General features: G+C 42.6%; 3 protein-coding genes and 1 long non-coding RNA gene across 26 annotated transcripts; all 4 read left to right on the top strand.

Moving 5' to 3' along the window:
- The first annotated feature begins 68,879 nt into the window (after window positions 1-68,879).
- LOC117515527 (calcium-independent phospholipase A2-gamma-like) lies at window positions 68,880-142,545 on the top strand. 4 transcript variants are annotated; one of them, XM_034176127.1, is made up of 11 exons: window positions 68,880-69,002; window positions 76,057-77,297; window positions 77,551-77,700; window positions 80,392-80,543; window positions 80,729-80,775; window positions 83,110-83,281; window positions 83,418-83,475; window positions 83,994-84,188; window positions 115,010-115,072; window positions 121,095-121,290; window positions 140,259-142,545. In XM_034176127.1, exons 2-11 carry the CDS (start codon window positions 76,116-76,118, stop codon window positions 140,534-140,536), a joined length of 2,493 nt encoding a protein of 830 aa, XP_034032018.1. In that variant the 5' UTR covers window positions 68,880-69,002; window positions 76,057-76,115; the 3' UTR covers window positions 140,537-142,545. The 4 variants fall into 4 exon arrangements, with proteins under 4 accessions (XP_034032018.1, XP_034032016.1, XP_034032019.1 ...); XM_034176125.1 differs by having other exon boundaries at window positions 80,729-80,823; XM_034176128.1 differs by lacking the exon at window positions 115,010-115,072 and having other exon boundaries at window positions 80,729-80,823.
- A 9,626-nt stretch (window positions 142,546-152,171) lies between these two features.
- On the top strand, window positions 152,172-415,651 carry LOC117515523 (neuronal cell adhesion molecule-like). Of its 20 annotated transcripts, none has more exons than XM_034176104.1 (33): window positions 152,172-152,190; window positions 290,670-290,737; window positions 338,259-338,434; window positions 342,736-342,747; window positions 343,242-343,347; window positions 353,749-353,942; window positions 354,897-355,019; window positions 362,321-362,491; window positions 363,727-363,783; window positions 364,438-364,549; window positions 364,666-364,850; window positions 365,026-365,160; window positions 370,059-370,202; window positions 370,343-370,454; window positions 370,537-370,703; window positions 374,582-374,729; window positions 374,899-375,023; window positions 375,297-375,326; window positions 377,468-377,569; window positions 384,956-385,153; window positions 385,385-385,455; window positions 385,667-385,892; window positions 387,403-387,518; window positions 387,593-387,797; window positions 389,943-390,065; window positions 390,453-390,629; window positions 393,182-393,217; window positions 393,646-393,705; window positions 393,932-394,054; window positions 394,770-394,931; window positions 397,522-397,653; window positions 406,151-406,229; window positions 415,062-415,651. In XM_034176104.1, the coding sequence occupies exons 3-33, from the start codon at window positions 338,353-338,355 to the stop codon at window positions 415,306-415,308; spliced, it is 3,960 nt and encodes a 1,319-aa protein (XP_034031995.1). In that variant the 5' UTR covers window positions 152,172-152,190; window positions 290,670-290,737; window positions 338,259-338,352; the 3' UTR covers window positions 415,309-415,651. The 20 variants fall into 20 exon arrangements, with proteins under 20 accessions (XP_034031995.1, XP_034032009.1, XP_034032008.1 ...); XM_034176118.1 differs by lacking the exon at window positions 415,062-415,651 and adding an exon at window positions 406,366-406,913; XM_034176117.1 differs by lacking the exon at window positions 415,062-415,651 and adding an exon at window positions 406,313-406,913.
- A 926-nt stretch (window positions 415,652-416,577) lies between these two features.
- On the top strand, window positions 416,578-430,359 carry LOC117515526. The gene is made up of 3 exons (XR_004562181.1): window positions 416,578-416,742; window positions 420,270-420,279; window positions 430,349-430,359. It is a non-coding gene; the product is annotated as an uncharacterized LOC117515526 (long non-coding RNA).
- Window positions 430,360-443,334: 12,975 nt separating this feature from the next.
- On the top strand, window positions 443,335-487,167 carry LOC117514892 (solute carrier family 27 member 3-like). The gene is given in 5 exon segments (XM_034175465.1): window positions 443,335-443,878; window positions 486,444-486,833; window positions 486,836-486,995; window positions 486,997-487,046; window positions 487,049-487,167. Coding segments are annotated over 5 exon segments (1,263 nt in total).
- Window positions 487,168-488,468: the final 1,301 nt, after the last annotated feature.

The following is a 488,468-nucleotide window of genomic DNA, read 5'->3' as shown; positions in this document are numbered from 1 at the left end:
TAAATAAGAGAAAAGGCATTAAATAATATCCTGCCCTTTTTTACACAAGTACTGGTACAGTTGTTAAGGCAAAGAAAGCTATAGCAGATCACTTTAATGATTATTTTGTAAATGTGGATAAAAATTTAGCTGATTCAATTGTATCTTCTGGAATGCGCTCTTTGGATTACATTAGAACAATTAATAAAATTCAGGATTCAATGTTCATTAAAGAAACTGATTAATACGAAATAATTGACATTGTTCGTAAAGTCAAGGGGAAAAAATCAACTGATAGTGATCATTTTGATATGTTTTTGATTAAAAATATTATTGATTTTATTGCTAAACCTTTTCTGTATATTTGTAACTTGTCAATAATGACTGGGAAATTTCCTTTCAGAATTAAATTGGCTAAAGTGATACCACTGTTTAAATCTGGAGACAAACATGTCTTCTCAAATTATAGACCAATCTCACTCCTGCCACAATTTTTTCCAGAATTTTGGAAAAGGTATTTTTAAAGAGGTTATGTGATTTTATAACTAAACATCACATACTTAGCCAACAGCAATATGGTTTTAGAAAAAAATTGCACTGCTTCACTGGCTGTACTTGATTTTGTTGAACAGATTACAAATGCAATTAAAAATAAGCAATGTACTGCAGGGTTTTTTTTTATTATTATTTGCAGAAAGCATTTGATACTATAGACCATACTGTGCTATTGGACAAACTACAGAGGTATGGTATCAGGGGATTGGCATATGATTGGATAGTTAGCTATTTATACAATAGATATGAGTGTGTACATATTGGTGGGACAAATTCTGAACTCATGAAAATGACTTGTGGGGTGCCCCAGGGTTCAGTTCTGGAGCCGTTGTTGTTTCTTCTGTATATTAATGACATACGAGGGCTGTCCATAAAGTATAGGTCCTTTTTATTTATTTTTTTCAAAAACTATATGGTTTTCATTCATATGTTTTTACGTCAGACATGCTTGAACCCTCGTGCGCATGCGTGAGTTTTTCCACGCCTGTCGGTGACGTCATTCGCCTGTGAGCACTCCTTGTGGGAGGAGTCGTCCAGCCCCTCGTCGGAATTCCTTTGTCTGAGAAGTTGCTGAGAGACTGGCGCTTTGTTTGATCAAAATTTTTTCTAAACCTGTGAGACACATCGAAGTGGATACGGTTCGAAAAATTAAGCTGGTTGTCGGTGAAAATTTTAACGGCTGATGAGAGATTTTGAGGTGATACTGTCGCTTTAAGGACTTCCCACGGTGCGGGACGTCGCGCAGCACTCCCAGGCGCCGTCGTCAGCCTGTTTCAAGCTGAAAACCTCCACATTTCAGGCTCTATTGATCCAGGACGTCGTGAGAGTGTTGTGTGGGCCGCCAGAAGAGGAGGTACTGCTGGCCCACCACCAGAGGGCGCCCTACCTGAAGTGCGGGCTTCAGGCACGCGAGGGCGCTGCCGCCATGGACACAACCGGGGGTGACAGCTGTCACTCATTATCTCTTGACAGCTGTCACCCATCTACACTACATCATCTCACTCCATAAAGACCGGACGTCATCTCCACCTCGTTGCCGAGATATCATCTACCTGTGAAGGTAACTTTCTCTGCCTGCGTATTGTAATAAGTGATTTCAAGAGCTACTTTGTTGCAGCTGTCTACCCAGAGGACCGGCGTGGGCCGCGACTGTTTCGTTCTACTTCCCACCAGATAAGTGGTTACTCAGACGCTGCGCAAGTGTGTGATTAGAGGTGGAGGTGCCTTTCCACCGTCTGACTGTTTTTGTTACTGGGTGTGCACACACCCACATCTCATTGTTTGTGCTCCTCGCCAGCAGTACCAGATCCGGCAGTCGGGGACGGTGATCACCTGGGAATTCGGAACTTGGCGGCTCCAGTATTCACCGGGTTCTGTGGCGGTGGAAATCGTGTGGTTCCGGCTCTTCTCAGGACAGACGTCTTCTATCCTCGAGCCTGCCCACACGTCACCTTTGTGGATTGACTATAATCAGATTCTGAGACTGTCTGTATATTCGTTGTGCACATTCACAACATTAAATTGTTACCTTTTGGCTCATCTATTGACCGTTCATTTGCGCCCCCTGTTGTGGGTCCGTGTCACTACACTTTCCCCAACAGAGAGAACAGAGAAGTTTCAGAAGAAGTCGGTTTCAGCATTTTATCCAGATATTCCACTGTTAAAGGAGATTTTTTTAATGAAAGACGTGCGGGCGGATTGCAGCGTCGGCTCGCAGCTGCCGCGACGCTCCGCCACAGGAAAAACACCTCCGTTGGAAGCCTTAAGGACAAGTTGGAACATGTCCAACTGTTAAACAATTTCTCAGATGCTCACTCCACTGAAAGCCATCAAAAGCCGCCTGGATTTTACAAATGGTTATCAACAGAGGTGTTTTTCCTGTGCCGCCGCACCGCGCCGGCTGCGTCCCAATGCGCAGACCCGTCCACACGTCTTTCATTTAAAAAATCTCCTTTAACAGTGGAATATCCGGATAAAATGCTGAAACTGACTTCTTCTGAAACTTCTCTGTTCTCTCACGACGTCCTGGATCAATAGAGCCTGAAATGTGGAGGTTTTCAGCTTGAAACAGGCTGACGACGGCGCCTGGGAGCGCTGCACGACGTCTCGCTCCATGGGAAGTCCTTAAAGCGACAGTATCACCTCAAAATCTCTCATCAGCCGTTAAAATTTTCACCGAAAACCAGCTTAATTTTTCGAACCGTGTCCACTTCGATGTGCCTCACAGGTTTAGAAAAGATTTTGATCAAACAAAGTGCCAGTCTCTCAGCAACTTCTCAGACAAAGGAATTCCGACGAGGGGCTGGACGACTCCTCCCACAAGGAGTGCTCACAGGCGAATGACGTCACCGACAGGCGCGGAAAAACTCACGCATGCGCACGAGGGTTCAAGCATGTCTGACGTAAAAACATATGAATGAAATCCATATAGTTTTTGAAAAAAATAAAAAGGACCTATACTTTATGGACAGCCCTCGTATATTTGGTTTCCAAGCACGTCAGTTGTATTTTGTTTGCTGATGATACAACTGTGTTTTGTAGTGGGGATCACTTGGGACAGACCTTGGTCATGATAGAGAAGGACCTACAGACGTTTAAACAATGATTTGACTCAAACAAATTATCGCTCCACTTTGGTAGACAAAGTGTGTCATATTTGGAAACAAGTCCAGGAGTTCCTGCAGAAGTTTATTATTAAATGATATTGAAATTGTAACTGATACAAAATTTCTTGGTGTTGTTATTGATGATAAACTGGAAAAAGCGCATAACAAGTGGATGAAAATGCACACAAATGCACTCTTCCTTTTGCCACATAAACAAAAATTCACTTAACAGTTGCAATACTAGTTGGATGGAAATGCAGCCAATGAGAGAGAGTACCAGTTCCTGCTATAATAACATTACACGTAAGTGCCATTTGTTACGATGAGATAATATTACAAATGGTAAAATAACCAAAATTATTGTTTAATCTTACTTGTGAAAGGTAATCCCACGTGATCTGGTTTTTATACTGCGCCGGTTATTGCAACCGTAAGCAGCACAAAATATAAGCATATTTGCTCACTCTCCATTAACTCCGGTTGACTCTGGTGCAAGCCTATTGTGAAGAGACCCATTCAGTATGGCAGCGACACTGGAATATGTTGCAGCAAGTCATGAGGTGTCTACATAATGTCTATGACTGTGCATGCATCATTTTGGAGTGTCAGCAGCAGTTCACCAATTATCGCTTCGTTTCTGCTTAAAACTGACTTTAAAATAATTCAAGAGGTTTTACTTTGTCATCTGATGGTTAATAATCACATTATTCCCTTTGATCGCTTTGGGTGTAATAAGTCAGACTCAGGGAGTCAGACTCAGATGTGGCACTCTGATCATTTCACCTGTCTTTTATTATGAACTAATGCTGAATTTATGTCGAAATGACGGTTGTACAAAAGCTTCAGATATCTGTCGCTGAGATAGATGGTGACTGGAGTGCAGTTTTAAGCAGAAACCATCATGGTTAGACCCAGGACTGGACCGGGCTGTAGGAGGCTGTAGGACCTGAAATGCAGGGAGCAGGAAAGAGAGAGTGACTGAAAACCAACAGGTTTTGTTCCACATGCCCAGAGATGGAAGCAGGAAGCCGCAGCTCGGGAAGCTGAACCAGGAACCAGGATTACTGAGGTGAGACACAGAACCAGAACTGATGTGGAGACCCGGAGCCAGATGGTTGTGCAACAGAGGTGTTGTGAGTTGATTCTCCGGAGGATGAAAAGTACAGGTAAGTAGATGCACCTGTAGGCACATGGGCTAAGTCTGAATGTCAAGTTCAGGTTGTCAGTTATTGACACAGGTGCATACATGTCAACCCCTTTGAGGGTCCACCTGTATAACCAAGTGAGAAAATCCATAAAATCAACACAAAATCCTTATAACCTCCAAACTGCACCAAAATCAGTTTTATTACAGTACACACAACTGCATAGCGGTATCACATAATTGGGTTTTTGTCCACATATTATGAGTTAGTAAGATTAAACAATAATTTTGGTTATTTTACCAATTGTAATATTTAACAAACGGCACTTACATGTAACGTTATTATAGCAGGAACTGGTACTCTCTCTCATTAGCTGCATTGCCACAATAACTCAGCCACATGGGGTGTGCAGCAAGTACATTCTGAGTGCCGGTCCCAAGCCCGGCTAAATGAGGAGGGTTGCGTCAGGAAGGGCATCCGGCGTAAAACAAGCCAACCCAACTATGCAGACTAAGAATCGACTTTCCATACCGGATCGGTCGTGGCCTGGGTTAACAATGTCCACCATTGGTGCTGTTGCCGAACAGGGTGCCGGTGGAAATTGGGCTACTGCTGGGCAAAGACAACGAAGAAGAGGAGGAACGTTTCCATAAACAGCAGGAGAAGAAGAAAACTAGACGGGTGGAAATGAGAGTGGGGACTTTGAATGTTGGTAGTATGACTGGTAAAGGGAGATAGCTGGCTGATATGATGGAGAGGAGAAAGGTAGACATATTGTGTGTGCAAGAGACCAAGTGGAAGGGAAGTAAGAGCAAGAGCATCAGCGGTGGGTACAAGTTGTTGTACCATGGTGCGGACAGGAAGAGAAATGGTGTTGGGGTCATTTTAAAGGAAGAGTATGTTAAAAGTGTGTTGGAGGTCAAGCGAGTGACTGACAGGGTGATGAGTGTGAAGTTGGAAATTGAAGGGGTGATGATGAATATCATCAGTGCATATGCCCCACATGTAGGTTGTGAGAAGAAGGAGAAAGAAGATTTCTGGAGTGTGTTGGATGAGGTGGCGGAGAGTGTGCCCAAGCATGAAAGAGTGTTGATAGGAGCGGACTTCAATGGGCATGTTGGTGAAGGGAACAGAGGTGATGAGGAAGTAATGGGTAGATATGGTATCAAGGATAGGAATGGGGAAGGACAGATGGTAGTTGATTTTGCAAAAAGGATGGAAATGGCTGTGGTGAATACCTACTTTAAGAAAATGGAGGAGCACAGGGTAACATATAAGAGTGGAGGAAGGTGCACACAAGTGGACTACATTCTTTATAGGATATGCAAGCTAAAAGAAATCAGAGACTGTAAGGTGGTGGCAGGAGAAAGTGTTGTTAAACAACATAGGATGGTTGTTTGTAGGATGACTTTAGAGGTAAAGAAGAAGAGAGTGAGAACTCAACAAAGGATCAGATGGTGGAAGCTGAAGGAGGAAGACTGTTGGGTGAAAATTAGTGAGCAGGTGAGAGAAGCACTGGTTGGAGGGGAAGCAATTTTGGACAGTTGGAAAAGTACTGCAGATGTGGTGAGGGAGACAATGAGGACAGTACTGGGTATGACATCTGGGCAGTGGAAGGAAGACAAGGAGACGGTGGTGGAATGAAGAGGTCCAGGAAAGCATAAGGAGAAAGAGGTTGGCGAAAAAGTTTTGGGATAGACGGAGAGATGAAGAAAGTGGACAGGAGTACAAGGAGATGCAGTGTAAGGCGAAAACAGAAGTGGCAAAAGTGAAGGAAAAGGCATATTGTGAGCTGTACAAGTAAGGAATAGTAAGGAATGAGAAAAGGACTTGTGCCAATTGGCCAGACAAAGGGACAGAGCTGGAAAGAACATGCAGCAGGTTAGGGTGGTAAAAGATGCAGATGGTAATGTGCTGACAAGTGAGGAGTGTGTGCTGAGAAGGTGGAGGGAATATTTAGAAGAGCTGATGAATAAAGAAAATGAGTGAGAGAAAAGGCTGAATGATGTGGTGAGAGTAAATCAGGAAGTACAAGAGATTAGTAAGGAAGAAGTGAGGGCTGCTATGAAGAGGATGAAGAGTGGAAAGGCAGTTGGTCCAGATGACATTCCAGTGGAGGCATGGAAATGTCTAGGAGAGACAGCAGTAGAGTTTCTAACCAGATTGTTCAATAAAATCTTGGAAAGTGAGAGGATGCCTGAAGAGTGGAGACGAAGTGTGCTGGTTCCTATTTTCAAGAACAAGGGTGATGTGCAGAGCTGCAGTAACTACAGAAGCATAAAGCTGATCAGCCACAGCATGAAGTTATGGGAAAGAATAGTAGAAGCTAGGCTTAGAAAACAGGTGAAGATCTGTGAGCAGCAATATAGTTTCATGCTGAGAAAGAGCACTACAGATGCAATGTTTGCTCTGAGAATACTGTTGGAGAAGTAAAAAGAAGGCCAGAAAGAGTTACATTGTGTGTTTGTGGACTTAGAAAAAGCTTAGGATAGGGTGCCAAGAGAAGAGCTGTGGTATTGTATGAGGAAGTCTGGAGTGGCAGAGAAGTATGTTAGGGTAGCGCAGGACATGTACAAGAATAGTGTGACAGCAGTGAGATGCGCAGTCGGAATGACAGACTCATTCAAGGTGGAGGTGGGATTACACCAAGGATCAGCTCTGAGTCCTTTCTTCTTTGCAGTGGTGATGGACAGGTTGATGGATGAGATCAGACAGGAGTCCCCATGGACTATGATGTTTGCAGATGACATTGTGATCTGTAGTGAGAGTAGAGAGCAAGTTGAGTCTAGTCTGGAGAGGTGGAGATATGCTTTGGAGAGAAGGGGAATGAAAGTCAGTAGAAGCAAGACTGAGTATATGTGTGTGAATGAGAGGGAGCCCAGTGGAATAGTGCAGTTACAAGGAGTAGAAGTGGTGAAAGCAGATGAGTTTAAATATTTGGGGTCAACTGTTCAAAGTAATGGAGAGTGTGGTAGAGAGGTGAAGAAGAGAGTGCAGGCAGGGTGGAGTGGGTGGAGAAAGGTGGCAGGAGTAATTTGTGACCGAAGAATATCAGCAAGAGTGAAGGGGAAATTTACAAGACAGTAGGAGACCAGCTATGTTGTATGGCTTAGAGACAGTGGTACTAACAAAAAGACAGGAGGCAGAGCTGGAGGTGGCAGAGCTGAAGATGTTGAGATTCTCTTTGGGAGTGACAAGAATGGACAAGATTAGGAATGAACATATCAAAGGGACAGCTCAGGTGGGACAGTTTGGAGACAAAGTCGGAGAGGCGAGATTGAGATAGTTTGGACATGTGCAGAGGAGGGAGAAGGATGCTGAGGATGGAGCCACCAGGCAGGAGGAGAAGAGGGAGGCCAAAGAGGAGGTTTATGGATGTGCTGAGGGAGGACATGCAGGTGGTTGGTGTAACAGAGGAAGATACAGAGGACAGGGTGAGATGGAAACGATTGATCTGCTGTGGCGACCCCTAACAGGAACAGCCGAAAGACAAAGAAGAATTATGAGTTGCAACAGTGACATTAAAGTCAGGATCATTAGCATTTCCTCCACAGTTGAATTTCAAACAAGAGATCTAGTATTCATGCGTCAAGCTGAATTTTATAGAACTGAATGTAGAAATGTAGTTATTATTTACAGAAACAGGAACTATGTGTCAATAGTGGAAATACATTAATAAAATGAAAAATAAATCGAATATAATGAACAAAATAAAACATATCTTAGAACTTCATCAAGTGTATCGAAAATCACCTCGCCATTGCCGATGTTGCAGAGTGGCATGTCGATGATCCTTGACTTCGCCCCTGTGTTTATTAGGGATGGGTATCGATAAGATTTTATCAATATCGATACCAATATTGATTCCGCTTATCGATCCGATTCCTTATTGATTCCCTTATTGATACCTCTTGTGAATTTTTTTGTGCACTAAAAGTAGGCTTTACAGGTTTTCTATGTCAGTGGGTCAAAGAGCTTTTTCGTGTCGTGCACCCGCTTTGTGGAACGGTCTTCCTGCGAGCGTGAGACAGTCAGAGTCCATGGACATTTTTAAGTCAAGACTTAAAACCTATTTTTATTCTCTTTCTTATGAATAATTTTTATTTTTTTTATATGTTTTATTCTTTTACTTCTGTTTTCAATTATGTATTTGAATTTTTTAATTTTTATTTATTTATTTTCATTTTTTTATGTTGAACTGTTCTATGTGAGGTGCCTTGAGACAGATTTTGTTGTGATTTGGCGCTTTATAAGCAGATTAATTTGAAATTGAATTGAAATTAAACAACATTTTATTGAGTCTTAAATGTTGTGTGGGCCGCTGAAGAGGAGGTACTGCTGGCCCACCACCACAAGATGGCGCCCTGCTTGAAGTGCGGGCTTCAAGCACGAGAGGGCGTCGGAGCAACCAGGAGTGACAGCTGTCACTCATCATCCGTACCAGCTGTCACTCATCCACTACTCATCACCACCACCATAAAGGCCGGACTGCAACTCCACCTCCCCGCCGAGAAATCAGCTACCATTCAGGTAACTTTCTCTGCTGACTCAAATCATTGAGTGATAACCTGAACTTCTTTTGCAGCCGTTATCCTGTGGTGTTGCCTTATCTGTGGGATTGGCGTTTGGTGTGATCAGCGACGGCTTCGCCTCACACCCCAAACCAAGATAAGTGGTTAAACAGGAGCTGCACGAGTGTGTGATTGGAGGTGGAGGTTCTCCCTCCTTTACTGAACACTGACTGTGGGATTACTGAGTGTGCGAACTCACACTCATCAGGACTGTCTCTGTTTTCTGCCAGCCGTACCGGGTCTGACTGCTGAAGACAGCGGCCACCTGGGGCGCAGGGCTTGGCGGCTCCGGTGTTCTTCAGCTCCGTTGGTGGTGGAAGCTGTGTGGGGATCCAGCTCTTCTCTCGCCAGGCGTCTTCTATCGTCGAGCCTGCCCACACGTCACCTGGTGTATGATTGACAGTCCACCATATTGTTATTGTCTGTACGTCGTTGTACGATTCACAACATTAAATTGTTACTTTTGGCTTATCCATTGTCCGTTCATTAACGCCCCCTGTTGTGGGTCCGTGTCACGTCACTTTCACAACAGGATTTCTCGGCCAATGTCATGGATCCCGAGGGGCATCAACCATCGCTTGAACAGCCAATGGAAGAGCGAGGTGCACAGGCGCCAGCAGGAGGCGTGTTGGGTGAGCTGCAGCACATCTTAACCGCCTTTACCGCTCGGTTGGAATTAGTTACTGAGCACAGCAGTGTTCTCAATCGTAGGATAGAGGCTCTCACCGCCCAGGTGGAAGTGCGTGCTCAGGGCGCTGCAGCACCTCCTCCTGCTGACCGTGTGCCAGAAACAGACATTCCACTGGTCGTTCAACGAACCCCCACCGTCCCCTGAAGCATACATAAGCCCTCCGGAGCCGTACGGAGGCTGTGTGGAGACGTGTGCGGACTTCTTGATGCAGTGCTCGCTCGTCTTTTCACAGCGTCCCGTCATGTACGCGTCAGACGCTAGCCGGGTGGCTTACGTTATAAATTTGCTTCGAGGAGAGGCACGCGCCTGGGCTACGGCGCTTTGGGAGCAGAATTCACAGCTCCTAACGGTTTATACTGAGTTTGTGAGGGAGTTCCGACAGGTGTTCGACCACCCTCATAGAGGCGAGACCGCTTCAAGTGTGCTGCTGTCGATACGGCAGGGGCGTCGGAGCGCAGCGAAGTATGCAGTCGACTTCCGCATCGCGGCAGCGCGAGCCGGCTGGAATGCTGTTGCGCTCCGCGCCGCCTTTGTAAACGGACTGTCTCTGGTCCTTAAGGAGCACCTGGTGGCGAAGGACGAGCCGCGGGATTTAGATGGGCTTATCGACCTGGTTATACGGTTAGACAACCGATTAACGGAACACCGACGGCAGCGAGACGAGAGGCATGGTCAAGTACACACCGTCCTTCTTCCTCCCAGGTCTGAAAGGGAGCCGACTTCCCCACTGCCAGCTCCCCCCCTGCTGACGTTGCTATGGAGACGAGCAGGGCCAAAAAACGATCAGATCAGAGACAAAGGAGGCTGATCCGTGGAGAGTGTTTTCTCTGCAGCTCTACTGAGCACACACAGAGAGAATGCCCCAAACGGTCAAAACAGCAGCACTCGTCCTTAGAGACTGGGCTAAGGGTGGGTCACAACACCCACGTGGGGAAACACCGACGATCTGCACGAATCCCAGTCACAATCCTGAGTGGGGATCTAACCCTTCACGCCCCAGCACTGGTGGACACGGGGTCGGAGGGGAATCTGCTGGATAGCAGATGGGCAAAGGAGGTTGGGCTCCCTCTAGTGGCCTTACCGTCACCATTGTCAGTGCGGGCACTAGATGGCACCCTTCTTCCACTAATCACACACCAGACACAGCCAGTGACATTGGTGGTGTCTGGGAATCACAGGGAGGAGATTGTGTTTTATGTAACACCTTCTACCTCCCGAGTGATTTTGGGTTTTCCATGGGTGTTAAAACACAATCCCCGGATTGATTGGCCATCTGGGGTTGTGGTTCAGTGGAGCGAAACCTGCCACCGGGAGTGTTTAGGATCCTCGGTTCCACCCGGTGTGACAGCTAAGGAGGAGGTTTTAGTCCCCCCCAATCTGGCGGCGGTGCTGGCTGAGTACCGCGACCTTGCTGACTTCTTCAGCAAGGATCTGGCACTCACGCTGCCCCCGCACCATCCGTACGATTGTGCCATTGATTTGATACCGGGCGCTGAGTACCCGTCCAGCAGGCTGTACAACCTCTCACGTCCGGAACGCGAATCAATGGAGACCTACATCCGGGACTCGTTAGCTGCCGGGTTGATCCGGAACTCCACCTCCCCGATGGGTGCTGGTTTCTTTTTTGTGGGCAAGAAGGACGGCGGACTCCGTCCATGCATTGATTACAGAGGGCTGAACGAGATCACGGTTCGCAACCGATACCCGTTACCTCTGTTGGATTCAGTGTTCACGCCCCTACATGGAGCCCAAATTTTCACGAAATTGGATCTTAGGAATGCGTATCACCTGGTTCGGATCCGGGAGGGAGACGAGTGGAAGACGGCATTTAACACCCCGTTAGGTCACTTTGAGTACCTGGTCATGCCGTTCGGCCTCACCAATGCGCCCGCGACGTTCCAAGCATTGGTTAATGACGTCTTGCGGGACTTCCTGCATCGGTTTGTCTTCGTATATCTAGACGATATACTCATCTTTTCTCCGGATCCTGAGACCCATGTCAAGCATGTACGTCAGGTCCTACAGCGGTTGTTGGAGAACCGGCTGTTTGTGAAGGGCGAGAAGTGTGAGTTCCACCGCACTTCTTTGTCCTTCTTGGGGTTCATCATCTCCTCCAACTCCGTCGCCCCTGAGCCGGCCAAGGTTGCGGCGGTGAGAGATTGGCCCCAACCAACGAACCGTAGGAAACTACAACAGTTCCTCGGTTTTGCAAATTTCTACCGGAGGTTCATCAAGGGCTACAGTCAGGTAGTTAGCCCCCTGACAGCCCTGACGTCCACAAAAGTCCCCTTCACCTGGTTGGATCGGTGCGAAACCGCGTTTAGGGAGTTGAAACGCCGGTTCTCGACTGCACCGGTTCTGGTGCAGCCCGATCCCAAGCGCCAGTTTGTTGTTGAAGTGGATGCCCCTGACTCAGGGATAGGAGCCGTGCTATCCCAGAGCGGGGAGTCCGACAAGGTTCTCCATCCATGTGCCTACTTTTCCCGCAGGTTGACCCCAGCTGAACGGAACTATGACGTCGGCAATCGGGAACTTCTTGCAGTGAAGGAGGCTCTTGAGGAGTGGAGACACCTGTTGGAGGGAGCATCGGTACCATTTACGGTTTTCATGGCCCATCGGAACCTGGAGTACATCCGGACCGCGAAGCGTCTGAACCCCAGGCAAGCCCGCTGGTCGCTGTTCTTCGGGCGTTTTGACTTCCGGATCACCTACCGCCCCGCGACAAAGAACCAACGATCTGACGCCCTGTCCCGGGTGCACGAAGAGGAGGTCAAGACCGAGCTGTCAGACCCCCCTGAAACCATCATCCCCGAGTCCACTGTCGTGGCCGCCCTTACCTGGGACGTGGAGAAGACCGTCCGGGAGGCCCTGACACGAAGCCCAGACTCGGGGACCGGTCCGAAGAACAAACTGTACGTCCCACCAGAGGCCAGGGCTGCGGTCCTTGACTTCTGTCACGGTTCCAAGCTCTCCTGTCACCCAGGGGTGCGAAGGACAGTGGCAGTGGTCCGGCAGCGCTTCTGGTGGGCGTCTATGGAAGCCGACGTCCGGGAGTATGTCCAGGCCTGCACCACCTGTGCCAGGGGCAAAGCCGACCACCACAAGGCCCAAGGCCTCCTCCAGCCTCTGCCTGTGCCTCGTCGCCCCTGGTCTCATATCGGCCTGGACTTTGTCACGGGCCTCCCGCCATCCCAGGGAAACACCACCATCTTAACGATAGTGGACCGGTTCTCCAAGGCGGCCCACTTCGTGGCCCTCCTGAAGCTCCCGACGGCCCAGGAGACTGCAGACCTCCTGGTCCACCACGTCGTGCATCTGCATGGGATTCCATCAGACATTGTCTCGGATCGTGGTCCTCAGTTTTCCTCCCAGGTCTGGCGGAGTTTCTGTAGGGAACTGGGGGCCACCGTCAGTCTCTCGTCTGGGTACCACCCCCAGACGAACGGGCAGGCACAGCGGACTAACCAGGAACTGGAGCAGGCCCTCCGTAATTCATAAAGAATACAGCACGTCTCATTTTGGGAGGAAAAAAACATTTTTAGTGGATTGTAGTTTCTTGTCTGTAATACAACGTTTGTAAGAGGTGTCATTTTATTTAAAGCGGCAATTCATTTTGAAGTTCTTAATTCTGACCGGACTCTGTCTCGGCAGAGAGCCACACAGCGTTTGGAGATGTGCCAGTGGAACGGAGGACAATTCTTGTTTCTTGACTGCAACAAGACAAGAGTCCCAGTTAGTGACTTTAATCCACACAAAAGTGACTCACGGTATTTTAATGGCTTTCAGAGGGGTTAAGAAGCGGACTTGCCATTTCTGAAGAGCAGCGAATCAAAGAATCAACAAACTAGTGGATCGAAGCATTGCTTCAATGGCTCACTCTTCAAAGTGGAGTCGTGCTGTAGAAACAGTTGATTACAGAGCCGCTGCAGACCAAACCCTGAATATCCGTAAGACTTTATTTGTACGTCCGTATGACTCTGAAACTCGGAAAAATCCGTATAATTTACGGACAATCTGTATAGGTTGACATGTATACAGGTTGCGCGTGGCAGCGCGTAATGCAATCAACTGAAAGACTAATTGAGAGATAGAGAACAGGAGCAAAACTGTAGCAAAAAACCAGTCTGGATGTAGAAACTCCAAAAAATCAACTCCAGATTACTGAGCGTGGGAGCTCCAAGATTACTGCGTAGGAATGCACGAGACTCTGTAAGTAGAAAAACACAGAGGGGCCAGGTTACCATGTGAGAATCACTGAGTTTCTGACGAAGACTGAGACGAAGAACCAGGTTTAAATACTGAGGACTGATGAGGTGCAGATGAGCTGCAGGTGTGATGACCCAGCTCCACTTGCAGGCCACCTGAAGGGACAGAGACAGGCAGGAACCAGGGCAGCCCATGACAGAAACGAGGTGATTATCTGTGAATTGCTGCTGACGCTCAAAAATGACGCATGCACAGTGAAGGCAGGGGTGACCGATTTTTAGGGGGGACTGTTCAGTCAAACTGCAAACTGAGGAGAACTTTTGTTGTTTTCTGTCAACACGATCAAAACAAAGGTGACATAAATTTACCATCAGGACTTCACAACAATCCAGTTCTTCCATAAAAAAAAACAATTTTATAGATGAGTCTTTCTGTAATCCCCCAACTTAATTTTTCTTTGTTTTTCAGGTTTTAGCTTCTATTTTTTCTTTGTTTTGTTTTGTAACTGTATCTTGTGTTTTATTTCTTATTCTATACAGTGGGGTAAAAAAAAGTATTTAGTCAGTCCCTGATTGTGCAAGTTCTCCTACATAGGTCTGTAATTTTCATCATAGGTACACTTCAATTATGAGAGACAAAATGAGAAAAAAAAAAATCCAGGAAATCTCATTGTAGGATTTTTAAAGAATTTATTTGTAAATTATGGTGGAAAATAAGTATTTGGTCACCCACAAACATGCAAGATTTCTGGCTCTCACAGACCTGTAACTTCTTCTTTGAGAAGCTCTTTTGTCCTCCACCTGTTACCTGTATTAATGGCACCTGTAGGAACACATTATCTGTATAAAAGAAACCTGTCCACGGCCTCAAACAGTCAGCTCCAAACTCAACCATGGCCAAGACCAAAGAGCTGTCGAAGGACACCAGGAAGAAAATTGTAGATGTGCACCAGGCTGGGAAGAGTGAATCTACAATAGTCAAGCAGGTTGGTGTGAATAAATCAACTGTGGGAGCAAATGTAAGACAATGGAAGACATACAAGACCATTGATAATCTCCCTCGATCTGGGGCTTCACGCAAGATGTCATCCCATGGGGTCAAAATGATCATGAGAACGGTGAGCAAAAATCCCATAACTACACGGAGGGACCTGATGAATGACCTGCAGAGAGCTGGGACCAAAGTAACAACGCAGAGAGGGACTCAAATCCTGCAGTGCCAGGCGTGTCCTCCTGCTTAAGCCAGAATGTGTCCATGCCTGTCTGAAGTTTGCCAGAGAGCATATGGATGATCCAGAAGAGGACTGGGAGAATATCATGTGGTCAGATGAAACCAAAATAGAACTTTTTAGTAAAAAACTCAACTAGTCATGTTTGGAGCAAGAAGAATGCTGAGTTGCATCCCAAGAACACCATATCTACTGTGAAGCATGTGCGTGGAAACATCATGCTTTGGGGCTGTTTTTTGCAAAGGGGACAGGACGACTGATCTGTGTTAAGGCAAGAATGAACGTGGCCATGTATCATGAGATTTTAAGCCAAAACCTTGTTCCATCAGTGAAAACATTGAAGATACAACGTGGCTGGGTCTTCCAGCATGACAATGATCCCAAACACACTGCTCATGCAATGAAGGAGTGGCTCCGTAAAAAGCATTTCAAGGTCCTGGAGTGGCCAAGCCAGTCTCCAGACCTCAACCCCATAGAAAATCTGTGGAGGGAGTTGAAAGTCCATGTTGCCCAGCGACAGCCCCAAAACATCACTGCTCTAGAGGAGATCTGCATGGAGAAATGGGCCAAAATACCAGCTACAGTGTGTGCAAACCTGGTGAAGACTTAAAGAAAACGTTTTACCTCTGTCATTGCCAACAAAGATTATGTTACAAAGTATTCAGCTGAACTTTTGTTATTGACCAAATACTTATTTTCCACCATAATTTAAAAATAAATTCTTTAAAAATCCTACAATGTGATTTCCTGGATTTTTTTTTCTCATTTTGTCTCACTGTTGAAGTGTACCTTCCAGCCATCCATCCATCCATCCATCCATCTTCTACCGCTTAGTCCAATTAAGGGTCGCGGGGGGCTGGAGCCTATCCCAGCAGTCATAGAGCGCAAGGCAGGGTACACCCAGGACAGAACGCTAGTCTGTCGCAGGGCCACAAACACAGACACACCCACACACACACCTACGGACAATTTAAAGACTCCAATCCACCTAACCCGCATGTGTTTGGATCTGGGAGGAAACCAGAGCACCCGGAGGAAACCCACGCACACACGGGGAGAACATGCAAACTCCAAACAGAAAGGCCACGGGAACTGAACCCACGACCCTCTCGCTGTGAGGCAACAGTGCTAACCACTAAGTCACCGTGCTGCCCTTGAAGTGTACCTATGTTGAAAATTATGGACCTCTCTCATCTTTCTACGTAGAAGAACCTGCACAATCAGGGACTGCTAAGTACTTTTTTACCCCACTGTATATTGCTAAATAATTTTATTTCTGTAGCACTTTCAAGCATGTACATAAATGCTTCACATTATAATGTGCAATTAAACAGAAACATTTAAAACAAAGTAATTAAAAAAGAAGTAATGAAATATTGTAATCATTATGAATTACCTGCAATCAGTGACTGTATGCAGCTGAGAACAGAACGTTCATCAGCATCAACAACTGTCCCAAGGCGTCCCTCGGGAATCAGTGCTTGGTCTTCTTCTATTCATCCTTTACATAGTAATCTCTTCCATAGGTTAAAGACGTCCACCTTTAAATCTATGGCAAAGCTGTCATGACTGCTGTGAATCAATGATTTGCACGTCCTAATGCCCAAAGATTTTTTGTTGTTTTTGGAAAAACATCAAAACAGGTTAAACTCAAATGTAGCCACTGCTAATTGACGTTATGTTTTTAAGTCAACTGAATTTCACATCATTGAAAGAATGAATGCCCTGAAATAGTCAATCCAGTTAGCTAGCAGTTTATAGATGCTGGCTATCAGTTCAGAAAGATATCATATCTTGTTTAAAACACATTTAGAGCATCTTGTGAACGCTTTGGATATCAGGGGAAAGTGTGGTTTTTTGGCCTACATCTTTGACAACCTTGACCTTTGACCCATCTGCTGCAAAGGTTAATTGGGGAAGCTGGAACCATACAAATGTACATTGTTTTCTGGAACTAATCAGTTAATTGTTTCAGCTTTGATGTACATGAGTATCTGTGTCAAATTTGCGTCATGACATTTTATGATAAACTTCACATTTTTCAGTCAGTGTTGCATTTTCTGACATTAATTCACATAATATCCATTTCCAGCTTTGTTTTCCACTTTTGACAGACGTTACTCAGATCAACATGTTCAAGAAACTCGGATAAACATTCATACTTTAACACAATTTTTTTTCATAACACAACTGAAAATTCACAGTTTGGATTGGTGGTTTGTGTGAATAACCTACAAAGGTTTTTCTGCATTCAGCATTTCCCAGCACTGAAAGAAAAAGAGCAGGAAGGACTCATTTAAATGTTGATACTTTTCAGTCACACAGTCTCTCTGTGAGGTTAGTGGCCATACAGTGCGTCATACGCCTTGGAGCACAGAACAGGTGTGGAAACTTCTCATTGGACAAACTGTGGTGCCACCTCAGTGCAAACAGTGAACAAATATGTTAATCAGGAGATCAAGAGGATATAATTCAAGGCAATGACATAAAGTCACAATATTCTGACTGGAGTTGAAGGCATCAGTCTGATGACAGCAAACTAAAGGTGAGTGCAAAATTTTATCTTCATACCAACACAGACTCAACTGAATTGATGTTGAGATACTCACAGACTGTTTCTAATTAAATTTTTCTTCTTTATAAATGATCTTTTAGACAATGAAGTTCGACATTGTGTTTGTGTTCTTTGCTTTTCTGTCTGTGACCAAAGCACCATCAGCAGAAGGTAAAGTGAAAAATGTCACGTGTGTCGTATAATTTGATGAATATGTTCTCAGCTCTTTCCTTTGATTCAATTGCTGTATTTTTATGCAGGGTTTCCCAAAGAATCAATTCACAAAACAAAAGAAAATCCAATAATAAAATGACAGATTAACAATGAACACACACACACACACACAAAAATTAAGAGCTGATTTAAAAACGAAAAATTAGGCTAACTCATGTTTTTGACGTCCAATACATTGTCCTTTGCACATTTATTTATCCATCTTACTTGTGTTTTGCAATTTAAAAGTCCTTATGTTAAGTAGTGCTACAAGGAGTTTATGTGTGTGTGTGGGGGTGTGTTTATTCACACACATGCACTCAAGGTTTGCATGGTGTACTTTAAAATGAGAAGCATAAGAATCATAAAATAAAATCAAATATTACATAACTAATAAAAACATGAACCATGTACCAAGTAGAACAAATAGGGAGCTAATAAATAAAACCATTAATTTACACATTTCTGTAACAACATAAATCTGTGTGCATCTGGTGAAAAACCCTTAATATTAACAATATATGCATGTAAAACAGAGATGAGTTCCTCTATCCGGCCAACAACTAATACCATTGATCGTGGCAAAGTTTACAGATACATGACTTCTCCAGTGTGGGTGCAAGCTTTGTCTAAAATTCAAGTCAAGCATGGCTCTTACTATAATTGGAGGTAAGTGTCTATCTATCAACAGGCAGAATAACTTTTCATATGGCACCATATCGTACACTTTGATTCATCTACTACATAGCAAGAAAATACATCTGACTGATTATTTGTGTCATGTTTCTGTCCTGTTTGGGTTCCAGTCTTATTCTTCCCCTTTTCTTTTCCTTCAGTTTAGCCCAGTCTTGACTTTGTTTTTATGTTTTGCCTCTTGATTATGTTCATTCTTGTTTCTGTTCATTCTAGTATTCTGGTTCTTGTATTATTCTGTGGTCCCTAGTTTTTGTTCTTTATTGTATTCTTGGTTCTCATGTATTGCAGTTTTGGTTTAGTCATTTATTGCTTTTCTTTCTGTCACTAGTTTTATTCTTGGTTTCTTTTATTTTATTAGTCATGTATGTATTGGTTTAGCTTTTCACATTCTTTACATTATGCTTTAGTCACAGGTTTTGCTTGTTGTTTATCTTCAGTGTTTTGTATCTGATTATGTTCCATTTGTTATTTATTTCTTATTAGTTATTTTGTATTGTCATTGTATTTATTTCTATACTTTATTCAGTGTCATTCTGTTCCAGTTTTATTATTTTTGATCTCTTGGTTTTCCACTTTATTGATTAATCACATTATCTCCTAGTTTTTTTCCCCTATTTTTGCTCACTTTTATTATTGTCTGCCTTAAGCCCATCTCATTTTCCTCCGTTAATTTTCCAGTCACTTAGTTCCTTTGATTTGACTGTGTTGCATTTTCCTCCCTCACTCTCTTGCACCTGTTCCTCATCTGTCAGCCACACCCCCCTTTCTAGATCCTTAGTCCTCACATGCATCTTGTTTTCCTGTCACTGTCTTCCTTATTTAAACTGTGACTGTTCAGTCCCTCACTGCTCGTTTGTTGATGTTCATCACTTACCAGCACTTCGTCTCTGTCCTGTTTTTGCCACACTGTGTTTTGATTCTGCTATCTGTACTGGACCCAGCTTTTGCCTCAGCTCTGAAGACCCAGTTTGCTCGTGTACTGACCCTGCTTGTCTTTATGACCACGTCTTCTCTCTCACCCACGCCTGGTGCTTTTGCTCCGCAGACTGCCTTCCTGTTACCGAACCCCTGCCTGTAATAAAGACCATCCTTTTTACTCATACGACCAGTTTGAGACCCTGCATTTGTGTCCAGCCTCTGTGCCTTGTGTAACACCTCCTTCCACGAACAGAAGGAAAGTTTTTCTTTGGAAAAAACTGTTTCAATTTAGACACCAGGTTCGGCTACTGGAGCAGAATGGGTGAATAGTAAGACCACACAACGAATGTAAGTAAGGTTGGTATTGGAACATTCACACATTCAACTTCTTACACAATACATTAAGGTTGAATACAAGACCAAAGAAAACATAATGGGCCCAACTGAAAAGTAAACTACAATTCACCCGAGGGGATTTTATCTCACTTGTGGCTGTGTAAGTCAACACTATGAAGTTGTAGGTTCCAGTCCTTAAGTCTCCTCCTTCTTTCAACAGCTGTGGGAAGTCAAGGAGGCACAGATTTGTCCTACCACTCAACAGAATCAAAGTTCAGCCAGTCGAAAAGAAATCAAACTCTCTCTGAATCCGTTGGAATCTGTAGGTCTGGGTTGGCTCGCCACCTTTGGACTGGTTCAGCTCGTGGAATCATACATCGAAAAAAAAACCTGACCAAAGGTTCATGAAACAGGGCTCTCCCGAGGCCTCAAAATTGGCGTCCATGTGACACCGACACACAGGGAGAATTCCAAAAGACAAAAAAAAAAACTAGACAGAGCAATGCTCGTCTCACTGGTAATTGTCAGTGGGTTTTTTTTCCTCTGACAAAGCAGTCTTTTTTTCCTGCTCTTGCTTCGTTCAAGTGAGTCTTCCTCCCAATCGCGTTTCCCTCCGAATCACATTTCCCTCCTTTTCCTCCTCTCCCACACATACCGAGGGGCGGAGTTAACCCTCCCTCCCTTCCTGAGATTTTCCAATTAAAACTCATCTACCTCCAACCCCCTTTCAAAATAAGAGTATGTATTTAACTCTCTTCTTTTAATTCAGCATTTCCTCATCAGTCAACATTTATATTAACTGGGTTACACCCTCCCCCTGTGAAGGGTGACACGTCCCTGTGCACCCTCTCTGTGGCTGTTGTATCCTTGGCATGACCAAATCTGTGACAGCTTGATCAGCAATAAATTAATCAGCATCACTCAATGAGTTCAAAAATACAGTGCTGAGACCCTGGAAGAATGACTGAACCACTTCTATTAGGGGGTGTCCAAGTTCTGTATAATGAAGTCTTTTAGGTCTTGTCCTTTGTCTGTTGAACACCTGACCGGACCCTGCACCTCTCTTGATGACTCTAAATGTGGCATGTTAAGTTGGGCATCACCTTGAGGAACACAATCCGTATTCTCAGGAGTGAACATCCCAGTTTCCCCATCAGAAAAAATATTGGGCTGAGGAGGCACTTCACATGGTATGAAAGAGTCATTTCTACCAGTGCAGCCTTCTGCCAACATTTTGGGTTCTGAGGTCTCAAGCTCAGGCAAGTCTGTCAAAGAAGCCTCGCCAACCACTTCTAGTTGTACTGACACCTCAGACTCTGTACTACCTGGTCCAAGGGGAGAGTCAACAAGTTCAGGAGCCTCATGCTCAATTACATCACCCGCTGTCTGATCAGTCCCAGGCAAGGTACTTAACACGGTTGATTCCACAGTTACAAATTTTATGGGATAAGGTTCATCATCATCCGATTGGTCACATTCATCAATTTCATCTCCACTGCCTGGATGTTGATGGGTCCTTGGCCTCCTCACCACTGCTGGAATTGGTTCCTCCGAAGCACTCACTGTCAGAAACCCACAGGGTTATAAGAGATCTCTATGCAATGTGCGCAAAGGCCCCTTTTTTCCCTCCTGACACACTGTGTACACAGGGAGATCACCTGCACGTGAGACAACTACATGAACCTCTGCCTCCCATCTATCTGCCAGTTTATGCTTGCTCCGCAATCGCACATTTCGAACCAGCACTCGATCCCCTGGCTCTAAGCTAGAGTCTATGACCTTCTTATCAAACCTGAGTTTATTGCGCTCAGCAGACTTTTGAGCATTTTTACTGCAAAGTACATAACTCTCTTTCCGACGGTTCTTCAGCTTTTGCACATACTGTGAATGGGACAAGGATTGATAATCATTAACAGGAAGCTCAAATGCTAGATCCACAGGGAGCCTTGGCTTTCCTCCAAACATGAGCTCGTAGAGGGCAAAACCTGTGACCTCATGTTATGTGCAATTGTACGAGTGTACCAAAGGTTTAACATAATCTCTCCAATTGGACTTTTTACTGTTCAAAGTGCCTAACATTTGCAACAGCATCCTGTTAAAGCGCTCAACGGGGTTCCCTTTTGGATTATAGGGAGTTGTTCTGGTCTTTTGTACCCCTGCCATGGTGCACAGCTCTTTTATAGTGCGTGACTCAAAATCCGGTCCCTGATCACTATGTAGTTTCTCGGGAAACCCGTAATGCACTATAAAATGGTCCCACAAGCATTTAGCCACAGTGTGTGCTTTCTGGTTTGGTGTTGGTATTGCCAGAGCATACTTTGTGAAGTGATCAGTTATTACCAGTATGTCTTTGGTATTGCTCTGATCAGGTTCAATGCTTAGAAAGTCCATGCAGATGAGCTCCAGCGGTCTACTGGTTTTTATATTGACCATTGGGGCAGCTCTCTCTGCTGGAGTTTTCCAGCGCACACAACGCTCACACGTTCTTATCTTTTCCTCAACTGCTGATGACATTTTAGGCCAATAAAACCTATCCCTCGCAAGATCAAGAGTCCGTTCGACACCGAGATGACCCATGTCGTCATGCAAGCTTTTGAGCACTAACCCTCTCAGCTCTCTTGGAAGCACCAGTTGGTAGGTGGCATTACTGGCACTTTGTCTCTTCCTATACAAAACTCCATCAATAAGTTTCAACTTCTTCCATTCCCTCAACAAAAGTACAAACTCAGGGAGTTCTCTTTTCACTGAGGGTGGAGGTGTTTCACCTCAATCAATCAATCAATTTTTTTTTTATATAGCGCCAAATCACAACAAACAGTTGCCCCAAGGCGCTTTATATTGTAAGGCAAGGCCATACAATAATGATGTAAAACCCCAACGGTCAAAACGACCCCCTGTGAGCAAGCACTTGGCTACAGTGGGAAGGAAAAACTCCCTTTTAACAGGAAGAAACCTCCAGCAGAACCAGGCTCAGGGAGGGGCAGTCTTCTGCTGGGACTGGTTGGGGCTGAGGGAGAGAACCAGGAAAAAGACATGCTGTGGAGGGGAGCAGAGATCGATCACTAATGATTAAATGCAGAGTGGTGCATACAGAGCAAAAAGAGAAAGAAACAGTGCATCATGGGAACCCCCCAGCAGTCTACGTCTATAGCAGCATAACTAAGGGATGGTTCAGGGTCACCTGATCCAGCCCTAACTATAAGCTTTAGCAAAAAGGAAAGTTTTAAGCCTAATCTTAAAAGTAGAGAGGGTGTCTGTCTCCCTGATCTGAATTGGGAGCTGGTTCCACAGGAGAGGAGCCTGAAAGCTGAAGGCTCTGCCTCCCATTCTACTCTTACAAACCCTAGGAACTACAAGTAAGCCTGCAGTCTGAGAGCGAAGCGCTCTATTGGGGTGATATTGTACTACGAGGTCCCTAAGATAAGATGGGACCTGATTATTCAAAACCTTATAAGTAAGAAGAAGAATTTTAAATTATATTCTAGAATTAACAGGAAGCCAATGAAGAGAGGCCAATATGGGTGAGATATGCTCTCTCCTTCTAGTCCCCGTCAGCACTCTAGCTGCAGCATTTTGAATTAACTGAAGGCTTTTTAGGGAACTTTTAGGACAACCTGATAATAATGAATTACAATAGTCCAGCCTAGAGGAAATAAATGCATGAATTAGTTTTTCAGCATCACTCTGAGACAAGACCTTTCTGATTTTAGAGATATTGCGTAAATGCAAAAAAGCAGTCCTACATATTTGTTTAATATGCGCTTTGAATGACATATCCTGATCAAAAATGACTCCAAGATTTCTCACAGTATTACTAGAGGTCAGGGTAATGCCATCCACAGTAAGGATCTGGTTAGACACCATGTTTCTAAGATTTGTGGGGCCAAGTACAATAACTTCAGTTTTATCTGAGTTTAAAAGCAGGAAATTAGAGGTCATCCATGTCTTTATGTCTGTAAGACAATCCTGCAGTTTAGCTAATTGGTGTGTGTCGTCTGGCTTCATGGATAGATAAAGCTGGGTATCATCTGCGTAACAATGAAAATTTAAGCAATACCGTCTAATAATACTGCCTAAGGGAAGCATATATAAAGTGAAAAAAATTGGTCCTAGCACAGAACCTTGTGGAACTCCATAATTAACTTTAGTCTGTGAAGAAGATTCCCCATTTACATGAACAAATTGTAATCTATTAGACAAATATGATTCAAACCACCGCAGCGCAGTGCCTTTAATACCTATGACATGCTCTAATCTCTGTAATAAAATTTTATGGTCAACAGTATCAAAAGCAGCACTGAGGTCTAACAGAACAAGCACAGAGATGAGTCCACTGTCCGAGGCCATAAGAAGATCATTTGTAACCTTCACTAATGCTGTTTCTGTACTATGATGAATTCTAAAACCTGACTGAAACTCTTCAAATAGACCATTCCTCTGCAGATGATCAGTTAGCTGTTTTACAACTACCCTTTCAAGAATTTTTGAGAGAAAAGGAAGGTTGGAGATTGGCCTATAATTAGCTAAGATAGCTGGGTCAAGTGATGGCTTTTTAAGTAATGGTTTAATTACTGCCACCTTAAAAGCCTGTGGTACATAGCCAACTAACAAAGATAGATTGATCATATTTAAGATCGAAGCATTAAATAATGGTAGGGCTTCCTTGAGCAGCCTGGTAGGAATGGGGTCTAATAAACATGTTGATGGTTTGGATGAAGTAACTAATGAAAATAACTCAGACAGAACAATCGGAGAGAAAGAGTCTAACCAAATACCGGCATCACTGAAAGCAGCCAAAGATAACGATACGTCTTTGGGATGGTTATGAGTAATTTTTTCTCTAATAGTTAAAATTTTGTTAGCAAAGAAAGTCATGAACTCATTACTAGTTAAAGTTAATGGAATACTCAGCTCAATAGAGCTCTGACTCTTTGTCAGCCTGGCTACACCTGATTGCATATGAGCAATCATTTCTCTGATGCTGGGATCTGCATGTTGTCTCTCTGACAGTTCAGTTAGAGAGAGGGAGGGGATCACGGGTAACCCATGGTCCTGCTCACCTTGGAAACCTGGGGGCAGGGCTTCAGAAGAGAGTGTTATGGACTCAATCAATGCAATACAATGATCAGAGGGTTCTGATGTCTCAGGCCCAAGATAGATATCATGTCGCTCACAAATGGCCTTTACCTCCTCCGGCCAAACCACAGAGGTCTCAGTCTCAGACAAGTGGTTAACAGCGAATTTACTGATCCTCTCTTGCTCCTTCTGTGAAGCATAGTCGTCAATTAGCTTGCCATGTGGCCTTCTTGAAAGGGCATCTGCATCAAGTTTGGCAGTGGTCAGAATATAAGTTAGGGGGTTGCTGTCAGTGACAACAGTAAAGCTAACCCCGTACAAATAGTCACAAAACTTCTCAGTGATAGCCCATTTAAGTGCCAAAAACTCCAATTTATGGGCCAGATATCTAGCCTCACTTTTGGATAGCCCCCTGCTTGCAAAAGCTACGACCCTCAGTTCACCATCTTGCTGTTGATATAATGCTGCACCCAAGCCTGTGGTACTAGCACAGGCTTCACATATGTGAAGCACATATGGCAGTTTAGGGTCTGCAAAACCCAGAACAGGTGCTGAAGTGAGCTTCTCAATTATGGTGTCAAAGGCTTCCTGACAGGAGTCAGTCCAGCGCTCACCAAACATTTCTTTAGGATCATGATACTGAGCAGAATTCGGTTGGCTTTTACTTTTGTGAGTTGGGGGATACCCAGCAGTTAGCACATTCAAAGGCTTCACAATTCGGGAGAAGTCTTTGACGAATCTACGGTAGTACCCGCAAAATCCCAAGAAGGACTTCAACTCCTTGAGGTTTCTCGGCTTTGGCCAGGTTTTAAGGGCTTTGGTTTTTTCAGGGTCTGTTTCAACTCCATTTTGTGAGACAATATGGCCTAGATACCTAACTGAAGACTGGAAGAATCTGCATTTCTCTGCTGAGAGTTTGAGGCCGTATTCTTTCAAACGAGTGAGGACCCGCAGTAGTCTCTCCTCGTGCTCTTCCAGTGTTTCTGAAAAAAATATTAAATCATCAATAAATACCAGCACCTCCTTCAAGTTTAGGTCACCCATACAGCGCTCCTTGAGGCGCTGAAAAGTGCTGGGTGCATTGGTGACCCCTTGTGGCATTCTGTTAAACTGATAAAATCCCAAGGGGCACAGAAAAGCTGTTTTCTCCTTATCAGCTTCCTCCATCTCAATTTGGTAATAGCCAGATTTTAAATCTAAAACTGAAAACCACTTTGAGCCAGCTAAGGCTGAGAAAGCCTCTTCCAAGTTAGGAAGTGCGTAGGCATCTTTGACTGTCTGTGAATTGAGTTTGCGATAGTCAATACAGAGACGTACAGAACCATCGCGTTTCCGGACTACCACAATTGGGGATGCAAAAGGGGATTCTGACTCACTAATCACACCAGCATCAAGTAGCTCTCTAAGATGCTTTCGCACAGCATCAACATCCTGTGGATGAAGTGGTCTGGCTCTTTGTTTGAAAGGGGATTGATCTTGGAGCTTGATGTGATGCTTGACACGAGCCGTGTGACCAAAGTCAAGGTCGTGGTGTGCAAACACCTCAGGCATGGAGTTTAACTTCTGTGTTATCCTCTCCTTCCAGTCAGCCGACAAAGGAGAGTCAGAAAAATCAAACTGCAGATTTGAGCTGGGTTTGGGCTGGTCTGTTTTAAGATCAGATGGGCTAAGCTCAGACTTATGTGGCATCACTTCTTGAACAGCATTCACTTCAGCTATCACCATCTTTGGTGAGATTACCACATCATGTTCAGTCTCATTTCTGACAATGACCGCTACTGTCCCAAGATGTTTTACAGGTAAAGTGACCATACAATTTGCCACAAGCAGACCACCTGGCAAGGAGGGAATTGATGGCTGCTCAACAACAGCACACTTCTCATTAAGGGAACCCCTGACACTCACTAGGCCCTCCAACACCATTGTATGACCAGCAGGAACCACTTGTGGGTCGTTTCCTAAAAGTTTCACCGACCCTAGGTTGCAGTTTTGCCCTTGTTTGTGTCTAAGCTCCAGGATTTTGAGCACTGCCTTGTAACCATGTGGCAGGTTAGCATCAGTGATACTAGGAGCAAGATTTGAATACAGCACATCAAGAGTGTTTGTGCCAATGAGGAGTTGCTCTTCAGCTCCCTCTATCATATCTGGGACAACAAGGGCCAATGTTGCAACCTCAGCTTCCAATCCCACAAAATCTTTGGGGAAGGTGATATCCAGTTGCACACAACCAAGATATGGGACCTCTTGTCCATTTGCACCTTCCACCTCCAGCAAATCATCCAATGGCCAAATCTGTTGCTCTCTCAGGTTGTTTTCATAAAAGGTCCAAGGGACTGTTGTAACCTGGGATCCCGTATCTAAAAGACAATTCACCTCCCGCCCTGCTACTAACACTTGGGCAGTACATTTCGTTCCTACTAACCCTTTCGGCAACCTGCGGTTTTGGTTTTGAAAGGGTCTATCCCTGACTGCCTTGGATGTGCAGGGACATGTGTTTTTTGGCTCAACCCCTGTTCGTCCCACAACAGGAGTCACATTTAGTTTAAATGAGGGAGTTCAGTAGGATGTTTCTCAGATTCCCACTGCTGCTGCCTTTGTTGCAGTTCCTTTCTCTTTGTCGCTACTAATGCTGGGTTAGCATCATTAGTACACTTAGGAGCTGTGTGTCCATCTTCCCCACAGCGAAAGCAATACCAGGGGCGGGGTTTATTAAATGGTCTGTTCTCTGAAATGTTTGGGGGTTTGGTTTTGGTGGGGGGGGGTCAACTTTGTGCAGTGAGTTTCACTTGCATTCTTGCTCCTTGTTGCCAATTGAGCGACCTGTGCTCGTAGCTCAGCTATTTGTTTTCTCATTTGCTCTGCCTCATCCGTTTCCCTTTGTTCTGAACAACCACCTGCACTTTGAAGCTGAGACCATACGCGCAGTTTGGAACCACCTAGTGATTGCTTGGAGGCACCAAGGTGCTTCTTCATGCGCATTGCTTTATTAGCATGTTTATCTTCCACCGTACGCAGCTGGAGTAACAGTTCAGCAAAGGAAGGTGGGTGCTTCAACTTTTGCTCAAGCTGGAGATCAGCGATCAAAGCATCATCCCAACAGCCTCTGCAAAATTGCTTCAACAAGTGCCTGTCAGACTCACCAGCAGATATCCCTCCCCTCCTCATAGCAGTACTCAGCACAGCATGAAGTCTGTGGAGGTAATTTGAAGGATTCTCACCAGCATTCTGCAATGTGCCCAAAAATCTAGCAAACAATTCATCTCCATCCTCCACCGTACCATAGGCGGAGTCAAGGAGCTGCAGGTATGCTAATGGTGATGCTTGAAAACCAAGATGTTTGATAAAATTGGAGGCTGGGGGTAGAAGGCTCTGTACGATTTTACTTGAACGGTTTAAGTCAGATAGTGTTGGGTCTGTTAGGAGAAGTTCCACACTTGATCGCCATGTTTCATAGTCTGCCTCATTATTTGGTCGTGGTAATTTACCAGAAAAGGCTCGAAGGCGGGAGCCAGCATAATGCTAGGGTGGGGCTTCCTCATTCCTCACAATATGTTCTACCACAACTTTCTGTACCTCAGGTGGGTTCGTATCTTTAGCCGTTAAGTATGTATATGGATTGGCGGTCACTGATGATTTGACTGATTCTGGCCGTTTGGTCAGGTTTTTCTCTGATATGGTTGCGTATCACTGGTTGGCATAGGGCTCTCAGTGGTGCTAGTGGGGCTGAGACTCGACTTGGTTGCACTGAGGAGAGGCAACACTGAATCTACACCACCACCTTCTGCCAGAGGAACACTTCCTACAGAGGTAACTGCTGCAGAGTTAAGCTTAACCAACTCTTCCTGTAAAATGAATTTGAATGACTTCTTGGTCATCTTAGCAATAGCATGCAGCTCAGAGACATAACTCTTAGTGGCACTAGCGGCTGGAGAATACACACTAGAGAGTGCTTGGACCTGGAATGTTATGTCAGGTTGAGTGGGACTTTTATATGTAAGTGGCAACACTGGAGTAAGGCTTTCCATTGCAGTACCGAATGTGAACTCAACTATCGCATTGCCATGATACTCAGAGTCTGGATCATCTATGTGACTAACTCTGCTCACTAATCCATGCGTTACTAAATAACCCTGAAGCGCATTATCAACTTCGGTCCCGGTTAACCCATTAATAATAACAGAATTGGAAATTTTGATTGATTCAAGCCTCACTACATCCATGTTACTGGTATGGCGGTATTTGCTCAACAATTCAACTCAGCTCTGGTTTACAATGAACAAAAAGCAAAATAAAAATATTGAGTGGACTTATTAATAACCCGACTGCTCCTGGCTGGGCTCGCCAACTCTGTAACACCTCCTTCCATGAACAGAAGGAAAGTTTTTCTTTGGAAAAAACTGTTTCAATTTAGACACCAGGTTCGGCTACTGGAGCAGAATGGGTGAATAGTAAGACCACACAACAAATGTAAGTAAGGTTTGTATTGGAACATTCACACATTCAACTTTTTACACAATACATTAAGGTTGAATACAAGACCAAAGAAAACATAATGGGCCCAACTGAAAAGTAAACTACAATTCACCCGAGGGGATTTTATCTCACTTGTGGCTGTGTAAGTCCACACTATGAAGTTGCAGGTTCCAGTCCTTAAGTCTCTGTTGTGTGGGCCGCCAGAAGAGGAGGTACTGCTGGCCCACCACCAGAGGGCGCCCTGTCTGGAGTGCGGGCTCCAGGCACCAGAGGGCGCAGCCGCCTCACAGGAGCAGCCAGGGTGACAGCTGTCACGCATCACCTGCAACAGCTGTTACCAATCATCTGATCGGCAGGGGTACATCAGCAGGACGACGTCTCCACCTCTTTGCCGAGATATCGTTCTACCTGGAAGGTAACATTCTCAGCTAACTGTGTGACAGTAACCTTTTGTGACTTTTGTGCGTTGTATAACAGACTTCTTTTCCAACGAGAGGTGGAGGTAGTTTTCCTGCCGTGCGGATTGCTGGGTGCAAACGCGCCCACATTTAATTGTTTCTTTGTTCCTCACCAGTAGTACCAGGTCCGACACACGGAGGCAGTGGCCACCTGGGAATTCGGGACTTGGTGGCTCCAGTATTCCCGGGGTCTGGTGGCGGAGGAAATCGTGTGGTTCCGGTTCTGCTTTGGACAGACGTCTCCTATCTTCGAGCCTGCCCACACGACACCTTTTGTGATTTGGCTTTTTGTCCATTGTTGTAATCTGTTGTATTTGTTGTGCCCATTCACAACAGTAAAGTGTTGTTATTTGACTTCCTCCATTGTCTGTTCATTTGCGCCCCCTGTTGTGGGTCCGCGTACCTACACTTTCCCAACAGGATATCTCGGCCAACGTCATGGACCCCGTGGGGCGTCAACCGGCTGTTGAACGGCCAATGGAAGAGCAGGGCGCACAGGCGTCTGCAGGAGGAATGATCGGTGAGTTGCAGCGAATCCTCACCGCTTTTACGGCTCGGCTGGATCTGATGACCGAGCAGAACGTCCCCCTTAACCGCAGGGTGGAGGCTCTCGCCGCGCAGGTGGAAGCGCGCCCTCAGGGCGCTGCTGCGGCTCCCCCTCCTGTCGATCCTGTGTGCAACAGTGACGTTCCACAGGTCATTCAACGACTCCTCCCACCTTCCCCTGAAGCATACATAAGCCCTCCAGAGCCGTACGGGGGTTGTGTGGAGACATGCGCGGACTTTCTTATGCAGTGTTCACTCGTCTTCGCACAACTTCCCGTCATGTATGCGACTGATGCTAGTAAGATAGCTTATGTAATTAATCTGCTTCGCGGCAAGGCACGCGCTTGGGCTACAGTGCTTTGGGAGCCAAATTCACGGCTCCTTCTGATATATGATGGGTTTGTGAGGGAGTTCAGAACAGTGTTCGATCACCCAAATAGAGGAGAGACCGCTTCAGCCGTGCTGCTGTCAATGAGACAGGGACGCCGGAGCGCAGCTGTTTATGCAGTCGACTTCCGCATCGCGGCTGCGAGGTCCGGCTGGAATAACACTGCCCTCCGTGCCGCCTTCGTAAACGGACTGTCGTTGGTCCTGAAGGAGCTCCTGGTGGCCAAGGACGAACCGCGGGATTTAGACGGGCTTATTGATCTCGTTATACGATTAGACAATCGGTTAGAAGAACGCTGTCGGGAACGAGACGAAGGGCGTGGCCGGGCACGCGCCGTCCCTCTCCCTTCCGGTTCCGACCGAGTTCCGCCCTCCCCACGCTCCACGGCCTCTACGCTCTGTGTGGTTACAGCTCCCCCTGCTGATGAAGCTATGGACACGAGCAGGGCCACATTTAGGGCACCAGATAGACAGAGGAGGCTGGCCCGCGGAGCGTGCTTTGTTTGTGGCTCAATAGAGCATCAAGTGAGGGACTGCCCCGAGCGGTTAAAACACCAACGCCCGCCCCTAGAAACTGGGTTAGGGGTGGGTCAAAACATTCACGTGGGACATACCCATATTGCCACACGACTCCCAGTTACAATCCTTTATGAGGATTTAACCCTGAAGGCCCCAGCACTGGTGGACACGGGCTCTGAAGGGAATCTGTTAGACAGCAGATGGGCCAGGGAGGTAGGGCTCCCTCTGGTGGCGCTTACCTCGCCTGTGCAGGTGCGGGCACTAGATGGCTCCCTACTCCCTTTAATCACACATAAGACACCACCAGTAACTCTGGTGGTGTCAGGAAATCACCGGGAGGAGATCGAGTTTTTTGTGACTCCTGCCACCTCCCGTGTGATTCTCGGTTTCCCTTGGATGTTAAAACACAATCCCCGGATCGATTGGCCGTCCGGGGTAGTGGTTCAGTGGAGCGAGACCTGCCATCGGGTATGTTTAGGTTCCTCGGTTCCTCCCGGTTCCCAGGCTAAGGAGGAGGTCAGAGTCCCGCCCAATCTAGGGACGGTGCCGGTGGAGTACCATGACCTGGTGGATGTGTTCAGTAAGGATCTGGCGCTCACCCTTCCCCCCCACCGTCCGTACGATTGTGCCATTGATTTGGTTCCAGGCGTTGAGTTCCCGTCCGCAGGCTGTACAACCTCTCACGACCTGAGCGCGAATCAATGGAGACCTACATCCGGGACTCCTTAGCCGCCGGGTTGATCCGGAATTCCACCTCCCCGATGGGTGCAGGTTTCTTTTTTGTGGGTAAAAAAGACGGCGGACTTCGTCCATGCATTGATTATAGGGGGCTGAACGAAATCACGGTTCATAATCGATACCCGTTGCCCTTGTTGGATTCAGTGTTCACGCCCCTGCATGGAGCCCAAATATTCACTAAGCTAGATCTTAGAAATGCGTATCACCTGGTTCGGATCCGGAAGGGAGACGAGTGGAAGACGGCATTTAACACCCCCTTAGGTCACTTTGAGTACCTGGTCATGCCGTTCGGTCTCACAAACGCCCCCGCGACGTTCCAAGCATTAGTTAATGATGTCTTGCGGGATTTCCTGCACCGATTCGTCTTCGTATATCTAGACGATATACTCATCTTTTCTCCGGATCCTGAGACTCATGTCCGGCATGTACGTCAGGTCCTGCAGTGGTTGTTGGAGAACCGGCTGTTTGTGAAGGGTGAGAAGTGTGAGTTTCACCGCACATCTTTGTCCTTCCATGGGGTTTATCATCTCCCCCAACTCCGTCGCTCCTGATCCGGCCAAGGTTGCGGCGGTGAGAGACTGGCCCCAACCCACTAGCCGTAGGAAGCTGCAACAGTTCCTCGGCTTTGCAAATTTCTACAGGAGGTTCATTAAGGGCTACAGTCAGGTAGTTAGCCCCCTGACAGCCCTGACCTCACCAAAAGTCCCCTTCACCTGGTCGGATCGTTGCAATGCCGCGTTCAAGGAGTTGAAACGGCGCTTCTCGTCTGCACCCGTTCTGGTGCAGCCCGATCCTAGTCGCCAGTTAGTGGTTGAAGTGGACGCCTCGGACTCAGGGATAGGAGCTGTGCTTTCCCAGAGCGGGAAGACCGATAAGGTCCTTCACCCGTGTGCCTATTTTTCCCGCAGGTTGACCCCGGCCGAACGGAACTATGACGTCGGCAATCGAGAACTCCTTGCGGTGAAAGAGGCTCTTGAAGAATGGAGACATCTGTTGGAGGGAACGTCCGTGCCATTCACGGTTTTCACTGACCACCGGAACCTGGAGTATATCAGGACCGCCAAACGGCTGAACCCCAGGCAAGCCCGCTGGTCACTGTTCTTCGGCCGTTTTGACTTCCGGATCACCTACCGTCCCGGGACCAAGAACCAGAGATCAGATGCCTTGTCCCGGGTACATGAAGATGAAGTCAAAGCGGAGTTGTCGGATCCACCGGAACCCATCATCCCGGAGTCCACTATCGTGGCCACCCTCACCTGGGACGTAGAGAGAACCGTCCGGGAGGCCCTGGCACGAAGCCCGGACCCCGGAACTGGGCCGAAGAACAAACTATACGTCCCACCAGAAGCTAGGGCTGCAGTCCTGGACTTCTGTCACGGCTCCAAGCTCTCCTGTCATCCAGGGGTGCGAAGAACCGTGGCAGTTGTCCGGCAGCGCTTCTGGTGGGCGTCCCTAGAGGCCGACGTCCGGGATTATATCCAGGCCTGCACCACCTGCGCCAGGGGCAAGGCTGACCATCGCAGGGCATCAGGACTACTCCAGCCGCTGCCTGTGCCTCATCGCCCCTGGTCCCACATCAGCCTGTATTTTGTCACGGGCCTCCCGCCGTCCCAGGGTAACACCACCATCCTCACGATAGTGGACCACTTCGTGGCCCTCCCGAAGCTCCCAACAGCCCAGGAGACAGCGGACCTCCTGGTCCACCACGTCGTCCGGCTGCATGGGATTCCAACAGACATCGTCTCCGATCGCGGTCCCCAGTTCTCCTCGCAAGTCTGGAGGAGCTTCTGCCGGGAACTGGGGGCCACGGTGAGTCTCTCGTCCGGGTACCACCCTCAGACCAACGGGCAAGCAGAACGGGTAAACCAGGAGGTGGAACAGGCCTTGCGCTGCGTGACTGCCGTGCACCCGGCGGCCTGGAGTACCCATTTGGCCTGGATCGAGTATGCCCATAACAGCCAGGTGTCTTCAGCCACCGGCCTCTCCCCTTTTGAGGTGTGTCTGGAGTATCAGCCCCCGTTGTTTCCGGTGGTTGAGGGAGAGGTCGGTGTGCCCTCGGTCCAGGCCCACCTATGGAAGTGCCGTCGGGTGTGGCGTGCCGCCCGTTCTGCTTTGCTAAAGGCCCGGACGAGGGCAAAAGCCCATGCAGACCGTCGGCGGACCCCGGCCCCTGCGTATCGGCCAGGGCAGGAGGTGTGGTTATCCACAAAGGACATTCCCCTCAAAGTGGACTCCCCCAAGCTACAGGACCGTTACATCGGCCCTTTCAAAATCCGTAAGGTCATCAGTCCAGCCGCAGTGAGGCTTCAGCTTCCGACCTCACTGCGGATCCATCCTGTGTTTCATGTGTCCCGAATCAAACCACATCACACCTCACCCCTCTGTGCTCCGGGTCCGGTGCCGCCTCCTGCCCGGATCATCGATGGCGAGCCGGCTTGGACGGTACGCCGGCTCTTGGATGTCCGTAGGATGGGCCGGGGCTTCCAGTATTTGGTGGACTGGGAGGGGTACGGTCCTGAAGAACGCTCCTGGGTGAAGAGGAGCTTCATCCTGGACCCGGCCCTCCTGCCGATTTCTACCGCCGCCACCCTGACAAGCCTGGTCCTGGCGCCCGTTGAGGGGGGGGGGGTCCTGTTGTGTGGGCCGCCAGAAGAGGAGGTACTGCTGGCCCACCACCAGAGGGCGCCCTGTCTGGAGTGTGGGCTCCAGGCACCAGAGGGCGCAGCCGCCTCACAGGAGCAGCCAGGGTGACAGCTGTCACGCATCACCTGCAACAGCTGTTACCAATCATCTGATCGGCAGGGGTACATCAGCAGGACGACGTCTCCACCTCTTTGCCGAGATATCGTTCTACCTGGAAGGTAACATTCTCAGCTAACTGTGTGACAGTAACCTTTTGTGACTTTTGTGCGTTGTATAACAGACTCCTTTTCCAACGAGAGGTTGAGGTAGTTTTCCTGCCGTGCGGATTGCTGGGTGCAAACGCGCCCACATTTAATTGTTTCTTTGTTCCTCGCCAGCAGTACCAGGTCCGACACGCGGAGGCAGTGGCCACCTGGGAATTCGGGACTTGGCGGCTCCAGTATTCCCGGGGTCTGGTGGCGGAGGAAATCGTGTGGTTCCGGTTCTGCTTTGGACAGACGTCTCCTATCTTCGAGCCTGCCCACACGACACCTTTTGTGATTTGGCTTTTTGTCCATTGTTGTAATCTGTTGTATTTGTTGTGCCCATTCACAACAGTAAAGTGTTGTTATTTGACTTCCTCCATTGTCCGTTCATTTGCGCCCCCTGTTGTGGGTCCGTGTGCCTACACTTTCCCAACAGTCTCCTCCTTCTTTCAACAGCTGTGGGAAGTCAAGGAGGCACAGATTTGTCCTACCACTCAGCAGAATCAAAGTTCAGCCAGTCCAAAAGAAATCAAACTCTCTCTCTGAATCTGATGGAATCTGTAGATCTGGGTTGGCTCGCCACCTTTGGACTGGTTCAGCTTGTGGAATCATAAATCAAAAAAAAAAAAACCTGACCAAAGGTTCATGAAACAGGGCTCTCCTGAGGCCTCAAAATTGGCGTCCATGCGACACTGACACACAGGGAGAATTCCAAAAGACAAAAAAAAACTAGACAGAGCCATGCTTTTCTCACTGGTAATTGTCAGTGGGTTTTTTTTTCCTCTGACAAAGCAGTCTTTTTTTTCCTGCTCTTGCTTTGTTCAAGTGAGTCTTCCTCCCAATCGCGTTTCCCTCCAAATCACATTTCCCTCCTTTTCCTCCTCTCCCGCACATACCGAGGGGCAGAGTTAACCTTCCCTCCCTTCCTGAGATTTTCCAATTACAATTCATCAACCTCCAACCCTCTTTCAAAATAATAGTATGTATTTAACTCTCTTCTTTTAATTCAGCATTTCCTCATCAGTCACCATTTATATTAACTGGGTTACACTTGCCTTCACTCAGTCTGACAATTTACATAGTATCGCACAACCTCTTTTCGCATGTATGTACACAAAACTGCACTATGGTCATTCTGAAATTGCAAATCACTAGTCTTTATACCTAGACAGTATTAGAATATCAAAAATCTTTGAATTGGAATTACATAATGTTATGCCTCTATAGTCAGTGGTTACACAGACGTCTTTTCTATTATCTTTAAGAATAGACTCGATTGTGCCAGCTAATAAATCTCTCGGTTTGGTATCCATGAGTAAATACTGAGATTAACAATAATGCAATATTTCTGTGAAGGCTCTCAGTTGTCCAGGTGGTTTCCATAGTAGAGAAGCTTGAATCATTGACTGGACTGGGTTGCTTGATGCGAGGACGTTTCGCTTCTAATCGCAGAAGCTTCCTCAAGTAAATTTCTTACTCTGGTCTAGTCTGACTTCGCAACCCAGTCCAGTCGAAGATTTAAGCTTCTCTACAATAATGCAATATAAATAATAAGTCGCTGACCTGACATCATCAGATGATTTGACATAAAACCTTCATTACCGTCACCCTTATTTGATTTTTGTGCTTCAATAGCCTTAAGAACTTCACAATATTTTACAAGACGGTCCACATTTGTCCAAATAATTATAGCTATTGTTACAATTAGCCCGGACAGAATTGGACCCAGAATGCAGGGAACAAAGAAAGTGGATGAGCCACAGGATTTATTACAAAAAATGATGGACAAATGTCACAGTTAGGAATACTGCAAGGTGGTTTGGAGGATTGAAGACACGGCCCACACTGCAGTGGAATCAGGAAGCTGTAATCTGCTAGTCCAGAGCCTAGCACGATTTGAAGTGCAGATTGATCCATGATCGGGGCCAGGTGGTCATCCACAGAGCCGATGGAGACAGGCTGAGGAAACTGAGTTTCTGCCGTAAGTTGTGTTGAACATGGCTAAATACTGTGCACAGTGTGAGTGGCAGGTGTGACAATCCCCAATCAGCTCTGTGTCCAACCAACTGGTGAGAGAGAGAGAGAAAAAAGCTTAATCCAGGCAGGACCCAAGGCGACACACCACAGTACCTCACACCCCCCACACCCCCATGGGAGCCCCCAGGCGACCTACCCGGCCAATCCGGGTGGTCCCAGTAGAAATCCCAGATGAGGGAAGTGTCCAGGATGAAGCTCCGCCGCACCCAGCAACATTCCTCGGGCCCATAGCCCTCCCAGTCCACCAGGTACTGAAAGCCCCGACCCCAGCGACGAACATCCAAGATCTTCATGATCGTCCAGGCCGGGTGGCCATCCACGATTCGTGCAGGAGGCGGAGGAGGCGCAGGCGGGCAGAGCGGGCTGGCCTGCACCGGCTTCAAGCGGGATGTGTAAAACACCGGGTGTGTCTGGAGGGAGCTTGGCAGACGGAGGCGAACAGCAGCTGGATTCAACATCCAATCCACCACAAATGGCCCAATGTATTTGGGAGACAATTTCTTGGACTCAGTTTGAAGCAGAATGTCCTGAGATGCCAACCACACCTCCTGCCCGGGCTGGTAGTCCAGGGCTGGGGTCCTGTGTCAGTCTGCAAGGCGTCTGGTCCATTCCTTGGTCCTCAGGAGGGCAGAATGGGCTGAGATGTAGTTGCACAGAAGGCACAGCAAGGTCCTCTTCTTGGCTGGGGAATAATAGAAGTTGATAGTCTAACAAGACCTCAAATGGAGATAGTCCAGTGGCAGAACAGGTATGGGAGTTGTGAGCATATTCTATTCATGGAAGGTGGTGGCTCCAATTGGACGGGTGGGAGGACGTAACGCACCGCAAGGTGCCTTCAATGTCTTGATTAGCGCGTTCCGTGTGACCATTGGTTGATTTTCGTGCTTCAATAGCCTTAAGAACTTCACAATATTTTACAAGACTGTCCACATTTGTCCAAATAATTATAGCTATTGTTACAATTAGCCCGGACGGAATTGGACCAAGAATGCAGGGAATAAAGAACGTGGATGAGCCGTAGGATTTATTACAAAAAATGATGGACAAATGCCAGTTAGGAATACTGCAAGGTGGTTTGGAGGATTGAAGACACGGCCCGCACTGCAGTAGAATCAGGAAGCTGTAATCCGCTAGTCCAGAGCCCAGCACGATTTGAAGTGCAGATTGATCCATGATCGGGGCCAGGTGGTCATCCACGGAGCCGATGGAGACAGGCTGAGGAAACTGAGTTTCTGCCGTAAGTTGTGTTGAACATGGTTAAATACTGTGCACAGTGTGAGTGGTAGGTGTGACAATCCCCAATCAGCTCTGTGTCCAACCAACTGGTGAGAGAGAGAGAGAAAAAAGCATAAACCAGGCAGGACCCAAGGCGACACACCACAGTGCCCCACACCCCCCACACCCCCATGGGAGCACCCAGGCGACCTACCCGGCCGATCCGGGTGGTCCCAGTAGAAATTCCGGATGAGGGAAGCATCCAGGATGAAGCTCCGCCGCACCCAGCAACATTCCTCGGGCCCATAGCCCTCCCAGTCCACCAGGTACTGAAAGCCCCGACCCCAGCGACGAACATCCAAGATCTTCATGACCATCCAGGCCGGGTGGCCGTCCACGATTTGGGCAGGAGGCGGAGGAGGTGCAGGCGGGCAGAGCGGGCTGAGCACCGGCTTCAAGCGGGAAGGGTAAAACACCGGGTGTGTCTGGAGGGAGCTTGGCAGATGGAGGCGAACAGCAGCTGGATTCAACATCCGATCCACCACAAACAGCCTATTGTATTTGGGAGACAGTTTCTTGGACTCAGTTTGAAGCGGAATGTCCTGAGATGACAACCACACCTCCTGCCCGGGCTGGTAGTCCAGGGCTGGGGTCCTGTGTCAGTCTGCAAGGCATCTGGTCCATTCCTTGGTCCTCAGGAGGGCAGAACGGGCTGTCCTCCACACCTGACCGGCAACGCCTGAGATGTGGTTGCACAGAAGGCACAGCAAGGTCCTCTTCTTGGCTGGGGAATAATAGAAGTTGATAGTCAAACAAGACCTCAAATGGAGATAGTCCAGTGGCAGAACAGGTTTGGGAATTGTGAGCGTATTCTATTCACGGAAGGTGGTGGCTCCAATTGGACGGGCGGGAGGACGTAACGCACCGCAAGGTGCCTTCAAGGTCTTGATTAGCCCGTTCCGTGTGACCATTGGTTTGGGGGTGGAGCTCTGAAGAGAGACTGACCAAGGCACCCAAAGCTGAACAGAAAGCCCGCCAAACCTGAGATGTAAATTGCGGGCCTCGGTCAGATACAATGTCACTAGGAATGCCATGCAGCCAGAAAACCTGGTGGACCAGGAGGTCAGCAGTCTCCAGAGCAGATGGTAACTTAGGCAGGGCCACAAAGTGTGCCGCCTTAGAGAACCGGTCCACTATGGTGAGCATAACAGTGTTTCCCTGGGATGGGTGAAGTCCCATGATGAAGTCCCAGCCAATGTGAGACCAGGGGCATCCGGGAGTAGGAAGAGGATGGAGTAGGCCGGAGACAGGCTGGTGGAGGCTCTTACCCCTGGCTCAGGCAGTACATGCCTGGACAAAGACCTTTACGTCAGCTCAAACTGAGGGCCACCAGAAGTGGCGCTGAAGAAGGTCCAAGGTTCTGTGGATGCCCGGGTGACAGGCCAGTTTGGATGTGTGACAAAACTGCAGGACCTGGGATCGAGCTTCCGGCGGAACAAACAGCCATCCTGGAGGTCCTACGCCCGGGTTGGGATGTCAATCCTGAGCCTCCCGGATGGTCTTTTCAATCTCCCACTCCAGGGTGCCCACCACCAAGGACCAAGGAAGGATGAGGTCTGAAGATGGAGGAAGGTTCAGGGAACTGAATTGGCGGGAGAAAGCATCTGGTTTCTTGTTTTTGGATCCAGGTCTGTATGTGATAGAGAAGCTGAACCTCCCAAAAAACAAGGACCACCTGGCTTGCCAGGAGTTGAGGCATTTTGCTGACTGGGTGTACTGGAGGTTTTTGTGATCTGTCCATACTATGAATGGAACTGCAGCCCCATCCAACCAATGTCTCCACTCTTCAAGGGCCACCTTGATCGCCAGGAGTTCCCGGTTACCAGCATCATAATTTCATTCTGCAGGAGTTAAACGGCGGGAGATGAAGGCACACAGATGGAGGTGACTGTCACCCTCCGCCCACTGGGAAAGCATGGCTCCTATACCCAGATTGGAAGCATCCACCTTAACAACGAACTGGCGGTCCGGGTCTGGTTGAATAAGGACCGGAGAAGTGAAGAACAGATGTTTGAGATGATTGAAGGCCACGTCGGCCTGTGGGGACCACTGAAACCGGACCTTAACTGAGGTGAGAGCTGTGAGTGGAGATGCAACCTGACTGTAATTGTGGATGAACCACCAAAAAAAATTGGCAAAACTGAGGAACTGCTGTTGCTGTTTGACTGAGATGGGAGTAGGCCAGTCTAACATTGCTTTTACCTTGGAAGGATCGGGCTATATCCTGTTGTGTGACACAATGAACCCTAGAAATGAGATGGTGTCCTTGTGAAAGTCACATTTTTCAGCCTTTACAAAAAGCCAGTTCTCAGTCAATCTGTGGAGGACCAGACAGACATGCTTGATATGCTCGGACAAAGAGGGGGAGAAGATCAAGATGTCATTGAGATAGATGAACATGAAGCGGTTGAGGTTAATCCCGAAGGACAGAATTAATGAGCAACTGAAACGTGGCGGGAGCGTTGATGAGGCCAAAGGGCATAACTAGATACTCGAAGTGTCTGAGTGGGGTGTTAAATGCAGTCTTCCACTCATCACCCTCCTTGACACGAACTAGGTGATAAGCGTTCCTGAGTTCCAATGTGGTGAATATAGTTACACTGTGCAGAGGCGTGAACGCAGAATCAAGGAGGGGGAGAGGGTACCGGTTGCAGACCATGATGGCGTTCAGCCCCCTAAAATCAATGCACGGGCACAAGGTACCGTCCTTCTTGCTAACAAAAAAGAAGTCTGCCCCTAGTGGTGACGACGAGTGCCGAATCAGCCCTGCAGCCAAGGAGCTCCGGATATAGGTCTCCATCGATTCTCTCTCCAGACACAACAAGTTGTACAGCCGACTGGAAGGAATCTTTGCGCCGGGGAGGAGATTGATGGAAATGTCGTACGCTCTGTGAAGAGGGAGGGACAGGGCACGATCTTTGCTGAATACTTCAGCAATGTTGTGATAAATTTCAGGAACTAAAGAGAGATCGTGGTGTGAAGTGACACTCCCCAGCATAACTGCTAGGAGGAATCGAAGAACAAAGGCACCATGTGAGGCAGGCTTCACTCCACTGGGTGATGGTCCCAGTCGCCCAATCAATTCAGGGATTGTTTTGTACAGCCCAAGGATGTCCTAACACCAATGGGGATGTGGAGGAAAATACAAAAAAAATGGATAGTCTCACAGTGGTTGCCAGACACCACCAACATGACCGCTTCGGTCTGGTGGGTGATGGACGGCAAGGAGGTGCAGTCTAAAGCATGCACATTTAACTGTGACAGGAGTGCTTTGACCAGGATGCGTGCTTCGGTGACCACCTTGAGATCTAAGAAATTTCCCTCAGCCCCAGTGTCAATTAATGCAGATAAGGAGAGTGAATGCTGACCAAACAAGATTGTGGTCGGGACTTGGGTGCGAGATGAATTAGCACTTGTGAATTGGACCTGGTTCACCCAAAGTCCAGATCTTATGGGTGAGCACTTTCTTTTGGTCGGAGATAAGTACATGCCCCTTAGCACTGCAAGAGAGAGATACTCCAGCCTCCAGCGCCGCTCATTTGGGGACAATTTTGCCCTGCCCAGCTGCATGGGCTCATCAGCAGGAGGAGCTGGAAAACTGGAGAGCAGGGGCACAGCAGAGCTACGCATAGAAGGACCTAGTCCGTGTTGCGGAGAGATTGGGGTGGGCATGCCATGGTCAGCCGTGCAGCATTTCTCCCGCCGACGCTCCCTTAACTGATTGTTTATTTTGATTACCAGAGTGATAAGCTGATCATTATCATGTGGCTCTTCCCGTACTGCCAGCTCATCTTTGAGAGCCTCAAACAGGCCATAAATATAAGCACTTTGCAATGCCTCAGGATTCCAGTCTGCCTCGGCGGCGAGAATGCGGAAGTCGACGGAATACTCCGTGGCACTGCGGTGCTCCTGTTGGAGGGACAGGAAGCGCTGTGAGGTGGCGGCTTCCGCGTGGGATCATCGAAAATGAGCCTAAACTCTCAAGAAAAAGCTTGGAACGAATCTAATAGAGGGGACTCATTATCCCAGACAGCGGTTGCCCAGGTACGAGCCTCTCCACAGAGCAGATTAATCACATACGCCACTTTGCTGGACTCAGTCGCATAATGGGAGGGGCGCTGAGAAAATTAACCAAGGAGCACTGCATCAGAAAAGCCGAACAACTATTTACATCACCGGAGAATGGATCTGGGTGACAAATGTGAGGTTCGTGGGTCTGAACTGCCACTGCTGGTGCTGTTACTGAAACCGGAGGAAGCAAAGCTGCTACAGACACCGGAGGAAGCGAAACTGGTGGGGGCGTGTTTGTGAGCTGATCAACCTGAGTGGAGAGTGCAGTGAGATGTGCCTGTAAGAGAGCCAGCTGTTGTGTGAGTGTTTGAACCTGATCCAGGAGAGTGTCAAGCTGCTGTTGTTGCTTCCCCAGGAACTCCCCCTGCAGAGAGATGGCTCGATGGATGGAATCCATTCCTGCTCGATCCATGACACTGACCAGAAACTCCTGTTACAATTAGTCCATGTGGAATTGGACCCAGAATGCAGGGAAGAGAGAAAGTGGATGAGCCACAGGGTTTATTACAAAAAATGATGGACAAATGCCACAATTAGGAATACTGCAAGGTGGTTTGAGGAGAAGAGACACAGCCCGCACTGCAGTGGAATGAGGGAGCTGTAATCTGCTAGTCCAGAGCCCATAGCGAGGTGAAATGCAGATTGATCTGTGATCAGGGCCAGGTGGTCATCTACGGAGCCGACAGAGACAGGTTGAGGAAACTGAGTTTCTGACACGTGGATGTGTTGAACCGGGTTAAATACGAGATCTGTCCAAAAAGTAATGGACCTTTTTATTTTTTTCAAAAACTATATGGATTTGAATCATGTGCGCTTGCATCAGCCAAGCTTGAACCTTCGTGCGCATGCGTGAGTTTTTTCACGCCTGTCGGTTGCATCATTCACCTGTGGGCAGGCTTTGAGTGAGCACTGGTCCAGCCCCCTCGTCGGATTTTCATTGTCAGGGAAATGGCTGAGCGACTGCCGCTTTGCTCCATGAAATTTTTTTCAGAAACTGTGTGAGACAGCCAGGTGGAAAGCATTCGCAATATTCAGATGGCTTTCGGTGAAGATTCTATCGGCGTCACACAGATTAAGGACCATTACATTACTAATTACCATTAGTGCGGATGAATTTGCGCGTCGGGACGGAGCCGCTCATGACGCACAACAAACACCTCCGTGTTGGAAACCATTCGGAAGATTCAAACGGCTTTCGGTGGCTTTTCAGTCGAGTGAGTATCCGAGAAATTGTGTAACAGCTGGGCATGTCACAATTTGTCCTGTGAGACTTCCAACACGGAGGTATTTGTTGTGCGCCATGAGCGGCTCCGTCCCGACGCGCGAATTCCTCTGCACGTCTTTCATTACAAAATCTTCTGTAACAGTGGAATGTGCTGCAAAAGTGCTTATGTCCACATTTTCTGCGATTTCTCTGGTAGTCACACAACGTGCCGGATCAACACAGCCTTCACTTTGGAAATGATCTGGTCGTTTCAGCCTGTCGATGGCCGCTCATGCCTATCTCGGCTTTCAATGCTTACCGCCCAGTGAGTATAAGAGAAATTGTGGAGAGCTGGGCATGTCCCAACTTGTCCCCTGGCACTCCAAAACGGAGGTGTTCCTTTGTCTCGCTCGATCAGTGAATCGGTCGTGACGCGCGAAGCCTCCGCACGGCTTTCCATGACAAAATCTCTTGTTAAAAGTGAAATCTGCCGGAAAAATGGCTGATGTCCAGCTCTTCTGATAACCAGAGAAATTGCACACGACAGTCCTGGCTCCACACAGCCATCCGTTTAGAAATGATGTGGTGTTTTCTGCCTCTCGATGGCGGCTCGGAGCGCGGCGCGCCGTGCGCCATTGTGGGGCGTCCTTAAAGCTGTAGTAACACTCCTTATTCTCTGTGAAGCCCGTAAAATTTTCACCGAAAGCCAGATAAATTTTTCGCATGGTTTCCACCTGCCTGTCTCTAACAGTTTCTGAAAAAATTCTGATGGAAAAAAATCATTCTGCCATTTCCTCGCAATGAAACGACAAGAGGGGTGGACCTCTCCTCCCACAAGGCATGCTCACAGGCGAATGACGCAACCGACAGGCGTGGAAAAACTCACGCATGCGCACGAAGGTTCAAGCTTGGCTGACGTAAAAACATATGAATCAAATCCATATAGTTTTTGAAAAAAATAAAAAGGTACGATAGTTTTCTCACAGACCTTGTATTAAAGAACATGTTTTTAATATTTCCAGGAAGTAAATTGTTTATTGGTTTATACACGATTTGTACTGATTGAAAATGAACCAGATCAGTAAATTTTAAAATTTTTGATTTTAAGAATAGTGAATTTGTGTGGTCTCTATAACCAGTATTATGAATTATTCTTATAGCTCTTTTCTGCAGTATGAATAATGGTTGTGTTGTACATTTATAATTATTGCCCCAGACCTCTGCACAATAGTGTAAATATGGTAAGATCAGTGAGCAATAAAGAATGCGGAGGGAGTTGTGGTCCAGAATGTATTTAACTTAGTTCAGAACTGAAATGCTTCTTGACAGTTTGCTCTGTATATGTTTTATATGAGACTTCCAGTTTATTTTATCATCAATTATCACCCCAAGAAACTTAGTTTCATATACTCTTTCAATATCCACCCCCTGTACTTGTAACTGTACTTGTATGTCTTTATTACAATTGCCAAATAACATATATTTTGTTTTACTTAAGTTTAATGATCATTTATTTCTGTCAAACCACATTTTCAGCTTTCCCCATTTTTGTAGTGATGTTCCTTAGTAGTTTTTGCAAATCCCCCCCCCCCCCCCCCCCCCCCCAGAACAAAAAATACTTGTGTCATCTGCAAATAATACTAATTTTAATATCTTGGACACAATAAAAATATCATTTATATAAAGTAAAACGAGTTTCGGACCCAATACTGACCCTGTGGGACACCACAAGCAATGTCCAAGCATGATGATGTATATTTCCACAACTTCACAAATTGTTTTCTGTTACTCAAATAACTTCTCACCCAGTGCAACACTAATCCCCTGATCCCATACCGTTCAAGTTTATTGATTAATATATCATGACTGGCTGTGTTGAAAGCTTTTTTAAGGTCTATGAATATTCCAACTGAAAGTAATTTATGATCTATGGCATTTGTGATCTCCTCAACTGATTCTATTAATGCCAGTGATGTTGAACTATTTGCTCTAAATCCATATTGACTGTCAATAAGTAATTTATGTTTGTTTATAAATTTATCTAATCTATTGTTGAATAATTTTTCTAATATTCTGGAAAATTGTGGAAGCAAAGAAACAGGCCTATAATTTGTGAAGTGGTGTCTATCCCCAGTCTTATACAGCGGTACAACTTTGGGTATTTTCATTTCATTGATAAATTTACCGGTTTGAAATGACAAATTACAAATATATGTTAATGGTTCTGAAATCCTTTCAATGACCTGTTTTACAACTATCATGTCAATTTCATTTAAATCAGTAGATGTTTTGTATTTGCAATTGTTAACAATATCTATGATTTCTTTTTCTTCCACTGCTGTGAGGAACATTGAACAGGGATTCCTCTCTATAAGATTATCATTCCAGTCATCAGATAACAATGAATCAGGAATCTTTTCTGCCAAGTTAGGTCCAACATTTACAAAAAAATTATTAAAGCCATTAACCACCTCATCCGTATTTTCCTTTCTGATATTGTTATCAATGAAATATTGAGGTGCTATTTAATATATCCCATATTCCTTTGATATTATTTTTGTTATTATATAATATCTTACTGTAGTATTCCTTCCTACATACCCTTATAATATTAGTTAACTTATTTTTATATTTCTTATATCTATTTTCTGCCTCCTTAGTCCTTAGTTTTATGAATTCTTTATATAGAGTATTTTTCTTTTTACATGCATTTTGTAATCCTTTCGTCAACCATGGCCAATCTTTGAATTTTTGTTTTCTACCGTATTGTTTTATTGGACAATTGTTTTCATATAGTGATGTAAATATTTTTTAAAAAGCTCCATATGCTCTATCAACATCACCTTCACTGTATACTTCTTCCCAGTTTTGCGCCCGTAAATCATACTTCAGTGTATTCATCTTTTCCTCTGTTCGCTCTCGCCTGTATTTTAGTTTTTCCTCTGGTTGATTCCTCCAGTGGTTTCTATTATAAACAATGAAAACTGGTAAGTGGTCACTGATGTCATTGATTAGTAATCCATTCACTGTATTGTTTTCAGTATCATTGGTGAATATATTATCGATTAAGGTGGCACAATGGGATGTAATTCTACTTGGCCTAGTGATTTTTGGATATAAATCAAATCAAATCAATTTTATTTATATAGCGCCAAATCACAACAAACAGTTGCCCCAAGGCGCTTTATATTGTAAGGCAAAAGCCAAACAATAATTACAGAAAATTACAGAAAAACCCCAACGGTCAAAACGACCCCCTGTGAGCAAGCACTTGGCGACAGTGGGAAGGAAAAACTCCCTTTTAACAGGAAGAAACCTCCAGCAGAACCAGGCTCAGGGAGGGGCAGTCTTCTGCTGGGACTGGTTGGGGCTGAGGGGAGAGAATCAGGAAAAAGACATGCTGTGGAAGAGAGCAGAGATCAATCACTAATGATTAAATGCAGAGTGGTGCATACAGAGCAAAAAGAGAAAGAAACACTCAGTGCATCATGGGAAACCCCCAGCAGTCTAAGTCTATAGCAGTATAACTAAGGGATGGTTCAGGGTCACCTGATGCAGCCCTAACTATAAGCTTTAGCAAAAAGGAAAGTTTTAAGCCTAATCTTAAAAGTAGAGAGGGTGTCTGTCTCCCTGATCCGAATTTGGAAGCTGGTTCCACAGGAGAAGAGCCTGAAAGCTGAAGGCTCTGCCTCCCATTCTACTCTTAAAAACCCTAGGAACTACAAGTAAGCCTGCAGTCTGAGAGTGAAGCGCTCTAGTGGGGTGATATGGTACTATGAGGTCCCTAAGATAAGATGGGACCTGATTATTCAAAACCTTATAAGTAAGAAGAAGAATTTTAAATTCTATTCTAGTATTAACAGGAAGCCAATGAAGAGAGGCCAATATGGGTGAAATATGCTCTCTCCTTGTAGTCCCCGTCAGTACTCTAGCTGCAGCATTTTGAATTAACTGAAGGCTTTTCAGGGAACTTTTAGGACAACCTGATAATAATGAATTACAATAGTCCAGCCTAGAGGAAATAAATGCATGAATTAGATTTTCAGCATCACTCTGAGACAAGACCTTTCTATTTTTAGAGATATTGCGCAAATGCAAAAAAGCAGTCCTACATACTCGTATTTGCTTAATATGCGCATTGAAGGACATATCCTGATCAAAAATGACTCCAAGATTTCTCACAGTATTACTGGAGGTCAGGGACACCTCCATGTTTCTAAGATTTGTGGGGCCAAGTACAATAACTTCAGTTTTATCTGAATTTAAAAGCAGGAAATTAGAGTTCATCCATGTCTTTATGTCTGTAAGACATTCCTGCAGTTTAACTAACTGGTGTGTGTCCTCTGGCTTCATGGATAGATAAAGCTGGGTATCATCTGCGTAACAATGAAAATTTAAGCAATGCTGTCTAATAATGGAAGGGAAGCATGTATAAAGTGAATAAAATTGGTCCTAGCACAGAACCTTGTAGAACTCCATAATTAACCTTAGTCTGTGAAGAAGACTCCCCATTTACATGAACAAATTGTAATCTATTAGATAAATATGATTCAAACCACCGCAGCGCAGTGCCTTTAATACCTATGGCATGCTCTAATCTCTGTAATAAAATTTTATGGTCAACAGTATCAAAAGCAGCACTGAGGTCTAACAGAACAAGCACAGAGATGAGTCCACTGTCTGAGGCCATAAGAAGATCATTTGTAACCTTCACTAATGCTATTTCTGTACTATGATGAATTCTAAAACCTGACTGAAACTCCTCAAATAGACCATTCCTCTGCAGATGATCAGTTAGCTGTTTTACAACTACCCTTTCAAGAATTTTTGAGAGAAAAGGAAGGTTGGAGATTGGCCTATAATTAGCTAAGATAGCTGGGTCAAGTGATGGCTTTTTAAGTAATGGTTTAATTACTGCCACCTTAAAAGCCTGTGGTACATAGCCAACTAATAAAGATAGATTGATCATATTTAAGATCGAAGCATTAATTAATGGTAGGGCTTCCTTGAGCAGCCTGGTAGGAATGGGGTCTAATAGACATGTTGATGGTTTGGAGGAAGTAACTAATGAAAATAACTCAGACAGAACAATCGGAGAGAAAGAGTCTAACCAAATACCGGCATCACTGAAAGCAGCCAAAGAGAACAATGTCTTTAGGATGGTTATGAGTAAACTCATGACTCAGCATGAGTACTATTTACTCAGCATGAGTAAATATAAACTCATGCTGTACATTGTATTGATAAATTCATCTGTTATTTTATGCCTGTTTGGATTAAGCAGATCATCATTTAAGTCACCACAAATGAAGACAACTTTTTGATTGGGTTTTGAGAACATTTCTCCCATGCAGTCAGTGAATGCTTCAATACTAGACCCTGGTGCTCTATATATACAGCTGACTATTACATTTTTATTTTTTCCTTCACATATTTCAACAGTTATACATTCTAATAAGTTATCAATCACAACTGTCATATTTTCTACTACTTTATAATCCATGTTCTTATTCACATACACAGCCACTCCTCCTCAACTCTTATTCTTTCTGTTTACACAGTTAAATTCATATTCATCCAGTTCAAAATCCATTCCTTTATCTGCGTTGATCCACGTTTCTGATATAGCAATTATATTGAACGTTTTTTTTAAATTGACTTAAATATTCCTTGATGTTATTAAAGTTTGCATACAGACTTCTGCTGTTGAAATGAATTATTGATCATTTATTATCTGTTTTAATGGTCTGATTGAACTGTTCATCTGTGTAATAGCAACAGCTGTCATTGATGTTTGAGAAAAAAATATTGTCTGGATCTATATCATGCTCCAAGTCCAGTAAATTATGATCTGTGTATTTAAATGTTGTCAATTCCAGTTTTTCATTATCAACAATTCTTTGAATTCTATCCCTCTTGTCTCCAGATGTAGATGATGTAGATGAATAACTTCTTCCAGTCTGCGTCATGGTGCTGCGTTATGTTTGAGTCATCATACCTTATTATCCGTATTTGTCCAGTTCCTCCATGTTCCTGATTACCATAACTTTGGAGTCCCATTCAGTTTGATGAATATTTTACAGTTTGATGTTCATGTATGCTGAATTTTTCCCTGTTTTTTTTAAGAGGCAAGCTTTCCTGGCAATGCCTGCATTTTGTTTGGTCACATGTTCATTGATGAATACGTTCAATCCTTTCAGTTTTCTTCCGGGTTTTAACAGTGCGATTTTATGTTTTCTGTTGATGAACTTCATGATAACAGCTCGTGTTATCAGCTTGTGCTATTTCAAGTAAAGTTTCACAATCGTGTAGCTGCAAGAGCATTGGCCATGTACTGAGGGCTCAACAACTTAAGAAGATTAAGTCTGGAATCAATGAACCAGGATTCCTGCATAAACAATGTCAGGTCTATATTTACACTCAACAAAAATATAAACGCAACACTTTTGGTTTTGCTCCCATTTTGTATGAGATGAACTCAAAGATCTAAAACTTTTTCCACATACACAATATCACCATTTCCCTCAAATATTGTTCACAAACCAGTCTAAATCTGTGATAGTGAGCACTTCTCCTTTGCTGAGATAGTCCATCCCACCTCACAGGTGTGCCATATCAAGATGCTGATTAGACACCATGATTAGTGCACAGGTGTGCCTTAGACTGCCCACAATAAATGGCCACTCTGAAAGGTGCAGTTTTATCACACAGCACAATGCCACAGATGTCGCAAGATTTGAGGGAGCGTGCAATTGGCATGCTGACAGCAGGAATGTCAACCAGAGCTGTTGCTTGTGTATTGAATGTTCATTTCTCTACCATAAGCCGTCTCCAAAGGCATTTCAGAGAATTTGGCAGTATATCCAACCAGCCTCACAACCGCAGACCACGTGTAACCACACCAGCCCAGGACCTCCACATCCAGCATGTTCACCTCCAAGATCGTCTGAGACCAGCCACTCGGACAGCTGCTGAAACAATCGGATTGCATAACCAAAGAATTTCTGCATAAACTGTCAGAAACCATCTCAGGGAAGCTCATCTGCATGCTCGTCGTCCTCATCGGGGTCTTGACCTGACTCCAGTTCGTCGTCGTAACCGAGTTGAGTGGGCAAATGCTCACATTCGCTGGCGTTTGGCACGTTGGAGAGGTGTTCTCTTCACGGATGAATCCCGGTTCACACTGTTCAGGGCAGATGGCAGACAGCGTGTGTGGCGTCGTGTGGGTGAGCGGTTTTCTGATGTCAATGTTGTGGATCGAGTGGCCCATGGTGGCAGTGGGGTTATGGTATGGGCAGGTGTCTGTTATGGACGAAGAACACAGGTGCATTTTATTGATGGCATTTTGAATGCACAGAGATACCGTGACGAGATCCTGAGGCCCATTGTTGTGCCATCCAAGAACATCACCTTATGTTGCAGCAGGATAATGCACGGCCCCATGTTGCAAGGATCTGTACACAATTCTTGGAAGCTGAAAATGTCCCAGTTCTTGCATGGCCGGCATACTCACCGGACATGTCACCCATTGAGCATGTTTGGGATGCTCTGGACCGGCGTATACGACAGCGTGTACCAGTTCCTGCCAATATCCAGCAACTTCGCACAGCCATTGAAGAGGAGTGGACCAACATTCCACAGGCCACAATTGACAACCTGATCAACTCTATGCGAAGGAGATGTGCTGCACTGCATGAGGCAAATGGTGGTCACACCAGATACTGACTGGTATCCCCCCCCAATAAAACAAAACTGCACCTTTCAGAGTGGCCTTTTATTGTGGGCAATCTAAGGCACACCTGTGCACTAATCATGGTGTCTAATCAACATCTTGATATGGCACACCTGTGAGGTGGGATGGATTATCTCAGCAAAGGAGAAGTGCTCACTATCACAGATTTAGTGTTGTGTGGGCCGCTGAAGAGGAGGTACTGCTGGGCCACCACCACCAGAGGGCACCCTGCCTGAAGTGCGGGCTTCAGGCACGAGAGGGCGCTGCCGCCTCAAGGGAACATCCGGGAGTGACAGCTGTCACTCATCAACTCATGACAGCTGTCACTCATCTCCACTTCATCAACCGCTCCATAAAAGCTGGACGACATCTCCACCTCGCCTACCATTGGAGGTAATTCTCTCAGCCGTTTTTCTGTGCCCTATCGCACGTAACAGTTTGTTATCCATTTCAGAAGGATCTAAGTGCTTGTGTCAGCTGGAGGCTGAATCAGTCGTTGACGGCAGGGTGACGGAGCTCACCCTTCACGACTTGTAAGACAAGTAACTGGTCGGGTTAGTGGACTGACTGTGTTCAGTATTGCGGAGGTGGAGGTGCAATTCCCACCTGCTTAGCTGACTGTGTTACTGGGTGTGCACACACCCACACCTAACTGTTTCTGCTTCCTGCCAGCAGTACCAGATCCGACAGCCGGAGACGGTGGCCACCTGGGGACTCGGGACTTGGCGGCTCCAGTATCCTCCGGGTTTGGTGGCAGTGGAAATCGTGTGGGATCCGGTTCTTCTCTGGACGGATGTCTTCTATCCTCGAGCCTGCCCACACGTCACCTCTGTAGATTGACTGCATACAAACTCTGTAACCGTTTGTATTTCGTTGTGCACATTCACAACAGTAAAGTGTTCTATTTTCGGCTCATTCATTGTCCATTCATTTACGCCCCCTGTTGTGGGTCCGTGTCACTACACTTTCACAACATTTAGACTGGTTTGTGAACAATATTTGAGGGAAATGGTGATATTGTGTATGTGGAAAAAGTTTTAGATCTTTGAGTTCATCTAATACAAAATGGGAGCAAAACCAAAAGTGTTGCGTTTATATTTTTGTTGAGTGTAGATAGCATTTCTCTAATGAATCTATCATTTCACTGGCCATACCGGTACTGTTATATGATAAGACCCTTATCATATAACAAGGTATAATAAGGTTTTTGACCCTTGTTAAACTCTCTCACAGGGAAACAATGTGATAAAAAGTGATTTCCACATATTAAAAAAGAACCTTTCTGAAAAACAAACAAAAAAGTTTGGTTTTTTTTCCTCTTCAAGAGGCATTTTTTGACAGGTGCAACTTGGATTTTGAAGAATGTTAATGTGGGAATTTTACAATTTTATGGTCTTAATTAATTGTAAACAAAATGTGAAAAATATATTGATAATGAAAGATAAATAAATGTCTTTGTGGTTTCCACAGATTTGGTTACAGTGGAGGCTGCTCCTGATGATGATCCCTCACTTGCAAAATTTCTGAGTGAAGACCCCATTGAATACGAAGAACCAGTTAAAGAAGAGGAGGAGACATGTTGACGAAGCTCCACCAAATCCTGAAAATCTGCAGCTTAAGGTTGAAGGAGAAGAAGATGAGCTACTGGAGTTAGAAGATGAGGAAGCGGAGCAACACAAAAAGCTGAAGATGAGGAGGAACATGATCAAGCTGAAGATGAGGAGGAGCACAATGAAGTTGAAGATGAGGAGGAACATGATGAAGCTGAAGGAGAAGATCGTGAAGAAGGTCCTCCATACCCTCCTGTTGAACGAGAACAAGATGAGCCACTGGACTTAGAAGGTGAACACGAGGAAGAACAGAAGGAAACTGAAGATCAATAAGCTCCCTGCAGACTATCCTCCAATGATGACATCCAACAGGGTCTAAAGGAACTTGGACAAGATCCAAGCAATGTCACCAACAATGCCATGACAGCACTTGTCCATCTGACTTCTCTGCTCTACTCAAACAAGAAAATGGATTCTCTTGATGATCTGCGCTATGAGTTGTTCTCCAAGAAGAGTCTGTCCAGTGAGAAGCTGCCACCTACCATGGAAGCATTTGTACAGCATGTCAAATGGACTAACTATCAGAGCTACATCTGGCTTCATGCAGCAGAGCCATTCTTGGAAATGGCTGGAGCATGGAGAATCATGACCTGGTCCCTATCTTCATGATGAAGCAGTCGCCTCCCGATGCAGTCCTCTCACTAACCCACTGTGCTTGTAGAACTCTTTGTGCAACCAGGTAAGTCACCATACATAAATCTAAAATTAAATTTTCCATTAGCAGTACACTCATTTCACCTAACTTGAATGTCGTTTCTTTAATTTTTGTTTTTCAGACAGTGCTGTTGCTGCAAGGAAGGCACTGTCATCACTGACGCTTGCGGGTGCAGTGGAACTTGCTCAAACAGGGAAGAAGCAGTACGAGCCTCTAGTGATGATGAAAATTGATATGACAGTAGTTGTCTACTTTAGTAAAGGCTTGGTGTGGAAAAGTGGACATATCACGCGACAGCAATCTACTGTCAAATTGTAATGCAATTATTATATTATTATGGAAATGTGAAGCTTACTAAAATGTGTTAATTGTTGTAGTTTGTTCTGTACATGTTTGATGAACATGACTGACTTTGTTAAATTGTAGAAAGAAAGAAAGATTTATCTTTGAAAATATATTCTGAAACAATTCACTGAACTTCTACGCTTCTGCAATTGTAAATTAAAGTTGAGCCCCATTCTGATGTTGCTATTTGATATATTTGAGTGTAATGGTAATGTTACTGAGCAGCCACAAACAGGGTGAGTGCACTTGAACTGTTAAATACAAAAAGTGCACCACTTTAAAACTTTAAAATTATTACATCAGTTATCTAGAGTGATTAGGATGATGCAAGGCAAAGTTTGCACTCTTCTACCTCTATCTGTCCTTTTAAACACTATTTTCAGTTAAACTAAAAAAAAAAAAACACCAAACAATTGTTCACTTGTTACCGACAAAGTTTAATATAACTTCGATATTTAAATACATACATATGTATTGCATACCAAAATATTCCTCTTTTCATCTGCTTTAATTTGGTATGCAACATGATAGTGTACCTGTGATTGGGAGTGAGAACATAAGGCAAAATGCACCCCAACCTATCTGAAATAGATGCCCAGCCTCAAAGGGGGTGGGTGCAATAAAACAGTTATGTAACAAAACTGCACCACTTTGAAAGTCTACATTTAATGCACAAGTTATTTAGGGAAATACTAGGTGAAGTTTACATTTCTCTAGCTCTTACTGTAGCTTTTATACATAAACTACACTTTTTTATGAATTAAAAAAATATAAAAGTATTCACCTATTTCACACAAAGTTTTATATTACTTCAATACTCAAACACTTGCACACATGTATTGTATACCATTAGATTACTCTTTTCATCTGCTTCAATTTGATATACAACATGAGAGTGTAGTTGTGATTGGGAGTGAGAAAATTAGGGAAAACTGACCCCGCCTCAAAGAGGGTGGGTGCACTAAAAAGGTTATGTCACAAAATTGCACCACTTTGAAAGTCTACATCCACCCTATCACTTATCTAGAGTGCTTAGGGAAATGCATGGTGCAGTTTGCATTTTTCAAGCTCTCAGGTTGAACCTCATCAAAATCTGAGGTGGCTGGCTCCTCTACTAAAAGATGGAATATTCCATTCAATGAGGCAAAGCCGAGTTGAATGGTACTTTCCAGCTTTCACCGAATTAAATACACGTTGCATTGAAAGAATGTAAAAACATTTGTTTTATATAACAGCTAAAACAGATCCTTGTCATTTGATATTTTATTATTTATGAACAACAGAAAAAGAACTTACATTTTGGTGTTATGTGTGTAGCTGGTGCTTTGACAACAGTCCAACACAAACTTTAAATAGGAGTCCAAATTACTCTCAGTCAACTTGGAAAAACAGTTCAAAAATAATTCTATGTAGTCTGTAATACTTCCACAGAAAAAATTTTACCAAAATTGGAGCAACATTAAGTTTTGACCCCTGTACAAACTGAAACTGACCTTTGCCACCAATTTTACTGTTTTTACCTCAGAACTCCAGAATATTCAGTCATACATAGTCCAAACTATACCTTTTTGGAATTGTTACGATCAGACAAATAATTGGTATAGTTTTGATGAATGAATGAATGAGTTTATTTGGCACACAATTCAACAACAAAAAACTCATAACAAACAACTCTACAGTTTTCAACGTGATTGTAACATTTTAAAATTTTGACCCCTGTAGCTCATTAGAGGTCAGCTCCAGCATGCTACCATATCTGAAATAAACATTAGTTAATTAAGAATATGTGTGCCAAATTTGATGCTTTTATCCAAGAATGCACAATTGTTTTGGTATTCCGCCCCACGAAGACGGGTTATAGTGTAGTGTGTGTGTGTGTGTGTGTGTGTGTGTGTGTGTGTGTGTGTGTGTGTGTGTGTGTGTGTGTGTGTGTGTGTGTGTGTGTGTGTGTGTGTTAGAAGAATTAGCACCGTCAATTAGCTCCTGATCAGGTACCCTGGGAGATACTGTGGGAAGTGCTGCGGGAGTATGGAGTGAGGGGGTCCCTGCTCAGGGCCATCTAATCTGTGTTCTCACAAAGTGAGAGCTGTGTTCGGGTGCTCGGTAGTACGAGTTGGACGTAAGTTGGACTTGTTTCCGGTGAGGGTTGGCCTCCGCCAGGGCTGCGCCTTGTCACCAGTCCTGTTTGTGATATTCATGGACAAGATATCGAGATGGAGTCAGGGGGAGGAGGGTTTCCAGTTTGGTGGGCTCAGGGGCTCATCACTGCTTTTTGCAGATGATGTGGTCCTGTTGGCTTCATCAGCCTGTGACCTCCAACACTCACTGGATCAGTTCACAGCCAAGTGTGAAGCAGCTGGGATGAGGATCAGCAACTCTAAATCTGAGGCCATGGTTCTCAGCAGGAAACCGATGGATTGCCTACTCCGGGAAGGGAATATGGTCTTGCCCCAAGTGAAGGAGTTCAAGTACCTCGGGGTCTTGTTCACGAGTGAGGGGACAATGGAGCATGAGACTGGCCGGAGAATCGGCGCAGCAGGGGTGGTGTTGCATTTGCTTTACTGTACTGTTATGACGAAAAGGGAACTGAGCCAAAAGGTAATGCTCTCAATCAACTGGTCAATCTTCGTTCCTACTCTCACCTATGGTCATGAGGGTTGGGTCATGACCGAAAGAACTAGATCGCGGGTACAAGCGACTGAAATGGGCTTCCTTAGGAGGGTGACTGGTGTCTCCCTTAGAGATAGGGTGAGAAGTTCAGTCATCCGTGGGGAGCTCGGAGTAGAATCGCTGCCCCTTCACGTTGAAAGGAGCCAGCTGAGGTGGTTCGGGCATCTGGTAAGGATTCCTCCTGGGCACCTTCCTAGGGAGGTGTTCCAGGCACGTCCATCTGGGAGGAGACCCCGGGGATGACCAAGGACTAGGTGGAGAGATTATATCTCCACACTGGCCTGGGATCCCCCAGTTAGAGGTTGTCAGTGTGGCACAGGAGAGGGAAGTCTGGGGCCCCCTGCTGGAGCTGTTGCCCTAGTGATCTGATCCCGGATAAGCAGTTGAAGATGAATGCATGAATGAATTAGCTCCTTCAAATCGTCGTCCGTCATCAAAAGTTGTGGTTTGTCGTGGCAGTGAGGTAGGACTACTTCATTTTCATTTTACTCTGTTTTCTCAGGAACTCACAATTTCACTACTTGCAATGTGCCAAAAAAATTGGGGGGCGTCGGCGGTGTTTAATAGGGAGGAGGCCTTTAATTGAATAAATACAGTAGTCCAAACCTTTCAATTTCAACTCGGAAAATAACCCCAATTATTTTCAGAAATCTTAAACTGAGCACATTTATAATGCTAATTAACAAATTTCAGTTTCATATTTTGGCTGCATTTCCATTTAATGCCACACATTATGTATAAATATAATCTTTAATAAATGGGACACCAATAATTTTCTTTTATACATGAAAAATACACCAAATAAATATTCTGTTCTTATAAATTTTATGTACCAAAATAAATAAACAAATAAATAAATATTCCAGGCCAGGCCTTGCTGTGCAGTCTTTCAGTCCAGTCTGATCACTGTGCTTGGTCGTAGTCTGCAATCCTCTCTTTTATATGCGCCAGTTTACGGTGAAGATACACACATTTCCTCTTGTCTTCCCGATATCCAGGAAACGACTTCATAAAAAACACAAACAAACAAAAAAACAGTGAGACATCAAACTGTGTAATTATGTCTGGTGTCAACAATACTGCAATAAAACAGAAAAAATTCTTACTTTCTGATAGATTGTGTACTTTTCCAGTACATCGTCCTGCATTCGCTATGGAAACAACAGAAAAAAGTGTTAGAGACATAAATGTAATCTGTTGTCTGTCTCGTCCTGAAGAGCACATAGTCAAGTCCAAGTCAGGGGATGGATACATGAACATTTCTAAATCACTAAATATGTTTTGGACATAATTTACCTCAATCCCAAAGAAATACAAACAGCATGGTTCTGTATGGTAAATGTGTCTGGAGCAAGCAGTTCTCGAAAACTATGTGACCATGCAAGGAGACGACTCGTGAGGGAAGCCACCAAGAACAACTCTGAAGATGTTATAGGCTTCTGCAAATGTGACTAAAAAAACTGATAATAGTGCAACTTTTGTCTGTTGACTTCACCAGTGACCGAAGGACCTTTATAAAAGAAAATGGATCAAGTCTCAGCTGACGTCTTTCATGCTTTGTGTCAAACTGAAGCTGAAAGTTCACATCTTTTGATGATGATCCTTTTCTGTGCCCGTTTTTGTTAATGAGAGAAGTAAATTAAGTCCAAGACATTTTCATTGACTGGGAAATGTTCATGTATCCATCCACTGACTTGTCTTAAGAAAACAGCCTGTGAAAGTGATTATTCTGTATTCAGAATAATCCTTACTGTCCAATTACTTATGACCTCAGTAAATGGGGGGACTGGATGTAAAAACTGCTGTAATTCCTGAATGATTAATGTGATATTTTTTGTGAAAACCCTTGAATTAAAGCTAAAAGTCTTCAAGCACATCTTGATTGTTTTATTTTAACTCCATTATAGCGGTCTACAGAAATGCAATTAGAAAAACTTTCCCTATCAAATTTCTTATGGGCATATGAGAGTCGACTGCTGCCAGTACCTGATAATCTCCTGTCGCAGGAGGCAGCGTGTCCAGTTTAGAGCTCATCTGCACAAACATCTCTGTGGCAGCGGCGATCCGGTCATGAATAACTTGATATTCCTGATACACGGCATCAAACTCCTCTTCATACCTCTGCCGCTGCTCCAGTGTTGTGATGGTGGTGTATTTGCTGAAAAACCAAAATAGAGCTGATTGAAAGCTATTCTGCTGTCATTTTTTAAACCTTAACCTGTCAACAGAAAATCAACACTATTTCAACTAAAGTGTAATCAAATTATCAACTAAAAAAAAAAACTTAATTTCTTTATAGTTGCACAGTCCTGGTATATGACAAAGGCACTTGCTGATTACTTACTAAAAAAAAGCCAATGTTTCTTATGAATATAAATATACTATACTGTACAAGTCCACCTAAAAGTAATTTTAAAAGTGCTCCAGTCATGTTCTTATTGATAAATGAGATCTCAGCATCTTTTCATTATTTTGTCGATGGGTAAAAATGATCATTTATTCTGGTTGTGTTGCTGATATCTCCACTAGATGTCACTGCAGAACAGTTCTGAGTCTATAATGTCGAAGCTTTTTGACATACAGTTATTCCTTGATTTGGGTTGTATTCATATAATGACACTGCAGAATGGTTTCATGAGTTGCTATAAAGCAGCATGATGTGTGTTGACCAGATGCACACGTAAGACATGTGCTTCTGTTCTTTTATTTTTAAATAAATCACTCAGTAAGGTCAGTTGAGGAAAAGTAGGTGAGATTTTTCAGCACGAGAAAAGATCAAAAACAACTTGTCACTCAAGTTCCATTTCTGCAGCTGATTTCTAAGTTCTAATGCCTCCTGAAATGAGGAATGTACAGTGTATACGAGGCTGAAACACAGCGATAATTAAACTTACTTGACATAGTCGGGGAGTGTAGTCGCTGAGGATACAGTAGCTGTAGCTTTCTCTCCTGTGTGGCCTGAGGAGAGAAAGAAAAAACAGACACAAATGGTTCAGTCAGTCTGTCAATAAGAATGTTGTAAGCACCAGCTGCATCAAGGCTAATGGAATTATTGATCACTATCTGTGATTAGAGGCCTGATCCAGGGCAGGCGGTGACATCAGCAACTTGGGAGGCAGGAGGCAACGCAGCCTGCTGTGTCTCACGGTCAAAGGTCACCCAGATGTGGTGACAGCATTACACTCCTCACTCGTTACACTCTTGCATGAAACAGGATGAACTGATGAACTCTTCTTTACAGGTGTTGTCATCAACATGTACAGTATATTTGGTTCACTGTCTCTGTTCAACCATGTGTTACTCAAAAAAGAAACCACTAATTTTCAACACACTTGGTGACACAGTTTGGCCTAATGGGGCCTCATTTATAACAGCTTTCCACGCATAAAACAAGAATTAAATGATCTGCACAAGTTTAACACATATGTTGTGATTTATAAAACAAATTAGTCTACAAAATGTTCGTAATGTTGATATCAATCAATCAATCAATTTTTTTTTTATATAGCACCAAATCACAACAAACAGTCGCCCCAAGGCGCTTTATATTGTAAGGCAAGGCCATACAATAATTATGTAAAACCCCAACGGTCAAAACGACCCCCTGTGAGCAAGCACTTGGCTACAGTGGGAAGGAAAAACTCCCTTTTAACATATATATATATATATATATATATATATATATATATATATATATATATATATAAACCTAAGGCAAAGACAGGATGTCTTTGGTCTCTCTCTGCAGCTAAGTAGGTGGGGGGTGGAACACCTGTCTGCCTGGGTTGTTACAGACTGAACATCCATAGTGTAGTGATGCAGTGTTCTGTGCATCAGTGCACAATCCCAGACCTGACTTTTTTGTTTTATTTAAAATACACTCTGTGAAGGCTTTGGTCAAACCAGAAACAGACCTTTGTGGAGGTATGCAGAGGACAGGGCCGAACTGTGGGGGTTTCCAGAAGTCCCAACTCTGGGACAGGGCATCTGTGGAGGCACAGGTTGGACTGATGTCCTTTGTTTTTTCAGGTCCAGATCATTGGACAGGTCTGTGTGTGATGGGCGTTTCCTGGAAAAACAAAATACAACAACAACAAAAAAATGAGGGACATGAGGTGTCAAGAAAAAGAAAAACGAGAAAATATATATGAATCACAAAGCAAGTGGATCAGGAGGAATTATTCATTTTGACGTAGCTTCCAGAAGAAAATATACGAATACAAAAACACGCAAAAAAAAAAAAAAACAGCCACTTTTTTCATGTTCTGTTTTATGGCTTTGGAGAAAAGATCTGCAAAAGGCAGCCACAAAGACTGAACACAGTCCAGCCAGGGAACAATAGAACAGAACAATAGCAGCAGATTCACCTGTGTTGGACCAAACCTTCTTCTGTCAGGCTGCTTCCCATAGCTCCTTCCTCAAAAAAACACCACAGAACAAGCCACAAGATTTTTTTTTTTTTTTTTTGGGGGGGGGAGTGATACCCACCTACTCAGGAGCCTGTCAATGAGCTGCTTTTCCTCTCTCTTATATCCAGGCCAGTCTCTCTGGACGTGTGTAAAGAGCTCAGGCTTCAGACAGTAGCAGTCAGCAGCTGGGTTCCAATTGCTGACCTAAAGGTCAAAGAAAAAAGAAACAAAGTTATTCCAACAGCAGAGAACACAGCATCATCTCAGAGAGAGTCTGGTTCAGGTTCTGGAAGCGTCGTACAGTGATAAACCCACTTTAAATTTAAAAAACACACCGCTCTGCCCTCAGTGTCTCTACTGAACTGGATCTATATTGTTTAACAAAATGTTGTTCCTCCAGAATGATACAAACCATCCACTTTAAAGACATCAGATCCCAGCTGGAGACACCCCACTGCTCTCCTGTCAAAACACAGTCTTCCCCCCACAAGCAGTTAACATACAGCCTTAATTACAGCTAACAGCCGCGGCAAAGTCTCCACCTGAAGACTGTTTTGGGACGCCAAAACATTGTGAACAAGATCACAGAAAATACAGCAAAAATAAAACTAAATCGACATAAACTTTTGAGATTAGAGTTTTCAGCTGCACAACAATGATAATTTGCTAGTCAGACCAGTATTATTTGCAACAGCAGTGGTGATGGGCAGCACAATGGTTATAACTCCTTGACCCAACATCACCGGAGACAAAACACAACTGAATTTTACATGAAGTTCTTTTATTTAAACAGTGGGATAAATGTTTTTTTTTTTTTCTATTTTGTCTTCCCTCCTCTGGTGTTTTGAGACATTCTGTTTTCTGAGAAGGCAACAAAGGTATCTGTTGTGTTGTCTGTCTATTTGTTAGCTGGACTGCTCAGAACCCTGTCACCTGATGTTCACAAAGCCTGGTGACAGGGTTGACATCAGACTCTAGAGTGCATCAACATCGTCACACCCTGGATATTCATTTATTCATTTATTTTAAAGACAAGACTGACATAATAATGGAACGGATTTTCACAAAACCTTAGGACAAGTTGGAAGAACTAACAAAGAACCAAAAAAGGAGCAGCATGTCATCACTTCAGCTCATTCTTGACACCAAATGCCACCTTCCACATGCTTGGGCAACATGACAAAGTGCTACGAGTTAACTGCTTGGAATAATAATGTGTTGGACGATGTGTTTTTGGTGTTTGAGGAGGTATGCAGTCATATTAATGTTTCTGCTTGTGTAAGGTATCTTGGCATTTTCTTTAAAGGTTGCATTTAAAAGTATTTATGTCTCTTGTCAGCAGTGTATTTACACAGCAATGTGCCAGATGTCTCACCTCCTCCAACACTGAGGTCAGGTCAGCCATGTCCTCTGAATCGGCTCGCTCTCTCTCCAACCACAGCACAAGATCAGGTTTTTTGTGTGACCTTAAAGCGAGCCGATGAATAAGCCGTTCCTTCAAGGGCCAGCGTGCCACAGGGCTGAGAACCTGGCCCCTGTTGCTGCTGCTGCTGCTGCTGCTGCTGCTGCTGCGTGAGCCTGGCTTTAGACTCTTCTTCTTCTGGAATTTTCCAAACTTACCTGAAATCAAAACAAATGAGGGCCAGACAGTGAATTTCAACATGAAATTTGTGAAAGATAAGGGCAGGTGTCTTTTAACACAGATGAGCAAAACATTAAAGAAGTATGTCATCTACAGCCTGGCCAACATGTCCCTCCTAATCCAAGCCTAAATCCAGTTATATAAATCACACCCTGCATTGAAGAGCAAAGACATACAGATGGGATTGATGGCATCAATCCTTATGAGGTAGAAGCTGGTCTTGTTGTTCAAAGAAACAGCAAGACCATTGATAATCTCCCTCAATCTGGTTCTCCACGCAAGATGTCATCCCGTGGGGTCAAAATGATCATGAGAACGGTGAACAAAAATCCCAGAACTACACGGAGGGATCTGATGAATGACCTGCAGAGAGCTGGGACCAAAGTAACAAAGGCTACACACTACGCAAAGAGGGACTCAAATCCTGCAGTGCCAGGCATGTCCCCCTGCTTAAGCCAGTATGTGTTCAGGCCCGTCTGAAGTTTGCCAGAGAGCATGTGGATGATCCAGAAGAGGATTGGGAGAATATCATGTGAGCAACAGATTCCTCTCAATGAGGTGCTCCACTGAGAGACTGAAGAACTCGTTTGTCCCTCATTTGTATCAGGCTGTATAATGCAGCCACTTCAGCCAGGAGCAGGAGATCTGAGCCGTAAATGCCGTAAATGTCCCATGTAGTGTCTTAAACTCCTTCTACTTTTTTACTTGAATTTTATTGTGCTGTATTATTTATTGTTACTTTTATATGCACTTTTAATATGTGTGTTTTATTTGTGTGAATGGGAGCAACAGACCACCACATGATCAACCTATCTATCGATCTATCTATCTATCTAGTATAATTTATCAGCATTTAGCAACACAAAAAACAGAAGAAATAATAAGGTGATCGCTGGCTACTAGCCCCAAGCTTCACTAAAAGACCCAGACTTGAGATAAAGTTGAGGCTGCGGCCTGCTCTCTTAACTAATAAAATGAATTTAAAAGAGTAGAAAGCATAGTAACATACTATGCCAGTATGCTAGCCATACAAACGAGAAAATAAGTGCATCTTAAGTTTAAAATTGAAAGTCTCTGCAGAATCTGACTGTTTTATTGATGCAGAGAGATCATTCCACAACGCAGGTGCATGATAAGAGAAAGCTCTGTGACCCACAGTCTTTTTGTTCACCCTAGGGACACAGAGTAGTCCTGCACCCTGAGAACGCAGAGCCTGGGCCGGTACGTAGGGTTTAAGTAGATCAGATAAGTAGGGGGGGCTAGTCTGTGAACAATTTTAAAGGTTAGTAACAGAACCTTAAAATCTGATTTCACAGGGACAGGAAGCCAGTGAAGAGACAACAAAATGGGTGTAATGTAGTCAAACTTTCTGGTTCCTGTCAAAAGTCTGGCAGCAGCAATTTGAACCAATTGGAGAGCCCTAATGCTGGACTGCGGTAAACCAGAAAATAGAACATTGCAGTAGTCCAATCTAGAAGAAACAAATGCATGAATCAGGGTCTCAGCATCAGTCATAGACAGGATGGGACGAATCTTCACTATATTTCGCAGGTGGAATTATTTGGCGGGACCAGGGCTTTAGGCTTCTAAAAAGACCTCCTCCCTCCTCTTAACAGTTTTTTTTTAACCTTAGGAGCCCTCTTAAGGCCAAAGATGCTTTGTGAATAACTTTTATCTTACCAATGGAAAATTCTAAGAAATATCTAAGAATTTGAGGAATTCCAAGATTTGGCTTACAACCCCACTTCCAATGAAGTTGGGTGTTGTGTAAAATGTAAATTAAAAACAGAATACAATGATTTGCAAATCCTCTTCAACCTATATTCAATTGAATACACCACAAAGACAAGATATTTAATGTTCAAACTGATAGAACGTTTTGTTTTTGTGCAAATATTTGCTCATTTTGAAATGGATGCCTGCAACACATTTCAAAAAAGCTGGGACAGTGGCAAAAAAGACTGGGAAAGTTGATGAATGCTCAAAGAACACCTGTTTGGAACATTCCATAGGTGAACAGGTTAATTGGAAACGGGTGAGTGTCATGATTGGGTATAAAAGGAGCATCCCAAAAGGCTGAGCCATTCACAAGCAAAGACGGGGTGAGGATCACCACTTTGTGAACAACTGCCTGAAAAAATAGTCCAGCAGTTTAAGAACAATGTTTCTCAATGTTCAATTGCAAGGAATTTAGGGATTCCATCATCTACAGTCCATAATATAATCAGAAGATTCAGAGAATCTGGAGAACTTTCTTCACATAAGCGGCAAGGCCTAAAACCAACATTGAATGCCCGTGACCTTCAATCCCTCATGTGGCACTGCATTAAAATCCGACACCATTGTGTAAAGGATCTTACCGCGTGGGCTCAGGAACACTTCAGAAAAACATTGTCAGTTAACACAGTTTGTCACTACATCCATGTAAAACTCTACCATGCAAAGCGAAAGCCATACATAAACAACATCCAGAAACACCGCCGCTTTCTCTAGGCCCAAGCTCATTTGAAATGGACAGACACAAAGTGAAAAAGTGTGCTGTGGTCTGATGAGTCCATATTTCAAATTGTTTTTGGAAATCATGGACATCGTGTCTTCCTGACAATAGAGGAAAAAGACCATCCAGATTGTTACCAGTGCAAAGTTCAAAAGCCTGCATCGGTGATGGTATGGGGGTGTGTAAGTTGCCCGTGGCATGGGCAATTTACACATCTGTGATGGCACCATCAATGCTGAAAGGTACATCCAGGTTTTGGAGCAACACATGCTGCCATCCAAGCAACGTCTTTTTCAGGGACGTCCCTGCTTATTTCAGCGAGCCAATGCCAAGCCACATTCTGCATGTGTTACAACAGCGTGGCTTCATAGTAAAAGAGTGCAGGTACTAGACTGGCCTGCCTGCAGTCCAGACTTGTCGCCCACTGAAATTGTGTGGCGCATTATTAAGCGCAAAATACAACAATGGAGATCCCAGACTGTTGAAGAACTGAAGTCGTACATCAAGCAAGAATGGGAAAGAATTCCACCTACAAAGCTTCAACAATTAGTGTCCTCAGTTCCCAAACGCTTATTGAGTGTTGCTAGAAGGAAAGTTGCTGTAACATAGTGGTAAACATACCACTGTCCCAGCTTTTTTGAAATGTGTTGCAGGCATCCATTTCAAAATGAGCAAATATTTGCACAAAAACAATAAAGTTTATCAGTTTGAACATTGAATATCTTGTCTTTCTGGTGTATTCAATTGAATGTAGGTTGAAGAGGATATGCAAATCATTGTATTCTGTTTTTATTTACATTTTACATAACGCCCCAACTTCACTGGAATTGGGGTTGTACAATGACATCACGAAGAGCTACTTTTAGCCTTAGGATGCTTTGTGGAAACTTGCCCAGATGTAGAGAATATTGTAAACAAGGGGACATCTGTCAGAATTTTAATGAAGACAGTGGAAAATTAAAAGGTGATATGAACCTTCCTTACAAGATAAGGGTTAATGTCACCAACAAAAGCAAGATGATGACAAAAATACACTGTATAACAATACAATCTAAGAAAAGTAACTGTTTCCACTTAGAAGTCTAAATATTGAACAGCCGGTGGCAGCCTTCATTTTTGTCACATTTGGATGCCCCCCCCCCCAGTTTAACAAAACAAAAACAAAAACCAAACAATCACCCATCACAAAAAAAAAAAAATTAGATTCAAAGTACTCCCTAACCTGTGCCATGTCCGTGCAATGTCACTGCATTATACATGAATAGTTATAGTACACTGTGCAAGCGTCACTTCAGTAATGCTGCACAATTGGCCCCAAAATGGCAGGGTATTCACTTAGGACTAGAGTCCCTTGATTGTGAGAGTAACGACATGACAAGTCGAAACACCGGTCACGTGATTCGTGGTGCCATCTTGGGATCAAAACAGTTTTCGCTGTTAAGCTATCTGCATGTAAATACAGCAATTTTATTTAAAATTTGAGAAAATAAAGTCAGCCGTGTGGAATGGAAGTGACATCATCCTCAAAGCTTTGCGAGGTAAATTTATTGTTCAGTCCCATGTACAGTGAAACTCATGTAAACCATCATCGTATAAACCGGATATTCGCACTCACCAAACAAAAAAAAATTCCCAAATTTTTGCATTGTTTTTCTTGTAATAAACACCATATATAACAGATTTTGTACAATGGATTTTTCGCTCACATCGGATAAAATGTTCCATCCGATCACAATGTATTTCCATTAAAAACCCTGAGCAGTCTGGACGTGCACAGTAAGAGAAGTACAAATTAAAATTCAGCTCTGACACTCGCAGATTTGAGGAAGGTGGGACTGGAGTAATTTCTGTGATTAAAAGCCCGGCTGTTTATTTTTTCACACCGTGCTCAGACTCGGACCTGCAGCCTGACGTGCACCTGTTAAATCAGACACAAAGCGCTGTGATTTGACACTTTTCTGCTTTCACTGCTTCATCTCCCATCATATTTGAACAGTTTTTGCAGTGCGCACACTGATTACAAATGGATCAGAAAAGTCAGCAACTTTACAACAGTCTGAAAAAGATGAAATTGTACCTTTGATTTGGAGGTGATGTTTGTAGAAAGAAAAGCTTGTTGAGCTTGTAACTCTATCTAGGACCAGCCTAGAGTGCCTTGATTGGAGCGTGGCATCAACTCAGAACATGGCGCCATTTTGGGTCTAACTGTGCTGAACTACTGAATGGACCTTTAATGTTTTCAACATTTTTAAAAATCATTTAACCACATACAGCAACATGTCCAGGTACAGGTGCTATAAAAATAAATATAAAAATAGTTAAGCTATCAAATTTACATAAATTTATAATTTATGATGATTTATTTAATTAATTTAAAGCCTGATTTATGCAGCTGCTGCTATTTAACTCCGTGTCATGCAATGACATGCGTGACAGTTTTAAAGTTCTCCGTCTCTGGATTATGCTTTATTCTGGACTAATCTGACCAACAACAAGCTTTTCTTTCTGCAATCATCACCTCCAAATCAAAGGTAAGATGTACATTTTCCTCTTTTACCGACTTCGTGCTGTAAATGAGATGCAGACTTTTCTGATCCATTTATCAGTGTGCGCACTATAAAAACTATTATAATATGATGGCAGATGAAGGATTAAAAGCAGAAAAGTGTCAAATCACGTCCTTTTGTGTTTGATTTAACAGGTGCACTTTAGGTCCCAGTCTGAACACCGTTTTAAAAAACTAAACGGTCAGACTTTTAATCACAGAAATGACTCTTCTCCCCTTTCCACGAATCGGCGAGTGTCAAAGCTGAACTTTAATTTGTGCCTCTGCACATCCAGACTACTCTGAGTTTTTAATGGAAATACATTGCGATCGGATGGGTTATTGTATCCGATGTGAGCAAAACATCTGCTGTGCAAAATCTGTTATATATGGTGTTTATTACATGGAAAACAATATAAAAACTTTGCGACTTTTTTTTGTCCAGTGACTGCGAATATTTGGTTTATAGACGAGGGTTTAGTCGAGTTTTACTGCACATGGGACTGAACAATAAATTTACCTCACAAAGCTTTGATGATGATCGGCTTCCATCCCACACGGCTGACTTTATTTTCCCAAATTTTTCTTCTGTTTGGATCTGAAGGGAGTCTGTACATCTTGAAGCCCTTGCTGTGACTATTTGTGCATCCAAATGCACAGCAACCCAGCATTTTCAGTGAATAAATTAATAAAATAGATGGATTTACATGCAGCCACATTAACAGCTAGCACTATTTTTGCCCCAAGATGGCACCATTAGTCACGTGACCGATTTTTTCGACTCGTCATGTCGCCATTGCCGCTCTCATTGGACCGACATCTCTGCTGTTTTAGCATTGTGGGATAGCTAGCCCGCAGATTGAGCTCGCCGGACTACTTTCGCGAAACTGCTCAGCGTGCTCCTCTCGTTGGAGCAACAACACACAGAATGTGTCTCTTCCCAGATAGATCTCTTTTAGTGCAGCTTCTTGTTGTGACTTTAACACGAAGTTAACACCCAAGTCTTTCATCGCCAACTGTAAATGGTAATCAGAACATTGCAATCGTATCTTTCTGAACTCTTCCGCATCAAACTCCATCGTGTCAATGTTTACAATGATCATAAACTTTTAAGTTTCTTAAATATTTATTATGGCCACTCTTAAAACTTCAGTTCTCTTTATAAATTTATTACAGGGTAAATTTTAGAATTGATTTAGATGAGATATACTCATTATCTCACAGGAATACAGTATATCACTATTATCTGGGAACTACGTTTTGCGCAGGAATTCATCAAGCACATCGGCCGCAGGCGCGTACTAACACATAATCCCCAGAAACTGTGGAAAGTTGTTCGGCCACAACGAAAGCGTCCACTTTTAGCTTGTCATAAACTAAGCTAGTGGCGCTCGTGAGAGTGTGCTTTCGACTAGCCCCCCAGGTGAAAGTGTAATAAACAGCCAATTGGAGAGCGCGCACGCAATCACATGATTAATGTTTTTCTTTTGAATGATGTCATTCCGTCAACTGGAAAACAAGCGTCAGGTCGGTCGAGTCTGCATTTCTATAAGTTGGGTTTTTACTGTAATGCCAGCGGAAGGTGGCGATTTAATCAAAAAAAGAGAAAGAATGCTACTTTTACAAAGCTGCAACCTTAAAGCGGCTATGTGTGATTAACCTCTGCCTAATGTTCTCTAGCAATGCTACGTTATTAGCTTGTTCGTGGCTGATGCACTGTTTTATTTTTTACTTCATGCTCTATGTTTTCCTGGTTTAGCAGCTGGTAATAAGTGTTTTATGAATACTGAGGTTAGTTTCGCTATTGTCAAGTGTACTTGTAAGTAGTTTGACAAATTAAATATCAGCATTTACCACCGTTACAGTCAGTTTTCTTTAGAAAAGTCAGGAAATATGTGTTAGACTTCATTTATACTCCGGCTCATAAGTAACAGGACAGTGACACTGTTTTTGTAATTTTACTTATCTGTACACCACCACAAAAGCAAATGAAACAAAGATTTGTTTGTAGTGTTACTTATTGCATTTTACAAAAGGAAGTGGCTATTCGCACCGCAAGACTTGGAACTACTTGTATAAATAAACATACTGCATTAAATGAGAGTTATGGACACGGCCGCCGTTCGAATAGGGTCGGCCTTTTGCTGCCAGAGTCTTGCCATGCGAATACTGAAATGAGAGTTATGGACACGGTCGAATAAAAAAAAAAAAATCATCAAAATCGAAAAATATTATGGAGTTAAGACATCTTGAATGCAGTACAGATGGTTGCCCAGTTCCGGATCACCTTTTTTAAAGTCCCGCTATACGGAGCCATAATGCAACTGAATGTCCTTTATTGTGTATTGTTGTATTGGGTATTTAGATGTTATTTAGCTGAAAAAGTCTGGGTGGTGTAGCGCTTCTACTTAAAGTGTGAAGCCACTTTATGTGTGGCACAAACATTTGCCAGAAATGGATCACTTTTGCCAGTTCCGGATCACGACACTCTGCGTCACTTTGGGGTCATTCCTGGCATCTGGCTGGAGCCCTTCTAATGCAGAATGATACACACTGTGCCCGAGAATGTGTTTTGAACACAAAATGATAGAAATTATACTTATTAAATGAGAATTACTTAGTTTCGAAAAGCACTGTTATGCGTTTTTACGAGCAAAAAATGAAGTGTGGAGGTGAGATTTCTCCCGAATTAAAAAGTAAAAGCCCCCACATTCATGTCCATTCGTGATTTTGAGATGAGCCCCAAAGTCCACAAGGCTCACAACTACAGACACGAGGCTGCTGCTTCAAGTGATCCGGAACTGGCATATTTTGCATCGGAGATAAATGCGCGCAGCAATTAAACAGCAAGACATAACACACTGACATTTTCTACACAAGTACGTAAGTATTTTCCCATTCTAGAAAAACACCGAAGAATTTACATTTACACTCCAGTTACCTCAGACAGCAATTAGTCCACAATTATTGCTTGTTTACCCTAATAATGGCATACTTCAGAATTAAAGGCAACACATACACATTTGACATTGTTTATGTGCACTAAGTTTGAAGAAGTCTGTTATCCGAATTGAGGCAAGTGGGTGAAGGCCACGCAGCAACCCTGAGATGCGCCACCCACAGCTTGGGGGGAGACGTGGGCTGCAGCAAAAACTGCACTGCCCCGCCGAAGGGGGAAGGAATGACGTTGGCGGGGCCGGAAAGGGGAGGTGTTGATGGGGAGGGAGGGGGCGGGGGAAGGGAATGGAACATGCTTCAGTCCTGTGAAAAGCGGTTTATTGTCTTTGTGAGATAAGAAACAGCCAATGTTCCCCAGGCTGAAACAAATCCCTCTGGAGGAGACAGTAGGGCAATTTGACCTCCAGGCTTGATAAGTCTGTAATGTTATTGTTACAGCAGTGAAATCACTTTTTAACAGTTCCACTTGCACAACCAAATCCCAGTTATGAATTAAGAATATTCCCAATTATGAATTAAGAATATTCACCGGCCTCTGAAATCTTCAGCTTCAACTGCAAGGCACGCATCTGCTCCAAGATGTCATCCAATTTGCTTCTGAGTTCAAGAGTCATCGCAGTCTGAGAATGCACTGCCTTGCCAACCTCGTTAATCATGACGGACAAGCGAGGGGCCGTGGTTCTTGATGCCGCCATCTTGCCAATTTTCCGGTAGATCAGGGCAGCACATAAGCCAAAAAGTACCAGCCCTGCTACCATAAGACCAAAAATGAATAAATCCTCGACGTCCTCAATGGAGAAAGGCGCCAAGCATGCCACACGCCAGGAACTCCAGGAGTCGAGGACATAGCCCGCAGGATGCGTTCCATCTGGGCAGGTAGGATCCCCCGGTCCTGACCTTCTTGTAGAAAAAATAGTGTCAATAGTGTTCAGAGACCAGCTGATCAATTCCATGGTTAATCCAGTAGTAGTCCAATAGATCCAGAATCCAATATAAATTCAGGAATTCACAGTCTGGTGAAGTAGGGACTTGAAGGTCAAAGGCAGAGAACAGAGATAAGAGAGTGGAGGAGATGCGACCGCCCTCATCGGAGTCCCAAGCTGAAATGAGTGAGTCAGAAAAAGCACACACACCGTAGACACTGGGATGTTTTGATTCCTCTGCTGATCACAAGGATGGCTGCATCCGGTCGAGCTTGTGGTCGTTTGTAGACAAAACATTAGTCTTTCCATTGATACCAAGTATTAGCTTATTTGTGCTGATTACAAGAAACGGCGGCGCAAAAATCACAGCAGTGATCCGGAACGGGCAATGATCCGGAACTGGGTAAGTGACTGTACCAGAGTCTTGCCGTGCGAATAGCCAAATGAGAGTTATGGACACGGCCACCGTGCGAATAGCCACGGCCTTTACAATAATATTGCATTCACAATTTGAGCATTACGGTTATTTTTATATATAGTGACTCAACTTTCAGAGACTATATTGAACAAACTAAAGATAAGGAATAGTTTGTTTTTTTATTTTAAATACCAATCAGTACTTTCACAGCCAGTTTTCTTTAAAGCCAATGGATATACTATATTATATAATGGCTGAGTGGATCCTTGTCATTTGATTGGTGCTTTGTATGTCACATGACACGGATTATTCATTCCATTTGTGTTGCATTGCATTTAGAGTGCAGTTTGGTTCCATTTTGAATGCAAATTTGGTTCCATATGTTTGGTACCATTGCACTCTACGCACATACACAGGCACACGTGTGTGTGTGTGTGTGTGTGTATATATATATATATATATATATATATATATATATATATATATATATATATATATATATATATATATAATGTACACACACAGAACAAATCCACAGCGCTGTAAGCTGTCTGAAGTAATTTTTTTCTCGCTGCATTAATGAAGTGCACAGTCTTTTTTTAATTTTTTTTATTTGGTAGTACACGTGCACAGAAGCGCCGTCCATCTTGTGGGAGTGCGCACTCTCACACACGCCGGGTGGCGCTTAGCTTTAAAACAAACATGGCAGAGTTTGTTTTGCTGACGGACGACAGTTTGATGCACGTCATGGAGGACTTCATCGTCAGAATTATTTTTGCATTCCCATTTAAACTTTGTGTTAGATTGTTGATGTCAAAGCAGCAGTGATGCACCAAAGCTGGATTCATTTCTGTCATGATTTTTTCGCTGCACTGAGGAGGTACCAAAATGTAAGTACCTTTTCTGTTGTTTGTAAATTAATATAGTATAAAATGACAAGGATCTATTTTAGCTGTTATACTGTATAGAACAAATAATGAATGTTTTTACATTCTTTCAATGGAGCAAATATTTAATCCGGTGAAAGATGGAACAAACCATTCAACGAGGCAAAGTCGAGTTGAATGGAATGTTCCATCTTTCACCTCATGAAATATTCGTACCATTGAACTCATAAACATTTATTATTTCTATAACATTTCCAAGTCATTCAGTATATTGTGCAGTTCATTTATATTTATCATCAAGAAATACAAACAATATTGTTAGCTATGGTAAATCTGCCTAGAATAGGCAGTTGTCAAAAACTGAGTGACTGTGGAAGAAGGAGTCTGGTGAGGGTGTCACTGACCGAACGGTCCCCTCTAAAAATTGGTCCGCCATGCCTTCACTGTGTCTTCACTGCGCATGTGTCTGAGACTGACTGAAGTCTGAGTCTGACTCTCTACACCCAAAGAGAATAATCACTAGGGTGAATACAATGTCTGCTGTGGTGACCCCATGCCAAGATGGGAGCAGGCAAAACAAATTACTGACCATACTTTTGATAGACAACTGAATGTAAAAGTGATTTGTATTAACTTAATGAATACACTTATTAGTGCCTTCCTCAGCTACCTTAGCAGGTAGCTGTAGCTTTAGGCCTGGGGCAGATGTCATCAGGTGGTATCCAACCTTCTCTGGGTGTTTCAGCCCTAAACCACGACACCCTCCAGTTGGTGGGCCCGCAGTGAGTGGCCAACTCACTGCCCATCTGCCCCCGGCTTCCAGCTCTCCTCCTCCCTTTTGCTCCAGATCCAGCATGAGGCACGTTCTGCCTCCTCCCCCATCCGGCGAGCCGCTTGCTTTTTACTCTGCTCATCCATCCCAATGGCACAAAGGAAGCTCCATGTAGACTTCGCTGGGAAGCCCCTACACCCTATCTCTACAGGGAAAACCCATGCTTGCCAGCCCCTGTCTCGACATTCTTGGGCCAGAGGTTGGTATTTTGCAGCTTTCCTTTCGTGGGCCTCCTCGCAGCCCTCTTCCCATGGCACCGTTAGCTCGACCAGGATTATCTTCTGGTCTTTTGCCGACCACAGCACTATGTCAGGGCGGAGGGATGTTTGCACCACCTCGGGAAACTGCAACCTACTCCCTACATCCACCCTCATCTCCCAGGAGCTTGCGGCATGAAGTATACTGGGTCTTATCCTTTTGGTGGTCTGTACAGGCCTGGCTCCTTCCTTAAGGAAGGTGATCATTCTTCCTGCAGTTGTGTGAACTGGTCTCTTCTTGACTCTCTCCCGCTCTATGGTATCAGCCAATGAGAGGAGCACTTTGTCATGATGCCATCTATACCGCCCCTGGGTCAAAGATATTTTACACCCAGAGAGTATGTGGGCCAGAGTCCCCTTCTGGCTGCACAACTTGCAAAGTGGATCCTCTCTTAGCCCCCATGTATGCAGATGTACTGGAGAGGGGAGGGTGTCATAGACCGACCGCAAGAGGAAGGAGATGCGGTATGGCTCCAGGCGCCACAGCTCTCTCCACGTGACTTTGCGCCTAGGCAAATCCCATTTTGTCCAGGCCCCCTGGGATCCTTGCTGCACTGCTCTGGCTACTCGCTTCTCCTCCTCCCTGTTCCTCACTTCTGCCTGCACCATGCCTCGCCTGGTTCTCATGTTTGCGCCTCCCCAAGTTTGAAATTGTGCAGAGCCGAAACCTTGTCGATGGACGCATTGGTTGCCAGCAATATCCCGCAACTTCAGGGAACCGATGGCCTGTTCCACAGCTGTGTTGGCAGACCATTTGCGTCCAGACCTAGTTGTAATGCCCGCTTGTTTAATGAGGTCATCGTTAGAATTCCTCAAGCTTAGGACGACCCTGCATTTTGCCACCTTGTACTCCTCAACAACTGATGACAGGGGGAGTTGCAATTGACCAGACCGGATGTAAAGGCCCACTGCTGAGAAGCTTGGGGGAATTCCCAGCCACCTCCGCAGGTGCTTGTTGATCTTCCTCTCGATGACCTCGATGGTAGTCATGGGAAACTCATAGACTGTGAATAGCCAAAGTAGCCTGGGCAAGAGGCCATGTTGATACAGCCAGGTCTTGAACTTGCCCGGGAGTAAAGACTTATCTATCTTCTTCAGCCATTCCTCGGTCTGCTTCACAGCCTCAGCAACATTGGCTCCATCCGTCATCGACGCATTGAACCATTTTCCCAGGCATTTTATTGGGCTGCCCTCGATGGATGGAATGACCTCACCCTGTACTTTGAGGCTAAACTTGCTGGTGACTCTACCCTTCCTAATGACCATACTCCTAGACTTCCTGGCTTTAAACAGCATACCTGCCCAGGTGGCGACACTACCCAAGGTTTCCAGCACCCATCTTGCTTGGACGTGCGTCACAGTTGTTACAGTGATGTCGTCCATGAATGCTTGCAGCACTGGCTGCTCTACACTGGATTCCAACTTGGGACCCCGGGTTATGCCCTCTGCTGCAGATAACAATAAGTTCATTCCCATAATGAACAAAATGGGGGAGATGGTACACCCTGTTGGAATCCCCTTTTGGAGGTCCAGCCAACTGGTGGTAAAGAACGCTGATGAAAAACCTGAGTCGAAATCCCGCAAGATAGTTGTTAATCAAGCCTCGAATTGCCATAGGAATGGAATAATGGTCAAGCCCTTCTTGGATGAGGTTATGTGAAATTGACCCATAAGCGTTGGCAAGATCTAACCAGACGACTGTTAGGTCACTTTTCTTCTGCCTTGCTTCTTGAATCAATTGACTAATCATCGAGGTGTGTTCCAGACAGCCCGAAAAGCCTGGGATACCACCTTTCTGGATGGATGTATTGATATATTGGTTTTGTATCATATAGGTGGTAATTCTTCGTGCCAGAACAGAAAAAAAGATCTTACACTCTACACTAAGGAGAGAGATTGTCCTAAACTGAGAGATTGTGGAGGACCTCTCCTCCTTTGGAACAAAACATCCCTCCGCCAATTTCCAGCTGGGTGGAATTATGCCCCTGGCCCAGATCTTCCTCATAATTAACAGAATTACTCATCTTTATTTTGTCTATTTAATTAAAATGGAGGGGACTGTATATAGAAATAGCTGTGATTCTTAAAAAATTAATGTAATTTTTTAACCCCTTGGCACATCTTGTTTTGTTTCACCTGCGGTGTTGTTTGACTCAGAAGCCAAATTCCAAAAATTTTGTCACTGTCCAATCACTTATGGTCTTGACTGCATCAGTTGCTATTATTATTATTTTTTTTTTAAATGATGTAATTTCTTCCTTCCTCTTATTTTATACCCCGTTTCCCACCAAATGCTCAATGAACAGAGAGAATGCTGAACTGGATAGCGTCAGCTCTTGACATCTCAGCTTGAACATGTTACAAAATGAGTCATCGGTGGGCACCAAATTTCTGGATGTTAAAAGTAAGCAGAGCAGTTAAACTGTGGCAAACACCTGTTCACAATTCATCAGGGTCACGTCTGCGGTTGGATCAATTCGGGTTTTATGTACCACAACCTGATAGCTACAAGGTTGACTACCTCAGCTGGAAGTACATCCACCACATGAGGATTAGGGGTCAAAAGGGATGGCATTGTCGAGCTAACCAAGTGAGGCAAAGGCTCACACTCCACACCAGCACCCTGTGCTTGAAGACATCAGCTTCACTCTGGACTGCTGGCCTAAACCACCACATGTCACGAGTCAGGAATACATTGGACACAGTCTCTAAAGCTGTTAGTAGGACACATACCGAATTTCTGTCCAGAATTTCCAGATTCAAGCGCAAGTCTTTCCAGACTCATAAAAACGTTGGTGAGGGAAAAGCTGAAGAGAGTGAAATCACTTCTGGTCCTCCTGCTCCTCATTCTACATCTAATACTCCCATATCTGTACTTGAGTCAACTATTGCGTCTAAATCTGCCAGTTCTAGTCACAAACATGCTGCTACTGTTGATGCAAGTTCCAATACTTCAGTAAAACCTCAAAATTTTCTTCAAGAATCTGAGGAACCAAAGGAGAAAAAGCTGGCTCATGTTGCTTCTCAGAAATCAGAGGAACCCCAAGTACCACTGTGTAATATCAAGAAAAGGAGCACAACATTGGAACCCTCAACAGAACTTTTCCATCCCACCACATTTACCGTGAACTTGAATGAGACTTATAATTACCTGGCACATCACATCAACACCTACTTTGACAGTCTTACAAAGACTCCAGAGATGAAGGTGAACAATGCAAACAATTGCTCCGCTTCCACTCAGGACCAAGAAACCATTGACCTCACACCAGCATCTGACAAAACAGATCCTGCTTCTCTCGACACCCAAACCACTCCGAAGAAGGGTTTAGGACACTACCTATCGTATTCAGGTCCTTCTGTGCAAGCCTTTGTGGGAAGCTACATTGCCCCTTTGGTACCAAAGTTCAAAACATCCGAGTCCAAATATTCTGCAGTGGAGGAGCAGTCTGAGGATGTCCCAATGAAACAGGGTGACATCACTGTTAGTAAGGAGCAGAAGGTTGCAGAGGAGAAAGCCAGGAGACTTCTACTCCAAAGAGAAAAGGTACAGTGAAACATTTATATGTGTCAATCATAACCCATTACAGTCTTGTGGTATCCAATGTGTTAAATGTAGAGGACATCCATGCAATCTTGTCATCCCTTTACAGCCTCAACTGTAAAGGGATGACTGAGATTAGCTTTGCAAACCTCAGTTTTACAAATATTCATAGATGGCTAGGTATGTGACTACGTTCCCAGATAATGCAGACCAAATTTAACTGGGTTACATGTTGTTGTTGTTGCTTGTCTTGTAGATCATTGCCAGGGTAAGTGTGGACAATCGAACTCGGGCTCTGGTCCACGCTCTCCACAGGGCATCTGATGTCAGGGTTTATATCTCTCGTGTTGAGGACCTCAGCTACCACCTCCTGGAGTTTCCAGAGAGTCGTGGCGTTGCTGTGAAGGTAAACGGCACCTTTCAGTTCATTTACATGCAAATGTATTCTGTGGAGTCAAGTGCAGCATTGCAGTCTCAGAATGAGGGACCCCCCCCCCCCCCCTTGCTATTTTTACCTCCACCATGAGGTAAACAGGCTGGGCCAGGTAATGCTAGTAGTAGTAGGTCAGACCATATACCAGCCCTTTGTGGCCAAGTGGTTAGTGTGCTTGGTTTCAGTGTGGAAGGTTCCTGTTTTAACAACCCCACCCCTGCCACATTTCTCCACGTAATGTGAGGAAGTGCATCCGGTGTAAAACTTGTGCCAAATCAACATGCAGATCCACTTGGATCTGCTGTGACGACCCCAAGTGAAAACAAGGAAACAGCCGAAGGGACTTACTGTTGTCCCCCAGTGTGGACAATAGGAATGTCTTCTGTTGTAGATGATGAAACTGTTAGGATTATTTTTAGTGTAGCGATTATGGTAACTGGAAGTGTGTTGGGCAACTTACCTTTGTGTCATACATTATTTTACAATGTGACTGCAAGTTAAAAATACCGCCTCATGCAGCTTGTTTTCCTGTACCTATGAACAGTGCTACTTTGCTGAATTTGGAACAGTGTAGTACAACCCGAATTCCAATGGAGTTGGGACGTTGTGTGAAATGTAAATAAAAACAGAATACAATGATCTGTAAATCCTCTTCAACTTATATTCAATTGAATACACCACAAAGACAAGATATTTAATGTTCAAACTGATAGACTTTATTGTTTCAGTGCAAATATTTTCTTATTTTTAAATGGATGCCTGCAACACATTTCAGAAAAGCTGGGACAGGGACAACAAAAGACTGGGAAAGTTGATGAATGCTCAAAGAACTCCTGTTTGAAACATTCCACAGGTGAACAGGTTAATTGGAAATAGGTGAGTGTCATGATTGGGTATAAAAGGAGCATCCCCAAAAGGCTCAGCCGTTCACAAGCAAAGATGGAGTGAGGATCACCACTTTGTGAACAACTGCGTGAAAAAATAGTCCAACAGTTTAAGACCAATGTTTCTCAATTTTCAATTGCAAGGAATTTAGGGATTCCATCATCTACAGTCCATAATCAGAAGATTCAGAGAATCTGGAGAACTTTCTACACATAAGCATCAAGGCTGAAAACCATCATTGAATGCCCGTGACCTTCGATCCATCAGGCAGCACTGCATTAAAAACCAACATCATTGTGTAAAGGATCTTACCGCGTGGGCTCAGCAGCATTTCAGATAACCGTTGTCACTTAACACAGTTTGTCACTACATCTACAAGCGCACGTTAAAACTCTACCATACAAAGCAAAAGCCATACATCAACAACATCCAGAAACACCACCACCTTCTCTGGGTCTGAGCTCATTTGAAATGGACAGACGTAAAGTGGAAAAGTGTGCTGTGGTCTGATGAGTCCACATTTCAAATTGTTTTTGGAAATCATAGACGTCATGTCCTCCAGACAAAAGAGGAAAAAGACCATCCAGATTGTTACCAGCACAAAGTTCAAAAGCCTGCATCTGTGATGGTATGGGGGTGTGTTAGTGCCCATAGCATGGGCAACTTACACATCTGTGATGGCATCATCAGTGCTGAAAGGTACATCTAAGTTTTGGACCAACACATGCTGCCATCCAAGCAACGTCTTTTTCAGAGACGTTCCTGCTTATTTCAGCAAGACAATGCCAAGCCACATTCTGCATGTGTTACAACAGCGTGGCTTCATAGTAAAAGAGTGCAGGTACTGGACTGGCCTGCCTGCAGTCCAGACCTGTCACCCACTGAAAATGTGTGGCACATTATAAAGTGCTAAATACGACAACGGAGACCCAGGACTGTTGAAGAACTGAAGTCGTACATCAAGCAAGAATGGGAAAAAAATTCCACCTACAAAGCTTCAACAATTAGTGTCCTCAGTTCCCAAACACTTATTGAGTGTTGTTAGAAGGAAAGGTGATATAACACAGTGGTAAACATACCACTGTCCCAGCTTTTTTGAAATGTGTTGCAGGCATCCATTTCAAAATGAGCAAATATTTGCACAAAAACAATAACGTTTATCAGTTTGAACATTAAATATCTTGTCTATGTGGTGTATTCAATTGAATATAAGTTGAAGAGGATTTGCAAATCATTTTATTCTCTTTTTATTTACATTTTATACAATGTCCCAACTTCACTGGAATTGGGGTTGGTACAGTCAGGAGGAGCACAGCTATGTTTTGGCATGTTTAATTCCTCTCAGTAGGTGGGAAATATTTCATTCGCACATTGATGACCAGTATTGGCCACACCTTTATCAAGCCATGCAAATAGGACAGCTGTGTTCAGTCACATTACATCTCGACTCAGTCACGTGACTGACACAGACCACCAATCTGTAAACAATTGTTGGACATTGATTTCAGTGTCTGTAACTCAGCACGATAGCGCTGCCCAGTCTCGTGTGTACAGATCCGTGGTTAATGCAGTCAGGAGGCTTCAGATATATGGAGGGTGGAGCTTCTTAGGATAATAATGTTTAGATGGTTACTGGAAGTTTCTGAAGTAATTAACACTCATTACCATGTGCAATGTTTTATATCCTACCTCCTGTACACCATTGCATATTTGGTGTAGCCACGTTTTGTCTGACTTTCCTCAAGTTTATGTTCTACTACTGATTCCCACATTCCTCAGGAGAAGGCAGTACCTTGTCTGCTGCGCCTCAGACAGGCTGATGACCCGGGACTGCAGGCAGCAGTTAGGGAGGCACTCACTGTGGTAGGATACCACACACCTGTTAAAGGCCGAGGCATACGCATCCTTTCCATAGACGGAGGTGGATTAAGGTACACGCCCCACTCAGTTCTTCAGTTTTAGTGCCTGATGTTATGTCATGTCTGTCTGTCTGCCTGCCTGTCTGTTTCATAAAGGCAAAAAAAAAAGAAAAAAATGAAGCCAAATGTATATGTCTTATAGTTTATCGTGTTTGTGTAACAGCTGTCTGCTTCTTTGTTTGTTTTTGTTTTTTCAGAGGACTTGTTGCCCTTCAAACTTTACAAAAGCTGGAAGCCCTGACAGGCAAACCCATATACAGATTGTTTGATTATATCTGTGGTGTCAGTACAGGTACATTACATTTTGTCCTAGTTTTATGTGTTGGAAGATTGTGTTTTATCACAGTCCACATTTCCAGGTTGGACTGACAGTACTGATGACACACTGACCCATTTAAAGCTCCGCTCCTTTTTTGGGCTTTCCTGCTGCATACAGTGAACCATGGTAGCTTGCACTCAGATCAGAATAAATCATTTTTAAATTACTACGTTTTGCCACAGCTGCAGTTAGATTTCAGAAATTGAAAAGTGAGAGAATTGTACGTTATGCAAAATCACCACAAGGTGATGCTGTGGTCCATCAAACCATCTCCTCCACCAATCAGTGACATTTATGTTTTCACAACAGAATAAAAAGCTTCTTTTTATTTGCTAATTGAGTTGGTTTGTAATCAACACCAGAAATTCTGTTTGTCTGTAGTTCCCAACAGTTTCTCTACTTTAATCCCATCCACTTTGAAGGTCCAGTTTTAGATTTATTGAATGTTGTCAAAGCGTAATGCTATCCCTTTTCTGTAACACCACCACCACCCATGTAAAACTGATCAGGCCACATCTGGGCAGTCAGCTCACACACATTATTCAGGTCCGTCCATATCTGCTCACACAGCAGTGCCCGTATCTTGTCTTTTCAGTCTAAGATATTTTGTGGACAGGAAATTATGAAAATATTTTAATGTTGAGCAATTTTTCCTATCACCAGACACGTCAGCCATTCCCTACTGTGTATGTAAAGAATTATAATAATACTGCTCTCTATCAGTATATCATCTATCTTAGACCAGTAAAGGGAGGAACAGAGGATTTAGCTGTACGTTATCGATGGCTCCATATTGTCTTTGCGTTCTTAAGAGAAAGGCTGATGCTTCTACTATTCACGCTTGCAATAATATCTTTATATAAATATACGAGGTCTGTCCGTAAAGTATAGGTCCTTTTTATTTTTTTCAAAAACTATATGGATTTCATTCATATGTTTTTACGTCAGACATGCTTGAACCCTCGTGCGCATGCGTGAGTTTTTCCACGCCTGTCGGTGACGTCATTCGCCTGTGAGCACTCCTTGTGGGAGGAGTCGTCCAGCCCCTCGTCGGAATTCCTTTGTCTGAGAACTTGCTGAGAGACTGGCGCTTTGTTTGATCAAAATTTTTCTAAACCTGTGAGACACATCGAAATGGACATGGTTTGAAAAATTAAGCTGGTTTTCAGTGAAAATTTTAACAGCTGATGAGAGATTTTGAGGTGATTCTGTCGCTTTAAGGACTTTTCACGGTGCGAGACGTCACGCAGCGCTCTCAGGCAGCGTCATCAGCCTGTTTCAAGCTTAAAACCTCCACATTTCAGGCTCTGTTGATCCTGGACGTCGTGAGAGAACAGAGAAGTTTCAGAAGAAGTCGGTTTCAGCATTTTATCCGGATATTCCACTGTTAAAGGAGATTTTTTTTTAATGAAAGACGTGCGGGGCGGATTGCGACAGCGTCGGCTCGCAGCCGCCGCGACGCTCCGTCACAGGAAAAACACCTCTGCTGGAAGCCTTAAGGACAAGTTGGAACATCTCCAGCTGATAAACAATTTCTCATATACTCACTCCACTGAAAGCCATCAAAAGCCAACTGGATTTTAACAAATGGTTATCAACACGGAGGTGTTTATCCTGTGCCGCCGCGCCGCGTTGGCTGCGTCCCGACGCGCGGACCCGTCCGCACGTCTTTCATTAAAAAAATCTCCTTTAACAGTGGAATATCCGGATAAAATGCTGAAACCGACTTCTTCTGAAACTTCTCTGTTCTCTCACGACGTCCTGGATCAATAGAGCCTGAAATGTGGAGGTTTTAAGCTGAAACAGGCTGATGACGCTGCCTGAGAGCGCTGCGCGACGTCTCGCACCGTGAAAAGTCCTTAAAGCGACAGAATCACCTCAAAATCTCTCATCAGCTGTTAATATTTTCACTGAAAACCAGCTTAATTTTTCAAACCATGTCCACTTCGATGTGTCTCACAGGTTTAGAAAAAATTTTGATCAAACAAAGCGCCAGTCTCTCAGCAACTTCTCAGACAAAGGAATTCCGACGAGGGGCTGGATGACTCCTCCCACAAGGAGTGCTCACAGGCGAATGACGTCACCGACAGGCGTGGAAAAACTCACGCATGCGCACGAGGGTTCAAGCATGTCTGACGTAAAAACATATGAATGAAATCCATATAGTTTTTGAAAAAAATAAAAAGGACCTATACTTTACGGACAGCCCTCGTATGTATATTCTCAGTCTGAACTTTTCTTTTGCATATTTTTCCTCAGGTGCTGTTCTTGGATTCCTGCTGGGAATGTTCCAAATGCCACTCAGCGAGTGTGTTGATCTTTACCGGAAATTGGGATCAGATGTTTTCAAACAGAACGTGATTGTCGGCACTGTGAAGATGAGCTGGAGCCACGCCTTTTATGACAGTGAAACATGGGAGAACCTCCTCAAGTTAGTTCCACCGGTGTTGAGTTTAACTTTCATAACCATCCACTATTGCTGGAGTATTTGTACCTTATGAACATACCACTGTACAAAGTTGTGACTCTCCAAACCAGAAAATATTCACTGATCTTCTCTTCCACAGAGAAAAAATGGGCTCTAATCTGATGGTGGAAACTTCAAGAAACCCTAAATGCCCCAAGGTGAGCTTTAGAAAACTCTTTACACGCATTCTTACTTCCTCTTTTTTCTGTTCGTACTCTGGCCATTGAGCTTTTACCCTACCACAGTCACGGTGAGTTTACAGGGAAAGCTCCTTTCTTTGCCTTATTTCACTGTCACTGTCAAAAATATTCTTATACATTCTTCCTGCATCCCTCTGCAAGTCAAGTAGAAGGAAATGCAGTCTAATATACTGCAAGTAGGAAATAAGTGGTTATATTAGTTGAATTCCAGATGTCAGCCAGGTCCTCTGTGGCTCTTGGAAATGAAATTATATTATATTGATCTGTGAGAACGCTATTCGAGACATCATAACATGATTATCACAATTGACAAAGTGTCCCAGCTGTAAGTACTGTACATATAATACCACAGCTTACAGAGGGGGTTGTCATCATTCCAAGCTAAACGTATATACGTTCACTGTGCTTGTTCTTGTAAAATGCTGCCTTAAGCTGAAAAGGAATGCTAAGATATGTGCTATTTTCTTTGGCTGTAGGTGGCAGCAGTGAGTACAGTTGTGAATCGGGGCACTCCTTTGAAGGCTTACGTGTTCAGGAACTACAACCTGCTGCCCAGTGTTGGCTCACACTATATGGGAGGCTGCCAGCACCAGCTCTGGCAGGCCATCCGTGCCACATCGGCGGCCCCTGGGTATTTCCAGGAGTTCACCTTAGGAAATGATGTTCACCAGGTCAGTCCATTTACAATAGAATCTGATTTGTTAATTTAGCTGGCTGATGTTCTTTCCAAAAATAATTTATGAGGCAAAGAGATCTCGTATCATCATCTTCTTTATCCTAGGATTTGTGTGTGCATGCATGTGTGTCTGTTTGAGTGAGAACCTTTAGAATTCATGTTATTTATTTTATTTATTTTTACTTAAATTAGGTACAATGGTAGAAGTTAGGCTAATGAGTACTTCAGCATCTTGTGATCACAGTATACCTTTTACTGTACTTTTTTCTTCTCCATTTATGAAGAAACTAATTTTCCAAATTTTATTTTAATTTTCATTGTTGGAAAATATTTTATCATATCTTGACCAAGTACATTCGGTTGGGGCTTAATTTTCTGAAGGTTTGCATATGTAAAAATGTCTGCAAACACCACAGAACTTGCAAAAAAAAAAGTGCATCCTGATTTATGGATAGAGCACAATAAGGGCCCCTTCAACACATAGTACGAATGTGGCTGAATGGGGATTTTCAAGATCCTGCGAGACAGCGCCTACGCACATGCGTGATGACGTCACAACTCTATCCAGTTAGGGAGACGCGGTTTCTTTCAGTAACAAGAACTGTCAAGAAACTTTCTCGTGTGTGGCTGGAGTTGTGTGGCGGTAGGATTAGCCTTTTGAATGCTTGAATAGCGATGTCAGTCGCAGAAAGAAGACAAATAATAGTGAAAAGATGTTCATTGTGCCCAGAATGTTGGTATTTTGGTTGTTGAACGTTCCTAGCAATGAAGCCTCCGTCACATGGCACTAAAGAAGGACACTGAAGCCAAAACGAAACAATAAATCTGGACTTACGTTGACTTTCAGAGACATCATTTAACCATCGTCCAACTTCGTTCCTGTACGAATCCCGACGACAACTTCAAGTCGTCCGTATTAAGTTTTGCTTTCTGTCTTGACAGTTCCTCATCCTTTGTGTAATTCCCGTACCGTCAGCATTCTGTTTGACTGTCATCCAACTTGGTCCAACCTCCCAAGTCCAACATCTTGCACGAACATTGTACACATACACAAATGGCTGTGGTGCACAGCCCATGAATCAAACGGCGTTTGTGACACATTGGTGTGTGCACTGAACTGACGGGGCGTGTCTGCCGACAGGTGCAGCTGTTGAGATCTCTGGTTCTGGATGTCACGGCTGGGGAACACGTACCGTGTTTGGATGGACATGTACTTACAACTGTCCACTGTGATGCACGCGTGTCTGCTTGCTGTCCTCACGTAGACATACATATATCGCTGTTGCGACAGGCTGCAGCGAGCGAGCACACGCGTGCACATTGACAGGCTGCCCCAGGTGAAACGGACCGTCAGATCATAACACGCAGTGGGCGATCTGAATGTTACGTCAACTACGTGAGCTCTGTCCCACATGATGTGGTGTCTGTGCTGTGGCCGTCGACAGGACACACGTGCTGGACCGATCACGCTAGGCTAGTAGATGTAGACATGATAAGAGGGCACTGCTCCATTTCATGACTGTACGTCTACCATGAATCGTCTACAGAGGAACAGACAGTTCAGACTTGTATTGGTCGCTCGATAAGAGGGATTATGGTGTGTAGTTTTTTTTTTTTCTTGAATATGTCTATCTCCTTGTTGATTTCAGGCATTTTTCCACATCTTTTATAGGACAGCGATGGTAGCTCAGTGATAAAGTTTCTGGCTGGCAATCACAGCTTTTGCAAATTGCAGGTTTGAATCCCGTGGGTGGCATGTATTTTTTTTTCCACAGCAGATGTGCGATGTGGTTACACATGCTCCAGCTGCTCACACTGTGTTCCCGCTGCAACTTTAGTGCACTTGCCTTCATGAATATGCAATTTGCAGTTTGTCCACTCAAGTGCACAAAATTGTGGGAAGGAACATGAAAATAGCTCAGGTTTGCACATGTAACACAGTTTATCCAGGTCAACAGGGAAATTAGCTTGTGGTGACAGCATCTCTGTTTGTTGCATGTTGTAAACCTTGGCATTAACTTAAGCCCCGTTACAAAAAACACACACATACATTAGTTTATGATCCCTGCTCACATGCCAAAATCACCCCGCATCAATTTTTATATTTATTTTTTATTTTGGTGCATTTCATTGACGGCAGTACAGCCGGTGCAAGAGTCAGCACATCTGCTAGGTGGCGAGCATGTTTTGGCCATAGATGGTCGTTGACAACCACACAGTCAGTTCCTCCGTCTCACTCACAAAAAGGATGCATGTTTATCACACTACTAGTGTGCAGTACATTAACTGTATTCAACATGGAAACAAGATTTATTTTTAAAATATCTGATGTTTTCAGTTCCTCACTTGGTATGCAGGTGCTGTATGTGTTGTTTTTCAGGTTTGAAATGACATTGTATGCACTTGTTTCTGAGAAAAATAAATTATATCCACTCGCCCTCACCACTTTTTGTATGATTTCAAAGATGATAAACTCTTTTTTTTTTTTTGTTTTCTTTTCTTTTTTTAATGGGGCCTTATTGCACTGGAGTGGCACTGCTGCCTCCTCATACACAGAATTAAAAAAATATATCATTCAGTGTAAACGTTGAGCATATTTAAAGAGCAAATGGTATACTTCGTGTTTATTTCTTTAAATATCTCCATGCGTAACAGGTGGACCACACACAGACACACACATTGTCTGTGTTGTAGGCATGTGAATCTCATCACTGACAACAATTCGATACGGACCTCGATACACTACAGTGATATATACATAGCGATACATGACGATACTGATGATGCGATGCGATTCACCCCTGTTCCCGATTCAAGTGCGATTTGAAAAGTATTGGATGTCGACTCAGTTTCTCACAATGCGATGTGATGCGATTTGGTGCGATACGATTAGGGATGGGTATTGATGAGATTTTATCTATCAATCTGCTTAAATCCATCCAATTCCTTATCAATACTTCATGTGATTTTCTGTGTACTAAAAGGTAGACTTTTATTTTTACTGAATTTATTAAGTTTTAAAGTAATTAAATATGAAATTGGTCACCTGATCCTTGATCTCCGTACATAAATAAAAATCAGTAGAATCTGTACATTGTCACTGGATCCTTGATGTACATGATGGATCCTAGATCTCTGGACATAAATAGAAAAACAAAATCTGTAGTTTTTGTCAAAGCATTTCCTTTCAGATATTAATGACACAAATGTAACTCCCTAGCCTCAGAGCTGAGCTCTTCAGCCGGCTGCACGTCCAGATCAATGTTTCATAAAGAAACGGGGGGCGTCTCATTTTGGGAAGAAAACCCCTGGTTTGTGGTCGGTTGTAGTTCTGTTGTTTGTATTATGACGTTTGGAAAGAGGTGTCATTTGATTTTAAAATGACGATTCGCTCTGATGTTATTATTTCAGGCAGTCAGCGAGCGATGCAACATGATGCAACCCATCAATTGAATCGATGCACACTGAATGAATCGATGTACTCACATCGCACACGTTTGTATCTAGATACGGATTTGTATCGATTATCGCTACATGCTATTGGTGTTGCGCTCAAAAGTCCTGACATATAATGTGTACTGATGTTTCTGGTCACAGTATGAGGTTCTCTGTGGTGGCTAATGAACAGTCTGGTATATCAGGTCAATAAGACTGTTGGTGTTTTCATTTTAATGAGGCAGAAGTAGCGAGTATATGTGATGAGGAAGGTGTTGCACTTAGCTGATTTAAACATCTCTGAGAAGCTGCTAGAGAGCAAACTTGGAAATCTCTGCCATAGATGAGCCTTCATCAAACAGTCTCTTTCATGCCCTACCCCCACCCCCACCTCCACCTCCATGTAGCCAACACTGCTTCCAATTAACAGCATGGGTGTGCACCAACACAGCATTCAGCCTTTGATATAAACGTGTGTGTGTCTCTCACAGTTTGTCTGTGGTGAGTACGTCAGTGTGACACACATTTTTCAAATGCCAGTTCAAGGAGATATTGAAAAATGATATGCCAGGTCAAAGACGGACTACAGAAACTGACTGCTGAAACAGGTTCTGAATACGATTTGTTGTGTGTAATGTATCTTCTTCTAAAGCCCTCTGTAACTGACATTTTAAGTAAGTGAAATAGAAATGCTAAACTATTTGGGATGCAACAATAAACGGTGGAAAAAAAACAACAACAAAAGACCTTTACATGTACCAAACCATGGGCTGTATACTGTTCGGAAACTTTTACAGCATTGACTATGACTTATGTTGTCGTGTTCAGATGTTTGTTTTTAATGTAATTTCGCAAAACGCAATGTACAGTAGTGTTCAGAATAATAGTAGTGCTATGTGGCTAAAAAGATTAATCCAGGTTTTGAGTATATTTCTTGTTACATTGGAAACAAGGTACCAGTAGATTCAGTAGATTCTCACAAATCCAACAGGACCACGCATTCATGATATGCACACTCTTAAGGCTATGAAATTGGGCTATTAGTAAAAAAAAAAAAAGTAGAAAAGTGGGTGTTCACAATAATAGTAGCATCTGCTGTTGAAGCTACAAACTATTATGTTCAAACTGCTTTTTTTTAGCAATCCTGTGAATCACTAAACTAGTATTTAGTGGTATAACCACAGTTTTTCATGATTTCTTCACATCTGCGAGGCATGGAGTCAACCAACTTGTGGCACCTTTCAGCTCTTATTCCACTCCAAGATTCTTTAACAACATTCCACAATTCATTCACATTTCTTGGTTTTGCTACAGAAACAGCTTTTTTGATGTCACCCCACAAGTTCTCAATTGGATTTAGGTCCGGGGATTGGGCAGGCCACTCCAAAACATTAATTTTGTTGGTTTGGAACCAAGATTTTGCTCATTTACTAGTGTGCTTGGGGTCATTGTCTTGTTGAAACACCCATTTCAAGGGCATGTCCTCTTCAGCATAAGGCAACATGACCTTCAAGTATTTTGACATATCCAAACTGATCCATGATACCTGGTATGCGATATATAGGCCCAACACCATAGTAGGAGAAACACGCCCATATCATGATGCTTGCACCACCATGCTTCACTGTCTTCACTGTGAACTGTGGCTTGAATTCAGAGTTTGGGGTCATCTCACAAACTGTCTGCGGCCCTTGGACCCAAAAAGAACAATTTTACTGTCATGAGTCCACAAAATATTCCTCCATTTCTCTTTAGGCCAGTTGATGTGTTCTTTGGCAAATTGTAACCTCTTCTGCACGTCTTTATTTAACAGAGGGACTTTGCGGGGGATTCTTGCAAATAAATTAGCGTCACACAGGCATCTTCTAACTGTCACAGCACTTACAGGTAACTCCAGACTGTCTTTGATCATCCTGGAGCTGATCAATGGGTGAGCCTTTGCCTTTCTGGTTATTCTTCTATCCATTTTGATGGTTGTTTTCCATTTTCTTCCATGCATCTCTGGTTTTTTTGTCCATTTTAAAGCATTGGAGATCATTGTAGATGAACAGCCTATAATTTTTTGCACCTGCGTACAAGGTTTCCCCTCTCCAATCAACTTTTTAATCAAACTATGCTGTTCTTCTGAACAGTGTCTTGAACGTCCATTTTCCTTCTTCAGGCTTTCAAAGAGAAAAGCATGTTCAACAGGTGCTGGCTTCATCTTTAAATAGGGGACACCTGATTCACACCTGTTTGTTCCACAAAATTGAGGAACTCACTGACTGAATGCCACACTACTGTTATTATTATTATTTCTACTTCTTTTTTTTTTTACTAATAGCCCTATTTCATAGCCTTAAGAGTGTGCATATCATGAATGCTTGGTCTTGTTGGATTTGTGAGAATCTACTGAATCTACTGGTACCTTGTTTCCCATGTAACAATAAGAAATATACTCAAAACCTGGATGAATCTTTTTAGTCACATAGCACTACTATTATTCTGAACACTACTGTAGAAACTTCAGGCAGAATGTTCTAGATGTGAAAACTCTAAATGCTCAAATCAGTTGTTGACCATTTCAAGTGACATTATTCCATGTTTATAATTTTGTGTACCAGTAAGTATTATATTCTGTACCTGTATATTTAAACCAGAGAGGAATATACCATGATTTGAACCAGACCTTAAGCTGACACCACGATTCATATGAAAGTGGGAGGGGTTACACCTTTGCATTCCTACTACACGTGTTTTCTGTGGTATTTACTGGCTAAGCTTCTAGTGAAGAAGACAAACAGTACTGTTGTCTGTACTCATCATTCACTCATCTTCAACCGCTTATCCAGGAACAGGTTGCGGGGGCAACAGCTCCAGCGGTGGATCCCAAGCTTCCCGTTCCCAGGTCTAATTGACCACCTTTGTCTTGGTGACACCGAGGCGTTCCCAAGCCAGTGTGGCAATATAATCTCTCCACCTAGTCTGGGGTCTCCTCCCAGATGGACGTGTCTGGAACACCTCCATAGGGAGGCACCCAGGAGGCATCCTTACCAGATGCCTGAACCACCTCAGGTGGCTCCTTTCAATGCGAAGGAGCAGTGGCTCTACTCTGAGCTCTTCATGTTTGATCTTTAAGGCTGACATCACCCATCCTTGTGAGGAAACCCATTTCGGCCACTTGTACTTGTTGATCTAGTTCTTTCAGTCATGACCATAGATGAGAGTAGGAACAAAGATTGACCAGTAGATCGAGAGCTTTGCCTTTTGGCTCAGCTCCCTTTTCATCACAACAAACACTACATTTCTTCAACCATGACAAGGAACTAAAGTATTTTCAGACTTCATTTACCAAAATCAGGGCACTATATGTGGATACATTTTTGTCTGGGTGTGATGATGAATCCGACTAAAATGAATAGGTAAGATTAAGACTTTATATTTACTCCATGTGTGAATGGTATTAATATTTAAAACAGTCTGAATAGTTCGCATGTCTGCAGCTTTCAGTTGTTCAGCCAATCAATGGACAGCATCGTTAGATGTATTTCGACTTATAAGTAACTTACAGAAACGTGTGTCAATAATATCATAACTTACCTATAATTTATAGCCCGTGTATGTGGGACGTATCAACCATACTTAAACATATTTAACATAGTTGCCGTATTATGGCCTATATCAGTGCGCTTCCATGTGGTCTTAACTTGTACAAAATTTTACCCAAAACTTGTTAGACATATGCCAGCCTTTTTTCATATGGTCAGCATATGCTGACTAAATCGTCAAGGTGTGATTGGGGTGTTATCACTTGGATAATTGTCAGCCTTCACTTTGAAGAATTTGTGACAAATAATGGGAATTATATTCAGCTGTTTTTATTATATATGATTGTAACTGAATATATTTGTAGTCAGGTGTTTCAGTATATATTGTATTGAATTTTATATATAATTGTGTAATTATATGTATTGATATAACAGTTATACAAACACTTCAATATAGTTCACATTACTTATCATAAATTTTTGCAAAATGTAGGTTAAAAATTGTCTGTGTGCTAAAATGTCACAGAAAAAGTGATACACTCTTGATAGAAAAACAGCAGAATTTTTTTTTCAGTTCCATATAACGCAGGCTTAAACCTTGGCACAGATGTAGCCATGCATGACGCTCTATGTCCAACAATGATTTTGGCTGAAAATACAGTACAAGACACATCATTATTATATATATATATATATATATATATATATATATATTTTTTTTTTTTTTTTATTGTGACCCAGGCCGTAAATCTAAATAATCTCATCAGAGGGAGTTTGTCTGAATGTAACTAACACACTGAAAAAAAGGTTGATTAATTAATTAATTTGTTTCAGCTGGTAACATTCAAATGAATTCAATTTGTCCAAATTAAGATAATAATTTAGCATAAATATTGTTTAACCCCTTAACGCCTATTGTCGCATATATGCTACAATATTTGACTCAGATATGCAACATACCAAATTGACCAGTATGCCTGTTGTCGCAAATCTGCAACATACCATTATTATTATTATAACATTATAACATAAAGTCATTACCAAAATACCAAAATTACTATTTATTTTTTGTGCAAAAGTGAAATTAATAATCTCAACATTATTTACCATCTACTTAAAGGCAAAAACACACACAAAACATTTTTTTATATACTGCTGTATAAATTCAGGCGTTAAGGGGTTAAGTTAATTTTTATCATGCTAATTCATTTTACCGTTCCCAATTGTAGCACTTTTTTTCACTGTTTGCAATCACTGCTGCATATATTGCTATTTTTGTACAATTCTTCAATTTACTGGACAGTGGATTCATTTGCATTAACCTCCACAGACAGTTTTATTCAAGAAGTCGTTGTAATGCAGTAACATCATTTTCAGATTTGCCACCTTCAGAATGCCCAGCCTGGTGACTTATTTACTGGTGAGCTGACTCACAACATATCAGACATGATGACAGGATTCCCTAGATAGGAAGTCCTCTCATTCTTTTAAAAAGTTACACACAGACTTTTCTTCTCACTTCCATCCTCAAACAATCACTCTTTTGTACAGTGAGTGGAAGAAAGCTACTGCACCATGTGCTGAAGCAAATACCAGGATTGTGAAACAGCTTATCAAGAAGTGTGTGTGTGTGTGTTTTCGTTCTCCAGGCTGGACTAGACGTCTGGTCAGAAAATTAGACTCAGACTGTTCACAAAATATATTGTAACTTGGAGGGAGACATTTGAAGCTGTGCAGCTGTGGTATTATCAAAGCCTTGCACTTGCCACCATACTCATGGAGAGGATGCCATGGTGAGAGGAAACACAGAAGAGAAGGAGGAACCCACTATTCCCTATAAAAGCATGCTGTTATCTCAGTTCTGAAGAAAACAGAAGTTGAAGACTTAAGATATTTTACAGTGGATGCCAGTGTGTGCTTTGAATGGTGACTCCATGTGGCTGCCATGGTGTTCTATAGCAAAAGGGAGGAATGGGAGTGTGTTTATTCCCACTTCTGTTTACATTTTGATGGGTGCATCACATACCGTATTTTCCTAGTTTGGGAGGGTGACTTGTATACAACATTTGTTATTAATAATATCAATTATAATAGCTATTTATATAGGTCTTTCCCAAGAATCAAAGCACTAAACAAAGTAAACTGTAATAATAGAATAATAAATAACACTAATAAAAAGTATACTACAATGTTGTTGTTCATTCGGCTGCTCCCGGTTTTGTTCGGGGTTGCCACAGCGGATACAGCCAGATCCGCATCGGTAATTGGCACATGTTTTACGCTGGATGCCCTTCCTGACGCAACTCCAGCTTTACCCGGAGAAACACACACAGCTGCCGGTGTTCCAAAGAGGTCTCCCATCCAAGTACTAACCAGATCCTGCTCTGCTTAGCTTCTGAGATCTGACGGGATCAGGCTTACACAGAGCAGATCGGCTAAAAAGTATACTACAATGATAAACAAAAATCTCAAATTAAAGGCTTATACACTTGTGCGACATATATATAGGTTTTTCCTCTTCAAGTGGCATTTTTGAACTGGTATGACTTGTACTCTGGAAAATGTGGTATCAGAGGGCCTCTGTGATTCTTCACAAACACACCCACCTAATGCTTGGTTCACACGGCAAGATAATTAGGCCGTTATGTGACCCGATCTTCCCCTTCCAGCAATTTTAAGGACATCCCGACTATCGTGATGGCTCTGAAGATATTCCTGCTGTGTGTGGTGTGTTAAGAGTACTCTAATCTGCTTGGAAAGACGCCTGGACCGCTCAGACCTCATATCATGGATATTCAACATGTTGGATTGTCTTGGCCCGATATCTCAGCGTGTGTGGTGTGCCCTGAGCACGCAGCCTATTATATGTGACATGTAGCCAATCTGAAAGCAAGGTGACAGGTGCAGACAGGGGAATCCAAAATCAAAACAGCTGTCATGGCGCACCAGAAAGTCCAGTGCTCGCGCTGTCTCCACTCCTTTAACAAATCTTTTTGTATCGCCACAAACTATCACCATTGCTTCTTCCTCATCCACCATGTTTACTCTGAAGTCACGTCTGATCTTGAGAGGTTTTGCGAGATTTCCCGTCTGACCTGTGAATGTTTGTGAGTGAAATCTGTTCGTGTGTGGTGTGTTGTCTTTACCGTGTGACTGCACACCACACAGTGTACGACCAAAACTGTTATAGCTATGATTTTTTTATCACCGTTTTGTGTGGTCTCTCAGATATTGAAAACATACAGTTTTAAAATCTTGCCATGTGAACCAGACATAAACAGAACTCCTACATCACCTGACTGTCCGATGTCTCAGCAAACCATATGGCAACAGACTAGTCTAAACCGGACATGCTGGCTTCAGTTCTTTGTGGAAACATAATTTTTACCATGTAATTTTTCTGAAAAAAAAAAAAAAACTTCTTGTAGGTCAAGGTTATGATCTAGGTAGGGCGGGAGGGTAGATTTTGGTATTGCTGCCCATACAGATGCACTCAGGTTGGCCATTGCTACCATTGTGGTCTGTGAGAGCCTGATCATGACACCATGCAATGCTTACATTACTTTCATGAAAGAGGGAGTGGACATCTGTGGGTCTGAAAAGTGAGGAAACATGGCAGGATTCAGAACAGGTTTGGCTCAAAGTACCATTCCAGTTGCATTCCCCCCAAAAGGCTGAAATTCATCTTAGATTAGATAGAACTTTATTGATGCCTTGGGAAGACTCCCTAAGGAAAATTGAGAATCTATAAGCCTAAAGTCCTGGTCACCCAGAACTTAACAAAGGGCAACGAAGCCCAAACGAAACAAGAAATCTAGGCTTTCATTGACTTTTGTTGGCATCGTTTAACCTTCGCACAGCTTCGTTCCTGCAGCTGGCGCTTCGTCAGGATTTTTAAACTGTTGAAAAATTTGAACGAATGCCGCCGAAAACCTCAATTTATCCGTATTTTGTTTTGCTGTAGTTCATCATCTTTAAACCTGAGTGCCATTTGCTTTACCGTTTTGAGAACGGAGTGCAAAAAAAAAAGATGCTGATCCGTCTTTTGTCCTGGATGAGGAACCAGAGCAGGTAGATCCACCAACGTGCGCACAGATCTCTACGGTGGGTCAGATCATGAGCTTCTGTTTGCAGTTTCTCCAGGACTCAGGCGCTATGACCTCCGTCCCAACGGCAAGTTCTGGAACACAGAAATGCAGACACAAACTGCTCCAGCAGTGGCTCCAGGCGCATTTCATTTTAAGCATGAAGATCACTGTTCACTTCGGTTTCGTTTGTTCCTCTTTTGTCCATTTGCGCTCTTGATTCATAGTCTGTTCAGTGATAAAGCTCATTCGTTGACCTTTTCTCAATGATTTGTGACTTTTTACTTTTTCCCCTTCATTCAGGAATCCTCATATGCCATGTGAGCGAGCCATCACACACATTTCTGAAAGCTAAATGTGAAACTCGTATTGTACATGCACATGGAAATTCATAAAGATATGCATGAACTGTCGTGCTTAACGTTTTGTATGATATAGAAAATGTCTCATGAGAATGTACTGAAATGATTCAGTTATGGGCAGAGATGACAAGGACCACAAAATGATTGAGATACACTATTATTTTAAAATGATTGAAAATATAGAAAAGTGTTGTACAGAAGCTCTCTCTGGTCCATCTCTTCTCCTTTCTGGCATTCTTGTAGCATTTTACCATCCACTGGGAACTGTGTCTCTCCTCCCTCTCTGAATAATTGCTTGTAGTTGCACATACGGCTGGTAAAATACTCCTCCACAGTTGCCTGTTTTCCTACCCTGTTGTGGCCACTTTAGATTAAGTTTTTTGTTATATATTTCACGTTCAATACGACTGTGGTCCAAGGAGGGAGGGAGGTGAAGTAATCAGGGAGGGGAGAGGGTTTGTAGCCTGTTCGTCATCCCTTTTAGCACCTCCTGTGTGAAGCTTTGAGAACGGGGGCCTTAAGGCTGTTGGAGGATGAAGCTCAGACACTTGAGCCCTGCTGCAGAGAGCTTCCTGTCCCCAGAACAGCTCAGGGTTTTTGTCTCCTGGCTATGAATACAAACACATGAACAGATCATCTTTGTCCCTTCACATTTCCTCCCTGACTGTTCTGTCGTATGCAGTTTCACAGGGACACTTTTTCTTTTAAGTGATTCACTGATGACTGAAGTTCAATGATTTCAGCCTCTAAATTATTTTGTTTTGTAATCCAGAACACAATGTACCTATCATGCTTGTCATCACAGTGGGCAGAAGAAATAAATCATGGCGCTGTACTTCACGTTGTGATGTATTAATGTTCTAATTTGTATTCAGCCCGTCCTCCTGCACAGTGTGCAGATGAGCTTCATATTGCCAAAAAAGAGAGTTTATTGTGATGGACATTAAAATTATGCTTTGTAATGTGTTTTATATCCAAAGCCCCAAGTGAGAGGTTTCACATCCAGTTATATAATTGCAAGAACTGTCACAGATTAATCTCTATAGTCCCCAGCAGGCAAAAATGATGTGTTTTAGTAGTGTGTGTGCATGTGTGTAAGTGTTTGGAGAAAGGTAATTCATTGCAGAAGATCTCTGATGCTTTTCCTGCCTGGAGCAAACATGGCAGCTCCACAAATGGTTCTCTGTTTTGTTGACAGCCTGGGAAGACAGCTTGAAACTCATTGTGGCCTTTGGTGACTACAAATCAAAAAGTCACACTGGAAAATGGGTCGATGTCATCACTAATGTTGCATGAAGACCTTTGACTTGAACTGGCCACCACTAAAGATGTCACTTACAATGCTCACAGCGTGGTCATGTTTATCCTTTTTGATAACTGTGGTGGCCTTTGTGTGGACTAGAGGCTATCTAATCATTTGATTTAATTAATTGACCAGATGCCATGGACATTTTATGATTTGTTTGGAGTTTATGTGCAGATGACATACACTGAACAAAAATATAAATGCAACACTTTTGTTTTTGCTCCCATTTTTCATGAGCTGAACTCAAAGATCGAAAACATTTTCTATATACACAAAGACCTATTTCTCTCAAACTTTGTTCACAAATCTGCTTAAATCTGTGTCAGTGTACATTCATTTAGATGTTGCATACTGAATGTTGCGTAGATATTAGAGTTGCTGAGTTATTTGCATCATCATTTGGACGAGCGTCTATTTAAAATAAGCTGGATGTTGTGACATGCATAATCAGCAAGGATGTTCCAATACCACATTTTTTTTTCTTTGAAAATGAGTACTCATATTTGTAGTCCTTATACTAAGAAATACAGTATTTCTTTTAAAAACTGTCACCATAAATTGAAATAACTTTAAACACAATGTATTTTCAACAGATAATCAATGAAAGGCAACAAATTTCATAATAAAATCTTTCACAAATGCGTACATTCACGGAAAAAATAAATTTATTACACCTACATTTATTCATGTTTTTGTATTGTATTTATTATTTAATGTTTCATCCAAATTGTATATAAATAACAAATGTATTTATTTATACGGCTTTATGGTGGTGTGGCAAACAGAATGATTTTCTGAAAAAGAAAATGTGAAATTTCAGTTACAGTGTGCCAGAATGCACATCGGAGACCAGGGCCCAGTTTCATAAAGCGGTTTAATCTGCCTTAGTCAACTAAACTCACTTAGTTCATTCACTCATGTTTTTGACGTTACTCATTGCCAAAAGCGCTTAGCCAGCTAAAGTTTTGTGTTACCCAACTAAAGTTTTTAGCCTGGTACAGAGGAGGCTTATGAGCAGGGGTGGTGGCCACGTGGTTAATGCACTTGGTTTCAGTGCAGAAGGTTCTGGGTTCAAATCCCACCCCTGCCACATTTCTCCATGTAATGTGGAGTTGCATCAGGAAGGGCATCCGGCATAAAACCTGTGCCAATTCAACATGCAGATCCACCTTGGATTTGCTGTGGCGACCCCGAGTGCAAACAAGAGAGCAGCCGAAGGGACTTACTTACAGAGGAGGCTTATCTTATTTAGTCGCCAAAACTTAAGTGTCTTGCCTCAAAAATGGCGGGTATCATGTACCACCATTTGATGAAACACTCAAGAGCATCTCTACGTCACTCTTATTCCTCCACAAGGAGAGCTTCCTCTGCTTTTGGCCATGGTTGCAGCAGATGACTGTCATGATGTGTTTGTGACAGTTCTTACATTAGCCACCAGGTGTCACTGTTACGCTAAGCAGCGTTGTGTGCACAAAAAGGATGTAAGTGCAGAAGAAGAACTACTAGACTAAGAGCAAAGCACGTGCCACGTAGTTTTGCAATTCTTACGTGTCCATAAATGTTAATATAGCCAGATGGGATAGTTCATGACAACGACCAACCCAGAAGTAAACAAAACTGTCACGCATTGGAGGTGTTCCTCGGCAGTGGCACTTGCAAGGCCGTTATGCCCGTAAAAATCCTCGACTGAAGTGAAGTGAAAACTGTTTATTCCGAACGTTTGATACAACAACAAATACAAGATAGATCAGTGAAAACAACAACAAAAAAAAAGTTCCTAATGTGTACCCAACTTGTCCGAAAAGGGGTAGGGTGAAGCATCAGCTTATTTATCCCTACCCCTTCTTCCCCACAACCAATAATACCCTTTGTCACATATACACATAGATTCCTACACACATAAACCGATATATATATATATATATATATATATATATATAGATAGATATATATATACAGTCAACAAAAATATAAACGCAACACTTTTGGTTTTGCTCCCATTTTGTATGAGATGAACTCAAAGATCTAAAACTTTTTCCACATACACAATATCACCATTTCCCTCAAATATTGTTCACAAACCAGTCTAAATCTGTGATAGTGAGCACTTCTCCTTTGCTGAGATAATCCATCCCACCTCACAGGTGTGCCATATCAAGATGCTGATTAGACACCATGATTAGTGCACAGGTGTGCCTTAGACTGCCCACAATAAAAGGCCACTCTGAAAGGTGCAGTTTGTCACACAGCACAATGCTACAGATGTCGCAAGATTTGAGGGAGCGTGCAATTGGCATGCTGACAGCAGGAATGTCAACCAGAGCTGTTGCTTGTGTATTGAATGTTCATTTCTCTAGCATAAGCCGTCTCCAAAGGCGTTTCAGAGAATTTGGCAGTACATCCAACCAGCCTCACAACCACAGACCACGTGTAACCACACATGTCCAGGACCTCCACATCCAGCATGTTCACCTCCAAGATCGTCTGAGACCAGCCACTCGGACAGCTGCTGAAACAATCGGTTTGCATAACCAAAGAATTTCTGCACAAACTGTCAGAAACCATCTCAGAGAAGCTCATCTGCATGCTCGTCGTCCTCATCGGGGTCTCGACCTGACTCCAGTTCGTCGTCATAACCGACTTCAGTGGGCAAATGCTTACATTCGCTGGCATTTGGCACGTTGGAGAGGTGTTCTCTTCACGGATGAATCCTGGTTCACACTGTTCAGGGCAGATGGCAGACAGCGTGTGTGGCGTCGTGTGGCTGAGCGGTTTTCTTATGTCAATGTTGTGGATCGAGTGGCCCATGGTGGCGGTGGGGTTATGGTATGGGCAGGCATCTGTTATGGACGAAGAACACAGGTGCATTTTATTGATGGCATTTTGAATGCACAAAGATACCGTGACGAGATCCTGAGGCCCATTGTTGTGCCATACATCCAAGAACATCACCTCATGTTGCAGCAGGATAATGCACGGCCCCATGTTGCAAGGATCTGTACACAATTCTTGGAAGCTGAAAATGTCCCAGTTCTTGCATGGCCGGCATACTCACCGGACATGTCACCCATTGAGCATGTTTGGGATGCTCTGGACCGGCGTATACGACAGCGTGTACCAGTTCCTGCCAATATCCAGCAACTTCGCACAGCCATTGAAGAGGAGTGGACCAACATTCCACAGGCCACAATTGACAACCTGATCAACTCTATGCGAAGGACATGTGTTGCACTGCATGAGGCAAATGGTGGTCACACCAGATACTGACTGGTATCCCCCCCAATAAAACAAAACTGCACCTTTCAGAGTGGCCTTTTATTGTGGACAGTCTAAGGCACACCTGTGCACTAATCATGGTGTCTAATCAGCATCTTGGTATGGCACACCTGTGAGGTGGGATGGATTATCTCAGCAAAGGAGAAGTGCTCACTATCACAGATTTAGACTGGTTTGTGAACAATATTTGAGGGAAATGGTGATATTGTGTATGTGGAAAAAGTTTTAGATCTCTGAGTTCATCTCATACAAAATGGGAGCAAAACCAAAAGTGTTGCATTTATATTTTTGTTGAGTGTACAAACATAAATATACACCTACACATACCTACTTACATACAAAATACTATATATTTACAAGGCGAAGCAAAAAACAAAAACACCCTAACCCTCATTACCCTTCCTCTTCCCTATACCTAGAAAAAAACATATTTTTGTATCACTGTTTGAACTGGTTCATGCTTGGACATTGCTTGAGCCCCACTCCCAATCTGTTCCACATCCTCACCCCGCAGACAGAAATACAGAAACCTTTTAATGTTGTTCGTGCCCACTGATGTTTTAAATTAAATTTCTCCCTCAGATTGCAATCCCCTGATCTGTTAAAAAACATATTTTTAATATTTGCTGGAAATAAATTGTTTATTGCTTTATACACGATTTGTACTGTTTGAAAATGAACCAAGTCTGTGAATTTTAAGATTTTGGATTGTAAAAATAGTGGATTTGTATGATCTCTATAGCCAATATTATGAATGAATCTTATAGCTCTTTTCTCTGCACAGTACTGTAAATATGGTAAAACCAGTGAGGAGTAAAGAATGCGGGGTGAGTTGTGGTCCAGAATATGTTTTGCTTTGTTTAGAGCTGAAATGCTTCTTGACAGTTTACTTTGTATATGTTTTATATGAGTTTTCCAGTTTATCTTATCATCTATTATCACCCCCAGAAACTTATTTTCATGTACCCTTTCAATATCTACCCCCTCGACTTGTAACTGAACCTGTATGTCTGTATTACAATAGCCAAATAACATGTATTTTGTTTTACTTAAGTTTAATGATAATTTGTTTCTGTCAAACCATATTTTCAATTTTCCCATTTCTATACTGATCCTCCTCAGTAACTCCTGCAAATCCCCCCCCCCCCCCCCCCCGAACAAAAAATGCTTGTCATCTGCAAATAATACTAATTTGAATATTTTGGAAACATTGAAAATATAATTTATATAAATTAGAAACAGTTTTGGACCCAATACTGACCCCTGTGGGACGCCACAAGCAATGTCCAAGCATGATGATGTATATTCCCCAAACTTCACAAACTGTTTTCTGTTTTCTGACTAACATAAGACAGCTAATCTACAAGTTTAGCCATCAATGTGAAATAGCGATTAGACTAATGTTGAGCGACTGACCGTAGTCGACTAAGTTTAATAGTCTAAAAGATTAGACTGCTTTATGAAGCCGGGTCCTGAGGCGAGATTTTTGTTTTCTTGGATGAATTCCCTTATCTGCCACACCATCATGAAGCTGTGTATGGTGGTGCATCGGACAAAAGTTGTAGTTTCTCCAGTCACAATGAGAAATCTATGACTATGACTATCCTTCAGAGTTGTTGGGGTATCTTGGCGGCTTCCCTCACTATTCTCTTTTTTGCTGACATGTTTTTTAGAACTCCATACTCCACACAGATTTACCACACAGTACCATACTGTTTGTACTTTTTAATGATTGCTGTAAATGAAGTTTAAGACAAATACAGTGGCTTGAAAATGGTCATGTATTGGCCCTTGGCTTGTCTAAAGAAAATTGACTGTAAAACTGATGATTTAGTTGTGTTATAGTAATGGGGACACAAATGTATGCATTCCATTGTTTTAGCATTGATATATATGTTTTTTATTTTATGTTGTGTTTTCCATAGTTTAAAGCAAATAATTTTTAATTGTAATAGGAAGAAACCTACATTACTTTTTTGTTTTAAAACCATAAACAAATTAAAATATGTAAAAGCTTGTAACTTCTGGTATATGCACAACGTGTCTTTTCAAGCCTATACCAACAAAACTGTTTAAGGACCATTGGCCTACACCTGGGGCTCCTGTACTGGAAATTATGAACCTGTCACTGTTTTAAATGCACAGTGATTAAACCAGTACTTAAGTAAATGTAACCTTGATCCCAGTCATCTGAGAAATTATAGGCTGATATCAAACCTACCATTTTGTTCTAAGATTCTTGAAAAAGTGGTTTCACAGCAGCTCCTGGGCACCATTACTGAGAATAACCTCTTTGAGAGTGCACCATTCCACGGAGACGGCTCTCACTAAAGTGGTACCGGGCATCCAGAAAGTATTCACAGCGCTGCACTTTTTCCACATTTTTTTATTTTACAGTCTTATTCCAAAATGGATAAAATTCTTTTTTCCTCAAAATTCTACAAACAATACTTGATAATGGCAATGTGAAAAAGCTTTTATGAGATTTTACCAAATTTATTAAAAATAAAAAACGAAGAAATCACACGTACATAAGTATTCACAGCTGTTGCCATGAAGCTCAGAATTGAGCTGAGGTGCATCCTGTTTCCACTGACCATCCTTGACATCTTTGACAATTTAATTGGACTCCACCTTGGGTTAATTCAGTTGATAAGGTCCCACAGCTGACAGTGCATGTCAGAGCACAAACCAAGCATGAAGTCGAAGGAATTGTCTGTAGACCTCCGAGACAAGATTGTCTCATGGCACAAATCTGAGGAAGGGTACAGAAACATTTCTGTGTTGAAGGTTCCAATGAGCACAGTGGCCTCCGTCATCCTTAAATGGAAGACATTCGGATCCACCAAGACTCTTCCTAGAGCTGGCCACCCATGTAAACTGAGCGATCGTGGGAGAAGGGCCTTAGTCAGGGAGGTATCTAAGAACCCAGCAGTCACTCTCTCAGAGCTCCAGCATTCCTCTGTGGAGAGAGGAGAACCTTCCAGAAGAACAACCATCTCTGCAGCAATCCACCAATCAGGCCTGTATTTTAGAGTGGCCAGATAGAAGCCACTCCTTAGTAAAAGGCACCTGAAAGTCTCTCATACCATGATAAACAAAATTCTCTCATCTGATGAGACAAAGATTGAACTCTTTGGTGTGAATGGTAGGTGTCATGTTTGGCAGAAACCAGGCACCATCCCTACAGTGAAGCATAGTCGTGGCAGCATTTCAATTTCAATTTATTTTCATTTATTTTAGCGCCAAATCACACAAAGGTGCCTCAAGACACTTCACACAAGTAAGGTCTAACCTTACCAACCCCTAGAGCAAGCACGCCAGTGACAGGGGTAAGGAAAAAGTCCCTCTGATGATTTGAGGAAGAAACCTCAAGCAGACCAGACTCAGAGGTGACCCCCGCTTGGGCCATGCTACTGACACAATTTACAGATCAACTTACAAACGAATATACGGGAAATTTTGCCGGTGCACAGGAGAGGAGGGTTGCAGAAACAGACACCACACCCATCTCTGGATGGAGCCGCACCTCAAATAGAGAGAAAAAAACAATCAGGCATCGGAAAGACAACAAATACAGTATAATTAGTAAGCATAAAACAACAAGAAAAACAAAAGAAATACTAAGGTGATCGCCGGCCACTAGCCCTGAGCTTCACTAAAAGACCCAGAATTTAGATAAAGTTGAGGTTGCAGCCCACTACATTTCCTAATAAAATGAATTTAAAAGAGTAAAAAGCATAGTAACATACTATGCCAGTATGCTAGCCATACGAAAGGGAAAATAAGTGCGTCTTAAGTCTGGACTTAAAAGTCTCTACAGAATCTGACTGTTTTATTGATCCAGGGAGATCATTCCATAGAACAGGGGCACGATAAGAGAAAGCTCTGTGACCCACAGCATCATGCTGTGGGGATGTTTTTCAGTGGCAAGAACTGGGAGACTAGTCGGGATTGAGGGAAAGATGAATGCAGCAATGTACAGAGACATCCTGAATGAAAAGCTGCTTGAGAGCACACCTGACCTCAGACTGGTGCGACGTTTCATCTTTCACAGGACACAGCCAAGATATCAAAGGAGTGGCTTCAGGACAACTCTGTGAATGTCCTTGAGTGGCCCAGCCAGAGCCCAGACCTGAACCTGATTGAACATTTATGGAGAGATCTGAAAATGGCTGTGCACCAACGCTTCCCATCCAACTTGATGGCATGTGAGGTGCTGCAAAGAGGAATGGGCAACACTGCCCAAAGAGAGGTGCGCCAGGCATCATATTCAAGAAGACTTGAGGCTGTAATTGCTGCCAAAGCTGCATCAACAAAATATTGAGCCAGTGGTGGGCACATCTAACCAAAAAGTTAGCTTCAATAACCATTAATCCAATAACTGAAAAGTTATCTTTTATAATTCTAAACCGATAAACTGCTAAAAAATTTATCTTTCTATTACAGATAACCGATCACTTTTAGTATTGATATGGACACGGCCACATCAGATTACACTGTCGGCTTCTGATAAGCCAGTTTCAATTTCACTTTTTGATGCTGGGTAAAGTCAAGGATCACAAACACATAAGAACGCGTGAAAATGAATGAAGGAAAAAATAAAACCCCAAACACTGTCATCATCTTTCAAAAGCAGTAAAACACAGTATTAGAAGTCACAGTTTATCTCAGTATTAGATACACCGTCATTTACAAACTAAAAAGCTTCTGCTTTTTTGCATGCTTTGAACCCTGCGGCTTAAACAAGCGAAATATGTCCATTAATACATTGATTGGCAGAGTAAAAGACTTGTCGTAAATATAAATTCTTACCTGTTAGTTTCAGTGGGATTCATTTGAATAAATAATCCACATAAAGCGTCCTTTTTTAAAAAATTCAAAACAGTGTCCAAACGGTGACAATAAGTCCCTCTGTACACAGCTGCGCTGTGAGAGCTCCTCTTCCCCACCGAGTCTTGGTGATTAAATTATACCGTCAACCACAAATAAATTAAATAAAATAATGTTAAAATTAGTCTGTTTTGTTTTTGTGTCGAGTGGACTACTCACTGTAAAGTCCAAAGTGAACCTGAACTACACTACCCACAATGCCCCATGCGTCGACCGGCCAGTCACATTTTGCACTTAATGAGGACATCATCAGGCAGCCAGTTTGCTACAAACACACAACAGACAAACTAAAATATTTGATTTTAGGGTTTGCAAACGTTTTTGACTGTTAAACGTTGCTCACTTTACCAGCAAAAAAAAAAAAAAAAAATGTTATTGGACCGAAAGTTATCGGCGCTAAATTTAATAAAGATAATTGGTCCGATGATGGTTTTAAAAGTTATCTGAAAAGCTAATCTGCTAGCAAAAACATTAGCTTTGATAATTATTTATTAGATTAGCTGAACTGTGCCCGCCACTGTATTGAGCAAAGGGTGTGAAAACTTATGTACATGTAATTTCTTAGGTTTTTTTATTTTTATTTTTTAACAAATTTGCAGAAAAAAAAATCATGTTGTCATTATTGGGTGTTGTGAGTAAAAAACCTGAGGGGGAAAAATGAACTTACTCCATTGTGGTATAAGGCTGTAACATAAAAGAAATGGGGAAAAGTGATGTGTGGTTTTGGTTATTCTTGTCACTTTGTCCGTGACATTTGGTTTATTAACAGGTGCATGTTTCCTGCCCTTGCCTGTGTCGTCCGAGGACACGGACCATTAACTCTTTACTTACACACACCACTCACACACAGAGATGTGCACCCACACCACTGACTTCATGAATGAGACTCGGTCAATAAAGAATAATTGTGTAAAAATGTAATATATATAAATGTATTGTAATGGTTTTAGGAGCCGCGCTGCATTGATCACAGCAACAGCAGCAGCTCAGCCCAGCAGCACAGCTTAACAGCACAGATCCGTGTAACTTTCAACGCTAATATTTTGGAATGTGTGGGTGTCAGAGTAAAGTTAATACTTTCCTGACATAATTTAATGTTAATTAATTTTACTGATTCGATATCCAGGTCAGAATGGCATTTTAACACGTATTTTGCAAGCGTTTTTGTGAGTGTGTTCAGTCGCGAATCCTCATTGAAAATGCATTAACATCCGGGAACTTCAATATTTTGCCTGGTTAGGAGGTGTCATATCGCTGTCCTTGAAGGGAAGTTTAGTAGGCAGCATTGGGAGTGCGGACTCCAGTACTCATATATAACCTCTTTGGGCTTACCCCAGTCCAGCATTAGGGGTCTCCAATTGGTTCAAAATGCTGCTGCCAGAATTTTGCCAAGAAGCAGAAAGTTTGACTACATTTCACAGATTTCGGCCTCTCTTCATTGACTTCCTGTCTGTGTGAGGTCTGATTTTAATGTTCTGTTACTGACTTTTAAAATTATTTATTGATTAGTGCCTCCCCACCTAGCTGACCTAATTACACCCTATGTGCCGACCCATGCTCTGCGTTCTCAGGGCGCAGGACTACTTTGTCTCACTGAGGATAAAGTGAGCAGGCCACAGAACCTTCTCTTGTCATGTGTCTGCCTTGTGGAATGATCTCCCTGCAGAGGTAAAACAGTCAGATTCCGTTTAGACATTTAAGTCCAGACTAAAGATGCATCTGTTCTCCCTCTCATATGGTTGGCATACCATTGTAGTATGGAACTATGCTTCCTGTCCTTATAATTCATATTATTAGTAACGGAACAGGCCTCACTACATCTAAATTCTGGGTCAGTTAGTGAAGCACAGGGCGAGCTGCCGTTGACCACTTTATTAATCTGTCTGTGTCTCTGTTGATTTATTTCTGGTGAATTAATGCCTCAGGTGCGGTTATTTCCGGCTGACTGATTCTGCTCTTTTTGTCTGTGTCCGAACTACTGGCAGCACCCTTGATGGATGTTTGCTGTGCACCCTTGGACACTGGACTGGCCTCAGGGTGCCCTGCCTATTGCACCAATGACTGGAAGTCTTACTTCTTCAGTACCTTTCCAGAACCGGAAACAGATACAATAATTAAAGACCAAAAATGGAATGCTTTTTATTTCAATGAAGGACATTTTGTCTGTTAATAAATTCTTGTAAAATCTGTAAAAACATTCTAACTCTTAGAACGGCCTAAGCAGTGTGTCAGCCTTCTGAGTCTGGTCTGCTTGAGGTTTCTTCCTCATTATCATCAGAGGGAGTTTTTCCTTACCACTGTCGCCTGTGTGCTTGCTCTAGGGGTCGGTAAGGTTAGACCTTACTCATGTGAAGCGCCTTGAGCCAACATTGTTGTGATTTGGTGCTATATAAATAAAAGAAATTGAATTGAACTAAACTGAAAAGCTCAACGAGTCACAAATGCCTATATACCCAGTGAGTCAGAATTTCAGAAATTCTCAAGAAATGTTGATTTCTCAGAATGCAAAAGACGAAGCATCACGGCCTACTTTTTCTGGGTCAGGCTCAAAACATCTTAATCGCTCCTTGTATCTATTCACTGACCATCATCAGCTGCACATCTTTTTCATCTCTTAGCTCACTAATGTATTCATTATTCCTTGTTTCACAATGAAGCCTACTGCCATCTACAGTTTCAGAGTGAAACCTACTACTCTCTACAGCTTAAAATGCTTCTGTTTTGTGAAATCAGGAAATGCAAAGATATTTATAGCAGCTTTCCTTAACTTTTCCTTCAGTGTTGCTCTTCAGAGCTAATCACAGCCTCATTCACTGCGACTGAAAATCAGTCGCCATTTTGTTCTTGTTGTCATTGGCCATTTGTGATTCAAGTAAATCTGGGCCGATGCCGAATATTCAAAATAATGTCCCAATGCCATTAGTGGCAATGGTGTATCAGTGCTACTTAGAACTTGCAATGTATAGCACAACTCCCAGTTAATCATTTAAAAGAAGGCAGCATCATGATGACAAATCTTAATGTCCAGAGCAATGAAAAAAACTTTCACCACTACTGATGCTCTTTGAATAACTGATTTGCTACACAAATCCAGAAGGATTAAGTTTGGTGTCCCAGCTAATATGATATACACTGGGGCATGAAATTACTTTTTTACTGATTAGATGAGACCCCCTCTTTTCTGTTTATGTCAGCATGCCTCTTCAAAATGGGAAAAGAAAGATAAGCTTCCAAAAGTTAATGACAACAGAGAAATTTGAAGTGGAAATGTGCAAGATGTACAAATTCTGCATGTGTTAATTTTGGGTTTATATTTGTTGGAGCCCATATCAGTACTTCTGAATATGTAGTGTGAAGTTTTTTTTTTAATCCATATTTCAGTATAAGTAGCCATTTAACAGATGTACAGAGATACATAACAGATGTATTTCTGTGGGCATAGGAGACCTAATTAATTTTTGAAAATGTGTTTATTTTTAGGCTGAAGAAAAGTGGGGAACTAACATGACTCAGATATTCCACCCTGAAGGGCAAAACTGAGGCCAGAAGAAATGTGCGCTTTTGGAGTATCAACAGTTGTGTTGTACTACTGTCAGAGAAAATGTGAACTCTTTCAGCATATCCATCAAGGTAGAGGAAGTCAAACCTTGCTTCAGAATTCAGTTTCCTCTCCAGCTGTGACATTAGAGTTTTCTGAAATGTTCACAAGTGATGTGATCTTCTGCAAGTAGTTCAACCATAGCACATTGCTTCAGGCGTTATAAATACAAATAGTTTCTCTCTCTGGGAAATTTATAAAACTAAGGAGAAGAGGGAAGGCTTTGGTGTCTCCTTTGATGGCTATGGAGCCCAAAGTTAGAAATACAGTTTCTCACAGGTCAGACACATGATATCCTCCCTGGGAGGGAGAGGCCTGAGGCGTGACAGTGTTGTTCTTCTTAATGCTGAGTGCGATTGGCCTCCAAGGTCTGCACAGCCCTGTGGCATAGTAAGTGCCACTCACCCCGGTTTATGGTGAGTCACTCCAGGTTGGAGGGAGGGATGCCACACTGTAGTCTTTGAAGTGATTCTTCTGACCTCCACCACTGTGGCAACCGACAGCAAGTTCACGAAAGAGCAGTTTTCGGGAAGACAATCCTCTGGCATTTGGCAGATGTGACCCAACCAGTGAAGATGCTGTTGGAGGATATGGGCCTCTTTGATCACACAACCAGACGACTGGCAGTCACATGAGTTACCTGATCTGTCCAAGTGATACCTTGGATCCATTGCAAGCAGCAGATATGAAAAGCCTCAAGGCTCCTATAATGGGCTCTGTAGATGGTTCAAACCTCACAGTCATGGAGTAGGGTAGAGATGCAGATTGCTTTGTGGACTGATACCTTGGTAGATATAGTGATGGTGCGATTGAGAAATAGAGTCTGAAAAGTGGCTAAATGCACTAGCTGGATCCTGTGCTATACCCCATGGTCAGTCCTACAGGTCTGGGTCAGGACACTGCCAAGGTAGACAAAGCTGTTGACAAGGTTTATGACTACATATTCAATATTTAAGGACCATTCAGGTGCATCATCGCCAGGATCTGCCAGCTGACAGAGAACCAGACCTTTTTGGCATTGATGACAATACCAGTGCTACTATATACATCTGCCAGGGTGGAAAGTGACTTTTGGAGGCCAGCTGCTGAATGACTGGTGAAGGCAGCATCATCTGCATACTGAAGGTCAAATGCCACCTCACTCCTCATTTTTGTCTTGGCACATTGAAGAGACTCCCATCAAGCTGATAGTGGAAGGCAATGCTGTCCTCATTTTGAGCTGGTGATAAGCAAGTAGGGACACAGCCACCAGATAGATGTTGAATAAAGCTGTAGCAAGAACACATCCCTGCTTCACATGAACATGAACCTCAAAGGGATCAGACCTGAGGCATGCAGCATTGACTTGAGCAGGCATTCCTGTGTGAAACTCTTGCAGGATCTTGACAAATTTAGGTGGACAGCCACCCTTATCAAGAAGAGTCCACAGAATACTTCTGTTGACCATATCAAAGGCCTTCATCAAGTCAGCAGAGGTCTCAATGTTGCTTCCTGCACTTCTGTTGAATGTGAGCTATCAACGTTATGTCAGTGGTGCTGTGAAGCTACACTGAGACTCTGGCAATACAACACTGGAAACATCAGAAATGACGCGGGACAGCATCACCCCAGCCAGAATCTTTCCAGCAATCACAAGATGGGAGATGTTGTAGTAATTGCCACATATTGATTTGCCACCTTTCTGCTTGTGAACAGGAACATTGAGCGCATCTTTCCATTGCTGGGGAAGTGCTGCAGCCTCGCAGACATCAAGAAAGGATACCTGCAGGTGGCAAACCACCAAGGGCCCACCATACTTGAAGATCTTACCGGGGCTGCCATCTGGCCCTGCAGCTTTGTTATTTTTCAGGTTTTGGCAGCGTGCTGTTTCTTGCTGAAGGCAGAAGGCTTGTCCAGTTCAGGGATTGAAGGGAGGGTGGGTAGACAATCAATTACGCTGGGGTCTACAGGATTGACTCTGTTTAGGAGCTCGAGGAAATGCTCAGCCCAGCAGGCAAGTATCCCTTAGTGGTCCTGAGAGTGGAGCCGTCAGCTGATCTGTTACAGCTTCTGGATAGTCCTTGGACTGATTTGACAACGTCATAGAAGCCACATAAGTCGTTGGTATTAGCAAAATGCTGATCTCAAGGGCCCTGTTTTTCCATGATTCATTCTCTATTGCATGTAAGCAATGTTGGACAGTGGACTGAAGTTTGACAAACCTGGCTTGCAGTGCAGCAGAAGATGAGTTGCTGATAGCTACGATGTGGACAGCATTCTTCTTCTGGAGCAGGTCATGAATCTCCACTGCGTAGTAATCAAACCGGTCTTGATGGTGTTGGTGGGAGTATTCTAACGCAGCAGTAGCAGCCTCTATGATAGAGGATGAATGGGTATGCCACTTTTTGATGAGCGACCCAACAGTGGAAGTGACCAAGATGTCGTGGAAGTTTGTAGCCACTGCAAGCCATGGGATGTGTTGTTGGGTGAGTTGGCGTGTGTGAAATGAACAGGAGATGGCGCATTGCAGCTGTAGTACAAGTAGTACTACAGCTGCAAAGCCTATAAATAGAAGTAACCTTTGTTTTTCATTGTTTGGCAGGCAGCATTTATTTACATATTTTGATACAAAACTTATTTTGAGTTTGTCTTCAGTAAATCATTGTTTATACTTTTCCTCCTTTTGCAAATATGTCCTGGCCATGAGAATCCTCTGTGGGAGAATGTAGCCGTAGACCAAGTCAAGAAAGTAGCTGACAGCAGTGGAAAAATTTGACAGATGCAAATTAGCTTTGCAAATCATTGATTCTTCCTTAACACATTCCAACTTTTCACAGTGAGATGGAGGCATTAAGTATGCCTGCAAATATTTATGTGCCTGCACGTTAAAAAAACAAAAAACACATATACACATAAACTAGAGATTTGTGTGCAATGTCACAAGCTCTACTCTGTTACACTAGCTGCTTGCATATGGTATGTATTGGTGATAGTACATCTTTTGTGATAAAATACCTGAATTAAAAAAACGGTCAGCCTCCGTGTGTGTGTATATATGTGTGTGTGTATGTATGTATGTATGTATATATATATATATATATATATATATATATATACACACACATAAATAAAACTGACAAATATGACATATTAAAAAACAAAAGTCCAATTGTCTCCCCTTGTAGACATAGCATACATTTCTCTTCATATGGAGTGCTATCATTGTGTGGCATTTGCGGCGGGGTATTAATACCCCCACTAATCTTCCAAAGGTACCGTGATCTTTCTTGAATACCAGAAATCAGGCCAGCCCGGAAATGTTCACGAGCTAAGCTCTGAATTGTCACAGCAGGTGTAATGTAATGTAGACAAGTTATAGCATTCAGCTCCCATATCAGGAGGGCATTGTGCAGTTGGCCTCTAATATTACATGCTTTTGGTCTGGGTGCAAGGCCAGGCACTGTGCTTGTGAAATTTGCCCCCAGCTATCCTGACAAAGAGCAAGCTGATTTACTGGACCCAGACCGGGGCCATAATTGCCAGGGACTTTAGAAACTGGAATTGTGCACAGTCGTGTTAGTGATACAAAAACTGCTTAGTTGTATTGTTTCTTTTTTCTGGTGGTTACTGCAGCGCAATCCCCCTCCCAATCTCCATTTGGAGCAGCTCTAGTCCAGATCTTTTCTGTGAGTCTTTGGTTTGTCACATACCTAATGCATAATGACATGGCTTTAGATACATGCTGTCGCAGTAGGTCTTTGTGCTTTGTGACCAAGGATAATGTGTTACTTTTATTTCAGTAGGCAGCATATGTGCTGTCAGAGGCTTTTGCTCTTACAGGACTTAGACAACTACTGATTATTCATGAGTAATCATATCAGACTGTTCAATCCCCCTGAAACACATGCGTGCACACACAGACTGGCAGTGGGGCTTAGCATATATTAGATATAAGTAGGGGGCTCCAAGGAAATACGGTTGAGAGGTACTGGATTATTGTAACCTTGTCATGGGAAAGACCACATTTTACTTGCTGCGGCACATCAGTGGCGTCTTGACCAATCTTTAAGTACCAGTCACACATAGATAAGATTGTCAGCAATTTGGGAGAGTCAATGACAGTCTCCATAGCAACCCCCTCAACAATGTTGTTGCTATTGTTTTGGAAAAAAAAAAAGAAAGAAAAGTTGCAGTCACATATGAGACTGTTTTGTGATGGTTGCAAAGGTACTGTGGCACAACATGCACGATGGTGGCGACATTGTAGTGAGAGTCGTGTGTGTGTGTGTGTGTGTGTGTGGCACAAATTGATAAGACTTTCTTTTTCCAGAATATTGCATGACTGTGGTAGGACTGTCGTATGTCTGTCATAAAACTGCTTTTCCCTCCAAAATGATTGCGACGGTTGTAAACATAGGCACCTCTATGGACGACAGTGGCACCACTGTGATTCTCCTCTTTAAACTCAGTTGCTGCATTTAGAGTCACAGGAGTCACTGAGCGTATTTTCAGCATGTTCAAAATGCACTGTGTGACTGATTTTTAGGCTGCAGCACATCAGCGACATCCATTGTTTTCTGTAACAATCTACTGAGTATGGTACACACACCTGTGACATTTCAACTTGTGGCAGGACGGTCATAACCCCCAGTGTGACTGGACCCGTAGAGATGGTTGTGTGGCTGTGTGTCTTTATAGTACTTCACATCGCCACTGTTGAAAGCATTACATGCAGTTCATGGAAATAAATCAAATCAAATCAACTTTATTTATAAAGCACTTTCAAAACAGCAACAGCTGAAACAAAGTGCTGTACACAAGGGGACATAAAAGCAACAAACCACAAAGTACAAGTAACAAAGAACAAACCCAGAAATTAAAACTGAAACAAATAAAATCAGTTAAAACAACCAAAACAGATCGAAGTCTCATTCCAGGTTAAAAGCCAGTGCATAAAAGTGGGTTTTAAGATTGGTTTTAAAAACAGAAAGTGAAGAGGCCTGCCTGATGTGGAACAGTAGATCATTCCACATCTTTGGAGCTGCAACAGAAAAAGCTCGGTCCCCTCTGAGCATACGCTTGCACCTCGGCACCTCCAGGAGCGGTGGTGGGCACACTTCCGATAATCCGATAACAGATAATTATCGAAGATAATGTTTTCATTATCGGATTATCTTTTTAGATAACTTTAAAACCATTATAGGACCAATTATCTTCCGATTAATTTCTGTCCGATAACTTTTAGGCCAATAAACAAAGCTGAACAGCGATAAGCATTTTTAAAATTTAAAAAAAGTTCAGCACCTACCTGTTAAAAGTTTTATAACAGATGGACAGTTATACCCTCTGCTAACAGAAGAGAGCTGCTTCTATGAAAAGCATCTCTATCCTCTGTAGACAAAGGAGAAATGGCCAAAAAAAAAACGTTTCCTTTAACACCATACCGATATGCTGGCAATATCACCTAAGTCATCCAGAGGCATACATTTTTAACTTATGGTTCAAATTTTAACCAAACTAATTTTGGACAAGTTATTTAAAATTACTGTCATGTCTTAAGTTTTATAAAGTGAAAATATCAGATATATGTTTTAGTTTTAAAGTAATGTGCTAATTTTTAATGTTTTGTGAGCACATGCTGTGCCCAGTGCATTATGGGTAGGTTGATGTAATCTAAGTACATTCACGACAGGACAAATGCATTTCAGACACTCTGTTCAGGCTCCATGGACGACAGCATTAAACTCTAGTGCCTAAAACTCTCGTGAATATATTCTCTGGGTTTATAGACGTTGTTATTGTATTTGTGTTTGTTAAATTCCACGCATTTTAAATGTAGCAGACAAGGATTATCTGGAATTTTGTTTTCAAGGCCTCTACCAAGGCCAGTAGTGTTCATGGCAGTATTCGCCCTAAGTACTAAGCGTCCGGTTATATCAAAAGGCTTTTTTTTTTTTTTTTTTTTTTACAATGAAGTTTAAAAACAAAACAACAGCAAAAAAATAAATAAAATAACATTACAAGACAGCTCTGCAGTGTTTGCACATGCACAGTGCCAGCGGTTTGATGCTTGTAGCTTGTTCAAAGAAAAAAGTGTGGTCTCATTGTTTGGGTCTGTTGTGTTACTTTTAATATTAGTAGAAGCTATTGTGGCATTAAAACTTAAATTGGTTTTATTAGTAGTTGTAAATGTACCAGAGACAATATTGGAAATTATCTGTTATCGGTTATCTGTAACTTCCGATACATTTTTGGGTGGTTTATTGTTTTATCTTTATCGAAGATAACTTTTCAGTTATCTGATTATCTGTTATCGAAGTTAATTTTTTGGTTATCTGTGCCCACCACTGTCCAGGAGGAGCTGATCAGCTCACCAGAGGTGGCGAGCAGGGACGTAAAGATGAAGCAGCTCAGAGAGGTAGGGCGGGGCAAGGCCATTTAAAGATTTAAAAACAAATAAAGGAATCTTAAAATGAATTTTAAAATGCACAGGCAGCCAGTGGAGGGAGGCCAGAACAGGTGTAATGTGCTCCCTCTTACATGCAGACGAGCAGCAGCATTCTGAACTATCTGGAGACGTGCAAGGGAGGACTGGCTAATTTCATAATAAAGCACATTACAGTAATCCAGCTGGAAGGTAATAAAAACATGGGTTGCTGTTTCAAAGTGCTGCTGTGCAAGAAATGGCTTAACCCTAGCAAGCTGCCTTAAATGGAAGAAACTTGATCTGACTGCTGCACTAATTTGGTGGTCAAGTTTAAAATCATTCTCCATCTGAAAACCCAAGTTTGTGACAGTAGATTTCGAAAAGGCTGACAAAGGCCCCAGATCGATAGGTGAGGAAGAACAGGAGCTGCTAGGGCCAAAAACAGTCACCTCGGTTTTCTTTTCAGTAAAATTAAGAAAGTTCAATGCCATCCAGGCTTTAACATCCTCAAGACAGGACAAGAGGGGCTGAAGAGAAGAGGCATCATTTTTCTTTAGAGGAACATATAACTGGCTGTCATCAGCATAGCAATAGAAGCTGATGCCATGGTTTCTGAGAATAGACCCCAGGGGAAGCAAATACAGGGAGAAAAGTAGGGGTCCAAGAATTGAACCCTGTGGGACCCCGTATAAAAGTGGAGCGGAGGAGGACTCACAAACCCCGAGGTCAACGCACATAGTCCAACCAGTTAAGTAGGACCTGAACCAGTCCAGGGCACTACCACCAATGCCCACAAGCTGCTGCAGACAATTTATCAGTGTGTTGTGGTCAATTGTATCAAAACCAGCAGTCAGGTCAAGCAGGACAAGAATGACATAGTTGCCGCTATCGTTTACCATTAAAATATCATTAAAAACCTTTAACATAATTTTCTCTCTGTTGTCCCAACGAATAATAAAGCTGTGAATAATGAACCATGTATGGATTTGCCAGAAATTTTTGTGATTATTCAAGTAATGAACCACGTATGAATTGATGCTTTTCATCAATTTCCCTGCTGGAAGTCACTGAGGTAGTCAAACAACTCTGCAGTGGCAAGGCCGGTTGATGAGATCCATCCAGAAATGCTGAAGGCTCTGGGTGTGGAGGGACTGTCTTGGATGAGACGTCACTTGAACATTGCATTGAGGTCTGAGACAGTGCCTAAGGAGTGGTAAACTGGGATGGTGGTCCCCATATTTAAAAAAGGGGACCAGAGAGTGTGTGCCAATTACAGGGGTATCACACTACTCACCCTCCCTGGTAAAGTCTACTCTAGGGTGCTGGAAAGGACGGTTCGGCAGATAGTCGAAAACCTGATTGAAGAGGAACAATGCAGGTTCTGCCCTGGTCGTGGAACAACCGACCAACTCTTCACTCTCACAGGGATCCTGGAGGGTGCCTGGGAGTATGTCTATCCAGTCTACATGTGTTTTGTGGACTTGGAGAAGGCGTATGATCGGGTACCCTGGGAGATAATGTGGGAGGTGCTGTGGGAATATGGAGTGAGGACAGGATATCGAGGCGTAGTCGGGGGAGGAGGGTTTACAGTTTGGTGGGCTCAGGATCTTATCACTGCTTTTTGCAGATGATGTGGTCCTGTTGGCTTCATCAGCCTGTGACCTCCAACACTCACTGCATTCGTTTGCAGCCGAGTGTGAAGCACCTGGGATGAGGATCAGCACCTCTAAATCTGAGGCCATGGTTCTCAGCAGGAAAGCAATTGCCTGCTCCGGGTAGGGGATGCGGTCTTGCCCCAAGTGAAGACGTTCAAGTACCTTGGGGTCTTGTTCACGGGTGAGGGGATAATGGAGCGTGAGATTGGCCAGAGAATCTGCGCTTCAGGGGCGGTATTGCATTCGCTGTACCATACAGTTGTGATTAAAAAGAGAGTTGAGCCAAAAGGTGAATCTCTCGATCTACTGGTCAATCTTAGTTACTGCTCTCACCTATGGTCATTAGGGTTGGGTCATGACGGAAAGAACTAGATCACAGGTACAAGCAGCCGAAATGGGCTTCCTTAGGAGGGTGGCTGGTATCTCCTTTAGAGATAGGGTGAAAAGGTCTGTCATCCTTGAGGAGCTCGGAGTAGAGCCACTGCTCCTTCATGTTGACAGGAGCCAGCTGAGGTGGTTTTGGCATCTGGTAAGGATGCCCCTGGGTGCCTCTCTAGGGAGGTGTTCCAGGCACGTCCATCTGGGAGGAGACCCCGGGGAAGACCTAGGACTAGGTGGAGAGATTATATCTCCACACTAGCCTTTGAATGCCTTGCGATCCCCCAGTTGGAGGTGGTCAGTGTGGCCCGGGAAAGGAAAGTCTGAGGTCCCCTGCTAGAGCTGTTGCCCCCATGACCCGATGCCGGATCAGCGGTTGAAGATGAGTGAGATGAGTGAGCCACATATATGAACATTGCGCAAACAATTAAAAAACACTGCGAGTGATTGCGTCAGCACACAGCATAGCTCATCTGATCGATTATAACAAGATGTTAAATCTACAACCCCAATTCCAATGAAGTTGGAACATTGTGTAAAATGTAAATAAAAACAGAATACAGTGACTTGCAAATCCTCTTCAACCTATATTCAATTGAATACACCACAAAGACAAGATATTTAATATTCAAACTGATAGACATTTTTGTTTTTGTGCAAATACTTGCTCATTTTGAAATGGATGCCTGCAACACATTTCAAGAGCTGGGACAGTGGTATGTTTACCACTGTGTTACATCACCTTTACTTCTGACAACACTCAATAAGCGTTTGGGAACTGAGGACACTAATTGTTGAAGCTTTGTAGGTGGAATTCTTTCCCATTCTTGCTTGATGTACGACTTCAGTTGTTCAACAGTTCGGGGTCACGTGCAGAATGTGGCTTGGCATTTTCTTGCTGAAATAAGCAGGGACGTCCCTGAAAAAGACATTGTTTGGATGGCAGCATGTGTTGCTCCTAAAGCTGGATGTACCTTTCAGCATTGATGGTGCCATCACAGATGTGTAAGTTGTCCATGCCATGGACACTAACACACCCCCATACCATCACAGATGCTGGCTTTTCAACTTTGTGCTGGTGACAAACTGGATGGTCTTTTTCCTCTTTTGTCCGGAGGACATGACGTCTATGATTTCCAAAAACAATTTGAAATGTGGACTCATTAGACCACAGCACACTTTTCCACTTTGTGTCTGTCCATTTCAAATGAGCTCAGGCCCAGAGAAGGCAGTGGCGTTTCTGGATGTTGTTGATGTATGGCTTTCGCTTTGCATGGTAGAGTTTTATCCTGCATTTGTAGATGTAGGGACAAACTGTGTTAACTGACAATGGTTTTCTGAAGTGTTCCTGACCCACGGTTTTTAATACAGTGCTGCCTGATGGATCGAAGGTCACGGGCATTCAATGTTGGTTTTTCAGCCTTGCCGCTTACATGTAGAAAGTTCTCCAGATTCTCTGAATCTGATTATATTGTGAACTGTAGATGATTGAATCCCTAAATTCCTTGCAATTGAACAGTTGTTCACAAAGTGGTGATCCTCGCCCCATCTTTGCTTGTGAATGGCTGAGCCTTTTGGGGATGCTCCTTTTATACCCAATCATGACACTCACCTGTTTCCAATGAACCTGTTCACCTGTGGAATATTCTAAACAGGTGTTCTTTGAGCATTCATCAACTTTCCCAGTCTTTTGTTGCCACTGTCCCAGCTTTTTTGAAATGTGTTGCAGGCATCCATTTCAAAATGAGCAGATATTTGCACAAAAACATCTATCAGTTTGAACATTAAATATCTTGTCTTTGTGGTGTATTCATTTGAATATACATTGAAGAGGATTTGCACATCATGAGAGAGAGAGAGAGAGAGAGAGAGAGAAGCTGCAGATGAAATGGTACGCAGAGTGAAAATGATTAATCCACTACAAAATAATTGTGTTATATACAGCATCCAGCACACAAAGTGGATGGGATTGTCACGACGAAGTGCGCAAGAGTGCAGAGCCAAAATAGCTTGTCCAAAATAGCCTGTCCTGTCCTTGTAGCTGCCAAGTACTCAGATAATGGGCTTCTAACAGACTCATCCTCACCATAAACATGCCTCTAATATCTTTGTTTATCCTCTTAGTACCCCGAACACAAACTGCCCCACGCTGTTTTTGCTAAATTTTGAACTTCTCAAAATTAGCGCCACACTCAGAGATGACCCTCTTTAGCCAGATATTCTCTAAGAGCCTCTAAAGGTGCCCTGACACTTCCACGACTTTGATCCACGCACTTGCACGTACGTCGTCGTGACGAGCCCACCTGCTGTGTTCCCAGCTGGACGCCTACTGGGAGGATAATATATCATAAAAAATAGTAATTACATACCTGGGTTACTTTTTTGCTTAAATTTGTCTGTCTTTTGCAATGTTTAACATAAACAACCTTTTCCTCTAACTGCTATTTTGTTGGGTTTCAAGTCTGTCACCTGACCATAACTTCTTTCGGAGCTGGGCAGAGGTACTCGTTGCAAAAATAAAAAAATAATGCAATGCTAAAATACCCTCAGCCGTATGAGCATTGTGTTCGGTATAATTTTCAGTTGTTTAAGTAATTAGTTTCTAAAAACTGCGTTTTCAGTTTTAAAAGTGTTTATTTCTCGCTAGCTTTTACATAATATATGACAAAGATGATATATTGACACACAAAACTGAGATTGTAACTCGTAACCAGAGTGTGATGTCATGGTGCAGCTCTCCTCTGATTGGCTGTCACCCCTGCCACTCAGTAACTAAGCTGAAATCTAACGTCTGCTAAATGTCATTTAAATCACTTCAGAATTATTATTAGGTTCTAAAAACAGCATTTCAGTTTTAGAAGCGTTTATTTCTTGCTAGCTTTACATAATACATGACAAAGAGGTTATCTTTACACACAAAACGAAACAGAGTTTCCACCTAGCTAGCAGCATGTGACGTCACCACGCTAATGTCTGTGAGATCATGCCATAAAATTAGGTAGAGAATGCGACTTTTTAACCTATTAAAATACCTCTTACAATATCTCAAAGTTAGCCATCTTCGAACTTGTCCGATGTCTGTGTCCCAAGAATGTTCCCTGTGAATTTGAAGACTTTGGCAGTAATAGAACTGGACTTATGCTGTACACAGACAGAAGGATGGACGGATGGATGCCAGGTCTTCGCAATACCCGATGGCCATATGTTGGCCTCGGGTAACCAGCTTTTAGCTGGTGTTGTGTTTCCCACCACACAGTCTCTTCTCACTGTTTTATGCAGAGTTGTCATTCGGCTACAATGTTTCTGGAATGCGCTGGGAAGATGGCATATTTCCCTCCACCTTTCTTAAAGTTTACTGTACTTATGAATTCACATATCATATTGTATATTCTGAGCTACAAACATTTTATATACACTGACTCATAATTAGGTTTGAGCTTTCAATGTAAATCTGGCAATCATGTCCTTGGGTGTCCCTAGACACTTGGGGCCTCACAGCTCCCACCCCACAGTCTGATGTCTTTAATGAGTGTTGGCCCCTTTTCATCCTGCTGCCAATCCACAGACCCTACGGCTCACAAGCCTCATGTCTATTCAACAATCCCCACAGCCTCTCCAGTTACTCCCTCGTTGTTTTGGATAGACTATAGATCCAAAGGAAACACACTCCTGGGCTGTTGTTCAATATCAAAGGCAGTCTGACTGAACCAATAAGGATAGAGGGGAAAGAAAAAAACATCACTGACTCTCTCTTTTCTTCACTTACACACAACCCTAGAACTGCACATTGAAATTTGTTTTGTTTCATCAGATGTTCTTCCAAAAATTTAATCGATTGGCTGTTGAAACCCATGAAGGGCTGCCGGATTTCAAATGCCATTTAATTGGTTTCACTGACTTGGCTTGAAATGCCGTACAAATTGTGGAGGTCCTTTAAATGGAGTCAATAACACAGCATTCTTTGTGTTCTATTTGCACAGGATGGAGGTCTTCTAATTAACAACCCCACAGCACTGGCTATCCATGAGTGTCACTGTTTGTGGCCTAATACACCATTGGAGTGTGTAGTCTCACTGGGTACAGGACGCTTTGAAGCCACCAGCAAGCAGAGCACCACCTACACAAGTCTCAAAGCCAAACTCACCAACGTCATCAGCAGTGCTACAGACACAGAGGGTAAGATGGAGCTCTTAAAGCTACATTGTCGTTTGGAGAGCTTATGGTGTTCATTCATATGCATATGGACCAAAAAGTGCCCCCAGCAAAAGTGGACACTACTGCTTATTTTTATAAAGTTCCTTCTTATGTTCATGTAAAACTGCCATCAGATCCCTGTGCTAAATTAATGTATAAAAGCTTATGTTTTGGAAATATTGATGTTTAGATATCATGCATTTTCAGCATATGAGAAGGGGATAAAACTGTTACATGTACCAAACACATCACACATGCTAGATGATTCTGGAACATTCTCATTGTTGAGTGTTGATGAATGTGCCCAAGGTGCACTCCATATATCACCATGCAAGAAACAGTGAGGTTGTATATTTACTTGCCTGTCACCACAACAGACACATTCAATGTGCTTTGGGATTTCAGGCAGTGTCAAAGAACCTTTTAGAAAACTATGATCCTAAAGTTGTACCCACACACATTTTTAGCTGTTTTGCCAAAAGCAGATCTGGGAACTGCTTTACTTTGTGCATCTGTCTTGCTGTGTGGTCAATTTGTAGACAATATCTTGAAAAAGACCTGCTTGTATCAAGGCAAAACCTGGTGCAGAAGGTCAGTTCAGTAAGACCTGCAACAAGTTTGGCATTGGGCACATTTTGATTCTGTCTGTGGTCATGAGGGGGCCAAGTCTCTGAAACTTAGGGCCTTGGTTTCACATAGGTATTTTAAAAAAAATTCTGTATGTTTTGGCTTTTTGTCCATACACAAACTGCATTTTAGGTAAATGAAAACAGAGCTTTTGCAAAACTCCTTCCAAGTGGTCATTGGGTGAGAAGAATGGTACACCCTGGACAGGCAGCTGTCTATCACAGGGCCAACACATACAGACTGAGAAACACATTCACTTCCTCACTCACAGTTATGGACACTATGGAGTCAACAATTTGCCTAACCTGCATGTCTCTGGAAGTGGGAGGATGCCAGAGTATCCACAGGGAACCTACACAAACACAGGGAGAACATGATTAACTCTACACAGAAATGACCAGTTCGATGGCGAACCCAGGACCTTTTCACTGTGCTAACCAGCAACAGTGCTAACCACTAAGCAAATAAAGAAAATATTAACATTAGATAAACTGAAACACTTTAAAGATGGAGTTTTTTTTTTTTTTTGGTGCAGAGTCTTGGTAAATGACTTACTCCTAATTAATCTATAATTAAAAAATTTGTAAGTCAGCCCATAAGTCCACTCCTATATAGGCCCTGAGGCCTGTTGGTGCCAGTACTTATCTCCGGATTCTGTAGAGTCAAGTGGATATGAGCGTCCATGACTCCCCCCTAAATGGAATGCCAGGCTGACTAGGTTACTTCTCCAGCCAAGGTCGGTGTCACCAACCGAACTTTCCCCCTAAAAATCTGTCCCTCCCTGCCTTCACTGCGCATGCATCATTTCGGAGCGTGAGCAGCAATTCACAGAGAAGCGTGACAGCAGCATGTTTGTCTAACGTGCTGCTGCACATATGTCATTTTGAAGCATCAGCAATGATTCACTGATTATCGCCTTGTTTCTGCTTAAAACTGACTTCAGAATGACTTCAGCCTGATCCCGTCAGATCTCAGAAGCTAAGCAGAACAGGACCTGGTTAGTACTTGGATGGGAGACCTCTTTGGAACACCAGCGGCTGTGTGTGTTTCTTCAGGTGAAACTGGAGTTGTGTCAGGAAGGGCATCCGGTGTAAAACTTGTGCCAGTTACCCATGCAGATCTGACTGTATCCGCTGTGGCGACCCCGAACAAAACCGGTAGCAGCCGAATGAACAACAATGCGGAAATGAGGCGATAATCTGTGAATTGCTGCGGATGCTCCAAAGTGACACATGTGCAGTGAAGGTGCAGAGAAGGCAGGGCAGACCAATTTTTTGTGGGGACCGTTCGGTCGACGAGACCGGTACCCATTTACAGCTGGGTGGACTGTGACAATGTAGATGAAGTGTATTGTCCAAGGATATAGACAGGTAGCATGAGTGAGATTTGAACCCAGGTCTACATATTAGCAGACTAGCTCCTTTGTCCACCCTGAAGATTAAATAAAGAATTAATTGTGATAATAAAATATTTATTCTTATAGCCCTTTTCAATCATATGTACAAAGTGCTTCCAAAATTAAAAGACATAAAAAATACATGCATAAAATACAGCAATTTAAAAATTAGCAATAAAATGGGAATTGCATAAAAGGCAATATTAAAAGATTTAAAAAGCTTAATAAAGGGAAGACCCATAAATAATGATTAAATGGTAAATGAACTGCATTTGTATTGCACTTTCATGGTCAAAGTGCTTCACATTGATGAACACCAATGTCAGAGTGCTGCCATGCAATGCGCTAACTACACGCTGATTAATTAAATTCAGTCTTTTTCAAACAAGGCACACTACAGTTAAGAGTACAAAGAGACTGAGGCTGTTCGGCTCTGTTTCTGTGTTGTTTTTGAGGACAGCCGTAGGGTTTTCTTTTTTATTTACTTTCGCCCTGAAAACACAACAGTGTCGATTGAATTTCTTGTGAAAAATTCCCACTGTGGTCTGCTGCAGTGGCAACCTCTTCATCGCCTTATCACCTCTGGATATGGGTACCTCTGCTGTTCCTAAATTTGGTCTGGTCCCTCTACGTTACTGTTGTGGTGCAATGTGTGACCTAGATGCTCCTGTGCAAATGCTCCTCCTTATTTGGGATTAAGCTTTCCAACTGGCGGTTATTTAGAAAGAGCAGATTAGCATGAGCGTGTGTCACATTTTCTCTTTTCAAAAGCTTTTCTTTGATTCCAGTGTTCACACGCATGTGTATCAGTATCAAGTGTATCAGTAAAACTTTTCTCTTTTTTTAATGCTGTTGTGGACAGATAAGGTTAATCTAAGCATGGTCTCTCATTATGCAAAGCAACTGTTTTGGGACAGACTTACGCAGTCTCATGTCAAAGAGAATAGACATCTGGCAGAGCCTTGTTCCCACCCTGCTGCGTTCAAACCAGCACCCTGCTGTGCTGTTCCTCCGCCATGCACATGTGACTGACTGACGTGGGACACGAGTGATGCTGTTATTTGTAAACAACGGCAGAAAAACTCTTTGAGTTACTGTGCAAAAATGTCCAACAGCTGTTCTTGCGCATTAGCAGTAATGAAAAAGGATTTAATGCTGTGAAAGATATTTACACGGTTGGCATGTTAACTGATTTAATATTTGCACAGGTTTTTTAGCAAAGATCCAGCTCTCAAATAAAAGCTTATTAAAAATCAAAGATACTCCTGATGAAGCATGCATCTGTGGCAGGTAGTTTTGCGTTGTGTGGATCGAGACGCCAGGTGATGTGCACCTCTGGTGCAGTGTGAGCTGCTTGTGTACCACTTCAGGTTCTGTTTCAGTTAGTTAGTTAGTTTATTAAGATCCCCATTAGCCACTGAAAATCAGTAGCTATTCTTCCTGGGGTCCTTTAAAATTCATTACATTCATTTTTCAATACATACACATACACGCACGCACACACACACACACACTCCTTAAGTATGAAAGCCCATTGTTAACTCTAAACTCATGAATTTCCACTTCCATTAAAATCAAATCTGAATAACGTAACATACAAGAAAAAGTACAGCTCATTTGAAAAATGTACAAAAAATATAAAATTTATATATATATATATATATATATATATATATACATACATACACACACACATCTACACATACACATATATGTATATATGCACATACATACACATAAACATTATAATCATAATTAGAAGTTCATAATAACAGTAAAAAAAAACAACAAAAAACATATATATGCATTAGATCATTGTGTGAATAGGAAAAGTTTTAACTTCTTCTGAAATAACCTTTTGTTTGTTTCTGACACCAAAAAAGTAGGCAGTGCATTCCAGGCGACCATGGCACGATAAACAACAGTGCATTGCATTTGACCCGTTCTACACACAGGGAGCAAACCTCTTATGTTGTTGCTTTGACGAGTTACATAATTATGAACATCAGAGAAAAATAACAATTTACTAAAAACAATTTCTGGACTTTTGGTTATAATAACATTTCTAATAAATGTTAACAAAAAATATTTCAGTCTGCATTTTACCATTAGCCAGGCCAGTTCACTGTGCATTGATGTTACAGTGGTTCTATATGGACAACTCAACACAATTCATGCCGCTTTGTTCTGGGCAACCTCTAACCTGTGCAAATTATTTTCAGTTGTATTTGACCAAACCACAGAAGCATAGTCCATCTGGGAGAGCACTAATGATTGAACTAACTGTTTGGTTAAATGCTGTGGAATACATTTTCTGCAGTGTCTGATCATACCCATACTGCGACCCATTTTCTGCAACATATAATTTATGTGACTGGTCCATGATAATTTAAAATCTACTATTACACTTAATAATTTTGTTTCTTCTATCTGTTCAACTTTAGTTTCCTTTAACTTTAAATGTAATTTTTGTTTGTTTATTTTTAACATATATTGTGATCCAAGTAACATACATTTAGTTTTCTCTGCATTAATTAATTACTAAATAATAGTAATTAATAAGTAATTAATAAATTAATTACTAGCTTATTATTTTGAATCCACTGTGCCACTACTGCCAACTCGTCATTTAAGATGGTACTGAGTTGTTCTACAGTCGGTGCATATGCATACAATGTTGTGTCATCTGCATATATCGCCATAGTTGCATGTTTTAGTACAAATGAAAAATCATTGGTGAATATAGAAAATAACAGGGGTCCCAGACAACTGCCCTGGGGCACTCCACAACTCATTACCTCAATCTCAGAATAGCTACCATTGGAAAAAAACTTTATAGTCTCGATTACTTAAATAACTTTTAGTCCATTTTAAAGCCAGTGACTCAAATCCATAGCAGCTCAATTTATTGAATAAAATATTGTGATCCAACACATCAAAAGCTGCACTTAAATCTAAAAATACAGTGCCTATGAGATTTTTATTATCAATTTCATGTAGCCAATAATCTGTTATTTGAGCGAGTGCAGTTGAAGTGGAATAACCTTTTTTATACACTCAACAAAAATATAAACGCAACACTTTTGGTTTTGCTCCCATTTTGTATGAGATGAACTCAAAGATCTAAAACTTTTTCCACATACACAGTATCACCATTTCCCTCAAATATTGTTCACAAACCAGTCTAAATCTGTGATAGTGAGCACTTCTCCTTTGCTGAGATAATCCATCCCACCTCACAGGTGTACCATATCAAGATGCTGATTAGACACCATGATTAGTGCACAGGTGTGCCTTAGACTGCCCATAATAAAAGGCCACTCTGAAAGGTGCAGTTTTATCACACAGCACAATGCCACAGATGTCGCAAGATTTGAGGGAACGTGCAATTGGCATGCTGACAGCAGGAATGTCAACCAGAGCTGTTGCTCGTGTATTGAATGTTCATTTCTCTACCATAAGCCGTCTCCAAAGGCGTTTCAGAGAATTTGGCAGTACATCCAACCAGCCTTACAACCGCAGACCACGTGTAACCACACCAGCCCAGGACCTCCACATCCAGCATGTTCACCTCCAAGATCGTCTGAGACCAGCCACTCGGACAGCTGCTGAAACAATCGGTTTGCATAACCAAAGAATTTCTGCACAAACTGTCAGAAACCGTCTCAGGGAAGCTCATCTGCATGCTCATCGTCCTCATCGGGGTCTCGACCTGACTCCAGTTCGTCGTCGTAACCGACTTGAGTGGGCAAATGCTCACATTCGCTGGCGTCTGGCATGTTGGAGAGGTGTTCTCTTCACGGATGAATCCTGGTTCACACTGTTCAGGGCAGATGGCAGACAGCGTGTGTGGCGTCGTGTGGGTGAGCGGTTTTCTGATGTCAATGTTGTGGATCGAGTGGCCCATGGTGGTGGTGGGCTTATGGTATGGGCAGGCGTCTGTTATGGACGAAGAACACAGGTGCATTTTATTGATGGAATTTTGAATGCACAGAGATACCGTGACGAGATCCTGAGGCCCATTGTTGTGCCATACATCCAAGAACATCACCTCATGTTGCAGCAGGATAATGCACAGCCCCATGTTGCAAGGATCTGTACACAATTCTTGGAAGCTGAAAATGTCCCAGTTCTTGCCTGGCCGGCATACTCACCGGACATGTCACCCATGGGATGCTCTGGACCGGTGTATACGACAGCGTGTACCAGTTCCTGCCAATATCCAGCAACTTCGCACAGCCATTGAAGAGGAGTGGACCAACATTCCACAGGCCACAATTGACAACCTGATCAACTCTATGCGAAGGAGATGTGTTGCACTGCAAATGACATAAGGCAAATGGTGGTCACACCAGATACTGACTGGTATTCCCCCCCCCCCCCCCCCCCCCCAATAAAACAAAACTGGCCATTTATTGTGGGCAGTCTAAGGCACACCTGTGCACTAATCATGGTGTCTAATCAGCATCTTGATATGGCACACCTGTGAGGTGGGATGGATTATCTCAGCAAAGGAGAAGTGCTCACTATCACAGATTTAGACTGGTTTGTGAACAATATTTGAGGGAAATGGTGATATTGTGTATGTGGAAAAAGTTTTAGATCTTTGAGTTCATCTCATACAAAATGGGAGCAAAACCAAAAGTGTTGCGTTTATATTTTTGAGTGTATGCATGCTGATAAATAGTATTTAGCCCATTAACTGAAAAATATAATTGGATTTGGTCATATGCCACCTTTTCCGTAATTTTACTTAACATAGGTAATAAACTTATTGGTCTACTATTTTTACCTAATAATGGTTCCTTGTAGTTTTTAATAAGAGGAATTATTTTTGCAGTTTTCCACTGTGTGGGAAAATACCTTTAGTTAAACTTAAATTTATTATGTGAGAAACTGGTAAGTCAATTATATGAGCCACCATTTTTATTAATTTAGTTTCAAGGTTATCAATACCAGCTGGTTTATCCTTACTTTTTAGGAGCAGTTCTTTAATTTGATTTTGTGTGACTTTATTAAACTTAAATTTGCTTTCTTTCTCCCTCATAATATACTTCCTTATTAATTTATAAGAAATATTTTCGTCGTGTACTGGTCCCATGTCATTTCTTAATTTCTCAATTTTATCTTTAAAAAACTGACTCAAATAATTTGCAATATCTTTTGGCGTAGTTAAATAAACACCATTTGATTCTAAATATGTAGCTGTTATTTTTTTTCCTCCCTAATATCTCATTTAATATTCCCCACACTTTTGCAGGATCACATTTTGCGTCTCCAGTCTTACTCTGATAATATAAATGTTTTTTCCTTTTATTCAATTTAGTCACATAATTTCTTAGTTTATGATATTTATTCCACTGTACTAGATTATTACTTTCCAGTGCTTCCTTTTTGGTTTTATCTCTTTCGTGTTGTGAAGGTGTAGGAACACGGACCCACAACAGGGGGCGTTAAATGAACGGGCAATGGATAAGCCAAACAGTAACAATTTAATGTTGTAGTGCACAACGAAATATAGACAATCACAGTTTAGGTACCACCGAATTACAGATTTGAGTGACGTGTGGGCAGGCTTGAGGATAGGAGACATCCGTCCTGAGCCGAGCCGGATCCCACACGGCCTTCACCGCCAACGGATCTGAAGAACACCGGAGCCGCCAAGTCCTTGGTCCCCAGGTGGTCACCGTCTCCAGCTGTCAGACCTGGTACTGCTGGCAGAGAACAGAAAAACAGTATTGATGAGTGTGAGTTCGCACACTCAGTAAACCCACAGTCTGTATTCTTTTGGGAGGGAGCACCTCCACCTCCAATCACACACTCGTGCAGCTCCTGTCTAACCACTTATCTGGATGGAGTGTGGAACGAAGCCGTCGCTGATCACACCTAACGCCAATCCAACTGATAAGGAACACCACAGGAATACGGCTGCAAAAAGAGTCCAGACTATAATGCAGTTTCACGTTCAGCAGAGAAATTACCTCTTCTGATAGCTGATTTCTCGGCGGGGAGGTGGAGTTGCAGTCCGGCCTTTATGGTGGTGGTGATGTGATGTGGATGAGTGACAGCTGGTGCTGACAATGAGTGACAGCTGTCACTCCCGGTTGCTATGACGCCCTCTCATGCTTGAAGCCCGCACTTCAAGCAGGGCGCCATCTGGTGGTGGTGGGCCAGCAGTACCTCCTCTTCAGCGGCCCACACAACATTTCGACCATATATTCCTTAAGTTCTTGATCTAACCACGGAGCAGAGATGTTTCTTACAGCTCGCTTTCTTATAGGAGCATGTTTGTCCATAACTTGTCATTAAGGTATTGAAAATCTCCACAGCTTTACTTGGGTCCTGTTCTTGTATTACTTCTGACCAATTTATGCTTTGTACATCTGTAACAAAATCATCCTTGTTAAAATGCTTAAGAATTCGTTTACTAATACATTTTTGACCAGGTTTAGGTACTTTTGTTTTTCTTATAATTGCAGTTAAATTGTGGTCACTGCAACCAACAGGAACAGAAATTGCCTCAGTGGATAATTCTGGAACATTTCAATCAATCAATCAATCAATCAATCAATTTTATTTATATAGCGCCAAATCACAACAAACAGTGGCCCCAAGGTGCTTTATATTGTAAGGCAAGGCCATACAATAATTACGTAAAAACCCCAACGGTCAAAACGACCCCCTGTGAGCAAGCACTTGGCGACAGTGGGAAGGAAAAACTCCCTTTTAACAGGAAGAAACCTCCAGCAGAACCAGGCTCAGGGAGGGGCAGTCTTCTGCTGGGACTGGTTGGGGACTGAGGGAGAGAACCAGGAAAAAGACATGCTGTGGAGGGGAGCAGAGATCAATCACTAATGATTAAATGCAGAATGGTGCATACAGAGCAAAAACAGAAAGAAACACTCAGTGCATCATGGGAACCCCCCAGCAGTCTAAGTCTATAGCAGCATAACTAAGGGATGGTTCAGGGTCACCTGATCCAGCCCTAACTATAACCTTTAGCAAAAAGGAAAGTTTTAAGCCTAATCTTAAAAGTAGAGAGGGTGTCTGTCTCCCTAATCCGAATTGGGAGCTGGTTCCACAAGAGAGGAGCCTGAAAGCTGAAGGCTCTGCCTCCCATTCTACTCTTACAAACCCTAGGAACTACAAGTAAGCCTGCAGTCTGAGAGCGAAGCGCTCTATTGGGGTGATATGGTACTATGAGGTCCCTAAGATAAGATGGGACCTGATTATTCAAATACTTATAAGTAAGAAGAAGAATTTTAAATTCTATTCTAGAATTAACAGGAAGCCAATGAAGAGAGGCCAATATGGGTGAGATATGCTCTCTCCTTCTAGTCCCCGCTAGTACTCTAGCTGCAGCATTTTGAATTAACTGAAGGCTTTTCAGGGAACTTTTAGGACAACTTGATAATAATGAATTACAATAGTCCAGCCTAGAGGAAATAAATGCATTAATTAGTTTTTCAGCATCACTCTGAGACAAGACCTTTCTAATTTAGAGATATTGCGTAAATGCAAAAAGCAGTCCTACATATTTGTTTATATGCGCATTGAATGACATATCCTGATCAAAATGACTCCAAGATTTTCTCACCAGTATTACTAGAGGTCAGGGTAATGCCATCCAGAGTAAGGATCTGGTTAGACACCATGTTTCTAAGATTTGTGGGGCCAAGTACAATAACTTCAGTTTTATCTGAGTTTAAAGCAGGAAATTAGAGGTCATCCATGTCTTTATGTCTGTAAGACAATCCTGCAGTTTAGCTAATTGTGTGGTGTCCTCTGGCTTCATGGATAGATAAAGCTGGGGTATCATCGGCGTAACAATGAAATTAAGCATGCTTTCTAATAATACTGCCTAAGGGAAGCATGTATAAAGTGAATAAAATTGGTCCTAGCACAGAACCTTGTGGAACTCCATAATTAACTTAGTCTGTGAAGAAGATTCCCCATTTACATGAACAAATTGTAATCTATTAGATAAATATGATTCAACCACCGCAGCGCAGTGCCTTTAATACCTATGGCATGCTCTAATCTCTGTAATAAAATTTATGGTCAACGTATCAAAGCAGCACTGAGGTCTAACAGAACAAGCACAGAGATGAGTCCACTGTTTCTGAGGCCATAAGAAGATCATTTGTAACCTTCACTAATGCTGTTTCTGTACTATGATGAATTCTAAAAACCTGACTGAAACTCTTCAAATAGACCATTCCTCTGCAGAGGATCAGTTAGCTGTATTACAACTACCCTTTCAAGAATTTTTGAGAGAAAAGGAGGTTGGAGATTGGCCTGAATTAGTTAAGATAGCTGGGTCAAGTGAGGCTTTTTAAGTAATGGTTTAATTACTGCCACCTTAAAGCCTGTGGTACATAGCCAACTAATAAAGATAGATTGATCATATGTAAGATCGAAGCATTAAATAATGGGTAGGGCTTCCTTGAGCAGCCTGGTAGGAATGGGGTCTAATAGACATGTTGATGGTTTGGATGAAGTAACTAATGAAAATAACTCAGACAGAACAATCTGAGAGAAGAGTCTAACCAAATACCGGCATCACTGAAAGCAGCCAAAGAGAACGATACGTCTTTGGGATGGTTATGAGTAATTTTTTCTCTAATAGTTAAAATTTATTAGCAAAAAAAGTCATGAAGTCATTACTAGTTAAAGTTAAGGAATACTCGGCTCAACTAGAGCTCTGACTCTTGTCAGCCTGGCTACAGTGCTGAAAAGAACCTCGGTTGTTCTTATTTTCTTCAATTAGTGATGAGTAGTAAGATGTCCTAGCTTTTACGGAGGGCTTTTTTATAGAGCAACAGACTCTTTTTCCAGGCTAAGTGAAGATCTTCTAAATTAGTGAGACGCCATTTCCTCTCCAACTTACGGTTATCTGCTTTACGCTGCGAGTTTGTGAGTTATACCACGGAGTCAGGCACTTCTGATTTAAAGCTCTCTTTTTCAGAGGAGCTACAGCATCCAAAGTTGTCTTCAATGAGGATGTAAAACTATTGACGAGATACTCTATCTCACTTACAGAGGTTAGGTAGCTACTCTGTACTGTGTTGGTATAGGCATTAGAGAACATAAAGAAGGAATCATATCCTTAAACCTAGTTACAGCACTTTCTGCAAGACTTCTAGTGTAATGAACGTATTCCCCACTGCTGGGTAGTCCATCAGAGTAATGTAAATGTTATTAAGAAATGATCAGACAGAAGGGAGTTTTCAGGGAATACTGTTAAGTCTTCAATTTCCATACCATAAGTCAGAACAAGATCTAAGATATGATTAAAGTGTGGGTTGGACTCATTTACATTTGAGCAAAGCCAATTGAGTCTAATAATAGATTAAATGCAGTGTTGAGGCTGTCATTCTCAGCATCTGTGTGGATGTTAAAATCGCCCACTATAATTATTTTATCTGAGCTAAGCACTAAGTCAGACAAAAGGTCTGAAAATTCACAGAGAAACTCACAGTAACGACCAGGAGGACGATAGATACAACAAATAAAACTGTTTTTTGGGACTCCAATTGGATGGACAAGACTAAGAGTCAGCTTTCAAATGAATTAAAGCTCTGTCTGGGTTTTTGATTAATTAATAAGCTGGAATGGAAGATTGCTGCTAATCTCGCCTCGGCCCAGCTACGAGCATGTCCTGTCAGTTAGTGTGACTCGGGGGTGTTGACTCATTTAAACTAACATATTCATCCGCTTGTAACCAGGTTCTGTAAGGCAGAATAAATCAATATGTTGATCAATTATATATCATTACTCACAGGGACTTAGAAGAGAGAGACCTAATGTTTTAATAGACCACATTAACTGTTTTAGCTGTGGTGCAGTGAAGGTGCTATATTATTTTTTCTTTTTGAATTTTTATGCTTAATAGATTTTGCTGGTATGGTGGGTCTGGGAGCAGGCACCGTCTCTACGGGGATAGGGTAATGAGGGAGGCAGGGGGAGAGAAGCTGCAGAGAGGTGTGTAAGACTGCAAACTCTGCTTTCCTGGTCCCAACCCTGGATAGTCACGGTTTGGAGGATTTAAGAAAATTGGCCAGATTTCTAGAATGAGAGCTGCTCCATCCAAAGTGGGATGGATGCCGTCTCTCCTAACAAGACCATGTTTTCCCCAGAAGCCTTTGCCAATTATCTATGAAGCCCACCTCATTTTTTTTGGACACCACTCAGACAGCCAGCAATTCAAGGAGAACATGCGGCTGAAACATGTCACTCCCGGTCCGATTGGGGAGGGGCCCAGAGAACACTACAGAGTCCGACATTGTTTTTGCAAAGTTACACACCGATTCAATGTTAATTTTAGTGACCTCCGATTGGCGTAACCGGGTGTCATTACTGCCGACGTGAATTACAATCTTAACCAAATTTACGCTTAGCCTTAGCCAGCAGTTTCAAATTTCCTTCAATGTCACCTGCTCTGGCCCCCGGAAGACAGTTGACTATGGTTGCTGGTGTCGCTAACTTCACATTTCTCAAAACAGAGTCGCCAATACCAGAAGTTTGATCCTCGGCGGGTGTGTCGCCGAGTGGGGAAAAAACGGTTAGAAATGTGAACAGGTTGGCGGTGTACACGGGGCTTCTGTTTAGGACTACACTTCCTCCTCACAGTCACCCAGTCGGCCTGCTTTCCCGGCTGCTCAGGATCTGCCAGAGGGAAACTAACGGCGGCTAAGCTACCTTGGTCCGCACCGACTACAGGGGCCTGGCTAGCTGTAGAATTTTCCAAGGTGCGGAGCCAAGTCTCCAATTCGCCCAGCCTGGCCTCCAAAGCTACGAATAAGCTACACTTATTACAAGTACCATTCCTGCTAAAGGAGGCCGAGGAATAACTAAACATTTCACACCCAGAGCAGAAAAGTGCGGGAGAGACAGGAGAAGCCGCCATGCTAAACCGGTTAAGAGCTAGTAGCTGCGCTACGCTAGCGGATTCCTAAAAACACACAAAGTGAATAATGTGTAAATAATTTAGAGGTGATTCAGCAGAGGGAGTGCTTTAGTTAAGGCACGTGAAGATTACACTGTGAAACAAATCGTTATCTAGGTAACTACATCAATCTAACTGCGCAGATTAAACAGCTAACAGATACAGCAAAACACCACTGTGCTCCGGAACAGGAAGTGATACAATACCGCAGTGAGAGCCAACCACCACACTGGCCTTGTGACCAGAGAATTCCATATCAAGGATCAAAGATTAAGTGCCTCCTGTGCTCAGTCCCAATAGACCTAGGCCCATTAGTCCAGTATGTCCCGACATGTGTCCTCATCCTCAGTCTGTAGCAGGTGGGGATTTTTCAGATATGCCAGGATCTGAAAGAGAGTTGGAGAAGAAGAGTTGGTCTCTGAGGCTCACTTGAACCAGTGCGTCATGGTTTTGACTAAAACACGAGTAGAAGAAGCTCAGAGTGATGTTTTGATGTATTCACTCTAATATTAAATGTTAATGTGTCTCACATCATTTGTTTACAGGCCCCAACTTTGATCCGGTGCAATGCAGCACCCAGTTTTAGTGTGTGATTGCTAGTGTGCAGTCTGCAGTTGTGATCTTCATTCCCAGCCCACATGTTGTACAAATGGTGAATATACAGTGGCTTGCAAAAGTATTCAGCCCCTCGGTATTTCATGCATTTTAATTTGTTAATGGCATTTGGTTTTCTTTTACCAAAACATTAAATCTAGGCTTGCATCTCAGATGTACCTTCTGGCAAATTGTAGCTGAACTTTCAGGTCTTCTTTTTAATGAAACCTTCCTCTGTACCACTTCATTATGAAGCTGTATAACTGGGGATACAAAATGCAATACATGCACTGTGCACAGTTTCTCCAGTCAAAGCCACAGAATCCTGTAACTTCTTCTGGGTTGTCTGGGTGTCTTGATGGCTTTCCTCACTCTTCTCCTTCTTGCACTGTCCCTCAGTTTTTGAGAACTGTCTACTCCACACAGATTTACCCTAGAGTGCCATATTGTTTGTATTTCTTCATAACCGATGTAAATAATGTTCACGACATATTCAGTGACTCGGAAATGTTCATGCATCCATCCCCTGACTTGTCTGAAGAAAAGTGGCAATCAAACTGATTATTTACAGGTATTATACCAAAGAGGCTGATTACTTATGCAACCCATCATCTTGGCTTTTATATTTTTAATTAATTTATATCAAGTTGTAGATATTTACTTTCAGTTTGCATCTAAGGAAGTTTATTTTAGAATTTTTTATATTGAGAAGCCTGATTTATTTTTTGTATTTGAAATGCCATAAACAAATTAAAATACTTGAAATACCAAGGGGCTGAATACTTTCGCAAGCCACTGTAAATGAGTTAATTTATGCACCTACCACTATGTTGATCTAAAAATGCGGTATGGCCAGGTGCAGTGAATTGTTGTTGGTGGTCTCCCATTGCTCATTTGTGATCCCCAACTGTCTACGTTTTTGGTACAACAGAATAATCGGATACGCAATTACAGCCTAATGTTGGGTGAAAACAGTGATAAAACTAGTACTGTTGAACATTGTGAGTGATCAGATGATTTTAAAACATGTGCGGCATCAGGCTACATCTTTATCCAAAAAAAGTGATTAGTTTGATATAATTTTTGCAGAGCAAAGGTTCTGTTTTGCGAAAGTAGGTGACAGTGGCTGTCTGAGCACGATATCGAGCCTCCTTCTGATTCTCCTCTGCAACATAATTCACATGAACAGCATGTTCTGCTCTTCAACAGAAGATAATCTTCAAATACACCTTGCAGTACAGTGAGACCCAGAGTAGTACCATGTCAACTCACCCGCCAACTCCAGCGGCCCTGCACCATCCTTAGGGACTCTGATGTGTTACACGGATGTAGGCAAACAGGGCACCCTTCAATAAGTCGATAAGGGACATAGCTACTGGGGAAACAAACCTTTTTTGAACATAAGAGATACCACCTCAGTCACTGCCCAAGCTCGTAATTGGATGCTGGTCTTACGTGCCCCGAAAGGATTCCATCTTGCAGTTTTTCCCAGCTGTCAGCAGGTCTTTCCCTGTAGACACTGGAACCTTCCCCAGAGTCAGTCCAAAACAGGGATTGATAATCTTTGAATACACATTGCAGAGCAGATGCACTGAGATAAAAACAGATACAGTTCAACTTTGTGGAAAAGTTTGGGAATAAAGTGGGAGTACAGTTATGCACAAACACTTGTGTATTAAGAATTGTCCGTACTCTGGTGGTAGAGAAGCTTGAATCTTCGACTGGACTGGGTTGCTTGACGTGAGCAACCCAGTCCAGTCGAAGATTCAAGCTTCTCTACTATGGAAACCACCTGGACAACTGAGAGCCTTCACAGAAACATACTCTATTAGTGAGTAAACATACTCACAGAAACATACTGTAATCTGTAATCATTGGTTATACTCATTTTTAAGTGTTCATATAAGAGTGGGAAATACAAATTTTGGTTGCTATTTTAATAAATTTGACAAGGTTTCCTCAGTTTGGACGCAAATTGTGACCGAAAATGGGCTATGGGAGCCCGCCCTAAAGAATTTCACATAGAGCAGTTCAGAACAAGTGTGTGCTCTATTTTATTCACACAGATGCGTATTCATTGTACTACTACAACCCCAATTTCAGTGAAGTTGGGATGTTATGTAAAATGTAAATAAAAACAGAATACAATGATTTGCAAATCCTCTTCAACCTATATTCAATTGAATACACCACAAAGACAAGATATTTAATGTTCAAACAGACGTTTTTGTTTTTGTGCAAATATTTGCTCATTTTGAAATGGATGCCTGCAATACATGTCAAAAAAAGTGGCATGTTTACCACTGTGTTCCACCTTTCCTTCTAACAACACTCAATAAGCATTTTGGAACTAAGGACACTAATTGTTGAAGCTTTGTAGGTGGAGTTCTTTCCCATTCATGCTTGATGTACGACTTCAGTTGTTCAACAATCTGGGGTCTCCGTTGTTGTATTTTGTGCTTCATAATGTGCCACACATTTCCAATGGGCGACAGGTCTGGACTGCAGGCAGGCCATTCTAGTACCCGCACTCTTTTACTACGAAGCCACACTGTTGTAACACCTTCAGAATGTGGCTTGGCATTGTCTTGCTGAAATAAGCAGGGACGTCCCTGAAAAAGACGTTGCTTGGATGGCAGCATGTGTTGCCCCAAAACCTGGACGTACCTTTCAGCATTGATGGTACTATCACAGACGTGTAAGTTGCCCATCCCTTACCAAAAAATAGTACTGATAAGTATATAAAAAGTAATCTGGAAGTATACTTGAAACATACTTGCATGTACTACTTTTTGGTAAGGGATGTCTTGGGCAATAACACACCCCCATACCGTCACAGATGCTGGCTTTTCAACTTTGCGCTGGTAACAATGTGGATGGTCTTTTTCCTCTTTTGTCACGACGTTCATGATTTCCAAAAGAAATTTGAAATGTGGACTCATCAGACAACAGCACACTTTTCCACTTTGCGTCTGTCCATTTCAAATGAGCTCGGGCCCAGAGAAGGCAGCAGCGTTTCTGGATGTTGTTGATGTATGGCTTTTGCTTTGCATGGTAGAGTTTTAACTTGCACTTGTAGATGTAGCGACGCACTGTGTTAACTGACAGTGGTTTTCTGAAGTGTTCCTGAGCCTACGCGGTAATATCCTTTACACAGTGATGTTGGTTTTTAATGCAGTGCTGCCTGAGGGATCGAATGTTACGAGGATTCAGTGTTGGTTTTTGGCCTTGCCACTTATGTGTAGAAAGTTCTCCAGATTCACTGAATCTTCTGATTATATTATGGACTGTAGATGATGGAATCCATAAATTCCTTGCAATTGAACATTGAGAAACATTGTTCTTAAACTGTTGGACTATTTTTTCACGCAGTTGTTCACAAAGTGGTGATCCTCGCGCCATCTTTGCTTGCGAACAGCTGAGCCTTTTGGGGATGCTCCTTTTATACCCAATCATGACACGCACATGTTTCCAATTAACCTGTTCACCTGTGGAATGTTCCAAACAGGTGTTCTTTGAGCATTCATTAAATTTAAAAGTCTTTTGTCGCTCCTGTCCCAGCTTTTTTGAAATGTGTTGCAGGCATCCATTTCAAAATGAGCAAATATTTGCGCAAAAACAAAAAAAATCTATCAGTTTGAACATGAAATATCTTGTCTTTGTGGTGTATATCCAAATCATTGTATTCTCTTTTTATTTACATTTCACACAATGTCCCAACTTCATTGGAATTGGGGTTGTTAAAAACTGTATTGAAAACTAAAATTAACTATGAAATTAAAGTTAAAACTAATGTAAGAGTCCAACATTTTAATAACTCTTCTTTTGCACCATGTCCTTACACTGGGCTTCTTCCTTCCTGGGATGGGTAGCGTATGGCACCAAGACAGAGTTGGCCACAGTGTCCAGGTCCAGCAGTGTTTAGAGGGAGCTGTCTGTGCCTGGTGGGATATGGAGGAGATAGTTTTTTTGGGGGTGGAGGTGTTTTGGAATGATGCACTCAGATTCTGTACCACAGGAAGTTGTGGTGGATGACTGCTGCCTCTGTAAATGATCTGGTTGTGTGGAGTGACTCTTTGTGCGCAGATTCTTTTCTTCGCCAGACAACTCCCCACTTCTGAGTCCATCATCTAAATGGAAACATGCCAGGTGGAGGTGTACTTGTGTCTTAAAGGGAATGACAGATGACAATCTGACATCCTAACTTTGTGCTCGGATTACGCAGAGTGGGACATACCCCATATGCAGTTGCACTGTGTGCTTTCAATTCGGCCCAGAGTCTGTTTGCATGCTAAAGCTGAACCATTTCACAATACTGTATCAACAATACATAGAAAATCAAAGTTTATCACAGTTGGTGCCAAAAGATTTAGTCATAAATCTCATGCGTGTCTGATAAGACCTGGAGAAAGAAATTTATTTGCTGCAGCAAACATACACACTGAAAAAAATATATATAAATGCAACACTTTGGTTTTTACTCCCATTTTTCATGAGCTGAACTCAGATCTAAAACATTTTCTATATACACAAAAGACCTATTTCTTTCAAATATTGTTCATAAATCTGTCTAAATCTGTGTTGGTGAGCACTTCTCCTTTGCCAAGATAACCCATCCCACCACACAGGTGTGGCAAATCAAGATGCTGATTAGACAGCATGATTATTGCACAGGTGTGCCTGTTCAGTGTAAAATAATACATTAAAATACAAAGATATCTCTGGAATTAAGCCAGATTTTATTTAAGCAATGAGCAATGTTAATTCAACCACCAGAATATTGCAGTGTGGCTATTCACTTAAAAAGCATGAGTCATTGCTCCACTGAGTGGCCATCTGGCTGTCCTTATTTTATTTTTACTGTTGTATGCACACTTTCAAACTAAGATAATAGCATGGTGCACATTGACTGGTTATGTAAATCCACTGAAAGTTTCCTAATAGCCTTCAGATGAATGAGTGCTGGTGGACTTCTGCTACACACGTCACAGGCAGTTCATCGAGTCCGTATCTGGACTCCTCATCTGCAGAACCACTGTGGGACTCTGTCTCAGAAACAGCCCGCTGTCACTTTCTGAATCCTTTGGGCATATCCACTCTTATTGTTACCCTGTTTATGTGCATTTGCATGTTGATTTAAAACCTCTCAGACATAGCTGAGACTTTCAGGATGACCTTTTAATCAGACATTCAGATTCAGCCTGAAGTGCTTATTGTACTGTATAACAATATGGAGTTTCTACGCCCGGCTGGCTCTTAACAGACCGTGAATGTTTATACATACTGGGATTGTTATGAAGTGGCTTATATTGAACATGCCTGTGTGTATCTAAAATGTCACTTACATTTCCTGTGCACCCTCCTTCCCCACACCTTCACCTACAGAGGTGCACACCATGTTGGACGCCTTCCTCCCGTCAGACACTTATTTCCGCTTCAACCCCTACATTAACGAGGAGATCGCTTTGGATGAGAGCCGACAGGAGAAGCTCAACATGTTGCAGGCGGAGTGCATTCGTTACCTGGAGAGGAACGAGGAGAAGCTAAAGAAGGTCGCTTGCATCCTCAATCGAGACAAAGGTTCCATGCAGAAGGTGGCTGAGTGGGCCAGACTAAGAGCTGACATGTATAACAGCCTGCCGTTCTCCTCCTCAAAGCTATAGATCTGTAGAAGCACATTATTACCTCATTTTAATCTGCTTAAATGTCATCAGGGTGAGTGCAGTGTCTTTTTTTATCATTTGTCACTATGTAAGCATATGCAGGTAGATAATTTATTGAACATGACAACAAAACATTACCTTCTTCATCTTTTACATTTCTGATGGTCATGATGTTAGTGTAATTGTTGCATTTTGAATTTTGCCGGTTTTGCACTGAAACACATCCGGTTGTCACTTGTGGTTCACGTAACTTGAATTGGAGCTCTCATGTTCAGACAGACAACATTGGGTGATATTTGTATTGGGGAATTGAACTGAATGGAGTCTCTAATGCCAAATGCTGAATGTTTCTACCCTGGGATAGAGATAATAAACAACAAAAATTTTATATTATGGGAACATTTTTTGTCATTCACATGTAATGATAACAGTGGTTAATTTGTTTGAATCTGAGCTGCGTTCTTGCATATTTATTTATGCACCTTTATTTGTACCTCATGTTAGAAAAGCCTGCATACCAGATTGGAAAACATTGTCCATTTTACTAACAAATGCTTCTTATATTTGCTGTTATATTGTAGTCACCTTGTTAAAGGCAGTAGCTATTGCTACAACAGTTTAGCCTGTCGCTGGTTTAAACAAGGAACTAATTTTTAAGCCTGGACTTTGTTTTTGGAATACAATCACAAAGCACAAAATCATAAATCAGTTTGTACTTTCTCAGAACACGTCTAATGGGATCATTGTGTTTGGACTGTAGTTTGTGTCATTTGTTTTGTTACTTAGGCTAAGATACCAACAAGTAATAAATTATAAGGAGGTGGAAATTTCACTAAAAAATGTTGTTCATGGTGATCTGTTAAATCTATAATTTTAGCGTTTAAGGCAACTGACATTTATTTGTATTTTACAATTAATTTGCACATGTAATAAGGCAACTACAGTGTTCAAAGGTGTAATTACAATAGTAATATTGGTAAATGTGTAAATTGAGGTTGAGTTCAAATCTTCAGATTGCCTGGAATGTTTAAGACTACATCATTTGCATAGCAGCTCTATAATTTTAATACATATCTAAATTGAGGCTCCTTATAACGAGGATTTAAGTAATGTGCTAGCCTCAGAGTGTTTTAGTTTGGCTGTTTCAAATGCTTTAATCTTCAGTTTTGCACATTCACACCAAGCTATGCGTGTTTTGTGATCTATCCCTTTGTTGCCTCTTTTACCATTTTTACCTTGAAGTGCTGTTTTTGAGTCTGCTTTATAACAACGTAATGTTAATTGAAAACATGGAATTTTTAGTGGAAGTTATGCTACGGTTGAAACTAATTTTATTGCTATGAGGTACGACTGTTATTTTTAAATGAAAGCACAGCGGTCAGTCATTTCCTCTGCCAAACTTGTACTTTATAAGTGTGTCAGTCAGAGCCGTGGCCAGATGGACACAGATGAATGTAACGCTGCAGCTCTTCTGTCGAAATACTGTTTTGAGTATGTCCGTCATTAAAACCAGTCACTGATGCTTGCTTCTCCCTGAGCTCAATTATGCGAGGATGAGCTGATTGTAATTGGGGAAAGTTGTTTTGTTTCCTCATTTGTATCTTGTATTTATTCCTGTTTAATTTGTCCAACACTGATCTGAATAGATTTGCACCCTCATCTTCACTGGTGAATTTCTGTCATGCTTTGCCTAAGTACATAGAATCACCACTGCAGGCAGCACAAGCATGCCACTATCAGATTCTATGCATTTTATCTCCTTCAGATAAACAATTTTTCTGCGTGCAAACATTGCAGTGTAATTTTGAGTTGCAGGTAATTTGAAGGTACTTACCCGACCTGTCTTTCTGTGAGGAAAAAGAGCTGAGTTGACTGCTCATGGCATCTGGCTAACATCCCTGGCCAGCGATGGATCACATTTCCCTCCAGTATGACGACCAAACATTGACACTTCTGCCTGCCTGCTGCTGACAAGCGTGAAATCCCAATGAAAGCGAAAGAAGACATGAGATGTGTCAAACAGCATCAGCTGTGTTCTAGGAAGTCATATGAGTGGAATCTGGCTTTCAAAAAAAGCAAGATCAAACTAGAAGGGCACACAGGGCTGTATTTTGAGGAGATAAAGCGCACAGTGTGAGTGCCTTTGGGGTGTGTCCAAATCCTCTTTGTGGACTCAAGGTGAAGGTTTTAAGGAAAGTGATCTCCACACAAAGCATCAAAGTGCATGATGAGTGGATTATTTACTGGAACAGTCACTAACGCTGCCTGAGGCAAAATAATAAGCATTTTCTGTGTGTTTGCTTTTATTGCGTTTTTAATGTTTTTAATTTAGTTTCATTGTAGTTTGACATCCATTCTTGTGTGCACCTGCATTACATGATCTGAATGAATCATAGTGTTGTTCCTGGGGCATATTAATGTTGTTCTAGGACAATCATTGCAACTGACCAATCACCTTCTTGTGATGTTATAGCTAAAATTAGCTTGTAACATTAGCCAGTAAGATTTTACCAGTACTCAAATTCAGGTGTCATATTGTTTAAAAAGTATTTTAATGTTTATGTATGCAACAAAAAAGAACCCTGTGTATCACCAAAATCTCTGTTATTACTCAAGTTGTGAAGCTATAACAGCACAGGAAGGTGATTGGACAATTGCAAATGATGGTCGTGGAACAAGAAAAATGCTGCAGGAATAAGACAGACACAATGAAATCAGATTGTGCACACACGCACAGTATGTTGTAAAACACCCCTGTAAGGTATATTTGAATATTGCTCTCTATAAGTAGCAGTAAAAACTGCACTCACCTGAGACCAGGTTTTTGGTCATCTATGGGACAACTGCTTTTTAATAAGTAAGCATAAATGATGGTGCAGTCTACTACCCTCTGAAGGAGGTGTAAATATCTGGGGCTGTGTTAGGAAAAAGTGCAGAGTACAGCTTTTGCCTGTTTCACCACCAGTCACAGCTTGATTGTGGAGAGGAGCAATAAATATCAACATCAAGTCTAGATTTGATCCTCCAGTGGACCTTCTTTCAAGCTGTAGGTGAAATTGCATTTCTTTTTTAAAGAAAATCTTTCTCTGTTCCACTCCAACACAAAGCTATTTAACTAGTGATGTACCAGACAAAAATTGGATGATGCAGTTTCTCATTTCACAGATAAGTCTATAACCCCTACAGAGATGACCAAGTGTTTCGGTGGCTTCCATCACTAGTTTGTGTCGTCAGTTTTTGACACTTGCCTACTTTAGACAGATTTAACACACCATACTCTTTGTATTTCCTAATTATTCATGTAAATGAAGACATATTCATTGATTTGGAAATGTTTATGTAGCAGGTAAGATAAATATTGAAGACGTCACAGTTTTATCAATAAATATATTTTAAAAGTTGCTGTTGACATTAAATTTTCACCAGATGTTGATACCAGGTCAAGTAATCCATACAGCAACCCAAACAAATTAGTACAGAAATTAGATTATGTGTAATAAAATGGAATGACACAAGGAAAAAGTATTGAACGCACTTGCTGAAAATTATATAATACTTCATAAAAAAGCCTTTGTTGTGGTAATGACAGCTTCAAGACACCTGTAAGGAAACACTAGTCAGATGCATTGTTCAGGTGTGATTTTGGCCCATTCTTCCACACAAACTGTCTTCAAATCTTGAAGGTTCTGTGGACCTCTTCTGTGAACTCTGATCTTAGGTTCTCATAGATTTTCTATTGGATTCAAGTCAGCTGATTGGCTGGGCCATTCTATAGCAGCTTTATTTTCATTCTCTGACATCAATTAATAGTTTCCTTGGTTGTGTGGAATTGTCTTGCTGAAATGTCTACGACCTTTTCATGTTATCATCCTGGTAGATGGCAGCAGATTTTTATCAAGAATGCCTTGACATTCTTCCATTCACCTTTCCTTCAGTTATATGTAGTTTGCCAATGCTGAATGCTAAAAACAGCCCCACATCATGATGTTCCCATCCGTAAACTTCACTGTTGGTATGGTGTTTTTGGGGTGATGTGCAGTGCCATTTGACCTCCAAACATGGTGTGTATTATGGCATCCAAAGTGTTCAATTTTGGTCTCATCTGACCAGGTTATATTCTCCCAGTATTTCACAGGCTTGTCTAAATGTTGTACAGCAAACGTTAAATGAATTTCAACATGCTTTTTCATCAGTAATGGAGTCTTGTGTTGTGAATGTGCGTACAGACCATGGGGGCAGAGTGCATTACTTATTGTTTTCTTTTCAACAGTTGCACCTTCTAATTCCTTTCTGAAGTATTCCTCGACTCTTGGACAACTCTTCTGATGGTTCTTTTCAGTCCTCTGTCAGAAATCTTGTGAGGAGCATCTGGTCATGGCTGGTTTATGGTAAAATTATGTTCTTTCCACTTTCAGATTATGTCCCCAACAGTGTCTTCTATCCTTCTGTAACAAATGCCGTCAGACTTATTCACCCTAGGGACACAAAGTAGTCCTGGACCCTGAGAATGCAGGCCCGGGCTGGTACGTAGGGTTTAATTAGGTCAGCTAAGTAGGGAGGTGCTAGTCCGTGAATAATTTTATAGGTTAGTAACAGAACCTTAAAATCTGATCTCACAGAGACAGGAAGCCAGTGAAGAGACGCCAAAATGGGTGCAATGTGGTCTCTTTGCTTTTACCCATCATGAGACGTTACCTTGGTAATGAGACACCTTTTTATAGGACATGAGTTGGGACTGAACCAGCTGATATTAATTTGTATTGACAAAGCAACAGAACTGTTTTCTAATTACCTCCACCAATGAAGTTGGGAGAAGGTTGTGTTTTCACCCGTTTGTTTGTGAGCAGTCTGGACCCCACAATTTTTCATATATCATTATGAAATTTTTATAGAAGATGCATATCCTGATAGGCAAGAACTAATTCATTTTTCAAGGTCAAAGGTCAGGAAAAATATTGGAAAAATCCCTATCCTCTAATACTAAACGAATTTTCAAAAATTATAACTGTCAAAAAAGACTGAATTTCTTTCATATCTGAGAGCGTTATGTAGGATGGTATCCTTTATCAACTGACAAAGTTTGATCCGGATCAGGGGCCTCATGTACAAAGACGTGTGTGGATTTCCTACTGAAACATGGCGTACGCCAAAACCCAGAAACTGGCATAAGCACAAAGCTGTTAAGATGTATCAAAGTGTGCGTATGCATGGATCCAAGCATGTTCCTTTTGTACATCTCACTGAACATGGATTTGAGCACACATGCATAAGTACCATACTCTGTCCTGTCCACACCCCTATTTAAATATGTAAATGTATTTAAATAGGTCGTGGGACCTCAGGATTCTCCTCTCTGTCCGGAATGATCATGGTAAGAAAAGGAATTTTACTGAGTGTGAACTACAAATGAAGTGGAGATATGCAGGGATATGTTATTTGGTACCCTGTCAACCGGAATAAATGTGAGATGGAAGCAGCGCGCACACACACACACACACACTGAAGATGAGGAGAATGATGCCCTGTAGCTGACAGTGTGTCATTCACAACTATATGCGTGCATTTATTGACAAACACTGAACACAGGGAGATGGTTGGGGGCTTCTTAAGAAGCTCTATTTTCACCATCAAGAAACAAAAATGTGCCCATGCTGGTTTCATTCAGAACAATTACCCAAATAAAATATTTACTCATTGTGCACCTTGGAGTCGGGGGGTGGTGTGGTTAGGGTTCAGAGAAGGGAGACAGTTACGTTATGGTTGGGTTAGGAGAAGGGATTAGGGTTTGAAATAGTAAAATCGAAAACCACATCACCGAAATCTCACTCATTTTGCAAAGGGAGCGTGAAAATAAAGTCTGAGACTGGGCTGCCCCAACCACGCTGTTACTCAGGATGAGTGCCATGCGTTGAACCAGGCCACCTAGCCACGATGTTACTTAAATGCATTTGTGCATCACATATGATATGAACATTGATGGAAGTAAAATGTTTCCTATTAACAAAAACAAATTTATCATGTGATGGCACCTTTATAGCAATATATGTGCAGTCAGCGTTCCAATTACATTAAGGAAACCGGCTCTTACTGCAAATTGTGCTTTAATGTGATGGCTGACATTCAGATGATTGCATTCCACACTGCTGGCATGGCTTGGCTCAATTTTGACAGGCATATTCCTGACCGATCGGTGAGCTCCCACTGGAATGCCCATGTTGCCTTGAGTGATCAGCGCCTGTGTGGGCACAAACAACCCCTGGCTCTTCACCATATTGCACTCTGGGCTGCCCGTAGTTCTGCATGCAACGCCAGTAAATCCTTGCGTTCCCTGAACATACTCGCGTCGGATTGCACCATTTGCAGGGTCCTCTAAACGCCAATGCAGCCATTGTTAGTGCCATTTTATGCATCAGTTTGCGCATGCATTTATATCCATCCATATAATTGCAACACGTGGGTGTGTTAATTGGTCATCATTGTGTCACTAACGTGCACATCACTCTGATACCTTCTTGTTTTCACACTATTAACAGGGTCCCAGCATCACCTCTACATGTCGCCAGTGGAACAATAGCTGTAGAAACGTGTGTACTCCAACCAGGATTTTTGCGTGACACACCGCACATTTCCACAGTCATTTCATTTTTGATACATCTGAATGTTAGCGTGGAGACGGATGTACGCCACATTTTTGTGCATACACAAGCTTTGTACATGAGGCCCCTCATCCAGATTACAGATTTTGTGGCGATTTAAATTTAACATTGAAAACCCCATTTAATGTATATTTTACATTATATCTTAATCAAACGTGCCCCAATCACTCTCCTATTTAAAAGTGAGGTGCAGACTGGTACTCAGTCATCTTACAAAGCTTGATCTGGATCTTATTCAGATTTAGGATGTTGTAGACATTTGAATTTAATATTGAAAAACCCATCTGGTGTTTGGTCCTCATCTGATCTGTATTGCGGATTTAGCGGATATTTGATTTTAACATTGAAAAGCCCTTTTGATGTATATTTTGTACAACCCCAATTCCATTGAAGTTTGGATGTTGTGTTCAATGGAAATAAAAACAAAATACAATGATTTGCAAATCCTCTTCAACCTATATTCAATTGAATAGACAGCAAAGACAAGATATTTAATGTTCAAACTGATAGACTTTGTTGTTTTTGTGCAAATATTTGCTCATTTTGAAATGGATGCCTGCAACATATTTCAAAAAAGTTGGGACGGGGCAACAAAAGACTGGGAAAGTTGATGAATGCTCAAAGAACACCTAATTGGAAACAGGTGAGTGTCATGAGGAGCATCCTCAAAAGTTTCAGCTGTTCACAAGCAAAGATGGGGCGAGGATCACCACTTTGTGAACAACTGCATGAAAAAAATTGTCCAACAGGTTTAAGAACAATGTTTCTCAAAGTTCAATTGCAAGGAATTTAGGGATTCCATCATCTACAGTCCATAATATAATCAGAAGTTTGAGAGAATCTGGAGACCTTTCTACAAATAAGCGGCAAGGCTGAAATCCAACATTGAATGCCTGTGACCTTTGATCCCTCAGGTGGCACTGCATTAAAAACTGACATCATTGTGTAAAGGATCTTACCACATGGGCTCAGGAACACCAGAAAAGCATTGTCAGTTAACACAGTTCGTTGCAAGTGCAAGTTAAAACTCTACCATGCAAAGCAAAAGCCATACATCAACAACGTCCAGAAACACCGCCGCCTTCTCTGGGCCCAAGCTCATTTGAAATGGACAGACACAAAGTGGAAAAGTGTGCTGTGGTTTGATGAGTCCACATTTCAAAAATTGTTTTTGGAAATCATGGACGTTGTCTCCTCTGGACAAAAGAGGAAAAAGACCATCCAGATTGTTACCAATGCAAAGTTCAAAAGCCAGCATCTGTGATTGTATGGGGGTGTGTTAGTTGCCCACAGCATGGGCAACTTACACATCTGTGATGGCACCATCAATGCTAAAGGTACATCCAGGTTTTGGAGCAACACATGCTGCCACTCAAGCAACGTATTTTTCAGGGACGTACCTGCTTACTTCAGCAAGACAATGCCAAGCCACATTCTGCACGTGTTACAACAGCATGGCTTCATAGTAAAAGAGTGCGGGTACTAGACTGGCCTGCCTGAAGTGCAGACCTGTCGCCCATTGAAAATGTGTGACGCATTATGAAGCGTAAAATACAACAACGGAGACCCCGGACTGTTGAACAACTGAAGTCGTACATCAAGCAAGAATGGGAAAGAATTCCACCTACAAAGCTTCAACAATTAATGTCCTCAGTTCCCAAACGCTAATTGAGTGTTGTTAGAAGGAAAGATGATGTAACATAGTGGTAAACATACCACTGTCCCAGCTTTTTTGAAAAGTGTTGCAGGCATCCATTTCAAAATGAGCACATATTTGCACAAAAACAATAAAGTTTATTAGTTTGAACATTAAATATCTTGTCTTTGTGGTGTATTCAGTTGAATATATGTTGAAGAGGATTTGCAAATCATTGTATTCTGTTTTTATTTACATTTTACACAACGTCCCAACTTAATTGGAATTGGGGGTTGTATTATATTTTGCTTATGAAAATCCACTTCTTACAGGACTTTTACCTTGAAAATTTTTTCCAAGGTAAATATTTGTGGAATTGGAAACTAGTGTTGACAGAGGTTTGTGCTCTTATTGATTTATTTTTTCCCTCTGCTGTGTTTTTTGGATTTATGTCAACCTCTTACCCTCTGTGTGCAAACACTGTTCGGCAGCCTGTTGAAGTTGCTCCCACTCAATATATTGTTGAAAAGTCATAATGCAATTACACTGAACCTTGAGAGAGGAAATGCATCGTCTCCTGATGTAAACAGAAGTGACTCATGAACTCTTCCCCCGGCAGTAATCACCCGTAATTTGATTTCTTTTGCACCTTTGTCCAGCCTCAGAGTGTGCAGACGGATGTCTCTGTGTTGAGGATATATCTGGAAATGATTTTCACACGTGTTCTGTCTTTACAAAACAAATGTTTATCCTCAGGGATATTTGCCGCAACATCACACACACCCGACTCATTAGCACTTAATTAGTTTTGCATTTCGAGGTTGACAGTGAGATAAGCAATTAAAGGGAAAGTTTACCTTTTTTCAACCATTCATTGTAATCAAGCCACTGAGTGGTCGGCTCTCCTTTGATAATTGTTTTGTTTGCCAAAATAAATTTTTTTATTATTATTATTTTAGGAAAGGTTGCAGAGCAAGTGGCTCTGAGTCCCAAACTGGAGTCCCAAGCCCCATGTTACAGGGTGCCAAAGATTATGGGATGGGCATGGATGGGTTGTGAAAATTGGAAGTACATGTTAAATAAAGTCAGAAGCCATGAACTTGGAGCCAGATTGTCCGATATCTTAGCATCACTTTCTGGACATGTTCATTCAGTAGATAGCCTTGTGGACAGCTTGACCTCAGTGCTCACAAGTCCTTTGGGCACGACTGCTCCAACTATTAAACACCCCCCACCACCACCACCACCACCAAAAAAAGAGCACATGCAAACACCGTGATCTTCTACATGGCCTCAAGCACAAGTCTAGAAGTCTTGAGCACAAATGGAGTACTTCAAAACTAGACATCTTACATCTTGTATTGTATGATGCTGTTCTGGCCTATAAGCATGCGCAGTTGTCTACCAAACAGGCCGACTCCTCTGATTTGATTAACAAAAACAGGCAGAATTCAAAGTTCTTGTTTAACACTGTGGCTACACTTATTTGAGTAAAAAATGGTACCATGCTTGGCTGAAGGAGCAGCCTCTTTGTTTAGTTACAGGTATCAGTCTCTCTTAGTAGAAATCTATTCATAATACTAAGATTCTTTCAACTTTAATAATCCATTTGTTGCTTTTAAATTTTGTCTAATTGTTTTACTTCTTGACCATCATGTAAAGAGAGCATGTCTGTAATTTTACAATTTTATGTCAGAATCTATGATGTTATTGAGATGTGTTGTTATGTGTTATTGAAATAACAGATGAACACATTTGACACATTTATTGGATAATACAGAATCAACTGCAAACTTTTCCAAAAGAAGGAACTAATTTTAAGTATAAACTTTTCTATAAGCCCAATAAGACAGCTGTGCCAATTGGCAGTTCAAAACTGACCATAAAAAGCTGTGTGAAAATATCAAGGCTGTGACGTTGTCTTTCACTTGTGTGTTTAAATAATGCGCCTGGTGGTCTGTGTTGAATCCGGTTGATTCATCATCGCCCCTGAAGGATCGGGTCATTTCACGGTTGACTTGCTGCTGCTGCATCTGTTAGTTACTTTGTTCCGATATAACAAAAATCAGCCAAGAAAACTCAGCTGCTTTTGCACAACAGTCATTGATTGTATGTGCATGTGTGTGTGTGTGCATGTGTGAGAATCACGTCAACGACCCCCTGCAGGAAGAACTGCAGCATCTTGTGTATTTTGTACATCAACACAGAACACTGACATGTTTCCTTTAACAAGTAGCGTTTTGTCTCTGTTGTTTTTTATGCTTGAACAAATGAAGGTCTCTATTAGTGTTTAATATATTATGCATGGAGGAAATTAAGGGAATATTTTCATAAAATCAAGACATATAAGCAGACATATCTGGAGGTGCCTTGTGTGTGTGTGTGTGTGTGTGTGTGTGGGGGGGGACATGGGTTCCTCAAGCTGATAATGAGGGAAGACGGAGACACGATGCTCACAGCGCTGTGAGATTACAGCATATGACCTTGACTCCAAGTCACCTACTTTAAATCATCATTATTTGTTCATAAAATACTGCAACCAGATTCCTGGTTGTGTGGAAATCCACTTTTTCCTCATTCATACATATGTGCAAAATCACTGTCATCTTGCATCATAACTGCACTGACCCATATTTGAAGCAAATTCCAATAAATGCCATCTCAGTCCTGTCTTATTGTCAAACCCAATTTGGGCTCCATCAGATGCTTTGGTGTTTATTTCTGTGGCTGCAGATGGAGTAATCAGTTTTGTGTGTTGCTATAGCAGGCAGCAAATGAAAATATTGCCCTTATGACCGCAATTTTAATAAATTTGCAAAAAACAAACAAACAACAACAACAAAAAAAACCTTTTTATCACGTTGGCATTATGAGGTGCTGTGTGTAGAATTTTAAGGGGAAAAAATAATTTCATCCATTTTGGAATAAGGCTGTAACATAACAAAATGTGGAAAAAGTTAACTGCTGTGAATACTTTCCAGATGCACTGTACCCACCCTTTAGATTTAGATTTAGTTTTTAAAATGGATTTCTTTAAAAAAAAAAAATAATATATATATATATATATATATATATATATATATATATATATATATATATATATATATATATATATATATATTCCCCTCCATCCTATCGACAGTAGAGGCGCTGCAGTGCGCGCCCGCCCCGGACTGCTGGCGCGCGCCCTCGCGCGCGATGTCGGTGTAGTGTTGATGACCGAGAAGGAGAGAGGAGGGGGAGGAGCAAGACAAGTGCAGGAGGCTCGGCGCTGTGCGGTATTCCGCGTTAACAAACACAGAAGGAAGGAGGAGATAACTGTCGGAGCGAAGATACGGAGCAGCTCCTGTGGAGGACACGAGGTGAGTGAAATGACAGCGTGAACGATGAACACGTGTGGAGGAGTCCACGGCTCAGTGTCAGGAGTTTGTGCGGACACAGTCACACGAGAGAATTTACTGGACCATCTACAGCGTTTCATCATGCGCCCAAAAACCTGGAGGGGTTCTAAAAATATACAAGCCACTTTTAAAAACACACTTCAAAGGCGCCGCTGATTAGCGCACACACACACACACACACACACACACACACACACACACACGGCCCGTTTTTATATCGTGTGTTGTTTGCCATCCAAACTCTTCATGTGCTTAGATGATGATGGGATTCCCAGTACACTGTGTGTGTGTGTGTGTGTGTGTGTTTCTGATTTCAGTTTCATCTCATGTTTATACTTCAGACTTTTGTTATTTGAAACCGGAGTTTGCTGTAATTATATGTCAAATATATATTTTAATTTATTATATTATATTTTATTTTGTTGTGTTTGACCCCATGACCCTTCCTCTGCCTGTACATACACGTGTATAGGCTATTTGTCTTCAAGTGCTCTTTTACAGTTGTCAAAAAGAATAGCTTGCAAAACATTTTGAAAGAATGATTTTTTTTTTTTGTAATCGGTCTGACTTTAGTTCTACATCTGTAAGCTTTGGAAAGGGAGAGAAATCCTTGTCATGAACAGACATTCCATCCATACTGACATGTATAAATGTGTTGGAATTACTTCGGGAATAGAATCACAAGAGTAAATTAGGGATGCCCTGATCCCGATCTCAGAGATCAGTATTGGTCTGATCAAGGCACTGATATTTATCGGCTTTATTTGACACCACTCTCACCCTGATTGGTCTGTGGACCTTTTCATAAGTGGTGTATCAACAAAGCTGATGTCCGTTATTCTGTGCGGTGCTTGCTGGCTCACAAGCAGCATCACTGTGTGATTCAGGAGCGTTTAAAAACATATCCACACTCTGCTTTGCTTAAGATATGCTTAAAGTCTATTTTTGAAAGATGCATCCTCACTCCTTCTGGTTTTCATGTAGATTTTGGTTTATTTACTAAGTATGTTTTGCTCCTGCTTCCTTGTTGTTGTTATTATTACATAGAGATCATTGGCAGTTGGTAAACTGCTGGTGGGTTACTGCCACTAACTGCACAGGAGCCCTCTTAACACACATTTAAAGATGCCGTTGTAGGATTTAGTGTCATCTATTGGTGAGTTTGCAGACTGCATTGTGTCACCATCTGTTATGATTTTGTTTCCCGTCATATTTTTGCTTCTTTGTCAACGGGGTTTCATGTTCCCTTGCGTTCTCTTGATGAGCAAAATATATGATCCTTCATTTTCCAAAACAGAGGGTTTACCAACTTCTTAAGGCGCGGTGACATGTAGCATGACTTTATTCACGCACTAGCACGCACGTCGTCATGATGATCCCACCCGCTGTGATCCCAGCTGGACGCTGTTCTTTGTTCTTCCACCTGCCATGTGCTCTGAGCTGTGTATACAAAAAAAATTATTTTGTTGCAGGTTAATCGTTTTTTCTGCAAATTGGGCCCTGAAAGTGGCTCTAATCGCTTCCTGAATCACAGAGGAGCCTTCAGCTGCAGCTGTTCGCGCATGCCTAATGCTGCGTTTACACATAATGACGACAAATCACGAATGCCACGAAGTACACATTCTTGGCCTCTGATCACGAATGTGATTATTCGGGGCAGAGGCGTCAGGTGTCCTCAGGAACTGCTGCAACCTGTTACCACACGTTAAGATTAATGGCACATGTTGCCGGAAAATTATCAGGAACCATTACGCACGGTCAAGAATAGTGTTCTGCATTGTTACGCACTATTGTGCGTAATAGCACATTGTTAAGTTCTGTCACGTTGTGAATGAGGTGAATTGTCTCCACACACACACACACCCATATTCATCCAACCGAATTCAGATTGCTCCAGTTTTTCAGAAGAACTTTGTGACTGCATGCGTAGTTGGGCTCTGTGCCATGGAGTGGCGCAGAGAGGAGGAGGAGGACAGCGCCAGATGTGTGGCTTCATGCGGCTCTCGTCTGGCGCATTTTCCCAAACATCAGGCACATGCAGCAGTGGAACACCTGCAGGAGCGCGCTGAAGAGCACTGAAATTTGACTTTTAGCCGACTTGGTGTCAGCAATCAAACTGAATGTTGTGCAGCAGGGTTTAATTGTGCGCGCGCTTCTTCCTCCGTTGGACTGGAGGAGGTGCAGAGATGTCGGGCAGCACCTGAGTCTCCTCTCACTCCTCTGGTTGCTCAGACTCGTTCTCCCTCTCATCGGTTACAACAGCAAGTGGAACACCTGCAGGAGCGTCCTGAGGAGCTTCAGCAGGAACTGTGGACCGACATTTGGAGCCGAGTTTAATTGTGCGCACGTGACAGAAAACTGATTCATCGTGGCGCGCAGTGAAATGTGACGCTGCGTTACAAGTCGTGTCAAAACTTGACAGTTTCCGTGTCACTTCGTAATAACGCGTGACAGTTTGGGCTCCAAGAACCATCACAGGAACCACTACGAACGTTGTCACGTTCTGTTAAGGATCAATACTCATCAAGACGGATCAATACGCTCAGTTGCGACCTCCACGATGTGAGACGAAATGAGGGTGGTGTGTGACATTCGTGGAAGATTTTTTGACAGGCAAAAACATGCTCCACGTGTTGGTCCACGAATAGTGCACCAACACGCACTATTAAGAAAGCTATTCAGATGCGTTAAGTCACATTAAGAATGTCAGGAATGTGTCACGAACGACAGAAAAATGACATTCGTAACGCGTCTTGCTTATGTGTAAACGCACCTTAAAAGGCTGCAGAAAGCATTTGTAGCCGTCTAAAAAGGTAATTATTTGTCATGTTTACATTGTCATGGCTTGGTAAAAGAGTTGTGTGTTTTCTTCTTGTGTGCAGCTGTTAAAGTATGTTTATAACAGATTTAACAACTTGTTATAATCCTTCAGACGAGCTGCGCTCTGATGCGATCCGCTGACGTCACCACTCGCTCTGTTCACTTCTTCTTTACTCCACTTGATGAGCTGCACATCATGTTGGCAATTAGATCGCACCATGTAGCACGACAGTTATGCGTGAAGGATTTTTTTGAACATTTCAGAAGTCGCCAGCACCCCTCTCGTGTCCTGTCTGCACCTGTTAAAGACAAGTTTACTGTCCAGCACGACACAGCTTGTGCTAGTGCGTGAATCAAGTCATGCTACGCATCACCGGGCCTTTAGCCAAGCAGTAGGCAGCGTATCGAGGAGCAAAAACTTTATTTTCTTCAGTTGTAAAAAGTGAAAGAAGGAGTACCTGTCCTTTTTGGCTACTATGGTGACCTCCATGAGGGGGCCCACTCCCATGTAGATATGAAGGGGTCAGTCTACACTTGTGAAAACACAGGGATTCTTTGTTGCAGGTTGACAGATCGTTATAAATGCTCCATTCTTTTTTGGCAAATACATCTAAGTCATACACACTGTGGGTTTACACCTTGTGGTCAGAAGTAAAGAATAAAACTAATTCATCCCCCTTTCTTTTGTGTAAATACTTTAACAATGCTGCAATAAGTGTAACTGATAAGAGCTATTAGGGTTGGGCAGTTGGATGCCATCATCCATCGTTATTGGCTGACAGGCATCACAGTATAGAGCCACCATTGTGATGCCACACACACACACACACATTAATTCTATTGTTCCTGCTATCAGGTAATCTGTTTTGTTCGCAGAGAATATTAGCTTTAAGGAGTTTCAGACAGAGTGCATACATGTAGAATGATGTTGAGTCTGTGTTTCTATGTCAAGGCTGGCTCGATCACCTGCCCCCTCCCCACCCCCCGCAGGTGACGTGTCAGACAGCAGGCGCGGCTGTCTGTGGTTGGCTTAGTTTCAGCTGTTTTATGTCGCAGTCATCTTCTTGTTCTTCTTATCTTCTGTCACCAAAATACAGTCACAGAAGATAAGACATAATTTTTTAAGTGCACATTTAATTTGAGCTTTTTATTTGTGTCTGTGTGCACGTGGTACGCACATTTTTTATTTTATTTTTGTTATTTAGCTCTCTTGTAGTTTATATAACCATCAGATGCCCCTCCTATCAACTGTTTTATAATATTTAAACTTAAGAATATGATCTTTGGTATTATCCAGATCACAGAGCTCTGTTTGGTTGAGGAGCTCTCTGTAAAAGCACAGTGCAGACAGGAGCCCAACAGCAGAAATGTGTCAGTTGCTTTTTCATTTGCTGAAATGGTTTTAAAAAAAAATCTTGTTTTTATGTCTGTGATTTGCCGGCACGGTGGATTAGTGGTTAGCACTGTTGCCTCTCTTGGGATTGTTTCCCACCTGGTCCTTGTGGAGTTTGCATGTTCTCCTTCTGTTCGTGTGGGTTTTCTCTGGGTGCTCTGGCTTCCTCCCACTTCCTCAGACATACAGGTTAGGTGTGAATTAGAAACTTTAAATTACATCTGGTGGGCCTCTCCTCCATGCACAGTCTCGGCTCCGGAATCATTCTCCTTGATAGATGTTGAACCTTATCCTTCTCTGGAGTTGCCCAGGGTGTGAAGTGCCTGGCGGGTGTGGGGACACTCATGAATCCCTGGCTGAGCACCGCTGCATTGCAGTTTACCCCGGTAGACGAGAGGGCTGCCTCCCTGTGCCTTTGGGTTGCAGGAGGGACAAGGGGGAGCTCTTATTGTTGTTTGTGCTTATGCACCGAACAGGAGTTTGGAGTGTTAGGCCTTCTTGGAGTCCCTGATGGGATTCCTGCCCGACAACTGGCCCGTACTCTCACCGCTGGTCATGAGGGGCAGATCATGATCGAAAGAACTGTATTGCGGGCACAATATTTTCTGAGAATGTTGGCTGGTAAGGATGCCTCCTGGGTGCCAAATACACTGACCAGATGTCTTGATTTTAATTTGACCTGATTTATTTAGCAAATTCAACATGCTCACAGAATGTAAAGCACACAATTCACATTCATCCACGGAACATTGTAAGTATGACACAAAAAGTACAAAACCTATTTCCATTATGGTCCATGTCCATGACCCTTCACCCAGTTTTATTGTCCATCACTAAGCTTCAGTATAGACATTGTGATTATTGACCTCACCCAATTCTATTCATATCAAAAAAGTTCCATTTGTTTTTTTGTAAATAAAATATTAAGGAGCAGCTTGGATTGCATGTTGTTCTTTTCCTTTATGTATTGCAGAGCTGTTCACTTGTCAAGGACATACAATGGATTGACTTTAATGTTCTTGTGGTATTCACTGTACAAGTGTATTACTGAGGAAAATACAAGTATCAGATCAGGACTGTGTCAGCCGATGTTAAATATTAAATGACTCGGATCAGGGTATAAAAGTTGATCTGGACATCTGTGCAATAAATTAAATAATTGCTTCACAAAACAATTTTTAAATACCGCCATTTAGTGTCAGTGGTGGGCACAGCTAACCAAACACTTAGCTTCGATAATCATTAATCCAATAACTGAAAAGTTATCTTTTATGACGCTAAACCGATAAACTGCTAAAAAAATTAATATTTATTACAGATAACCAATAACTTTTAGTATTGATTCGGACGCGGCCACATCAGATTACACTGTCGGCTTCTGATAAACCAGTTTCACTTTCACTTTTCGCTGCTGGGTAAGTTCAAGGATCACGAAGCCATAAGAACGCACGAAAAATGAATGAATAAAAAAATAAAGCCCCAAACACCTTACCAGCAAAAAAAAAGTTATCAGAACTAAATTTATTGGATGATAAGTGGTCCAATGATGGTTTTAAAACTTATCTGAAAAGCTAATCCGTGAACAAAAACATCGATAATTATCTGTTGTTGGATTATCTGAACAGTGCCCAACACTTTAATGTTCAGTGGGTCCCGTCTTCAAAAAGCAGTAGTAACGGTTTTGTTTGTCTTCTGTTTTTGGTCAGGGTTGCCACGGTGGATCCAGCACAGAACTGCATTGGGAGTTGGCACAAGTTTTACACCAGATGCTCTTCCTGACAGAAGTCCAGTTTTACCTGGAGAAACACACACACACAGTCCCTGGTCTTCCATCCAAGGCCCGACTGTGCTTAGCTTCTGAAATCTGACTTGATCAAACATACACTGAACAGACTGGCTTCAAAATGCAGTATGAATATACAGTACAGTAGAACACATTGGTGCTTGCATAATTGAACGTGGAATTAAAATTAGAATCAGCAGCAACCCTGCATTGTGTTTTTATAATTCCGCTTTGTTCAGACTGACCTGTTTGTATAACAGCCTCCTGAGATTTACTGAATGACTCTCGTATTTGTTTCAAGAGCCCAATACACTTACTTTACTTTTTCTTGAAAGTACATTTTCACCAAATCTTTCCCATTTTTACTCATCTTCCCGACTCCATTATTGGTCAGAAGTTCAATCAATGGTCATTCATCGTTACCCAAAGACACCACTCCCTCATCCCGTTGTCCCCACCTTTACACCAGACACTCTTCCTCGCCCACACACCCAAACCCAACGTGGGGCTCGGCTGTGCACTGTGGCTGCTGGCTCAGATAGCCAAATTAATACAGCCCTGTTGACGCGAGCTGCTTCATTGTCTGAAGCTGTGTTCACAGTGCTCTCTGAACGAGGTGACACACTTTCTGCTGTTTATTCTCTCCACACAGTCTGGTGTTAATCTGCTGGAGAAGACAACAGTATCCCCCTGTTCTGCACTGTACTAACGTTGCATGAATTTGGAAACAGTCAGCACAGTGCGTATTACTTGGGCTCTGTTTATGAGCCCTTTGGTGTTCTTTGTTTTGGACTGCAGTGGATCAGGATGTTCCTTGGACCACAGGAGTGGCCATTAACTCCTGTGTTGTTCCCGAAGCTCTGATCACAGGATATGTCATCCTTATCAATGAGGAGAATAAGGACAAGATAGTGACCTACATCGTGCTGCCATCTTTACTTTCACCCTCAGTGAAAACGCCGCTAGGCGGGGAGATTTGCATAACTAAGGGATTGCTGTGACACACGTTGGCTGGAGTTATTGTGAGAGCAGCAGTCAGTCACACTGCTGACCTAAAACCAGTGGCTCTGGGGGCTATGGGAAAAGCTTGGGTGTTGAAGGGAAAATGCCACTTATTTCACTCTGTGGGCTGCTCAGACACGCAGACTATTCTGCAACAAGTGACCAACGCTCCTTCTGTAAGCAGCTGTCTGTGACATGGTGAACTCCCCCAGCCAAAGGCCAGCACAACAACAGTCTGTCTGTGATTATGCCAGTGGTGATGACATCATTTCTCAGAGTAAATCATTTGAAACTGAAAAGAATGTCAAGATTTTTTTAATGTTTTTTTTTAATAACATCACTCGTGCGTAAGTACACAATGATATTTTTATTTTGTGGGTTCCTTTCCATTCATCAACACAAGAAACAAAACAATACATTGTAAGGAAAACAGAATGGTATGAAGTTTAAAATTTAGAAAGGAAAAATATACAAAATAAATGAAAAATCCTTATTTTATTTGTTCAGTGTTATAACCAAGCCATGGACATACTAATGCATGTACAGGCTGTGTCTTCTCTGTAGCTTTTAAATATGAAATTCGTAATTTGTTTCACATGCACATTCCTGAACTGTCCAGCAGGTGCCAGTATTCAGCCAAGCTCATGATGTATTCCTTTTAATGCAGACTATATGTTATTAAAGGCCAGAGTGTCGATTAGTGCTGATGTTTGGTACTGCTTTCAGTACTGTGGAGAAAAAGTGCTCCCCTCCCCAGCCACCTCCAGTGCCTTTGCAAGGCATGCAGATTTTGAAGTTGTCTCCCCCTGGTGCATGCATATGAGTTTAGCTCTGTCTGTTTCTCTCCAGAGGTGGTCTGAAGCACACGCTGTGAAAAACATACAGCACAGAAAAAAATGAGAAGAAATTTGAAAGTGATTGTATAAATGATGAAACATGAGTTTGCTTTAGCTTTATTATGGAGAGACTTTATATCAGACTGTAAAAGACAGTTAAGGCTTCCTAGATTTACTTTTGGGGATTAATAACAAGTTAATAACAAGTAATAACAAGTAACAAGAGGGAAAAAATAATCCATTTAGGAATAAGGCTGTGACATTAAAAAATGTGGGAAAAGTGCAGCACTGTGAATACTTTCTGCATGCACTGTACATATTTATGTGAAACATACAAAAAGTAAGTCCCTTTGGCTGCTCCCTTGTTTTCACTTTGGGTCGCCACAGTAGATCCAAGGTGGATCTGCATGTTGATTTGGCACAAGTTTTCCACTGGATGCCCTTCCTAATGCAACTCCACATTACTTGGAGAAATACTGTAGTTTGTGGGGTTTGAACCAGTGTGGTGTACAATTCATTCCCTGTATTTTTTTTCCCTACCGCTCAGGTTGATTCTAAGTGCACATGCGCATGTGCAAATTCATTTTGTGACAATGGTAACAGGAAATGCGGGGTGATGTGTTGGGGGGGGGGGCGTTCGGGGAGTTTTGGGTTAGGGTTAGGAAAAGCGGTACGGTTTTTAAAACTTAATTTGCAACTTAATTTGGGTAAATTAGTTGGTATATTCATAATAAAAATAATTCAGAGGAAAATAATTGACAGATTAATTGATTAGTCAAAAATTTATTGATAAAAGATCTTTATGTGCAGCCCTAGTATTATTTACACTGATGTAAAAAAAATACACTAGATCCCCATGGTTGGAAAACTGGAATCCATTGCTACAGTGACTAATCAAACACCAAAATATCTGATGATTATTTACTCCTTACAGTTGCTGCAGTAATTTCTCCTTTTTGCAGAACAGTACAGGCAAAGATAGTAATGTGTCAGTCTGGTTAACCGAGTGAATGAGTGTGAAATATGTTCTTTAAGTGGGAGTGATGCAGCAGTGATTGTGAAAAGAGACGCTGGGCTGCTTAGCTGTGATGAGGCCACATCTTTGGGGACGGTCGTGGGCTCCTTCCTATCCATTAGTGTCACTGCAAACTGGGTGATTCCTCCCATTGGGCCAGTCACACACAGAAGTCAGGCATCACTGATGTTGTCTCCTTGTCACAAGCATGTTCCTCTCCTTTTGGGACTGATGAGTACCTAGTTATAGGAGCACAATGGTGAACATTGTCCCCTGTTTTATGGCTACCCTATCATGTGCACTTTCAATTAATATATCTAAGTACAGATGAGGACACGCATACAAAGATGTGCATGTGTGGAATGTATAACTTCCTCTCTTCCTCACGCCGTTTTTCTGTGAATGCAGCCTGATTGGCTGCAAGCTGGTGGCTGCAATTAGAGTTTCACACTCAGTTAAGCAGGAGCTCTAATGAGGATTGACACATTCCTCCAAATCCCCTCCGCAGCTGCAACTGTTGATGTTTACAACCCAGATTTGTATTTTATTGAGTGCACGGTGACACATGTCTACAAAAACACTATGGTGATTTAGTATTTGACATAGAATAAATCAAACAGGATGCCTGAGGGATGAAGAAGAGTTACAGCTATAGCTGTGCTGTTATAGCTGGTTGCTTTTTTCTCTCCCAACGACATGGGCTGGGCTGTTTCGATTCTGCAGCGTTTTCTCGGCAGGAAATAGCGTGGACAGATGGTGGGTAGGTAGTGGTCAGTGTGGATCCTCTGAACAGCCCACTATGATCAAATTATTACACCAGAGATTTATATCATGACAGTAATCAAGCCCAATCACTCAAGGTTGCCTAGGGAACTCTGTTATTACCCGTGTCGCATTATTGCACCCCTTGGCGAGAACAAAGCATTAGAGATGCTTTTTTTCTGTTCAAAGCAACTGCCAGTGACCAACAGTCACAGAGAGAGAGACCCTCTTTGAAGACGGAGGTAAGATTAATGTAATGGAATGTTGCTGGTTTTATGCTCTGTCACTCCGTTGAGTGCTTGACAGGTTAACTTGTATCAAATATCACTTTATCTCACTTTTAAACTTCATATTTGCATGTTAATGTAAATCTGACATGAAATTTATGGGGTAGATTATTCTTCATTCTCATTGGATGTTGTGCTGCCACCCACACGAAGAAAAGCAGGGGGAGAGAAAGTAAAAGTGGGAGTGTTCTGAATCTCTGGGTCTAGCTTGAAGGAGGAAGGGGAGACCACGGCACCTCCGACGGTGCTGAGAAGGCATAAGGGGAACAAAGGGGGTCTGTTTTCTCTGTCCATGCTGGCGGGCCGATTGTTCTTGTGTCTGCAGGGCTAAGATGATCAGAAGTAGAAAGTCGGCGCTGAAGCCTGTATTTGAACACACAGTTCCTGCTGAAGAGGTTTGGAGTGGCTGTCTCTGCGACTGACAGCCTCGGGCTTGTTGACGCTCTGGCCAACTTTGGATGGGCAGCAGATGTTGGAGAGTTAGTTCGTGGTCCAACACAAAGACCACTGTTTTTTTCCTATCCTGAAAACAGGAGTTGGTGTTGCTTCATCAGCAGGGTATACACTAGCCAAAATTACTGTGAATTCAAGAAGAGTGTGCACTTGAGTCTGTTCTCATGCCTTCATCATCATTGTACATGGAGCTTAAGAAGCAACAGCCAGTCTCTGTTGGCACAGTGATGCTGCCCACTCATGTTGTCTGATAGCTCAACAAATACATGTCGGCATCTCTGATTCAGTTTTTATTAATGCCACCATGCAGCCTTCACATTCTTAACACACTGTTGTTAAACATCATCTTTGTATGAACTTGTAGAAGTAGGGATCTTTTGAGATGAGTAGAGGCTTAGGCTCTCTTGGATGCCGTTGCACATGATGCAACAGTGATTGAATCAATGGGAAAGAGAGGGACACTTAGCTGTCAGCTCATGAATAAAGCTGACATGGGAACACAAAGTGGCTTTGCCATGCTTGAGGAGGCTCGGTGACCTCAAGGTCTTATTTAGGCCAAACCTTCTAATGTCTTTACCCTCTGCTACACCCTCAGCCCCCTGAAGACCCCATCCAAGGGCAGGACACCGTGTTAGCAGCTCAGCAGCCACCAGTGAAGGGTCCTTAATCCAAGTGGGATGACAGCTTGGCTCTGGAAGCTGTTTCTGTGGTGCTGAGACCAATGGGCTTTTCTTTCACTCTTTTTCATCCCTTAAACCCCCCTCAAATACAGCCGCAGGAATCCTGGGAAAAAAAATTCTCCCGGTGGAAACAAAGAAACAAGATGGTAAACAAATCCAAGTGTGGATTCCTACATTCAGTGGAAGATAAATCTGCATGTTCTTGTACACATCACCAATCTAAAAAAACAGACATAAACAACCAACCAAAAAAAAAAACAATATTGGCTTAAAAGTACAGTTTTGTTTGTGATTATTTTGCTATCATGCCATGTGTTGTGTAAAAAAAACAAAAAACAACAAAAAAAACATAATCCGCACTCGGATAATCTTTTTCCAGGCTTCAAAATGATTAGGGAAGATTGAGGTCAGAAAACCATTAAAACGTAGAATGATTAAAATTTGCTGTCAAACACTTTCCTTGTTGCTTTACACCAATCAGCACAGCTACGCAGAGATTATATGATGAAAGAAGCCTGAACAGCCCACTAGTTTTCCATCAACAATGAACATGAGATGTGTTTGCCCAGAGATTGAGTCACTTTGCTGGCGGTGGCATATTTTTGTTGTCCAGGCTGATAATGATGTACAAGTACAAGATGGATAGATTTTTGACAAATAAATTAATAAGTTGCTAATGGTTGTTGAACAAAACATTCCAAACTTCCCAAAATCTAAAATAGATTAGCGTTCACTCAGTTTTTTTTTGTTGTTTTTTTTACAACAGAGAAATTGTAATTAATCTAATACTACAACAGTTTTTGGGAATTGTGTTGGTGGTCGGTTTGCATCGTTAAATGATGCCATCATCCATCACTAATGCCTGATTGACATCCTCAGTTGTGATGCCATCCCCCTCCTGACACACACACACAGACACACACACATTATTTCTGGATCTGCTTTAAAGTACAGTGCAGACTGGAAAGTGTTTACAGCGCTTCACCTTTTCTATATTTTGTTATATTACAGCCTTATTCCAAAATGGATGAAATTCATTTTTTCCTCAAAATTCTACAGACACACAATACCCCATAATGACAATTTGAAAAAAGTTTTTTGTTTTTTTTTAGATTTTTGCAAATTTCTAAAAAACAGACAAAATCAATAAAAAGACCCTAAGAAATCACATGTACATAAAAAAATGTACGGAAAAAATTGATTCACGTCCGAATCGCAATTCTTATTTATTACGATTCTGAATCAATCCAGAATGTCCAAGAATCGATTTTTGAAAAGCATTTTTTAAACATAATCTTGCTTACTCGCTGCGTGTACTGTTTGTCAGGCAATGGCTTCCGTACTACAGCATCCCCGCTGCAGAGTTCAGTGGCTGTAGCTTAGCATGGCGGACGAAGAGCTAATTCATCCAGCACCGTCTTTGCTGAAGGCAAATGTTTGGGCGTGTTTTGGATTATATTATTTGCTGCGTAAGAAGGAGCTTGACATGACTTATGTAGTGTGCAGAATCTGCAAAATGAAAGTCAAGTACTTTGGAAACACTTCAAATCCGCAAGCCCACATGCAACGCTATCACCCAGAGCTAAAAGAGGGGAGCAGCAGTCTCTGCCGACTACTGACCAGCGCTTCGCTAAACTACCAACCAACTCCGAACGAGCAAAGCAGATAAGTAAATTTACATCTAGAATCAGTCATCAGAATCAATCATCAATCTTAAACATAAACATTTTTAAGTAATATAACTATTTCTCAGAGCTCTTTGAATCGAAAATCGATTCTGAATCGAATTGTCACCCCAAGAATCGGAATCGAATTGAATCGTGAGCTGTTGTACAGTTGACATCCCTAGTACATAAATACTCATAGCCTTTGCCATGAAGCTCAAAATTGAGCTCAGGTGGATCATATTTCCACTGATCATCCTTCAGATGTTTCTACAGCTTAATTGGAGTCCACCTGGGATAAATTCAGTTGATTGGACATGAGTTGGAAAGCCACACATCTGGTAACATATAAGTTGACAGTGCATGTCAGAACACAAACAAAGCAAGTCAAAGGAATTGTCTGTAGACCTCCAAGACAGGATTGTTTTGAGGCACAAAGCTTGGGAAGGGTACAGAAACATTTCTGCTGCTTTGAAGGTCCCAGTAAGCACAGTGACTGCTATCATCTGTAAATGGAAGAAGTTCGGATCCTCCAGGACTTTTCCTAGAGCTGGCCGCACATTTAAACTGAGTGATCAGGGGCGAAGGGTCTTAGTCAGAGAGGTGACCAAGAACCCAGTGGTCACTCCGTCAGAGCTCCAGCATTCCTCTGTGGAGAGAAGAGAACTTTTCATAAGGACAACTATCTCTGCAGCAATCTACTAATCAGGCCTGTATGGTAGAGTGGCCAGACGGAAGCCACTCTTTAGTAAAAGGCATAAGGAAGCCCACCTGGAGTTTACCAAAAGGCACCTGAAGGGCTCTCAGACCACGAGAAACAAAATTCTCTGAGACGAAGATTGAACTCTTTGGCATAAATGCCAGTCATTATGTTTAGAGGAAACCAGGCACCATCCCTACAATGAAGCATGGTGGTGGCAGCATCATGCTGTGAGGACTTTCAGTGGCAGTAACTAGGAGACTAGTCAGGATTCAGGTTAAGATGAATGCAGCAATGTACAGCAACATCCTGTATGAAAACCTGCTCCAGAGTGCTCTTGACCTCAAGCTATGGTTCATCTTTCAGCAGGACAATGATCCTAACCACACAGCCAAGATATCAAAGGAGTGGCTTCAGGACAAATCTGAATGTCCTTGAGTGACCCAGCCAGAGCCCAGACCTGAATCCGATTGGACACCTCTGGAGAGGTCATATCTGAACTATACTATGGAATGAAAGAGATTCAATTTGACATTTAGAAACTGGATTAACACCCTGAATAACAACCCAATATCAAGGGTGAGGGTCAATGTCCGTCCATCCATCCATCCATCCATCCATTTTCTTCCGCTTTATCCGGAGTCGGGTCGCGGGGGCAGCAGCTCAAGCAAAGCTGTCCAGACCTCCTGATCCACACACACCTCCCCCAGCTCTTCCGGGGGAACCCCAAGGCATTCCCAAGCCAGCTGAGAGATGTAGTCCCTCCAGTGTGTCCTGTGTCTTTCCCGGGGCCTCCTCCCAATGGGACGTGCCCGGAACACCTCTCCACCGGGGTGTCCAGGGGGCATCCAGAAAGATGCCGGAGCCACCTCAGCTGGCTCCTTTCAACGTGGAGGAGCAGCGGCTCGACTCCGAGCTCCTCCCGAGTGACTGAGCTCCTCACCCTATCGCTAACGGAGCGCCCAGCCACCCTGCAGAGCAAACTCAACTCAACCGCTTGTACTCGATTGTACACAATCTCGTTCTTTCGGTCATGAGCCAAATCTCATGATCATAGGTGAGGGTCGGAATGTAGATCGATCGGTAAATTGAGAGCTTTGCCCCCCTACTCAGCTTCGTGTGATCAGTCCTCTGCCTGTATTTTGTCTCCTCTATTTGTGTCTCTCTCTTTGTTATCTTTGTCTTCCTCATTGGTTTATCATGTTTTATTTCCCCGGTTTGCACTTTATTCGTACTTTATTTATTTCCAAGTTCCATGTGAGTTTTTTTGATTTGTTCCTTGATTTAGTTTTGGTTATAGTTTAGGTCTTGTTATAGTTGATTATTGCTTGCCACATTTTGGGGTGTTCTGAGTAGAATTTTGAGGGGAAAAAATTAATTTCATCCATTTTGGATGCTGTAACATAACAAAATGTGGAAAAAGTGAAGCGCTGTGAATACTTTCTTGCTGCACCGTAGTACGATCACTTGTTCTCATTAGGGATTTCCATGAGGATCAAGTTGACCGCTGATAACTTTGTACTTTGTGGAGTGTTAGCCAGAGAGTGCACATGTGAAGCATTGTGGCTTTATTTGTGTGTGAAACAGCTCAGACAACACATCTTCGACCTGAATTGAGGCAAGCAGAGGAGCATGGGCTCGCAGTCTTTGGTTCCCTCAGAGACACAGTGTAACACTTTGACCAGTTTTAACGCTGCACAAAGAAAAAAAATGAGTCTGAGATAGCAAGAAAAATTCCCAGCCTGGAGATGCATTTGGCCTTCACAAGCTGTATGCTGGTGTTCCAGGATGTCCCAGGAGGCGATACTCTGCTGCTGGGCTCAGAGCTGCCCAGTGGTCATGAAAGCACACAACACGGTGTCCAATTTTAACACCTTGCCCAGAAACAGTTTCAGCATTATCATGCAGAGTTTGGCTGCCTGAAGTTATACGGACATCAAGGAACAAGGATTTTATTTATCACATGCACAGAGATACAAAGTAAAACATGCATTGAAATGAAGTTGGGGGCTGTGTTCTGATTTCTGCACATCGAGAAAATAAAATGATAGAAAATCTAAAATAATAAAAATAAATTATCAAAAAATAGGATGATGTGCAAATTGTTATTAGAATCAAATATACAGTAGTGTTCAGAATAATAGTAGTGCTATGTGACTAAAAAGATTAATCCAGGTTTTGAGTATATTTCTTAATTGTTACATGGGAAACAAGGTACCAGTAGATTCAGTAGATTTTCACAAATCCAAGAAGACCAAGCATTCATGATATGCACACTCTTAAGGCTATGAAATTGGGCTATTAGTAAAATAAAAGTAAAAGTAGAAAAGGGGGTGTTTACAATAATAGTAGTGTGGCATTCAGTCAGTGAGTTCATCAGTTTTGTGGAACAAACAGGTGTTAATCAGGTGTCCCCTATTTAAGTATGAAGCCAGCACCTGTTGAACATGCTTTTCTCTTTGAAAACCTGAGGAAAATGGGACGTTCAAGACATTGTTCAGAAGAACAGCGTAGTTTGATTAAAAAGTTTATTGGAGAGGGGAAAACTTATATGCAGGTGCAAAAAATTATAGGCTGTTCATCTACAGTGATCTCCAATGCTTTAAAATGGACAAAAAAACAGAGATGTGTGGAAGAAAACGGAAAACAACCATCAAAATGAATAGAAGAATAACCAGAATGGCAAAGGCTCACCCATTGATCAGCTCCAGGATGATCAAAGACAGTCTGGAGTTACCTGTAAGTGCTGTGACAGAAGACGCCTGTGTGAAGCTAATTTATTTGCAAGAATCCCCTGCAAAGTCCCTCTGTTAAATGAAAGACGTGCAGAAGAGGTTACAATTTGCCAAAGAACACATCAACTGGCCTAAAGAGAAATGGAGGAATATTTTGTGGACTGATGAGAGTAAAATTGTTCTTCTTGGGTCCAAGGGCCGCAGACAGTTTGTGAGACGACCCCCAAACTCTGAATTCAAGCCACAGTTCACAGTGAAGACAGTGATGCATGGTGGTGCAAGCATCATGATATGGGCATGTTTCTCCTACTATGGTGTTGGGCCTATATATCGCATACCAGGTATCATGGATCAGTTTGGATATGTCAAAATACTTGAAGAGGTCATGTTGCCTTATGCAGGAGAGGACATGCCCTTGAAATGGGTGTTTCAACAAGACAATGACCCCAAGCACAAAATCTTAGTTTCAAACCAACAAAATTAATGCCTTGCAGATGTGAAGAAATCATGAAAAACTGTGGTTATACAACTAAATACTAGTTTAGTGATTCACAGGATTGATAAAAAGCAGTTTGAACCTAATAGTTTTGTATTTGTAGGTTCAACAGCAGATGCTACTATTATTGTGAACACCACTTTTCTACTTTTTTTTTACTAGTAGCCCAATTTCATAGCCTTAAGAGTGTGCATATCATGAATGCTTGGTCTTGTTGGATTTGTGAGAATCTACTGAATCTACTGGTACCTTGTTTCCCATGTAACTATAAGAAATATACTCAAAACCTGGATTAATCTTTTTAGTCACATAGCACTACTATTATTCTGAACACTACTGGATATATTTCTTTATTTCTTCTGCAGCTCACACGTCACCGTGATACAACTTTTAACTTTGTGTTATGTCTTCAAAATCGGTCTTTTGCGCATTCTTCTTCTGTGTTGGTGCTCTGCTTTTAGCGGTTTCACTGGAGTTATTTCTTCCACGGCTTTAAACACACATCCACTTTTCATGCAGTCACCCAAATTTTAACTTTGGAGCTGGGGGAGGTGTGTGTGGATCGGGAGGTCTGGGCGGCTTTGCTTGAGGTGCTGCCCCTGCGACCCGACTCCGGATAAAGCGGAAGAAAATGGATGGATGGATGGATGGACATTGACCCTCACCCTTGATATTGGGTTGTTATTCAGGGTGTTAATCCAGTTTATAAATGTCAAATTGAATCCCATTCGTTCCATAGTATAGTTCAGATATGACCAATCCACCCTGTCAAATGCCTTTTCTACATCAAGACTGAGAAGCATTGATGAGTGGACAAAATATCTTGCTACTGATTGTATATTTAAAACTTCTTATATTATTTGCTCACTGATGACCCGGTATAAAACCGATCTGGTCAAGGTTTATCAATTTAACCAAGTATTTCTGCATCATATTCACCAACATGAAACTGATCATTTTTACATCATTCCCCACTAGATTGATTGGCCTATATGCACCACAGTCCAGTGGGCCTTTCCCCTCCTTATGTATGACTGTTATGGCCTCTGACCAACACTTTGGTGAGACATTTTCCTGTAGAGCGTAATTTGAGACCTGACAAAGTTTTGGCACAAGTTCCTCCATAAAGGTCTTATAAAATTCACCCGATAGACCGCCTGTGCCCAGGGATTTGTTGTTTTTCAATGACTTAATAACGTCTTGTATCTCACTTTCCTGAATTGGCGCTACTAATTCATCTGCCTCAGCCACAAAAATTTTAGCTAAATTAAGGTCTTTTAACATAGCTTCCAATTTCCTTTTGCTTTGTGTTTCTTTTGATGCATCATAAAGCTTCTTATAAAAAATTTGCAATGCTTCAGCTACTTCTTCTAGGCATGAGACGTCGACCAAAGATGTCGGGTGTTTTATCTTAGGAAATGTGCTCTTTTCTCATTTGAAAGGCAAGTAACTGGCTCGCTTGATATTCCCTTCTCATAGTATCTTTGACTTGTATATTAAAGTGCTCTCTCAGATTTACGTGCAAGAAGTTCATCCAAAGAAGCTCTACAAGCTTGTAATTGCTTCAATACATTTTCATCTTGAATCGTTTTGTGTACGTCTTAATCTTTTTATATCGCTTTCCAACTCTTTTTCCTTTTCCACTCGCTGTTTGTTTAGTTTAACAGCAATCTCAAGACACTTCCCCCTTGGCACTGCCTGAACCCCATCCCAAAGACTTCAGAGGGATACTGATCCATTATCATTAATTGTGAAGTATTCATCTTTTGTTTTCTTTAATTTCTTATTTGATACTTGGGTCAGTTAGGAATGAAATATTCACTTTCCAGTATTTGAACTGCGACTCAAAGCCTGAATTTAATTTCAGTTTTATAGGATCATGATCAGATAAAGTACTAGGTTCAATAATACACTCTATGTTTTATGCAGGCTCTGTTTTGAGATGCAAATCAGATCAGTTCTAGAATATGACCTGTGTACCACAGACATAAAGGTGAAATCTTTTTTTGTTGGCTACCCATTTGCCTCATCTGCATCTCTGGCGCATCCCGGTGAGAGCTGCTGTGCCTCCGACCAAAAGTTTGTGAAAAGTGGATGAATCCACAGGAAGAGGTGAAAAAGATTGTCCAAGGGACTTGCTTATGCTTAAAGAGTTTCTCCCGTCTGAAAGAAATTGACAGGATACATAACACGCCACAAACACATTAAAAACAAGACAACAGCAGAGCAAAGCACTGAGGCATCCTTCCACTGTGCTATCTTGATTTATATACAGACACACACACACACACACACACATATGAGGTCTATTAGATAATAAACCGACCCTTTTATTTTTTTTAACTATATGGATTTGAATGACGTGCGATTACACCAATCATGCTTGAACCCTCGTGCGCATACGTGAGTTTTTTCACGCGTGTCGGTGACGTCATTTCCCTGTGGGCAGGCCTTGAGTGAGATGTGGTCCTGCCCTCTCAGCTGAATTCCTTTGTTTCACACGCTGGTCGAGACGGCGCGCGTTGCTTTATCAAAATTTTTTCTGGACCTGTGAGGAATATCCGAGTGGACACTATTCGAGAAATTAAGCTGGTTTTCGGTGAAAAGTTTAACGGCTGATGAGAGATTATGGGGTGTTTCTGTCAGTGTAAGGACTTCCCACAGAGCGGGACATCGTGCAGCACTTCCAGGCACCGTCGTCGGCCTGTTTCAACCTGAAAACATCCTAATTAAGGCTTAATTCACCCAGGACGTCGTGAGAGAACAGAGAAGATTCAGAAGAGGCCGCCATGAGGGCTTTATGCGGACATTCCACTGTTTAAGGACATTTTTTAATGAAAGACGTGTGCGCAAATTCGCGGAGTCATTTCCGTGACGACTCGGCGAATCTGTGTGCGCCGCGACAGGAAAAACATCTCCGTGTTGAAAACCATTTGTAAAATTCAGGCGGCTTTTGATGGCTTTCATCAAGTGAGTAACTGAGAAATTGTTTAACAGCTTGGGCATGTTCCAACTTGCCCGTTAAGGTTTCCAACGGAGGTGTTTTTCCTGTCGCGACCGGCCCGACATGCGACTCTGCCCGCACTTCTTTCATTACGAAATGTCCGTTAACAATGGAATGTCCGAATAAACTCCTCATGCCGACTTCTTCTGAAAGTTCTCTGTTCTCTGACGACTTACTGGGTCAACAGAGCCTGAAATGTGGAAGTTTTCAACTTGAAACGGCGAGACGCTGCCGCCTCGAAGTGCAGATCGCCGTCAGGCGCCGTGGGCCGTCCTTACGGCGACACTACCAGACCAAAATCTCTCATCAGCCGTTAAAATTTTTACCGAAAACCAGCTGAATTTATCGAATGGTGTCCACTCAGTTGTGCCTTACAGTTTTGAAAAAATTTTTGATCAAACAAAGTAGCAGTCTCTGAGCCATTCCTAAACAATGAAAAAATCGACGAGAGGGTGGGCCACTCCTCACTCAAAGACTGCCCACAGGCGAATGACGTAACCGACAGGCGTGAAAAAACTCTTGCATGCCCACGAGGGTTCAAGCATGTCTGATGTAATCACACGTGATTCAAATCCATATGGTTTTTGAAAAAAATAATAAGGTCGGATACTTTTCTAATAGACCTCGTATATACACAGATTGCAATAGCCAATCACAGATTAGCCTTTCTGTCCATCATTTACCTGTATTTTGGCATGCTTGGCGTCACAAAGTTATGTTGGATCCAAAAGGCTCCAAAAAGCCTAGGACCAAAAGTTACATTGGATCGGTTCCCACTGACCAGTAGCGTTAGAGCTTACTGCCAACAGCTAGCCAATCAGAGCGCGGCATATGAAGGTCAGGAACTAGCTGACAGACGCTGGTTGAAAAAATGGCAACAATCATATCAACAACAGCAGAAAATTGTCTGCCAGCTAGGTTTGCTGACTTCACAGAGGAGGAACTGGTGGAAATATTGAACTCCAAGGATGCCAAAAACACTAAGAAAGTAGACAAGCACGCTACTGACGTTTTAGAAGCATTCATCGCATCAGAATCAATCATATGCTGTTCACAACAAAATCAATTGATCTAATTTACTTGACTCTTTGTTGTTTGCTTAATTTTGGAGGGGGTGGAGAACATAACAATTGATGGATGGCAAGTCGTCCAACATAGAGAAATATTGGATTCAGAAAAGTTACATTGGACTCTGCTACGTCTCGTCCAATATAACTTTTCTTTATCCAATATTTCTCTATGTTGGACTCCTTACTATCCATTGTTTGTATAATATATATACACAGTGAGGAAAATAAGTATTTGACCCCCTGTCAGTTTGCAGGTTTTCCCACCTACAAAGAATGGAGAGGTCTGTAATTTTTATCATAGGTACACTTCAACTGTGAGAGACAGAATCTAAAAAAATCCAGAAAATCACATTGTATGATTTTAAAATCATTAATTTGCATTTTATTGCATAAAATAAGTATTTGACCCCCCTACCAACCAGCAAGAATTCTGGCTCTCACAGACCTGTTAATTTTTCTTTAAGAAGCCCTCTTATTCTGCACTCTTGTTAATACAACCTGTATTAACTGCACCTGTTTGAACTTGTTACCTGTATAAAAGACACCTGTTCACACACTCAATTAATTACACTCCAACCTGTCCACCATAGCCAAGACCAAAGAGCTGTCTAAGGACACCAGGGACAAAACTGTAGACCTGCACAAGGCTGAGATGGACTACAGGACAACAGGCAAGCAGCTTGGTAGAAGACAACAGCTGTTATGATTATTTATAAGAAAGTGGAAGAAACACAAGATGACTGTCTATCTCCCTCGGTCTGGAATTCCATGCAAGATCTCACTGTGTGGGGTAAGGATGATTCTGAGAAAGCTCAGAACTACACAGGATGACCTGGTCAATGACCTGAAGAGAGCTGGGACCACAGTCACAAAGATTACATTAGTAACACATGATGCTGTCATGGTTTAAAATCCTGCAGGGCAGCAAGGTCCCCCTGCTCAAGCCAGCACATGTCCAGGCCCGTTTGAAGTTCATCACTGACCATCTGGATGATCCAGAGGAGGCATGGGAGAAGGTCATGTGGTCAGATGAGACCAAAATAGAGCTTTTTGGAATCAACTCCACTTACCACGTTTAGAGAATGAGAACAACCCCAAGAAAACCATCCCAACCATGAAGCATGGGGGTGGAAACATCATACTTTGGGGGTGCTCTTCTGCAAAGGGGACAGGATGACTGCACCATATTGAAGGGAGGATGGATGGGGTCATGTATTGCGAAATTTTGGCAAACAACCTCCTTCCCTCATTAATAGCATTGAAGATGGGTCATGGCTGGGTCTTCCAGCATGACAGTGACCCCAAACACACAGCCAGGGCAACTAAGGAGGGGCTCCGTAAGAAGCATTTCAAGGTCCTGGAGTGGCCTGGCCAGTCTCCAGACCTGAACGCAATAGAAAATCTTTGGAGGGAGCTGAAACTCCAAATCTGAAAGATTTGGATAAGATCTGTATGGAGGAGTGGACCAAAATCCCTGTTGCAGTGTGTGAAAACTTGGTCAAGAACTACAGGAAATGTCTGACCTCTGTAATGGCAGACAAATGTTTCTGTACCAATTGTTAAGCTCTGTTTTTCTAGGGGGTCAAATACTTATTTTATGCAATAAAATGCAAATTAATTATTTAAAATCATACAATGTGATTTTCTGGATTTTTATATATATATATATATATGTATGTATGTATGTATGTGTGTGTGTGCGCGCGCGCATGTATTGCTGGGTTAGGCTCCAGCCAACCTGTGACCCTTATTTGGAGTAAGTGGGTATAGAAAATGGATGGATGGATGAGGCATATACAGGGTGTTTACAAAAACACTCCCTGATTTGACAATGTTCTGATATCTAAACTAATTAAAATATATTTCTAATCATGTTGTGAACTGATTGTCTAACAACAGTTATTTCATTTTTTTTCAGGTGATTAGACATCTTTGACACGAAAACCACTGTTTCCAGCAGCTAGTTGTGGAAACATCCACAGCTAGCTGATGACTACCTTTTCCAGTGAGATGCCAGTGTTTTGTCGCACTGGCGTCTCGCTGTCAGGAGAATTCCCAATGAGCACCTGCCAAACAGATAGATTGGTTGTGCTGGACGAGATGATCAGGTTTTCTGCAAGTGGCATGCAAGGTCACCAGACCTAACTGTTTGTGACTTCTTTCTTTGGGGGTACATGAAGAGCACAGCTTACATACCATCACTACCTGCAACCCTGGAAGAGCTTAAAATTTCAGTCACTGAAGCAGTTCGCATGATGACTCCAGATATCCCAGAGAGTGTCTGGACCAAACTGGACTATCACATTGATGTTTGTTGAGCAACTAGAGTGGCGCACATTGACTGCCTTTAATGCTACCCTATGCCACATGAAACTGAATGAAATCCTGCATCTGAAGCTACTAACTGTGAAAGATTATTGCAATAAGGTTACATGTTGTACCTGTTTGAAAAAAAAGGCAGTGTTTTGGTGGACACCCTGTACATTTTCCAGGCTCTGTGAGAAGAGAATTGCCTGTGAATTTGACTCATTAAAGAAAAAATAGGGATGCCATCACAGAGCTAATGGCACAGGCCTTGTCCCAGAGCAGTTTAAGATCAAATACTAGCAATGGAATAGCAATCAGTGTAATCTTTCTTCAGTCAGTCTTATAGGTGGGGTTCCTCACTGACTGAAAGAATGTAATTGTCAGTGCAATGATTGCTTGCTGTGGGCTAGTTGACCCTGGCTGTGCAGATGGGAACATGGATGAATGGCATCTTCATTTATCTGGGTCTCCTCTGAGACTCAATGTCCTGATAACCTAGTCAAATGCAGTGTGTGGCTGAGAGCTGTCTGGGCCAACATCAGACTTATCTCTCAGTCTGTTTGGAAATATCAGTGTCATTATCACTGTGGCACTATTTATATCCAGAGGCCCTGAAAAGCTGAATGCAAAATGTTAATTTAATGAAAAGAACAAATTACACCAATAATGTTCAAGCTTATATTAATATGCTTCATTTTCTGCAGGAGAAATGGTCTTTTTCTATGGGCTCCATTTTCTGTATATTTTGACACAATTACGCCATTGTATGTTTGAGACTTGGCAATGAATGGCATTCCTTATATTGGTTTTAGTTGGTATTGTGCTGGCAAACATTGAAAAGAGTCTAGACTGAAACAGACCTAATGCTTGGGTCTTCAAGGTTGGCTGGTTTTGGGCGTCTCAGGGCTCAAAGCACAATGATCGCCTCTCTGTGGTGGATGTGACACTCAAAGGGTTTACTGCGAGAGAGAAAGTACGCCTCCACAGATCCTGTGTGAGCAAAATAGGGCATTTTCACTCACCGGTCATTTGTGATGTGTCATTCATAACGTGACCAGTTTTGAAGTCAGTATCTTGATTGTAGTTGACATTTCAGAGTATATAAACATGTCATTTTTTGAATCAAAGCACACACTTTAGACATTTCCACTGCTCTCAGAAAATATGATTACCTGAATAATAGTAGAATAGGTAAAATTGTTACTACATTAAGCATCACTGCTCATTCCTGGCTTACCGTAGGCATTGTGCCAATTATACACGATAACCTAAAGGCACAGCTGACGCTTTTCCGTTATTATTACAGCTGCTGTTAATTGCAAATTTGTTTGATTGAAGGCCACTGATTGAAACTCAGCACAAGTCTTTGAGCTCATGATATGCATGATGCTTATGAAATTATTAAAACCTGCTTTTAATCTCAGCTGGCAGCTATGTAATTTAAATATGGGAACAGTTGTGGCCCTCACAACAGATTGTGCACTGATCTCTCCTATTGTCATTCTCGCTGAGAATCTCTGATTATTTCTTTTTTTTTTCTAACCACTTTCCTTCCCTGTCTCCTTATGGATTTTTGGTGCTGTATTTAAACAAAAAATAATTTTCTCATATCTATGCTGAGAACATTGCTTTGCTGAAAGGCCATGTTACTGCTGTTCTGAAGCACAAACAATGAAACAAATTTTAAAAATCCTTGCCAATGAATTTAATTCTTCATTGTTTGAGATGCTAACATCATTGTATCATTTTTATATCACCACTGCGACATGTGTGATTGTTACATCGTGGAGACTTGCAATGTGGCATGATTAACTTAAGCGTTAATGTTTACATTGCCAAGTGATAAAGGTAAAAATCTGCTTTTGTTTTTCATGACTATCCAACAAAAGATGTTGAATTTACTTGAATAAAGGATCCTGGTAATGTGAGTGTGTGACTTGTACCTTGTCCCTTGCTGCGCTGGGCGCATCAATCACTTTCTCAGCTGAAAAAAGACAACTTGTCTTCAATGGCTGAAAACAACGCAACCGGATCACGGAGGGACTTCTTTAAAAATGCTGTTTATTTACAAACAATTTCCACAATAAGGAATTAAAGTATTTCCAAACGGCATCTTCTGTTGATAACTGTGTAGTAACATGAACACAGCTTGTGAAAAACTGGGCTCTGAAGTGCTGCTTTTCTGCAAAATCGACATTGATATATCTGCTGTATCTGAATTAAGGCATTTTTTGAATAGTTAATTCGATTACAAAAAATGTTTGAGGCAAATTCTTTGCCTCGAAGCTTCGTTTAAAGCTGTAGTACATATGCCAGGCCTGTGGGTGGCACTGTAATGCTCCCACAAAAAAATGAGAAGAAGACCGTAGAGCATGCCCATAATTAATGTAAGCGCTAATCAATGTAGCAGGCAATGCTACAAGTTTACAAAGCCACATGCTGAGTAAAATAAAGCCTTTTAAGAGAAAGGGTCTGTGCTGATCGTCTGAAACAGACTTGTGCATTTAAAGTGAAGCAGTGTGTTTATATATACGAGGGCTGTCAATAAAGTTACGGTCCTTTTTATTTTTTTCAAAAACTATATGGATTTCATTCATATGTTTTTACGTCAGACATGCTTGAACCCTCGTGCGCATGCGTGAGTTTTTCCACGCCTGTCGGTGACGTCATTGGCCTGTGAGCACTCCTTGTGGGAGGAGTCGTCCAGCCCCTCGTCGGAATTCCTTTGTCTGAGAAGTTGCTGAGAGACTGGCGCGTTGTTTGATCAAAATTTTTTCTAAACCTGTGAGACACATCGAAGTGGACACGGTTCGAAAAATTAAGCTGGTTTTCAGTGAAATTTTTAACGGCTGATGAGAGATTTTGAGGTGATTCTGTCGCTTTAAGGACTTTTCACGGTGCGAGACGTCGTGCAGCGCTCTCAGGCGGCGTCATCAGCCTGTTCAAGCTGAAAACCTCCACATTTCAGGCTCTATTGATCCAGGACATCGTGAGAGAACAGAGAAGTTTCAGAAGAAGTCGGTTTCAGCATTTTATCCGGATATTCCACTGTTAAAGGAGATTTTTTTAATGAAAGACGTGCGGACGGGTCCGCGTCGGGACGCAGCCGCCGCGACGCTCCGCCACAGGAAAAACACCTCTGTTGAAAGCCTTAAGGACAAGTTGGAACATGTCCTGCCTGTTAAACAATTTCTCATATACTCACTCCACTGAAAGCCATCAAAAGCCGCCTGGATTTTACAAATGGTTATCAACACAGAGGTGTTTTTCCTGTGCCGCCGCACCGCGTCGGCTGCGTCCCAACGCGCGGATCCGTCCGCACGTCTTTCATTAAAAAAATCTCCTTTAACAGTGGAATATCCGGATAAAATGCTGAAACCGACTTCTTCTGAAACTTCTCTGTTCTCTCACGACGTCCTGGATCAATAGAGCCTGAAATGTGGAGGTTTTCAGCTTGAACAGGCTGATGACGCTGCCTGAGAGCGCTGCGCGACGTCTCGCACCGTGAAAAGTCCTTAAAGCGACAGAATCACCTCAAAATCTCTCATCAGCTGTTAAAATTTTCACTGAAAACCAGCTTAATTTTTCGAACCATGTCCACTTCGATGTGTCTCACAGGTTTAGAAAAAATTTTGATCAAACAACGCGCCAGTCTCTCAGCAACTTCTCAGACAAAGGAATTCCGACGTGGGGCTGGACGACTCCTCCCACAAGGAGTGCTCACAGGCGAATGACGTCACCGACAGGCGTGGAAAAACTCACGCATGTGCACGAGGGTTCAAGCATGTCTGACGTAAAAACATATGAATGAAATCCATATAGTTTTTGAAAAAAATAAAAAGGACCGTTACTTTATTGACAGCCCTCGTGTGTATATATATATATATATATATATATATATATATATATATATATATATATATATATATATATTTAAAACGTGGTTTGCTCCACTGGCTGCTCTCCACCTCCGCAGATGAAGCGAAAGGAAGCGCACTTTAAATTAATCATGTTTAACTATTAAAAAAAAATGCTTTTTTCAGATTTGATAAGAGTTTTTATCAACAGGCTGTAGAGTTAATTTATCAGTGCAGCTGTTGTGGAAATGTTGCACTCCACAGCCGTTTGTTCAAAGGCTTTGTTATTCGCCAAGTATCCACAGAAAACAAGGAATTTGACTTCGGTTTGAGCTGCTCTGAACGGAATGTAGAAATATACACTAAACACTGAATAAATCACAGCAATAAAAAGTGCAAATGAAATGTGCAATAAGAAAAAAAAAAGAAGAAGAATGTCCTGTCCGCAGACTGAAGATTTCACAGAGCACCTGGGCTTATGGTTTGGCAAAGCTCCAAAACTTAATAATGTGAAAAAATAAATAATTACCTAAACAGAGAGAGGGAACATCCTAAACTTAAAAATCTGCATGTTGGCACAGCGACATTGTGCCATTGCTTAGGGAGAGCCACTACTGATATTGTTTAAAAATACAAAAGTACTTTTTTTTAATCCGATTACTCGATTAATTGATAAAATAATCGATAGAATACTTGATTCCAAAAATATTCGATAGCTGCAGCCCTACACTAGACCATCACCTCCCCTTCATCTGTGAGTTGAGCAGCTAGTGGATTAACACAGTGATGTTTTTTTAAAAATACAAAAACACACCACTTCACTTTAAATACGCAATGCTTAGTCCAAGTGCTGACCCTCTTTCTCTTAAAAAGTTTATTTTAGTCAGTATGTTGCTTTGTAAGAGTTGTAGCTTCAGAGCTACATTGACTAGCTCCTTATACTCGTCGTCTTCAGTTTTTGTGGAACTTCCACAAAACTCTTCCACAGTGGAAGCATTACAGTGCCAGCTACAGGCCTGGCATATGTACTACAGTGTCTTCGGACATTTTCACTGTATCCTGCAAGATATTCATATGTCGGAATATATATTGCCATGGGGAAAAAATTGCATCATCAGTTTTTTCCAGTATTATGCAGCCCTAAACATCATACACAGTGTGTCGGCCAGAAAAGCATTTGAAACATGCTCTTGCTCAAATGAAATCTTAGTCAACTAAGCTGTAATTCAGTCAAACAATTTTGAAATTTCCCTGAATCTTTCCACTGATGATGAGTTTGAACAGGTAATAGAGTAGATTCTCCAGGGTAAATGTTAAATGTTTTTCACCACGGTGTAAGGTTACAGGGAAAACAGTCAACATCTTCGTATGGTGCTGTTCTTCTGATATGAAAAGTTAAGCACATCATTTCATACATATTCCTTCAAATTCCCACACGCATGCACAATGCACATTTTGCTTAAAAGGTCTAGGAATGCATGTTTGCATTAACGTTTGGGTTAGAGTGACCATAGTGCTTGCTCACAGGGGGGTCATTTTGACCTTTGGGGTTTTTCTGTAATTGTTGTATGGCTCTTGCCTTACAATATAAAGCGCCTTGGGGCGACTGTTTGTTATGACTTGGCGCTATATAAATAAATAAATTTGATTTGATTTGATATTCCATTTGTTAGCTTACAAGCTATAGTTACGTTGCGCTAGATGAATTGTTTTTTGGCTTTGTGTTTTTGTTGTTGTTTTACAACACAGATATTGTTTATTCAAGTATGGCAGTGGTAGGTCCATGACCTATACGGGATCTAGGCGCTCCCGCCATCACGAGCCTCCCAGCTGACTGGGTTATAGCAGTGGGTAGATGGGACTCATTAGCCCTGTTAAGGCGGTCCACCTAGGTGAAGGAAAACCCTGATGTTAAACCCCCAGCCTGGGTTACTGCCCCCGTGCCTCCGAGGAAGGTTCTTTAGCCAGAGGCTAGGAGAAGGCCACAGCCGTCTCAGCTTGTCTGTGCCACTGTGGAGTGCCACCTTGCCTAAAGAGTGGAATTGGTGTGCTCGAGCTGATCCCCACTTTAAGCAACGAGCGCAGGTGGGAAGGAAAGCCCTGCAGCGATGGGAAGAGGCGAAAACAGCAGGTGCATGATGGCACTGGGAGCTGCAGTCTTGATCCTGCATGCAGGCAGCTCAGGAGCTATGGTCGTTTGATTGCTGACCTGAGACAACAGCATCATCCGGCAGGGCCCTGGGTGACCAAGCAGCCCTGTTTAGGGATAGCCCAGCTTGCTCCACATGGAGACAGACCTAGAAAAGGTGGTCTAAACATGGCTTGTCTCATTAGACCCGGTTGGCTCACCGCTGCCAATGGGCATCACTACACGCGGTGCGAAAAGAAAAACAAAGAACATGAAAATCACGTGCTGGAATGTACGCACAATGATGGACTCAGACAATAGCGATCGTCCTCGAAGACGCTCAGCCTTAGTCACCAAAGAGCTAGCAAGGCTTGACATAGACATTGCTGCACTCAGCGAGGTGCACTTTGCAGACCAAGGGTCACTCAACGAGGAAGGTACAGGCTACACACTGTTCTGGTCAGGGAAGGCTAAAGAAGATCGTCGACTCTCAGGGGTCGGGTTCATGATTAAGAGCGCCATAGCACATAGGTTACACAGTTTGCCAGTTGGACATTCTGACCGACTCATGTCACTCCGGCTCCCCATCAACAACAAGGATTTTGCCACTATTGTTAGTGTGTATGCCCCAACCATGCAGGCCGACATCAGAGTTAAGGAGGCTTTCTATAGCGATCTGCACAACCTTCTACAGTGTGTCGACACCCAGGACAAGCTCCTCATCATGGGAGATTTCAACGCCAGAGTGGGCCGCGACTCTGATGTATGGAAGGACGTGCTAGGGAAACATGGCATAGGCAACTGTAACGACAATGGCCGCCTGCTGCTGGAGTTCTGCTCTGCACATGACTTGACGATCACAAACAGCCTGTTCCAACAGAAAGAGAGATTCAAAGCAACCTGGAGACACCCACGCTCCAAACACTGGCACCTTCTGGACTACGTTCTGACGTGACAGCGTGATAGAAGAGACGTACTACATACCAGGGTGATGCCTAGCACGGATTGCTATACGGATCATTGCTTGGCCCGTTCCAAGATTGCTTTCACTTTCAAGCCCCCTCCTAAGAAGAAAGGCCCACAGTTTAAGAAGCTACAAGTCCACAAGCTGCAAGACATAGACACAGAAATGGAGTTCCATGCCAAACTAGAGGAGAGACTGGGTGGAGAAGAAGACCTGCCTGACGACCCTGAACAACAGTGGATGAGATTAAAGACCATCCTTCAGGAGACGGCAGCAGAAGTAGTGGGCTTCTCAGCCAGGAAAAATAAAGACTGGTTTGATGAGTCTGATGCACAGATCCAGGAACTACTAGAAAAGAAACGTGCATGCCACAAGAGTTTTTTAGCTAAACCTGATGACCACTCTGCCAAGACAGCTTACAGAAATGCCTGCTGTACACTGCAAAGCAAGCTCCGCATACTGCAGAATGACTGGTGGCTAGCTTTTCTGGAGAAGACACAACAACATGCCGATGCCGGAGACATGCACTCCTTTTATGAAGCCCTGAAGACCATCCATGGGCCAGCACATCAAGTGCAAGCACCCCTGCGCTCCTCAGACGGCTCCACCCTTCTGACGGACAAGGAAACCATTATGCAGCGTTGGTCAGAACACTTTGAAAACCTCTTCAGTGGCAAGCACACTGTGCAAGAGTCATCAAACGAGAAGATTCCCCAGGTGGAGGTGAAATGGGAACTTGATGACCCCCCAACACTTGAAGTGATCCGAAAGGCCACCACGCAGCTGAATCCAGGGAAGTCTCCTGGCATAGATGGCATCCCAGCAGAGGTGTACCAAAATGGAGGTGAGGCAGTCCTCGACAAGCTTCAGATTCTCTTCTCCAGTTGCTGTGAAAAGGAAATGGTTCCACATGGCCTTCGGGATGCGGTCATTGTCTCCCTGTACAAGAACAAGGGCGACAAGTCCGACTGTTCTAATTACCGGGGCATCACTCTCCTCTCAATAGCAGGTAAGATTTTGGCTCGAGTGCTGCTCAACAGGCTTACCCCTACCATAGCGCATGAAAATACTTCCGAGTGTCAGTGTGGATTTTGGGCCAACAGGGGAACCACCGATATGATCTTCGTCCTGAGACAGATCCAGTAGAAGTGCAGAGAACAGAACATGGCCCTTTATGCAGCCTTCATAGACCTAAGCAAGGCTTTTGACACGGTCAATCGTGAGGGTTTGTGGAAGATTCTTGCATGCCTTGGCTGCCCTCCAAAGCTCCTCACCATCATCCGCCAGCTGCATGAAGGCCAGATGGGACAAGTGAAGTACAACGGGACTCTGTCCGGCAGCTTCCCCATCTCAAATGGTGTCAAACAAGGTTGCATCCTCGCGCCCACTCTGTTCTCCATCTTCTTCAGCATGATGCTTCGTGAGGCCAAAGAAGACTTGACAGATGGCATCTATATCCGCTTCAGAACCGACAGAAGTCTGTTTAACTTGCGGCGCCTTCTGTCCCACACTAAGATCACAGAACAGCTAATCATGGAGCTGCTCTTCGCAGATAACTGCGTCCTCGTCGCCCATACAGAGCAAGCCTTGTAGCACATTGTCAACTGTTTTGCTGAAGCAGCAAGAGCCTTCGGCCTCACCATGAGCCTGAGAAAGACAGAAGTGCTATATCAACTGGTCCCCCATACAGCATATACCCCACCCCAAATCAACATCGAGGGTACCAGCCTGAATGCAGTAGAGCACTTCACGTATCTCGGTAGTGTTATCTCAAACGACGCATCTGTTGCCAAGGACCTAGACAGTTGCCTTGCCAAGGCCAGCAGTTCTTTTGGTCGACTGTCAAAGAAAGTCTGGCAGAATCATGCACTGCGCCTTTCCACAAAAGTGCAGGTCTACAGAGCCATTGTGGTCCCTACCCTCCTGTATGGAGCTGAAACCTGGGTTCTGTATCGCCAGCAGATCAGATTACTGGAATGCTTTCATCAGCGTTGTCTCCGAAACATCTTCGGGATCAAGTGGCAGGACTACGTCTCAAATGAGGACATCCTTACCAGAGCCAAATTGCCCAGCATGGAGTCTATTATACTCAAACAACAGCTTCGTTGGGCAGGCCACGTAGCCAGGATGGATGATACACGCATGCCGAAATTAATTCTCTTTGGCGAGCTCAAGGAAGGGAGACGAAACCAAGGGCCCCCCAAAAACCGCTGTAAGGACCAGTTGAAGAAACAGCTCTCCCTTGCAGGCATTCAGCATCAGTCATGGCAGCATCTAGCTACAGATAGACTCAGCTGGCGTTCCAGCATCAAATCCGCCAGCCTGAAGTTTGAGGCAGAAAGAAGTGAGGCCTCACGCCAGAAGTGTCAAAGACAAAGAGCAGGCAGCAGCACAAGCCCAGCCTACTCAAGTGTTCATTTGCCCCAAGTGTAACAGGTCTTGTGCATCCCTCATTGGACTTTTCAGCCACCAGAGGGCTTGTAGAAAATAAACTTAAAAAAAAGGCCTTCCCACTATCCTCGCAAGCGAGGAAACTGCCAACAGAGTCACCATAATAATAATAATGAGGAAAAGATGGCTTTTTATACTGTTTGTGTTTGGGCATAATCACTGCCTCCTGATGCAAAATACATGAAGTCCGCACCAAAAATTATCAGTGGATAAGCTTAAGCTTCATCCTACTCCTTTTTGAAACATGCATGATTTAGAAATGTACTTTTGGGAAAAAAAAAATGCTGATTTTAACATGTTTTAAAATAAAGAAAGAAAGAAAATATGTACGGATATGTACAAATATTTGTGCACTCATTTTAAAAATACATTTTACTACAGATTTTTCTTGAGAATAGCCCAAAACAACCCAACACAACAAATCATTTAGACATTAACTGCTTAGACCACGCTCTGTTTTTATATATTTTTTCCTTGAAAATAACTGCATTAAGAAGGACTTATTAAAAAAATGACAGCAGTGTTTGTTGTGGTGTCATTGTATGATGAGAAATGTTATTGTTCTGAAAAGAGGAAAACGTCATTGAATAAACCTGAAATATAGATATTAGTATATTGGCTAATGTTAAAAATAAAGGTTTTAAAATTTTGGGGTAGAATTTTGATAACCATGCTAAAACTAATATTTGGACTATATTGAATACAAAAAGTGATGTTGCCAATTTTTCTATAATGGTTTAGGTAGTTTTTGAAACCATATTCAAATGTGGTGTTAAAACCGCTAATTTTCTACATGCTGTTTCTATGTAAGAAGATAACTTTAACAAAGAGCTCTCAAAATATAACGATGAAGCATGCAGAAATCAACAGGAAGTCTGTGAAGCACACAGGACATTTCTACTGCAGTTGGAGTCCATGGACATTGAAAACCTGCTGCAGGAATTTCATGGAAAACACAGCATTGAGCCAGTGTACAAGTGGGCATGCATGTACATGAGACAGTTGACGGCCCTGATACAGTTTCACTGGGCAACCCATGAAGGCAACTGTTCCTTTACTTGGGAGCACTTGAGAAACTGTGCACTTACTACTTCGCCTACAGCCGACTGGATTATGCACAGAACATACCCAAATACATTGCTCGCATGCACCAGCTTGAAACTGCAGACCCAGAAACCTGGCAGGAGTTTGTCAGTGGGAACTTCACGGTCAACACAAGGAACAGTGTGCCATTCACTCGTATTGGCATGGATCATGCCATGGAATACATGAACGAGGTCACCAAAGAGCAGGGAGGCATATCAGGAATCACAACATCCACTCAGACTTTGCTCAAGTTTTGTCTCACAGGACCTGAGCTAGCAAGGCTCTCTGAAGAGATTGAGCAGCTGGTTACAATTTCTGACAGAGCTACAGCACAGCACCATCACTGCCTCTCCCAGGCCAAGGTTGTATGCCAGGAACAGGCAATCACCAAACTGAAGGCTGCACTAAAAGAGTGCCATCTCTTTGGTCCCAGGGACGATGCTGACAGGACATCTCATGATCGCATGTTTAAACTCATGTCTAAAGAACTCATTCCCAAGAATGTGCAACAGAGCATCTTATCAACAGAGGAAGTTGGGAAGGATGCATTTAGACAGTTCGTAGAACGGCAAATCAGTGGAGGTGGAAATCTGTGGGACAGGAATGACAAAAACAAAGTTGCTGACATGCAATGCAGCTGCCAAAGAAATCAAGGTGAAAAGTGGGTCAGAAGTAATGACACTCAAGGCATCCTTCTCCCTGTTTGCCAGAATGCTCCTCGTAGCCAGATCATCATGTGATGACATCAACTTAGAGGAAGTCATCGGTACTCATGAGTTCTTACACACCAATGGGACACTGCTGCAAGCAGACGGGACCCTTCACCCTACAAATGACGAGTAGTGTGATCCACCTTCTGGAAAGTCTTGTGCACAGTGCCAATGAAGAGACATCAAGTTCTGAACACCACTCTATGACCACCTTGACAGTTGATGGAATGGCTGTACTGCACAAGCTAATAGCTGTACAAAACATTAAGACAGGAGAGGAGCTTGCCACAGCATATGTCAAGCTTATCGACTCAAGAGCTCAAAGTTATGCTGCAGTTTGGGTTGTCTTTGACAACTACACCAAAGCCACCTCACTAAAGGAAAGCACTTGAGAACGGAGACCTGGCAAGGTGAAGGAAGTCCGATCCTTCAAAGTTGAGGATTCAACCCTGATCAAGGACAAGGTCACATTTCTTACAAGATGCCACAAAGGACTCGCTCACCTTCTACCTGGCTCAGCAACTGATTGACAACAGTGCAGTGATGCTTGTGACTGTCACACACAACAGCGTGATGGTAAACTATGACTGTAACGTTGCTACCAGTGTCGGTACTCAAGAGGAAGCCGACACACTTATGATCCTCCATGCTGTGGAAATTGTAATTTCTGGTGACCCTGTCCACATCTACTCACAGGACACAGATGTTCTTCTGTTGGCTCTCTGTAGAGTGCCTCAATTTGGCAGAAATTCTGCACTCATCATGGGTACTGGAGACCGCCGCCACACACTTCTATTGCAGCCTATCTGTGATGCTCTTGGACCTAGAAAGGCAGCTGCCCTCATCAACTGGCATGCACTGGCAGGGTGTGACACCACAGGGTACATCAGAGGAAATGGCAAGGTGACATGTTTCAACACCTTTATGGCTGCAGCACCCAAGGTGATTTCTGCCCTCATAAACCTGGGTATTGGCGATGAGCCATCAACAGAGGTTGCTGGTGGCTGTGAAGCATTTCCATGTGCCCTCTTCTGCCCAAAAAGAGTAAAAGTTACACAAGCCAAAGATCTGATCTGGCTGTTCAAGCAATTGAAAATGGACCAGGGAGTGGACAAACTTCCACCAACACCAGGAGCCTGGGCCGAACGCATTCGACGAGCTCATCTGCAAGTGAACATCTGGACTCAGGATATCATTCTGGAGCTAGTCATCGCTGATCCACTCACTCTAGGTTGGAATGAAGAAGATGGTAAACTGATGCCTGTGCTGTCCAGAGAGTCTCTAGCACCAGACTGTGTGCTAAAGCTAGTGAAGTGTGCCTGTGGTGCAAGCAGCCAATCTTCAATGAAGTGTACCAGACAGTGCTCCTGTAAGAACAAGCTTACTTGCACAGAACTCTGTCACTGCGGAGGAGAAGAGGACATTTGGGCCAGTAGATCATCTCTATCACCAGACGACGACGAGGAAGTTGATGACGATGAGAACTAGCCCTAATGCATATGGCCAAAAGAATCGACAAGGAAAGATGGAAATAAACGATATAAAGAACATTTCTATCGTGTTTTGAATACTTTCTTAATTTGTTATTATAATAACTACAGAACAATATTTTTTAGCAATTGCATTCAATATAATGTCTATTACAGCCAAATGGTTTAACTTTCTGGGCCACTTTCCCCCATTTTTCATGCTTAAATACATTTCCTTTCTCAAAATACCCTAAACCCCCTCATAAAAATTGGCAACATGCCTTTTGTTATTTTATGGAGTATTTAGAATAAATTAATGCATTTTTTAAGATTCTACCCAAATGTTTTAAAAAAGTACATACGCCGATAGACTATACAGTGGTCCCTCAGAACTACACAGGAGGACCTGGTCAGTGACCTAAAGAGAGCTGGTACCACAGTCACAAAGATTACATTAGTAACACATGATGCTGTCATGGTTTAAAATCCTGCAGGGCAGCAAGGTCCCCCTGCTCAAGCTAGCACATGTCCAGGCCCGTTTGAAGTTCACCAGTGACCATCTGGATGATCCACAGGAGGCATGGGAGAAGGTCATGTCATCATATGAGACCAAAATAGAACTTTTTGGAATCAACTCCACTTACCATGTTTAGAGGATCAATCAATCAATCAACTTTTTTTTTATATATAGCGCCAAATCACAACAAACAGTTGCCCCAAGGCGCTTTATATTGTAAGGCAAGGCCATACAATAATTATGAAAAACCCCAACGGTCAAAACGACCCCCTGTGAGCAAGCACTTGGCTACAGTGGGAAGGAAAAACTCCCTTTTAACAGGAAGAAACCTCCAGCAGAACCAGGCTCAGGGAGGGGCAGTCTTCTGCTGAGACTGGTTGGGGCTGAGGGAAAGAACCAGGAAAAAGACATGCTGTGGAGGGGAGCAGAGATCGATCACTAATTAAATGCAGAGTGATGCATACAGAGCAAAAAGAGAAAGAAACAGTGCATCATGGGAACCCCCCCCCACAGTCTACGTCTAAAGCAGCATAACCAAGGGATGGTCCAGGGTCACCTGATCCAGCCCTAACTATAAGCCTTAGCGAAAAGGAAAGTTTTAAGCCTAATCTTAAAAGTAGAGAGGGTATCTGTCTCCCTGATCTGAATTGGGAGCTGGTTCCACAGGAGAGGAGCCTGAAAGCTGAAGGCTCTGCCTCCCATTCTACTCTTACAAACCCTAGGAACTACAAGTAAGCCTGCAGTCTGAGAGCGAAGCGCTCTAATGGGGTAATATGGTACTACGAGGTCCCTAAGATAAGATGGGACCTGATTATTCAAAACCTTATAAGTAAGAAGAAGAATTTTAAATTCTATTCTAGAATTAACAGGAAGCCAATGAAGAGAGGCCAACACGGGTGAGATATGCTCTCTCCTGCTAGTCCCCGTCAGTACTCTAGCTGCAGCATTTTGAATTAACTGAAGGCTTTTTAGGGAACTTTTAGGACAACCTGATAATAATGAATTACAATAGTCCAGCCTAGAGGAAATAAATGCATGAATTAGTTTTTCAGCATCACTCTGAGACAAGACCTTTCTGATTTTAGAGATATTGCGTAAATGCAAAAAGGCAGTCCTACATATTTGTTTAATATGCGCTTTGAATGACATATCCTGATCAAAAATTACTCCAAGATTTCTCACAGTATTACTAGAGGTCAGGGAAATGCCATCCAGAGTAGAGATCTGGTTAGACACCATGCTTCTAAGATTTGTGGGGCCAAGTACAATAACTTCAGTTTTATCTGAGTTTAAAAGCAGGAGATTAGAGGTCATCCATGTCTTTATGTCTGTAAGACAATCCTGCAGTTTAGCTAATTGGTGTGTGTCCTCTGGCTTCATGGATAGATAAAGCTGGGTATCATCTGCGTAACAATGAAAATTTAAGCAATACCGTCTAATAATACTGCCTAAGGGAAGCATGTATAAAGTGAATAAAATTGGTCCTAGCACAGAACCTTGTGGAACTCCATAATCAACTTTAGTCTGTGAAGAAGATTCCCCATTTACATGAACAAACTGTAATCTATTAGACAAATATGATTCAAACCACCGCAGCGCAGTGCCTTTAATACCTATGACATGCTCTAATCTCTGTAATAAAATTGTATGGTCAACAGTATCAAAAGCAGCACTGAGGTCCAACAGAACAAGCACAGAGATAAGTCCACTGTCCGAAGCCATAAGAAGATCATTTGTAACCTTCACTAATGCTGTTTCTGTACTATGATGAATTCTAAAACCTGACTGAAACTCTTCAAATAGACCATTCCTCTGCAGGTGATCAGTTAGCTGTTTTACAACTACCCTCTCAAGAATCTTTGAGAGAAAAGGAAGGTTGGAGATTGGCCTATAATTAGCTAAGATAGCTGGGTCAAGTGATGGCTTTTTAAGTAATGGTTTAATTACTGCCACCTTAAAAGCCTGTGGTACATAGCCAACTAACAAAGATAGATTGATCATATTTAAGATTGAAGCATTAAATAATGGTAGGACTTCCTTGAGCAGCCTGGCTGGAATGGGGTCTAATAAACATGTTGATGGTTTGGATGAAGTAACTAATGAAAATAACTCAGACAGAACAATCGGAGAGAAAGAGTCTAACCAAATACCGGCATCACTGAAAGCAGCCAAAGATAACGATACATCTTTGGGATGGTTATGAGTAATTTTTTCTCTAATAGTCAAAATTTTGTTAGTAAAGAAAGTCATGAAGTCATTACTAGTTAAAGTTAATGGAATACTCAGCTCAATAGAGCTCTGACTCTTTGTCAGCCTGGCTACAGTGCTGAAAAGAAACCTGGGGTTGTTCTTATTTTCTTCAATTAGTGATGAGTAAAAAGATGTCCTAGCTTTACGGAGGGCTTTTTTATAGAGCAACAAACTCTTTTTCCAGGCTAAGTGAAGATCTTCTAAATTAGTGAGACGCCATTTCCTCTCCAACTTACGGGTTATCTGCTTTAAGCTACGAGTTTGTGAGTTATACCACGGAGTCAGACACTTCTGATTTAAAGCTCTCTTTTTCAGAGGAGCTACAGCATCCAAAGTTGTCTTCAATGAGAATGTAAAACTATTGACGAGATACTCTAACTCCCTTACAGAGTTTAGGTAGCTACTCTGCTCTGTGTTGGTATATGACATTAGAGAACATAAAGAAGGAATCATATCCTTAAACCTAGTTACAGCGCTTTCTGAAAGACTTCTAGTGTAATGAAACTTATTCCCCACTGCAGGGTAGTCCATCAGGGTAAATGTAAATGTTATTAAAAAATGATCAGACAGAAGGGAGTTTTCAGGGAATACTGTTAAGTCTTCTATTTCCATACCATAAGTCAGAACAAGATCTAAGATATGATTAAAGTGGTGGGTGGACTCATTTACTTTTTGAGAAAAGCCAATAGAGTCTAATAATAGATTAAATGCAGTGTTGAGGCTGTCATTCTCAGCATCTGTGTGGATGTTAAAATCGCCCACTATAATTATCTTATCTGAGCTAAGCACTAAGTCAGACAAAAGGTCTGAAAATTCACAGAGAAACTCACAGTAACGACCAGGTGGACGATAGATAATAACAAATAAAACTGGTTTTTGGGACTTCCAATTTGGATGGACAAGACTAAGAGACAAGCTTTCAAATGAATTAAAGCTCTGAGGATGAGAACAGTCCCAAGAAAACCATCCTAACCATGAAGCATGGGGGTGGAAACATCATACTCTGGGGGTGCTCTTCTGCAAAGGGGACAGGACGACTGCACCGTATTGAAGGGAGGATGGATGGGGTCATGTATTGCAACAACCTCCTTCACTCAGTAAGAGCATTGAAGATGGGTCATGGCTGGGTCTTCCAGCATTACAATGACCCCAAACACACAGCCAGGGCAACTAAGGAGGGGCTCCGTAAGAAGCATTTCAAGGTCCTGGAGTGGCCTAGCCAGTCTCCAGACCTGAACTCAATGGAATCTTTGGAGGGAGGTGAAACTCCAAACCTGAAAGATTTGGAGAAGATCTGTATGAAGGAGTGGACCAAAATCCCTGTTGCAGTGTGTGAAAACTTGGTCAAGAACTACAGGAAACGTCTGACCTCTGTAATGGCAGACAAATGTTTCTGTACCAATTGTTAAGCTCTGTTTTCTAGGGGTTCAAATACTTATTTTATGCAATAAACTGCAAATTAATTATTTAAAAATGTGATTTTCTGGATTTTTCTTAGATTCTGTCTCTCACATTTGAAGTGTACCTACGATAAAAATTACAGACCTCTCCCTTCTTTGTATAGGTGGGAAAACCTGCAAAATTGACAGGGGGTCAAATACTTATTTTCCCCACTGTACATTACCTACTCTTCAGTTATAAAATTATTCATCAATTGCAGCCCTAGGTCGGTGTATTCAGTTTTACTCATGTTGGTTGAAAATAACAGTATCTGTCAATAAAAAGGCACAGTCATCCGGGTAGGATATGTCTATAATGGTAGTTGAAAGTAGTATTAGGAGTGCTTCATATTTTGTCTTCGTGATGTTTCACCATTCCTCCTTGTGGTTTCTTCAGTCTAAAATGAACTGATGTAGTTGTAACAGTTGATGTCTAAACAGCAATGATTAAGGACACTTTACACACCCACCAGGTTGTACGCAGCTGGTGATTCTCTTGGGGATGAAGTCATATTTCTGTCTCTCCAGGGCAACAAAAACATCTCCATTGTTGAACTGAATGACCCTGTTTGGTTTTCAGCGGAGACAATTTCACTGTTGAGGATATAACTGATACAACCACATCAGTTCACTTTAGACTGAAGAGGCCGCTTGGATGAGCCATGAAAATAAATAAATAAATAAACAAACAAAAGGTTGAGCTGCATTATCCAAATTCATGCACAGATCCTGAAAAGAAACTCCCCGAGTATTAACAGTGAGTTCGATCTACATTAGGTTATTTTGATGACGGGATATGAGATTATTATATGATCTCTAATGCTCATACTGTTGTATCCAAAGCAAACTAGTATCATGCAGCTTTCATTTAAATATATGCATATTTTATGGAACAACAGCTATTGATTTTCTGCCTCCCAACGCTGTCTTAAAACTGTTCTTCAGTGACTTGGTGCCTAATCAGACCTGAATGAGGGAACTACATGAAGGTCTGACTGATTGGATTGTCCATGGTTACTGGCAGTGGAAAAAAAATCTAATTAAGCCTTCGGCATACCAAGTCAAACTCCCTAGGATTACCCTGGCCCCGCATCCATAAGCCAACCCTGGGAGAGAGTGATAACTAGAGGCCTGAGGTTTGAAGCAGGTTGTTGACTGGTGGGGAGGACTAAAATTTAATGGGAAGATCCACACAGTGTGGGTTGGCCAATCCTTACTACTCCACTCCAAGGGCGACTGATGTTACCACAGAATCAGTTGAAAGCACAACATCCTGGAGGCAGTCAGTTGTTGAATATAAATTAAGTTCAAACCAAAGTCCACAGTTTCAGAATTACTTAAATGCAGTCTGCTGTTGATGAACAGCAGGGCAGGATCAAAATGCTTGGAGCTGCAACATCAGTGTCTCGGGGAGCTGATGACAGAGGAACTGACTTCATGCAGAGTTTTATCCTTATCCTTTATAGCACCCGCTCTCTGAAGTCAAATTAGAAGTGTGTATGCATGAGTGGAAAAAACAGATTACAGAAAACAAGCTTTGAAATGGTACTTAAGATTGTCTTCTCCAGAAAATTTAACCAAGTGAAACATCTTTCCTTTAGTTTTAACATTAGCAAGAGGTGTTGTGTTATACACTCTAAGTTTTAGGGTTGTTTTTATGCAGACTTTTGTTTCATTGTCAAGTGAGTGAAAATACGTTTTATGACGAGGTCATTGGTTTTTAGCACTCCTGTCACAGTCTGTTTCTGAAGAGAATTGCTCACAGTGGGGTGCTTCTATTGATCAGGTGTTTGCCTGAAAGAGGTAAGAAGGAAGGGTGGAAGAGGTGAGGAGGGTAAAGGGTCAGGATGGAGTGAGAGAGAGAGGGTCAAGGAGGAAGCAGTGACCAGGATATGTGTTCCCTTTCACCAGGATGCACTGCAGCGTCAAGTGGAAAATATGGCTCTCTTCTTTTGATGCTGGAGACGATGCACCTGCAGGGGGTCTAAGGATACATCCTTTACTCCTGTGTCCTAATCTTCAGGTCATCACCTCCTTCTAGCCAAGTAAATTTGTTGTGTTTGTGTCATCAGCAAGTCTAAAGTTAAACATGAGATTTGATAGATTTTGTTTGTGAGTTGCTTTTCTCACTCTAGCAGGGCATGCAGTCACTTTTAGAGTTTTAAGTGTTCTTTTGGCTTGAAAGTAATAGTTCACCAATGACACCCATCTTAAACCCTCAAGCGACTGAGTGGGGTCATTTATGACCGCTAGGCATATATTTTTATGCACTATTTTTCTCATTTTAATTGGAAAAAAGTTTCCTACCATGAATTTGTCAATCTGTTTGTCCTGCATTTGTTCATAGAATTTTGCAAGGATCAGCTGATCCATCTGGAAAGTATAATCCAAACTTGTGCTGGGTCACTGATGACCCCCCGGGAAGATCTATAAGATTTTCAACATTATAGCTTCAGATGTTATTGTAATTTGTCAGCTTTAATCATCATATTGTTTTGCTGGGAAGCATGACCAACAGACCTAAAATAACAAGATTTACAGCTGCACAAGCATTGAGACTGATTCTTGAAGCCCAGAGTGAGGATGAAAATAGCTCATGATTGTCCCAAAGGATGACTGCTGGGTTCATTGTGATTTGTGTTCAAGTACTGGCATATTTGCGAATCACCGGTTCTTCAGTAACTTGACCAGATCAACTGTGTTAAATTGTAATGTTTCCCATTGTTATCAAAAAATTAAGAGTGCAGATGTGTTTCCCCAATGATGTTGTCAACATGTGATTAGTGTTAGCTTCCAAGTGTGACCTGTATTTGCTGCTGACTTATTCTTTTCAGAGGTTTCTGTTGTGAAAGTGTCGTGACACGGACCCACAACAGGGGGCGGTAATGAACGGACAATGGATAAGCCAAAAAGTAACAATTTAATGTGAATCGCACAACGAAGTACAGACAATAACAATATGGTGGAATGTCAATTATACACAAGGTGACGTGTGGGCAGGCTCAAAGATAGAAGACGTCTGGCGAGAGAATAGCCGGATCCCACACAGCTTCCACCACCAACGGATCTGAAGAACACCGGAGCCGCCAAGCCCTGCGCCCCAGATGGCCACTGTCTTCAGCAGTCAGACCCGGTACTGCTGGCAGAGAACAGAAACAGTATTGATGACTGCGAGTTCGCACACTCAGTAATCCCACAGTCAGTGTTTCGTTAGGAGGGAGCACCTCCACCTCCAATCACACACTCGTGCAGCTCCTGTTTAACCACTTATCTGGTTTGGGGTGTGAGGTGAAGCCGTCGCTGATCACACCAACCGCCAATCCCACAGATAAGGACACACCACAGGAAAACGGCTGCAAAGAAGTTCAGATTATTACTTTGTAAGTCAGCAGAGAAGTTACCTGAATGGTAGCTGATTTCTCGGCGGGGAGGTGGAGTTGCAGACCGGCCTTTATGGTGGTGGTGATGTGAATGAGTGACAGCTGGTGCTGATAACGAGTGACAGCTGTCACTCCCGGTTGCTATGACGCCCTCTCATGCTTGAAGCCCGCACTTCAAGCAGGGCGCCATCTGGTGGTGGTGGGCCAGCAGTACCTCCTCTTCAGCGGCCCACACAACAGTTTCTATTTCTCGACTGAAGGAGGTAGAAACTGACTGACTTCTTACAACCCCAATTCCAGTGAAGTTGGGATGTTGTGTAAAATGTAAATAAAAACAGAATACAATGATTTGCAAATCCTCTTCAACCTATATTCAATTGAATACACCACAAAGACAAGATATTTAATGTTCAAACTGATAAACTTTATTGTTTTTGTCAAAATATTTGCTCATTTTGAAATGGATGCCTGCAACACGTTTAAAAAAAGCTGGGACAGTGGTATGTTTACCACTGTGTTACATCACCTTTCCTTCTAACAACACTCAATAAGCATTTGGGAACTGAGGACACAAATTGTTGAACCTTTATAGGTGGAATCTTTCCCATTCTTGCTTGATGTATGACTTCAGTTGTTCAACAGTCTGGGGTCTCCGTTGTCGTATTTTGCACTTCATAATGCACCACACATTTTCAGTGGGTGACAGGTCTGGACTCCAGGCAGGCCAGTCTAGTTCCCGCACTCTTTTACTACGAAGCCACACTGTTGTAACACGTGCAGAATATGGCTTGTCATTGTCTTGCTGAAATAAGCAGGGACGTCCCTGAAAAAGACGTTGCTTGGATGGCAGGATGTGTTGCTCCAAAACCTGGATGTATTTTTCAGCATTGATGGTGCCATCACAGATGTGCTAACACACCCCCAATCCATCACAGATGCCAGCTTTTGAACTTTGCACTGGTCACAATTTGGATGGTCTTTTTCCTCTTTTGTCCGGAGGACACGACGTCCATGATTTCCAAAAACAATTTGAAATGTGGACTCATCAGATCACAGCACACTTTTCCACTTTGCATCTGTCCATTTCAAATGAGCTCAGGTCCAGAGAAGGCGGCGGCGTTTCTGGATGTTGTTGATGTATGGCTTTCGCTTTGTATGGTAGAGTTCTAACTTGCACTTGTAGATGTAGCGACAAACTGTGTTAACTGACAATGGTTTTATGAAGTGTTCCTGAGCCCACGCAGTAAGATCCTTTACACAATGATGTTGGTTTTTAATGCAGTGCCGCCTGAGGGATCCAAGGTCACGTGCATTCAGTGTTGGTTTTCGGCCTTGCTACTTACTTGTAGAAAGTTATCCAGATTCTCTGAACCTTCTGATTATATTATGGACTGTAGATTATGGAATCTCTAGATTCCTTGCAATTGAATGTTGAGAAACATTGTTCTTAAACTGTGGGACTATTCTTTAACGCAGTTGTTCACAAAGTGGTGATCCTCACCCCATCTTTGCTTGCGAACGGCTGAGCCTTTTGGGGATGCTCCTTTTATACCCAATCATGACACTCACCTGTTTCCAATTAACCTGTTTACAGATGCAGTGAAAACACGCGTCCACGTAGCAACGAGCTGCTTCTGCCTCACTGGCTATGGGGAAGAAATGAATGGAAGAATGCATGAAAGAGTATTTTCCACCTGAAACAGCAATGACATACTGGCCTAGTCCATAATCTAGTTTGTCCTTGTCACTGCAGCGAGTGGAAAATATGAACAAAGTAACTTTCGGTGGTACATCATGTTCTAAACACTTTCCAAACTGAGTGGTCCCCCTATGTAGTAAAAACTGTCACCATGATGGCATGATACAATTAGTGTGAAGGGGGAATAATTTTTGGCCACTCTCACAGCCAGTGGTGGTGGTACTTTCTGTCATTCTATTTAGTTTCATTTGAAGTTCTTCCCGTTCATAACAAGAAAAGCCTGTGATCAACATTTTACAGTGGTCACACATGCACCACTTATCAACTTGCTGCCCAGCTTTGGCATCAAAATTAATGTCATTGCTGACTGTTTTTTTTAGCCATGTGCTGTGGCTGTACATCATCGTTGTTACCCCAAAAATTGCAACTATGACAGGGATAATGGAAAATGCTGAGATTAGGTCAACTGTACTTGTTTGGCTTTGAGGACATTTAATTTAACTGATGGTTTTCTAGTCATTCAGGTACAAAGGAAAAGATAAAATGTGTTTGTTTTTTTCCCCCCTCTTTTGTATTTCCAGTATCACGTAAATAGACAGTGTTCTACTTGGTTGACTGCGAAAGATTAGCTTCTTTTTTGTTATTCCATCATGATTGATGCATTAGCATGGTGATTGGTTCATACCCCAGTGGGCATGTGAGATTATGTCAATGCGTATGTACACTGAACACTAAATACCATGTGCAATTTGTGACATGTCTCTGAAGATGTAAAAAAGTATTGCACATTTGCATTAAATTTCATGCAGTGGTGGGGATTTTTGCAAATAACCTCCCTTATAGGATATGACTTTTCCAGTGAATCAGATGATAGCAGTATAAATCCACCAGCACCAGTCACCAAGCTGATCAGTTTTGATTACAACATCTGGCAAAAATTATGGAATCACCGGCCTCGGAGGATGTTCATTCAGTTGTTTAATTTTGTAGAAAAAAAGCAGATCACAGACATGACACAAAACTAAAGTAATTTCAAATGGCAACTTTTTGGCTTTAAGAAACACTATAAGAAATCAGGAAAAATAATTGTGGCAGTCAGTAACGGTTACGTTTTTAGACCAAGCAGAGGGAAAAAAATATGGAATCACTCAATTCTGAGGAAGAAATTATGGAATCATGAAAAACAAAAGAACGCTCCAACACATCACTAGTATTTTGTTGCACCATCTCTGGTTTTTATAACAGCTTGCAGTCTCTGAGGCATGGACTTAATGAGTGACAAACAGTACTCTTCATCAATCTGGCTCCAACTTTCTCTGACTGCTGTTGCCAGATCAGCTTTGCAGGTTGGAGCCTTGTCATGGACCATTTTCTTCAACTTCCACCAAAGATTTTCAATTGGACTAAGATCCGGACTATTTGCAGGCCATGACATTGACCCTATGTGTCTTTTTGCAAGGAATGTTTTCACAGTTTTTGCTCTATATCAAGATGCATTATCATCTTGAAAAATGATTTCATCATATCCAAACATCCTTTCAATTGATGGGATAAGAAAAGTGTCCAAAATATCAACGTAAACTTGTGCATTTATTGATGATGTAATGACAGTCATCTCCCCAGTGCCTTTTTTTTGTATTTGGTCCAGAGTTTAGACACAGCTGACTGTGAACAACCAACATCTTTTGCAACATTGCGTGATGATTTACCCTCTTTTAAGAGTTTGATAATCCTCTCCTTTGTTTCAATTGACATCTCTCGTGTTGGAGCCATGATTCATGTCAGTCCACTTGGTGCAACAGCTCTCCAAGGTATGATCACTCCTTTTTAGATGCAGACTAATGAGCAGATCTGATTTGATGCATGTGTTAGTTTTTGGGATGAAAATTTACAGGATGATTCCATAATTTTTTCCTCAGAATTGAGTGACTGCCACAATTTTTTTTCCTGATTTCTTATAGTGTTTCTTAAAGCCAGAAAGTTGCCATTTGAAATTATTTTAGTTTTATGTCATGTCTGTGATCTGCTTTTTTTCTACAAAATTAAACAACTGAATGAACATCCTCCGAGGCCACTGATTCCATAATTATTGCCAGGGGTTGTATAATTCCAAAATTAAACATTTTAATATACAGATAGTTTCAGCTTAAGAAGGCTGCTACATGCACCAACATGAGCAGCATGTTCACCATTCTTGGCGAAAGGCGCCTTCGTTGCCTTGGCCACGTCAGGAGAATGGATCCAGGCCGCATTCCTGAATATCTACTGTACGGTGAGCTGGCAGAGGGCTTTCATTTGGCTGGTCGACCACACCTCCATTCAAGGATGTCTACAAGAAGGACATGAAAATGTGCAACATCAATGTCAACACGTGGGAGCAGTGTGCAGAGAACCATGCTGTCTGGCACCTTACTGTCAGAACAGGTGCACAGAGGGCTGAGCAAGAGAGGAACCAAGGTCTTGCTGAGCAACGAGCTAGGAGGAAGGCGCGACAGCGGCAGCTTCGCCATCACACCATCACAGTACGCATGCAACAAATGTAGCAGAGATTGTCACTCACGCATTGGACTGATAGAAACAAAAGCCAAAAAATTTCTGTATATTTGTATTGACAACTGTGTCGGTAGCATGGTCCAAGCAGAGGGTCACCCCTTTGAGTCTGGTCTACTTGAGGTTTCTTCCTCAAATCATCGGAGGGAGTTTTTCTTTAACACTGTTGCCTATGTGCTTGCTGTAGGGGTTGATAAGGTAAAACAAATAAACAAAAAAAGCAAAAGACGAACTGGATGCTACACCATCGTCTCCCACAGACGGACGAATGCCAGGATATTAGTTTCAATTTAAGAAGGCTGCTACATCTGGAAGTCAGATCTGAGTTTGGCTCTCGGTTTTTCTTGGTCCTTATGTGGCTCATATGGTTTGTCAGAATCATTGTTGCCATTTCAAATGACGACTATGATTTGGCTTTTCCTGAGCATAGCTACATGGATGAACCATCCTGCAAGAACAATTTCTGCTTGGTGTATATCACACATTTTTGTATAATTTTGCGTCTTTATTGTTGTGACATGTTACATAATGATCTCTGCTGATTATTATGTGGATGATTTTGTCTTTTTAAATTGTCTTTTTTTTTCAGATAAAACTGAAGTTATTGTACTTGGCCCCACAAATCTTAGAAACATGGTGTCTAACCAGATCCTTACTCTGGATGGCATTACCCTGACCTCTAGTAGTACTGTGAGAAATCTTGGAGTCATTTTTGATCAGGATATGTCCTTCATTGCGCATATTAAGCAAATATGCAGGACTGCTTTTTTGCATTTGTGCAATAGCTCTAAAATTAGAAAGGTCTTGTCTCAGATTGATGCTGAAAAACTAATTCATGCATTTATTTCCTCTAGGCTGGACTATTGTGATTCATTATTATCAGGTTGTCCTAAAAGTTCCCTGAAAAGCCTTCAGTTAATTCAAAATGCTGCAGCTAGAGTACTGACGGGGACTAGAAGGAGAGAGCATATTTCACCCATATTGGCCTCTCTTCATTGGCTTCCTGTTAATTCTAAAATAGAATTTAAAATTCTTCTTCTTACTTATAAGGTTTTGAATAATCAGGTCCCATCTTATCTTAGGGACCCCATAGTACCATATCACCCCAATAGAGCGCTTCGCTTTCAGACTGCAGGCTTACTTGTAGTTCCTAGGGTTTTTAAGAGTAGAATGGGAGGCAGAGCCTTCAGCTTTCAGGGTCTTCTCCTGTGGAACCAGCTCCCAATTCGGATCAGGGAGACAGATACCCTCTCTACTTTTAAGATTAGGCTTAAAACTTTCCTTTTTGCTAAAGCTTTATAGTTAGGGCTGGATCAGGTGACCCTGAACCATCCCTTAGTTATGCTGCTATAGACTTAGACTGCTGGGGGTTCCCATGATGCACTGAGTGTTTCTTTCTCTTTTTGCTCTGTATGCACCACTCTGCATTTAATCATTAGTGATTGATCTCTGCTCTCTTCCACAGCATGTATTTTTCCTGATTCTCTCCCCTCAGCCCCAACCAGTCCCAGCAGAAGACTGCCCCTCCCTGAGCCTGGTTCTGCTGGAGGTTTCTTCCTGTTAAAAGGGAGTTTTTCCTTCCCACTGTCGCCAAGTGCTTGCTCACAGGGGGTCGTTTTGACAGTTGGGGTTTTTCTGTAATTATTGTATGGCTTTTGCCTTACAATATAAAGCGCCTTGGGGCAACTGTTTGTTGTGATTTGGCGCTATATAAATAAAATTGATTTGATTTGATGATTTTCTATATTTTACAAAGATGTCATTCCTGTCGTTCCTGTTGAGAGAGCATGTGTGATCCCCTCTCCTCATAATAAAACACTTCACTCTGTCCCAGAGATTCAGAAATCTTTATGTTTAAAATTCCATTTGTTAGGGATGCATAATATTACATTTATGACAATCTTCTATATACTATTTTTTTTTAATCAGATTGGCCATTGCTGGTACTGATATATACCATATTTTCCAGAGTATAAGTCGTGTTTTTTTGTTGTTGTTGTTTGTTTTTTTTTACTAGTTTGGGAGGTCCCACAACTTATACCCCACTGCAACATCTACACAAAAATAAATAAATAATAAAAATTGCATTCATTGTTATTAAAAATAATTATTATGATAATGACTTGAAATAGGGCATTCCCAGGCATCAAAGGACAAAACAAAATAAACTCTAATTAAAAAGAATAAATGGCAATAAATACACTCCAACAATGCACTCCAACAATGCACAAAAATCCCAAATTAAGAAGCTAATAATACAGAAAAAAGGTGCCATTGTGATATGTGGGTTTGTCCTCTTTGAGAGTCATTTTTAAAAGGTGAGACTTATACTCCTGAAAATATGGTACAACTTTTTTATATATTTCATTGAAGAGATACAAAGATACAAACATTTAATTCTACCCTAAATGTGCCATTTTACCAGTGTATACAGTATACAGTCAAATGTATATGGTCACCAATGAAAGAAATGAAAATTATTTCAACTTGTATAAAATGTAAAATTAATTAAAATTAATGGTCGATGCAGACTCAGCTGTCAGCAATCATTGCCAAGCAAGTTACATTTACCAGAATGCATTCTGCTACTTTGTGTATTTTTGCAAATTTAGTGCATTTCATTGGTCACATTGCAGCCGTTAATGGGTCAGTTTATTAGCAGAAATGGTCATAAATCCAGATGCTGATAATGAATGTTTGACTTATAATGGATTGTGCTTCATGTATGCCTTCTTAAGCCCTGGTTACACAGCACTAACGAAGGACACTGAAGCCAAAATGAAAGAAGAAATCTGGATTTACTTTGACTTTCAGAGACATCGTTTAACCGTCGTCCAGCTTCATTCCTGTAACTAGCGCTTAGCCAGAATTTTCAAACTGTTGAAAAATGTGAATGAATCCCGATTTGTCCGTTTTCTGTCTTGATGGTTCCTTTGTGTAGTTCCCATACCGTCAGTGTTCTGTTTGGTTGTCGTCCAACTTCGTCCAACCTCCCGAGTCCGATGTCTTGAAGAACATTGACGATATCTGAATGGATCATTAACTAAGTTCAGAGGAGCTGAATGTGACTCGTCCATGTGCGGGATGAAAAGCAATGTTACCATACAGAAACAATAGCGGCAAGAACGTTTTATTAACTACTTTAATTATTTACGCACATGCCGGCTGTCTGTGGCACACAGCCGTTTGTGGTGCACAGCTGTTTGTGGCTGTGTGCACAAGCACATTCCAGCCATTTTTTGCAGGGACGTGCATGTGCACACACGTTGGTGTTGTGAAGACAAACCTGTTGTCAAGACAGCCAGATCTCACACTTGCAGGTGCTGTGGAGAGCGCACGTTGGCTGCAGAAATGATCACAGGCTGGTTGCGCTCGGTCTGATACCCGCTGTCAAGTCACATCATCATGAATGTTTTGTTTTGATTTTGTTCAAAAGCGTCAAGGTCACCATTCACTTCGTTTTTCTTTTGTTAGTTTCGGTTTTGTTTTGTTCTTTTATGCGCTCTGGACTCACAGGCTTTTTGGTGATGGAAGAAGTACAGGCTCATTCTGCCTCTTTTTCATGACGATTTGTGACTTTGTGACTTTTTTTCCTTTGTTCAACTTTCACCGTGTACCGTGTGACTGGGCCGTTACATCCAGTGAACAGCAGGACTATTGCCTGAGAAAATTTTGGATTGGATTGGACTGCTATTTAAGGGCCCTGTCCCACTGGGGAGAGGATTAATTGCGCATGAATTGAGTATACAAATTGCAGGCGTTCATTGTCGTCCGCAACAAAAATGGCCAAAAATGACAAATGTCCCAGTATGAATTACGGATATATTAATAATATATAGCAAATATATGACAAACAATCATGGTTATATAACGCATTTAGTGAGGAAACTGATCCGACACATTGAGATTATCACGGCAGTATTACGGGATTATTATTAATGCATCGCGCACGTGTTGCGCGTGCACGGCATCTGTATTGCGGTCATAAAAGAAGCGCATGGGCCGTCGGCATCACTATTCACACCAACAATACAGCCTCTGGAGCATTTGCTGGACTTGGACAAGGTGATCACAGAGTGTTGTCATGCGAGGGTTAACTGTTCATGAGTTTGGGGAGCGGGAGGGGGGACGCTGCTCGGGTTGTGAGATGTTTTTTTTTTTTTTTTTTTAGAGTGTCACGGAAAACAGACTTCAGCGTGAGTTGTGGCTAAGCAGCAACTCTTCCTTTCGTTGGTGTTAAATAAAAGTCCTGGATTGCAGCAGCTACGTCTTTGTGGATCTGCACAGCCGGACTGGCACTGACTGGCAGGTATGTCGCTTTCTGCCACATATAGTACTTTGGGTTTACTTGACATGTTTGTTATGCATTCACAGATTGTCCGCAAAACAGCTGCAAAGCAGATGTAATAAAAACGCTTTATTTGTGGCCAGTCTGTATGCATTCACTACAACATATTTTAGTTTGTGATGTAGACATGATGGGCACGATATATATCTGTTTTACACACTGTCCCGGTCTGTTGCCAAGCCGCAAATCCCCATCAGTTGCGGATATCAGCGGTTAACGGCAGGTATACAGCACATAGAGTGAGTATGTATTGTGTATGAATTGAGTATATATGGAGTATGTAAGGCGGATGTCATCCGTATTCAGGTGTTTGAATAGCTCAAAAATCCTGGCTGCGGACATGCGTGGCTCTGCGGATGATCACGGGCGTGTTCGGATGACGGCCGACTCATACAGGCATGTTACACGGATATTGCAGATGTTTGGCGAATATGGGCCAATTTTGTGTGCAATCCATACGCAAATCCTCCTAAATGCCAGTGGGACAGGGCCCTAAAATTTGTGTTTGACTGTTTGGAACCTGTTGGCGTCAAAGGACAAATGATGCACACCAAAATGTAATGATTGAAAGGGGAAAATACAATGAAATGTATTGTGCTGGATGACACTCTGCACTGTTTTTTGGATATGACATACGAGGGCTGTCCGTAAAGTATAGGTCCTTTTTATTTTTTTCAAAAACTATATGGATTTCATTCATATGTTTTTACGTCAGACATGCTTGAACCCTCGTGCGCATGCGTGAGTTTTTCCATGCCTGTCGGTGACGTCATTCGCCTGTGAGCACTCCTTGTGGGAGGAGTCGTCCAGCCCCTCGTCGGAATTCCTTTGTCTGAGAAGTTGCTGAAAGACTGGCGCTTTGTTTGATCAAAATTTTTTCTAAACCTGTGAGACACATCGAAGTGGACATGGTTCGAAAAATTAAGCTGGTTTTCAGTGAAAATTTTAACAGCTGGTGAGAGATTTTGAGGTGATTCTGTCGCTTTAAGGACTTTTCACAGTGCGAGACGTAGCGCAGCGCTCTCAGGCAGCGTCATCAGCCTGTTTCAAGCTTAAAACCTCCACATTTCAGGCTCTATTGATCCAGGACGTCGTGAGAGAACAGAGAAGTTTCAGAAGAAGTCGGTTTCAGCATTTTATCCGGATATTCCACTGTTAAAGGAGATTTTTTTAATGAAAGACGTGCGGACGGGTCCGCGCGTCGGCTCGCAGCCGCCGCGACGCTCCGTCACAGGAAAAACACCGACAGGCATGGAAAAACTCACGCATGTGCACGAGGGTTCAAGCATGTCTGACGTAAAAACATATGAATGAAATCCATATAGTTTTTGAAAAAAATAAAAAGGACCTATACTTTACGGACAGCCCTCGTAAATGATCATTTCTCTGACACTGAAGAGTTTTCCCACAGTAGCAGCTCTCAGCTATGCCGAGCATAGGAGTGCTTCTCTAAATGTTTAATGGAGAGTTAAGGTTAAGGCACATCCTCTGTCTCTCTCTGCAGTGTGTTTCATTACCATCTGGCTAAGCTCCACTGCACACTGCAGCATTCTGAGCCACTATGCTGCTGCACCGGGACTGCATACAAAGGCTTGTTCGTGCCTTTTTGTTTATGTTGAATAGTTTGTGCCATACGCTCTTCTGTTCTCACATTTGGCTCAACTATTAAGTTATCCACCTCTCACTTGACTGCTGTGCACCTGTTTTTCATTTCCTGCCATGGTTTTCTTCTTCTCATCTTCAGGCCTAATGTCAGGGTAGAATGCAGGGCGTTTGACCACCACCCACCAGCCTGTGTCACGGTCAAAGCCTCGGCACCACCAACCTTCAATAGGTCTTTCACTGTAGCTTGGTTACAATGCATTTTTTCCATGCCATAAAGCAGATGCTGTATTATAGTAGCACAAGGCTGGGCCCATCTGAAACTGTTTACCATGTGAAAGGCACACTGGGATCAGGATGGCTACCACTGTGTGGGGCTTTTTGGGCTTGCCACTCTATAATGAGTGCGAACTGGAAAGGGAGTACACGGTTTTAAGTGACATTGTGATTACTACATAGAGAGAGGGAAAGCAGTATAACTGCTGATCCAGGCTGTTCTTCCAAGACTTTTTACATGAACAAAATACAGAGATTAGTGTGACATGACATGAGCAGATTGACAAGTGCGTGGAGTTCTGCTCGTTTTTAGACCAAAAAATTTAGTGAAAAAGGGAGTTTCAGACATTGCACAATTTTGATAAAATATAATATAAAATATAATGTTTTAAAATATTCTGTTTGATTTATTTATTTATTATGCTTTATCAGTGGGTTAATGCAGTCGGCCTGCTCTTTGTAAACCTGATCCCATCAGATCTCAGAAATAGGGCTGAAACGATTAGTCGAGTAACTCGAATATTTCAATTACAAAAAATGTTCAAGGCAAATTCTGTGCCTCGAAGCTCTGTTTAACGTTGTAGTACATATGCTAGGCCTGTGTGCGGTGCTGTAGCGTTCCCAGAAAAAAACAGAAAAAGGCGACAGCATGCTAATCAATTTAGCGCGAAAGGCTACAACTTTCCAACACGTCAAAAAGAGTAAAATAAAGCCTTTTAAGAGAAAGAGAGACCACAGTGAAGCAGTGTGTTTGCCTATTTTTTAGAAAACACACACTCCCCTCTATGTGGGGAGTGACTATTTGCGCGACGGCCGGCTGCTGTCTTCTCTCTGCCCGGTGTGAGGGGCTCATGCAGCACTCCACTCACACCAGGCAAGTCACAGCTCCGTCCCCGTGAGCCACACTGACAAACAGTTTCTGAAAGATCCTCCCAGCAAAAGTCCACTCTTTCTTCTGTGTTTTGCTCAGACTCGCACTGAGTGTTTTGCTTTTTAATTTTCGCTTTTTTGGGCAACACACAATGCTTCACAAACACTGTAACTTAAATAAAATAAAATAAAAAAGTGACTGCGAGGCTTGCATGTTCAACCTCCAGCTGAAATGCATCTGCTGAATCACAGAGAAAGAGGGGGGAAAAAAAACAACACAGGGACCCAGTCCACCAACCTTAAAAAAACCTAAACAAAAAACTCAAAAATGGTTACATTTTACAATTTGAAGAAAAAACAAAACAGAAAGCCAAATCCCTTTGCCATTTCAGCAAAATGACAAGACTTTGGCACAGTGACATTGTGCCATTGCTTAGGGAGAGCCCTAGACTATTGATGTTGTTTAAAAATGATGAAGTACTTTTTATCCAATTACTCAATTAATCGCCAGAATAATCGATAGAATACTGGATTACTAAAATAATCAATAGCTGCAGCCCTACTCAGAGGTTAAGCAGTGCAGGACCTGGTTAGTACTTGGATGGGAGACCTCTTTGGAACAACAGGGGCTGTGTGTGTTTCTCTGAGTAAAACCGGAGCTATATCAGGAAGGACATCCGATGGAAAACTTGTCAAACACCATTACAGATCTGGCTGTATCCACTGTAGCAACCCCAGATGAAACGGGAGCAGCTGAAAGGGTATAACAATAACTTTATCAGTGGGTTAACAAAAATATGATTTGAAGTGTCCATACTTTATCATTACAACAGAATTAAAAGAAAATTCAAAATGTATTTGTTTAACTGAAGAAATCAACTGAATATCAAGCTACAGATACTATTTAAAAATACCTGATTTCTTTGCATGTGTACTACCTGATGCATGACAATCCAAGAAGAGCTGCCAATGATCATTCAATAATATGTGCCAAACATGTGCCTGTTGAGATGAGAAGCATTAGTTGCAATGGGAGGGCATATCAACTATGGAAATTTGACCATGTGACGCGTTTCTCTGTACATGATCCAACACATACAGAAGGTGCCTCAGTGTTGAGGACCCCAGTGACTGTAAAATGTTGAGGGATCGCCCATATTTCACCTGGCTGCAGCAGATAGTTACATTCGAGATGTGTGGATAGTGGTTGTATGCCTGGGTGGTTGCCATCCAGGACCGTGGCATTTCCGTGGTCTGTTGGATGAAGTGACGTATGGCATTATCTTATGTGCTCAGAATTGACTTGACATTGTCACACTTGATTTTTAAACCATTTTCTTATTGAAAATCATTGACTTCTTTGACCAACTTGCATGTCACATTAATTGACCTTGGATTTCTTGAATACACTTTTCCTTTCAGGTTGTAATGCCTGTTACTCTGTTCAAGTACATGTATAATTATGGGTAATAATTTATGTTATGGCCAAGCTGATCAAACCAAAATTGGACCCAAAAAGCAGGGAAATGTTGCGAAAAGCAATGTAATAATTTATTGAGTAATTTATTTATTGATTGTACAAGAGAATTTGGGAATGCTGCAGGAGATACAGGATGCAGGAGGCACAGTAACGAGTGAAGTCACCCCACATGCAAACTCACCCCAGGTGAAGCCACCCCAGTCCAGGTGAAGTCACCCCATTCCAGGTAAAGTCACCCCACTTTGGTTAGGAACTCATCCCAGTGTGTGCTGTCACTGAGCTGGTGTTTTTTGTAAACCAGTAATGCAAGAAAGCAGAATGATGCTTAGCTGCTCACTGTGTATACTACCATTGTTTATCCACGGAAGGTGAGAGAAAGGTGTGAAGTTGTACTTGGTATTGTAGCACCTGTTTGGCACTTGATGTGAATTATTTAAGGCCAGGACACTTCTACTTTGACGTGATAAGTGATTATTTTTCAATGCCCAAATAAAATTCAAACCAATTGGAGTATAAGATCCAGGTTTTTTGATCATGTGAGCAGGAGTTTTTTTTCCAGGCTAGTGAATTTCTCCAGTTTATGCATCTGTTTTCTGTAAAAAAAAATAAATAAATAAATAAATAAATAAATAAAAAATCATCCATGAAAGCAGACTGGGAGCATCTGTCACATTCCACGGCTCCTTGTCATGGTCTGATTTCTTTGGCACATACCACACAAGGGTGAAGTACAGCAGGGACGGGAATTGTGCACAAGTTAAGGAAGTATAGGTGCACTTACACGAGCATGCCTTTGATTCACGCACTAGCACGAACTGTGTCATGCTGGAGAGTAAACTCGTCTTTAACGGGTGCAGACAGGACGCGAGAGGAGCGCGGCGCGTGCTGTTGCGTGCACAGAATTTTGAAATGTTCAAAAAATCTTTCATGCACAAATGTCGTGCTGTGTGGTGTGATCTAATCGCCAACACAACGTGCAGCTCATCAAGTGGAGTAAAAAAGAAGTGAACAGAGCGAAGGGTGATGTCAGCGGATCGCATCAGAGTGTAGCTTGTCTGGAGGATTATAGACGTTAAATCTGGTACAAACATACTTTAACAGCTGCACTCAAGAAGAAAAGAACATGTAACTGTTTTATCAAGCCATGACAATGTAAACATGACAAATAATTACCTTTTCAGACAGCTCAAAATGCTTTCTGCAGGTAGTAAGGCAGAAGGTATATAAGTAAGGTATATACGCAGTGTCCAACGCAGATGGGGTCATCATAACGACACTCGTGCTATTGCGTGAGTCACAGGCATGCTTGTGTCAGTGCACATTATGAAACTCGACAGCCATTTATATTCAAATGCCTGGAGATGTTGCAACAGGAACACTCAGAAAACAACACCTCCCCTTTTTGAAGGGATCTTGAACAATAGTTGTATGCCACACCCTGGTGATTGTTCTATCAAGTACAGCATACCAGAATGATAGGTGTTTTTGATGTTGGCATAAGTAAAGGCCCACTGACACTTGCACGACTTTGATCCGCACACTTGCATGCACTCTGCCATGCATGAGAGCAAACTCGCCTCAAACTCACTGTAAACCGTTGCAAACTGCGCGGCTTTGTGCACTTGTGCAAAGAAAATTTTGAAATGTTCAAAATCTCCATCAAGCATTAATTACATTAACTGCATGTGAACATTACGCAAACAAATCAAAAACACTGCGTGTGAGTGCGATTGATTGCATTAGCGCACTGCATCAGAGCGCAGCTCATCTGAACGATTATAACGAGGTGTTAAATCTATCATAAACATAATTTTACAGCTACTCATAAGAAGGAAAGTGTTGTGAAAGTGTAGTGACACGGACCCACAACGGGGCGTAAATGAAGGGACAATGAATGAGCCGAAAATAGAACACTTTACTGTTGTGAATGTGCACAACGAAATACAGACGGTTACAGAATTTGCATGTAGTCAATCTACAGAGGTGACGTGTGGGCAGGCTCGAGGATAGAAGACGTCTGTCCAGAGAAGAACCGGATCCCACACGATTTCCACTGCCATCGAACCCGGAGGATACTGGAGCCGCCAAGTCCCCAGGTGGCCACCGTCTCCGGCTGTCGGATCTGGTACTGCTGGCAGGAAGCAGAAACAGTTAGGTGTGGGTGTGTGTACACCCAGTAACACAGTGGGCAAGCAGGTGGGAATTGCACCTCCACCTCCGCAATACTGAACACAGTCAGTCCACTAACCCGACCAGTTACTTGTCTTACAAGTCATGAAGGGTGAGCTCCGTCACCCTGCCGTCAACGACTGGTTCAGCCTCCAGCTGACACAAGCACTTAGGTCCTTCTGAAATGGATAACAAACTGTTACGTGCGATATGGCACAGAAAAACGGCTGAGAGAATTACCTCCAATGGTAGGCGATATCTCAGCAACGGGGTGGAGATGTCCTCCGGCTTTTATGGAGTGGTTGATGAAGTGGAGATTGGTGACAGCTGTCATGAGTCGATGAGTGACAGCTGTCACTCCCAGCTGTTCCCATGAGGCGGCAGCGCCCTCTCGTGCCTGAAGCCCGCACTTCAGGCAGGGCGCCCTCTGGTGGTGGGCCAGCAGTACCTCCTCTTCAGCGGCCCACACAACAGGATCCCCCCCCCCTTCAACGGGCGCCTCCTGGCGCCCGACCAGGCTTGTCGGGGTGTCGGGCGTAGAAGTCGGCCAGGAGGACCGGATCCAGGATGAAGCTCCTCTTCACCCAGGAGCGTTCTTAGGGTCCATACCCCTCCCAGTCTACCAAATACTGGAACCCCCGGCCCATACTACGGACGTCCAGGAGCCGGCATACTGTCCATGCAGGCTCCCCGTCGATGATCCGGGCAGGAGGCGGCGCCGGTCCGGGAGCACAGAGGGGTGAGGTGTGGTGTGGCTTGATCCTGGAGACGTGAAAAACAGGGTGGATCCGCAGTGAAGCTGGGAGTTGAAGCTTCACTGCGGCCGGATTGAGGACTTTGAGGATCTTGAATGGGCCAATGTATCTGTCCTTCAATTTCGGAGAGTCCACCTGGAGGGGGATGTCCTTCGTTGACAGCCACTGCTCCTGCCCGGGCTGGTATGCAGGGGCCGGGGAACGCCGGCGGTCTGCGTGGGCCTTAGCCCTCGTCCGGGCCTTCAACAAGGCAGAACGGGCGGTGCGCCACACCCGACGGCATCTTTGCAGGTGGGCCTGGACTGAGGGCACACCGACCTCTCCCTCCACCACGGGAAACAATGGGGGCTGGTACCCCAGACACACCTCCAAACAGGGAGAGGCCGGTGGCATAGGACACCTGGCTGTTATGTGCGTACTCAATCCAGGCCAGATGGTCACTCCAGGCCGCCGGGTGTGCGGAGGTCATGCAGCGGAGGGCCTGCTCAAGTTCCTGGTTGGCCCGCTCTGCCTGTCCATTTGTCTGTGGGTGATACCCGGACGAGAGGCTCACGGTGGCCCCCATTTCTCTGCAGAAACTCCTCCAGACCTGTGAGGAGAACTGAGGACCACGATCCGAGACAATGTCAGTTGGTATCCCATGCAGACGCACGACGTGGTGTACCAGGAGGTCTGCTGTCTCCTGGGCCATTGGGAGCTTCGGGAGGGCCACGAAGTGGGCCTCCTTGGAGAACCGGTCCACTATCGTGAAGATGGTGGTCATGCCCTGGGACAGCGGGAGGCCCGTGACAAAGTCCAGGCCAATGTGGGACCAGGGGCGACGAGGCACCAGGAGCGGTTGCAGAAGTCCTTGTGTCCTTGAGTGCTCTGCCTTGCCTCTGGCACAGGTGGTACAGGCCTGAACATATTTCTGGACGTCGGCTTCCATGGACGCCCACCAGAAGCGCTGCTGGACCACTGCCACGGTCGTTCGCACCCCTGGGTGACAGGAGAGCTTGGAACCGTGACAGAAGTCCAGGACTGCAGCTCTGGCTTCTGGTGACACGTAGAAGTGGTTCTTTGGGCCCATGCTTGGGTCCGGGCTCCATGCCAGGGCCTCCCGGACGGTCTTCTCCACGTCCCAGGTGAGGGTGGCCACGATAGTGGACTCAGGTATGATGGATTCCGGCGGATCCGACAGCTCTGTTTTGACTTCATCTTCGTGTACCTGGGACAAGGCATCTGACCTCTGATTCTTGGTCCCAGGGCGATAGGTGATCCGGAAGTCAAAACGCCCGAAGAACAATGACCAGCGGGCTTGCCTGGGGTTCAGCCGCTTGGCGGTCCTGATATACTCCAGGTTCCGATGGTCTGTGAAAACCGTGAATGGCTCCGAAGCTCCCTCCAACAGGTGTCTCCACTCCTCAAGAGCCTCCTTCACCGCAAGAAGTTCCCGATTGCCCACGTCATAGTTCCGCTCTGCCGGGGTCAACCTGCGAGAAAGGTAGGCACAAGGGTGAAGAACCTTGTCGGACTCCCCGCTCTGGGATAACACGGCTCCTATCCCTGAGTCAGAGGCGTCCACTTCAACCACAAACTGACGGCAAGGATCGGGCTGCACCAGAACTGGTGCAGTCGAAAACCGATGTTTCAACTCCCTAAACGCGGCTTCGCACCGATCCGACCAGGTGAAGGGGACTTTTGGGGAGGTCAGGGCTGTCAGGGGGCTAACTACCTCACTGTAGCCTTTAATGAACCTCCTGTAGAAATTTGCAAAGCCGAGGAACTGTTGCAGCTTCCTACGGCTTGTAGGTTGGGGCCAATCTCTCACTGCCGCAACCTTGGCCGGATCAGGGGCGACGGAGTTGGAGGAAATGATAAACCCCAGGAAGGACAAAGAAGTGCGGTGGAACTCGCACTTCTCGCCCTTCACAAACAGCCGGTTCTCCAACAACCGCTGCAGGACCTGATGTACATGCTGGACATGAGTCTCGGGCAATCCAACAGGGGCAAAGGGTATTGATTGTGAACCGTGATCTCGTTCAGCCCTCTGTAGTCAATGCATGGACGGAGTCCGCCGTCTTTCTTGCTCACAAAAAAGAAACCTGCACCCATCGGGGAGGTGGAGTTCCGGATCAGCCCTGCAGCTAATGAGTCCCGGATGTAGGTCTCCATTGATTCGCACTCAGGACATGAGAGGTTGTACAGCCTGCTGGATGGGTACTCAATGCCCGGGATCAAATCAATGGCACAATCGTACGGACGATGCGGGGGAAGGGTGAGTGCCAGATCTTTGCTGAAGACTTCAACAAGATCATGGTACTCAACCGGCACCGCCGTCAGATTGGGGGGGGGGGACTTTAGCCTCCTCATTAGCTATTAAACCGGGGGGAACCGAGGATCCTAAACACTTCCGGTGGCAGGTTTCGCTCCACTGAGCCACCACCCCAGACGGCCAATCAATCCGGGGATTGTGTTTTACCATCCACGGGAAGCCCAAAATCACGTGGGAGGTGGAAGGAGTAACAAAAAACTCAATCTCCTCCCGATGATTCCCAGACACCACCAGAACTACTGGTTGTCTTGTGTGTGATTAAAGGGAGAAGGGTGCCATCTAGTGCCCGTACCTTCAGAGACAAAGGAAGCGCTACCTCCCTTGCCCATCTGCTGTCCAGCAGATTCCCTTCTGACCCCGTGTCCACCAGTGCTGGGGCTTGAAGGGTTAAATCCCCGCTCAGGATCGTAACTGGGAGACATGTGGAAATACGTGTATGTCCCACGTGAATGTCTTGGCCCACCCTTAACCCAGTCTCTAAGGGCAGGCGTTCATGTTTAACCGCTTGGGGCAGTCTCTCTGCTGATGCTCACTTGAGCCGCAGATAAATCACTCCCCGCGGGCCAGTCTCCTCTGTCTGTTAGTTGATCTGAATTTGGCTCTGCTCGTGTCCATAGCATCATCAGCAGGGGGAGCTGTTGCCACACGGAGCGCCGAGGCTGTGGAGCATGGGGAGGGCGGAACCTTTTCGGACCCGGAAGGGAGAGGGACGGCGCGTGCCCGGCCACGTCCTTCGTCTCGCTCCCGACGGCGTTCTTCTAATCGATTGTCTAAACGTATGACTAGATCGATAAGTCCATCCAAATCCTGCGGTTCCTCCTTGGCCACCAGGTGCTCCTTCAGGACCGGCGACAGTCCATTTATGAAGGCGGCGCGGAGCGCAATCGTATTCCAGCCGGACCTCGCAGCCGTGATGCGGAAGTCGACTGCATATTCAGCTGCGCTCCGACGCCCCTGTCTCATAGACAGCAGCACGGTTGACGCAGTCTCGCCTCTGTTAGGGTGATCAAAAACCATTCTGAACTCCCTCACCAACCCAGTATAAGAGGTAAGGAGCCGTGAATTCTGCTCCCAAAGCGCTGTAGCCCAAGCGCGTGCCTCACCTCGAAGCAAATTAATTACATAAGCCACCCTACTGGCGTCTGACGCGTACATCACGGGACGCTGTGCAAAGACGAGTGAACACTGCATTAAAAAGTCAGCGCACGTCTCCACACAACCCCCGTACGGCTCTGGGGGACTTATGTATGCTTCAGGGAATGGGGGGGGGGTCGTTGAATGACCATTGGAATGTCTATATTTGGCACCGGGTCAGCAGGAGGAGAAGCTGCAGCAGTGCCCTGAGCACGCGCTTCCACCTGCGCGGTGAGAGCCTCCATCCTGCGATTGAGGATGACATTCTGCTCGGTCATTAGATCCAACCGAGCAGTAAAGGCGGTGAGGATTTGCTGCAACTCACCAATCACGCCTCCTGCAGACGCCTGTGCATCCTGCTCTCCCATTGGTTGTCCAACAGATGGTTGACGCCCCTCGGGATCCATGACGTTGGCCGAGATATCCTGTTGTTAAAGTGTAGTGACACGGACCCACAACAGGGCCGTAAATGAAGGTACAATGATTGAGCCGAAAATATAACACTTTACTGTTGTGAATGTGCACAACGAAATATAGACGGTTACAGAATTTGTATGTAGTCAATCTACAGAGGTGACATGTGGGCAGGCTCGAGGATAGAAGATGTCTGTCCAGAGAAGAACTGGATCCCACACGATTTCCACTGCCACCGAACCCGGAGGATACTGGAGCCGCCAAGTCCCGAGTCCCCAGGTGGCCACCGTCTCCAGCTGTCGGATCTGGTACTGCTGGCAGGAAGCAGAAACAGTTAGGTGTGGGTGTGTGTACACCCAGTAACACAGTCAGCAAGCAGGTGGGAATTGCACCTCCACCTCCGCAATACTGAACACAGTCAGTCCACTAACCCGACCAGTTACTTGTCTTACAAGTCGTGAAGGGTGAGCTCCGTCACCCTGCCGTCAACGACTGGTTCTGCCTCCAGCTGACGCAAGCACTTAGGTCCTTCTGAAATGGATAGCAAACTGTTACATGCGATATGGCACAGAAAAACGGCTGAGAGAATTACCTCCAATGGTAGGCAATATCTCGGCAGTGATATCGAGAGGCGGCAGCGCCCTCTCGTGCCTGAAGCCCGCACTTCAAGCAGGATGCCCTCTAGTGGTGGGCCAGCAGTACCTCCTCTTCAGCGGCCCACACAACAGAAAGAACATGCAACTGTTTTACCAAGTTATTACAATATAAATATTACAAATAGTTACCTTTTAGATGGTTCCAATGTGTTCTATACCTCATAAAGTATGCGTGGGCACGAAAGAGAAAAGTGGCAGCTGGAATAGTTCTCTGTGATTCCGGAAGCGATGAGAGGTGTTTTCAAAAGCCAACTCTGAGAAAAAAATTATTAATCCACTACAAAATAATTATTGTATACATGCAGCGTCCAGCGCACAATGTGTGGCATCCAGTGGAACAAAGCATGGTGTCCAGCTGGGAACACAGCAGGTGGGATCATCACAACGATGTTCGTGCAAGTGCGTGGATCAAAGTCATACAAGTGTCAGAGCACCTTAACAGTTTCATGTCACTGTGCTAATTGCCTTGCTAAAAACAACATTGGCTGGCTGGCAACTTGAGCTTTGATGTGAGCATGAAACAGTTTATATTACACAGTTCTTTTGTTCCATTATAGGCAGCATTGGTTGGTTGTGAGCATAAACAAGCTAAAGCTGCCTTGACACTTGCATGACACCCTGGTAGCTCTTTCAGTGAAGCTAAAATAATCTTTTATGTGTGGATAAACTTCAGTATCACTTTTTAATCCTTCAGGACCAAGACAAACTGCCAAAAAAATATGTTCACTGCACTGAGAACACCGTGTGCTCAGGGAAACACTAAACTGATTGATAAATTCTGCTTATTGATGGATGCATTCTGTTATATGTCCTAAAAATCCTATGCTGTCATATAACTTTTAAGATATTTTATTGTCCTATATTTTTGCAACTTTCCCATATAATTCTATATTTTGTAGAGTGACACAGATGATCCTGATGGCTGTTTCAGAGGGGCGTCTTATCTGCCTAACATGTACTTGGAACAATTTTATAAGAAATTTTGCTGTTTTTAACGGAACAAATTACTTTCCAAAACGTGGATAAAATGATGTCTGAAAACTGGATTAAGGGAATTTATGGTGCTAGTGGTGTGTATAAACAGTATTGAATGAACTTACCAGACTGAAATATTGTGTTGCTAGAGTGGGGTGACTTCACTTAGACTGGGGTGAGTTCACCTGGGGTCACGTTTTGCATTTGGGTGACTTCACTAGGAACCAGGAGACACAGACTGGAACAGAACAGGTGTAGTGGCAGGAAACTGGAACCAGGTGGCCACCCACGGAGCTAACAGGAGACTGGTATAGTGGGGACAGTAAAGACAAGGGCTGATCAAAAAACAAGACAACAGACACAGGAGGAAACTGAGACACTATCTTAACCTTCTGGGGCCGACGCTGTCGTATACGAAGGCTAAGACCAAGCATTACTAAATTCTAAATAACTTTTTAATGATATGAGATAGAAACATCTCACGTGCTCAAACAAAGAGTGTGTAACTATCAGGATTGCTCCACTAGTTTGCATGCGATCGTTACTGGATAACTCTGTTGTTTTCTCTGTGTGAAGCACTGTTTACCGTATCAGTGGACAACAAAATGCATAGACCATTTTGTATATATTGTTCAAAATGTGCATTTTTGTTTATTGTTTGAACCTTTTTGTTGTACAGTCTTTCACACAAGACCTCAAATTACCTTTATAAAGTGTCAAAACAGTTGTTTATTATAGTTTGCTGTTTGTTTTGAATAAATGTATGTGGAAAATTATTTTTTGCTTTATTTTTTTCTTTCTTATTTTTGATTGTAAACCTGTATTACACTTATAAAACACAACAAAAACATATATATTCTGAAAGCACAGGTTGCCCTGAAAAAAGAGACATAAAACTTAATTGTGGGATGCAGGGAGAGCTGTTAACAGCAATAATAAAACATTTATGCCAGGTGAGTGAACTGTCCAAAAAATGCCCTCGGACCCCAGAGGGTTAATATATAGTGGGGGCAGGTTATCGCGTAACAGTAACTAGGTTTCTGGCGAAGGTGCAGTGGCTGAACCAGGGCTTAAAAGCAGGTGACTAGATTGTGAACAGGTGATGTCAATCAGCTCTATGACGCTGCGCCTGGAGAAAAAGAACAGGAGGGGGAGCAGAGAAACACCAAGGCAGCACAACAGTACAAATGGGAGCACCTAGGTGACCCAACAGGCATGCCCGGGTGGGCACGATAGAAGCCCTGCAGGAGGGAGGGGTCGAAGATAAGACCCTACGACACCCAGGAGCACTCTTCAGGCCCATAATCCTCCCACTCCACCAGATACTGAAGTCCCTGGTGATGAACGTCCAGAATCTGCCGCACAGTCCAGGCAGGATGATCATCCACGAGCTGGGCAGGAGGAGGGGGATTGGCCAGAGGATACAACGGTCTAATGTGCACAACGGACTAGTGTGCACAGGTTTGATCTGGGAGACATGGAACATGGGATGAATCCAAAGGGGCTGGGGCAGACAGAACCAGACACTGCTGGCTTGAGTTACCGGTCCATGAATCCAAAGGTACTGGGGCAGTTGGAGCCAGACTGCTGCCGGGTTGAGTACCCGGTCCACCACAAATGGACCGATGAACCGGTCTCTTTGTGTGTCTCTGACTTGAGAGGGATGTCGTTGGCTGATAACCACATCTCCTGGCCTGGTCGGTACTGGGGGGACCAGGGTACGATGCCGATCTGCGTGATGTTGGCTCCAGGGTGGAACGGGTTGTCTTCCACATCCGCTGACAGCACTGCAGGTGGGCTCACACTGATGGCATGGCTAAGTCGTCTTCCTGGACCAGGAATAAGGGAGGATAATATTCCATGGAACACTCGAAAGGAGAGAGGCCGATGGCAGAGCTCACTTGAGTGTTATGGGCGTATTTCAACCACTGCAGCTGAGCACTCTGTGACGTTGGCTGGGAAGACGTAACACACCAGAGGGTGGTCTCAAGTTCTTGGTTTACCCATTCTGCCTGGCCGTTGGTCTGCGGATGGAAACCGGATGAGAGAGCAGAATGTCTTCCATTCCTGGGAGGTGAAGTGGGGTGCGCAGCCATGTCCAATGAAATGCCATGCAGTCCGAATACATGGTGGACTAGGAGGTCTGCGGTCTCCTGGGCAGATGGAAATTTAGGCAGGGCCTCGAAGTGTGCTGTCTTGGAGAAGCGATCCACAATGGTGTGGATGGTGGTGTGTCCATGAGAAGGTGGGAATCTGGTTATGAAATCTGGACAGATGTGAGACCAGGGGCGACTCGGTGTAAGCAGTGGCCAGAGGAGGCCGGCCGGAGGCTGGTGTGATGGCTTGCCCCTGGAGCAGATGGTGCAGGCTTGAACAAAGTTTCTTACATCTGCTTGGACAGTGGGCCACCAGAAATGGCGACTGACGATGTCCAGTGTTGTATGAATTCCATGGTGGCAGGAGAGTTTGGAGTTATGACAGAATTTTAGGACCCTAGAGCGGGCTTTGGAAGGAACAAACAGCTGTCCAGGAGGTCCTCCTCCAGTATTGGGATGCTGGCGTTGTGCCTCCTGGACGACTCCCACAATCTCCCAGGTGAGGACATCCACCACTAGGTCCGTGGGCAAGATCCGTTCTGTGGGTGAGGGCTAGTCTGAGGGATTGAACTGACGAGAAAGTGCATCGGGTTTAGTGTTCTTGGAACCAGGCCGGTAGATGAAGGTGAAGTTAAACCTTCCAAAAAAGAGTGACCACCTGGTCTTGACTGGAACTATGCTGTTTTTATGGTCTGTCCATACAATGAATGGAACTGCAGTACGTTCCAGCCAGTGTCTGCACTCCTCCAGTGCCTCCTCGACTGCCAGGAGTTCCCAGATACCCACATCACAGTTCTACTCTGGGGGGACAGAGGCCATTAGAAAAAAGCACAAGGATGGAGATGATTGTCACCCTCAGCTCGCTGGGATAGGATGGCTCTGATCCCTATGTTGGAGGCATTGACCTCTATGACGAACTGGAGGTCAAAATGGGCAAAACCCAGGAACTGCTGCCGCTGTTTAAAAGTTGTAGGGGCGGGCCCCTGAGTGATGGCACGGACTTTTGCTGGAACTGGCTTGATTTAATTCTTAGAGAAGATAAAACTGAGATAGGAGATGGTGTCTTTATGTAGATTACACTTTTCTCCTTTAACATACAAATGGTTCACCAGCAAATGCTGGAGAGCCAGACGAACATGACTGGTGTGTTCAGCAAGGTTATTGGAAAAGATGTATATGTCGTCCAGATCGACAAATACAAAGCGGTTGAGGAAGTCATGCAACACACCATTAACCAGGGCCTGGAACGTGGCAGGAGTGTTGGTGAGACTGAAGTGTGTGACTAGATACTCAAAGTGGCCGAGAGTGGTGTTAAACATGGTATTCCACTCATCACCCTTCTTGACTCTGACCAGATGGTAGGCCTTCCGGAGATCCAATTTTGCGAAGATGGCTGCCCCATGCAGGGAGTTGAATGCAGAACAAGGAGAGGGAGCTGGTACCAATTACGGACCTTGATGGCATTCAACCACTGAAAATCGATGCAGCGTCCCATCCTTCTTGCTTACAAAGAAGAAGCCTGCCCCCAGCAGTGAGGATGAGGGACAAATGAGACCTGCGTATGTATTGCTCCATTGATTCCCTCTCCAGATGCAACAGATTGTATAACAGACTGGAGGGGAGGGACGCGCCCAGAAGTAAATTAATGGAGCAATTATATGGACTGTGAGGTGGACGTGATAATGCTCGAGCCTTGCTGAAAATATCACCTAGGGCTGATAACAATCGGGGATAGTGGTTAGATCTGGAGGTGAACTTATGGACTCTCTGGCACCTAAACTAGGGGACACGGGAGACTGTAAACATTGATGGAGGCAGGCTTCCCTCCACCAGGCCAATCAAAATCCGGTGTCCCTGCCTTCACTATGTATGTATCATTTCAGAGCATTAGCAGCGATTCAGCGATTATCACCTTGTTTCTGCTTAAAAGTGACTTTTGAATGATTTAAGAGGTTTTACTTCATCTGATGGTTAACAATCACATTATTTCCTTTGATCAGTTTGGGTGTAGAGAGTCAGTCTCAGATGCACGCTGATCGGTCCCCCATCTTTTATTAGGAAATAATGCTGAATTTATGTGGAAATGATTGTTGTACAAAAGCTTCAGAGGTCTGTTGCTGAGATAGATAAGACTGCAGTACAGTTTTAAGCAGAACCAAGGCCACAATCTGTGAATCACTGCTGACATTCCAAAATGACACGTACGCAGTATACAAAAGGTGAGCGATTTTTAGGGTGGGGGCATTCAGACTGCAACACTGGAATATGGAGGGTAAGACATGTATGCCCCAACACCAATGGAGAGGAAGAGGAATATACAAAGAACTGGATGGTCTCCCAGTGATTACCTGGTATCACTAATGTGATGGGTTCGGGTTATTGTGTGATTACGGGTAAACTTGTGCCATCAAGGGTGTGAACCACAAAAGGAGTGCTGAGTGCTGGCACTGGGATGTGTGTTTCATTGACCACCTTAGAGTTGAAAATTGAATGGTGGCCGGGATTTGGGTGCGCACTGAATTCTCACCCGTGAATCTGATTTGGCTCACCCATAGCCGGGGACCCACGGGCGAGCCTCAGCTTTATCTAAATTTTGGGTCTGTGAGTGAAGTTTAGGGCTAGCGGCCAGCGATCACCTTAGTTATTTCTCTGTTTTCCTGTTGATTTACTGCTGATGAATTACACCTTAGTTTTTCCGGCCAACTGATTATGCTCTTTTTCTCTCTGTCCAAGGTATATGGGTCTTTTTGGTCTGTCACAATATGACTGACCCATCTTGAAGGCTAACTTTGGTTCAAGTATTTTATAAATGCAGTGCAGGTATCTCGAGGGAGGAATCCTGCATTTTCATTCAGCTGTTTACCACAAATGCCAAGAAATTTTCAATTTAGGAAAGGAAATCTTCAATATTACTTGATAATATTGTGAAAGATGTTGAGAGGGAAAGGGGAGATGATGTGTGGTGTTTTATCAAGAGTGAAGCAGGGGAATGTAGAAAAAATGATGAAAGATTCCTTCTGCAAATACTGTCACCTGAAGCAAAAAGAAAGGGACTTATTCCTCCTTTATACTGATCACAAATTCATCAACAATTTCAAAAAATGTTCTGGGGTGACATGTCTTCAGACCCCCCTAGACTGCTTTGTGGTGGTGCCATGAAGCAGTTAACGCTGCACCGTTTGAAATATACCTTTACCTAAAAATATTCAATTCAGTAGTATTTACTCATGGATTTGGGAGTGATAATAACTCTTCAATCTCCAAAAGAATCCTGTCAGAGGCTGTCGGTGTTTGTTGGGTTGAAGACGAGGAAAATTAAATCAGCTGGAGTGAGTGGAGCATCGTGACAGCTTTGCCAAATTGCAGCGCTGTGAAATATGTGAATGGAATTGCGTGACTAGAGGTAACTGCCTGAACTCAGTCACACATTCACTTTATTAATTCAGCCACAAAAAATTGCTCCTTTTTCCTTTTGGAAAAGAGCGCTGAGCTATCAGGCTCCTGACCCTGGGAGTTTACAGGTGAAGAGCTGAGTACTGTTCAAACATTTTAACTCCAGAGGCTTAATCAGTGGTGCAGAAAAGCCCTGCAGTTAATTCATGAGTTCTGTTTGTACCACTTGTACCTGTTCTATGCCCTCTGGACTGAAGTGTGATGATGTAAGCTTTTCTCTCGGACCAGTGGCCCATTGTGATAGACAAGCATAATGTGTTAGAGCCACACTGCTGGCATTAGTTGTCTGTCAGTGAGGTCGTGGGTACTAATTGAGCAGCGAAGTGACAAGTAATATATCTGAGAAGATGGACTACCAGACCGTTACCCTTCCCCACCTCAGACGTGAAATCAAGCTGGAGACTGTGCGGCTGCAGACAGGTGGCTCTCAGGCTTCCTGTTACGGTTCCCAGCATCCATCAGAGGACATAACCTCACAGACAAGAAGCTTTCCACTCTTCATGTGGCCACCTGGTCATCAGTCATGTCAAGGACATGCAAGTATCATATCAAGAGCCTGGAGCCACAAGAGCAGCATTGCATGCATAAAGGCACAGGCGAAGGCATGTTTAAGTACGTTAATGCAACCCTTGTCCCACTTCAGAAAAAGGGGAGAAATAAGTAGCTGTTGGCTGTAAACCAGTTTTTAAGGAGATTTCTGCCTGTGCAGTGTTGATATCACAACAGTTGGAAAGATGTGTAGCTTGGAGCTACAGACTGGTTGTAGTGAAAAAAAATTTGAATATCAAAGCTTTTTGTCAGTAAATACAGCACCTGCATTCCAAAAACAAAAGATGTCATCTGTGTTATTCTTATTCAAATATCAAGTGTTCAATCTGTCTGGGTTGGGGGTGGCAAGATGTTTGATAATGCTACCTTGAAATCTGTGAAAATGGGGATTTCTTTTTTCTGACTTTATTATATAGACTAAAGGATTAAAAGAAAAAAAAAAACAGACATGATGTCTATACTCCTGTTTTTAATTATTTATCTCTTTGTTACTTTATGCTAGGTCGCATGGTGGTATAGTGGTTAGCACTGTTGCCTCACAGCAAGAAGGTCATGGATTGATTCCCACCTGGTCCTTTCTATGTGGAGTTTGCATGGGTCCCCTCCGAGTGCTCTGGCTCCTTCCCACTTCCAAGGACATGCTGGTTAGATGAATTGATTACTCTAAATTAGCCATAGGCATACGTGCAAGTGTGACTGAGTTTGTCTATTTGTAGCCCTGCGATAGATTGGCGCACTGTCCAGCCTGCCTCATACCGTATGACAGATGGGATAGGGTCCTGTGACCAACCAACCAATCAACTCCTAACAGACACCTGAATTAGCAAATCAGCTTGTGGCAGAACAGGGAGAGATGAAAAATGTGCATGTTCAGGGGTCCTTGAGGTTTGAGAACCCCTGCATTAAAATAATTAACTAAAAGGCGTGACTACAATCTAAAATAATTTGACTGGCAAAAATAAACTAACAGCTTCCAATGCGTACAATGATAAAAGCACTTACCCTCAGCAGAAGCTTAGTGTTTGTCTAATGTGCTACCACAGGTAAGATTTTTGTTTCTATTGTGATAGATTTAGTGTGACAATTCAGCTGACTATAGATACAGGCCACAGAACCAAGGTTCTCCTTCCGTGAAGGTGAAAAGTTTTGCTCCGCCTGAAAGGTGCAGCAGTGACAATCCAGTCCCTTTCTGAAAACTTTAGAAATTTTCAACTTAAAGAACTCAGAGGGGCTGCATAAACATGGCTGCACTCAGGATTCGATATTAGTGGTTACCCGGGAACCCGTGGCACCCTACTTTGGGGGTGGGCACACAACTCTTTAGACTTGCATTCCCGACTGGAATCCACCTTTTTTATTTCATAACTGTACAGAAATCTATCAAATTTGGACAAAATTTGCGCAGAATTTGACTTTCTGAGACCGACACATACACAAAACGTCATCAAAAAATGTTCTTCTCCTCTGTTTGTAATGCCGTGTTTTATTATACACAGATCAAATGGAGCATTTTTGAGGGAAGAGCGAACAGCAGCCAGCGGAGAGTTTTTTTTTTATTTCTCTACATGCACGCGAGCAAATCATCCGTGAAGATTATTTTATTTATTAACTACACAGATGTATAATAAAAGCAAATGGTGACTGGTTTTTAAACACAATTATGACAGAGTTTTTGAGGGAACAGCTGCCTTAGATTCTGAGCTTAATTCTGATTCTGAGGAAGAACACCTTGAAGTGCTGTAGAGAATGGCAGATGACCATGATGACTGCTAATAGATTTTCTGTAATCACAAGAAGTGTAATCAACACTCATGGCAGCCATGATTGTTAATGGGCTGGATGTTTAATAAAACATCGGCAGCTGAGATGACCCCATGCCAGTCTGCCTGTGCATATTGGCATGGGGTCATCTCAGCTTCTGACAAGGTTAGAAAATTTTGAAATTTCAGAAAATATTACTCCAAAAACACAAAAATTCCCTTCCATAATTTCATCCTGTCTGATGAAGGCCCGAAAAGTCACCTTTGGTGTGTTATTAAAGGCTTGTTTGGGAGCTAACTGGCTGTGCGGATCTCTTTCGTTTTTTGTTCTTCCATAATTTCACCCCAAATCTGCCCCAGATATCACCAGAATGCACAATTTACATCCTTTTATATCAGAATTTTGTGGGGGGCATGCCCCCAGACCCCCCTAGTTGCTTTGCCGCTATGCTGCATAGCGGTAGGTTTGGTACCGAACTTTTCTGAGGGGCACCAAACTTTTCAGATTTTGGTGCCCTTAAGGCACACAACTATTTATTCTAAAAGGCAAACCCTGGTTGCACTCTCTGATGAAATACCCTCGCATACTTGCTATCCAGCATACAGAATACGAAATTCACACCGTTTTCCCAAAACAGACTATAATATAGTGTACCTTGTGAGATTACATAAGATATAAGACACAAGATACATTGAAATATATTTGTCTTCACAAACATAGCTACATGCTGTTATTCTGCTTTGCTTTGATTTGATAACTTTATGTCTTCTTTAAAAAATTATATTAGAATAGGAAGATAAAACAATGTTCAGATGAAGTTTCAAGTCATGGTGCTTGTTTATGTCAAAGGGAAAATGTGGCATTTGAAATCAGACAACTGTTCATCAACAGTACAGGCCATTAGTTAATACCATGCTGCACCAAAGAAAGAAACTGATGCAACCAAATTGTGTTATAGGGTGACCAGCTGAGAAAGCTGGTAGCACCAGTACATCCAGTAAAAAAAAGCTACTCTTAAAATTAAAATCAGCATTGGTTGCAGCATTGTTGTTACATAACTGATTCAGATCAAATCCTACCTAGCCTATTTTCTATATGGTTACTTATTCATTCAAAATGTAATCTCTCATGCAGTCCTCTGCAGTGTGGAACCACCTACTTTGGCAGCGAACACATGTTCTATTTTGGCACATCATTTTCTTGAACAAAGGTGTCTTGTTGCAGCTGATTATCAAGAATGAGGCAGGAGAATGCAGACCAGTGACTTTACATGTTCAGAGGAGCGCATATGAAATCTCTCTGAACATATCGGGTGCATCAGAGAATGTAAATCACAGAAAAAAAATAGTGTTAAAGTGAAGCCTAAATATGTGAAAAGGCTGTTGTCTGTTGATGGACAGTGCAGCGTTTCCTTGTAGTTTCTTATAGTCACAGTCTGTTTCTCTGACATTATGTATTCACCCAGGGATTGTCTGCCCGCTTCGTTTTGTTACTAATTTATTCATCTGAGCAGCAGCAGCCGCATTCAAAGACAATGGCACACAAACTCTGAGTTGAATTAACCTCAATAATTATGCAGATTTTCAGGAGAGAAAAGCCCAATTGTTACATACTCCTCAAAACTGTCCCCTCCCGCGCTTGTTGTTGAAGTGAATAAATTACTCTGCTTAAGAAAACATTCAGACTTCATTCCACAGTTTATGTTTGCATCAGAGATGATCTTCAGATAGGCTAATGGAAAAAGTGAGTGCATTATCTCCTGCCAGTAGTGTGTCCTGGGGATTCGCTGTCTCAAAGCATTTTAAAGGAATCCGTTCTAAGTGTTCCAATAAAGGCCTGATTCACAGTGCTAATGGCTCATCTGATCTATACTTGAGCTTTTCCAATGTAAATACTAAAAGTAGTTGAATGCATTTGTAGGAACGCATCGGAACCCATTAAGGGCTCACCTGAAGTCAGGCACTGTTTGAGTTATGAACATTGTTCTTTGATATATCAATTGTTTACATTCACAGCAGGTATATCAATATTCAATGAAAATTTACAAAACTTTTCTGCACATTTAAACAAATGGTGGTTAAAAAACATTGATGCGTCGAGTTTGCTGTTTAAAACACAACACCCTCTGCCTCAGAAGTTGTTAATCAGTTAAAATCAAAATTGTAGCAGCTATATTTTGAAATCTGGAGTCATACTATTACACATGGACTACCACTTTTGACACGTACTGTTTTAAGAAGGAACAAATTTGAATGGAAGCAAATGATATTTGGATCAATCCATTCATTCGCCTCTCTTTAACATAGTAGAGAAGCTTGAATCTTCGACTGGACTGGGTTGCTTGACGCGTGGACGTTTCGCTTCAAATCGCAGAAGCTTCCTCAGCTAAAATTCTTGCTCTGGTGGTCTGACTTCTGTCTTGACTCTTGTAGAGAAGAATAATCAAGAAGTCACAAAAGCTGGAGGTTTAAACCTAACCAGACCCCTCCTACCGAGAGGCAGACTGCTATAGGCTGGTGACTAAACAATAGCTCTAATTAGCACCTATTGTGCTCTAGTTAACACCCTCCTAATGACAGGGCAGCTGTCCCTCTCCTGATGGCTCCCTTGATGACTCTGCTGATGACGTGAATGGCTCATTACCATGAACAAAAGACTGAAACTGCTTTGACCTGAGTACCCCATTGTAAACAGGGGATAAAGCGTGTCTCAGACCCCCTCCCCGGTTAAGGCTAGGTTTCAAACGTTTCACAAAGAATGCCTCCTTGACCCCTCTCTCAAACCATTTCTTCTCTCTGGCTAATATTTTAACTTCCTTGTCCTCACACGTGTGGTTAGTGTCTTTAAGGTGGAGATGAACTGCAGACTGAGGTCCGCTGGCACCCTGTCTGTGGTGCTGGTATAGCCTTTTGTGTAAAGGTTGCTTAGTCTCACCTATGTAGTGTTCGTTACAGTTTTCCTGACATCTGATAGAATACACTACATTGCTCTGTTTGTAACTAGGGATCCTGTCCTTAGGGTGAACTAATTTCTGTCTCAAGGTGTTAACCGGTTTAAAGTAAACTGGGATTTTGTGCTGTCTGAAGATCCTCTGTAGTTTTTCCCCTACTCCTGCTAAATAAGGGAGAGACACTCCTCTTCTTCTTGTCTCCGTCTCCTGTCTATCTGGTCTCTTTGTTCTCTGGGACTTCTGCACTTTGTCCAGGGACCATCGTGGGTACCCACATACTGTGAGGGCTTTCCGGACAAGTTGTTGTTCTTTAGCCCTTCCCTCTGCAGTTGTGGGCACCTGTAGGGCTCTGTGTTGAAGCGTCCTGATCACCCCGAGCTTGTGTTCAAGAGGGTGGTTTGATCCAAAGAGCAGATATTGGTCAGTGTGAGTTGGTTTTCTCTTTAACAATTTATACAAGGCTTGGTTGCTGTTGTAAAAGGTTAAGTAAAGTAGCGCATATGTCAGTTTCCCCAGGTGACTTCTCAAGTGCCTTCTAGAGAACCCCAAGGAATTCCCAGCCCAGATGGGATCTGTAATCCTGGCAGCATGGTCTGGGTATTACCTGGGGTTTTGTCCCTGTTGGATGTGCTTGGAAAAACCTCCACAGGAATCATCCTACTCATGAACCATCTTCTTTGGCTTCTTTCCACTTTATTTTATTCCAACAGGAATAGTGCACATTTATAGACATACTGTACACATAACTATGCATCTATAGTTCAAAACTCATGTACATGTTTTTGATTGTGGGAGGAAATCCACAGGAAGAACATAGAAATTCTACACAGAAAGGAACAGCATTGGTGGAATTGAACTAGGGACCTTCTTGCCAGGAGCCCAGGCTGCTAATCCCTGTGCCACCATGCTGCCCAACACAAAAGGACAGTAATTGTAGTCTAAACATCTTCTGGATGTTTGCAGTCTACCTGCTGTCTATCTGTCACACTGCTGAAGAAAAGCTGTCAGTGTTGATGTTGCAGAGTTGCAAATTTTGTCAAGTACACATCTCTGCGATAAAAGCGGGGATTTATTTTGCCCTGATGGAACACAAACAAGTTTCGAGCTGTACTCACGAGGACCACCCCATTTAAAGATTTTTGAACATGTTTGAAACTGTGAAGAGTACGAACACCTGGAAGTGACCATGTAATGATGCTGATTTGGTGAATTGGAATTAAATTTTTGAACATCTTGAAAATGTAACCCCAATTTTGAAACTGGTAGTGATGATGGCCGTAACTATTGTGTATACCAAGTTTGTTCAGGATTGACAAAAGATGGATCAAGAAGTTACTTTGATGCTTTAAAATGCACCCAGATTTACTATTCAAGATGAAACGTGAAGGAACGGTGCTCTGTGGAATAGGGGTATAACGAAACTCATTTCAGCCATTTATGGATGTCAGGCTTTGAGTCGCTAGCCAAAGTTCCCCACAGGTGAAGCTTGCAATTTAGTGGTAAATAAAGAATGTCATCTTCCAACCCAACACATTATCATGAATTTTCATGGTCATAGTCATGAGTACTTGAACTATGAATTTGTGTTGTGTGATACATGTTTCGAAAAAAAAAAACAGGCTCCACAGCATAAAGTATAAAATAGTTACAAAGGTGGCTTTGAACAAGGGAGTTTCTTATTGCAAGACAATTTCATGACAAGCAGGATGATGACACATAGAGAGAGGGTCACATTCTCCAGGATATGTCCATGCAGTCTCACAGCAAGAAGCTTTGGGTTGACCATTTTGTGCGGAGGCTGATACATGATCTGTGTCTTCTTCAGGTTGTTATGAAGGCCAAACTAGGTGTGGACTTAGAAGATTTCAAGGATTTTTTGGAGACCTTCTTCTGTGAAGGGTGGCACACTGTTATCATCTGTGTACTGGAAGTCCAGCAGTGAAGTGGTGGTGAGTTTCTTCTTGGCTCTCTGTTGGCTCAGGTTGAAGAGCTTTCCATCACTTCTGTACATGATGTCAATTCATGGTGGCACCTTGTGTTTGATCAAATGGAGGATTGTGGCCACAAAGATGATGAACAGCATAGGGGCAATGTCACAGTTCTCATTTACTCCGGATTGAATATTGAACACTTCAGTTTTTGTGCCATTCACTAGAACTGTGGTGGACATGACTTCATAGAGAAGCCCCAGGATCTTGATGAATTTCTCCAGACACTTTTTTGTTTTGCTCAGGATCTTCCACAGAAGTATACGTGTCATGCTGCTGAATGCCTTTATCAAGTCAATGAAGGCCAGGTACAATTGCCAGACAGTGAAGATCATGTCTCTTGTCCCTCTTGATGGTCATAAGCCATTCTGGAAGGACATTTTCTGATCATGGTTTCAGATCAATACTTTGGTTGGTAATCTGTACGTTGGTAAGCTGCACAATAACATTTCCTGCAGCAGACAGCAAGGAAATTCCACAATGGTTTCCCCAGTCAGTTTTGTCTCTTTTCTGCTTGTGGATGGTGACAATCATTGAGTCTTTGAGGTCTGTAGCCATTTCGTCTTGAGTCCAGATTTTAATTAAGAGTTGGTGCAGTTGATGTTTGAGAAATGGATCTCTTGCTTTTAACCTCAATGGGAATGGTGTCTTCACTGAGTGCTTTGTTGTTTTTCATGCTTTTAACAGCGAGGGGAGTTTCTTCGAGAGTTGGGGTTCGGCTGAGTTCTTCAATGATGTCTTATGTTTTAGATGGCTGAGCAGTTTCTTCTCCTCAATGATTGGGTTGGTGTTAAAGAGGTCTTAAAAGTGTTCTTTCCATCAAGCACAGTTGTCATCTTTGGTCTTCAGCAGACTCAGGCTTTGAACAGCTGAAGGGATCACAGATGCTTTGGTGCCATTGAAAAAGTCTCTACTGCTGGGGATACTAGAAATAAATTTTGTTACATAACACAATATTCCCGTGACCCTTAATTGGCGTAAGCAGGTATAGACAATGAATGAATGAATGAACACAATATGGCCTGTTAAGGCTCATGTTAAGCCCCCCCACCCGGCAAACCATGTGACTCAGCATGAATTGTCATTCCCTCTCTAATTCCCTTGCCTCGGAAGTCATAAATAGCGACTGGGAATGACATCACACCCAAGTTAAATGCATTTCACACACTCAACATCGCAAGTCTGACATATCCAAGACAGCCTTTGCTGTGTTTGCCCTTTCACAGTATAGAAGAAGTAGTACGTTCTGCATGGGCCCTGAAGCCTATTGGTGCTACTTCTTATCTCCGGATTCCATAGGATGAAGTGGATGAGATTCTATGACTCCTCTAGATGGGGAACTTCCCCACCCAAAATGGTAAATGGACTGCATTTATATAGCGCTTTTCCATCTGCGTCAGAAGTTCAATGTGCTTTACAGTTATGCCTAGCATTCACCCGTTCATACAAACACACACACACCAATGTCATGGTGCTGCCATGCAAGCCACTCACTACACACCGGGAGCAACTTGGGGATTAAGCACCTTGCCCAAGAGCCCTTAGTGATTTTCCCGTCTGGCTGGGTTTTGCACTGAGGATCCTCTGGTCTGAAGCCCAGCGCTTAACCACTAGACCACCACCTCCCAGCATGGAGATGAAGGTCAATTCACCCAACTGTAAATGTTAAAAATGAATAAGTGTCTTGTCCATGGACACAGACACATGTCTCAAAATCAAACCCAGGTCTTCCTATTGGCAGGCCCACTCCTTATCCCCTGAGCTAGTTGCTCTATAGCAAGGGTCACCAACCCTGTTCTTGGAGAGCTCCAGCCCTGCATGTTTTCCACATCCACCTACTCAAGTTACACCTGATTTTTTTTAAAGTGGTGTTTTCTAGCTCTTGATTGGCTGAGCCCACCTGATAGAGTTACTTGCCTGGGAGGGGAACAAGGAGAGTTAGGAAACATGCAGGGCAGGAGTTGGTGACCCCTGACCTACAGCATAGAGAGCTACAAAACAAATGTGGTGTTTCATGCATAAGACACTGTAGCAACATTTCCACAGATAGTAGTATACATTCATTCATTCATTTTCTTTTCCTTCTTTTTCCAGTTAAAGGTTCAAGGGCAGCTGGAACCCATTCCAATGAACATAGGGCGAGGGGTATCCACATTGTGGATATGACTGCATTCCATCACAGGGCCACATATAGACCAATTCACTGAACCTGCATGTCTTTGGAAGTGGGAGGAAGCTGGTGCACCTGGGGGGAACCAACGCAAACACATAGAGAACATGGAAACTCCACACTCAGGACCAACACTAATGGGACCTTGTTGCTGTGAGGAAACAGTGCAAACCACAAGCCGCCGTGCTCCCCCAGCAGTATACAGCACTTATTAAATGGACACAAAAAGAAAGAAGGGCTAAAATCAGTAAAAACTACCATTTTCACTTACTGTTGATGCTCAGAGGAGCCATTTTGAACTGTGAACTCATCTGATGACAGGGCTCGAAATAGTATGTGCATGTGCTAGTTTGTGCATGTGTTATTCGAGCGGTGCACGTAATTTTATACTCCACTTGCACTGGTGCAAGTAACTTTATCCAAGTTTTATCAACTATAAGCACCAGTAGAATGAACCAGTAAAGGAATAAATAAGGAAAAAACAACCAATAAAGGAATAAATAAGGAAAAAACAATTTCCAGTGTGTTGTCTTTGTCTTCCCTGCGTTTTATGATTCTCACACACGGAGCTGTATTTGTTGTGTTCGCGCGCGCACATGTAAACAAAGAAAATAAAAAAAACTGGCTGGCTGCGGTTCCCTCTCTCTCCCCCCTCAAACTCTGTCATCATTGTGTTATAAACAAGTCACCATTTGTTTTATTATACATCTGTGTAGTTAATAAATAAAATAATCTTCACGGATGAGTCGTTCACACGCACACGTGAAAAAAAAACTGTGTCGCTGCTGCTCTCCCCTCAAACTCTCCCCAGAGAGGAAGAGTCTGACACATCAGAGGAGGAGTTTTAAGGTTGAAGACTGACTTTTGGTTGTGCAAGTAACTTTTTTTGGTGCAAGTAATTTTTTTGTTACCAGCACCAGTGAAAGTAGGTTAAAAATGTATTTCGACCCCTGGATGAGTTGGAATTACAATTTCAGGAGCATAGCAGTTGATACTTCCTACTTGTAACTGAGAAATTACAGCCTCAGACTGGAACGCACATTATGACACAGAAAATAAGTGATACGGGGTCATGCATCTTGGACCGCTTGTCACCAAGATATTATGCATCAATACCTGCATTGCTACTAATGATGCCCAAATCTATCCATTAGAGTTTGCATCATTTGCCCACACTCATGTTCAAGACCTTCTAGATTCACTTCAGGTAGTAGCTTGTTCCCAAAGGATTCTCCTTCTTCTGGATGCCGCTGAATGAGTTGTGAGATTTTCCTTTAAGGGCAGTGCTGAATTGAATGTCGCAGCACATATGATTCACCAAGACAACTGTCCACATTTAATCACAGTTTGGACATGACAAGATAATGGGTGACTGTGAAATAAACAAAGCACAGTAACACAATCCTATTTGCATTTGCTATTTGGTGGGTGTGTGTCTGTCTGTATTTGGAAGGCAGCTGTAAAACGTAGTGGAAAAGATAAAAGGCAGTCACTGACAGTCACTGTGCACCTGCTATTCCTCTTGTCTCAAAAGAAGTCGGTAAAGATGGATCTAGAAAATAGGAAGTCCACTCTTGTCTAACACAGGTGATTGCTAAGAATATGCCCACTTGAGTTAAAAATCTGTATTTTTTTAATGTCTTTGTCTACAAATGGAAGTAATTACTTTAATAATTCAGAACATTTGTGCTGTAATTGTGCAGAATCAGTCAGTGGAAGACACGTTAGCCTCCAGCCAGTACTCCCTGATGGTGTCGATACTAAGGTGTGAGTGTGTGTTGTCGTGTCTTTTCTTGTACTTGGGGGATATGCTGCATGTGTGGGTGAATTATTGATGCCGTGCAAATCCAATCTGCCTCATGGCAGGTGCACTGTGTACTGTTTTCTGTCTGTCCCTATGTGCATGTGTTTGTATGTGAGCGAGACATTGTGTGGGAAAAGAAAGCACTGGTGCTGTAATTAAAAGGCAGCACAGGGAGCAGTGCTGCCCACGCTGTACCCCAAATTCAACACTCTACAACGGTGGGAAGAGCAGGAGCAGTTGAGAACCCTGATGCTAAAACTACTGTAGTCACAAAATGTCCATTCACCTATTGAGGTTTCAAATCTTGCAAAACTTCAGACATCTGTGAGATGTCAGTAACACTGAGAAATACATTGAGATGGTCTGACAGTGTTGCAACTTAACCGCTGCACACGGACAACAGCATTAACATTGCAACATAAAACTCTTTGTATATTGTGCCTAAAACTCTCATGAGTATATTATCTGGGTTTTTCGACATTGTTATTGTGTTTGTTTTGTGTAAACATGCAAGAAGCTCAGGTTGTTTCTCCATTATTTTCAGTGGGAATGCTGTAAGCTGCGATCGCTTCCTGTTCATGTCATTCTGCGGGAAAGTGAAGTTTGCTCTTTAACGCCCTGCTTATTGTCCTTTACAGCACTGTTTGTCCTGTTTGTTCCAGAGTAATATATACAAGTTGTTTGAAATTTGGTATGCATTAATGGGGTTCCACTCAGGTTAAACGTAGCAGACACGGAATATTTGGAATATTTGTTTGCGCAAGTTTTCAGGGTGTCATACATGCAGTCTCTTTTTAATGTGATGAAAGCCATGAAAATTTGCATTTTGTTGTATAATGTTCATTTGCAGTTGTTGTCATGTGGTTTCTCTATGTTATTTAGACTGCAGCGACTCTCTGGCGCGCAAGGGATTATGGGATATCTCAATAGGGCGAATAGTCATAAAGTCTGTCTTTAAAACTTTTGTTTTTATGAATCTTTTAAACGTGTCTAGTATTTAATGGAATCAAATCACTCACTCCAATACCTGTCTTGAAAAATGAAATGAGTGTGTCCTGGCAGAACTCAGTGGAACAAACTCGTCTATTCTAAACCTTATTCAGCTTCACCATCCTCTTGCTCCCCAGCATTATCTTGGCCATGTAGGTTGTTATAAAAACTAAATTCTGGGGGGAGGTTTAAGTGTTCCAGTAAAACAAGAATGTCATTGTATTTTACCTCTTTGATTGTCAGGAAGTCTACATAAGCTGCGGGGGGATTTAGTGACTTTAGGGTTGATGCCTTCTTGCCACGTTTCAGTCAGTGCAGTCAGCAGTCATGTAGATACAGGAACAAAGCCACTTTTGAACTAAGGTGCTTCTTGTTAGGGCTGTCACGATTAGGAATTTCTGGAGACGATTGTCAGACAAATAATTGCGATTGACGAATATATTGTCTGTTTTTTTTTTCCCCCTTCTTTATATTCTACTATTGTAGTATAATTACACATCTCTGGAAGAACATTTGGCTTCTGTGAGTGGAGAAACTGGGAATGGTGCAACATTTTTATTTTTATCTTCATTTTACATACAGTCCCAACTTTTTCTGAATTGTGGTTGTTTCTGTTGCATTTCTGAAATTGTTTCTCCTCATCAGTCACGTTTTGTGCTTAAACACTGCATTAAGCTCAAGATTGAACAAATAAATATATTTGGAAAGTAACAGCTGTTAAAGTTCAGAGTTCTCACCTGCTGTTTGTAATCTGTGCGTCTGAACATCACCACAGCTTCTCCATGTCAGGGTTTTTTTTTTTTTTTTTGTGGCTCAGTTCATTCATATAGCCTATTCTTATTTTTAAATATGTTTTTAAAGCTATTTGACCGTTTATTTCATCTCATAATCTCATAAATTCAGCATACGACGCGCACATGGTGTGAACAGGGTGGTAATGGCAGAATCACACCTTTAGAGAAAGTTCAGAGAGAAGTTTTGGTTTTGTTTTGTTAACATGTTCACTCGGGTTAAAATTCTCTCTCTGCTCCGCGCTCGCTGCGCACTGATGGTTCTCAGACTGTCACGTGTCGTCTGCATTCAGGAATCTCCCTCACGCACCCCCTCCCTCGCAGTCTGCAGCCTGTTGACTCCGCGTGCGTGCGCGCACACACACACAGACACACACACCAACAGCTCCGCATTTTAGACGGCTTTTGAAGAAGACGGCCACTGATTTAATCGGCCATCTTATCCAAACGACAGGACGGATCGCTCTTCAGCCTCCATGTTATTGTCCTGCCTTAAGATGAGAGCGAGGCTGCAGCACAATGACGTCAGATTCTGAGTTGTTTTATGCTTTGTGGATAAAATAAATAATTCACGTAATCGCGAATATGAAAAATAATCGCGATTGACGAATATTGTCGTGATCACATCCACTACAGTTATGCGTTTGTCAGGGAACCGCTGTTAACATGTAATCACATCATGGGTTGGATGTCATTCGACATCAAACAGGGAGGGAGTTGACCACAGCCCACGGCTAGTGACTGCATTCCTATGGCTCTTTGTGCCGCTCCACATGGCAGCCGCCGCATCAGCGCAATGCAAAGCTGGGGGACACATATTGTCACATGTGCTCTAATCACCCATGTACAAAGCACGGTGGTACATGTGTGTCTACAGATGATGATAACATTGGGGAAAAATTAAAAACAAACAAAATTACCTTTGGATCACCCCCAGCCATGTCTCAGCATGCATGGTGATGACCATGAAGCTAGGCTGGGCCATCTGGAATTGCCCGTGTAATCTTTGTGATCAGCCAGCTGGTGAGGCTAATGTCACATCCACCATGTAAGTTATAGTCCACATGACACCGTGTCCTTCAGGCTCACCGCGGGCCAAGCAGCCAGAGATAGCTGGATGCGCGGGCTCTCCATGTTGCCGGCTGCTTTCACCTCCGTGTGGCTGACTGATGTGTTCATGATGTGAGAGTGTGGACACCTCATGTTCGAGCAGCTCAGAGCTGCTCCAGGCAGGTGGCCCGCAGCAGCCGTAAACTTCATTGGCCTGACCTCCGGTTACTGTGTGCGCGAGGGAGAACGGGATGTTTTTATTTCATTTTTGGGCATGGTTCATGAACAAAAGGGAACAGAAGGGTGATTTTAACATTCATATGAATAAGCCCACTGATCCCCTGTGTAAATCAATTATGGAAATTGTGGATGCATTGGGATTCCAGCAATGTATTCAGGGCTCGACGCACATTAGTGGAAATACCCTCGATTTGGTTCTTGCATGTGGTCTTGCTGTCACGAATATTGGCATCTTGCCCCTTGCATCTATGGTCTCTGACCACTCACTTATTAGGTTTACATTTACGCTGCAATGTTTAGTGGAGCAACAAGCTTGCCTATTACTGTAGCGATGCATTAAACCTTCAACTAGGACTGAACTTGAAGCTTGACTGCCTAATCTTTTAGCTTCAAGTTTTGCAGAATGCTCAGTCAGTAGACAGTCTGGTGGATTGTTTAAATTCATTACTCAAAACTACACTTGATAAGATTGCGCCACCTCTGTTAAGGCCTTACCTTCCCAACGTGTAGTCACCTTGATTCAATGGTTACTTGAGGAAACTCAGGCAGAAGGCTAGTGGTTTGGAATGGAAATTGTGTGGCATGATGCTATCATAGAGTATAAGCATGCACTATTGACTACAAAGCGGGCCTACTATTCTGATTTGATCAGTAAAAACAAGCACAACTCAAAATTTTTGTTTGACATGGTAGCATTTCTTATCCATGGGCAGCCACCAGTTAGTCATTCTCCATCTGTAGCTCAGGACGTCTTGGATTATTTCAAGAACAAAATAGAAGACATTAGATTGAGCATATTTCAGCATGCCTTGGCTCAACCATTGCACCCTGCTATGGAGGTAGGTGTTATCACTGAGGTAACACCTAGATTTAAAGAATTTGATACTATTTCACTAGACGCGCTGATGAAACTCGTGACGTTTAGAAAAAGCACAACCTGCTTATTTGATGCTATACCAACAAACCTGTTAAAGGACCTGTGGCCCATTCTTGGGCCACCTGTGCTGGAAATTGTTAATCTTTCACTAGCCTCTGGATCTGTTCCTAGGTGTTTTATATCTGTAGTGATTAAACCATTACTTAAGAAATCTAGTCTTGACCCTAGTGTATTGAATAATTATAGGCCGATATCAAATCTGTCATTCTGCTGTAAAATTCTGGAAAAGGTGGTTTCACAGCAGCTTGTGGACCATCTTACTGAGAATGATCTTTTTGAGCCACTGCAGTCTGCTTTTAGAAACATCACTCCTCAGAGACGACGCTTACCAGAGCAGTGAATGATTTTATGCGCGCAATGGATTCGGACACCACTATGGTTTTGGTGCTTTTAGATCTTAGTGCTGCGTTTGATACAATGGATCATCGTGTTTTACTTGATAGGCTGGAAAAATACTTTTGGATTACTGGAAGTGTCCTTGCTTGGTTGACGTCATACCTGTCGAGTCGTTCTCATTGTGTTGTGTATAATAACACTACCTCTGGCCTTGGTGACATGAAATTTTGGGTTCCGCAGGGGTCTGTGCTAAGCCCCTTGCTTTTCTCCCTTTATACAGCACCCCTTGGGCATATTCTGTGGCATTTTGGGATTGTCTTTCATTGCTATGCTGATGATACTCAATTGTACACGCCAATAGACAGTATGCATGTTGTTCAGCAAAAAAAAAAAAAAATGTAAAAAAGATATCAACACAAAGTAGATCATTTGTTTTTTAGATGGTGAAGAGTTAGTTGGTAACCCAGTTCAAATATCTTGGGTTTTTTTTGGATTCCAACCTCACTTTCAAGAAACACATTAAAAAGGTCTCAAACACAATAAAATTTAATTTACAAAATTATAAACAAATTAGACCATTCATCACAACTACGTCAGCACAGTCCTACCTCCACTGTATATTTTCTCATATTGGATACTGCTTCACTACATGGTCCTTCGCAATTGTCTTACATTTAAACGGTATATTCATTGTTCTTATAATGTTCTACAGTCTGTCACATTTTCTTCTGTTTATGAACATTTGTACAACATAATTGCTTCTGCTGCTGAGAGTGCGATGTGGTATCACACCTCTCACCGTGTTCACACTGTGTTCATGCACGTGGACACGATTGTGCATGAAACCATCACCGCGGTAACCGTCAGTCCCTCCTGACTGCGGCTGGAATTTTTCAGGTTTTGCCCATTCGGTCTGTTTCAGCCTGATTCACCTAACTTCGTGTTATGTGTGAAGGGGCCTTAAGTCAAACACATTCATTTAACCCTCTGGGGTCCGAGGGCATTTTTTGGACAGTTCACTCGCCTGGCATAAATGTTTTATTATTGCTGTTAACAGCTCTTCCTGCATCCCACAATCAAGTTTTATGTCTCTTTTTTTCAGGACAACCTGTGCTTTCAGAATATATATGTTTTTGTTGTGTTTTATAAGTGTAATAAAGGTTTACAATCAAAAATAGGCAAGGAAAAAATAAAGCGAAAAATAATTTTCCACACACATTTATTCAAAACACACAGCAAACTATAATAAACAACTGTTTTGACACTTTATAAAGGTCATTTGTCTTGTGTGAAAGACTGAACAACAAAAAGGTTCAAACAATAAACACAAATGCACATTTTGAACAATATATACAAAATGGTCTATGCGTTTTGTTGTCCATTGATATGGTAAACAGTGCTTTACACAGAGAAAGCAACAGAGTTATCCAGTAATATTCACATGCAAACTAGTGGAGCAATCCTGATAGTTACACACTCTTTTTTTGTGAGCATGTGAGATTGTCATCAGAGGCTCACTGAGTATGTACTAATAGTATGTACTCATTGGAGCACCCAGGGGGCTATTCAAATGGGCCAACTACTAATATATCACTCCTGAAAATGATCTTTGGCTTTTCATGTGAGGTAACTCTGCCCTACGATTGGATTTTGGAAAACCATGTGATGGTGAACCAATTCCGATTGGACACTCACATTGCGCACGTCATCACACAGCTTCTATGAGGAGTACAAAGATGGCCGATGGCTGGCTCGAAAGTCCGCGGAGTTAACTTTTCAGCAAAAAAAAAGTAAGTTTCTATCTCATATCATTCAAAAGTTATTTACAGTTTAGTAAAGCTTGGTCTTAGCCGTCGTATACGACAACATCAACCCCAGAGGGTTAAAGTAGCACTGCTGTGTCCACGTGAGCAGCAACATTACAGGGTAAAGCCAACATTTTTTATGCTGGGCTCTATTTTTAGATGTTTAGAGCTATATCAGTTCACAAATTTAATTGTTGTACTATTGATTTTGAACACAAGCTCTTGGGCTAGTCAGCGACATAATGTTATACCCCCATCACACATAGACAGAATCATGCAGAATGGCATCAGAATGATGAATCAGTGCATAACCGAAAAGTGTCGGATTTCAGTTCCAAAACACTCTGGCAGCCATCTGCGAGAGTCCACATAATTCGTCAAAATTGGCCGGCAGCCCCAAGTGTGATGCACATGTTCAAAACCCTCCGGGCGCCGTCGAGATGGGACACCTATCCGACAGCAGTCTACCCATCATCTGACCCCAATTTACATATTCTGAAGGCGACATAAACAGGATCCGAAACTATTTGAGCATCTATGAGGGAACCTCAAGATGGATCAGGCATGGCAAAGCCTGCCAGCATGACCTGCACATGCCACTTACCCACTTGCAATGTCCATGTCCACCTCCACTGCCCCCCCTAAAACTGCAAAGGAACCTTTGGTCGTTGATATGTATGTGGCACGCAGCCATCCATGTTCAGGGGATGTGAACACAGCGAGAACAAACTGAAAGCACCGTGTCCACTGCGGGTCAATGTGTCGCACAGCGCACGCTGCTGCAGATCTGCACAGGCTGTTATATCCATAATAGACCTTACAGTACAGATAATATTCCTCCCCTTGGGCGATGTAAATAATGTGAATATTGTCTCCATCATAACCGTATATAACACGGGCAGCTGCGCCTCTCTGTGATGTGCAGTAACTCATCATTGCAGGCGTCAGGCTCAGAGCTGAACAGAAGTCATGCTGTAATAAATGATCACCTACTAAAGCTGTCGGAGATATGACATGGAACTGTTGTGCCAGGCCATTACAGCATTAATAATCATGAATCTCACCTCCAACAGCCCCACCCGTATGTGCAGAGCGCACGTGCGTGTGAGGAACACAGCTCTTTAGTCCCGTGTTCGCCATCCAGATGTTTGGACATTGGGCAGTCTGCAGTTCCTTTTATGGTCATCTGATAGCAGTCTGTGTCATCTACATGAGCTTTGGATGCGGACCCGGCGCCACGAGGGGGCGTTTGGGGGCGACGCCCCCTCACGTCATCAACCTCGCCCCCTTGGATGTGAGAGTTATCAAAAATAAAAATAAAAAAGAAAGAAAAAGAAATACTGGGAAATATAGCGCCTCGCAGTTTCACGGATTTTTTTAGTCCAATTTTGCATGCTTTTTTTTTTTTTTTTTTTTACAGTGCATTGTGCTCTGCGTCCTCATCAAGCAGGCCGGTGTTCTGTTGAGATGACGGGACACCTGTTGCGGCACTGCGAAGGGAGAGTACGTGCATTGTGTTCTGCGTGTCTGTTTATAAGAATCTTCTCGCCCAGAAGAAAAAAGAGCGCCAACAACTACCCATAACTGTGTTCTTCACTCGGAAAAAGACACCTGCAGCGAGGTGTGAGTGGAAAAAGGCGCGACAGTGGCACGGCGCCAGGACAAAGAGGCGCAATCAGAGGAACAGTGAAATACTGGTCAATCACTATTAATAATTTCTTATGTGTCCAACCTCGTAGGTAGATGGTTAAAATTCAATTTGTTAGTTCTAAAAGCCATCATAATTATTTATAGGAAAACGTTCTATTTTTATTTCTCAAACAAATGTTTGGGCCTGAAAACAGGTTGGTCTTATTTTTCTACTAAGGTTTGAACTTTGAGAGTGTTTACACACGAGAGAAAAGTGAGAAAATGTTAATGCCTGTTTGAGAAAAGTGTATAAATAAAGTGTGTAGTGAGGGGTTTTACAGCCTTAAAACGTCTATAATAATGGTAAAAAAATAACGCTTTCTACTTCACGGATTTCACCTATTGTGGGCTATTTTTAGAACGGAACTCCCGCGATAAATGAGGGACCACTGTATATCTATATGAAAGGTTTATCTTTGACCCGTTGTGTGACTGTCATGCCCAATTGCGCTGTGTTTGCACTTGTGATGGAGGGCTGTATGTGGGGTTAATCTACTGTCTTGTGTCGTTTCTCAGATCAGTTGTTGGTTTGGTTTTGTGGTATGCAGGAGATCACTTGACCGAGGGTCTATACGTTCAAATAATAATTAAAAAAAATACTGTCATCACTCTTTACTCTTAGTCAGTCTCTTACAACGGTGTAGCCTAAATACACGAGCATTCTAGGAGCGCACCCATTTCATTACGCACGCTCAGAGGCACGTACCCTCCAGTGCTCACTTTTTTTGGGGGGGGGGGGGGCGACCCCACCCCCTGTGATAAACTCATCGCCCCCTTAATATTTTTTTTCTGGCGCCGGACCTGTTTGGATGTCATCATGCAGGTGTGGACAAGGTGATCCCGATGCATTCTGAGACAGCTGACCACCCCTTTTTTCTTCCCAACTGCATTGGATTATGGAAATATTTGCAGTGTCAGGCATGGTTCCTGCACATTCTTGCGATGTTTGATGGGGGGCTTAAGGGAAAAACCCTTACAACAAACTGCTTCTTGTTGTCACTTAACATGCAAAAATGTCATGGGAAGTGTAGCATGGAGAAGATCCGTAAAGACATAAACATGCTTATGTTTACCTTAATAAATGTAAATTAACATTATAAGATGACCAATAATAAGGTTACCTCCTTACCTTAGCTGGTATATTTGGTGGCTCTGCTCTCCACTGAGTTGTTACAAGTTTAATGCTGATGAGAGGTTTGTTTTCTATGCCAAAGGCCTGTGCAGTAACATTATGTAGCCACGTTTCATTACAAATAAATATTGGACTGATTACATTAAAGTTCCAGTCAAAATTCGAGCTGTGGCATCATTGAAAGAATAGGTGTAAACATGACAACATTTCATAAGGAATAATGAATAGTTTAAGCTGCTTTTCTAATATACAGGTCAAAAGACAATATTGAGGTAAAAAAAATCCTACCAAAATATGAAGAATCACACAGTTACCCAGGGACAATGTTTCTGTCTACCAGCCGAGGACAGTGTAACAATCATTTCAGTGATTTAACACACAAATGTAGAAATGCTGACATTCACTCTTGCAATGCACAGTGAAAGAATTACAACTATTTGTGGATTTCAAATTGTAATAAGGACAGCTGCAGGCAGTAATTAATTCTATTTTACAATGTGCACTACAATATCATTTGAGTGAGTGACAAATTATGAACGAGAGAGAGAGCAGACACCTCAACTGACCAGAAGTTAATCATCAATATTTAATGGATTCCATTGCTCATTCAAATTGGGACATTGGCATCCAGTGTGCCTGATAATTGTCAGGCAGACATATTCATTGATTTAATTAGCAAATATGCATGTACAAATGTACATATACATTAGCAAGGATGATACAAAAAGAAGTTGGGAAACTTATTTCCATTGGAAATATTAAGTTTGTTATTTCCATTGGAAGTCAGTCATGAAGATTACTGATCTCGAGCATTCAGTTTAACAGTATTTTGTGGCTGAAAACTTGTAAACTAGATTTCCTGCCTTTTAAAATGGAATAATTATCTCAATTATAGTTTGTTCATGTTTGCCTTTCAGGGTTTATTGTAGCACAGCCAGAGTAGGCAATGGGAAAATCTGTCAGCAATTATAGATGTTGAACTGTTTTGGCTCTTTCAATTAAATGTGCCCTCCGTAGGGGTCAGTGAAATTTGATTTATTTACTTTAGTGTTGTAGTGTTCCAACATCTTTTCAGTTAGTGTGTGGCGTGACCTTATAATGAAAATTGTTTCCTGCCAGCATGGTGAGTCACATGACATCCGAAGTTGTGTATTCATTATAAACTATATATGTGTGTATATATACACTCAACAAAAATATAAATGCAACACTTTTGGTTTTGCTCCCATTTTGTATGAGATGAACTCAAAGATCTAAAACTTTTTCCACATACACAATATCACCATTTCCCTCAAATATTGTTCACAAACCAGTCTAAATCTGTGATAGTGAGCACTTCTCCTTTGCTGAGATAATCCATCCCACCTCACAGGTGTGCCATACAAAGATGCTGATTAGACACCATGATTAGTGCATAGGTGTGCCTTAGACTGCCCACAATAAAAGGCCACTCTGAAAGGTGCAGTTTTGTTTTATTGGGGGGGGTACCAGTCAGTATCTGGTGTGACCACCATTTGCCTCATGCAGTGCAACACATCTCCTTTGCATAGAGTTGATCAGGTTGTCAGTTGTGGCCTGTGGAATGTTGGTCCACTCCTCTTCAATGGCTGTGCGAAGTTGCTGGATATTGGCAGGAACTGGTACACGCTGTTGTATACGCTGGTCCAGAGCATCCCAAACATGCTCAATGGGTGACATGTCCGGTGAGTATGCCAGCCATGCAAGAACTGGGACATTTTCAGCTTCCAAGAATTGTGTACAGATCCTTGCAACATGGGGCCGTGCATTATCCTGCTGCAACATGAGGTGATGTTCTTGGATGTAGGGCACAACAATGGGCCTCAGGATCTCATCACGGTATCTCTGTGCATTCAAAATGCCATCAATAAAATGCACCTGTGTTCTTCGTCCATAACAGACGCCTGCCCATACCGTAACCCCACCGCCACCATGGGCCACTCGATCCACAACATTGACATCAGAAAACCGTTCACCCACACGATGCCACACACGCTGTCTGCCATCTGCCCTGGACAGTGTGAACCGGGATTCATCCGTGAAGAGAACACCTCTCCAACGTGCCAAACGCCAGCCTGACGACGAACTGGAGTCAGGTCGAGACCCCGATGAGGACGACGAGCATGCAGATGAGCTTCCCTGAGACGGTTTCTGACAGTTTGTGCAGAAATTCTTTGGTTATGCAAACCGATTGTTTCAGCAGCTGTCCGAGTGGCTGGTCTCAGACGATCTTGGAGGTGAACATGCTGGATGTGGAGGTCCTGGGCTGGTGTGGTTACACGTGGTCTGCGGTTGTGAGGCTGGTTGGATGTACTGCCAAATTCTCTGAAACGCCTTTGGAGAAATGAACATTCAATACACGAGCAACAGCTCTGGTTGACCTTCCTGCTGTCAGCATGCCAATTGCACGCTCCCTCAAATCTTGCGACATCTGTGGCATTGTGCTGTGTGATAAAACTGCACCTTTCAGAGTGGCCTTTTATTGTGGGCAGTCTAAGGCACACCTGTGCACTAATCATGGTGTCTAACCAGCATCTTGGTATGGCACACCTGTGAGGTGGGATGGATTATCTCAGCAAAGGAGAAGTGCTCACTATCACAGATTTAGACTGGTTTGTGAACAATATTTGAGGGAAATGGTGATATTGTGTATGTGGAAAAAGTTTTAGATCTTTGAGTTCATCTCATACAAAATGGGAGCAAAACCAAAAGTGTTGCGTTTATATTTTTGTTGAGTATATATATATATATATATATATATATATATATATGGTTTGATTATATCTCTGGTGTTTTATCAGTTATTGTGTTTTATGTGACTCACCGTCTGTGCTGATTTCTTCACTATTATACTGCTTAGTAAATTGTCTTCCACAATGCTCTTATTTGGAAACATATGTTCCTTGGGTGTTACTTTGGCTTTGCTTCGAGGACACAGGTACATGGGCTTTCAGTTCATATGCACTTGCATTTCCATGCTTCATAAATTGTGCATGATTTAACCACACAATTTGTCACTTCAGTGCCAGAAGGTCGAGGTCCCATACTAGTAGTCTTCTTGCATTTATTTCCTGTGTTTCATCTTTTGTTAGCAACTTTTGCATTCTTACGTTTACTGGTTTTTGCCTGCCATTGTTGAACACCATTACATAGTACATTTGCTAGCAATGTTATGACTCTGTTTTGCTTCTTGGATTGTTTCCCTTCTCTTTCCCGCATGGACACGTTTGCCCTAGCAGATTACCTTTGTAGTGTACCTACCGCCTGTTTATCTAGATTACTTTCTTGCTAAACCCTTCAGAATACCCATATACCCTTAACAGTACATTTTGGCCTTGTCAGATTGCTCAGGGAACTTGCTTTGATTGTTTAGCTCATAAGTTCAATGAGCACAGCTTCTCAGTGGGCTGAGTCAATTCATCCAAGAACTCTGGGAGTACAAGAGAGCTATAGCCCAACAACTCAAACTGTTGACTGGTCAGCATGTCATGTCAGCTGGTGTCACTTGCCGTCCATCTTGCTGCAGAGAGTCACACAGTGGTCAACAGGAGCACCTGCTTTGCCCCTGTATGAACCCGTGCCGGTGTTGATGTTGAGCCCTACTGGCCACCCATAGAGAGGTATGATTTTGAACTTTATACATGCAAGTCCTTCCACTCGTTGCAAGCTCTGAGGTTCACACTCCAGCCTTGCCCTTACCCCATGACACCTGGTGGGCAGTGGTGGGCACAGTTCAGCTAATCCGATAGCAGATGATTATCAAAGCTGATGTTTTTGCTATCGGATTAGCTTTTCAGATAAGTTTTAAAACCATCACCGGACCAATTATCTTCCGATAAATTTAGTTCTGATAACTTTCAGTCCGCTAATTGTCTTTGCTGGTGAAGTTTAACGGTCAAAAACGTTTGCAAACCCTAAAATCAAACATTTTAGTCTGTTTGCTGTGTGTTTATAGCCACCGAGCAGACTGGCTACCTTTCGCTTGCTGATGGCGTCATCATTAAGCACAAAGCGTGATTGGCCGGTCGACGCAGTGAGCAATGTGGGTAGTGTAGTTCAGGTTCACTTTGGACGTTACAGTGACTTGTCCACTTGACACAAGAACAAAACAGACTAACTTTAACATTATTTTATTTTATTTCTTTGTGGCTGTAATTTAATTGCCAAGACTCGGGGTGGGAGAGGAGCTCTCATGGTGCAGCTGTGTACAGAGGGAAGGACTTTTCTTCACGTTTAGACACTGGTTTGGAATTTTAAAAAGGGCACTTTATGTGGATTATTTATTCAGATGAATCCCACTGAAACTAACAGGTAAGAATTTATATTTACTATGTGTATTTTACTCTGCCAATCAATGCATTAATGGATGTATTTCAGTTGTTTAAGCCACAGGGTTCAAAGCGTGTGAAAAAAGCGGAAGCTTTTAGCTTGTAAATGACGGTGTATCTAATACCGAGATAAACTGTAACTTCTAATACTGTGTGTTACTGCTTTTGAAAGATGATGACAGTGTTTGGGGTTTTATTTTTTTATTTATTCATTTGTCATGTGTTCTTTGTGTTTGTGATCCTGCCCCTGCGGCGCTTAAAGTGAAACTGGTTTATCAGAAGCCGACAGTGTAATCTGATGTGGCTGCGTCCAAATCAGTACTGATAGTTATCGGTTATCTGTAATAAAGATAATTTTTTTTTGCAATTTATCGGTTTATTGTCAAAAAAGATAACTTTTCAGTTATGATTAATGGTTATCAAAGCTAACTTTTTGGTTAGCTGTGCCCACCACTGCTATAGTGGGTAATGTTTATAATAACACATGTTACAAGGAAAGCCCGGGTGTGGGTGTGGCCACTGCCCCCCCCCCCCCCCCCCCCCCTTCACTGTACCATTGTCATGATTGAGGAATGTAGCTGTACACCAGGCTGGAAACATGTATTTGTGCAGTAAAAATAGATATTTTAACATGGGGGTTCAATGGAATCAACTTCTTTTTTTCTTTTTTTTTTTTAGCCAGCCTATAGGGCCATTGAAGGAACTGCAAGTTTTGAGATTTTCTTATTGGCTTAATTTTTTCGGCATCGAAGCTTACTGCTTCCTTTGGTCTCATCAGAATTCTGACATGCTGACAGATCTTTTTTTCTCTGCCCCCCCCCCCCCCCCTCTCTTTTATTCTCTCTCTCTCGCCATTTTTTAGAGTTCTTCCTTCTTCCTCTCGCCTGCTGCCCTTAAAACTCCACAGCATCTCGCTTTAGAGCTGCAGCTGTTATTGTGCTGCATGCAGACAAACGGTTTGGAAGCAATCGATGATATTATCTCATTGACCTGGTGCTGTCACCTGCACCAGGGAGTGTCAATTCCCAGAAGAGGAGTGTAGGAAAGGAGGGTAGAAAGGATGAAGGGTGTCATTAGAGGTGACTGTAGTAGCTCTCCTTTCTGCTGGGCTGCATCGTCTCCCTCCACTGATCTCGAAAGAAACATAGTTGGAGAGCAATACCGGCACCGATATTAATCTGTGGGGTTGAGGTGTGCACATAGTGTACAGTATACTGCACTGCACAGTGTGTCTGATTCACAGGGAGTGACCCACACACACACACACACACACACACACACACACACACACACCACACACACACACACACACACACACAACACACAACACACACACACACACACACACACACTGTCTACAGTAACTAGCCAACACCTCCACACCTTCACTGGTTTTTTCACCTTGCTTATTTATTCCCACTTTGCTGGATTTGTCACCTCTGTGCAATTTTATCTTGCCTGTAATAACTCTGTGTGTGTGTCAGTTTGTTGGAAGATGGTTAAATCCCTCACCCCTTTCTTCTTCAGTACGCTCTCGGCTCAGCTGTCCACGATGCTGCATTGCCGACACTCCCTGCTTGCTGGCTCTCTGTAGTTTTACTGTCAGAATTAATTTCTTTTATATAAATATCCATCAGCAGTGTGTGCTTTGGAGGAATGAGCAGGACATGTTTTTACTCAGCTGTTGTGTTTAATTGCTGACTCACTGTTTCACCCGCAGGCGGTAATAGCGATTTGGGGGTGGGGGGTTGTTCTCGGTCCTGTGTGTCTGTCCATCCAGTATGTGTGAGCAAAATATCTTGAAGAGTTTTAATTGTTATTGTACCAAATTGGGTGGATATGATTGAAGGTCAGTCAGGTCAGAAAGACCCTAATTTTCATGCATTTGCTCCAGAATTTTGTTTTACATTTAACTGCACAATTTGACATTGACAGTGAGTGTTTTAATTGCCTTTAGAAAGCAACCTGGTTGCATGTTGTTGTAGGATAGAGATGAAGAGACAGGTGGTGTAAGAGCTGGACACGCAGCGTGGGTGAGGATAAGAGGAGGAATTCTCCTTCCCCTCCTGCTGCCACAAACACACACTTCAAAGATGACAGTTGTCTTCTCTTGACACTGCGCTCCCTCAGCTGTTGTTGGTGTAATGTAACGAAACTAATGCAAATTAATGAATTGCAAATTAGAAATGACATTCAATCAGCAAACGTAGTGTCTGCTTCACTGTTGCTGTCTTTAATTTTTAGAAAGCGTTTAGACGTTTGTTCCCTATAAACCTGCTGGGCATACAATAGAATAAAATGTGTCTGCATGTCTGTTCGTTTGCACTTATGGGTGCAACGGTGCCAATGGTAATGAACAGCCTGGAAGGTGCATCCCTTGCTGATCGCGCTCTCTAACACAGACGGTGGAAGGAAATTGGTCCTAGTGGGGCAGCAATGGAGGCGCTCACATGCACATGCCTTCTGTGAACACATATGGACGTAAGGATCAGCACACATGTACATACTGAGAGAGAGTGAATGTGTCGATTTTGTGAATTTTGTGCTGGCTTAATGCTCACTGGACCGATGATGATCTTCTTACCGGTGACAGTATGGCACACATTGAGCAGGAGACCTGCACAGTAGGCCTACAGAAACCTATTGGATGTCTTCCACGCCCCCTCATGGCTCCAGCTGCTGCTACACTATCTGAAACCACAGTATAGGGTTTTGTCTAACACTTTACTGCAGCACGTATGAGCACCCTCTACAGTGTGACAGTCGTTAGCAGGTTATTGGAAGGTCTAATATGGAAGGTTTATTATAGCTAAAAGAGGACTGATTCCTGTTTGAACTGGTTTCAAATAAAAAAGTTTTATGTGCTCTGATGGACCAAATTTCACCATGGTTGCATCTGAGTGGAGTTGTGTTTTCTTGTCTCAGGGTCATTAATATAAACTCAAGTAGACCATGGGTTAAAGTTCTTTGTGTTAAGGATTTTGTATATATGTTATCACTGTTAAACATTTGTACATTTGTCTTCTTTCTCATGAGAACGGTGTTGTGCTGTTTTGCACTTCACCCTGAGAATGTACGTGTTATTCAACCTTGTTTTAGCTTTGTCTTCTTTCTCATGAGAACGGTGTTGTGCTGTTTTGCACTTCACCCTGAGAATGTACGTGTTATTCAACCTTGTTTTAGCTTTGTCTTCTTTCTCATGAGAACGGAGATGTGCTGTTTTGCACCTGTCTTAATGCAATCCTGAGAATTCAATTTTGTTTTAGCACTCGGGTCAATCTGAGCTGGGAATGAAGGGCTGGATGTACTTATTATTATAATATAACTTTGTTTTCGCAGCCTCTAACGACTGGGAGCAAGAGAACGTTTTGACTATTGTGATGTGGTGTTTAGTGTGAAGGAGTGTGAAAGACAGGACACTTCAGGCAGATGCAGAACAGCTGATACCTGCAACAGACGAACGAGATGTGCTGACCTGGAAGTGTTCTTCCTTACAGCTGCACTTATTGCCGTATGCGTTTATGTTATGGGAAGAAACTTGTCTTGCGTCATCACCCCCACCCTTAGGACAAGTTTTTTGTTTATGTGATGAGGGCGTCTCTTAATAAAAAGAGCGGAAAAGCAGGCCAGACTTTAGTGTAGCTTTGGTGTACAGCCTGGCCGCACTCCGCGCGTGATTAATTTGACTTTCTGTCTCACTGGTGTTTCTTGACTCTGTTTGTCTTGTTAAAGGTTTTAAAAATGTTTGGAGGAGAAAATAACCAACACTTTGTCACCACGACAGATTTCCGTCATTTGGAAAATTTAACCATGCATACGCGTGCATGTGGTGTCATGTCTGTTTTGGGGCCGAAATATGAAACTCTCACTGTCAAAGCAACATCCCATTCTGCGCTAATCAAAGTAGCAGCAATGTCAGCGTGGATGGTGCCGCACCGCGGAGGAAGGGACCGTGTGAGTTTTCACTCCTCTCCGCTCTGTTTACTGCTTGCCATGAGCCACAGTCCTTCTCCTCCCTGTCTTTGTGGGAACATTGGCAGACCTTCCCCAAGTAGAGCAGGTGACCCTTTTTACTGTTTGTGTTTTGGCAATGGTGAATCTGATTAAAACTAATCCACTAAGTCGGCGTGATGTCATTGTTTTATAATTGTCATGGCATGGACATTCGGAACCGAGCCGAAAGAGCAGCAGAAGCGAGTCCAGCGGAGAGGGAGAGAGAGAGGTTGATATCAGTCTGACCTGCGGCCCGGAGGACGGACGCCCAGCCGGTAACAGACGGTGCCAACAGCAGAGAATGAGTCACTTGGATGAAAAGCGCTTAATCAGTGAAGTTCCACAAAAACCACACATGAAGAATATATTTTTTTCTTTCCTTTTTTACACAAGGAGCCATAACTTGAGCTTGTCGGTGATCCGACGTGACACCGATAACACCAGCAGCATTTGAAGGAACGAGTCACGTCTCACATAACGGACGACATTATTTTTAACTTCAGTTGATGAGCTGGCGAAGTGGCAGATATTAATGATCCAGTCCGGATCTGAGAGTTGGCTGCCCCTCTGAAAAGCCACGTTAATGAAGAACGAATAAAAACTCCGGTGGGACACGGCGGGTGAGCCTCGTTTCTTGATCGCACCAAGAGTTCTGGTTAGTGACTTTAATCCACAACAGGGTGAGTCACGATTGACATCTTTAAATGGCAGTTTCGAGTTTCTCAGTGCGTATGTGTTTTCAAAATGGGTGACAGTGTTACTTTGTGCACAGCAGAACAACGTTGTCAGTTGCTTTAGGCCCTAATTTTTTTATTTTATTGACTGTACAGCCAGCGACACAGCACCCTTTTGGCGCATTTACCGGATTAGAACCGATCAAAAAACTACAGAAGATAAAAAAAATACCCTTCCTTTTCACTTTCCTTTCCTCTTTCCTTTTCTTCCGTTTTTGTTCCTTTGACATTCTTTCTCTGTTAATTGTGTTCCTAGTTATTTAGCATAATGTGTTTTTACTTCACAGTTTGAAGTGAGTTCGCTTTTCTACTACAAAGCTCCAACACTACTCGGCTCTACTCAGCTCTACTCTGTTTGGTTCCAGGTGCGTCCTTTTCTAAACGATGGCGGACTCCGTGTGTTTACTGCTGTGTGAGTTAAGAGAAAGTTGCTGGCGGCGAGACAAAACACGCTTGAGAAGTACAGAAGACTTTGGGAATTCATACAACAATATGAAGATGAAGACGAGAAGATATAAGCTGCTAAAGACACGAAGAGGCAAAGCATGACAGTAATCGTTAGCTTCCTAAGTAGCTCGTAAATAAGTAATAACTGCAGGCTGTCGCTATTAGCTATTAAAATTGTGGCTGTCAAAATAAAGCGTTAATTTAGATTAATTACAATACCTATCACGCCTTCACTCACACTTTGCTCCGTTTTGTTTTGACGTCAGTGACTTGGTCTGTAAATAAAGACGCGTTTCTGAGAGCAATAAACCTGTTAATGTCAATACTTTTTTTTTAACCAAAGAAACTTGCTTTGATAACTTAATGTTAAATCTCAAATGTGGGAGTTTGTGCATTTACTGACGTTCACGCACAAAATGTTGATTCGGTTTTAATGACCGTTAATTAACGTCGTCACTGAACTTGAACAGGCTTAAAACACATTAAAAACGTTTGTTTTTCATCCAGATTTTAATGTTCAATGGACAAATTTAAAATATGAAATCTAATAAGTTAATTATTAAAGGAGTCATATTGTGCAGAAAGAATCAGCCTCCAAACTCCCACATTTCTGTTTTTATAGACATTGTTTATAATATAGTCTTTTATTGTCATTGTACACATGCAGTGAAATTTGTCTGCATTTAACCCATCCAAATTACACTTAGACAGTTCTCCTAATTTAAGATCAATTTACAGCTTGTTTAATACCTCTTTGATATGTAACAAAAATAACCCAGATTCTTTTTTACCCGATTATTAAATGCCCCAAGCACACACAGATCTGAGGTTTTTTTTTAATATACTTGCAATTAATTGATTCATTTAGATTAACTAATCACAAACCCTGTAATCAATTACATTATTTTTTTAATAACCTGACAGCACTGATTAAAATATGTATGCTGTGTGTGTGTGTTTCAGATGGTTTTCTCAGAGTCACCGCTGCAAAGGTTCATGCCACGGAAAGGGACACCTTTGTCATCATCATCATGTTATGTTTCACTATGAATTTTGAATAAATTTTTGTACTTTTTGCTAAAATGTCTCCACTTTTGTGTAACATCAGTTTGATTTGTAAAAGTTACCAAGGTTTAATGATTTAAAGGCTAACAGTTTGAAAAGCTGTTTAAGCATAATACAGTAGTAAAATGAGTTTTACATTTAATGGGGTCATAAATGTAAATTGAAGTAAACAGACAGTAAAACTGGTTGTTTAAAATTCCTTGATGTAATGGTGCCTTCACTGATGTGACTAAACCTTTTTGTTTATGTTAAATACCATTTGGTAAAATCTCAGTTTAGACATGATTATTCCAGCATCTTTGTAAAGATTCAGCCAGATGTAGTGTGCAGTGTCTTCTGGAGCGGCAAAAACCCAAATAAAAAATTCTTAGAAATGAACCTTCATTGCACCAAAACATCAATGACAAAATGTTTTTTAGTGTTGACTCAGCCTGAAATGACAAATTATGATACAGTCACATGAGTAAAATTGTTTACTGCAACAAAAAATAGCAAATACAAAAAAAAAAAAAAAAAAAAAAAAGCAACACAAACTATACAAAAGTTTCATGTGTCTGTAGTCTGGGTTGGGGGCGCAGGTCACATGCCCCGGTCACGCAGGCTCGCTTGGAACCGCTCCTGAGCAGGTACTAAAAAAAGCACCCGGTACCAGGTACTAACCCTAGTGGAAAAGCAAAAAAAACGAATCGAGCTGAGTAGTGCCGAGTAGTGCTACTTTTGTGAAGTAGAAAAGCGCCATTTGTTTCAGAGGGCTTCATACCCATTAAAATTCACCAGAATACACAAAATTTGACTTGCTCTTTTCAAAATTTCAGGGGGAGATCCCCCAGACCCCCCATAATCAATACTGTATTTTTACTTGACAGTTTGAAGTGACTTATTTGTTTCAGAGGGCTTTATACCCATTAAAATTCACCACAAAATTTGACTTTTTAAAGATGTTCTGGGGGAGCACCCCCAGACTCCCCAGAATCAAGACTACACCCCTGCTCTCCACCACCCTTTTATGTACCTTTATGTTCAGGTTTTGCATTTTTTTTAATGTGTTTTCTCTCTCTCCTTAGAGGCTATTTAGAATAGATTTGTATACTGTATAATGTGTTTATTGTATTTATTGAGGAAAAACACTGTGTGCCCCCAAGACGCCACATTTTAGGGAATTGCTGGCATTGATTTTTGCCAGGAAAAAAATTCAGTCACATGAAAATTTATTGCTTTAACCCATGAAGTAGACCCATAGTTTAATATTCATAAAAGAGGGGGAAAAGAGTAATACAGAAAATGAGTGATTCTCATGTGGTACTTCATGCTGACATTATGTCACTTGTATTTATTTGAGATGACTGCAGTATAGATTGAATGCAATTATTCTCCCTCTTTCTCTCTCTCTCTCTCTCTACAGATATATATTTATATATATGTAGTGTTGTAATGTAACAAACTAGAAATACTTTGTTACTGTAAAGTAGAATTTTGACATATCTGTACTTCATTATTTACATTTCTGGCGACTTTCACTTTTACTTCACTACATTTCTTCAATAAAATGTATACTTTTATTCCAATACATTTCTCTTAAACATCTTCGTTACTTGTTACTACAATATAAAAGTACAATAAATTTGATTCGGCAATGCGCAGGGATGAATGTAAGTGGAAACGCAGTGGAACGCCGTACCGGTCCTTTCCAGCCAGAACACAGCTGGTGTGCCTGTTAAAGAGCAACTTTTCACCCCTGTTTATAATCAGAGAGGAAAGAAACTTCCAGCAACAACAGCCAAAAAAGACAGTAGGCTGCTTTGTGTCTGTCTCCGGTTACTTTTGCATTTTTAAAGAGCTGGAAGTTTGATTCACGACACCAAACGGAGATGCGGTTCGGAGCGCATGAACAGTGCGTTATTCTGTATTCTGAATTAACACCTGTACACAAACGCGCGTCTTGTGCAGAATCAGGGGGAGGAAGGCAAAAAAAATAAGCTTTGTGAAGCAGCCATTGATCTTCTGTTCGTGCTTGGCAGACCCAGCAGGAGACCCGACGGAATCACCACAAAATTGCTGCTGTGTGCGCAAGCTGTTTCAATTTTCAAGCGACTTTCTCCCAGTGGCGGTTCCAGACCAATTTTACTGAGTGGGGCTGGCTGGGGCCAGGGGTTCGTCAGACGGTCACATTCAAACCAGGGCAAAAAATACAAAGATGTGAAATCTTACTTGATTTATTTTTATTTTCATAAAACTAGTGATTAACCATTGTAACCAAAGTGAATGGTTCAAAATATCAGATTTGAGACACAAAAAACAAAACAAAAAAAACTTTACGGACTGTATTGACTTGAAAAAATAATCAGCAAATGAATGGATAATGAAAATAACTGTTAGGTGCAGCCTTGGTTCAGTTTCTCAGTCTAAAATTATAAAAAAAACATTGACACTCTTCTATTACAGCAACTGTATTCTGTGGTTTTGTTGATTTCTGGCAAACTGATCAACAAATGAGTCAAGACTCAATGCCTTTGGCCTCCTAGACTTGATGCTCTGCTTCATCTCTTATCATTCATGGTGGATCCGAGGCATGTTTTCACAAGTTTTAACTTAGAAAAACTCTGTTCACAAGAAGCAGTACTCACTGGGTTCACAACTGCTATTTTATAGAGTCTGTAGTGCTCAAAAAACACTTCTTTATATGGCTCAATGAAGTGTACTACTCTACTGTACTGGAGGGTCTCTGCATCCCAGACTGTATTTTCCTGTCTTTATTGCAGAGAAATATTCTCCAAAATAACGATCAGAGTACTGACAAAACTGGCTGGAGTGGCTGTTTTGTTTCTCTTTTTTATTTGAAATGTTCGCGGAGAAGCACTGCGTAAAAGCCGTGCCGCAGTTTATATTTGAGAACCTGAAGAGCGCTGCATTTGGTTGCTTTGCAGTGGTTGGTGGTGGTGACGCTTGCAGTGTTTGTTTTTTAAATTTTCCTTAAATTTGGCACAACTGTGTAGCTGTACATGACTGTTCTGTTTCACAAGAGCCTGGCTGTTATGTTTAACAGAAAAGTGTTTGTGGGTCATCCAGGAAAAAAGACTGCGGGTTCAGAAAAAAGAAGGGCAGCTTTATTTACAGCTATATACATGCACCTGTTGCTCACTCATCCCATCACCAACACCAAATGCTCTGCCAGAGGCGGATCCACCCTTTTATAAAGGCTGAGGCCCTCTCCTGGTTTCTCCAGACACCACACTGGCTTTCTTTTTGTGTCACCGTTTCACTCTCCATTCGTTTGGATTTTCCTTTTTCTCAGTACTTTTACGCAAAGTACATTTTATATGAGAAATTTATTTTGATACTTCAGTACAGTAAATATCCAATACTTTAAGACTTTTACTCAAGTAATATTTTTAAAGGAGACTTTAACTTTTACCAAAGTAATTTTATGGTAACATACTTGCACTTTCACTCAAGTGCCATTTTGAGGTACTTTATACAAGACTGTATATGTACATATATCTCATTGGCGGCTGCTGGTCTGTCAAAGAGGAGATGCTCATTGTCGGCTTACATCATATAATTTGTCAATTTATTTGTATGTAAATATATATACGTTGCACTGAGATACCAATTAAATAACTGTAAATTATAAAGAAGACAGTACTCATATCGCCGAGGGTATTTTAGCATTGCGTTACGTTTTAAATTGCTTCGAGGGTTTTTCAGTTGAAGAGAAATACGATACACAGCACTACAGGTCCTTAACCTTAGAACCACTCTGCTCCTCATGTGTGGTAAATCTCTCTTATTCTACACGGCCTTTGTCTTTTTATTTTACTGCTCTCCTTTTGCCTTTTCTCTCCCTCCATCCTTTTCTTTTTTCTCTCTGTCATCCTCTCTGTTGTGTGCAAGCATGTTAACACTTCAGCTTTGTCAGTGAGCCCGATGGCACCATGGAAACCAGTCACACCATTCTTTATCAATGTGTGTGTGTGTGTGTGTGTGTGTGTGTGCGCGCGCGCGTGCTCATGGGCGGGGATCAGGGTCTTGTTTGGTTTCAAAAAGCCGAGGAGAGGTCGCAGCCGTCCCTGTGGGCCTCTTGCTGTAATTCATGTAAATTCCCTTAAGAGCTCTGCTTCTTTGTTTTCCGCACTGTTCCTGAAATCAGCCCAATGCTTGTTTGGTCAGCGCAGTTTCATTTAGTGTTTTTTTTTTCCTGTGAAATTCTTTCATCTTCATTCTTTGATGATTAAAAGCACAATGTCTTAATCATCTGGCTATGTGATACCTCTGACACCAGACTCCTCAGTATTATTGTCTTGAATTGAGTTCAGTCAGAGTTAACAGGACTCAAACTGTGGATGTAGAAACAGAACAAATTCTCTTTTTTTTTTGCCAGTGGTCGGTGCTTTTTCTGAACATACATAATACTGTTTAAAAATGATGCATTATTTAACATGTTGGCTGCATGGCACTGTTATGGAGTAGTGGTTACCACTCTTGCCTTGGGTCTTACAGTCATTCTCCTTGTACATGTGGAGTTGTGTCAGGAAGAGAGTCCGGGGTAAAACTTGTGCCAAATCATGATCCACATCCATACTGAAGTTATTGTGGAGACTCAGAGCCAGAGCACCATAAATCATATTTTACATACTGCAAAAATGAAGGGCTTCTAGATATGAAATAATTTATGGTAAGCATTGCTTAGCATTAATGACTAATCTAAATAAATAGTGTGTAACTACTAAACCTTTAAAACTTTTAGGGCTAACCTTTTATAATTTGTTTTGCTATTACCCCCAGTTTGTTGTCTTGAAAGAACCATGCATTAAACCCGAAACCTACAAAGTCTTTTTCTTCTTTCAGCTGCTCCCATTATTGGTCGCTACTGTTATGTGTCGGACGCAGCTCGGAGAACCGACCAGCGTTTGAAGGACCCAGTATGAAATAAGCAGAGCACGGTACAAAGGCTAACAGAATTTAATACATAACAGTGATGTGATACAAAACAACAAAAGAGTGTGCGGTCTGGCGTAGTGGTGATACGGTGCGCTCCCAGCAGCGCTAACGGTCCGGAGCCAGAAGCCGTTCGGACCCAAGGACCCCGCCGACACCCCCCAGGTGGCCGCAACAAACCGAGTCTGTGAAAGAAGGAACCATTATGTGAGTCCACACTCTACACACAGAGAGAACGCTCAAAGGTGTACATAAACAGCAAACACTTCCTGGCTTAATTACTAATCAGCTTCCCAACCTGCAGACATGGAACATCCAGTTCACAAAACTCCACTGCAGTGGAAGCCGATACATGACTAACGTACAGCTCAATATAATAAGGTGTGAGGGACACCACATTTACTGACTGTATAAACGTTAGTCACAAAATCTAACGTACCTCAGGAAGTGTGCTGACGAGCGTGAGACCTCACCCCCTCCTCTTTCACAGACCGTGCATCAAACCCTGGACGTTCTCTGCATCCACTGATGATGAGATGGCTCCCGAGACGACGATCTCACCCGTCTGGTCACAAGGTCGAGTCTCTGGCAAATACACACTGTATACTCCAGTCTTAATGCCACCATGTTCCAATCCATATAGATGCACCACAGCTGTGAGTCCTGACGAGCCGCAGGTGATCAGGGTGAGGTCCTGATAACCTCAGCAACACAGCCACTCAGTCCCAAATGCAAGCCACCTGGAAGGAAAACCAAAAGACAGAAACAAAAAGGCAGCCAGGCCCCCCCAGCCATACAACAGCTACAGCAGATCAATTGTTTCCATTTCACCCTGTCCTCTGTGTCTTCCTCTGTCACATTAACCACCTGTATGTTCTCCCTCAGCGCATCCATAAACCTCCTCTTTGGCGTCCCTCTTCTCCTGCCCGGTGGCTTCTTCCTCAGCATCCTTCTCTGTATATACTCTGGGTCCCTCCTCTGCACATGTCCAAACCATCTCAATCTCGCCTCTCTGACTTTATCTCCAAACTGTCCTACCTGAGCTGTCCCAATGATATATTCGTTCCTAATCCTGTCCATCCTCATCACTCCCAAAGAGAATCACATCTTCAGCTCTGCCTCCTGTCTTTTTGTTAATGCCGCTGTCTTTAAGTTGTCTATCTTAGCTGGTCTCACGACTGTCTTGCAGACTTTACCCTTCATTCTTACAGATATTCTTTGGTCACAAATCACTCCTGCCACTTTTCTCCACCCACACCCTGCCTGCACTCTCTTCACCTCTCTACCGCACTCTCCATTACTTTGGACAGTTGACCCCAAGTATTTAAACTCATCTACTTTCACCACTTCTACTCCTTGTAACCGCACTATTCCACCGGGGTCCCTCTCATTCACACACGTACTCAGTCTTGCTGCTACTGACTTTCATTCCCCTGTTCTCCAAAAACATATCTCCACATTTCCAGGCTTGACTTAACCTGCTCTCTACTCTCACTACAGATGACAATGTCATCTGCAGACATCATGGTCCATGGAGACTCCTGTCTGATCTCATCCATTAACCTGAGCATCACCATTGCGAACAAGAAAGGACTCAAAGCTGATACTTGGTGTAATCCCACCTATACCTTGAATGAATCTGTCATTCCTATGCACTTCTCACCGCTGTCACAATGTCCTTGTACATGTCCTGCACTACACTCACATCCTTCTCTGCCACTCCAGACATCCTCATACATGCTCTTCTCTTCTCTTCTCTTGGCACCCTGTCATAAGCTTTCTGTACGAGGTCTGTCCATAAAGTATCGTACCTTTTTATTTTTTTTAAACTATATGGATTTGATTCATATGTTTTCACGTCAGACAAGCTTGAACCCTTGTGCGCATGCGTGAGTTTTTCCACGCTTGTCGGTGATGTCATTTGCCTGTGAGCACGCCTTGTGGAAGGAGTGGTGCCGCCCCGTCGTTGGATTTTCATTGTCTGGAAATGGCGGAATGATTTGGGGTTTTTTTCCATCAGAATTTTTTCAGAAGCTGTTAGAGACTGGCACCTGGAAACTATTCGAAAAATTTATCTGGCTTTCGGTGAAAATTTACGGGCTTCACAGAGAATAAGGTCTGTTAGTACAGCTTTATGGACCCCTTTAAGGATGCTCAGCGCGCCGCGCTCCAAGCTGCGACGACATGGCACAAGCCACCGGACCATTTCTAAGCTGATGGCTCTGTGGATACGAGACCGTCGTGTGCTCTTTCTCTGGTTATCACAAGAGCTGGACATCAGCCATTTCCGGCAGATTTCACTTTTAACAAGAGATTTTGTCATGGAAAGCCGCACGGAGGCTTCGCGCGTCACGATCGATTCGCTTTGGAAGCGAGACAAAGGAACACCTCCGTTTCGGCGTGTCAGAGGACAAGTTTGGACATGTCTATCTCGGCTTTCAGTGCTTACCAGTCGAGTAAGTATCAGTGAAATTGTGGAGGGATGCTCATTTAACTCATTCCTTAAATCTTCTTTCTCTTTCATCTCACAACCTACCTGTGGGGCATATGCACTGATGATATTCATCATCACCCCTTCAGTTTCCAACGTCACACTCATCACCCTGTCAGCCACTCGCTTAACCTCCCACACACTTTACCATACTCTTCCTTTAAAATGACCCCAACATCATTTCTTTTCCCATCCTCACCATGATACAACTTGAACCCACCGCCTATGCTCCTGGCCTTACTTCCCTTCCACTTGGTGTCTTACGTACACACACAATATGTCTACTGTTCTCTCCATCATATCAGCCAGCTCTCTCTCTTTTCCAGTCATACCTCCAACATTCAAAGTTTCGACTCTCACTCCCACCCTTATAGTTTTCCTCTTCTCCCGTTGTCTCTGGAACATTCTCCACCTGTTCTTTATCCAGCCGTAGCCCAATTTCCGCTGACACCTTGTTCGGCAATGGCACCGGTGGCGGTCATTGTTAACTCGGACCTCGACCGATCTGGTATGGAAATTTGATTTTGTACTCTGCATATTTATTTTGGCTTGTGTGGCTTGGCTTGCCCTTCCTGACACAACCCTACTCATTTATTAGGGCTTGGGACCGGCACTGCGTACTGGCTGCACACCCCATGTGGCTGAGATTTGATGCCAGAAACCTACAAAATATTGTCTTCAAAATATGAGTCTTTTATGTTCTTGAACAGACTCTTTTCTATAAGACTTACCAAGTCAAGTCTGGAAGCATGCGCTGGTGATACACTTTGCAGCATCCATGACGCCACAAAACCGCCTTGAGTCCTGCATGGCAACTACTGAGGCAACCTCTCCATTTCCACATCTCTAAGATATACATCTATCTGCTGCTGCCAGGTGAAACATGGGCCAAACTGATAATTATGATCATAAAAATCGTCTTTTTTTTTTTTTTTTTTTTTTTTTTTTTTTTTTTTTTTTTTTGTAAGTGGGACTGCTGGTGCAGATTTCATCTTAAGTTGATTACATTATTGATAATACGCCATGATCCCAGATTTCTCAGTTGTTCAAAACAGTTGTTTCCTGATAGTGCTCTATAAGAAGCTTTTGTGTTGAAAATTTGCATTGTCATATTATTCATAGAAAGATGGACAGAGAGACAAAGGGGGTGGTTGACATCAAGAAATCTTACCAGTGACTAAGCAAGGGCTGAGATGAAGGACAGCATAGAGGCTCTGATCATGGTAGTGCAAGAACAGACCCTAAGCACCTGGTCCATAAAGGCAGGGGTCTACCATATCAAACAGGACCTGAGGTTCAGTTTGTGCAGATATGCCCCTAAGACAGTCCAGCACATAGTGACAGAGTACAAAATGTAAGCTGGGACAGCAGTCACAGAGGCACAACCAAGTAGCTGGAATAGTGCACAGAAACATCTGTGCTGAATACGCGCTAGAAGTACCAAAGTCCAAGTGAGGACCATCACCAAAGGTGGTTGAGAACAGTTGAGCTAAGGTGCTGCAGAACTTCAAGTTCCAGACATAGATGCAATAGAGCAATCAGACATAGAGGTGGTTGACAAGGAGCTGAAAAGGGCAGTTCTGGTAGATGTGACAATTTCAAGTGAAAGCAACATCAGAATGAAAGAGCATGAGAAGATCAAGAAGTACCATGGGCTGTAGGAAGAACTAGAAAAAATTTGTGAGGTAAAGGCCGCAGTGGTTCCAGTGGTAATAAGAGCTCTTGGGGCTATGACTCGCATACTGGAATAATGGTTCCAGCATTCTCCAGGTACATCATCTTATTAACGGGGACAAGACCACTTATATTGAGTCCAAGTCATGATAAAAACCTTAAAATGTTCTGTGTGAGTCAAGACCAAGTCTGTGGGATTTTGGAGTGGTCAAGAACGGGTCTTTGGAGGAGGCGAGAACAAGTCAAGACCAAGATCTAAAAAACAGATGAGATATACTTAATTTCTCCACTGTGAGATCAATAATGTTTACACTCCAGTTACCTCAGATAGCAATTAGTCCACAATTATTACTTGTTTACCGTAATAATGGCACACATCAGAATTAAAGACAGCACATACACTTTTGACATCTTTTATGTGCACTAAGTTTGAAGAAATCCGTTATCCGAATTGAGGCAAGTGGGTGAAGGCCACGCAGCAACCCTGAGATGCACCGCCGTCAGCTTGGGGGGAGGAACGGAGGCCAGCTGCAGCTAAAACTGCACCGCCCCCGCAGAAGGGGAAAGGAATGACCTGAGCAGACGCCAGAGTGGGGAGTGTTGATGGGGAGTAGGAGGGAGGTGGGGGGAGGGAATGGAGCATGCTTCAGTCCTGTGAAAACAGTTTATTGTCTTTGTGAGTTGAGATAAGAAACAGTCAAATGTTCCCCAGGCCAAAGAAATTCCTCTGGAGGGAAAACAGTCGGGCAGTTTGACCTTCAGGCTTGATAAACCTGTAATGTTGTGGTTTGAGCAGGGAAGAACACTTTTAACAGTTCACCTTGAACAACCAAATCCCAATTATGAATTAAGAATATTCCCAATTATGAATTAAGAATATTCACCGGCCTCTGAAATCTTCACTCCAACTGCAAGGTACGCATCTGCTCCAAGATGTCATCTGATTTGCGTCTGAGGTCGAGTCATCGCAGTCTGCACTGCCTTGCCAACCTCGTTATGACGGACAAGTGAGGGGCCGTGGTTCTTGATGCCGCTGTCTTGCCAATTTTCCGGTAGATCAGGGCAACACATAAGCCAAAACGTACCAGCCCTGCTACCATAAGACCAAAAATGAATAAATCCTCGACGTCGTCAACAGAGAAAGGGGCAAAGCATGCCACACACCAAGAACTCCAGGAGTTGAGAGGTAGGATCCCCCAGTCCTGACCTTCTTGTAGAAAAAAAGGTGTCAATAGCGTTCACAGACCAGCTGATCAATTCCATGGTTAATCCAATAGTAGTCCAATAGATCCAGTATCCAATATAATTTGAGGAATTCACAGTCTGGTGAAGTAGGGACTTGAAGGTTAAAGCAAAGAACAGAGATAAGGGAGAGTGGAGGAGATGCGACCGCCTTCGTCTGAGTCCCAGGCTGATGAAGTTAATTACTTAGCTTGAACATCACCCCTGATAATATGTAAAAGCGAAATTTTCTGTAGAGCCACACATTTCCATGATTAACACATGACACATCTTACATTCTGTGTGATGCTTCGTTTTGAAAGATTTGCTATAAATGAGTTTTCTATGATTGATGAAACCAAATTTAACAACAGTGGATTGTTTGTTCATTCTTGGCACTCAGTAGTTTCAACATTCAAGCGAGTGTTGCACTGTGTGATCCCCTATCAAATATTGTGCCAGTCAATACAATGTCAATTAATGTATGAATTTTATTATGATTTTTAATGAATGTGTATACTTATTCTAGTCTGAGACAGCGTGAAGAACAATTTCATTTGAAAGTATCACCCGCAATCTTCAAAGTAAATGGCCTTTTCCACACAGTAACAAGGGTTTCTTCAATAATATTTTTCCAATGTTCAGATTATCGCGATTATGAGCCACAGACTTCTCCTTCCCAAGTGCAGGACCAACAGACTAAAAAACTCCTTTGTCCCTCAGGCCATCAGACTGTACAACTCCTCACTCGGGGGGGCGGAGGAGTAACAGGAAGACAGGGGATGAGAAAGAGAGGAACAGCAGTAGCCAGTAAACCAGTATTGATCAGTATGTCTGGTATTTATATTGTGTATTTATATTTGCAAACTGTTTTTTTTTTTTTTTTTTGGTGCTTTCACTTTTGATACTCTGTTGTGCTTCTTACCCTGTGTGCTGCTATATGGTGCTGCTGGAACCTCAATTTCCCTGAGGGAGTCTTCCCAAGGGATCATTATCAATCAATCAATTTTATTTATATAGCGCCAAATCACAACAAACAGTTGCTCCAAGGCGTTTTATATTGTAAGGCAAGGCCATACAATAATTACGTAAAAACCCCAACGGTCAAAACGACCCCCTGTGAGCAAGCACTTGGCGACAGTGGGAAGGAAAAACTCCATTTTAACAGGAAGAAACCTCCAGCAGAACCAGGCTCAGGGAGGGGCAGTCTTCTGCTGGGACTGGTTGGGGCTGAGGGAGACAACCAGGAAAAAGACATGCTGTGGAGGGGAGCAGAGATCGATCACTAATGATTAAATGCAGAGTGGTGCATACAGAGCAAAAAGAGAAAGAAACACTCAGTGCATCATGGGAACCCCCCAGCAGTCTAAGTCTATAGCAGCATAACTAAGGGATGGTTCAGGGTCACCTGATCCAGCCCTAACTATAAGCTTTAGCAAAAAGGAAAGTTTTAAGCCTAATCTTAAAAGTAGAGAGGGTGTCTGTCTACCTGATCTGAATTGGAAGCTGGTTCCACAGGAGAGGAGCCTGAAAGCTGAAGGCTCTGCCTCCCATTCTACTCTTACAAACCCTAGGAACTACAAGTAAGCCTGCAGTCTGAGAGCGAAGCGCTCTATTGGGGTGATATGGTACTATGAGGTCCCTAAGATAAGATGGGACCTGATTATTCAAAACCTTATAAGTAAGAAGAAGAATTTTATATTCTATTCTAGAATTAACAGGAAGCCAATGAAGAGAGGCCAATATAGGTGAAATATGCTCTCTCCTTCTAGTCCCCGTTAGTACTCTAGCTGCAGCATTTTGAATTAACTGAAGGCTTTTCAGGGAACGTTTAGGACAACCTGATAATAATGAATTACAATAGTCCAGCCTAGAGGAAATAAATGCATGAATTAGTTTTTCAGCATCACTCTGAGACAAGACCTTTCTAATTTTAGAGGTATTGCATAAATGCAAAAAAGCAGTCCTACATATTTGTTTAATATGCGCTTTGAATGACACATCCTGATCAAAAATGACTCGAAGATTTCTCACAGTATTACTAGAGGTCAGGGTAATGCCATCCAGAGTAAGGATCTGGTTAGACACCATGTTTCTAAGATTTGTGGGGCCAAGTACAATAACTTCAGTTTTATCTGAGTTTAAAAGCAGGAAATTAGAGGTCATCCATGTCTTTATGTCTGTAAGACAGTCCTGCAGTTTAGCTAATTGGTGTGTGTCCTCTGGCTTCATGGATAGATAAAGCTGGGTATCATCTGCGTAACAATGAAAATTTAAGCAATGCCATCTAATAATACTGCCTAAGGGAAGCATGTATAAAGTGAATAAAATTGGTCCTAGCACAGAACCTTGTGGGAATCCATAATTAACCTTAGTCTGTGAAGAAGATTCCCCATTTACATGAACAAATTGTAATCTATTAGATAAATATGATTCAAACCACCGCAGCGCAGTGCCTTTAATACCTATGGCATGCTCTAATCTCTGTAATAAAATTTTATGGTCAACAGTATCAAAAGCAGCACTGAGTTCTAACAGAACAAGCACAGAGATGAGTCCACTGTCTGAGGCCATAAGAAGATCATTTGTAACCTTCACTAATGCTGTTTCTGTACTATGATGAATTCTAAAACCTGACTGAAACTCTTCAAATAGACCATTCCTCTGCAGATGATCAGTTAGCTGTTTTACAACTACCCTTTCAAGAATTTTTGAGAGAAAAGGAAGAGATTGGCCTATAATTAGCTAAGATAGCTGGGTCAAGTGATGGCTTTTAAGTAATGGTTTAATTACTGCCACCTTAAAAGCCTGTGGTACATAGCCAACTAATAAAGATAGATTGATCATATTTAAGATCGAAGCATTAAATAATGGTAGGGCTTCCTTGAGCAGCCTGGTAGTAATGGGGTCTAATAGACATGTTGATGGTTTGGATGAAGTAACTAATGAAAATAACTCAGAACAATCTGAGAGAAAGAGTCTAACCAAATACCGGCATCACTGAAAGCAGCCAAAGATAACGATACGTCTTTGGGATGGTTATGAATAAATAAATAAATAAATAAATTTTGTTAGCAAAGAAAGTCATGAAGTCATTACTAGTTAAAGTTAAAGGAATACTCGGCTCAGTAGAGCTCTGACTCTTTGTCAGCCTGGCTACAGTGCTGAAAAGAAACCTGGGGTTGTTCTTATTTTCTTCAATTAGTGATGAGTAGTAAGATGTCCTAGCTTTACGGACGGCTTTTTTATAGAGCAACAGACTCTTTTTCCAGGCTAAGTGAAGATCTTCTAAATTAGTGAGACGCCATTTCCTCTCCAACTTACGGGTTATCTGCTTTAAGCTGCGAATTTGTGAGTTATACCACGGAGTCAGGCACTTCTGATTTAAAGCTCTCTTTTTCAGAGGAGCTACAGCATCCAAAGTTGTCTTCAATGAGGATGTAAAACTATTGACGAGATACTCTATCTCACTTACAGAGTTTAGGTAGCTACTCTGCACTGTGTTGGTATATGGCATTAGAGAACATAAAGAAGGAATCATATCCTTAAACCTAGTTACAGCGCTTTCTAAAAGACTTCAAGTGTAATGAAACTTATTCCCCACTGCTGGGTAGTCCATCAGAGTAAATGTAAATGTTATTAAGAAATGATCAGACAGAAGGGAGTTTTCAGGGAATACTGTTAAGTCTTCAATTTCCATACCATAAGTCAGAACAAGATCTAAGATATGATTAAAGTGGTGGGTGGACTCATTTACATTTTGAGCAAAGCCAATTGAGTCTAATAATAGATTAAATGCAGTGTTGAGGCTGTCATTCTCAGCATCTGTGTGGATGTTAAAATCGCCCACTATAATTATCTTATCTGAGCTAAGCACTAAGTCAGACAAAAGGTCTGAAAATTCACAGAGAAACTCACAGTAACGACCAGGTGGACGATAGATAATAACAAATAAAACTGGTTTTTGGGACTTCCAATTTGGATGGACAAGACTAAGAGTCAAGCTTTCAAATGAATTAAAGCTCTGTCTGGGTTTTTGATTAATTAATAAGCTGGAATGGAAGATTGCTGCTAATCCTCCACCTCGGCCCGTGCTACGAGCGTTCTGGCAGTTAGTGTGACTCGGGGGTGTTGACTCATTTAAACTAACATATTCATCCTGCTGTAACCAGGTTTCTGTAAGGCAGAATAAATCAATATGTTGATCAGTTATTATATCATTTACTAACAGGGACTTAGAAGAGAGAGATCTAATGTTTAATAGACCACATTTAACTGTTTTAGTCTGTGGTGCAGTTGAAGGTGCTATATTATTTTTTCTTTTTGAATTTTTATGCTTAAATAGATTTTTGCTGGTTATTGGTGGTCTGGGAGCAGGCACCGTCTCTACGGGGATGGGGTAATGAGGGGATGGCAGGGGGAGAGAAGCTGCAGAGAGGTGTGTAAGACTACAACTCTGCTTCCTGGTCCCAACCCTGGATAGTCACGGTTTGGAGGATTTAAGAAAATTGGCCAGATTTCTAGAAATGAGAGCTGCTCCATCCAAAGTGGGATGGATGCCGTCTCTCCTAACAAGACCAGGTTTTCCCCAGAAGCTTTGCCAATTATCTATGAAGCCCACCTCATTTTTTGGACACCACTCAGACAGCCAGCATCATTATAGTTCTGTCTAATCTAATCTTTATTCCGGGGTTCATTTTAGAGCAACATTAGTATAAAATCACACACACACACACACACACACACACACACACACACACACACACACACACACACACACACACACACACACCAGTCTTGTCTGAGTGCTACATCTTCAATAAAACATGTTATAGCCTTTAAATGTCACCAATAATCTTTCTTAAAATCAAGAAAATCTTGTTTGAGGTGTCTTGCGCTGTTTTGTCTCATTAACATGTTCTCCCCATTTATTATCTGACAGAAAAACACAGTGAAATAGTTTCTTTATACGTGAGGACATGGAAATGTGGCAGATGATAGTATTGGTTGTTGTCGTAAAACAAACAAGCGTTACAAATTGCTTGTAGGAATCTGTACGGAGAAAACTTCAGAGGAGTAAGTGATTGCACACTTGTCCTTTCATCCCGTCATGGAAAGCAGTGAAGTATTTCACAAAGTGTCCCCCTCCCAGCCTCGATACCCTTGTGAACCAAACCCCTTATTCTCTCAGTGAGCCAGTCATATTTCACTCCCTTTCACGTTTGTGAAAGAAAACTCAAAGGAGTTGAACACACACACACACACACAGAGTGTGCGGTTCTTGTTCGGAGGGATTGGTCTGGACCAGAGTATGAGCTTTGTTCTGTTAAAAGTTGCCATTGAAATATGCAGTTGCCATTGAAATATTGTTTTTCTATTGGTGTCGTGACAAAGAGCAGGGAGGGAGCCGGTCCTGTCTCAGTGTGAGTCTGAAGAACCAATGGGCCGTTGAGGACAGCCCAGTGTCTTTGTTCAACAGAGCCAGTGTGCAGAAATAATGCCCATTAGACTTGGTCAATCACGCGCTGCTCTCAATGAAATATGGTCTTTTTTTCTCATTTCATAGCATAATGTAAACACTTCACCTCTATCCATCATCTCCCCAAAAGATGTCCGCCACAGTAAACGCTGTTATTTATGATACTTTTTTAAAAAAAAAACTAATAAACTCTCATGCAGTGACTTTAATGCTGAGAAAGATTAACCTGCTGGATCATTGTTACAGGGAATTCTTTGTCATGCTGCTGAAGCTTTTCATTACCAAGTTAAGCTTGAATTTCAGCACCGCCAGTGGCCACCAATGAAGCTTTGACAGAGTGTAGGCTGATGTGGAGCCACTGAGCAACTCCTACCTGTACAGACAGAATTCAGATCTAAACTCTTAGCGGCACAAATGAATTCTTTGTGATTTCATTATAGGTGATAATATTTGCTGCTTGTATGGCCTTGACATTTGATCTGACTTGATGAATATGCAACACTTCCACCATATTGGACCATGCTGGATTTAAAGGTGATAGAGAGAGGTTGAATGGGGCATTGATCCTTGTTCTGTGATGTGATATGTAGCCCAAAAAAAAATTGGTTGGGTCTGTAATGGCTCAGAACCTTTCTAAAAGGCTCTCTGAAACAGCTATGTTACTATGCTGGGTTTAGAATGCCTCGTTTGCCTTTAATGGCGTCGTTTCGGAGCTTATTTGGCAACCTCATTATGAAATGCAAGTAGGTGGCGCTGATCGGTTGCCGTTGTTTGATTGGCTGCCCTTGCTCTCACTGAAAAGAAAGTATTATTTATTTATTTTCATTGCTTTTATATTTTCTGTTGTGTTTCTATTCAGGTTTTTTTTTGCCTCTTTTTCTAAAATTGTATATAATAATCATTAGATTATTAATATATAAACAAAAATAAATTTAAGAAATATTACAATTTGAAAACAAATGCACCCGAACGTGATGACAGCTGCAATGCTAACTTTTAACATTGAAAATGCCATACACATGCTAACGCGTTAGCATCGCTCCCGTTTTTAAGTTATAAAATACATCTATCAGCTGTTTCAGAAGAACATAACAGGTCAGTTTAACATAGAAAAGGTAAATAATACTCACAGACGTATGCTCTTTAGGGTTTTAGCAGGAGAAAATTAAGCAAAAGAAAGAAAGAATAATCGAAGCATTGCTTCAATCTGCGAAGCACTGCTTCGATTGGTTCAAGGTTCAAAGCAAAGCCACGCTGCAGAAAAGTTGTTTACGGACCCGCTGCAGGGTCTGTAATCAATACAGAAATTATCATTTTCCTGACAAACACCCCCCAAAACAATGGCCACTCTGAAGGACCGATAGCATAATCGTTAAGCACAAAGCTTATTGATGTCGGTGGATCGAGTCATTCTTAACGATACCCAAAAGGAACCGGTTCTCGATACACATCCCTAGCTGCTAAGGGGTTAGCTCAGTCCCTTTAGAGGAACAAACCGGAGCTAACGTGCCATTCTAACATGCAATTCTTACAACAGGAATATGGTGCAACACAAATTTAAAACAAAAGAAAATGTGATACTCACAGGCTGTACTGATTGCTGGGGTTGATTTTGTCGCAGAGTCGGAACTGACCCTCTACTGAGTATTAAATGCCGACTGAAGCCGGCTCGAAATCGTGCAAGGTTTGTGAAACAGTCCTCCGTGAAATGCGCAGAGCAAAGAAATAGTCGGCGGTTGTATGTACTGGGGATGCGGTTAAAAATTAATAAAAGCCAGTGATCGCGTACATTGCTTTCCATGGGAAGATTGTAGTCTGCTAAAATAGCCTGGGAAAGCACACTTGTAGCTCGCCATTGCTTCTCTTCAAGTGTTACGAATGGGTGGGCACAACCTTATGAATAATTAATTTTGAAGGGGCGTGTGTGAAAGGGGGTGGGTGTGGGTGTGTGCGTGTGTGTGTGTGGGGGGGGCTATTGGTGAAAAAGTGACCTAAGTTTTCTCTCAAAAACGGATTGGCCTGTTTTCTAGGGGCAATTCAAAAAAGGAGAAATACTTGAAACAGAGGTTCTGAAACTTGCTGGCACTTTGTCTGTATTCCCCACAGCGGGGAGACTCTGAACTAACACCAAAAACATGAAAAAGATGATTTTGATTCTCTGTCCCCTTTAAACTGTTATATAACCTTCAGTATGACCTTTCAAGCTCACCCAAGGGCAAAGGTCATGTGACCAATAGAATATTATGCAGCCTCTATATATATATATATATATATATATATATATATATATATATATATATATATATATATATATATATATATATATATATATATATATATATATATATATATATATATATATATATATATATATATATATATATATATATATGGCTTGTTCCCACCTGGGTGTACACACAAGACTGACCCACATGTACAACCGTGGGTCTAAATATGAAGTAGCTCTGCCCAAACCCATCAGGAATACTGTTTGGCAAAAACATCTGTGAAAAAATTTTGGAGAAAACTTGAGAAATATTTTTATTTAGTGTTTGGTCATTGTTCTGTCTGATGGACACTGTTCTTTCATGGAGATTATGTTACATTTTCTGTGCTTTTGTATTATGAGGGACATTATTTAGGGCTCGGCCTTCAGAACAGTGACTCTTTCAGTGCTTTTGCTCTTGCCATTGTTACCATTCACACCCGCACCTCATGGATGCCAAAAGGCCTTTTTTTTTCCCGCATCCATTCTTCTTCACCGGTTTGCAATAATACCAGTGAGGAGTCAACAATAAATAAGCTTCCTCTCACTGAGTCAACTAGATTAGATTGCATGGGACATCTGTTGAGTGTAGGTGAAGACGTTCTTCCTCGGTTCCCACCGTGTGATAAAATATGTCCTTAGGTTGTGCCTGTAGGGTTTTTACCTTTTGTTTGTGCAGCTTTGCTTTTGCCGCTGCACCTCCACCCTCTGTTGACCACAGAGAAAGCTTTCCGCTGCATTGTCTCGAGCACACTCAGTGCAGCTGACAGTTATTTTATTGCACACCATTTCATGTGTGTGCAATTACAATGTCAATTTTGTTATTGTGCTCTGCTGAATTGCTTTTGCGGGACACGACGCTCTGTCATCCCTTTTTACACACAGCGGCCTCTGACGCATGCTAACAACATCAGCTTTTTGAATCTTTCATACACTTGTTCAAACACATCTAAACCATGTGGTAACTTTGTAGATTTGTTCACTGCTCATCTGAAACCAGGAAATGTTTAACCCTTATTGTGGAGAGACAAAAGGTTGTTTTAATCCCACTGTGAAAGGCAACGAGAGGCGGGTGGGGGTGGCAGTGGGTGTGTTGGTGGGATGTGGGGATTTAGCAAAGGGAAGCGACTCCATCACTCTCACTGTCACTCCGTTGCACGACACGCATCGAGGAATACACAGCCACTGGGAGTACACGTATAGGTCGGAATATGTCCTCAACCAACTGATTCCCGCACTGAGTGGATTAGGAATTAAACAGATAAAGGTGATGTATGCACTCGTTTGTAAATTAGCCTAGAGTCAGCTGTTTTGTAGAAAGTCGAGTCTGAGTTGTCTTTGGAGATCATTCTTACACTCAAAGTTGAATGCATTTCTTGTTCTGTTCTTGAAAATGTTTTGTCTACAAGGCTTTAAAAAGGGGTAAATCCAGTTGTTGCACTGGCTTGCAGTCTGAGGATGTGAGGGTATTTTTTCCCAATTCTGCCTTGCAGTGAATATTCCCTCTGACACTCATGCTGTGCTGTATTAGTTATACTGTATGTCTATCTGCAATCACAGCAGTACATTCTGTTTATTGTACTGTTTACGATGCTGCGTCTCAGCTCGTCTTCAGTTGATGGCACAAGTGCACATCTCTGTCTCTCGGCCGTCCACATTCCTCATCGATGAAGACTGTGTTCCGTGTCCAATTATTTCCCCCCCCCCGCTGTAACAGTAATGGCATTTCATTGGGAGCGCAGTATCATCTCCAGCCACACTCTGCCTCTCATTAAGCGAGAGACAAAAATTACACCCACAGGCCACCACGCTGGTGCTGAACTGTCTTCATCTGGAGAAACACACACACACACACACAGTTGCACAGTGTATTGCACAGTGTAATGGCATGCTCTCATTAGAGAAACATGTGAGACCTCACTAGCTTGTGTTATCTACAGTGAGCCACGCTGACTCCTCCTGTGGACATCTCACTCTGCTCAGCTCATACATGCCTGAGTCATGTTTTACACAGCACTTTTCTAAAAAGCTGTTTACACATCCGAGGATTTCAGTAAAAAAAAAAAACACAAAAAAAAAACTGACATTTGAGTGATTGTATTTAAATCTACATTGTGCTGGATTTAGAGGTGTTTATTAGGATAATATATATCCATCCATCCATTTTCTTCCGCTTTATCCGGAGTCGGGTCGCGGGGGCAGCAGCTCAAGCAAAGCCGCCCAGACCTCCTGATCCACACTCCAGCGAGGCGTCCAGGGGGCATCCGGAAAAGATGCCCGAGCCACCTCAACTGACTCCTTTCGATGTGGAGGAGCAGCGGCTCGACTCCGAGCTCCCCCCGAGTGACTGAGCTCCTCACCCTATCTCTAAGGGAACGCCCAGCCACCCTGCGGAGGAAACTAATCTCGGCCGCTTGTACTTGCGATCTCATTCTTTCAGTCATGAGCCAAATCTCATGACCATAGGTGAGGATCGGAACGTAGATCGATTGGTAACTCGAGAGCTTTGCCCCCCCTACTCAGCTCTCTCTTCACCACGACGGTCCGATACAGCGACCGCATCACTGCAAATGCTGCACCGATCCTTCTATCTCACGCTCCATCCGTCCCTCACTCGTAAACAAGACCCCGAGATACTTAAACTCCTCCACTTGAGGCAAGGACACTCCACCGACCTGAAGAGGGCAAAGCACCTTTTTCTGGTCGAGAACCATGGCCTCGGATTTGGAGGTGCTGATTTTCATCCCAGACGCTTCACACTCAGCTGCAAACCGCCCCAGTGCACGCTGAAGGTCCTGATTTGACGAAGCCAACAGAACCACATCGTCCGCAAACAGCAGAAACGAGATTCTGTGGTTCCCAAACCAGACCCCCTCTACACCCTGGCTGCGGCTAGAAATTCTGTCCATAAAAATAATGAACAGAACTGGTGACAAAGGGCAGCCCTGGCGGAGACCAACGTGCACTGGAAACAGGTTCGACTTACTACCGACAATGCGAACCAAGCTCCTGCTGCGGTCGTACACGGACCGGATAGCCCTTAGCAAAGGACCCCGGACCCCGTACTCCCGGAGCACCCCCCACAGGGTGCCCCGAGGGCCAGTCGTTCCCAGCAGACCCTCACGATACGTTTGTATGTATATACACTCAACAAAAATATAAACGCAGCACTTTTGGTTTTGCTCCCATTTTGTATGAGATGAACTCAAAGATCTAAAACTTTTTCCACATACACAATATCACCATTTCCCTCAAATATTGTTCACAAACCAGTCTAAATCTGTGATAGTGAGCACTTCTCCTTTGCTGAGATAATCCATCCCACCTCACAGGTGTGCCATATCAAGATGCTGATTAGACACCATGATTAGTGCACAGGTGTGCCTTAGACTGCCCACAATAAAAGGCCACTCTGAAAGGTGCAGTTTCATCACACAGCACAATGCCACAGATGTCGCAAGATTTGAGGGAGCGTGCAATTGGCATGCTGACAGCAGGAATGTCAACCAGAGCTGTTACTCGTGTATTGAATGTTCATTTCTCTACCATAAGCCGTCTCCAAAGGCGTTTCAGAGAATTTGGCAGTACATCCAACCAGCCTCACAACCGCAGACCATGTGTAACCACACCAGCCCAGGACCTCCACATCCAGCATGTTCACCTCCAAGATCGTCTGAGACCAGCCACTCGGACAGCTGCTGAAACAATCGGTTTGCGTAACCAAAGAATTTCTGCACAAACTGTCAGAAACCATCTTAGGGAAGCTCATCTGCATGCTCGTCGTCCTCATCGGGGTCTCGACCTGACTCCAGTTCGTCGTCGTAACCGACTTAAGTGGGCAAATGCTCACATTCGTTGGCGTTTGGCACGTTGGAGAGGTGTTCTCTTCACAGATGAATCCCGGTTCACACTGTTCAGGGCAGTTGGCAGACAGTCTGTGTGGCGTCGTGTGGGTGAGCGGTTTTCTGATGTCAATGTTGTGGATCGAGTGGCCCATGGTGGCGGTGGGGTTATGGTATGGGCAGGCATCTGTTATGGACGAAGAACACAGGTGCATTTTATTGATGGCATTTTGAATGCACAGAGATACCGTGACGAGATCCTGAGGCCCATTGTTGTGCCATCCAAGAACATCACCTCATGTTGCAGCAGGATAATGCACGGCCCCATGTTGCAAGGATCTGTACACAGTTCTTGGAAGCTGAAAATGTCCCAGTTCTTGCATGGCCGGCATACTCACCGGACATGTCACCCATTGAGCATGTTTGGGATGCTCTGGACCGGCATATACAACAGCGTGTACCAGTTCCTGCCAATATACAGCCAATATACAGCACAGCCATTGAAGAGGAGTGGACCAACATTCCACAGGCCACAATTGACAACCTGATCAACTCTATGCGAAGGAGATGTGTTGCACTGCATCAGGCAAATGGTGGTCACACCAGATACTGACTGGTATTCCCCCCCCCCAATAAAACAAAACTGCACCTTTCAGAGTGGCCTTTTATTGTGGACAGTCTAAGGCACACCTGTGCACTAATCATGGTGTCTAATCAGCATCTTGATATGGCACACCTGTGAGGTGGGATGGATTATCTCAGTAAAGGAGAAGTGCTCACTATTACAGATTTAGACTGGTTTATGAACAATATTTGAGGGGAAATGGTGATATTGTGTATGTGGAAAAAGTTTTAGATCTTTGAGTTCATCTCATACAAAATGGGAGCAAAACCAAAAGTGTTGCTTTGCTGTCATGGAAAGAGGAGCGGAGGTTTCGCGCGTCATGGCGGTGCCGCATGGTGCAAAACAACTCCGTGATGAAGCCTCACGGGACATGTTCTGGCATTTCCAGGCACATCCACAATTTCTCGGATAATCACTTGATGGAAAAACCACTGACAGCTGTCTGAACGCCATCTCAAAGCCATCCTGTGAGACCAAAACGGAGGTGGTTTTGTCTCACTCCAGTAGCGAATCCATCGTGACGCACGAAGCCTCCGCTCGGCTTTCCATGCCAAAATCTCCTGTAACAGTGGAATGTGCCGTTAATTTCCAAACTGGACACTGTGTTTTAGCCGGGACGTCGTCTGACTAGCACAGAAATTGTGAAAAGACGTGGACATCAGCACTTTTTCGGCACATTGAGACAGACGTGCGGAGGAATTCCGTGCGTCGCGGCGGTGCCGCATGGCGCAAATCAATGCTGTGATGAAGCCTCACGGGACATGTTCTGGCATGTCCAGGCACATCCACAATTTCTCAGATAATCACTCGATGGAAAAACCACTGACAGCTGTCTGAACGCCATCTCAAAGCTGTCCTGTGAGACCAAAACGGAGGTGGTTTTGTCTCGTTCCAGTAGCGAATCCATCGTGACGCGCGAAGCCTCCACTCGGCTTTCCGTGACAAAATCTCTTGTTAAAAGTGAAATCTGACGGAAAATGGTTGATGTCCAGCTCTTATGATAACCAGAGAAATTGCACACGATGGTCACGGATCCAGACAGCCATCCGTTTAGAAATGAAATGGTCGTTCAGCCTGTCGATGGCGGCTTCGGAGCGCGGCGTGCCCCACAGCCACTGGGGGCCGTCCTTAAAGTGTCAGTAACACTCCTTATTCTCTACCAAGCCCGTAGTAACATTTACTGAAAGCCAGATACATTTTTCTAATGGTTTCCAGCTGCCAGTCTCTAACAGTTTCTGAAAAAATTCTGATGGAAAAAAAGCCCAAATCATTCCGCCATTTCCTGGCGATGAAAATCCGACGAGGGGGCTGGACCACTCCTCACTCAAAGCCTGCTCACAGGCGAATGACGCAACTGACAGGCGTGGAAAAACTCACGCATGTGCACGAGGGTTCAAGCTTGTCTGACGCAATCACACGTGATTCAAATCCATATGGTTTTTGAAAAAAATAATAAGGTCGGATACTTTTCTAATAGACCTCGTATATATGTGTGTGTGTGTGTGTGTGTGTGTGTGTGTGTGTGTGTGTGTGTGTGTGTGTGTGTGTGTGTGTGTGTGTGTGTGTGTGTGTGGTGTGTGTGTGTGTGTGTATCTGACCAACGGTGGGACAGTACTTGTCTGTGTGCTTTGGCTTTGTGAACAAAATTTAAGCATGCACAACAAAGTTCCCTTCACCTTTCCACCAAATGACACCTCGCATGCTACATACTTTTGGGATTTTGGTTTAGAACAAGAAAGTGATTCCACAGTGTCAGTGTGTCTGTTTGGGATGTTTAAATGTGGAAGTTTTTGGTTGAACAGTGAAGCGATGCTTTCCTGAGCTTGACTGCTTGAGATGAATGAAGTCAAAAAATTCTGCCCTTGTGCTAACTTAATAATTAAAGTATTTTTCATTATATTTATGGACTTAGTGCAATGAATTATATTTCAATATAATCAGTATTTGTGCATCTGGTGTATGAGTAGTGTCGGGCAATTACTTTTTTCACTAGCTTGTTGTATAAAGGATGACGCTTTTGAAATCAGTATTAGCATTAAAATTGTCAGCATGATATGACCAAGTTGTCTGTGTACTTGTTTCCAAGACAGAAGGTTCCTCATTCAAGACCATCCATGCCCATCCTCCATGTACAAGGCAAAAATTATGGAATCACCGGCCTCAGAGGATGTTCATTCAGTTGTTTAATTTTGTAGAAAAAAAGCAGATCACAGACATGACACAAAACTAAAGTCATTTCAAATGGCGACTTTCTGGCTTTAAGAAACACTATAAGAAATCAGGAAAAAAAATTGTGGCAGTCAGTATCGGTTACTTTTTTAGACCAAGCAGAGGGAAAAAAATATGGAATCACTCAATTCTGAGGAAAAAATTATGGAATCATGAAAAACAAAAGAACGCTCCAACACATCACTAGTATTTTGTTGCACCACCTCTGGCTTTTATAACAGCTTGCCAGGGCTTAATTTGAGGGGGAGCAAGCCGGCGCACGCTCCGGAAACCTCTGATGTTAGCTCCGCCAGCTATTTATACTGGATCCGTGATCCGCCACCTCTCTTGACTAACAAAATATATAAAAAAAAAATCACCACGATTGCTCTCACTGCCAATCACACCGCCGCCCTCCTGTGTGCTGTGCGGAATTGCACCAAATCTGGCAACAGGTCCAGAGGCTACGCTCGCTGTTTTGATCCGGATGTTGACCGTAGCCGCAGAGCTCCGTGGCCACCGAGAGAGGACTTGGATTCTTTGCGGGTCCCGCATCCATACCTCCAGAGGCAGTGAGTGAAGGGAGAGCACGCGCATTGTGTTCTGCGTGTGTCTGTTTATAATCTTCTCGCACAGAAGATAAAAGAGAGTGTTTACGCAAGAGAGAAAAGTGAGAAAATGTTAATGCCTGTTTGAGAAAAGTGTGTAGTGAGGGGTTTTACAGTCTTAAAACATCTATAATATGTGTAAAAAATAGCGCTACTTCACGGATTCCTGCCGCGTTCACACCGGGTGCGATCAGACGCTACAAATTCGCGGGGGTCGCGTGGCGACGAACGCGCCTCCTTCGCCCGGTGTGTCGCTCTGCTTGGGTGGACTTTCGCTGCGAAAATTCGCCCCGGTGCATCATCAAATATGAGGAGCTTCCATTCCGCTCGGCGTCAACTCATCATGACGGACCTTGATCACACTGAGCGAGTTGTTGTGAAAAGCTCCCAATACAGAGAGTATCATTATTTGCTGCAGGAGCTGCGTCTGGATGACGGCTGCTTTCAGCGGTCCTTCCGCCTCTGAGGGACCCAGTTTGAGGACCAACTGTCCCGTTCACGCGCGCACATGTAAACAATTAAAAAAAAAAAGAACTCCGCTTCTTGCTGCAGCTCGCTCTTCCCCCAAAAAAACTGTCATAATTGTGTTTAGAAACCAGTCACCATTTGTATTATTATACATCTGTGTAGTTAATAAGTAAAATAATCTCCATGGATGATTCCCTCGCGCGCACACATAAAAAAGAAAAAGAAACTCCACTCCCCCTGCTGTGGGGCTGCTGCTCGCTCCAAAAACTCTGTCATGATTGTGAAATAAAGGACAAAAGAGACATAAGTCCTGCTCACAGGCTGCTACCAGAGACAGGACATGTTCACATCTTCAGTCAAACTCCAGACATCTCCACTTCATTACAGTCCCTGATTGGTCATCGTGGCGCTCCGAGACGAAAAAGTTCAGATTTTTCAATTTGGGGAGGAGGGCAACAAGGCGTGACGCGACGCAATATCGTGCTACAAACGCGCAAAATGCTCAAAATTGCTTCACTCGCATCACGCTGCGTGGTTTGGTGCCAAAACGTGTCCTTACATAGGGATTACATGTCAACCTGTGGCTGCAGTCGCTCGCGTCTCGCCCGGTGTGAACGCGGAGAACGTAACTCCCACGATAAACGAGGGACCACTGAGGAATTTGTACTCTATTTTCATGATTTTCCTTTATAAATCATTGGTTGTTTGGATCAGCAATTTCAGTTAAATATATCATATAGCAGACAAACACACTGATATTTGAGAAGTGAAATTAAGTTTATAGAATTTACAGAAAGTGTGCAATAATTCTTTACACAAAATTAGGCAGGTGCATAAATTTGGGCACCCCAACAGAAAAAAATATTTCAATATTTAGTAGATCCTCTTTTTGCAGAAATAACAGCCCCTAAATGCTTCCTATAGCTTCCAATGAGAGTCTGGATTCTGCTTGAAGTATTTTGGAAATTCTTCTTTACAAAACATCTCAGGTTTGTCTGTTTCCGAGCATGGACAGCCCGCTTAAAATCACACCACAGATTTTCAATAATATTCAGGTCTGGGTGCTGAGATGGCCATTCCATAACATTCCTCTGCATATTCCACTGCATGAATGCCTTAGTAGATTTTGAGCAGTGTTTATGGTCGTTGTCTTGTTGAAAGATCCAGCCCCAGTGCAACTTCAACTTTGTCACTGATTCATGAACATGACCCTCAACTTTAACAAGATTCCCAGTACCTGCACTGGTCACACAGCCACACAGCATGATGGAACCACCTCCAAATTTTACTGTAGGTAGCAAGTGTTTTTCTTGGAATGCTGTGTCCTTTTCAGCCATGCATACTGCCCCTTGTTATGTCCAAATAACTCAATTTTGGTTTCATCAGTCCACAGCACCTGATTCCAAAATGAAGCTGGCTTGTCCAAATGTGCTTTAGCATACCTCAGGTGACTGTTTGTGGCATATATGCAGAAAAGGCTTCCTATGCATTACAGCATCTCCTTGTGCAAAGTGCGCTGTATAGTTGAACAGAGACACTATCTGCAGCAGGCTCATGTTGTGGGTTTTTGGAGTAGGTCTGTGGGTTGAGTATGACTTTTCTGACCATCTTTCGCTGCAGCTTATCTGAGATTTTTCTTGGCCTGCCACTTCGGGCCTTAACTAGTACTGTGCCTGCAGTCTTCCATTTCCTCACTATGTTCCTCACAGTGGAAACTGACATCTGAAATCTCTGAGATAGCTTTTTGTATCCTTCCCCTAAACCAGGGATGCCCAAGTTTGGTCCTCGATATCTACTTTCCTGACATTCTTATTTGTCTTCCAACACACCTAAATCCAATGAAAGATGCGTTACCAGGCTTTTAATGAGCCTTTCATTGGATTCAGGTGTGTTGGAGCAGGGAGACAACTAAGAGTGTCAGGAAGGTAGATCTTGAGGACTAAACCATAATGTTGAACAATCTTTGTTTTCAGGTCATTTGAGAAGTGTTTAGAGGATCCCATGTTGGCACTCATTAGAAGAGATGCAATGAGGGGAAACATTTGCAAATAGCCACCTTAAATACCATTTCTCATGATTGGATTCACCTGTGTAAGGAGGTCAAGGGTCAGTGAGCTTACCAAACCAATTTTGTGTTCCAATAATTAGTGCTAAATGTATTCAAATCAATAAAATGACAAGGGTTCCCAAATTTATGCACCTGCCAATTTTGTTTAAATAATTATTGCACACTTTATGTAAATACTACAAACTTCATTTCACTTCTCAAATATCAGTGTGTTCATCTGTCATATACAACCCTGGCAATAATTATGGAATCACTGGCCTCGGAGGATGTTCATTCAGTTGTTTAATTTTGTAGAAAAGAAACAGATCACACAAAACTAAAGTCATTTCAAATGGCAACTTTCTGGCTTTAAGAAACACTATAAGAAATCAGGAAAAAAAAAATTGTGGCAGTCAGTAACGGTTACTTTTTTAGACCAAGCAGAGGGAAAAAAATATGGACTCACTCTCAATTCTGAGGAATAAATTATGGAATCACCCTGTAAATTTTCATCCCCAAAACTAACACCTGCATCAAATCAGATCTGCTCGTTGTTAGTCTGCATCTAAAAAGGAGTGATCACACCTTGGAGAGCTGTTGCACCAAGTGGATTGACATGAATCATGGCTCCAACACGAGAGATGTCAATTGAAACAAAGGAGAGGATTATCAAACTCTTAAAAGAGAGTAAATCATCACACAGTGTTGCAAAAGATGTTGGTTGTTCACAGTCAGCTGTGTCTAAACTCTGGACCAAATACAAACAACATGGGAAGGTTGTTAAAGGCAAACATACTGGTAGACCAAGGAAGACATCAAAGCGTCAATGTTGTGTGTTGGGGGGACGTGGCTGGATGTTTTGGTGTTCTTTTCTTTTCTTTGCTCTCCAGGTGGCATGAGGGCTGATTTGTCTGTGAAGAAGGTGCTGGCTGAAGAGTCTTCACCCTCATCAACATCATGGAAAGCACCTGTGATTGGTGCTCACGTGCAACCTGGACGACTTGCAGCTGAAGCAGATAATTGGATGGCGTTCTGCATTTAAGTCATGTGCGATTTGAGCAGAACTGCCGGGAACCGACCTTGTGACGTTCGTTTGTGAGACGCTGAGGACCGCGCCTGGGTTTTGACACATCGAGCCCGTGAAGCAGGGAGGGGTGAGGACACATGCTGTCAGCACACACTAAAGGTAATTAAGTGTTTAAGTAATTGTTGATAGTAACTTGGTGTTTTGTTACACAGTATACTGGAATTGTGAAGAGAATTGTGCAGTTTGCTTCTCACTGCTGTGGCGTGAAGGATAAGTGATCCTCCACTTGTTGTGAGAAGCTGCTCATTTGCATAAAGTAAAAAAAAGGACACTGACCTGAGTGTGTTGCTGATAGCGTGTGTTTATTGGAAGATATAGTTGTATCTGTTGAGTTACCTCACCTTCTCTTTGCTTCACAGAGAATCAGTTTGTCGTGTCCACCTGGGGGGTGTTTGGCGGTGGTAGGAAGTCCAGGAGCGCCGGCTTTAATCCTTGCGGGCGCTGGAGAGCGAGCCACGAATCACTCCACCAGAGGGACGTTGTTTTTATGTTTTTACACTTTTAAGCACAGGTGAATAATAAATAGTTTCTGTTTGGAACCGCTTTCTGGTTATTTTTAGCGCTGGGTCCTGTCTGACGCAGGTCCGCTCCTCAACCCGCGTCGACACATAACAGTCAAGACAGAAAACTTAAAGCAATATGTCTCAAAAATCGAAAATGCACAACAAAACAAATGAAGAATGAATGGGAGGAAACTGGAGTCAACGTCTGTGACCAAACTGTAAGAAACCCGCCTAAAGGAAGTGGGGATTTACATACAGAAAAGCCAAACGAAAGCCATCATTATCACCTAAACAGAAAAAAAACAAGGTTACAATGGGCTAAGGAAAAGCAATCGTGGACTGTGGATGACTGGATGACTGGATGAAAGTCATATTCAGTGATGAATCTCGAATCTGCATTGGGCAAGGTGATGATGCTGGAACTTTTGTTTGGTGCCGTTCCAATGAGATTTATAAAGATGACTGCCTGAAGAGAACATGTAAATTTCCACAGTCATTGATGATATGGGGTTGCATGTCATGGAAAGGCACTGGGGAGATGGCTGTCATTACATCATCAATAAATGCACAAGTTTACGCTGATATTTTGGACACTTTTCTTATCCCATTAATTGAAAGGATGTTTGGGGATGATGAAATCATTTTCAAGATGATAATGCATCTTGCCATAGAGCAAAAACTGTGAAAACATTCCTTGCAAAAAGACACATAGGGTCAATATCATGGCCTGCAAATAGTCCGGATCTTAATTGAAAATCTTTGGTGGAAGTTGAAGAAAATGGTCCATGACAGTACTCTGCACTGCTGCTCAGCCTACGGGCCGAGCAGCAGTGCAGAGTACCCGACCTTCCTGGACTCCCTGGGAGGGGTACTAGATAGCGCTCCGACTGGGGACTCCATTTTCTCCTGGGGGATTTCAAACGCCCACGTGGGCGGCGACAGTGAGACCTGGAGGGGGGTGATCAGGAAGCACGGCCTCCCCTATCTGAACCCGAGTGGTGTTCAGTTGTTGGACTTCTGTGCTAGTCACAGTTTGTCCGTCACGAACACCATGTTCGAGCACAAGGGTGTCCATAAGTGCATGTGGCACCAGGACACCCTGAGCCGGAGGTCGATGATCGACTTTGTAGTTGTATCATCTTACCTTCGGCCACGTGTCTCGGACACTCGAGTAAAGAGAGGGGCAGAGCTGTCGACTGATCACCACCTGGTGGTGAGTTGGATCCGCTGGGAGTGGAGAAAGTCCGTCAGACCTGGCAGGCCCAAACGTATCGTGAGGGTCTGCTGGGAACCCTCTGTCAGGGAGGTCTTCAACTCCCACCTCCGGGAGAGCTTCTCCCGGATCCCGGGTGAGGTTGGAGACATGGAGTCCAAGTGGACCATGTTCTCCACCGCCATTGTTGATGCGGCCGCTCGTAGCTGTGGTCGCAGGGTCTCTGGTGCCGAACCCGGTGGTGGACACCGGAAGTAAGGGATGCCGTCAAGCTGAAGAAGGAGTCCTACTTATCTTTGTTGGTAGGTGGGACCCCAGAGGCAGCTGACAGGTACCGGCAGGCCAAGTGTGCCGCAGCCCGTGCGGTCGCAGAGGCAAAAACTCGTGTCTGGGAGGAATTCGGGGAGGCTATGGAGAAGGACTATCAGTCGGCCTCGAAGAGATTCTGGCAAACCGTCCGACGCCTCAGGAGGCAGAAGCAGCTCTCCACCGGCACTGTTTATGGTGTGGGTGGAGAGCTGTTGACCCTGACTGGGGATGTTGTTGGGCGGTGGAAGGAGTGCTTCGAGGATCTCCTGAATCCTATCGTCACGTCTTCCGAAGAGGAGGCAGAGAGTGGGGGCCCAGAGGTGGAATCATCCATTACCCAGGCAGAAGTCACCGAGGTGGTTAGAAAGCTCCTCGGTGGCAATTCTCCTGGGGTGGATGAAATCCGTCCTGAGTACCTTAAGTCTCTGGATGTTGTGGGACTGTCTTGGCTGACACGCCTCTGCAACATCGCGTGGCGATCGGGGACAGTGCCTCTGGATTGGCAGACCGGGGTGGTGGTCCCTCTTTTTAAGAAGGGGGACTGGAGGGTGTGTTCCAACTATAGGGGATCACACTCCTCAGCCTCCCCGGTAAGGTCTATTCCAGAGTACTGGAGAGGAGAATTCGACCGATGGTCGAACCTCGGATTCAGGAGGAGCAGTGTGGTTTTCGTCCTGGTCGCAGCACACTGGACCAGCTCTACACACTCCATCAGGTGCTCGAGGGTTCATGGGAGTTTGCCCAAGCAGTCCACATGTGTTTTGTGGATCTGGAGAAGGCATTCGACCGTGTCCCTCGGGGCACCCTGTGGGGAGTGCTCCGGGAGTACGGGGTCCGGGGTCCTTTGCTGAGGGCTACCCGGTCCCTGTACGACCGCAGCAGGAGCTTGGTTCGCATTGCCGGTAGTAAGTCAAACCTGTTTCCAGTGCACTTTGGCCTCTGCCAGGCCTGCCCTTTGTCACCAGTTCTGGTCATTATTTTTATGGACAGAATTTCTAGGCGCAGCCAGGGTGTAGAGGGGGTCTGGTTTGGGAACCACAGAATCTCGTCTCTGCTGTTTGCGGACGATGTGGTTCTGTTGGCTTCGTCAAATCAGGACCTTCAGCGTGCACTGGGGCGGTTTGCAGCCGAGTGTGAGGCGTCCGGGATAAAAATCAGCACCTCGAAATCCGAGGCCATGCTTCTCGACCGGAAAAAGGTGCTTTGCCCGTTTCAGGTCGGTGGAGTGTCCTTGCCTCAAGTGGAGGAGTTTAAGTATCTCGGGGTCTTGTTCACGAGTGAGGGACGGATGGAGCGTGAGATCGATTGACGGATCGGTGCAGTGTCTGCAGTGATGCGGTCGCTGTATTGGACAGTCATGGTGAAGAGAGAGCTGAGTTGGGGGGCAAAGCTCTTGATTTACCGATCGACCTACGTTCCGATCCTCACCTATGGTCATGAGATGTGGCTCATGACCGAAAGAACGAGATCGCGGGTACAAGCCGCCGAGATGAGTTTCCTCCGCAGGGTGGCTGGGCGCTCCCTTAGAGATAGGGTGAGGAGCTCGGTCACTCAGGAGGAGCTCGGAGTCGAGCCGCTGCTCCTCCACGTCGAAAGGAGTCAGTTGAGGTGGCTCAGGCATCTTTTCCAGATGCCCCCTGGACGCCTTGCTGGAGAGGTGTTCCGGGCACGTCCCATTGGGCGGAGGCCCCGGGTAAGACCCAGGACACGCTGGAAGAATTACATCTCTTGGCTGGCTTGGGAATGCCTTGGGGTTCCCCGGAGGAGCCGGGGGAGGTGTGTGTAGATCGGGAGCTCTGGGCGGCTTTGATTGAGCTGCTGCCCCCGCGACCCGACTCCAAATAAAGCGGAAGAAAATGGATGAATGGATGGATCGTCCATGACAAGGCTCCAACCTGCAAAGCTGATCTGGCAACAGCAATCAGAGAAAGTTCGAGCCAGATTGATGAAGAGTACTGTTTGTCACTCATTAAGTCCATGCCTCAGAGACTGCAAGCTGTTATAAAAGCCAGAGGTGGTGCAACAAAACACTAGTGATGTGTTGGAGCGTTCTTTTATTTTTCATGATTTCATAATTTTTTCCTCGGAATTGAGTGATTCCATATTTTTTTCCATCTGCTTGGTCTAAAAAAGTAACCGTTACTGACTGCCACAATTTTTTTTCCTGATTTCTTATAGTGTTTCTTAAAGCCAGAAAGTTGCCATTTGAAATGACTTTAGTTTTGTGTCATGTCTGTGATCTGCTTTTTTTCTACAAAATTAAACAACTGAATGAACATCCTCCGAGGCCAGTGATTCCATAATTTTTGCCAGGGGTTGTATTTAACTGAAATTTCTGATCCAGACAACCAATAGTTTATAAAGGAAAATCATGAAAATTATCATTGGTGCCCAAACTTTTGTATACAACTGTATTTTGATGTATTCACCGTCAGAGTCCACAAAAACACCAATTTCAAGCTGCAGAAAATTCCAGCTTTTCCATTTGTTTCAGTGAATGTCTCTGAGGGGGCAGTACTTCACATGATGTAACTGATGGCAACTTTTCTCGCAGGCACACGTTTCTGAGCATTTATCGGCAGCAGATGAAATCAAGCTAATTTTCCCATGTTTATGATTTAATTTCTCAGGGCATATGGCACCAAAATTAAATCACAATACATAAGTATTTTCATAATTCTTTATTTATTTAGAATAGTCAGCTCATAGAATACATATACACTTTAAGAAGCCACATTGGTTACCTGTACTTTGTGAATTAAATATTTCTTTATTTACAGATTGAAGTAGGTTAATTTAAGGGATGTTTGTGGTTGTGTAGGTCTTCAGGTTTGTATTCATTGTATATGGACTACAAATAATGTCATGTAAAATTTGTTTTGAGTGAAATATAGTCAGTTTCTTTTTCAAATTTGAATCACATGAACATATGAGACTTGTATAAAGGTGGAGTAGCTATAAATCGCAAAATGTCACTGCCATAATTTACTGCTTTCAGTACAGTTCAAGTCTACAGTGACTCAATCACATTAGCTATATATTTGCTTTTAAATTGTATGACTTCTTTCGGTTTTGACAATCTCTCGTGCAGCTCATGTCTACATTAAGCTTCCCTGTGGGACATTTGTGTTCTCCCGCTTACTGCAGGAGAGCACTCCCTGAGGTATGAGGGCTGCGAGCTGTTTTGTTGTCCTCCTCTCTGTCCACTGCTGGCGTCTGTTCTTAGGCTATTTTCAGTCTTAAGTTCTCCGTTCCTCTTCTCATCACCATGGCAGCCGATGTGGACTGAGCTCGCCTCGACTCAAGGGTGGAGGTGGGTGGCCGGACGACTGGCTGGCTGACTGACTTGATATCATACGGGGCAGCCGTTTTTGATGGGCTCAGGCTTCAGCTCATTTCAGCAGGATGTGGAAAGGTCATTTTGTTGTGTTGTTTTATTCATAAATCTCAGCTGTAATCAGCTGCTTCACACGCATGCACAAGCTCGCGGTACGTGAGTGGCAGAATGGAATCTAGGGTGGGAAAATGGTGGCTTAAAGAGAGCACGTGTGGCGATGTGCAGCTGAAAGTAAGTGTAAGTGAGTAGTTGTCAGTGTTGTCAGTGTTGTGGTGTTCATATTATACCAAGTGGAAACAGCGACACATCTCCGTGGGGCTTCCACGTTTTTGGCACTGCAGTCAATAAGCTTTTGCTATAAGTAAATTGGACTTGCTTCTTCAATCATCTTGCTTATTGATTGCTATTGATGTGTCGTGTTTTCTGTGATGTTTGAAAGCGTGAGTGAGAAAAGAACAGGAGGACAGGGATGTACAGGAGGGGGTAAAGAAATAAGGACTGGACCTTGAAATGTGTGTGATCTCAAGATTAAGATGGCTGTCAAATATCAGTTAAGTCCTCGGAACATTCGATGGTGCCGCTGCATAAACAACAGCACAGAACTGCCAGGTGGATGGCAACCACCCAGGCAGATTAGCGATCCATCCCCAACTGTCAAAAGTAGCCATCTACAGTATCTGTCACAGCCAGGCAAAATGTAAGTGTGCCTGGTCTTTCTCCAGCTGTTGGAGTCCTCCATACTGAGGCACCTGCATGCTAGATCACGCACAGAGAAACACGGCACATGATCAAAATCCTTCCTCACACTGCAATGAATACTTCTCATCTGCGTCTCCCTCAGGTTACTCTGCACCAGTACTGGCCACTGTCACTGTGTGTGGAGAGCGTGACCACTGAATGTGTGCGCCATTCAGTGGTGTATAACGTAACATGTCATCTGCTGCTTCCTGGCCAGTGTTTTATCAACTTCGTCTCTGTTTTCGCCCATTTATCATGGATTTGGATTTTCTGAACAACCTGGTGCTTTCAAGCCTGCCCCACAGACAGTGTGTGAGTAAGAGTAGTGGTGTACAACAGGAGACTGCACAAGAAGAGTGTTTTTTAACATGCTCAAAACATTCCAGCAATCATGTGGCATTGTGTGACATGTTTGTTGTGAGTAGTGATGTGTTTGTGGCAGATAGTGGCAAGTGCTGCACTCAGCAGATGAGCAGCTGAGTGTCAGTTACTTGAACAGATATGAAACTGACATTACTTTTTATACCGCTACCAAACAAAAATTTGGGAGTTGTCCTTCCATCCACCTGTCGGCCCCTGTGTCTTTTAAGAACCATTCCGGGGCCGCTTACAGAATTTCAATAAACTTTCACACAATCGAAGCACATCATATGAAAATGTGCATGAAAGAATAAAATTCTGTCTGACATCATCAAACGTGGTGCAGAGCAGCTTGCTGAGTGGATCTGGAGCTGGCCTCCAAAAATGTGGATTTTAGATGAATCCTGCTCCTGCTGCATGTCTGTCTGCTTCGACAACACAGTAAATCTACAGTCTCTGTCCATCCAACTACTAATGGGTACCCGACTTGGCTGGGGAAGTAACCTGTGTCTGTTTGGCATCCTGTCCATGAGGAGTTGTAGACTCGCCTTTGCCTCACACTACAGAATTTGGAGATAAGCACATGCCTCAGCGTCTATATAGGACTTATTTCTGACATTGGCAAGGGGACATAATCAAAATTTTTTGTTTAATTGATGCATCACATGACCTCATAAGCACAGCTTCTTCTGCTTCTTCTTCTGTTGGCTGTTCCTGTTAGGGTTCGCCACAGCAGATCAATCGTTTTCATCTCACCCTGTATCTTCTTCTGTCACACCAACCACTTTCATGTCCTCCCTCACCACATCCATAAATCTAAATCTCCTAAACCCCTTTATCTGTGTGACATTTCACACAGTGGTAGCACACCATGTGGAGATGTGCCTGAAGGAAAGTAATGTTCTGTTGTCTTGATGGGAACATAATTGCTTACATGTACAGAGGTTGACCAGTTTGTTAATTCAGGTATTCCACTGCAAAATATGTAGTACCACCAATATATACTACATGCAAACAACTGGCATGGAACATGAGGTCCTGACACTTAAATTTAAAATCTTTTGGCGCGCGCACACACACACACAGACCGCCTTGACGCACTACCAGCGATACGATACATATAGGATACATGACTATACTGGCGATTTGATGCGATACAATTCACCCCTATTCCCGGTTCTGTGCAGTTTGATATCTATTTGATGGCAATGCAGTTCCTCACAATCCGATACGATGCAGTTTGGTGTGATACAATTAATGATGGGTATCAATAAGATTTTGTCTATCAGTGCCATTATCGATTCCACTTATTGATCTGATTCTTTATCCAATTCTTTATCAATTCCCTTTTCAATACCTCCTGTGAATTTTCTGTGTACTAAAAGTAGGCTTTACAGGTTTTCTATGTCAACAACATTTTATTGAGTCTTAAAGTAAATAAATATGTAATTGGTCACTGGATCCTTGATAAATACAAATCAATAGAATCTGTACATGGTCACTGGATCCTCGATCTCTGGACAGAAATAGAAACGTCAGGATGTAATTCATAAGAAGCGGAGGACATCTCATTTTCGGGGGAAAAACGGTTTTCAGTGCACATTGAATGAACAAATATATATAGGAAATTAGAGGAATAGAGAATAAAGGATAAAAATGACATATTAGCAACTGAAGGGAAAAAGAAGGAAGCTAGTGGAGATGAGGTTAGTAGAGAGGAAGTTAGTGGAGAGGAGAACAGTGGAGAGGAAGCTAATTGAGAGGAGGTGTGTGTGTCTTCCACCAGCTCTCACACGCTGTGCGTGTTGATCAGTGTGGATTCCACCGTCCTGCCTCCGATACTCCACATCCACACTCTGGTTTACATGGTTTGGTTTATTTTTGCTTTTCACCACTAAATCTGTGCACAAATTTAAGAGCTTTAAGCATTGTTTTTTCCCATGAAGTAAACAGAGATGGGCTTGCTAATGCAAACAAATTTCCGTGTATGTGTAATCCACAAGGTGACAGAGGAGAATACTGCCAGTGTGCACATTCAGTCATGCACATAGCTGTACAACTCATTTTGTCCCAGGTCTTAATAAGAAAGATTGAATTTTCTTATCTGGTTGGTTTTAAGTGACAGCCGGTCCACTTCCTACAAAAGGAGACAGATTTAAAATTTTAATCCTGCAGTTTGTAATTCTCATTTTTCTTAAACCAGATTGAAGACGACAAAAGAGGAGGAAGCTGACAACATCCAAGGAGAAGGAAAGAGAGAACAATTCTGTGGTAAGTGAGGAAACTATTTTGTCATCTTCCCTTGTGCATGAACTTCCATCGCTCAGAATGAAATGTTTTGTTCCTGTGGAAGGCATTTTCCCCCCGTAGGAAGTGAACTCTCACACTGTGTCGCCTGGAAAGTGTCTCCACTGTTTCTCTATTTATCACACTGCCACAATGTGACTCTTATTACACTCTGTGGAGCACGGGTCACCTTCTGTATTGGTGATTTCATAATCAAGTAGTCTACAGATTATTTTTTGTATTATTCAAGAAATCAGAAAATAAAAAGCAATATTATAATATTAACTACATCAAGTAGGCCTCTGGCACCCTGTCCAGGGTTTAAATGACTGCCGGGATAGGCTCAAGATCCCCCATCCCACTCCCACCCCCCACCCGACCCTTAATTGGATTAAGCAGGTAGAGAAAATGGATGAATCAAGTTAGGCTCTTTGCTATAAAAACAGAAAAGAAACTATGATTCACATTCAGATGTGTGTGAAAATGTATCATTTTTGTCCGATCAGATTATATCATGATGTGGTTTGTTTACAATGTAAATTTATTTTACACTTGTACAGCCGTAGTGCATGCAGTACTGGTGTGTCCATCCATATGTTAATAAAATACCTTGTAGAGTTTTGATCCAATGTAGACCAGACTTGGTGTAATGATTGAGGGTCAACCAAGGATAACATGATTTTGAGAAAAACTGTTTAAAAGTCAAGGCAACAGTCAATGTTTATGTTTCAGGGATATTTACAATTTAGTGGAATTGTTAGGGCCCCTTCATACATAACAAAAGTGAAGCCGACTGGCGCATGAAGGAAGAATTGCATGCCACTCATGAACATCAGAGCCACCTCAAATGCCTCATACACCTGTCACCACAAACCATTCGTGCACACCAGCGGTGAAAGACACCGAGTGCCCATTTGCCCCCCCCCCCCCAGCAGGTGTCAGCCAAATTCCAGGTGCCACACGTGAACATCCAACACCTCTCACTGGACACTTAGAAAAGGTGGCTATTTACGCTCCCCGCATGAGAGTAGAGTGCAGATGACCATATTCAAGCTGTCTGTGAAAATTGTGGAAGTGCCACACAAGTGAGCCGTAACCAAGCAATACATATGTCAAGCAAGTGTTCCCCCCCGCCCCAACACGGCATGCCAGTGTGTCCCCCCCCCAAACACATGTGGTGTGCATGTGTGTCGCCCTCCTGCAACACATGGGGCGTGCGGGGGGAGCACACTTGCATGACATGCTGATAAGTATGTACAGACAAGATCAGATGGGGACTGGCCAGCCACGTGTGAATGCGCACAGCACACAGCACAGCAGGCACCTCTCAGCTGATTGCTGGCCAGCCACTCACTCACAGTTGGAATGAAAAGACAGAGAACTCAGCCAGAAAAGTATACATGACATACATAGTATACATAGTATTACATAGTGCAATAACTACTACATAATTGCATAACAAATAGATAAAATAATAATCACAGAACACAGAAACAGAGAGTGACACTTTGTTCTGTGCACTGATCAAAAGGTGGGCATGACAGCAAACAGCCGCTGCTGTTGAGATCTGTCGGCCCACAAGTCACAGCTGGAGAACACGTACCGTGCTATGAATGACATGACCTTACAACTGTCCACCGTGAGGCGTGTGCATGTGCCTGCTGTCTCATGTGGAAATACATAAAAAACATATCGCCTTTGCAACAGACTGGAGCAGCAGCACAGCGTGCACATCGGCAGGCTGCTCAATGTGTAAAGGACCGTCTGATCATGTGTACACTTAGCTGGCGATATGAATGTCACGTCACCCAAGTGAGCTCTGGTCCACATGACACGCTGTCCAGCGCACCGCTCGGTGGACATGCAGGATTGGCTTGGCATGCACATGGGCCAGTAGTTGTGGTCATGATAAGAGCACACTGCTTCAATCATGCCATTTCATAACTGTTCATCTGTGGACTATGGGTTATACAGAGGAACAGAAGGATCATACTTGTATTGTTCGCTACGATAAGAGGGATTAAATATTAGAGATTGCGGTGTTTTTGTTTTTGGTGTGTGGTCATCCCCCCCACCACCCCACAGCAGTGGTGCGATGTGGTGCCACATGTTGCAGGTGCTCGCACTGTGTTTGAAACCGTTGCAGCTGTATGGTGCACGAAACCATTGTCCCTGTATTGTGCACGCCTGTTAGACCATGTGTCCCTCCTGACAGCAGGTGGAATGTTTCATGGTTCCCAATGTTGTTTTTTGTTTGTGGATTTTCTTCCAGTTTCTGCTTCTTTCACCCAACATCGTGTTATGTGTGAAGGGGCCATTAAAGATGCACTATGGTAAACGCTAATATGAAGACATAAATCACTTTTCTTTGGTTACATGACCTTTGACCTTGGGTGACCTTAAAAGGTAAAATTCAAGATCAGAAGTGTGCAGCTTTGACTAAACATGATGGAAGTGTTGGAAGTGTGTGTTAGTCAAGAATAGCATGGTTCAATTGTGAACAGAACTGATCAGATGTAAAGGCCACACAAAACCATATGTTACGGTATCACTGAATTATAACAAAATAATTTGAATGACTCAGTTTTTGAGCATTGAACCTTGCTTTTATAATATGTAAGGTCTTCCACACTGAGGCACCTGTGTGGTGGATCATTGACAGAAAAGGATGCAACATTGTTAAAATGTCATAGCTGACCTATTAGCTCCCTAAGTACACTGCTCACTTGACACAAAGTCAGACCATTGGTACTAGATCCTCTGAAGAGATCTAGTACCAAAGACATCTAGTATTCCCCTTAGGTTACTAGATAGTGTCCAAGTCTTAAAACCATACCACAAGACAGACCAGGACCTAAATGACTTGGGCCTTCATTCTTCTGCAAAGATATCAGCATCACCAGGCATCTGTGTCCAGTGACCTCATGATTCCATCAGCTCTTCCCAGGCATCTCTTAGTCTCAAAGGCCAAAGACCCAGAGACATGAATGTCACTGCTGAGATAATTGAACGTCACTACAAGTTCAACCCTTTTACCACATCTACTCCTATTAGCAACAGGTTAGTTGTTGTCACCAAAGGTTCTTGAAATGGAGCAATTTATCCACATGGTGGACATTTACCATTAATGCAGGTACATTAAAGCTACAGCTAGAGAATAGAGCTTTAACTCTAGTACTATATAGATAAATACACTTCTGATGGCCAAGTCCAGGAAGTAATTTGGGGCTGAGAAACTGGGCTTGAAAGGAAATAAAATGCAACCCAGTCTGTCAATTCCTCTGCACAGCAGGACTACTTGATATATTGTTGGGGCATCAAGGCTTCTGGGAATGTAACATTGTTTGGCACCAAACACAAGAAACGATTTCAAAAGTATGATATTGTAAGCAGTTTTATTAAGCTGTCACTTAACAAAATGTTCTGAGTTGATGCAAGTTCCTGCTGGTCAGTAGCAGTGTGTGTTTAGGACCTTTATTGTGAAAAAAGGAGCAGGAGTGTATCTTTGCTTTTCATCATATTGACCATGAACTACATTGTGTGGACCACAAATGTACTGAAAATGATCAAGAAAAAGAAAAAAAAAACACACCAAAATGTTTGCAAAAAGTCCTATGTAATTATTCTTTTTTGAAATTTGTGCATCAGTGAAATTGTACTCCACCATATCATACAACTGATCTGTTAAGGCAAAATAACTGATCTCAAACACCCCAATTACTCCACGTACTTAGTTCTTGGCCGATCAACCTTGCCTTTATATTTTTTGAGTATTTTGTTGGTTTTAGTTGACAGTAGTCTCTGCTGGCTTTAGTGGTGTGTGTTTGCGCCTGCACCCATTGTGGCAGCAAGGATTCACACGCTTTTTAAAAAAATAAAAACAAAACTGGGTTTCCTGTGTCCAGCTACTTGTTTGGTGCATATGGTTGTCAAGGCAACATGCCCTTGCTCCTCATCCACCACTGTGACAGTGGGCGTCAATACTTAGAAATCACAGAATAGCACTTAGAGTGTGAATTGTGCCCAGCGCATGTATTGACACATTGATTGTGCTAATGGAACACACAGACTCAGTTAAAATCATCCCTAATGGTGATTGCACAGTCAAGAGCTCGGTGGGTTTTCTCGGTGACCCTGTGTAACCTTTGGCTCGTCCCCTCACTCCATTGTGCTTATAGTGTGATTCAGCAGGGACTTGACCTCATGCTGTGTGAGGGGATCTGACACGGTGTGCTGTGTGTCCACTGCCCAGCAGAGTGTGAAGGAAGGATCCCACCTTGGCCTCACGGAAAACCACACACAGCCGAGAGGAGAGTTAAAGGAATCTGATGGCCACACACTGGTTGTAATGTATTTTTGTTTTGTTTTTGTGGCAATGACAAGTTCAGTTTTTTTGTTTTGTGTGTCTGCCTGTCAGTCTGCATATTTCAGGGTGTCTCATTGTTCCAGTTCCTCTCTTGTCATCACACTGGCTGTTGTTGTGTTGCAGTGATCAATACCACCGTGCTTCAGGCCGGAGAGGCTGAGTCCACGTTTTTCAAAGACCAACCTGACAGGCAAACAGAGAGAGAGAGAGTTACGGTTTCAAACACACTGAGGCATGAAATGTCTATTGTGAGCAGCCGCATTCGGGCCCCTCAGTGAAAAGCTGCAGAGGTCTGTGATGGCATTCCCAGCATAATCGTGCATCAGCCTGTTGTGTTTGTTTTGGATGCTGATGATTCAGAAACAAATTTGGGGATTAGCAAATCAGTCATGTCTCCTTTGCTGTACTAAATGGTGTGCACCAATTTTCAGAGATTATTTTGGATAGTTTTGGTTCTTAATAAAATTTAGATGTACAGATTCATCTCTTATCTTAACCCCTTTCCATTCCATAGGTTTCCTGTGATGTGTTAGCAGTAAGTTGTACTGCACAGATTCAGGTTTTTTTTTGTTTTGTTTTGTTTGTTTGTCCCGAGTGAAACATTTTACCATCTAAATACAGGATCTAGGTTGAAAAATGCCAGAGTTACCCTTTGCTACATGAGTAGTGACTGCACTGCTACTCTTGTCATGGCCAAAGCTATCTTTAAGTCTGGCTCTTTGAAGCGAACGATAATATCTTCTATGTAAGTCACTCAGTTGTTTGGTTCCCAGTTTAAAACATTCACTGCTGTAGCCAAGAAGCAAGAAAGGGAGAACCACAAGATGACTTCAGCTAACATGTAGAATACAAATACTACCAAAAACCTAAATTGGTATTTAATTTTTATGTAAAGCCCCGGTCACACGGCACAAGGACAAGGAAGCCCAAACGAAACAAGAAATCTGGACTTATGTCGACTTTCTGAGGCATCGTTTATCCTCTGTTCAGTTTTGTTCCTGCAGCTGGCACTTCATCAGAATTTTCAAACTGTTGAAAAATTTAAACAAATACCGCTGACAACCTCAAATCATCCGTATTTTGTTTTTGACGGTTTCTTATCGTTTTGTTTGACTTTCGTCCAATTTCGTTCAATCTCCCAAGTTCGACATATTGAATGAACACAACGATATTTGAACAAATCAATAACTAAAGCTTCGACAAGCTGAAAGAAATGTCCTTGTATCACAAATGAATCATTCACGTTTGGGATGAAAAAGCAATGTTTTCATACAGAAACAATAGCGTTAAAAACGTTTTCATCAACTATTTAACTATTTACAGACGTTCCAACAGTTTGTAGTTGGGCTGCATGTGCCTGCGTGTGCGTGCCTTCAGAGTAGCCTTCGTCTGATACAGACACTTCCCCATGGCTGATGGAGAACTCAGAATGTAAAGACAAACAAAACTTGTTGTGATGACAAACACAGTCTCTCACTTGTTGTCAAGACAAACATCATCTCGCACCTCCAAGTACTGTGGAAACGTTGACAAAGCTGGCTGCGCTTGATTGTATAGTCGCTTTCGATTACGTCATCGTGAACGTTTCATTTTGATTTAGTTTAATGCGTTGGCTTTGTTTTTCTGTCGTTAGTTTTGTTTTTGTTTTGTTCCTTTCGTTTTGGTGATGGGAAAAGTGCAGGATCTTTTGTCCAGCTTTTCTCAATGATTTTTTACTTTTTGATGATTTATCCTTCATCCAGCTATCGCCGTGTGACAGGGGCATTACTTTAGTGTCTAATTCTAGCAGAATGTTTAAGAATTGGGTTGAATTGGGGCTGTCTGAATTGATTTTTAACTGAATCAAGAGATTAAAGATAACATCCAGTCCTATAGTATTTAGGTTAATTTGCTGACAGCTAAAACATGATTGTGCCACTGATAAACTGACAATTGCAATATAGGTTGCTAATGTTATTTAACTCCCGGGGCTGCTGCTCTGTTCACTTTCATTCATTCCTTCCTTATATAATCTGATTTAAAATATATATTTCTTGCAAACAAAGCAGTTGTCAAAGGTGACAGCACAGGACTAAAAGGCTTGATTGCTGTGAATGTGTTCAAGTGAAAAAGATTGTAAAGGAGTGAAGTTGTCCTTTTAAACTTATGTTCTCCATCCACTTAAATTTTGCAACAAAATACATCACACCAATTGCAGTCCAATCTACTGAAGTCCAAAGCAAAAAAAAAAAATGTTCCATAGGCTACTGACATTATTGCATAACTTCTGCTTAATTCAAATCCTGCACACTGAACTGTTAGCCAATGATTCCCAAGTCTGTCTTCTAATAAATGCTGTTATAAACGAGGAGCAGTGCCTTTTGCTGTGAAAGAAGCTCAAACTAGAAACTGGTGACATTACACAGTTTCTGACATCAGGCACTCAGCAGTTGAGCAGAGGGATTCAAACAGGCTCAGGGGGCTCCTGGGCGGCTCGAAGCACACATCTCTTCAAATAAATACGCTAAGAAACATTTCTTACATTGATACAAGCCTGAAAATTTGCTTACTTCTCTGTCAGCACTGCTGCTTGTGTACATTTTGTTTAAGAGCTGCTGAATGGAACAAGAAGACTGTGAGTGGATTTATACGTATACTGAGACACAACTAAAGTATTGGAGAGAGGACGTGAATGAATTAATAGACTAACACTGCAAAGATGCTGACAGAGAAATGAGAAGCATGGCATAACAGTGAGCAATGTGAAACAGGTTGGTGAGAAGTGTCTGCTCTTTTATATGCACTTTATGCGCCACAGGCCCAAAAACTTTACCGTATTTCATTGATTAAAAGCCTGTGCATTTATTTTTTTCAAATGGTGCTCAGACCCAGCACCTAAACGAGGCAGGCCTTTATTCAAGGCTGGTGATTATTAACAAAATGCTGCTTGCTGCCTGCACTGTATGTAATAGAGTGTTTAATTTCACACATATCCCTGAGTGTGATAACAGTCGCTTTATATCAGAGCCTTCTGTGTGGTTGTGAACCCTCCCTGCAGCCTGTTGTGCACCTGCTGTAATGAAAGAGACTGCAAAGGCTGTGATTGGTCACTTTTCTGATTTAAGTCCTTCCTCTCCCATCATATTGTAATTGTTTTTGCAGTGTGCCCGCCATTTACATTTCAGTCATGGGTCAATTACGTTTAGCAGAAAAGTCTGCAAATATGACCAGCTTAACAACACAAAGTCAGAAAAAGACACTCAAATGACCCCTAGTTCATGGAGGGAAATTGTACGTACCGTACCATTGGTTTGGAGGTGATGATTGTATAAGAAGTGGAGCTCATTGAGGGACAAATTGATCCAGAAAAGCCACTATTTCTGTTGTAAATTGCATAAAGATGCGAGACTAAAGGTGCCCTGACACTTGCACGACTTTGATCCGCGCACTTGTTTGATGATCCCACCCACTGTGTTCCCAGCTGGATGCCGTGCTTTGTTCCACTGGCTGCCATGTGTTTTGTGCTGGACGCTGCATATATAAAATAATTATTTCGTGGCGGATTAATCATTTTCTGTCGGAGTTGGCTGTTGAAAACATCTCTAATTACTTCCGGAATCAGAGAGGAGCACTCCAGCTGCAGCTTTTCACACTTGCGCACACTTAATGAGGTGGAGAAAGTATTTGGAGCTGTCTAAAAACATAATTATTTGTCATGTTTATATTGTAATAGCTTGGTAAAACAATTGCAGGTTCATTCCTTCTTGTGAGCAGCTGTAAAAGTATGTTTATGATCGCTTTAACATCTTGTTATAATCGTTATCAGGTTATCTGCGCTGTGATGCGGTGTGATGACGCACTCACGCGCAGTGTTTTTGAATTGTTTGCGTAATGTTCATGTGAAGTTCACGTAGTTATTGCATGATGGAGATTTAAACATTTCAGAATTTTCTTTGCCCACTTGCATGAAGCCGCACACAGTTTACAACAGTTTACAATGAGTTTGAGACAAGTTTACTCTTGTGCACTGCAGAGTGCGTGCAAGTACGCGGATCAAAGTCATGCAAGTGTCGGGGGCCTTAAGTCTATCCGCTCATCAATATTAGCAGCTTGCTCCCCGGGTGTTGTGGAGGAATACAATAACTGAATTTAGATGCAACCTCTTGCTCACCTGTGCCTCAGCCATTTCTCATGACAAATGTTTTTCCATCTGCCAGGAGAGACAGACTCTGCGTGTGGTGTGTGTGTGTGTGTGTGTGTGTGTGTGTTGTGTGTGTGTGTGTGTGTGTGGTGTGTGTGTGTTGTGTGTGTGTGTGTGTGTGTGTGTGTGTGTGTGTGTATTGCTAATTGTATGTGAGAAAACAAACTGGGCATGATCCAGCACACAGGTGTGTCAGTGTTGACCCCAGTGACTGGAGAAGGACATGGATGTCACACATTTTTAACCTGGCTGCAGCAGATAGTTGCTTTCAAGATGTGGGGATGGATCGGTTGTGTGTTTGGGTGGGCTTAGGATTTGGTGAATGCGGCCCATGTTCCCAGACTCATCCCTGACCTGTTGAATGCTGTGCGTAATTATGCACATAAGATGCTGTTTCAGCCTTAAGATGGACCCATACGCAAATGTCAGAATGAATGGAAGTTGCATGCACTACACGCTAAAAAATGAACCGCTGTCTCAACGAGAAAAAGAGATGTAGCAATTTCCAAGTTTCTTCAACTAAGTAAAGTTATTTCAACTTAACTAGAGAAGTCCTTGTGGCATTAACTCAATTGAAATTTGAAATAAGTTGAAATAACTTTTAAAAAATCTATGCAAATTGTTACATAAATTTTTCTTGTTGAGACAGCAGTTTTTAGAGTGTACTTCTTAAAGTAAATGACATAACATTTTAAGACAAGGAAATGGCAGCAGACAACACTGATAGCAGATTTTGTCACTTGCGTTACTTTGCAATAACAGCAGAGGGAAAAAACTTCTAACATTCAAGCTCAGTTGTGATTGTTTTTTTTCTGCTTGTTGCTGTCAACAAAGAAAACATGTTAAAGCCGGGTTCACACGGCAGATAATTAGGCCAATATCGGACCTGATCCCCTTCCGACAATCTTAAGGACACCCGACAATCATGATGACGCTAAAGATAATCTTATCAGATATTCCTGCCATGTGTGGTGTGTTAAGTGCGCTCTGATCTGCTCGGAATGACGTCAGGGACGCTCCGATCACAAATCGGGGATATTCAGCGTGTTGGATTGTCTTGACCCGATATCGCAGTGTGTGTTGTGTCCTCCGACCACAAACAAGCACACAGCCTGCTGAATGTGATGCACGGAGCACAAAATAAAATCAAAACAGCTGTTCTGGCTTACCAGAAAGTCCGGTGGTCATGCTGTCTGCACTCCTTTAAAGAATGCTTTTTCTTTTTCTTTTTGTATCATTTTTTTCCCCATCTGTTTTAAATAGTCCATAAACTATCTCCGTTTGTTTACTCTGAAGTCACGTTTAATCTCAAGAGATTTTGCGAGATGTCCTGTCTGACCTGGGAATGTTTGTGTGTGAAATCTGTTCGTGTGTGGTGTTGTTGTCCTTACCATGTGGCTGAGCACCACACACTGTACGACCAATCCTCTGATTTTTTTTTTTTTTTTTTTTTCTCCATATGTGTGGTCTCTCAGGTTTTGGAAACCTACAGATAATTTTAAAATCCTGCCGTGTGAACCAGGCGTAAGTTTGATATAGGCTCTGAGGCCCATTTCTGTCAAAGATCTGCATTCATTTTTTGCAAATACAGTCATATCACACTCATATCACCAGATATTTGTGTAACATTCACAAGGTGACCATAAGAATGACTTTTCATTCCTGATATGTAAAGAGGGGGAGGTTAGTGAGTAAGATGGATTCAGAGGAGATGCCACAGCACTATCTGTTCTGGCAGTAATGTATTCGTCTGCTCCGGCCTCCAGGGCTCAAACAGCTAATGTCCTTTGGTAGAGGTGTGTCTTGTATACATTTCCTAACTGGACTGTTTGAACTTGAATGACCTTGCTGCCAACATTGAGGGAAGGAGGTAGTGAGAAAAATCCCTTCATGGCAGCTTCACCCAGCCATTAGCCAACACTCAGCAAACACTTCTCTTGCATTAGGAGCACAGGCTCATCCAGTCAAACAGACACAGGACAGAAACTGTCTGTAGAAGGTGGGCCGGCTGTTAGTGTTAGTGCTTCCTGCAGAGCCACTGTTTGACAAATGAGTCCTGATGGAACATTGGGGCCATTATTTCTGATACAGCCAGAAGATCTGTGAGGATGGACTGTTTATCTGAGTCACAACATCCTCTGGGAGAAGCACCAACCCACTCCAAAAACACTCAAACTCTCTAAATGATGGATGATAGGACAAAATTTCTCCAAGCAAGCTAAACAGAAACTTTTCAAAAGTTTTCTCTTTTTAGTTTCTCCAACCTCCCCAGTGGAACTTGAAAAACTCTGTAACCAAATACACAGGAAATTAATCAAGTTGTTTATTTGTATCATAAACACTTATTAGCTGACATTTTTATCAGCCTAACTCAAAAAACGGTGATAAGCATTACCACCTGTGACATTCTGATGTTATCTTTAATCTTCAACATTGATTCTAATTCATAAAATCTGTGTTTCCAGTGAAACACAGTTGTTGGCATTACGAGTACTTGAATCCATTCGGGGAGATGAATCCGAGGGGACATGCTTTCTTTCATTATTTTTTTAATTGTTTTTCATTCTCAATTTATTTAGATCATCGGCTTCCATCAAACGGAGGCGAAAAGTTAGGAGTTCCAGTCTTCAATTCAGATTTAGTTTGCTCAAGGCTATCTTTGATGAATTCTTCACTTCCATTGGCTTGTTTGTTCAGTTTAGCATATGAAACCAGATCATTAAGCCAAGTCACCAAAGCTCAAACAATCACAGCTCATTCAGACTGGATAGAGTGTGTTGAACAGTGTGGCAGGTGCTGTTCTTCTCTTATTAAAGTCATTTCTGTATGCTGTTCTGTAGTTGTTTGCGATGCCCTCTGATCCCCTTAGCAAATCATTATGCAAATTGTGGATGCTTTAGGATTCCAGCAATGCATTCAGGACCCGACACACATTAGTGGAAATACCCTTGAGCTAGTTCTTGCACGTGGGTTTGCTGTCACAAATATTGACATTTTGCCTCTCGCATCTATAGTCTCTGACCATTCACTTATCAGGTTTACATTTATGCTGCCACGTTTAGTGGAACAACAACCTTGTCTACTACTGCAGCATCGTATTAAACCCTCAACTATGACTGAACTTGAGGCCAGACTACCTGATATTTTAGCTTTGAATCTGGAGAATGCTAAATCAGTGGACAGCCTCGCGGATAGTCTAAATTTAACGCTTAAAACTACACTTGATAAGATTGCACCTCCTCTTTTAAGGTCACGCCCTCCTAAGGCACAGTCACCTTGGTTCAGTGATTATTTGCGTGACCTAAGGCAGAAGGCTAGGTGTTTGGAACGGAAATGGCGTTATTCCAAATTAGAGGTGTTCCGCCTTGTTTGGCGGGATGCTATTTTAGATTATAAGCATGCACTACTGGCCATGAAGTGGACCTATTACTCAGATTTGATCAGTAAAAACAAACATAACTCAAAGTTTTTGTTTGACACGGTCACATTTCTTATTCGTGGGCAGCCACCTGTTAGTTGTTCTCCCTTTTCAGCACATCATTTCTTGGTTTATTTTGAGAAGAAAATAGAAGATATTAGGCTGAGCATATCTCAGCACGCCTCGGCCCAGCCATTAAAACCTGCTATGGAGGTGGGCACTACCATTGACGTGTTACCTAGATTGACAGAATTTAATAGTACTTCATTGGGCGTGCTGACGAAACTTGTAGCATCTACAAAAAGCACAACCTGTTTATTTGATCCCATACCAACAAAATTGTTTAAGGACCTGTGGCCCACTCTCGGGCCGACTGTGCTGGAAATTATTAATCTGTCATTAACCTCTGGATCTGTTCCGAAATGTTTTAAATCAGCAGTGATTAAACCATTACTTAAGAAATCTAATCTTGACCCTAGTGTATTGAAAAATTACAGGCCGATATCAAATCTATCATTCTGTTCCAAAATTTTAGAAAAGGTGGTTTCACGGTAGCTCATAGACCACCTCACTGAGAATGATCTTTTTGAGCCGCTGCAATCTGCTTTTAGGAAATATCACTCCACAGAGACAGCGCTAACTAAAGTTGTGAATGATCTTCTGTGAGAAATGGACTCAGACACCACTACGGTTTTGGTGTTGTTAGATTTCAGTGCTGCGTTTGATACCGTGGATCATCATATTTTGCTCAATAGGTTGGATAACTTTTTGGGATTACTGGAAGTGCCCTTGCCTGGTTGACGTCATATCTGTCCAGTTGTTCTCAGTGTGTCTTGTATAATGACACTGTCTCTGACCTTGCTGACATGAGATTTGGGGTTCCACAGGGATCTGTTTTAGGCCCCTTGCTTTTCTCCCTGTATGTGGCACCCCTTGGGCGTATACTGCAGAGTTTTGGGATTGCCTTTCATTGTTATGCTGATGATACTCAGTTGTACATGCCGATAACTACGGGAAATCTCACTCCCATAAAATCCCTGGAGGACTGTCTTCTATCAATGAGAAGTTGGATGTCTAGTAACTTCCTACTTTTAAACTTTGATAAGACTGAAATGATGGTTCTTGGTCCAGCAAGACATCGGCATCAGTCTGACCAGCTGGCGCTCAGCCTGGGTACCTGTGTCATACATCATACGGACAAAATGAGGAACCTTGGGGTAATTTTTGATCCCACGTTGTCTTTTGACCTCCACATCAGGGATGTTACTAGGACTGCTTTTTTCCATCTGAGAAATATAGCGAGGATCCGCCCCATCCTGTCCATGGCTGATGCTGAGACCCTGATTCATGCTTTTGTTTCTTCTAGACTAGATTATTGTAATGTTTTATTTCCAGGTTTACCACAGTTCAGCATTAGGGGTCTTCAGCTGGTTCAGAATGCTGCCGCCAGACTTCTGACACGTAGCAGAAGGTCTGAACGTATCACACCCATTTTGGCATCTTTGCACTGGCTCCCTGTCTCTGTGAGAGCAGATTTTAAGGTTTTGTTATTGACTTATAAGGTTGTTCATGGACTGGCGCCATCTTATCTGGGTGATCTGGTGGAACTCTACGTGCCAGCCCGGGCTTTGCGGTCGCAGGATGCGGGACTTCTCTGTGTTCCCAGGGTGAAGAAGAAGTCAGCAGGTCAAAGAGCCTTTTCGTATTGTGCACCCACCCTGTGGAACAGTCTTCCTGCGACCGTGAGGCAGTCTGAGTCTGTGGACATTTTTAAGTCAAGACTCAAAACCTATTTTTATTCTCTTTCTTATGGATAGTTTTTATTTTTGTTTTATTCTTTTACTTCTGTTTTTATTTATGTATTTGAATTTTTTATTCATTTTTAATTATTTATTCAATTTTATGTTGACTTGTTTTATGTAAGGCGCCTTGAGACGGCTTTTGCTGTGATTTGGCGCATTATAAGCTAATTAAACTAAATTAAATTAATTAAATTAAACTGCAGTCTCAATACATCATGACTGACTGTGTGGGCAGATGAGAATGACAGACACTTTGATTATTTTTCCCGTTAGAGTGTTGATTTCTTGAAAGTTTTTTTTTTTTTTTTTGTGAAAATGTGGTATTGGTGTTCAAGGAAGAAAAACTGAAGCTTATGTGCACATGAACTGAAACTTCAGGTTTTGCAGGACTCGACCCACTGCCGACCCAGACATTGTCTATTCCTAAACATAGAATCAGCTGATCAGTGTTTCGCTTTGCAAACCTCTGTCTTCGCTTTGCAGACTACATTTATATTTCCAAGAGTGTGAAATAAATTATTCATGAAGAATAAAATAAAATCATGGATCTGGTTGGTGAATGGCAGTTGAATGGTGTCTCTAGTAAATAATCATGAAGTAACTGCCTGGTCCATATCCCTGCATGTTCTGTGTCATTTATTAAGCTTATGGGCACATGTGTGTGATTTGGATCAATGAATAATAAACACAGGTTGGATAAAACGCACTGATTTGTATCACAACAGAGCAAGGCAACAGATTAGGCTGCCCTTTTAAAAGATTACGACAGCAAATCATTCCCCGACCCGATATCCGAACTCGAGTCCGGCTGGCTGGATGAAAAGAGACAGCATGACTCGATGGCACTGCTGTGCATTTAACCCATGTACTGCAGCACAAGTCGTCAAGCCAACGCGACCCACTGGATGCCGCTTTGTGTGCTGCGAAACAGTGGGCTGGCGAAACAGTTCCACCGTCATTCCTCCAACAGAGTAACTGGATTATTTGTCTTTTGGACGCTAGATTCAATAAATGTTTGTATCTTGCACAGTTTCATTTGGGATTTGTTATATCCAACAATGACTGACTGACATCTCTATATGCTCCCAGGGCCCTTTGTTCCTAGAGTACATGATGCCTCGTTAAATTTTCTGTTAACACACATTAACCCTTCTATTACATTCAGGTCAGGACACATTTTAAGTCATAGTATTTCATTATTACCTCAATTTTGTTATTGATCAGTGTTTCAAAATGTCTATCAACAGTACACACTAATGGGAATAATACAAATAATGCACGTTACAAATAACTTGACAAATGCCGTCATTTTTTTCAGTAACGGTTAATCTGATTACTGTTTCTCTCGTTACAATGTTGTTATCATTACTGACAATAAAATGTGGCTAGTTGCTATAATTAAGCTCAGTGAAAGCTGAGCTGCAGTTTTTTTCTTTTTTCTTTTGGGAGAGGGAGGGGGCCGGACAACCACATAAGTGATGATGGAGATTGGCTAAGGAAAAGTAAAATTTCATGGTAAGCCAACCAGAGACAGAGGTGGGTGACCTTATGTGTACACAGGTGTGTGCCTTTCCAAATCATGTCCAGGTGGACTCCAATTAAGCTGGAGAAACATCTCAAGGATGATCAGTGGAAACAGGATGCACCTGAGCTCAATTTTGAGCTTCAAGGCAAAGCCTGTGAATACTTATGTACATGTGATTTGTACAGGCCCGGCGTCAGAAAAAAAATATTAAGGGGGCGATGAGTTTATCACAGGGGGCGGGGTCCTCCTCCCCCCCAAAAAAAAGTGTACACCGGAGGGTACCTGCCTCTGAGCGTGCATAATGAATTGGGTGCGCTCTTAGAAAGCTCGTGTATTTAGGCCACACCGTTGTAAGAGTAAAGAGTGATGACAGTATTTTTTTTAATTATTATTTGAACGTATAGACCCTCGGTCAAGTGATCTCCTGCATAGCACAAAACCAAACCAACAACTGATCTGAGAAACAACACTAGACAGTAGATTAACCCCACATACAGCCCTCCATCACAAGCGCAAACACAGCGCAATTGGGCATGACAGTCACACAATGGGTCAAAGATAAACCTTTCATGTAGATATATAGTGGTCCCTCATTTATCGCGGGATTTACGTTCTAAAAATAGCCCACAATAGGTGAAATCCGCGAAGTAGACAGCGTTATTTTTTACAATTATTATAGACGTTTTAAGGCTGTAAAACCCCTCACTACACACTTTATACACTTTTCTCAAACAGGCATTAACATTTTCTGACTTTTCTCTCATGTGTAAACACTCTCAAAGTTTAAACCTTAGTAGAAAAATAAGACCAACCTGTTTTCAGGCTCAAACATTTGTTTGAGAAATAAAAATAGAACGTTTTCCTATAAATAATTATGATGGCTTTTAGAACTAACGAATTTAATTTTAACGATCAACCTACGAGGTTGGACACATAAGAAATTATTAATAGTGATTGACCAGTATTTCACTGTTCCTCTGATCGCGCCTCTTCGTCCTGGCGCCGTGCCACTGTCGCGCCTTTTTCCACTCACACCTCGCTGCAGTTGTCTTTTCCGAGTGAAGAACACAGTTATGGGTAGTTGTTGGTGCTTTTTTTCTTTTGGGTGAGAAGATTCTTATAAACAGACACGCAGAACACAATGCGCGTACTCTTCCTTCGCAGTGCCGCAACAGGTTTCCTGTCATCTCGACAGAACACCGGCCTGCTTGATGGGGACGCAGAGCACAATGCACTGTATAAAAAAAAAAAAGCATGCAAAATTGGACTAAAAAACTGAAACTGCGAGGCGCTATATTTTCCAGTATTTCTTTTTCTTTCTTTTTTATTTTTATTTTTGATAACTCTCTCATCCGAGGGGGCGAGGTTGATGACATGAGGGGGTGTCGCCCCCAAACGCCCCCTCGTGGTGCCGGGTCCAGATTTGTAAAGTGTTTGTTTTTAATAGATTAGCAAAAATCTCAAAACTTTTTTCACATTGTCATTGTGGGGTATCGTGTGAACAGTTTTGAGGAAAAAAACAAAAATTTCATCCATTTTGGAATAAGGATGTAACATAACAAAATGTGGAAAAAGTGAAGCATTGTGAATACTTTCCCCATGCACTGTATTCGGTGTACCTGTATGTGCTTGCATCAGCATGTGTTTTTAGTTTATTGCGTGTGGTTAAGTGTACCTGTGTGTGTATATGTGTTTATATCACACTTGTGCCAATTTCTGTCTGTCTGTCTGTATCTGTGTGTGTGTGCGTGCGTGCATATGGATGTAGGAAAACTATGAATCTATTGCAAAGTTGGAAACATAAAAATAGATATGTGATTATGTAAATGTAGTCAGGAGTTACATCAGCACCATATGGCACTGATGTATCTTTTCATGCCAGACACCCCAGTTAGGTCAAGTACTACAAAGCAGCCCACCTCTGTGAGGGATCACCTGCACCAGGGCAGGACCATTACCCCTTGTGGCAAATAGGCAATAAGCAACCATGGGGTCCCACAGACCAGCAGCCACCATACAGAATAGTGCACATGGATGTGAAGCTGCCCTCTGAGTATGAAACACAGGAAAAAAAAACCCAGCCCCACTGCCAGGCAGAACCCAGAATCTGCAGATAGCTGCAGTTGAGAAGTGGGGACCTTCCAGTTGTCTGCCTGGATGCTTGCTATCCAGGACCTGGAGTAGTTCTGTAGTGTGGTATGTGCACATGCTCTGAGACCTGACCTGTTATTTATTGTCAGTTGTGTCTTTTGTATTCCATGCGTAAATTAACATAAGGGTATGTTGTAGTATTTTCATATTGACAATGAAATCTATATTATCATGACATACCAAACCCGAGTAAGAAAAAGACCTCCTGTGCCGCCACTGGTATATCGACAAATGGTAGAATGAACAACTTGTCATACTAAACCAAAGCTAACTTACCTAATGGATTATTTGAGGCAGTGTTTGTATTTCCTGGACACTGTTTAGCATTCGGAAAGGTTAATGCCTGATTGTGTCTTTCATTAAAAAGGGAATCATTTGATTTTCTCACACTTTGAAAGCACTATTATTTGTGTTCTCTATGTCTGAAATTGGATGGTGAGTCCTTTTGTAAAGCAGTGAAGGGGAAATGATTTGTATTCACCTGCTGTGTGTGAATGGAGGGGTGTATCGAGAGAGAGAGTAGTATTTCCTTTGACATGACACATTGCTGCGTCATGGCATGAATTGGAAATGTTAAACACTGAGGAAATGGAACAGGTGGCAGCTTTATGTGTTTTTTTTGTTTTTTTTGCAAACTTTTCTTTGAATTTTTTGAAAAACTTAACTTTAAGTCACTGTGCAGATACATGCTGAACTCACAACTGCAACACTGTGGTGTGCCTGAAAATGATTCCTTTTCCTCATTTTCTTTCTTTCTTTGCCCCATTTTTATTGATGCTTTTTTTTAAAGCACTCACAGGCCCGACTGGACAAATAGATTCTCCTGTTAGCGGCACAAAGGAGGCAAAGTGGAAGCGAGGACGGGCAGTAATGAGCAATTCCTCATACAGTGTTACAGACAGAATGGGGAACCTTTCTGGAGACAATGTCGCGGGGATGGTGGTGGTGGTAGTTTGGGGGGTGGGGCGGGGGTATGAGAGGTCTGAAGCACCGCTTTGATTGAGTTTCCTGGCTGTGGGATCCAGTGCTGGGTCTGATTGTGGAGTGGGTGCTGTGAAGACCCTCCTCTGTGCTGACCTTTCACAGACACAGGTGGGGTTGAATGGAAGGGCTGGTGGAGGTAAAAGGAGGAGAAGGAGGAGGCGTCTCTTCTGACGCTTTGTGAAACTGGAGGTTGCAGGACTGCACTCAACACTCGACCTAGCTGTGTGCGTTCACTTGCCGGTGGTTTTCTCATGGTGACTTTCTGGTGAATTACATGTTGTGGTAAGAGTTTGCTCCATAGTGGTTGTGTGCTTTGTTTGCTGGTGTTGTCGACAGATTTTGCTCGACCGACTGCTACCACACAATACAGCAACAGCTTTAAATGAGCCATTGCTGCGGACTTACTGCATCAGCACAATTGGGATTCCATCAGATGAGTGTTTATTGACATCCAGTCAGACTTTACCAGAAAGGCTCACTCGTATTAACTGTTAACTTGGAGCAATAGCATACACAGCGTTTTGTATGTGTGTGTGTGTGTGTGTGTGTGTGTGTGTGTGTGTGTGTGTGTGTGTGTGTGTGTGTGTGTGTGTGTGTGTGTGTGTGTGTAAGCTTAAAGTAAATTCCACATATTGGCCCCCATCTTGAGAGATCCCCACATGTAAATAAGCCATCTGGTGTTGACCTGGTGACAAACTTGGTTTCTAATCATGCCTCTTTTGTTGTGCTTGGAGTTTGAGGGTTTGTTTTAGTGCAGGGCAGATGTGGCGTGTACAGTTTCTCATCAGTGTTACTTCTGAGAAAATAAACACTGCTGTGCATTGTTTTTCCTTTACTCATATGTCTGTGTTTGAATAGAAGGCCAACATGGTTTTGTTGGCATGGCTATCTGAAAAGACCACAGCATTACCGTGGATACTATGTGCTCTTTTGGAATCCAATAAGTGAATTCAACGTCACATGTGAAGCATGTGCCGTGCAGTGCAGTACAAATAGTCACTTATGTGCCTTCTCCTATAAGTCATTTGATGCAAGATTTGTGGCTCAGTGCATCAGTAGAAGAAAACGCTTAAGTTAAAAGGCCCATATTTGAACTACTGGTCTGATGTATGACCTTGTGGAATTTATTTAATTCCAGCAGTGAAAATTATGAAACTCAGGCTGTGTTCCCGGGAGCTGGTTAAGATCTTTCCATTCCTTAATCATTCTTTAATCATATTAGTTCACATTATTGTTAGAATTCTTTTTTATCAGCTTATGCTTTATTATCTGCTTGTACTTTAGTATCTGGCAATACTTAAACACACACTGAGAGGGGGAGGAGTAACAGGAAGACAGAAGATGGGAAGGAGAGGAACAGTTGTAGCCAGTAAACCAGTAGCAAGCAGTATTTCTGGTATATTTGTGTATTTATATTTATATTTTCAAATTGTTTTTTCCTTCCACTTTGGATACTCTGTGTGCTTCTTACCCTGTGTGCTGCTATACAATGCTGCTGGAACCTCAGTTTCCCTGAGGGAGTCTTCCCAAGGGATTAATAAAGTTCTGTCTAATCTAATCTAAACATGGCACATTTGCCATGAAATATTTTACAAATAATGAATGAATATGAGTGCAATGGTAAGAATATTTGCATGAGTTGAAATTTGGAACAATACAACGAATAACAATATTGTTTCTATTCCATTCATGGAAAATAATCATTATTTGCTTTATGTGGCAGCTAAATAGGTCATAATTAATGCAATGTCCACATGCTATAGACAGCTTCCTTGTGTCATGAACAGATTTTTGTGAAAAAGTAGTGGAGTTGTTCAATGAAGTGAAATGTACGGAGCCAAAATGTACAGTAAATGGAACCAAATTGCTTGAAAAATGATGGCAATCATACAGTGGGACAAATAAGGCCATTTGACATCAATTCACCAGTCAAATGACATGGATCTATTGGGTGTTATTGTCAAGGACCAGCCTGTGGACCCCCTCACATTGAACAATGACATCAAGCGGTATTAAATAGACTTTATTTCAGACCAGAACAGGCTTTGGTTGAAACATGGGAATGCTGTTAAAGCAAAAGGCTGAGTGTAGAATCCAATATGCATAAAACACAAAGTGCCCTGACTGGAGTTTGGTACCCAGTGAAACAGGATATTAGTAACAGTCTTTCCAAAGACAGAGCTGGTGGATAAACAATGTTCTAGGCAAAACATCAGCATTTCAAGGGCAGTATGAAAACAGCCATAACTTATCTGTTGGTGTTGTTTCAGGTGAGACGATTTCTTGATTAACATGATCGTGAACCTTGGACATTTATTTTTAGACAAATAAAATAGCATGAAAAGTAATGTATACATTTTAAGTCTGGTAGATTCATTCATTCTTATCTGCATTTGAACCAGGAAAAAAAGGTATTGTAATTAAATATAAATATTTATTATAAACAACAGGAGATGAGGAAATTGCCCAGTCACACGGCATACGACGATTGCTGAATGGATGGGAAAAAAGTAAAAAAGTCACAATTCGTTGAGAAAAGGTGGACAAACGAGCTTTAGTACCGAACAGCCAGTGAACCAAGAGCGTAAAAGGGAACGAAAGAGGAACAAAATGAAACCGAAGCTAACACTGATCTCGACACTTTAAATGAAACACGCCTGGAGCCACTGCTGGAGCAGTGTGTGTCTGCATCCCTGCGTTCCAGGACTCGACGCTGGAAATGGACCTCATAGCACGAGTCCTGGAGAAACTGCAAACAGAAGCTGTGGAGATCTGTGCGCATGTCGGTGGGTCCACCTGCTCTGGTTCCTCGTCCAGAACAGAAGAGGGATCATGTCCTCATCGTCAGAATCCTTGCTGTCTGACGACACACTGGGCGCTATGGCTTGCTCCAGTTAAAAACAAAACAAAAACCGCTGGTGTGCCATTGTGACTGCTTTATCACTATATTACGTTACTAAGTCTTATATATTGATTTAGAAAAAAAGCAAATCACAGACATGACACAAAACTAAAGTCATTTCAAATGGCAACTTTCTGGCTTTAAGAAACACTATAAGAAATCAGGAAAAAAAATTGTGGCAGTCAGTCACGGTTACTTTTTTAGACCAAGCAGAGGGAAAAAAAATATGGAATCACTCAATTCTGAGGAAAAAATTATGGAATCATGAAAAACAAAAGAACGCTCCAACACATCACTAGTATTTTGTTGCACCACCTCTGGCTTTTATAACAGCTTGCAGTCTCTGAGGCATGGACTTAATGAGTGACAAACAGTACTCTTCATCAATCTGGCTCCAACTTTCTCTGATTGCTATTGCCAGATCAGCTTTGCAGGTTGGAGCCTTGTCATGGACCATTTTCTTCAACTTCCACCAAAGATTTTCAATTGGATTGACATGCAGCCCCATATCATCAATGACTGTGGAAATTTACATGTTCTCTTCAGGCAGTCATCTTTATAAATCTCATTGGAACGGCACCAAACAAAAGTTCCAGCATCATCACATTGCCCAATGCAGATTCGAGATTCATCACTGAATGTGACTTTCATCCAGTCATCCACAGTCCACGATTGCTTTTCCTTAGCCCATTGTAACCTTGTTTTTTTCTGTTTAGGTGTTAATGATGGCTTTCGTTTAGCTTTTCTGTATGTAAATCCCATTTCCTTTAGGCGGTTTCTTACAGTTCGGTCACAGACGTTGACTCCAGTTTCCTCCCATTCGTTCCTCAATTGTTTGTTGTGCATTTTCGATTTTTGAGACATATTGCTTTAAGTTTTCTGTCTTGACGCTTTGATGTCTTCCTTGGTCTACCAGTATGTTTGCCTTTAACAACCTTCCCATGTTGTTTGTATTTGGTCCAGAGTTTAGACACAGCTGACTGTGAACAACCAACATCTTTTGCAACATTGCGTGATGATTTACCCTCTTTTAAGAGTTTGATAATCCTCTCCTTTCTTTCAATTGACATCTCTCGTGTTGGAGCCATGATTCATGTCAGTCCACTTGGTGCAACAGCTCTCCAAGGTGTGATCACTCCTTTTTAGATGCAGACTAACGAGCAGATCTGATTTGATGCAGGTGTTAGTTTTGGGGATGAAAATTTACAGGGTGATTCCATAATTTATTCCTCAGAATTGAGTGAGTCCATATTTTTTTCCCTCTGCTTGGTTTAAAAAAGTAACCGTTACTGACTGCCACAATTTTTTTTTCTTGATTTCTTATAGTGTTTCTTAAAGCCAGAAAGTTGCCATTTGAAATGACTTTAGTTTTGTGTCATGTCTGTGATCTGCTTTTTTTCTACAAAATTAAACAACTGAATGAACATCCTCCGAGGCCGGTGATTCCATAATTTTGCCAGGGGTTGTGCATAAGGGCTGGATTGTCCTTCCTGCACTCATATCGTTATATTTAATAAAAAAATAATAAGTACACGCAGGAGTTGATGCTACCGCTACGTTCAAGTACTGTCGGAAATTACACAACTTTTTTGTTGTTTCAAATTCAGCAGTTACTTGTGGCAAAATAATTAATTGTATCCACACAAAAGATTAATTCTGGCCTATATAAGATGCCTGAGCACAGTGAAGCTGACCCCTACACAGATAAAAAAAATCCAAGCAGACAGGCTGAGTTTGCCTTGTAATTTCTGACGGTACATGAATGCAGCGGCAGCAGCAGCGCTCACAAACAGCTTCTTTACTGTATGAAAACATTCAGCTGGTCGAACAAAGTCAAACTAAACCCTAACATTACAAAAACTAAGCGACATTTTAAAAATCCTGACGAAGCGACAGCTGCAGGAATGAAGCTGGGCGAACGTTAACCGATGCCAACGAAAGTCAATGAAAGTCCAGATTTTTTGTTTCATTTGGGGTTTGTTACCTTTCCTTAAGTGCCCTGTGACTGGGCCATAACGATGACTGCAGTGCGCCTGTTAAAGATATAAATCTTGTTTTCTATTATTAATCTATGTTATATTAATCTGTGTTTTTTAGTCACATTTCATTTAAATACTGAAAATACATAAGCATACCAAATGGCAAATGTCAGCCCTCCTCAGTTTCTCCGGGATCAAAGCCATACACATGCACGTATGCACACACGCACACACTCATGCGTGTAGACAGAGGCCACTTGGTTTTTAATATATAGATGACACTCACTAGAAACACAGGGAATGATTCACACTACAATTACTGGGAACATGAGAAGAATGTGAGAAAGCTGAAGGAGCCATGACAATCTGGCAGTGCACATATGAAAAGAGACACCTTTATAAAGGACACTCATATTAACAGCGGAAACGCACAAGCATGAGTTTTCATGAAAGTTAAAACCAGGAAAGATTTGTGCATGAGGAAACATGACAAAAAATTACAGTGAAGGGTCAGAATGACCAAAAAATAATATTAAACTAGTGTATGTTCATGGGGGGAACGTAAGAAAGAAAACAAAATGCACAATGGAAAAAGATGCAGACATGAGGGAATAAAACAACAGATTCAGGAGCACGTCAAACCAAACATAAACTGGAGAGATATCAGTACATTGCTCTGCATGCTGTGGGAAATAACCAACACAGGGAAAAACACCAGAGTGCTTTGTGGAAAAAACATAATCATAGATTATGGTGGGGTGCAAGGGATATAGAAAACACAGAAGTCGCAGAGAAAAATGCACTGACCTGGAGGAGGATGTAGGCATGATGAGGGGACAATAAAGCAAGGTTAACCCCGCATGACACTCTGTGGGGAACACAACCAAAATCCCTGCACAATGTATGGCAGCAAACAGTATTACACAGAGAAACTAAGAGATTACTCTGGCGGAAAAAACTTAACCAGAGGACAACTGTTCACTACGAGAGAAAAGCAACATAACACGGAGGAAGAACAAAATGAACTATAACTGAACAAAAGTTACACAACAGCACACGCTGTAACATTTATATGCATTTTCTTAACTGCAAATATGCCTCTTTACCATGCCCATTCACAGTGGTGCTGCCAATCACAGTCTTGGTGGACTTACCCAATCAACACAAACTTTTTTGAAAAGACTGATTAAAACTTGGTGTGAAGATCACATACAGATGAGGACACAATTATTAGCTCCCCTATGAAATTTAACATTTTCTTCAACATTGTTTTTTTTTTTCCTTGGGTTACCAACTGATAGGCCACTAACCCTATGTCGTGACACGGCGTCCATCGTAGTCATCAGCGTCTGCGTCGTCAGCGCCTGTTTATTGCAATATCTCAAAAACTGTCCGATATCTTTTTTCTAATTTGGCAAGGGCGTAATATGGGTCATTCAACATTCTGTTGAGTTTATCTCTTCAATAGAGCGATTTGCTGTCATTCCACCAGGGTCAAATGACGAAACTGGAATTTCCAGTTATTTTTCAAGGAAATGACTGGATTCAGTTGGATCCCATGTAAACTTGGGGTTTTTGACTAATTTACAGATGAAGACAAATTTGTTCCCCTATGAAATTTAATGTTTTCTTTAAAAAAATTCTCAAGTGCTTCTTTAACACAGCAAAGAATTTTCAACACAGCATTTCTTAACACCCTTGTTTTATTTTTGGCACTTATGTTACTTTGCACACAGAAACAATTCACTAGATTTATAGGCATCTGGTTGCTTTGCCACTAAAGTTTGGATGACCAGAATCTTACATTTGCTGCCCATCTTCAGTACTTAAGTACTTATCTCTCATAGTATTACTCTGTCTGTTGTTGCTGGTGTTTGTCTTCCCTCAGCAGTTGAATTAGTTTTCAGAGCTGTGTTTCTGGAGCTGCACTGCCCCATCATGTATGCTGAGGGTCCTCTCATCTTTTCAGGCAGCCACTCTGCATGGATTCCCCTCACTCTCTCGCATTTGCTCATGATAATGAATGTATATGATCAGCATATGAGTGGCTTCAGCCATAACACACTCAAGAAGAGGAGCGTGAGAGATCCTTCAGAGGCCAGTGCATGCACATGCTGAGGGCCAGTTAGGCACATTTGTATCCAGGACTGCTTGACGGTTTTGAAGCCTCTTTTTTAATTACAGTGCCTGGATCAGTTATCAGATAAAGGTCAAGTTTGGATTCCACAGTCACTCATTGAGCTTCACAGTGCATCTCAGCCTGATCTCATTTTAATGAATGGTTTTCTAAAAGTGCTTTCCTGCACTTAATTCTCCAGTAATGAGCTACTGCACGAGGCAGGTGTCAGATGAGTGTACAAATGGTCTTTGGGGACTTAACGGTTGTACCCTTTCTACCATTGCTACTTCATTAACTCATGATTTAGTTCTTTTGCCGAATTCTGTTGCAGAGCTGATGAAACCTCCAGTTTGCTCAAAGCCGTTATCCTAACAAGGAAGAGGGGCTTCATCCCAGAAACCTTTCAAAAACAGTGCTAGTGTGGGGAGATTAACCAGTGATAATTTCATTTTTGCAGTTGTGGTCAGATGTTTGCATATCTTTGTCATGAATGTCATGGTATTTTTGAGCTTTCAGTGATTTCTTTGAAATTCTTTTTGAGGTATAATGATTGTTCAACATCTTTACTCAAAAAAAGGAATTTTATGAGTTTTGTGAAATCAACACATCAACATTATGTATACTGAATCAAAAATATTTATACCAAATAAGATTAATAATTCAGTTGTGCTAAAAGTTTCATAATGTGCTGAAAGTTACATAGTGTGCTTTAACTTGCTGAGACCCTTTGAATTTCCTATTAGAATTGTGAGGCTTTGGAGGTGTTTAAATCTCAAACACTTGAAAATATAGGTAAAAATAAGGTATATTAAATTGGTTTTGCACAATATGACTTCTTTAATAATTCTTATTTGGGTAAGGGTTTTAACCTGGACTGTTTCATTTCAAGGCTAAAGTGTGGATGAAAATCTTCATGAATCAAAGATTTTTACAGTTTTGCATTCAACAAATCATTAAGGCATACAGTCAACAAACCTGCAGCGTCAAAACCCACCTGTTCACACAACAGAATTACAGTTTAACACTTTCCATAACCTGTTTGCTTATATTTTTGCGGTGAAAATAACTTTGTAGACTGTTACATCTAAGAAACAATTGTAAAGGTGTTTGACATCGATCTGTATTTTATCATCAGTCCAGATAGTAATTACTTGGAGCAGTTGATCTCTGATTACATTGTTATCACGTTGGGGTTTCATGATACAAAAGAACAAGAAGGTTTACAAAGAGTTCACTGCAGTCATTTGCCAATCTAGCTTCTGATTGGTCATAACCAGTGATGCGGTTCCTCTAATCTGACCGCTTTTTCAGTAACGCGTAAGATCTAATCCATTTATGTGTCGACGCGGGTTGAGGGAGCGGACCTGCGTCAGACGGAACCCAGCGCCACAAATAACCAGGTTCCAAAAACATATATTTATTTCAACCCGCTGTGCATAAAAGTGAAAAACAAAAATAGCATCCTTCTGGTGGAGGACTGTTGGCCCGCTCTCCAGCGGCCGCAAGGATCAAAGCCCCGGCGCTCCTGGACCCCTACCACCGCCAAACACCCCCCAGGTGGACCGACAAACTGACTCTCTGTGAAGCAAAGAAGAGGTGAGGTAAGTCAGCAGTTACAATATCTTTCAAAAGACACACGCTATCAGCAACACCATTCAGGTCCTGTATCTTTTTAACTTATGCAAAATGAGCAGCTTCTCACAACAGGTGGAGGATCACTATCCGCATGCCACAGCAGTGAGAAGCCAGCTGCACAATTCTCATCACAATTCAAGTACCCCCCCCATCAACGGGAAGCCTCCCGGCGACCAAACAGACCAGGCCCGAGAACAGCACCTCCCTCCGGGGTCCACGTCAGGAAGCAGACAGCACCACGCTCCTAAGGTCCACCACAGACAGCAGGACAGGCACCGCAGCTGGAAGGCCGGCTGGCATCAACAAAAGCCCCAAAACATTCCCCAGTACAATTCAACACACAGAAAAAAACATAAAACCCTCCCAAAACCTCCCCAGGGGACCGTCCATCAAACCCCGGGAAGAAAAGAAAAACTCCCAAACGCAAAAACCCAACACAGCCCCACAAACACAATACAAACGTAAATGCATAAAAGAAAAATAACAAACAACCCCCCCAGAATGACCTGCAGGGCCCAACCCCCCCCAGAAGGCCTTCATCACCAGTTCCAGGAGGAACAGCCAGAACCATAATCCCACAAAGGTCCCAGGTGTACATGGAGCAATGGCGCCCCCCAGAAGACCGCACCATCCAACCCCAGGAGGTACCCTCCCCACAACCCCGGAACCCCAGACCTGGTCACACTGGCTAGTTGGCCCCAAGCCAATTCCCCCCCAGAGGACTGTCCCATCAACCCTGGAGGTGGAAACCCGGAAGGAAACAGAACAAAATCAAAAATCAACCCCCGGAGGACTACCAAAAACAACCCCGGGGGGATATAAATGACCGTAAACCCTGTTACCCTCACCCGGCACCCCGAAAGGACCCCGGGTCCCTCCCAGAGCCCCTCGGCGGCTCACTTTGGCGAACGGCTCAAAACATTAAGCCGGAGAAGGGAACAGGAAAACTAACCCAGCTCCAACCCCAAGGCGCAGCGGAGAACCGGAAATACGTCCGGTGCCCAACTCGACCATACCCCAGCCTCCTCGGGAGGGGTGGAACTAACCGAAATGGCGAACGGCAACAGATCGGCCCACCCCTCTGACTGAGGTAGTCTCCGCTGCACCACACCCACTGCAACACCAATGACGAACGGTACAAAAGGCTCACCGAGGCTGGAGTGGAACCGGGCCCTAACCAACCAAGAAAAAAACGCCGCTAACACCCCCCCCCCTAGGTGCAGAGGTCTTCTGAGAATGCGCAGCGTGACCAACCCTGCACCACCCCACAACCCACAAGACAACGGTCTTGGCGCAAGTGAGGTTGGGGTTAGGGATGTAGAGAAATAAAAAACAACAAATAAAACGACCAACAACCCAAACAGAAAAATACCTAAAAAACACATAAAAATTAACAATGACGTGAGCCCAGGCGGACTTCTAACCGCCTAACGTCACTCCACCAGATACGCCTCTGACTCCCCATACAATTATAACCCCTATTTAAAGAAAACAAAACATTTACCCGTGCTAGATTTTTTTTTTTTTTTTTTATGTGTGTTATTTTGCCTGTCCAGAACACTTGGAGATACGTCCCATTATTTCTCTTGACGCTTACATGTCCGGGGCAATACAGTAATCTCTGCTCGTCCGAGCTACATGGGCTCGTCAACAGGAGGAGCCAGAGGTCCCGTCGGAGGAGCTTCAGTGGGGCGAAAGAAGAGGTGGCCCAGATCTGTGTCGGGGAAAGCCCTGAGACGAAAAACCCGCTCTGATGGGCGTCCTCTCTCGCGTCCACGCTCCTTCATTCGATCATCCAGACGAATCACCAACGATTCCAGCTCATCTAAATCGTTTGGCTCGTCACGGACTGCCGGCTCGTCTTTCAATGACTCATTTAACCCATCTACAAACATTCCTCGTAAAGCTGTGGTGCTCCAACCTGACTGAGCAGAAACCAGAGAACATTGCATCACCGCACAAGGCTCCGGACGAGAAACAATCGGTTCGGACGCCGAATCTCTGGGTGACGGAGTTATCTGCACTAGTATCGATGATGCCGCAGCTGGAGCAGCAGGAAGCGGAACGGCTTGCGCTGCAAGCTCCGTAACACGGGCGTCTGGTTGTTTAATTTGGTTTGCGAGATGCTGTAATTGCTCCCATATTTTCTCCAAGTGTTCTTGAACTTTTTCGGCAAAAGGAACCGCTTCTGCCGCTGGGTCCATTATGGAATGGCCGGGAACTACTGTTATGTGTCGACGCGGGTTGAGGAGCGGACCTGCGTCAGACGGAACCCAGCGCCACAAATAACCAGAAAAGCGGTTCCAAAAACAATATATTTATTTCACCCGCTGTGCATAAAAAGTGTAAAAACAAAAATAGCGTCCTTCTGGTGGAATGACTGTTGGCACGCTCTCCAGCGCCCGCAAGGATCAAAGCCCGGCGCTCTTGGACCCACTACCACCGCCAAACACCCCCCAGGTGGACACGACAAACTGACTCTCTGTGAAGCAAAGAAGAGGTGAGGTAAGTCAGCAGTTACAACAATATCTTTCAAAATACACACGCTATCAGCAACACATTCAGGTCTGTATCTTTTTAACTTTATGCAAATGAGCAGCTTCTCACAACAGGTGGAGGATCACTTATCCGCACGCCACAGCAGTGAGAAGCCAGCTGCACAATTCTCATCACAATCAAGTATACTGTGTAACAAAACACCAAGTTACTATCAACAATTAGTCAAACACTTAATCACCTTTGATGTGTGCTGACAGCATGTGTCCCTCCACCCTTCCTTGCTTCACGGGCTCGATGTGTCAAAAACCCAGGCGCGGTCCTCAGCGTCTCACAAACGAACATCACAAGGTCGAGTTCCCGGCAGTTCTGCCTTGAATCACACATGACTTAAATGCAGAACGCCATCCAATTATCTGCTTCAGCTGAAAGTCTTTAAGGTTGCATGTGAGCACCAGTCACAGGTGCTACACATGATGTTGATAAGGTGAGGACTCTTCAGCCAGCACCTTCCTCCACAGACAAATCAGTTTCCATGCCACCTGAAGAGCAAAGAAAAGAAAGAACACCACAATATCCAGCCACACCCCCCAACACACAACACCATTAATCTTCCCAAATCAGTAATCAAGATTATGAGAGAGAGAAAGTGAGAGAGAGAGAGAGGTTTTATTCAGAGGAGTGAGTCTCCTTATAGCGCTCTCTCGTGCACGCGCGCTCTCCCTCTCATAAACGCCAGTCGCTGCATGTCGGTGCGCTCATCAAACGCCCTGATCGATCAGAGAAAAGAGCTGACTCTAAAATAAAAGTGCACTCGCTGCATAAAAAAAATAATAATAATAATGTTAAATGACTATCGCACCACACCATGCAGTAGAGAACGAGTAGAGAGCGAGAGAGAGAGAGAGACTGCTTAAAATAAAATAAAACCGATCTCTCTCGAGCGCGCGCTCTCCCGCTCTCTCTCAGAGCGCACTTCACAGAGGCAGAAAATAGCACTGAACTGGTGCAAGATGGCACACGCGACTGTGTGCACACGTGAACACACGTGAACACACACACTCATGATAAAATCCCACTGATTTTCAAGCGCAGCTGTCTGGAGAGAACTGAAAAAAAAAGGGGAAGTGGCTTTTTTGTGGCAAAAGAAACATGCGCTGTGCACACATAAACATGCAGCTATACGAACGGAATGAACACTCGAGATACGCGCGCACTCCAGGCGTACTAAAATAGCCACACACGCCGCAATACGCAGCTCTACTAACGGAATGCACAATGGAAAAAACGAGCACGCACGTATTTGGGGCGTATTCAGTGACTCCAACGCCGCAATGAGCAGCTGTACGAATACACCACTGTGAAAGCCCCAATACTATTACTACTACTCATACTACTTATAATAATAATGATAATAATAATAATTTCGTGTTTAGAAAGAATTTAAATGTGAGGAAAAATGTTAGCAAGAATTTGATAGTACATTTATAACAATGTAAGTTAGAAATTGTAAGTTTAGTTTCATTGCTGTCAACAGTTGACTGTGAGGTAAAGAAAGATGTCTTTATTTTATTTTTTATTAAACAAGTATTTATGTTCATTGAAGTCAAGAAAGGGTGACTATAAAGTGAGGTTTGGTAAAACTGGTTGTCATTTTCATGTTGAGGTAGCAGGGAGGTGTTATCAGCAGCTGCTGAAAGTAACAAAAAAGTAACGAGTAATCTAACTTAGTTACTTTAAAACTGAGTATCAGGAAAGTAACTAACTTTTTCAAGGAGTAATCAGTAATCAGTAATTGGATTACTTTATCAAAGTAACTGTGGCAACACTGGTCATAACAGGATTACAGAGCACAGCTTTAGCGATGGTTTGGCACTGGTTTGACATTGGAAAGCCAATTTAAACACGCCAATCTTAGTATGGTGTACTTCCAACATGGTTTCAAGTGCCAGTGAAATAAGGCAACATCTCTTGATCCTTTGCTGAAGGTAATTATATCTGTAGCATATTTGGTAGAATGTTCTGTGTCCTTTGACTAATGCCTCTCATTGGGCTCTTATCAGTGGTTTTAGAATCGCAATAGAAATTCCTCAGGCTGGTTTCAACAGACGGGTACCATAATCTGCTCATTAGCTTTTATAATTGGTTGAAGGTATGCAAATAATTGGTGTGCTTAACATATGAATTGGGGGTCCTGTTGTTCAGAGAGACCCGGCTGCGCACAAGCACACTGCAGCCTTTCATGTGCACTGTGTAGGGATCTTTTGTTATCCATCTCCTCATCTGACAGCCAAAATTAAACTTCTGATACATGGACATCTGAGTCATATCATCTACAAATCTCATTTTTGTCTGTATGCATTTATTAAATAGGCGAGTGATTAGAGTGGATGCCTCAAACAATGCCAAAAAGACCAATCTTGCAATGTTATTGTCATTATTATTATTTCCTGGCTTTGTCCCGTTACCCAGACGTGGCCCGAAATGCAATGCTGCCTATTATTTCAAACTAACTGGTTTGACAAAATATAACTAATATAATAACTAGTTTGAAAATGATTTCTACAAACCCATCATCTTATTTTACAGTGAATATGTTTTCAAATGTATGGTTCAAGACAGAATCCCTGGGTTTAAAAGAAATGAACATAAAATCCCAACTTCGCATATTGAAAAATTGACTGTAAAATAATTTAAAAAATTCTTTGCTTAATTCCATTTTCTGAATTCATCCTAAAATAGTTAAGTGACTATGAGCATGTGCATCAGTGTATCAGCATGTTTTGTCACACGTTTTTTTTAAAAATCAAATGTTTTTTATTTTTGGGCTGCATCCCTTTTTACAGATCATCTCTTAAATGTAATGGCTTTCTTTGTGGGTAAGAACTAACATTCTGAAAATGTTTTGTAACTATAAGTTGTTTTTTTTTTTTGATTGATGCTTTTAACAAAACAACAAATCAAACCAAACAAATAAATGAAGGTGAAAATTTCCCTGACGGAAGGGAGAAGGAACCATTCTATCGTGGATGTCATGTATGTTAGTTTCTCTCCTTCCACTACACTGACTAACGTCTCCTGTTAGAGTAACACGGCTTGCTAATACAACATGTCCTGCCTCTTATTTCAGTCTCCTTTCACAGTCCAAACCACATTGGCATTCTCTAAGCCTTGTCCTTGTACAGGGAAAAAAGACTTTGGGATTCGCTCTCTGTCCTCTTTGCCCAAATGCTAATCACTGCCAGTGCCGGAACTTCTTAGAGGGCCTCCTCTTTAACATGCAGATTGAAACACCACCACCAGATGAGATGGCGATGTTGAGGAGGAAATCCCTGCATGTTCAACCCAAGTGGAAGTGAAAGGCACTTTGCTTTGATGTTATCACGGCCAACCAGCTACAGCTGTGGTCAAACATTTGCGTACACTCATCATTGTCTAAGAATGTCGCTGCAGTTTTAGGCTTTTGATGAGTTCTTTGAAATATTCTTTTTCAGATGCAGCGTCCCTGTGCAACATACATCTTTTATTAAAAAATAAAACTCCAAGAATTCAGTAATTCATTTGTGATTTATTTGTGGTTTTCTGAAATAAATACAGGTTAAAAATCATATATACACTGAAAATACAAGTTTGTTAGATTTACATAATTTAAATATGTACATCGGTTGGACGTGATTGGAATGTTTTAAAATAACACTCATTGATTTTCTATACCCTCTTTTCCAATTAAGGGTAATGGGGTGACTGGAACCTGTCCCAGTGGTCACTGGGCAAGAGGCGGGGTACATCCCAGACAGGCTGCCGACGCATAGTCAGACGTACACATCAGTTTAAAATTTCCGATTCACCTAACCTGCAAAATGCATGTGAAAAGACTGAAATGTGCCATGACTGTTCTGAGCAGTCAAAGAACAGTGCAGGCTGAAACAAGGTCGTCAGTTCAGCTTGAATGTGCTCCAGCAGTTGTTATTATGGAAAGTGCATAGGTATTAACGTGTCAAATTTGAAGCAAGGGCTTTTTTTTTTTTGATCAGAAGCCTTCAGTCCATGCTCGTGTAACTCTCATTTCACTGTAGACAGTAACAGTAGTGATCCACTAGCTTCTATTTCATGGCAGACCTGTGCCTTGATGGTTCTTGGGTTATGTATTCCTGACCATCCAAACATATTTCCTCTCAACTAAGGGTGACAATTTACATTTTCTTTCAGACCTTGGTAAAATGGCTTTCACTTCCTAATGGATTGTACGTATGTACAGTTGTTCAAATTGTTCTGCAGTTGTTTAAAAATGGTCCCGAGAGACTTTCCTGACTTAAATCTATGATCTTTTCTGCCAGATCAGCACTGAGGTCCCTGGACTTTTTCATTGTACTGTGTGTTGTTAATCCAATGAATGATGTCAGTTTATGTTGGCACAATGACGCTCCCAGCTGTAGTCAACTTTCATGTACACTTTGCTGCTCAAAAAAGCCATTTCAACCTGACACAGCTTTGTGAGACCCTCCATGACATGTATACAAAAATACACCATTCATTGTTACCTCAGAGCAAGAAGGTCCTGGTTTTGCTTCTGACGTGGTCCTTTTTGTGTGGAGTTTTCTCTGTGTGGGTTCCCTCTGGGTGCACCGACTTCCTCCCACTTCCAAAGACATGCAGGTTTGGTGAATTGGTGACTCTAAATTGACCATAGGTGTGAGTGTGATGTATGCTATTTGAGTTTGTTTGTCTGCATCTGTTAGCCCTGGGATGGACAAGTGGTCTGCACAGTGTATACTCCAACTCTTACCTTGTGACCGCTGGTATAGGCTCTAGCCCTCCTGTGACCCTTGACTGGAATAAGTGGGTTCTGAAAATGGATGGTTGGATAAATATCTCAAATGTAAAGGATTTCATTGAAAATTTGTGGAGAGTTGGGTTTTGTATCAAGAAAGGATTTATTTAACTTTTGACGCAGATTCAGATCAAGGACAATGTAGACATCACCTCTTTGAGATTCAAAGTTCAATGATTAGGTTCAAAGATGAGTGCTCGAGATCACAGGTACAGCGAAAACCTAAGCAGTTATGATTCAAGATCAGGATTGTGGATCACGATTAACAGTGAGGATGAAAGATCAAAGTTAAAGATGCATGTTCAGGCTCAAAGCGTGATAATCAGGTTCAAAGGTCACGTCAGAGGTGAGTGATCAGGAAGATCAGGGTCTTAAGAAACCATAAAAAAAAGGGATTGATCAGGAACAAAAGTTAGCAGTTAGATGGGTTAGAACAGGGCTCTTCCACTCCTTCCATAAAGGATCGAGAGGGTACAGGTGCCACCACCGGTGGCCAACCACAGACACCACCAGGTGATTTCACTGATTAACTGATTCTATCTGCTCAAAGTGATGTTAATCAGTGAAATCACCTGGTGGAGTGGGTGGTTGCAAAGAAAACCTGCACCCTCTCGGCCCCTTCTGGAATGAGTTGAAAAGCCCTGGCTTAGAACGTAGAGACGATATCTAAGGAATTACCTTTTCACAGTGAAAAAAGAAAGATAAAAAGCATATGTCAACAGACATAAACCGAGGACTGTTGGACCTTGGTGGAGGTATGCACTGTCTGAATGCCTCTCTATTTCACTATTAATATGTGTGAAGCTGCACTGTGATGTATAGTTTACAGCCTCAATCGCAACCTGCCAATACATGCTGCTACAGGCAGTCTACGAGGGAAAAAATGGCAAAACCGTGCATCAGATGTTCGCATCACATGTGTGTGTTCATCGGTGTAGAAGGTTGCAGACTGCCCATGCAGGTTTTTAGGCATACACATGCAAATTCTATGGATTCTGCAAAAATCAAAAATGCATACAGCATGTACGGGGCCCATACTACTGCTGTACGCCTGAACCAAGTCAGGAGCACGCTGACTCACAGTGGTCGCTTTCACTGTTTCAGCACCTTGGACAGTGGCCCAGCCTTGAGGCTTATATTATAGGGATGCGTCATGTACACACAAGCTATTTTTATTCTTGATGAATGATTTTCATGCAAAAAGACATGACAAAAATGTACGCATAGCATTACAACTGACGGTGCCAATGGCTGTCGCCATACTTACGCAACTTCTGAGGGTGTTGGACCTCCACAGGCAGTTGATAATAGTTGATAATAATCCGTGTTGGAAACCATTCGTAAGATTCAGGCGGCTTTTGATAGCTTTCAGTCGAGTGAGTATCCGAGAAATTGTTCAACAGCTGGGCATGTTCCACCTTGTCCTGTAAGGCTTCCAACGGAGGTGTTTTTCTGTGCCGCCGCACGATGAGCGGCTGCGTGCCGACGCGCGAATCTGTCCGCACGTCTTTCATTACAAAATCTCCTTTAACAGTGGAATGTCCGGATAAACTGCTGATCCCAACCTCTTATGAAACTTCTCTGCTCTCTCACGACGTCCTGGATCAACAGAGCCTTAAATTTGGAAGTTTTCAGCTTGAAACAGGCTGACAACGGCGGCTCGGGGCGCGGCGTGCCCTCCGGCGCCATGGGCAGTCCTTAAAGCGATAGTAACACTCCTTAATCTTTCATCAGCCCAAAAAATTTTCACAGAAAACCATCTGAATTTCTCGAATGGTGTCCTCTTGGATGTGTCTCACAGTTTCTGAAAAAAGTTTGATCAAGCAAAGCGCCAGTCTCTCAGCAAGTTCTCAGACAAAAGAATTCCGACGGGAGGGGTGGACCAGTGCTTACTCAAAGCCTGCCCACAGGCGAATGATGCAACTGACAGGTGTGGAAACACTCACGCATGCGCACGAGGGTTCAAGCTTGGCTGATGTAATCGCACGTGATTCAAATCCATATAGTTTTTGAAAAAAATAAAAAAGTCCGTTACTTTTCTCACAGACCTCGTACACTTGGCACAGGCTGAAGGCACAGTATTCCCCACGCCTAGCACATGATAGCCTGTACTTGACAAGCACCACACTTGGACTCTTTCACAATGCTTCTCCCATATACCTGCGGCACAGCTGCGATCTGCCACTCCCTGCAACATATGCATGTCCAACATACGTGCAGTGGGATGTGAGTGAGGCTTACCCTGTGTGCCAGTGGTCACGCAGGTCATTGTAATCACTCATATCTGTTGGATTATGTATATAATAACTTGGAAACAGGTGAGCAGATTTTCACAAAATTTAGTAAGAATATTTTTTGGGTTAGTGTCACAAAATGATTGAAGGGATGAACCCACCTAGGACCTCACACTTTGCGACACATCCATACACATACTCTGACAGTTTTTCCATGTTGCACCCCAGTATATTTGTCTTGTAGATGCGTGTCATAATTGGATTGAAAGTTTTAAAAAGCACACCATGAATAGAGCAGGAGATCACAACAGAGAGCAGTGCAGTGCAAAAAAGGCAGAGGTTTTAATAAGATAAAAGGTTTGTTTCTACAGTAAAATTGGCATTAGTAGCATTGTTCATTTTGGGTGAACTCACATTATGCAATCTGGATCATGCCCAAGCATGTTACGCTCACAAAGCCCGGTTTGTTTGACAAGGGTGAGTGCACTGGTCTGGTCTGAATTGTAGAGTTTTTTTGTGGCATGGTCCAGCCAGGCCCAAACCAAGCAGGGAAAAGATTAAATACATTTAAGCCCAGTTTTGTGTGTGCTCACTTTTTTACTGACACATTTTCCAGGATATATCCACAACCAGTAGGTCTAGAGAGACAAGGTACAACATACAGTATATCAACATCAGTCAATCATTTCATCAAATGATATGAGTGACATTATGATAACGTTACAAAGATGTTATGAAAGATGTTATAATTGTCTGGAAAACACTTTTCCCAAGATATCTCCACAACCAGTAGAGTAGATAAGTGACCCAATGTTTATATCAGTTCATTAATCATTTGCCATTTGGTGTCAGTGATGTAGTGATAATGTCACAAAAATGTCATGAAATAGTGCCACTATCATCTGCAAAACACAGTATGTATGTGACGAGTATGCATCAACTCTCCACTGCTTTTCATTGACTGATAATTACCTCATTAATGCCTGCACAGTACATTAGTTTTGAATCTGCAACTCATGAAAACAAAGCAAGTGAAGGACGGCTGCTAAATGTCACAAATGTGATGCCAACTTTGACTTGCAAATGACTGTTCTGCAGTGCACTAATGTTTTCTAATCAAAGCCTCCATTACAGGGACTATTCAAATGTTGGTAAGTCAACAGGCGTCTGTGTCAATATCGGAAATGGCTTGAGGGGAACCTTTGAAGTCACCAGTCCTCCACTCTCTTATAGAGGCTTAATGGCACACAAAAAAAGGCGTTGCTCGTGAGCACCAGTGCCATCTCGAGCTGCAGCCAGATTACTCAGCAGGATCTGAAAAATAAACTCTTCCACCCGCATCCGTTCTCTGATCACAAACTTCCTGTGTGCAGAACTGTTCTCAGCATTCAGTCCTCTGCAGGGATCCTTGTTGCTCCATTACTCCCATCCCCAAGCTCACAAAACCCTGATTACATGAGCCATCAGTAGCACCAATTTTGGAAGTTAATTAGGGCACTTGTCATGAAAAAACAATTTGCCGGATGTTAAAACTGTACAGTACTATTGTAACGGTGTTCATTGTCATTCTGTTGCATCACAATTGTTTGGCACACAAATTTTTGCCCGTGGCGGGCACAAAGCATGTGCTGTTCTATTATCCGGGCTGAAAGAAAAATCCATTTGGGCCATTTTCCCTACTGCCTGCTATTCATTTGCAACATGGTGCACTTCAATTCTTAGTCCTCGTGGCACTGCCAGACCATCTGTGTGCCGAGACATGTCCTGACCCTCACGTTCTGCAGCCACCAGCCGATTGTATGCATTGCGGTATATGCACACCTTCTCTGACGTGCACAAAACCAATTAGTTTGGGAAAGTGAAGTAGCTGGCCATGGGAAAATGACAATGGGGTAATTGAAGAGGCTGTCTGAATGAAAGGCCAGAAAGCTCAATGCAGCTTTTACACAAGAGCCTTTTCGGCACAGACAAAATGAACAGAGAGAAAAGCAGAGTGGAGGTGGTGTCTTGTAGCTGTACATGGTAATTACATTATAGCTTTCACTGACATTAATTTTGAAAACAACTTGTTAGACTGTGTGGTGAGACTGAAAAGGGGCTGAAAACATCAGGTAGTAAGTACATTATACACTACTTATTCATGCAAATCCTGTTTAATTTCATCTTGATTGTTTAAATAAAAACACGTGCGCCTGGTTCTCACTTAGAGTTTCAGTGTTTTTATTTCTGTTTTGTAAATTTTCTATACGTGTTATATTGATGGACAAAACAAGACATTTGACTACGTCTTCTGCAAAATTGTGAAAGCTGTTTAATTTTGTATTGATATATGATAAAAGATTATCTGAGAAATTACACTGAGGCTCTTAGAGATGGAGTGTCTTCACCAAAGCTGAATGAGGCTCATATTTTTCATTATCTTTAACATTATTGCACGTTTGTACCCCTGTTTGTAACTGCACGGCAAATTCATAGACATTACTGAATGTTCAAGTCTATGAAAACGTTTTACATACCCTAGAATTCTGATAAAAAGTGTTGTATGTTGTCCCCCCCAACTGGGTCAAAAGATACTCACATTTGGAATGTTTAAATGCTCCCATTGCATTAGAAATTAAATGTGAAGATGTTTTCTATTTAATTCAAGAAATAAATTTTATATCAAGTTATAAACTTCAATAATAATAATAAATAAAAGAATCTTTGTAGGTGTACTGCCGGGTAGGTACACACTGGAGAGAAGGGGAATGAAAGTCAGTCAGAGCAAGATGGAGTACATGTAAATGAAGGTGAGGGAGTGCAGTGGAATCATGCAGCTGCCAGGAGTAGAGGTGGTGAGTTTACAACCCCAGTTCCAGTGAAGTTGGGACGTTGTGGTATGTTTACCACTGTTTCCTTCTAACAACACTCAGTAAGCGTTTGGGAACTGAGGACACAAATTGTTTAAGCTTTGTAGGTGGAATTCTTTCCCACTCTTGCTTGATGTACGACTTCAGTTGTTCAACAGTCCGGGGTCTCCGTTGTTGTATTTTGCGCTTCATAATGCACCACACATTTTCAATGGGCGACAGGTCTGGACTGCAGGCAGGCCAGTCTAGTACCCGCACTCTTTTACTACGAAGCCACGCTGTTGTAACACGTGCAGAATGTGGCTTGGCATTGTCTTGCTGAAATAAGCAGGGGCGTCCCTGAAAAGGACATTGCTTGGATGGCAGTATGTGTTGCTCCAAAACGTGGATGTACCTTTCAGCATTGATGGTGCCATCACAGATGTGTAAGTTGCCCATGCCATGGGCACTAACACACCCCCATACCATCACAGATGCTGGCTTTTGAACTTTGCGCTGGTAACAATCTGGATGTTCTTTTTCCTCTTTTGTCCAGAGGACACGATGTCCATGATTTCCAAAAACAATTTGAAATGTGGACTCATCAAACCACAGCACACTTTTCCACTTTGCGTCTGTCCATTTCAAATGATCTCAGGCCCAGAGAAGGCGGCGGCGTTTCTGGATGTTGTTGATGTATGACTTTCGCTTTGCATGGTAGAGTTTTAACTTGCACTTAGATGTAGCAGCGAACTGACTGACAATGGTTTTCTGAAGTGTTCCTGAGTCCACGCGGTAAGCTCCTTTACACAATGATGTCGGTTTTTAATGCCGTGCCGCCTGAGGGATCGAAGGTCATGGGCATTCAGTGTTGGTTTTCGGCCTTGCCACTTATGTGTAGAAAGTTCTCCAGATTTTCTGAATCTTCTGATTATATTATGGACTCTAGATGATGGAATCTGTAAATTCCTTGCAATTGAACGTAGAGAAACATTGTTCTTAAACTGTTGGACCATTTTTTCACGCAGTTGTTCACAAAGTGGTGATCCTCGCCCCATCTTTGCTTGTGAACGGCTGAGCCTTTTGGGGATGCTCCGTTTATACCCAATCATGACACCATCTTGTTTCCAATTAGCCTATTCACCTGTGGAATGTTCCAAACAGGTGTTCTTTGAGCATTCATCAACTTTCCCAGTCTTTTGTGCTCCTATCCCAGCTTTTTTAAATGTGTTGCAGGCATCCATTTCAAAATGAGCAAATATTTGCACAAAAACAAAAAAGTCTGTCAGTTTGAACATTAAATATCTTGTCTTTGTGGTGTATTCAATTGAATATAGGTTGAAGAGGATTTGCAAATCATTGTATTCTGTTTTTATTTACATTTCACAGAATGAGCCAGTTCATTGGAATTGGGGTTGTAAATACCCTGGGTCAAATGGAGAGTGTGGTAGAGAGAGCAGGTAGAGAAGAGTGGTAGGAGTGATTTGTAGTTGAAGAGTATCTGCAACAGGGAAAGGGTAAATTTACAAGATGCTAATGAGACAAGTTTCTGTAATTTGAGCTGAGATGCTGTGGTTTTCCGTGGTTGGGACTAGGCTAGATTACCAATGAACATGGTTTGTAGGCATGAACATGGTTTGTAGGCAAAGTAAGAAAGGAGGGCGTGGGAGCGTGTTGGGAGAAGGATACATAGGATGCAGTTCCCAGGAGGGAGAAGAAGAGAGAGGCTAAAGTGGAGATTTATGGTTTTGGTGAGGGAGAATTTGCAGGTAGCTGGTCTGACAAGAAGATGCAGGTAACGGCATGAGACAAACTGATGATCTGCTGTGGTGACCCCTAACTGGAGCAGCCAAATGAAGAAGATCGGGATCTACATCATCCTCAACATCCAGTCACTTCTTCCCAGTCACAAAACCTTAATGTAAAAAATATGATTAAAAAAAATCTGTGCATAACTTTATGAATGATGACATTAGCTGTGCTGCTGTGTAAACTGCCTTTCTTAGGTATTGTCTTAAATATCAAATGGCAGACTCAGTCAAACTGAACAGAAGTCAAACTTATCAAGATCCTTTATCCCCTATTTGCTCCCGGTGTGTCGTGAGCACCTTGCATGGCAGCTCCCTGACATCGGTGTGTGAGTGTCTGTGTGAATGGGTGAATATGAGGCATCATTGTAAAGTGCTTTGAGCTTAAAAAGTGCTGGAAAAGCGCATTATAAATGCAGCCCATTTACTATTTATCCTACCTTAGCCTCAGTTTTTTTGTTTTTTGTTTTTATTTTAAATTCATTAAAAAAATACATTGCTGGAATTGTCCTTAACAAGCTGCTGTGTTTTTTTCAAGGAGACTATTTACATTTTGATTGCATCAGTTTTCTGATCATTGTCTCATCGCTGTTGGCACAGCTCTCCAAACAATACTGTGTTTTTCACCTTCAGCAGTCTGTGCCCAGGCAAGCTTTATTGAATTTGTTTTATTTAGCTTTGTCAGCAAAAAGATTCATCAGGATGGATATATAGTGATTAGGGTGTCCCCACAGACTACTTTCCAAATGAGAAATACATTTAGTCATTCACTTTTTAAACATGCAACAACTTATATTGCTTCATGCAGCATCAAGGCTTTTGGTAAGTAGGAAAATGTGCATGGCTTCATTTGGGTGGGAGAGGGGGTATTTTGGGCTCACTGTCGTGTAAAAGGCTTGGTGGAAGATGTCAGCAGTTCCAGGCTCTGGTGGTTGGTTCCTCGTCTTGAGGGCTCTGCTTGACTTTCCCCTGTGGTGTTACTGTGAGAGAGGATAATTATAGCTCACGTATATGCTCACACAGACACAAGCATGCTGACCGACAGGAGCTGAGCTGTTACACCTCATTAAATTGGGAAATTAATCTTGGCTCCTTTCCACATAAAAATCTGAGGGCTTTTGGGAATCGACTATAACATTTATAATGAACATGTTTATTCTCTTGCTGTCACAGAGTTGTCCACTGGATAACTTACATTTTCAGGCTGTATTTCATGATTTTGATTACTGTTTAAAACTGTAAGGGATTATCAGCAATATATATATATATATATATATATATATATATATATATATACTTTTTCTTTTTTATATTGGACTCACATGGAGTCACTGTCACTTGTCTCACATTCACTCATTTTACCTGTGCAAACAATACAGTATCTAGGAGTCAAGAAAATATAGGAATCAAAGGTATATAGGATTCACCCCGTCTCTCCATCTCTCCGTCCGTCCATGAGTCCAGTAAGCACAGCTCCTCCTAAATCCTTGGTGGATTTTATTGAAATGTGACACGGTGGTAGCACACCATATGCAGATGTTGTCAAGTCGGGTCAGGTTTGGGAGCATGCACTGTTGCCACACATTCCCACATCGATCACACCATGGAACTTCCTTTGCCCCTGGATAGCAACCATTCAGTTAGGGGAAACGAGTTGCATTACATTTGCCCTTGAGTAGCTTTGAAGGTCGCAAGCAATGTTTAATTGATTAAAGCTAAATTGTCCAGGATAGGACCCAGCTTTGCACTTGAACATGAAAAAGAATATTCAAATGTGAATATTCCAAATATGCTATCACGTTTGACCTTGGATAGCCTTGAAGGTCACAATCAAGGTCAAGTATAATTTATTTTATGGCTGAATAAAATGAGCAGTGGGTTATGTGTGAATTTTTGAAATATGGTCTGTCTCGTTGGTATTCCTGAGGTTGTCTGTGAGCTTGTTCATTTTCAGAAAGCACTGAACAGTTGATCTTGCATCACCTAAAGTTTTTTCTGTCTTTCTCATGGATTTCTGTTGAATTTTCAAAATAATGATGCCCTACTGAGACTGGCAATACTTTTGGATCTAATATTAAGTTGACTGCAGCAGATTCCAAATGCAAATGTTCCATCTTAAATCGGTTGTACATCTTTTATTTGCTTGTGTGCAAGTCATTTAAAACATACCATCTTGCAGGCATGGAACAGCTGGGCAGCTTTGTTTGGAGCTGCTAAATTTAGGGTCTAGGGATAGAAGTGGCTGATTTCCACATCTGTCATCTGATGTTTATGTAAATAAACTTAACACTGAAAGATTAAATTTAAGACACATTTTAATTGCTTTATTTACATAAGCTTAGTGTGCTTGCAGTCAAACTGGCTCCATTTTCGATATTCAGTTTGGCATGACTTCAAATACAAGCGCAGATAGTTGTGTAACATTGCATGAAACACAGTATTCTAAGATTGTATCTTTGCTCTGAGGAAAATCTTACTGCATATTTCTCAGCAGTTTCTGACTTTTAATCAAGAAATGATTTTGTCATAAAATGTTAATGAACAATAAAATGATCATTAACTACAACCAAATATTTGACAAATTTTTGCTGGTGTATATATTATAAATACATTAATAATAATGAATTGCAAAAGATATTGCAACAAGAGCAATCAGAGATTTCTGCCCTATTGCTCACGGTGTGTAGTGAGCTCCTTGTATGGCAGTACCCTCACATTGGGGTGAATGTGTGGCATCATTTGTAAAGCGCTTTGAGCGTCTGATGCAGATGGGAAAGCGCTATATAAATGCAGTCCATTTATTTTTGACATCCGCCAACAGTTGACAAGGATTCAGAATAAAAGATATGTGATATGCCACATCGTGACCCAGACTTTACCTGGATCCAGATGCTACAGCACAATGCCGTGATTGCATACTGATCCAGAATGGACCGACTGATCAAAATGTTGCAGTCTGATATTTAATTCACAAGCTGAAACAAAATAGTGTCTTCCTGATCTTGGTTTTACATTGTGACATTGAGGAACCTGCATATTGATCTGGATCACTCCCAACAAATCCTGAGCCATAATCCAGATCCGGATCACCTCCAAAATTCAGTGGAGTCTTCCATGCCCTAATATCTATCTGTGGTGCAAATTTAGTGAGAATCTGTGAAGGAATTTTGATGTAATCCTGCAAAGCCTGTATAAAGGGAAACCTTGATCCAGAATCCAGATCTGGAGTTGGATCACTTACAAAATTTAATGGAGTCTTCCATAGACTATCTGTCTCTCTGTGGTGAAAATTTTGTCAAAATCTGTGCTGTTGTTTTGACGTAATCCTGCTTACAGATAGATAGACAAATAAATAAACGGCAATGATTAATTAGAATTTCACCATGAATGGATTTGCCCTAAATTATTTGATTATAAATTTCTCACATGCAGTAATTTTGACATACAGCAGGTTTCTGGCTCAGTATGAGCTCAGCTCTCATCCCTGCAAGTTGCAAATGAGTCGGATGAAATTGCCTCCATGGATGTTTTCATGCCAAATCCCAAGAAGCTTCCTGATGGTATGCACAGCAGTGAAATTGTTGCCCTGGGCAAGTAATACAGACTTTCCCTGGAGAAGTATCATGGAAGCCGGGGGGCAGCGGTCTGTTCTCATGTTGCCGGCTGGTCCTGATTCACGACCAAAGGGCAGCACTGACAAATACACAAGATCTTCAGGGAGGAACTGAGTCTGACTGCCTTTACTGTTTAGCCCCTGGTCCCAGACTCGCTTCCAGAACCTCATCCTGACTCCGCCCACACCCAAGGGCACAAGAGAGGAAGGGCACAAACACACCACCTTAATGGGCTCAGTTTAATGCCTTCGTACTGTAACCAGCGTTATTGTCACAAATGGGATTGTGTGCTTTTGATAAAGCAGCAAATGAGTCTGCCTCAGTTCTATATTAAGCCATGACATTTTAATATTGTGCCAGCGGGCGCCTTTGGTAAGACAGGCAGGAGAGCAAGATAAAACTGATCAGGCTGAGGTTGATAACAGAGATAGACTCCTCCTGAGCTCTGTTACAGCCTTCTTTTTATTCATGATTTTTTTGTCGTGTTCACTGTTGTGCAGAAGGTTATTAGGGTGCTGAATTATGCAGATGGTTATGAATAAAAACATTATTTAAGAATTAAACAGTATTAATTTAAGCAGTGCTACTTGCGTGTGGTATGTAGTTCAGAACATACTCTGGTTGTGGTGGCTGGGGACACTGTTTATTATCATTTACATTTTCTGTAAAACATTTCTTCTCAAAGAACAACCAGAACCCCGTCCCTGCTTATCAGTCCTTCCTGGTAAATCACAGAGATGCTTATGTTTAGACCTGTTCAGAGAACTCAATAGATCAGTTTTTATGGCACATGTGGAAATGTATATTTATTTTTTACTTATTGTATTTGTACAGTGCATCATAATTCATTAATTCATCCATTTTCTATACTTGCTTATTCCAGTTGATGGTCATGCAGGGTGGAGTTATTGGGTGAGAGGCGGGGTACACCCTGGACAGGGCACCAGTCCATCGTAAAGCCACATATAGACACGCAAAACAATTACATGGTCAATTTAAAATTTCCTATTCACCTACCCTGCATGTCTTTAGAAGTGGGAGGAAGCTAGAGCACCCAGTCATCTAAGTTCACCATATGTGAAAGTGTTTTTCCTCATGATATGCCTTTTTTATTTGGTTGCAAGTTACATGCTCAGTCAAGACGTTGTTTGATTGATTAGTGTCAATACATTAAATACAAGTCTGACAGTGATTACTTTGCATTAGGTCTTGTTCGATTTCATAAGTGTAGTGCCGACCATGCTGAAGTCTCTGTTTTATCACTGCTTTCTGTGTCATTCATCAGCATTTTTGAAAAGCATATTTACACTCTGCTTCACTTCAGTACACACCAAGTCTGTTTTTGACAGCTGGAGCTTGTCATGTAGTTCTAACCGGCCAGTCAGGTAGGGTTTCTGTATGAATACACATCAGCCTGTCTATGGTTTTCTCTTGCTAACATGCATTGCGTACACCCATAGCCATAAAAGCAAAAGATAATAATAATAATAATCGTAATATTACTTTAATTATTATTATGAGGCTGAATGTATTTTTAAAAACTAAAAGAGAACCAAAAGTCTTTCATCGTTGCCATTCAGCCAGTATTGTGCTGAATGTTCAAACTTTTTTCCTAAAATGCTGCACTAGGTGGAATTGATAAGATCCATGTAAACAATTCTTTATTTTGACAAAAAATAAATAAATGACTCAATAAAAACTTTAAGGAGAAGCTTGGATTGAAAGTAGTTTTTTTCTTAATGCAGTGCAGAGCTTCTCAAGCATATTCATTGGATTGATTTTTTTTTAAGTTATTGTGTAACTTGACAAACTTAAGGAGGGACTCATTCATTCATTTAACTATTTATTCACTGCTTTTTGTAGGGCACAAGCCTTTTCCACAGCCTAGGAGTATATTATCAGTGCTGTTATTAATGATATTTCAGTTGAGTTGCTGTGCAGCTGCCGTCTGACACAGGTGTTGTAATGAGGTTAAAATTATGCTGCATTATGAAATAAAAAGAACCACTTAAACTGGTAATAAATAATTAACCAGTGAATGTTTGTTGTAATCATGTATATCTTCAGCTTGCTTAAGTCTGAGCACTCTTTTGAACTTCTAAGATCTGTTTTGTCAGATGAAAAGCTCTGAGGTGAAACATGTCTGTCAGTACAGGGTGGTGTGACGGCCTGGTCTCTGTCACATGACCGCGGCGTGGAACACTTTGGTGCTCAGCCAGGCAGTCAAATTGATAAAGCTGAAAGCACAGCGAGTGGCCTCGATTTGAGTTCGTCGGCTTGTCATCTGCCTACTGATGTGATCAATGTGGCTGAAAAGCCTCGCGGTGTTTTGGCCGTGATTAGCTGAACAAAATGAGCCTGTGCGACCATTAGATCAAAAAGACCGCTTCCAGCAAACTGCACTGCATGAAAACTGCCATTGATCCGTGGCCAGAGTGATATGTGATTATTTCTCTCACTCACTGTTCCACAGACATTCCCACTCATTCATTCATTCTCTCTCCACCACCAGTTGAAGAACATAAAATCAGAATTACGATGGATAGCCTTTGTAACATGATGCTCTCTTAAGCCAATAATCCATGTTCCTGTTTAAGTCATCTCTTTTTTTTATTTCTCTCTCTCTTTCCATAGTTGTGAGCGTGCACGTGTCCTCAGACAGTTTTACTGAGCCGGTAGGCGGGGCTTCGCTTTGCTTTGTGGCAGACCTCGGCGTCACACACCAGTGATGGAGCGGAGGAGGATAGGTACAGCACTGCTGGTTGTTTTCCTGGGACACCTCACTAGCGCGCTGGAGGTCCCGCTCGACCGTAAGAGAACAGATCACACAACACGTGAACACAAGAGAACAGAAGTGGACTGATAGCAGGTCACACTTTGGTTAGACAGTTAATAATCTGTTTAGTTTTCAGGAGTGTCAGAGTTAATGTCTGTTGGAAGAAGGAACTGATGATGGCTTGGTTTTGTAATCTAAAAAGACCCACGGCCTGTCGTTGAAATAATGACTCCATTTATAAAATAGTTGATTTCCAAAACAAAATGAGCAGCAATTATTAGAATAAATAAATTATTTTAATCTACACTCAACAAAAGTATAAACGCTACACTTTTGGTTTTGCTCCCATTTTGTATGAGATGAACTCAAAGATCTAAAACTTTTTCCACATACACAATATCACCATTTCCCTCAAATATTGTTCACAAACCAGTCTAAATCTGTGATAATGAGCACTTCTCCTTTGCTGAGATAATCCATCCCACCTCACAGGTATGCCATATCAAGATGCTGATTAAACATCATGATTAATGCACAGGTGTGCCTTAGACTGCCCACAATAAAAGGCCACTCTGAAAGGTGCAGTTTTATCACATAGCACAATGCCACAGATATCGCAAGATTTGAGGGAGCGTGCAATTGGCATGCTGACAGCAGGAATGTCAACCAGAGCTGTTGCTCGTGTATTGAATGTTCATTTCTCTACCATAAGCCGTCTCCAAAGGCGTTTCAGAGAATTTGGCAGTACATCCAACCAGCCTCACAACCGCAGACCACGTGTAACCACACCAGCCCAGGACCTCCACATCCAGCATGTTCACCTCCAAGATCGTCTGAGACCAGCCACTTGGACAGCTGCTGAAACAATCGGTTTGCATAACCAAAGAATTTCTGCACAAACTGTCAGAAACCGTCTCAGGGAAGCTCATCTGCATGCTCGTCGTCCTCATCGGGGTCTCGACCTGACTCCAGTTCGTCGTCGTAACCGACTTGAGTGGGCAAATGCTCACATTCGCTGGCGTTTGGCACGTTGGAGAGGTGTTCTCTTCACGGATGAATCCCGGTTCACACTGTCCAGGGCAGATGGCAGACAGCGTGTGTGGCGTCGTGTGGGTGAGCGGTTTTCTGATGTCAGTGTTGTGGATCGAGTGGCCCATGGTGGCCGGTGGGGTTATGGTATGGGCAGGCGTCTGTTATGGACGAAGAACACAGGTGCATTTTATTGATGGCATTTTGAATGCACAGAGATAGCGTGACGAGATCCTGAGGCCCATTGTTGTGCCATACATCCAAGAACATCACCTCATGTTGCAGCAGGATAATGCACGGCCCCATGTTGCAAGGATCTGTACACAATTCTTGGAAGCTGAAAATGTCCCAGTTCTTGCATGGCCGGCATACTCACCGGACATGTCACCCATTGAGCATGTTTGGGATGCTCTGGACCGGCGTATACGACAGCGTGTACCAGTTTCTGCCAATATCCAGCAACTTCGCACAGCCATTGAAGAGGAGTGGACCAACATTCCACAGGCCACAATTGACAACCTGATCAACTCTATGTGAAGGAGATGTGTTGCACTGCATGGGGCAAATGGTGGTCACACCAGATACTGACTGGTATCCCCCCCAATAAAACAAAACTGCACCTTTCAGAGTGGCCTTTTATTGTGGACAGTCTAAGGCACACCTGTGCACTAATCATGGTGTCTAATCAGCATCTTGATATGGCAGACCTGTGAGGTGGGATGGATTATCTCAGCAAAGGAGAAGTGCTCACTATCACAGATTTAGACTGGTTTGTGAACAATATTTGAGGGAAATGGTGATATTGTGTATGTGGAAAAAGTTTTAGATCTTTGAGTTCATCTCATACAAAATGGGAGCAAAACCAAAAGTGTTGCGTTTATATTTTTGTTGAGTATATTTACAAGGAAGACAAAAAAACACACGTACAGCCATATATTGTTCAATGCACACCTGATTCCAGGAGATGTCAGAAGTGAAGCAGAGTAAATTCTGGTTAGTACTTTTCATGAAGAGCACTCAGGAGCAGCAAGAGCTGTGGGGTTGTTTCTGTACCAGATGTGCTGCCGTAACTGCAGCAAAAGCAAACCAAAAATGAATTATTTCCAATTTATGAAATTAATTTTCTTTTTCTATTTTTGTTAGTGTTTTTTTTTTTTGTTTTTTTTTAGATAATTTGGTATCCAGTTAAAGCAGCTTTTAAACTGCTTCAAACATCATTTTCAACTGCTTTAACCAGATAGCTTGTCTCCAGATACTAGTCTCAGTTCAGTTTCAGGGTTAGCTTGAGTCATACTATATTTATGCTCCTTCAGATGTGGTTGAAGCAGGTTCACAACAATCTAACTTTCAGATGATTTAACACTTTGAAGGCCCAAACCCTCCATTGGGTTACAAAGCCATGTCTTCTTCAAAACACACCATTTATCAAAGCCACAAACTGTGAAAAGAAAAGTTATCATGAGGTTTTCTGAGGGAACTGAACACTTAACTGGTTGCAAGAAATCAAGTCAATATGTTTTGATGGATTTTGAACTGTTGGGAGAAAATGGTAGTTTGAAGATATCTTTCACAGTAGTATGAAATTGTAGTGGCGTTATTTTCATTAATTCTTTGTTTTACATATTGTTGTTATTGTTGATATTTTTATTATGATATATTATCTGACATTTTGTAGATGAAGTGATAAATCACAAAAATAACATTAATTGATTATTAAAATAGTCATTAAAGTGGATATGACACTTAAAGACAACATAGTCTTATTACATCTAACAAAGGTTATATAATTCGGTCAACCTACACGTTTTGGGAAAGTGGACGCAGTTCTCCCGTTATATATAACATTTGAACGTCCCGCCACTGAAAAATGTGCACGCCCTGTGACCAGCTTCCCGCTGACTCCAAGCCTGAAATACATCACTACGTGTAGACCGTATCGGCTTGTGCGCCTGGCGGCCGTTGTGTACACTTTTTTTTAGCGGCAGAAACTTTGATTAAACACAGCTCTGAGGGACTTGTTTGTCGATATGCCTGACCAGTGTGTCGCAGCATATTGCACAAACACAAGGGCGAAAGGTTTTAGCCTTTTCAAGTCCAGGCAGATTGATTGAAAGCTGTGGTGTTGTGCGATGCATGAAATGTCAGGCTGCCGCTCGCTCCGCTCGCACACACGCTTTTGCTCCCGACAGCAGACACTTTCCTCTACCGTCTCCATGTTCTCATCGCTCACAGGAACACATAAAATGTCAACCCCAAATAATATGTTCACAATAATCTTGAAATGGTCAAGGAACTTGTAAAAATATCAGTGCAATACGTAGTAAACACTGCGGCGCCATGTTCACTGTTGTTTTCGGATATCTTTTTCGAGACTTTCGCCGTTTATTTCCTATTCTTTCGTGAAAATAACCTAACTAAACACAGATGAATGCAATGCCAGGTACTCGAAAACAGCAAAAACCCGAAGGTAATGACGGTGGTCCGCAAGTAGTAGCTACACTATCGCGGCTCCAGAACAATAACAAAGGCAGTAAACAGACGCTAGAATTGAAAATGCTATAGTTAGAGTGTTATAAACAGCAGCAACAAAACTCAAAGCCTCCCTTACCATTCCATATTCTGCAGCCTTTCAAAATCCATCGGAATTGTCACGTCTCTTGCTCTGCTTTGGCTCCACCATAAACACCGTCGGCATTATTTTCACTGCCAGAATGCTCCTGGTTTGAATGTTCGTCCGAAAGATACGGCTCCAATCTGTAGGGTCTAATCACTGCTGCGACATCCTCAGGATCCAACTCAGAAATAATCCACACTTGAAGAGGAGTCAGAAAAGTTCTTGATCTCATCACTGTCCATGCTGAGGTCTGTCTGTTCCTGTTGTCAATCAAACAGACAAAGACGGGACTCTACACGTTGTGACGTCACGGCATCACGTGACCGCTGATGGAACGCTGCCAGCGTGCTTTCCAAGAAACACACTTTTGAGAAACTGTACAAACTTTATTTCTCAGTGATAATCATTAAAACCACTTTCAACTTACTATACTGTATGTATATTTTGATATTTATATCAGTTTTACCTCTTTTTTTAGGTGTCATATCCACTTTAAGTGCAGCAGTAATTGCGGTTTTATTCCATGTGATGTGTCTGAGGGCTTCTGTCTTTGCTCATTCAGAAGTGTACTTTATCTAAATCCTGTCTGAAGCAGAAATAATACAGGATGGTATTTTTTCCACTACTAATGTCTGGTTCTCTTTACTGTCACACTTATTTATTTTTGCTGATTCTTGGGGAAAACAATAAAGTTCTGGAAGGATGTAAGTCCTAAACTAGTGTGAATTTACTAGACACGTTGTGCAGACTGCTTTGCTGTGTGTTAAAGGTTCATTTTATTCTCTTATTTTGCCTGTTATTTTTATATTATATGATACTGGGTGTGATTTTGAGTGGAACGTTTGCATGCATCGCTCTTTGTTTCTTTGTTTTGTTTGCCATTTTGCTTGTTTGTGTGTTTCTGCAGTCATAGATGTTGCCAGCAGCATGATTTTTCAAATCATTAATTTTGTCATAGTCCATTAGGTATCTCCCTTTTGCTAACAGGAATACATTAAGTATCGGACCATTACAATAAAGTTAAATGTACCTGAGCATTCTGTATATTTTTTCTGCTGTTGCACATATTAAAGAGTTTTATGTACCCATCATCGCCCACCCGGTGGTTTGATTTAATGTGGCCAGTCTGCATGCAATTGCTAATGACATTTGCTCTGGTCAATACAGCAAATATCACCCTTTTTCTGGTTGCTTTTAGTGCCACAGCCACCAACCATTACTCACCAGTCTCCCAAGGATTACATCATCGACCCACGAGAGAACATTGTGATTCACTGTGAGGCAAAGGGGAAGCCTCATCCCAGGTAGATGACCATCAACTTCTGCTTTAAATTACTGTTATGAAGATGAGTCACACTGGGTCCTCTCTAACAGTGCATGTGTTATTACTACTTTCCAACAGAAAGAGTTGTCATTTTCACGCCTTCTGCCCACAATAAATTTATTTCCACTCATCTGTGTTCCCAAGGAGTCATGTTGGTCTTAAAATGAGGTGTGGTCAGGTTTTGTACTAATGCACTGCTGTCACAGAGCAGCAGAAAGTGACAGTGTCGTAGACCATCAAAAACGTGGTCTAAAATCAAAGTTTTCTGTTATTTATACAACACAATATTTAGGTACATGCTCAAACGTTTACAAAGCCTGGCAGAATTTTTGGGTGGGTGGCCATTTTTCAGAGAATATGAATGATAACACAAAAACTTATGGTTAGTGGTTGTGTGAAGCCATGTATTGTCAAACAACTGTGTTTACTCTTTTTAAAATCACAATGACAACAGAAACTACTGAAATGACACTGATCAAAGGTTTACATACTCTGGTGATTTTGGCCCGATAACATGCAGACAAGTTGACACAAATGGGTTTGAATGGCTACAAAAGGTAACCATCCTCACCTGTGATCTGTTTGCTTGTAATCAGTGTGTGTATAAAAGGTCAGTGAGTTTCTGGGCTCCTGACAGACCCTTACATCTTTCATCCACTGCTGCACTGACATTTCTGGTTTGTGAGTCATAGGGAAAGCAAAAGAATTGTCAACGAAAAGCTAAATGAACTGTATAAAACAGGAAAGGGATATGAAAATATATCCAAGGGACTGAGAATGTCAATCAGCAGTATACTAATTAAAACTTGAAAATCACCTGTGGAGGCCATCTTGAATTTCTAAGTGAGCGCCAGGAGGATTCATCAGGACTTTTGATATGTTGTTTAGGATGGGTTTAGCTTTAGTTAGTATAGCATTATACAGCAGAAAATAGCAAAATTTCAATGCTTTTGCACTACCTCTAAAAATTTATTTAGACAAAATCAATTTTATACAGCAAGTTTTTCATCAGTTGGAATCTATTCAAGGGTCAGAGTATTAAATTTCAAAACTTTGCAAAATAAGGACCACCCTTATCTATCTAATATATATATATATAAATATATATATATATATATATATATATATATATATATATATATATATAGCCAATTTTCCCATAGGAAACAATGTAAAATGGATTAATCTGTTCCTGGCCTTAAAACAACACTGTATTTTTACCTTTTTAACAGCACTTTATGCATAAAAGGGAGACAAAAATAAAGTACATGAATAACATCTTATACAAAATATACTGCACAGTAATTATAATAAAATAGACAATTTAATATAAATTTACCTTACATGTACAGAGGAGACTTGATGGCGTACATATCACCGGTTGACTGCTTTTCATTTATCCAGATCAGCAACAACTTTTCTACCTTTTCCAGTGTCTGTGATCCATGCTTGGTAATCACTGTAAGTAAGTAAGTAAGTAAACTTTATTTATATAGCACTTTTCACAGACCAGGGTCACAAAGTGCTTCACATGATAAAATCAATAAATACAAAATAACACATACAGCTAAAATGCAATTTTAAAAAGGTGAGTCTTAAGTTGCTTTTTAAAAACATCAACAGAGTCTATCGAGCGAAGGGAGCAGGGAAGCTCATTCCAAAGGCGCGGCGCCACGGCTTTAAAAGATCTGTCCCCTCGAGTTTTAAAACAGGTACGGGGAACCATCAGCAGGTTCAGGTTGGAGGATCTCAGGCCCCTGGTGGACACATACGGTTGGATCAGTTCCTTGATGTATTCCGGAGCCTGCCCATGCAGAGCTCTAAATGTAAGCACCAGGATTTTATCATTTGTCCTAAACGAGACAGGGAGCCAATGCAGGGACTTGAGTATTGGGCTAATATGGGCTCTCCTGTGGGTGCAGGTCAGAAGCCGTGCAGCGGAGTTTTGCACAACCTGTAAAACGAGCCAGTTCTGTCTTATTAAGACACGTGAACAGGCTGTTACAGTAATCCAGTCGCGAAGATATAAAAGCATGTACAATCATCTCTAACTCTTCAAAAGACACCATTTTTCGAAGTTTAGAGATATTCCGGATCTGGAAAAAACAATTCCTAACTAACTGTTTCGTATGATGTTCCAGAGACTGTCACTGCTTTGCCAACATTAGCTCCACTTTGTTTTTCAGTATGGCACAGATTGAAAATTTTGCCATACTGTAATGCAAAGCAAGGTCCAAGACATGAACTCCGTTTTCATGCTTCAACATGATCTCCTTTTTTACCTCTACTGTAGTTTTCACAATGTTTGCCCTTGGTTTTTCACCTTTGCCTCCTTTCTTTGGCCACATAGTGGCTTCTTTATAGACAACAAGAACAAAAAGAAAATCCAATGTGTCCTGTTGAGCGTGCGTTTTCACAGAGAGTTCACACAGCGATGGCTGCAGTGTGACTGACGTGTGCCTCTACCAGACGCCAGATGATGTTTGTGAACCGAGCTTTTGTTTGAAAACTGGTGTATTTTTCATTTGAAAACTTTGTTCATGATCCGATCTGTTAGTAAACCTGAGGTTTCACACTATGTGTGTTTGTGTGTGTGTATATATATATATATATATATATATATATATATATATATATATATATATATATATATATATATATATATATATATATATACAGCCCCTGGCAAAAATTATGGAATCACCGGCCTCAGAGGATGTTCATTCAGTTGTTTAATTTTGTAGAAAAAAAGCAGATCACAGACATGACAAAACTAAAGTCATTTCAAATGGCAACTTTCTGGCTTTAAGAAACACTATAAGAAATCAAGAAAAAAGATTGTGGCAGTCAGTAATGGTTACTTTTTTAGACCAAGCAGAGGAAAAAAATATGGAATCACTCAATTCTGAGGAAAAAATTATGGAATCACCCTGTAAATTTTCATCCCCCAAATTAACACCTGCATCAAATCAGATCTGCTCATTGACATTGACCCTATGCCATGACATTGACCCTATGTGTCTTTTTGAAAGGAATGTTTTTGCAGTTTTTGCTCTATGGCAAGATGCATTATCATCTTGAAAAATGATTTCATCATCCCCAAACATCCTTTCAATTGTCCAAAATATCAACATAAACTTGTGCATTTATTGATGATGTAATGACAGCCATCTCCCCAGTGCCTTTACCTGACATGCAGCCCCATATCATCAATGACTGTGGAAATTTACATGTTCTCTTCAGGCAGTCATCTTTATAAATCTCATTGGAATGGCACCAAACAAAAGTTCCAGCATCATCACCTTGCCCAATGCAGATTCGAGATTCATCACTGAATATGACTTTCATCCAGTCATCCACAGTCCACAATTGCTTTTCCTTAGCCCATTGTAACCTTGTTTTTTTCTGTTTAGGTGTTAATGATGGCTTTCGTTTAGCTTTTCTGTATGTAAATCCCATTTCCTTTAGGCGGTTTCTTACAGTTCGGTCACAGACGTTGACTCCAGTTTCCTCCAGTTTCCTCCCATTCGTTCCTCATTTGTTTTGTTGTACATTTTTCGATTTTTGAGACATATTGCTTTAAGTTTTCTGTCTTGACGCTTTGATGTCTTCTTTGGTCTACCAGTATGTTTGCCTTTAACAACCTTCCCATGTTGTTTGTATTTGGTCCAGAGTTTAGACACAGCTGACTGTGAACAACCAACATCTTTTGCAACATTGCGTGATGATTTACTCTCTTTTAAGAGTTTGATAATCCTCTCCTTTGTTTCAATTGACATCTCTCGTGTTGGAGCCATGATTCATGTCAGTCCACTTGGTGCAACAGCTCTCCAAGGTGTGTTCACTCCTTTTTAGATGCAGACTAACGAGGAGATCTGATATGATGCAGGTGTTAGTTTTGGGGATGAAAATTTACAGGGTGATTCCATAATTTTTTCCTCAGAATTGAGTGATTCCATATTTTTTTCCTCTGCTTGGTCTAAAAAAGTAACCGTTACTGACTGCCACAATCTTTTTTTCTTGATTTCTTATAGTGTTTCTTAAAGCCAGAAAGTTGCCATTTGAAATGACTTTAGTTTTGTGTCATGTGTTGGGAAAGTGTAGTGACACGGACCCACAACAGGGGGTGGAAATGAACGGACAATGGAAGGAGTCAAATTATAACACTTTACTGTTGTGAATGTCACAACCAAACACAGCAGATTCAGAATGTGCAACAGTCAATTAATAAAGGTGTCGTGTGGGCAGGCTCGACGATAGGAGACGCCCGTCTGGAAACGAACCGGAACCACACGATTTCCACCGCCACCTGAACCCGAGGAATACTGGAGCCGCCAAGTCCCGGAGTCCCCAGGTGGCCACCTTCCCGGCGTGTCGGATCTGGTACTGCTGGCAGAAAGCAAAAGACAGTCAAAGGGTGGGTGTGTGAACACCCAGTAACAATGGTGGGAATGCCACCTCCACCTCTCACTCAACACGTTGCAGCGGTCTCAGATGAAAAGGAGCGCCGTCTTGCACAGCCTCCGCAAAAACGACCGGTTCTCCTGCAAACACTCACAATAACAGATTTATAAATCTCACAAAAAGGGCTGAGAGTATTACCTCCAGATGAAGATGATATCTCGGCAGTTTGGTGGAGGTGTCTTCCTGCCTTTATACCAGATGTGTTTATTAGTGACAGCTGTCACGGATGATGGGTGACAGCTGTCACCACGGCTTGTTCCTGAGGCGGCAGCGCCCTCTCGTGCCTGAAGCCCGCACTTCAGGCAGGGCGCCTTCTGGTGGTGGGCCAGCAGTACCTCCTCTTCAGCGGCCCACACAACAGGACCCCCCCCTCAACGGGCGCCTCCTGGCGCCCGACCAGGCTTGTCCGGGTGGCGACGAATGAAGCTCCTCTTCACCCAGGAGCGTTCTTCGGGTCCATACCCCTCCCAGTCCACCAAATACTGGAAACCCCGGCCCATTCGACGGACGTCCAAGAGCCGGCGAACTGTCCAAGCCGGCTCCCCGTCGATAATACGGGCAGGAGGCGGCGCTGGACTGGGTGCACAGAGGGGCGAGGTGTGATGCGGTTTTATCCTGGAGACATGAAAGACCGGATGGATCCGCAGTGAGGCCGGGAGTTGGAGCCTCACTGCGGTAGGACTGAGGACCTTGAGGATGGGGAAGGGTCCAATGAATCGGTCTTTTAATTTGGGGGACTCGACCTGGATTGGAATGTCCTTGGTGGAAAGCCATACCTCCTGCCCGGGCTGGTATGCGGGGGCCGGGGACCGTCGACGGTCTGCATGGGCTTTAGCCCTCGTCCGGGCCCTCAACAAGGCCGAACGGGCGGTGCGCCACACCCGACGGCATCTCCGCAGATGGGCCTGGACTGAGGGCACACCGACCTCTCCCTCCACCAAAGGAAACAAAGGGGGCTGGTACCCCAGACACACCTCGAACGGGGAGAGGCCGGTGGCAGAGGACACCTGGCTGTTATGAGCGTACTCGATCCAGGCCAGATGTTCACTCCAAGCCGTCGGGTGTGCGGAGGTCGTGCACCTGAAGGCCTGCTCCAACTCCTGGTTGGCCCGTTCGACCTGTCCGTTAGTCTGCGGGTGATACCCAGACGAGAGGCTTACAGTGGCCCCCAGTTCCCGGCAGAAACTTCTCCACACCTGTGAGGAGAACTGGGGACCGCGATCTAAAACGATGTCTGTTGGTATCCCATTCAGCCGGACAACATAGTGGACGAGGAGATCCGCCGTCTCCTGGGCCGACTGGAGCTTCGGGAGGGCCACGAAGTGGGCCGCCTTGGAGAAACGGTCCACTATCGTGAGTATGGTGGTGTGTCCCCGGGACGGCGGGAGGCCCGTGACAAAATCCAGACCGATGTGGGACCAGGAGCGGTGAGGCACAGGAAGTGGCTGTAGAAGTCCCTGTGCCTTCTGGTGGTCAGCTTTGCCCCTGGCGCAGGTGGTGCAGGCCTGGATGTAAGCCCGGATATCAGTCTCCAGGGACGCCCACCAGAAGCGCTGCTGGACTACTGCCACGGTCCTACGCACCCCTGGGTGGCAGGAGAGTTTGGACCCGTGACAGAAGTCCAGGACGGCAGCCCTGGCCTCTGGTGGGACGTATAGTCTGTTCTTCGGTCCTGTTCCGGGATCCGGGCTCCGTGCCAGGGCCTCCCGGACGGTCTTCTCCACGTCCCAGGTCAGAGCAGCCACGATAGTGGACTCCTGGAGAATGGGTTCCGGTGGATCCGACAGCTCGGTCTTGACTTCCTGTTCATGCCCCCGGGACAGGGCATCCGATCTTTGGTTTTTGGTCCCGGGGCGGTAGGTGATCCGGAAGTCAAAACGGCCGAAAAACAGTGACCAGCGGGCTTGCCTGGGGTTCAGTCGCTTGGCGGTCCTGATATACTCCAGGTTCCGGTGGTCAGTGAAAACCGTGAAAGGCACTGACGCTCCCTCCAGCAGGTGTCTCCACTCCTCAAGGGCCTCTTTCACCGCAAGGAGCTCTCGATTGCCCACGTCATAGTTCCGCTCTGCTGGGGTCAACCTGCGGGAAACATAGGCACACGGGTGAAGAACCTTATCGGTTTCTCCGCTCTGGGATAGCACGGCTCCTATCCCTGAGTCAGAGGCGTCCACTTCAACCACAAACTGGCGACCAGGATCGGGCTGCACCAAGACCGGTGCAGTCGAGAACTGGCGTTTCAACTCCCTAAACGCGGCTTCGCACCGATCCGACCAGGTGAAGGGAACTTTTGGTGAGGTCAGGGCTGTCAGGGGGCTAACAACCTGACTATACCCCTTAATGAACCTCCTGTAGAAATTTGCGAAGCCGAGGAACTGTTGCAGGTTCCTACGGCTTGTAGGTTGGGGCCAGTCTCTCACCGCTGCGACCTTGGCCGGATCCGGGGCGACGGAGTTGGAGGAGATGATAAACCCCAGGAAGGACAAAGAAGTGCGGTGAAACTCACACTTCTCGCCCTTCACAAGCAACCGGTTCTCCAACAACCGCTGCAGGACCTGACGTACATGCCGTACATGGGTCTCAGGGTCTGGAGAAAAGATGAGTATATCATCCAGATATACGAAGACGAATCGGTGCAGGAAGTCCCGCAAGACGTCATTAACCAAAGCTTGGAACGTCGCGGGGGCGTTAGTGAGGCCGAACGGCATGACCAGGTACTCAAAATGACCTAACGGGGTGTTAAATGCCGTCTTCCATTCGTCTCCCTTCCGGATCCGAACTAGGTGGTATGCGTTCCTAAGATCCAACTTTGTGAAGATTTTGGCTCCATGCAGGGGGGTGAACACTGAATCCAACAAAGGCAACGGGTATCGGTTGCGAACCGTGATCTCGTTCAGCCCCCGATAATCAATGCATGGACGAAGACCGCCATCTTTTTTTCCCACAAAAAGAAACCCGCACCCATCCGAGAGGTGGAGTTACGGATCAGCCTGGCAGCTAAGGAGTCCCGGATGTAGGTCTCCATCGATTCGCGCTCAGGTCGGGAGAGGTTGTACAGCCTGCTGGACGGGAACTCCACGCCTGGCAACAAATCGATGGCACAATCATATGGATGGTGCGGGGGAAGAGTGAGTGCCCGATCCTTGCTAAAAACGTCAGCAAGATTGTGGTACTCAACCGGCACCGCCGACAGGTTGGGGGGTACTTGGACCTGCTCCTTAGCCTGGGAACCGGGAGGAACCAAGGATGCCAAACACATCCGATGGCAGGTTTCGCTCCACTGTACCACCACCCCGGACGGCCAATCAATCCGGGGATTGTGTTTCAACATCCAGGGGAACCCCAGAATCACACGGGAGGTAGAAGGAGTCACAAAAAACTCAATCTCCTCCCTATGATTCCCTGACACTACCAGAGTTACTGGTGGTGTCTTGTGTGTGAGTAAAGGGAGTAGGGTGCCATCTAGTGCTCGCACCTGCAATGGTGTAGGTAGCGCCACCAGAGGGAGCCCTACCTCCCTGGCCCCTCTGCTGTCTAACAGATTCCCTTCTGACCCTGTGTCTACCAGTGCTGGGGCCTGAAGGGTTAAATCCCCACTAAGGATTGTAACTGGGAGTCGTGCGGCAATATGTGTGTGTCCCACGTGAATTTTTTGGCCCACCCTAAGCCCAGTCTCTAGGGGCGGGCGTTGGTGTTTAACCGTTCGGGGCAATCGCTCAATTGATGCTCCATTGAGCCACAAACAAAACATGCCCCGCGTGGAAACCTCCTCTGTCTATTAGGTGGTCTAAATGTGGCCCTGCTCGTGTCCATAGCTTCGTCAGCAGGGGGAGCTGTCGCCCCACGGGACGTATAGGCCAGGGAGCGTGGGAAGGGCGGACCTTTCTCGGACCCGAAAGGAAGAGGGATGGCGCGCGCCCGGCCACGTCCTTCGTCTCGTTCCCGACGGCGTTCCTCCAACCGATTGTCTAACCGTATAACGAGATCAATAAGCCCATCTAATTCCCGCGGTTCATCCTTGGCCACTAGGTGCTCCTTTAGGACTGACGACAGTCCGTTTACAAAGGCGGCGCGGAGCGCAGCGTTATTCCAGCTGGACCTCGCAGCCGCGATGTGGAAGTCGACTGCATAAGCGGCTGCGCTCCGGCGTCCCTGTCTCATCGACAGCAGCACGGTTGAAGCGGTCTCTCCCCTGTTAGGGTGATCAAACACAGTTCTGAACTCCCTCACAAACCCAGTGTATGTGTGAAGGAGCCGTGAATTTTGCTCCCAAAGCGCCGTAGCCCAAGCGCGTGCCTCTCCCCGAAGCAGAGTGATCACATAAGCTATTTTGCTTGCGTCTGACGCGTACATGACGGGACGTTGTGCGAAGACGAGCGAACACTGCATAAGAAAGTCCGCGCACGTCTCCACACAACCTCCGTACGGCTCAGGAGGGCTTATGTATGCTTCAGGGGATGGTGGGAGGGGTTGTTGAACCACCACTGGAACATTAATATCTAGCACAGGATCGACAGGAGGAGGAGCTGCAGCAGCGCCCTGAGCGCTCGCCGCCACTTGCGCGGAGAGAGCCTCCACCCTGCGGTGCAGGAGGATGTTTTGCTCGGCTATTTGATCCATTCGAGCCGTAAAGGCGGTGAGAATATGCTGTAGCTCACCAATCACGCCTCCTGCAGATGCCTGCGCTCCCTGCTCTCCCATTGGTTGTTCAACAGCCTGGTGACGCCCCTCGGAGTCCATGACGCTGGCCGAGATATCCTGTTGGGAAAGTGTAGTGACACGGACCCACAACAGGGGGCGGAAATGAACGGACAATGGAAGGAGTCAAATTATAACACTTTACTGTTGTGAATGTCACAACCAAACACAGCAGATTCAGAATGTGCAACAGTCAATTAATAAAGGTGTCGTGTGGGCAGGCTCGACGATAGGAGACGCCCGTCTGGAAACGAACCGGAACCACACGATTTCCACCGCCACCTGAACCCGAGGAATACTGGAGCCGCCAAGTCCCGGAGTCCCCAGGTGGCCACCTTCCCGGCGTGTCGGATCTGGTACTGCTGGCAGAAAGCAAAAGACAGTCAAAGGGTGGGTGTGTGAACACCCAGTAACAATGGTGGGAATGCCACCTCCACCTCTCACTCAACACGTTGCAGCGGTCTCAGATGAAAAGGAGCGCCGTCTTGCACAGCCTCCGCAAAAACGACCGGTTCTCCTGCAAACACTCACAATAACAGATTTCTAAATCTCACAAAAAGGGCTGAGAGTATTACCTCCAGATGAAGATGATATCTCGGCAGTTTGGTGGAGGTGTCTTCCTGCTTTTATACCAGATGTGTTTATTAGTGACAGCTGTCACGGATGATGGGTGACAGCTGTCACCACGGCTTGTTCCTGAGGCGGCAGCGCCCTCTCGTGCCTGAAGCCCGCACTTCAGGCAGGGCGCCTTCTGGTGGTGGGCCAGCAGTACCTCCTCTTCAGCGGCCCACACAACATCATGTCTGTGATCTGCTTTTTTTCTACAAAATTAAACAACTGAATGAACATCCTCTGAGGCCGGTGATTCCATAATTTTTGCCAGGGGTTGTATATATATACACACACACACACACAGTAGTGTTCAGAATAATAGTAGTGTTATGTTCTACTTTTTTTTTTACTAATAGCCCAATTTCATAGCCTTAAGAGTGTGCATATCATGAATGCTTGGTCTTGTTGGATTTGTGATAATCTACTGGTACCTTGTTTCCCATGTAACAATAAGAAATATACTCAAAACCTGGATTAATCTTTTTAGTCACATAGCACTACTATTATTCTGAACACCTGGCTGTAAACTTTGTTTGTAAGAGATGCTGCCCTCACTAGCCTTACTACAGTTGTCGTCATCACTGCTGTACTGGTCTGGTTTTCTCCTCAGTTTCTCATGGACGAGAAACGGGACCCACTTTGACATTGAACAGGACCGCAACATCATTATGCGGTCCCACTCTGGAACCTTGGTGGTGGACATCAGGAGAGCGAAGACTGAACATTATGAGGGGGTGTATCAGTGCACAGTGAGGAACAAACATGGAACTGCTGTTTCCAACAACATAGTCGTACGACAATCCAGTAAGAAAAGCAGTGCAATCCATTATTTCATTGTCATTTTTCTTTTTTCTTTCTTTCACTCATTTTGCACATAATCTACTGAAATCGATCTTTTCCCCCCTTTTACTAACACTTAAGTTGCATTAACCATCTTAAGAGCACTTTTCTTAAACGGAGTGGCTATACGCCCAACTGTTGGTTCAATAAAGTAAATACACGAGCATATACACCCAACCACAACCAACCAATGAGCGCGCTTGTAAGCTCACTTCTGGTTTCAATGCGTGAGGGGAAAAAATGTGGATATTTTTTCACCGGCCGCGGAGGGGCTGTAATCTAAAGCGTTTCTGTTTGGCTCATCACGCCCAGGGAACTGTGTCAAACTAACAGCATCTTATAGCCAACAAGCAGTGTTTTGTTTAAAAACTGTTTTGTCATTGTTAACAGGCTCCTGTTCAAAATGCTTATGAAGTTTGTCTGTTTTGATCCATTGCGGTGTTTTTGCAGTAATTAAAGATGGAACCGTTAAATGTGTCAAACATACACCACAATACAGCCCTAAAAAGTGGTGTAAAAAACGTCATTTAGATGCACAAAACATGTCAAATACACGATCACGGTTGGGCAAATAGAATAAGACATTATATTTGTCTGCCCAATGGTTGTGCATGTGACGTTCAATGTATGACTCATCTGCCCAACGGTTGGGCGTATAGCCTTTGCCTTTCTTAAAAGGTAAAAGCAGCATGGACAAAAACAAAAATGTTTTTTGTTTGTTACACCTAATGGCATACACACATTTGACTATCCTTTTGTTTTTTCCTTGTGTTATTCTGTCAGACATCATTCCCCTTGTTTGCAGAGCCACCTGTCATTATATCAGCTGTCACTGTTCGAGACTGCAGGGTTAATTCCTGTCAAATTATGTGATGCCTCATTAATTGATGTCCATATGTCTCTTTAAAAAAAAATCAGGGTCCCCCTTGTGGTCAAAGGAGAAAATTCATCCAATCGTCATTCGGGAAGGCGTGTCTCTGGTTCTGCCGTGTAGACCCCCAGTCGGCCTGCCTCCTCCTATTATATTCTGGATGGACAATAGTGAGCACCACGTTTATGGAATTTAATGTTCTTGTTGCTTAAAGAATCAGATGTTTTAATATCAAAGTCAAAGTTAATCTTTACAACTATAATAAGTAAATAAATAAATACATGGACTGCATTTATACAGCACTTTTCCATCTGCATCAGACACTCAAAGTGCTTTACAATAATGCCTCACATTCACCCCAATGTCAGGGTGCTGCCATACAAGGCAGCTCACTACACACCGGGAGCAATTAGGGGATTAAGGACTTCCAAGGGCTTTTAGTGATTTTCTGGTCAGGCTGAGATTTGAACCAAGGATCCTCTGGTCTCAATCCCAACAATTAACCACTAGACCATCACCTCCCCACACAAAACTACAAAAATCGCTTAAAATAACAAATAATCTACAGAACAAACACAAACCTTTAGATGATGGATTTAATTCTTACATGTCTGTGTACAAACTTTATATTTCAAAAGCCTGTCAGTAAAACTTAATCTTTAAATTTACAAATCTACAGAAGATTTAGTGACACCAATGTCACACCAATCAGTCACACCAGTGTGACCAAAAAAACGGGGTTTAAAAAAAAGGGATTTTTTTTTTTCATTTTTTAATTTATTCAGTTACTTTTGGTAACTTGGAGAAAAGTCATGTTTTACTATCATCCCGTGCCAAAGAACCTCCTGAGCAAAAGAAACAAAATTACAGTATCACAAAAAATATAAATGTACACACACATGTAATTGGCAGGGAAAATTTGATTCATGAGTCAAAAGATTTTTGAAAAGATTTAAGAAAAAAAAGAATCTTAAGACTTCAGAGTAAAAGTCATTAGAATCAAGGAAAAGCTGCAGCATAAAAACAAAACAAATCATGACTTTGTTTTATACAAAGTATTCCTCTGATTGAAAAAAATGAAATATGGAGCAAAAATACAAAACAAATGTCAGAAAAAACTACAGTAATAGAAATTTCTGAGGAAAATGTTATGAGGTCAGCTAAGAGAGTGGAGTTTTTATAAAGAAAGACTGATAAGTGTAAGGACATAAATGATAAATTGATGCTGTGATGTGAAAAAAAATTAGCCCTCAGTATAATGAAAAATAATTTGTAATAAATTAATATTTATTAGATAATATTAAGTGAGAGAGGAAAAGGTGGGCAGAATTAGAATCAGTTTTCACAAATGAGAAATTTTGATAAACTAAACATTTAAACAAAAAATCTTAATATTTCAAAATGCTTTTCTAATTATTTTCATGACTTTTTGTGCAAATTCTCAAAATTGAAACTTTGTTAAATAATCCATAAAGATTTTGTTTTCTATTTTAAAGCACAAATAGTACTGGAACATGTGCATCTGTTTGTGTTGGTCCAACTTGAATGTGAGTATTTTAGCAAAGCATACATTAAGTCGCTTAAAACACCTAAACCGCTCTCTAAAATTGTGTCTAAAAGGGATGTGAGCATTGTGCAAACATTTCCAAGTCTAAAGTGTTATTAGAGTCTAGTTAAGTCAGTACAAAGTGGAAAGAGGACAGCACAGCTGTAAATTGACATCAGGCAGGTTGTAACAAGCTGTGACTGCGCAAGATGGAGATAAGACACAGCAACCACTAAGACACCTGTGACAACTCTGAAGGAGTTTTTTTTTTTTTGAGCTTAAAATTATAGAGTCTGCCTGTTTCTCACCTTCTTTACTGGCTGCAGCTTTGTGGTGGAGTCATCAATCAATCAATCAATTTTTTTTTATATAGCGCCAAATCACAACAAACAGTTGCCCCAAGGCGCTTTATATTGTAAGGCAAGGCCATACAATAATTATGTAAAACCCCAACGGTCAAAACGACCCCCTGTGAGCAAGCACTTGGCTACAGTGGGAAGGAAAAACTCCCTTTTAACAGGAAGAAACCTCCAGCAGAACCAGGCTGAGGGAGGGGCAGTCTTCTGCTGGGACTGGTTGGGGCTGAGGGAGAGAACCAGGAAAAAGACATGCTGTGGAGGGGAGCAGAGATCGATCACTAATGATTAAATGCAGAGTGGTGCATACAGAGCAAAAAGAGAAAGAAACACTCAGTGCATCATGGGAAACCCCCAGCAGTCTACGTCTATAGCAGCATAACTAAGGGATGGTTCAGGGTCACCCGATCCAGCCCTAACTATAAGCTTTAGCAAAAAGGAAAGTTTTAAGCCTAATCTTAAAAGTAGAGAGGGTGTCTGTCTCCCTGATCTGAATTGGGAGCTGGTTCCACAGGAGAGGAGCCTGAAAGCTGAAGGCTCTGCCTCCCATTCTACTCTTACAAACCCTAGGAACTACAAGTAAGCCTGCAGTCTGAGAGCGAAGCGCTCTATTGGGGTGATATGGTACTACGAGGTCCCTAAGATAAGATGGGACCTGATTATTCAAAACCTTATAAGTAAGAAGAAGAATTTTAAATTCTATTCTAGAATTAACAGGAAGCCATTGAAGAGAGGCCAATATGGGTGAGATATGCTCTCTCCTTCTAGTCCCCGTCAGTACTCTAGCTGCAGCATTTAGAATTAACTGAAGGCTTTTTAGGGAACTTTTAGGACAACCTGATAATAATGAATTACAATAGTCCAGCCTAGAGGAAATAAATGCATGAATTAGTTTTTCAGCATCACTCTGAGACAAGACCTTTCTGATTTTAGAGATATTGCATAAATGCAAAAAAGCAGTCCTACATATTTGTTTAATATGCGCTTTGAATGACATATCCTGATCAAAAATGACTCCAAGATTTCTCACAGTATTACTAGAGGCCAGGGCAATGCCATCCAGAGTAAGGATCTGGTTAGACACCATGTTTCTAAGATTTGTGGGGCCAAGTACAATAACTTCAGTTTTATCTGAGTTTAAAAGCAGGAAATTAGAGGTCATCCATGTCTTTATTAAGACAATCCTGCAGTTTAGCTAATTGGTGTGTGTCCTCTGGCTTCATGGATAGATAAAGCTGGGTATCATCTGCATAACAATGAAAATTTAAGCAATACCGTCTAATAATACTACCTAAGGGAAGCATGTATAAAGTGAATAAAATTGGTCCTAGCACAGAACCTTGTGGAACTCCATAATTAACCCTAGTCTGTGAAGAAGATTCCCCATGTACATGAACAAATTGTAATCTATTAGACAAATATGATTCAAACCACCGCAGCGCAGTGCCTTTAATACCTATGGCATGCTCTAATCTCTGTAATAAAATTTTATGGTCAACAGTATCAAAAGCAGCACTGAGGTCTAACAGAACAAGCACAGAGATGAGTCCACTGTCCGAGGCCATAAGAAGATCATTTGTAACCTTCACTAATGCTGTTTCTGTACTATGATGAATTCTAAAACCTGACTGAAACTCTTCAAATAGACCATTCCTCTGCAGATGATCAGTTAGCTATTTTACAACTACCCTTTCAAGAATTTTTGAGAGAAAAGGAAGGTTGGAGATTGGCCTATAATTAGCTAAGATAGCTGGGTCAAGTGATGGCTTTTTAAGTAATGGTTTAATTACTGCCACCTTAAAAGCCTGTGGTACATAGCCAACTAACAAAGATAGATTGATCATATTTAAGATCAAAGCATTAAATAATGGTAGGGCTTCCTTGAGCAGCCTGGTAGGAATGGGGTCTAATAAACATGTTGATGGTTTGGATGAAGTAACTAATGAAAATAACTCACACAGAACAATCGGAGAGAATGAGTCTAACCAAATACCGGCATCACTGAAAGTAGCCAAAGATAACGATACGTCTTTGGGATGGTTATGAGTAATTTTTTCTCTAATAGTTAAAATTTTGTTAGCAAAGAAAGTCATGAAGTCATTACTAGTTAAAGTTAATGGAATACTCAGCTCAATAGAGCTCTGACTCTTTGTCAGCCTGGCTACAGTGCTGAAAAGAAACCTGGAGTTGTTCTTATTTTCTTCAATTAGTGATGAGTAGAAAGATGTCCTAGCTTTACGGAGGGCTTTTTTATAGAGCAACAGACTCTTTTTCCAGGCTAAGTGAAGATCTTCTAAATTAGTGAGACGCCATTTCCTCTCCAACTTACGGGTTATCTGCTTTAAGCTACGAGTTTGTGAGTTATACCACGGAGTCAGGCACTTCTGATTTAAAGCTCTCTTTTTCAGAGGAGCTACAGCATCCAAAGTTGTCTTCAATGAGGATGTAAAACTATTGACGAGATACTCTATCTCACTTACAGAGTTTAGGTAGCTACTCTGCACTGTGTTGGTATATGGCATTAGAGAACATAAAGAAGGAATCATATCCTTAAACCTAGTTACAGCGCTTTCTGAAAGACTTCTAGTGTAATGAAACTTATTCCCCACTGCTGGGTAGTCCATCAGGGTAAATGTAAATGTTATTAAGAAATGATCAGACAGCAGGGAGTTTTCAGGGAATACTGTTAAGTCTTCTATTTCCATACCATAAGTCAGAACAAGATCTAAAATATGATTAAAGTGGTGGGTGGACTCATTTACTTTTTGAGCAAAGCCAATAGAGTCTAATAATAGATTAAACGCAGTGTTGAGGCTGTCATTCTCAGCATCTGTGTGGATGTTAAAATCGCCCACTATAATTATCTTATCTGAGCTAAGCACTAAGTCAGACAAAAGGTCTGAAAATTCACAGAGAAACTCACAGTAACGACTAGGTGGACGATAGATAATAACAAATAAAACTGGTTTTTGGGACTTCCAATTTGGATGGACAAGACTAAGAGTCAAGCTTTCAAATGAATTAAAGCTCTGTATGGGTTTTTGATTAATTAATAAGCTGGAATGGAAGATTGCTGCTAATCCTCCGCCCCGGCCCGTGCTACGAGCATTCTGACAGTTAGTGTGACTCTGGGGTGTTGACTCATTTAAACTAACATATTCATCCTGCTGTAACCAGGTTTCTGTAAGGCAGAATAAATCAATATGTTGATCAATTATTATATCATTTACCAACAGGGACTTAGAAGAGAGAGACCTAATGTTTAATAGACCACATTTAACTGTTTTAGTCTGTGGTGCAGTTGAAGGTGCTATATTATTTTTTCTTTTTGAATTTTTATGCTTAAATAGATTTTTGCTGGTTATTGGTAGTCTGGGAGCAGGCACCATCTCGACGGGGATGGGGTAATGAGGGGATGGCAGGGGGAGAGAAGCTGCAGAGAGGTGTGTAAGACTACAACTCTGCTTCCTGGTCCCAACCCTGGATTTTGTGACAAAATTCATGCAGCATCCAAAGAGTTTATCGAAGGTTCAATTATCTGATGAAAATACAGTATTGTTGAGGGTTTTAATCATCAGACTAAACACTGTTGTTCTCAGACAAGCACTGCAGGCTCCCATTAAGATGCCATTCCAGCCACAAGGCCTGATGGTTGCAGCATCATGCAGTGGTGGTGCTTCTCAGCTGTAGGCCCGGTTATGTGATATCAGAGGGTTAAATCGACCAGGAATATACAGTGATGCCCTGCAGGGATCCTAATGTAGTATGCAAGAAATATAGTACTTGTAAGATTTTTCAGCATGACAGTAACACCAAGTGTAAAACCAAGTCCACAAAGGATTGTCACAAACACAAAAATGCTGCAAGTGCTGCTGTGCAGCTAAAGTAGAATGAACCTGTGAGCACATTACATTCACATTAATGGGTGAATTTCAAAGTGGGATTTTTGCTGGATCATATCCAATTGATATTTTCATCCGCATCATTTTAATTCATCTTTGTTTTAATTCATCCTTGTTAGTGACCTTTGCCTGATCAGACTGTTCATGCAGTAGTTACATCACCACGCGTCACATACAAATCTGATCATCATAGATATGACCCACATCTGAGCAACCGGAAAAAAAAGAAAAAAGTGCTGGACATTTTAGCTGGTAACACAAATTCAAACAATGTACAAATGGACTGATTTCTGCCAGAGAAGTAAAACAATTTGATAAGGTTAAATTGCTAAAGTACATTAAAATGGTCTTTTTCTTGAAATGTTCAATTCAATGTTACTAGCATTTAATTTAATCTATATTATAATAGCCAAATGGCCTCTGTGTGTGTATGTGTGCATGCATGTTTGTGTGGGTGCGTGTGTATGCTTTGATCACAGAGCAACTGGGGAAAGTTGACATTTACCATTAGATACGCTTATGTATTTTGGGTCAAGGATGAGCACTGTGAAACAGAAAGTTGATAGGACTAATATTTTTGGAAAAATAAGCAATATTAGCTAACAACAGTGAGCAATGGACATTGTGCTGCAATGCATCATGGGAGTTTGGGGTTTTATATGTTGTTATTGTGGTAGTTCAATTGGTCTGTAGTTCAGTTGGTTTTAGCAGATTAGTTCAATTGGTTTTAGCAAATTAGTTAAGTTCCATGTTTCCGTTACTATGAGTGAAAGTGCATTTGATGTCTTCCGCCACTGTCTCTGTTTGTCGGTGTGTAAAAATAAAAGCACCTACTTGCGTCAGAATGCAGAAAACACCAAAAGCTTGACATTTGCCATTTGGAGAAACTATGGATATTAGCTAACAACACTGAACAGTGGACATTCATAATTACATTCTGGACTGACACGCCAGTCCAGCATGGGGTAGTAAATCATCTATTACGTGCGTGCGTGCCTGTGTGCGTGATTTTATTTAGTACATAATGTAATTGTAAATATGTGAATAATACATGGATGACAAGAAAGTGAAAACACTTATTTCCATTGTGGTCCATTTAAAAATCAAATGACAAAATAGAAGTAATATAATAATAATAATAATAATAATTAGAATAATGATGATGATAACAATGTGTATATGATAACAAGAACCTAAACAATTTATAAATGCATAAAGACAGTAAATTAACATTAAAAAAAATGTAATTAACAGGAAATAAAAGGGTTGAGTTTTTCTAAAAACCGTTGAGGACTAAGGTTCTAAAAACATTCTGGACTCACACCCCATTCCAACTCATTGTAGAAACTTTGCATAATTTATTACCACCCTTGAAAAAAGCCAGCTATCTATTTTATAAACACTACCCAATTTAAAGCCCATGGATCCCCACGGGCAACACACTAGTAAAATGTAAAATCATTAATGTGGGAAGTGGAACGTGACTGTTTTCCACAAATGAAAGATGGGTGTGAAAGAGTAACTGAGAACCACTTTGCTAGAGGCTGTCAGTCGTCTAAACCTTCATCCTGTATAACAAATTGTAGACAAGGTTGTCACACTGAATTTGGCAACAGTACATACGTAGATGTGTAATCTGTCACCTGCCTCATGTTTGTTCGTTTCAGACTTCCAGAGGCTGCCACAGAGCAGCAGAGTGTCTCAGTCCCTAAATGGAGACTTGTACTTCTCTAACGTACTGAAGGAGGATTCCAGGAACGACTACATCTGCTACGCCCGCTTCCCCCACACACAGACTATCCAGCAGAAACAGCCAATCACCCTCAAGGTCATCAAACGTAAGTGTGACCATGCGCAAGTGAAGATCGTTTTATCAATTAAATCTGTAGAGGGACACAGTCTGATACGTTGTGTGCACTTCAGAGGAAACACACTAACAGTAGTATGTGGTAGTATGAGTACGTAGGAGGAGAGCAGCATTTCCTATCTATGATGCTATCCTCAGAGACGCCAGCGGTCACTGTCCGGCTGAAAAGACATATTGTCAGAGTGCTCACGGCACTGCAGTGAGATGTTCTGTATGGGCACTCGTCGCCAACAACAAAAGCTGTTTTCATTCACTTCAAGCTGTTCTCACATTTGTCCCAGTTACAAATACTGGCACGCCTGAATTTTAGAGATGGAATTAAAAATATGTTCTGGAAATATGCAAATGAGAGAGATTAGTAAAACCAAAACATTTAATTAAAGTCCAGATTTACTGAATACAGCAGCAACAGCAGCAGCACCATTGCTTTTATACAGTGAGATAAAATTCAAACATAAATTGTAGATGCAACACAATTATTGGCACACTTTGATCAATTTACAGTTTATTATGACGTTACCACCGGTTATTAGTTTCCATCAGGGGATGGACATATGAACATTTCCAAGTCACTGAATATGTCTCGAATTAATTGACGCTGTAAGAAGAAGAATGATTCAAGGCCACCTGTGACAACTCTGATGGTGTTATAAGCTTTGGTGGCTGTGATTGGAGAAACTGGGCTTCGTCCAACTTCTGTATGTTGTATCAGTGCTTACAGCTTCATAATGTATTGGCTCAGAGAAGAACTGCCTTCAAAAAGAAGATGTGAAATTTCAGTTTGCAGTTTGCCCAAAGGCACCTGGGAGACTTGAGCCTGGGCTTGATTTCAGATTTTCTTTATTTGTCAGTTTTATCGCCAGAATAAAAAGGAAATGGTTTTCTGTTTTATTGTATTGAAATCAGTTACAATAATTAAAAAAAACAATAATGGATACTCCTGTTATTTCTGAACATATTTTACATTCTGTGCTTAAATTTCTGTGGCACCAGTCATTCAAATTGGGGCTGGAGATTGTTGCAATGATCATTCTACATAAATTGGAAATAGTTAATGACAGTTTGAAGTTTGAATGCTCTAATGTTAACTTATCAGAATGTTTGGGTTTTTTTGGGGGGGGAGCTGTTTGTTTTTTTGTTTGTTTTCATGTGGTATTGCCTGATGATGTCAGCTTGTGGCATGATTGATTTTCTGTTGTGTTACAGTGGATGCAATCAATGACACAGTGGCAGCTTTTTACAATGACACTGATTTGTTTAGTGGTGAGTTTTGGAACCCCCTAGCATCGACCTTGACTGTGAGCTCCAAATTCTCACTGTTATCCACTAACAATAACCTTTTAACTCCAAAACCTAAAGCTTAAAATAACACTGACTTGTGTAGTGGTTAGTTTTTGCACCCCCTTGTGTTTGACCCAGCCTAAAGCACAGACACAAGCTCTTACTTTCTACCCCAAGTTCATTCTTCCCATCTGTCACTCCTTGTCTACCCAATCAAAGACCTCTGCTTGATAATTCACTTCCTCCTTTGAATTTCCTAAATCAGCACTACTTGATGATTCCGTTGTCGACTGAGACTTTTTAAACAATAAATCGATATGATCATAACACATTTCTAGCCTCCACATTCTGACATCTGAATATTCACTTTCTGTTTGCGTTGTCTCACTTAACCATGCGTTCATTTTAGCTTCATTGTAACCCCAGGGGTAGTTAATTGCCATAGAACCCAGAGTGCAACATGGTTATAAAATTGTAATCATAAAACAGAAGAATAGGCGTCTGTAATGAAGTGTTTTAATGTCTGTGCTTTGTGGAACAGCAGCTTCATTGTTCCACAGAGGGCAGCACAGGGAGATTTATAGGAACCACAAGTAGACGGTAATAATCTTATTTTGTGGCTGTGTCTAACTGCAGAAGACCCAGCGGATGAAAGGAAACCAGTCTTCCTCATCCCATCTGGCCCCTCCAGCTCCAAGCTGGTGTTGAGAGGACAGGTGTTGGAGATGGAGTGCATCGCTGAAGGACTGTGAGTGGAACTTTACACAATCGCACATCATTTTACCCTTGAATGTCTGAAGTGCTCGCTGCTCAAATGTGGTAATGACTCACTCCTCATCTCCGCTTTTTCCTCTTTGGATGCAGGCCCACGCCTGAAATCTCCTGGGCCAAAGTCAGCGGCGACCTGCCAGCCAAGCGCACATCTTTCCTGCACTACCAAAAAACCCTGCGCATTGTGAACATCTCGGAATCAGACGCAGGAGATTACCGCTGTACCGCCAGAAACTATCATGGCTCAGGCCACCACACCATTCACGTCACGGTCAAAGGTGCGCCTGAGATCCCATAAAGCTGGTCAACATGCTGTGGCCTGCTCACTCTTTGATGCAACCCTTTCACTCTGTGTGTCTCAGTGCATCTTGTAATTGATTTATGAGCAGATGCCAGCAGTAGCGCTGTGTGTTCACTGATTAATGCTGCATCCTTCTGCTGTTCTATTTTCAGCTGCTCCATATTGGATCAGTCGCGCTCCAAGGAATCTTGTTCTGGCTCCAGGAGAGAATGGTGTGCTGACCTGTAGGGCCAGTGGAACACCAAAGCCAGCTGTCACATGGGCTATGAACAGCATCCCCATAGAGAGTGAGTGCAAAATTTTACTCAACTACAACTCACCCTGCTTGTGCTGTCTTTCTAGGTTTTTTGGATCACATGACATCCTGAGATTATTTTGGCCATGTGATATGCGTCTTTTTAAGTGTTGCACCTGTATTGAGTTTCCATTTGATGTGTTTGTGCAAGTCTCATACTTGAGTCAGAATCGGTCAAGGCACCAGATGGGAATTGTAACTGCAAGACTTGACTTTTGCAGCCTCGATATGTCATGGCCTACAAGTGCTGCCATTTCAGGTTATTTTTATTTATATAGCGCTAAATCACAACAACACTGCATCAAGGCACTTCATGTGAGTAAGGTCTAACCTTACCAACCCCCAGGGGGTTCGGCAACAGTGGTAAGGAAAAACTCCACTGGTAGCAGACTGATTACTAAAGTGGCCGCCAGCAGCTAGCCCTGTGCTTCACTAACAGACCCAGAATTTAGATGTAGTGATATTGTAACCTTCTTCCGGGGCTAATAATATGAATGAAAAGGAGAGGAAGCGTAATTCCATACTACACCAGCATGCTAGTTATACGAGAAGGAGAATAGATACATCTTTAGTCTGGACTTGAATGTCTCTATGGAATCTGACAGTTTTATCACTGCAGGGAGGTCATTCTACAGGACAGGTGCACAATAAGCATCGGCCCTGTGGCCACCCAGCTTTTCTAACCTTAGGGACACAAAGCAGTCCTGCGGCATGAGAACGCAGAGCACAGGCTGGTATGTAGTATGTAATTAGGTCAGCTTGGTAGTCCATGAATAATTTTAAAATCTGACCTCACAGAGGCAGGACGTCAATTGAAAGAAGGCCAGAATTGGTGTAATGTGATCGAACTATCTGCTTTTTGTCAAAATTCGGGCAGCAGCATTTTGAACCAGTTGGAGACCCATAATGTTGGACTGCGGTAAACCAAAGATAGTTGCAATTATCCAGCCTAGAGGAGCCAAATGCATGGCTCAGAGTTTCGACATCAGCCATAGATAGCATGGCACAAATCCTCACTATGTTACGAAGGTAGAATAAAGCAGTCCTCTGATTTTAAAAGTAAGAAATTGCTTGACATCCAGCTTATCACTGAAGCAAGGCACTCCTCTGAAGTCTTGATGTGTATGTGATTACCAGCAGTTATTGGCATGTATAAATGAGTATCGTCAGTGTAACAGTGAAAAGTAATACCATACTGTCACAGTATGTGCCCAACAGGTGCTATATAAAGGGAGAAAAGCAGGGGGCCTAAGACAGACCCTGTGGAACCCTATATTTCATTGTAACAAGGTTTGAGGTATTGTTATTATACAGGACACAGTGAAAGTGACTAGTTAGGTAGGATGTCAACCATGCAAGGACATTCCCAGCAATCCCAAAGTGATTCTCTAGCCGATAGAGTAATACGAGGTCTGTGAGAAAAGTATCCGACCTTATTATTTTTTTTTAAAAACCATATGGATTTGAATCACGTGTGATTACATCAGCCAAGCTTGAACCCTCGTGGGCATGCAAGAGTTTTTTCACGCCTGTCGGTGACTTCATTCGCCTGTGAGCACACCTTGTGGAAGGAGTGGTCCAGCCCCCTCGTCGGAATTCCTTTGTCTGAGAAGTTGTTGAGAGACTGCACAGCGCCAGTCTCTCAGCAACTTCTCAGACAATGAAAATCCGACGAGGGGGCTGGACCACTCCTTCCACAAGGCGTGCTCACAGGCGAATGACGTCACTGACAGGCGTGAAAAAAACTCACGCATGTGCACTAGGGTTCAAGCTTGGCTGATGTAATCACACGTGATTCAAATCCATATTGTTTTTTTTTTAAATAAAACTGTCGGTTTCTTTTCTAATAGACCTCATATATAATGATCTACTGTATCAAAAGTGGCACTATCCGAATCCAATGTAAGCAGAAGATTACCACTTTCGTGAGAGCTGTCTCTATGGAATGATATGTTCTAAATGCGGACTGCAGTGGCTCAAAGAGATTATTCTCAATAAGGTGGTCCACGAGCTGCTATGACACCACTTGTTCAAGAATTTTAGAATAAAAATGATAGGTTTGATATCGGCTTATAGTTTTTCAGTAGACTGGGGCCAAGATTAGATTTTTTAAGTGGAGGTTATTCACTGTGGATTTTAAACATTTCCCAAACAGATCCCGAGGTTACTGACAAGTTAATTATTTTCAGTACAGTAGGCCCAAGAGTAGGACACAGGTACTTAAACTGTTTTGTTGTTATATTGTCGAAAAGACAGGTTGTGCATTTAGTGGAAGTTACAAGGTTTGCGAGCACCCAAGTGAAATAGTATAAAATTCAGTAAATCTCTGTGACATATCAGTGATGGCACCCACATCAGTGGCAGGACTAAGGCATGCTGGGATATACGTATTTGACCTAATGTCATCGTTTTTTCTTTTTAAAGTAATTTAAGAAAATTTGGGCTGTAAATGGAGAGCAACACAGGTGGTTGTCCTTGAATAAATCTTGCCACCGTGTTGAACAGGAACTGAATTATGCTTGTTTTTGTTAATCAAATCAAAGTAATAGTCATATTTTTTAGCCAATAGTGTGTGCTTATATTCCAGAATAGCACTGGGACATGCAAGGTGGAATACTTCTACGTAGTTTACAATGACAATGACGGAAAGCCTATTTGCCTTATGGTTTGTTTTGCATATGCTCTGTCAAGGCAAATAGAGTCTGTAGGTGGGATGACAGTTATTACATTTTTCAATATAAATGTCATGGCTCCCTCAGAGGGCAACACAGTAGTGGTTAGCACTGTTGCCTCACAACAAGATTGTCCCAGTTTCTCCTCCCACCTGTTCCTTTATGTGTGGAGTTTGTGTGTTTTCCCAGTATTTGCGTGGGTTCCCTCCAGATGCTTCCGGCGTCCTCCAACTTCCCAACACATGCACGTTAGGTGAACTGGAAACTTTGAATTGACCACTTGTGTGTATGTGTTTATCTATCTATATGTGGCCCAATGATAGACAGGTGGCCTCCAGGGTGTATCCCGCCTCTCGCCCAGTGACCGCTGGGACAGGCGCCAACTCCCACGTGAGCCTTAATTGGAGTGCGCTGGTACTGAAGATGAATGAATAACTGGCGCTCGTAGCACATCTAGATGGAGTTGTAGGTATTTCATTATTTCAGTCAGGAAAATGTCTTTCTAAATGTCTTCAGACTGTAAAGGTTCCATTATGTTTGATGAACAGCCTCTGACAGCAAGAACAAACTGACACTCCCCCTGCCCCTCCTCCCTTGTCTTTGTTGGCTTGTTTGCAAAGCTGTAATGAAATATAAATGGCAGTGATGGGTTTTCACACAGGAGAGCATTTGTGCTGTCCGCTGTACTTGTATATGATTACAAGTATACAATCATACTAATTAAACTGACACATTTTAGAAATGTTAATCGTAAGTTCTTTCTGCTTCTCCCTTTTTGCTTGGGGCTACCATAGTGGATCCGTTATGAATATACATGTTACTTTGACACAGGTTTTACACCGGACGCTATTCTTGACAGAGCTCCACGTTACATGGAGAATGGGCACAGGTGGCTGTGAACCTTCTGTTTTGGAATCGAGTACACCTACCACTTGTCCGCCGGCTGCCTTTGTAGCATTGTTAATGTTTTTATGAGATTAGTGACAGACTTCCGTAGATTGTCTCACACAAAATCAAACACAAGAAAGTATATGCTAATGTTGATGAAGCAGTTGTTAGCAGTTGTTATGATGTATAAATAATGCAAAGATTGTGCTACATTTAAGCAGAGCCACAATGGATTTTTCTTCTCTTTATTGTGGAAGAGAACCGTCATACAAAATCAGTGATATCAAGGAAACTGGAAAAAATAGTTCTGTCCTTCATGCTGTTGCACAAATTCTGTCTCAGTACATCCCTCTTTGTTTGTGTTATGATTATCAGTCACATCACACATACTTAGCGGAGGCCACTAAACACCACGCCCAAACATGGAACTTATCAGTCCTTGAATTAAATTGGCAATTATGTTGTTGTTTTTTTTGCTCATATGTACCAACATATTTAGAAGGCAGTGAGTATTTTGCAACCACAACTCTTTTTGGCATTGATTTAATGTTTTGGAGATTAGATTAGATTATATTAGATTAGATTGTAAAGCAACATCAATTGCTGTGCTTATGCATGAAGAAAACACAAGGAAACTGGACCAGGCTCTTTTTGTGGTATTCTCTGATATTTGGATTGCATATGGACACATGTACCACTACAATTTGTGCCTTGACAGATTTCATCAATATAATTGTAGTGAGTTTGGCTTTTACCCTGTTAATTCACATACTTAACATAACATTAATATGGCCTCAGTGCAATGCCTTCAGGGAGCTCCGCTAATCACATGGTGCTGTTAAGTTGTGTCCATGTGGCCCACTCCAATATCCCATGCTGTTTGTAATCCCACAATGCAATGTACTCATTTTTCACTTTAAATGAAGAAGGGTTGACTTTTGATTTGCATTTGGTGGTAGGGGGAAGGGGGGGCTGGCATTTATAGAGGTGGGCCTGTGACCACAGTATCCTTGGTTCAGTTACAACCAGTTGGAACTGAAAAAAATCAATGAGATGCTTTTGAGCAAGGTCCATAATCTCAGAATTGCTGCTGATGTCCTTTTGATTACCTTACATGCGTACGCGTGTCAGCAGGTAAGTGTGAGGCATGGTTGTCAAGTGTTTGAGTGTCTGCATTAGATGGAGTAGTACTACATAAAAAGGTGTGCTCGGTGCACACCTGCTGTTATTGGAATGGAATGTATGGAAAACAAAACGACACACACTTTAAACCTATGAACTGTTTGCAAAACTACAGTTACATCTGTACCGCCTGTTTATCCATGAACAGATGCTCCTCAGGATGTTAGCAGAAAAGTGGAGGATGACACCATCATATTCACCGATGTGCAAAGTGGATCAAGTGCTGTCTACCAGTGTAATGTCTCCAATGAATTTGGATACCTCCTGTCCAACGCCTTTGTCAATGTGCTCTGTAAGTTCAGCCTGCCACACACACACACACACACACACACACACACACACACACACACACACACACACACACACACACACACACTGTTTTCCATTTGCATGAATGTCTGTGATAACATCTGAATGGCTGCCTCGCTGCAGCGGAGCCGCCCAGAGTGCTGACAGAAGCTAATAAAGTCTACCAGGTCATCAAAAATCACCCAGCCTTCATCGACTGCTCGTCTTTCGGATCTCCCATCCCTAAAATTACATGGTGAGTTAATGGTAGCGTTTTACTGTGTGTGCACATGTTTCTTTAAAAGCGCAGAGATGTGACTATTGTGTGTCCGTGCCAGGTTCAAAGACAGTCGCTCCAGCACTCTGGACGGTGAGCCTTACGTCCTGCGTGACAACGGAACTTTAGAGATTCAGGTAGCTCAGCCTCGTCACAGTGGCAGGTACACCTGTGTGGCCAGTAATGACCTCGGGATCTACGAGAATCATGTCTACCTGGAAGTCAAAGGTGACTGTAATGTAATGATGTTCTCACAGTTGCAATATTTGATGACTTTGTTTTCTAAACTGTTAAGTATGAAATTCAAAACATACGAGGTCTGTCAATAAAGTAACGGTCCTTTTTATTTTTTTCAAAACTATATGGATTTCATTCATATGTTTTTACGTCAGACATGCTTGAACCCTCGTGCGCATGCGTGAGTTTTTCCACGCCTGTCGGTGACGTCATTCGCCTGTGAGCACGCCTTGGGAAGGAGTGGTCCCGCCCCCTCGTCGGATTTTCATTGTCTGGAAATGGCGGAATGAAAAGGACTTTTTTTCCATCAGAATTTTTTCAGAAGCTGTTAGAGACAGGCACCTGGAAACCATTCGAAAAATTTATCTGGCTTTCGGTGAAAATTTTACGGGCTTCACAGAGAATAAGGACTGTTACTACAGCTTTAAGGACCCCTTTAAGTACGCTTGGCGTGCTGCGCTCCGAGCTGCGACGACGCGGCACAAGCCACCGGACCATTTCTAAATGGATGGCTCTGTGGATATGAGACCGTCGTGTGCTTTTTTTCTGGTTATCACAAGAGCTGGACATCAGCCATTTTCCAGCAGATTTCACTTTTAACAAGAGATTTTGTCATGGAAAGCCGCGCGGAGGCTTCGCGCGTAAAGACTGATTCGCTTTGGAAGCGAGACAAAGGAACACCTCCGTTTTGGCGTGTCATGGGACAAGTTTGGACATGCCTATCTCGGCTTTCAATGCTTACCAGTCCAGTAAGTATCAGAGAAATTGTGGAGAGCTGGACATGTCCAAACTTGTCCTCTGACACGCCGAAACAGAGGTGTTCTGTTGTCTCGCTTCCAAAGCGAATCAGTCTTTACGCGCGAAACCTCCACGCGGCTTCTCATGACAAAATCTCTTGTTAAAAGTGAAATCTGCCGGAAAATGGCTGATGTCCAGCTCTTATGATAACCAGAGAAAGAGCACACGATGGTCTCGTATCCACAGAGCCATCCGTTTAGAAATGGTCCGGTGGCTTGTGCCGCGTCATCGCTGCTCGGAGCGCGGCGCGCCGAGCGTCCTTAAAGGGGTCCTTAAAGCTGTAGTAACAGTCCTTATTCTCTGTGAAGCCTGTAAAATTTTCACCGAAAGCCAGATAAATTTTTCGAATGGTTCCCAGGTGCCAGTTTCTAACAGCTTCTGAAAAAATTCTGATGGAAAAAAAGTCCTTTTCATTCCGCCATTTCCAGACAATGAAAATCTGACGAGGGGGTGGGACCACTCCTTCCCAAGGCATGCTCACAGGCGAATGACGTAACTGACAGGCGTGGAAAAACCCACGCATGCGCACGAGGGTTCAAGCATGTCTGACGTAAAAACATATGAATGAAATCCATACAGTTCTTGAAAAAAACTAAAAAAAAGGGCCTTTACTTTATTGACAGACCTCATATCTGATTTTAATTTGTCAAATGTAAAGTATTTAGCAATATTTACCTGTTGAGGATCTCACAAAGTATTTTTTAATAATGAAATAAAATATGATAAATCTGATTTAATGTTAATCTCAATCATACCATATTGCTGGACAAAAGTTTTAACACCCATCATGTTTATACTGAGTCAAATACAGCAGCTCAGGTTTGGGGGCATACGCATGTCAGCCCAGTCTCACGTTGTTTTTCATGCCCCTGTCACTAAAAGCACCCCATTTTCGTGACACAAATTTTTTTTTTTTTTCATTTTACTGTTTAGAATCCTCCCCTTCTCTTAGGGCCACTTCACACATAATATGAATACGTACAAATGTGGGCGACTCACGGTGGAACAGCTCATATGAGCAAACCACAAAAACATCGAGCCAACGGGCAGGCATGCACAATCCCACTGCGACAGTATCATGCATGCGACAGTGTCGTGCAAGCAGGAACACAGTGTGAGCAGCTGGGACCTGGTGTACCACATGGTGCCTCTGATGTGGAGAAAAATAAAATAAAAACCAGCTGTATAATTAGTGAATATCACTGGGTTGATATAAATAATACATAAAAGCCACGGTTAAATTAAAAAAAATTCCACTCACGGGACTCAAACCTGTAAGATCTGATTACCAGATGGAACGTTACCACTGCGCTACAATCACTGTCTTATAACAGGAGCGTGAAAGGTTGATTAGATCTGTACATATATATCAGTATTTTATGCATGTGTGCCCCCCGGCACACACCATGTGTCAGGGGTAGCAGGGGCATGACACAGGTGCACACATGTGAGACACATGCCCCACGTGTGTTGCTTTCACGCCACACTCGTGGGAGCACATAGACAAATTTCACATCCAGCTCGACAGTGATTGTCTGCTCACTGTTTTTGTGCTAATAGCGTGACTGGCCACACATTTTCTAAGTGCAAACAAGTGGTGTTAGATGTTCGTGCATGTCACCTGGAATTTGGGCGACACCTGCCGTGAGAGGGTTCAATGGGCTCTCACAGCCACACTCTGTCTTTCAGGTGCTGGTGTGCGCAAATAGTTGTAGCAACAGGTGTACGATGCATTGGAGGCTGCTACGAAATTACACGTATTACATAAGATTCCAGCTTCATGGGCACTTCATGTGCAATTCAACCACATTCGTACTAGGTGTGAAGGCGCCCTTAACTCTAACCATAACTATAGCGTAAGTGTGTCCCCTCACCTAAACCTAACCATAACCATCACTCCACATTTCGTGCCCCCGTCATGAAATGAAATCGTGCCTCCGTCACAAAAAGCGGCCTGTTTTCGTGCCCCCGCCATGAACCCATAGATTACTGTACTGTTTGCGATGCCACCACGAACTGCCGCAGTACTGGGTACTACAGTACTACACGCAGTACTGGGTTGCACAGGTACTGCGTGTTTTGTCCCATTGGTTGTTGTTTCACAACCACATGCACAATGTTTGTTTGTTTTAGTTCTTTATGTGTGTGTTGGGGGGAGGCAATATTGGCCTATAAGGCATATATCTGCTCTGGACATTTTCCTCCTGTCCAGCAAATAGAGAACATTCATCATTGTTACATAGCAGTCCATCTTCAAATGTGCACAGGACAAGGCTTGTGCATGTTGATATCTGTTGCAGTCAGACTGTTTGGGAGATGTAATCACATGTATCTGGTGGATCAGTGATTCTCAACCGGGGTGCCGTGATCAGTCGTCAAATATTGCCATTATCGGGTGTATGTGCTGTAATAGTGTGGCAGATGATGTTATGCTCTTTTATTCCAGTAGATGGCAGAAAAGCGCTGTACTATAGTATAATACGTACACATACTTGTGCACATAGCGTTGTGCGTCTCCATGGTTACTTGTTGCTGACTACAGTGTGAATCTCAGCTGCTCACGGAGCATGGCTCCTCTGGGGAAGGAGAAACCGCGTTGGCTGTGGAGGTGTGCGGGGAAGGCGGCCTGACCTCCGTTGATGTCACCGTGGTCAGACTTGGGCCTTCTCGCTCACAAATGGGTTCGCTGAAGGCAGCCTCTGCGCTCCGTGAATATTAGAGTGGCAGATTATTGTGAATAAAAGTGTTGACACGTCTAAAAAAAACACTTGAGATCAGAGCGCAAAATGCTTGAGGATTTTCGAAATGCGGTGTTTTCTGTATCGATTTTCTATTGCGATAATTGGGTTTTGCGCAAAACCAGAGGTAATAGAATTACAATATTATTTTGGTTGGTGGTGTGCCGCAGGATTTTGTAAATATAAAAAGGGTGCCGCGGCTCAAAAAAGGTTGAAAATCACTGTGGTGGATAACAGAATGATATCATTTGGACTAAAAAAATGTGAATACTGACTACACATGAATTCATTGTTCATGGTTTGACTGAGATTTTGTTCTTCCCCGTGTATCAGAGCCCACGCGGATCCTGAAGCAGCCGGAGTACAAAGTGGTCCAGAGAGGCAGCTCGGTGGTGTTTGAGTGTAAGGTGAAACACGACCCCTCTCTTATGCCCACCATGACTTGGTTCAAAGACAATGGCGAACTTCCCGATGATGAAAGGTCAGACATGGTGCTCACACCGAGGTGTCCCAAACATGTCGGGGCAGCACTGGCAACCTTTAGTGAAAGTTTATATTAGTTTCCTCTCATTTTAACAGTCTGAATGGAGGTTAAGAATGTTGAAGTACCATTTGAGTGTAATGTAGCAACACCTGTTCTTGTTTTATAGATTAATTGTCGATTCCGACAGTCTCACTATCACTGAGGTGACAGAGGATGATGCTGGAGTGTACACGTGCATCATGAACACCACTCTGGACCACGATTCAGCCAGTGCCGAGCTTACCGTTGTCGGTATGTACAGCAATGAAGGAGTACCATGTAACTCAGAAATATGTCTGACTCATGGTTACAGCCTAACTTCTCCACATCTCCGTTCAAAGACGCAACAAATTAGCTTTCAACTCTTAAAGGTTAAGTGTTTTCTTTAGAAGGCAGAAAAGCATTTAGTCAACTAACTCATCAGCAGCATGGATATTTGATTGTTGCCTTTTAGGCAGCCCTGATCATCATCATCTTTTTTTTTCTCATGTCTAACCACTTAACATTTGCCTTCCTACCGTGCAGAGGCCACGCCCACACCAGCTGTTGTCTACGGTAAACCACAATGGTGGACGTGCCGTGCTAATGCGTGTTATTAACTGGATGTTTGTGTTTCGTGATGCATGCTGTGTGCCCGAGATACAGTTTGTTTTTGAGTATGACAGATTTTCCATTTAACTTTATTAAGTTGCTTTCTTTTATTTTTCAAGTATTTTCATAACGTGATCTGAATACATTTGTGTCATCTCATTTTAGTGGATAACGAACTGAAATGTCAGGTGCATACATAATAAATATGTAAGACAAGACGATGTACGACCTTGTCTTGACTTTCTAAAGCAAAGGGTCTGTCTAACGCGTGGTGCAAGGGAATTTGGTGTATGTCCGAGTTAGAAACGTAGAAGATATACTCAAATCACAGTTTGAGATGATTCACAATACGATTTTGTCACGATTTTTATGAACAGAAAAGCAGGAGACAAATTATGACTGAAAAATATTCCTTTATTTCTATAAACTGCAAAATACAGCTGAGCCCCATTAACTCTTGCACGTGTAAGTCGCGTTTCGGCTTTACTCGCAGTCAGGTTGTGGACCCTGAAGATTTAGACTACCTATAAAAGTCAGTTCTGATCTGATCGTTTTTGGGAGGGATTGTCAGTGCGGATGTTTCTGAACGATGATTTCTTCTTCCTCCTCTGGTTGCTGCAGGTCAGTGATGAGGGCGGACAATTTTGTGCGAAAGATTTCTGATGATTCCGGACACCACATGCGCTTGCCACACGTGGTGGGCGCATGTATGGCGGGCGTGTGTATAAAGCCCGGCCCAGTCGGAACCAGCAGTAAGGACCTAAAGAGTAACATCCAAAAACTTTGAATCATCCAGAATTGTTCGCAGTGACAAAGCCCTCATCGCTGACTTGCAACAGCTGGAGGAGGAAGAAAAAGATTCCGAACCCACTCCAGATGAAGATATCATCACCATCCAGGAAGGAATCACGCTTCAAATTTATTAGTGGTTAGCACTGTTGCCTCACAGCGAGAAGGTCGTGGGTTCAATTCCCATGGCCTTTCTGTGTGGAGTTTGCATGTTCTCCCCATGTTTGCGTGGGTTTCCTCCGGGTGCTCCGGTTTCCTCCCACATCCAAAGACATGTGGGTTAGGTGGATTGGAATCTTTAAAATTGTCCGTAGGTGTGTGTGTGGGTGTGTCTGTGTTTGTTTGTCTGTTTGTGGCCCTATGACAGACTGGCGTCCTGTCCTGGGTGTACCCCGCCTCGCGCTCTATGACTGCTGGGATAGGCTTCAGCCCCCCACGACCCTTGATTGGACTAAGCGGTAGAAGATGAATGACTGAATGAATAATTTTTTTTTTATTTAACCCTTATTTAACCAGGTTAGTCCCATTGAGATCAAGATCTCTTTTGCAAGGGAGACCTGGACAATTATAAAGTTTCCAATTCACCTAACCTGCATGTCTTTAAATGTGGGAGGAAACCGGGGCACCTGGACGAAACCCACACAAACACAGGGAGATCATGCAAATGGTCAAAACTTTTAGAATTTGGCAAGGTAAGCTGATTTTAAGTTTTTTTGGGCAACTTCATTAACTCGCGGTACAATTTTGTGGACCCCAACTCACGCGAGCTAATATGGCTCACTGGTAACACTTGTATACACTTGTTAAAAGTGCATTTGAAATTATATTTGATTGTAAATAAGAAAAATCAAAACTGGACATTTAAAATAAGTCCCAAATCAAAAATTACTGAATAAAAATATGTTGCCACACCACTGACTTGAATAAAAACAAACATATGTCCACAACAGGTTCAAACTACATTACTTTATTCATAAACATTACATTTTTATCATCGCAGTTCCAAAATATGAGGTTCAGTTTAGACACTCTGGTGAGGGTTGAGGTTCTGTTTCACGCCATCATAATGGAAGTTGTTAATTTCAGGTTGCCTGATGCCTTGTTTATATGTTCTGTAATTCATGCAACATTGTCAAATGGAACATGTCAAACAGTGGAATGAATAACATGTTTGCTCACTTGTGCATCTTAGTCCTGAAATATTTCAGTCCAGCTACTTTTTTTTTGCTTCATGTGCTCATGGCATGAACACGAGTCAGTGAGAATGTCATCACTCTCTGGTGTGTTGATGTTGCTGCTCTGCTGATCTTCCCCAGAGCGACCTGACCCCCCAACTGACCTGGAGCTGACAGACCAGAAAAAGAGGAGTGTTCAGCTCACTTGGATCCCTGGGGATGAACATAACAGTCCTATTCAGAGTACGTCTTCAGTGTGTGTGTGTGTGTGCGTGGCTTATGTGTGCATTGGTTATTTATTGCTTTCTGTAGAGTTGGAAAAACTCAGAGGAGTTTGAAATGTCTCCAAATTACAAGCAAGCAATAATGTGTTTTGTAAAAGTCCAAACCTAATTAGATTTCTTCTTCATTTCATTTAGATGATTAAAAGGTCATTTTGATATTTTTGTTACAAAAGCAGAATTTTTAGACATTAACCTAACTACTTTTCTTGACTCACATTGGGTTCAGTTCAGTTGTCTGTTAAAATATATTATGACCAAGGGTTTGAACCAGTTAAAGGGATGAAAATGAAAACCAGAAACTATATTTATCAATTAGGATGCCACAAGATGATCAAGCCATATTTTTTTATTGATCTGTGTTGATTTAATGAAACATGAGTCTTAGATGAGTTTGTGTTCCATCTCATTCCGCGTCATAAGGAAAGAAGAAGGATGGGGAAGATAGAGGAAGATTTTTGCACCAGTAATGAGTGTAAACATGCATTATTAAATAGGGTACTTTGAACTTGTGGATATGATGGAACAGAAGAACGGAGTGTTCAGTCAGTGGGCAACAGCCACCAAACTGTAACTTCAGTGCTCTGTCTAAACTGATGAAACACTTGATTTTCAACTTGACATAAATGCAGTGACCTGACTTGAATCTGTGTTGAATAAGTGTACAGGCACACTTCTGTATTGGTGATTATAATGTGGGGGTATATTAAACTCTGTATATTAAACTCTGTTTAATATACCACTGTTTAAACTCAATGTGTCATGTGCAAGCATCACCCGTGCAGTTGTAATTGTTTAAAGAGTTGAAATACTCAAGTTTGGGGGTGGAGGGGAACCGTTTAAATACAAGATTGCTATGATACATTATATTGTCAAGTCAGGTTGGACGTACCAGTACACTGATTTTAATAACAAAGCAGAATGAACCAAACCCATGTGAAGGTTTTTTTTTTTTTACATCTTTTCCAGTTGTATATTTTGGAAAATGGTTGATAGTAACTGTTTGCTCATTCTATATATACAGTCTAAGCATCAATAATTCTGCTGTCATTTCAAAATGAAACCATGTATACAGTAAAACTCACATACTGTATAATGGATTCAGGTGGACCAGTGAATTTTGTCCGTTATAATCGAAATCCATTATACGTATGTATAAAATGGACAAAATGTATGTAACGGACAAAATCCGTTATATGTATGGAACGGATTAGTTACAGTCAGGATGCCCCATATGATCTATGGGGAACCCTGAATTGGAACCTGCCTCATTTCATAACTGGGTCAATACTTCCTCCGAAAAAATAAACACCTGCCTTAAATAAGCACCAGATATTATGTGTATTAACAAGATTACATTTGGGCGAGTCACTTTTTTGTCTAAGTTGGGTAGACACTGTACGATATTTTCAATCGTACTTGGCTCCAGCTCAAACTGTGTGACAAAACTGCACGGTGTAAAAGTTCAGAGCGCACGATTTATGTTCTCACACTATACGGCCCGATGCTCTAATGCGATCTGACTGCTCACATTGGGCCTCATGTATCAATGTTGCGTACGGCAATATTTGAGCATATATGGGGTGTACGCCAAAACGGCTGCGCTACTTGGCATTTATCAATGTGGTCGTTGGCGTATGCTGCGCTGAAAATATACACCAGGTCGAGAGGTGGCGTAAATTATACACCAAAATGAACCAGCACTGGAATCCACATAAAAATGAAGATGATCAACATGATAAACAGTGCCATTATACAAATCAATGCATATGTTACATAAATAACACTTTCCTGATTATACTACATAATAATCAATACAAATCCCACCTTTGCGGGATTGTTATGGAGCACGATCCGTGGCTACAGCGCTGACAGGAAGGAAAGCACTGCGCGCCTTTTTCTCCAGACTTCGAGCCTGGTGCCAGATCGGCGCTGAGGGTGTGATCGTTTTAGACTATGAAATTGATAATAACAACTGTAGTTTCGTCATTCCCTTAAGTCGCCCGTGCTGCAACCAGGTTTTGTCGTCTCCATTCGGTTGTCACAATAAAATAAATACAGAAATACATTTAAAAAAATAAAGAAATCTGACAGATTAGGCGTGTCTTATTAATTGAGCGAGCAAATATCCACATGTCAAGAATTATTGACATGTGAAAAGAGAATACAGTGGTCCCTCGCTATAACGCCGTTCACCTGTCGTGGCCTCGGAATCTCGCGGAGTATTTAGTCCAATTTTTTTTACAGTGTTCTGTGGTCTGCGTGTCTGTTTATAAGAATCTCATTGCCCAGAAGAGAAAAGAGCGCCAACAACTACTCATAACTGTGTTTGTCACTCGGAAACAGACACCTGCAGCCAGGTGTGAGTGGAAAAAGGCGCAGCGTCAGGACGCAGAGGCCCGATCTGTGAAATACTGGTCAGTCACTATTAATAATTTCTTATATGTCCGACCTTGTTCGTTGATCATTAAAATGAATTTGTTAGTTCTAAATGCCATCATAATTATTTATAGGAAAACTTTCTATTTTTATTTCTCAAACAAATGTTTGGGCCTGAAAAACAGTTTGGTATTATTTTCCTACTAAGGTTTGAACTTTGAGAGTGTTTACACACGAGAGAAAAGTGAGAAAATGTTCATGCCTGATTGAGAAAGTGTATAAACTGTGTAGTGAGGGGTTTTACAGCTTTGAAACGTCTATAATAATTGTAAAAAATAATGCTGACTACGTCGCGGTTTCGCGTATTACGGGCTATTTTTTAGAACATAACTCCAGCAATTAATGAGGGACCACTGTAACACTTTATTGATTATACTACAAAACAATTGATATGACAGCCACTTTTGACGCTCTATTGGCACGCGTCGTGATTGGTGAAGTTCTTTTTCATTGCCGTCTTTCCGGCTTCCGTGTCGTAAAATGAGGGTGTGTCTGAAGCGGAGTCTGAATATTTATGGGCGTGTTTATTATAATTACGATTGTTTCCACCCGCCGCATTTATCAAGATCACGTCAGGCGTACGCCATAAATGGGCAGGTGCGCACTGCTTGATACATGTCACGGCGACTTTGGTGTATTTCAAGTTTACGCCGTAAATTTACGCCACAAGTGCGCAACATTGATACATGAGGCCCATTGTACGTTCAAAAACCCCACGTCAGATTTGTGTTTCCAGAAGCAAAACGGAAACAGAAGCTTTTTTCTTCTTCTTCTTCTTTTCTTTTTGTTACAAACTTTATTTATATTTCTTATTTTTACAAAAACTCTCAATGGGAGACATCAAAGTTTTAAAAGAAAAAAAACAAGACTTTAAATGAGTTGAAGAATATGGGGAAAAAAGAAACAGAAGCTGCTCTCCCAAAGAGATGATCACTGTTTATGCTCTATCTAGTGTTTGCACAGGCACAGTGCGAGAGACTCTTGTAGTGCTGCTTCAACAGCACGGAACCCTCATGACGGCCGACCAGAATATCAAACAGGTTTGATTTTCATCCGACCATATGATTGCCGATCGGGAGGTGCTCGTGAGAGGTTAAACGCAGCTCGTTACTCCATGTATACTACACGATGCAGGATGTGCGATTAAGCTGAAACTCGGCATGATCCAAAAAATTCTCGCACGAGTGAAAAATCGGCTGAAAAAGGGCCAAAACTTGCACAATGTAAGCCCAGCTTAAGTCTGATGAGGAGTGGTACCTTAAAATTAAAAAGCCTGATTTATGCTTCTGCAAATCTGTAATTCTGTGGCCATGCAATGACATTGACGTGCGTATTAATCCTTTAAAGTTCTTTTTAAAAATTTTTTGTTACTTAAATTTTATTTCCTTTTGGATGAAAGCAAAAGAAGAGGAAGAAGAAGAAAAAAATTTAACACAGTCCAATAACAATGCCGCTTAACATTTCAAGTCAGTATACAAAACATATTATCTTGTCAATTGGAACAGAGTGGCTCATTTTGGGTTTTTTTGTTGTTCTTTATATATATATATATATATATATATATATATATATATATATATATATATATATATATATAGGTGACCGCTGTGATACGCTACGTGCATTTGGCGAACAATTGCAGAAGCTTCAACGTCGGTGTGAAGAAGCCTCACGGCACTGTGGTGCTGAGAGAAATCCGCCGCTAACAGAAATCCACTGTTACCAGAATTTTATCTTATTTTATTCGGCAATAAAATTATATAACAATACATAAAAATACAGCTGAAGATAACACAAGAACGCTTCCAATACAGATGCTTATTTACATTGTGGTCCTCGAGCACCGAGCTGCTGATCCGCAAGCTGCCCTTCTAGCGCCTGATGAGAGAAATCGCTCAGGACTTCAAGACGACCTCCGCTTTCAGAGCTCCGCTGTGATGCTCTGCAGTAGGCCGGCGTGGCTGACCTGGTCGGCAACTTCCTAGTTCACAATATTGCAGTGTGACACTGTCGGCCAGTTCGTTACATCACCACTAAATTCACTATCTGGTACAAGATACGGATCCACTGAACCAACTGCTACGCATCTATCACGATAAATAGCTTTATCTCGAGGATTTAAAGCATCGTAATAACTGTACAATCTCTCCATTTTCCTATCATGCGCCAGCCTCCTTGTAATCCAGAATGGAGACGGCACCTGTCCTGCAGCAAATCGGTCACATGATTGAAAACCCTCTATACATATATACATATATGTGTGTGCGTGTGTGTGTGTGTGTGTGTGTTACAATCCCAGAGAAAAGGTAGAATGAGGAGGCGAAAGCATCAATCACATCCCTTATTCCTTCCAGAATTAATTCCATTTGGCGATATATACCTTTTTTCAGTCTCAGATGGAAGGTCAGTCTCATGAATCTCTTTGGCAATTTTTAGCCAATTTTCTATGGTAGGTGGGTCGATTTGTAACCATTTGCGAGTAATTGGTTTTTTTATTGATACAGTTAGTATTTTAAGAAGATATCTATCATTTCTTGTTATTTCTTCTGGTAAGCCCCCCAAATATAAAGCTGAACATGAAAGTGGGTTTTGATGTCCAAGAATCTGCTGCATAATGTTCCAAATGCTAACCCAAAACTGATGTATCTTGGGGCAACTCCAGAAAATGTGGTGGTGATTCGCTTCTCCATCCCTACAACCCCTCTCCATCGCATCTTTATGTAAGTGCTAGATTAATTTATTCCTCAAAGAGCTTCTTTATACAAGCATCAGCCTCCGAATCAAAGGTCAGGTGTACAATTACCTTCATGAATTGCAAGTTATTTCAATGTCTTTTCCCATCTCCATGTTGTACAGTTGCCCATATTTACAGACTTTTCTGCCAGACGTATTTGATCCATGATCGAAATGAAATCAGCATGTGCAGCGCACTGCAAAAACTTTTAAAATATGACGGGAGAGGAATGAGTGAAAACGTAAAAGTGACAAATCACAGCCTTTTGCTGTCTCCGTCATTTAGCAGGTGCAGTGGTTCGCAGCCACGCAGAGGACTGTGATCTTGTGTTCGCCACTCCCAGGAATATGTGTGAAACTTAACACCATATTACAGTGCAAGCAGCATTTTGTTAATGATCACCAGCCTGCCTTGTTTAGGCGCCAGGTCTGAGCACGGTTTGAAAAAATAAACAGCCAGTCTTTTAATCACAGAAATACTTTGTTTGCTTTACTTGAAGCAGCCAGTGTCAGTGCTGAATTTTATTTTGTACCTCTGTTACTGGGCACGTCCAGACTGCTTTGTCCAGTACATCCAAGGGGTTTTTAATGAAAATGCATTATGATCGAACGCGGCGTTTTGGCCGATGTGAGTGAAAGTCTGTTATACACAAAGTCTGTTATATACAGTGTTTATTACATGGAAAACCATACAAAGCATTGGGACTTTTGCTTTTGTCCAGTGAGTGCAAATATCCCATGTATACAATAATGGTTTAGGCAAGTTTTACTGTACTATTTTCTGGACTGTAAGCCACACTGGCATATAAGTCGTAACATTTTGTGTATTATCAGCTCTTTAATTTTGGATTTTTGTGCATTGTTGATGTGTACTTTTTATTATTGGCAGTTATTCTTTTATTATTAGAATTTATTTTGTTCAGTTCTTTGATTTCTGTGAAAGTCCCATATTTTCATTAGGCTGCAGTCATTATACTTATTATTATGATCAAATATGTTTTTTTTTTTTTTTTTTTGGTATGTACAGTGCATCCAGAAAGTATTCACAGCGTTTCACTTTTTTCACATTTCCACATTTTAGTTTGATGTTCCATCTGTACAGCCAAAGTGGAGTAAATTAATTTTTTGACTCAAAATTCGATCCACGACACCCCATAATGACATGATTTTTTGTTTTTTGCTTCTTTTTTTTTTTTTTTGCAAATTTGCTAAAAATAAAAACTGAGAAATCACATCCATGCAAGTATTCACACCCTTTGTTCAATATGGCAAACTCCAGGCAGGCTGCCTTGTGCCTTTTACAAAGCAGTGGCTTCCTATTGGCCATTCTATGATACAGGCCTAACTGGTAGATTCCTGCAGAGATGGTTGTCCTTCTGAAAGGTTTTGCTATCACCACAGAGGAATGCTGGAGCTCTGACAGAGTGACCATCTGGTTATTGGTCACCTCCCTGACTAAGGCCCTTCTCCCCCATTCACTCAGTTTAGATGAGCGGCCAGCTTTAGGAAGAGAGAAAGTTAATCCAAACTTCTTCCATTTATGGATTATGCAGGCCACAGTGCTCATTTGGACCTTCAAAGCAGCAGAAATGTTTCTGTACCCTTCCCCAATCCTGTCTCAGATGTCTACATACAGTTCCTTCGACTTCATGCTTGGTTTGTGCTCTGACATGTACTGTCAACTGTGGGACCTTATATGTAGACAGGTGTGTGCCTTTACAAATCATGTCCAACTAAATTTACCCCAGGTGGACTCCAGTTAAGCTGTAGGAACATCTGAAGGCTGTGAATATTTTCTTAGTTCTTTTATATTTAAATAAACTTGCAAAAACCTAAAGGAAAAAAAACAGACATTGTCATTATGGGGTGTTGTGTGTAGAATTTTGAAGAAAAATGAATTCATTCCATTTTGGAATAAGGCTGTAACATAAAAAAAGTGGAAAAAGTGAAGTGCTGTGAATACTTTACGGATGCACCGTAAGTAGCACTGGAGTATAAGTTGCAGGACCTCACAAACTAATTAAAAAACAAACAAACTGCGACTTATACTCCGGAAAATACGGTATGTACTGTATCTTAAAAGGTAAAGCCCTCTAAAACTAAGAAGAAGTACATTGAAGTGGAAGTAATTGGATTTGTGGAATTCTGGAAATATACTTCCTGATTGTTCCAACAGAATTTCTTATCCAGTATGAGGACTCACTCCACCACCGAGGTCACTGGCATAATCTAACCGAGGTCCCTGGAACCAAAACTACAGCACACCTCAAACTGTCTCCCTATGTCCACTACACCTTCAGAGTCCTGGCCCTCAATGCTTTCGGCTTAAGTCATCCCAGCTTCCCATCCAGAATGTGCAAGACGGATCCTGCAGGTAAATTATCTACTTGCCTCATGATGAGTTTCAATATGTAATAATATAGTTTTAAAAAATACATCAGTAGACTGCTGTTAAGTCTCACTTCAAAGTTTGCCTATGAATATTTCATTTTCCAGTATTGAAAGACATCCTTCAGTAAAATCGCTTCTTAATCGTCTTCTGCTGTTCATATTGTGTACAGATGTTTCATTTTATCTTTATTATATATTCTTCTTCTTCTTTTAGCTCCAGACATGAACCCATTGAATGTTGAGGGATTTGGAACAGAACATGACAATCTTGTAATTTCATGGAAGGTAATAAAGTAATGTATTGTCATTTGTTTTAACCCTGAGGCAGATATTGTTGCCCAGTGAGTCACATGAATAAGTGTTATTGCCTGGTCTCATTGTTATGGTTATGTTTTTTAATTATCATCCGCCACAATTATATGAAGCTGATTGTCAGCTCATTCATTTAATGTTAAAAGTAAGTTTCTGCCAAAGGTATGAAATATTTCCTCTGCAGCCGCTGACAGGCCTGCAGTCAAACGGTCCAGGGCTCCAATACAAACTGATGTGGAAGCGAAAAGACGCAGAGACGGAATGGAACACAATCACCGTGGCCAATGTATCCAAGTTTGTGGTCTCTGGAATGCCCACCTTTGTTCCTTATGAGATAAAAGTTCAGGCCATGAATGACCACGGCCCTGGGCCCGAGCCTGCTGTTGTCCACGGCTACTCAGGAGAGGATTGTAAGTTATGGCAACTCTTTAAACCCCCCAAAAATTGTGCTGCAGGCTTCAGTGGTGGGCACAGGTCAGCTGATAACAGGGCTCTTGTTTCACGCACTGACCATGAAACATATTTCAACCAAGTCACACGCCATGTGTCTTGTATTTCTTAAGCTGAGAAGTCAGGGATAATGGCCACTGCAGTTTGCATATCGGGCAGGTGTTGGTGTGGAGGATGCCATCCTCTACCTGCTACATCGAGTCCACTCGCACCTGGATAATGGAAACAACCCAGTGAGGATTCTTTTCCTGGACTTCTCGAGTGCCTTCAACACCATCCAGCTCCTTGTGCTCCACGACAAACTGAACAGGATGTGAGTGGACCCCTGCCTGACCACTTGTTCAGGCAGGGGTCCACTCGCATCCTGTTCTCCATTAGCCTAAAAGCAGAACACTTGTATCTATCAGCAGAACCTGTGCACCCAGGCATAAAGGAAATTGTATTATTATACATCTGACTGAAATGCTTTGTTCTGATTGGCTGAGTCGCGTGTAATAATAATAATTGCAATACTTTTCACAATAAATCATCCAAAGTTAACAATAGCCACATTATTGACTGATTCTGCACCATTTCTGGCAACATTATGAGTGATTGCGGACCAGTTTAGTCACAATGGGGCGACAATGTTTCGTACATGCGCATGGGTGATGCGTCGCAGACGACATCATGGCGGAGAGCAGAAGGTTTGCGTCCGTGGATACTGATGGGATAAACACTCTTCTATCCAAGAAAGACAGTGAGATTACCACGAAAGTATCAAGAAAAGTTCTGCACTGTTCAAGGAGTTTTTAGCGAAGGACAACGGGAAAGATTTGCATGGTGTTTCACCAGACGAGTTCGAGAAGCTTCCCACTGCTGTGCTCCAAATCTGGCCAGAGGCTGAAACACAGTACCATGAACTCACTACATACGGTATGGGATATCCAGGTACCTTAAAGATAAGGATATTGACATTATTGGGAATCCTGAGATTGAACGGGAAATGACTTAGCAAATTTTTCACACAATTGTAAAGATAAATTTATTAACTACACAGATGTATAATAAAACAAATAGTAACTGGTTTATCGGGCAGCATAATGGAATGTCACTCCAAACCAGTCACTATTTGTATAGTCCTATGTTGTTGAGTACAAATTAAACATATGGTGAGAGGCAAACATCAACCACATAATATACAATATTTATAGCAAAATCAATTGAGTCATCATAAAAAGAGACATTCATGTAATACATGTTAGTGTTAGGTACAGCTCAATGTTTTAGTGATTTATTGGCTTAGCGTGATCACAGTTAAGTTAAGTGGCAGATAAGTGGTCATCAAAGCTTTTAGGTTTGCTGTGCCCACCACTGGCAGGCTCGAGTTTGAGCCTACACATTTGTTTGTATGATGAATGCTAGAATTATTCAGGACAACTGCAGAAACTCAGCCTTTCTGTGTCACTGTCTTCTGTCTTTGGTGCACAGTGCCAGTGGCAGCTCCAGAAAACGTACAGGTGCTGGTGGTGAACAGTACTCTGGCAAAGGTGTTTTGGGATCCTGTGCCTGCCAAATTATTAAGGGGACATCTCAAAGGTTATAAGGTATAGCAGGGCAGACAATACGTAGTGTAACATGCACCAGTCAACGCACACAACACTTACAGTGTGATCTTTAGGTGTATTACTGGAGGGAGCACAGCCTCCACAAACACAACCCCCATCATGTGGAGAAAGAGATCCTGACCTTCAGCGGGAACCACAGCCATGGCATGCTGCCTGATCTACACCCGTATAGTCTGTATTCATGTAATGTCAAGGTCTTTAATGGCAAAGGAGAGGGGCCCCCCAGCCAAACCCAACAGTTTGAGACTCCTGAGGGAGGTAAGAGGAGAAATACACATTCTTTGTTTCATCTTTGTTACCTTCTTTTCACAGGTTTCTGCAGGATTATTCAAAAAGAAATGACTTGAACAATTAAAATAACTGTGAGGTAGGATAAATTGGGCCTCAGCACTTTCACTGTGAATATCCCTTAAATATGCTGTATGTCGTCAATAAATTGAGTCTTTAAATTAATCCCATAACTCTATTGATTTGTTTTATAATAATACAGTACACAGTCATGCAGGCCAGAGAAAGTGCTAGATACTTAGACTCCCTCAAAGTCTCCATGAAGCTATTTGGCATAAATCGCAATAACTGGGAAAGCCCCCCGGGTGCAAATATATTAGAAAAAATATGAAAAGAAAAATATGGCAGCTTATAAATCAGGAACTTTCCCCACAGATGTATCCTCAGATCAAAACCATCCTGATTGGAATCATATATTCCATGCCAGCCACAAACCCAACTACTAAAGCATGCACAACCCTTTGCAGATATTTACTGAAGGAATGTGATGTGATACATCTCATGTTTGATTCTTACACATATCGGTCAACAGTCATTACGACTTTCTGCCTGATCTTTGGTAACTTTATTTACTTCCTCAGATGAGTGATCGGCTGTTGAATAAGATCCCCTGTTAATGGTCCTTTTCACTGATAGTGGTGGAGAGTAATGCCTTCTGGGATTGCCTGGGTAAAAACAACCCCAACTATGGCATCCGACAGTTACATCAGCAGTTGGCAAATCTGTGATCTCCAGTCATTTTTGATTTGGAGAAATGTTCCAATCAGTGACCAAAGACAACAGTCACGCTTTCCAATAATCAAGTGAAATGTATCTACTTTGTTTTGTTGTTGTTTGTTTTCTTAAATTTCTCTTTTAATTTTTTTTGTTTTCCTTGAGGTGCTGCCACCTGCAGTACTGTTTGTCCCCTGCACAGCCCAGAAACCACTGCAGGCTGAGAGGTTATCGCCTTCCATTGACTATACAGCAGAGAGTGCACATGTCACTCTGTGTTCTGATGGGGTTAAAAAAAACATTTTATAAATTAACAGGGAGCCAAACAAATGAATCTTTGACAGAGGTTTACTTTAAAAGTCTCACTATTGCAGATTTTACTGGGGCTGGGTACCGAACTTGGGTTCTTTTGTGGCACTGACTGAAATGCTTTGGCAGTATTGAAACATGCCTTGTCTTTCAGTGCCAGGTTTCGGTACCCAGAGGTTAATCACGTGCAAGAAGAACGGTCCGCAGCCATCCTCCTCTCAGTGTTGAAGTCTGCCTGTAGATGTTACAGGCCACGAGCAGCCTCATTCAGAATCACCACCACCGGACTCGGCTTCATCTGAGAGTACCAACGACGTGCATCACTTTGAAGCTTGAAGCAATGAAGCACTGTTCTGACCCGCCGGTTCTTTGCTTTGCTGCCTTTCAGAAACAGCAAATCTGCTTCTTAACCCCTCTCAGAGCCATTAAAATTTGTCAATCGTGTGTCACTTTTGTGCAGATTAAAGTCACTAACTGGGACTTCTGTCTTGTTGTGAGAAAGAAAGGAGAATCGTCCTCCGTTGTGTTCAAACAGCTCCAAACGCTGCGCGGCTCTCTGCCGACTCTGGTCATGTTAGAAAGATACAGTCCAGTCGAAATTAATCTTTCCAAATGTTGTAATACAAACAATAAACTGCAATTGATCAAAATGTTTTTTTTTCCTCCCAAAATGAGACGTCCTGCACTGACGTGCAGCAGCTGGCTGAGCTCAGCTGTATGGCGAGACATTCATGCCAAAATGTCTGAAAGGAAATGCTTTTGACAAAAACTACAGTGTTTTCAAGTGTTCTTTTGCACTGGGAATTATTTATTGTTTATTTTTTTCTGTAAGAAAACTGCTTGGAGTGGAAAATTACCAAAGCTGAAAAATAAAACTTCAAGATTTGTACTATATGTGATGTCATTTTCTTTTTGTTAGAATTGATGTTATAAAATTGGTATTGAAAAAAGTATCGTTCAGGAACCGGTATCAAAGTGAAGGTATTGATATTGGTACTGGTATTGCTATTGAAAATTTTTGATTGATACCGAGCCCTAGATTTGACCTATTGAAAGTAAGATGTCACTGTTCATGATTTGTCTTTTGTGCAGTACCAGGCATTCCGGCCTCTCTGATCATCACAAACCCCACCCTGGACTCTCTAACGCTTGAGTGGGCTCCTCCACATAATCAGAATGGACACATCACTGGCTACACCCTCAAATATCAGCCAGGTGGGTTTTAGCCAGAGGTCACTGGGTTTAGCTTTTAAACCTTTCCTTCATTCAGAATTAATAATGTCACCTTCTTCCATCTAGTGTGTATGTATTTTTGTGTATTCCTCCTATCTGTAGCATTTCTTACACTGACATCATGTTGAGATTGTAAAACAGAAAGAAATGTAAACAATCATGACAACATACAATAATAAATCCACTTGTGTCCTCTTGATTTCTATTTCTAAACTCTTCACATCTTACTGACAAACCAACTCCATCCATGACACCCTCCTCATACCTCTGCTCCACTCGCCTTCTGACTTCCCTACTTGCACCCTGCTTCCATCCATCCCATCACTCTGTTGCCCCATTTTCTTGTTGCCCATCTTCCACCCCCTGTAGTCAATAACTCCAATGAACTGGGCCCAGAGGAGGAGCTGGCTCTGGTGGCCAATGAGACTTCTGTCACTTTGCCAAACCTCAAGTACAACACACGCTACAAGTTTTATTTGAGTGCGAACACAGTCAGGGGAGCAGGCCCAGCAATTACACAGGAAGCAATCACCATGGTGGATGAAGGTAAGTCATCAAATACAGATGACAAGAAAACAAAATGACTTGAATGATATTCATGTTTTCTCCATAGATCGCACCTATGTTACCTGATTAATATGAATTGTTTTTGTGTAATTCAGGTAAGGAGTGTCAAAGCGTGCCAGTAATCAATAAAAATATTTTTTTTATAGTTCCCCAATAATTTAAGCACTGTTTTACTGTGAAGCTTGGTGGGAGTGTTGTTTTTTTTTGTTTTTTTTAAATTACATTGTCATGTGAGTAGTGTGCGTGAGAAATGTTTCTTTTGATTCTCCAGAACTGGAATGCAAAATATACTGAGCAGACCTAATGCAACACCTATACAAATATGAATGAATGAATCTACCAGGCTTAAAAATGTACACATTCTCACTTCTTTTACTTGTCTAAAAATAAATGTCCAAGGTTCATTATGGTGATAATCAAGAAATTATCTCAACTGAAACAACAACAGATAAGTTATTGCTTTAATATAGAGATGAACATCAAAGATTTCTAAAGAATTTTTTTTTACTTAAACATATTTTAATTACAAGTTTTTGAATGTAAGAAATGTTTACAGTAATCAGGAATTGATTTTAAGGTAAAAAAAAAAAAAAAAAAAATCTGCGTATAAATTAGTACTTCTGATGTTCCTCTGACACATTTCTGCACTCTGTCATCTTCCATGTTTTGGCCTGATGCCTCGTTTCTGTTGGACATGCGAAGCTACATCACAGCACACAGCGGTAAAAGTTGGATTAAGTTGAACTTTGACCACTGTGAGTTTGACATCAAGCGGCGGTGCGCGTTCCCGGCAGAGCATCGCGCAAGTTCAGTTTTTACACTCCACGATGCGGTTTATGCAAGACGCTTCTCATTGAAAATAATGGGTTTAGAAGCGATGGACGCTGAGTTTGTGTGCTCGCTGTGAAAGGCCCTTAACTCAGGCCATGTGACTGAATGGCGCTGCAAGCAGTTAGTGTGTTTGTTTCACAAACAGAACATCCTTGCTTCAAGGCTGCCTGTGCCTCATTCTCCTTTTATAATTTTTTTGCAAGTTACAGCAGTTTTATACTGTAAATTACGGTATTTTCTGTAAACGTATTTGGATACTTTTACTGTATTATTTTACAGAATTAATTCCGGAAACCACAGCTACTAATATTTTTCCCCCATAAAAACAAAGTGTCATGGACACATTGACATGGAGTGCTTGTGCGACCTGTGTTACTGTGATATTCCTCCAACAAGGTCAGGTCTGGGAGCATGCATTGGTGCAATGTTTGGAGCATCTACCACACCACAAAGCCTCCCTGGGTCCTGAATGGCAACCACCCAGGGAGACAACCAGTTTGTCCCCCACTCTTGAAAGTAAGCATCTGTCTGTCACAGTAAATTGAAATATAGGCATCTCCTTGTTCTTCTCCAGTCACTAGGGGTTAATACTGAGGCATCCACATGCCCAGAGAAATATACCACATGGCAAATTGATATTCCTCTGAGTCACCCTAGATAACCATTCACAGTACCCAAGAATCCTCCAACAAGCCCTTTGTCTTTAGTTTGAAGATGGCCTTTCTACTCACAGAATTTGTGCAAAGATGATGTAAACACATATTTAATGTCAACTGTACCCTGCATATTTAGTCAGCAGTTTTCTGAAGGATTGTCCAGTGATTAATCCACAAACTTAAGTGATCAGTTTAACTACAAACATTGTGAGGACTACTCTCATTCATTCATTTATTTTCTATACCCACTTGCTCCAGTCAAGGGTCATGGGGAGCTGGAGCTGGTGCAGGGTACACCTTGGACAGGATGGCAGTCTGTCACAGGGTCACATATAGACAGACAAATAAACACACACACCTACAGCCAATTTAGATTCTCCAATTCACCTAACCTGCATGTCTTTCGATGTGGGAGGAAGCCAGAGCACCCAGAAGGAACCCACTCAATCACGGGGAGAACATGCAAACTCTACATAGGAAAGACCAGGCGGGAAGCGATCCCTTGACCTTCTTGCCATTAGGCAACAGTACTAACCTTTAAGCCCCCATGCTGCCATGAGGACTACTTTCTTTGCACAAATAAAAAAAGGTGAAGAATTTTCAAATGCTTATTAAAGGAATCACTATCCAGAATCTGTTGAAGAGTCTCAGTCACCCACGTAAAAACTATCTGGACAACTTAAAGAAATCTTAAAGAAATCCAGTTGTTTTAGACCAACTTCTAGACACTATCCAAAGTCAATATATAATATGGCTTACCCAGTTTACTGGCATATTTTTACTGTTGCATTGGATGTTTTGCTCAGCCTATATAGTATTTCATAGTACCTTTGTATACATGATAAACAGTATTAAATGACCTCGTCAGTGTCTGTGTCTGGTTGAACATGAGTGTGAGTAAACTGAATTATTACTATTGTTGAACTGTGCACTGTGAAATCCCATTTGTACTGGTCAACCTCAGCATGACCTCATCAGTGTCTCTCTGATACATACAATCACACGGGTGTCCTGTCGTTTTTGTGTCTTATTTCCCTCTGCAAGCTCAAATACCACAGGTTGACGTAGATGTGGGCACAGGTATCATCAGTATCTACAGCAGTGCATGTTTTAGAGATACAGCTACTGCTTCAAAACCCACTGCCAGCATGCGCTCCTCATCACTGAGGAATTTCCCAGTGTCTCTATGGTATTTGTGTTCACCACTATGCAGTGTATAGTGTTCAAAGTTGGGAGAAGTTCAAAGCTGCATTGATCAAGATGCATGTGGCTTTTTAAATGCATTTCTTCAAAAGGCTGTGCTGTATTTATCTGAGTTTGTTTTTGGCCATGCTGACACCTCGTTTGCCACAGTCTGTGCTGGTGATCGTCTGTGTATGGCCATGCTTTTGGGTTTGCTTGGCATGAATTGTGTATAATGGCATTTGTTTCAGCAGTGTCTCTGCTTGTGGTTGGTGTTCGTGTCAGTGTCACTCTGTGGTCTTTACCCCTTTTCATGTTGTTTACAGGGGACACCCAAACCTCCCATCCCATTGCACGATCTCCTCCACGCCATCCGCCCCACAAGGGTACAGAAAATGTTGTGATCTTAGTGCACCACATATTGACTTTCTACGATTATAGCAATTAATCTTGTATATTCTGTTGTTGGTGCAGTTGTTATTATGTGCGTAAGTTACAACGACCATGCAAGAGTCTGTGAGGATACATTGTTTCTCAGAGCAATTAATGTGACAAAATGAGCTGTTGCCAGTCATCGGCGTTGATAGTTGTTCTTTTCTCTTGTGTGCTCAGCGCGGCCTGTGGATCCACCTTTTGGGAACATTAGCTCCTCAGTTGGAGAAGATGGTGCCCTGATCAGTTGGGAATACTGGGGCCCAGAGAAAATCATTTACATAGAATACATAATAGAAAACAGTAAGCAAAACTACTGTGTTTCTGATCCATCTACAAGGTGACAAGAGACTCCTGCTTCATGATTGGCTTGTGCAGGTGAACACAAATTGTGGCACTCAGGTTAATGCGGTCTCCTACCAACATGGGTGCTGATGTGATTAATGAGCCCGTCTGCTATTGGATTGCTAATTAAACACTGTCGTTATTGACTAGAGTAGTGGTTATTTCCAAAGACAATCTCACTGGAAAATGTGCAGATATGCATCATAAAATGGTGCAAACATTATTGTTGTGCCAATTGATTTTGACTGACGCGCTCTCCAATGTTTTTATCCACCTGCAGCAAGGATAAAAATTGTTATGCTACTGAAGTGTGGTTCTCTCACACCTACGGTTTAATAATGTAGTTAACAAATATTCTAATCATAGACTGCCACACTTTAGAAAATGCTCCAAAACGTAGTCTTCTGATCATCATTTAAGCACCTTTCTTAATTACCTTCCATCCGTTAACTCATCACCAAGCATGCAGTTCATTCAGAAACTTGCATTCTTTAGACCTCCATTATCCCTTGAATCTGTGCTAATATAGATAACTTTACCTGCACTATAATCCCATGCCATAAGATACTTTTTCAACCAATTTTTTACTTACCATGAGCTCATCATCTCCATGGTTCACTTGATGTGCTTACTCCTTCAAAAGTACCTTTCTTCATGAACATCCCTCCTGCAGGTGAAGGGGAAGAGGAGTGGCAGAAAGCGTTTGTGAACGGCTCTGAGAACTATTTGCTGAAGGGTTTAAAGGAGGGCCTCCCCTATAGGGTGCGTTTGGTGGCCAAAGGTCACTCCAACCAGGAGCTCTTCCGCTCTGAGGAGCTATTGGTCACGGTTCCAGGTGAGGCATTTCCTGAGCAGTCGCCTCCACCTTAGCCTGGCGTGATCTTGCGATATTTGTTTGGCAGATATGCTGTAGTTTTGTTTGTTTTTTTTACCATTAAGTGGTTTTCACTGGGGGAAGCATGGATTTAACACTTGGTGTGGTCACACATCGCACAGTGATGTGTTTGATTGTGTGGCTGAATTCTTGCATAAGTCTGTGCTGTAGTTTTGGCTATTAGAAAAACATGGATATCATTCTCATTGATAAATGTTTAATGTTATAGTATTCAGACTAACATCACCCATCATAAATCATCTTTGTATGGGTGAATGTCATTTTTGAGAGAGAGAGAGAGAGAGAGAGAGAGAGAGAGAGAGAGAGAGATTGATTTAGTCAAAAAGCAAATTGACATCTTGCATTGTCTTCAAGATTTTTCATCCCTTATCCAAGTGGCTTCTTCAGTCTAAGGTCCACTGATAAGGTGACAGAATCTCTGTTGATGACCAAACAGAGTCATTGAGGTGAACGTTATTCATATTGTCCTGAAGACTCTTTAAGATTATCTCACACCCAAGTTGGTTGCTGGTTGCCTTGTCATTGGCAGGTGTGAAATGTCTTTTAATCTTCCTTGGGGAGGGATGAAAGATGATGTCTGAGACCTCTGTCTTAGTTAAGGGAAGCTTTTCCAGTTTTTGTCTTAAACCACCTCAAATCAGTCATCCCTGTCCAAAAAATTAACATTTTTATCTTTATATCTGTGTCCTTTGGCCCAGAATTCTTCCCTCAGCTCTTGTATACAATGCATCCACAAGTATTCACAGCGCTTCTTACAGCCTTGGTGTCAATTCTTTTTTTCCCCTCAAAATTCTGCTCACAGCAGCTCATAATCACATTAAAAAGTTTTTGAAATTTTTGTAAATTTATTAAGAATAAAAAACTAAGAAATCACATGTATTGCTGCATTCATTTTTCCCTCAACCCTGACTAGTAGGGATAATACCTGGTTTCCTCCAAACATGTCACCTGACATTCACGCCAAAGAGTTCAATCTTTGTCTCATCTGACCAGAGAATTTTGTTTCTCATGGTCTGAGAGTCCTTCAGTTGCCTTTTGCCAAAGGGCTGCCATGTGCCTTTTACTAAGGAGTGGCCACTCTACCATACAGACCCGATTGGTGGATTGCTGCAGAGATGATTGTCCTTCTGTAAGGTTCTCCTCGCTCCACAGAGAAATGCTGGAACTTTGACAGAGTGATCATCAGGTTCTTGATCACCTCCCTGACTAAGGCCCTTCTCCCCCAATCGCTCAGTTTAGACAGGCAGCCAGCTCTAGGGAGAGTCCTGGTGGATCTGAACGTCTTCTGTTTATGGATGATGGAGGCCACTGTGCTCATTGGGACCTTGAAAGCAGAAGAAATATTTCTGTATCCTTCCCCAGATTTGTGCCTCGGGACAGTCCTGTCTTAGAGATCTACAGACAATTTCTTTGACTTCATAGCAAGTTTGGGGTTATCACAGAGTTTTGGCAGTGTTCAAAAATGTTGAAAATCTGCAATCACTTTATTTTTGGGGTATAAGTCAGACTTTTTAACACAGCAACTTGTCAAGTCCAAAATAAGCAGGATGGACAGATAAGCATGCAATGGACAACATATTGGATGTTATTTGATGGAGTTTGAACACCAGAAAATATCAGACAGACATGGATGCAAAAATGAACAGTGGCTTTTTGCAGTCACATTATTCATCTCTAAAAACAAACAACATAAAAGGAAATAACAAAGAGTGGTATCCATTTGTTCTCAACTGCTGTTCATGCATGAGGGTGTCTCGGACATCATGGGCAGGGCCACAGCCTGATGTGCTACCCATGGGAGGAGTGGGCTGTGATTGTAATATACACATTGCAGGGGTTCTTCTGCAAAACAGCAAAAGTATGATATCATGCTTGCAACCACAAGTACTGGTGACGTGATGCTGCAGTGACATTGCAATCACGTACGTTACATACAAACAACTCTCGCATCATTTTTGTTGCCACGTGTGGGAGATGCAAGAGCAAGACAGTGTACTTCACACGTCCACAAGGGGAAAAAAAACTAGTGACCAACTTGGTGGTGATGTGAAGGTGGTGATGTGAACGTAATGACTCTCCAAGCCAATGCTAACATTTTTTGATTGTTCACCTAAATTATTATTTGGTGATGACCATTTTCACATCTACAGGGTATAACTGGAGTTAATGAAGAAGATGCTGTTATGACATGTGTTGAAGACAATTAAGTCCACTTGCTTTTTTACTAAACCTCTTCATATTTTGGAAACTGAGAATGTGGATCAGTAATTTCAGTTTTACCTTGCATTGCACACTAATGCATCTTAAAATAACCTGTTGATATCATGAATAACTAAATCTTTTAATACAACTTTTTTTTTTCTTTTTAGTAACAATGCACAATAACTAGTAGATGCTAGGAGAGTGCTAAAGAATTAACATTAACTTGATATGGAATGTTTCTGGGCACTACGGTGTTTCAATTTTCGATTACTTCCATTACTCCTTGGGAAATGTCAACCAGTCATAAATAAGTCTTCCTTTCTTCCAGCTGTGGCAAGCAGACAGGTTGACATCGCCACACAGGGATGGTTTATTGGCCTCATGTGTGCCATCGCTCTTCTCATCCTCATCCTCCTCATTATCTGCTTTATTCAAAGGAATAAGGGGGGAAAATACCCTGGTGAGTCCAGCACAAACACGAATAAATACATTAAAATTTACACAATTGTTTCTGTGGAATGGTGCAATGTAGTGGTTCCTTGGGTCCAAACATGGCTCCATAATAAGAGGTCTTACCATAGCAGTTTTAAAACGAACATGTACAACTCCATTGGTTAACACCAAGGGTTCTAATAATGGCCAGGGATGTTTAACAAGACCCTTCACTTAATTTATGACTACATCACTGCCACAAGAGCCCAAATATGTCACTGATAATGGCTGCCCTTTGTTTCACAGGGCATGTAATTGACAATGAGGCTTCAAGGCTGGGAAAATGCATCAATCATGTGCAGTTAGCGGTTCAAAATATAAGGATGAACAGATATGTTTACACACAGTCCATTTGAATCACCATCACCAAGCTGATATGGAGGCCGCTGTTATATTTTAAAATATTAAAACATTGAAAGAAATATAAAAGACAGGTCTGCTGGTGCTTATCCCGGATATATTTTAGGGGTGTCACTGCTGTCCTCCCAGCTGTTACGTTTCTACTTGCCTTTAGTTGTCTTCACAGCGATATAGGGTTTGGCTGTACCATGGAAGCAAATCCTTCTACACATCTGGCTGGCCAGCATGACACGTTCTTTCTGCTTAAGGTGCTTGGGCATAAATTAGGGCACGCCGTGTTCATTCATTCATGCGAGTCTTTCTTAATCATATGAGACAAGCTATGTCATAAGCTATCAATTGTGCGTTAGTGACAAATGACACTGCGTGCGTAAATGACACTATGTAACCTGTTTTGCTTTGTCCCTCACTGGGCTCAAACTCTCTGTCTCTCCTGTGTGGTAGAAAGGCACTCTAACCACCAGGCTAAAATCAAAGCTAGAACGTCTTTTGGCATTGGAGAGTGAGGATTACTTTACTGAACAACACCTCCTGCTGGCCACTGTTGCACCTAGCCCAAATTTGATGAAAACTATTTAAGACCACACCCAAAATTTTCAGCAAATCGAGTGGAAAACTCCTCATCCCTCAATGTTAGAAATAGTGAAATATTGGCTGCTTTTCATTTTGTGGATTAGGCCGAACAAACAAACAAAATCAGCCAACACACCAAGAAATGCAGAGGAAATCATAACCAACTTTGCAATAATTATTACTGTTTTTACCCGAGGCCAAAATATGGCCATCAGGTATTGCGTCCATTTGTCTGTGCTCAGCATAATTGCAGTCCTTTTACTGCTATGGTCTTCAAAGTCACAGGGAACATTCTTGGGACACAGACCTTGGACAAGTTCAAAGATGGCTAACCTTGACCTACTTTAAGGTCTAACCTATTTTAAGGTTTCTAACTTTGACCTATACTTATTTCCCATTTTTATGCTCATACGGCCGAGAGCATTTTAGCATTGCATTATTTTTTTTCTTTTCTGAAAGCTCATTACATTACACAAACACGCACATACACATTATCACACCCTCTGGATGATATCAGGATTTAATTAAGGGCCCCTTCACACATAGTGAGAATATGTATAACTCAGGGTGACATCCGTCAGAACAGCTCGTATGAGCGAACCACAAAACATTGCGCCGACGGGCAGGCGTGCACTGTGCCGGTGCGACAGTCCATGCACACGGGAACACAGTGCCACCAGCTGCAGGATGCGGTTACACATCGCACAGCTGCTGTGAAGAAAAAAATAAAGAAAAAATTTAAAAATACATGCTGCGGCGGTTTTATGCACCCAAGAACACAGCTTTTCACAGCAAAAAAAAAACCTTACATGCCACCCACGGGACTCAAACCCGTGCTAAAAGCTCTGATTGCCAGTCTGAAACTTTACCGATCGCTGTCCTGTGAAAGTTGCAGGAAACTGCCTCATATCAGGAAGGACATGGACATATATAAAAAAAATAAATAAAAACACATTTTATTGAATCCCTCTTATCAAGCGGACAATACAAATATGATCCATCTGTTCTTTTGTAGATGACCCATGGACACAGACATACTGTCATGAAATTACATGAATGATGAAGCAGTTCGCACTTCTCATCTGCTGGTCCGGTGCGTCCAGCCAGCCACGTGCACATGTTCTGCCCGGCACGCGTTTCTTGTGGACGCCATGCCGCAGCACTGACACCACGTCATGTGGAACAGATCTCACGTGGGTGGTGTGACAGTCAGATCGCCTGCTGCGTGTTCTGATCTGACGGTCCGTTTCAACCTGGGAGCAGCCTGTCAAGGTTCAAGGTTCAAAGGTTCAAAAGGTTTATTGTCATATGTACAGTAAGAAACGTATTTCCCTGTGCAATGAAATTCTCTTCTTTGCTGCTCTCACCGGGTGTCTATAATAATAGTCAAAATAGGCATTAAAAAAAAAATATATCCTATGTACATAAATGTGCAGTAGTGCGCTACATTGACTGTAGGGTATTGATGAGTTAATGTGCAAATAGCTAGATTCAAATATTAACAATTAACAGTAAAGTAACAGTAAAGGTGCAGTTACAGTATGAAGTGAAATGAAATAATGTGCAAATAGCAAGATTCAAGTATTAACAGTTAACAGTAAAGTAACAGTAAGGTGCAGTAACAGTGTGAAGTGACCCCAGGGGGTCTGCTCAGTCCTTAGCAGCATTCAGCAGTCTGATGGCAGTGGGGTAGAAAGAGTTTTTGAAGCGGGTGGTTTTGCATTTCACACTCCTGAACCTCCGTCCTGAAGGCAGCAGTGTGAACAGTCCGTGTTGGGGATGTGTAGGGTCTTTTATGATGGCGGCAGCTCTATTGTGGACTCTCCGATGGTAGATGCTCTGCATAGATGGTAGTGGCGTCCTCGTGATCTTTGATGCGGTCTTCACTACTCTCTGCAGGCGTTTGCGGTCATTCACCGTTGAGCTGCCATACCACGCAGTAATCGAGGTGGTGAGAATGGACTCAATGATGCAGCTGTAGAAGTTGCTGAGAATCTTGGGTGACATGCCAAATTTCCTCAGCCTCCTCAGGAAGTACAGCCGCTGCTGAGCCTTCTTTACCACCTGTGTGGTGTTGAGTGTCCAAGTGAGGTCACTACTGATGTGGACCCCCAGATACACTCAACAAAAATATAAACGCAACACTTTTGGTTTTGCTCCCATTTTGTATGAGATGAACTCAAAGATCTAAAACTTTTTCCACATACACAATATCACCATTTCTCTCAAGTATTGTTCACAAACCAGTCTAAATCTGTGATAGTGAGCACTTCTCCTTTGCTGAGATAATCCATCCCACCTCACAGGTGTGCCATATCAAGATGCTGATTAGACACCATGATTAGTGCACAGGTGTGCCTTAGACTGTCCACAATAAAAGGCCACTCTGAAAGGTGCAGTTTTATCACACAGCACAATGCCACAGATGTTGCAAGATTTGAGGGAGCGTGCAATTGGCATGCTGACAGCAGGAATGTCAACCAGAGCTGTTGCTTGTGTATTGAATGTTCATTTCTCTACCATAAGCCGTCTCCAAAGGCATTTCAGAGAATTTGGCAGTACATCCAACCAGCCTCACAGCCGCAGACCACGTGTAACCACACCAGCCCAGGACCTCCACATCCAGCATGTTCACCTCCAAGATCGTCTGAGACCAGCCACTCGGACAGTTGCTGGAACAATCGGTTTGCATAACCAAAGAATTTCTGCACAAACTGTCAGAAACTGTCTCAGGGAAGCTCATCTGCATGCTCGTCGTCCACATCGGGGTCTCGACCTGACTCCAGTTCGTCGTCATAACCGATTTGAGTGGGCAAATGCTCACATTCGCTGCCATTTGGCACGTTGGAGAGGTGTTCTCTTCACGGATGATGTGAAGGAGATGTGTTGCACTGCATGAGGCAAATGGTGGTCACACCAGATACTGACTGGTATCCCCCCCCAATAAAACAAAACTGCACCTTTCAGAGTGGCCTTTTATTGTGGACAGTCTAAGGCACACCTGTGCACTAATCATGGTGTCTAATCAGCATCTTGGTATGGCACACCTGTGAGGTGGGATGGATATCTCAGCAAAGGAGAAGTGCTCACTATCACAGATTTAGACTGGTTTGTGAACAATATTTGAGGGAAATGGTGATATTGTGTATGTGGAAAAAGTTTTAGATCTTTGAGTTAATCTCATACAAAATGGGAGCAAAATCAAAAGTGTTGCGTTTATATTTTTGTTGAATATATTTAAAGCTGCTCACTCTCGCCACCTCGCAGCCTTGGATAGACAGTGGCTGATGAGGTTCCCTCTCCCTCCTCATGTCCACTATCATTTCCTTGGTTTTATCTGTGTTCAGAGTGAGGTTGTTGACTCCACACCATGTCACCAGGCCTTCCACCTCCCTCCTGTAAGCTGCTTCGTCTCCGCCGGTGATGCGTCCAATCACAGCAGTGTCGTCAGCAAACTTTATGATGGTGTTGTCGGGGTGAGAGGCGGCACAGTCGTAGGTGAAGAGGGTGTAGAGAATAGGGCTGAGGACGCAGCCCTGCGGAGTACCGATGTTGGTGGTGATGCTGGCTGAGGTCCTATTCCCAATCTTGACAGACTGTGGTCTGCCAGTCAGAAAGTCCAGAAGCCAGTCACAGAGGGTGGGGTGGAGTCCAAGGGCAGACAATTTGTAGGTGAGTTTGTGAGGGATGACCGTGTTGAAAGCAGAGCTGTAGTCAATGAAAAGTACTCTGATGTAAGAGTCTTTATTTTCCAGGTGTGAGAGGGAGGCGCGCAGGGCGGCGGCAATGGCATCCGAGGTTGACCTGTTGTGCCTGTAAGCGTACTGCAGGGGGTCTGTGATGTCCGGTATGCAGCCCTGAATGTATGACAGTACCACTCTCTCGAAACACTTCATAATTCAGGCAAGATGGGGGGTTCTTCTTGGGGAGGGGGATAATGGTGGTGGTCTTGTAGCAGGTGGGAACAGTGCATTGACTGAGGGAAAGGTTGAAGATGGAGGTAAGAACGTCAGTCAGCTCGTTGGCACACGCTCTGAGGGCACAACCAGGTATGTTATCCGGGCCAACAGCTTTCCGGAGCCGAATACTCCTCAGTGCTCTGTGTACCTGGGCTGGTGTGATAACGAGAGGGGAGGAGGGAGGTTGGGCAGCCGAAGTGTGTGTATGATCTATGGATGTTGTACAGGTGGAGGTGGAGCTCTCAAAGCGTGAGTAGAACACATTGAGGTCTTCCAGGAGGCTGTCTGAAGAGCTGTTGGTGGTGGTCCTGGAGCCGGTTCTGAAGTCTGAGATGTGGTTCAGACCTTGCCACATCCTCCTGGGGTCAGCATTGGAGTAGAAGTTCTCTGTCTTCTCTCTATGCTGCCTCTTGGCCGCTCTTATGGCCTTCTTCAGTCTATATTGTGCGGCTTTGCGCTCAGCCTCGTTGCCAGATTTAAATGCAGCAGTGCGAGCACGCAGTAAGCGCAGTACCTCGGTATTAATCCAGGGCTTCTGGTTGGGGAACTTCTTGACTTGTATGGTGGGTATGATGTTCTCAACACAGGTGCTGATATACCCAGATACATACTCAGCATATTCTACTACGCTAACAGAAGAATCCTCCTGGATGGCCGCGGTTCTAAACACATCCCAGTCTGTTTTAGCAAAACAGTCCTGCAGAGTGCTCTCAACCTCTGGTGACCATAGCTGCACCTGTCTGGTGACAGGATTTGATTGTTTAAGTCTCTGTAAGCTGGGTACAGGAACAAAGAGATGTGGTCGGAGCTGCCAAATGAGGGGTGTGGTGCTGCCCTCAGAGCGCCACGGATATTACTGTATGCGTGGTCCAATATATTTTTACCCCTGGTGGGAATGTCCACATGCTGGTAGTATTTGGGGAGTACAGTCTTTAGGTTGCCCTTGTTAAAATCTCAGACGATTATGCAAACGGCGTCTGGGTGAGCGGTCTCTGTCGAGCTGATGATGTCATGCAGTTTACTGAGTGCTGTTGTGTAGTTAGCGCCCGGGTGGATGTAAACAGCGGCTAAAAATACACTGGTAAACTCCCTCGGTAGATAAAAGGGGCGACATTCCAGTAATAGAAACTCCAGATCTGGTGAGCAGTATTTCTGTACAGTCCGAGCATTTCTACACCAAGAGTTATTTATATAAACACACACACCTCCTCCTGCGCTCTTACCGGAATCCGCTGTCCTGTCCCCTCGGAACAATGAATGTGTTTCCAGCTGAACGGCAGAGTCCGGGACGGTCTCTGTGAGCCAAGTCTCGGTGAAAATCAAAGCACAACACTGTCTAGTCTCTCTCTGTGCTGTAATCCTCGCCCGCAACTCGTCCAGTTTGTTTTCCAGCGACCGTACGTTAGCCAGCAGCAGGCTGGGGAGCGGTGGCTTACTCGGACGTGTTGGGAAAGTGTCAGTACACAGACCCACAACAGGGGGCGCAAATGAACGGACAGTGGAGAAAGTCAAATAACAAGGCTTTACTGTTGTGAACGTGCACAACGAATACAACCAATCACGAAATGGACAACAGTCAATTCACAAAAGTGTTGTGTGGGCAGGCTCGAAGATAGGAGACGCCTCTCCAAGGTAAGACCCGAACCACACGGCTTCCTCCGCCACAGGACCCCGGAAATACTGGAGCCGCCAAGTCCCGAACTCCCAGGTGGCCACTGCCTCCGCGTGTCGGACCTGGTACTGCTGGCGAGGAACAAAGAACAGTTAGATGGGGGCGCGTTTGCACCCAAGACTCCGAACAGCAGGGAAGTTACCTCCACCTCTCGTTGGAACAGTAATCCACAAGCTATACACTAATCCAAAAGGATACACTCCGTCAGCTTTGATACGTTACCTCGTAGGTAGAAACGATATCTCGGCAATGAGGTGGAGGTGCCGTCCTGCTGATATACCCCACAGATGATTGCCGTCAGCTGTCTCAGGTGATGGGTGACAGCTGTCACCGTAGCTGCTCACGTGAGGCGGCGGCGCCCTCTGGTGCCTGGAGCCCGCACTCCAGGCAGGGCGCCCTCTGGTGGTGGTGGGCCAGCAGTACCTCCTCTTCAGCGGCCCACACAACAGGACGTGCCTTTAGCCGAACATGAAGCCTGCCTCTCCTACCCCGCTTCCGACGCCGCCGGCGGAGCACTTTCCTCGGGTCTGCGTCCTCACTTGGGGTCGAGGCTTTGGGGCCTTCCTGGGTGTTACGATGCTGGCGTTCCTCACGGACAATGAGCTGCAGTTCCGGTGGAATATATCCAGTAAAGACAGAGCTATGCAGAGCAATGTCCAGTAGTGCCTGTCTGTCATAGGTCTGTAGTGCATGAGATTTGGAAACGAGAGAAAACAAGCAAGAAAAAAATATAAAAAGACTCAAAACGTGACATCCAGTGACGGAGCTAGCAACGACGGCTGTTGCCACGGTGGGCGCCATCTTATCTGCGTCTTATCTGTCCGCATTGTGCGTGCACTCGCTTGCTGCAGCCCATCGCCACAGTGATATATTTTTCTATTTATGTCCACGTAAGGACAGCAAGCAGACACACGCGTCACAGTGGGCTGTTGTTAGTTCTTGTCCGTCTAAACACAGTACGTGTTCTCCAGCTGAGATGTCCGGATCCACAGCTCCCCACAGCTACTTCTGTCGGCAGCCACACCTGTCATTTCAGCACACAGACCAGCATGTCAATGTGTGTTTGCAAAGCCAAACTCGTGGGGAACTTAGACAAATTTCACATCCACCTTGACAGTGATGGTCGCTGACTGTTTTCGTGATGATAGCACGAATGGCTACACATTTTCTAAGTGCTATGTGAGCGGTGTTAGATGTTTGTGTGTGTGACCTGGAATTTGGTCGACACCTGCCGCGAAAGGGTTCGATGGGCTTGCACAGCGCACACTTTGTCTTTCAGCCGCTGGTGTGCACACATAGTTGTAGCAACAGGTGTACAAGGCGTTGGAAACCACTACGATGTTACACGTTTTGCACACGATTCCTGCTTCATGCGCACTTTGTTGATTCGCACTGTGTGAAGGGGCCCTAAGGAAGGAAGTAGGACAGAAAAAGTAACAGTTGCACATACTTTCTTCAGGCCACGGCAAATGCTGAAAATTTTAAATTTCTACATGTTTGTAGATAACTTCTGGTGCCTTTTCAGAACCAAAATAAGAATGTCTTTATATTTCACTGAAAAATTACTGCAATACAACTCCTGCATATAAAATATAAATGAATGGGCATGAGTGGTCTGTAATTTTACATGTTTGCCACTTGTGTTGTAGCCTAGGAATGAGTCGTTGTTTGCTGTTATAAACTTTGTCCCTCCACTATATTATAGTAATAAATCTCTTGGTCGATTCTTACCTTGAAAGGCCTCCCTCCATGGCACGAATAAATAAAATGATGTTTCTTATTCATTGTGCTTTATGCAGTCTTGCTTCATGAAAACAGTTCATCGTGCATCACTGATTTCGTGATGTAGGTATTGAAACCCCTTATGATCGATGACATGATGCCTGCTGTCTTGTTCCCAGTCAAAGAGAAGGAGGACGCACACACGGACCCAGAGTTCCAGCCCATGAAAGATGACGACTGTACTTTTGGGGAATACAGGTGAGAGAAAGTGCTGCAGCCTCTAGAGCACCTAGAGCCCTTTTTTCCCATGAATCCTTGCCCCATCCCCATTTCCTGTCTAGGTCTGCTCCCTCTGGTTGACCCGGAGCAGTGATTCCCTCCCTACTCTCCACAGGTAGAGCTGATGAATAAATACTGTAATGCAGAATCACCAATCGCAGAAATTTACAAGAAGAAGTGCGGTCATCTGAACTTGCTGCCAAAAAGCACAACATAGTTATCATGATTATTATTATTTTGCCTGGGTTTAAGGATGCTGTGACTTGTATATCCTGTGTGTATTGGACTCTGTGTGTGTGCTTGATATGAATTTGTGTTATGTGAGCTGGGTTCTTCAGGTTCAAGGCAATGAGTAAGGGTTTTTTGTTGTTGTTGTTGTTTGTTTGTTTGTTTTTGACTGTTAGGAAGAAAAATACGTTCCGAATTTTGTAAGGCACCCTTAACTAGCCAAAAACATGAAATCGGATAACAACTAATAAGCTATTCATATACATTCATTGTGTGTGGAGTTTGTATAGTATTAACACTTTGCCTAGTGTATTGCTACTTACAAACACAACCAATGAATGTATGAGTCCCCTTTCTTAGACATTATGTTTGTTAGCATCCTCTTTCTAGGCTGCTTCTCCATTGCACGCAGATTATAGAGAATTAAGCACTTTACTTCTGTATAGTGAGCATTTTTGAATATTGTTTTATAAGTCAGTTTATAAGATGGTCTTGCCTTTATATTTTATATTACTTTTTGTATTATGTATACATTAATCTGTCCTGTGGATTTTACCATGTGATGAATACATATTGATATATAATATGTGGTATGCATGGTGTAAAAACGTATGAAATTTGCTCTTGGCAATAATGTGTTAAAAATCATTTTGCGCATATATATAAACTATATCAATGCATATGCATCTAATATGAACATAGCAGCATGGTAGAGGGAAACAATGTTCAATGAAGGTATGATTGTTGATTAATGTTGTTGATAACAAGTCATCAGACATAAATTAAAGGTGCACTGTGTAGTATATAGTGACATGTCGTGGTGAGGTTTCAGATTGCAGCCCACATAATACCCTAATCCCTGGCGGGTATTAAGGTACAGAATATAGACTTTCATTCTTGACAAGTGTCACAGGGGTGAGAGGCAGGGTACAATCTGGACAGGCCGCCAGTCTTTGCAGGACCACATATAGACAAACAATTTCACACGCTCACTCATACCTACAGTCAATTTAAATATTCTAATTGACCTAACCTGCATGTCTTTGGAAGTGAGAGGAAGCTAGAGCACCTTGAGGAAACCCATGGAAACTGCACAGAAAGGACCATGTGGGAATCCCACGACCTTCTTGCTATGAGGCAAGAGTGCTAACCACCAGTGGTGTCAAAAGTACACACATTTGTTACTTAAGTAGAAGTATAGATACTGCAGTTTAAAAACACTCTGGTAAAAGTTGAAGTATCAACTTGACCTCTTTACTCAAGTAAAAGTGAAAAAGTATGTGCTCCAAAACCTACTTAAAGTATAAAAGTATAAAGTAACCTTTAAAAAAAAAGGTAGATGCCACTATATGAATTGAAAGCTTAATTTAAAAACTGATTCGTTCTACATGTGGCCCAAGACCCAAAACCCAAAATTACCCCCAAACACCACCTGCACGAAAATGTTTCAATTCTACATAGAAGCTCTGAAATGCAATCTGGGACTATTCCAGACAATAAATTGCAGTGAGTGCAGCATCCATTTAGTGAAGGAAAAAAAAACCCCCACAACTTTCCTTATTCAAATTCATTCCAGTAGTATTCTGCTCTTACTAGGATGCAGCAGTTTTCTAGTTTGGCAGATAGTTCTGGAGAAAATCACAGCACATTGAAAATATGGTCTGACCGAAACAAACTGTCATTAAATAAGACAGGGATGAAGTGGAGGTGTAAGAGTCACTAGGTGTTCACAGGAAACACTTATGTATGTATGTATGTATGTTTGTATGTATGTTCATTGTTAGTTGCTTTTATATTTTCTGTTGTGTTTCTATTCAGGTTCTTTTTGCCTCTTTCTCTAAAATTGTATATAATAATCATTAGATTATTAATATATAAACAAAAATACATTTAAGAAATATTACAATTTGAAAACAAATGCACCTGAACGTGATGAGAGCTGCAATTGCTTAATGCTAAGTTTTAACATTGAAAATGCCATAGACATGCTAACGCATTAGCGTCGCTCCCATTTTTAAGTTATAAAATACATCTATCAACTGTTTCAGAAGACCATAACAGGTCGGTTTAACATAGAAAAGGTAAATAATACTCACAGAAGTATGCTCTTTATGGTTCTAGCGGGGGAAAATTAAGCAAAAGAAAGAAAGAATAAACGAAGCAATAGGTCGAAGCATTGCTTAAATCTGCGAACCACTGCTTCGATTGGTTCACGGTTCAACGCAAAGCCGTGCTGCAGAAAAGTTGATTACAGGTGCACATGACGTGAAATATATATATAAACATTAAACTGAAGCCAAGAGTAACAAGGCTGTTTGTTTTAAAAATGTAAGGAATAGAAAGTACAGATACTTGTGTGAAAATGTAATGAGTAGAAGTCAGAAGTAGGCAGAAAAATAAGTAATGGAGTAAAGTATAGATACCTAAAAAGTGTACTTAAGTACAGTAACGAAGTATTTGTACTTCGTTACTTGACACCTCTGCTAACCACTATGCTATCATGCTGCCCAAAAATATAGACTTTTTAAAAATATTTGTTTATCACTTTTTAATGCCTGTGCAAGTTACAACCTCACCGAAAATGAGGCATATGCCAATTTTCTCATTTGCCTTTGTTCAAGTCGGGTTTCACAGAAAAATCTACTGCTTTACATCAGCCGAGTTCACTTACTGTATAATATGCAATCTTGGACTTCTTCTTGTCTGTCACTTCAAAAACAATCACATGTTATGGGTTAATGTTTTTAGGCTTGTTTTAAAGATATGGTTTCAGTTTCATGTGTTCTTAAGATGTTAATGTTATCATTGAGACCAGTGACGCTGACCGAACGGTTCACCCTAAAAATCGGTCTGCCTTTTGCATCTGCGCATGCATTTATTAGTGGCGGTTTCTGGATTAAAACCTCGTTTCTGCTTCAAACTGCACTCCAGTCATCATCTATCTCAGCGACAGATATCTGAAGCTTTTGTAGAACAATCATTTCCACATAAATTCAGCATTATTTCAACATAAAAGGTGACGGAAGCGATCAGAGTGCCGCAGCTAGCTGATGCATATGCGCATCGGTCATTTCAAAGCGTCACAAAATTCACCTCATTTCTGCTTAAAACAGCCTCATTTCTGCTTAAAACCGACTTTAGAATGATTTAAGACGTTTTACCTTTATCATCTGAAGGTTAATAATCCCATTAATCCATTTGATTGCTTTGGGTGAAGAGAGTCCATCTCAAACTTGCTGCTGTGGTCCAAAATGATGCATGTGCAGATACAAAAGGTGTACCGATTTTTAGGGGCAGACCGTTCAGTCTGCGACACCGGAAAAGACAACAATATTTGGCTTGTTGTTGAAGTTGTGATTGCTTATTTTTTCGCCACACCTGGCAGCATTACTTCCAAAAAAACCCATCAAAACATTTTATCTACTAAAGCACATCATGCCAAACAAAAATCAGATCATTGTTGGGTGAAAACATGAGTCAGTATTGGCATGGCTTTTCAAAAAAATGGAGCAACCTCCATTTGTTTTTGTGGCTCAAAACCAACCTTCAGTTTGCTTTCATCCTACTGGACAGATAAGCTATCATTACTGAAAAACATGTTGATATCACATGATTTTGTGTTTTCATCAATGCCAGTCAGTTAATGCCAATCAGTTGCTAATCAACTAGCTAAGAAGCTAACGCCTGCATGTTATATTCTGAAAAAGTTTATAGTCAGTATAACAGTATAAGGGCATGTGTATGCCACCCATATTTTCTTTTATTTCTGTGGCTGAAAAGCACTGACATGACTCTGTGGAGCGCTTTCCTTTTTAAAAAAAGAACTGTGATATCAGTAAACAGTTAACAACGATGTTACAATGCACAGAATGATAAAAGCACAACACTCACCACCAGCATTTAGAGTCCGTCCAGTCTGCTCCAGCAGATGAGCTTTTTTGTCCCTGTTGTGATAGTTTTTGTGTGATATGTTGTACAGTTCAGCCGGTCAGCTCTGTTGTTACAGTATGTCATTTCACTGCTGCAAGAGTGCCCATTTGTGTGACTCAGACACGTATCCATGGATGCTTAGATAAGGAGAAGTAAGGCTTGATTGCAATCTAAAACATCACCACTAGATGCCATTGTAAACTACATAAGGCATCTCTAAAAATATTAGGTAAAGGGGACATATTATGAAAAATTGCTTTTTTAAATCCACATTTTACGGTTAAATGTGTTTGAGGTTTCATGTTGAACTTCGTTGTGGTCCCACAGTTTTATGACTGAAGAAATCTATAACTACACTTACTGTACAATATGCTCACCCAGTCTGTAGGAGCAAGCTTGAGAGGCATGTGGCAAGCAGTAGCTCCTTTCCACTGAGAGACTTTGAGAGTAAATGACATCTTGGCAGAATGTTATGTAATTTTTAGACAAAATCACATGACTACTGAAATTAGCCAGACATGAACCATGTGAATAGCAGTCATCTGACATCCCCAACCCCAAGAAACACTGAGGTATCAATGACTAATGGGTAAGAGTGCACAGACCTTTACCCTTACCTGACCTTCAACAATGAATGATATTTTTGACCCTTTCCCTCAGTAATATATCTCAACCCTCATTCAATATAAAAGAATGCTCTTGTGTCACAGACACTGAGACTGACAGAACAACAGGTTAAGTTATTGTCAATTGCTGGTCATCTCCATTAAAAGTATTTTTTAAACATAAAACTCTTTTCCGTTAACACATAAAGTGATCCACATAATAAATAGCTAGAAGAATTCATACAGGAGACAGGATCGCCCTCCCCAAACATATCTGCTGCTTTTGTGCTGTAAACAGCAAGCACATTGTTTTGTTTAATATGGCGACTCGACCTGCTGGTTACTGAATGCTTCAGTGAATGAGGATGTCCGCTTTAGTGCTTTTTAATTACTGTGGACCATCTACCCAGCTCATGTATGGCTACCATCAGCGGTCAAATGCCTTTGTCTGGAAGTGACATTCCATTGTGAGGTGTCCTTGGTTGCTTTCTATTTTAAAGCAACAAGAACATGGTATTTTTTGTTACAAACATGAATATCTGTTTTTAAGACACTTGGTGACCTAAATTGGCTTGTTGAAAAGGCAACTAATATGACCCCTTTAAAACTCATATAGTGTTTGAAGGTCAGATGAGGACGCCGTTTGCACTGCTAGTGAATGTCTGCAATAGACTTCAGATAAACAGTAGATGACAAATCACAAGGCAAAGTGTGTAGATACTATGGTGCCTTTGTGAGAGCACACTTTATATATTTATGCTGAAACCTTACAGTATGTCAATAAAAAAATACCATAACTCAGCTGAGCTGCTTTTGTTTGTCTGCAGGAGAGGTTAAGTGTACAGGACGTACTTGCGTGTAATACATAAAGTATTGTGTGCATATACTGTAGTTCAGTGGCCTGTGGATCTCAGGAAAGGTATGAGTGATGGTGGGCAAAGTCACTGTGGAGAATCCTTGCCATTTAAACACCTCACAGCTTTCACCAAGCTCAGTATTTGATCACCAAGCCTTCATACCTGCATTGTGTATATTTGTAACTGCAGCCGTTTCTGTCTCCAGTCGTGCATAGTGATTGTCTTTTGTATTTAAATCTAAGAATATGCAGCAGTCTAACATGGTGATGGCTTTGTGATCGCTTCTCATTGCTGTTTCCAAAGAAGCCTTTCTTTGCAGATTGTTGGTGTGACTCCAAAGATGCTTGCTTTTGGGGGGATGTTGGCTGAAACATTGCTTTCCCAGTCTTAGTCATGTCATTTCCTTTGATTTACAGTTTTTCATCACAGTCTCTGTCTGGGGAAATATATGGTGGCCAATAGTGGCCCATAACAATTCCAAATTAAGACATTTTAGTAAATACGAAAAACATGCGTAGAAGATGAATTAGAAGGAGAATTTGGAAAAGAATTGTCATTTTTGTGAAATACAAAAACAAAACAACAAAAAAATAACCCTGGATCAATTCTTCAACAGCTACTTGCATCAAAACACTTGCTAACACAGAGAACACAATATATAGCATGTGTATCACATTAATTTGATAATGTGTCACCTGCAGATTCACACAACAAGCACAGAAACGGCTGGGAAAGCCCAACAACACAACAGAAGCACTAACAACACAAAAAGAGGTTTCTGTCCACGGGGCATTGACATCTCCTGTTGAGTGCATTGCAAATTTATTTAATAAAATATGAAAAATATAGTGAGCTTAAGAGTAAAATAGTCAATAACATAAAAATATAAAAATACTCAGCTCTACCAACCACGTACAGATGAAGATAAGAGCATCACAGTGCACTGAATGGTCTGTCAGTCTGTACAGAAGGTTCCTTTTTGTGTTGTTAGTACTTCTGTTGTGGAGCTTTGCAAAGTCTTTCTGTGTTTGGATGCATTATGACAATTTGCAGCAGACATATTATCAAATTAAATTGTTGCATGTGCTACAGGTTGTATTTGTTTGTGTACTCTGTATTGAGAAGCTTTTTTTGCAAGATATTTTTGATCTACAGTTGTATGCAAAAGTTTGGGCACCCCTGATCATTTTCATGATTTTCCTTTATAAATCATTGGTTGTCTGGATCAGAAATTTCAGTTAAATATATCATATAGCAGATGAACACACTGATATTTGAGAAGTGAAATGAAGTGTCTAGTATTTACAGAAAGTGTGCAATAATTATTTAAACAAAATTGGGCAGGTGCATAAATTTGGGCACCCTTGACATTTTATTAATTTGAATACATTTAGCACTAATTATTTGAACACAATATTGGTTTGTTAAGCTCATTGACCCTTGACGTCCTTACATAAGTGAATCCAATCATGAGAAAGGGTATTTAAGGTGGCCATTTACAAATGTTTCCCCTCATTGCATCTCTACTAATGAGTAGCAACATGGGAGCCTCTAAACAACTCTCAAATGACCTGAAAACAAATATTGTTCAACATCGTGGTGTAGGGGAAGGATACAAAAAGCTATCTCAGAGATTTCAGCTGTCAGTTCCCACTGTGAGGAACACAGTGAGGAAATGGAAGACCGCAGGCACAGTACTAGTTAAGACCCGAAGTGGCAAGCCAAGAAATAGCTCAGATAAGCTGAAGCGAAGGATAGCGAGAACACTCAGTCAACCCACAGACTTGCTTCAAAGACCTACAACATGATCTTGCTGCAGATAGTATCTCTGTGCATCGTTCAACAATACAGCGCACTTTGCACAAGGAGATGCTGGATGAGAGAGTAATGCAGAGGAAGCCTTTTCTGCATACACACCACAAACAGAGGAGCTTGAGGTATGCTAAAGTACATTTGGACAAGCCAGCTTCATTTTGGAATAAGGTGCTGTGGACTGATCAAACTAAAATTGAGTTATTTGGACATAACAAGGGGCAGAAAAAGAACACAGCATTTCAAGAAAAACACTTGCTACCTACAGTAAAATTTGGCGGTGGTTCCATCATGCTGTGTGACCAGTGCAGGTACTGGGAATCTTGTTGAAGTTGAAGGTTACATGGATTCCAGTCAATATCAGCAGATTCTTGTGAACAATGTTCATGAATCAGTGACAAAGTTGAAGTTGCGCCGGGACTGGATCTTTCAACAAGACAACGACCCTAAACACTACTCAAAATCTACTAAGACATTCATGCAGAGGAACAAGTACAACGTTCTGGAATGGACATCTCAGCCTCCAGACCTGAATATTATTGAAAATCTCTGGTGTGATTTTAAGAGGGCTGTAAATGCTTGGAAACCAACAAACCTGAGATATTTTGTAAAGAACAATGGTCCAAAATATCTTCAACCACAATCTAGACTCTCATTGAAAGCTATAGGAAGCATTTAGAGGCTGTTATTTCTGCAAGAGGAGGATCTACTAAATATTGATTTATTTTTTCTGTTGGGGTGCCCAAATATATGCACCTGCCTAATTTTGTTTAAAGAATTATTGCACACTTTCTGTAAATCCTAAAAACTTAATTTCACTTCTCAAATATCACCATTTGTCTGCTATATGATATACAAAATTGCTGATCCAAACAACCAATGATTTTTAAAGGAAAATCAAGGAAATCATCAGCCCAAACTTTTACACGCCACTGTAGCTACGTACCAGGTGTTTAATTTTTGCATTTGTTTTTTTGTGCCCCCCCCCCCCAGTATTAGCTGGTGGTGTCTTAATTTGGAAGTCTTATGGTCCTTATCAGCCACCGTACAAAGTGTTAATTTGAAAACAACTCATTAACCACTTCACATTTGGTTTCACGGGCAATTTGTGCTTGTGATTCATTCCCCTATTGCCTGATGGGAACCAATTAATTCTTATTTTTTAGACTTGGAGCATGCTAAATTCAAGTGAACTGAGCAGAATTTGGAAAATAATTATCATTTTGTGAAATGTGTTGAAGAAATGAGCCAACACATCAGCTTTCCCGCGACAATACGTCCTTTACTGAACTTGCTCCATCTAAAAAAGTCACTGTTGTCCTTGTTGCATCGTTCACATCATCTCACCTGTAACACCTGCATGTTATTGTCTCCTTCAGTGACAATGAGGACCATAAACCGTTAAAAGGGAGCCGCACGCCATCTGACGGGACGGTTAAGAGAGACAACAGTGATGACAGTTTAGTTGACTACGGGGAAGGTGGAGACGGGCAGTTCAACGAGGATGGCTCGTTTATCGGCCAGTATAGCGGAAAGAGCGCCAGCAGGGACACTGGTGAGGGCCACGAGAGCTCCGAGGCCCCCTCCCCCATTAACGCTATCAACTCCTTGAACTCGTTTGTGTAGCCAGTTGACATCATAGATCTGTATCAGGTGTAACGCTCACTCCACCTCCTCTGGCTTTTTGGTGAAATATCTATCTGCAGTGCCGCGCTTAACAACACATGAGAGACGGCTAATGAAGAAAAAAAAGTGGATCCAATTGGAAATCTTTTTAGAGATACTTCAAGCAGGTATTGCATGACAAACCTGTCGAAATCCAGTTGCCACTTAACATGTTACTTTCTTTTGAGGAATCCGTTACGGACAGTGTTGCGACCGTTATTTTGAAAAGTTACTTCATTAGTTATTTTTTAAAGTTACTTCATTAGCAGCTGCAGACAACTTCTCAGCAGCTGCTGAATGTAACTAATAAAGTAACTAGTAATCTAATTTGGTTATTTTTAAGATTGTGTACTCAGAAAAGTTACTGTGCTGATTACTCAGTCTTAAGAGTAACTAAGTTAGATTACTAGTTTATTAGTTACATTACTTATTAGTTACAAGTTGTCGGCAGCTGCTAATAAAGTAACTGCATAAAGCTGCAAATTAAGCAACTGAGTAAAGTAACTTTTAAAGTAATTGGCAGCTCTGGTTACAGACTACGCAGACTTTGTCTAAACTGTTAGTTTTTGTTACTCCTCACTCCTACTATATTCACATAGTAATCTAGATGACTTCATGTACTTTCTTCCTGAGACACAAGCGTGTACCTCAATCTGTATGTAATAATGTAATAACAGTGAACTGTACATATTATTCTAAAGTGTACTACCCGTATACTATTTCTGCATTGATACAGCCACTGAGCTGCCGAATGATCCATGCATGTCATCATTCGCTGCTTGTGACCTCATAATCATTGGCTTGCATGTGACCCATTTTCACTGAGCCTAACCTGGAAAGCATAAAAGGAAAACTGATGAGGGGATGGAAGTTTGCTGATTTTCCCACAAGTCCCACTTGGTACCAGGTCCCTCACAGCAGGTCGTGCCTTCTTTCCAAACACAGGTTCAATCTGAAGTCTCTTTCCAGAGTTCAGTCACTGGAACAGAGACTGTACCAGGACTGCAGACGTTACACCCACGGATGACTTAAATTAAGCTGGACAAGAGGACTGTGCTGACACAGGAATAATATACAGTACTGTCGTCAATTTGTTATTTTTTTATAAATGCACCTCTTAATCCCTTGAGCTTCAGGACTGGTTTTGATTTCTCAAAGACACTAAGCGTCTCCTCATCGGATCAAACTCAAACATACGTGTCTGGTACTTCATGCAAAGTAGAAGGTCGTAATGTGCTGTGCTTGATTGTATTTCTGCAGTGTGTGAATGTGCGGGTATGTGTTGCGTAAGGGCCCTGTCTTACAACCAGGCGCAAAATGTCATTCTAAGTTTCCAACCAACACAGGTGTTGTTTTCTGGCTCACAGGCCATGTTTAAATGTAAAATTTGTGTTGGTTTTAAAATGAGGAGTGATCAGGCTCAGTGTTGATGCATTCCAGTCCTGAGGCAGCAGAAAGCGATTACACCATGGCCCAACGACAACCTGGTCTGAAGTCGAATGCAGTTTTTCTTGTATTTGCATTGAGCGATGTTCAGATATGTCTCACATAGGCGGGTTCAAAGCATGCGAACACTCTCCTTGTACACACAGTGATGTGCTTTAGTGCTCATCATCAAGCAAAAACTAAAAATGAAATCAAAGTAAAAACTAGTAGAAAATCTGACACTTCAATAGCCATAATTTCAGCCATGTTTTCATGTTAGAGCAGGTATCTGAGTGGATAAGGAGCTAGTCTAGCCAATATATAGACCTGGGTTTGATTGTGGCTCACGCTACCTGTTTCTGTCCTTGGACAAGAGACTTCATGTCTACTATCTCAGTCCACCCAGCTGTAAATGAGGAAATGCCTTGGCTGGAGATGGAACCTGCATTGATTGTTGATTGATAAGTACTTGCACCAGTGGGTCTCAGGACCTATATAGGACATACCCCTTCCTTCCTTCCTGGGTTCACAGGGAGGTAACACCAAGATGTGGCTGGCTACAAGAGGGTCTGGGATCTACACAGGGCTGTGTTGCTTCTGCTGGGTTATAGAGAAGATTGGGTGAATGGAGAAGGTGTTACAGGAACAATGCACTCAACTGCTTCACCTCAGGGAGTTGCGGTGGATGCTGGTTCCATGGGCTTTGCATACAGATCCATTTCCTTACCAGAAAACCTCTTACTTCTGTCATGTCTGGAGTCCATCATCTTAGGAGCAATGTGATGGATTCACATCTCTAAAAGGCTTCTAATTGGCTTATTTCATGTTACACTAAAAACACATGTTTGAGCAATTGCGCATTTCTTTGCACTGTGATTAAGCGCCTTGTAAATAACAAAGTGGAGTTGGTCAGGCCCTAGATGAACTTGTGCTATGTGCTTTAGACCACACTCCATAGATTAAGATAGGGCCCTTTGTGTGTGTGAAACGCTGCAAAAAAAAAAAGAAAAAAGATTTCTACTAACACCACTTGAGGGCCTTTGGATGGGATCGAGATTTGTTTTCTCTTAACTTGCATCAAGTTTTATTTTTTAAAGATGTGTAGAATATTTTAATTTGTAAATACCTTAATCGATTGTACAGTGACAAACAGCATTTAAGGCAGCCTAAGAGGCAGTATTGTGCATGACATGGTTAAATTTGTTGATAGGACTGTATTAAAAATAGATGACTTGAAGAGAATTTATATATATATATATATATATATATATATATATATATATATATATATATATATATATATATATATATATATATATATATAAAATTTCTCTTGCTGTGCATAGTGTATATTGTACTGTAACTAACTGGAAAGAAAATTGCATATACATTTGAATTCTGATTGTTTTGATTTGCTTGTCAATAAGTTTATGGAGTTACATTATTTTGCTACAGTCTAGTTGGGTATAATGACAAAGGATGTGCAGAATTTTTCATTATTTCTATTGCTTATGAAAGCAGTGCTGTCATACTGCTAATATTATAATCTTTTTTCTGACAGTGTTTCAGTTGGTTTTATAATATATGTAAGAAACACATTTGTACTAACGATTCCTTTTTGCATCAGTATTTAAGCCTCTCCATTTAGTGCGAGTATGAAACCCAAACCTCTGGACATATGATGAATAAATAAATCATTAAATGTTTGAAGCTTCTTTTTCAGAGTCTTCATTTCAAATGTCATTCTGCTTTGATGAATAAGTGATGGGAAAGGTGTTGGATTTGGTGCAAAAATGTCACATCTTAAAAGTTGGAAACATTTACAGTCTGTACCATGAATCATTAAATGCATAATTAAAAAAAAAGGTTTTGGGAATAGTTTGTGTATCCCTCTCCTCCCTTTTCTTAAGAAACCTTGCTTGAATATATGATTTTGTTGTACAAATGGGTGCACAAATTTACACATGCCATTGTTTTGGCTTTTATCATGGTGTAGTGATTTGTTTTCATTGTACGTTTAAAGTGCATAATTTCAGAATTTTTTATACAAAGAAACCTGATTTGTTTTATTTATTTTTTTGTTGTTTGTTTGTTTTTGGAATATATAAAAAAAAAAAACTTGTAAAGATCAAGGAGGCACAAACTTTGTCACAGCACCATAAATAGTATTTGATTATTGCATTAAATACTATAATATATTGATTGATTTGGCATGATGGGCTGTATTTCTCCCCACAAATTTTAATAGCTCCTCCATACACTCACTCCCCATGAAAACTGATACAGTAGTGTTCAAAATAATAGTAGTGCTATGTGACTAAAAAGATTAATCCAGGTTTTTAGTATATTTCTTATTGTTACATGGGAAACAAGGTACCAGTAGATTCAGTAGATTCTCACAAATCCAACAAGACCAAGCATTCATGATATGCACACTCTTAAGGCTATGAAATTGGGCTATTAGTAAAAAAAAAAAAAAGTAGAAAAGAGGGTGTTCACAATAATAGTAGTGTGGCATTCAGTCAGTGAGTTTGTCAATTTTGTGGAACAAACAGGTGTGAATCAGGTGTCCCCTATTTAAGGATGAAGCCAGCACCTGTTGAACATGCTTTTCTCTTTGAAAGCCTGAGGAAAATGGGACGTTCAAGACATTGTTCAGAAGAACAGCGTAGTTTGATTAAAAAAATGATTGGAGAGGGGAAAACCTATATGCAGGTGCAAAAAATTATAGGCTTTTCATCTACAATGATCTCCAATGCTTTAAAATGGACAAAAAACCAGAGACGCATGGAAGAAAACGGAAAACAACCATCAAAATGGATAGAAGAATAACCAGAATGGCAAAGGTTCACCCATTGATCAGCTCCAGGATGATCAAAGACAGTCTGGAGTTACCTGTAAGTGCTGTGACAGTTAGAAGACAACTGTGTGAAGCTAATTTATTTGCAAGAATTCCCCGCAAAGTCCCTCTGTTAAATAAAAGACGTGCAGAAGAGGTTACAATTTGCCAAAGAACACATCAACTGGCCTAAAGAGAAATGGAGGAATATTTTGTGGACTGATGAGAGTAAAATTGTTCTTTTTGGGTTCAAGGGCCGCAGACAGTTTGGGAGATGACCCCCAAACTCTGAATTCAAGCCACAGTTCACAGTGAAGACAGTGAAGCATGGTGGTGCAAGCATCATGATATGGGCATGTTTCTCCTACTATGGTGTTGGGCCTATATATCGCATACCAGGTGTCATGGATCAGTTTGGATATGTCAAAATACTTGAAGAGGTCATGTTGCCTTATGCTGAAGAGGACATGCCCTTGAAATGGGTGTTTCAACAAGACAATGACCCCAAGCACACTAGTAAATGAGCACAATTATGGTTCCAAACCAATAAAATTAATGCCTCACAGATGTGAAGAAATCATGAAAAACTGTGGTTATACAACTAAATACTAGTTTAGTGATTCACAGGATTGCTAAAAAAGCAGTTTGAACATAATAGTTTTGAGTTTGTAGCGTCAACAGCAGATGCTACTATTATTGTGAACACCCCCTTTTCTACTTTTTTTTTACTAATAGCCTAATTTCATAGCCTTAAGAGTGTGCATATCATGAATGCTTGGTCTTGTTGGATTTATGAGAATCTACTGGTACCTTGTTTCCCATGTAACAATAAGAAATATACTCAAAACCTGGATTAATCTTTTTAGTCACATAGCACTACTATTATTCTGAACACTACTGTATATATGCTGTGACTTTTCTTTCCTTTTGTAATTCTTTTTTTTTTTTCTTCACTATTCGGTTTGGTGTGGTATATCATGATAAAAATTGATAATTTCTGTGCCAAAGAACTCTCAGGTCTGAGAATATGTACGGTCACCACATTAACCACATCTAATCATGGAACCACACTGGGTCCAGGATGAAAAAACACCCAGCTCATCCCCGCCTCTGGAGGGTAACCATCTGTCTTTCACAGCCAGGTGGAACGTGGTCATTCAGGTACTGTCTGGGAACCAGAAACTGGTGAAAATGAGAAATGGAAGCATAACAATTCCAACATTCAGAATAAGTGAAGATAGCACCACCAAAGAGAGTAGCCTCTATCCTGATGAAAGCATTTGTTTGCTTTATAAGTTTCTATTATTGTGATGGCCAGTTGTTACAATGTTGTAAAGGAACTGCTGTTGTTTAGTTTTATGTTTCGCACTAAGTGTGAATTAACAACATGTAAGTAGAAGAAAGTAAAATTCATTTGCATTTCCTACATATTCAGTTGTCCTCACCATAGGTTGGCAATGAAGATTGTGATCAACTTTCTGTTAATTTCACTGATAAGCTTTATACATTTTTTTTCAGAGTATAAGTCACACGTAAAAAAAAAAGCTTTGAAGAGGAAAAAAATACCCATATATGAGGTCTATTAGAAAAGTATCTGACATTTTTTTCAAAAACCATATGGATTTGAATCACGTGTGATTACATCAGACATGCTTGAACCCTCGTGGGCATGCGAGAGTTTTCACGCCTGTCGGTTACGTCATTCGCCTGTGGGCAGTCTTTGAGTGAGGAGTGGCCCACCCTCTCGTCGATTTTTTCATTGTTTAGGAATGGCTCAGAGACTGCTGCTTTGTTTGATCAAAATTTTTTCAGAACTGTAAGGCACAACTGAGTGGACACCATTCGATCAATTCAGCTGGTTTTCGGTAAAAATTTTAACGGCTGATGAGAGATTTTGGTCTGGTAGTGTCGCCATAAGGACGGCCCACGGCGCCTGACGGCGATCTGCGCTTCGAGGCGGCAGCGTCTCACCGTTTCAAGTTGAAAACTTCCACATTTCAGGCTCTTGTTGACCCAGGAAGTCGTCAGAGAACAGAGAACTTTCAGAAGAAGTCGGCATGAGGAGTTTATTCGGACATTCCATTGTTAACGGACATTTTGTAATGAAAGAACGTGCGGGCAGAGTCGCATGTCGGGCCGGACCCGACCGCGGGGGGTCGCGACAGGAAAAACACCTCCGTTGGAAACCTTAAGGGGCAAGTTGGAACATGCCCAAGCTGTTAATTTCTCAGTTACTCACTTGTTGAAAGCCATCAAAAGCCGCCTGAATTTTACAAATGGTTTTCAACACGGAGGTGTTTTTCCTGTCGCGGCGCACAGATTTGCGCGCACATCTTTCATTAAAAAATGTCCTTAAACAGTGGAATGTCCGCATAAAGTCCTCATGCCGGCCTCTTCTGAATCTTCTCTGTTCTCTCACGACGTCCTGGGTGAATTAAGCCTTAAATTAGGATGTTTTCAGGTCGAAACAGGCCGATGACAGCGCCTGGAAGCGCTGTGCGACGTCCCTCTCCATGGGAAGTCCTTACACTGACAGAAACACCCCATAATCTCTCATCAGCCGTTAAACTTTTCACCGAAAACCATCTTAATTTCTCGAATAGTGTCCACTTGGATATTCCTCACAGGTCCAGAAAAAATTTTGATAAAGCAACCGCGCCGTCTCGAGCAGCGTGTGAAACAAAGGAATTCAGCCGAGAGGGCGGGACCACATCTCACTCAAGGCCTGCCCACAGGGAAATGACGTCACCGACGCGTGAAAAAACTCACGCATGCGCACGAGGGTTCAAGCATGATTGGTGTAATCGCACGTCATTCAAATCCATATAGTAAAAAAAAAAAAAAAGTGTTGGTTTCTTATCTAATAGACCTCGTATGTTACACCTTTTTTCTGTATCACCAGCTCTTTAATTTGGGATTTTTGTGCATTTGTTATTGTCATTCATTCTTTCGTTATTTGGGCATGGGTGATTTTTGCCATCTTTGTTGACAGATTGATTTGTTGCACAAAATCTGTCACAACAGAAACAAAAGCATCTGTGATAGCAGATTAGATGGACACTTAAGTTCCTGCTGAAGGTGAGTGCTTTTGTCACCTTACACATAACCTCACCATTAGCTGTTTATTGTTGTCAATCAAATAACGTGGTTAGTCACAGCTTTTATTTATTGTAATAAGTTACAAGGCACAGTAAAACCCTCTGGTTTCTTCAGGTTTCAGTTATTGTACTCTTCATACTGGCAGCATTATCAAACAAGAGCAATTGGACATTTCAGTTATCCGCCAGTCCAGATCCAGATCACCTCCAAAATTCAGTGGAGTCTTCCTGTCCTAATGTGTATCTGTAGTGCTAATTTGATGAGAATCCGTGAAGTAATTTTGACATAATCCTTAAAAGGCTATAAAGTGAAATCCTAAATCAGAATCTGGAAACAGATCACCTCCAAAATTTAATGAAGTCTTCCATGACCTAATATGTATCTACAGTAGTGTTCAGAATAATAGTAGTGCTATGTGACTAAAACGATTAATCCAGGTTTTGAGTACATTTCTTATTGTTACATGGGAAACAAGGTACCAGCAGATTCTCACAAATCCAACAAGACCAAGCATTCATGATATGTACACTCTTAAGGCTATTAGTAAAAAAGTAGAAAAGGGGGTGTTCACAATAATAGTAGTGTGGCATTCAGTCAGTGAGTTCGTCAATTTTGTGGAACAAACAGGTGTGAATCAGGTGTCCCCTATTTAAGGATGAAGCCAGCACCTGTTGAACATGCTTTTCTCTTTGAAAGCCTGAGGAAAATGGGACGTTCAAGACACTGTTCAGAAGAACAGCGTAGTTTGATTAAAAAGTTGATTGGAGAGGGGAAAACTTATACGCAGGTGCAAAAAATTATAGGCTGTTCATCTACAATGATCTCCAATACTTTTAAATGGACAAAAAAAAAAAAAAAAAAACAGACGCGTGGAAGAAAACAGAAAACAACCATCAAAATGAATAGAAGAATAACCAGAATGGCAAAGGCTCTGGAGTTACCTGTAAGTGTTGTGACCGAAGACGCCTGTGTGAAGCTAATTTATTTGCAAGAATCAGTGTTGTATAAAGTACCAGAAAATCACACTTAAGTAAAAGTACAGATACCCATTAAAAAAATGACTTTGGTAGAAGTTCAAGTCACTGATTGAAATGCTACTCAAGTAAAAGTCTTAAAGTATCTAGTATTTATTGTACTTAAGTATGACAAGTAATGTACAACTAAATGTACTCAAGTATTGAAAGTAAAAATACAAGTAAATGTTAATAATCAAAAATTGACTTTTTTTTTTTTTTTTTATAAAAGTTTATCTAGGCTTGTAAATGACTGGTAGTACAAGTCAAAATACTGAAAATTGTGCACATCACACAAAAACACTTAAGAAACAAGGTTTCAAAACCTAAACGAGAGTAGGCTACTCACTAGGTGTTCACAGGAAACAGTTATTTATTTCTATATGTATTTATTCATTTTCATTGTTACATGGTTTTATCTTTTCTGTTGTGTTTTGTTTCATTAGGTTCTTTTGTCTTTCTCTAAAATTGTATTGTAACATTATTAGTATATTATTATTGACTATTATTGTCTATTATGTAGACTATTATTTTTGTTTGCAGAAGTAAAGTGAGCCAACTTTTTATGTACGCGTTACGTGTTGTGTATCTCAGTAAAAAGTCATAATGCAAATAACATGCTGTTGTCGTGCAGTATGCATTTTCTGCGTCCCTCCGTTCACTGCCAGTCACCCAGAATGACAGCTATTATATTATTATTATAGCTGTTATTTTGGGCGACTGGGCATGAACGTCGGGCCTCTGAAAATGCATACCGCCCTACAAAAGCATGTTATTGTATTAATATAGCAATCAATCCAGGAATCGTACATCGAAGCACTGCTTCGACCTGCAAATCACTGCTTCGATTGGTTCAAGGTTCAAAGCAAAGCTGCGCGGCAGAAAAGTTGATTACAGACCCGCTGCAGGTCTGTAATCAATGTAGAGAAATGTTCATTTTCCTGATAAACAATTGCGCAACTGCAAAAAAAAGCCTACTGGACATGCCTCATGACAAATCAGCCAGAGTTCGTTGCAGTCACTATAATCAGTGGTGCCTCTGGGTGAAAACACAACTTTGTGTGTGTGTGTGTGTGTGTGTGTGTGTGTGTGTGTGTGTGTGTGTGTGTGTGTGTGTGTGTGTGTGTGTGTGTGTGTGTGTGTGTGTGTGTGTGTTTTGTAATGAGTAACAGCATGGTGCATAGAAAATGTATCGGAGTAGAAGTATGCAATTAAGGTTGGAAATGTAGTGAAGTAAAAGTGAAAGTAAGCTGAATTTAAAAAGTCTCCCAAAACGTACTTAAGTACAGTAGTGAAGTATTTTTACTTCGTTACTATACAACACTGGCAAGAATCCCCCGCAAAGTCCCTCTGTTAAATAAAAGACATGTGCAGAAGAGGTTACAATTTGCCAAAGAACACATCAGCTGGCCTAAAGAGAAATGGAGGAATATTTTGTTGACTGATGAGTGTAAAATTCTTCTTTGTTGGTCCAAGGGCCACAGACAGTTTGTGAGATGACCTCCAAAATCTGAATTCAAGCCACAGTTCACAGTGAAGACAGTGAAGCATGGCGGTGCAAGCATCATGATATGGGCATGTTTCTCCTACTATGGTGTTTGGCATATATATATATATATATATATATATATATATATATATATATATATATATATATATATTGCATACCAGGTATCATGGATCAGTTTGGATATGTCAGAATACTTGAAGAGGTCATGTTGCCTTATGCTGAGGAGGACATGCCCTTGAAATGGGTGTTTCAACAAGACAATGACCCCAAGCACAATAGTAAATGAGCAAAATCTTGGTTCCAAACCAACAAAATGAATGCCTTGCAGATGTGAAGAAATCATGAAAAACTGTGGTTATACAACTAAATAGTAGTTTAGTGATTCACAGGATTGCTGAAAAAAGCAGTTTGAACATAATAGTTTTGAGTTTGTAGCGTCAATAGCAGATGCTACTATTATGGTGAACACCCCCTTTTCTACTTTTTTTTTTACTATTAGCCCAATTTTATAGCCTTACGAGTGTGCATATCATGAATGCTTGGTCTTGTTGGATTTGTGAGAATCTACTGAATCTACTGGTACCTTGTTTCCCATGTAACAATAAGAAATATACTCAAAACCTGGATTAATCTTTTTAGTCACATAGCACTACTATTATTCTGAACACTACTGTATAGTGCAAATTTTGTGATAATCCAAGAAGTAGTTTTGATGTAAAACTTCAAAACCTATGTAAAGTGAAACTTGATCCGAATTCTGGATCACCTTCAAAATTTAATTACCTAAATAATGGCCTAATATGATTCTGTGGTGCAAATTTGGTGAAAATTTGTGAAGCAGTTTTGACTTAATCCTTCAAAGCATATATATATATATATAGTGAAACAGAATCCAGATCTTGATCCGGACCACCTCCAAAATTTAATGGACTCTTCCATGGCCTAATATGTATCTATAGTGCAAATATTATGAGAATCTGTGAAGTAGTTTTGATGTAATCCTTCAAAGCCTATATAAAATGAAACTTGATCCAAATTCTGGATCACCTCCGAAATTTAATTGGGTCTTCAATGGCCTAATATGTATCTGTGGTGCAAATTTGGTGAAAATCTGTGAAGCAGTTTTGACATAATCCTTCAAAGCCTATATATATAGTGAAACTTGATCCAGAATCCAGATCTGGTTGTTGTGTGTTGGGGGGGCGTGGCTGGATGTTTTGGTGTTCTTTTCTTTTCTTTGCTCTCCAGGTGGCATGAGGGCTGATTTGTCTGTGAAGAAGGTGCTGGCTGAAGAGTCTTCACCCTCATCAACATCATGGAAAGCACCTGTGATTGGTGCTCACGTGCAACCTGGACGACTTGCAGCTGAAGCAGATAATTGGATGGCGTTCTGCATTTAAGTCATGTGTGATTTGAGCAGAACTGCCGGGAACTCGACCTTGTGACGTTCGTTTGTGAGACGCTGAGGACCGCGCCTGGGTTTTGACACATCGAGCCCGTGAAGCAGGGAGGGGTGAGGACACATGCTGTCAGCACACACTAAAGGTAATTAAGTGTTTAAGTAATTGTTGATAGTAACTTGGTGTTTTGTTACACAGTATACTGGAATTGTGAAGAGAATTGTGCAGTTTGCTTCTCACTGCTGTGGCGTGAAGGATAAGTGATCCTCCACTTGTTGTGAGAAGCTGATCATTTGCATAAAGTAAAAAAAAAAGGACACTGACCTGAGTGTGTTGCTGATAGCGTGTGTTTATTGGAAGATATAGTTGTATCTGTTGACTTACCTCACCTTCTCTTTGCTTCACAGAGAATCAGTTTGTCGTGTCCACCTGGGGGGTGTTTGGCGGTGGTAGGAAGTCCAGGAGCGCCGGCTTTAATCCTTGCGGGCGCTGGAGAGCGAGCCACGAATCACTCCACCAGAGGGACGTTGTTTTTATGTTTTTACACTTTTAAGCACAGGTGAATAATAAATAGTTTCTGTTTGGAACCGCTTTCTGGTTATTTTTAGCGCTGGGTCCTGTCTGACGCAGGTCCGCTCCTCAACCCGCGTCGACACATAACACTGGTTCTAGATTACCTCCAAAATTTAATGGACTCTTCCATGGCCTTATATCTATCTGTTGTGCAAGTTTTGTGAGAATCCGTGAAGTAGTTTTGATGTAATCCTTCAAAGCCTATAAAAAGTTCAACTTGATCCAGATCTGGATCACCTCCAAAATTTAGTGGAGTCTTCCTTGATCTAATATTTATCTGTGGTGAAAATTTCTTCAAAATCCGTGTTGTAGTTTTGACGCAATCTTACTAACAGGCAGACAAATAAACGCTGATGATTCTATTAAGTCCTTAGTGGGTGTAGTTATATATATTGTATGGGGGGAAGGGAGCAGGGAAATCATCATTATATCCGTTGCAACATCGCCAAACCTATCTCAGTGTGAAATAATATCTCACCTACCAAGACGAAAATCCCCTACGGCCATCACTGTGCCTTCCATGTGTCACATACACGCTCTACTCTTTATCATTTTCCCATAAATTTGTAATCTGTTTAAATCAGTCAACAACAACTACAGATGACACTTAAAAAAAGACATGCATTTACATTACTGAGGGATTTGAGGCAGCAGTTCAGATCTCTTGTTTTTAGTCTAAAATAGGTTAATAGCTTCAGTTTGTCAAGCTACGCTAATATCATCTCACAAATCTCTAACGTGAATTTCAAAACAGAAATATACAGATATGCAAATGAGCAGAAGCTGTGAAAAATGGCGGCACTGCGACCCAGCTATATGAAGGCCTTATGGGAGGCAACAGTTGGGCTCGGCCTGTTTTTGGCGCTCACTTGTAGCACTTTCATTTCCATGACAGTCATTTTGTGAGGGTAAGAGCGGACGACCAGGCTGCCATCTGCTGCATTATCACACAGCAGCAGGGACATCTCCGAGTGTGCTGGACATACTTTTCTCCCTCCGCCTTCTGTTAGGTCCAGTCGCTCTGTCAAGTTTGTGAGCAGATATTTTTGGCAATTATGATTACAGCTAATAACTCAGCCACATGGGGTGTGCAGCCAGTACATTCTGAGTGCCGGTCCCAAGCCCGGATAAATGAGGAGGGTTGCGTCAGGAAGGGCATCCGGCGTAAAACAAGCCAACCCAACTATGCAGACTCAGAATCGAATTCCCATACCGGATCAGTCGCGGCCCGGGTTAACAACGTCCGCCACCGGTGCTATTGCCCAACAGGGTGTCGGTGGAAATTGGGCTACTGCTGGGCGAGGACAATGACAAAGAAGAGGAGGAAAACGTTGCCACGAACAGCGGGAAAAGAAGAAAACTAGAAGGGTGGAAATGAGAGTGGGGACTTTGAATGTTGGTAGTATGACTGGTAAAGGGAGAGAGCTGGCTGATATGATGGAGAGGAGAAAGGTAGACATATTGTGTGTACAAGAGACCAAGTGGAAGGGAAGTAAGAGCAGGAGCATCGGCGGTGGGTACAAGTTGTTGTACCATGGTGAGGACAGAAAGAGAAATGGTGTTGGGGTCATTTTAAAGGAAGAGTATGTTAAAAGTGTGTTGGAGGTTAAGCGAGTGTCTGACAGGGTGATGAGTGTGAAGTTGGAAATTGAAGGGGTGATGATGAATATCATCAGTACATATGCCCCACAGGTAGGTTGTGAGATGAAGGAGAAAGAAGATTTCTGGAGTGTGTTAGATGAGGTGGTGGAGAGTGTGCCCAAGCATGAAAGAGTGGTGATAGGAGCAGACTTCAATGGGCATGTTGGTGAAGGGAACAGAGGTGATGAGGAAGTAATGGGTAGATATGGTATCAAGGATAGGAATGGGGAAGGACAGATGGTAGTTGATTTTGCAAAAAGGATGGAAATGGCTGTGGTGAATACCTACTTTAAGAAAAGGGAGGAGCACAAGGTAACATAAAAGTGGAGGAAGGTGCACACAGGTGGACTACATTCTTTATAGGAGATGCAAGCTAAAAGAAATCACAGACTGTAAGGTGGTAGCAGGAGAGAGTGTCACTAGACAGCATAGGATGGTTGTTTGTAGGATGACTTTAGAGGTAAAGAAGAAGAAGACAGTGAGAGCTCAACAAAGGATCAGATGGTGGAAGCTGAAGGAGATAGACTGGTGTGTGAAATTTAGCGAGCAGGTGAGAGAAGCACTAGTTGGAGGGGAAGCAATTTTGGACAATTGGAAGAGTACTGCAGATGTGGTGAGGGAGACAGCTAGGGCAGTACTGGGTATGACATCTGGACAGTGGAAGGAAGACAAGGAGACTTGGTGGTGGAATGAAGAGGTCCAGGAAAGCATAAGGAGAAAGAGGTTGGCGAAAAAGTTTTGGGATAGTCGGAGAGATGAAGAAAGTAGACAGGAGTACAAGGAGATGCCGCGTAAGGCGAGAAGAGAAGTGGCAAAAGCAAAGGAAAAGGCATATTGCGAGCTGTACAAGAAGTTGAATAGTAAGGAAGGAGAAAAGGACTTGTACCGATTGGCCAGACAAAGGGACAGAGCTGGAAAGGATGTGCAGCAGGTTAGGGTGGTAAAAGATGCACATGGTAATGTGCTGACAAGTGAAGAGTGTGTGCTGAGAAGGTGGAGGGAATATTTCGAAGAGTTGATGAATAAAGAAAATGAGCGAGAGAAGAAGCTGGATGATGTGGTGAGAGTAAATCAGGAAGTAAAAGAGATTAGCAAGGAAGAAGTGAGGGCTGCTATGAAGAGGGTGAAGAGTGGAAAGGCAGTTGGTCCAGATGACATTCCAATGGAGGCATGGAAATGTCTAGGAGAGATGGCAGTAGAGTTTCTAACCAGATTGTTTAATAAAATCTTGGAAAGTGAGAGGATGCCTGAGGAGTGGAGACGAAGTGTGCTGGTTCCTATTTTCAAGAACAAGGGTGATGTGCAGAGCTGCAGTAACTACAGAGGCATAAAGCTGATCAGCCACAGCATGAAGTTATGGGAAAGAGTAGTAGAAGCTAGGCTTAGAAAACAGGTGAAGATCTGTGAGCAGCAATATGGTTTCATGCCGAGAAAGAGCACTACAGATGCAATGTTTGCTCTGAGAATACTGTTGGAAAAGTACAGAGAAGGACAGAAAGAGTTACATTGTGTGTTTGTGGACTTAGAAAAAGCTTATGATAGGGTGCCAAGAGAAGAGTTGTGGCATTGTATGAGGAAGTCTGGAGTGGCAGAGAAGTATGTTAGGGTAGTACAGGACATGTACAAGAATAGTGTGACAGCGGTGAGATGCGCAGTCGGAATGACAGACTCATTCAAGGTGGAGGTGGGATTACACCAAGGATCAGCTCTGAGTCCTTTCTTGTTTGCAGTGGTGATGGACAGGTTGACAGATGAGATCAGACAGGAGTCCCCATGGACTATGATGTTTGCAGATGACATTGTGTTCTGTAGTGAGAGTAGAGAGCAAGTTGAGTCTAGTCTGGAGAAGTGGAGATATGCTTTGGAGAGAAGGGGAATGAAAGTCAGTAGAAGCAAGACTGAGTACATGTGTGTGAATGAGAGGGAGCCCAGTGGAATAGTGCAGTTACAAGGAGTAGAAGTGGTGAAAGTAGATGAGTTTAAATATTTGGGGTCAACTGTTCAAAGTAATGGAGAGTGTGGTAGAGAGGTGAAGAAGAGAGTGCAGGCAGGGTGGAGTGGGTGGAGAAAGGTGGCAGGAGTGATTTGTGACCGAAGAATATCAGCAAGAGTGAAGGGGAAAGTTTACAAAACAGTAGTGAGACCAGCTATGTTGTATGGTTTAGAGACAGTGGCACTAACAAAAAGACAGGAGGCAGAGCTGGAGGTGGCAGAGCTGAAGATGTTGAGATTCTCTTTGGGAGTGACAAGAATGGACAAGATTAGGAATGAACATATCAGAGGGACAGCTCAGGTGGGACGGTTTGGAGACAAAGTCAGAGAGGCGAGATTGAGATGGTTTGGACATGTGCAGAGGACGGACCCAGGGTATATAAGGAGAAGGATGCTGAGGATGGAGCCACCAGGCAGGGGGAGAAGAGGGAGACCAAAGAGGAGGTTCATGGATGTGCTGAGAGAGGACATGCAGGTGGTTGGTGTGACAGACGAAGATACAGAGGACAGGGTGAGATGGAAACGATTGATCTGCTGTGGCGACCCCTAACGGGAACAGCCGAAAGACAAAGAAGAAGATGATTACAGCTAATAATGGGAGAGTTTAAAAGCGGACTTCCACCTGACTGTTCACTGGAGTTGACGGCTGGTGGAGAATGTTACCAGGGACGGGTGCATCACTGTCAGGTGAAATACTCTCAAGCATATGTGTAAACCCCATTATCACAGTGTTTAATAAGTTCTCGTGACCTTTAACTTCCTTGTCAGATTTTTCCCAATTTATCTTTGCTGCCACCTACTGACAGCAAACAGTAATATTGTGGCTGTTGTATGGCTGGGGGGGGCTGGCTGCCTTTTTGTTTCTGTCTTTTGGTTTTCCTTCCAGGTGGCTTGCATTTGGGACTGAGTGGCTGTGTTGCTGAGGTTATCAGGACCTCACCCTGATCACCTGCGGCTCGTCAGGACTCACAGCTGTGGTGCATCTATATGGATTGGAACATGGTGGCATTTAAGACTGGAGTATACAGTGTGTATTTGCCAGAGACTCGACCTTGTGACCAGACGGGTGAGATCGTCGTCTCAAGAGCCATCTAATCATCAGTGGATGCAGAGAACGTCTAGGGTTTGATGCACGGTCTGTGAAAGAGGAGGGGGTGAGGTCTCACGCTCGTCAGCACACTTCCTGAGACTCGGTTTGTTTGCGGCCACCTGGGGGGTGTCGGCGGGGTCCTTGGGTCCGAACAGCTTCTGGCTCCGGACCGTTAGCGCTGCTGGGAGCGCACCACGCCAGACCGCACTTTCTTTTATTTTTTGTATCACTGTTATGTATTAAATTCAGTTAGCCTTTGTACCGTGCTCTGCTTATTTCATACTGGGTCCTTCAAACGCTGGTCGGTTCTCCGAGCTGCGTCCGACACATAACAGTAGTCTCTGGCCAAACATCACGGACCCAGCGGTAGCAGAGACGGTAACGCGCCGGGAAGGCGGCAGCAGACGTTCAGAAGTTATCCGGATCAGTTGCGGGTGCTCTCCGCCCGGATGGTGCGCGTTGGAGAACCCATTACCGAATACTGATTTGAGCGCTCATGCAGCCGTGTTCCTGTGTTTGTGCCTTATCCGTGGGTCGTGGTGGAGTGTGACTGGCGACGGCTTCGCGTCACGCTCCGACCGGATAAGAGGTTTAAACGGGAGCTGCAAGAGTGTCTGTAATGGGTGCACGCGAACGGCGGAGCTCTGTGGCACGGGTCGCTGTGCTTCCCGTGTGACAGTTGTAGCCCCGTTTCCCCGGATGAAGATAACTACTGCGTCTGTTGTGTCAGCTCCGGTGTTATTTAGTTGAATCACATTTTTGGTTGTGTGTTGCTCACAGCTGCGCACAGAAAAGCAGCTCGTTTGTTTTCTCTGTCACCAAAGGGGTTTTTTTATTTTTAGCACTCTGGCTCCCTCTGTTGGTGACTGAGTCACATTACCGTCAAGCTCTTAAGTTGGAACAGGTGTGTTCCATTTGTTTGAGCTTGACGGTATAAATCACTTATTTGTTTTGTGTTAGTTCATTTTGTGTGGGTGTTTTTTTGAGTTGGTTTTTGTGTGGGATTTTATTTTTTGTTTGTCACTATTTAGTGTCTGGGGTCGTGACCCTGCAGTTCTGTTTAAGAAACAAAAAAACAAAACAAAAAAAAAAGGACCCACGCAACTGTATGTTAGTCTGTTAGTCTTTCTTTTTATTTCTTTCAGTTTCACCTCCCAGGGTTTGATGGGACGGTCCCCTGGGGGGTCATGGGGGGGTAATTGGGTTGTTTTTTTTTTTCTCTTTTTTTGTTTTGTTTTTTGTTGTGCCCTCTCTTCTCCTCTGACTCCAGCCGGGTGAGCCGTAGAGTCGGCGTTGCTGGAGTGGTGCAGGTTGGTTATGCTGGGCGTTTCCCGGGTAACCTCTGCACCTGGGGGGGGGGGGGTGTTTTTTGATTCCCTGTTCCACCTCCGGCTTCAGCACGCCTTTGGCCGTCTGCCATCGGCGTGGCTGAGGTTTGGGGCAGTGGGATATACCCGCAGCTAGTGGCTGGTGTAGAAGTCGGAGGAGTGGCGCCGTTTTGTGCCGTTTGCCATAACCGCTGTTCCACTCCTCCCGGTTGGCTTCTGGGGTATAGTCACGGTTGGTGACACTGGACGTGCTTCCAGTTTCCACTGCGCCAAGGGGGTGGGGTTGGGGTTGTTTTGTTTGTATGTTTTTTTTTTTTCTCTCCTTGTTTTTCCCCCCAGTTTCCGCCCTCAGGGTTTGACTGTGGTGTCCTCTGGGGGGGAAAGGGCTGTGGGTCCATCTAGCCATAGACGGCCGGGGCTGGGTCCGTTGGTCATGAGGGGAGGCGTCTCCTGGGGTTGACGAGTGGTCCTCTGGGAGGCGCTGGGAGTCCCCGTGGGTGACGTTGGATCCCAGAGGGACCTCGGCTGTGGTTATTACTCCTGGAGCTGGCGGGAGGTCCTCTGGGGGGTGTTGGTCCCTACATGTCGTTTGGGGGGGGGGGGGTGTTTTAGCATTTTTATTTGTAAGCTTAAGTTTGGGGTTTTTCTTTTCTCCTCTTCCCGGGGTTTGATGGGACGGTCCCCTGGGGAGGGGGGGTGTTTTGGTTGTTTGTGTTTGTCTTTTTTGTTTTATGACTAAAGACCGAACATGGTTGGATAAAGGCTGACCGCACAGGTTTAAGAACTCCTGGCCACACCTGTGCTAAGTGACTGACTGAAACAAAGGCAAGGATGCAGCCAGAGGAGAGGACATCAACCATTCTGTTGGAAGACAAATGCAGATGCGGTTTCCAGCCATGGTCCCTGGAGGGGGGTGTTTCTCCTGGGCCAGGTTTGTGTGGTCGCCGGGAGGCTTCCCGTGAGGGTGGGGTACTGTTGTATGGCTGGGGGGGCCTGGCTGCCTTTTTGTTTCTGTCTTTTGGTTTTCCTTCCAGGTGGCTTGCATTTGGGACTGAGTGGCTGTGTTGCTGAGGTTATCAGGACCTCACCCTGATCACCTGCGGCTCGTCAGGACTCACAGCTGTGGTGCATCTATATGGATTGGAACATGGTGGCATTTAAGACTGGAGTATATAGTGTGTATTTGCCAGAGACTCGACCTTGTGACCAGACGGGTGAGATCGTCGTCTCAAGAGCCATCTAATCATCAGTGGATGCAGAGAACGTCCAGGGTTTGATGCACGGTCTGTGAAAGAGGAGGGGGTGAGGTCTCACGCTCGTCAGCACACTTCCTGAGACTCGGTTTGTTTGCGGCCACCTGGGGGGTGTCGGCGGGGTCCTTGGGTCCGAACAGCTTCTGGCTCCGGACCGTTAGCGCTGCTGGGAGCGCACCACGCCAGACCGCACTTTCTTTTATTTTTTGTATCACTGTTATGTATTAAATTCAGTTAGCCTTTGTACCGTGCTCTGCTTATTTCATACTGGGTCCTTCAAACGCTGGTCGGTTCTCCGAGCTGCGTCCGACACATAACAGTGGCAGTGTTAAATAGTGACAGTGTACAGAAGCAAGTACATCCTTGAATGAAACAAGCAATTTAAAACTGAAGAGGATCACTAAAAAAAAATCACGTGTGTGGGCTGCTTAAATGTACATATCTATAGCCGATTTATGTCTAGTATATCGTTTTATTATTATTGGAGGTTTTTTTTTAAAGGTACTCTCCTCCATTCTTTGAATGACAGCCTTGAACACAAATTGGATTTAAAATGTCAAGATTGCAGGTGGCCAAATAAATAAATAAGGAGCTACACATTCCATTTCAGTTTCGGCCTTTATTTTATATAAACGTAGGCCAAACATTTTAAAACTAATATTTCAAGGTCTACGTTTTGTATATTTGAATATCTATTTCTGAAATCGTTATTTTTAAATTATACAACTGTTAAAAGTTGTACCCCAAATCATTTTTTTTTGTTGTTGTTGTTGTTGTTGTTGTTCACACTCGGCCGAGTGTGAAGCATCCGGGATGAAAATCAGCACCTCCAAATCCGAGGCCATGGTTCTCAACCGGAAAAAGGTGTTTGCCCTCTTCAGGTCGGTGGAGTGTCCTTGCCTCAAGTGGAGGAGTTTAAGAATCTCGGGGTCTTGTTCACGAGTGAGGGACGGATGGAACGTGAGATCGATAGACGGATCGGTGCAGCATCTGCAGTGATGCAGTTGCTGTATCGGACCGTCGTGGTGAAGAGAGATCTGAGTAGGGGGGCAAAGCTCTCGCTTTCTCCCTCAGCCCCAACCAGTCCCAGCAGAAGACTGCCCCTCCCTGAGCCTGGTTCTGCTGGAGGTTTCTTCCTGTTAAAAGGGAGTTTTTCCTTCCCACTGTAGCCAAGTGCTTGCTCACAGGGGGTCGTTTTGACCGTTGGGGTTTTACATCATTATTGTATGGCCTTGCCTTACAATATAAAGCGCCTTGGGGCAACTGTTTGTTGTGATTTGGCGCTATATAAAAAAAAAATTGATTGATTGATTGATTGATTTACCGATCGATCTACGTTCCGATCCTCACCTATGGTCATGAGATTTGGCTCATGACCGAAAGAACGAGATCGCGAGTACAAGCGGCCGAGATGAGTTTCCTCCGCAGGGTGGCTGGGCGCTCCCTTAGAGATAGGGTGAGGAGCTCGGTCACTTGGGAGGAGCTCGGAGTCGAGCCACTGCTCCTCCACGTCGAAAGGAGTCAGTTGAGGTGGCTCGGGCATCTTTTCCGGATGCCCCCTGGATGCCTCGCTGGAGAGGTGTTCCGGGCACGTCCCATTGGGAGGAGGCCCCGGGGAGGCCCAGGACACGCTAGAGGGACTACATCTCTCGGCTGGCTTGGGAACGCCTTGGTGTTCCCCTGGCGGAGCCGGGGGAGGTGTGTGTGGTTCGGGATGTCTGGGTGGCTTTGCTTGAGCTGCTGCCCCCATGACCCGACTCCGGATAAAGCGGAAGAAAATGGATGGATGGATGGATGGATGTTGTTGTTGTTGTTGTTGTTTGTCTATTTCACTGCACACTATGAATCTAAAAGTTTTCAATTTCTATGTGGTCAACTTCAATTCATTTGTTTATGTGACTCGTAACGATGTAGCTATAAATGGTAAATGGACTGCATTTATAGCGCATTTCCATCTGCATCAGAAGCTCAAAGCGCTTTACAATTATGCTCACCCATTCACACAGAGACACACATGCACACACATACTGATGGCAGGATGCTGCCATGCAAAGTGCTTGATAAACACCGTGAGCAGCTGGGGATTAAGGACCTTGCCCAAGGGCCTTTAGTGATTTTTCAAGTCTGGCTGGGTTTTTAATTTAACCTTTATTTAACCAGATTAGTTCCATTGAGATTGAGATCTCTTTTGCAAGGGAGACCTGGGCAATTATAAACTTTCCAATTCACCTAACTTACATGTCTTTAAATGTGGGAGAAAACCAGAGCACCCAGAGGAAACACAAACACAAGGAGAACATGCAAACGCCACACAGAAAGGCCACAGGTGGGAATCGATCCATGACCTTCTTGCTATGAGGCAACAGTGCTAACCACTAAGCCACTGTGCTGCTTTGAACTGAGGATCCTCTGATCTGAAGCCGAATGCTTAACCACTTCCCCATCACTTCCCCAGCTATAAGATGTGAGCCTGACCTGCAGAGCCACATGGGCGCCGGCGCTGTCACACCAACTTTGCTGGCAAAAGGACTAACTTTAACGAAGACATCCACACTTTTTCAGTTCATCACTGAATCACAGCTGTTCCTCCCACCACGTGCACAAAATGCTGTGCACACAAGTAACTGTGGTGTAGCATAGTCTGTCAGTCTATATATGTCAATATCCAAAATCTAATTTACCTCCATATCTGATCAACCAAATGTTCTTGCAAATACCAACAACACTGAAGTGTTGCAAGTGTGTAGCAGTAATAATGAAGAAGAGTGGAACGGTGCTCTCTGTGCGCAAAAGCTGGTAAGATCCCAAGTAAGTGCCTGTTGTACTGTACAGTGTTTTTATATATATGGCTATAGTGGTTAGTGCCCTTGGTTTCAGTGCGGAAGGTTTCCAGTTCAAACCCCACCCCTGTCACATTTCTCCATGTAATGTGGAGTTGTGTCAGGAAGGGCATCTGGCATAAAAGCTAGTGCCAATTCAACATGCAGAGCCACCTCGGATTTGCTGTGGCGACCCCAAGTGCAAACAGTGAAATAGCCAAAGGGACTTACTATCTACTACACTGCTAAAAGACAGAATAAATAAAGGACATTAAGGCATAAAACTAATGACTACAAGCTGAGTAAAGCACCTGGAAGTAAATGGCTGCAGTATAAAACAAAATAACATTCACTGTAAAAAAAAAATAATAAAGAGAGAGAGAGACAGAAAAAAATGGAGGAATGGCTGGGAGCTGCAGCAGCACCTGCTGAGCCACCATCATGGCTGAAGACATTATTGGAGCATCAGACTCAGCAGTTTCAAAACATTGTTGCACAAGTTCTACTACGTGACGGCAGAGGGGAACAATGAGAAAGAAAACTACAGTGTTGAGTCAGCAAAATCAACATGCAGGTGCTATGATTCCTCCATCATCAACATTACAAGGGACGCAGGAGCCACCCAACAGTCGACACGCTGTTTGCAGCAGAATTGGAGGTAATTCGGCAGAGGTCTCTCGGTGTAGGCCCCCTAACACCACTTCCATACAAGACCTAGCTGTGCGGCACAGAGATGAATGAATGTTCCAACATTCTTTCCCAGCACGCATGGCTCCACCTGATGGATATGCCATGAATGGCAGCAGTGGAAATTGACAGGGTATGGGGTGACCTTCACCGCATGAATCTACAAAAGTCAAAAAGCTAGCCACATATGATGGCCAGCTAGACGAGTGGGATTCATTTCTGCTGTCGTTTGAGCGCCAGGCACGTAAATATGGTTGGACTGGTGCAGAGAGTGGACAAGCGCCAACAATGCCTTTTGGGAGTTGATGTTCATTACGTCTGCTCCTTGCCCGAATACATTCGTGAAGACAATACTCTCCTTAAAGAACAGCTCACACAACAGTTTGGAGTGAAAGATCCCACTGCAACTGTTCGCAGGATGCAAGTGGAGCTGCGTCACACCAAGGAATCACCTGCAGAGTTTGGTGAGGAAGTGCAATGCCTTGTGAGCCTGGCTTATCCTAGCATGGACCTGTTGCTTCAAGACCAGCTAGCTATTGATGTCTTTTTAACCAAAAAGGAACCAAAAGGTAGCCTATGAGGTATTGAATTGTGATCCTTGGGTGAGGGACAGAAGCTGGCTGAAGCCCACAAACATAATTTCAGGGCAGAGATGAGGACAGGAAGGGCCAGATGTATTGCCTGGGGAGATGAAGAAGCTAACTTACTTGATGAGCTTTTTCTGGTATCTAGGCATCTACAGGGCCCCAATACATTACTGAGGATCAAATTGAGATGCTGATTGACAAAGTGGAGCAACTGTATCTGAAGCTGCATCTGAGCACTTGCAGCCTATAGCCAAAGACTGTTGAGGCATGGGGCTCAGTGACTTCTCAGCATCATATGGCACCCGAACACATGAACTAGAGAGGGTCCAGAAACCAGCACATCAACTGCGTTCGCAAGGCTTAAGAATGACATCACCCAGCCCGAATCAAGCAATCAGAATTGCCCGTTTCCACTGTGGGGAAGCGGAGCACGTTGTGAGAGAGTGCTCAAGGTCACCTAGTTCAAGTAGCTGTATGGACATTTCCATGAAAAACAAGCCAGGAGATTTTTGGGGATCCTGTGAGCCAGGAGACCCAACTTTCCAGCCCACAGCTAGGACACACAGCTTAAGAGAGGACCCATCTTGGACATTGAGATAACAGTGAACGGCCTGTCTGTCCAAGCCATTGTTGACTCAGGTGCAGAAGCCACAGTGATCTCCAAAGATGTTTACAACATGCTCCCAATAGAAGCACGGCAACCGCTCACCAGAACCTTTCTCAGGAATGCTGAAATTGGAAGCAAAATGTCTGCCTTTCGGGGAATTTGAAGTAACCCTACAGACTGGGAATTGGAAGCTCAACTGGTTTTTGTTGGTCGGATCCAAAACTCCATTTTTCTGGGTCTTAATGCAATGCAAGCTGCTGATATGACAATTTTTGGTGGTCACCAGGTGTTTATGGGCAGTGAACCAGTGCCTACCTAGGTTGTTGAGAGCAATGGGGAAGACTACTCTGTGGCATGTGTACTACGGGAAGAAACATTCAGCCTTCAGACAACTTTATTGATCCCAAAAAAGGGCAATTACATTTACACTCCAATTACCTCAGACAAGATACAGCAATTAATCCACAATTATTACTTGTTTACCGTAATAATGGCACACATCAAAATTAGAGACAACACATATACATTTGACATTGTTTATGTGTACTAAACTTGAAGCAGTCCGTCATCCGAATTGAGGTAAAGTGGGTGAAGGCCGCTTGGGGGGGAACGGGGACCTGCCGCAGCTAAAAACTGCGCAGCCCCTGGAGGCGTGAGCGGTGGTCGGGATGGGGTGAGTGATGAGGGAGCAGGAAGGGAGGTAAAGGGAAAAATGGAGCATGCTTCAGTCTTGTCCATGTGTAAGTCTGTCAGTTTATTGTCTTTGTGGGTTGAGATAAGAAGGAGCTGAATAATCTCACCAGAGTCTGAAGACATTCCTCTGGAGGAAAACAGTGGGCAATTTGTCCTTGAGGCTAGATAAGCCTGGAGTGTTGTGGTTGAGCAGTGAAAAACACTTTTAACAGTTCCACTTGAACAACCAAATCCCAATTATGAATTAAGAATATTCAAAGGATTCAAAAGGAGTTTATTGTCATATGCACATAAGGAACATGTTCCCTGCACAATGAAATGTGTTTACTGGATTTTTACCCATCCTAATTGCCAGTTTGGAGCAGAGGTCACCTTTTACGGCGCCCGGGGACCCAGCTCCAGATGTATATCCCTGCCCTGGGTCACGAGCAGGGCTGAGCAAACCTTGACCAGCCTCATGACACACTTAACAAACAACAACACACATAAGTCGGTCCGGTACATGAACACACATAAAAGCACAAAACAAATCACAACAGACGACATCCAAGACTTGGATGTGTCCAGTGTCCAGACAGAGCCCGGAAGGCTGCACGTGAAAAAATTATGAATTAAGAATATTCACCAGCCTCCGAAACCTTCAGCTTCAACTGCAAGGCACGCATCAGCTCCAAGATGTCATCCAATTTGCGTCTGAGTTCAAAAGTCAATGCAGTCTGAGAATGCACTGCCTTGCCAACCTCGTTAATCATGACGGACAAGCGAGGGGCCGTGGTTCTTGATGCCGCTGTCTTGCCAATTTTCTGGTAGATCAGGGCAGCACATAAGCCAAAAAGTACCAGCCCTGCTACCATGAGACCAAAAATGAATAAATCCTCGACGTCCTCAACGGAGAAAGGTGCCAAGCATGCAACACCCCAGGAGACCCCCAGGAGTCAAGGACATGGCCCGCAGGATAGGTGTTGCCAGGATAGGTGTTGCCATCTATATGGACCCCAGGGTTCCTGTCCGGCTCTGTAATTTCTTGAGTTCCAAAGCGTCCCTGCCTAATGGAGTTTGTGTTGGTATTGTGGTTGAAATGCTCCCTGAGGATCCTGTTGTCATAGTTGACTGCGACAGTGGCAAACAGAAAAGCATGTTTGAAGAAGAACAGTGAAAGAGCTGAGCCAATGGTTGAAAGAGTGGCAAGAAATGTAATGAAACTACCAGAACGCCTGCAAGCTCTGTATACATCCTCAGGTGAGGCCCTCGGTGAAGATTGATCTCCTAAAGTACCTTGACACTTTAAACAAAATCAAAACGAAACATTCACAATAACATGACAGACAGCAGGTATGAGACCGAGCGCAGCCAGCCTCTTCCTCATGTCCGGAGCACCTGCAGGTGCGGGATCTGGTTGTCTTGACAACAGGTGAGAGATGTTTGTCTTCACAACAACAACGTGTGTGCACACGCAGTACAGCCACAAATGGCTGTGACGTGAGTAAATAGTAAAAGTAGTTGATACAGTGCTCTTACCACTATTGTTTTTGTATGGCAACGTTGTTTTTCATCCCAAACATGGACAAGTAATCAACGATACAAGGATGTTACATGCAGCTCGTCGGAGCTTTAGTTTTTGATCCATTCAGATATTGTCAACATTCGTGTAAGATATCGGACTTGGGAGGTTGGACGAAGTTGGACGACAGTCAAACGTAATGCTGACATTACGAGAACTATGCAAACGATGAGGAACCGTCAAGACAGAAAGCAAAATGGAATACGGTTGAATTGAGGTTGTCGTTGAGATTCGTTCATATTTTTCAACAGTTTGAAAATTCTGATGAAGTGCCAATTACAGGAATGGAGCTGGACGATGGTTAAATGATACCGCCGAAACTCAATGCTTAACATACACCTAAAGGGAAAACTTCAGTACCAACAAAACTGGCTGGTGTGGCTGTTTCCTTTTATTTATTTTATTTGACATTTTCATGGAGAAGCGGTGCGTCAAAGCACCACCGTGTTTTGAATTAGAGAGTGTAAAGAGTGCTGTGTTTAGTTGCATTACAGTGGTTGGTGGTGATGATGCTTGCAAAGTTGTTTTTTAAAAAAAAATCCTGAAATTTGGCACAACTGTGTAGCTATAAATGTTCTGTTTCACAAGAGTCTGGCTTTCTTTTCGTGTCGCCATTTCACTCTCCACTCATTTTGGATTTTACCTAACAACAAAGACAGATCACGGGGCACCAGACGAGTCCTTGGCCTTGGTCCACCTGGCTCATGATTGCAGCTCGGCTGGAAGGTGTTGGACAAAGTAATCCTGTTTACGCCTGAAAGCCGATAATAATCATCTTCTCCTGTCAAGCGTCTCTGCTCAATGCCACAGGTGGGTTAAGAGCCGTCTTTAATATCTTTAAATATATATGATGCGAGCGTGCAAAATTCTAACCACTCACTTTTACTCAATACTTTTACTTAAAGTACATTTTATATGAGAAATTAACTTTTGATACTTAACTAAATGTAAAAGTAAATGTCAGATGCTTTAAGACTTTTACTGAAGTAACACTGGAGTCGTTAACTTACTGGAGTCGTTAACTTTTACCAAAGTAATTTTATGGAAAGATACTTGTACTTTCACTCAAGTATCACTTTGAGGTACTTTATACAAGACTGATTATAGCACTGTATTCTTTACCCTTTGTTTAATCCAGTTTGTTCATTGCCTCCCTCTGCCTGTGTTTTGATTTTGTGTTTTGTTTTGGACTCCTGTACAACCCTTTGAACTCTTTCGGCTTGTTGAACTTGTCTAGCATGTTTTGGACAAATACATCACCTGTGTTTCACCTTGCATCCTGTATGGTTACTGCTTGTGTATTTGGGTTCACTCAGAAACTGCAAACCTAACAGAATAATCCAGCCTAGCATGAACCCAGCAGGCAGAAACCCAGACCCTGTAGCATTTAAAATTTTTTTTTTTTTTTCAAAACTAACCCATCTCTTTAACTGCTACCACAGCTGTTACACTCCCGGCAAAAAAATTGGATTTTTGGATTCTGGGTCTTTGACTGGTTCCCGCACGTATTTGCCCTTGATGACCTGTTTAATAGGGGTAGGCTCCCTGACTGGGTTTGGCAACTGGAGGCTTACCTGCCATCAAAGCCACCACTCCCAGAAATGGATTATTACTGTTCAGACTCTGAGAATGGATCAGACACTGAGGGAGACCACAACATAGTTTTGACAGACGAAGCAGACGCTCTTGTTTTTTAAGATCTAGGACCTGTACCTCGACTACACGACACTTTAGTCAGTTCAGATAACAAAATATTAGACTCTGTAGACAAACATTATTCACTCCGAACCTGACCTCGTAACTGCCTACCCTGACCTAAGCAAGATCACTATTTATACAGCAACAGGTTCCTCCCTACATAGAGGACCCCATGGACTTTCTGTACTTCCCAGACCCAAACAACTCTGCACCTTTATGCTCGACTCCTGGCACTCAGCCCGTCCAGCCCTCCACTTTGTCCACAGTCATGACCATTGTGACAGACACGACATCCCTTCGGGCACTCCTCACGACCATCCATACTACACATACAGGCATACAGTCGGTCCTCCCTCAGCTGTCTGGCAGCAACACCAGTTCTCCGACCTCCATGTTGGACTCAGTGTTCCATGCTCCTCAGCAGTTTCCGGCATTCCACACAGCCGACATTACATGCACCAAAGCAGCCACTGGTGTTCCACGCACCCCAGCCTCAGCTGGCATTTCACGCAACACAGCCAACTCTGACATCCCACATGTTTCATCAGCCTCCTGTTTTCTAGGCGGCACAGCAGCTGCCAATGCCTTCCGTTCCTCCTCGACCACCGCCCTCATCAAGCACCACCTCTGGTGCAGGCCTGTGTTTGCAAAAATAGACCAAGATTCAGGTTTTCAAAGATTTGGTGCAACAGACAAACCACACACGGCTTCTCCAAGTACAGCCACAGTAGCCTATAAATTCTTTTAGAGTTGTCGTAGCCTTTTGCTGGCTTCCCTCACTATTCTTCTTGCACAGTCATTTAGTTTTTGAGAACTGATTTACAGTTACCATAGTGTTTGTATTATTTAATGATTATTGAAAATGAAGTACAAAACATATTGTGTATGAGTCTTCTGTATTCTCTGAAGGAAACTGACCATGAAGACGATCATCTGTATTAAAAATAATCCTAATATATTTTATTTGAACCCTTTGAATTAAAGATGAAATTCTGCACTACACTCACATCTTGATTGTTTCACTTCAGCTCCATTGTGGTGGAGTACAGAGGCAACATTAAAATAATTGTGTCGCTGTAAAGTTACCGATGGGCTTGGCTGTACCAGTTTAGGGATGGATATGTTTCTGAGAGATGACTGGAGTTTGTAACCACTATGGAATTTTTAAGCCAGTCTGGAATCTTACAACTTGGGTTCCTATTCCAGTTTATTAAAAAAAAACACAGGTGATCAGTGGCAAAATTTTAATATTTACTTAATATTAATCTGTATGTTTGCTTTAAATAAATAGATGTGTTGTACAGTAACTGAGTGGCTGAGAATCTGCACTGGCAAGTCTAATTATAGAATTTATCTCCTATAAAGAAATACAAATTCCTAAACATACTGTATATGAATTAAAAAATATGTTGAATTAACTTTACTTTTTGTTGAATTTGTTTTGCTCTCTGTTGACATCAGTAGTCCTCAGTTACAAAAACTTCATGTAAGAGGCTTAGTGTTTAATTTTCATGGCAAAATCACTTTATCTCTTTGTTCATTGGCGATCACTGCCACCACACCAGCAGCTGTCCTATTACCCTTCCAAACTACATCCCTCCCTCCTGCCAGCCCCTTCCTCCATTCTCTTAATCCTCATCCAGCTTCATTCTATACTGGCTGTATTGTACTGTACTGGCATTAGTGTCATCAACCTGCCTCATCTCAGTCCAAGTCCTTTATTTCACCTGCTAGCAGCAGTAGTGCATGTGGGGGTGTTGTTTTCGGTCCTTAGTGTGTATCCATCCAACCAAGGACAAAGTGATTTGATTTGAGAAAACTCAGTTCAAAGTCAAGGTCACAGGATAATGTCATAATGTTTATACAGTTTATCAGGGGTATTTATCACAGTTACTACAGTGTGGAGGATTCAGTGTCATGCCGTGGATTGTGCAGATTGCATTTCTGCAACCTCAAACAACTGTATTGTTTCCCTTCATGTTTTGGCTCCTTTGGTGACAGGTGTTCATCCTGTCTTGCCTTTGTATGTGATAAACAATATGTACAATCCTTTATTTCAATAAAATGAGGGTTCTCAGACTTGTTAGCCTACACTAGGAAAAAGCAGACAGTGTATAGGGCAGGGGTGGCCAAGTTCGGTCCTGGAGAGCCACATTCCTGACACTCTTAGTTGTCTCCCTGCTCCAACATACCTGAATTCAATGAAAGGCTCATTAACGAGTGTTTCTTAAAGCCAGAAAGTTGCCATTTGAAATGACTTTTTTGTGTCATGTCTGTGATCTGCTTTTTTTCTACAAAATTAAACAACTGAATGAACATCATCCGAGGCCAGTGATTCCATAATTTTTGCCAGGGGTTGTATTAAGAATTATGAATGTGAGCTATACATGAATGCCTCTTTTTTTTTTTCTACAACCCCTGGCAATAATTATGGAATCACCGGCCTCGAAGGATGTTCATTCAGTTGTTTAATTTTGTAGAAAAAAAAGCAGATCACAGACATGACACAAAACTAAAGTCATTTCAAATGGCAACTTTCTGGCTTTAAGAAACACTATAAGAAATCAGGAAAAAAAATTGTGGCAGTCAGTAACGGTTACTTTTTTAGACCAAGCAGAGGGAAAAAAATATGGAATCACTCAATTCTGAGGAAAGAATTATGGAATCACCCTGTAAATTTTCATCCCCAAAACTAACATCTGCATCAAATCAGATCTGCTCGTTAGTCTGCATCTAAAAAGGAGTGATCGCACCTTGGACAGTTGTTGCACCAAGTGGACTGAGATGAATCATGGCTCCAACACGAGAGATGTCAATTGAAACAAAGGAGAGGATTATCAAACTCTTAAAAGAGGATAAATCATCACGCAATGTTGCAAAAGATGTTGGTTGTTCACAGTCAGCTGTGTCTAAACTTTGGACCAAATACAAACAACATGGGAAGGTTGTTAAAGGCAAACATACTGGTAGACCAAGGAAGACATCAAAGCGTCAAGACAGAAAACTTAAAGCAATATGTCTCAAAAATCGAAAATGCACAACAAAACAAATGAGGAACGAATGGGAGGAAACTGGAGTCAACGTCTGTGACCGAACTGTAAGAAACCGCCTAAAGGAAATGGGATTTACATACAGAAAAGCTAAACGAAAGCCATCATTAACACCTAAACAGAAAAAAACAAGGTTACAATGGGCTAAGGAAAAGCAATCGTGGACTGTGGATGACTGGATGAAAGTCATATTCAGTGATGAATCTCGAATCTGCATTGGGCAAGGTGATGATGCTGGAACTTTTGTTTGGTGCCGTTCCAATGAGATTTATAAAGATGACTGCCTGAAGAGAACATGTAAATTTCCACAGTCATTGATGATATGGGGCTGCATGTCAGGTAAAGGCACTGGGGAGATGGCTGTCATTACATCATCAATAAATGCACAAGTTTACGTTGATATTTTGGACACTTTTCTTATCCCATCAATTGAAAGGATGTTTGGGGATGATGAAATCATTTTTCAAGATGATAATGCATCTTGCCATAGAGCAAAAACTGTGAAAACATTCCTTGCAAAAAGACACATAGGGTCAATGTCATGGCCTGCAAATAGTCCGGATCTTAATCCAATTGAAAATCTTTGGTGGAAGTTGAAGGAAATGGTCTATGACAAGGCTCCAACCTGCAAAGCTGATCTGGCAACAGCAATCAGAGAAAGTTGGAGCCTGATTGATGAAGAGTACTGTTTGTCACTCATTAAGTCCAGGCCTCAGAGACTGCAAGCTGTTATAAAAGCCAGAGGTGGTGCAACAAAATACTAGTGATGTGTTGTCCATAATTTTTTCCTCAGAATTGAGTGAGTCCATATTTTTTTCCCTCTGCTTGGTCTAAAAAAGTAACCATTACTGACTGCCACAATTTTTTTTTCCTGATTTCTTATAGTGTTTCTTAAAGCCAGAAAGTTGCCATTTGAAATGACTTTAGTTTTGTGTCATGTCTGTGATCTGCTTTTTTTCTACAAAATTAAATAACTGAATGAAAATCCTCCGAGGCCGGTGATTCCATAATTTTTGCCAGGGGTTGTAGTAGGAAAGCTCAGCCAGGAGATGTCTGGGTTCCTGTTGGATATGAAGTGACCTATAGCTGGTTTTAGTTCCATATTGGATCTGCTCTGATGACGCCAAATGAAAAAGGGAGAAACCAAAATAACTTATTATAATGGGTTTCCGTGCTTCCTCCATTTGGGTTTCAGTTGGGAAAACAGCATTAGGTCTTACACTGATTATTGAAAGTGAAAGTAGGAGCTTTTAAAGCAAATGTTTGCATCTGTGATGCTGAAGTTAAGTACGATGCTCTTCACACCCACTAAAAAATGTAGAATAAGTGTTCTCGAAGGCAAACATTAGAAAAAACACCATCATTTCTTTTGCAGTATTTTTAAAGTGTTTGCTGAGCGTCAGGCTCTCCTCCGATGCCAGGGCAGTCCTTTTGAGTCTTTATGTAAATTTGCCCTTATGATTACTCTGTGACATTTCCATACGCCTGCCTAATGGTTCCCCGACTCACACGTTAAAACGCGTACGTGTATCAAAATAAAAATGTTTTCAGAACAATGGCAAGTTTCCATTTTGGCTGCAATGGCAGCAGAAACTGTTCTTCGTTGTTTCTTGTGCTGGTGGCACATATCATAACACAGCTGTGGGAAGGATGCGACACAAAGTATCCCTCACCCCTTTCATCATGATAGCACCAGGATTATAATCTTCTCCAACCCCTCATTACTATTCCCCATGTGGACCCCCCCCCCCCCCCCCCCCCGCCACGTCCCATGTGCATTTGGATTTGGGTTACCTTTGCATGGGTCCCAGCAGAGATCATTGAGGCTAAATCATATTTAAGCCCTCCATCACCCTCCCATCACCCACTGCCTCCCCAAACATGTCCCTTCTCCCCTACCACCCATTCTTCCTTCCAGACAGCAGGGTGTTTGTTGTTCCTCTTATCCACCGCTGAGACTGGCCTCGTATCACTGTGATTCACCAGCAGGATCGGTATCATTTGCACTGCCATATTGTAAGAGGAACCAAAAACAAACAAAACAGGTGTTTGTCTGGAGACTGAATGCACTTAGATCTTAGATAACCAGTACACAAAATAACATCCTTTGTCATGAATTTCCTTTGGCTTGTGTATTTTCTGTGAACTGACATGTTTTTCTAATATGTCCCTCTGGGCTGTCGTTTTTGTATTTGAACAACAGTTCCCCCCTCAAAAGGTAAAAAAAAAAGACATTATTTTGAGGAAAAGTCTGAATAATAAGGATGTTGGGAAACAAAGCGATCTTGATGGAGAGCTAGAAAGCATTAACCTTCGTGCAACTTGAGATTGTATTATTAAAATGGGTAAGTCTTTTTCATATGTATCCTCCAAAATTCATCAAAGAGATAAGTGCTTCAATTAATTCCACCTTACTCCTTCTGGAAGATTTTTCATTATTTATAGGCCACAGCCAAAGCAGATTCTTATTTGTAGCGTGGAGTTTACATCCAAGATTTAAATCTAATCCCAGGAGAATGAGGCTGTCTCATGTTTGGAGTCACACAAGGGCAAGGCATTGTCATTAGCAGAGCTGTCCTTTTAATGAGTAGCCCCACAGACACACTCACAATGGGACTATTAGGCATGCTTCAACAAAATCCATATGGGCCAATCACACTGATTTTTATCTGATTTCTTACTTTGAAACATTTGCTGCCATTGTTGTGAATTAAATTTGGCTTCTATTATACAGTGAATTGGGAAACATTTGGTAAACGTGACCTTCCAGAAACAGTGTAGACGTATTACATGATTTTCTGTGACCTGATTAGGAGTTTTAGCCATTTTTGCCAGTTGTGCACAGGATCCCTTGAATGGAAAATTGATTTCATCTGATGTCAACCTGCCCCAGTTGTTTCATCTTAAATATTACGGGCTACATGGTAGGTGATAAACTTGATAAATTTTGGGTATATATACAAATTACACTCAACAAAAATATAAATGCAACACTTTTGGTTTTGCTCCCATTTTGTATGAGATGAACTCAAAGATCTAAAACTTTTTCCACATACACAATATCACCATTTCCCTCAAATATTGTTCACATACCAGTCTAAATCTGTGATAGTGAGCACTTCTCCTTTGCTGAGATAATCCATCCCACCTCACAGGTCTGCCATATCAAGATGCTGATTAGACACCATGATTAGTGCACAGGTGTGCCTTAGACTGTCCACAATAAAAGGCCACTCTGAAAGGTGCAGTTTTGTTTTACTGGGGGGGGGGATACAAGTCAGTATCTGGTGTGACCACCATTTGCCTCATGCAGTGCAACACATCTCGTTCGCATAGAGTTGATCAGGTTGTCAATTGTGGCCTGTGGAATGTTGGTCCACTATTGGCAGGAACTGGTACACGCTGTCGTATACGCTGGTCCAGAGCATCCCAAACATGCTCAATGGGTGACATGGCCGGTGAGTATGCCGGCCATGCAAGAACTGGGACATTTTCAGCTTCCAAGAATTGTGTACAGATCCTTGCAACATGGGGCCGTGCATTATCCTGCTGCAACATGAGGTGATGTTCTTGGATGGCACAACAATGGGCCTCAGGATCTCGTCACGGTATCTCTGTGCATTCAAAATGCCATCAATAAAATGCACCTGTGTTCTTCGTCCATAACAGACGCCTGCCCATACCATAACCCCACCGCCACCATGGGCCACTCGATCCACAACATTGACATCAGAAAACCGCTCACCCACACGACGCCACACACGCTGTCTGCCATCTGCCCTGAACAGTGTGAACTGGAATTCATCCTTGAAGAGAACACCTCTCCAACGTGCCAAACGCCAGCGAATGTGAGCATTTGCCCACTCAAGTCAGTTACGACGACGAACTGGAGTCAGGTCGAGACCCCGATGAGGACGACGAGCATGCAGATGAGCTTCCCTGAGACAGTTTCTGACAGTTTGTGCAGAAATTCTTTGGTTATGCAAACCGATTGTTTCAGCAGCTGTCTGAGTGGCTGGTCTCAGACGATCTTGGAGGTGAACATGCTGGATGTGGAGGTCCTGGTCTGGTGTGGTTACGCGTGGTCTGCGGTTGTGAGGCTGGTTGGATGTACTGCCAAATTCTCTGAAATGCCTTTGGAGACGGCTTATGGTAGAGAAATGGACATTCAATACACGAGCAACAGTTCTGGTTGACATTCTTACTGTCAGCATGCCAATTGCACGCTCCCTCAAATCTTGCGACATCTGTGGTATTGTGCTGTGTGATAAAACTGCACCTTTCAGAGTGGCCTTTTATTGTGGGCAGTCTAAGGCACACCTGTGCACTAATCATGGTGTCTAATCAGCATCTTGATATGGCACACCTGTGAGATGGGATGGATTATCTCAGCAAAGGAGAAGTGCTCACTATCACAGATTTAGACTGGTTTGTGAACAATATTTGAGGGAAATGGTGATATTGCGTATGTGGAAAAAGTTTTAGATCTTTGAGTTCATCTCATACAAAATGGGAGCAAAACCAAAAGTGTTGCGTTTATATTTTTGTTGAGTGTACATTACGTCATAACATAGAGTAGTGTTGTCATGATGTTTTAATAGTCTCCCTGGGGTTTAGAGTTCACATGGATAACACTCAAGCTGGTCCTACCCTTTCTTTTTTAAAATGGCTTTTTGTATTTTGAAGACCAATCTAAGAGCCATGTGGGGACTTTTTCAACATGGGGAACATGTGTATTGATCACCTGTTTGATGAAATCATTTCTATCTAGTTTGTGCCTGTATCAAATATAATCCCTCCAGCGTGTCCTGGATCTTCTTCAGGGCCTCTTCCCAGTTGGACGTGCCTGGAAGACCTCTCTCAGGAGACAACCAGGGGGCATTGTCACCAGATTCAGGAACCACCTCAGAATGCTCCTTTCGATGCAAAAAAAAAAAAAAAAAAAAGCTGTACTTTGAGTCCTTCCCAGATAGTCAAGTCTCCCGCCCTGTCCAGGATTGTAAGCTGAGATACCCAAAGGAGGAATCTCATTTCCACCATTTGTATCCGCGACCTTATTCTTTCAGTCATTACCCAAAGTCCACATCCCAGTGGACCAAAATGTCCCAAGGACCTAAATCTTTAACAGATCTGGTTACACTGGGGAAAAAATGGCATTTGCAGTGATGTAGTGCATAGTCTTTATATTTAGAGCACATCACATTGAAATATTTAGGCAACACTTCAGTGTTCTTCACATCATTAGTCCATGGGCCAAGCAAGGTTTGGTACCACTTAACGGGACTAATCAACACTTACAATCTATCATTGATATACCATGGTGATGCATGCTGGTCATCCCAGGGTGGCTGCTGTAGCCAGGTAGGGGTCCAAGAAGAATTACACAGGGGTTAAAATTTAAAAGTGCTCCAGTCAGGCAAGGAGTGTATCGATCCATAAGGATCTGACATGCTGAAAATGGTTCAGTGCTCCTGGGCTTGAAGAGGCCAGGGACTTGAAGAGGTCAGGGAGTACAAGTTGCTGGATCTTGGTTCCAGTGTCAGGAGCAGCATCACTGGAAATGGTACTCCAATACTGGACTACTGCAGAACTGAAGGGTCTCTCAAAGTGCCCAGTTTGTAAACGCCGACCACAGCTTTGTTATAGCAGCCTTAAAAATTCAGCTCAAGTCTTGCAGACTACCAGCAAGCAGTTGCACTCAATCCTGTTAAGAATGACCCTTTCGTGTATCTTGACCGGCTAGCACAGAGAACATTAACACTTCTGTAGTTGTTGGAAAATCCATGCAATCACAATCACCTTTCTAATGATAGACAACAAGTCCTTTCTTCCAATCTGCTGGGATAATGCCTGTATCCCAAATGGCCAAGTGGGTACTTGCTTCCAAAACAGAAGGTTCCTGGTTTGAGACTACCCATGTGTACTCTGCATGTAATATAGAAGAGCATTGCGGGTAAAAGCTTATGCAATACTGCTGTGGCACCCCTGAGTTAAAAAGGGGAGAAGTCGAAAGAGCTTACTTTCACAAATGGAAGCCAAGACTGTATGTAACCACTGTCGAAAAGACTGTATAAAACCACTGTATGCAACTTCTCTTGTTCTTCTTTCGGCTACTCCTGTGAGGGGTCGCCACAGCAAATGAATTGTTTCCATCTCACCCTGTCCTCTATGTCTTCCTCTGTCACACCAACCACCTGCATGTCCTCCCTCAGCACATCCATAAACCTCCTCTTTGACCTTCCTCTTCTCCTCCTGCCTGGTGGCTCCATCCTCAGCATCCTTCTCCCTATATACCCTGGGTCCCTCCTCTGCACATGTCCAATACATTTCAATCTCACCTCTCTAATTTTTTCAATTTTTTAAAATTTATTTTCATTTATATAGCGCCAAATCACAACAGAGTTACCTCAAGGCGCTTCACACAAGTCAGGTCTAACCTTACTAACCCCCAGAGCAGCAGTGGTAAGGAAAAACTACATCTGAGGAAGAAACCTCAAGCAGATCAGACTTAAAGGGGTGACCCTCTGCTTGGGCCAATCTACAGACGCAAATTACAGAACAATTCACAAAACGAATATACAAGAAATGCTGTTGATGCACAGGACAGGAGGGTTTTCAGCACAAATGCCGCACCCATCTCTGGATGGAGCTGCACCATAAACAGAGAGAAAAAAACAGAATCAGGCATCAGGAAGACAAGAAATACAGTAAAATTTGGCAGCATTAATACTCAGGTGATCGCCGGCCACTAGCCCTAAGCTTCACTAAAAAGACCCAGAATTTAGGTAAAGCTGAGGCCACGGCACACTCTGTTTCCTAATAACATGAATTAAAAGAGTAAAAAGCGCAGAACTATACTATGCCAGTATGCTAGCCATACGAAAGGGAAAATAAGTGCATCTTAAGTCTGGGCTTGAAAGTCACCACAGAATCTGACTGTTTTATTGATGCATTGAGATCATTCCACAGAACAGGGGCACGATAAGAGAAAGCTCTATGACCCGCAGACTTCTTATTCACCCTAGGTACACAAAGTAGTCCTGCACCCTGATAATGCAAACCCCGGGCCGGTATGTAAGGTTTAATTAGGTCAGCTAGGTAGGGAGGAGCCAGTCCATGAACAATTTTATAGACTAGTAGCAGAACCTTAAAATCTGATCTCACAGGGACAGGAAGCCAGTGAAGAGATGCCAAAATGGGTATAATGTGGTTAAACTTTCTGCTTCATGTCAAAGGTCTGGCTGCAGCCCTAATGCTAGACTGCGGTAAAGCAGAACATTGCAGTAGTTCAATCTAGAAGAGATAAACACATGAATCAGGGTTTCAGGATCAGCCATACACAGGATTGGATGAATCTTTGTTATATTTCACAGGTGGAAGAAAGCAGTCCTCGTAATATCTCTAATGTGGAGGTCAAAGGACAACATAGGATCAAAAATTACCCCAAGATTCCTCACTTTGTCAGTGTGACGTATGACACATGAACCTAGGCTAAGCATTAACTGGTCAAATTGGTGACGATGTCTCACTGGACCAAGAACCATCATTTCAGTCTTATCAGAGTTTATAAGTAGGAAGTTTTTAGACATCCAACTTCTCACTGATGCAAGGCAATCTTCTAAGAATTTTATGTGAATGAGATTACCAGCAGTTATCAGCATGTATAACTGAGTATCATCAGCATAGCAGTGAAAGGTAATCCCAAAATGCCTCAATATGTGCCCAAGGGGTGCTATATAAAAGGAGAAAAGCAGGGGGCCTAAGACAGACCCCTGTGCCACCCCAAATTTCATGTCACTAAGGTTAGAGGTAGTGTTACTGTACAAAACACATTGAGAACGACTGGTCAACCATGCAAGGGCACTCCCCAGTAATCCCAAAATGATTCTCCAGACTATCGAGTAGAATATGATGATCCGCGGTTTCAAATGCAGAACTGAGATCGAACAGCACCAGAACCATAGTGGTGTTCGAATCCATTGCAAGCAGAAGATCATTCACCACTTTAGTGAGAGCCATCTCTGTGGAATGATATTTTCTAAAAGCAGACTGCAGTGGCTCAAAGAGATTATTCCCAGTAAGATAGTCTACGAACCACTTTTTCCAGAATTTTAGAGTAAAATGATAGTTTTGATATCGGCCGATAGTTTTTCAATACACTAGGGTCAAGATTAGGTTTCTTAAGTAATGGTTTTATCACTGCAGATTTGAAACATTTAGGAACAGATCCAGAAGTTAAAGAAAGATTAATAATTTCCAGCACAGTCGGCCCAAGAGTGGGCCACAGGTCCTTAAACAGTTTGGTTGGTATAGGATCAAATAAACAGGTTGTGCTTTTTGTTGACATTTCGAGTTTCGTCAGCATGCCTAGAGAGATACTCTGAAATTCTGTAAATCTAGGTAATACCTCAGTAATGGCGTCCACCTCAATAGCAGGGTGTAGTGGCTGGGTTGAGGCATGCTGGGATATGTTTAACCTATTGTCTTCTATTTTCTTCTCGTAGTGATCCAGGAAATCTTGTGTTGTAAAAGGAGAGCAAACTTTAACTCCAAACTGTCCCACCTGAGCTGTCCCTCTGATATGTTTATTCCTAATTCTGTCCATCTTCATCACTCCCAAAGACAATCGCAACATATTCAGTTCTCCCACCTCCAGCTCTGCCTCCTGTCTTTTTGTTACTGCCTGTTTCTAAGCTGTACAACATAGATGGTCTCACAACTGTCTTTAGACTTCCCCCTTCCCTGATATTCTTCAGTCGCAAATCACTCTTGCCACCTTTCTCCACCCGCTCCACCCTGGAAGACTATATGCAACTCCATAGGTTTGAAATAATTCAGTCCAGAGACCCTGGATCCCCGCATCACCACCGTTGGCTTCCAGGTGACTGGAAGATAAACTACAAGAAACCTGCACCATAGATATACAAAAAGCTGTCAGTAAAATTAGCTTTGCACAATAGCTCAAAATAGTTGGACTAATGGTACAGTATGGTGTCATCATTTACTATGACTGTGGTGCAACAAAGTGTAAATTTGGACCGTATATACACACACCATCTATCTCTTCCTTTGGCCAGTTTATTATTCCAGCAGGGTATCTGATGACTGGTATGGTATATATATGTTGATGGCTTGGATCTTATTTCTACCACTGATCTGAGCCTCACTTGGCTGTAGCTGTCATCCTGACTTCCTCATCATGGCTCCTGTTGGCCTGCAGGATACCAAGGCACTTGTAACTGTCTTGTATATCTGCTCAGGGAGATGTGGCAAAAGTTTTCTTCTTGGTGTTCTTCCTCACTCAACTGTAGTTTTAACACGCTCACAGCTCTTGGTGTTCCCAGTCGGTTTCCCAGCCAAGAACGAATTAGGACCTACTCTGCTTCACTTCTGACATATAACACAACCACGTGTGCTCAGAGCAGCATGGCTGCACCAATGAACATGTATACTTGTTCTCATGATACTTTACAGTAAATACTGAATTGAATTATGCATTAAGTGATACATTTTACTAAATGTACATAAACAATAATCATATTTGCAAACAAATCATAACTAATACTACTTCTAGTAGTATTAGTTAGAACTTTAGTTAGAACTTTCACTGTGGCGTGCATCACTTTTCTCTGCACAAAACTTGCGCATGCAAAATATGTTGAGATTATGTGAATTAAAAAAATCAGTATCGCACAGCACCCTTATTCCATTCTTTTGGGAAGAGTCCTGCTACATCTATAAAGGTGATGTACTGTAATGAGCTTTTAGCATTCACTCTCTAAGCAACTATGTGGAATGCGGCATTGATGAAGCTTACCCATGGTCCTGACATGGAATTCCAATGAGAAGGCACACTGTAGTTTTTCTTTGTTTTACCTCAAAATAACAATTAGAACACCACATTAGGCTCCTATCATCAGTCATGTGACATTCTGAAGCAGTATGTAACATTTTGGGGAAATGCAGTGCCGTATCCAGTGGGAGTTTTGAGTGACTATAAAAAAAAAAAAACCTGGAACATATATGGTTAACACAGGTTTTAGCTTTGAGGTGTCAGATTAGTTTTGTTTAAGCATTGAAGCTGGAAAGCTGTTAAATGCTTCATTGTGAATCATCTATAGCATCAGATACAATTTTTTGTATCTGATGCTAAAAAAATTAAATCAAAACCAGTGGTGATAATATTTCATCAGTAGCAATAAACAACTTCAGTCTACACAACACTAAAGAGCATAAATTAGGAAAATATTTAAGTACTCAAATAATTATCCAAATATATTGAATACATCTTAATAAATTTCTCTGGTACGTTATCTGTGATGTTGCCTTATTAATATACAATGTTAGAATGTACAATCCAAAATAATTATGCCAAAAAGTTAATTAAAAACCACGACCCAGTCTCAGATAAGCGGTTGAAGATGAGTGAGTGAGTTAAAAAAAAGAAAAAAAAATACAGGAAAATTTTGTCCACCAAAACATGCCTATTCTATTGCTAGATTATAGATGCAGGGAAAGGCCAGTTGTCTGCTCAGACCAAAGACTGTTCCATTGTGTGATGGATGGTGCAATGCCCTGCAGCAGCACAGATATAAAGGATAATTGTTGGGAAAGTGTCAGTACACGGACCCACAACAGGGGGCGCAAATGAACGGACAATGAAGAAAGTCAAATAACAAGGCTTTACTGTTGTGAACACGCACAACAAATACAACAAATCACAATTTCGGTCTCAAGTTAAATTCCAACGGTGTCGTGTGGGCAGGCTCGACGATAGGAGACGTCTGTCCAAGACGAACCGGAACCACCCGATTTCCTCTGCCACCAAACCCCGGGAATACTGGAACCGCCAAGTCCCGAACTCCCAGGTGGTCTCTGCCTCCGCTCGTCGGATCCGGTACTGCTGGCGAGGAACAGACACAGTCAGACGTGGGTGCGGCTGCACCCAACAACACGTGGGGTGGAAAACACCACCTCCACCTCTAATCAGAAAACAACAGTCTAGTAACTAGGATACTTATCCAATATGTTCCTTTCACAAATGATGAAGGGCTGGCTGAGTTCGTTACCTCCTTGGTAGAGCGATATCTCGGCAAATGAGGTGGAGATGCCGTCCTGCTGATATACCTCCTCAGTGATTGGGATCAGCTGTCTCCAGTGATAGATGACAGCTGTCATCCTGGCTGCTCCCGTAAGGCGGCAGCGCCCTCCGGTGCCTGGAGCCCGCACTCCAGGCAGGGCGCCCTCTAGTGGTGGTGGGCCAGCAGTACCTCCTCTTCAGCGGCCCACACAACAATAATCCTTCTTTCAATTAGTGCCAGGTGTTACAAACCTAGGAAAATTTTATATGGATGCACATTCCTAAACTCTCCAGTTCAGCTGAGCAGATGACAGGACAGTACATGATATTTTAATTCTCATGCAAACTCTGGAACAATGTTTGAAATAGGTTTGCTAAAAGTTTTTGAAACAGTGGTTTAAGTTTACATCACTAATTTGCAGTACCGAGGAAAAGTTTTAGTGTCATTCCTAGCCACACTTTCAGTCCATCATTTAATTCCATCTTTACGTTCTCATTCTGTTGGGTATTTTGTCCTGTTTTAGCCCCATACTGGACATCATGTTTCTCCCAACAGTTGTTAACTTACCCCTCTAGCTGATGCAGATGTAAAGGTAGAGCACAACAATGAGAACATAAAGTTCAGTGTTTCAGCAGGTGGCAGGCAAACTGCATATAAGTACCACAGCTTTTTGTCATTTTCCACTAACCATCCAGCAGGTGGCAGGACAGCACAGTAGCCAAGCAGTTAGTGTGCTTGTGTCCAGAGCTTGAAGGTTCCCGCTTCAAGGCCACCCCTGCCCATTATCCATGGAATGTGGAGTTAATCTGGAAGGGCATCCAATGTAAAAAGGGAGAAGTCAAAAAAACTTAATATCCATATCTACTGGACATAACATAGGCAAAACAAAGCTGAGCTGCTTGGTCTACTGCCACTGCAACCCAGACCAAAAAAGCAACAGAAAATGAAATGAGCTGTCTGGATGGACTAAGTCACTTACTCACCCATTTATCTAAATCCATGCCCGACATTGTCACCAGCATAAAGAACTTAACCTGAAATAAAACCAAATGTGTCTGCTCTCACTGCCCTCTTACACTACCCCAAATCAGAATGAGTTGGGATAATGTGGAAAATGCTAATTAAAAAAAGAAATAAAAATACACTGATTCTTTACTTTGACGTTTTATATATATATATATATATATATATATATATATATATATATATATATATATATATATATATATATATATATATATATATATATACACACACACACACACATACAGTGGGGCCAAAAAGTATTTAGTCAGTTCCTGATTGTGCAAGTTCTCCTACTTAGAAAGATGAGAGGGGTCTGTAATTTTCATCATAGCTGCACTTAAACCATGAGAGACAAAATGAGAAAAAAAAATCCAGAAAATCACATTGTAGGATTTTTGAAGAATTTATTTGTAAATTATGGTGGAAAATAAGTATTTGGTCACCCACAAACAAGCCAGATTTTTGGCTGTCACAGACCTTTAACTTCTTCTTTGAGAAGCTCTTCTGTCCTCCACCTGTTACCTGTATTAATGGCACCTGTTGGAACTTATTATCTGTATAAAAGACACCTATCCACAGCCTCAAACAGTCAGACTCCAAATTCAACCATGGCCAAGACCAAAGAGCTGTTGAAGGACACCAGGAAGAAAATTGTAGATGTGCACCAGGCCGGGAAGAGTAAATCTACAATCTACAATAGTTGAAGTGTACCTATTACAGAGCTCTCTCATTTTTCTAAGTACGGGAACTTCTACAATCAGGGACAGACTAAACACTTTTTGGCCCCACTGTACACACATACCAGTGTGTTGCCCATGGGGATCCACAAGCTCTAGATTGGGTAGTGTTTATAAAATAGGTAGCTAGTATTTTTCAAGGGTGGTAATAAATTAAGCAATGAGTTGGAATGGCATGTGAGTCTAGAATGTTTGTAGAACCTTAGACCTCAACAATTTTTAGAAGAGGAACTTGCCCCTTTTATTTCCTGTTAATTATGTAATTTTAGATGTTAATGTAGTGTCTTAATGTATTTATAAATTGTTTAGGTTGTTGTTATCATATACACAGTATTATTATAATTATTATTATTATTATTATTAGTAGTAGTAGTAGTAGTAGTAGTAATTTTATTATTATTACTTCTATTTTGTCATTTGATTTTTAAATAGACCACAATGGAAATAAGTGTTTTCACTTTCTTGAGTCATCCATGTACATCCCCAATTCCAGTGAAGTTGGGATGTTGTGTAAAATGTAAATGAAACAGAATACAATGATTTACAAATCCTCTTCAACATATATTCAATTAAATACACCACAAAGACAAGATATTTAATGTTGAGACTGATAAAGTTTATTGTTTTGTGCAAATATTTGTTCATTTTGAAATGGATGCCTGCAACACGTTTCAAAAAAGTTGGAACTGGGCAACAAAAGACTGGGAAAGTTAATGGATGCTCAAAGAACACCTAATTGGAAACAGGTGAGTGTCATGATCTGGTATAAAAGGAACATCCCCAAAAGGCTCAGCTGTTCACAAGCAAAGATGGGGCAAGGATCACCACTTTGTGATCAACTGTGTGAAAAAATGGTCCAACAGTTTAAGAACAATGTTTCTCAATGTTCAATTGCAAGGAATTTAGGGATTCCATCATCTACACTCCATAATATAATCAGAAGATTCAGAGAATCTGGAGAACTTTCTATATGAAAGCGACAAGGCCAAAAACCAACTTCGAATGCCTGTGACCTTCGATCCCTCAAGTGGCACAAGATCATTGTGCAAAGGATCTTACCGTGTGGGCTCAGGAACACTTCACAAAACCACTGTCAGTTAACACAGTTCGTCGCTACATCTACAAGTGCAAGTTAAAACTCTACCATGCAAAGTGAAAGCCATACATCAACAACATCCAGAAACGCTGCCGGCTTCTCTGTGCCCGAGCTTATTTGAAATGGACAGACGCAAAGTGGAAAAGTGTGGTGTGGTCTGATGAGTCCACATTTCAAATTGTTTTTGGAAATCACGGACGTTGTGTCCTCCGGACAAAAGAGGAAAAAGACCATCCAGATTGTTACCAGTGCAAAGTTCAAAAGCCAGCATCTGTGATGGTATGGGGGTGTGTTAGTGCCCATGGCATAGGCAACTTACACATTTGTGATGGCACCATCAATGCTGAAAGGTACATCCAGGTTTTGGAGCAACACATGCTGCCATCCAAGCAATGTCTTTTTCAGGGATGTCCCTGCTTATTTCAGCAAGACAATGCCAAGCCACATTCTGCATGTGTTACAATAGTGTGGGGTTCCTAGTAAAAGAGTGCGGGTACTAGTCTGGCCTGCCTGCAGTCCAGACCTGTCGCCCATTGAAAATGTGTGGAGCATTATGAAGCGCAAAATACGACAACGGAGACTCCAGACTGTTGAACAAACTGAAGTCGTACATCAAGCAAGAATGGGAAAGAATTCCACCTCCAAAGCTTTGTAGCGCATGGCCTTGATTCGCCCTAATTAAATAAATACATTAATGCTGTCTCAACAAAAACCTAAGTTTTGAACTGCAGACAGAGACGGTGTCTTCACTCCCAGTTGAGAAATTCCTGTGCCATCTGGAGGTCTAGAGATAATCTTGGAGACATCCCCCCATGGGCCAACACTGGGCTTCACAGCAAAACAGAACGGTAACTCAAAGTTCTTCAAAGGGAACCCTTGCCTTTTTAACGGTTAAATTCCGGTCACCAATTGAGCTACAAAACACAATAAATCAATAACACTAACAACATCATCAAGTAACATATACCACAATAACAACATTTAAAACCTCAAAACCCAGAACTCCGATGGTGCATTGCAGCACAGCATCCATTGTTTATTGATTAGCTAAAATTGCTAATTCCTCCAAAAATATTTGTCCTGTCAACCTTCCGTTTTGCAGCATTCATCCTTGACCCAAAATACATAAGGATGCCAAACGGCAAATGTCAGTTCTCCCGTTTTTGCGTGATCGAAGCCACACACACACACACACACACACACACACACACACACACACACACACACACACACACACACACACACACACACACACACACACACACACACACACAGAGGCCACTAGGCTATTATTATTATTACTAGCTGAGCTACTCGTTCTACGCAGGGGTAATAGAGAAGCATTTTAGCCATGTCAATGTACGAGGTCTGTCCAAAAAGTATCGGACCTTTTTATTTTTTGCAAAAACCATATGGATTTGAATCACGTGTGATTGCATCAGCCAAGCTTGAACCTTCGTGCGCATGCGTGAGTTTTTTCACGCCTGTCGGTTGCGTCATTCGCCTGTGAGCAGGCTTTGTGTGAGCAGTGGTCCACCCCTCTCGTTGGATTTTTATTGCGAATAAATGTCTGAATGATTTGGAGCTTTGCTGCATCAATTTTTTTCCAGAAACTGTGAGAGACCTCCAGGTGGACACTGTTCGGAAAATTAATATGGCTTTCAGGGACGATTTTGTGGGAATTACACAGATTAAGGAGTGTTACTGCTGCTTTAAGGACGGCCCACAACTGCTGAGAGCGCGCCGATCGACAGGCTCACACCCCGCTGAAACAACCAGATCATTTCCAACGTGAAGGCTTTGTTGATCCGGGACGTCGTCTGACTTTCACAAAAAGGCAGAAGGCTTGGACATCAGCACTTTTTCGGCACATTCCACCTCCTCTTTCCATGATAAAAACTCCTGTAACAGTGGAATGTGCCCTTCATTTCTAAACTGGACGCTGTCTTGATCCGGTATGTCGTCTGACTAGCACAGGAATTGTGAAAAGACGTGGACATCAGCACTTTTTCTGCACATTGAGACAGACGTGCGGAGGAGTTCCGCGCGTCGCTGTGGAGCCGCATGGCGCAAAGCAACGCCGTGATGAAACCTCACAGGACATGTTCTGGCATGTCCAGCTCATGCACAATTTCTCGGTTAGTCACACGACTGAAAACCCACCGACAGCCATCTGAAATCCACCTGAAAGCCGTCCTGTGAGACCAACATGGAGGTGGTTTTGTGCCGCATAATGAACTGCTCCGTGGCGCGTCCCTCCGCTTTTCTTTCCATGAAAAAAACTCCTGTAACAGTGGAATGTGCCGAAAAAGTGCTGATGTCCAAGCCTTCTGCCTTTTTGTGAAAGTCAGACGATGTCCCGGATCAACAAAGCCTTCACGTTGGAAATGATCTGGTTGTTTCAGCGGGGTGTGAGTCTGTCGATCCGCGCTGGGAGCGCTGCGCGCTCTCAGCAGTTGTGGGCCGTCCTTAAAGTGGCAGTAACGCTCCTTAATCTGTGTAATCCCCACAAAATCGTCCCTAAAAGCCATATTAATTTTCCGAACGGTGTCCACCTGGAGGTCTCTCACAGTTTCTGGAAAAAACTGATGCAGCAAAGCTCCAAATCATTCAGACATTTATTCGCAATAAAAATCCGATGAGAGGGGTGGACCATTGCTCACACAAAGCCTGCTCACAGGCGAATGACGCAACCGACAGGCGTGAAAAAACTCACACATGCACACGAAGGTTCAAGCTTGGCTGATGCAATCACACGTGATTGAAATCCATATGGTTTTTGCAAAAAATAAAAAGGTCCGATACTTTTTGGACAGACCTCATATGTGTTGTCATCATTAAAATTATTTTCCTCAAACTCAAAGCAAATCTTTACAATTTGATAGAAATTAACTAAAAATATAAAAGCCAAGATGATGGGTTGCATGAGGGCCCCTTCCACATAGTACGAATGTGGTTGAATTGCGCATGAAGCAGGAATTGTATGCAATACGTGTAAAATCATAGCTGCCTCCAATGCCTTGTACACCTGTTGCTACAACTATTTGCAACACCAGTGGCTGAAAGACACAGTGTGCCCTGTGAGAGCCCATTCGATCCCTCTCGTGGCAGGTGTCGGCCAAATTCCAGGTGACACACAGAAACATCTACACCGTTCATTTGGCACTTAAAATGTGTGGCCATTTGCGCTGTCAGCATGAAAACCGTCAGCAGACAATCACTTTCGAGCTGGCGATGAAATTTGTCTAAGTGCCCCCACGACTGTGAAGTTGCCAAGTACGCATGTGGCGTGCCAGAGTGTCGGCTTCCCCCACAACATGTGTGCATGTGTTTTGCATGCTCCCCTCTCCCCCCAACACGTACGTGCATGTGGTTCACTCATCCCCCGCAGACGAGGCACCTCTCATCTGATCACAGAGTGACACCTTGATCTGTGCGCTTAACGAATGGGGGTGTGGCTGGCCGCCAACAACTGTTGAGACACCGCTGGTCCTGGACATCACAGCTGCAGAACACGTACCATGTTTTGATACAGGCACACACATGCGCGTGTGTGCTTGCTGTCCTCACGTGGAAATACATAAAAACATATATCGCTTTTGCGACGGGCTGGAGAAATGGACCGTCAGTCCATGTGGACACGCGGCAGGCAAACTGAATGTCACGTCTGTCTGATAGGACATGTGTGTCCTGTGAGCGCGCTGGACTATATGACCTCATATGAGGAGAAAACCGAGAACATGTTATAGACTTCTGTGGCTGTGATTGGAGAAATTGTGCATAGTGCATGTTTTGCATTTTGTATCACCAGTTATACAGCTTCATGATGAAGTAGTGTTCCTGTTAGTTATACGGTCACAAATTGTCCTTTGCCGGTGATGCGTTAACCGAGGCGGCAAAACGGATATTTGCAACCGTATGACCAGTATGAACGTCCGCAAATCATCAGACACAAGGGGGTCATTCCCATTCTAATCCAATTCCATTGTTTGCACAGTCTATTTTTCTGTAGGTCGGGAGGCTTACCGTGAGGCAGCATCCTCCAACAGCTGTCAGGGCACAGAGTAATCCATCAAATGTGAAAATCCATCACATGTGTAACGGTAATTCTGTGTCAGAATCCACATCAATACTTTCATTTGGTAGCTTAAATACACCCATTTTGGTGGCGTCGGTACGTGACTTTCTCTCACTCTCAGCTAACAGCACTAACAGCTAGCAGCTCGCGCGGCCGGTGTTCTGTTGAATTGTGCATCTCATCGCATAAATTGACAGTTCCCTGTCCCGGCAATATTGCGCATGCGTGCGCATGTGCAGTTGCACGGAGGGCTGGCCTGTCGACAGGAATGACATCTTGTCAGAACACCAGTCAGGGCATGGAGTATTATACCTATAAATGATACGCCAAAATGATTGGATAAAACACTAAAGAATAAATAGCAAAACACCCTTTTCGTGGACGGGTAATATTTTTCATACCACCTGAGTAATCAGCCAATCCGAACAGCGGAGCGGCACCACGGCCAAGTGGTGCGGTCAGAGGAACTGTGAAATACTGGTGAGTCACTGTTAATGATTTCTTACGTGTCCAAACTCGTAGGTTGATTGTTAAAATTAAATTTGTTAGTTCTAAAAGCCCTCATAATTATTTATAGGAAAACGTTCTATTTTTTTTTCTACTACGGTTTGAACTTTGAGTGTTTATACAGGAGAGAATAGTGAGAAAATGTTAATGCCTGTTTGAGAAAAGTGTATAAAGTGTGTAGTGACGGGTTTTACAACCTTAAAACATCTACAATAATTGTAAAAAATAATGCTGACTACTTTGCGGATTTCGCCTATCGCGGGTTATTTTTAGAACATAACTCCCGCGATAAACGAGGGACCACTGTATATGATAAAATCGTTATCAAGTTGTTCACCAATGAATATGGCTTTTTACACCCTTCAGAAAGCCATACAGCATTTATTATTTATAGGTATATGATAAAATCGTTATCAAGTTGTTTTACCAATGAATATGGCTTTTTACACCCTTCAGAAAACCATACACGGCCTCTGGGTGTATAAAGCCATATTCATTGGTGAACAACTTGACAACTGATAATACATCCAAATGTGAAATGGTCAAATATTTTGCACATCGTTACCCCGATATTATAAGGTCTAAAATCTCACACAATTAAACAATCTGATTTTCGGAAAAAATGTAATTAGATTAGAATCATTGATTATTCAGTCTGTTTGATTATTGAAGTAATATTGGACAAATTGTGCCCTTTATCGGTTCAATACGGGATACATATATTAATTTCCAAATATGGGATCATTGCATTCTTCAAGGGACAGTTGGCAACCCTATTAATAGTGTGAGACCAGATAACACCATAACCACTGCATCGGTTATCATCCAGCGGAAGCTGGAAGTCTGAAGCAATCACAGCGATACATATTCAGTTTGAATGCACAAGAACACAGTTATTGAAATCACTTACCTAATGTGGAGTTAATAAAACAGAAGGATACTGACGTTCATTTACAATAACCAATTTTTACCCTTACACGTAGCCAGGGGTGGGCCTGGATGGGCCTGGGCCCACCTACTTGTCAGGCAGGCCCGCCCCATCCAATGAGAAGGCTGAGTCAACACTCGACCGTCACCTGTTGTTGCCTCATTGTATTCCTATGATATGGTATTGCATTAGCACTGAGCGACAATTAATACATTTTGTCAAAAAAATCTGGTTCATTTTCTGTGATTTTTATTAATTAATTTTCAGAGTACAGTGGTCCCTCGCTATAACGTGGTTCACCTTTCGCGGCCTCACAGTTTCGCGGATTTTTTTTAGAGCAATTTTGTATGCTTTTTTTTTTAACGGCGCATTGTGTTCTGCGTCCTTATCAGGCGGGCTGGTCGCGGCACCGGTCGGCATCACCGCGACTGCTCTCACTGCCTCCGATGCACTTTCTGCGGGCTCGGTAAACGCAGCAGCGGGCCACTCACCCCGCCCTCCTGTCTGCTGTGCAGAATTGCGCCAAATCTGGCAACAGGTCCAGAGACTACACTCGCTGTTTTGATGCGGAAGTTGACCGCAGCCGCAGAGCTCCGTGGCCACCGAGAGAGGACTTGGATTCTTTGCGGGTCCCGCATCCGTACCTTCGGAGGCAGTGAGCGAAGGGAGAGTATGCGCATTGTGTTCTGCGTGTGTCTGTTTATAATCTTCTCGCACAGAAAAAAAAGAGAGTGTTTACACAAGAGAGAAAAGTGAGAAAATGTTAATGCCTGTTTGAGAAAAATGTATAAAGTGTGTTGTGAGGGGTTTTACAGCCTTAAAACAACTATAATAATTGCAAAAAATAGCGCTGACTACTTCGCGGATTTCGCTGTTTTCTACTGTTAATCGGATAAAAACGTCCACCAGAACATCCATGTTGACTCACAGACTGAATGCACTCTCCGTGCTTTCCCTTGAAAGAGAACTGACCGAATCGTTGGACTATGATGACATGATAAGAGAGTTCAACAAAAAAAAAAACCCCGTCGTCTCCTGCTGTAGCATTAAAAGGATTCATCAAATGTAAGTGTGAGACCATTAATTACTTTTTTCTTCTAAATAGGCTTAATTGTTAATATTATATTGCAGCTGCCACAAATTATGTTGGTGTCCGTTCTTATGGTTTTTAATTTGGCTGCCGAGCCAACCTGCTTTCATGTTGCGGATATATTTTGAATTTTTATTTTAAAGGACTTTACATGACTAAGCGTTGCGTTGCAGCTTGCATTATCCATGAAGAGTACTTGTGTCTGACGTGTCGCGTCTGTGTGCTCACTTTGCCAGTGCTGTAGGCTAAGTGATAACGTTGCTTGCGATGTCAAAACAAGGCATACTTTTTCAAACGGTGTATTATAATACCTACACCTTACCTACAACCCCAAAGGTTGGGCCCGTCTGATTTTTTCTGGGCCCATCTGTTTTATGATTTCTGCCTACGCCCCTGTTTTTATCAGTTTCCTACACATGATGACTGGCGAAATTATCGCACATAACCGACTCCATGTCCAATCCAGTCTTTTATCATCTCTGTTTTGTTATCACCACACTATCTTTATGTGTAAACAAGGCTCTGTCAGGTGCCCCCTGCTTCCCCCCACCCCTCTCTACGTCCTTGGTGTATCACTGTCCCCTTCTAAAACAGCGGTATAATTTGGAAACCAGCAATTATTTAAGCTATTTTAAAAAATCATCGTATTCTCAGACAAGCTGTGCTCACATATTGAGAAATATATGCGCATTAATTTTTAAAAACCTCCCCTTCATCTGTGTGTGGAGGAGCTTGGTGAGCACAGCGCCCCCTGAGGTGACAGCCACACATAACCCTTCATCCAATCCGCGGGGACATGACGGCGGCTGTGTCAGTTTCTTTCGCCGCTCTTGAGCGCCCGCCGGTGCGGTGCTGAGGAGGTGTGAGCATCGCCGAGGACACGCTGAAGGACGGTTTTGCCCTCTGCTGAAGGTAAGGACACGGACAGCACCGCGGGCACACGGCGGAGACTGATTTGATTTGATTGCGGTATTTTTTGACACGTTTTTCAGAAAAGCCGGACTGTGAGGTTTTGACAGCTGGGAGAAAAAGAAAAGAAAACCAGCGCTGTTTACAACAGGCTGAGTGGAGCCTGCGTGGCTTTCCGCATTGCAGGATAATTGATAAATTTAGTGACACATGATACGATTCGGTATTTAATTTGCTTTTAGTATTAATAAAATAAAACCGTGCTACAAGCCGCTAAAGCGCCGCACATAGCGACAAACCTGCTGGCAGCCTGAAAACCAGAGAATATATAAACACTTTGATGTGGCGGCACTCGAACACGTCCTATCAGTGCCAACCTTAACAGGGCTAAAGAGCCGTGTGTGAATGTTTTTTTTCTCTCATGGGCGCGTCCTGACTCCGCACCTTCAGTAATAGAAAAAAACTGTTCGTGCTGTTATCAAAGTGTGGTCCGCGGACCCCCTGAGGTCCGTGACATTTCCAAAAAGGTCACATCATGTGGAAGAAGTTTGAATCCTTCAGTGAAATGTGTAACAGCCAGGTGATAGAGGTTTACATTGCAAACAAGCAAGTTGTTAAAGTCAGTATCAATAAGTAAATTCAGCGTCTCACATCGTTCGTGTGGTACATGCTGGTCAAAGTTCACGACTACCCAAAACACATGATAAGCGTAAATGTTGAAGATTTTGAGCAGTGGAAACTCAATGTTTTTAAACAATTTAATAAAAAAAACAGGGTGGCAAAATTTGTGGGAAGCGGAAGAAAGAATTGGTGCCCCGAGCTTATGTACTCACACTACAAAATACCCCTGTAGTACTAACTAATGAAGACAAACGGGAGGCCATGAACAAAGAATCTAAGTCTTTACTGACGTTTGAAGCTGATGGCTATTAGTTGACAATTCCTAATATGTTACAGCTGTCAAATGGTTGGGAAAACGAGACATCTGCAACAAGCAAATGTTCCCCATGCATTTATGTCGATATTAATGTTTATTATATGGTATGGAATTTTGCCAACTTTTGATTGGCCCATTCACCACTTTCTGAGCTGTACCACATGCCGAGTTGACCGCTGGTGGAGCCGAGTAGAGCGCGCATGCGAAACGAGTACACCTCGCGTGCAGCGTAGTGCTAGCTAATCGAGCAACGCCTTCTATTGATAACGACCAATCAGATAACGCAATACAGCGCCTACGTTTGCTGTCAGTTTGTTGACAAGATGGCAGAAGACAGGTTTGCGTCTGTTAGCAATGCTGACTTAATCACGACTGAAACACGGGTACACCTCATCAAAAGTCTATAATTGTAATGTGAGCAAAATTTGCATATACGAGGGCTGTCCGTAAAGTATAGGTCCTTTTTATTTTTTTCAAAAACTATATGGATTTCATTCATATGTTTTTACGTCAGACATGCTTGAACCCTCGTGCGCATGCGTGAGTTTTTCCACGCCTGTCGGTGACGTCATTCGCCTGTGAGCACTCCTTGTGGGAGGAGTCGTCCAGCCCCTCGTCGGAATTCCTTTGTCTGAGAAGTTGCTGAGAGACTGGCGCTTTGTTTGATCAAAATTTTTTCTAAACCTGTGAGACACATCGAAGTGGACATGGTTCGAAAAATTAAGCTGGTTTTCAGTGAAAATTTTAACAGCTGATGAGAGATTTTGAGGTGATTCTGTCGCTTTAAGGACTTTTCACGGTGCGAGACATCGCGCAGCGCTCTCAGGCAGCGTCATCAGCCTGTTTCAAGCATAAAACCTCCACATTTCAGGCTCTGTTGATCCAGGACGTCGTGAGAGAACAGAGAAGTTTCAGAAGAAGTCGGTTTCAGCATTTTATCCGGATATTCCACTGTTAAAGGAGATTTTTTTAATGAAAGACGTGCGGGCGGATTGCAGCGTCGGCTCGCAGCCGCCGCGACGCTCCGTCACAGGAAAAACACCTCTGCTGGAAGCCTTAAGGACAAGTTGGAACATGTCCAGCTGATAAACCCTATACTTTACGGACAGCCCTCGTATATATATATATATATATATATATATATATATATATATATGTATAACAACTAAGAAATCACATGTGCATAACTATTCACAACCTTTGCCATGACACTCAAAATTGAGCTCAGGTGCATTCTGTTTTCACATGACATTATTTGAAAAGGCACACAGCTGTCTACATATAAGGTCTCACAGCTGACAGTGCATGTCAGAGCACAAACCAAGCATGAAGTCAAAGGAACTGTCTGTCGACCTCGAAGACAGGATTGTTTCGAGACACAAATCTGGGGAAGGGTACAGAAACATTTCTGCTGCTTGAAGGTCCCAGTGAGCATAGTGGCACTAATTTAGAAGGTTTTAGTGTGGACATGCCTCGGCTGTGCATTATGGGTAAGTTCACGTCAGGAGAAATGCATTTGAGACGCTCTGATCAGGCTCCACATGGAAAACAGCATTAAACCCTTTGTATATTGTGCCTAATACTCTCGTGAATATATTCTCTGGGTTTATAGACATTATTATTGTGTTTGTTTTATGCAAAAATGCCAGAAGCAGCTTAGGTTGCTTCTCCATTATTTTCACTTGGAATCACTGTGAGCTGCAATTGCTTCCTGTTTGCTCTTTAAAGTCCTGCATATTGTCCTTTACAACACTGTTTGTCATCTTTGTTCCAGCGTAATACGAGGTCTATTAGATAAGAAACCGACACTTTTATTATTTTTTTTTTAACTATATGGATTTGAATGACGTGCGATTACACCAATCATGCTTGAACCCTCGTGCGCATGCGTGAGTTTTTTCACGCGTGTCGGTGACGTCATTTCCCTGTGGGCAGGCCTTGAGTGAGGTGGTCCCGCGCTCTCGGCTGAATTCCTTTGTTTCACACACTGCTCGAGATGGCGCGCATTGCTTTATCAAAATTTTTTCTGGACCTGTGAGGAATATCCGAGTGGACACTATTCGAGAAATTAAGATGGTTTTCGGTGAAAAGTTAACAGCTGATGAGAGATTATGGGGTGTTTCTGTCGCTGTAAGGACTTCCCATGGAGCGGGACGTCGCGCAGCGCTTCCAGGCGCCGTCGTCGGCCTGTTTCGACCTGAAAACATCCTAATTTAAGGCTTAATTCACCCAGGACGTCGTGAGAGAACAGAGAAGATTCAGAAGAGGCTGGCATGAGGACTTTATGCTGACATTCCACTGTTTAAGGACATTTTTTAATGAAAGACGTGCGCGCAAATTCGCTGAGTCGTCACGGAAACGACTCGGCGAATTTGCGCGCACCTCCGTGTTGAAAACCATTTGTAAAATTCAGGCGGCTTTTGGTGGCTTTCAACAAGTGAGTAACTGAGAAATTGTTTAACAGCTTGGGCATGTTCCAACTTGCCCGTTAAGGTGTTTTTCCTGTCCCCCCATGGTCGGGTCCGGCTCGACATGCGACTCTGCCCGCACGTTCTTTCATTACAAAATGTCCGTTAACAATAGAATGTCCGAATAAACTCCTCATGCCGACTTCTTCTGAAAGTTCTCTGTTTTTTGACGACTTACTGGGTCAACAGAACCTGAAATGTGGAGGTTTTCAACTTGAAACGGCGAGACGCTGCTGCCTCGAAGCGCAGATCGCCGTCAGGCACCGTGGGCCCTCCTTACGGCGACACTACCAGACCAAAATCTCTCATCAGCCGTTAAAATTTTTACTGAAAACCAGCTGAATTTATCGAATGGTGTCCACTCAGTTGTGCCTTACAGTTTTGAAAAAATTTTGATCAAACAAAGCAGCAGTCTCTGAGCCATTCCTAAACAATGAAAAAATCAACGAGAGGGTGGGCCACTCCTCACTCAAAGACTGCCCACAGGCGAATGACGTAACCGACAGGCGTGAAAAAACTCTCGCATGCCCACGAGGGTTCAAGCATGTCTGATGTAATCACACGTGATTCAAATCCATATGGTTTTTGAAAAAAATAATAAGGTCGGATACTTTTCTAATAGACCTCGTATATATAAGATGTCTGAAATTCAGTTTGCGTTTATTAAATTCCACGCAGGTTAAACGTAGCAGACATGGATTACTTAATTATTTGGAATATTTGTTTTGGCAAGTTTTCACGGTCTCTACTGCCATCTACTGGCCAGTAGTGTTCATGGCAGCATACGCCCTAAGTATTGAGATATCCCATAATCCTTTGCGTGCCAGAGATGAAAAGAAATAAAAATGTACATTTTGGTTGTATAATGTTCGTTTATAGTTATCATCTTGGATTCTCCCTGTGCTGTTTAAACCGCAGCAACTCTCTGGTGTGCAGAGGATTATGGGTTAGGGTCTGAGCGTCTGGGCACCAGTAGATGGCAGTGTTCTATGCATTTTGATCCCGGTTATATCAGATGGTTGTCAGATGGCTTTTTTTTTTGTTTTACATATGAATAAAATGGCATATTTTACAAAAGAACATTTTATGTAAACCAACACACATGTCGCATTAACGTGTTGGTTTTTAAATAGGATGAATGAGTCAGCCAATCAGTGTTAGCAGAGGCTCATTTTACCCATAATCCCTTTGGCATCTGTGTGTGTAATTTCAGAAGTAGTGCATTATGTAAAATTAAAGGATATGTGTTATATTTTAACTTTGTACAAATGACAGAATTGTCATTAATGGTGTTATTCTACCCGGATTAATTTGATTCATAAATCAAAACCATAAGTCAAAACTGCTTTATTTTCCAAGACGTCTGCCTCCCAGGGGGCCTGCTACATGCTGTTAAGAAATAATGACTTTTTTGTGGTAACCTGGTGGTCAGGCTCCTTTTGCTGCAGTAGAGCTGAGCTTAACGCTTCTCAACTGCTTCACTGCTGCAACGTACGTAGCAAACAGGAGCTTCCAGCAGTGGGCAGGGTGCACAAAGACAGAACTGGTGACTCAGTGTTTGGGTTTGTGATCGTGGTGTTAAAACTCAAAATCAGCATGTTAGTAGCTGAGAGTGTACTGGAGACAGTGGTCATCGGTTAGCTGTAGCTTCTGCTAAATTTTTGGGTGGTATATCGGTTTAGCTTTATAAAAGATAACTTTTCAGTTAGCTGATTAGCTGTTATTGAAGCTAACATTTTGGTTAGCTGTGTCCACCACTGAAGAAACCCGATGGTCACACTGTCAGAGCTCCAGCATTCCTCTGTGGAGAGAGAATAACCTTCTAGAAGGACAACCATCTCTGCAGCAATGCACCAATCAGGCCTGTATGGTAGAGTGGGTAGACGGAAGCCACTCCTTACTAAAAGGCACATGGCAGCCCACCTGGAGTTTGCCAAAAGGCACCTCAAGGACTCTCAGACCATGAGAAACAATTACACAACAAACAACATCAAATTGCAAAGAAAAAGTGAAGATGCGGTGGAAAGCAGACATGTTGCGGTTTCTTTCTGACCTGGAGCTCCAACATGTCGAGGCGGTTGTGCAGGCGAGAGTCTGCAGCTACTCTCTCAAGATATGTAGGCTAAAACTTACCGACACGACCACACCCATTTGCTTTGTCTTTCCTTCTCCACTGGGAACTAAGAAAAACTGCACTTCTCACAACTGCTTTGGTGATTGTAGCCAAAAACAAAACAATTCATCTTTCTATGTGAAGTGATGCTGTGTTTGTGTTGCACAATGTCAGGCTGTCCCCAGAAGTGGTCAAATCCCGTGGTTCAGAATGCTGCAGCTAGAGTACTGACGGGGACTAGCAGGAGAGAGCATATCTCACCCGTGTTGGCCTCCCTTCATTGGCTTCCTGTTAATGCTAGAATAGAATTTAAAATTCTTCTTCTTACTTATAAGGTTTTGAATAATCAGGTCCCATCTTATCTTAGGGACCTCATAGTACCATATTACCCCATTAGAGCGCTTCGCTCTCAGACTGCGGGCTTACTTGTAGTTCCTAGGGTTTGTAAGAGTAGAATGGGAGGCAGAGCCTTCAGCTTTCAGGCTCCTCTCCTGTGGAACCAGCTCCCAATTCAGATCAGGGAGACAGATACCCTCTCTACTTTTAAGATTAGGCTTAAAACTTTCCTTTTCGCTAAGGCTTATAGTTAGGGCTGGATCGGGTGACCCTGGACCATCCCTTGGTTATGTTGCTTTAGACGTAGACTGTGTTTCATAATTATTGTATGGCCTTGCCTTGCAATGTGGAGCGCCTTGGGGCAACTGTTTGTTGTGATTTGGCGCTATACAAGAAAAAAGTTGATTGATTGATTGATATCTCGCAGGGGTTCAAACAAGACTGCGTTGCCCTGTTGCTGCCAAAGGTGCATCAACAAAGTATTGAGCAAAGAGTGTGTATAGTTATGTACATGTGATTTTTTTTTTTTTTTGTAAAAAATTTGCAAAAATTTTGAAAAAAAAAATCTTTATGTTGTCATAATGGGCTGTTGGGAGTAGATTTTGAGGGGAACAAAAGAATTTACTCCATTCTGGAATAAGGCTATAACACAGCAAAATGTGGAAAAAGTGAAGCATTGTGAATACTTTCTGGATGCACCGCATCATAATATAGACATTACGTTATCCAACATTTGGCTGGGTTCATTTGCCTTTATGTAACAGATAAAAGTAAAAATAATAATTATAACTTACTAATTTAGTCCACTCAGCATGTCCTTTGGGATGTTGTGATTCTGTTGGAAAAGTGTGGAGGATGTATGGCCGATTGCAGATGTAATATGCGGTACCCAGAGGTGGCTGTAGCCATTTTGGTGCCCTAGGCGATTATGGTTTGGCGCCCCCCACCCCTCCACGTGCACACACCGCCCCATGCATGAATGGACAACTGTTGTGTGGGCCGCTGAAGAGGAGGTACTGCTGGCCCACCACCACCAGATGGCGCCCTGCTTGGAGTGCGGGCTCCAAGCACGAGAGGGCGTCGGAGCCGCTGGAGGTGACAGCTGTCATCTATCAACACCAGCTGTCACCCATCACCACCACTACAAAAACCGGACTGCAACTCCACCTCCTCGCCGAGAAATCTTCTACCATACAGGTAATTCTCTGCTAAACCTTAAATTCGAGTATTAGTCTGATCTCTTTTTGCAGCCGTTTTCCTGGGACGGATACCCTGTTTGCGGAGTTGGCGTTTGGTGTGGACTGCGACGGCTTCACCTCACACCCCACCCAGATAAGTGGTTATCTCAGGAGCTGCACGAGTGTGTGATTGGAGGTGGAGGTTCTCCCTCCTTACTGAACACAGACTGTGGGATTACTGAGTGTGCGAACTCACACTCATCCAGAACTGTTTCTGTTTTCTGCCAGCAGTACCGGGTCTGACTGCTGAAGACAGTGGCCACCTGGGGCGCAGGGATTGGCAGCTCCGGTGTTCTTCAGGTCCGTTGGTGGTGAGACTTGTGTGGGTTCCGGCTTTTCTCTCACCGGACGTCTCCTATCTTCGAGCCTGCCACACGTCACCTTTTTGTCGGATTGATATAACGCATATTTGTATCTGTCTGTATTACGTTGTGCACCTTCACAACATTAAATTGTTACTTTTTGGCTATTCCATTGTCCCTTCATTAACGCCCCCTGTTGTGGGTCTGTGTCACGACACTTCCCCAACAACAACAATTGTATAACAGACCTTTAAAGTTTACGCAGTTGTTGACCAAACACACTAAAATAACAAATAACAATAAAAAATGACATAAATAAAACCAGAGTTCCTGTTCAAATTTTGTGCAAATATTTTAGAAAGTTCTGACAGCAACCACAATATGAATAATAAAAAGGTGCTTTGTTCAAACAATTCAAAACAGTGCAATATAATATAAAAATGGCAAAAAAAAATGTTGCGGTGCGAGTGTCGCAGACCGAACAGTCCGCCCCTAAAAATTGGTCTGCCCTGCCTCCACTGCTCATGCGTCATTTTGGAGCTCAGCAGCTTGTCTGAGACGGACTCTATTCACCCAAAACGATCAGATGGATTAATGGGATTATTAACCATCAGATGACAAAGTAAAACCTCTTAAATCATTCAAAAGCCAGTTTTAAACAGAAACGAGGTGATACTCTGGAACGCTTTGAAATGACCGACGTGCCGTGAACACATCAGCTAGCAGCTTGTGTAGCTGCTGCGCTCTGATCGCTTCCTCCATCTTTTATGATGAAGTAATGCTATATTTATGTGGAAATGATGGTTGTACAAAAGCTTCAGATATCTGTCGCTGAGATAGATGATGACTGGAGTGCAGTTTGTGTCTGTGAACCGCGACGAATGACGCATGTGCAGTGAAGGCAGGGCAGACCGATTTTTAGGGGGGACTGTTCGTTCTGTGACACCGGTTTAACTCAGTCAGTCAGTCTCAGTGACAGCAGTTTTTTTCAGTTTTTTCTCAGCAACATAAATAGAAATGGTGCTTTGGTCAGTGAATACTTTGCACTTGTATTTGGGAATAATGGGCCTTATAGAAGCAGAATGTGCAAACAAGAGAACATAATACTGTAAAGTAGCACTAAAATCTTATCCAAATCCAGTCTACCTTAACCCCTTAACGCCTGAATTTATATAGCTGTATATAAAAAAAATGTTTTGTGTGTGTTTTTGCCTTTAAGTAGTAAATAATGTTGAGATTATTAATTTCAATTTTGCACAAAAAATAAATAGTAATTTTGGTAATAATGTATATTATAATGTTATACTAATAATACTGGTATGTTGCAAATTTGCGACAACAGGTATACTGGTCAATTTGGTATGTTGCATATTTGAGTCAAATATTGTAGCATATATGTGACAATAGGCATTAAGGGGTTAACTGTCTACCTGTCTGTTTTCACAGCAGCACAGGGGTCTGTCATGGCGCTGTGCAGCTCCACTATGAATAGTGATGTCACATGAAAACTCTCTGAAGAGGATTTCTTCTCTAGATGTATCTTTAATTTATAGTCATTTTTAAAATAATACACTACATACTTATGGTATTTAGTGTGTGAACCTCCTGTTTTTTTTTTTTCAAAATTACTTTATTCTTATATACCACAAATAGTATCCCGATGATAATAATAATAAAATATTAAATAATCTTATTTTTGCAAAGTGTTAGAATCTGATTATGATCATAATATACAATTATAGACTTTTGATTTTGGTGTACCCGTGATTATGCGGACCTGGTCAGGATGAGGTTCACCGAGGCCTTGGCCGAGACATTAATTAGGATGGGTAAAATGCAGAAAAATCAGTCTCAAGTTTCAACTCTTTATTATTACTGTCATACTGCACCAACAGATCCAAAATACTTCATGAGCACAATCTCTAAAGCCCCTTTCACACCGGGGCTGCCTCGAGCTTCCTGTGGTGTCATAACGACGCAGGAGCGTCAGGTGCGCGCTGCAGACAGACTGTGCACTCTGAGTCAACCATCAGCTCCCTCATCAAGAAGGCCCAGCAGAGGATGTACTTCCTGCGGCAGCTGAAGAAGGCCAAGCTGCCTGTCCAGCTGATGGTGCAGTTCTACACGGCCATCATCGAGTCCATCCTCTGCTCCTCCATCACGGTGTGGTACGCCAGGGCCACAGCCAGGGACAGACACAAACTGCAGCGCATTGTGGCCTCTGCTGAGAAGGTGATCGGCTGTAGCCTTCCATCTCTCAGCGACCTGCACGTCTCCAGGACTCTGGGCCGAGCAGGTCGGATCACAGCTGACCCTTCTCACCCTGCACATGGTCTGTTCAAACCACTCCCCTCGGGCAGGAGGCTATGGTCCATCCGGACCAGAACCTCCCGTCATAAGAACAGTTTCTTCCCCTCTGCCGTTAGACTCATGAACACCTCATAACTCAGTCACCTTAAGCTTAACTCTGTGACTTTATAATTTTATCACGGGTCACTTTAGACAGTGTACTTTGGTTTTTAATTGCACTCCTCCCACTGCACTGTTTTTTCTGTTTCTGTTTTTCTGTTGCACACAGCCTTTCATATTTCATATTTCTTTTTTTATCTTATATTTTATCTTATTTTGACACATGTTATATTTTATCTTAGCATTTTATCTCTTCTTAATGTTGCACCATTGTACCGAAGCAAATTCCTAGTCTGTGAATCCTGTTCACTGGCAATGGCAATAAACTTCTTCTGATTCTGATTCTGATTCTGATTTATCTTCTAGTTTATATTTGTTCTTGTGCTGAGCTGCAAGTCTGCGCTCTGAGTTCTGTTATAGTTTATCTTTCCTAATTTGACTGTGAGGCGCGTGCGCATGCGTGCGAATGAACCGTCTGTGAGTAAATGTGGAGATGTCTCGAATTATACTTGATGTGGATATGTCCTGTCTCTGGCAATCCATCTGTGAGCAGGACTTATGTCCTTTCTTTAACACAGTGATGAGAGAGTTTGCGGAGAGCGAGGAGCGCAAGCAGACTTTTTTTTTCTTTTAATTGTTCATATGTGCGTGCACGAACGAATCGTCCGTGAGTGGACTGGAGATGTCCGGACTTTTTACTGAACATGGACATGTCCTGTCTCTGGCAATCAGTCTGTGAGCAGGACTTTTATGGACTTTATTTAAACACACTTGTGAGAGAAGAGCGAGGAGCTGCTGCAGCAGCTGCAGCCAGCAGCGTTTTTTTTTTTTTTTTCTCTGTGCTCTTAGTTTTTACTGCACTGTGTACACGGTGTCGTCATGATGACGCCCGACGCAACTCGAAGCAGGCCCTTGTGAAAAGGGCTTAATAAGGAATAGTCTTTGTGAAATAATGCACAGGCATCATGTCAAGAATCTTGTCAACAAACTGACAGTCAAAGTTGGCGTTGTATCTCGTTATCTGATTGGTTGTTATCGATAGAAGGCGTCACTCGATTGGCTAGCGCTACGCTGCATGCGAGGTGTACTCGGTTCCACCAGCGTTCAACTTGGCATGTGGTACAGCTCAGAAAGTGGCAAATGGGCCAATCAGAAGTTGGCAAAATCACATACCATATAATAATAATTATTATTTGTTGTGTGCAAAATATGTCTGTTCTTATTGACTCTGTGCCCTCAAACAGCGAGGCAGATGATCTTAAATTGATTTATTGTGTATTGAAAGTGAAGCAGTTGGTTCATGTATTTAAAAAAACTAAAAAACACACGGCGCTGTGTGTGAATGCCCTGGAGTGACAGGACCCTCACATTTTTTTTTAAATTGAACCAACTCATTAATCAAAAATGCTTTTATTGGATGGATTCTTGTTGGATTTGATCAGAGCTTTCATCTGTTCATGAAAAGGATGGATTTATTAATGCGGCATTTGCCTCCACAGCCCAACATGAGGCTGTTTTTCACAAGCTGCGGTTACAACGTGCACAATGTGCAAACGCTACTGGGAAAGAGCCAGAAATGACAATGACAAAAAAAAAAAAAAATTGGACTTGTCCGATTTGGGCAAGGTTATAAATGACCTGTGCTGTTCAATCACTTTTTTAAAACACAAGCATTTGCACAAGCGTTAATTTTTTTTTTTTTTTTGAGAACTTGCACCAGCAGGTGACCGTCTATGTGGCATATGCCAAGAGCCGGCTCTGGCGGTACCTTCTTTGCACTCGTGTACTGGACAAATTTTCTTTTTCCACTTTTGCAGCCCACACGTGCTGTTGTGACAACCATCCACTGACTGATATGAACATGGCACACTGCTTAAAAATGCTAATTTAACAATAAGGGCAACATGGATCACACACTTGAGTAATGAGGCTTTTGTTTACTAAAGCAGGTGACCAGAATATTTGACACAGACATGGCGCATGCGTGTCGATAATGCTGATTTGTCTTATTAATTCCTCCCTCCATCAAAAACATGCCTGTTTAGGGTTTGCCCGTGACCAAGGCAGTGTCTCCACATCTGGAGTTGGTCCCAGGTGCTGGACTGTGGCTGCTCACTGCTCCTAGTGGTTGGATTGTGTCTGTCTGTAATTAGGATGGGTTAAATGCAGAGGATGAAGTAGATAGTGTGTGTGTGTGTGTGTGTGTGTGTGTGTGTGTGTGTGTGTGTGTGTGTGTGTGTGTGTGTGTGTGTGTGTGTGTGTGTGTGTGTGTGTGTGTGCAATGACAGTAAAGGCCCTTGGTTAAGACAACATTTTTGTAAAACCCTTTGAAATAAAATTGAAAGCACACATCTTGATTGTTTCATTTCAACATCATTGTGGTGGTATACTGAGCTAAAATTACATATAATAAGCCCTTTCACACTCTCGCTCTCTTCCGGGTCTCGCGCACGAGGTCAAAGAGCAAGAGGTGTAAACTGCAGTCTCGAGGCATCATGACTGACTGTGTGGGCAGACGAGAATGACAGAGACTTTGATTATTTTTCCTGTTGGAGTGTTGATTCCTTGAAATTTTTTGTGTGAAAATGTGGTATTGGTGTCCAAGGAAGAAAAACCGAAGCTTATGTTGCGCATGAACTGAAAATTCAGGTTTTGCCCAACTCGACCCACTGCCGACCCAGACATTGTCTATTCATAAACATAGAATCAGCTGATCACTGTTTCGCTTTGCAGACCTCTATAAATCTTGTGCAGTATGGTTGTATTTCCGAGAGCGTGGCAGCTGAATGGTGTCTCCAGTAAATAAACATGAAGTAACTGCCTGGTTCATATCCCTGTATGTTCTGTGTCATTTATTAGGGTTATGGGCACATGTACCTGTGATTTGGATCATTGAATAATCAACACAGGTGGGATAAAACACACTAATTGTATCACAACAGAGCAAGGCGACAGATTACACTGCCCTTTTAAAAGATGATGACGGCAAATCATTCCCTGACCCGATATCCAAACTCGAGTCTGGCTGGCTGGATGATAAGAGCGGCATGACTCGATGGCACTGCTGCACATTTAACCCATGCACTCTTGCATAATTCGCCGGGCCAACGTGACCCGCTGGATGCTTTATGCTTTTATAAAATACTAATTTCGTAGCAGATTAATCATTGGCTCCCAGAGATTGGCTGATAAAACATCTGTAATTGCTCCGGAAGCACAGAGGAATTGTCTCCAGCAGCTTGTCTTGTGCGCTTCATGGGATGGAGAAAGCATTTGGGATAATCTCAAAGGTAATTATTTATAATATTTATATGGTAATGGCTTGGTAAAACAGTTGCATTTTCACTCCTTCTTATAAGCATCTGTAAAATTATGTTTATTATGGATTCAGACAGTTATTTGACTGACTGTCTCTGAACAACCGAGCGTCTGTTTATGTTTTTATACCTCTCAACCTTTGAACCAACCTGGTCACGCATGCGCGTTCCCAGAGTGTGAAAAGGCTTATTGTTTTACTGTCCAAATACTTATGGACCCGACTCTATACAGAGTCGAATACATCTCTCAAAATGAAGTCGCAGGGATCCACATGTGGTCCTGCACAACTTTTTTGTTCTGACTTGCTGTAAAGTAAAATGAGTCATTTCCTGTGACAAACACTGCTGGGCATTTACAATCTTTAAACGTAATGAAGTACTGCTAATGTATGCTGTAATAATGCATCAATATAACTAAAGAAGGTGTTTGGCTATATTAACTTTGTAAAAATACCTAATTTATTTAAGCAATAAAATGCACAATTTCTCTGGAAAGTTGATCGTATGTAACGTTTTTACAACCATGAAGGTGACATTATAACTACTAAGGTGCCCTTGAAAACAGTACTTAATCTCAGTGTGTAGCTCGGTGCACTGTATGTGTGTGTGTGTGTGTGTGTGTGTGTGTCACGGCGTGAATGCTGAATACAGTGTTGTAAATTCCACAGATCTAAAAGCACCGAAGGAACACTGTTTCTGCCCTAATGACAAGGGTCACTGACATGAATGAGTGTATTTTTAGAGGTATGGTGTGCTGATGGTAGTATTCAAATGTTGCAAAACCTCAGAATGTGGTTCCAGCATGTCCAAAGGACTAACCACTACACTGCATTATTGGGCTTCAAGAGGAGATTCTTTTGCATCGTCTGATTCGTCACACCGTTTGATGTCTGATATGTGATGAGTAGCTTTAATGGGGCCACAGTGTGCAAAATACATTTTTGTCTGCCTTTTAGAGTTAACATGTTTGGAGTTCATATTAAATATCTTCAAATTCTCCTATGACTGTGTGTGTATTGAGAAACTGTTTTGTTGTTAGTAAAATTTCAGCCTGAAATGGCCAGTTTTTGAGACTTCTGTGACATATGTAACACATGTCCATATCTTGACCCCTGCTTGGTCTATGAGACATGTCCATTGTTTGTAAAACTCTGTAATCACAACTAAAACTGTGTTTGCACCAATCCAGAAATGCCAGCGTTATAACATGATGCATATGTATGGTATTCCCTTTATAACTCTTAATCATCATGATGTTATATGCACATGCTCAATCCTGCTTTCTGCTCCTGCCTTTTGCCATGAATGGATATAGACACTTCCTCAATTAATCATTTGCATGTACAAACTCTCTGGGTCTGGTGTTCTAAATTTCGTCACACAGCTTATAGAGAACAGCCACTGGAATCTGCAACTGTTATCTTGAGCCAGAAAATCAGGACGAGCTTTAAATTCTCATTCCCGTTAGAAATGGACGATATGGCCTAAAATCCATATTGTGATAGAAATTGCAGCCTCTTGCGATAACGATAAATATCACAATATATAAGTTAAAATAGAACTATTTCAGAACAGGTTACACAGACCCTAATACTGCATTTACACATAGGCAAGATGCATTACAAATGTCATATTTGTGTCACTTTTGGCACATTCCTGACATTCTTAACGTGACGTAACGCATCTGGATAGGTTTCTTAATAGTGTGTGTTGGTTCGTCATTTTTGTGGAGCATGTTTTTTGGCAGTCAAAAAATCTTCCACGAATGTCACGCACCACCCTCACTTCACCTCATGTCTTGGAGGTCGCAACTGAGCGTGTTGATCTGCCTTGATTAGTGGTGATCCTTAATAGAGCGTGACAGCGTTCATCTCTGATGTGCGCACAATTAAATCCTGCTGCACCGCATTCAGTTTCATTGCTACAGTATGCTAAAGGACAGTGACACCAAGTTGGCTAAAAGTCTCGTTCCAGTGCTCATCAGCGCGCTTCTGCAGGTGTTCCACCTGCTGCATGTGCCTGATGTTTGGGAAAACGAGCAAGATGAGAGATGCATGGAGCCACACATCTGGCTCTCAGTCTCCTCCTCCTTTCTGCGTCACTTCATGGCACAGAGCCCAACTGAGCATGCAGTCACAAAGTTCTTCTGCTGTGGATTTTGAGGAGCAAACTGGAGCGATCTAAATTGTTCAGCAACTGACGGTTGGATGAATATGGGTGTGTGTGTGGAGACAACTCGCCCCATTCACAGTGTGACAGAACTTAATGATGCGCTGTTACGTGCGATAGCACGCAGCAACGCGGAACATCATTCTTGACCGTGTGTAATGGTTCTTGATAATTCTCCAGCAACATGTGCCATTAATCGTAATGCGTGGTAACAGGTTGCAGCAGTTCTGAGGACACCTGACACCTCTGCCTCAAATCAGCACATTCGTGATCAGCGGCCAAGAATGTATACTTCGTGCCATCGTTATGTGCAGGGTTCTAGGTAGGATAAAATTTTAGCGTAGTGGTAATGTCGAGGGAGCGAAGTGACCGGGGGGTGCGGAAGGGGGGAATCTTTTGAAAATTTTAGCTAAAAATTAGCCATTCTAGGGGTACCCAAAGGGGAAAAGCCAGGTACGACAGCCCAAGTCCCTTCATCATGTCCAGAAGGCTGGGGAAGTTTGTTGAGTGGGCAATGTCATTGTGGGTTAGCCAGTACATGGCCCTCAGTGAGGCAGTGGGAGTCCGTGGACATTTTTAAGTCAAGACTTAAAACCTATTTTTATTCTCTTTCTTATGAGTAGTTTTTATTTTGTTATGTTTTATTCTTTTACTTCTGTTTTTAATTAGGTATTAGAATTTTTTTATTTTTATTTATTTATTTTTATGTTGACCTGTTCTGTGTGAGGCACCTTGAGATGGCTTTTGTTGTCATTTGGCGCTTTATAAGCTGATTAAGTTGAAATTGAACAACATTTTATTGAGTCTTAAAGTAAATAAATAAGAAATTGGTTACTGGATCCTTAAACTCTGGACATAATAAACTCTACATGGTGGATCCTTGATCTCTGGACATAAACAGAAATAAAATCTGTTAGTTTTTGTCAAAAGCATTTCCTTTCAGACAATATTGGCATGAATGTCTTTCCATACTTATGAGCTGAGCTCTTGCAGATGTGCTGCAGGTCAGGTTTATAAAGAATGCAAGACGTAGAATTTTGGGAGGAAAAAACGTTTTAGTCGATTGTAGTTTCTTGTCTGTATTACGTTTGTAAGAGGTGTCATTTTATTTAAAGCGGCAATTCGTTTTGAAGTTATTAATTCCGAGCGGACCCTGTCTCAGCAGAGAGCTGCGCAGCGTTTAAAGCTGTGACAACGGAATGGAGGACGATTCTCGTTTCTCGACTACAACAAGACAAGAGTCCCAGTTAGTGACTTTAATCCACACAAAAGTGACTCATGATATTTTAATGGCTTTTAGAGGGGTTAAGAAGCGGACTTAACGCTTCTGAAGAGCAGCGAATCAAAGAGCCACAAGCCATTGAATCGAAGCATTGCTTTGATTCACGCTTCAAACTGGAGTCGCGCTGCAGAAACGGTTGATTACAGACACTGCATTGAAAATCGTAGCGGTCCAAAATAAGCGTAACGGTCCAAAATTATAGCGTAACGGGCCGTAACACAAGTTTGCGCTAGCTAGAACCCTGATGTGTAAACGCAGCTTAAGGAAAGCTACACTGCTAAACTGCTGTATCTCCAACTCTTTACAAGCTGGACAAAATCTATCTTCATATACCAGGAACTTCTGTGCCGTGTGAGAGGGTCTTCTCCAAAACTGGAGAGGTAGTAACAAATAAGCGGAACAGACTCAAGTGTAACACCACTGAAATGATCTTGTGTTTAAGTAAAAACCTTTCAAGCACCCAAACCCCCCATCATTTTGTAGTACTATTTTCATAACAGTCCCTAGTTGCACAAGCATTTCTTAATTTATTTCTCTGTTACATACAGTATTTTATGAGGACATGGTCACATTGTAACACAAGTATATTATTAATGTCTTTAATTGGAATTATATAATGGCTGAGTGGATCCTTGTCATTTGATTGGTGCTTTGTATGTCACATGACATGGATTATTTGTCCCATTTGTGTTGCATTGCATTTAGTGTGCAATTTTGTTCCATTTAGCATGCAAATTTGGTTTCATATGTTTTGTACCATTGTACGCTGCGAACTCCACCAGTGGGGGCGGTGTTTAGCTAAACATACGGAATTTGTTTTGCTGACCTTTCCCATTCGCCTCGTCTTCAAACAAACAAACAAACAAAAAACCTTCTTTTCGTGACTGCTTCTGTGATTGCAGCTGAAAACAAAACAGTTCACCATTTTTCCGTGAGAAGTGATGCTGTGTTTATGTTGCGCAATGGCAAGCTGTCCCCAGAAGTGGTCAAATCCAGTGATATCACGCAGGGGTTCAAACGAGACTGGGCTGTGCTACTGGAGTAAGTTGTTGAAGATGAGTGAGCGAGAGTGATTATAATGTTGAAATGAATAGACAGAGCACATTTATATATCTGTTGTCCCAGCTGGTAGGAGATAATGGTAACAAGAATAAATGAATAAATAAATAAAATCTCACATTTGATTTTAGTAGAATATGAATGAATGATTGGATGTTTCCAAAACTAAATCCAAATTCTCAGGTGCATAAAACCTTGACTACTTTACATACTTTTATTTGTGTTTAATGAAGTGACAACTTTCAGCACTTTGGAAGAGAATTATAATGTATATGATGTGGATGATTTTACTCGGTTTGGTGTAGAACGACTGGCTCACGATGTGGGCGGTGCACGTGGTCACCAGCAAGACTATTTTTCCCCTTTTTATTTGGTCCCACTGTGACTACCAGAAGGCTCTGTTGCCTCAGTTCACTCCTTTAGCTGCAGAAATGTAACTCCTCCATTCTCATCATTCATTATCTCAGTTTGTTAATAAAGTGGATTTAAATTTCTGTTCTTGGGTGGAAGATTTATTCACATGCACCTTTTCCTGTCCTTTCTTTTGTTTCATTTCCCTTCTCCGTATTTTCCTCCCTGTTACTTTGTGTAAGACCAGAGCATGATCTGGCATCACACCATAAGCTGTGTATTAATTATTGTTCAGATGGCAAAAGACAATCAGAGACATGACAATAGTGCAGAGGAGTGTGTAATTACAGTATGACTTTGTTGTGTAATAGTTAACGCTCACAAGCAGTGGTGCCTTGGGGGCCACCACACCCAGGCTTTGGAAATTAAATCACCTGTCTAAACAAACTTATTTCAAACTACCTGCAACTTCACAATAACAAACATGTTGAGCGAGACGGAGAGAGAAGGAAGAACCATCAGCTTCAGCCATAGTCATAGCGATTCCTTTGCGCAGAGTTGTGTGAGCTTGTGATTGTCTTATTTTAGTTTTAGAATGTAACCACTGTGAAACTCAGAAAACAGTGTTTGTCTGATTTTGTTTGTTTTTTTTGGTTTTTTTGGTGTAGAAATGGACATGCCACTAATCACGATTATTTTGGTCACAATTGAAATCAGGATTATTTAACACACACTCACTAATTTTTAAAACATCATGCATTTATTGAACTTAAATAAACTTGTATTTTAATAGTTAAGGTTTCCTTAATTACACCGATGAGATTGGCGCGATTGGACGAGCGAGCTTCTTTAACAAGCTTTCTCTTCCATTTGCGCTCTTGAGATACGACCCGCAAACACATGAACCGATCCGAACAGACTCTGGAAGATGCATTCAAGCACAAACTGGAGAGGCAGGTATCCTGGTAGCGCCGGTATCAGCCATAAACCAGTTTCTGGGCTATGCTGGGAACAAGGTCCAGTCTGAGAAAAAACTCCTCAGAGATGTGTTTAAGGTTGGCGATATCTATTTCAATACTGGAGACCTTCTGCTCTGCGATCACAGGGGCTTCCTTTATTTCCATGACCGTATCGGAGACACTTTCAGGTGGAAAGGAGAGAATGTGTCCACGACTGAGGTGTCAGAGGTTTTAACGTCTACGGTGTGGCAGTACCAGGGTGTGAAAGCAAAGCTGGCATGGCAGCTGTTGTCTTAAAAGAAGACCATAAATTTGATGGTCCAGAACTTCACAAGCACCTTGTCAAAACTCTTCCTGCCTATGCCTGGCCGTGGTTTCTCAGACTGCAGAGTTTTTGAAGTCACTGAGACCTTCAAGCAGCAGAAGATGAAGCTGGTCCAGCAGGGTTTAATCCACAGGTCACACTGGATCCTCTGTATTTCTTAGATGTGTCTCAGAAGGACTACATCCCTCTGACTGTGTCTCTGTATGAAGACATTGTGTCTGGAAACATCCGTTTTTAAATCCTTCATATGTGAGTTAGAACCTGAGATGATAAAATGTAGCTAGACAGTTGACGTTCCTACTAAGTCCATATTCTCATTGATTTGGATTTACCACCCTGCTGAGTCATTTTTAAAGTCACAGCTGAGTGTCTCAGATTCAGTTGAAAACTAACTCTCAGTGTAGAAGCTGATTTAGGTTTTTCTTACTCTCTTTTGTTTCCACAGTGGTCATTGAACAAATCGCTAAAAGTAACTGATCAACCTCAGTATCCAAAGACAGAGTTTGTGTAAAATGGGGTATATTTGAACCATAAAAAAGATTCCATGAGGATCTGACATATCCTCACTCATGTCTCCTCAAAGAATCCTCCTCATCCTCAAAGTGCAAATTAGAGAAAAAGAACATCCTTTCTATGGAGGTTCAGCTGAGCCCATTGGTCCTCTCTTTCTGCATCAGTGGCTTCTGTTAGTCGAGGAAAGGTGGGTGTTGGGTGGTTTTCAATTGGAAAGTCGGGTGTTGGATATTTTTCTGTTAGAGGCCATTGGGAGGTGATGGTCTAGTGGTTAAGGCGTTGGGCTTGAGACCAGAAGATCCTTGGTTCAAATCCCAGCCCGACTGTAAAAACACTAAGGGCCCTTGGGCAAGGTCTTAAGTCCCCTTTTGCTCTCGGTGTGTAGTGAGCGCCTTGTATGGTAGCACCCTGACATCGGGTGAATGTGAGGCATTATTTAAGCGCTTTGGGCATCTGATGCAGATGGAAAAGCGCTATATAAATGTAGTCCATTTATATATAAATGCAATCCATTTAACAGTATATATTTTAAAATATAAAAAACTTAAACATCACTGACTGGAAAAACAAATAAACCGCAACTAACTCCGAAATGGGGAAAGAGGTGGCACATGAGCAAGACCAGCATGGCCTGGACAGACTGAATGAATTGTGAACTCGAATGAGTAAGTGATCTCTTCCTGCCCCCCAACCAACACACACACACCTTGGAATTATCAAACATGGCACTATCGTTTCACGAAGTGTGGACATAGAGATTCCATATGAGGCAGCATCTTTTCTCTGGATGATTACTAGATGATGCATTATTATCCTATACTCATGCGTATTTTGGGGTAAAAACTAATTTTGGACAAAAAACTTTGACATTGTCTATAACTTTAATACTTTATGGAATACAGTTTTCATATTCACTGAAAGTATGTTAGTCAGTTATGGCCCTGTGATCAGGGCCAACAAAACAATCTTCTGTTGATGTTTAAATTTTATTTTATCTTTTTTCAATAAAACTCTATTATAATAGGG

Source organism: Thalassophryne amazonica, chromosome 8 (genome assembly GCF_902500255.1).
Source record: "Thalassophryne amazonica chromosome 8, fThaAma1.1, whole genome shotgun sequence".
Lineage (NCBI taxonomy): Eukaryota > Metazoa > Chordata > Actinopteri > Batrachoidiformes > Batrachoididae > Thalassophryne > Thalassophryne amazonica.
Note: the sequence above shows the minus strand (reverse complement) of the source record. Positions and strands in the feature narration are given on the sequence as shown.

Coding starts and splice junctions, on each gene's coding strand:
- LOC117515527 (XM_034176125.1), top strand. CDS start 76,116: ATGAGTCATCGGTGGGCACCAAATTTCTGGATGTTAAAAGTAAGCAGA. Junction 83,476..83,993: donor GAAACCCTAAATGCCCCAAG/GTGAGCTTTAGA, acceptor CTTTGGCTGTAG/GTGGCAGCAGTGAGTACAGT. Junction 84,189..115,009: donor TAGGAAATGATGTTCACCAG/GTCAGTCCATTT, acceptor ACCACTGTCCAG/GAGGAGCTGATCAGCTCACC.
- LOC117515523 (XM_034176104.1), top strand. CDS start 338,353: ATGGAGCGGAGGAGGATAGGTACAGCACTGCTGGTTGTTTTCCTGGGA. Junction 353,943..354,896: donor CATAGTCGTACGACAATCCA/GTAAGAAAAGCA, acceptor AAAAAAAATCAG/GGTCCCCCTTGTGGTCAAAG. Junction 370,455..370,536: donor CCCATCCCTAAAATTACATG/GTGAGTTAATGG, acceptor TGTCCGTGCCAG/GTTCAAAGACAGTCGCTCCA.